The sequence below is a fragment of the Pleurodeles waltl genome, chromosome 11 (genome assembly GCF_031143425.1).
Source record: "Pleurodeles waltl isolate 20211129_DDA chromosome 11, aPleWal1.hap1.20221129, whole genome shotgun sequence".
NCBI classification, from domain to species: Eukaryota; Metazoa; Chordata; class Amphibia; order Caudata; family Salamandridae; genus Pleurodeles; species Pleurodeles waltl.
This window is the reverse complement of record NC_090450.1, coordinates 720,932,286-721,411,968: the sequence shown is the minus strand read 5'-3', so window position 1 is coordinate 721,411,968 and position 479,683 is coordinate 720,932,286. Positions and strand designations below refer to the sequence as shown.

Here is a 479,683-nt window from a genome sequence, read left to right as displayed (position 1 = left end):
ACCTTGCACCAGGCCCAGTTATCCCTTATTAGTGTATAGGGTGTCTAGCAGCTTAGGCTGATAGATAATGGTAGCTTAGCAGAGCAGCTTAGGCTGAACTAGGAGACGTGTGAAGCTACTACAGTACCACCTAGTGTCATATGCACAATATCATAAGAAAACACAATACACAGTTATACTAAAAATAAAGGTACTTTATTTTTATGACAATATGCCAAAGTATCTTAGAGTGTACCCTCAGTGAGAGGATAGGAAATATACACAAGATATATATACACAATAGCAAAAATATGCAGTATAGTCTTAGAAAACAGTGCAAACAATGTATAGTTACAATAGGATGCAATGGGGAAACATAGGGATAGGGGCAACACAAACCATATACTCCAAAAGTGGAATGCGAACCACGAATGGACCCCAAACCTATGTGACCTTGTAGAGGGTCGCTGGGACTATTAGAAAATAGTGAGAGTTAGAAAAATAACCCTCCCCAGGACCCTGAAAAGTGAGTGCAAAGTGCACGAAAGTTCCCCTAAGGACAAAGAAGTCGTGTTAGAGGAATAATGCAGGAAAGACACAAACCAACAATGCAACAACTGTGGATTTCCAATCTAGGGTACCTGTGGAACAAGGGGACCAAGTCCAAAAGTCACAAGCAAGTCGGAGATGGGCATATGCCCAGGAAATGCCAGCTGTGGATGCAAAGAAGCTTCTACTGGACAGAAGAAGCTGAGGTTTCTGCAGGAACGAAAAGGGCTAGAGACTTCCCCTTTGGTGGACGGATCCCTCTCGCTGTGGAGAGTCGTGCAGAAGTGTTTTCCCGCCGAAAGAACGCCAACAAGCCTTGCTAGCTGCAAATCGTGCGGTTAGCGTTTTTGGACGCTGCTGTGGCCCTGAAGGGACAAGGAGGTCGCAAATTGGACCAAGAGAGAGAGGGGACGTCGAGCAAGACAAGGAGCCCTCTCAGCAGCAGGTAGCACCCGGAGAAGTGCCAGAAACAGGCACTATGAGGATGCGTGAAACGGTGCTCACCCGAAGTCGCACAAAGGAGTCCCACGTCGCCGGAGACCAACTTAGAAAGTCGTGCAATGCAGGTTAGAGTGCCGTGGACCCAGGCTTGGCTGTGCATGAAGGATTTCCGTCGGAAGTGCACAGGGGCCGGAGTAGCTGCAAAAGTCACGGTTACCAGCAATGCAGCCCAGCGAGGTGAGGCAAGGACTTACCTCCACCAAACTTGGACTGAAGAGTCACTGGACTGTGGGGGTCACTTGGACAGAGTCGCTGGATTCGAGGGACCTCGCTCGTCGTGCTGAGAGGAGACCCACGGGACCGGTAATGCAGCTTTTTGGTGCCTGCGGTTGCAGGGGGAAGATTCCGTCGACCCACAGGAGATTTCTTCGGAGCTTCTGGTGCAGAGAGGAGGCAGACTACCCCCACAGCATGCACAAGCAGGAAAACAGTCGAGAAGGCGGCAGGATCAGCGTTACAGAGTTGCAGTAGTCGTCTTTGCTACTATGTTGCAGGTTTGCAGGCTTCCAGCGCGGTCAGCAGTCGATTCCTTGGCAGAAGGTGAAGAGAGAGATGCAGAGGAACTCGGATGAGCTCTTGCATTCGTTATCTAAAGTTTCCCCAGAGACAGAGACCCTAAATAGCCAGAAAAGAGGGTTTGGCTACCTAGGAGAGAGGATAGGCTACTAACACCTGAAGGAGCCTATCAGCAGGAGTCTCTGACGTCACCTGGTGGCACTGGCCACTCAGAGCAGTCCAGTGTGCCAGCAGCACCTCTGTTTCCAAGATGGCAGAGGTCTGGAGCACACTGGAGGAGCTCTGGACACCTCCCAGGGGAGGTGCAGGTCAGGGGAGTGGTCACTCCCCTTTCCTTTGTCCAGTTTCGCACCAGAGCAGGGCTAAGGGGTCACCTGAACCGGTGTAGACTGGCTTATGCAGAATTGGGCACATCTGTGCCCAAGAAAGCATTTCCAGAGGCTGGGGGAGGCTACTCCTCCCCTGCCTTCACACCATTTTCCAAAGGGAGAGGGTGTAACACCCTCTCTCAGAGGAAGTCCTTTGTTCTGCCATCCTGGGACAAGCCTGGCTTGACCCCAGGGGGGCAGAAACCTGTCTGAGGGGTTGGCAGCAGCAGCAGCTGCAGTGAAACCCCAGGAAAGGCAGTTTGGCAGTACCAGGGTCTGTGCTACAGACCACTGGGATCATGGGATTGTGCCAACTATGCCAGGATGGCATAGAGGGGGCAATTCCATGATCATAGACATGTTACATGGCCATATTCAGAGTTACCATTGTGAAGCTACATATAGGTAGTGACCTATATGTAGTGCACGCGTGTAATGGTGTCCCCGCACTCACAAAGTCCGGGGAATTGGCCCTGAACAATGTGGGGGCACCTTGGCTAGTGCCAGGGTGCCCTCACACTAAGTAACTTTGCACCTAACCTTTACCAGGTAAAGGTTAGACATATAGGTGACTTATAAGTTACTTAAGTGCAGTGTAAAATGGCTGTGAAATAACGTGGACGTTATTTCACTCAGGCTGCAGTGGCAGGCCTGTGTAAGAATTGTCAGAGCTCCCTATGGGTGGCAAAAGAAATGCTGCAGCCCATAGGGATCCCCTGGAACCCCAATACCCTGGGTACCTCAGTACCATATACTAGGGAATTATAAGGGTGTTCCAGTAAGCCAATGTAAATTGGTAAAATTGGTCACTAGCCTGTTAGTGACAATTTGAAAGAAATGAGAGAGCATAACCACTGAGGTTCTGGTTAGCAGAGCCTCAGTGAGACAGTTAGGCACCACACAGGGAACACATACATATAGGCCACAAACTTATGAGCACTGGGGTCCTGACTAGCAGGGTCCCAGTGACACATAACAAACATACTGAAAACATATGGTTTTCACTATGAGCACTGGGCCCTGGCTAGCAGGATCCCAGTGAGACAGTGAAAACACCCTGACATACACTCACAAACAGGCCAAAAGTGGGGGTAACAAGGCTAGAAAGAGGCTACTTTCTCACATATAGTGTGTAGGAAAGTACCCTCTTGCCTCGCATGTTACCCCCATATTTCACTGTATATATGTTGTTTTAGTCTATGTGTCACAGGACCCTGACAGGCAGGGCCCCAGTGCTCACAAGTATGTGCCCTGTATGTGTTCCCTGTGTGATGCCTAACTGTCTCACTGAGGCTCTGCTAACCAGAACCTCAGTGGCTATGCTCTCTCTGCTTTCCAAATTTGTCACTAACAGGCTAGTGACTAAATTTACCAATTCACATTGGCATACTGGTACACCCATATAATTCCCTTGTATATGGTACTGAGCCCAGGAGATCCCTATGGGCTGCAGCATTTCTTTTTCCGCCTATAGGGAGCTCTGATAATTCTTACACAAGCCTGCCACTGCAGCCTGCGTGAAATAACGTCCGCGTTATTTCACAGCCATTTACCACTGCACTTAAGTAACTTATAAGTCACCTATATGTCTAAACGTCACCTGGTGAAGGTTGGGTGCAAAGTTACTTAGTGTGTGGGCACGCTGGCACTAGCCAAGGTGCCCCACATCGTTCAGGGGAAATTCCCCGGACTGTGTGAGTGCGGGGACACCATTACACGCGTGCACTATACATAGGTCACTACCTATGTATAGCGTCACAATGGTAACTCCGAACATGGCCATGTAACATGTCTACGATCATGGAATTGTCGCCCCAATACCATTCTGGTATTGGGGGTGACAATTCCATGATCCCCCGGGTCTCTAGCACAGTACCCGGGTACTGCCAAACTGCCTTTCCGGGGTCTCCACTGCAGCTGCTCCTGCTGCCAACCCCTCAGGCAGGTTTCCGCCCTCCTGGGGTCCAGGCAGCCCTGGCCCAGGAAGGCAGAACAAAGGATTTCCTCTGAGAGAGGGTGTTACACCCTCTCCCTTTGGAAATAGGTGTGAAGGGCTGGGGAGGAGTAGCCTCCTCCAGCCTCTGGAAATGCTTTGATGGGCACAGATGGTGCCCATCTCTGCATAAGCAATTCTACACCGGTTCAGGGATCCCCCAGCCCTGCTCTGGTGCGAAACTGGACAAAGAAAAGGGGAGTGACCACTCCCCTGACCAGTACCTCCTAGGGGAGGTGCCCAGAGCTCCTCCAGTGTGTCCCAGACCTCTGTCATCTTGGAAACAGAGGTGTTGGGGGCACACTGGACTGCTCTGAGTGGCCAGTGCCAGCAGGTGACATCAGAGGTTCCTTCTGATAGGCTCTTACCTCTCTTGGTAGCCAATCCTCCCTCCTTGGTAGCCAAACCTCCTTTTCTGGCTAGTTAGGGTCTCTGCTTTGGGGAATTCTTTAGATAACGAATGCAAGAGGTCATCAGAGTTCCTCTGCATCTCCCTCTTCACCTTCTACCAAAGGATCGACCGCTGACTGCTCAGGACGCCTGCAAAACCGCAACAAAGTAGCAAGACAACTACCAGCAACATTGTAGCGCCTAATCCTGCCGGCTTTCTCGACTGTTTCCAGGTGGTGCATGCTCTGGGTGTAGCCTGCCTTCACCCTGCACCAGAAGCTCCGAAGATATCTCCCGTGGGTCGACGGAATCGTCCCCCTGCTAACGCAGGCACCAAAAGACTGCAACGCTGGTCCTGTGGGTCCCCTCTCATCCTGACGAGCGTGGTCCCTGGAACACAGCAACTCTGTCCAAGTGACTCCCACAGTCCAGTGACTCTTCAGTCCAAGTTTGGTGGAGGTAAGTCCTTGCCTCCCCACGCTAGGCTGCAAAGCTGTGTACCGCATGGTTTGCAGCTGCTCCAGCTCCTGTGCACTCTTCCAGGATTTCCTTCATGCACAGCCAAGCCTGGGTCCCCGGCACTCTGTCCTGCAGTGCACAACCTTCTGAGTTGTCCCCCAGCGTCGCGGGACTCCCTTTTATGACTTCGCATGGACTCCGGTTCACTCTTCTTCTAAGTGCCTGTTAGGGTACTTCTGCGGGTGCTGCCTGCTTCTGTGAGGGCTCCCTGACTTGCTGGGCGCCCCCTCTGTCTCCTCCTCCAAGTGGCGACATCCTGGTCCCTCCTGTGCCACAGCAGCACCCAAAAACCTCTGCTGCGACCCCTGCAGCTAGCAAGGCTTGTTTGCGGTCTATCTGCGTGGGAACACCTCTGCAAGCATCATCGCGACGTGGGACATCCGTCTTCCAAAGGAGAAGTTCCTAGTCCTCTTCTTTCTTGCAAAACTCCAAGCTTCTTCCAACAGGTGGCAGTTTCCTTGTACCTTCAGCTGGCATTTCCTGGTCTCCTGCCCACTCTCGACACTGTCACGACTATTGGACTTGGTCCCCTTGTCTTACAGGTACTCTGGTCTGGAAATCCACTGTTGTTGCATTGCCGGTGTTTGTTCTTCCTGCAGAATCCCCCTATCACGACTTCTGTGCTCACTGGGGGTAGTAGGTGCACTTTACACCTACCTTTCAGGGTCTTGGGGTGGGGTATTTTTCTAACCCTCACTGTTTTCCTACAGTCCCAGTGACCCTCTACAAGCTCACATACGTTTGGGGTCCATTCGTGGTTCGCATTCCACTTTTGGAGTATATGGTTTGTGTTGCCTCTGTACCTATTTGCTCCTATTGCAATCTATTGTGATTCTACACCGTTTGCATTACTTTTCTTGCTCTTACTTACCTAATTTTGGTTTGTGTACATATAACTTGTGTATATATCTTATCCTCTTACTGAGGGTACTCACTGAGATACTTTTGGCATATTGCAATAAAAATAAAGTACCTTTGTGTATTGTGTTTTCTTATGATATTGTGCATATGATACAAGTGGTATAGTAGGAGCTTTACATGTCTCCTAGTTCAGCCTAAGCTGCTTTGCCATAGCTACGTTCTATCAGTCTAAGCTGCTAGAAACACCTCTTCTACACTAATAAGGGATAACTGGACCTGACACAGGGTGTAAGTACGTCTGGTACCCACTACAAGCCAGGCCAGCCTCCTACATTGGTTGTACAGCGGTGGGATAAGTACTTGTAACTACCTACCACTTTGTCATTGTGTACGTTTCATAAGAGAATCATATACAAAACAGTTCAGTGTATGTACACCTAACCAAAAAGTTTTGCTTTTCTTCTCTATAACTTTTTATAAAGTTCTGAAAAGTTTTCTAAAACTTCTAAAAGTTTTCTAAAAGTTAGAAAAATATTTTTCTCTGTTCTTTAAAAAGTTCTGAAACTTTTTCTTCTTTCTCACTATCTCTAAACCTTTTCCGCTATCATGTCTGTGGTAGATTCAGCTCTTAAAATGGTCAATACAACTTATGACAATTCGAATTACAAGAGCCTAAGGAGTCTCTGCTTAGATAGAGGTTTAGTGATAGGAAAGAACCCTACAAAAGAGTTTCTATTTAACATGCTTATTGTAAATGATGAGTCCCAAGCAGGCACATCAGATGAGAGGTTAATAGAAGGTTCCCATTCTGACTCAGGAGAAACCTTGAGGGAGGTGGGGAGGGTTCTGAACAGGGTCTGCCCCTTAGCAGGACACCCAGTAATGTTGGTAGTAATGGAGGTTCCCATCACAGTAGAGAAGCCTTTATTCCTAGAGGCCAAGTTACCAGGGTCCAGATAGTTAGGCACAGATCCCCCTCTGTAGTTTCCAACTTGTCTTCTGTGTCAAAGCATTCCCAACCCACCCACCCTGAGGATAACTTGTTAGAAAGGGAACTCAAAAAGTTGAGGGTTGAAGACACCAGACTGAAGCTTAAACAGCAACAGCTGGCCTTAGATAGGGAATCCCTAGACATTGAGAAGGAGAGACAGAGGTTGGGGTTAGGACCCCGTGGTGGCAGCAGCAGTATTCCTGATAGTAATCCTGTGAGAGAGCATGATTCCAGGAATCTGCACAAGATAGTCCCCCCTTACAAGGAGAGGGATGACATCAACAAGTGGTTTGCTGCACTTGAGAGGGCCTTTATGGTACAGGGGGTCCCTCAAAGGCAGTGGGCTGCTATTTTGTGGCTGTCTTCCACTGGAAAGGGTAGGGATAGGCTCCTTACTGTTAGAGAAAGTGAAGCTAACAATTTTACAGTTTTGAAGGATGCACTCTTGGATGGATTTGGCTTAACCACTGAACAATACAGGATTAAGTTCAGAGACACCAAAAAAGAGTCCTCACAAGACTGGACAGACTTTGTAGACTGTTCAGTGAAGGCCTTGGAGGGGTGGTTACATGGCAGTAAAGTATCTGACTATGAAAGCCTGCATAATCATATTCTGAGAGAGCATATTCTGAATAACTGTGTGTCTGACTTGTTACACCAATATCTAGTGGACTCAGATCTGACCTCTCCCCAAGAATTGGGAAAGAAGGGAGACAAGTGGGTCAGAACAAGAGTGAACAGAAAATTTCATACAGGGGGTGACAAGGATGGCAAGAAGAAGGATGGTAAGTCTTCTGACAAGGGTAGGGACAAAAGTAAAACTGAGTCTTCATCAGGCCCACAAAAATCCTCTGGTGGGGGTGGTGGGTCCAAATCCTCTTCCAATAATCAACCCAAAAAGGCTTGGTGTTATTTGTGTAAAGTCAAAGGCCATTGAACAACTGACTCCAGTTGTCCAATGAAAAACACCAAACCTCCCACTACCACAACCCCTGCTGCAAATTCTAGTGCCCCTAGTAATAGAAGTGGTGGTCGATCCTTTGGCAGAAGGTGAAGAGGGAAATGCAGAGGAACTCTGGTGAGCTCTTGCATTCGGTATCTGAAGAATTCCCCAAAGCAGAGACCCTAAATAGCCAGAAAAGGAGGTTTGGCTGCCAAGGAAGGAGGATTGGCTACCAAGAGAGGTAAGAGCCTATCAGAAGGAGCCTCTGATGTCACCTGCTGGCACTGGCCACTGTTAGGGTGACCACAGAGGCTGTGCTAGTCTCTGAAGGTGCCTTTGATTTGGCTACCTTGGTTGCTTGTCCCCTTAATATGGATAAGTACAATCAACTTCCCCTAATAAATGGTGTTGAGGTACAGGCCTACAGGGACACAGGTGCCAGTGTTACCATGGTAATAGAGAAACTGGTACACCCTGAACAACACCTACTAAGTACCAAGTGACAGACGCTCATAACAACACTCTTAGCCACCCCATGGCTGTTGTGAATCTCAACTGGGGGGGGGGTTACTGGTCCAAAGAAAGTTGTGGTTGCTTCAGATTTACCTGTAGACTGTCTACTAGGAAATGATTTAGAGACATCAGCTTGGGCAGAAGTGGAGTTGGAGGCTCATGCAGCAATGCTGGGCATTCCTGGGCATATATTTGCTTTGACAAGGGCTCAGGCCAAAAAGCAAAAAGGACAGGGTGACTTGGATCCTGGAACAATGGACCAAGTGCTCCCTAAAGCTAGGGGTAGATAGGGTAAATCCCTACCAACTATCCCTCCCTCTACAGATGATTCTCCTTCTGAGGAAGAAGAATTTCCTCCCTGTGCAGAACCTTCACCAGATGAGCTGATAGCAAACCTGTCCCACATTAGAGGGTCTCAGACAGCAAGCTGTCAAACAGCAAAATGAGGATGTCAGTGACTCACATAGAGTTTAGTGGGAGGACAACCTCTTGTACACAGTGGCAAGGAACCCAAAACCTGGAGCAGCCAGGAGATTGGTCATTCCCCTGCAGTACAGAGTTCCTCCTAACTCTGGCACATGACATTCCTTTGGCTGGACATTTGGGTCAGATTAAAACATAGGAAAGGCTTGTCCCCCTGTTTCACTGGCCTAGGATGTCAGAGGACACAAAAGATTTTTTTAAGTCTTGCGTGACCTGCCAAGCCAGTGGCAAGACTGGTGGCACTCCAAAGGCTCCCCTTATTCCACTGCCTGTGGTTGGGGTTCCCTGTGAGAGGGTAGGGGTTGACATAGTTAGCCCCCTTGACCTCCCTACTGCTTCAGGCAATAGGTTTATCTTGGTGGTAGTGGACCATTCCACAAGATATCCTGAAGCAATTCCTCTGAGGACCACTACAGCACCTGCAGTGGCAAAAGCCCTCCTGGGAATCTTTTCCAGGGTGGGCTTCCCAAAAGAGGTTGTATCAGACAGGGGTAGCAACTTTATGTCTGCATACTTGAAGGCCATGTGGAAGAAATGTGGTGTAACATACAAATTCACCACACCTTACCATCCACAAACAAATGGACTGGTAGAGAGGTTTAAGAAAACTCTCAAAGGTATGATAATGGGACTCCCTGAAAAACTCAGGAGATGGGATGTCCTGTTACCTTGCCTCTTTTTTGCTTACCAGGAGGTACCCCAGAAAGGAGTGGGCTTCAGCCCCTTTGAACTCCTCTTTGGGCACCCTGTAAGAGGTCCCCTAACACTTGTAAAGGAGGGTTGGGAACAACCTTTAAAAGCTCGTAAGCAAGACATAGTGGACTTTGTACTCGGCCTAAGATCCAGAATGGCTGAGTACATGAAAAAGGCCAGTAAAAACCTTCAGGCCAGCCAAGAGCTCCAAAAGCAATGGCATGACCAAAAGGCTGTTCTGATTCAGTACCAACCAGGACAGAAGGTGTGGGTATTGGAGCCTGTGGCCCCAAGAGCACTCCAAGACAAATGGAGTGGACCCAATCTAATTGTTGAAAAGAAGGGTGAGGTCACCTACTTGGTTGACCTGGGCACTGCCAGGAGTCCCCTTAGGGTGCTCCATGTCACCCACCTAAAAGCCTACTATGACAGGGCTGATCTCACCCTGCTCATGACAACAGATGAAGGACAGGAAGAAGAGAGTGACCCTCTCCCTGATCTCTTCTCTTCCACTGAAGATGATGCTTTAGTGGAAGGTGTAGTGTTGGCAGACTGTCTTACTGCTGAGCAGAAAGACAACTGCATAAATCTCCTAGGTCAGTTTTCTGAACTCTTTTCAAATGTGCCAGGCACCACATCTTGGTGTGAACACACAATTGATACTGGAGACAGCTTGCCTGTCAAAAGTAAAATTTATAGGCAGCCAGACCATGTCAGGGATTGCATAAAGCAAGAAGTTCAGAAAATGCTTGAACTAGGAGTGGTTGAACATTCTGAAAGCCCATGGGCCTCTCCTGTGGTGCTTGTACCAAAGCCTCACTCAAAAGATGGAAAAAGGGAGATGAGGTTTTGTGGAGATTACAGAGGTCTCAACCAGGTAACAAAAACGGATGCTCACCCTATACCCAGGGCAGATGAGCTCATAGATACACTGGCATCTGCCAAGTATCTAAGCACCTTTGATTTGACTGCAAGGTATTGGCAGATCAAATTATCAGAGGATGGTAAAGCAAAAACTGCATTTTTGACTATTGGAGGTCACTACCAATTCACAGTAACGCCCTTTGGTTTGAAAAATGCACCTGCCACTTTTCAGAGGTTGGTGAATACAGTCCTGCAAGGGTTGGAGGCTTTTAGTGCAGCATATCTGGACGATATAGCTGTCTTTAGCTCCACCTGGGATGATCACCTGGTCCACCTGTGGAAAGTTTTGGAGGCCCTGCAAAATGCAGACCTCACTATCAAGGCTTCAAAGTGTCAGATAGGGCAGGGGGAAGTGGTTTATCTGGGACACCTGGTAGGTGGAGAACAGATTGCACCACTTCAGGGGAAAATCCAAACAATCATATATTGGGTTCCCCCTACAACACAGACCCAGGTGAGAACCTTCCTAGGCCTCACTGGGTATTACAGGAGATTCATTAAAAACTATGGCTCCATTGCAGTCCTACTTAATGATCTCACTAGCAAGAAGATGCCTAAAAAGGTATTGTGGACAGCTAGCTGTCAGAAAGCTTTTGAGGAGCTCAAACAGGCCATGTGCACTGCACCTGTCCTAAAAGCCCATGTTACCCCAAGAAATTAATTGTTCAAACTGATGCATCTGAATTAGGGGTAGGGGCAGTCTTATCACAACTTAACTCTGAGGGCCAGGATCAACCAGTAGCTTTTATCAGCAGAAGGTTGACCCCTATAGAAAAGCGTTGGTCTGCCATTGAGAGGGAGGCCTTTGCTGTGGTCTGGGCACTGAAGAAGTTGAGGCCATACCTGTTTGGCACTCACTTTATTGTTCAGACAGACCACAAACCTCTACTTTGGCTAAAACAAATGAAAGGTGAAAACCCTAAATTGTTGAGGTGGTCCATATCTCTACAGGGAATGGACTATACAGTGGAGCATAGACCTGGGAGTACCCACTCCAATGCAGATGGACTCTCCAGATATTTCCACTTAGACAATGAAGACTCATCAGGTCATGGCTAGTCTTATTGTCCTTCTTTTGGGTGGGGGGGGGTGTGGGGGGTTGTGTAGGAAAGTACCATCTTGCCTGGCATGTTACCCCCATATTTCACTGTATATATGTTGTTTTTGTCTATGTGTCACTGGGACCCTGACAGGCAGGGCCCCAGTGCTCATACGTATGTGCCCTGTATGTGTTCCATGTGTTATGACTGTCTCACTGAGGCTCTGCTAACCAGAACCTCAGTGGTTATGTTCTCTCTGCTTTCCAAATTGTCACTAACAGGTTAGTGACCAATTTCACCAATTCACATTGGCATACTGGAACACCCTTTTAATTCCCTAATATATGGTACTGAGGTACCCAGGGTATTGGAGTTCCAGGAGATCCCTATGGGCTGCAGCATTTCTTTTGCCACCCATAGGGTGTAATGATGTCCCCGCACTCACAAAGTCCGGTGAATTTGCCCTGAACGATGTGGGGGCACCTTGGCTAGTGCCAGGGTGCCCACACACTAAGTAACTTAGCACCCAACCTTTACCAGGTAAAGGTTAGACATATAGGTGACTTATAAGTTACTTAAGTGCAGTGGTAAATGGCTGTGAAATAACGTGGACGTTATTTCACTCAGGCTGCAGTGGCAGGCCTGTGTAAGAATTGTCAGAGCTCCCTATGGGTGGCAAAAGAAATGCTGCAGCCCATAGGGATCTCCTGGAACCCCAATACCCTGGGTACCTCAGTACCATATACTAGGGAATTATAAGGGTGTTACAGTATGCCAATGTGAATTGGTGAAAATGGTCACTAGCCTGTTAGTGACAATTTGTAAAGAAGAGCATAACCACTGAGGTTCTGGTTAGCAGAGCATCAGTGAGACAGTTAGGCATCACACAGGGAACACATACATATAGGTCACAAACGTATGAGCACTGGGGTCCTGGCTAGCAGGGTCCCAGTGACACATAACAAACATACTGAAAACATAGGGTTTTCACTATGAGCACTGGGCCCTGGCTAGCAGGATCCCAGTGAGACAGTGAAAACACCCTGACATATACTCACAAACAGGCCAAAAGTGGGGGTAACAAGGCTAGAAGGAGGCTACTTTCTCACCCCCCCCCCCCCAAATGAAGGATAATAAGGCTAACCTTGGCCAGTTGAGACTTTATTGTCTAAGTGGTGATAAGTAGAGAGTAGCTCTGCAATAGACTGGTTCCTCCCTTTATCATCCACTATATGGTTACTTCCCTGTGGGGATGTAAACCACCCTGTTTGAAGTTTTGTAGCTAAGCAACAATGTGAAGATATATTTTCAGAGTTTCTATCAGTAAGTTTTAGTTTAGAGCAGTGGGAATTGTCCACTGAACCTATTTGTAGTGATGAAAATGCCAGACAGGGATGCTGTCTCAGTAAAGCCATAGCTGGGCAAAAACTTTGTCCATATGGCTGGAAGAGAGAACATGGATGCTGTTTCTCTTGGGTTGGAGCAGGGCAGGGGTGTTGTCCTATGAGCTCCTCACAAGGGCAGGGATGCTGTCCTAAGTGTTGTGAGGCAGTGCAAGGTTTCTGCACTAAAGTTTCTCTGGGAGGGTTGGAGGGATGCTCCATGTTAACTAAAATGGTGCTCTTTTTCTCACCAATGTTAGTTATCCCACAGAGAGGTACTTCTACCTCAGGGAGTTCAGCTATGCCAGCTGATGATTCCCTTGGAACAGGTGCCACCCCAGGAGAGGCTTCTCCCACCACAGGAATGGTATCCTGAATGGTAGGGTGGTTAGGGGATACAGTGATATCCTTTTTACCTGTTGTTGAAGAGGGATCCTGAGTTTTCGGGCCTTCTCTCCTTTGCTTTTTCATTTCAGTAGAAATGAGTGGGAACAATTCCTCAGGGATACCCAGCATGGCTGCATGGGTATACAACTCTATATCAGCCCAACCTGAGGCCTCTAGGTCATTACCTAAGAGACAGTCTACAGGTAAGCTAGGTGACACTACCACCTGCTTAGGGCCAGTAACTCCACCCCAACTAAGTTGAACTATAGCTAAGGGAAGAAACTTAGTGGAGTTATGGGCATCAATAATCTTATACTGTTGTCCAATGATGTGTTGCTCAGGAGCCACTAGGTTTTCAGTCACCAAAGTGATACTGGCACCTGTGTTCCTGTAGGGCTGGGCCTCAACACCATTTATTGAAACTGTCTGCCTGTACTTATCCATTGTAAGGGGACAAGCAGCCAGTGTGGCAAGGCCATGCCACTAGGTGTGACAGAAACTGTCTTGGGACTGACAGCTCCAGTTTCTATGATGGACCCATAAGTGAACCCAACTACACCCTTAGTTTGACTGTTTCCAGCAGTCCCACCACTAGTACCACTACTGCTAGGGGCACTAGAGCTTGATGTATTAGTGGTGGTAGGCTCAGGGGGTTTACCTGGACAGGACTTATCCCCTGGCCTATGGCCTCTGTTTTTACACACAAAGCACCAAGGCTTTTTAATGTGTGCAGGTTGTGAAGAAGAGGAAGAATTTGTTTTATCCCCACCCCCTGAAGAGTGTTTAGGATTTGAAGAAGGATCTTTGGTTTTCCCCTTGTCCCCATGCTTATCCTGAGATTTCTCACCATCTTTCTTCTTGCCATCCTTGTCACCCCCTGTATGAACTTTTCTGTTCACTCTTGTTCTGACCCATTTGTCTGCCTTCTTTCCCAATTCTTGGGAAGATGTCAGATCTGAGTCCACTAGATACTGGTGCAACAAATCAGACACACAATTATTAAGAATATGCACTCTCAGGATTAAGTTATACAGGCTTTCATAGTCAGAAACTTTACTGCCATGTAACCACCCCTCCAAGGCCTTCACTGAATGGTCAACAAAGTCTACCCAGTCTTGTGAAGACTCCTTTTTGGTTTCTCTGAACTTGATCCTGTACTGTTCAGTGGTTAAGCCATAACCATCTAGGAGTGCATTCTTAAGAACTGTAAAATTATTGGCATCACTTTCCTTCACGGTAAGGAGCCTATCCCTACCATTTCCACTGAAAGATAGCCATAGGATAGCAGCCCATTGCCTTTGAGGGACCCCCTGTACAACACAGGCCCTCTCAAGTGCAGCAAACCACTTGTTAATGTCATCCCCCTCCTTGTAAGGGGGAACTATCTTGTGCAGATTCCTAGAATCATGCTTTTTTACAGGATTACTATCTGTAATACTGCTGCTGCCACCATGGGGTCCAAACCCCAACCTCTGTCTTTCTTTTTCTAAGTCAAATGCTTGTCTGTCTAGATCCAGCTGTTGCTTCTTGAGCTTCAGTCTGGATTCTTCCACTCTCAATCTATTGAGTCCCCTTTCTAACATTCTTTCTTCAGGGAGGGTGGGTTGGGCATGCTTTGACACAGAAGAATGGTGAGAATGAACAGAGGGAGACCTGTCCCTAACAGATGGCACTCTAACAACCTGGCCTAAAGGAGCTATCTCTATACTATGATGAGAACTCACATCAGTACCAGCCCTGCTAGGTGGACTGCTAAGGGGCAGGTTGGGAAGGTTCCCTTCTAACCCTTTTACTGGGGGTGCCCCAGAGTCAGAGTGTGAACCATCAGCTAATCGCTCACCAGAGGTGCCAACTAAGGTCTTATCCTGTTCAATGAGCATATTAACTAACAGTTCTCATGAGGGATTCTTCCCTACGCCTAAACCTCTTTCAATGCAGAGACTCCTTGCTCCCTTCCAGCTAAGGTGGTCATAAGCAACTTTGGTCAGATCAACAGTTTGACTTCTACCAGACATTATAGAAAAGGTTTAAGGGACAGAAAAAGAAAGAAAAAGTTTCAGAAATTTTTGAAGAACAGGAAAAAAAACTTTTTCAACTTTTAAGAACTTTTTGAAAGTTTTAGAGGTACTTTTCAGCACTTAGCAAAGGGATAAGAGAAGAAAAGCAAAACTTTTTGGTTAGGTGTACATACCCTGAACTTGTTTTGTATATTTTTCTCTTATGAAAAGTACAAAATGACAAAGTGGTAAGTAGTTGCAAGTACTTATCCCACCGCTGCACAACCAATGTAGGAGGCTGGCCTGGCTTGCAGGGGGTACCAAGGGGTACTTACACCTTGCACCAGGTCCAGGCATCCCTTATTAGTGTAGAGGGGTGTCTAGCAGCTTAGGCTGATAGAAAAGGTAGCTTAGCAGAGCAGCTTAGGCTGAACTAGGAGGCATGTAAAGCTCCTAATATACCACTGGTGTCATATGCACAATATCATAAGAAAACACAATACACAAGATATATGTACACAATACCTAAAATATGCAGTAATAGCAATAGAAAACAGTGCAAGCAATGTATAGTCACAATAGGTTGCAATGAGAGCACATAGGTACAGGGGCAACACAAACCATATACTCTAGAAGTGGAATGCGAACCACGAATGGACCCCAAACCTATGTGACCTTGTAGAGGGTCGCTGGGACTGTAAGAAAACAGTGAGGGTTAGAAAAATAGCCCACCCCAAGACCCTGAAAAGTGGGTGCAAAGTGCACCTAAGTTCCCCAAAGAGCACAGAAGTCGTGATAGGGGAATTCTGCAAGGAAGCCCAACACCAGCAGTGCAACAACGATGGATTTCCTGACAAGGGTACCTGTGGAACAAGGGGACCAAGTTCAAGAGTCACGATCAAGTCGGGAGTGGGCAGATGCCCAGGAAATGCCAGCTGTGGGTGCAAAGAAGCTGCCACCGGATGGTAGAAGCTGTGGATTCTGCAAGAACAACAAGGGCTAGAAACTTCCCCTTTGGAGGATGGATGTCTCACGTCGTAAAGAGTTGTGCAGAGGTGTTTCCGTGCAGAAAGACTGAAAACAAGCCTTGCTAGCTGCAAGGGTCACGGTTAGGGTTTTTGGATGCTGCTGTGGCCCAGGAGGGACCAGGATGTCGCCAATTGCGTGAGAAGACAGAGGGGTCATCCAGCAAGACAAGGAGCCTACTCAGAAGCAAGCAGCACCCGCAGAAGTTCCGGAACAGGCACTACAAAGTGGAGTGAACCCGAGCTCACCAGAAGTCACAAAGGAGGGACCAACGACGCCGGAGGACAACTCACGAGGTCGTCCACTGCAAGTTTAGAGTGCCGGGGACCCAGGCTTGGCTGTGCACAAAGGAAATCCTGGAAGAGTGCACAGGAGCCGGAGTACCTGCAAAACACGCTGTTCCCAGCAATGCAGTCTAGCGTGGGGAGGCAAGGACTTACCTCCACCAAACTTAGACTGAAGAGTCACTGGACTGTGGGAGTCACTTGGACAGAGTTGCTGAGTTCAAGGGACCTCGCTCGTCGTGCTGAGAGGAGTCCCAGCGGACCGGTGATGCAGTTCTTTGGTGCCTGCGGTTGCAGGGGGAAGATTCCGTCGACCCACGGGAGATTTCTTCGGAGCTTCTAGTGCAGAGAGGAGGCAGACTACCCCCACAGCATGCACCACCAGGAAAACAGTCGAGAAGGCGGCCGGATCAGCGTTACAAGGTCGCAGTAGTCGTCTTTGCTACTTTGTTGCAGTTTTGCAGGCTTCTAGAGCAGTCAGCGGTCGATTCCTTGGCAGAAAGTGAAGAGAGAGATGCAGAGGAACTCTGATGAGCTCTTGCATTCGTTATCTAAAGAATTCCCCAAAGCAGAGACCCTAAATAGCCAGAAAAGGAGGTTTGGCTACTTAGGAGAGAGGATAGGCTAGCAACACCTGGAGGAGCCTATCAGAAGGAGTCTCTGACGTCACCTGCTGGCCCTGGCCACTCAGAGCAGTCCAGTGTGCCAGCAGCACCTCTGTTCCCAAGATGGCAGAGGTCTGGAGCACACTGGAGGAGCTCTGGGCACCTCCCAGGGGAGGTGCAGGTCAGGGGAGTGGTCACTCCCCCTTCCTTTGTCCAGTTTACCGCCAGAGCAGGGCTGGGGGATCCCTGAACCGGTGTAGACTGTCTTATGCAGAGATGGGCACCATCTGTGCCCATGAAAGCATTTCCAGAGGCTGGGGGAGGCTACTCTTCCCCAGCCCTGACACCTTTTTCCAAAGGGAGAGGGTGTAACACCCTCTCTCTGAGGAAGTCCTTTGTTCTGCCTTCTTGGGCCAAGCCTGGCTGGACCCCAGGAGGGCAGAAACCTGTCTGAGGGGTTGGCAGCAGCTGCAGTGAAACCCCGGGAAAGGTAGTTTGGCAGTACCCGGGTCTGTGCTAGAGACTCGGGGGATCATGGAATTGTCTCCCCAATGCCAGAATGGCATTGGGGTGACAATTCCATGATCTTAGACATGTTACATGGCCATGTTCGGAGTTAACATTGTGACGCTATACATAGGTAGTGACCTATGTATAGTGCACGCGTGTAATGGTGTCCCAGCACTCACAAAGTCCGGGGAATTTGCCCTGCACAATGTGGGAGCACCTTGGCTAGTGCCAGGGTGCCCACACACTAAGTAACTTAGCACCCAACCTTTACCAGGTAAAGGTTAGACATATAGGTGACTTATAAGTTACTTAAGTGCAGTGGTAAATGGCTGTGAAATAACGTGGACGTTATTTCACTCAGGCTGCACTGGCAGGCCTGTGTAAGAATTGTCAGATCTCCCTATGGGTGGCACAAGAAATGCTGCAGCCTATAGGGATCTCCTGGAACCCCAATACCCTGGGTACCTCAGTACCATATACTAGGGAATTATAAGGGTGTTCCAGTATGCCAATGTAAATTGGTGAAATTGGTCACTAGCCTGTTAGTGACAATTTGGAAAGAAAATGAGAGAGCATAATCACTGAGGTTCTGGATAGCAGAGCCTCAGTGAGACAGTTAGTCATAACACAGGTAACACATACAGGGCACACTAATGAGCACTGGGGCCCTGGCTGGCAGGGTCCCAGTGACACATACAACTAAAACAACATATATACAGTGAAATATGGGGGTAACATGCCAGGCAAGATGGTACTTTCCTACAGATTTCTTCGGAGCTTCTTGTGCAGAGAGGAGGCAGACTACCCCCACAGCATGCACCACCAGGAAAACAGTCGAGAAGGCGGCCGGATCAGCGTTACAAGGTCGTAGTAGTCGTCTTTGCTACTTTGTAGCAGTTTTGCAGGCTTCCAGAGCAGTCAGCGGTCGATTCCTTGGCAGAAGGTGAAGAGAGAGATACAGAGGAACTCTGATGAGCTCTTCCATTCGTTATCTAAGGAATTCCCAAAAGCAGAGACCCTAAATAGCCAGAAAAGGAGGTTTGGCTACCTAGGAGAGAGGATAGGCTAGCAACACCTTAAGGAGCCTATCACAAGGAGTCTCTGACGTCACCTGCTGGCACTGGCCACTCAGAGCAGTCCAGTGTGCCAGCAGCACCTCTGTTTCCAAGATGGCAGAGGTCTGGAGCACACTGGAGGAGCTCTGGGCACCTCCCAGGGGAGGCGCAGGTCAGGGAAGTGGTCACTCCCCTTTCCTTTGTCCAGTTTAGCACCAGAGCAGGGCTGGGGGATCCCTGAACCGGTGTAGACTGGCTTCTGCAGAAATGGGCACCATCTGTGCCCATGAAAGCATTTCCAGAGGCTGGGGGAGGCTACTCCTCCCCAGCCCTAACACCTTTTTCCAAAGGGAGAGGGTGTAACACCCTCTCTCTGAGGAAGTCCTTTGTTCTGCCCTCCTGGGCCAAGCCTGGCTGGACCCCAGGAGGGCAGAAACCTGTCTGAGGGGTTGGCACCAGCAGCAGCTGCAGTGAAACACCGGGAAATTTAGTTTGGCAGTACCCGGGTCTGAGCTAGAGACTCGGGGGATCATGGAATTGTCTCCCCAATGCCAGAATGGCATTGGGGTGACAATTCCATGATCTTAGACATGTTACATGGCCATGTTCGGAGTTACCATTGTGACGCTATACATATGTCGTGACATATGTATAGTGCACACGTGTAATGGTATCCCCGCACTCACAAAATCTGGGGAATTTGCCTTGAACAATTTGGGAGCACCTTGGCTAGTGCCAGGGTGCCCACACACTAAGTAACTTAGCACCCAACCTTTACCAGGTAAAGGTTAGACATATAGGTGACTTATAAGTTACTTAAGTGCAGTGGTAAATGTCTGTGAAATAACGTGGACGTTATTTCACTCAGGCTGCACTGGCAGGCCTGTGTAAGCATTGTCAGATCTCCCTATGGGTGGCACAAGAAATGCTGCAGCCTATAGGGATCTCCTGGAACCCCAATACCCTGGGTACCTCAGTACCATATACTAGGGAATTATAAGGGTGTTCCAGTATGCCAATGTAAATTGGTGAAATTGGTCACTAGCCTGTTAGTGACAATTTGGAAAGAAAATGATAGAGCATAATCACTGAGGTTCTGGATAGCAGAGCCTCAGTGAGACAGTTAGTCATAACACAGGTAACACATAGAGGGCACACTTATGAGCACCGGGGCCCTGGCTGGCAGGGTCCCAGTGACACATACAACTAAAACAACATATATACAGTGAAATATGGGGGTAACATGCCAGGCAAGATGGTACTTTCCTACAGATTTCTTCGGAGCTTCTAGTGCAGAGAGGAGGCAGACTACCCCCACAGCATGCACCACCAGGAAAACAGTCGAGAAGGCGGCCGGATCAGCGTTACAAGGTCGCAGTAGTCGTCTTTGCTACTTTGTTGCAGTTTTGCAGGCTTCCAGAGCAGTCAGCGGTCGATTCCTTGGCAGAAAGTGAAGAGAGAGATGCAGAGGAACTCTGATGAGCTCTTGCATTCGTTATCTAAAGAATTCCCCAAAGCAGAGACCCTAAATAGCCAGAAAAGGAGGTTTGGCTACTTAGGAGAGAGGATAGGCTAGCAACACCTGGAGGAGCCTATCAGAAGGAGTCTCTGATGTCACCTGCTGGCCCTGGCCACTCAGAGCAGTCCAGTGTGCCAGCAGCACCTCTGTTTCCAAGATGGCAGAGGTCTGGAGCACAATGGAGGAGCTCTGGGCACCTCCCAGGGGAGGTGCAGGTCAGGGGAGTGGTCACTCCCCTTTCCTTTATCCAGTTTAGCGCCAGAGCAGGGCTGGGGGATCCCTGAACCGGTGTAGACTGTCTTATGCAGAGATGGGCACAATCTGTGCCCATCAAAGCATTTCCAGAGGCTGGGGGAGGCTACTCTTCCCCAGCCCTGACACCTTTTTCCAAAGGGAGAGGGTGTAACACCCTCTCTCTGAGGAAGTCCTTTGTTCTGCCTTTCTGGGCCAAGCCTGGCTGGACCCCAGCAGCGCAGAAACCTGTCTGAGGGGTTGGCAGCAGCTGCAGTGAAATCCCGGGAAAGGTAGTTTGGCAGTACCCGGGTCTGTGCTAGAGACTCGGGGGATCATGGAATTGTCTCCCCAATGCCAATATGGCATTGGGGTGACAATTCCATGATCTTAGACATGTTACATGGCCATGTTCGGAGTTAACATTGTGACGCTATACATAGGTAGTGACCTATGTATAGTGCACGCGTGTAATGGTGTCCCCGCACTCACAAAGTCCGGGGAATTTGCCCTGCACAATGTGGGAGCACCTTGGCTAGTGCCAGGGTGCCCACACACTAAGTAACTTAGCACCCAACCTTTACCAGGTAAAGGTTAGACATATAGGTGACTTATAAGTTACTTAAGTGCAGTGGTAAATGGCTGTGAAATAACGTGGACGTTATTTCACTCAGGCTGCACTGGCAGGCCTGTGTAAGAATTGTCAGATCTCTCTATGGGTGGCACAAGAAATGCTGCAGCCTATAGGGATCTCCTGGAACCCCAATACCCTGGGTACCTCAGTACCATATACTAGGGAATTATAAGGGTGTTCCAGTATGCCAATGTAAATTGGTGAAATTGGTCACTAGCCTGTTAGTGACAATTTGGAAAGAAAATGAGAGAGCATAATCACTGATGTTCTGGATAGCAGAGCCTCAGTGAGACAGTTAGTCATAACACAGGTAACACATACAGGGCACACTTATGAGCACTGGGGCCCTGGCTGGCAGGGTCCCAGTGACACATACAACTAAAACAACATGTATACAGTGAAATATGGGGGTAACATGCCAGGCAAGATGGTACTTTCCTACAGATTTCTTCGGAGCTTCTAGTGCAGAGAGGAGGCAGACTACCCCCACAGCATGCACCACCAGGAAAACAGTCGAGAAGGCGGCCGGATCAGCGTTACAAGGTCGCAGTAGTCGTCTTTGCTACTTTGTTGCAGTTTTGCAGGCTTCCAGAGCAGTCAGCGGTCGATTCCTTGGCAGAAAGTGAAGAGAGAGATGCAGAGGAACTCTGATGAGCTCTTGCATTCGTTATCTAAAGAATTCCCCAAAGCAGAGACCCTAAATAGCCAGAAAAGGAGGTTTGGCTACTTAGGAGAGAGGATAGGCTAGCAACACCTGGAGGAGCCTATCAGAAGGAGTCTCTGATGTCACCTGCTGGCCCTGGCCACTCAGAGCAGTCCAGTGTGCCAGCAGCACCTCTGTTTCCAAGATGGCAGAGGTCTGGAGCACAATGGAGGAGCTCTGGGCACCTCCCAGGGGAGGTGCAGGTCAGGGGAGTGGTCACTCCCCTTTCCTTTATCCAGTTTAGCGCCAGAGCAGGGCTGGGGGATCCCTGAACTGGTGTAGACTGTCTTATGCAGAGATGGGCACAATCTGTGCCCATCAAAGCATTTCCAGAGGCTGGGGGAGGCTACTCTTCCCCAGCCCTGACACCTTTTTCCAAAGGGAGAGGGTGTAACACCCTCTCTCTGAGGAAGTCCTTTGTTCTGCCTTCCTGGGCCAAGCCTGGCTGGACCCCAGCAGCGCAGAAACCTGTCTGAGGGGTTGGCAGCAGCTGCAGTGAAATCCCGGGAAAGGTAGTTTGGCAGTACCCGGGTCTGTGCTAGAGACTCGGGGGATCATGGAATTGTCTCCCCAATGCCAATATGGCATTGGGGTGACAATTCCATGATCTTAGACATGTTACATGGCCATGTTCGGAGTTAACATTGTGACGCTATACATAGGTAGTGACCTATGTATAGTGCACGCGTGTAATGGTGTCCCCGCACTCACAAAGTCCGGGGAATTTGCCCTGCACAATGTGGGAGCACCTTGGCTAGTGTCAGGGTGCCCGCACACTAAGTAACTTAGCACCCAACCTTTACCAGGTAAAGGTTAGACATATAGGTGACTTATAAGTTACTTAAGTGCAGTGGTAAATGGCTGTGAAATAACGTGGACGTTATTTCACTCAGGCTGCACTGGCAGGCCTGTGTAAGAATTGTCAGATCTCCCTATGGGTGGCACAAGAAATGCTGCAGCCTATAGGGATCTCCTGGAACCCCAATACCCTGGGTACCTCAGTACCATATACTAGGGAATTATAAGGGTGTTCCAGTATGCCAATGTAAATTGGTGAAATTGGTCACTAGCCTGTTAGTGACAATTTGGAAAGAAAATGAGAGAGCATAATCACTGAGGTTCTGGATAGCAGAGCCTCAGTGAGACAGTTAGTCATAACACAGGTAACACATACAAGGCACACTTATGAGCACCGGGGCCCTGGCTGGCAGGGTCCCAGTGACACATACAACTAAAACAACATATATACAGTGAAATATGGGGGTAACATGCCAGGCAAGATGGTACTTTCCTACAGATTTCTTCGGAGCATCAAGTGCAGAGAGGAGGCAGACTACCCCCACAGCATGCACCACCAGGAAAACAGTCGAGAAGGCGGCCGGATCAGCGTTACAAGGTCGCAGTAGTCGTCTTTGCTACTTTGTTGCAGTTTTGCAGGCTTCCAGAGCAGTCAGCGGTCGATTCCTTGGCAGAAAGTGAAGAGAGAGATACAGAGGAACTCTGATGAGCTCTTCCATTCGTTATCTAAAGAATTCCCCAAAGCAGAGACCCTAAATAGCCAGAAAAGGAGGTTTGGCTACTTAGGAGAGAGGATAGGCTAGCAACACCTGGAGGAGCCTATCAGAAGGAGTCTCTGACGTCACCTGCTGGCCCTGGCCACTCAGAGCACTCCAGTGTGCCAGCAGCACCTCTGTTTCCAAGATGGCAGAGGTCTGGAGCACACTGGAGGAGCTCTGGGCACCTCCCAGGGGAGGTGCAGGTCAGGGGAGTGGTCACTCCCCTTTCCTTTGTCCAGTTTACCGCCAGAGCAGGGCTGGGGGATCCCTGAACCGGTGTAGATTGTCTTATGCAGAGATGGGCACCATCTGTGCCCATCAAAGCATTTCCAGAGGCTGGGGGAGGCTACTCTTCCCCAGCCCTGACACCTTTTTCCAAAGGGAGAGGGTGTAACACTCTGAGGAAGTCCTTTGTTCTGCCTTCCTGGGCCAAGCCTGCCTGGACCCCAGGAGGGCAGAAACCTGGGGTTGGCAGCAGCTGTAGTGAAACCCCGGGAAAGGTAGTTTGGCAGTACCCGGGTCTGTGCTAGAGACTCAGGGGATCATGGAATTGTTTCCCCAATGCCCCAATGCCAAAATGGCATTGGGTTGACAATTCCATGATCTTAGACATGTTACATGGCCATGTTCGGAGTTAACATTGTGACGCTATACATAGGTAGTGACCTATGTATAGTGCATGCGTGTAATGGTGTCCCCGCACTCACAAAGTCCGGGGAATTTGCCCTGAACAATGTGGGAGCACCTTGGCTAGTGCCAGGGTGCCCACACACTAAGGGGGTTATTCCAACTTTGGAGGAGTGTTAATCCGTCCCAAAAGTGACGGTAAAGTGACGGATATACCACCAGCCGTATTACGAGTTCCATAGGATATAATGGACTCGTAATACGGCTGGTGGTAAATCCGTCACTTTTCCGTCACTTTTGGGACGGATTAACACCTCCTCCAAAGTTGGAATAACCCCCTAAGTAACTTAGCACCCAACCTTTACCAGGTAAAGGTTAGACATATAGGTGACTTATAAGTTACTTAAGTGCAGTGGTAAATGGCTGTGAAATAACGTGGACGTTATTTCACTCAGGCTGCAGTGGCAGGCCTGTGTAAGAATTGTCAGAGCTCCCTATGGGTGGCAAAAGAAATGCTGCAGCCCATAGGGATCTCCTGCAACCCCAATACCCTGGGTACCTCAGTACCTTATACTAGGGAATTATCAGGGTGTTACAGTATGCCAATGTGAATTGGTGAAATTGGTCACTAGCCTGTTAGTGACAATTTGTAAAGAGAGAGCATAACCACTGAGGTTCTGGTTAGCAGAGCCTCAGTGAGACAGTTAGGCATCACACAGGGAACACATACATATAGGTCACAAACTTATGAGCACTGGGGTCCTGGCTAGCAGGGTCCCAGTGACACATAACAAACATACTGAAAACATAGGGTTTTCACTATGAGCACTGGGCCCTGGCTAGCAGGATCCCAGTGAGACAGTGAAAACACCCTGACATACACTCACAAACAGGCCAAAAGTGGGGGTAACAAGGCTAGAAAGAGGCTACTTTCTCACACACCGGTCCTCTGGGTCCCCTCTCAGCACGACGAGCGTGGTCCCTGGAACTCAGCAACTCTGTCCAAGTGACTCCCACAGTCCAGTGACTCTTCAGTCCAAGTTTGGTGGAGGTAAGTCCTTGCCTCCCCACGCTAGACTGCATTGCTGGGTACCGCGTGATTTGCAACTGCTCCGGCCCCTGTGCACTCTTCCAGGATTTCCTTTGTGCACAGCCAAGCCTGGGTCCCCGACACTCTAACCTGCAGTGCACAACCTTCTGAGTTGTCCTCCGGCGTCGTGGGACTCCCTTTTGTGACTTCATGTGGACTCCGGTTCACTCCTCTTCTAAGTGCCTGTTCCGGTAGTTCTGCGGGTGCTGCCTGCTTCTGTGAGGGCTCCCTGACTTGCTGGGTGCCCCCTCTGTCTCCTCATCCAAGTGGCGACATCCTGGTCCCTCCTGGGCCACAGCAGCATCCAAAAACCCTAACCGCAACCCTTGCAGCTAGCAAGGCTTGTTTGCGGTCTTTCTGCGTGGGAACACCTCTGCAAGCTTCTTCACGACGTGGGACATCCATCCTCCAAAGGGGAAGTTCCTAGTCCTCTCCGTTCTTGCAGAACACCAAGCTTCTTCCACCCGGTGGCAGCTTCCGTGCATCCTCAGCTGGCATTTCCCGGTCATCTGCCCACTCTCGACACTGTCGCAACTCTTGGACTTGGTCCCCTTGTCTTACAGTTACTCAGGTTTGGAAATCCACTGTTGTTGCATTGCTGGTGTTGGTCTTCCTTGCAGAATTCCCCTATCATGACTTCTGTGTTCTCTGGGGGTTGTAGGTACACTTTACACCTACCTTTCAGTGTCTTGGGGTGGGCTATTTTTCTAACCCTCACTGTTTTCTTACAGTCCCAGCGACCCTCTACAAGCTCACATAGGTTTGGGGTCCATTCGTGGTTCACATTCCACTTTTGGAGTTTATGGTTTGTGTTGCCCCTATACCTATGTGCTCCTATTGCAATCTATTGTAACTCTACACTGCTTGCATTACTTCCTTTTGCTATTACTGCATATTTTTGGTATTGTGTACATATATCTTGTGTATATTTGGCATCCTCATACTGAGGGTACTCATTGAGATACTTTTGGCATATTGTCATAAAAATAAAGTACCTTTATTTTTAGTATATCTGTGTATTGTGTTTTCTTATGATATTGTGCATATGACACCAGTGGTATAGTAGGAGCTTTGCATGTCTCCTAGTTCAGCCTAAGCTGCTTTGCTATAGCTACCTTCTATCAGCCTTAGCTGCTAGAAACACCTCTTCTACACTAATAAGGGATAACTGGACCTGGCATAAGGTGTAAGTACCTCTGGTACCCACCACAAGCCAGGCCAGCCTCCTACACCCAGCGACCCTCTACAAGCTCACATAGGTTTAGGGTCCATTCGTGGTTCGCATTCCACTTTTGGAGTATATGGTTTGTGTTGCCCCTATACCTATGTGCTCCTATTGTAATTCTACACTGTTTGCATTACTTTTCTTGCTATTACTTACCTAATTTTGGTTTGTGTACATATAACTTGTGTATATATCTTATCCTCTTACTGAGGGTAGTCACTAAGATACTTTTGGCATATTGTCATAAAAATAAAGTACCTTTATTTTTAGTATATCTATGTATTGTGTTTTCTTATGATATTGTGCATATGATACAAGTGGTATAGTAGGAGCTTTACATGTCTCCTAGTTTAGCCTAAGCTGCTTTGCCATAGCTACCTTCTATCAGTCTAAGCTGCTAGAAACACCTCTTCTACACTAATAAGGGATAACTGGACCTGGCACAAGGTGTAAGTACCTCTGGTACCCACTACAAGTCAGGCCAGCCTCCTACATAGTGCACCCTGCCTTAGGGCTTTAAGGCTTGGTAGACAGGTGACTTACCTATGCTACAGGCAGTATTTGTTTGCATGGCTGTTAGAGGACGGTTCTGACCATCAGGTCTGCCCTGATTTTTTTTATATCTGACCACCTGGTTTTTGACTGTTTACTGTGAGGAAGCCTCCTATGAGGTGACTCCCGCACAATAAACACATGGTAAAATGGACTGCACGTGTTTACCGCTGGTGTTGCCGTGCTAAGGAAAGGCTGCTGTGGCGCAGCAAGGCAGGAGGCCCCGGGCATGTTACATGTGATCATGTGTGCGCATGGATGTGCACCCATGTGAGGGCTGTGGGAGGAGGATTCCTAGTGTGCGCAGCCCAAGAACTGCGCTTAGGTAGTCCTGGTGCAGGAGGAACTATGCAGAGTAGGTGGCGACCTGGAGTAGGTCTCATGAGAGAGGTGTATACATATGAGGGAGAGTCAGTGTGCTTACTGTCTTTTCACTGTAGGGACACCCAGTTCAATGCCAATGTCAGGGTGCTTAAGATATTTCCATTGGGGGAATACTCCATTGAATGTCAATGGGAAAGGAGGGCCTAGGGTGCAACTCCAGTTCTCTGGGGTCCACCGAGACCAGAGTCACACCAAAGTACACTGTAACCTGTAAGAAAAGAATGATGCAGTAGGTTACAAGAGCATAGTTGTACAACTTATGGGTCATCCAGGGATGTCATCTTTCTCTGACTCAGCTCAGGATTAGGGCCAATTACTGCTCTGTCCAGTTGCTGGAGCAGGGCCTAGCATCGATCAGCCAGCTGTCATTCCGTGCCAGGAGCAGGCTGGAGAAGCCCTGCGAGGAATGTCAGGAAGGAGGGGCTGAGACTTTCAGAGCACATGTGGCAACTAACTCCTGGAGGATGCCATCTTGAGCTATCCCAGAAGACTGTGCAAGAAGGAGGGGACGGGGGCAAGGAAGTGATGTGGCACATCTGGATAGGCCAGAGGTGCAGACCTGCTGGACACTTCCGCCCCCACTTAAAAGGTCCTGCACAGGGGAGAGCTCTCTCTCTTGGCTGTGCTTCACTGCTGGACACTGGGACTGCAGACGGGCGTCATGGACAACTGGAAGGAAGAACCTCCTGACTGCCCTTGGGGCAGGGACTCTGCCCCTGAAGGATTCCAGGCAAGTGAGGCGAATGCCACGGCCAGGCAAGCTGGCCCCCTTACCCCCCCAGAGGACTAGTTGGGGGAAGGACTGGGCTAGCGCAAGTAGAGAGCGCTGCCCAGAAGGAAAAGAGGGAACCCAGAGGAAAGATTGGCGCAGGAGTCAGTGGGACTGGCTCCTTGATGATCTGGGACCCTTCCAGGCAGGAGGCCTAAGGAGAGTGCTCTTGGTGGCAAGGGCTTGTCAACAGGAGCGGAACGACACAAGAATGATGAAAATTGGCCCTTGGGAGCCCGAGATATCACAGGACAAAGGATGGCGACCTTTGACCTTTGGGAAAGCAGCTACGAAGCGTGTGGAGCTCCGCAGCTGCTTGAGACTGTGCCCCCAGGGTGAGCCAGGGCCTGGGGGCTGCCCAGGAGGAAGAGGAGCAAGGGGGGTGCCGTCGCACTCCCCCTCGCAGAAGAGGAAGGTACCCCGGACCCCATCCCGGGGCCCCGTGAAGCCTGGTTCATTTTTGGTGTTCTCAAATGGGGGGGCGCCGTCGCGCACCCCCCTGCCGCTGTGGAAAGGGGACCCTGGGCCCCATCCCGGGGCACCCGGCGGCGAAGACAAGCCGGGGAGCTCCGTCGCGCTTCCCGTGAAGGGAAGAATGGGGTGGGTGCCGTCGCGCACCCCCCAGCAGAAGGGAAGTCGGGGAGCGCCGTCGCGCTCTCCGTGAAGATGGTGAAATGGGGCCTCGGACCCCATCCCGGGGCCCCTTGAAGAGGCAGGAGCGGGGCGCCGTCGCGCACCCCCAGCCGAAGCGGAAGTCGGGGAGCACCGTCGCGCTCCCCGTGAAGGTGGCCAGAGGGGCCCGGACCCCATCCCGGGGCCCCGAGCAGAAGAGGGCCTGGGGGAGCGCCGTCGCGCTCCGCACTGAAGAGAAGAGGGGCCCGGACCCCATCCCGGGCCCCGAGAAGAGGACGACTCCGGGGAGCGCCGTTGCGCTCCCTGTTGCCAGGAAGAGGGGCCCAGACCCCATCCCAGGGCCTGAAGATGCCAGGAGGAAAGGGGAGTGCAGCCACACGCGGCCCATCCGGCTGCAAGCATCCCTGTGTCTGCCCGCCGGAGCGGGCAGACTTCAATGCAGCTGGCCGGCTCCCGCGGCAGCAACCGGAGGTGCTGGCCATGCGGGGAGCCGGCGGGGGCGGCCAGGGGTGGGCTCCCTGGGCCGCCCTCCAACGAGAGATCCTCTTTGTGGTACGGGGGTGTCCGGGTGGGACCGGCACCCCCCAAGATGAAAGGCATAAGAAAACGGGCACAGGGGCTCTCCCCAGCGCAGCGGGAGAGCCGCTCATCAGGTATGCAGCCACCCCAGCATGCTTTGCGGGGCAGGGGGCTGCTGTATGAGCCCCCAAAACGCCTGTGGTGGTCCCAGGGAGATGGGGCCACCACCAACGGAGCACTAGGAGACAGGGGGAGCTGCAGGAGCAGTGCAGCCTCCCCCCAACATCTGTTGGTGTCCCACCCTAGGTAGGGTCGGACACACGAGAGATAACCCCTCAAGGGTTGGATGGATATTTGAAGCAGAAGCTTCAGTGAACTTTTGTTCCTGGTTGTGCAAGGGTGCCTACCATAGGTGTAGGTTGGTATGGCCCTATGTATTCTACTGTTGTTTTATGGTTAAGTAGGCGTAATCCCAAAGTAATCTAAAAGTAATCCTGATGGTTATAATGCTAGAATTTGGTCTCTTATGTTCCCTGATTATGCTAATTTGAATAATGATACTGACAGTCATCTCTTGGCAATATGAAAGTATTTAATCACAAATGTAGGTGTCATCATTGCACTGTACTGTTGAATGCTGTCAAAATGTTCAAATGTCGCAAGGGGGCAGTGGGATTCTTTTGCCATGTGGATTGTTGGATTATATTCTCCCTTGAGGAGACCTGAGAGATTACATACTGTTTGCCCAGAGTGATTCTATCACTTTGTATATATTTGTAGATTGTTGCATAGTATTGAGTAGTGTGTGTGAATAATAAATGTACTTTTACTTTATCAAAAGAAAAAGCACAGACTGGACATTCATTTATTAAGAGTCATGCTTGCGTGCTTGTGAATGGGGATTACTAGCCCACACCACCTACCTTGAGTAAGCCTTGCGGTTGTGTGCGGACTCGTTACTTGTGCAGGCCACACAAGTAATGACCCACCTTCCAACAATGGCATCCTGAGAGGGATGCCATGTCGACTTTGCCTTTTTCTCCCCACCAACACACACAATCTGCAAAGGCAGTGTACATGTGTTAGGTTAGGGGTCGCTTAGGGTGGCAAAACACATGCTGCAGCCCTTAAAGATCTTCCCTGGTCACAGGGCCCTTGGTACCACTGGCACCTTTTACAAGGGACTTATCTGTGTGCCAGGGGTGTGCCAATTGGGGAACAATGGTACATTTTTTTGTGAAAGAACATTGGTGGTGGGGCTTGGTTAGCACGATCCCAGCACATTCTCAAGTCAAGTCAGTATCAATATAGGCAAAAAGTGTGGGGGAGCAACTGTAACAAGGAGCCATTTTCCTATAAAATGCTTCTTCGTACATGGTGTAATCCTTTATTTCTTTGGCTGGAATATCGATATTTTCGATTTTGTCATAATTCCATCCTTATGTATGATCTGCGTGTTTCAGGATGGGTGTTCTCCACTAAATGCAACTCCAAGCCACACAGTGCCACTCCACTGTACTGAATGCAACACTATTCCACAACTCACTTCACACCACAAAATATCACTCCATTCAATGCCAGTACACTATAAGCAACACAATGTCACTCCCTGCAAACCCACACCACACAATGGTACACCTCTCCATACCAATCCACACAATACCAACTCCACCAGCACCAAGCCACTACACTCTACACCACTAGTTTTCAATTTTTTTAATGTGAGGCCACTCCTTCCCCCAGTGGGGGAATAATAATTGTGGCCCCCTCTGAATTTTTCACAAATATTCAGTTTCATTGGCTAGTTTTAAATCTATATGAACTGTTTTCATCATTGCAGATAACTTCTGTTAATGTTTTAAAACATGCATTGAAATCAATGATACCAATTATACTATTCTCGTCTGGCAGACATAACAAATGTGTAAAAGTGTCCACAGTATGATTATTAGAAGTGGGATCGGGCTTTTGAAGAGTATTTGTAGTCCCTTCCCTTTTGGCACGCACTCCAATGTTTGGATATAAATGACAAAACTTGTTAGTGATGGCCCATTAGAGACCGATTTCCTGCTGCTCATTTTTTTCAGAGTAACACAGCCCTGTTTTCACCATAATGCTTGTCTTTGCCAGAGCCAGGCTGCCGAGATGATATCACTCACTCACAGCAGGACTTTTGCTGTTTTATTAAGAATGGTAAGCAATGGAGGACCTCTACCTGTTTTCTGATGTGGCCTAGAGAAAGTGGTGGAGCGGCCTGCCTGAATATCCTCAAGTACTATTGGGCCGCCCACTTACAACACATCTCTGAGTGGTTGGTCTACGAGAGTGAGAAACACTGGTGCCATATGGATCAGTCTGACGGCCTCTCTGGGTTCTAGTAATGCTACACAAGAACGCTCGACTGAGCAGCACCTATGTAGCTACCCTCATTTGGACTGGACTCAACATATAAAACAGATTGGGATTCAGATTGGGATTCAGTAAGGGGGGTTACTAGCCGAGGACTGTGGGAAACGACCAACAGGAAAGGGGGTACAAGATTAGGCAGCCAACTGGGACTGTGGAAAAGGGGTTTGTGTAGAACAGTTAGGTGTAGGGTTGCAAACAGGTACTCACAGGAGAGTTAATCAAAAGTTTTTTAATACTGAGTATCAGACAGCTCACTCAAGGATATAGCAGGAAAGTCTGAATCATTACAAGGAATAGGCAGTGGTTAGTATAGGGGTGAGTGGCTGGCTTTAAGGTCACAGTAATACAAACTGAAGTATGGCGGATTGCGAACGTAGTGTCTGGCATTTAGGAAAGGTGATTTCTGTTATCGTTGGGCTTGCAAATCCTGTTAGACCAACCACACCATCAGTTGGCCAGGGTTGTCCCCTAATGAGTGGATTCAGGATGGAGTGTGGGAGAGGGTGGACAGGAGTGAGGTTTCGTTGATTTCAGTCTACCCATGGCGTGTTCCTGATCAGTGCAGCTAACAGGTTTATTGTTCATTGTATGTGGGATGACTCCAGCCATCGCTCCTGGTTTAAGTGTCCAAGTGTCAGTTGTGGCATTGGAGCCAGCAACCCTCTTACCCCCTGGGTGCCATGCATGCCCCTGTATGGTATGAGGTGTTAGGTCTGCTGAATCAATGACACGTTGCAGCACTTGCTTGGTCCCTGCTGGAGTTTTCAGTCTTCTGGCTCTGTATATAGTTGTTCAAAATGATATATAGTGTGCACAGAGTACAGATGTTCCCCTGGGACTTGACAGATGCTAAAGAACACAATACTAATGATCTCTTTTGTGGTAGTGTGGTCAGTTAGGATTATCAGAGGGTAATGCAGAGCGTTTGTTGTACACACCCCGGCAATAAATGAGGTACACAATCAATGACAAACTCCAGGCCAATTGGTTTTATGTAGCATTTTATATAGCAAAAAAATATATAAAAGGATCTTCTTGCAGGTAAGTACATTAGCAAGTAGGTATCAAGCATACATATCAAAACCACTTTGTAAACCGTTTTCTTTGCCAACTCTAAACAGACAAGTAACACTTTTCACTGTAAAAAGTAAACACTTCAATTTTTGAACAGTCATACGGTGAGAAAAGTGTTAGTGCAGTTTTGTGGTAAGTACTTGGTTTACAGTTACAGTCACTGGGGGTTAGTATGTCCACAGGTCAAGGTTCAGGTTGACTCCAAACATTCACCACCAGCAACACAGGGACGGATGGGTGCAGAAGTCAAAGTTGGTGTTTGATTTATAATGTGATCCTAAGGAGACTGGTGGGGGGAGGGCACTCTGAAATAGATCTGCCATCAGGTAAGTCCCTGTGACTTCAGAAGGCAGATCTAGGGGGTGCACAGGTTAGCACCAAACACATACCATCAGCGGCACAAGGTCAGCCAGATGCAGGGTGCAAACACAGTGCTACTAATACTTTTCAATAAAAAGATGCTGTAGGCTAGGTCAAGGGTGTAGGAGGCTGGCCTGGCTTATACTAGGTACCTGATGGTACTTACACCTTGTGCCAGGTGCCGTTATCCCTTATTAGTAGATTAGTAGTGTTCTAGCAGCTTAGGCCGATAGAGGTAGCTACAGCAGAGCAGCTTAGGCCGAACTAGGAGACATGCAAAGCTCCTACTATACCACTTATATCATATAGGTACTATATAATAAGAAACGCAATACTCAGAGTTACTAAAAATAAAGATACTTTATTTTAGTGACAATGTGCCAAAAATATCGCAGAGGATATATTCCCTTAGGAGGTAAGTAAAATATGCATAATATACACACAAACCAAAATCAGGTAAGTAAAACAGTCAGAAAGTACTGCAAACACTATAGAATACAATAGGATGCAATAGGAATAGGGGCAACAAAAACCATATACTATGAAAGTGGAATGCAAACCACAAATGGACCCCTATGCTTGTAGTGTGTAGAATACAGAATGGTATTGGGGTGACAATTCCATGAACCTAGACATGTTACATGGCCATGTTCGGAGTTACCATTGTGACGCTACATATAGGTACTCACAAAGTCCAGGGAATTTGCCCTGAACGATGTGGGGGCACTTTGGCTAGTGCCAGGGTGCCCTCACACTAAGTAACTTTGCACCCAACCTTCACCAGGTGAAGGTTAGACATATAGGTGACTTATAAGTTACTTAAGTGCAGTGGTAAATGGCTGTGAAATAACGTGGACGTTATTTCACTCAGGCTGCACTGGCAGGCCTGTGTAAGAATTGTCAGAGCTCCCTATGGGTGGCAAAAGAAATGCTGCAGCCCATAGGTATCTCCTGGAACCCCAATACCCTGGGTACCTCAGTACCATATACTAGGGAATTATATGGGTGTACCAGTATGCCAATGTGAATTGGTAAATTTAGTCACTAGCCTGTTAGTGACAAATTTGGAAAGCAGAGAGAGCATAACTACTGAGGTTCTGGTTAGCAGAGCCTCAGTGAGACAGTTAGGCATCACACAGGGAACACATACAGGGCACATACTTATGAGCACTGGGGCCCTGTCTTGGCAGGGTCCCAGTGACACATAGACTAAAACAACATATATACAGTGAAATATGGGGGTAACATGCCAGGCAAAATGGTACTTTCCTACAGGTACTAATTGTGAGGGCACCCTGCACTAGCAAAGGTGCCCCCACATAGTTCAGGGCCATTTCCCCGGACTTTGTGAGTGCGGGGACACCATTACACGCGTGCACTACATATAAGTGAATACCTATATGTAGCTTCACAATGGTAACTCTGAATATGGCCATGTAACATGTCTAAGACCATGGAATTGTCCCCCCATTCCAAATCTGGTATTGGGGAGCCAGTTCCATGCATCCTGGATGCTCCACCATGGACCCCCAGTACTGCCAAACCAGCTCTCTGAGGCTTGCATTACAGCTACAGCTTTTGCCACCTCACAGACAGTGTTCTGCCCTCCTGGGGTCTGGGCAGCCCAGTCCCAGGAAGGCAGAACAAAGCATTTCCTCTTAGAGCAGGGTGTTACACCCTCTACCTTTGGAAATAGGTGTTACAGGCTGGGGAGGGGTAGCCTCCCCCAGCCTCTAGAAATTATTTGAAGGGCACAGACGGTGCCCTCCTTGCATAAACCAGTCTACACCGGTTCAGGGACCCCTTCTCCCCTGCTCTGGTGGGAAACTGGACAAAGGAAAGGGGAGTGACAACTCCCCTGTCCATCACCACCCCAGGGGCGGTGCCCAGAGCTCCTCCAGTGTGTCCCAGATTTCAGCCATCTTGCTTTGCAAGGTGTGGGGGCACTCTGGAGGCCTCTGAGTGGCCAGTGCCAGCAAGTGACGTCAGAGACCCCTCCTGACAGGTCCTTGCCTGATAAGGTAGCCAATCCCCCTCTCAGGGCTATTTAGGGTCTCTCCTGTGGATTCTCTTCAGATTCTGCTTGCAAGTTTCCTTCAGGAATCCTCTGCAACAACTTCTGACCTCGGATCAACCGCAGCCTGCTCCAAGAAATGCTGTAACTGCAACAAAGTGTCTACAAGAGACACTTTTCTTCAGAAACCTCAGCTCCAAGCCAGCAACTGCAACAGTATCCACAGTGTGGATGGTCTGGGGACTTCCTGTCTTCATCCTGCACCAGAAGAACTGAAGCAATCTCCAGCAGGCACCTTCCAAGACGACGACCAGTACCCTGAGGCTCCTCTCATAACGACGAGCGTGCGCCTAAGGACACAGAGGGTGGACATCATCAACATAGACTATCCTGAGGTCCCGCTGATGCAATTTGGAGAAGGTAAGACCCTACCTTCCCCGAGAACGACGATACCCCTGTGTTCTGTTTCTTTCTCACCTCCTGAGGCCTCTGTTCACTTTTTGCAAAATTTCTTTGTGCACAGCCTGTCCCAGGTTCCCAGTACTCCATCCTGCGATGCTTAATTCCCTGAGTTGTTCTCCGGCGGCGTGGGATCTTCTTTTGTTGTGCTGCATGAACCACATTTTGCACCTCCTTTGAACCCAGATCCTGCGACTCCTGGGGGTGCTAGCAGGCATCTTGGGGGTTCTGTAAAGTGCTGAGAGCCCCCTCTTCCTCCTCACACGGAGCTGAGGCCCCCAAGTCCTTCCTGGGTCTATCAGCGCCATTTTGACAAAAATCGTACTTTTGTCATAGCCAAGGCTTGTTGGCGACTACCAACACAAAATCTCATCTGCGCCGATCTTCACGCCGTGGGACATCTTTTGCATGATGCAGGAACCCGCTGGCATCTTCTTAGGGTGCATTCCTGCAGTCTTCGACTAACCAGGGACTCTTCTTTTGCGCCCTCTTCTGGGTTGGCAGGGACTCCTGTCCTTCCTGGAACTTCTTTTCACTTCTGGACTTGGTCCCCTTCTTTTGCAGGTCTTCAGGTCCAATAATCCAGCAGTTGTTCTTTGCAGACTTGGTTGGCTGCCGCAAAATCCCAACAACGAGGTGTAGTGTGTCCTAAGGAAACTTGCAGTACTTTACTCCTCTTTTTCTGGGCTCTGGGGTGGGGTAATTTACTTACCCTTACTGTATTCTTACTCTACCAGCGATTCTGCACACACTACACTTGTCTAGGGGGAATTTGTGATTCACATTCCACTTTCTTAGTATATGGTTTGTGTTGCCCCAGACCTATTTTCTCCCATTGCATTCTATAGGATTTCCTACTGTTTGCATTGTTCTATGACTATTTACTTGTCTAATTTTGGTGTCTAGTGTATATATTGTGTATAATACTTGCCTCCAGAAGGAGTGTTGTCTCTAAGATATTTTGGGTACTGTGTCACCCAAATAAATACCTTTATTTTTGGCAACACTGAGTATTGTCTTTACTTGTGGATAAGTACTGTGTAACTATAAGTGGTATTGCATGAGCTTTCATTGTCTCCTAGTTCAGCCTAAGCTTCTCTGCTATAGCGACCTCTATCTGCCTAAGCTTCTAGAACACTACTAGTTCACTAGTAAGGGATAACTGGGCCTGGTATAAGGTTTAAGTACCCAAGGTACCCACTACAAACCAGGCCAGCCTCCTACAGAGAGAGGTCAGAGTCTGGATTGATCTCTGTTAGGCCACCAAGCCAGTGTGAATGCCCTCCAGGAATGCATTAGATTGTTGCGTCTGGGCTGCCAGCCTCTGGATGGCATTCACAATGGTTGACTGCCCTACAGAGATGGATCTCAGGAGGTCAATAGCCTCCTCACTCAGGGCAGCAGGACTCACTGGGGCAGGGCCTGAGGTGCCTGGGGTGAAGGAAATGCCCACCCTCCTGGGTGAGTGGGCACAGGCAACTCGCTGAGGGGCTGCTGGGTGGGTGGTGCTAGTACCAGGGGTGGCGGCTGGACCTGTAGCTGGGGTGGTCACAGAGGTGTCTGCTACCAACAGGGAGCTCCCACTGGAGGAGGTATCAGAGTCTGTGTTGTCCCCTCCAATCTCCGCCATGGTGCTCCCCTCGCCCTCTGTCCCACTGGTGCCCTCAGCGTCAGTGGACTCTGCCTCCAGGGTCCTGTGGGATGCAGCTCCCTCCGTCGCCGGTGCCTCTGCTCCTTCGCCAGATGATGCTAATGCACATAAGGACATGATGACAAAACAAGAAAGGGGGGGTGGGAGACAAAGGATACACTGGGTCAATGACTGCACCAACACCACTGTAGGCATACACAGCACCCTCACACACAGGGAACAGGCCTACGCACTATGCATTGCACTACCAGTGATATTATAGCCACCAAGGCATGAGGAGGGGCACACACTGCCAACTGCAGCACACCTGGGACCCACGCAGCCCTGGCCAGTAGTAGATGCTAACAAGCTAGGTAGGCAGTATTTCAGCTTCAGACCCCTAGCCACCAGAGGATCTACGCTGCTATGTCTGGCCTGGCCAAGGGGCACCCAAGGACACACCCCCACCACCTGGATACCACCCCACCAGGCGTAAGTTGTAATGATAGAAACTGTACTCACCCCGTTGTGGCTGCTGTCTTGCCCTCAAGCGCCCATCCAGCTCTGGATAGACCACCTCCAATATGCAGGTCATCGGGGGGCAGGGTTCAATGGGTACCCCTTCCTCGTTGGGAGGCCATTTCCAGCTGAGCTTCCGCGGTCTTCTATGCCCAGCATCTCAGGTCCTCCCACTGTTTTGCGACAGTGGGTGCTCTGTCTGCCATAAACCCCCAGGGTCTGCACCTCCTTGGCGATGGCATGCCATATACCCTTCTTTTGGTGGGTGCTGACCTGCAGAGGCAATACATAAAGGAGAACACCATTAGACAAACAGTCCAGCCAGTTACATATATGGCCCACCATACCCGTTTACAGCACTATTGGCACACACATAGGACAGCACTATATGTGTACTCATCCAGGAGGACATCCCTCACCCCTTACATGAAGCCGTTTCACACACCTCCAGACATGCACGCCACATGCATCGTGCCCACAGTGTACTCAACTGTTGGTCTGGAGGCCCATACAGCAGTCCATATAGGGGTAGGACCCCATCCACCACTCTCTCCAACTCCTCCGAAGTAAAGTCTGAGGCCCTTTCCCTTGTCACAGGGGCCATGGTAGGATCCAGACACAGGTCACAGCAGCACATGCAGTGTAGGTCCTCTCCTATGGATGGTCAGGAAACAAGTGAGGAATCAGATAGAAAATGGCAGTCATGTCCACGACGGTGCATACCTTCACCACCGGCGTAGATCACCATTGGCCACTGTACACCATAGTACCAATATTAACCAATGAGGAATAGCATGGTGGTTCCAGACCGCCTTCCGCCACGGTTCATGCAGATGAATAAGAGATGGAGACATACCCCGTTGTACAGACCCCTGGTGGGCTTGGCTACACTGGAGGACAGGCACATAATACTCACGTATAGACTGGACAGGGCCACAATCACAGAGCGGTGTGCCCAATTGGAACCTAACCTGATATCAGCTATCCACTGGGATCCCCCCTCTTGCTCAAGTGCTATCAGTTCTCCATTTCCTGGCAACTGGTTCTTTCCAAGTGACAGTGGGCTTGGCAGCAGGAATGTCACAGCCAATGTCCTCAATAGTGCTGGTAAGAGTGTTGTCTGCCCTAATAAAACATATGTGCAGATACATTGCATTCCCCCAGGTTGAGGATTTGCCCACTGTGAAGGCCGGGTTTTATGCAATGGGACATATCCCCAATATAATTGGGGCGATTGATGGAACACATATTGCATTTATACCCCCACCAGAATGAACAGGTGTTCAGGAATCGTAAGAGTTTCCACTCCATGAATGTGCAGATGGTGTGCTTGGCGGACCTGTACATCTCCCACATCAATGTTAAGTATCCTGGGTTGATGCATGATGGCTTTGTCCTGAGGAATAGCAGCATCCCAAATGTGATGGCCCAACTACAGAGGCACAGGGTGTGGCTAATAGATAAGCCCTGGTTCCCACCCAGTATATGTTGGTGTATGGGTATGGTGTGGGCCATATAGGTTAGTGTGTGGCTAAATGTTGTCCCTCAATAATTGCAGGTGACTCTGGTTACCCAAACCTATCATGGCTGCTGACCTCTGTGAGGAATGCCAGGACAATGGCAGAAGAGCGTTATAATGAGGCACATAGGCGAACCAGAACGATAACTGAAAGGACCTTTGGCCTCCGGAAGGCCAGGTTCCAGTGCCTCCATCTAACAGATGGATCCCTGTGCTACTCACCCAAGAAGGTCTGCCAGATAGTAGTGGCATGCTGCACGTTGCACAGCCTGGCCCTCAGACGCCATATACCTTTTCTGCAGGTGGAGGAGACTGGAGATGCCCCTTTGGCAGCAGTTGACCCTGTGGACAGTGAGGAAGAGGAGGCAGAGAATGAGGACAACAGAACAACTGTAATCCGTCAGTATTTCCAATGACACAAAGCTAAGACAGTGTAACTTTACATTTCAATGACTTTGGTTGCATTCTGTGTGGCATTGGCATGCTGGTAATTCCCAATTCAATGCCCACTTATACTGTTCCCTCTGTCTGTTCATTTTGCAGATGTTGGTGATATGACAAATACTCCTGGTGTGATCACTACAGACAGCTGCAGGTCATTATTCTATGCTCATTCTATCTACTGTTCATTTGCAATGGTTGTACCTGTTTCAAACAATACATATTTGATATACATGACATACTCAAAATCGATTTATTTTTTTCTAAGGGTGTTTATTGAAGTGCTAACATATAGGGGGAAGTGCAATGCGATGAGGTGATGATGGAAGAACTTCCAGGGTATTGTTCAAGTCTGCTTGTAGCACAGGTGCATTGTCCAAGGGGACATAGGAAGGGGAACACTGGCAGTTCAAGGTAGAAAAGGTGACTGAGTGGGACACAAGTGGGACAATCAGGAGAGTCTCATTTCCTGGCGGGGGTCTTGGCAAGTGTCTTTGGCTTCTGTCTGAATCGCAGGAAACATTTACGGGGTGGTTTTTCTTCTACAGGGGGAGGGGTGCTGGTGGCCTGTGAGTCCTGCGGCGGGGCCTCCTGGCCACTAGCGGCAGCGAAAGTGGAAGGCTGTTCCGATGACTGGCTAGTGGCAGGGGCCCAGTAGTGTGACACTGCCACCCTCATAATGTTGGCTATGTCTGCCACCACCCCTGCTATGGAGATCAGGGTGTTGTTGATGGCGTGCAAGTCCTCCCTGATCCCCTGGTACTGTCCCTCCTGCAGCTGCCTGTTCTCCTGCAAGTTGTCCAGGATCTGGCCCATCGTGTCCTGGGAATGTTGGTAGGCTCCCAGGACCTCGGAGAGTGCCTCCTGGAAAGTCAGTTCCCTGGGCCTGTCCTTCCCCTGGCGCACAGCAGTTCTCCCAGTGTCCCTGGTGGCCTGTGCCTCTGTCCCTTGAACTGGGTACCCACTGCCACCGACCCCAGGTCCCTGATTGTCTTGGGTATGAGGTGTGAACTGGGGTCCCTGTACAGGTGGACACACTGCTGACTGATGATTCCTGGGGATAGAAGTGTGGATATGCTGGGTGGGTGCTGTGGTGTTGTTTCCTGATGGGGGAGGATCTGTGGTGGGCTGTGACTGGGCTTGGGTAACTGGCTGTCCAGTGGTCCCTGATGGGCCAGGTATATTGTCCAGATCCTGAAGATCAGAGTTACTGTCATCACTGTGGGCCTCTTCTGTTGGGGGACTGGATAGTGCTGGCACCTCCTCTCCAGTGACATTGGCAGGGGTACCTGTGGGGATGTAAATGATGTGTTATGGGTAATGTGTAAGGCATATTGTACATCCGTGGCTTCCCCTCTATGGTAGGTGTTGCCCTGCCAGCTTTTACTTGTGTATGTTGGTGTATGGTGGTATTGTTAGTTCTCTATGCTGTGCATGCTTTTGTGAGGAGTGTCCATGCAGGGCTGTTAGGGGTGTCCATGCATTGGTACCGCATGCAGGGCTTGGCATTGGGATTAGTGGGATGTGATGGTGGAGTGTGTGGGATGTAGTGGAGTGATGGGAGTGAGGGTGAGGGTATGTGGTGGCATGCAGGTAGGGAGGTGATAATTGTAGAAAGTTGACTTACCAGAGTCCAGTCCTCCTCTGACTCCAGCCAGGCCCTCAGGATGCAGTATTGCCAAGACTTGCTCCTCCCATGCTGTGAGTTGTGGGGGGAGGAGGTGGGGGTCAACTGCCACTCCTCTGAGCTGGTTCCTTGCTGCTATGGAACGTACCCCCCCCTCGTAGGTCATTTCACCTCTTCCTGATGTCGTCCCTTGTTCTGGAATGCTGTCCTATGGCATTGACCCTGTTCACGATTCTCCACCATAGCTCCATCTTCCTGGCTATTGATATGTGCTGCACCTGTGCTCCAAGTAGCTGTGGCTCTACCCTGACAATGTCCTCCACCATGACCCTTAACTCCTCCTCTATGAAACGGAGGTGTCTTTGTGGTGCCATGGGTGTTATGTGAGGTGTGTTGGAAAGGGTGTGTTGAGTAATGTTTTGGGGAGTATGATGTGGGGTGCGTGAGTGATGTATGGGTGTGAGTGGTGTGTGGCTCTAGTTGGCTATGTGGTCTTGGTGTCAGTCTTGTGCCAATGATTTGTAGTCATAAGGGGTTGTGGGTAATGTGGGTGGGTGTTTTATAGTGGTGTTGGTGTGTGGGTGTGGTGTGTGTATGGGTGTCAGGTGTGTGTTGTTTGATATGTCCAATGTGGTGTTGTTTTGTCTGTGGGTGTCCATTGTGAGTGCAGCGGTATGTACCACCAATGGTTTACCGCCGTTGAATGTCCACTGTGGTGATTCGTGCTCATAATGTGGTGGGTGTGGTGGGTGTTGTTCTTTTGGCGTAACGGTGTGGGTTTAGATACCTCCACTTTATCACTGACCATTGCCCTGGCAGATTTGTGTCTGTGGCTAAATTCTGTTGGATTGTTGTGTGTCATAATATGGTGAACGGATATCCGCCGCGGTAAGTTGGCAGTCGTAAGCGTGGCGATAAGCTGGATTTACTGCCAATGTCATAATGAGGGCCTTAGTGTAGAGCAGAATTCCTGTCCTACTCTAGAAAGTCTAAAGCTGCAGCTCAGAAAGCAGGGGGTGTAAGTGGGACCTCCTGGGACAACTGCCTCCTTTGTTCTTAGTCAATGGATCCCAAACCTGGTGTCACCAGGAGGTTGGTCTTTCCTCAAAAGGTTAGGGAGTTTCTGTTGACTTTAGTACATGACGTTCCCCTTGAAGGCCGTTTGGGGCAAAACAAGTCTTGGGACAGACTTGTCCCTCACTTTCACTGGCCCCACATGTCTGAAGACACAAAGGAGTTTTGTCGGTCCTGTGTAATCTGTCAAGCCAGTGGCAAGTCAGGTGGCACTCCAAAGGCCCTCCTAATTCTAATACCAGTGGTTGGGGTACCCTTTGAGAGGGTCGGGTGGACATTTTTGGCCACCTGGAACCTTCAACAGACTCTGGGGAACGTGTTTATGCGAGTGGTGGTGGACCATGTCTCCGGGTACCCAGAAGCAATTCCCTTCAGGACCACTACAGCTCCTTGTAGGAGGCTGGCCTGGCTTATAGTGGGTACCTTGTGGTACTTACACATTGTGCCAGGTACAGTTATCCCTTATTACTAGGTTAGAGGTGTTCTAGGAGCTTAGGCTGATGGAGGTAGCTATAGCAGAGCAGCTTAGGCTGAATTAGGAGACATGCAAAGCTCCTACTATACCACTTATATCATATGCACAATATCATAAGAAAACACAATACTCAGAGTTACTAAAAATAAAGGTACTTTATTTTTATAACAATATGCCACAAGTATCTCAGTGAGTACCCTCAGTAAGAAGGTAAGTAATATACACAAGTTACATGTACACAAACCCAAAACAGGTAAGTAAGAGTAAGAAAAGTAATGCAACAGTGTAGGATTACAATAGGATGCAATAGGTGAACATAGATCTAGGGGCAACACAAACCATATACTCCAAAAGTGGAATGCGAATCACGAATAGACCCCAGACCTATGGGGGCTTGTAGAGGGTCGCTGGGACTGTAAAAAAACAGTCAGGGTGTCCAAGATACCCCACCCCAAGACCTTGAAAAGTAGGAGTAAAGTACACCTATTACCCCAAAAGGACACAATAGTCGTGATAGGGGGATTCTGCAAGAACAACAAACACCAGCAAAGCACTGTAGAAGGATTCCTGGACCTGAGGACCTGCAAGGCAAGGGGACCAAGTCCAAGAGTCGCAATAGTGTGTCCAGGTGGGGCAGGAGCCCAGAAAACCCCAGATGAAGGTGCAAGGAAACTGCCTCCGGATGGAAGAAGCTTGGAATTCTGCAACAACGAAGAGGAATAGGAACTTCTCCTTTAGAAGGAAGATGTCCCACGTCGCGATGAAGGTTGCAGAAGTGTTCCCACGCAGAAATACCACAAACAAGCCTTGCTAGCTGCAAGGGGCGTGGTAGAGGTTTTTGGGTGCTGCTGGGGACCAGGAAGGACCAGGATGTCGCCCCTTGGAGGAGGAGACAGAGGGGTCACTCAGCAACTCAGGTAGCCCCCACAGAAGCAGACAGCACCCTCAGATGTACCCGAACAGGCACTTGGAAGATTTGTGAACCGGAGCTGGCTCAGAGTCACAAAGGAGGGTCCCACGATGCCGGAGGCCAACTCAAAGGGTTGAGCACTGCAGGACGGAGTGCTGGGGACCCAGGATAGGCTGTGCACGAAGGAAATCCTGGAAAAGTGCACAGGAGCCGGAACAGCTGCAAATCACGCAGTACAAAGACTTGCAGTCTAGCGTGGGGAGGTAAGGACTTACCTCCACCAAACTTGGACTGAAGGATCACTGGACTGTGTGAGTCACTTGAATAGAGTTCCTGTGTTCCAGGGACCACGCTCGTCAGGATGAGAGGGGATCCAGAGGACTGGTAATACAGTCTTTTGGTGCCTGCATTAGCAGGGGGAAGATTCCGTCGACCCTCAGGAGATTTCTTCTTGGCTTCCAGTGCAGGATGAAGACAGGTGACCCCCAGAGCATGCACCACCAGGAAACAGTCAAGAAAGCCGGCAGGATGAGGTGCTACAATGTTGCTGGTAGTCGTCTTGCTACTTTGTTGCAGTTTTGCAGGCGTCCTGGAGCAGTCAGCAGTCGATCCTTTGGCAGAAGGTGAAGAGGGAAGTGCAAAGGAACTCTGGTGAGCTCTTGCATTCGTTATCTCAAGAATTCCCCAGAGGAGAGACCCTAAATAGCCAGAAAAGGAGGTTTGGCTACCAAGAAAGGAGGATTGGCTACCAAGAGAAGTAAGAGCCTATCAGAAGGAGCCTCTGACGTCACCTGCTGGCACTGGCCACTCAGAGTAGTCCAGTGTGCCCCCAACACCTCTGTTTCCAAGATGGCAGAGGTCTGGGACACACTGGAGTAGCTCTGGGTACCTCCACTGGGAGGTACTGGTCAGGGGAGTGGTCACTCCCCTTTCCTTTGTCCAGTTTTGCGCCAGAGCAGGGCTGGGGGATCCCTGAACCGGTGTAGACTGGCTTTTGCAGAGATGGGCACCATCTGTGCCCATCAAAGCATTTCCAGAGGCTGGAGGAGGCTACTCTTCCCCAGCCCTTCAAACCTATTTCCAAAGGGAGAGGGTGTAACACCCTCTCTCAGAGGAAATCCTTTGTTCTGCCTTCCTGGGCCAGGGCAGCCTGGACCCCAGGAGGGCAGAATGCTGTCTGAGGGGTTGGCAGCAGCAGCAGTTGCAGTGGAAACCCCAGAAAGGCAGTTTGGCAGTACCCGGGTTCTGTGCTAGAGACCCGGGGGATCATGGAATTGTCCCCCCAACACTAGAATGGTATTGGGTTGACAATTCCATGATCTTAGACATGTTACGTGGCCATGTTCGGAGTTACCATTGTGACACTATAAATAGGTAGTGACCTATGTAGAGTGCACGCGTGTCATGGTGTCCCCGCACTCACAAAGTTTGGGGAATTTGCCCTGAACGATATGGAGGGCACCTTGGCAAGTGCCAGGGTGCCCACACACTAAGGTGGTCATTCTAACCCTGGCGGTAAAAACCGCCAGGGCGAATGACCGCGGTAGCACCGCCAACAGGCTTGCGGTGCACCGCTGGGCATTCTGACCGCGGCGGTTCAGCCGCGGCCAGAAACGGAAAGTCGGCGGTGTACCGCCGACTTTCCGCTGCCCTTGAGAATCCTCCATGGGGATTCTGACACCCCCTACCGCCATCCTGTTCCTGGTGGGTCTCCCGCCAGGAACAGGATGGCGGTAGGGGGTGCCGCGGGGCCCCCGTAAGAGGGCCCCAAAAAGAATTTCAGTGTCTGCCTAGCAGACACTGAAATTCGCGACGGGTCCTACTGCACCCGTCGCACTCCAGCAACTCCGCCGGCTCCATTCGGAGCCGGCTTCATCGTTGCTGGGTCTTTCCCGCTGTGCTGGCGGGCGGCCTTTTGGCGGTCGCCCGCCAGCACAGCGGGAAAGCCAGAATGGCCGCGGCGGTCTTGTGACCGCAGTGCGGTCATTTGGCGGTAACCGCATGGCGGGCGGCGACCGCCGCCCGCCGCGGTTAGAATCACCGCCTAAGTAACTTGGCACCCAACCTTCACCAAGTGAGGGTTAGATATATAGGTGGCTTATAAGTTACTTATGTGCAATGAAAAATGGCTGTGAAATAACTTGGACGTTATTTCACTCAGGCTACAGTGGCAGGCCTGTGTAAGAATTGCCTGAGCTCCCTATGGGTGGCAAAATAAATGCTGCAGCCCATAGGGATCTCCTGGAACCCCAATACCCTGCGTACCAAGGTACCATATACAAGGGAATTATATGGGTGTACCAGTGTGCCAATGAGAATTGGTAAATTTAGTCACTAGCCTGCAGTGACAAATTTGGAAAGCAGAGAGAGCATAAATACTGAGGTTCTGGTTAGAAGAGTGTAGGAGGCTGGACTGGCTTGTAGTGAGTACCAAGGGGTACTTGCACCTTGCACCAGGCCCAGTTATCCCTTATTAGTGTATATGGTGTCTAGCAGCATAGGCTGATAGATAATGGTAGCTTAGCAGAGCAGCTTAGGCTGAACTAGGAGACGAGTGAAGCTCCTACAGTACCACTAGTGTCACTTGCAAAATATCATAAGAAAACACAATACACAGATATACTAAAAATAAAGGTACTTTATTTTTATGACAATATGCCAAAGTATCTCAGAGTGTACCCTCAGTATGAGGATAGCAAATATACACAAGATATATGTACACAATACTAAAAATATGCAGTATAGTCTTGGAAAACAGTGCAAACAATGTATAGTTACAATAGGATGCAATGGGGACACATAGGGATGGGGCAACACAAACCATATACTCCAAAAGTGGAATGCGAACCACGAATGGACCCCAAACCTATGTGACCTTGTAGAGGGTCGTTGGGACTATTAGAAAATAGTGTGGACAAACCAGCAATGCAACAACAATGGATTTCCAGTCGAGGGTACCTGTGGAACAAGGGGACCAAGTCCAAAAGTCACAAGCAAGTCGAAGATGGGCAGATGCCCAGGAAATGCCAGCTGTGGGTGCAAAGAAGCTGCTACTGGACAGTAGAAGCTGAGGATTCTGCAGGAACGACAAGGGCTAGAGACTTCCCCTTTGGAGGATGGATCCCCCACGCCGTGGAGAGTCGTGCAGAAGTGTTTTCCCGCCTAAAGACCGCCAACAAGCCTTGCTAGCTGCAAGTTGTGCGGTTAGCGTTTTTGGATGCTGCTGTGGCCCAGGAGGGACCAGGATGTCGCCAATTGCGTCTGGGGACAGAGGGGGCGTCGAGCAAGACAAGGAGCCCTCTCAGAAGCAGGCAGCACCCGCAGAAGTGCCAGAACAGGCACTACAAAGAAGAGTGAAACCGTGCTCACCCGAAGATGCACAAAGGAGTCCCACGTCGCCGGAGACCCACTTAGAAAGTCGTGCAATGCAGGTTAGAGTGCCGTGGACCCAGGCTTGGCTGTGCACAAAGGATTTCCACCGGAAGTGCACAGAGGCCGGAGTAGCTGCAAAAGTCGCGGTTCCCAGCAATGCAGTCTGGCGTGGGGAGGCAAGGACTTACCTCCACCAAACTTGGACTGAAGAGTCACTGGACTGTGGGAGTCACTTGGACACAGTTGCTGGATTCAAGGGACCTCGCTCGTTGTGCTGAGAGGAGACCCAGGGGACCGGTGATGCAGTTCTTTGGTGCCTGCGGTTGCAGGGGGAAGATTCCGTCGACCCACGGGAGATTTCTTCTGAGCTTCTAGTGCAGAGAGGAGACAGACTAGCCCCACAGCATGCACTACCAGGAAAACAGTCGAGAAGGCGGCAGGATCAGCGTTACAGAGTTGCAGTAGTCGTCTTAGCTACTTTGTTGCAGTTTTGCAGGCTTCCAGCGCGGTCAGCAGTCGATTCCTTGGCAGAAGGTGAAGAGAGAGATGCAAAGGAACTCTGATGAGCTCTTGCATTCGTTATCTAAAAAATTCCCCAAAGCAGAGACCCAAAATAGCCAGAAAAGAGGGTTTGGCTACTTAGGAGAAAGGATAGGCTAGCAACACCTGAAGGAGCCTATCAGAAGGAGTCTCTGACGTCACCTGCTGGCCCTGGCCACTCAGAGCAGTCCAGTGTTGCAGCAGCACCTCTGTTTCCAAGATGGCAGAGGTCTGGAGCACACTGGAGGATCTCTGGGCACCTCCCAGGGGAGGTGCAGGTCAGGGGAGTGGTCACTCCCCTTTCCTTTGTCCAGTTTCGCGCCAGAGCAGGGCTGAGGGGTCCCTGAACCGGTGTAGACTGGCTTATGCAGAAATGGGCACCATCTGTGCCCATGAAAGCATTTCCAGAGGCTGGGGGAGGCTACTCCTCCCCTGCCTTCACACCATTTTCCAAAGGGAGAGGGTGTAACACCCTCTCTCAGAGGAAGTCCTTTGTTCTGCCATCCTGTGACAAGCCTGGCTGGACCCCAGGAGGGCAGAAACCTGTCTGAGGGGTTGGCAGCAGCAGCAGCTGCAGTGAAACCCCTGAAAAGGCAGTATGGCAGTACCAGGGTCTGTGCTACAGACCACTGGTATCATGGGATTGTGCCAACTATGCCAGGATGGCATAGAGGGGGCAATTCCATGATCATAGACATGTTACATGGCCATATTCGGAGTTACCATCTACATATAGGTAGTGACCTATATGTAGTGCACGCGTGTAATGGTGTCCCCGCACTCACAAAGTCCGGGGAATTTGCCCTGAACAATGTGGGGGCACCTTGGCTAGTGCCAGGGTGCCCTCACACTAAGTAACTTTGCACCTAACCTTTACCAGGTAAAGGTTAGACATATAGGTGACTTATAAGTTACTTAAGTGCAGTGGTAAATGGCTGTGAAATAACGTGGACGTTATTTCACTCAGGCTGCAGTGGCAGGCCTGTGTAAGAATTGTCAGAGCTCCCTATGGGTGGCAAAAGAAATGCTGCAGCCCATAGGGATCTCCTGGAACCCCAATACCCTGGGTACCTCAGTACCATATACTAGGGAATTATAAGGGTGTTCCAGTAAGCCAATGTAAATTGGTAAAATTGGTCACTAGCCTGTTAGTGACAATTTGAAAGAAATGAGCTAGCATAACCACTGAGGTTCTGGATAGCAGAGCCTCAGTGAGACAGTTAGTCATAACACAGGTAACACAGTCAGGCACACTTATGAGCACTGGGGCCCTGGCTGGCAGGGTCCCAGTGACACATACAACTAAAACAACATATATACAGTGAAAAATGGGGGTAACATGCCAGGCAAGATGGTACTTTCCTACACAACCCCCCCCCCCCAAACGAAGGACATTCCCTGATGGGTCTTCATTGTCTAAGTGGAAATATCTGGAGAGTCCATCTGCATTGGAGTGGCTAATCCCAGGTCTATGTTCCACTGTGTAGTCCATTCCCTGTAGGGATATGGACCACCTCAACAATTTAGGATTTTCACCTTTCATTTGTTTTAGCCAAAGTAGAGGTTTGTGGTCTGTCTGAACAATGAAGTGAGTGCCAAACAGGTATGGCCTCAACTTCTTCAGTGCCCAGACCACAGCAAAGGCCTCCCTCTCAATGACAGACCAACGCTTTTCTCTAGGGGTCAACCTCCTACTAATAAAAGCAACAGGTTGATCCTGGCCCTCAGAATTAAGTTGTGATAGGACTGCCCCTACTCCTAATTCAGATTCATCAGTTTGGACATAGAATTTTTTAGAGTAACAAGGGCTTTTCAGGACAGGTGCAGAGCACATGGCCTGCTTCAGCTCCTCAAAAGCTTTCTGACAGTTTGCTGTCCATAATACCTTTTTAGGCATTGTCTTGGATGTGAGGTCATTAAGAGGGGCTGCAATGGAGCCATAGTTCTTAATGAACCTCCTGTAATACCCGGTGAGGCCTAGGAAGGCTCTCACCTAAGTCTGAGTAGTAGGGGGAACCCAATCAATAATAGTTTGGATTTTCCCCTGAAGTGGTGCAATCTGTTCCCCACCAACAAGGTGTCCCAGATAAACCACTTTTCCCTGCCCTATCTGGCACTTTGAAGCCTTGATAGTGAGGCCTGCCTTTTGCAGGGCCTCTAAAACTTTCCTTAGGTGGACCAGGTGATCATCCCAGCTGGAGCTAAAGACAGCTATATCGTCCAAATATGCTGCACTAAAAGCTTCCAGCCCTTGCAGGACTGTGTTCACCAACCTCTGAAAAGTGGCAGGTGCATTTTTCAATCCAAAAGGCATTACTGTGAATTGGTAATGGCCTCCAATGGTTGAAAATGCAGTTTTAGGTTTAGCATCTTCTGATAATTTGATCTGCCAATACCCTGCAGTCAAATCAAAAGTGCTTAGATACTTAGCAGATGCCAGTGTATCTATGAGCTCATCTGCCCTGGGTATAGGGTGAGCATCAGTTTTGGTTACCTGGTTGAGACCTCTGTAGTCTACAGAAAACCGCATTTCCTTCTTTCCATCTTTGGAATGGGGTTTTGGTACAAGCACCACAGGAGAGGCCCATGGACTTTCAGAGTGCTCAACCACTCCCAGTTCTAACATTTTCTGCACCTCTTGCTTTATGCAGTCTCTGACATGGTCAGGCTGCCTATAGATCTTACTTTTGACAGGCAAGCTGTCTCCAGTATCTATAGTGTGCTCACACCAAGAAGTGGTACCTGGCACAGTAGAGAAGAGTTCAGAAAACTGACCCAGGAGATTTATGCAATGGTCTTTCTGCTCAGCAGTAAGACAATCAGCCAAAACTACACCTTCCACTAGAGCATCTTGTTCTGTGGAAGAGAAGAGATCAGGTAGAGGATCACTGTCTTCTTCCTGTCCTTCATCAGTTGTCATGAGCAGGGTGAGATCAGTCCTGTCATAGTAGGGTTTCAGGCGGTTGACATGGAGCACCCTAAGGGGACTCCTGGCAGTGCCTAAGTCAACTAAGTAGGTGTCTTCACCCTTTTTCTCAACAATTGTGTGGGGTCCACTCTATTTATCTTGGAGTGCTCTTGGGGCCACAGGCTCCAAGACCCACACTTTCTGCCCTGGTTGGTACTGAACCAAAACAGCCTTCCGGTCATGCCATTGCTTCTGGAGCTCTTGGTTGGCCTGAAGGTTTTTACTGGCCTTTTTCATGTACTCAGCCATCCTTGATCTGAGGCCTAGTACATAATCCACAATATCTTGCTTTGGAGATTTTAAAGGTTGTTCCCAACCCTCCTTGACAAGTGTTAGTGGACCCCTAACAGGGTGTCCAAAGAGGAGTTCAAAGGGGCTGAAGCCCACTCCTTTCTGGGGTACCTCCCTGTAGGCAAAAAGGAGGCATGGTAACAGGATATCCCATCTCCTGCGGAGTTTTTCAGGGAGACCCATAATCATGCCTTTGAGAGTTTTCTTAAATCTCTCCACCAGTCCATTTGTTTGTGGATGATAGGGTGTGGTGAACTTGTATGTCACCCCACACTCCTTCCACATGGCCTTCAAATAAGCAGACATGAAATTGCTTCCTCTGTCTGAAACTACCTCTTTTGGGAAGCCCACTCTGGAAAAGATTCCCAGGAGGGCCTTTGCCACTGCAGGAGCTGTAGTGGTCCTTAGAGGAATTGCTTCAGGATATCTGGTGGCATGGTCCACTACCACCAAGATAAACCTATTGCCTGAAGCAGTAGGAGGGTCAAGGGGGCCAACTATGTCAACCCCTACCCTTTCAAAGGGAACCCCAACCACAGGCAGTGGAATAAGGGGTGCCTTTGGAGTGCCACCTGTCTTGCCACTGGCTTGACAGGTTTCACAGGACTTACAAAAATCTTTTGTGTCCTCAGACATTCTAGGCCAATGAAACAAGGGAACAAGTCTGTCCCAAGTTTTCATTTGCCCCAAATGTCCAGCAAGGGGGATGTCGTGAGCAAGAGTTAGGAGGAACTTTCTGTACTCCTGAGGAATCACCAATCTCCTGGCAGCTCCAGGTTTTGGATCCCTTGCTTCAGTGTACAAGAGGTTGTTCTCCCAGTAAACTCTGTGAGAGTCACTGACATCCCCATTTGCTTGTTTGACAGCTTGCTGTCTTAGACCCTCTAGTGTGGGACAGGTCTGCTGTGCCACACTCAGCTCCTCCCTGGCAGGCCCCCCTTCACCCAAAAGCTCAGCAGTGTCTGCTTCCAGCTCCTCTGGTGTAGGTTCTGCACAGGGTGGAAATTCTTCTTCCTCAGAACAAGAATCCACTGTAGAGGGAGGAATAGTAGGTAGTGCTTTACTTCTACTAGCCCTAGTTTTAGGGAGCACTTGGTCCATTGTTCCAGGATCCAAGTCACCCTGTCCTTTTTGCTTTTTGGCCTGAGCCCTTGTCAAAGCAAAAATGTGCCCTGGAATGCCCAGCATTGCTGCATGAGCCTCCAACTCCACTTCTGCCCAAGCTGATGTCTCTAAATCATTCCCTAATAGACAGTCTACAGGTAAATCTGAGGCAACCACAACTTTCTTTGGGCCAGTAACCCCCCCCCCAGTTGAGATTTACAACAGCCATGGGGTGGCTAAGGGTGTTGTTGTGAGCATCGGTTACTTGGTACTGGTGACCAAGTAGGTGTTGTTCAGGGTGGACCAGTTTCTCTATCACCATTGTGACACTGGCACCTGTGTCCCTGTAGGCCTGAACCTCAACACCATTTATTAGGGGTAGTTGCTTGTACTTATCCATGTTAAGGGGACAAGCAACCAAGGTGGCTAAATCAATAGCCCCCTCAGAGAATAACACAGCCTCTGTGGTCTCCCTAATCAGACCAACCCCAACTAAGTTACCAAAGGTGAGCCCAGCTACTCCCTTAGATTGGCTATTAGTAGGTTTGCTCCCACCACCACTGCTATTAGTAGGGACACTAGGTGTAGCAGTAGGGGTTGTAGTGGTAGGAGGTTTGGTGCTTTTCTTTGGACAACTGGGATCTGTTGTCCAATGGCCTTTTATTTTACATAAATAGCACCATGGTTTCTTTTCTTTGTTTTAATTAGAAGAGGATTTGGGCCCACCACCCCCACCAGAGTGTTTTTGTGGGCCTGATGAAGACTCATTTTTAGATTTGTCCCCACCCTTGTCAGAAGACTTACCATCCTTCTTCTTGTTGCCATCTTTGTCACCCCCTGTATGAACTTTTCTGTTCACCCTTGTTCTGACCCATTTGTCTGCCTTCTTTCCCAATTCTTGGGGAGAGGTCAGATCAGAGTCCACCAAGTACTGGTGTAACAAATCAGACACACAATTATTAAGAATATGCTCTCTCAGGATCAAGTTATACAGGCTGTCATAATCAGTAACTTTACTGCCATGTAACCACCCCTCCAAGGCCTTCACTGAATGGTCAATGAAATCAACCCAGTCTTGTGAAGACTCCTTTTTGGTCTCTCTGAACTTTATCCTGTACTGTTCAGTGGTTAAGCCATAACCATCCAGGAGTGCATTCTTAAGAACTTTGTAATCATTGGCCTCACTTTCTTTCACAGTAAGGAGCCTATCCCTACCCTTTCCACTAAATGATAGCCATAGGATAGCAGCCCACTGCCTTTGAGGGACATCCTGTACAGCACAGGCCCTCTCAAGTGCAGCAAACCACTTGTTAATGTCATCCCCCTCCTTATAAGGGGGAACTATCTTGTGCAGATTCCTGGAATCATGCTCTTTTGCAGGATGACTATGGGGAATACTGCTGCTGCCACCATGGGTTTCTAAACCCAACTTCTGTCTTTCCTTCTCTACTTCTAAGGTCTGTCTATCCAAATCCAGCTGTTGCTTCTTGAGCTTCAGTCTGGTTTGTTCCACTCTCAATCTATTGAGCTCCCTTTCTAACAATCTGTCATCAGGGTGGGTGGGTGGGACATGCCTTGAAACAGAAGTATGGTGAGAATGGACAGAAGGAGACCTATCCCTTACAGAAGGCACCCTAACAGCTTGGGTAACAGAAACATCACTTCTACTGTGGTGAGAAGGAATACTCTTGCTATGATGTGAGACAACACTATCTGTATGGTGTGACTCTACATCAGTACCAACTATGCTAGACTGTCTAGTAATGGGCAGGCTAGGAAGTTTCTTTCCTAATTTTGTTTCTAGGGGAGTCCCTGGGTCCTATTGGGGACCATTAGCCATTTTTTCAACAGATGGGGCCCTTTTGGCCTTATCTTGTTCTTTAAGCATGTTAAGCAATCATTCCAAAGAAGGATTCTTCCCTACACTCAAACCTCTTTCTATGCAGAGACTCCTTGCTCCTTTCCAGCTAAGGTGATCATATGCAAGTTTGGACAGATCAACAGTTTGGCCTGTGCCAGACATTTTTAGAACGAGTTTAAGTGATAGAAAAAGTGAAGAAAAAGTTTTTCATACCTTTTAGAAAGACAGAAAAAAAACTTTTTTAACTTTTTAAGAACTTTTAGAAAGTTTGGAAGTACTTTTCAGCACTTAGAAAAGAGTGAAAAGAGGAAATGCAAACCTTTTTAGCTATGTGTACACACACTGAACTTGTTTTGTATATTTTTCTCTTATGAAAAGTACAATGACAAAAGTGGTAAGTAGTCTCAAAGCACTTATCCCACCGCTGCACTACCAATGTAGGAGGCTGGACTGGCTTGTAGTGAGTACCAAGGGGTACTTGCACCTTGGACCAGGCCCAGTTATCCCTTATTAGTGTATAGGTTGTCTAGCAGCATAGGCTGATAGATAATGGTAGCTTAGCAGAGCAGCTTAGGCTGAACTAGGAGACGAGTGAAGCTCCTACAATACCACTAGTGTCACTTGCACAATATCATAAGAAAACACAATACACAGATATACTAAAAATAAAGGTACTTTATTTTTATGACAATATGCCAAAGTATCTCAGAGTGTACCCTCAGTATGAGGATAGCAAATATACACAAGATATATGTACACAATACTAAAAATATGCAGTATAGTCTTAGAAAACAGTGCAAACAATGTATAGTTACAATAGGATGCAATGGGGACACATAGGGATAGGGGCAACACAAACCATATACTCCAAAAGTGGAATGCGAACCACGAATGGACCCCAAACCTATGTGACCTTGTAGAGGGTCGCTGGGACTATTAGAAAATAGTGTGGGTTAGAAAAATAGCCCACCCCAAGACCATGAAAAGTGAATGCAAAGTGCACTAAAGTTCCCCAAAGGACATAGAAGTCGTGATAGGGGAATTCTGCAGGAAAGACACAAACCAGCAATGCAACAACGATGGATTTCCAGTCGAGGGTACCTGTGGAACAAGGGGACCAAGTCCAAAAGTCACAAGGAAGTCGGAGATGGGCAGATGCCCAGGAAATGCCAGCTGTGGGTGCAAAGAAGCTGCTACTGGACAGTAGAAGCTGAGGATTCTGCAGGAACGACAAGGGCTAGAGACTTCCCCTTTGGAGGATCGATCCCCCACGCCGTGGAGAGTCGTGCAGAAGTGTTTTCATGCCGAAAGACCGCCAACAAGCCTTGCTAGCTGCAAGTCGTGCAGTTAGCGTTTTTGGATGCTGCTGTGGCCCAGGAGGGACCAGGATGTCGCCAATTGCGTCTGGGTACATAGGGGGCGTCGAGCAAGACAAGGAGCCCTCTCAGAAGCAGGCAGCACCCGCAGAAGTGCCGGAACAGGCACTACGAAGAAGAGTGAAACGGTGCTCACCGGAAGTTGCACAAAGGAGTCCCACATCGCCGGAGACCCACTTAGAAAGTCGTGCAATGCAGGTTAGAGTGCCGTGGACCCAGGCTTGGCTGTGCACAAAGGATTTCCGCCGGAAGTGCACAGGGGCCGGAGTAGCTGCAAAAGTCGCGGTTCCCAGCAATGCAGTCTGGCGTGGGGAGGCAAGGACTTACCTCCACCAAACTTGGACTGAAGAGTCACTGGACTGTGGGAGTCACATGGACACAGTTGCTGGATTCAAGGGACCTCGCTCGTCGTGCTGAGAGGAGACCCAGGGGACCAGTGATGCAGTTCTTTGGTGCCTGCGGTTGCAGGGGGAAGATTCCGTCGACCCATGGGAGATTTCTTCGGAGCTACTAGTGCAGAGAGGAGGCAGACTACCCCCACAGCATGCACTACCAGGAAAACAGTCGAGAAGGCAGCAGGATCAGCGTTACAGAGTTGCAGTAGTTGTTTTAGCTACTTTGTTGCAGTTTTGCAGGCTTCCAGCGCGGTCAGCAGTCGATTCCTTGGCAGAAGGTGAAGAGAGAGATGCAGAGGAACTCTGATGAGCTCTTGCATTCGTTATCTAAAGAATTCCCCCAAAGCAGAGACCCTAAATAGCCAGAAAAGAGGGTTTGGCTACTTAGGAGAGAGGATAGGCTAGCAACACCTGAAGGAGCCTATCAGAAGGAGTCTCTGATGTCACCTGCTGGCCCTGGCCACTCAGAGCAGTCCAGTGTGCCAGCAGCACCTCTGTTTCCAAGATGGCAGAGGTCTGGAGCATACTGGAGGAGCTCTGGGCACCTCCCAGGGGAGGTGCAGGTCAGTGGAGTGGTCACTCCCCTTTCCTTTGTCCAGTTTCGCGCCAGAGCAGGGCTGAGGGGTCCCTGAACCGGTGTAGACTGGCTTATGCAGAAATGGGCACCATCTGTGCCCATGAAAGCATTTCCAGAGGCTGGGGGAGGCTACTCCTCCCCTGCCTTCACACCATTTTCCAAAGGGAGAGGGTGTAACACCCTCTCTCAGAGGAAGTCCTTTGTTCTGCCATCCTGTGACAAGCCTGGCTGGACCCCAGGAGGGCAGAAACCTGTCTGAGGGGTTGGCAGCAGCAGCAGCTGCAGTGAAATACCTGAAAAGGCAATTTGGCAGTACCAGGGTCTGTGCTACAGACCACTGGTATCATGGGATTGTGCCAACTATGCCAGGATGGCATAGAGGGGGCAATTCCATGATCATAGACATGTTACATGGCCATATTCGGAGTTACCATTGTGAAGCTACATATAGGTAGTGACCTATATGTAGTGCACGCGTGTAATGGTGTCCCCGCACTCACAAAGTCCGGGGAATTTGCCCTGAACAATGTGGGGGCACCTTGGCTAGTGCCAGGGTGCCCTCACACTAAGTAACTTTGCACCTAACCTTTACCAGGTAAAGGTTAGACATATAGGTGACTTATAAGTTACTTAAGTGCAGTGGTAAATGGCTGTGAAATAACGTGGACGTTATTTCACTCAGGCTGCAGTGGCAGGCCTGTGTAAGAATTGTCAGAGCTCCCTATGGGTGGCAAAAGAAATGCTGCAGCCCATAGGGATCTCCTGGAACCCCAATACCCTGGGTACCTCAGTACCATATACTAGGGAATTATAAGGGTGTTCCAGTAAGCCAATGTAAATTGGTAAAATTGGTCACTAGCCTGTTAGTGACAATTTGAAAGAAATGAGAGAGCATAACCACTGAGGTTCTGGATAGCAGAGCCTCAGTGAGACAGTTAGTCATAACACAGGTAACACAGTCAGGCACACTTATGAGCACTGGGGCCCTGGCTGGCAGGGTCTCAGTGACACATACAACTAAAACAACATATATATAGTGAAAAATGGGGGTAACATGCCAGGCAAGATGGTACTTTCCTACACAGAGCCTCAGTGATACAGTTACGCACCACACAGGGAACATACTATGAGCACTGGGGTCCTGCCTAGCAGGATCGCAGTGACACAAGGGCTAAAACAAACATACATGCAGTGAAAATGGGGGTAACATGCCAGGCAAGATGGCAGTGGCGGCCGGCAGCTTTAGGAGGGAGGGGGGCGGGTGGGGCACACAAACACACACACACACACACTCATTCTTTCACACACAGACACGCATGCACATCCATTAACAACACTCATACTATTCAAACATGCACGCAAGCACCAAACATTAATTTTAAAACATCACAAACACTCATTCTTTCACACACGCATATCCATTAACAACATTCATACCATTCAAATATGCACGCACGCACCAAACATTCAATCTGAAACATCACACACACACACACACACACTTACCTTCGACCTCCAGGTCCCAGGAGGGTTGGGACTGCTGCCTTCCCTGATTGGCTGACCTTAGGTCAGCCAATCAGGGAAGGCAGCAGTCCCAGCCTCGTCACAGAGTGGGATGGGGTCAGTAAGACTGCTGATCCCACCCCACTCTGTGACGAAGTGTCACTGATTGACACTCGCCCTGGGCACATCAGGGCTTAAACTGAAGCGCCCAGGGAGAGTGTCAGTTGGTGACGCTTTCCTCGTCACCCAGGGGAGGGCCTCGAGGCACATTTGCTGGGCTGAGGAGGTCACGCCCATAGGAGCTGTGATCTCCTCAGCCCAGCAAAGCTCAGCTCAGGCAGCCAGGAGTTTGCGCAAATCGCGCATGTCTGCTCCTGGAAGCCTGACCTGAACATGGAGAGTGTCTGTCAGGCTGACCTTTGTTCAGCCTGATAGACACTCTTTATGGGGGGGCAAAAGGTGGGGAGGAGTGGCCCCTCCGCCCTAAATTATGGGCCGCCACTGCAAGATGGTACTTTCCTTCACACAGGCATACACATTTAGGCCACAAACTATGAGCATTGGGGTCCTGGCTAGCAGGATCCCAGTGAGGCAGTAAAAACACGCTGACATTTACTCACAAACAAGCCAAAAGTGGGGGACACAATGCTAGAAGGAGGCTGCCTTCTTACATTTAGCGACTCTTGGACTTGGTCCCCTTCCTTTGCAGGTCTTCAGGTCCAGGAATCTGTCTTCAGTGCTTTGCAGTCTGTTGTGGTCTTTGCAAAATCCTTTATCGTGACTTTAGTGTGTTTCTGGGGAAATAGTAGTACATTACTCGTACTTTTCAGGGTCTTGGGGTGGGGTATCTTTTACACCCTTAGTGTTTTCTTACACTCCCAGCGACCCGCTACACACTACAGCAGCCTAGGGGTCCATTCATGGTTCAGATTCCACTTTCTTAGTATATGGTTCCTGTTGCACCTAGGCCTATTGCATCCTATGGTATTCTACAGTGTTTGCACTACTTTCTGACTGTTTTACTTACCGGATTTGGTTTGTTGTGTATATTTTGTGTATGTTACTTACCTCCTAAGGGAGTATATCCTCTGAGATATTTTTGGCACTAAAATAAAGTACCTTTATTTTTAGTAACTATGAGTATTGTCTTTCTTATGATATAGTACCTGTATGATATAAGTGATATTGCATGAGGTTTGTATGTATCCTAGTTCAGCCTTGGCTGCTCTGCTATAGCTACCTCTATCAGCCTAAACTGCTATAACACTACCACACTCTACTAATAAGGGATAACTGGACCTGGCATAAGGTTTAAGTTCCATTGGTACCCACTATACGCCAGGCCAGCCTCCTACAGCCTCTGAAACAGGGTAACATTGGAATGTTGTAGGAGGCTGGACTGGCTTGTAGTGAGCACCAAGGGGTACTTGCACCAGGCCCAGTTATCCCTTATTAGTGTATAGGGTGTCTAGCAGCTTAGGCTGATAGATAATGGTAGCTTAGCAGAGCAGCTTAGGCTGAACTAGGAGACGGGTGAAGCTACTACAGAACCACTTAGTGTCATATGCACAATATCATAAGAAAACACAATACACAGTTATACTAAAAATAAAGGTACTTTATTTTTATGACAATATGCCAAAGTATCTTAGAGTGTACCCTCAGTGAGAGGATAGGAAATATACACAAGATATATATACACAATAGCAAAAATATGCAGTATAGTCTTAGAAAACAGTGCAAACAATGTATAGTTACAATAGGATGCAATGGGGAAACATAGGGATAGGGGCAACACAAACCATATACTCCAAAAGTGGAATGCGAACCACGAATGGACCCCAAACCTATGTGACCTTGTAGAGGGTCGCTGGGACTATTAGAAAATAGTGAGAGTTAGAAAAATAACCCTCCCCAAGACCCTGAAAAGTGAGTGCAAAGTGCACTAAAGTTCCCCTAAGGACAAAGAAGTCGTGTTAGAGGAATAATGCAGGAAAGACACAAACCAACAATGCAACAACGCTGGATTTCCAATCTGGGGTACCTGTGGAACAAGGGGACCAAGTCCAAAAGTCACAAGCAAGTCGGAGATGGGCAGATGCCCAGGAAATGCCAGCTGCTGGTGCAAAGAAGCTTCTACTGGACAGAAGAAGCTGCGGTTTCTGCAGGAACGCAAAGGGCTAGAGACTTCCCCTTTGGAGGACGGATCCCTCTCGCCTTGTAGAGTCGTGCAGAAGTGTTTTCCTGCCGAAAGAACGCCAACAAGGCTTGCTAGCTGCAAATCGTGTGGTTAGCGTTTTTGGATGCTGCTGTGGCCCAGGAGGGACCAGGAGGTCGCAAATTGGACCAGGAGGTAGAGGGGACGTCGAGCAAGACAAGGAGCCCTCTTAGCAGCAGGTAGCACCCGGAGAAGTGCCATAAACAGGCACTACGAGGATGCGTGAAACGGTGCTCACCCGAAGTCGCACAAAGAAGTCCCACGTCGCCGGAGAACAACTTAGGAGGTCGTGCAATGCAGGTTAGAGTGCCGTGGACCCAGGCTGGACTGTGCACAAAGGATTTCCGCCGGAAGTGCACGGAGGCCGGAGTAGCTGCAAAAGTCGCAGTTCCCAGCAATGCAGTCTAGCGAGGTGAGGCAAGGACTTACCTCCACCAAACTTGGACTGAAGAGTCACTGGACTGTGGGGGCCACTTGGACAGAGTTGCTGGATTCGAGGGACCTCGCTCGTCGTGCTGAGAGGAGACCCAAGGGACCGGTAATGCAGCTTTTTGGTGCCTGCGGTTGCAGGGGGAAGATTCCGTCGACCCACGGGAGATTTCTTCGGAGCTTCTAGTGCAGAGAGGAGGCAGACTACCCCCACAGCATGCACCACCAAGAAAACAGTCGAGAAGGCGGCAGGATCAGCGTTACAGAGTTGCAGTAGTCGTCTTTGCTACTTTGTTGCAGTGTTGCAGGCTTCCAGCGCGGTCAGCAGTCGATTCCTTGGCAGAAGGTGAAGAGAGAGATGCAGAGGAACTCGGATGAGCTCTTGCATTCGTTATCTAAAGTTTCCCCAGAGACAGAGACCCTAAATAGCCAGAAAAGAGGGTTTGGCTACTTAGGAGAGAGGATAGGCTAGCAACACCTGAAGGAGCCTATCAGAAGGAGTCTCTGATGTCACCTGCTGGCCCTGGCCACTCAGAGCAGTCCAGTGTGCCAGCAGCACCTCTGTTTCCAAGATGGCAGAGGTCTGGAGCATACTGGAGGAGCTCTGGGCACCTCCCAGGGGAGGTGCAGGTCAGTGGAGTGGTCACTCCCCTTTCCTTTGTCCAGTTTCGCGCCAGAGCAGGGCTGAGGGGTCCCTGAACCGGTGTAGACTGGCTTATGCAGAAATGGGCACCATCTGTGCCCATGAAAGCATTTCCAGAGGCTGGGGGAGGCTACTCCTCCCCTGCCTTCACACCATTTTCCAAAGGGAGAGGGTGTAACACCCTCTCTCAGAGGAAGTCCTTTGTTCTGCCATCCTGTGACAAGCCTGGCTGGACCCCAGGAGGGCAGAAACCTGTCTGAGGGGTTGGCAGCAGCAGCAGCTGCAGTGAAATCCCTGAAAAGGCAATTTGGCAGTACCAGGGTCTGTGCTACAGACCACTGGTATCATGGGATTGTGCCAACTATGCCAGGATGGCATAGAGGGGGCAATTCCATGATCATAGACATGTTACATGGCCATATTCGGAGTTACCATTGTGAAGCTACATATAGGTAGTGACCTATATGTAGTGCACGCGTGTAATGGTGTCCCCGCACTCACAAAGTCCGGGGAATTTGCCCTGAACAATGTGGGGGCACCTTGGCTAGTGCCAGGGTGCCCTCACACTAAGTAACTTTGCACCTAACCTTTACCAGGTAAAGGTTAGACATATAGGTGACTTATAAGTTACTTAAGTGCAGTGGTAAATGGCTGTGAAATAACGTGGACGTTATTTCACTCAGGCTGCAGTGGCAGGCCTGTGTAAGAATTGTCAGAGCTCCCTATGGGTGGCAAAAGAAATGCTGCAGCCCATAGGGATCTCCTGGAACCCCAATACCCTGGGTACCTCAGTACCATATACTAGGGAATTATAAGGGTGTTCCAGTAAGCCAATGTAAATTGGTAAAATTGGTCACTAGCCTGTTAGTGACAATTTGAAAGAAATGAGAGAGCATAACCACAGAGGTTCTGGATAGCAGAGCCTCAGTGAGACAGTTAGTCATAACACAGGTAACACAGTCAGGCACACTTATGAGCACTGGGGCCCTGGCTGGCAGGGTCTCAGTGACACATACAACTAAAACAACATATATATAGTGAAAAATGGGGGTAACATGCCAGGCAAGATGGTACTTTCCTACACAGAGCCTCAGTGATACAGTTACGCACCACACAGGGAACATACTATGAGCACTGGGGTCCTGCCTAGCAGGATCGCAGTGACACAAGGGCTAAAACAAACATACATGCAGTGAAAATGGGGGTAACATGCCAGGCAAGATGGCAGTGGCGGCCGGCAGCTTTAGGAGGGAGGGGGGCGGGCGGGGCACACAAACACACACACACACACACACTCATTCTTTCACACACAGACACGCATGCACATCCATTAACAACACTCATACTATTCAAACATGCACGCAAGCACCAAACATTAATTTTAAAACATCACAAACACTCATTCTTTCACACACGCATATCCATTAACAACATTCATACCATTCAAATATGCACGCACGCACCAAACATTCAATCTGAAACATCACACACACACACACACACACTTACCTTCGACCTCCAGGTCCCAGGAGGGTTGGGACTGCTGCCTTCCCTGATTGGCTGACCTTAGGTCAGCCAATCAGGGAAGGCAGCAGTCCCAGCCTCGTCACAGAGTGGGATGGGGTCAGTAAGACTGCTGATCCCACCCCACTCTGTGACGAAGTGTCACTGATTGACACTCGCCCTGGGCACATCAGGGCTTAAACTGAAGCGCCCAGGGAGAGTGTCAGTTGGTGACGCTTTCCTCGTCACCCAGGGGAGGGCCTCGAGGCACATTTGCTGGGCTGAGGAGGTCACGCCCATAGGAGCTGTGATCTCCTCAGCCCAGCAAAGCTCAGCTCAGGCAGCCAGGAGTTTGCGCAAATCGCGCATGTCTGCTCCTGGAAGCCTGACCTGAACATGGAGAGTGTCTGTCAGGCTGACCTTTGTTCAGCCTGATAGACACTCTTTATGGGGGGGCAAAAGGTGGGGAGGAGTGGCCCCTCCGCCCTAAATTATGGGCCGCCACTGCAAGATGGTACTTTCCTTCACACAGGCATACACATTTAGGCCACAAACTATGAGCATTGGGGTCCTGGCTAGCAGGATCCCAGTGAGGCAGTAAAAACACGCTGACATTTACTCACAAACAAGCCAAAAGTGGGGGACACAATGCTAGAAGGAGGCTGCCTTCTTACATTTAGCGACTCTTGGACTTGGTCCCCTTCCTTTGCAGGTCTTCAGGTCCAGGAATCTGTCTTCAGTGCTTTGCAGTCTGTTGTGGTCTTTGCAAAATCCTTTATCGTGACTTTAGTGTGTTTCTGGGGAAATAGTAGTACATTACTCGTACTTTTCAGGGTCTTGGGGTGGGGTATCTTTTACACCCTTAGTGTTTTCTTACACTCCCAGCGACCCGCTACACACTACAGCAGCCTAGGGGTCCATTCATGGTTCAGATTCCACTTTCTTAGTATATGGTTCCTGTTGCACCTAGGCCTATTGCATCCTATGGTATTCTACAGTGTTTGCACTACTTTCTGACTGTTTTACTTACCGGATTTGGTTTGTTGTGTATATTTTGTGTATGTTACTTACCTCCTAAGGGAGTATATCCTCTGAGATATTTTTGGCACTAAAATAAAGTACCTTTATTTTTAGTAACTATGAGTATTGTCTTTCTTATGATATAGTACCTGTATGATATAAGTGATATTGCATGAGGTTTGTATGTATCCTAGTTCAGCCTTGGCTGCTCTGCTATAGCTACCTCTATCAGCCTAAACTGCTATAACACTACCACACTCTACTAATAAGGGATAACTGGACCTGGCATAAGGTTTAAGTTCCATTGGTACCCACTATACGCCAGGCCAGCCTCCTACAGTCTCTGAAACAGGGTAACATTGGAATGTTGTAGGAGGCTGGACTGGCTTGTAGTGAGCACCAAGGGGTACTTGCACCAGGCCCAGTTATCCCTTATTAGTGTATAGGGTGTCTAGCAGCTTAGGCTGATAGATAATGGTAGCTTAGCAGAGCAGCTTAGGCTGAACTAGGAGACGGGTGAAGCTACTACAGAACCACTTAGTGTCATATGCACAATATCATAAGAAAACACAATACACAGTTATACTAAAAATAAAGGTACTTTATTTTTATGACAATATGCCAAAGTATCTTAGAGTGTACCCTCAGTGAGAGGATAGGAAATATACACAAGATATATATACACAATAGCAAAAATATGCAGTATAGTCTTAGAAAACAGTGCAAACAATGTATAGTTACAATAGGATGCAATGGGGAAACATAGGGATAGGGGCAACACAAACCATATACTCCAAAAGTGGAATGCGAACCACGAATGGACCCCAAACCTATGTGACCTTGTAGAGGGTCGCTGGGACTATTAGAAAATAGTGAGAGTTAGAAAAATAACCCTCCCCAAGACCCTGAAAAGTGAGTGCAAAGTGCACTAAAGTTCCCCTAAGGACAAAGAAGTCGTGTTAGAGGAATAATGCAGGAAAGATACAAACCAACAATGCAACAACGCTGGATTTCCAATCTGGGGTACCTGTGGAACAAGGGGACCAAGTCCAAAAGTCACAAGCAAGTCGGAGATGGGCAGATGCCCAGGAAATGCCAGCTGCTGGTGCAAAGAAGCTTCTACTGGACAGAAGAAGCTGCGGTTTCTGCAGGAACGCAAAGGGCTAGAGACTTCCCCTTTGGAGGACGGATCCCTCTCGCCTTGTAGAGTCGTGCAGAAGTGTTTTCCTGCCGAAAGAACGCCAACAAGGCTTGCTAGCTGCAAATCGTGTGGTTAGCGTTTTTGGATGCTGCTGTGGCCCAGGAGGGACCAGGAGGTCGCAAATTGGACCAGGAGGTAGAGGGGACGTCGAGCAAGACAAGGAGCCCTCTTAGCAGCAGGTAGCACCCGGAGAAGTGCCATAAACAGGCACTACGAGGATGCGTGAAACGGTGCTCACCCGAAGTCGCACAAAGAAGTCCCACGTCGCCGGAGAACAACTTAGGAGGTCGTGCAATGCAGGTTAGAGTGCCGTGGACCCAGGCTGGACTGTGCACAAAGGATTTCCGCCGGAAGTGCACGGAGGCCGGAGTAGCTGCAAAAGTCGCGGTTCCCAGCAATGCAGTCTAGCGAGGTGAGGCAAGGACTTACCTCCACCAAACTTGGACTGAAGAGTCACTGGACTGTGGGGGCCACTTGGACAGAGTTGCTGGATTCGAGGGACCTCACTCGTCGTGCTGAGAGGAGACCCAAGGGACCGGTAATGCAGCTTTTTGGTGCCTGCGGTTGCAGGGGGAAGATTCCGTCGACCCACGGGAGATTTCTTCGGAGCTTCTAGTGCAGAGAGGAGGCAGACTACCCCCACAGCATGCACCACCAAGAAAACAGTCGAGAAGGCGGCAGGATCAGCGTTACAGAGTTGCAGTAGTCGTCTTTGCTACTTTGTTGCAGTGTTGCAGGCTTCCAGCGCGGTCAGCAGTCGATTCCTTGGCAGAAGGTGAAGAGAGAGATGCAGAGGAACTCGGATGAGCTCTTGCATTCGTTATCTAAAGTTTCCCCAGAGACAGAGACCCTAAATAGCCAGAAAAGAGGGTTTGGCTACCTAGGAGAGAGGATAGGCTAGCAACACCTGAAGGAGCCTATCACAAGGAGTCTCTGACGTCACCTGGTGGCACTGGCCACTCAGAGCAGTCCAGTGTGCCAGCAGCACCTCTGTTTCCAAGATGGCAGAGGTCTGGAGCACACTGGAGGAGCTCTGGACACCTCCCAGGGGAGGTGCAGGTCAGGGGAGTGGTCACTCCCCTTTCCTTTGTCCAGTTTCGCGCCAGAGCAGGGCTAAGGGGTCCCCTGAACCGGTGTAGACTGGCTTATGCAGAATTGGGCACATCTGTGCCCAAGAAAGCATTTCCAGAGGCTGGGGGAGGCTACTCCTCCCCTGCCTTCACACCATTTTCCAAAGGGAGAGGGTGTCACACCCTCTCTCAGAGGAAGTTCTTTGTTCTGCCATCCTGGGCCAGGCCTGGCTGGACCCCAGGAGGGCAGATGCCTGTCTGAGGGGTTGGCAGCAGCAGCAGCTGCAGTGAAACCCCAGGAAGGGCAGTTTGGCAGTACCAGGGTCTGTGCTACAGACCACTGGGATCATGGGATTGTGCCAACTATGCCAGGATGGCATAGAGGGGGCAATTCCATGATCATAGACATGTTACATGGCCATATTCGGAGTTACCATTGTGAAGCTACATATAGGTAGTGACCTATATGTAGTGCACGCGTGTAATGGTGTCCCCGCACTCACAAAGTCAGGGAAATTGGCCCTGAACAATGTGGGGGCACCTTGGCTAGTGCCAGGGTGCCCTCACACTAAGTAACTTTGCACCTAACCTTTACCAGGTAAAGGTTAGACAGATAGGTGACTTATAAGTTACTTAAGTGCAGTGTAAAATGGCTGTGAAATAACGTGGACGTTATTTCACTCAGGCTGCAGTGGCAGGCCTGTGTAAGAATTGTCAGAGCTCCCTATGGGTGGCAAAAGAAATGCTGCAGCCCATAGGGATCTCCTGGAACCCCAATACCCTGGGTACCTCAGTACCATATACTAGGGAATCATAAGGGTGTTCCAGTAAGCCAATGTAAATTGGTAAAATTGGTCACTAGCCTGTCAGTGACAATTTTGAAAGAAATGAGAGAGCATAACCACTGAGGTTCTGATTAGCAGAGCCTCAGTGAGACAGTTAGTCACTACACAGGTAACACATTCAGGCACACTTATGAGCACTGGGGCCCTGGTGAACAGAGTCCCAGTGACACATACAACTAAAACAACATATATACAGTGAAAAATGGGGGTAACATGCCAGGCAAGATGGTACTTTCCTACACAACCCCCCCCCCAAACGAAGGACAATAAGACTAGCCATGACCTGATGAGTCTTCATTGTCTAAGTGGAAATATCTGGAGAGTCCATCTGCATTGGAGTGGCTACTCCCAGGTCTATGTTCCACTGTATAGTCCATTCCCTGTAGGGATATGGACCACCTCAACAATTTTGGATTTTCACCTTTCATTTGTTTTAGCCAAAGTAGAGGTTTGTGGTCTGTCTGAACAATGAAGTGAGTGCCAAACAGGTATGGCCTCAACTTCTTCAGTGCCCAGACCACAGCAAAGGCCTCCCTCTCAATGGCAGACCAACGCTTTTCTCTAGGGGTCAACCTCCTACTAATAAAAGCAACAGGTTGATCCTGGCCCTCAGAATTAAGTTGTGATAGGACTGCCCCTACTCCTAATTCAGATGCATCAGTTTGGACATAGAATTTTTTAGAGTAACAAGGGCTTTTCAGGACAGGTGCAGAGCACATGGCCTGCTTCAGCTCCTCAAAAGCTTTCTGACAGTTTGCTGTCCATAATACCTTTTTAGGCATTTTCTTGGATGTGAGGTCATTAAGAGGGGCTGCAATGGAGCCATAGTTCTTAATGAACCTCCTGTAATACCCAGTGAGGCCTAGGAAGGCTCTCACCTGAGTCTGAGTAGTAGGGGGAACCCAATCAATAATTGTTTGGATTTTCCCCTGAAGTGGTGCAATCTGTACCCCACCAACAAGGTGTCCCAGATAAACCACCTTACCCTGCCCTATCTGGCACTTTGAAGCCTTGATAGTGAGGCCTGCCTTTTGCAGGGCCTCCAAAACTTTCCATAGGTGGACCAGGTGATCATCCCAGCTGGAGCTAAAGACAGCTATATCGTCCAAATATGCTGCACTGAAAGCTTCTAGCCCTTGCAGGACTGTGTTCACCAACCTCTGAAAAGTGGCAGGTGCATTTTTCAAACCAAAAGGCATTACAGTAAACTGGTAATGTCCTCCAATGGTTGAAAATGCTGTTTTAGGTTTAGCATCTTCTCACAATTTGATCTGCCAATACCCTGCAGTCAAGTCAAAAGTGCTTAGATACTTGGCAGATGCCAGTGTATCTATGAGCTCATCTGCCCTGGGTATAGGGTGAGCATCAGTTTTGGTTACCAAGTTGAGACCTCTATAGTCTACACAAAACCGCATTTCCTTCTTTCCATCTTTGGAATGGGGTTTTGGTACCAGTACCACAGGAGAAGCCCATGGACTGTCAGAGTGCTCAACCACTCCTAGTTCTAACATTTTCTGGACTTCTTGCTTTATGCAGTCCCTGATATGGTCAGGCTGCCTATAGATCTTACTTTTGACAGGCAAGCTGTCTCCAGTATCTATAGTGTGCTCACACCAAGAAGTGGTACCTGGCACAGTAGAGAAGAGTTCAGAGAATTGATCTAGGAGGTTTATGCAATTGTCTTTCTGCTCAGCAGTAAGACAATCAGCCAAAACTACACCTTCCACCAGAGCATCTTGTTCTGTGAAAGAGAAGAGATCAGGTAGAGGATCACTGTCTTCTTCCTGTCCCTCATCTGTTGCCATGAGCAGGGTGAGATCAGCCCTGTCATAGTAGGTTTTCAGGCGGTTTACATGGAGTACCCTAAGGGGACTCCTTGCAGTGCCTAAGTCAACTAAATAGGTGACTTCTCCCTTTTTCTCAACAATTGTGTGGGGTCCACTCCATTTATCTTGGAGTGCTCTTGGGGCCACAGGCTCCAAGACCCACACTTTCTGCCCTGGTTGGTACTGAACCAAAACAGCCTTCTGATCATGCCATTGCCTCTGGAGCTCTTGGCTGGCCTGAAGGTTTTTACTGGCCTTTTTCATGTACTCAGCCATTCTTGATCTGAGGCCAAGTACATAATCCACAATATCCTGCTTAGGAGCTTTTAAAGGTTGTTCCCAACCCTCCTTTACAAGTGTGAGTGGACCCCTAACAGGGTGTCCAAAAAGAAGTTCAAAGGGGCTGAAGCCCACTCCTTTCTGGGGTACCTCCCTGTAGGCAAAAAGGAGGCATGGTAGAAGGATATCCCATCTCCTGCGGAGTTTTTCAGGGAGACCCATAATCATGCCTTTGAGAGTTTTGTTAAATCTCTCAACCAGTCCATTTGTTTGTGGATGATAGGGTGTGGTGAACTTGTAAGTTACCCCACACTCCTTCCACATGGCCTTTAAGTATGCAGACATGAAATTGCTTCCCCTGTCTGATACTACTTCCTTTGGGAAGCCCACCCTGGAAAATATTCCCAGGAGGGCCTTTGCCACTGCAGGAGCTGTAGTGGTCCTTAAAGGAATTGCTTCAGGATATCTTGTGGCATGGTCCACTACCACCAAGATGAATCTATTGCCTGAAGCAGTAGGAGGGTCAAGGGGGCCAACTATGTCAACCCCTACCCTTTCAAAGGGAACCCCAACCACGGGCAGTGGAATAAGGGGTGCCTTTGGAGTGCCACCTGTCTTGCCACTGGCTTGACAGGTTTCACAGGACTTACAAAATTCTTTTGTGTCCTCAGACATTCTAGGCCAATGAAACAGGGGAACAAGCCTGTCCCAAGTTTTCATTTGTCCTAGATGCCCAGCTAGGGGAATGCCATGTGCCAGGGTTAGGAGGAACTTTCTGTACTCCTGAGGAATCACTAATCTCCTGGCAGCTCCAGGTTTAGGATCCCTATGCTCAGTGTACAAGAGGTTGTCCTCCCAGTAAACTCTGTGAGAGTCACTGACATCCCCATTAGCCTGTTTGACAGCTTGCTGTCTGAGACCCTCTAATGTGGGACAGGTTTGCTGTGCCACACTCAGCTCCTCTCTGGCAGGCCCCCCTTCACCCAAAAGCTCAGCAGTGTCTGCTTCTAGCTCCTCTGGTGAAGGTTCTGCACAGGGAGGGAATTCTTCTTCCTCAGAAGTTGAATCCACTGTAGAGGGAGGGATAGAAGGAAGTGGTTTGCTTCTACTAGCCCTAGCTTTAGGGAACACGTGGTCCATTGTTCCAGGATCCAAGCTTCCCTGTCCTTTTTGCTTTTTGGCCTGAGCCCTTGTCAAAGCAAAAATATGCCCTGGGATGCCCAGCATTGCTGCATGGGCCTCCAACTCCACATCTGACCAAGCTGATGTCTCCAAATCATTTCTTAGTAGACAGTCTACAGGTAAATCTGTGGCTACCACAACTTTCTTTGGACCAGTAACCCCCCCCCAGTTGAGATTAACAACAGCCATGGGGTGGCTAAGTGTGTTGTTGTGAGCATCGTTTACTTGGTACTGGTGACCAAGTAGGTGTTGTTCAGGGTGGACCAGTTTCTCTATGACCATAGTCACACTGGCACCAGTGTCCCTGTAGGCCTGAACCTCAACACCATTTATTAGGGATAGCTGCTTGTACTTATCCATATTAAGGGGACAAGCAACTAAGGTGGCTAAATCAATAGCCCCCTCAGAGACTAACACAGCCTCTGTGGTCTCCCTAACAAGGCCAACCCCAACTAAGTTACCAATAGTGAGCCCAGCTACTCCCTTGGATTGGCTATTAGTAGGTTTGCTCCCACCACCACTGCTATTAGTAGGGACACTAGGGGTAGCAGTAGGGGTTGTAGTGGTAGGAGCATTGGTGCTTTTCTTTGGACAACTGGGATCTGTTGTCCAATGGCCTTTTATTTTACATAAATAGCAACATGGTTTCTTTTCCTTGTTCTGATTAAAAGAGGATTTGGGCCCACCACCCCCCCCGGAGTGTTTTTGTGGGCCTGATGAAGACTCATTTTTAGATTTGTCCCCACCCTTGTCAGAAGACTTACCATCCTTCTTTTTGTTGCCATCTTTGTCACCCCCTGTATGAACTTTTCTGTTCACCCTTGTTCTGACCCATTTGTCTGCCTTCTTTCCCAATTCTTGGGGAGAGGTCAGATCAGAGTCCACCAAGTACTGGTGCAACAAATCAGACACACAATTATTAAGAATATGCTCTCTTAGGATCAAGTTATACAGGCTGTCATAATCAGTAACTTTACTGCCATGTAACCACCCCTCCAAGGCCTTCACTGAATGGTCAATGAAATCAACCCAGTCTTGTGAAGACTCCTTTTTGGTCTCTCTGAACTTTATCCTGTATTGTTCAGTGGTTAAGCCATAACCATCCAGGAGTGCATTCTTAAGAACTTGGAAATTATTAGCATCATTTTCTTTCACAGTAAGGAGCCTATCCCTACCTTTTCCACTAAATGATAGCCATAGGATAGCAGCCCACTGCCTTTGAGGGACATCCTGTACAACACAGGCCCTCTCAAGTGCAGCAAACCACTTGTTAATGTCATCCCCCTCCTTATAAGGGGGAACTATCTTGTGCAGATTCCTGGAATCATGCTCTTTTGCAGGATGACTATGGGGAATACTGCTGCTGCCACCATGGGTTTCTAAACCCAACTTCTGTCTTTCCTTCTCTAGTTCAAAAGACTGTCTATCCAAATCCAGCTGTTGCTTTTTAAGCTTCAGTCTGGTTTGTTCCACCCTCAACTTATTGAGTTCCCTCTCTAACATTCTGTCATCAGGGTTGGTGGGAGGGACATTCCTAGATACAGAGGTATGATGGGAATGAACAGAAGGAGACCTGTCCCTTACAGAAGCCACCCTAACAGCTTGGCTAACAGAAACATCACTACCAGTATGGTGAGAATAAATGCTTTTGCTATGATGTGAGACAACACTATTTGTATGGTGTGGCTCATCATCATTACCAACTATGCTAGACTGTCTAGTAATAGGCAGGTTAAGAAGTTTCTTTCCTGAATCTTTTCCTGGGGGAGTCCCTGGATCAGATTGAGAACCATTAGCTACTTTTTCAACAGATGGGGCACTTTTAGCCTTATCTTGTTCTCTAAGCATATTAAGTAACAGTTCCAAGGAAGGATTCTTCCCTACACTCAAACCTCTCTCTATGCAGAGACTCATTGCTCCTTTCCAGCTAAGGTGATCATATGCAAGTTTGGACAGATCAACATTTTGGCCTGTGCCAGACATTTTTAGAGAGAGTTAAAGTGATAGAAAAAGAGAAACAAGTTTTCAGAACTTTTTAGAAAGACAGAAAAAACTTTTTAAACTTTTAAGAACTTTTTGAAAGTTTAGAAGTACTTTTCAGCACTTAGAAAAGAGTGAAAAGAGGAAATGCAAAAACTTTTTGGCTATGTGTATATACACTGACCTTGTTTTGTATATTTTTCTCTTTTGAAAAGTACAATGACAAGAGTGGTAAGTAGTCTCAAAGCACTTATCCCACCACTGCACAACCAATGTAGGAGGCTGGACTGGCTTGTAGTGAGCACCAAGGGGTACTTGCACCTTGCACCAGGCCCAGTTATCCCTTATTAGTGTATAGGGTGTCTAGCAGCTTAGGCTGATAGATAATGGTAGCTTAGCAGAGCAGCTTAGGCTGAACTAGGAGACGGGTGAAGCTACTAAAGTACCACTTAGTGTCATATGCACAATATCATAAGAAAACACAATACACAGTTAGACTAAAAATAAAGGTACTTTATTTTTATGACAATATGCCAAAGTATCTTAGAGTGTACCCTCAGTGAGAGGATAGGAAATATACACAAGATATATATACACAATAGCAAAAATATGCAGTATAGTCTTAGAAAACAGTGCAAACAATGTATAGTTACAATAGGATGCAATGGGGAAACATAGGGATAGGGGCAACACAAACCATATACTCCAAAAGTGGAATGCGAACCACAAATGGACCCCAAACCTATGTGACCTTGTAGAGGGTCGCTGGGACTATTAGAAAATAGTGAGAGTTAGAAAAATAACCCTCCCCAAGACCCTGAAAAGTGAGTGCAAAGTGCACTAAAGTTCCCCTAAGGACAAAGAAGTCGTGTTAGAGGAATAATGCAGGAAAGACACAAACCAACAATGCAACAACGCTGGATTTCCAATCTGGGGTACCTGTGGAACAAGGGGACCAAGTCCAAAAGTCACAAGCAAGTCGGAGATGGGCAGATGCCCAGGAAATGCCAGCTGCGGTGCAAAGAAGCTTCTACTGGACAGAAGAAGCTGCGGGTTCTGCAGGAACGCAAAGGGCTAGAGACTTCCCCTTTGGAGGACGGATCCCTCTCGCATTGTAGAGTCGTGCAGAAGTGTTTTCCCGCCGAAAGAACGCCAACAAGCCTTGCTAGCTGCAAATCGTGCGTTTAGCGTTTTTGGATGCTGCTGTGGCCCAGGAGGGACCAGGAGGTCGCACATTGGACCAGGAGGTAGAGGGGCCATCGAGCAAGACAAGGAGCCCTCTTAGCAGCAGGTAGCACCCGGAGAAGTGCCAGAAACAGGCACTACGAGGATGCGTGAAACGGTGCTCACCCGAAGTCGCACAAAGAAGTCCCACGTCGCCGGAGAACAACTTAGGAGGTCGTTCAATGCAGGTTAGAGTGCCGTGGACCCAGGCTGGACTGTGCACAAAGGATTTCCGCCGGAAGTGCACGGAGGCTGGAGTAGCTGCAAAAGTCGCGGTTCCCAGCAATGCAGTCTAGCGAGGTGAGGCAAGGACTTACCTCCACCAAACTTGGACTGAAGAGTCACTGGACTGTGGGGGCCACTTGGACAGAGTTGCTGGATTCGAGGGACCTCGCTCGTCGTGCTGAGAGGAGACCCAAGGGACCGGTAATGCAGCTTTTTGGTGCCTGCGGTTGCAGGGAGAAGATTCCGTCGACCCACGGGAGATTTCTTCGGAGCTTCTAGTGCAGAGAGGAGGCAGACTACCCCCACAGCATGCACCACCAGGAAAACAGTCGAGAAGGCGGCAGGATCAGCGTTACAGAGTTGCAGTAGTCGTCTTTGCTACTTTGTTGCAGTGTTGCAGGCTTCCAGCGCGGTCAGAAGTCGATTCCTTGGCAGAAGGTGAAGAGAGAGATGCAGAGGAACTCGGATGAGCTCTTGCATTCGTTATCTAAAGTTTCCCCAGAGACAGAGACCCTAAATAGCCGGAAAAGAGGGTTTGGCTACCTAGGAGAGAGGATAGGCTAGCAACACCTGAAGGAGCCTATCACAAGGAGTCTCTGACGTCACCTGGTGGCACTGGCCACTCAGAGCAGTCCAGTGTGCCAGCAGCACCTCTGTTTCCAAGATGGCAGAGGTCTGGAGCACACTGGAGGAGCTCTGGACACCTCCCAGGGGAGGTGCAGGTCAGGGGAGTGGTCACTCCCCTTTCCTTTGTCCAGTTTCGCGCCAGAGCAGGGCTAAGGGGTCCCCTGAACCGGTGTAGACTGGCTTATGCAGAATTGGGCACATCTGTGCCCAAGAAAGCATTTCCAGAGGCTGGGGGAGGCTACTCCTCCCCTGCCTTCACACCATTTTCCAAAGGGAGAGGGTGTCACACCCTCTCTCAGAGGAAGTTCTTTGTTCTGCCATCCTGGGCCAGGCCTGGCTGGACCCCAGGAGGGCAGATGCCTGTCTGAGGGGTTGGCAGCAGCAGCAGCTACAGTGAAACCCCAGGAAGGGCAGTTTGGCAGTACCATGGTCTGTGCTACAGACCACTGGGATCATGGGATTGTGCCAACTATGCTAGGATGGCATAGAGGGGGCAATTCCATGATCATAGACATGTTACATGGCCATATTCGGAGTTACCATTGTGAAGCTACATATAGGTAGTGACCTATATGTAGTGCACGCGTGTAATGGTGTCCCCGCACTCACAAAGTCAGGGAAATTGGCCCTGAACAATGTGGGGGCACCTTGGCTAGTGCCAGGGTGCCCTCACACTAAGTAACTTTGCACATAACCTTTACCAGGTAAAGGTTAGACATATAGGTGACTTATAAGTTACTTAAGTGCAGTGTAAAATGGCTGTGAAATAACGTGGACGTTATTTCACTCAGGCTGCAGTGGCAGGCCTGTGTAAGAATTGTCAGAGCTCCCTATGGGTGGCAAAAGAAATGCTGCAGCCCATAGGGATCTCCTGGAACCCCAATACCCTGGGTACCTCAGTACCATATACTAGGGAATTATAAGGGTGTTCCAGTAAGCCAATGTAAATTGGTAAAATTGGTCACTAGCCTGTCAGTGACAATTTTGAAAGAAATGAGAGAGCATAACCACTGAGGTTCTGATTAGCAGAGCCTCAGTGAGACAGTTAGTCACTACACAGGTAACACATTCAGGCACACTTATGAGCACTGGGGCCCTGGTGAACAGGGTCCCAGTGACACATACAACTAAAACAACATATATACAGTGAAAAATGGGGGTAACATGCCAGGCAAGATGGTACTTTCCTACAAATGTGCAGAGGCAGATCTATCACTATCAGGGGCCACCCTAGCGACCTGGCCTCTAGGGGTGATGGGAGCCTTACTAGTGTGTGAACCCTTCCCACTCCCAGTTGTACTAAGGGGCTTGTTAGCAGATAAATCTGTGGAAGGACCCTCCAGAGGAATGTCAGTTTGATCCTCTGAGCCTTCCTGGTTGGAATCATCCTCTACCTCTTCCCCTGTCTGATCCGGACCAGTGCTGAGTCCCTGGTCATCTTGGAGGAGAAGATTTAGGAGGAACACCTTATTGGGGTTCTTCTCAATCCCTAAACTTCTTTCAATACAGAGACCCCTCAAACTTTTAAAGTTTAGATTCCCATAGGTAGTTGTAGAAAAGTACCATCTTCCTGGCATGTTACCCCCATTTTTACTTGTGTATATGTTTGTTTTTGCCTGTGCCACTGGGGTCCTGCTAGCCAAGGCCCCAGTGCTCATAACTTGTACCCTGTATGTGTTCCCTGTGTGGTGCCTAACTGTATCACTGAGGCTCTGCTATCCAGAACCTCAGTGTTTATGCTCTCTCTGCTTTTAAAATTGTCACTGCAGGCTAGTGATTAATTTTACCAATTCTGATTGGCAAACTGGAACACCCTTATAATTCCCTAGTATATGGTACCTAGGTACCCAGGGTATTGGGGTTCCAGGAGATCCCTATGGGTTGCAGTATTTCTTTTGCCACCCATAGGGAGCTCAGACAATTCTTACACAGGACTGCCACTGCAGCCTGAGTGAAATAATGTCCACGTTATTTCACAGCCATTTTACACTGCACATAAGTAACTTATAAGTCACCTATATGTCTAACCCTCACTTAGTGAAGGTTAGGTGCAAAGTTACTAAGTGTGAGGGTACCGCGGCACTAGCCAAGGTGCCCCCACATTGTTCAGGGAAATTTCCCCGGACTTTGTGAGTGCAGGGACACCATTACACATGTGAACTACATATAAGTCAATACCTATGTGTAGCTTCACAATGGTAACTCCGAACATGGCTATGTATCATGTCTAACATCATGGAATTGTTCCCCAAGCCAAATCTGGTATTGGGGTGCCAATCCCATGCATCCCCGGGGCTCCAGCATGGACCCCAGGTACTGCCAAACTAGCTCTCTGGGGTTTTCTCTGCAGCTACCGCTGTTGCCAACCCTCAGACAGGTTTCTGCCCTACTGGGGTCTGGGCAGCCCAGTCCCAGGAAGGCAGAACAAAGGTATCCTCTGAGAGAGGGTGTTACACCCTCTTCCTTTGGAAATAGATGTTCCAGCCTCTGGAAATGCTTTGAAGGGCACAGATGGTGCCCTCCTTGCATAAGCCAGTCTATACCAGTTCAGGGAGCCCCCAGCCCCTGCTCTGGCACGAAACTGGACAAAGGAAAGGGGAGTGACCACTCCCCTGTCCATCACCACCCCAGGGGTGGTGCCCAGAGCTCCTCCAGTGTGTCCCAGACCTCTGCCATCTTGAATGCAGAGGTGTGAGGGTACAATGGAGACCCCTGAGTGGCCAGTGCCAGCAGGTGATGTCAGAGACCCCTCCTGATGGGCTCTTACCTGGTTAGGTAGTCAATCCTCCACTGAGGGCTATTTAGGGTCTCTCCTGTGGGTTTCTCTTCAGATAACGAATGCAAGAGCTCACCAGAGTTCCTCTGCACTTCTCTCTTCGACTTCTGCCAAGGATCGACCGCTGACTGCTCCAGGATGCCTGCAAAACCAAAACAAAGTAGCAAGAAGACTACCAGCAACATTGTAGTGCCTAATCCTGCCGGCTTTCTCAACTGTTTCCTGGTGGTGCATGCTCTGAGGGTTGTCTGCCTTCACCCTGCACTGGAAGCCAAGAAGAAATCTCCTGTGGGTCGACGGAATCTTCCCCTGCCAACGCAGGCACCAAACTTCTGCATCACCGGTCCTCTGGGTCCCCTCTCATCTTGACGAGCGTGGTCCCTGGAACACAGGAGCTGGATCCAAGTGACCCCGACAGTCCAGTGGTCCTTCTGTCCATATTTGGTGGAGGTAAGTCATTGCCTCACCACGCTAGACAGTAATCCTGTGTACTGGGTGATCTGCAGCTGCTAGGGCTTCTGTGCACTCTTGCAAGGATTCCTTTGTGCACAGCCTAGCCCAGGTCCCCAGGGCTCCATCCTGCATTGCTCAACTCGCTGAGTTGACCTTCGACTTCGTAGGACCCTCCTTTGTTGTGCTGAGACGACTGCGGTGCTCAGATTTCTTGAACGCCTGTTCAAGTGCTCCTGCGGGTGCTGCCTGCTTCTGCGTGGGCTCTCTCTGTTGCTGATCGCCCCCTCTGTCTCCTCCTCCAAGGGGCGACCTCCTGGTCCTTCATGGGCCCTGGCAGCACCCAATATCTTCAACCAAGACTCTTACAGCTAGCAAGGCTTGTTTGTGGTCTTTCTGTGTGGAAACAACTCTGCATACTCCAGCACGCTGTGGGACATCTTCTGACCAAAGGAGAAGTTCCTGGCACCTTCCGTTGTTGCAGAATCTTCAGCTTCTTCCATCCGGAGGCAGCCCTTTTGCACCTTCATCCGGGGTTTAGTGGGCTCATGCCCCCCCGGACACTTGCATGACTCTTGGACTTGGTCCCCTTCCTTTGCAGGTCCTCAGGTCCAGGAATCCGTCTTCAGTGCTTTGCAGTCAGTTTTTGTCTTTGCAGAATCCCCTATCTCAACTTTACTGTCTTTCTGGGGTAGTAGGGTAACTTTACTCCTACTTTTCAGGGTCTTGGCATGGGGTATCTTGGGCACCCTTAGTGTTTTCTTACACTGCCAGTGACCCTCTACACACTACACTAGGCCTGGGGTCCATTCGTGGTTCGCATTCCACTTTTGGAGTATGTGGTTTGGGTTGTCCCTAGGCCTATTGTCTCCTATTGCATTCTATTGTGTCCTACAGTGTTTGCACTACTTTTCTGGGTGTTTTACTTACCTGATTTTGGTTTGTGTGTATATTTTGTGTATATTACTTACCTCCTAAGAGAATATATCCTCTGAGATACTTTTGGCATATTGGGGCTGATTCTAACCTTGGCGGACGGCGGAGGCCGTCCGCCAAGGTTCCGCCGTCAGAACACCGCACCGCGGTCGAAAGACCGCGGCAGTGATTCTGAGATTTGCCCTGGGCTGGCGGGCGGCCGCCAAAAGGCCGCCCGCCAGCCCAGGGCAAATCAACCTTCCCACTAGGATGCCGGCTCAGAATTGAGCCGGCGGAGTGGGAAGGTGCGACGGGTGCAGTTGCACCCGTCGCGTATTTCAGTGTCTGCTAGGCAGACACTGAAATACTTTGTGGGGCCCTCTTACGGGGGCCCCTGCCGTGCCCATGCCAGTGGCATGGGCACGGCAGGGGCCCCCAGGGGCCCCGCGGCACCCCCTACCGCCATCCTGTTCCTGGCGGGCGAACTGCCAGGAACAGGATGGCGGTAGGGGGTGTCAGAATCCCCCATGGCGGCGCAGCAAGCTGCGCCGCCATGGGGGATTCTAAGGGCAGCGGTAAACCGGCGGGAGACCGCCGGTTTACCCTTTCTGGCCGCGGCTGAACCGCCGCGGTCAGAATGCCCTGCGGGGCACCGCCGGCCTGTCGGCGGTGCTACCGCCGACCCTGGCCCCGGCGGTCTTAGACCGCCGGGGTCAGAATGACCCCCATTGTCACTAAAATAAAGTACCTTTATTTTTAGTAACTCTCAGTATTGTGTTTCTTGTGATATAGTGCTATATGATATAAGTGGTATAGTAGGAGTTTTGCAGGTCTCCTAGTTCAGCCTAAGCTGCTCTGCAATAACTACCTCTATCAGCCTAAGCTGCTAGAACACTACTAATCTACTAATAAGGGATAACTGGGCCTGGTACAAAGTGTATGTACCATCAGGTACCTACTACAGGCCAGCCTCCTACAGTAGTTTTGACAACTCTAGGGGTAGCTACTACAGTAGACATATTGAAAGAGAAAAAGTTTAGGAAAGTGAGTAAAAAGTTAGTAGAATAACAGAGCTAACTTTTTAGAGAAAAGAAGAAAACTTTTCAGACCTTAGCAAAACCTTTTTCAAAGTTTAAAGAACTTTTTAGAAAGTTAGCAACATTACTTCTAGGTATATAATATATATGCTCTAAGTACTGGAGCAAGCTTTTCTTCTGCAAAGCACCAGTAACAAACATGGTCAAGAAAACTGCAAGTACTTACCCCACTGCTGCCACCAATGTAGAAGGCTGGCCTAGTTTGTGGTGGGTACCTTGGGTACTTACACCTTATACCAGGTCCAGTTATCCCTTATTAGTGAAATGTAGTAGTGTTCTAGCAGCTTAGGCTGAACTAGGAGACTTGCAAAGCTCATGCAATACCACTTGTAGTTACACAGTACTTATACACAAGTAAAGACAATACTCAGTGTTAACAAAATTAAAGGTATTTATTTGGGTGGCACACTACCAAAAATATCTTAGACACAATACTCCTATGGATGTGCTATACACAATATATACACTAGACACCAAAATAAGGTAAGTAACTGGACATAGGATAGTGCAAACAATAAGAAATGCTACAGAATGCAATGGGAGAAAATAGGTCTAGGGTCAACAAAAAACATATACTAAGAAAGTGGAACGAAAATCATTAGTTCCTCCCTAGAGAAGTGTAGTTTGTACAGAATCGCTGGGAGAGTAAGAATACAGTAAAGGTAAGTAAATTACACTACCCCAGAGCCCAGAAAAGCAGGAGTAAAGTACTATAAGTTTCCTTAGGACACACTACACCTCGTGATTGAGATTATTACAAGAACCAACCAAGTCTGCAAACAACAAATAGTGGATACCTGAAGACCTGCAAAAGAAGGAGACCAAGTCCAGAAGTTGAAAGAAGTTCCAGGAAGGACGGGAGCCCCTGTCAATCCAGAAGAGGGTGCAAAAGAGGAGTCCCCAGTTGGATGAAGACTGCAGACATGCACTCTAGGAAGATGCCAGCGGGTTCCTGCATGATGCAAAGGATGTCCCAAGTTGTAAAGTTGGATGCAGGAGAGTTTTGGCGCTGAATTCCTCCAACAAGCCTTCGTTTCGGCAAAGTTGTGTTTTATGTCAACTAGCTGCTATCTGGACATAGGAGGGACCTGGGGGCCTCAACTCTGTGTGAGGAGGAAGAGGAGGCTCTCAGCACCTCAGAGAGCCTTCACAGCACCAGATAGCAACCACGGGTGTCCCAGGACACAGGGGACAAAGGAGGTGCAAGATGCAGTTGGTGCAGCACTACACAGGAAGGTCCCACACCGCCGGAGAACAACTCAGCGAGTTGAGCGTCGCAGGATAGAGTGCTGGGGACCTGGGCCAGCCTGTGCACAAAGGAATTTTGCAAATAGTGCACAGAGGCCTCAGGAGTTGAAGAAGACGTAGTGCGCAGGGGTACTGTTGTTCTGGGTGAAGGCATGGTCTTACCTCCTCCAAATTGGGACAGCATGACCTCAGGGCAGTCTGTGTCGATGGGGTCCACCCTCTGTGTTCCAAGGAGCGCGTTCGTCGCCAGGGGAGGAGTCGAAGAGAACTGGTCATCGACTTAGAAGGTGCCTGCTTGAGCTGGGGAGTGACTCCGTTACCCCACAGGAGATTTCTTCAGTCCTTCTGGTGCAGGGTGAAGACAAGGAGTCGTTGCTGGCTGGAGCTGAAGTTGCAGAGGAAAAGTATCCCTTGTGGATACTTTGTTGCTGTTACAGCGGTTCCTGGAGCAGGCTGCAGTTGATCCGATGTCAGAGGATGAAGTAGTAGTTGCAGAGGATTCCTGCTGGAAACTTGCAAGTAGGATCTGAAGAGACCCCCCAGGAGAGACCCTAAATAGCCCTGAGAAGGGGATTGGCTACCTTATCAGGTAAGGACCTATCAGGAGGGGTCTCTGATGTCACCTGCTGGCACTGGTCACTCAGAGCCCTCCAGAGTGCCCCCACACCTTGCAAAGCAAGATGGCTGAAGTCTGGGACACACTGAAGGAGCTCTGGGCACCACCCCTAGGGTGGTGATGGACAGGGGAGTTGCCCAGTTTTGCACCAGAGCACGGGACAAGAGGTCCCTGACCCGGTGTAGACTGGCTTATGCAAGAAGGGCACCATCTGTGCCCTTCAAAGCCTTTCCAGAGGCTGGTGGAGGTTACCCCTCCCTAGCCTGTAACACCTATTTCCAAAGGGAGAGGGTGTAACACCCTGCTCCCAAAGAAAATGCTTTGTTCTGCCTTCCTGGGACTGAGCTGCTCAGACCTCGGGAGGGCAGAACCCTGTCTGTGAGGTGGCTGTAACTGCAGTGCAAGCCTCAGAGAGCTGGTTTGGCAGTACTGGGGGTCCGTGGTGGAGTCCCCGGGATGCATGGAATTGGCTCCCCGATACCAGACTTGTAATTGGGGGGACAATTCCATGATCTTAGACACCTTACATGGCCATATTCAGAGTTACCTCTGTGAAGCTATAGGTATTGACCTATATGTAGTGCATGCGTATAATGGTGTCACCGCACTCACAAAGTCCTGGGAAATGGCCCTGAACTATGTGGGGGCACCTTTGCTAGTGCAAGGGTGCCCTCACACCTAGTAACTTTGCACCTAACGTTCAGCCAGTGCAGGTTACACATATAGGTGACTTATAAGTTACTTAAGTGCGGGGTGTGGCCAAAATGGCGGCCAGAGCGGACGCTTGATCCGAGCTCTGCTCGTGGCCCACCAGAAATCCGTCTATTAACCTGCTCCTGGTGCTGCCCGGATAGTCGTCTTGGTGCCGCGGGACCCCTGAGCACGGCCGGCAATCATAATTTCAGAACGCGAGGCGCGGCGAGTTGAGTGGGAGAGATGCGGGGCCCGCGCCGGGCTGCCGCGTCGACCGAAGCGGAGTGTCTCTTCCGCATTGCCGAGGACTGCCGGGCCCAGGGACTCAGGGGGGAGCGGGACTCCAGAGGGCTGTGCGCCCGAGAGACTAAAGGGACATGGCGGAGCGGCAGAGGGGGCGGACCCGGCCCCCTGTGAAGTTGGAAAGGCCGGAACGAACCCAGTGCACATGCGCTGGACAGAACGCATGCAGGCAAGTGATTGGAACGCCTGGCCGTGTTGGGAAAAACCGTTGCGGCCGCAATGCCTTACAGAGAAGCGCATTCCACTGGTGTCCCACTCTTTCCCCCCTCCCCCCCTGACAGAATATTATAAACGGAGCTAGCAGGAACCAGTGGAGGAAGGAAAGTGCAACAAGAAGGAGAAATAAACAGAGAGAAAAATAGGGAAGGAGAAGAGAGAAGGAGAACTTGAGCCAGCCACTGGGAATTACCTGCAAATACAATTAAAAAACACCACGGAACAGCAAAATAAATAAGGACGTCCTCAAGTGGGTCAAGGGGATCCTCTCAGTGGAGACAAGGAATGGACTGTGATTTTTTTTTTTCTTCCCCCATGCCCTTACTTGCTTGAATTACAGTTCTCTGAACACAGGGCCACCAAAAGAAATCTGAGCCTTACTCATGCTTTATACCTGCACCCCAGTCAAATCTCAGCGTCAAGGAACACAGAACCCAACGATAAGTAAAACACTACTCCTGTCCGCTGCCTTCCAGTGACGCAGGTACAATTACCATCACCATCCCCAAAGGGGCTATAATAGCAGGTTCTAACGGGCGTAGATACCCAATGTTGGGAAAGAGAGTTGGAGAACATGCATTGCAGGAGTAAAAGAGACAAGAATGCCCGGGAGAGGGACCTGGGACTCGGTGGAAGGCTGGGGCGGACCGCAGCATACAACGGGACCCGGGTGGACGACAATTACCCCGGCGGAGGACGCGGACACGCCACGGACGACCATGGTTAATCCAAAACCACCAAGGACACAAGCCAACACAGAACCAGAGACACCTGTTGCAGAGGGGAAATCGAGACCTCATGCCGACGCCCTACATAGGATGTCCGAGACTCTGACCACGCACTCTGCACAATTTGACAAGGTACTACAGGCGATATTAGATACTAAGACCTCATTGGAACGAAAGATAGACTTGGTGGCACTAGAGGTTAATCTCCCCCGCGCAGATCATCGTAAATTGACAGAAGAGGTCGGCGCTGCTGAACTAACGCTAGAAACGGCACAGCCTGTAATAGCTAATCTGAAAGCTCAAATCAGACAAATGGAATCTGAAGTGACGCAACTACAACGCCGAGCTGAAGATGCTGAGGGCCGGTCACGCAGGAACAACGTAAGGTTCTTGGGTATCCCGGAACGAACAGAGCTTCCTAATGCAGAACTCTTTCTGGAGTGATGGCTAAAAGACACAGTGCTGACCCGAAATGTGCCACCAATGCTGGTGGTGGAACGAGCCCACCGGGTGCCGGACGGCCCGCCCCGACCGGGCATGCCTCCTAGACCGCTGATTGCGAGGTTCCTAAACTACAGGGACAGAGATCAGGTGATACAGGGCTTTAGAACTCAGGGTCCTATTCGCCTGGAGAACTCAGAAATAACAGCATACCCGGACTACACAATGGAAGTGCAGCGAAGACGAGCCACCTTCACTAAAGTAAAGCAGGTGCTTCGAGACAAAAACATCACTTACTCCTTCCTTTTTCCAGCCTGACTAAGAGTAATAGACGGGGACAGAACTCTTTTCTTCCTATTGGCGGAGGATGCATGGACATGGCTGCACGCCAAGGGCCTAGCGGAGCCAGTGGAGGAGCCGTACGGAAACAGAGAATAGCTGGAGCAGCGTCCTCGGCAAAAGAAAAAAAGGAACACCGGGTTCCAAGCACGCACATCGAAGCTCCAAGCAGCGGACGCACAGGCACAAGCCCTGAAAGAAGCAAACAGGTTCGCGACCACGCCAGCACTAACCAGGAATGAAAATGGGGACACAGACTCAAATTCCTCACGAGGTCATTTAAGTCCTCCCTCGTCGCCACCAACAACTGGTCCCGACATGACACCACGCACGGCTGATGACATATGAAATAAAACAGTTGATCTGGACGGACCAGAGCTCTGAGCTCATGAGGACACAAACAAACACTATGAGACATAAACGGTCCTAATAAATCGGCACAGGGAAGGGAAGCTCGAGAACAAGGACTCAAATGTGCTGGGTTCCTGCTGACTGCGAGAGTACCAAAGCAGAACCCAGAAAAGAGAACCAGATTAATTGCTAAACTGGGGTGCCGAATGCGGTCAAATATGGACGGGTGTCCGGGCAGCCGAGAGCCTCAGGAAGACACGTCCATCTAAGTGGGCCACGAGGAATCGTTGACTCAAATTCTCACTGACTACGCCCTCGCACCCACATGTGCTACTGAATGGACCTAGATTGGAGTAACGTATTTAACGTATGTGTTGGCACTGGTTGTGCCATACAGTTTATTGATGTTTTGGTTATTGTAGGTTCTATTACATCTTTACACCTTTCTTTACATGCGGCACTTGCTCTGCTCTCGGAGGGGGGGGATGGTTGAGGGATGGGACCTCGGACTGGGGGGGGGGGGATACTGACCGATTGAGGGGGGTCACGAAGTACAGTCAACTCAAAATTATGACTATATATAATATTCTCACCTGGAATGTGAGAGGGATGGCTACTGCCTCCAAATGCAGCAGAATATATAACTACCTTAAGAGACATGCAATACATATTGCAATACTTCAGGAGACACACCCTACCAAAGATGAACTAGGCAGGGTTGACAGGAAATGGCCGGGAACAATATATGACACTCAGACATCAACATACGAAAAAGGGGTGGTGGTATGGGTAGCTCCTGGGGTGCCCTACTCAATTAAACGCACACAAGTAAACAAAGAAGGCAGATATGTTCACTTGGAGGGAGAATTGGATGGTAAACAGTTGACAATAACAGAAATATATGCACCCAATATTAAACAGGGAGATTTTTTATTATCCACCTATGCAGCCCTAACATGGGACCCGTCAGTACCCAGCATTTGGGGAGGAGATTTCAACTGCGTTCCAGATGTAATTATAGACAGGTCTCACCCTCCGCTCGAGGGCGCTCAAAGTAGAAGACTCTCTCAGGCGTTGCGAACATGGCTGACAGAAAGGAGACTCCATGATGTTTTGAGGATCCTACACCCCACGGACAGAGAATACTTCTTCTCCCCAGTACACCAACTCCACACCCGGATAGATTTGTTATTATGCTCCAGCGAACTCACTCAACTCATGGACAAAGCAACATATCTAGCTAAAACGATATCAAACCACAGCCCCCTAACTACCGCAATGCAATGAGGTAGAACAGTAACACGTATTCCTACCTGGCGCCTGCAACCTTTTCTATTACGGGATCCCCCCTTTCGCGCCGAGCTAGCAGAGGGTATAGAATCATATTTTAAAATAAACGCAAAATCAGCATCATCAAGAGCAGTCGAGTGGGATGGGCATAAGGTGGTAATGCAAGGTTTATGTATGTCGGCGTCGGGCGGAGTCAGACGCACGCTGATCGCGGAACTACATGAAGTGGAGGGGAGACTGAGAGAGGCGGAGAGGGGGGTGGAAAGAGGCGGAGGAGACATGAAAGAAGTGACTGAATTAAAAGGCGCAATGGACCGAGACTGACACACGCTTGAGGAAGTTTGACTATCAGCACTATACGGCAAGACTACATGCCGAAGGGGACAGATCCAGCAGATTGTTATCCTGGCTGGTAAAAGATGACCAACAACACTCCACCATAAGCGTCATTCGGTTATATACGGGCGACATAGTCAATACACAGCGGGAGATTAATGAGGCCTTTAAACAATACTATGCCACTCTGTACAAAGCGGGCCCCCCGTTGGAGGAACAGCTGGGAGAATTCCTACAAGCATCCCGGCTGACCCGTCTGACGGAAGCACAACTATAAGATTTGGAAAAGCCAATAGAAACAGACGAGATTCAGCAAGCCCTGAAGCAAATGGCCCATAATAAAGCCCCAGGCGGAGACGGCCTCCCAGCAGAGTATTATCAAGCTTTCTCAGCGCAGAAGATAAAACCATACTTAGAAATGCTGCAAGAAGCATACGAAAAAGGTCACCTACCAGAATCACAATGGGAGGCAATTATTGTGGTTCTCCACCAAAAAGGACGCGACCCTCTGGATGTCCGGTCCTATCGACCCTTATCTCTGCTGAACTCTGACTGCAAATTGCTAGGGAAAGTGTTGGCAAATCTTCTCTTCCCAATGATGCCGACACTAATCCACCCAGATCAATAGGGTTTCATACCAGGCCGCAGTACTCACATTAACATCAGGTGCCTCTTAAGATTAATAGCCGAGACCCCGGAATTAGACCATTCACGAACGGCGGTCTCGCTAGATGTTGAAAAAGCATTCGACACACTAGGCTGGGCATACCTGAAGGAAACCCTGAAATGTATGGGTTTTGGAAATACATTTACGAGATGGGTAGCAACGCTGTATGCAGAACCGAAGGCAAGAGTTAAGACAGGCGGGATTATATCAGAGAAATTCACAATTAGTAGAGGCATCAGACAAGGCTGCTCATTATCGCCACTCCTGTTTGCACTGGCAATCGAGCCGCTTGTGGTTCGGCTACGTTGTGAAGCTCCACGATGGGGTATCCCTGATGGGGTGAACACAAAATCATCTCCCTATATGCAGATGATGCATTAATATATCTGCGCAACCGATCTGAATCCCTACAGGACCTATTACAACTATTAGATATATTTGGGTACATATCAGGCCTACGGGTAAACTGGCCAAAGTCAAGACTGTTCCCATTGCAACAGATTCCAAACCTCCAGAGAGAAACCTCCCCCACACATAATTTACAATGGTGTTACACCACTTTCAGATATCTAGGAGTGCAAATATACCATGACAAACTGCACCTCAGAGAGGGAAAGTTAGATAGGATGATCAGATCTATCAGAAGCTCGATACCCTTTTGGTGTTCACTCCCACTCTCGCCCATAGGAAGAGTAGCAATAGCTAAAATTATCATAGTACCCACGATCCTATACTATCTGTCGGCCTTACCGCTAAACTCCCCAATAACTACTTCGCGCCTTTGTCCAGCCTACTGACAGATTTAATATGGGATGGAGGACGTTGCCGCGTGGCGCTAGATAAGACTTATATGCCACTGGAAAAGGGGGGGCTGGGAGTACCGCAACTCGAGTTATACTATGCGGCGGCACAAATACACTGGATCATGGATTGGATGTGCAACCCAAAAGGCTCAGATGGACAAATGGTACGTGCACAGCTGGGACACTCAGACGTGTTCAGGTGGCTCATAGGCCAAGAAAATCCACTGCCCAACAGTAATATTTTGATGGGAGTGGCGGATTATATCAGAGAAATTCACGATTAGTAGAGGCATCAGACAAGGCTGCCTATTATCGCCACTCCTGTTTGCACTGGCAATCGAGCCGCTTGCGGCTCGGCTACGTTGTGAAGCTCCACGATGGGGTATCCCTGATGGGAGTGAACACAAAATCATCTCCCTATACGCAGATGATGCATTAATATATCTGCGCAACCGATCTGAATCCCTACAGGACCTATTACAACTATTAGATATATTTGGGTACATATCAGGCCTACGGGTAAACTGGCCAAAGTCATGCCTGTTCCCGTTGCAACAGATTCCAAACCTCCAGAGAGAAACCTCCCCCGCACATAATTTACAATGGTGTTACACCACTTTCAGATATCTAGGAGTGCAAATATACCATGACGAACTGGACCTCAGAGAGGGAAATTTAGATAGGATGATCAGATCTATCAGAAGCTCGATACCCTTTTGGTGTTCACTCCCACTCTCGCCCATAGGTAGAGTAGCAATAGCTAAAATTATCATAGTACCCAGGATCCTATACTATCTGTCGGCCTTACCGCTAAACTCCCCAATAACTACTTTGCGCCTTTGTCCAGCCTACTGACAGATTTAATATGGGATGGAGGACGTTGCCGCGTGGCGCTAGATAAGACTTATATGCCACTGGAAAAGGGGGGGCTGGGAGTACCGCAACTCAAGTTATACTATGCGGCGGCACAAATACACTGGATCATGGATTGGATGTGCAACCCAAAAGGCTCAGACGGACAAATGGTATATGCACAGCTGGGACACTCGGACGTGTTCAGGTGGCTCATAGGCCAAGAAAATCCACTGCCCAACAGTAATATTTTGAGGGGAGTGGCGGAATGGGTGTGGCGCCGATACGTGATTAAAAAAAGGACAGACAACACTAACTCATCCAAGATTCAATTGCTTGCCACTCCAGGCGCAAATACAATAAAAAAGACAGTTTAAATTGTCCACCTGGGTCGACAAGGGGGTGAAAACTATTGGAGAAATATTCGAGGAGGGACACTTCCAATCGTATGAGACACTGGCAAACATATATGACTTAAGAAGGGGTGAATTTTTCACATACAGGGCACTGCAGCAGGCAGTGCGTGGGGAAATGGCAATAGTGAACCGCACACATCAACGGTACTTCACGAATTACTACTAGGCGCGAGCGAGCAATCGGATATATCTTGGATATACAAGACATTACAGGATTACCCCGAGGAGATACAATCACAGGCTAAAGTCAGATGGAAAGCGGCCCTGCTAACACCGTTACCCACGCAAACGTGGACACATCGCTCGCAACTAAACAGGAAGTATCGAGAAACGCCCGTTTCCGATACACCCAATTAAATTACCTACACCAGACAACGCATGTTCCCACAGTCAACACCAGACTGCCCGAGGTGCGGATCCTTGGAGGCTGACTTTTCACATATGACATGGAGTTGTCCACCAGTAGTCCGCATGTGGCAGGAGTTAACGATGCAGACGGCTGAATGGTCGAGATTGCCCCTACTCCCGACTACGGAATCCTTCCTATTGGGGGATACGCCCATGGCGAAGATCGGACCGACAAAAACACTGGTGCGCTGACCTTGCGTTCGTTTTACTCAAACGACTAATAGCGATACAATGGAAATCGCCAGGCACACCAGATATACGCTGATGGACATCAGAATTATTACACTGGGCCAGGGCAGAAGCACAAATAATACACAACATGAGTGACAGCGGAATGTAAATCAAGATGGCGGATATACAGGGAGTGCAGAATTATTAGGCAAATGAGTATTTTGACCACATCATCCTCTTTATGCATGTTGTCTTACTCCAAGCTGTATAGGCTCGAAAGCCTACTACCAATTAAGCATATTAGGTGATGTGCATCTCTGTAATGAGAAGGGGTGTGGTCTAATGACATCAACACCCCATATCAGGTGTGCATAATTATTAGGCAACTTCCTTTCCTTTGGCAAAATGGGCCAAAAGAAGGACTTGACAGGCTCAGAAAAGTCAAAAATAGTGAGATATCTTGCAGAGGGATGCAGCACTCTTAAAATTGCAAAGCTTCTGAAGCGTGATCATCGAACAATCAAGCGTTTCATTCAAAATAGTCAACAGGGTCGCAAGAAGCGTGTGGAAAAACCAAGGCGCAAAATAACTGCCCATGAACTGAGAAAAGTCAAGCGTGCAGCTGCCACGATGCCACTTGCCACCAGTTTGGCCATATTTCAGAGCTGCAACATCACTGGAGTGCCCAAAAGCACAAGGTGTGCAATACTCAGAGACATGGCCAAGGTAAGAAAGGCTGAAAGACGACCACCACTGAACAAGACACACAAGCTGAAACGTCAAGACTGGGCCAAGAAATATCTCAAGACTGATTTTTCTAAGGTTTTATGGACTGATGAAATGAGAGTGAGTCTTGATGGGCCAGATGGATGGGCCCGTGGCTGGATTGGTAAAGGGCAGAGAGCTCCAGTCCGACTCAGACGCCAGCAAGGTGGAGGTGGAGTACTGGTTTGGGCTGGTATCATCAAAGATGAGCTTGTGGGGCCTTTTCGGGTTGAGGATGGAGTCAAGCTCAACTCCCAGTCCTACTGCCATTTCCTGGAAGACACCTTCTTCAAGCAGTGGTACAGGAAGAAGTCTGCATCCTTCAAGAAAAACATGATTTTCATGCAGGACAATGCTCCATCACACGCGTCCAAGTACTCCACAGCGTGGCTGGCAAGAAAGGGTATAAAAGAAGGAAATCTAATGACATGGCCTCCTTGTTCACCTGATCTGAACCCCATTGAGAACCTGTGGTCCATCATCAAATGTGAGATTTACAAGGAGGGAAAACAGTACACCTCTCTGAACAGTGTCTGGGAGGCTGTGGTTGCTGCTGCACGCAATGTTGATGGTGAACAGATCAAAACACTGACAGAATCCATGGATGGCAGGCTTTTGAGTGTCCTTGCAAAGAAAGGTGGCTATATTGGTCACTGATTTGTTTTTGTTTTGTTTTTGAATGTCAGAAATGTATATTTGTTAATGTTGAGATGTTATATTGGTTTCACTGGTAATAATAAATAATTGAAATGGGTATATATTTTTTTTTGTTAAGTTGCCTAATAATTATGCACAGTAATAGTCACCTGCACACACAGATATCCCCCTAACATAGCTAAAACTAAAAACAAACTGAAAACTACTTCCAAAAATATTCAGCTTTGATATTAATGAGTTTTTTGGGTTCATTGAGAACATGGTTGTTGTTCAATAATAAAATTAATCCTCAAAAATACAACTTGCCTAATAATTCTGCACTCCCTGTATGGGACTCCCTCATAGAGCAGCTGGAACAAAAAGATGACACTCGACCTCCATGAGTCAACCCACCTCAGTCACAAATATTTACACAAATCATCTTCTTGCCTAGTCTGGAACCTTTTAGAAATGAGTAGCTCACATTCTCCCTTCCCCCTCCTCGCTCCCCCTCCCTTCCCCCCTCATAGATCCCGCTCCCCACGGCTCCCCCCTCCCACACAAAGGGGAGCATGGGCTGGTTTGCTGGCACACAAAAACATTTTAAAATGATGCTTCAATGTTAACTTTCCTCTCTCTCTCATTCTTTCTATCTATTATTTTTGATTGTTAATCGTAGGAGCTACTAAGTTACACAGCGGAAAACAGAGTTGTCCTAGATGCAAGATAGACCGTTGCAATAACTCGATGTTATTGTAGGAAAGTACCATCTTGCCTGGCATGTTACCCCCATTTTTCACTGTATATATGTTGTTTTAGTTGTATGTGTCACTGGGATCCTGTTCACCAGGGCCCCAGTGCTCATAAGTGTGCCTGAATGTGTTACCTGTGTAGTGACTAACTGTCTCACTGAGGCTCTGCTAATCAGAACCTCAGTGGTTATGCTCTCTCATTTCTTTCAAATTGTCACTAACAGGCTAGTGACCAATTTTACCAATTTACATTGGCTTACTGGAACACCCTTATAATTCCCTAGTATATGGTACTGAGGTACCCAGGGTATTGGGGTTCCAGGAGATCCCTATGGGCTGCAGCATTTCTTTTGCCACCCATAGGGAGCTCTGACAATTCTTACACAGGCCTGCCACTGCAGCCTGAGTGAAATAACGTCCACGTTATTTCACAGCCATTTTACACTGCACTTAAGTAACTTATAAGTCACCTATATGTCTAACCTTTACCTGGTAAAGGTTAGGTGCAAAGTTACTTAGTGTGAGGGCACCCTGGCACTAGCCAAGATGCCCCCACATTGTTCAGGGCCAATTCCCCGGACCTTGTGAGTGCGGGGACACCATTACACGCGTGCACTACAGGAAAGTACCATCTTGCCTGGCATGTTACCCCCATTTTTCACTGTATATATGTTGTTTTAGTTGTATGTGTCACTGGGACCCTGTTCACCAGGGCCCCAGTGCTCATAAGTGTGCCTGAATGTGTTACCTGTGTAGTGACTAACTGTCTCACTGAGGCTCTGCTAATCAGAACCTCAGTGGTTATGCTCTCTCATTTCTTTCAAATTGTCACTAACAGGCTAGTGACCAATTTTACCAATTTACATTGGCTTACTGCAGTGGTTCCCAAACTGTGTGCCGCGGCTCCTTGGTGCGCCGTCAAAATTAGCCAGGGGCGCCGCACACAGTCTGGAAACCACTCGGAGGTGCTTTTAATCGGTAGCTTTTCACCGTGGTTTTGGAAACAAAACCCCCTGCATTAATTATTGTGACCAGCGGAGGGCGCCAGAGTACCATTTATAATGTCCCTATGACAAAAGAAAAGAAATAGTTTAAAATAAATGGTTTTCAGGAACCTGAACGAGAGAATAAAGAAGTCAAACTGTAAATAGTGTAGGTACAGGTACAGGCTGGGATTACGTTCCCCCACCCGCCAAAAAAAAGTAACATAATGGGGAGCCGTGGCCAACACGGGCAATAGGTCAAAGGAGCCGGGGATTGAAAAAGTTTGGGAACCACTGGCTTACTGGAACACCCTTATAATTCCCTAGTATATGGTACTGAGGTACCCAGGGTATTGGGGTTCCAGGAGATCCCTATGGGCTGCAGCATTTCTTTTGCCACCCATAGGGAGCTCTGACAATTCTTACACAGGCCTGCCACTGCAGCCTGAGTGAAATAACGTCCACGTTATTTCACAGCCATTTTACACTGCACTTAAGTAACTTATAAGTCACCTATATGTCTAACCTTTACCTGGTAAAGGTTAGGTGCAAAGTTACTTAGTGTGAGGGCACCCTGGCACTAGCCAAGGTGCCCCCACATTGTTCAGGGCCAATTCCCCGGACTTTGTGAGTGCGGGGACACCATTACACGCGTGCACTACATATAGGTCACTACCTATAGGTAGCTTCACAATGGTAACTCCGAATATGGCCATGTAACATGTCTATGATCATGGAATTGCCCCCTCTATACCATCCTGGCATAGTTGGCACAATCCCATGATCCCAGGGGTCTGTAGCACAGACCCTGGTACTGCCAAACTGCTCTTCCTGGGGTTTCACTGCAGCTGCTGCTGCTGCCAACCCCTCAGACAGGCATCTGCCCTCCTGGGGTCCAGCCAGGCCTGGCCCAGGATGGCAGAACAAAGGACTTCCTCTGAGAGAGGGTGTTACACCCTCTCCCTTTGGAAAATGGTGTGAAGGCAGGGGAGGAGTAGCCTCCCCCAGCCTCTGGAAATGCTTTGTTGGGCACAGATGTGCCCAATTCTGCATAAGCCAGTCTACACCGGTTCAGGGGACCCCTTAGCCCTGCTCTGGCGCGAAACTGGACAAAGGAAAGGGGAGTGACCACTCCCCTGACCTGCACCTCCCCTGGGAGGTGTCCAGAGCTCCTCCAGTGTGCTCCAGACCTCTGCCATCTTGGAAACAGAGGTGCTGCTGGCACACTGGACTGCTCTGAGTGGCCAGTGCCACCAGGTGACGTCAGAGACTCCTTCTGATAGGCTCCTTCAGGTGTTAGTAGCCTATCCTCTCTCCTAAGTAGCCAAACCCTCTTTTCTGGCTATTTAGGGTCTCTGTCTCTGGGGAAACTTTAGATAACGAATGCAAGAGCTCATCAGAGTTCCTCTGCATCTCTCTCTTCACCTTCTGCCAAGGAATCGACTGCTGACCGCGCTGGAAGCCTGCAACACTGCAACAAAGTAGCTAAGATGACTACTGCAACTCTGTAACGCTGATCCTGCCGCCTTCTCTACTGTTTTCCTGGTGGTGCATGCTGTGGGGGTAGTCTGCCTCCTCTCTGCACTAGAAGCTCCGAAGAAATCTCCTGTGGGTTGTGAGAAGGTAGCCTCTTTCTAGCCTTGTTACCCCCACTTTTGGCCTGTTTGTGAGTGTATGTCAGGGTGTTTGTCACTGTTTTCACTGTCTCACTGGGATCCTGATAGCCAGGCCTCAGTGCTCATAGTGAAAACACCATGTTTTCAGTATGGTTGTTATGTGTCACTGGGATCCTGCAGGTCAGGACCCCAGTGCTCATAGGTTTGTGGCCTATATGTATGTGTCACTGGGACCCTGTCACACAGGGCCCCAGTGCTCATAGGTGTGCATGTATATGTTCCCTGTGTGGTGCCTAACTGTCTCACTGAGGCTCTGCTAACCAGAACCTCAGTGGTTATGCTCTCTCATTACTTTCAAATTGTCACTGACAGGCTAGTGACCATTTTTACCAATTTACATTGGCTTACTGGAACACCCTTATAATTCCCTAGTATATGGTACTGAGGTACCCAGGGTATTGGGGTTCCAGGAGATCCCTATGGGCTGCAGCATTTCTTTTGCCACCCATAGGGAGCTCTGACAATTCTTACACAGGCCTGCCACTGCAGCCTGAGTGAAATAAAGTCCACGTTATTTCACAGCCATTTTACACTGCACTTAAGTAACTTATAAGTCACCTATATGTCTAACCTTTACCTGGTAAACGTTAGGTGCAAAGTTACTTAGTGTGAGGGCACCCTGGCACTAGCCAAGGTGCCCTCACATTGTTCAGAGCCAATTCACTGAACTTTGTGAGTGCGGGGACACCATTACACGCGTGCACTACATATAGGTCACTACCTATATGTAGCTTCACCATGGTAACTCCGAATATGGCCATGTAACATGTCTATGATCATGGAATTGCCCCCTCTATGCCATCCTGGCATTGTTGGTACAATTCCATGATCCCAGTGGTCTGTAGCACAGACCCTGGTACTGCCAGACTGCCCTTCCTGGGGTTTCTCTGCAGCTGCTGCTGCTGCCAACCCCTCAGACAGGCAGCTGCCCTCCTGGGGTCCAGCCAGGCCTGGCCCAGGATGGCAGAACAAAGAACTTCCTCTGAGAGAGGGTGTGACACCCTCTCCCTTTGGAAAATGGTGTGAAGGCAGGGGAGGAGTAGCCTCCCCCAGCCTCTGGAAATGCTTTGTTGGGCACAGATGTGCCCAATTCTGCATAAGCCAGTCTACACCGGTTCAGGGACCCCTTAGCCCCTGCTCTGGCGCGAAACTGGACAAAGGAAAGGGGAGTGACCACTCCCCTGACCTGCACCTCCCCTGGGAGGTGTCCAGAGCTCCTCCAGTGTGCTCCAGACCTCTGCCATCTTGGAAACAGAGGTGCTGCTGGCACACTGGACTGCTCTGAGTGGCCAGTGCCACCAGGTGACGTCAGAGACTCCTGCTGATAGGCTCCTTCAGGTGTTAGTAGCCTTTCCTCTCTCCTAGGTAGCCAAACCCTCTTTTCTGGCTATTTAGGGTCTCTGTCTCTGGGGAAACTTTAGATAACGAATGCATGAGCTCAGCCGAGTTCCTCTGCATCTCCCTCTTCACCTTCTGATAAGGAATCGACCGCTGACCGCGCTGGAAGCCTGCAAACCTGCAACATAGTAGCAAAGACGACTACTGCAACTCTGTAACGCTGATCCTGCCGCCTTCTCGACTGTTTTCCTGCTTGTGCATGCTGTGGGGGTAGTCTGCCTCCTCTCTGCACCAGAAGCTCCGAAGAAATCTCCCGTGGGTCGACGGAATCTTCCCCCTGCAACCGCAGGCACCAAAAAGCTGCATTACCGGTCCCTTGGGTCTCCTCTCAGCACGACGAGCGAGGTCCCTCGAATCCAGCGATACCGTCCAAGTGACCACCACAGTCCAGTGACTCTTCAGCCCAAGTTTGGTGGAGGTAAGTCCTTGCCTCACCTCGCTGGGCTGCATTGCTGGGAACAGCGACTTTGCAGCTACTCCGGCCCCTGTGCACTTCCGGCGGAAATCCTTTGTGCACAGCCAAGCCTGGGTCCACGGCACTATAACCTGCATTGCACGACTTTCTAAGTTGGTCTCCGGCGACGTGGGACTCCTTTGTGCAACTTCGGCGAGCACCGTTTCACGCATCCTCGTAGTGCCTGTTTCTGGCACTTCTCCGGGTGCTACCTGCTCCAGTTAGGGCTCTTTGTCTTGCCCGACGTCCCCTCTCTCTGCAGGTCCAATTTGCGACCTCCTGGTCCCTCCTGGGCCCCAGCAGCGTCCAAAAACGCCAAACGCACGATTTGCGTGTAGCAAGGCTTGTTGGCGTCCATCCGGCGGGAAAACACTTCTGCACGACTCTCCAAGGCGTGGGGGATCCGTCCTCCAAAGGGGAAGTCTCTAGCCCTTGTCGTTCCTGCAGTATTCACAGTTCTTCAGCCTAGTAAGAGCTTCTTTGCACCAACCGCTGGCATTTCTTGGGCATCTGCCCATCTCCGAGTTGCTTGTGACTTTTGGACTTGGTCCCCTTGTTCCACAGGTACCCTCAGTCAGGAATCCATCGTTGTTGCATTGCTGATTTGTGTTTTCCTTGCATTTTCCCTCTAACACGACTATTTTGTCCTTAGGGGAACTTTAGTGCACTTTGCACTCACTTTTCAGGGTCTTGGGGAGGGTTATTTTCCTAACTCTCACTATTTTCTAATAGTCCCAGCGACCCTCTACAAGGTCACATAGGTTTGGGGTCCATTCGTGGTTCGCATTCCACTTTTGGAGTATATGGTTTGTGTTGCCCCTATCCCTATGTTTCCCCATTGCATCCTATTGTAACTATACATTGTTTGCACTGTTTTCTAAGACTATACTGCATATTTTTGCTATTGTGTATATATATCTTGTGTATATTTCCTATCCTCTCACTGAGGGTACACTCTAAGATACTTTGGCATATTGTCATAAAAATAAAGTACCTTTATTTTTAGTATAACTGTGTATTGTGTTTTCTTATGATATTGTGCATATGACACTAAGTGGTACTGTAGTAGCTTCACACGTCTCCTAGTTCAGCCTAAGCTGCTCTGCTAAGCTACCATTATCTATCAGCCTAAGCTGCTAGACACCCTATACACTAATAAGGGATAACTGGGCCTGGTGCAAGGTGCAAGTACCCCTTGGTACTCACTACAAGCCAGTCCAGCCTCCTACATTGGTTGTGCAGTGGTGGGATAAGTGCTTGAGACTACTTACCACTCTTGTCATTGTACTTTTCATAAGAGAAAAATATACAAAACAAGGTCAGTGTATATACACATAGCCAAAAAGTTTTGCATTTCCTCTTTTCACTCTTTTCTAAGTGCTGAAAAATACTCCTAAACTTTCAAAAAGTTCTTAAAAGTTTTTAAAGTTTTTTTTTCTGTCTTTCTAAAAAGTTCTGAAAACTTTTGTTTCTCTTTTTCTATCACTTTTAACTCTCTCTAAAATGTCTGGCACAGGCCAAAATGTTGACCTGTCTAAGATTGCATATGATCACCTTAGCTGGAAAGGAGCAAGGAGTCTCTGCATAGAGAGAGGTTTGAGTGTAGGGAAGAATCCTTCCTTAGAACTGTTAATTAATATGCTTAGAGTACAGGATAAGGCCATAAGTGCCAAATCTGGTGAAAAAGTAGCTAATGGTTCTCAATCTGATCCAGGGACTCCCCCAGGAAAAGGTTCAGGAAAGAAACTTCTCAGCCTGCCCATTACTAGACAGTCTAGCATAGTTGGTACAGAGGTTGAATCACACCATACTGATGGTGTGCTCTCACATTATACTGGTAGCCAAGCTGTTAGGGTGCCCTCTGTAAGGGACAGGTCTCCTTCTGTTCATTCCCATCATACCTCTGTATCTAGAAATGTCCCTCCCACCCACCCTGATGACAGATTGTTAGAAAGGGAGCTCAATAGATTGAGAGTGGAACAAACCAGACTGAAGCTCAAGAAGCAACAGCTGGATTTGGATAGACAGTCTTTAGAATTAGAGAAGGAAAGACAGAAGTTGGGTTTAGATACCCATGGTGGCAGCAGCAGTATTCCCCATAGTCATCCTGCAAAAGAGCATGATTCCAGGAATCTGCACAAGATAGTTCCCCCTTATAAGGAGGGGGATGACATTAACAAGTGGTTTGCTGCACTTGAGAGGGCCTGTGCTGTACAGGATGTCCCTCAAAAGCAGTGGGCTGCTATCCTATGGCTATCATTTAGTGGAAAAGGTAGGGATAGGCTCCTTACTGTGAAAGAAAATGATGCCAATAATTTCCAAGTTCTTAAGAATGCACTCCTGGATGGTTATGGCTTAACCACTGAACAGTACAGGATAAAGTTCAGAGAGACCAAAAAGGAGTCTTCACAAGACTGGGTTGATTTCATTGACCAGGCAGTGAAGGCCTTGGAGGGGTGGTTACATGGCAGTAAAGTTACTGATTATGAAAGCCTGTATAACACAATCCTGAGAGAGCATATACTTAATAATTGTGTGTCTGATTTGTTGCACCAGTACCTGGTAGACTCTGATCTGACCTCTCCCCAAGAATTGGGAAAGAAGGCAGACAAATGGGTCAGAACAAGGGTGAACAGAAAAGTTCATACAGGGGGTGACAAAGATGGCAATAAGAAGAAAGATGGTGAAAAATCTCAAGATAAGCATGGGGATAAGGGTAAAACCAAAGATCCCACTTCAAATCTTAAACACTCTTCAGAGGGTGGGGATAAAACAAATTCTTCCTCTTCTTCCCAACCTGCACACATTAAAAAGCCTTGGTGCTTTGTGTGTAAAAACAGAGGCCATAGGCCAGGGGATAAGTCCTGTCCAGGTAAACCCCCTGAGCCTACCACCACTAATACATCAAGCTCTAGTGCCCCTAGCAGTAGTGGTACTAGTGGTGGGACTGCTGGCAACAGTCAAGCAAAGGGTGTAGTTGGGTTCACTTATGGGTCCATAGTGGAAACTGATGTCATCAGTCCCAAGACAGTTTCTGTCACACCTAGTGGCATTGGCCTTGCCACACTGGCTGCTTGTCCCCTTACAATGGATAAGTACAGGCAGACAGTTTCAATAAATGGTGTTGAGGCCTTGGCCTACAGGGACACAGGTGCCAGTTTCACTTTGGTGACTGAAAACCTAGTGCCTCCTGAACAACACATCATTGGACAACAGTATAAGATTATTGATGTCCATAACTCCACTAAGTTTCTTCCCTTAGCTATAATTCAGTTTAGTTGGGGTGGAGTTACTGGCCCTAAGCAGGTGGTGGTATCACCTAGCTTACCTGTAGACTGTCTCTTAGGTAATGACCTAGAGGCCTCAGGTTGGGCTGATGTAGAGTTTTATGCCCATGCAGCCATGCTGGGCATCCCTGAGGAATTGTTCCCTCTCATTTCAAGTGAAATGAAAAAGCAAAGGAGAGAAGGCCTGAAAACTCAGGATCCCTCTCCTTCAACAGGTAAAAAGGGTATCACAGTATCCCCTAACCACCCTACCATTCAGGATACTATTCCTGTGGTGGGAGAAACCTCTCCTGGGGTGGCACCTGTTCCAAGGGAATCATCAGCTGGCAAAGCTGGACTCCCTGAGGTGGAAGTACCTCTCTGTGGGATAACTAACATTGGTGAGAAAAACAGCACCATTTTAGTTAACATGGAGCATCCCTCCAACCCTCCCAGAGAAACTTTAGTGCAGAAACCCTGCACTACCTCACAACACTTAGGACAGCATCCCTGCCCTAGTGTGGAGCTCATAGGACAGCATCCCTGCCCTGCTCCAACTCAAGAGAAACAGCATCCCTGTTCTCTCTTCCAGCCAGATGGACAAAGTTTTTGCCCAGCTATGGCTTTTCTGAGACAGCATCCCTGTCTGGCATTTCCATCACTACAAATAGGTTCAGTGGACAATTCCCACTGCTCTAAACTAAAACTTACTGATAGAAACTCTGAAAATACATCTTCACATTGTTGCTTAGCTAAAAAACTTCAAACAGGGTGGTTTACATCCCCACAGGGAAGTAACCATATAGTGGATGATAAAGGGAGTAACCAGTCTATTGCAGAGCTACTCTCTACTTATCACCACTTAGACAATAAAGTCTCAACTGGCCAAGGTTAGCCTTATTGTCCTTCGTTTGGGGGGGGGGTTGTGTGAGAAGGTAGCCTCTTTCTAGCCTTGTTACCCCCACTTTTGGCCTGTTTGTGAGTGTATGTCAGGGTGTTTGTCACTGTTTTCACTGTCTCACTGGGATCCTGATAGCCAGGCCTCAGTGCTCATAGTGAAAACACCATGTTTTCAGTATGGTTGTTATGTGTCACTGGGATCCTGCTGGTCAGGACCCCAGTGCTCATAGGTTTGTGGCCTATATGTATGTGTCACTGGGACCCTGTCACACAGGGCCCCAGTGCTCATAGGTGTGCATGTATATGTTCCCTGTGTGGTGCCTAACTGTCTCACTGAGGCTCTGCTAACCAGAACCTCAGTGGTTATGCTCTCTCATTACTTTCAAATTGTCACTGACAGGCTAGTGACCATTTTTACCAATTTACATTGGCTTACTGGAACACCCTTATAATTCCCTAGTATATGGTACTGAGGTACCCAGGGTATTGGGGTTCCAGGAGATCCCTATGGGCTGCAGCATTTCTTTTGCCACCCATAGGGAGCTCTGACAATTCTTACACAGGCCAGCCACTGCAGCCTGAGTGAAATAAAGTCCACGTTATTTCACAGCCATTTTACACTGCACTTAAGTAACTTATAAGTCACCTATATGTCTAACCTTTACCTGGTAAAGGTTAGGTGCAAAGTTACTTAGTGTGAGGGCACCCTGGCACTAGCCAAGGTGCCCCCACATTGTTCAGAGCCAATTCACTGAACTTTGTGAGTGCGGGGACACCATTACACGCGTGCACTACATATAGGTCACTACCTATATGTAGCTTCACCATGGTAACTCCGAATATGGCCATGTAACATGTCTATGATCATGGAATTGCCCCCTCTATGCCATCCTGGCATTGTTGGTACAATTCCATGATCCCAGTGGTCTGTAGCACAGACCCTGGTACTGCCAGACTGCCCTTCCTGGGGTTTCTCTGCAGCTGCTGCTGCTGCCAACCCCTCAGACAGGCAGCTGCCCTCCTGGGGTCCAGCCAGGCCTGGCCCAGGATGGCAGAACAAAGAACTTCCTCTGAGAGAGGGTGTGACACCCTCTCCCTTTGGAAAATGGTGTGAAGGCAGGGGAGGAGTAGCCTCCCCCAGCCTCTGGAAATGCTTTGTTGGGCACAGATGTGCCCAATTCTGCATAAGCCAGTCTACACCAGTTCAGGGACCCCTTAGCCCCTGCTCTGGCGCGAAACTGGACAAAGGAAAGGGGAGTGACCACTCCCCTGACCTGCACCTCCCCTGGGAGGTGTCCAGAGCTCCTCCAGTGTGCTCCAGACCTCTGCCATCTTGGAAACAGAGGTGCTGCTGGCACACTGGACTGCTCTGAGTGGCCAGTGCCACCAGGTGACGTCAGAGACTCCTGCTGATAGGCTCCTTCAGGTGTTAGTAGCCTTTCCTCTCTCCTAGGTAGCCAAACCCTCTTTTCTGGCTATTTAGGGTCTCTGTCTCTGGGGAAACTTTAGATAACGAATGCATGAGCTCAGCCGAGTTCCTCTGCATCTCCCTCTTCACCTTCTGATAAGGAATCGACCGCTGACCGCGCTGGAAGCCTGCAAACCTGCAACATAGTAGCAAAGACGACTACTGCAACTCTGTAACGCTGATCATGCCGCCTTCTCGACTGTTTTCCTGCTTGTGCATGCTGTGGGGGTAGTCTGCCTCCTCTCTGCACCAGAAGCTCCGAAGAAATCTCCCGTGGGTCGACGGAATCTTCCCCCTGCAACCGCAGGCACCAAAAAGCTGCATTACCGGTCCCTTGGGTCTCCTCTCAGCACGACGAGCGAGGTCCCTCGAATCCAGCGACACCGTCCAAGTGACCCCCACAGTCCAGTGACTCTTCAGCCCAAGTTTGGTGGAGGTAAGTCCTTGCCTCACCTCGCTGGGCTGCATTGCTGGGAACCGCGACTTTGCAGCTACTCCGGCCCCTGTGCACTTCCGGCGGAAATCCTTTGTGCACAGCCAAGCCTGGGTCCACGGCACTATAACCTGCATTGCACGACTTTCTAAGTTGGTCTCCGGCGACGTGGGACTCCTTTGTGCAACTTCGGCGAGCACCGTTTCACGCATCCTCGTAGTGCCTGTTTCTGGCACTTCTCCGGGTGCTACCTGCTCCAGTGAGGGCTCTTTGTCTTGCCCGACGTCCCCTCTCTCTGCAGGTCCAATTTGCGACCTCCTGGTCCCTCCTGGGCCCCAGCAGCGTCCAAAAACGCCAAACGCACGATTTGCGTGTAGCAAGGCTTGTTGGCGTCCATCCGGCGGGAAAACACTTCTGCACGACTCTCCAAGGCGTGCGGGATCCATCCTCCAAAGGGGAAGTCTCTAGCCCTTGTCGTTCCTGCAGTATTCACAGTTCTTCAGCCTAGTAAGAGCTTCTTTGCACCAACCGCTGGCATTTCTTGGGCATCTGCCCATCTCCGAGTTGCTTGTGACTTTTGGACTTGGTCCCCTTGTTCCACAGGTACCCTCAGTCAGGAATCCATCGTTGTTGCATTGCTGATTTGTGTTTTCCTTGCATTTTCCCTCTAACACGACTATTTTGTCCTTAGGGGAACTTTAGTGCACTTTGCACTCACTTTTCAGGGTCTTGGGGAGGGTTATTTTCCTAACTCTCACTATTTTCTAATAGTCCCAGCGACCCTCTACAAGGTCACATAGGTTTGGGGTCCATTCGTGGTTCGCATTCCACTTTTGGAGTATATGGTTTGTGTTGCCCCTATCCCTATGTGTCCCCATTGCATCCTATTGTAACTATACATTGTTTGCACTGTTTTCTAAGACTATACTGCATATTTGTGGTATTGTGTACATATATCTTGTGTATATTTCCTATCCTCTCACTGAGGGTACACTCTAAGATACTTTGGCATATTGTCATAAAAATAAAGTACCTTTATTTTTAGTATAACTGTGTATTGTGTTTTCTTATGATATTGTGCAAGTGACACTTGTGGTACTGTAGTAGCTTCACACGTCTCCTAGTTCAGCCTAAGCTGCTCTGCTAAGCTACCATTATCTATCAGACTAAGCTGCTAGACACCCTATACACTAATAAGGGATAACTGGGCCTGGTGCAAGTTGCAAGTACCCCTTGGTACTCACTACAAGCCAGTCCAGCCTCCTACAGTTATGTTTAAAGCAATGCAAAATATGTGATAAAATCAATAAAACGGATTTAAAAAAAAACAAAGTTACTTAAGTGCAGTGAAAATGGCTGTGACATAATGGGTGTGTTATTTCATGCAGGCTGCAGTGGCAGGCCTGTGAAAGGGTTTGTCCGAGCTCCTTAGGGTGGCAAAAGAAATGCTGCAGCCCATAAGGGTCTCCTGGAACCCCAATGCCCTGGGTACCATATACTAGGGACTTATAAGGGGGGTCCTGTGTGCCAATTGAAATTGACAAATGAAGTCACTAGCCTATAGTGACAAAGTTAAAAGCAGAGAGAGCATAGGCACTGAGATTATGTTTAGCAGAGCCTCAGTGACACAGTTAAGCACTGTAAGGAAATGCCTCCTTGGCTTGGGTACCCCCTGACTTTTTGCCTTTGCTGATGCCAAGTTATGATTTGAAAGTGTACTGAGGCCTGCTAACCAGGCCCCAGCACCAGTGTTCTTTCCCTAACCTGTACCTTTGTTTCCACAATTGGCACACCCTGGCATCCAGGTAAGGTTCTTGTAACTGGTACCTCTGGTACCAAGGGCCCTGATGCCAGGGAAGGTCTCTAAGGGCTGCAGCATGTCTTATGCCACCCTGGGGACCCCTCACTCAGCACAGACACACTGCTTGCCAGCTTGTGTGTGCTAGTGGGGATAAAACAACTAAGTCGACATGGCACTCCCCTTAGGATGCCATTGTAGGAGGCTGGCCTGGCTTGTAGTGGGTACCCAGGGGTACTTACACTCTGTACCAGGTCCAGTTATCCCTTATTAGTGTAGAAGAGGTGTTTCTAGCAGCTTAGGCTGATAGAAGGTAGCTATAGCAGAGCAGCTTAGGCTGAACTAGGAGACATGCAAAGCTCCTACTATACCACTGGTGTCATATGCACAATATCATAAGAACACACAATACACAGATATACTAAAAATAAAGGTACTTTATTTTTATGACAATATGCCAAAAGTATCTCAGTGAGTACTCTCAGTATGAGGATGCCAAATATACACAAGATATATGTACACAATACCAAAAATATGCAGTAATAGCAAAAGGAAGTAATGCAAGCAATGTAAAGTTACAGTAGATTGCAATAGGAGCACATAGGTATAGGGGCAACACAAACTATATACTCCAAAAGTGGAATGCGAACCACGAATGGACCCCAAACCTATGTGAGCTTGTAGAGGGTCGCTGGGACTGTAAGAAAACAGTTAGGATTAAAAAAATAGCCCACCCCAAGACCCTGAAAGGTAGGTTTAAAGTGCACCTACAACCCCCAGAGAGCACAGAAGTCGTGATAGGGGGATTCTGCAAGGAAGACCAACACCAGCAAAGCAACAACAGTGGATTTTCAGACCTGAGTACCTGTAAGAGAAGGAGACCAAGTCCAAGAGTCGCGACAGGGTCGAGAGTGGGCAGATGCCAAGGAAATGCCAGCTGAGGATGCAAGGAAGCTGCCACCGGGTGGAAGAAGCTTGGTGTTCTGCAAGAACGAAGAGGACTAGGAACTTCCCCTTTGGAGGATGGATGTCCCACGTCGTGAAGAAGCTTGCAGAGGTGTTCCCACGCACAAAGACCACAAACAAGCCTTGCTAGCAGCAAGGGTTGCGGTTAGGGTTTTTGGATGCTGCTGTGCCCCAGGAGGGACCAGGATGTTGCCACATGGATGAGAAGACAGAGGGGGCACCCAGCAAGTCAGGGAGCCCTCACAGAAGCAGGCAGCACCCTCAGAAGTACCAGAACAGGCACTTGGAAGAGGAGTGAACCAGAGTCCACCCGAAGTCAGAAAAGGGAGTCCCACGACGCAGGAGGACAACTTAGAAGGTTGTGCACTGCAGGTTAGAGTGTCGGGGACCCAGGCTTGGCTGTGCACAAAGGAAATCCTGGAAGAGTGCACAGGAGCCGGAGCAGCTGCAAATCATGCGGTACCCAGCAATGCAGTCTAGCGTGGGGAGGCAAGGACTTACCTCCACCAAACTTGGACTGAAGAGTCACTGGACTGTGGGAGTCACTTGGACGGAGTTGCTGAGTTCCAGGGACCACGCTCGTCGTGCTGAGAGGGGGCCCAGAGGACCAGTGATGCAGTCTTCTGTTGCCTGCGGTTGCAGGGGGAAGATTCTGTCGACCCACTGGAGATTTCTTCAGAGCTCCTGGTGCAAGAAGGAGGCAGGATACCCCCAGAGCATGCACCACCAGCAAACAGGTGAGAAAGCCGGCAGGATGAAGCGATACAAGGTTGCAGTAGTCATCTTTGCTTCTTTGTTGCGGTTTTGCAGGCGTCCTGAGCAGTCAGCTGTTGATCCTTTGGTAGAAGGTGAAGAGGGAGATGCAGAGGAACTCTGGTGAGCTCTTGCATTCGATATCTGAAGAATTCCCCAAAGCAGAGACCCTAAATAGCCAGAAAAGGAGGTTTGGCTACCTAAGAAGAAGGATAGGCTAGTAAGAAAGGTAAGAGCCTATCAGAAGGAGTCTCTGACGTCACCTGCTGGCCCTGGCCACTCAGCGCAGTCCAGTGTGCCAGCACACCTCTGAATCCAAGACGGGAGAGGTCTGGGGCACGCTGGAGGAGCTCTGGGCACCTCCCCTGGGAGGTGCAGGTCAGGGGAGTGGTCACTCCCCTTTCCTTTGTCCAGTTTCGCGCCAGAGCAGGGCTGGGGGATCCCTGAACCGGTGTAGGCCGGCTTATGCAGAGATGGGCACCATCTGTGCCCATCAAAGCATTTCCAGAGGCTGGGGGAGGCTACTCCTCCCCAGCCCTGACACCTATTTCCAAAGGGAGAGGGTGTAACACCCTCTCTCTGAGGAAGTCCTTTGTTCTGCCTTCCTGGGCCAGGCCTGGCTGGACCCCAGGAGGGCAGAAACCTGTCTGAGGGGTTGGCAGCAGCAGCAGCTGCAGTGAAACCCCGGGAAAGGCAGTTTGGCAGTAACTGGGTTCTGTGCTAGAGACCCGGGGGATCATGGAATTGTCCCCCCAATGCCAGAATGGCACTGGGGTGACAATTCCATGATCCTAGGCATATTACATGGCCATGTTCGGAGTTACCATTGTGACGCTGTACACAGGTAGAGACCTATGTACAGTGCAATCGTTTAATGGTGTCCCCACACTCACAAAGTCCGGGGAATTTGCCCTGAACGATGTGGGGGCACCTTGGCTAGTGCCAGGGTGCCCACACACTAAGTAACTTTGCACCCAACCTTCACCAGGTGAAGGTTAGACATATAGGTGACTTATAAGTTACTTAAGTGCAGTGGTAAATGGCTGTGAAATAACGTGGACGTTATTTCACTCAGGCTGTACTGGCAGGCCTGTGTAAGAATTGTCAGATCTCCCTATGGGTGGCAAAAGAAATGCTGCAGCCCATAGGGATCTCCTGTAACCCCAATACCCTGGGTACCTCAGTACCATATACTAGGGAATTATAAGGGTGTTCCAGTATGCCAATGTGAATTGGTGAAATTGGTCACTAGCCTGTTAGTGACAATTTGGAAAGCAGAGAGAGCATAACCACTGAGGTTCTGGTTAGCAGAGCCTCAGTGAGACAGTTAGTCATCACACAGGGAACACATACAGGGCCACAAACTTATGAGCACTGGGGTCCTGGCTAGCAGGGTCCCAGTGACACATAACAAACATACTGACAACATAGGGTTTTCACTATGAGCACTTGCCCTGGCTAGGAGGATCCCAGTGAGACAATGAAAACACCCTGACATATACTCACAAACAAGCCAAAAGTGGGGGTAACAAGGCTAGAAAAAGGATACTTTCTCACAGCCATGCCAACCTCACACTGCCTATAGGTACAGATAAGTCACCCCTCTAGCAGGCCTTACAGCCCTAAGGCAGGGTGCACTATACCATAGGTGAGGGCATAAGTGCATGAGCACTATGCCCCTACAGTGTCTAAGCAAAACCTTAGACATTGTAAGTGCAGGGTTGTAGGAGGCTGGACTGGCTTGTAGTGAGTACCAAGGGGTACTTGCACCTTGCACCAGGCCCAGTTATCCCTTATTAGTGTATAGGGTGTCTAGCAGCTTAGGCTGATCGATAATGGTAGTTTAGCAGAGCAGCTTAGGCTGAACTAGGAGACGTGTGAAGCTACTACAGTACCACTTAGTGTCATATGCACAATATCATAAGAAAACACAATACACAGTTATACTAAAAATAAAGGTACTTTATTTTTATGACAATATGCCAAAGTATCTTAGAGTGTACCCTCATACAGAGGATAGGAAATATACACAAGATATATATACACAATAGCAAAAATATGCAGTATAGTCTTAGAAAACAGTGCAACCAATGTATAGTTACAATAGGATGCAATGGGGAAACATAGGGATAGGGGCAACACAAACCATATACTCCAGAAGTGGAATGCGAACCACGAATGGACCCCAAACCTATGTGACCTTGTAGAGGGTCGCTGGGACTATTAGAAAATAGTGAGAGTTAGAAAAATAACCCTCCCCAAGACCCTGAAAAGTGAGTGCAAAGTGCACTAAAGTTCCCCTAAGGACAAAATAGTCGTGTTAGAGGAATAATGCAGGAAAGACACAAACCAGCAATGCAACAACTGTGGATTTCCAATCTAGGGTACCTGTGGAACAAGGGGACCAAGTCCAAAAGTCACAAGCAAGTCGGAGATGGGCAGATGCCCAGGAAATGCCAGCTGCGGGTGCAAAGAAGCTTCGACTGGACAGAAGAAGCTGAGGTTTCTGCAGGAACGAAAAGGGCTAGAGACTTCCTCTTTGGTGGACGGATCCCTCTCGCCTTGGAGAGTCGTGCAGAAGTGTTTTCCCGCTGGAAGGACGACAACAAGCCTTGCTACACGCAAATCGTGCGTTTGGCGTTTTTGGACGCTGCTGGGGCCCAGGAGGGACCAGGAGGTCGCAAATTGGACCTGCAGAGAGAGGGGACGTCGAGCAAGAAAAAGAGCCCTCACTGAAGCAGGTAGCACCCGGAGAAGTGCCAGAAACAGGCACTACGAGGATGCGTGAAACGGTGCTCGCCGAAGTTGCACAAAGGAGTCCCACGTCGCCGGAGACCAACTTAGAAAGTCGTGCAATGCAGGTTAGAGTGCCGTGGACCCAGGCTTGGCTGTGCACGAAGGATTTCCGCCGGAAGTGCACAGGGGCCGGAGTAGCTGCAAAGTCGCGGTTCCCAGCAATGCAGCCCAGCGAGGTGAGGCAAGGACTTACCTCCACCAAACTTGGGCTGAAGAGTCACTGGACTGTGGGGGTCACTTGGACAGCGTCGCTGGATTCGAGGGACCTCGCTCGTCGTGCTGAGAGGAGACCCAAGGGACCGGTGATGCAGCTTTTTGGTGCCTGCGGTTGCAGGGGGAAGATTCCGTCGACCCACGGGAGATTTCTTCGGAGCTTCTGGTGCAGAGAGGAGGCAGACTACCCCCACAGCATGCACAAGCAGGAAAACAGTCGAGAAGGCGGCAGGATCAGCGTTACAGAGTTGCAGTAGTCGTCTTTGCTACTATGTTGCAGGTTTGCAGGCTTCCAGCGCGGTCAGCGGTCGTTTCCTTATCAGAAGGTGAAGAGGGAGATGCAGAGGAACTCGGCTGAGCTCATGCATTCGTTATCTAAAGTTTCCCCAGAGACAGAGACCCTAAATAGCCAGAAAAGAGGGTTTGGCTACCTAGGAGAGAGGAAAGGCTACTAACACCTGAAGGAGCCTATCAGCAGGAGTCTCTGACGTCACCTGGTGGCACTGGCCACTCAGAGCAGTCCAGTGTGCCAGCAGCACCTCTGTTTCCAAGATGGCAGAGGTCTGGAGCACACTGGAGGAGCTCTGGACACCTCCCAGGGGAGGTGCAGGTCAGGGGAGTGGTCACTCCCCTATCCTTTGTCCAGTTTCGCGCCAGAGCAGGGGCTAAGGGGTCCCTGAACCGGTGTAGACTGGCTTATGCAGAATTGGGCACATCTGTGCCCAACAAAGCATTTCCAGAGGCTGGGGGAGGCTACTCCTCCCCTGCCTTCACACCATTTTCCAAAGGGAGAGGGTGTCACACCCTCTCTCAGAGGAAGTTCTTTGTTCTGCCATCCTGGGCCAGGCCTGGCTGGACCCCAGGAGGGCAGCTGCCTGTCTGAGGGGTTGGCAGCAGCAGCAGCTGCAGTGAAACCCCAGGAAGGGCAGTTTGGCAGTACCAGGGTCTGTGCTACAGACCACTGGGATCATGGAATTGTACCAACAATGCCAGGATGGCATAGAGGGGGCAATTCCATGATCATAGACATGTTACATGGCCATATTCGGAGTTACCATTGTGAAGCTACATATAGGTAGTGACCTATATGTAGTGCACGCGTGTAATGGTGTCCCCGCACTCACAAAGTTCAGGGAATTGGCTCTGAACAATGTGGGGGCACCTTGGCTAGTGCCAGGGTGCCCTCACACTAAGTAACTTTGCACCCAACCTTTACCAGGTAAAGGTTAGACATATAGGTGACTTATAAGTTACTTAAGTGCAGTGTAAAATGGCTGTGAAATAACGTGGACGTTATTTCACTCAGGCTGCCGTGGCAGGCCTGTGTAAGAATTGTCAGAGCTCCCTATGGGTGGCAAAAGAAATGTTGCAGCCCATAGGGATCTCCTGGAACCCCAATACCCTGGGTACCTCAGTACCATATACTAGGGAATTATAAGGGTGTTCCAGTAAGCCAATGTAAATTGGTAAAAATGGTCACTAGCCTGTCAGTGACAATTTAAAAGTAATGAGAGAGCATAACCACTGAGGTTCTGGTTAGCAGAGCCTCAGTGAGACAGTTAGGCACCACACAGGGAACATATACATGCACACCTATGAGCACTGGGGCCCTGTGTGACAGGGTCCCAATGACACATACATATAGGCCACAAACCTATGAGCACTGGGGTCCTGACCAGCAGGATCCCAGTGACACATAACAACCATACTGAAAACATGGTGTTTTCACTATGAGCACTGAGGCCTGGCTATCAGGATCCCAGTGAGACAGTGAAAACAGTGACAAACACCCTGATATACACTCACAAACAGGCCAAAAGTGGGGGTAACAAGGCTAGAAAGAGGCTACCTTCTCACACAACCCCCCCCCCCAAACGAAGGACAATAAGGCTAACCTTGGCCAGTTGAGACTTTATTGTCTAAGTGGTGATAAGTAGAGAGTAGCTCTGCAATAGACTGGTTACTCCCTTTATCATCCACTATATGGTTACTTCCCTGTGGGGATGTAAACCACCCTGTTTGAAGTTTTTTAGCTAAGCAACAATGTGAAGATGTATTTTCAGAGTTTCTATCAGTAAGTTTTAGTTTAGAGCAGTGGGAATTGTCCACTGAACCTATTTGTAGTGATGGAAATGCCAGACAGGGATGCTGTCTCAGAAAAGCCATAGCTGGGCAAAAACTTTGTCCATATGGCTGGAAGAGAGAACAGGGATGCTGTTTCTCTTGGGTTGGAGCAGGGCAGGGATGCTGTCCTATGAGCTCCACACTAGGGCAGGGATGCTGTCCTAAGTGTTGTGAGGTAGTGCAGGGTTTCTGCACTAAAGTTTCTCTGGGAGGGTTGGAGGGATGCTCCATGTTAACTAAAATGGTGCTGTTTTTCTCACCAATGTTAGTTATCCCACAGAGAGGTACTTCCACCTCAGGGAGTCCAGCTTTGCCAGCTGATGATTCCCTTGGAACAGGTGCCACCCCAGGAGAGGTTTCTCCCACCACAGGAATAGTATCCTGAATGGTAGGGTGGTTAGGGGATACTGTGATACCCTTTTTACCTGTTGATGGAGAGGGATCCTGAGTTTTCAGGCCTTCTCTCCTTTGCTTTTTCATTTCACTTGAAATGAGAGGGAACAATTCCTCAGGGATGCCCAGCATGGCTGCATGGGCATAAAACTCTACATCAGCCCAACCTGAGGCCTCTAGGTCATTACCTAAGAGACAGTCTACAGGTAAGCTAGGTGATACCACCACCTGCTTAGGGCCAGTAACTCCACCCCAACTAAACTGAATTATAGCTAAGGGAAGAAACTTAGTGGAGTTATGGACATCAATAATCTTATACTGTTGTCCAATGATGTGTTGTTCAGGAGGCACTAGGTTTTCAGTCACCAAAGTGAAACTGGCACCTGTGTCCCTGTAGGCCAAGGCCTCAACACCATTTATTGAAACTGTCTGCCTGTACTTATCCATTGTAAGGGGACAAGCAGCCAGTGTGGCAAGGCCAATGCCACTAGGTGTGACAGAAACTGTCTTGGGACTGATGACATCAGTTTCCACTATGGACCCATAAGTGAACCCAACTACACCCTTTGCTTGACTGTTGCCAGCAGTCCCACCACTAGTACCACTACTGCTAGGGGCACTAGAGCTTGATGTATTAGTGGTGGTAGGCTCAGGGGGTTTACCTGGACAGGACTTATCCCCTGGCCTATGGCCTCTATTTTTACACACAAAGCACCAAGGCTTTTTAATGTGTGCAGGTTGGGAAGAAGAGGAAGAATTTGTTTTATCCCCACCCTCTGAAGAGTGTTTAAGATTTGAAGTGGGATCTTTGGTTTTACCCTTATCCCCATGCTTATCTTGAGATTTTTCACCATCTTTCTTCTTATTGCCATCTTTGTCACCCCCTGTATGAACTTTTCTGTTCACCCTTGTTCTGACCCATTTGTCTGCCTTCTTTCCCAATTCTTGGGGAGAGGTCAGATCAGAGTCTACCAGGTACTGGTGCAACAAATCAGACACACAATTATTAAGTATATGCTCTCTCAGGATTGTGTTATACAGGCTTTCATAATCAGTAACTTTACTGCCATGTAACCACCCCTCCAAGGCCTTCACTGCCTGGTCAATGAAATCAACCCAGTCTTGTGAAGACTCCTTTTTGGTCTCTCTGAACTTTATCCTGTACTGTTCAGTGGTTAAGCCATAACCATCCAGGAGTGCATTCTTAAGAACTGTAAAATTATTGGCATCATTTTCTTTCACAGTAAGGAGCCTATCCCTACCTTTTCCACTAAATGATAGCCATAGGATAGCAGCCCACTGCTTTTGAGGGACATCCTGTACAGCACAGGCCCTCTCAAGTGCAGCAAACCACTTGTTAATGTCATCCCCCTCCTTATAAGGGGGAACTATCTTGTGCAGATTCCTGGAATCATGCTCTTTTGCAGGATGACTATGGGGAATACTGCTGCTGCCACCATGGGTATCTAAACCCAACTTCTGTCTTTCCTTCTCTAATTCTAAAGACTGTCTATCCAAATCCAGCTGTTGCTTCTTGAGCTTCAGTCTGGTTTGTTCCACTCTCAATCTATTGAGCTCCCTTTCTAACAATCTGTCATCAGGGTGGATGGGAGGGACATTTCTAGATACAGAGGTATGATGGGAATGAACAGAAGGAGACCTGTCCCTTACAGAGGGCACCCTAACAGCTTGGCTACCAGTATAATGTGAGAGCACACCATCAGTATGGTGTGATTCAACCTCTGTACCAACTATGCTAGACTGTCTAGTAATGGGCAGGCTGAGAAGTTTCTTTCCTGAATCTTTTCCTGGGGGAGTCCCTGGATCAGATTGTGAACCATTAGCTACTTTTTCACCAGATTTGGCACTTATGGCCTTATCCTGTACTCTAAGCATATTAATTAACAGTTCTAAGGAAGGATTCTTCCCTACACTCAAACCTCTCTCTATGCAGAGACTCCTTGCTCCTTTCCAGCTAAGGTGATCATATGCAAGTTTGGACAGTTCAACATTTTTGCCTGTGCCAGACATTTTTTAGAGAGAGTTAAAGTGATAGAAAAAGAGAAAAAAGTTTTCAGAACTTTTTGGAAAGACAGAAAAAACTTTTTAAACTTTTAAGAACTTTTTGAAAGTTTAGAAGTACTTTTCAGCACTTAGAAAAGAGTGAAAAGAGGAAATGCAAAACTTTTTGGCTATGTGTATATACACTGACCTTGTTTTGTATATTTTTCTCTTATGAAAAGTACAATGACAAGAGTGGTAAGTAGTCTCAAGCACTTATCCCACCACTGCACAACCAATGTAGGAGGCTGGACTGGCTTGTAGTGAGTACCAAGGGGTACTTGCACCTTGCACCAGGCCCAGTTATCCCTTATTAGTGTATAGGGTGTCTAGCAGCTTAGGCTGATAGATAATGGTAGCTTAGCAGAGCAGCTTAGGCTGAACTAGGAGACGTGTGAAGCTACTACAGTACCACTTAGTGTCATATGCACAATATCATAAGAAAACACAATACACAGTTATACTAAAAATAAAGGTACTTTATTTTTATGACAATATGCCAAAGTATCTTAGAGTGTACCCTCAGTGAGAGGATAGGAAATATACACAAGATATATATATACACAATAGCAAAAATATGCAGTATAGTCTTAGAAAACAGTGCAACCAATGTATAGTTACAATAGGATGCAATGGGGAAACATAGGGATAGGGGCAACACAAACCATATACTCCAGAAGTGGAATGCGAACCACGAATGGACCCCAAACCTATGTGACCTTGTAGAGGGTCGCTGGGACTATTAGAAAATAGTGAGAGTTAGAAAAATAACCCTCCCCAAGACCCTGAAAAGTGAGTGCAAAGTGCACTAAAGTTCCCCTAAGGACAAAATAGTCGTGTTAGAGGAATAATGCAGGAAAGACACAAACCAGCAATGCAACAACTGTGGATTTCCAATCTAGGGTACCTGTGGAACAAGGGGACCAAGTCCAAAAGTCACAAGCAAGTCGGAGATGGGCAGATGCCCAGGAAATGCCAGCTGCGGGTGCAAAGAAGCTTCGACTGGACAGAAGAAGCTGAGGTTTCTGCAGGAACGAAAAGGGCTAGAGACTTCCCCTTTGGTGGACGGATCCCTCTCGCCTTGGAGAGTCGTGCAGAAGTGTTTTCCCGCCGGAAGGACGCCAACAAGCCTTGCTACACGCAAATCGTGCGTTTGGCGTTTTTGGACGCTGCTGGGGCCCAGGAGGGACCAGGAGGTCGCAAATTGGACCTGCAGAGAGAGGGGACGTCGAGCAAGACAAAGAGCCCTCACTGAAGCAGGTAGCACCCAGAGAAGTGCCAGAAACAGGCACTACGAGGATGCGTGAAACGGTGCTCGCCGAAGTTGCACAAAGGAGTCCCACGTCGCCGGAGACCAACTTAGAAAGTCGTGCAATGCAGGTTAGAGTGCCGTGGACCCAGGCTTGGCTGTGCACGAAGGATTTCCGCCGGAAGTGCACAGGGGCCGGAGTAGCTGCAAAGTCGCGGTTCCCAGCAATGCAGCCCAGCGAGGTGAGGCAAGGACTTACCTCCACCAAACTTGGGCTGAAGAGTCACTGGACTGTGGGGGTCACTTGGACAGCGTCGCTGGATTCGAGGGACCTCGCTCGTCGTGCTGAGAGGAGACCCAAGGGACCGGTGATGCAGCTTTTTGGTGCCTGCGGTTGCAGGGGGAAGATTCCGTCGACCCACGGGAGATTTCTTCGGAGCTTCTGGTGCAGAGAGGAGGCAGACTACCCCCACAGCATGCACAAGCAGGAAAACAGTCGAGAAGGCGGCAGGATCAGCGTTACAGAGTTGCAGTAGTCGTCTTTGCTACTATGTTGCAGGTTTGCAGGCTTCCAGCGCGGTCAGCGGTCGTTTCCTTATCAGAAGGTGAAGAGGGAGATGCAGAGGAACTCGGCTGAGCTCATGCATTCGTTATCTAAAGTTTCCCCAGAGACAGAGACCCTAAATAGCCAGAAAAGAGGGTTTGGCTACCTAGGAGAGAGGAAAGGCTACTAACACCTGAAGGAGCCTATCAGCAGGAGTCTCTGACGTCACCTGGTGGCACTGGCCACTCAGAGCAGTCCAGTGTGCCAGCAGCACCTCTGTTTCCAAGATGGCAGAGGTCTGGAGCACACTGGAGGAGCTCTGGACACCTCCCAGGGGAGGTGCAGGTCAGGGGAGTGGTCACTCCCCTTTCCTTTGTCCAGTTTCGCGCCAGAGCAGGGGCTAAGGGGTCCCTGAACCGGTGTAGACTGGCTTATGCAGAATTGGGCACATCTGTGCCCAACAAAGCATTTCCAGAGGCTGGGGGAGGCTACTCCTCCCCTGCCTTCACACCATTTTCCAAAGGGAGAGGGTGTCACACCCTCTCTCAGAGGAAGTTCTTTGTTCTGCCATCCTGGGCCAGGCCTGGCTGGACCCCAGGAGGGCAGCTGCCTGTCTGAGGGGTTGGCAGCAGCAGCAGCTGCAGTGAAACCCCAGGAAGGGCAGTTTGGCAGTACCAGGGTCTGTGCTACAGACCACTGGGATCATGGAATTGTACCAACAATGCCAGGATGGCATAGAGGGGGCAATTCCATGATCATAGACATGTTACATGGCCATATTCGGAGTTACCATTGTGAAGCTACATATAGGTAGTGACCTATATGTAGTGCACGCGTGTAATGGTGTCCCCGCACTCACAAAGTTCAGGGAATTGGCTCTGAACAATGTGGGGGCACCTTGGCTAGTGCCAGGGTGCCCTCACACTAAGTAACTTTGCACCCAACCTTTACCAGGTAAAGGTTAGACATATAGGTGACTTATAAGTTACTTAAGTGCAGTGTAAAATGGCTGTGAAATAACGTGGACGTTATTTCACTCAGGCTGCCGTGGCAGGCCTGTGTAAGAATTGTCAGAGCTCCCTATGGGTGGCAAAAGAAATGCTGCAGCCCATAGGGATCTCCTGGAACCCCAATACCCTGGGTACCTCAGTACCATATACTAGGGAATTATAAGGGTGTTCCAGTAAGCCAATGTAAATTGGTAAAAATGGTCACTAGCCTGTCAGTGACAATTTAAAAGTAATGAGAGAGCATAACCACTGAGGTTCTGGTTAGCAGAGCCTCAGTGAGACAGTTAGGCACCACACAGGGAACATATACATGCACACCTATGAGCACTGGGGCCCTGTGTGACAGGGTCCCAATGACACATACATATAGGCCACAAACCTATGAGCACTGGGGTCCTGACCAGCAGGATCCCAGTGACACATAACAACCATACTGAAAACATGGTGTTTTCACTATGAGCACTGAGGCCTGGCTATCAGGATCCCAGTGAGACAGTGAAAACAGTGACAAACACCCTGATATACACTCACAAACAGGCCAAAAGTGGGGGTAACAAGGCTAGAAAGAGGCTACCTTCTCACACAACCCCCCCCCAAACGAAGGACAATAAGGCTAACCTTGGCCAGTTGAGACTTTATTGTCTAAGTGGTGATAAGTAGAGAGTAGCTCTGCAATAGACTGGTTACTCCCTTTATCATCCACTATATGGTTACTTCCCTGTGGGGATGTAAACCACCCTGTTTGAAGTTTTTTAGCTAAGCAACAATGTGAAGATGTATTTTCAGAGTTTCTATCAGTAAGTTTTAGTTTAGAGCAGTGGGAATTGTCCACTGAACCTATTTGTAGTGATGGAAATGCCAGACAGGGATGCTGTCTCAGAAAAGCCATAGCTGGGCAAAAACTTTGTCCATATGGCTGGAAGAGAGAACAGGGATGCTGTTTCTCTTGGGTTGGAGCAGGGCAGGGATGCTGTCCTATGAGCTCCACACTAGGGCAGGGATGCTGTCCTAAGTGTTGTGAGGTAGTGCAGGGTTTCTGCACTAAAGTTTCTCTGGGAGGGTTGGAGGGATGCTCCATGTTAACTAAAATGGTGCTGTTTTTCTCACCAATGTTAGTTATCCCACAGAGAGGTACTTCCACCTCAGGGAGTCCAGCTTTGCCAGCTGATGATTCCCTTGGAACAGGTGCCACCCCAGGAGAGGTTTCTCCCACCACAGGAATAGTATCCTGAATGGTAGGGTGGTTAGGGGATACTGTGATACCCTTTTTACCTGTTGATGGAGAGGGATCCTGAGTTTTCAGGCCTTCTCTCCTTTGCTTTTTCATTTCACTTGAAATGAGAGGGAACAATTCCTCAGGGATGCCCAGCATGGCTGCATGGGCATAAAACTCTACATCAGCCCAACCTGAGGCCTCTAGGTCATTACCTAAGAGACAGTCTACAGGTAAGCTAGGTGATACCACCACCTGCTTAGGGCCAGTAACTCCACCCCAACTAAACTGAATTATAGCTAAGGGAAGAAACTTAGTGGAGTTATGGACATCAATAATCTTATACTGTTGTCCAATGATGTGTTGTTCAGGAGGCACTAGGTTTTCAGTCACCAAAGTGAAACTGGCACCTGTGTCCCTGTAGGCCAAGGCCTCAACACCATTTATTGAAACTGTCTGCCTGTACTTATCCATTGTAAGGGGACAAGCAGCCAGTGTGGCAAGGCCAATGCCACTAGGTGTGACAGAAACTGTCTTGGGACTGATGACATCAGTTTCCACTATGGACCCATAAGTGAACCCAACTACACCCTTTGCTTGACTGTTGCCAGCAGTCCCACCACTAGTACCACTACTGCTAGGGGCACTAGAGCTTGATGTATTAGTGGTGGTAGGCTCAGGGGGTTTACCTGGACAGGACTTATCCCCTGGCCTATGGCCTCTATTTTTACACACAAAGCACCAAGGCTTTTTAATGTGTGCAGGTTGGGAAGAAGAGGAAGAATTTGTTTTATCCCCACCCTCTGAAGAGTGTTTAAGATTTGAAGTGGGATCTTTGGTTTTACCCTTATCCCCATGCTTATCTTGAGATTTTTCACCATCTTTCTTCTTATTGCCATCTTTGTCACCCCCTGTATGAACTTTTCTGTTCACCCTTGTTCTGACCCATTTGTCTGCCTTCTTTCCCAATTCTTGGGGAGAGGTCAGATCAGAGTCTACCAGGTACTGGTGCAACAAATCAGACACACAATTATTAAGTATATGCTCTCTCAGGATTGTGTTATACAGGCTTTCATAATCAGTAACTTTACTGCCATGTAACCACCCCTCCAAGGCCTTCACTGCCTGGTCAATGAAATCAACCCAGTCTTGTGAAGACTCCTTTTTGGTCTCTCTGAACTTTATCCTGTACTGTTCAGTGGTTAAGCCATAACCATCCAGGAGTGCATTCTTAAGAACTGTAAAATTATTGGCATCATTTTCTTTCACAGTAAGGAGCCTATCCCTACCTTTTCCACTAAATGATAGCCATAGGATAGCAGCCCACTGCTTTTGAGGGACATCCTGTACAGCACAGGCCCTCTCAAGTGCAGCAAACCACTTGTTAATGTCATCCCCCTCCTTATAAGGGGGAACTATCTTGTGCAGATTCCTGGAATCATGCTCTTTTGCAGGATGACTATGGGGAATACTGCTGCTGCCACCATGGGTATCTAAACCCAACTTCTGTCTTTCCTTCTCTAATTCTAAAGACTGTCTATCCAAATCCAGCTGTTGCTTCTTGAGCTTCAGTCTGGTTTGTTCCACTCTCAATCTATTGAGCTCCCTTTCTAACAATCTGTCATCAGGGTGGATGGGAGGGACATTTCTAGATACAGAGGTATGATGGGAATGAACAGAAGGAGACCTGTCCCTTACAGAGGGCACCCTAACAGCTTGGCTACCAGTATAATGTGAGAGCACACCATCAGTATGGTGTGATTCAACCTCTGTACCAACTATGCTAGACTGTCTAGTAATGGGCAGGCTGAGAAGTTTCTTTCCTGAATCTTTTCCTGGGGGAGTCCCTGGATCAGATTGTGAACCATTAGCTACTTTTTCACCAGATTTGGCACTTATGGCCTTATCCTGTACTCTAAGCATATTAATTAACAGTTCTAAGGAAGGATTCTTCCCTACACTCAAACCTCTCTCTATGCAGAGACTCCTTGCTCCTTTCCAGCTAAGGTGATCATATGCAAGTTTGGACAGTTCAACATTTTTGCCTGTGCCAGACATTTTTTAGAGAGAGTTAAAGTGATAGAAAAAGAGAAAAAAGTTTTCAGAACTTTTTGGAAAGACAGAAAAAACTTTTTAAACTTTTAAGAACTTTTTGAAAGTTTAGAAGTACTTTTCAGCACTTAGAAAAGAGTGAAAAGAGGAAATGCAAAACTTTTTGGCTATGTGTATATACACTGACCTTGTTTTGTATATTTTTCTCTTATGAAAAGTACAATGACAAGAGTGGTAAGTAGTCTCAAGCACTTATCCCACCACTGCACAACCAATGTAGGAGGCTGGACTGGCTTGTAGTGAGTACCAAGGGGTACTTGCACCTTGCACCAGGCCCAGTTATCCCTTATTAGTGTATAGGGTGTCTAGCAGCTTAGGCTGATAGATAATGGTAGCTTAGCAGAGCAGCTTAGGCTGAACTAGGAGACGTGTGAAGCTACTACAGTACCACTTAGTGTCATATGCACAATATCATAAGAAAACACAATACACAGTTATACTAAAAATAAAGGTACTTTATTTTTATGACAATATGCCAAAGTATCTTAGAGTGTACCCTCAGTGAGAGGATAAGAAATATACACAAGATATATATACACAATAGCAAAAATATGCAGTATAGTCTTAGAAAACAGTGCAACCAATGTATAGTTACAATAGGATGCAATGGGGAAACATAGGGATAGGGGCAACACAAACCATATACTCCAGAAGTGGAATGCGAACCACGAATGGACCCCAAACCTATGTGACCTTGTAGAGGGTCGCTGGGACTATTAGAAAATAGTGAGAGTTAGAAAAATAACCCTCCCCAAGACCCTGAAAAGTGAGTGCAAAGTGCACTAAAGTTCCCCTAAGGACAAAATAGTCGTGTTAGAGGAATAATGCAGGAAAGACACAAACCAGCAATGCAACAACTGTGGATTTCCAATCTAGGGTACCTGTGGAACAAGGGGACCAAGTCCAAAAGTCACAAGCAAGTCGGAGATGGGCAGATGCCCAGGAAATGCCAGCTGCGGGTGCAAAGAAGCTTCGACTGGACAGAAGAAGCTGAGGTTTCTGCAGGAACGAAAAGGGCTAGAGACTTCCCCTTTGGTGGACGGATCCCTCTCGCCTTGGAGAGTCGTGCAGAAGTGTTTTCCCGCCGGAAGGACGCCAACAAGCCTTGCTACACGCAAATCGTGCGTTTGGCGTTTTTGGACGCTGCTGGGGCCCAGGAGGGACCAGGAGGTCGCAAATTGGACCTGCAGAGAGAGGGGACGTCGAGCAAGACAAAGAGCCCTCACTGAAGCAGGTAGCACCCAGAGAAGTGCCAGAAACAGGCACTACGAGGATGCGTGAAACGGTGCTCGCCGAAGTTGCACAAAGGAGTCCCACGTCGCCGGAGACCAACTTAGAAAGTCGTGCAATGCAGGTTAGAGTGCCGTGGACCCAGGCTTGGCTGTGCACGAAGGATTTCCGCCGGAAGTGCACAGGGGCCGGAGTAGCTGCAAAGTCGCGGTTCCCAGCAATGCAGCCCAGCGAGGTGAGGCAAGGACTTACCTCCACCAAACTTGGGCTGAAGAGTCACTGGACTGTGGGGGTCACTTGGACAGCGTCGCTGGATTCGAGGGACCTCGCTCGTCGTGCTGAGAGGAGACCCAAGGGACCGGTGATGCAGCTTTTTGGTGCCTGCGGTTGCAGGGGGAAGATTCCGTCGACCCACGGGAGATTTCTTCGGAGCTTCTGGTGCAGAGAGGAGGCAGACTACCCCCACAGCATGCACAAGCAGGAAAACAGTCGAGAAGGCGGCAGGATCAGCGTTACAGAGTTGCAGTAGTCGTCTTTGCTACTATGTTGCAGGTTTGCAGGCTTCCAGCGCGGTCAGCGGTCGTTTCCTTATCAGAAGGTGAAGAGGGAGATGCAGAGGAACTCGGCTGAGCTCATGCATTCGTTATCTAAAGTTTCCCCAGAGACAGAGACCCTAAATAGCCAGAAAAGAGGGTTTGGCTACCTAGGAGAGAGGAAAGGCTACTAACACCTGAAGGAGCCTATCAGCAGGAGTCTCTGACGTCACCTGGTGGCACTGGCCACTCAGAGCAGTCCAGTGTGCCAGCAGCACCTCTGTTTCCAAGATGGCAGAGGTCTGGAGCACACTGGAGGAGCTCTGGACACCTCCCAGGGGAGGTGCAGGTCAGCCACTCCCCTTTCCTTTGTCCAGTTTCGCGCCAGAGCAGGGGCTAAGGGGTCCCTGAACCGGTGTAGACTGGCTTATGCAGAATTGGGCACATCTGTGCCCAACAAAGCATTTCCAGAGGCTGGGGGAGGCTACTCCTCCCCTGCCTTCACACCATTTTCCAAAGGGAGAGGGTGTCACACCCTCTCTCAGAGGAAGTTCTTTGTTCTGCCATCCTGGGCCAGGCCTGGCTGGACCCCAGGAGGGCAGCTGCCTGTCTGAGGGGTTGGCAGCAGCAGCAGCTGCAGTGAAACCCCAGGAAGGGCAGTTTGGCAGTACCAGGGTCTGTGCTACAGACCACTGGGATCATGGAATTGTACCAACAATGCCAGGATGGCATAGAGGGGGCAATTCCATGATCATAGACATGTTACATGGCCATATTCGGAGTTACCATTGTGAAGCTACATATAGGTAGTGACCTATATGTAGTGCACGCGTGTAATGGTGTCCCCGCACTCACAAAGTTCAGGGAATTGGCTCTGAACAATGTGGGGGCACCTTGGCTAGTGCCAGGGTGCCCTCACACTAAGTAACTTTGCACCCAACCTTTACCAGGTAAAGGTTAGACATATAGGTGACTTATAAGTTACTTAAGTGCAGTGTAAAATGGCTGTGAAATAACGTGGACGTTATTTCACTCAGGCTGCCGTGGCAGGCCTGTGTAAGAATTGTCAGAGCTCCCTATGGGTGGCAAAAGAAATGCTGCAGCCCATAGGGATCTCCTGGAACCCCAATACCCTGGGTACCTCAGTACCATATACTAGGGAATTATAAGGGTGTTCCAGTAAGCCAATGTAAATTGGTAAAAATGGTCACTAGCCTGTCAGTGACAATTTAAAAGTAATGAGAGAGCATAACCACTGAGGTTCTGGTTAGCAGAGCCTCAGTGAGACAGTTAGGCACCACACAGGGAACATATACATGCACACCTATGAGCACTGGGGCCCTGTGTGACAGGGTCCCAGTGACACATACATATAGGCCACAAACCTATGAGCACTGGGGTCCTGACCAGCAGGATCCCAGTGACACATAACAACCATACTGAAAACATGGTGTTTTCACTATGAGCACTGAGGCCTGGCTATCAGGATCCCAGTGAGACAGTGAAAACAGTGACAAACACCCTGACATACACTCACAAACAGGCCAAAAGTGGGGGTAACAAGGCTAGAAAGAGGCTACCTTCTCACAAGGGTAGCCATAAGAATATATGGTCTGGGAGTCTGTCATGTACAAACTCCACAGCACCATAATGGCTACACTGAAAACTGTGAAGTTTGGTATCAAACTTCTCAGCACAATACATTCACACTGATGCCAGTGTACATTTTATTGTAACATACACCCCAGAGAGCACCTTAGAGGTGCCCCCTGAAACCTTAACCGACTACCAGTGTAGGCTGACTAGTTTTAGCAGCCTGCCACACACCAGACATGTTGTTGGCCACATGGGGAGAGTGCCTTTGTCACTCTGTGGATAGTAACAAAGCCTGTACTGGGTGGAGGTGCCTCTCACCTCCCCCTGCAGGAACTGTAACACCTGGCGGTGAGCCTCAAAGGCTCACCCCCTTTGTTACAGCACCCCGGGGCACTCCAGCTAGTGGAGTTGCCCGCCCCCTCCGGCCACGGCCCCACTTTTGGCGGCAAGGCCGGAAGAGATAATGAGAAAAACAAGGAGGAGTCACTGGCCAGTCAGGACATTCCCCAAGGTGTCCTGAGCTGAGGTGACTCTGACTTTTAGAAATCCTTCATCTTTCAGATGAAGGATTCCCCCAATAGGGATAGGGATGTGCCCCCCTCCCCTCAGGGAGGAGGCACAAAGAGGGTGTAGCCACCCTCAGGGCTAGTAGCCATTGGCTACTAACCCCCCAGACCTAAACACACCCCTAAATCGAGTATTTAGGGGCTCCCAGAACACAGCAAGATAGATTCCTGCAACCTAAGACGAAGAAGGATTGCTGAGCTGAAAAACCTGCAGAGAAGACAGAGACACCAACTGCTTTGGCCCCAGCTCTACCGGCCTGTCTCCCCACTTCTAAAGACACTGCTCCAGCGACGCGTTCCACAGGGTACAGCAACCTCTGAAGCCTCAGAGGACTACCCTGCATCTAGAAGGACCAAGAACTCCTGAGGACAGCGGCTCTGCTCCACAAAGACTGCAACTTTGCAACAAAGAAGCAACTTTGAAATAACACACGTTTCCCACCGGAAGCATGAGACTTTGCACTCTGCAGCCGACGCTCCGGCTCGACTTGTGGAGAACAAATACCACAGGGAGGACTCCCGGCGACTACGAGACTGGGAGTAGCCAGAGTTGACCCCCCTGGGCCCCCACAGTGACGCCTGCAGAGGGAATCCCGAGGCTCCCCCCGACCACGACTGCCTGCTTCAAAGACCCGACGCCTGGTAAAGACACTGCACCCGCAGCCCCCAGGACTTGAAGGATCCGACCTCCAGTGCAGAAGTGACCCCCAGGTGGTCCTCTCCCTTGCCCAGGTAGTGGCTACCCCGAGGAGCCCTCCCCTTGCCTGCCTGCATCGCTGAAGAGACCCCTTCGTCTCCCATTGAATCCTATTGCGAACCAGACGCCTGTTTGCACACTGCACCCGGCCGCCCCCGTGCCACTGAGGGTGTACTTTCTGTGCTGACTTGTGTCCCCCCGGGTGCCCTAGAAAACCCCCCTGGTCTGCCCTCCGAAGACGCGGGTACTTACCTGCTGGCAAAGTGGAACCGGGGCACCCCCTTCTCCATTGAAGCCTATGTGTTTTGGGCACCACTTTGACCTCTGCACCTGACCGGCCCTGAGCTGCTGGTGTGGTAACTTTGGGGTTGCTCTGAACCCCCAACGGTGGGCTACCTTGGACCCAACTTTGAACCCTGTAGGTGGTTTACTTACCTGCAAAACTAACAAACACTTACCTCCCCCAGGAACTGTTGAAAATTGCAGTGTCTAGTTTTAAAATAGCTATTTGCCATTTGTGTGAAAACTGTATATGCTATTTTGCTAACTCAAAGTTCCTAAAGTTCCTAAGTGAAGTACCTTTCATTTAAAGTATTGTTTGTAAATCTTGAACCTGTGGTTCTTAAAATAAACTAAGAAAATATATTTTTCTATATAAAAACCTATTGGCCTGGAGTTGTCTTTGAGTGTGTGTTCCTCATTTATTGCCTGTGTGTGTACAACAAATGCTTAACACTACCCTCTGATAAGTCTACTGCTCGACCACACTACCCAAAATAGAGCATTAGAATTATCTCTTTTTGCCACTATTTTACCTCTAATGGGAACCCTTGGACTCTGTGCATGCTATTTCTTACTTTGAAATAGTACATACAGAGCCAACTTCCTACAAGCATTATACAGACACATACATTAGGCCATAACCTATGAGCACTGGGGTCCTGATCAGCAGGATCCCAGTGAGACTGGCAAAAACATATTGACATACTGGTAAAAATGGGGGTAACATGCCAAAAAAGATGGTACTTTCCTTCATCTTATGGTGCCCTTTTTTTAGATTTCGTTAGTTTTACAGCATCCTGTATACTATGCTCCCTAAAAATCAAATCCCGAGAGTCTTCCAGGAATAGGCCGCCATGGTGTGGTGCTACATTAAATATAGCCATATATTGTGTGAAAAATGGAAAATAATAGTCTTTAATAATAATGGGGAGTGCCAAACCTCCCTTATCCAAATCTGCATATAAAGTGCTTAGTGTGATTCAAACAGATTTATTGCGCCAGATAAAAGATGTGAATAATGCTTCTAATTTTCTAAAAAATGGGGTAGTTAACACACACGGAATAGTTACAGTCACCAGGACTGATGCTCATACCATTCCTAGGATAGATGAGCTGATATTCTGGCTGCTTTGATTTGGCAGCTGGATACTGGCAGATCAAATTATTAGAAGATGCCAAGCCTAAAACAGCATTTCCAACGCCTAGTGGGCATTATCAATTCACAGTAATGCCCTTTGGTTTGAAAAATGCCCCTGTAACATTTCAGAGGTTAGTGAACAAAGTTCTCCAAGACCTGGAAAGCTTTAGTGCAGCACATCTGGAAAATACAGCTGTCTTTAGCTCCACCTGGGAGGATCACCTGGTCCACCATGGAAATGTACTTGAGGCCTAAAAAAAGGCCGGCCTCACTATCAAGGCATCAAAATGCCAGATAGGGCAGGGCAAAGTGGTTTGCCAGGTTGGGGCCAAATTCAGCCACTCCAAGGTAAAATCCAGTCAGTCTTGGATTAGGTTGCCCCTACTACTCAAACCCAAGTCAGAGTCTTCTTAGGCCTGACTGGGTACTACAGGAAGTTCATTAAAGGGTATGGATCCATTGCAGCACCCTTAAATGACCTCAACTCCAAACGGATGCCAAAGAAAGTCCTGTGGACAGCTAGCTGCCAGGATGCCTTTGATAACCTGAAACAGGCCATGTGCTCTGCTCCGATTCTGAGTAGCCCTGATTACTCCAAACAATTCACTGTCCAAACCAATGCTTCTGAGGTAGGGACATGGGCAGTTCTTTCACAACTAAATGTAGAGGTTCAGGATCAACCTGTTGCTTTTATAAGTAGAGGGTTGACCCCCAGACAGAAGCATTGTCCAGCCATTGAGCTGGAGGCCTTTTCTGTGGTCTGGGCCTTGAATAAGTGGAGATCATACCTGTTTAGCTCTAATGTCCTTCTTCAGACAGACTACATGCCCCTCCTATGGCTTAAACAGATGAGAGGAGAAACCCCCAAATTGTTGAGATGGTCAATCTCCCTACAGGGAATGGACTATATAGTGGAACATAGACCTGGGAGTAACCACTCCAATGCAGATGGACTCTCCAGATATTTCCACTTAGACAGTGAAGACTCAACTGGGCAAGGTTAGTCTTAATGTCCTTCGTTTGGGAGGGTTGTGTAGGAAAGTCCCTCTTTTTGGCATGGTTACCTCCACTTTTTGCTTGTTTATCAGTGTATTTAGACTGTCTTCACTGGGATTCTGCTAACCAGGACCCCATTGATTGTGCTCTCTCCTCCAAATTTGGTTGATTTGTTACCCCTCACATCCCACAATTGGTACCCTGGTGTACCTATGTACGTCTCTAGTATATGGTACTTAGGTACCCAGGGCATTGGTACATTAGGGTTCCCCCTTGGGCTGCAGTATGTATTATGCCACCAATGGGAGCCAATGCAAGCTATGTCTACAGGCCGGCCACTGCAGCCTGCATTAAAAGGTACATGCACCCCTTCACTGCTGGTCACTGCACCAGGTCAATGTAAGCCACCCTATGGTAGGCCCTCCTAGCCCAGAGGGTAGGGCGCATGTGCCTTTGTGTAAAGGCACCCCTGTATGAGCAGAGTTGCCCTTATGGACTCCAATCCCAATGGACTGGACTTTGTAAGTGTAGGAAAGCCATTTTACCTGTGTACTGGCCACAAGTCCATACCTATGATCCAGCTACATAATGGTAACCCCGAACCTAGGCATGTTTGGTATCAAACATTTCAGAATCATACCCCAATACTAATGACAGTATTGGTGGCATGATTCCATGCACTCTGTTTCTTTAGAGGATCTCCCAGTATTACTCCTGCCAGTGTTTCAGGGTTGCAGGCACCCCACGTTGCTACAGCCCCTGAGACAGGTTTCTGCCCTACTGCTGCTTGACCAGCTCAAGCAGGGAAAGACAGAACAAAAGATTTCCTGTGGGTGGGGGAGAGAGGCAACACCCTCTCCCTTGGAAATAGGTGTTACATGGCTGGGGAGGGGGTAGCCTCCCCATGCCACCTGATTGCTTTTAAGGGCAGATTTAGTGCCCTAATTGCATAATTCGGTTTGCACCTGTCCAGGGTCCCCAGTCCCTGCTCTGGTGCAAAAGCACACAAATGAAAGAGGTGTGACCACTCCCCTGTCCATCACCGCCCCAAGGGTGGTGCCCAGAGCTCCTCCAGGTGGCCACTTGATTCTGCCATCTTGAAAACAAGATGTGCAGAGGCTCCTGGGAGAATCTTGTTGGTCAGGACAGGTGACTGATGTCAGTGACCCCCTCTCATAGGTGGTCATCCTGCAGAGTGAACAATCCCCCTGTTGGGACTATTTAGGGACTCCTTTGCGGGTGGGTCTCCAGATTCGGCATGCAAGACTCCACCTAGGACTCCCATGCATTGACCTCTTCTGCTCCTGGCCACCGGCACCGCAACAGGTCTCTTCAGGAACCAAACATGCCTGAAACTCCCATGCCGACCACACCTTGCAACACTGTTTCTCAGACTCCTTCTAGCAATATTTCTATGGCTGTGCATCCTCTGGGATCGGCAAGACTTCAGTTGCACCAAAGAAACAAGACAGAATCTCTCTTGGAGTGAAGGAGTCACTCCCCTGTCTCCGCAGGCACCTAAGGCAATGAAGACTGGCTACTGGGATCTTCTGCCATCCGGCTGCTGGGATCTTCTGCCATCCGGCTCCAAGAAGACTCTCCATTACAGGTTGTGGCTCTGAGTGGTCCCCTTGGTCTTCTCTACCTGCTGTTGAACTTGGGAGACGGTGATCCATTGCCTCTCCTTGCAGGACACTACCCATGTGCACCACACCTCTTGCAGCAACCAAGGCTTGTTGACACCTGGTCCAAGGGATCTTCAGACTCCAAGTGGCTCCAGCTTCCAGAACTTCATCCTTGCAAGGACAGTCTCTCCTTGGCTACTTCAGTGACGTGGGTCTCCGCTCCAGGTGTGCTGATTGAGCCTCACTGCAACTTACTGTGCCTGCTGCCAGTGGGTTGCCTGTGAGGGCTGTGACTGCTTCTGCTGGGTCTCCTGGCTGCTGATGGTCAGCCCGGAATCCCCTCCAAGGGTCAAGTCCCCCTGACCTTGCTGATCTTCTTCAGCTCTGCAACTCTTCTTTTGTTCCAACTTGCACTTGCCAAGGCTTGTTGGTGGTCCTGCTTACCACTAACCAACTGTGACCCCGCCACCAACATGGGACATCATCTGCAGGACACCAAGGACTTTTCTGCAGTTTCTGGGCTCAACAGCTGATCTTCAACTTCCCTTGTAGACAAATTTCGGCATCCACAGAAGGGTGGGTAGTGGCTCCTGCCCTGTCTGGACACTCCTGTGTGGGGACTCTGTCCCCTTCGTTTTAAGGGCCTCTTCTTTGGTAATCCACCATTGGATTACACCAGCCTGGTCCTAGTCGTTCAATCTTCCTCTTCCTAATTCCTCTTGTTACTCCTTGGAAAGACCAGGTACTTACCTCTGCTCTCCTGGTTGCAGGGGTTCTCTTAGGTACTCACCTCTTGGGGTCCCAAGTTCTCCCAGCTCCCCTCTAACTACTCCATATCTTTAGGTGGGGGACTTCACTTCACATTCCACTATTTTAGTATATGGTTTGGCCCTCCTATAGGGCCGTAACTATTTGTCACTAATTTTTGCGATTGTTTCTATGAGCTAATTCCTAATACTTACTGTGTGTGTGTGCATATATATATTTACACACACACACACATATATATATATATATACATAAATATATATATATATATATATATATATACATATATATATATATATATACGTATATATATATACACGTATATATATATATATATGTATATGTATATATATATATACGTATATATATATATATATATATATATATATATATATATAGTCTGTACTTTCCTCCAGTTGTGGGACTGCTTATAAGTAATTTAGTACAGTGTTACTATAATAAAGTACCTTTATTTTTGCAACACTGTGTAGTTCCTATCAGGTGTGATAAGTAGCTGTGTGTGACTGTTGTGGTATTGCAAGTGCTTTGCACTCCTCCTAGATAAGTCTTGTCTGCTCACCACAGGTACCACTAGTGAGCCCTGGCTTCATTCACTAATAGGGGTTGCCTGGACCTGGTATAAGGTGCAAACATCATAAGTGTCCACCACACACCAGGCCAGCTTCCTGCAGGAGAAACACGTAGTCAGGACTTAAATTGTAACACAGTGGTTAGGGTGTAGGAGGCTTTCTCAGTTTATGGTGTACACCTATGGTGTGGCACCATATACTGAGTCCAGGCAACTCTTAATGATAGTGAATAGGTGTCCAGATAGCAAAAGCTCTCTTGGGTAGCAGAGGCGAGCAGCTGAAGCTTATCCAGGAGGAATGTAAAGCACTTGCAATACCACAGTAGTCAGGCAGTAACTTACTCACAAGAAATAACCACACAAGTGTTGCAAAAATAAAGGATCCTTTATTACAGCACTACTAATAGACTAGCAATGGGATATCTCCCTTTGGAGATACCTACACACAATATATACACAAAATAACCATCAGAAGTAGCATACAAAATACAAGGCCAAACCATACACTAAAAAAATGGAATGTGAAACAGTGAACCCAACCAAGTAAGTGTGGTAGTTAGCTAGGGGCTGGGGCTAGATAGAAACACCAGAGGTAGGTACTGTAAGTGTCCCCAGCAACCAGGTGCAAGGTAGTTACACACCTAGTTGTCCCATAGGCTAAGACAGAGAGTAGTGGTTGGAGCTTGTGAAATTCAGGACCCTTCCCAGTAGACACCGAGGAAACCAGCAGACAAAGGGATGGATGGAGAGTGCCCCTACCCCACTATACCCAGAAGGCAGGAGTAGCTACACCAGAGACCCAGACGCAGAGGGGAGAAGGGACTCTCTCTGAAGTCAGTGGAAGACTCGGATTGTCCACCTGCTGTCATAACCCGTGGACCAGGTTGGTGGAACCCAGGGACGGTTTCTGGATGTGGAGGACCTGCAAACGAAGGGGGCAGAATCCAGTACTATTAGAGGTTCCCAAGTGGTGCAGGTGGCAATGTCCATCCTCCTGAAGATGAAGTTCCTGCAAGTCGGTGGAAGAAGAAGTCCAGCTGCTGGATCCTGGAGCTGAAGAAGATTCCAGGAGTCGCCTACAAGCTGTCCCTCGACAGTCGCCGGATTGCAGGAGGGTCACCAACAAGCATTGGCAACTGCAAACAGGAGCAGCAGAAGGATTTGCAAAGTTTTGGGGACCATCAAGGACCAGGAGACTCTACCCTTGAGAGGAAGTTAGGGCTGGCTGTCAGCATGCAGGAGGGCCAGCAGAAGCGGATGGAGCCCCCACAAGTGACCTACAGACGAAGGACACAGGAAGTCGCAAGGAGGCCTTACCAGCACAACAAAACAGATGTCCCACGTCGCAGGAATTGCAGGACAGAGGCTGATCTTCGAGCTGCAGAATGCGGGAGACCGGAGCTTCTTGGTGCCTGAAGATCTGCTGGAGGAAGATTCAACAAGTCTTGGCAAGTGCAACAGTCAGTGCACAGGGGTTCCAGTCCAGTGGCAGGATTAGGACCCCACAGTCTCCCAAGTTGATCAGAAGGCAAGCAGGACGCAGAGGAGGACACAGACTTTCCACCTGTGAAGCAGGGTCTTCGAATGTCCGTGGGACAGCAGACCCCACCAGCCAGTCGATGTTGTCTTGAGGTGCCTGCGGATACAAAGGAGTGATTCCTTCACTCCAAGGGAGATTCTTTCTTGATTCAGAGTGCAAACAGAGTCCTTGTGGCCCTGGATGATGCATAGCCTTGGATGCTGCAGAATTCTTCCAGGATCCGGAGAAGCAATGTTGCAATCAGAGCCTTCCCACTAAAAGAAAACTCAGTTCCAAAGCAAATCTGCAGTGGTTCCAGAGGCCAGAAACAGATGCATTGCAGAGTTCCTTGGAGAGTCTAGCTCGACAAATCTGTGGACCCACCCGGGGGGAGCCCTTAATTAACTCTAAAAGGGAGTTGGACACTCTCTGAAGTGACCCACCTATTGGAGGAGGGCAGGGGCGTCATCTAGTTGGCCTAACCAATCAGAGGTTCCCAGAGGCCTCTGCACATATTATATCCAAGATGTCAGGATCAAGTGCCCACCTGGCAGAGCTCTGTGCACCTCCCAAGGGGAGGAGCGGACAGGGGGTTGGTTACCCCACTGTCCTTTGTGCAGTCTTGTTCCAGAGCGGGAACCGGCAGTTCCTGAATGGATGTAAGCCGGATTAGGCAAGAAGGGCTCCAAATGTGCCCTTCAAAGTGCTCTGGTGGCGCTCAGAGGCCACCCCACCCCTTAGACACCTAATACACCGTTGTGGAGGTGTTCACACCTCTCTCTTGCAGGAAATCCTTTGTTCTGCCTCTCTGGCATGAGCCTGGCTCACCAGCAGGAGAGCAGAACAGTGTCTGGGGTCAGCAGCAGCGTGGTGGCAGCTACACCGAGTAAGGCTGAACAGGCAGAAGTCGGGGATCCTCTAAGGAACCCCAGCGTACATGGTATCATGCAACTAACAATGAAATCGTTGTAGCTGCATGATTCCAACATGTTTGATACCAAACATGCCTACGTTCGGAAAAGCCATCATGTAGTTGGGCCACTTGTGTTGACCAGTTTCCACTACATACCTTAAGGTGGCTTTCCCGCACAGAGTCCAGGAATGGGCATGAGGTCTGTAGGGGCACTCTGCTCATGCAGGGGTACCCTCACACTTAGGACATGCATCCTGCCTTTGGGCTGAAGGGCCTACTAGAGGTGTGATTTATAATGACTAAGTGCAGTGACCAGGTTTGGTTGTGAAAGGGCCCATGCACCATTTCACGCAGGCTGCAAAGGCAGGCCTGCAGACACAGTTTGCATGGGCTCCCATGGGTGGCATAATATATGCTGCAGCCCACGGGGGACCCCTGGAGTACTAATACCCTGGATACCTAAGTACCATATACTAGGGACTTATATGGGTGCACCAGTATCCCAATTGTGGGTGTAACTTATTTACCAGCAACCAAACGGAGCACAGTCACTGGGGTTGTGATTAACAGGATCTCAGTGAACTACAGTTTAAACACACTGACATGAGGAAAAAGTCGGGGTAACTATGCTAGAAAGATGGCACTTTCCTACATAGAGTTGTTCTTTATTAGAACTGAAAGAATCCCTTTTTGGCAGCCTGATAATAATAGCTTGAGAAAAAAAATCAATAGGGTTCTAAACCCAGTTGTGCAGCTTGTGTGCTAGTCATGTTTGCCATTTCATAGCTCACTGTGCTATAATAGGAGGACTGCAATTTAAGAACTGCAAGTAATTATAGGATCTCTGTGTCAAAACCAGTGAACCATTTACCTATCTACACAACATAATATTCAGTCAACTGCATGTCGCAAATGTGCGTTCCAGGAGACACACTAACCCTCTAAGCTACTTTATGAGTTGAAGCTATGAATAACCACAGACCTCTCCATCAAATGCTTTACCAGAGCTAGCTTTTGCCATTATTATTTTTGCGTGAGATTAACTGGGCACGTGGCGCTCTCTGCAGCAGGTGCTTTACAACCATAAGATATGTTAAAAGGCAGCCTTTGCGGTCAATTAAGCCAGAACAGATTTACTGTCACGATTCTCCTTGGTGCCTGACAGTTTAAAAAATGTGTTTAAGACTGCTTTACATGTTTACGCCCCGCGTGACTCCACCCCCTTTTTTGTTGCCCACCTTGACCCCCAATTTATGGGTCCCAGAGTAAAGTTAGTTTTTCCTATTCGAACACTATGAAGAAGGTGCCAACCCTGAAAGTAGTAGAACGGTCCATGCGTAGTTCATGTCCTAAACAAGACAAACATCCCGAAATTGCTCTCGACAGCTCTCGAGAGCTCAGGCCATGATTTTCTCTTTTCTCGACAAGGAAAATATTCCCCTCTTGTGCCGAACAACAGGCGCTTCACGAGTCAAACAGATCTGCGTCTGCACGCCCCCTTCAGGACAGGCGCCTACATGGACGGCTCGCGTGTGGCTGGACCATGCCTTCCGGAGCAGTGTTGCATGATTCTTCCGGTGAAGCAATGTTTCTTTGGGACTGAGTGGGCTGTCTTTAGTTGGGAGGGTCAGTATTTCTAACCAATTGCATTTCTTACTTGGAAGTACAGCAACAAAGACCCGCCTAGTCTTGCTCTTTGGTGTGTTATTCACTTTACAACTGTTTTGTGGAAGCGTTAAATCGTTTTCCAGTACTGAAGTTGCTTATAGTCTGAATCAAACAAAAGGCAATGAGATGTTTAATATCGTCTGTCGGGACACGGGAAGCAAGACTCTGGGTGGAGAACCGCCCGCGTGGAAGGGACTGCACGGAGGAGGAGTAGGTGTTTCTATCTCCTCCCAGTAGGCTCTTCTTATCTGTATTATGGGCGTGGTCTCTCCTGACGTCATTACTGACAGGAGCGGTCGGGTCGTAGCAATACCTAGGCTCTCAGTTGCTGAGCGCGCCCACATTAGGCAGAGTCGCAGGCAGATCATGGTGGCGGCCCGCGGCCCTGCGCGCCAGCAGCTGCTCTTCTTTGCCCTTTTGCTACTGCTTCCGTGGCCTGGCAGGACGTCCCCGACCCTGGGCTCTACTGCACCTCATGCTGTGAACACAGGAGCACCAGACCCATTTTTTTTCAACCCAAGGGCCGTTGACCCACCTTCCCTGATCATTGAGGATTCTGTACATCCCCCTGCAAACCAAGGGGAACCTGCTGAAGTTGAAGGTGCATCATCGGCCCCGACAGAAACCCCTGCTCGCGTCTCTCTAACAAAAGGGATCACTGATCTCCAGTCACTTGATCAGAAGCCCAATGATCCTCACCGTCAAGCACCAGGAGCCCATTACCTGAAGTCTTTATCCAAAAGGCCTCATGACCTCCATACTTTTGTCCCCGCAGCCTCTGACCCCCATCTTTTGGACCCAGGTTCATCATCCCTACGCGCTCCCGCCCATCATGCCAGGTCAACCCGGGCTCTGGAGTCATCTGAGAACACCCCCTACATCATTGGAATGCGGTTGGATGGCAGTGATAAACCAGCATCTGTGCTGGATGGTGGGCTTCTGCAGGTGATGGAGGGAAGCCACTTTCAAATACGCCTCTACGGCCTCCACCTGGGGCCAGACAGCTGGCGTCTGGTGGCCTTTGTTGAAGAAGAGGATGCAGAAGCCCTCAATAACACATGCTCTGGCAGCGCTGCCACCAAAGATCTGGTGCTCAGTCCTGGCCTGAATATGAGTGCTGATGGTTCCTCAGGTGTGTTGCAGCTGGAGGCCAAGCCACTGCGCAAGAGTGAGGTAGCCAAGGATTATGTGCTTTGTAGCCAGGCCTGGCCTGGTACCTGGAGGGCTCACACAGGCACAGAAGGCCGGCTCCGTGTTGTTGAGGAGAAGAAGTCCTTGCTGCCGCTTTGGTTCCAGATCATATTGATTGTGCTACTGCTCAGCTTATCAGGTATGTTCAGCGGGCTGAACCTCGGCCTCATGGCGCTTGACCCCATGGAATTGCGCATTGTGCAGAACTGTGGCTCAGATCGCGAGAAGCGATATGCACGCAAGATTGAACCAATCCGTCGCAAGGGCAACTATCTGCTCTGCTCTTTGCTGTTGGGCAACGTGTTGGTCAACACAACACTCACGATCCTGCTGGATGACCTCATTGGGTCAGGGTTGGGTGCTGTTGTAGCCTCCACTATTGGCATTGTCATCTTCGGTGAGATTGTTCCACAGGCCCTTTGTTCCCGCCATGGGCTGGCGGTTGGTGCCAACACCATCGTATTGACCAAATTCTTTATGTTGGTCACATTCCCCCTCTCGTTCCCCATCAGCAAGCTGCTGGACTGCATCCTGGGCCAGGAGATTGGCACAGTATACAATAGGGAGAAGCTGGTGGAGATGCTGAAAGTAACAGAGCCCTACAACGACCTGGTGAAGGAGGAGCTGAACATGATCCAGGGAGCACTGGAGCTCCGCACCAAGACTGTGGAAGGGGTCATGACACACATCAATGATTGTTACATGATTACCAGTGATGCTGTCCTTGACTTTAACACCATGTCCGAGATTATGGAGAGTGGCTACACCCGCATCCCAGTGTATGAAGAAGACCGTTCAAACATTGTAGATATTCTCTATGTCAAGGATCTGGCCTTTGTTGACCCTGACGATTGCACCACACTGAAGACTATCACCAAGTTCTACAACCATCCTGTGCATTTCGTCTTCCACGACACTAAGCTGGATGCCATGCTGGAGGAGTTTAAGAAAGGTATGACTCGCACTGGAGCCTGCTCTGGGGTTCATCTCACCTGTCGTTGATCAGTTCTCCCAAGTTAATTTTATAATTAGGGGCTGTTCATTTGTGGTGTGAAACTTGACGGCTGTACTCATTAGGGTAGTCTACACTCGTGAAACATTACAAGTTGTATTGGTTTGTTCTGAGCCAGCTTCTGAGTATACCACACCTTACACACATGACCATTGGTTTGTCCCCATGCCCCTTATACCATTCAGTGGGTTTGTGAGTAGGTATTTTTATGAAGGTGTATGCAATATGAATAGCTTGGAAGCAGCAGTATAAGCTTAAATCCACACTTAAAAAACTGTAGTACAGACCATAACAGCGTAAGCTTCTGTGTGTTTTCAGAACAGGTACATCAGAGACAGCAACACTGCAAGATTTATTTTTTCCACTTACAGGTAAAGCTTGTGTACCAGTGGTATACCTTGTTAGCAATCCATTACCCTTGTTAGCAACTCTGCACACACCTTCTTGTATACACCATTCTGCCCATGCAGCACAAGCGGATTTCCATCACAGATAACTAAAGATGAGAGGTTAAATAATGTTCTCACAAATCGACATACCACCACATGCTGCAGCACTAGCTCCCCTCACACAGACAAAAACACTAGGTATCATATTTGGAGCAGCAATGCAAACTTCTTTAACACTTCCAACCAGTTCATGGTGCACACTTCTTTTGGTATTGGTATTCATAGGGCTCTTTCTGTACCCCGTGCGAGGTCTTTGGTACATGTCAGTTATGTAACTCTGGCAACTCCATTATAGGAAGCAGCAGTGTAGGCCTCCATCAAAGTGCAAGGAGCAGGCAGTGTAAACCTCCTTTTCCTACAAGGGAGTAGTGCATAGGCAACATTACTGCAAGATTCTTTAAAGGTAGTGGTCCCAGTTCTGGAATCGTGTGTGAGGTAGTCTGTGGGTACCCTTTTCTCACTGTATCCCCTATGTAATCTATGGGTCCTGGGGTTAAGAATGTCAGGAGGTCAGGCTCAGAGGATCGCCAGGAAAAGAGACGCAATACAGTGTTATTTTTATTTATTTATACTTATACTACTTATAAAGACATGTCCACGCTAAAGCAGCAGTGCACTGTACAGACAACAGTAAAATTGACAAATGAAAAAACATAAAATGTAAATGCAGCATAAGAAAAGGGCAAAACAAAGTCAAACAAAACGATGCAAAAATTCCAGAGACTAGATTTGACAAAAGAGAAGGATCAGCTTAGATTAGGGGTAGCATTGCATATAGCGATCAGTCTTGGGGACTTTCTGAACAGGGGATAGTTTGATGTAGAGCGGGAGAAAGTTCCCTATATGAGTGAAAGGGACAGAAAACCTGCATAGAGGATGTAGCATGTCAGAAGTTGGCACTATACAGGCGCAATAGCGTCCTGCTTCTGGTTACTCTTAAGATCTGCCCTTTTCCTCCTGAGGGCATGCCGCATCTCTGACAATAGGAGGGCTGACCCAAGATAAATGCGGGTCGAGTCATGTAGCATATTTTAAGGACAGTCCTTTTAAAAAGTATTGGCAAAGCCAATAGGTATCAGCAATTGAATCTACTGGCTTTGCCAGTGCTTTTATTTGTAAAATAGCTACCACAGAGGTGAAACAGTCTGTTTCTACTATCTTTGAATGGGTTTGTTAAAAAAAAAAAAAAAAGCACAAAAAAACATGAGAAACACATTCAGTGATGGTTGACCTGGATGCTTGCACATCCACTGCATCTCTACTTTTTTAACTCGTTCAGAGAGGGGTGCTGTGAAAGCACTTGCATCTGCCTTGGCCATCTTTGAATGCATCTGTCCTGTTTGACCACACCCATTCAGACACTGCTGCGGTAAATGCGCTTGTTTCCACTACAGCTTGTTTCTACTGAGTTCAAATACTCCAAACCCTTTGGTTTGGCCCACTGCGTACGTGCACTTGCAGGTGGCCATGTGGAAATGGGTGAAACATGTTTCAAGTTGGTTTACCTCTGATAACACGTGATTGAAAAACTAAATATAAAAAAAAAAACTGTTGAAAAACATCTAAGATGGGCCAACAAACAGAAAGGTATGGGTAACAACAGAGTGGCTGGGGAGCATATTTAAAAACAAAACGAGCTGGATGGGTAGCGGTGGCAGAAGCTATTGACTAGCCGGGTGGAGAGGAAGCAATAGGGAGAGGATTTGGGCTGGCGGAAGCAGCATGGAGGGCGACAGCAAGAAACCACATGCAATCCTATGAAGTGCATTGACAAATATAAAAAAGTAGTTCTCTGTATGCAAGCAATGTCAGAAGTGGAATGTTAAAAGTTAACCAATCAGAACACTGAGACTGAAATACTCCTGGGCAGGACATACACTTAAATGGGGAGGAAACCAATTGGATCCAGAGTAGACAACTGAGATAGACAATAAAGCCATCCATTCATAAACAGTGGGCTGACCCAAAGCCCACTCCATGTGGAGAGAACTGAAGCTGTGTTTAGCCGAGACCTAAAAAGGCGAGAGATGACACAAGAAAACTGAGAGGACCCAGGTACCTCCAGCCAAAATTGCAGTGAGATCAACTTTATTCATGGGAGAGGTGGTCCTAGCGTCATCAGGTATAGTAAGCTCTATATAAAGACAGTTCCAAGACAAACAGTGTGACCAAGAGAGAGTGTATGATTACCCATTTGGTGGATATAATTTTGTATGCTGTATGTTGTCCATAATTGTGTACAATTAATTTTGGAGACTATTTCTAAAAAAAATAAAAAATTTGGAACTTCAGAGACAGATTGAAGAGTTGGGACATTATCAACTATTTTGGAAGAACCTCTGTAAACTGTTGCGAGCTGAGTTTATGTGTTTGGTGGAAGTTTTAAACGTGACCTGGATAAGAATTCCTTTCAGATGGAATCTTAAAGTGGCTAGCCGAATTTAAGAGAGGGGTCCTTTGATTTCCATAGGAGTTTCTTAAGTCTGATTTCTGTAGTGTTCCACGAATGAGAATACTTGGAGCTGCTTTTTTTTTTTTTTTTTAAAGAGGTGTGCAATGATCAGCTATTGCAGCAGGTCAATGAGGAGCTGCACTTCTCCACCAAATAACAATGTTCCTTTTGGCTTCTGGTGGGTACAGAAATTGGTTTCACTGCTAGTGACTTGTCATCCCCATCTTGGTGCATACCGCACTTCTAAGCTAACAGTATTTACTTCAGCATACTGCTGTAAATCCCCAAATTCATGCAGTGAATATTGCATTTCCCGTTTTTCCGCAGATTTCTTTCTCTTCTTCCTTGATCCCGCTAATTGCTCCTTCGTGCTGTCCTGTCTATCAAAATAATAAGTTAAGTTCGAACAACTCTAATTAACTGATTCATCCTTTTACTTTCACTTTTGCTTTCAGGTCTCAATATAAAGTATTCATGAATTTTAGCAGTGGCTATTCCTCCTTTTAATATCTCTTGTTCCTCAGACAATTCGTCTAGAGTAGTCTTCATCTGAGATTCAGGGATCTGCTGGGAAAGGACTTAAAAACAGGCACTTCCTTCTATTCTTTTGCTTAACGTATACCAGGATATTAAAGTAAGATATGTTCCCAACAACATACTATAATAAATATGCTTCTTTTACATTTAACGATCCACTGGATCACTGTTTGGACATTAGCCAAGTGCCTCTGTTTCTGCCACCTGAGTCACACCAACTCCATCGATTTCAGTCCCCCACACCAGCTTTCTGACTACAGAGTCTCACAATACTATGGGTGGCTGGTTCCCTGATGTAGGTATCCTCTTCCTCCTTTGGATGAGATGGCAGGATTGGATCAATGGCGTGGTAAGGTTCTTTTTATGCCAGAGAGGTCAGGAGTGAAAAAAGACTGCTACATATCTCCCTGGCAGCTGCTGTGACTTGTTGAGTCTCCTAGGTAGCAACAATTCCATGTATATTTACTGTTTGCAAGATTATTAACAGACCGTGCCCGTGCACCCTAAAGTTGCAAACGTATGATCCTGAGATCCTGTTTAAAACTGACAATCCCTTGAAGATTTCTGAACCTCTGATGCACCCCCATCCCCCAAAACACTGAGCCATGGATAAACAAGAATTGGTTGTTGATGACCTGAGGTGGATCTACATACTTAAGCAGAGAGGGGAGAACACAGATCTTCAGCACATTGAAACCACCAGCAGCTTAGTGTACAACCCCTGCATGCATTTTTAGTATGATTGTTTTGAACTCAAATGTACTTTATTGTGAGATAAACTTTATGACTTAGTTCATTAAAGCCACAATGTTGGAAATATTTCTCTTTCCAAAATGAATGGCACTTTTAGGTCTTTCCTGAGACAGCACGTGCACTCTCTCTCTTGCATGTCCTTTCGTTTTCAAACAGTTGGCTTGGAGGCAGTCCATTCCTTACCATCGATTTGATTCATTGTCACTCTCATTTGCTTGCTTCTTTTTTGGGTAGCTGCCATAGGCTTTCTTCCCCTTCCTGTGTTCTTCCCTCCGCCAAAGCAAATACACATTATGTGTGTCCTTCCACTGCTCATAATTGTAGCTCCCACGTTTTTCTTTTTGTTTAAATACTCTACCAGAGTGCATCTTTTTCAGCTGTCTCCCTCGTGCACTTCGCCACCCCCCCTCGGATTTCTTCTATCAGGAGACTCTCTGCTGTCTTGCCCTCAACCCACCCTGTGTCCATTGTCAGTGTTGTTACATCCATCGTATGTGTAGCCCCACCCACTTGCCCTCCCTCTGTTGTCTGTGTTGTCTTATTTACCCACCCTCCCTTCATTGTCTGTGTTTCCCCGCCCTCCCTTCGTTGTCTGTGTAGCCTCATTTACCCACCCTCCTTTTGTTTTCTGTGATGCCCCGCCCACCCCCTCCATCAATTGTCTATTGCCTCACCCTACCTTTGTTGTCTTACGCTGCCCACGAGTCCTCCCTTCATTGTCTGTTTTGCCTGCCCACCATCCCTCCATTGTTTGTGTTACCCTGCCTTTGTCTGAGGTGCCCGACAATCCACCCTCCCTCCCTCTGTTGTCCAGTTTGTGCCCCTTCCCCCATCCTCCCTCTGTTTGTTTTTAGCTGCACTCCTTATCCACATACCCTCCCTCTGTTTGTCTGGGTTGCACTCCCAAAATCCCACCCACACTTCCTCTGTTTGTCTGGGTTGCACACCCACTCATACTCCTGTTTTTTCTGGGTTGCACTCACTCCCTCCCTCCCACCCACCCTTCCTCTGTTTTTCTGGGTTTCACACTCACCCATCCTCCTTCTGTTTGTCTGGGTTGCACTCACTCACTCACTCACCCCCTCCCACCAACCCTCCCTCTCTTTGTCTGGGTTGCCCTCCCTATGACGCACCCTTCCTCTGTTTGCACTCTCACCCAGCCCTCTGTCTGAAATGCAGTCCCTGACACCCACCCACCATCTGTTGTCTGGGTTGCACTCTATCCCTCCCTCTGTTGTTGGGTTGCACTCATTCCCATCCACCCACCCAATGTTGTCTGGGTTGCACATCCCTTCCACCCACCTACCCTCTATTGTCTGGGTTGCACTCTATCCCTCCCTCTGTTGTTGGGTTGCACTCATTCCCATCCACCCACCCGCTGTTGTCTGGGTTGCACATCCCTTCCACCCACCTCCCCTCTATTGTCTCGGTTCCACGCACCCCCTCTTTTAAAAGATATAATCACATATTCTATGTTTTTAAATGTAATATGTTCGATTATGATTTTAAGGTAGATTATTCAATTAGTGCGTCTGTTGTGGAGAACTGTGTGCAAGTCACAGTACACTGGTTTTTACCTTGTAGGTGGGACTTACCCTGTTCATTTATATTAAGATCATTACAATCATAATAATTTAGTTCGGTAATGAGCTGCCTTTTCAATTAAAGTGCAATAAATCCCCAATATTGTGCCAGCATATCATACAAGTCATGTTCTAAAAACACTAATATAACCTCTTGATAACGTTTTTTGTTTTAAAACCAACTCTTTTTTTTCTTCTTTTGCTTGATATTGAGAAGTGTCCAACTCCCTAATCAATGGTTGAAACTAGATGGGGCTGGCTAAACTTTAAATACTTCTGATATTAAAAATGTTTCTTTATTTTGCGGTTCAGTGGACATATTTATTTTCACAGAGCGTAGAGGGTTTATTTTTCTCTGAATTATATGAAGATACTTTTTTTGTTAATATTATGCTACCTTAATTCAGCAGGCTATGGAAAGCAAGATATAATGGAACTTGGATTAGTTAAGTTTTGTTTCTCACCAGTGAGGTCTGTCTCTAGTATCCCTTAATACCAAACTTGGTTACTTCATTAAAAGCATACTTGTGTGTTCTCTATGATTAAAGACTCCTTGGTAGATTTGCATTTAAATAGGCAGAACAGACTGATTGGGAGCTTGGTAATGTTTGAGATCCTCCAACTATCACCTCAAAAGCAACTCTTAACATTACGTTTATTGAAAGTCATAAAACCTATTATAAGTTGCATGGCAAAATATACAGAAGGCAGTGCATGTAGGAGGCTGGCCTGGCTTATAGTGCGTACCTTGTGGTACTTACACCTTGTGCCAGGTCCAGTTATCCCTTATTAGTAGAATAGAGGTGTTTCTAGCAGCTTAGGCTGATAGAGGTTGATGTGGCAAAGCAGCTTAGGCTGAACTAGGGGACATGCAAAGCTCCTACTATACCACTTGTATCATATAACACAATATCATAAGAGAACACAATACTGAGAGTTACTAAAAATAAAGGTACTTTATTTTAGTGACAATATGCCAAAAGTATCTCAGAGGATACCCTCACTTAGGAGGTAAGTAATATATACAAATTATATGTACACAGACCCAAAACAGGTAAGTAAGAAAAGTAGTGCAAACAATGTAGAATCACAATAGGATGCAACAGATAGACATAGACCTAGGGGCAACACAAACCATATACTCCAAAAGTGGAATGCGAACCACAAATGGACCCCAGGCGTATGGGAAGTTGTAGAGGGTCACTAAAACTGTGAGAAAACAGTAAGGGTGTCCAAAATACCCCACCCCAAGACCCTGAAAAGTAGGAGTAAAGTTACCCTACTACCCCAGAAAGACAGAATAGTCGTGATAGGGGATTCTGCAAGAACCACAAGCACCAGCAAAACACTGAAGACGGATTCCTGGACCTGAGGACCAGTAAAAGAAGGGGACCAAGTCCAAGAGTCACGAAAGTGTCCAGGGTAGGCCTCCTCCCCCCCCCCCCCACCAAAGGGAGTGGACCCAAGAAGAGTGTAGGCATCATCAGGGACAGTAGCCATTGGCTACAGCCCTCTGACCCCAGGGACACCCCTAAATCCAGTATTTAAGAGCCTCCTTGAACCCTGCTCACCAGATTCCTGGCGACCTGACAAGAAAGAAGGACTGCTAAGCTGAAACCCCAGCAGAGAAGAAGGAAAACGAAAACTGACTTGGCCCCAGCCCTACCAGCCTGTCTCCTGCTTCAAAGAACCTGCACAAGAACAGCGACGCATCTTGCAGGACCAGCGACCTCTGCCAAGCTCCAGAGGACTGCCCTGCATCACAAAGGACCCAGAACTCTCAAGGATAGCAGCCCTGTCCAAAAAGAAACTACACCAAAGGACTCCAGAGCCTCCCCTGATCCACAAATCCTGACCACTCTGCACCTGATGCCAACAGCCCGTGTCCAGGTGGCCCAACCGGTTTGAGATACTGAGCAAGTGCCCACCCTGGGTTGACCTCGCCTGCCCCGCACGACGACACCTGCAGTGTGAAACCAGAGGACCCCCCTGACCGCGAAAGCTCTGTACGAAGATATCCGATGCCTAAAAGTATACTGCACCGCAGCCCCCAGGTCTTGAAGAACCCGACCACCGGTGCAGCAACGTTCAGCAGGTGGCCCTCCTACTTGTCCAGCCTGTTGTTTTCTCGAACCGACCCCCTGGACGCAGTCTGCAGCATCTAAGTGATCCCCGGGGTCCCCTCATATAAAAGCATTGAGAGCCCGATGCTCTGTTTGCACCCTGCACCCGGCCACCCCTGTGCTGCTGAGGGTGTGTGTTTGGTGTTTACCTATGGCCCCTGACCTCTAAACCCCCCAGGTCTGCCGTCCAAAGACATGGGTACTTACCTTCCAGCAGATCTGAAACTGAGTGCCCCCAGTCTCCATAGGAGCCCATGTTAAATTTGCCTCGGCTCTGACCTCTGCACCCGGCCGGCCCAGTGTTGCTGGTGGTGGGTGTTTGGGATTAACTTGAATCCCCAACCTGTGGACTTCCTAACCCCCGGAGACTGGAACTATAAGTCAAGTACTTACCTGTAAATCATACTAAATTTTCTTCCCCCCAGGAACTGTTTCTGAAAATTGCACTAACTTTCAAAACAGATAATTGCCAATATTTTAAAAATTGTATAACTTATTGATTTCAAACAAAGTATTATTGATACATCTGTGGAATACAAATCTATTGAAGTACTTACCTGCAACTTGAATCTTGTGGTTGTAGAAATAAATGAAGAAAATATATTTTTGTTATATAAAAACCATTGGTTTGGAGTCAAGTCATTGAGTATGTGCTTCTTTTATTGACTGTGTGTGTACAACAAATGCTTTGCACTACCCTCTGATAAGCCTAACTTCTCAACCATACTACCACAAAAGAGAGCATTAGTAATATCTAGTTTAGCCTCTGTTAAGCCTCTGGGGAACACCTGGACTCTGTGCACACTATATCTCATTTTGATATAGTATATTCAGAGCCAGCTTCCTACACCTCGATAGATCAAACACACCCTATTCCTCAGTTGTAGAACATCACAGTGGACTTATGTTAAGCAAGGGTTGTGTCCTAGTGCTTATCAAGAGGCAACCCCTATGTCTGTATGTGATGCTTTAACCTGGTCTAGTGATCAGGGACATCCACATCAATCCAATTCCTAGAAGGATTGTGTCAGAAATGTAAAAAGAAACATGTACAGGAAGTGCTTCAGGTAAGGAATCACCACAAGCTAATTGGCCATTATTAACCAATTTGCTTACTTTCTTATCATTGGCAACTTTCCTATACCTTAGTTGGAAGTTGGTGTCTTTGTTTTATTTGATTGTTTTCAGAATGGTTTCAGATGTCCATGCTTTGTAGTCACGTAGTAGGTATTTTTAATCATAATGGAGTGTTCTGTGAAGAACAGAAAAGGTGAGTTACAAAATATTTTTAAAGTTGTGTGCCCCAAGTTGTTTCCATGGGTGTGAGAAGGGTATATTGGTGATTAAGCCAGATCAAGAGTCTGTTGTTGATGTGACACCTTATAGAGGGGTGTTGTCATTGAAAGTAACTAGGTAGATGAGAGCTCCAAGGCTAGTTAGGTGTTTTCTTCGGGGGGAACTTGAACGGCATTTTAAGAGTGGCTGATTGGTTGAATGTAGGATTTTTTGCAAAGTTGAATTAAAGAACGGTGGAGCATGTTGCAAGTGTCATATTGAGGTACTTTGAGCATGCATAATACTGTCCAGTCTTGCCATAAAATAGCAATTCTCCAAGGTTTAGAGTAGTATCTAGATTTTATTATAGACACGGATGTTAGCATCATTCCATGCTCTTCTCCAATATTGGTTAGTAAAAATTAAATAAGTAAAGAAAAATAATTTAGAGCTGAAAAAGAGTGGAAAGTATTTGGGTTAGATTGTTTGTTTGTTCACTTGTGAGCCCTGAGGGACACTAGGTGTGAAGGAGTGATGCAGAATGAAGATGAAGAAGTTCAAAACCAGATACAACGGAGAGCAGAAGATGGTGTATGGATGAATGAAGAAGATTTAAGTCTCTCAGAATTCTATTGGGCAGCACGATTGTTATAGAGTCAGAAAGAGGATTGTAATGCTGCTGTTGCTAGGATACTATGCTTGTTTTTTTAAAGTGTTCCAGAACAGAGAACCAATAAAGAGTTATGCAAAATGCTAGCCTCGACGGCATTTGTAACAATCTCGATTCTTCTGTCAGTAAACTTTGGAGAATCGTCATTCTGTCTACTGAAATTCACTCAATAGGATGTGCTGATGTTTCACAGGACAAAGGTGCTTCTTGTGAATTTATTTGAGAAAATAGTAGAGTAAACTGTGGACTGAAATTATTAAAAATGAAAACTTTAAAACATGCTTTAGTGAGACACAGTTTGCAGTGTAACATATTACAAAATATAATGAATAGTTCTATATGTTTTATGAGTAGAACAAAATCCAAAATGCTTCTCTCCACTGTTTTCCTCATAGGTTAATTTATTAGCAGTGGCGAAACCGAACGTTAGTATGCAAAATTGATTGAGCATTCGTAATCGTGACTACTGTGCTTTTATGTTCACTTTTTTATATCTATGAGCCAGTGCAATATGGTTTTCCATCTTGATGTTGAATTTATTTTTTACTCTTTTTGTTTGGACTTCTCAAAAAAGTTCAGACAGAATATGGAACCTGTGCTTCATATGGAATAATGACCTTGGTGCAAACCTATAAATTTGCACTATGATTGTGTGGATTTCCTATGGACTGACGCCTGGCATATTATTTGGGCTGGATGATAACACGTTTCCCCTTGCTTTTTTTTTTAAATCTTTTTTTTTTTTTTGCCCACCCGTACCTTAAGGAAATACAGTGAGCTGTAAGCTCAGCTCTCACTGATATCGATTCAAATACAAAAGGTACATGTGTTTGCAAAATAAATCGATTTGTGTCTATTTATGTTCCTCCCTCTAATCTGCTTGTTTAACTTCAAATGCATGCACAAGAATGAACTCAATAATAAGGATGGTTTTCAATATATGTACCAAAATATTTGCAATTTTAAACAAATGCCATACCTAAGTCATCGGGAAAAAAGTCACGGGCAGTTTTAAACCTTTGTACATTTTTATAGGACACCTTTGAATACCTTTTTTCAAATCCTTCAGTTAATAAAATCTGTTTAATGCATGCCAGCATTCTAAACGTTTAATAATAGAGAATCTGCAAAAAACTAAATACGGTAACAATGTAGACAGCATGTAAGAGAACAAAATGAAGGACCCCATTTTTCAAGAACATCTCAAAAGTGCAGTCACTGTTCTAGGGCCTGGGATTGGGGCAGATCTATGACTTACAGGAGTTCACAAAAGTTTACAGAAGTAGGTCTGGAAACCAAACTTTTGTTGTGACATTTTGACTCTGACAAGACCTTGAAGAGTTCATCGCGTTTTAAAAAGTAAACCAGTCATTGATGTAGTGCTTGGTGTATGCTCACAGGAATAGCAAGCAAGGGAACTGAGGTGCAGTGTGATGAAATGTTTTGCCCTAGAATGTAAAATTCCCTAGCCACTGTGATGGAAAGTCTCAATTCTATCAAGGACACAGAAGAGAGGATTATGAATCTCACTTTATTTAATCCAAACTCTAGAAGCACAACTAGCTCCAAACAGAATATTATCTGATGCTTAATAAAAAGAGAAATGAGATGCAAGAACTACAAGCCCCAGAGGTAGAGTAACTACCCATCCTCTCCACCAATCGGGAGTCACAATCCTCCATAACATGACCGGTTTCCACTTAGAAGCTCTCTTGTCTTCTTCCCCCGACGGCCGATAAATACCTCTTGGGGGAACCTGATGGGTTTTAACGAAGTTCTCTCCTCATGAAAGGTTGTCTTTATCATTGCTAACATCCTAACCATTCCTTTACATCTCCTGAGCTTCAGGTCTTTTCATGTGGCAGCACCATTAGTCCATCTGAGGGGTGGGAGGATGCGTTTGTGAAAACAGTTTTGCATAGTCCTCCCACTGCCTGACGGAGCTAGAGAGAGAGGGTCGCTTAGAATAGCCTTTCACATCTGGTATAGAGATGCTGCTTGGAACACAGAAGTCAGACGAATTATTGGGTAATTGTAGCTCCAAGCCTCCTTCCTTCTGTGTCCTGCTTCTTAGTAGAGACTCCAGGTATAGTGTTAACATGGGGTGCTTTCCACAAGCTCTTTCTACTGTGGGTCTGGAGTTCGGTTGTCTCTGCTTATTTAGTGAACTATATTCATTTCCGGGTGCTTGCTTCAGCAGCTCATATACTAAATGGGAACAATACAGAGAGCCTGACACCTTAATAACTTTTCTTTCCTCTGCCCCTTTCTGCTGGGCCCGAACACCATGGCAGAGCTTTTGAAGAAAACCTCTATGGTTATGAAGGACAAATTCTATCCCTACAATGTCATTGCAGAAGGCATTGACTACTCTGACAGGGGAGCAATGTCTGAGGCACTACAGCCCTGGGCAGGTAATTTATGTTCCTCATAGCTTATCATCCTGAAACCTTATTCAGGGAGGAAGCACAACCTGTGGTTCTTTTGAAGCCAGAACCCCACTGAGTTAGGAGGGGGGTCTCTATATATACTCCATAATGCCTTTGAGCATCTAAGGGACATCTTTGCCAAGTATTCTCCCTTGCGGCAGCGTGTTTACTCTTGGTTCCAGAGGTTGTTTTGAGGGCAGGGCAATGTCTTCCTTAGCCCAGCTAGAAATAAACAGTAGATTTGACACAGCTTTGGAGAATGGGGGTTTTGGATGAGGAATCAATCCCAGCTGCTTTCATTGGCCATTTCCTCACTGCAAGCATGCAAAATGTAAAATGTCCTAGCTGTAGTAAAGGAAAATTGCAGTTTTATTAAGGACACATAGGCGAGGATTATGCTTTAACCTTTCTTCACTTTTATTATAGCAGCCAACACTTCGAGGGAAAAAAAGCAAACTAGGTTTCCCAAGGACCCCTGGGAACCATCACAATAAGTAACATCCAGTCAGAATGTCATCAATCCAATTAAGTCCCTTCACAGTCTCTAAGCTCCCTCTTCCTTTGTATGACAACCAGCACCTGAAAATACATCCATATTCCTGTTTAAATGAATCATTCCCTATGGAGACCTAGAGAAAAAACATCTCTGTAATTGAATTGTTTGCATACCACCATAACTATTTAAGCATAAACATTGTGAAATTTCACAGTTTAACTTCATAAACTCCTGTTAGCCCCTACCATAATCCAGACAAATTTCTCTAAAAAAACATGAAATACCTATACCCAACAAAGTCCATCGGCTACCCCCAACATCTCCAATATGTATCCATAGGGGGCACTTTAGAACTCATATGAGTGGGGATAAACCTCGCCTCAGTGTCCTTTATAGAACTGAAACTTTCCATTACTAAAGCTGGAAATTTTACTTTCTATATCTAGACCGGAGGCGAGGATTAAGATAGTTCAAAACTTCCCAATGACCAAAGTGGCCATATTCTTCACTGGCTCTAAATAAAAGGATTTAAATGCAAAGGCTTACATTCAATTGACCGCGTTCAAGATGTCCTCCAGGCTAGCCACTAAGAAAAAAGCTTTGGAAGCCATGGCCCCTCTGGCGGGGTGAGCGCTAGAAGCTGTTGTGTCTATGCCTGCCTCCTACATGACAAATTCTACCCACCTAGCAATAGTGGGAGACAAAACTGCTTTGAACGGCTTACAAAGTGAGATCAAAAGCTGGTGCTTCCCAGCACATCAACACTCCTCCCTCATAGCTTCATAGGCTTTGAGACATCTGATCACACACAGTGTAGGGTGAGAAGGAAAAACAGAATAGGAAACCACTCTAGAATTGGATTTAGTCCGTCTATGGATATGAAAGGTAACTCCCTTTGTAGTAAAAATCCGACCTGTAACATCCAATGACCAGACATCCGAGACTCTCTTTCAGGAAAGTAGGCATAATAACATGTCTATCTTACCTGATAACTGTTTTCTTGTCAGGTACTTTTTACAAGGACAAGAAGAAAAAAGATTAAGCACCTTGTTAACTTCGCAAAGACGCAATACCTGGGCTCCGGAGGAATAGACAACTGAATGCTCCTCATGAGATTCCTGACCAGAGGGTGTTCCCCTACTGGAGAACCTTCAATCAGAGCATGGCCTGACGAGATTGCAGACCGTAAGGTATTTGCCAACCAATAGGGAGGCCCTTCCGAGGCCAGAGAGGAAAAGAAATTCAGAATGTGGACCACGCTGGACCCCACGTGATCTTCACCCCTCTGAAGAGAGCAACATACCCATCGTCCCCAAGATGATCTATATCTATTGTTTGTTCCAGTCGCCCAGGCCTTCGACAGCTGCGCTTCAGCTTCCTGTGAAAGTCCTCTGATTGTCCATCTTCTCCGGAAATGCCCCACGCATTAGATGGAGTGAGCCTTCCTGAATTAGGTAATGTGTCTTTCCCTCGTAGTGGAGCAGAAGATCCACCCTGCGGAGAAGTCAGATTGGAAAATCCCAAGAGAGTTCCATCATCACTAGAAACCATACTTGAGACCTCCAAAACTGCTTGATGCCACCAAATCCGCATCCTGGGGCAATTAACTTACAATAGCATTATCATAACCATAGAGGTAAAATCATAACCAATTGTAGCACTCCAATCCTGGAGGAACGCATACCTGGCTGCCGCTAGTGGGTCCAGCCTCCATCTGAAGAATCTCTCCACCTGATGGTCTAGGTCAGTGGTTCCCAACCTGTGGGCAGGGGACCCCTGGGGGTCCGCAAAGCCTCCTCAGGGTGTCCGCGACTGCTTAAAAAATTTAATAATATTAGGGCCTAGCTAACAGTAATGACTCAGTAGGGGTCCCCAGGTTCCAATAATGATTCACTGGGGGTCCCCGGGCTCCAGTATTGATAAAATAGGGGTCCACGGAAGTCAAAAGGTTGGGAACCACTGGTCTAGGTGGGAGGCAAACAGATCCACTGTAAATGGTCCCCTTAATCTCTGGATCGCTTGGAACACTTTGGGATGCAGTTTCCATGCACTGAGATAAGAGGTGACAAGAATGCCAGTCTGCCACTTCTTTGTTCGCCCCGGAGTTTTCTCCGCCATAACCAAGATCGAACGATCCAGGCAGTATTCCCAAAACCCCTTTGCAAGATTCGGTTGGACTCTGGATCGGAAGCCCCCCCAGACAGTTGATGTAATGGACTGCTGAGATGTCCATCTTCAGCAGCACACAGCACTTCACCCTCTCCTTCGCCGGCCAGAATCTCCAATCCATTTATGTGTAAACTCTGCTCTTCTGATGACCACCTTCCTTAAGTAGACACATCTTCGCAAGTAGCTTCTCAACTTGACTGCTGGCATCGTACTTTATCACACGATCCGGACAGAGCCAAAAAATCAACCAGTCATTTCAGGTTTCCAAGTGGGAAAACCACTGCTGCATCTCCTCTCAAACTTCTGTCAAGGAACCAACCCTGAATACTTCAGACCCCTGCGTAGGTGGGATGCCTTCGAAAGCTGAAGTGTACCATAATGGAGCGGGCCAGGAAGAATCACCTTCACCAGTGACACTAAAAGGCTCACCAACTGGGTGATCTGCCTGAGGGTCACGCTCCCCAGTTACAGGGTCCTCCGAAGTTTGTGTCTGATTTTCGCTATCTACCTGGCAGGGAGGCTGAGAGTGGACTTCTTGGAATCTATGATGAAGTCCAGGAAGATGGTCCGCTGTGCCGGGGTAAGAAGTGACTTGCCCTCATTGATCACAAACTCCGATTGCTCCAACAGGTCGCTCGCCATTTGTGGTTGATCTACAACGGTCTGAAGGCACTGATGCATGAGCAGAATGTCGTCTAGAAACATGATCATCCTGACACCCCCAAAGAGCGCCACCACAAGTTTTAACACCTTGGTGAAACACCATGGAGCGGACGATAGACTGAGTGGTGGGGTAGTGAACTTGAATGCCTGCCCATGCCCAGAAACTGGAGGAAACGCCAATGGGGGTAAAATGGGAACCATCGGCTATGTGTCCTTCAGGCCCAGGTGCACCATCCGATCCCCTGGTCTCAGAAGGTTCCTCAGCAGATGGATCCCTTCCATCTTGAAGTGGCAAAACACTAGCCGCTCATTGAATTCTCTGAGGTGTACTACTGGATAGAAATCACCGTCCCTCTTCTCCACCAGAAAAACATTGCTCATGAAGCCTCTTGGGTATGGTGATGTAGCAGCTACCGCTCCTTTGTCTCTGAGGTCCAAAACCTCCTGGTCGATAAGGGCGCCTCTTCTGCGGAGTCGCAAATTGGAAACGGTTTGTAGGATTGGATGGGGAACCCCAAAACTCTATTTGGAACCCTTAGACCGTTTGAAGCACTCACACGTCTGATGTCAACATTCGTCAATTGTCCCAGAACAGAGCTAGTCACCCTCCCACTCCTATTTAGTAAGAAAGGAGAGACCTCACCTTGGGCAGCTCTTGATGTACCACAGGCTTTACTGCGGGCTCCACGACAGCGCTGGAAGTGTCTTAAAGGGTAGAATCCACCGAACTTTGTCTGGTCTTGCCATTACACTGCTCTGGAACACAGGCCTCGCTTGGGGAGCATTGGCAATGAAGCGGCATATAAGAGTGCCCCTTCCATGTCTGGTCCCAGTGAAAGCCTTGTTGCTGAAGATCTTCTTGATGGAGATTTACTCTTTATCTAGCTAATTAAATGTGGGGACAAATTTCCCAAGTTCCTTATGAAAAGGATCTCAGAACAAGCCATCCTGCACAGCGAGGCCCACCTCTGAGGAGACCAAGTCCCCAGCTTCAGAACCACCTTTCTCAGCAACAAGAGGCGTCTCTTTACTAACAGTACGCAGTTTGCATTGCCCAGAAAAAAGATAGCTTTCTGAGCCCACCTGAAGAAGACCTCCGGCGAAATAAGCACACTGGACTGTTTAGCGTCTTCCGCCATGTCCAGTATCTTGGTGAGTGACATCTGTATATTCAGAAGCTCATCCTGGCAGGAGAGATCGATGTCTTTCTTTAGGTCACGGATAAACTTTGCCAGGAACATGGCCATACGAGGGCCGAAATGAGGGGTGAGGCAACTTTCCCTTCAACAGAAGACCGTGGGAACTCTGATCTTAAGCGGGCTCTGATGTCCTTGTTAAGCGACTTCTGGAGACGGCCCGCCACATAGACAGCAACCTTATTGCTAAGGACTCACATACAGGACCTAGGATGCAGATGATCATCCAGGTCCAACATATCAGAGATGGTCTTGGTGGCCTGAGAACCGGGCTCTGCCTGCGGTTGGAGCATCTCATCCTATAAGGGGTACCACAAGTGGGAGGTACCCAATTTCGTGTCAGAATCACTCTGAGAAGCGTCATCTTCAAAGGGATCAGCCTTGTTGACCGGCAGGGCAAATGGATCTTCTTTGTTAGACTGCAGAGGCTGAGTTTGAAGGAAGGCCCTTTTACATCGCTTGAAAATGTCAATGTCCAACCCTGAATGCAGATAGATCGCCTACGTAAGATAACAGAAGTCGATTCCGTGGGCGCATGCAAATGGGGAAAACAAACAAGATTAAATAAAACACCCTGAACACAAGGCACACATTCATTAAGCACTGAAAATCAGAATAGCAACATTTTACACAACACAATATAAGACAAGAAAAACATGAATGAGAAGGAGGACTTAACTGGATGGATGCAGGAGCAGCAAAGAAAGATGGAGCTGGGAGACTGTGAAGGGACTTTATTGGATTGATGGACATTCTGATTGGATGTTACTTGTTGTTATGGTTCCCAGGGATTCTTGGGAAATGTAGTTTGTGTTTGTTTTTCTCTCAAAGTGTTGGCTGCTATAATAGAAGCGAAGAAAGGTTAAAGCATAATTCTCGCTGCTGGTCCTGACATAGAATCTTTTAACCCCGCTCCAAATCCCTCAAAGGATTCTGACATGTTGGAGCAGAGAACCTCTACCATCCCCTCTGAGTGGTCCCGCTGATAAGATTGCCCAATACAGTGGACCTAGGCTACAGAAATCTCTTGATAAGGAGATCAGGGTCTGATTAAGGGCATAATGCCCGTGCCATTCCCTGGAGGGCAAGGTGATGGCCATGCCTAAAACGTATGGCAAGATTACCACTCTCCTCTCGAGATTCGTAAAAGACCCCAGTAAGGGGACTGACAGATCCTTGCAGGCCTGCCTAGACAAATTGATTGAAGTGTCACAGCCCCTCATTAAGTTCTTGGACATAGCTGAGGAGAGTAAGGTGACGTGAGATCTTATTTCACAGCACAGCACAGTCAGGATGGACTCAGAGGGTGATTTGCTTTCTTGGCAACGGCATAGAATTACACAGTATGCTCAAATGGAGAAGGTCAGACTAATCGGCTTCAACGATCCTCAGTTGGCAACCTAGGCATATCCTGAACACTGCGAGCTGGCATATTCAAGCCCTGCTGTGATCAAAAAGTTGGCCATTCAGAAATGAAGTTTGTGAATATTCAATTTTTGACAGAAATTGACTTCTGGTATGCTCAGTATTTGTTATATTGAGAAATGTGACATAATCAGCGCCTCAGAGCAATGAACACCCTGACCTAACATGACTCCTTGTACCACAGCAAAGGGAATTCTAAAAGCTCTGATGCAAGAATGCTGGCATAACTTGTCAACTTGCTGATAGGAATCAAAAATGACAAGTGGATTTTCATGGAGGGCAAGTAGATTCCGGAAGCAATGCTGTCCCTTTGCAAGTAGATATTTTATTCCACACCCCTGTATTGTGCTCTTTTTTTTGTCACCTGACTATCACAGGGTGGTGGTGGGGTTCTTAGTGTACACCAGATTGTGGTATTGTAATGACCTTTACCAGAGGCTCTGTGAGTCACATTGTTTCCAGCAGGACCATAATGCAGCTATTAGGGTAATGTTTGGCCTTTCAAAACTTTAACCAGTCTCTGACCTTCACTAATTCTTTCATTGACTTCAAGTAAGTTGAAAGATGACCTTTAATTATGACTATAGTGTTCAGAGGTCTTCAAGGTCTGAATGTGCATTATATGTGCTGGCTAAACTGGTATGATATGGACCACGTTCTGGACTCTTGACTAGTGCCTATTAGTGGCCTTACAAACATAATGATGTGAAACCTGTGGGGTAGAATATTTATCGACTTTGGTCCAAATGTATAGAATTGTCTTCAAGTTTATATCTATATATATATAGAGACATATATTCTGTCTCTTGGGAAAATGGTAAAAATGTGACTGCTTTGTTAATATAATACTGCTAGTCCCAGTGTTTGTCAGTGCCTCAGTGTTGTGTGAAGATGCAGTAACGTCTGCAGTGCGTACTATCCAAACTGGTAAAATGTAATCAATGTACTGCAGATACAGTATTTTTAGGTCTAGCATTAGCCAAGACCTTTTGATTTTACTAAAATATGTACAATATACTTACATAGAGGGGCTTTCAGCCACCTCTCTTTATCCACTGTTCTTTTGTTGTTTCATTCGCATTTTGCTTCCACCCACTGCAGCAGATAGCATGGGGTAATGGGACAGCCCACTGAAGTAACTAGTTAATTACACTTTGAGTGACTTCATTTTGCTCTCTCAAAGGGAGCACATCTGCACGCAAGCTAGTTCCCTTCAGTGCTTTATAATTACTTTAGTATTGCCTTTGTGTTTAGAGCCTCATGTGGTAGCAGGATGCTTCTGATGTACATCCCATCTTTATCAGATCCCATCTCCTGCCAGTGCTCTTATAAATGCATTTAGCAATGTTTTGGTGTTCTGATTGCTGCTGTCACACCATACCAGATCAGACAGTGTCCAATTAAAACTTTTCTGTATAAAGTTATCCACATTTTACTCTTTCTTTCGCTCATTCCCTTCTTTCCTTCTCTTCCCCTTTTCTTCTCTTTTCTCCTTTGCCTTCTTTCTTTCGTGCTCTTTACTTCTTTCTTTTTTTCTCCCTTTCCTCCCTCTTCCTTCCTTCCTTCCTTCTCTTTCTCGCCTTCTTTTTGTCTTGCCTTCTTTCTTGTCTTTTCTTCCTTTCTTTTCTTGTCTTGTTATGTTATTAAGATTTGTATAGTGCACCTATCACCTGAGGGGGTATCCAGCCACTAGAACAAATGCGTAGGTCAATTGCAGTTCCTAGCTGGACAGCCAAGTCTTCGGTTTCTTGCTGAACTCCTTCTTTCTTGTCTTTTATTGCCTTTTTTTCTTGTTTGTATCTGCTTTTCTTCTTGCCTGCCTCCCTTCTCTTCCTTTCTTAAAGGCGAGAGACTTACAGCCATTGCCAGACTGATTGACTTTTGTAGGTCTGCGTTAGGCAAGACCTTTTGATTGAACTAAAAGTATGTGTATAGTATAGTTACTTCTAAGGGTTTCAACCAGACTTCATCCATTAGTTTGTGGTTGGTGTCATTCACATTTTTCTTACGCACTCTCCAGCATGTATTGAGGGGCAGTGTATTAGTCCACTTCAGCCATTAGCTGACTTCACTGTGAGTTATGGCATGCTGCCCTTTCACAAGGAACACATCCACTTACAAAGTAGTTCCTTTCAGTGCCAGGGAGTACTATGATAATGTGTGTTTTTTGTTTGTTTTTTTAGATCAAAAAAACTTTTCTGCCTGTTGCAAATTATTATTATTATTCTTTTAGATTGATATTATATTCCCACAGAAGGCTGATGGCCTAAGCCAGACCTAGTGGCTTTGCCAATGCTTGTTTCTTTTTGCAGTTTCAAGCATCTTACTCCTTTTTTTACCCAAGGACAGGGCTACTTGTTATGGAGGTTTTGGATATTTATTTTTTTATCAAAGTTAGAAAGCCTTAAAATCCCCTCAGATTACGTCATTCATTGTTGTAAACCCTGAGTTGCTTGGTGTGTTTTTCGAGTTGCAAGGTCTTTGGTGTGCTCTTCTGTTACAAGGTCTCAGTAGGGCCCAATACATTAGCTGTGTTCCTCTGGTTACAAAGCACCCAGTAAGGCTTGAGAGAGCAAACTACCTCTTTAGCTACACTGGTCTTAGTAACAGCAAAGCAGTGTTCTCCTTTAGTTTGCACAGCTCTTAGTTAAGAGTGAGACACGGCTGACTGTAGTGCCTTCATCCCGGTTACATAGCTCAGGGAATATTCTGAGACATCAGGGCATTTCCATTGGTTACAAACCTCACAGAAAGAACTTCCATTTTTGGAGTTACACAGCTCTCAGCTACACCGAACAGAAAGGATAACCCTCGCATTTTACAGCTTTTATCAAAAGCAGAGAGAGCAGAGCTATCCTTCTAGGTACCCTGTTGTCAGGACCTACATTGATAGTAGAAAACAGTCAATTTACAGAAGTGTAACCCGAAGTTGGACCTGTTGACTTAATCAGTTATGTACTGAGATATTTTTCTTTTTTAATTCATTTACCAAGTGGATTTTATGTTTTTTCACTCAGTCTGTTCTCGATTGATATAAGCTTTCACGGCCAGGTGAAATAGAGGGTGTGTACTGAAATCAGTATTGGGTGGCAGAGATTCGTCAAGAAGCTGCAGCTAGTCTGTGCTGGATGTCTGATGCTAATGTGTGCAGCAGGAGGGGATTGGGCTGCTTTTCAGTAGTGGGCCGCTGCTGTTCGGTGTTCGGGTGCTGCCAATCAGCATCTAGGAGCTGCGCTTCAGTACTGGTTGCAGCGGAAGCGTTGCACTCTAGGACCACCCCTGATCTGTTCTAATCTCTGCTCTTCTTGCTCTTAATACACAGACAGTGAAGTCCAAATGATGGTGCTCAAGATTATCTCCATGGAGGATTCAATGTCACTAAACATTTAATCCCCCGGGCCCTTGAGATTGCGATCTCTGCATTGCTCGATCATAAGTAGACCAGTTAATTCCATCCCTGCGGACGCTCTACAACCAGAAGTCTGAACGAGCAGACTGAGAGTTCATTCTGCAAGGGATATCTGCTAGTACAGGTTGCTGTAGTTTAGGATTGCGGAGCATTGCAAGAGACTTGCCACGGTTTGTTGGGGGTTCAGGATTTAGGGGCAGTGATAGAGCTGTGCTGGTGTAAGTACTGTAAGAGCAAGGATGTCCCAAGGCAGGAGTGGAGTAAATTGTCCTAAGTTGGGTTCAGTGGCCGAAATGTGCTTTGAGGTGACAGCACTCAGACAGTGAAGCATGACTGGGAACTCTCTGGGTTTTGACAGCAGGGCTGTTAAACCTTTTGCTTACAAAACACCTAGAATGAGCTTTGGGTCCATCCCGTCCAATCGTTTGCTTTCACTGGACTTAAAAAAAAAAAATCGATTTTTATTAAGGTCTGCCTACGCCCCGTGAACCTGCCAGCCGATTCCAAAAGGGCAAGGTGTCAAAAATGGATCCCCATCCCAAATCAGACACCTCCCCACCTAGGGAATCTGTACCTTAGCAGTGGTTTGCCACCAGATTGATGGAGGCAAACCATTATTATGTGTGGTACCAAATCACAGTGCGGAAGAGATGCCCAAAACACACACCTTTCAAATTGTGATTCAATAACTATTGCTAAACCCATTTAAAAATAACGGGTTAAATCGTACTGACTCCTAAAATGTGAAAAATAACTTTCGAAGTTGCAAACCCTTTGATTTAGCGTATGGGATACATAGTAACCGCTTGAAATGTAGGACATCTGGCCAAATAGGTCCTAGCACAGGGTTTGAACATTTTCATTTGTCTCCCTAGAGCCGAAGCCACAGTTAACCTCTGTCTAGTTCTGTGTTTTGTGGTCTAACGATGAAACTGGCTGACTTGGCTGATTTAACATAAAAAGGAAGCAATAGTTCCTTTTTTGGGGAAAGATATTTTCCGCAGTAGCTGGTATTCTGCGTTTTTTTCCCTCACAAGATAAAGTACCATAGAGGTGTCAGTGGAAGTTGTTTTTTTAGGATCCTTATGTGTCCTGCCATCTGCTAAATCGCATTATTCATACTATTGAAGGGCTCCATGCTGGCCAAGCAAAGAAACCATAATTATGTTGCATTATTCGTGCCGTGTGTCCTGTTTCCCTCGCTAGGATAAAGTGAGAGGTTTTTTGGCTTAAACTTTGCCTGGTGTGGGTGAAATCGCCATCTCATCCTCCTGTGCACGGCTAATGTGAAGATGATCTTTTCTTGGTTTTACCGTCCTGCGCCAAGCTGGAGTCAGCAATGTTTTTATCCGGATATCATAGCTCGGTGCCAGGCTGAATTGAAGGAGGTTTCTTCCTGTATTGTATTCCTGTCCTGTTGAATCCCTGTTTCTTAGCTTGGATGGACAGTAGAATTTTTCACTCGGTTTTGCTGTTTAGTGCCACGCTCCACGTTACTGAATCGAGAGCAAATGTGTATAGTTTGGTCTCATTACCAACTTTTTGGCTTCGAATGATGGATTTCTAGACCTGTTCTATTGCCTTTGCTAGTCGGCAATGCAGGATGTTTTCCCCTGCCTTATTGGCTTTACGTCTCATTGCATTTCTTTCCCACTACCTTGTCTAATGGATGCATTCAGGCTGATGTTCTTGTCCTGGGTCAGGCTGGAAGAAAGGAGATCAGTATACTGGTGTCCTTGCTGTTTACTAGGCTGGTGAGTGATCTCGTCATATCTCATTTCCCTTCACTAGTCTGGTCTTATGATTAACTAGTCACCTTGCATGACCCTTTGTAGGATTCATGGGACAGATGCATAATCTCTTCGTACTGCTGGGTGTATGAGCTGCGAGTTTTGTATCTTTGCACTGTCTCACGTAAGTCTGGTTGAGCAGTGCCTCTGTTGTTAGGCAAATAAATGAAGATGAGACATTCTTAGATTTTCCAAGTCTGGCAAGAGTGAGGGATCAATGTAAATTCTATGTTTGGAGACTGCCCGACAGAAGCCTTGCACAAGTACTGCACAATGCACCTACCTGTTCATTCAATTACAGGCTGTAGGTTCCCTGACACCACCAAGCAATTTTACCTTCAGTACTTTCCGATAGCAAGATAATTGTGCAGCCAATGGGATATGGTTCGTATTATATTTCTAATGTTTAAAAAAATGCAGACTCCTTGACAGAGTGGTAGGAATTTAATAGCTAGGTTGACAAATTCATACTTAATCTAAAAACTATAATCTGTGTTTATAAAACTGGAAGCAATATGTTTACAGCAGAACCTCCAATGATGAGTGCCTTTACAGTGTAACTAGAGTAGTTAAGCATCTTTTTAATGGTTTTACAGTGTTCTCATCTGGCTGGGAAATCGGGTAAGATCTTGCAAACCATTAAGAGTAGTTGCACTTTGGTCCAACTATAAAAAACACAATTGGCAACTGCTGTGTAATTTGTACAATTCTCCACTGTTCAGGAATGCGGACAGGCATACTGTGGCAATGAAAGTCAGGTTGCACTCTGTTATTGCAACACTTACTTGTAACTGTTGCACTTCTGATGTTCGCTTAGGATCATAACCACTACTTCCTCACTACTTTCTGTCCCAGCCTTTTGGTAAATCTTATTGCAGGTGTTTTTTTGTTTTTGTTTTGGGAAAGAGGTGCCTTGGTTAGGCGCAGGCTTTTTCCTTTGAAGAGGATAGGCTTTATTGACCAACTGCACTGGAATTTAATTTTTTCACAGATGGGGTTGCGGGGGAAAGCCTGTCTTGATATAGCAGATGCATTGGATGAGTTCGTTTGTGAAAAAAGGAAGTCCAGTATTGACATTTGCAAAGTTAAGGTGCAACTTCATGATTTCTCCTTCTGCAGTAGCACAATTTTCTTTACGAAAACATTTGCTGGTAAAAGGAAGGATTAGTCACAGGACCCAATCTAGTATTTGTGCAAAGGTCAATATTTCAACATAAGATACGTTTTATTTCTAAAACACGGATTGTGTTTAGTTGTATTACTATCTTCTTTATCTGGACAACATCACTGAAGGAAAGGCGCTAGAGGGCATTTGATTAGGAAACATTTCCAGAAGATGTTTCAGGCACACGACTACCAGTCCTGCTTTCTTGTGTTTGCATGAATGTTCTGTTTAATATTCGGCTACTCCTACTCACCCAAATTTCCAAGAGACTTGGCATAGTGGGCATCTGATTCTGATGACCTAAATAAACCTAGACAAACTTGTGTGTTATCGATGTGAGATCAAAAATACACAAATTGAGCTTGGAGCAGGTCTGCTAGAGTTCTTACCTAGGTGTGTAAGAGTGGAAAAACAACTGCACCCCCAGATAGACTCCAGTAGGAAACCCTAATAAAAAGAAAAACAGTCGCTAGTTTCACCCGCTGTCCTTTGTCCTGTGGGATTAAGCCGAACCAAGTCTGAGCCTACCTTTTGAAGGGGACTACCAAATCCAAACACAATGCATGGCTACCATGGTATGCTTTATGAAAGTTGTAAAATGATGAGCATGGACACATGAATGGTAAAGCCTATTGAGTCAAGTGAAACAACGAAAAGGGAGGAGCATGTAACAAAAGAGACAAAAGTATAAATGGCTAAGTTTGATCCATACCAGGACTAGTCGCAAAACAGTGATAAGGTTATCACCCAGGCATTCGTGTTAAGGGCTGACTGCATTCTGTAAGTGAGCTTCTTGGGGGACACCATACAGTAGTCACCCACAAGTTGTTTTCTTGTCACAATGAAATAGCCACATAAAATTTCTCCTTACGAAAAAACACGTAATCCTTACTTTCCACATGTGTTGTTCCCTAATACCTTAGCTGCTCCATGCACTCCTGTCACTCGTTCTGCATTCTTTCCATGCAGTGCACATGGTTTGAAAGACATTTTCATGTTTTGTTAACATAAATTCATAACTTGAGCTGATCATTATTTCACCTATAAGATTAAAGGCGCCTATGTCGCCATACGTATCGTATATGTATTCAGCATCAATGTGCGGTTATCTCGGCTGTCTTTCTGTTTTCAAAGGTGGATGCTCAGTCTTCATTAGGACAAAGGAAAGTGCTCATTTTATTACTTCGATAATCAAAGGTTTTTAAATAGAGTTGTATCTCATAAGTAGAGCATTACTTTTTTCTATTGTATGCCAACCATGATGGCAATTTTCATTCTGATTGTGATTCTTCATTCTAACCATATCTTCAAATAGTTTTTTAGCATTCTTCTTTTATCGAGACGCTCCATTTCCACTCAGCACGTAACGTCAGGCTCCCGTCTAAATTATCTGTTATTGCTACCCCTCTTTTCCTGTGATATTAACATGCTGATTAACTTCACCCTGTATTACACCTCTGCATTACAGGAACGTTAAATATCGAACCAATGGGAGGATTGCCCCATTTGCCCACTATATTAAAATATTTATTGCACGTGAGTCCAAGAGATTTTTGCCCCCTTTCTTGCTGTACTTTTATTTCTACCTGAATGGTGTGTCATTCTGTTGGCTAATTGCATTTAATCCAGAAACGAAAGGTAAACAACCTGTATGCCGTCATGCTGACCTATTGAATAGACTACAACATGTCCAGAATGCCACTGCGTCTATCATCTTTGACATCAGAAAAAAGCAACCTATCCCTTTTTACCACAGAAAGCCCCACTGGTTCCTTCCGTGACCCAGAGTCTTCTCTAAAGTTACCTGCACATTCAGAATCCCTGGCACACTACCAGTCCTCCCCATGGTTGGCACATGGGTATCTTCTAGAGCGCCCTGGAACAAGAGCAAAAGCAGAGAGAACCATGTTCTTGATTTCTTCCCTGCCTATCAAACTTCTTCCTGATCACCCCCCCCCCCCAGCATTTGCAACAACTCTGCTACATGAAATTCAATGTGAGTTTGAAAAGGCTTCTCTTTTGGGTCTGTCCTCTGGACTAGACGGTTCAGGCATCAGATGTCCCATTCCAGACGGGTCTTGTTTATAAGCTCCACCATTAAGAACAGTTAAGTTATCATGTATGCTTCCCTAACCAACACAATACAACTTGCAAAGTGGATTATTTCAAACTATTTGTATTGCATGTTTCCTCTGTCCATTAATTAACTGTTCTCAGAGTGCAAGCAGAATTTTTGTAACCATGAGCAGCCACTACACATCACTCTGCCTTAATGGCGTAGCTCCAAGAAGCAGTTAAATGATGCAGTCAGTTCTTTAATAATAAACAGATTCGAACCAGTAGTATGTTATGTACTGTACTCGTTGCTTCTGTGTATTGAAACTACATTCTTGATAGTAACAACATATTTTAAACTGACTGGACATTCTAGGGCCTCCTGCAGGTTCTTCTTAGGTCCAGCCTGCAGGGACAGTGCATGTGGCAATGACCTTTATATAAAAGAATTATAGCAAAATAATTTAAAAAAAACTCTCCAAGAAGAGGCTTTTAAGCCCACCCATTACTTACCATTTGTTGGCATCCTTCTCACTCTTCAACACTTCCACGGTGTCACTTATTGCTTGACTTCCTTGTGTTTGTGTGGACCATAGATAAAGTATGGATTGAGTTAAACTAATTAGTGTCAGTTTGCTGCTCCTGTTGTAAATTGAGGTACTTTTTTTCTTTTGCGTTTTTATATAGCACAAACTCGACCTGACCAGATAGTACTGGTTGCTTTACAAGCGCACGAGTTACATTACACAAGTTTACGTTAATTTTTTTATGCAGGGCGATTAAGGGATTTGCCCTGAATCACAGGATTTTGAGGTGATGCTGCTTTTGTTTTTTTCAGCCAAAGCTCTCCATTGTTGAGCTGTTAATGCATCACTGTGGGTGGGCTTCAGGCAGTACTGGTTTCAGGCTACATCAATAACCATGCCACCCTTGTACTTTCACGGTTCCAATTACATATCCCAACCTGGAGACTTTGTTACACTAACTGAAAAACGGTTGATCACAGACATCATATTGGTAGGACCAGGTGCATCAATGTGACCTGGTCATTTCATACAGTTAAAACTCTTATTAAGAATGCAGCCCATTTGCATGTTCTACAGTGATCACTGCTGCTTTGTAATCTAGCCCAGTGGTTCCCAACTTTTTGACTTTTGTGGACCCCCACTTTATCATTATTGGAATCCGTGGACCCCCCTACTGAGTCATTACTGAAAGCTGGGGACCTAATCTGTTAATATTATTTAATTTTCTGAGCAGTCGCGGTCCCCCCGAGGAGGCTTCACGGACCCACAGGGGTCCCCAGACCACAGGTTGGGAGACACCGATTTACCCCACTCCAGTCTACCCCTTTATATCCCAGTCTACCCCAGGGCCGACTCAAGTGCTGGCGGCGCCTGATGCAAAAGTCTTTTATATGTCCTGCATAGAAATGCAAACAGTCCGAGCATCTTACTAGGAAGTGGATTAATACAATAAACGACCAATAGCCCGAGGGTGAGAAATACTGTTCTGGGTGGAGACAAAGCCCACTCAATGTATATTTTGAAGAAATGGCAACAACTGTATTTTAAAGAATGGGTAGCAACAGGTCAGCAAACAGTTGTAGTGTCAAAACACACTTAATGAGGTCCCATTTCGTGGGTTCTCTTGGTTAGATTACCCATCTTCTGGTTATTTATTTTACAAAGCAAGGAGTTAAGCAATTTCGTGAGGAGAGCTGGTTCACACTCGAGATAATGAACAGCTCCCCTAATTTCATGATCGGTTGACAAGGTGCGGTAAAGTGCAAGTCCGTGAGGCTATTTTAAGAATAAAACAATCGGAAAAACATTTCAAACTGTAAAGAAGCTATGGCTTTTCGAATGTAAGTACGTGTAACAGATTTTTACTACAAAACCCTTTTAAAAGAACTTTCAGTAATTGAGCAAATTACCCACAAAGTGCCGCAACTCCATTTAGCTTGCTTTATCTTTGCATTACCGGCGTTGCCAATCCGAGATGCTTTAATATCCCTTTTTTTTTAAAGTGAAAGTAAATAGTTTTCATTAGCCTCGGTATTCAGAAAGCTAATGGAAGTCTAAAGTGCTAGGAGCCAGTTCAAGTCGCAGAGCTGTGACGGGGACTGAGCTGCCCAGGCCGGTGCATCTCCCGAAGCTTTCAGTTACCTCCATTCATTTTGTTGTCCAGTGTAGGTAGCGGTCCCATACAGTGAGTAACTGGGCTAGAGTGTCCGGGGTCTTGTCCCTGTGGGCATCTGCATAGACTGTAACGAGCGATAACCCCTTCGTGATACTGAAGGTTAGCATATCCCCCCACTATTAATTTAAATCGTAGATTCCATATTTGGTGTAATTGAATCAGTCGAGCCTACGGCTTGCGGTATGCACCGTGTTTTCAGTGAAAGGCCTGCGCTCAAAACATGGAGCTCCAGTGATGTGACATGATCTAGTCAACCTTCCCTTTGGCAGACTTTAAACTTTGCACCCATAAATAGATCCTTGATGAAAATCACTGCCTGTTGTCAAGATGGTGAATGATCCATGACAGACACTTACGCTGCATATGACTGACCTTATCTCCTTAGATGCTTGTCCAGAAGAGGCTTGCAGCACTTTAGAACTAGCCGGAAGAAACAACTCGGGGTTGCCAGTTATTTTTTAGAGCTAAGAGCTTGTGGTACAGGGGCAGAAGGCAGCAGCTTCTAGAGTATCCTTAGAGTACCAGCCATATACCACAGTGGCATGCTTCATGGCAGTTGACTGAGACTCACATAGTGTTTTGTCCAAAGGGATTTTAGGGTGATGACACACAGCTGCTTGCGAACAGTGTGCAATTATAGCCCAGCACAGCAGACACAGATTCTCTTAACAGCACCTGCAAACTCCCACTCTGCATTCCAACAGCCCAGGCCCTGCTTTTAGTCTTATTCTTTACTCCTCAGGAATACCCTGAGTTACCAAGATATCTCTCTGCTGCTAAGACTTACAGAAAAAATAAAACTTTAGACTAAATCCATAAAGTGTAAGAAAGTGAGTGTAAAAACACCCTCTATTGAAACATGGGTTTTTATTCTCTTAGCAGGTACCCATTTTTCTGGGCTTCATTTGTATTAATCATGTATTGTTCTGTAAGGGTCACCTCATACTGCGGGACATGCTGCATGATTCACCTTGTGAAGAATTTCCTGTGGAGCATCATGTAGGGCGAAATGTTTTCTGTGAAGGACCTGGATCAACAAATGTTGTCACTATGACACTTTTTGGTGGCATTAAAAAGCTCCCACAAGCATAGGAGCTTGACGGATGGGTACTCAGTCACAAATGTGACAGACATTGAACGATCCATAGGATATATTGCTCTCGTAAGAAGTTGGATGGGATATCCATAACATTTGTGACAGTGTAAACCAACTGTAAAACTCTAATTTAGGCCCTATATCTAAACAGTTAAACTTCCAAAATGACTTGATATAATCCATTTGGAAGGATTTTAATTGCAATACACAGCAAAATGAAGGCAATTTACTTTGAGCATGCACAAATTAGCTAGAGTTAATATTTCAAGAAAAGCCCAGTCTTTTCACCTTCAAAGTTATTAGATTGAGATCTATTTGGAGGATAGAGCCGTGAGTCTGCTAATTTCTAAAATGTCATTTATTCCTCTGAAAAAAAGGTGAACTATCATTCTTGAATCTGTGTATCCTCCATCCCATTCCTTATTGGACTGCTGAATTATCCGCTTGTCTCTGCAAGATGTTGGCCATTTAAAGCTCTTTTCAGTAACTGACGTTCTGGAAGTTTTTGCCACATCGCAACGCAAACCAGCAATAAGAACAAGAGGCCAGATGAGACACTAAAGACTTGGCCAAATCTGATCAAGTTTTTAGGAACCCTGTTTTATTAAAAGTTTTAAAATTATATAGAATCTTTCAAGGCTCTAGTGTTGAGGAGCAAAATGGTGATTTTATTTACCAACAGTTAGAAGAAAAATCTGCTAAATCTCGGGTGCTCTTGGCACATTTTGGTTTATATGTCCATGTTAGATTGTTTCAGGTGGTCCTTCTGCACAACCAGCTATTTAAGGATGTATCAGGTGTCCTAGCATTTCAGGATGATATTTTAATTGACATAAAAAACGTTGCTGAGTACATTGAAAGTATTGAACATATCTGGCCCAAAGACAAGTGTAAATTTGTAACTGCTAAAGTGGAATATCATTAAAGTCCTTCTTAGGATCAAGCGATTATTATTCTAGATTCCTAAGTGGATATGCCACACTTATGAAACCACTCAAGAAAATGTTGAGGAAAAAAAGAAAAATTTGAATGGGGTCCATTAGAAAAAAAAAAAAGTTTTATGACATCAAAGACATTTTGACTAAAGTACCTGCATTAAAAACATGTAGTAGTAACCATAAATGCATGAAGGCACAATTCATAGTTACCTTAGGGAGCGAGTTATAGTTACTTGAAAGAACTCTAACTATAAATGAATTTCTATGGTTTTGTATGAGTAAATTCAAAACCCAACTATAACGTCCCTGTAACTTTTGTTTTTTCAGTGAGATCAAGGGAGGGGAGTACTCTTAGATTCCTTAGAGTCCATAGACGGGAGGGCCACAAGCTCAGAGCACCCAAGGAGGGAGGGAGGGATAGGATGGCAGGGTGGAAGTGAGGGGCTGCACGTGGAGTGGGGGCTAAAAGGTTGAGAAAATTCAGGTTTGGCCACAAAGTAGCAGACACTAGGTATAGATGGGGGAAAAGGGTTACTTTCAAACTAATTAAAAGATATGATGAAATGTAAGATTATTTCCTGCAATGCAAATGGTATTTTAAATAGGCAGAAATATAAAGCAATGTTAAAATGGTTGACATCATTCAATCCAAAAGTTTTTTTTGTTTTTTCAGGAAACCCATCTAAAAAGTAATAGCCCCAAAATATACGTTTCCAAAACAGTACTCAGAGGCTTTATTCGCTTCATCTGGGTTGGCAGTGAGAGGGGTGGCAATATACCTGAGTAACAGAGTTGATTGGACTATAAAAGAGGTCATTGGAGATCACAAGGGGAGGTGGATCTGGCTCAAAGTTAGACAATCAGAAGTTCAAATCCATTTGGTCAGTTAGTACGGGCTAATCATAGATGAGGTAGAACCACTAGTGTAACTCTATAATATAGCAATGAGCGCCACAGCTCCCCTTATTATTGGAGGGATTTCAATTATGTTCAAGATATTAGATTAGATACCTCTAATCGGACAAAAAGACAGCTAAAACCGAGAATCTTGAGTATAATAAAGAGTGATTTTCAGGTAGTGGACCCTTGGCGAGAATACCCAGCAGCCACTCAATATACTTGCTTTTCACACCGCTATAAAACTGCCTCACGAATAGACTTTTTTTTCTAATATCTCATATACTGAAGAGGGCTGGTTCGCATATATGGGCTAATGCTTTTTCTGACCATTCAGTGGTCATGGCGACAATAGAATTAGGTGGAGCTAGCAAAGAGAGATCCAGATGGCAATTCAATAGATCCTTACTTAGTAATCAGCAGTGAGTGTTGGATATAAGAAAATGTATACTGGAGTTCTTTCAGCACAACCTGAATTCAGCATCTCTGTTTAATGTCTGGGAGGCATTTAAAGCCACAGCTAGGGGTCTATTTATCTCTTTTAAAGCACTGAAGACTCGACAGCGAGAGATTGAAATAAAAAAACTTCAGAAGGCAATAGATGAGGTGACAGACGATTGTATGAAAGCGGGGGGCAGGAAGCAGCAAGGTGTGATCTTAATCGAACGAAAGCAAAGTTAAAAGATTTTTTTATTCTTGAAGTAACTAGCTCGAGCGCCTACCAGCAGCAGGTTTATGTAGAAAGTCAACAAATAGGTAAATACTTGGCTTGGGCCACTAGCATAAAACACGAAAAACAGACAATATATCGAATTCAGGCTCCCGAGGCAAGTACAATCGTTACTCATGAGAAGGATGTTGCTCGGGTATTTATGTCACATTACTTTAGAATTTATGAGATTGAATATGTAGTTTCACATACACAGTTAGACAGTTACATTACCAAAAATGTTGTTAAATGTCCAAAACGAGATAGTGCAGAAGATTACACCTTCTGAGATTAAGGAATCTATCCAGAAAATGGCAAGTGCAAAAGCTCGTGGCGGGGATGGATTCGCAATAGAATTCTACAAAACCTTTTGCGAAGAGTTAGTACCATTTCTAACAAAATTATATCATGCAATACTTGAGGGGGTGGAAATATCTCTAACTTTTAAAGAGTCAACGATAGTCAGTTTTCTGAAAAAATATAAAAATCCACTCAAACCAGATGCTTACCGCCCAATCAGCCTGCTGAATGCAGATTAGAAAATCTTAACAAAGGTCTGGGCCACCAGGGTCACACCAGTCGTGCAACAATTAATACATAAAGACCAAAACGGTTTTGCAGCCAACAGACTGATATAATCCAACACAAATTTCCTAATACAGACAATCGAGTATTTTTCGGTCAGTACAATCCCTGCAGTAATGATATTGCTAGATGCAGAGAAAGCTTTTGATCTAGTAAACTGGGAAGCCTTCTTGTTATATAGTCTGATCAAATTCTATTTCCCCCTGAAATTTACGTCAGTGATAAGACAGCTGTATCAGGGTGCTTATGCCAGAATTGTTATCAATTCAAAGGTCAGGGGCACAATTCAGATTAAAAGAGGCACCAGACAGGGGTGTCCTCTCTCTCCTATACTCTTTGCCTTTTTTATTGAACCTTTGGCCCATGTGATATGTAGCTCGAACAAAATGATGTCGCCTTTAGCAGCAATGCCAAAAATTAAGCTCTTTGCTGACGATGCCATTTTATATTTAAAACCAGAGATCGATAACGTGGTAAGAGTGCTCGATAAAATTAACAAGTTTACGCAAATAGGGGCTATTTAACACAGGAATAGAAAATCTTCCTCTTGCCTTGCAAAACCAAGCTAACTCATCTGAACCCATCCGGTATTTGGGAATCTATGTCACGAAGCATTATGGGCCGTAGTTTAACCTCAGCTATGCTAGGATGCTTTCAAAAGTACATAGTTGACCCTGATAGGGAGATTCTCCCTAATTAAGATGTCAGTACTTCCAATTTTTCTTTTCTTATTCAATAATGTACCAATAAGAATAAATAGCTCCTATTTTCACGAATTGGATTCCATGTTATGAAGTTTTATGTGGAGGAAACAAGCCCCTAGGGTGAGGCTCTCAGTCATACAGCTCAATAAAAACCAAGTGGGCCTGGCACTCCCTAATTTTCAAGTTTATTACCAGGCTGCTTTGCAGGATATGTTGGCACGATATTTAGACAAAAGAGAAACCCTGGAAATATTTTTGGTCAAGAGGACGATCGTAGAATTAGCAATAAGTCTCCCAGCATTCATCAAAACACTAAACTTTTGAAAAAACCTGATGCAGATATATTCGCGATCTTAGTAAAAGAGCAGAGATTTTAAGTAAAACACATCAAATACCATCAGGCTGTATTTATCTACAATTACAGGAGTATAAATTTGTTGGTCTACACCTTCCAGAAACTGTGATAACTCAATGGAATAGCAAGGGGTTTAAAGAGATGCAGGATTTTCTTCTAAGAAGTAGATATATCACTTGGGACGAGGTCAAAACTAGGCTGGATAACATGGCTACCAGACTCTTTCGGAGTTTTTTTCAGATCTCCCACTTTCTTAGTGCTAATTTACTCAGGGCAAGTACCCAAGAACACCCGATGTTGAGGGCTCTAATCAGGAGTAAAGTACCCAGTACAGGAAACTGGTACAGATTGCTAGCGGATCAACCCGTCTCTGAAATAATTATCGATTTTAGGTTTAAAATCCGCAGAACAACACAATGTGAAATATCTAACCAAGATTGGATGATTATTTCTGAAGCAGGGTACTAATCGTTAAGGGCAGCTAACTATAAGAGAAAGTATTTCCTTTCCAGATGGATGCTTATTACACTGAGACGTTACACAAAATGTTCTCACCAATTCCCGATCAATGCTTTCGCTGCCATCAGGAAGGGCAGGGGAACTGGCGCCATATTTTTTTAGACTGTCCCAAACTAACTATTGTTTGGTTTGAAATAAAGAAGGTAATAAATCACAGATCTAACGCAAGGATTGAGTTAGAACCGAGTCTAGTTTTCTTTGGTGTATCTGAGAAAATGCGGCAGCTAGCTAAATATCAACAATATTTTATAGTGATAGTTTTCGCAGTAGCCCGATCATTAAGACTCCAGTTTTTGCAGACCCAGACGATCCCTACAATGCAGAACTGGTGGAATAAAATGTTAAGAACCAAGAAATATGAGGAAGCATACTGAAAACATGTCAGGAGTATAAAAAGGTTTTCAGCTATATGGCAGCATTTAGGGGAATAGTAAGTCAAGTAAAAGGGAAGTCTGGAGGCGTAGTAAAGAACTGTTTGTTAATAATGTGTTAATATTATACAAAATGATTGCAACTCAGATGTGTTTATATATTGGGAAGTTATGGGGGTTTCAATGCTTTGCTGATTCTGTAATCAAGGGCAACATAGTAAATATTACAGACTAATATAATCAATTCACCAATACGAAGGGATTAGAGGAGCACATGGAGATGTCACCAACCGAAAAGGGGGGGGAGGATAAAAAAAATGATCAGTATTATTGTTTAATGCTACTTAGTCATGGTTTCTGTTTTATTTTTTGTATATTGATACCTGAACTGAAAATAAAGAATATAGAAAAAAAAATTAAAAATCGGCAGAGGGTGGCAAGCTATGATTATAATTTTACCTAATGAAAGTAAATCCTCACACAAGCCGATATGTCAATTTTTATTTTTATTTGGCGATGACATTCGCACTGATCCACTCTCTACATTCACCGGTTCAATTATATTGTCTGAACACAGTTGATCAAGGTGTTTTCCTAAATCTTCCCTGACGGACAAAGGCACTTATGTACTTTGACGTACAGGTACTGCATTTTGTTTTAAAACTATTTCATGTTCAGTCCCCTCAACTGTTCCAGTTTCGTTAGAGAAAACTGTAGGACATTTTGCTAAAATTTGCTTTATGCTCTTCTGATTGTGCTTGAGCAGCATCATAGGAGTAGTCATACCAGGTTTCTATACTGTGCCTAAACTCCCTTGATCCACCCAACCCATGATATTTTTGCTGTTAACAGCAACAGAAAGTTTGATTAAAATACATCTTTCTGAAAGTCTCAACGTTTCTCCAAAAAGTCCTACAGTGTGAATTTCGGATTCACCATAATTTATGGCGTTTACATCAGGTTTTTAAGTATTATGTCGCTCCAGTATTGTTTAAAAGATTCCTCAGCCACATAGTGACTGGTGAACCATAATCCACCATAATTCTTAATTTCACCTCTCCAACTTGACATCACAAAAAAGGTCAATTTTTTAGCAGTTAACACTTTACTAAAATTATTCGGTGTAGCTTCTTCTGGCTGATCAACATTAACAGTTAGTATAGTCATGTTATTTATACCTTCCTCACGTGTTGTATGGTTCTGTTCTATGTCATAAACACAATTAACTTTAACTGTACCATTCTTGCAGTGTCCAACTTGTTTGCACTTATTACATTTTTTTTCCCTAGGGCAGGACAATTTGAACTATTACCTCTATGACTGTATGAACCTCACCTACAAGCATTGGACTTTATCATATTTTTGTTTTTAGGATATTCTTGTATTTTCTTCACAGCTTTCACACTTGTATTATCATGTATATTTGAGGTATCACTCAATGTCCCTGCTAGCACTTTCGTAGATTGTGCAGATCATTCATTGCCTTTTGCTATTCTCACTGTTTCTTCTAAAGTAGGGTTTGTACAACAAAGTAGATGTTCCTGTACTTTCTTGGAGTAACAGTTCAGTACAATGTGGTCTCCTAAATATTGATCTCTTGTTTTTTCAAAATTGCAAGTACTGGCCAGAATTCTTAAAGAAGCCAAATATTGCTCAATACACTCTTGTGATGTTTGCTTCCTTGAAAAAAAAAAAAAACTCTCCAAAACAATGCTTGTTTCTTGAGAAAAATGTTGTGCTCACCTTTTCACTGCCTCAATAGACACATTCCGAGCACCAGCATCGCCTGCTTGCTCTGCAGGAGAAATTTCTGGAAGATTATCAAAAACCTTTTGTCCTTCAGTACATAAACAATTATATAATATAGCTGTTTCCTGGATGAGTTGTATCCATTACCATTTATAGCCACAAGATAATTATTGAAAACACGTTATCAATGTTTTCATTCTAACTTGCGTGTGTCTATATTATCCAAGAAACGTGGAGGTTGCTGCACTCCACTAGCTCCAGCCATACTTTGTTACTGACAATGGCCAAAGTTTTGTACTTCATAGAAATTAATGAATAATAATGTGCTAAGAAATTACTAATTGTAATTACAGTATTCCAACAAGAATCCTGTTTGTGCTTCGTCACAATGACAGTTGTATTAATAGCAGTGTTGCAATTACTAAGCTTGACAGCGTTGTGTTGTAATGCCTGAGGAGTGCGGTGTGCGCAATGATCTATTGTGGCTGCGCACATCAACATCTCGCATTGTATCACAGGCCCAATGCGTGATGAGGAAATAATACGTCAGCCCTTCCTGTGATGCATTGAGCAGCAGGGAATGGTTACTAGGCAACCTTACAAAAGCAAACAAAGTTATAGCTTGCTGCTCGCCCATTTGCTGGAATTCCAGCCACACTTCAACCGGTGTATAACTCGCTAGATCAAGATTGTCACAAACCTGCCATGACACCCAAACAGAGGTTTTACGATCTTGCAGGTGTATGTCTATGGACATTATGAAGCTGACGAAATATGCAGGTGAGCTCCGACACTCCAACTTGAATCCGCTTTATCCCATCTGCGTCGCCAACTTTGTAGTGGGTAATGCATTCGCACTCATGAAATATTTCACTCGCACTCATGAAATATTTCAGAAGACTCCGGTATGTTGGTAACAATGTTAGGTGTAGTAGTGAGCATACAAATCCAAGAGCTCATCCGCCAGTGCCCCTCCAGTCCCAATGTCCTGCTCCAAATGACCATAAAGCTAGCCAAATTCCAAGTAGCAACCAGAATGCCGGATGGCACTCTCAAGATGCACTCAACAACATCATGTGCTACATTCAGTATCACATGCGAACCAAGTTAAAATGTGGAATAAAGAACACATGAATCAATCACTCAATCAATCAGGGAATTTGTAAAGTGCACTACTCACCCATGAGGGTCTCAAAGCACTGAGGGGGGGCTGCTACTGCTCAAACATTCAAGTCTTGAGAAGTCTAATGAAGGTAAGGAGGTCCTTGGTCTGACGCAGGTGGGTGGGACGAGTGTTGCACGTTTTGGCGGCGAGGTGCGAGAATGATCTGCTGCTGGTGGTTGTTCTGTGAATGCGTGGGACGGTAGCGAGGGCAAAGTCAGTGGAGCGAAGCTGTTGGGTCGGGGTGTAGAAGGAGAGCCGTCTGTTGAGGTATTCTGGTCCGGTGTTGTGCAGTGCCTTGTGAGCGTGGGTGAGGAGTTTGAAGGTGATTCTCTTGTTGATGGGGAGCCAATGCAGGTCTCTCAGGTGGGCTGTGATGTGGCAGTGGTGGGGGATGTCCAGGATGAGGCGTTCTGGATGCGTTGCAGTCTTTTCTGGCATGTGGCCGTGGTTCCTGTGTAGAGGGCATTGCCGTAGTCCAGTTTGCTGCTCACGAGGGGTTGGGTGACTGTTCTTCTGGTTTCAGTAGGGAACCGTTTGTAGATCTTCCGAAGCATGCGGAGGGTGTTGAAGCAGGCGGAGGAGATGGCATTGACTTGCTGGGTCATAGATAGTGAGGAGTCCAGGATGAATCCCAGGTTGCGTGCGTGGTCGGTGGGTGTCGGTGAGGTTCCCAGTGTAGCAGGCCACCAGGAGTCATCTCATGCGGAGGGGATGGAGCTGAAGATGAGGACCTCAGTCTTGTCGGAATTCAGTTTAAGGCAGCTGTTCTTCATTCATTCGGCGATGGCCTTCATTCCTTTTTGGAGGTTGATCTTGGCCGTGTCCTTGGCGAGGGAGAGGATCAGCTGGGTGTCATCAGCGTATGAGATGATTTTGAGGTTGTAAGATCGGGTGATGTTATCGAGCAGAGCCATGTAGATGTTGAAGAGGGTCAGGCAGAGGGACAAACCCTGGGGTACACCGCAGATGATTTTGGTGGCTTCAGAGTGGAATGGAGGGAGGTGGGCTCTGAGTTCTGCCGGTGAGAAGGGAGGTGATCCAGTCTAGGGCTCTGTTGCGGATTCCTGCGTTGCTGATGCGTGTGCGTAGGGTGTGGTGGCAGATGGTGTCGAACGCAGCTGACAGGTCCAGGAGGATGAGTGCTGTGGTTTCACCTTTGTCCAGTATGGTTCTGATGTTGTCGGTGGCGGCGATGAGGACAGTTTCGGTGCTGTGGTTGCTGTAGAATCTGGATTGGGATGGGTTCAGAGTGCTGTTCTCCTCAAGGAAACGGGTCAGTTGCTTGTTGACAATTTTCTCAATTACTTTTTCTGGGAAGGGGAGCAGGGAGATGGGCTGGAAGTTTTTGAGGTCCTTTGTGTCCGCCTTAGGTTTCTTGAGGAGGATGTTGATCTCAGTGTGTTTCCAGCTCTCCGGGAAGGTGGCGGACTCGAAGGAGCTGTTGATGATCTTCCGGAGTTGGGGTGTGATGACAGAGCTTGCTTTGTTGAAGATGTGGTGAGGGCAGGGGTCGGATGGTGAGCCGGAGTGGATTGTGTTCATGATTTTGATGTTGACGTGGGTCCAGGAGAGCAGGAGGCTGGTGGGTGGTGAGTCTGTGGTGTCGGTGGTTGACGGGGGGTCTGAGTGCTGAAGCTGTCATGGATGTCTGCCATCTTGCGGTGGAGGAAGGTGGCTAGGGAGACGCAGAGGTCTTGTGATGGCAGGATGTCATTGACGTTGGAGCCGGGGTTGGAGAGCTCCTTCACGATGTTGAAGAGCTCCTTGTGGCTGTGTGCGTTGTTGTTGATGCGTTCTTTGAAGGCGGTTCTCTTGGCGGTTCGAATGAGTTGGTGGTGTCTGCGGATGGCTTTTTTGAAGGCTGTGTGGTTGTCCGGTGTCTGATCTTGGCACCACTTCTTTTCGAACCTTCGGCATGTTTGCTTAGATTCTCGGAGGTCGGCGGTGAACCAGAAGGACTTTCTGTCGGTGCGTCTGTTGGAAGGATATTTGATCGGGGCGAGAGTGTTGGCACAGTTGTTAATCCATTGCCTGAGGTTGCGGGCAGCTGTGTCAGTGTCGGTGGTGTCGATGGATGGGTTCTGGGAGAGGGTAGTGATTAGTTGGTCTTCGGTGACCTTGTTCCATCTGCGGTGGGAAATCCGTTGCGGGTGATGGTGTGTTGTGGTTTTCTCAAAGGAAAAGTGGATGCAGCGGTGGTCGGTCCAGTGGATTTCGGTGGTGTGGCTGAAGGAGATGTGTTTGCTGGCAGAGAAAATGGGGTCGAGTGTGTGTCCTGCTGAGTGGGTGGGTGTCGTGACGAGCTGTTTGTGGCCGAGGTTGGAGAAGTTGTTGAGCAGGGTGATAGAGTTGTTATCGTTGGTGTTCTTGAGGTGGAAGTTCAAGTCCCCAAGGAGAATGTAGTCTGTGGATGCAAGAGCGTGGGTGCTGATGACGTCAGTGATGGAGTCTGTAAATGAGGGTCCCTCGGAGGGTGGTGTTTGGGTCAGTGTAGATCTGGAGGTGCAGGTGTTCGGCGGTGCTAAGGGTGTCTTCGGTGCTGGTCGTGATCCTTATGGCGATGCATCCTCCTGGTTTGTTGGAGCGGTCCCTGCAGGTGATCTTGTAGCCATCCGGGATAACTATGTCGATGTCTGGCGCTGAGGGGTGGTATATCCAGGTCTCGGTCAGGAAGGCGACGTCTGGGGAAGCTGAGTCGAGTAGATTCCAAAGTTTGATGGCGTGTTTGTGGACAGAGAGGGTGTTGAGTAGGATGCATCTGAGATGGTTGTGTCCTGCCTTGGTGGGTGGGTTGTTTGCTTGGAGGCTGGTGAAGATGCAGTTCCGGCAGGAGAAGGGTCTGCGGGTGAGCTGCGGCGTTGCTTGATGGCAGGCAGGTGAGTGGATGGTGGTGGTGTCGTAACGAAGAATGGTGTAGCGGCGGTGGGAGGGGTGAGAGCCAGGGGTTCCGGTGCTGGGCACGGTCCAGGTACGGATGGGCACAGACGGGCTTGGCTTTGGTGCGCCTTCGGCGTAACAGTGGCGTGGCCGCCATTAAGTAGGGAGGAGGGGGGAGGAGAGGACAGCTGGGAGGCGGAAGCGGGGGTGAAAACAGCATGAGAAAAGGGATGGGGCAGCAGGAGTGCAGCGCGAGAGAGAGGAGGGGGCGAGGCAGCAGCGGCGGGGGAGAGAGGGAGAGGCAGGAGGGCGAGAGAGTGGAGGAAAAAGCGCAGAAGTAAAGCAAAATTCAAAAAGAGCACAGAGGAAAGTGAACCTCAAAAAGGGGCACAGGGGGGAAGACACGGAAGAGAGAGCACAAAGAGAGAGAAGCAGAGAGAAGGAGGAGAGAGGCAGCCTAGTAGGAAAGCAGAGCTCTCCCACTAGACACCAGGGATGAGGCGCAGGCAGAAGCCTGCAGGTGGAGGAGGGCCTCGGCCTCAGTTCAGAGGAACGAGGGCTCTACTTAGCAGGTGGAGCTTCGGGAGGCAGAGCAGTTCACTGACCAGGTCAGTGGTATAAATAGAGAGTGTAGAATATGTAGAATACGACAGAATCCCAAAAGATTGAAAAACAACAAAACAAGTTGGTGGCCGAGACCACATTCTTCAATTATAGGCCCACCCCCAGGGCTGCATTGTTTATTTAATGGGAGAGGGGGCATGTGCTCCACTCCCTCCCCAAACCATTATAGACCCTTGGGAGCCTACCCCGAGGCCCCATTCCATAAGAGGAGGGGGGGCCTCCCTTGGCCATTTTGAGCCCTGAGGACCACCTTTCCATAGCTTGATTTTTTTTTTTTTTTTACTGGAGGGGTCCGTGTGGCCCCCTCATCCACGGGATGCTTTTAGCCATAAGGACCCCATCTTCCCAGCCCAATCTAATAAATTAGGGGAGGGGGTCACATTTCCCCTCCCCTTTAAAAAAAAAAAAAAAAAAAACACAGCCCCGTGGGATGGAGTCCACGCACGGTTGCCAACCACCTGCTGTGCACAGTCAAAGGCTGTGCACAATGTGCGTTTGGCTGCATGTGAGGGGGTAGAGGAGGAGGCCTGGGGGGAAGTTTGCCGCAGGCCAGGCCCTATTGCCAATCTCTCAACACACACGGCCTTTGACTGTGCGCAGTGGGTGATTTACTTTGTTTGGTGATAAATTATTACTTTATGTATTAAAAAAACCCTAGCACTTCACTGAAAAAAAACAAAGGTTAAAGTAACATTAAAGGTAGGTGTGATTAAAAAAAAAAAAAGATCTTTTTTGATTAAACAAAAAAAGTAGAAATTCACTGAAAAAAAACCAAGCTAAAAATTACGTCATAGTTAGATCAATATGTCGGTGGCAACATTAACTTTTTTTTTTTTTTTTTTTTTCCCAAGTTCCACCATTGGTTTCTTATTGCATGGTTTCTTCCATAAGAGAATAATGCACCAAACAAGGTCTAATCATTGGACTCGACGAATGTGCTTGCCATCCCACATAATCTTTCCAGACTTTCTCTAAACTTTGTGGATCACCTGAAATATCAAGTGGACAGATATAGTTGAAGTACTGAGTCCAATCTGAGGCAGATCGTGGTTCTGTTGATATCTGTTTCTGGCATATTTCTCTGCGAGCTAATAGCACCAAATAAAAAATCAATTTAGTCTTAGATTTATTATACAGTATTTCCCCGGGTTCCCACTCGAATAGGACAAGTGACCGGCTTACCTCTATCTGTGGCCCAACCACTTTAGTTATTATCTCACTTCCTCCCAGAAGAGAAGCCAGCACAGGGCAATATACAATTGTGTATGTCGTCTGCAAGTGGGAACTCACCCTTCGGACACCTCAGTTGATTGTGTGCAAACTTTGCCAGCAAATGAGGGGACCAATATGCCCTGTGATTAGTAAAAAGATGATTCTTCTTTAATACAGCACATTTTACAGTTGCATAAAGAATTTTCAGAGATACTTTCCATAAACCTGTTCCCTTCATCTGTTGGCAAGTCATCTTCACAGATTCGATCCAGTTCTGGGCATTGGGTGTCCTTGGCCTCCAGTATCACAGCGCCACTTATTTTTACGGTTTATCTCTGCTTCTGATCAGGACCTCATACGCGACATTAGCATTTTGAATGAAAAAAACGCAGAAATTTAACAGTTATCTAACTATAACTTGCGCCCCCGTCATGCGCTGCTTATGACGTATCTTACATCACTCATAACATGTTCTATGATATTATTTATGACGATAATGATGACATCTCAAGAACATCATTTAAGATATCACTGGTGACATTGTGATTGAGTGCACCTGTCTGGCTCTCATGGAAAATTCCTTGAATATAATGATGCTCTTTACCACCACATTAAAAGGACATGGATCATCAGTACATTTCCCCAGCGGGCCATTATGTCCTTCAATTCTAAACAGACTTCATTTATTCTGAAAGCAACCCACACAAGGGACACACCAAATTGTGGCACCACAACTTTGATGATTTCCAGTAAATATGGAAGTGGTCAGTACAACGCCAGAGATCAGTTCCTGATATTAGCAAAGACGAGATCTCCTTCCTCAGTTTCAGTCAAAATCCGGGCTAATCATTTTTAGACAAGCGTATATAACAAACCCACCAATAAAAATAGCCTCCTGCTCTTTGACAGTTATCATCCTCTTGGTTTGCAAAAGAATCACTCCTTCGGACAGTTTTACAAATTCATCACAACTGTACAGATATTAACAAGTACGATGAGAAAGTGTTCAATCTCATCAGGAAGCTTGTGTCAGGCAACTATCCTAAAAGATCACTAAATAAGCTGGAAAATGGACCGGTAGCAATACAAGGGAGTCCTTATTAGAAACACCACCCCATAAGGAATCAGATAGAATCATGTGTTACTACATTCTCCCCTGTCTCCATACTATTACAAAAACATCATCTCCAAATATTTGTGCTGCTGTGCCACATGTCTACAAAAATATTGACAAAGTCAATAGATCTTGCATAGGCAAAACCCATTTGCTTTGCTAGTGCTTGTTTAAAAAAAATTTGCACTAAGTACAGCACACCTCCATAAACCATGTTGATCCTCTCTCAGCCCACTCTCCATCAAAACACTCCATTGAACATCAAGGGCTGTTTGAATAAAGTGTTTGAGAACAAAGTCTATAGCCTGATTTTTTAAAGACTTTGGCAGCTAGGATACATTTTTTATCAGACCCCCCTTACCCTAGCTTGCTGTGGAAGCTGCCTTAGCTAGGAGTGTGGCTGAAATGTCACAACCTACCTGAGTGTGCCTGACCGATTTTGTAATTTGAAACTATGCCAGCACTATTTGTTCTTAGGCTCTGCTGTAGTGGCCAACTTGGATTTATAGAAGTAAAAACAGAGAGATGCCTTGTGGATTTGCTTAAATCCATTTCATAGCAGAGCTTATTTTGTAGTCTGAAAATTGTGCGGTCTCATTAAATATTCATCTTTTACAGTGTAAGTATGTGCACTTTACAATCAGCATCTCATCCAAATCGGTATAAATCAACTCAAATGGGAATTTGTTTTTAAAACTATTTTCTTTTGACAATCTTGGATTTTTCACCTTTTAAAATGTATAATTTTGTATGTTGCAGTTGGGGTTGTTCATTTAACACTTATGCTCTAAGTTTGGTTTAGCAATTTGCGTTCTTGACTGTAACAGCTTAATTGGAGTGCTTTATTGGAATATGTATATGTATGAAAATGGTTCTGCGGTACGTTCAAGCCACCGTTGAGATTTGTGACATTCTAGTGGGAAGGGCAGGGTAAGCAGGCAGTACCATATGTGTCTATTCGTCTCAATTAAAAAAAAAATGGTATTGATGCAATACACCCTTCTGATCAAACAAAGGCCCCCCCCGCCCCTGTAATGTGTTTCCATTTTTCCTCTTCTTTACCCAAAAGGGGTCAATCGGGTTTCAAGAGGGTAAACTCGTCAATCTTTGAACAAAGAGACTAGGAAAGATAACATGTTTCTTTATTTCTTTATATCCCCTCCCCCATTCCAAAGTCCGTATTGATTCATCAGGAAATTAAATCCCTTCCTGACCCAGGGCCCTTTAAAATCAATGATGTTGACCTGTAAAGAAAAGTCTTCGCTCTGGATCTTTGGAGGAATTAGGATGAGAAATAAATATCAACTTTTTTTTATTATTTAAAAGGCAAATACTGAGGCTTCTGTTTTGGTCGAGTACAGTGAATTTGATTTTTTTTTTTATTATTATTATTTTTTTTTTACCCTTCCGTTTTTCTTTTTTAACTGGGGGGTCGTTAAACATTAATTAGTAGTCTTCCGTTTCATTTCCCCCCCTCTGTCATTTTATCGTAATTGTACCAAGCCGTAATGCCAGGTGTAACTTAAGTTGTGTTCCTGTATCTAAACGTTAAATATTTGATTTATTTATCTACATAATGTTTACATGCCTCGAGCAGTGGAGCTGCAACTACATAGCCATACTCAATAAGGCTATTTGGTAATTGTTTAATTCACAGCACAAACAAATTCCTTTCTAATCTGGTTAGAGTGATTGCTTTTGTAACTTCAACGCATATAAAAAAAAATACAGCATAGTATAGATCTTACATGGGGATCCACCAAGAGTATTGTGCTGTTTAGAATCTCACAGTCAAAAAAACTTGCAAACAGCCTACTGGATTGTGTACATCGACATGGATTTTGGATTCTCCTTTAGTCAAATGTAATATAATAGCAAAGCTTTATCGAAAACATCAACTATATAAGGTAATTAGACAATGTAAATGATTATTTTTCCATCTTTCCCTAATAAACGTGCTTCTAGTTCAGGCACTTAATGAAACATTTGAAAAATTACAGGTCACTGCTTTCCACATAAAATAAGATATTTTGGTGTAGTCAGATTGCAGTTGTGAAAATTAAATACTGAATAAAGTGATGCATATTTTGAAGCTATATAAAATGTTGATTGGGAGTGTACTGTAATACTGAGTCCACAAACGTCATATGGACAAGCACACTACCCCTATTCACAACCAAAATATCACTTTAGTTGCAAGTGAATTGTAGGGCTCTCAAGACACAGACAGCGTTAGGTAGCAAGTGCACTTTCCCTTTGAGAAACAGCACATTTGTGGCATGTACAGCACAACTCTTCACAACAGGTGCCACACTCGTAATAAGTCCACTGTCTCTGTTCATGAAATAAAATTCATGCTTGCAAAAATAGCACTATCCATTTTCATGAACAAAGCATCACATTTGTAAACAAGCATTTGTAATGCAATAGGTCTTGCATTTGCTTGAGTTAGAGCTGTTGGCGTAGTAAGTGCATAACTGTACTTTTCCTGGCACAAAAATTGGTCAACCCTGCCACATAATTTGGTCCTCTCTGCCACATAATTCCAGTGGCCCTGCATATAACTAAAGCACTCTCATTTACTATGGATAGTCTTGCCCTGATGACCTAGGACATTTCTTATATTATTTTTAGTGCAGTTTTCTTGTAATTTATTTTTAATGTGGGTGATGTGTTATTGATTTTACTTATTAAACGGCTTCAGCACCCAAAACCTCTGAATGAATTCACGTTTCAAACTGCTATGGCTGTCATGGAGCAAAGTTGAGAGACAAAAGCAAAATGGAAATTACTCCGATTCGGTTACAGTGTGAACAATGTGGCTTAACTTGTAGTCATGCAAAGTGCTCCAATACCGCTGATTGAGTTTGTGCTGTAGTAAACTTCAAAGCACCATGGCCGCCGTGGAGCACAAAGTGGAAAGACAAAAAAAAAAGTAGTTTGCCCACACTAAAGTACATCAGAAACTGTGCAATAATCCATGTGACAGGGTCAGTCTGCAAGGCGTAACAAAGCAGCCACAAGGTGGGACAAACGTGAAGCATTTACCAATGACATCAAGAGGTTTTGAAAGACCAGCCCAGGAACGAATAAAGGTGATAGGCTTGGTCAAAGCCTACAGAATAGATTACAGCATGTTGAAAAGCAGCCCTTGACCACTGTTATCCTTGACCTTAAAAAGGGCATTGCCCCACTTCACTACCCAATTATTCTTCTCATGGTGGGTCACTATCCTGTTCACAACCAAAAATCACACTTGCAGCAATCTGCTGTACCACTTGGCAAACCAAAAAGCACACTTGAACCTGGGGCGCTGTCTTCATTCCATAAACAAAAGAGCACGCTTTTAGCAAGAACACTCTCTCTTGTTACTAAACAAATCTACACAAATGGCAAGTGTGCTGTTACCTTCAGAAAAATCACATCACCATTACAACGGGTTTTGAACAATATTTTCTCTCAAGTGTACCCTGGACCATTTATGAAACAGACATTGCACCCTTAACATAAGCAGTCCGGCCACACGACCTTAAGCGCAATAACCAATTAGATGCACTTCGACAGGGCCATTTACAGGAGTTCACAGCCTCAGTTTCATTTGAGATGTTTAAAGGAAAGACCCCTTAATCAGAGGTGTTAAAATGCTATATTTAATGATGCATGAATAATTTCAGTTATTTAAAAACTGATCAGGTGATGTAGAGAAGCTCTTCCGTTGTTGGGCTCGCCTTTGTGTACTCCAACAACCCCTCCCCCACCTAACAGCTTCTAGGCATCACTCGCTCACCAGTTTGTTCATGCTCGCCAGACTCCAGCCAAGCTTGGACTGTAAGTACTGTGTCTGCCTCGAGGTAACCCCGTCCCTGCCCTTTTTCCAGGCCGCTCTGCCTATGGCATCCGAGGGCTCACTAGTTTGAAAGACAGGCGGCCATGTTTATGACCAGGAGTACTTTTACTATGAGTCTGGTTGTTGATTACCTCTCATGTCAACTGTAACTTTTAATCTTTCTGTCCACACTTTACTTAATCCTTTTTTAGGCATGGATGCTATGACGAGGATTACTGTAGACCCTTAAACTGTTACCTATATGGGACCTGGATTGGCCCTTTTGAATACTGTTAACTATCAAGCTTTCAGCTGCCGTGCGTTCTTTGTTACTTTGGCATCATAGTCCTCGGATTTGACATTTTTCTTGGCCTTCCTGCTTTCTGCTTCTGTCTGCCCTTTGTGGCAAAAGAGGTTGGTCGATAGCTGCCTACTTTGTGCACATCATACCTATTTAAAAAACACTACATCACAGTGCATTAAACTTTGACAACCCAGCTTCTGTTATGCTATGTTATATTGATTTGTATAGTGCACTGATCACTCAAGAGGGTGTCCAGGTGCTTGGGCATGTGTGTAGTTTTGTGGTTCCCCAAGGTGCTTATATGAAGAGTCAAGTCTTCAGTGTAGGAGGCTGACCTGGCTTGTAGTGGGTACCTTGTGGCACTTACACCCTGTGCCAGGTCCAGTTATCCCTTATTAGTAGAATAGAGGTGTTTCTAGCAGCTTAGGCTGATAGAAGGTAGCTATGGCAAAGCAGCTTAGGCTGAACTAGGAGACATGCAAATCTCCTACTATACCACTTATATCATATGCACAATATCATAAGAAAACACAATACACAGAGTTACTAAAAATAAAGGTACTTTATTTTATTGACAATATGCCACAAGTATCTCAGTGAGCACCCTCAGTAAGAAGGTAAGTAATATACACAAGTTATATGTACACAAACCAAAAATAGGTAAGTAAGAGTCAGAAAAGTAATGCAAACATTGTAGAATTACAATAGGTTGCAATAGGCAAGCATAGGTATAGGGGCAACACAAACCATTTACTCCAAAAGTGGAATGCGAATCACGAATGGACCCCAGACCTATGGGAGCTTGTAGAGGGTCGCTGGGACTGTAAGAAAACAGTCAGGGTGTCCAAGATACCCCACCCCAAGACCCTGAAAAGTAGGAGTAAACTACACCTACTACCCCAAGAGAGCACAATAGTCGTGAAAGGGGGATTCTGCAAGAACAGCAAACACCAGCAGTGTACTGAAAGCAGATTCCTGGACCTGAGGACCTGCAAAGCAAGGGGACCAAGCCCAATAGTCGTGATAGTGTCCATGGGGGGCAGGAGCCCAGAAAACCCCAGATGAAGGTGCAAGGAAACTGCCTCCGGATGGAAGAAGCTTGGAGTTCTGCAAGAAAGAAGAGGACTAGGAACTTCTCCTTTGGAAGGAAGATGTCCCACGATGCGATGAAGCTTGCAGAGGTGTTCCCACGCAGAAATAGTGCAAACAAGCCTTGCTAGCTGCAAGGGTCACGGTAGAGGTTTTTGGGTGCTGCTGAGGACCAGGAAGGACCAGGATGTTGCCACTTAGAGGAGGAGACAGTGGGGGCGCTCAGCAACTCGGAGAGCCCTCACAGAAGCAGGCAGCACCCGCAGAGATACCTGAACAGGCACTTGGAAGATTTGTGAACCGGAGTCCACGCAGAGTTACAAAAGAGGGTATACAATGTTGGAGGCCAACTCAGAGGGTTGAGCACTGCAGGACGGAGTGCTGGGGACCCAGGCTAGGCTGTGCATGAAGGAAATCCTGGAAGAGTGCACAGAAGCCGGAGCAGCTTCAAATCATGCAGTACCCAGGTTTGCAGTCTAGCGTGGGGAGGCAAGGACTTACCTAAATCAAACTTGGACTGAAGGGCCACTGGACTGTGGGAGTCACTTGGGTAGAGTTCCTGTGTTCCAGGGACCACGATCATCAGGATGAGTGGGGACCCAGAGGACCAGTGATGCAGTCTTTTGGTGCCTGCATTACCAGGGGGAAGATTCCGTCGACCCACGGGAGATTTCTTCTGAGCTTCTGGTGCAGGGTGAAGGCAGGCTACCCCCAGAGCATGCACCACCTGGAAACAGTCGAGAAAGCCGGCAGAATGAGGCGCTACAATGTTGCTGGTAGTCGTCTTGCTACTTTGTTGCGGTTTTGCAGGCGTCCTGGAGCAGTCAGCGGTTGATCCTTGGTAGAAGTCGAAGAGAGAGATGCAGAGGAACTCTGGTGAGCTCTTGCATTCGTTATCTGAAGAATTCCCCAAAGCAGAGACCCTAAGTATCCAGAAAAGGAGGTTTGGCTACCAAGAAAGGAGGATTGGCTACCAAGAAAGGTAACAGCCTATCAGAGGGGGTCTCTGACGTCACCTGCTGGCACTGGCCACTCAGAGCAGTCCAGTGTGCCCCAACACCTCTGTTTCCAAGATGGCAGAGGTCTGGGACACACTGGAGGAGCTCTGGGCACCTCCCCTGGGAGGTACTGGTCAGGGGAGTGGTCACTCCCCTTTCCTTTGTCCAGTTTCGTGCCAGAGCAGGGCTGGGGGATCCCTGAACCGGTGTAGACTGGCTTATGCAGAGATTGGCACCATCTGTGCCCATCAAAGCATTTCCAGAGGCTGGGGGAGGCTACTCCTCCCCAGCCCTTCACACCTATTTCCAAAGGAAGAGGGTGTAACACCCTCTCTCAGAGGAAATCCTTTGTTCTGCCTTCCTGGGCCAGGGCTGCCTGGACCCCAGGAGGGCAGAAACCTGTCTGAGGGGTTGGCAGCAGCTGCAGTGGAATCCCCGGAAAGGCAGTTTGGCAGTACCCGGGTTCTGTGCTAGAGACCCAGGGGATCATGGAATTGTCCCACCAATACCAAAATGGTATTGGGGTGACAATTCCATGATCTTAGACATGTTACATGGCCATGTTCTGAGTTACCATTGTGACGCTATACATAGGTAGTGACCTATGTATAGTGCATGCGTGTAATGGTGTCCCCACACTCATAAAGTCCGGGGAATTTGCCCTAAACGATGTGGGGGCACCTTGGCTAGTGCCAGGGTGCCCACACACTAAGTAACTTGGCACCCAACCTTCACCAGGTGAAGGTTAGACATATAGGTGACTTATAAGTTACTTATGTGCAGTGTAAAATGGCTGTGAAATAACGTGGACGTTATTTCATGCAGGCTGCAGTGGCAGGCCTGTGTAAGAATTGTCTGAGCTCCCTATGGGTGTCAAAAGAAATGCTGCAGCCCATAGGGATCTCCTGGTACCCCAATACCCTGGGTACCTCAGTAACATATACATGGGAATTATATGGGTGTACCAGTGTGCCAATGAGAATTGGTAAATTTAGTCACTAGCCTGCAGTGACAAATTTAGAAAGCAGAGAGAGCATAAACACTGAGGTTCTAGTTAGCAGAGCCTCAGTGATACAGTTAGGCACCACACAGGGAACACATACAGGGAACATACTATGAGCACTGGGGCCCTGCCTGGCAGGGTCCCAGTGACACAAGGACTAAAACAGCATACATACAGTGAAATATGGGGGTAACATGCCAGGCAAGATAGTACTTTCCTACATTCAGCTTTTTGTGGAACTCAAGAAGTGGGGAGGAGGCTTTGATGTGTAGAGGTAGGTCCTTCCTTGTATGGGGTGCTATGTAAGTGACCGAGCGACCTCAAACTTCTTCTATTACTCATTGACTTTATGCTTGTCATGGACCATGTACAATGCTTCCCTCCCTTTTGGCAGTGTTTGCGTTATAGAAATAAACATATACATACCTACAACTAAAGACCCCAAAACCTTCTCTTTGTTATTTCTCCTTATGACCCTAGCATGGGCTAGTCTTTCGCTAATTATGAGTGCCTCAACACTCTTCATATGTAAGGAGCACACTTATAGCAACTGCAGCACATCGATATGTTAAAAAAAAAAACTTGCCATTCGTAGCAAGTTTACTACACGTGTTTAGGAAACAAATGTCCCCCTCACATTTAAGATCCTCTTCGCGAAACCAACATACCTGTAACCAGTGCTCTAAATCACAAGGTACTGTCCTACACTGAGAACATGCACTTCTTTAATTTAGAACGGAGAGTACCTACCTTTCTCAGCATTGCTTCATAGAGAATGCCTCGCTTTCCAGCACTGCTGAATGGGAGAGTGCCTGCACTTCTCGGGAGCAGCAGGTACTCTAAATAGCGAGTACTTATATTTTCATTTAAAGAGCTGCACGTAACAACTACATAAATCGGTTCACAAAATATAATGCTGAGTTACTCTTCACGACAAGTCTTAAAACGTTTACACAAAAGACATCTCTTCATAACAGACAAAAGCCAGACCCAGTGACTTGTTTTGTTTTCAAGGTTGTTCAAATCGCAGTACATCGCCACACCCTTCCTTCTGTGCGTGCCTTCAGACCAGGACAAAGTCTAAAAACCGCTCAGGTTACACCTTGGTGAGCCGTGCAGACGGCCAGCGCCTAACAAGCATTGATAATTACGTCAGTGTGCGCGTGACACTTGCAAGTGCGCCGTATAGACTGCAGAATACGAATTAAAAATGTAAAAGTCGGAGCGGACGAATCTTAAACACGGACTTTTCACCACGTTTAGGGCGCCTTAGGTGAGGAGTATGGGTGTCAAATGGATTCGCACACATTGGACAGCTGTTTATTCCCGTCGAGCAGAGGAGGTGACATTCGCCATTCTTAACTCCTTTATGGGATAATTTGTTGGCGAGGACCTGGAACCTTTCAGAGAGCTAACAGGTGGAAAGTTATAGTGGTATTTTTTTTTTTTTGCGCAGCTGGCTTCGAAAGTTATTTTGTTCGTGGTCCTCCACGCCATTCATTTTCTTAAAATAATAAAGAGGTTCGTTTGTTTCTGATTGCGCCATCTGTCTTTTTGTTTACAAATATTTTTATGGCTTGATTCAGAGCAGCGTATCATCTTCTGTTATTGATTTTTGGCTCTTTGCTAAGAGCGCGCAGTAATTACTTTCCACATACAGCTCGTGTAGATTGGCACTGCCCCTGGCACTCTTTCATCTGCCTTGTTTTTACTGGTGCTTTTTGTAGGGCGGGTTCGTGACAGAGCTGTTAATCTAGTTCAGCAGGATCTGCAAAAACCTTGGTCGGTTCAATAAAGCAGCATTCGTTATGCCATGCATCCAGACTGAAGACCACTGAAAGGAAGTAACTATCAACCAACTATGTCGATGTTAGGTCAGATCGTGGGCTTGCTCAGCCCTCCTTTTCTCCCACCGTCAACCCCCCACAAGACCTCCGCTTGCCACCGATGTACTCAGTAGGGATGTACTCAGTAGGGCAATCTCATACGGCGCAACACCTCCTATCCGCCTCTGCTCCTGTACCTTCCTTTGTTTCATTGCAACTGGGTCAGCCCGTTCTTTTATACTTGTTCCTTCCTGTTTTGTGCCGAGTCTTGTTGGTTTTGCTTCTGTACCTACATTCCTCTTTCCCTAGCCAGTCAAAATTAGGTTTATTTGAGCCTCAAGGTTGTTAAACCGTAAAACAGCACTACATAAAATATCCCACAATTAAAAACTATACATACAGATTCTACAAGAGTAAAACAAGCCCCAAACCGTATAAAATACAGTATTGACAAGTAACATCATACGAGAGACAATCGAAATACAGAGACTTTAAGAACATTAAAACCTAACCGCAATAGATATTCAAAATAAGGGTGCAAATTCTTTTAAAGCGCTAGTAATCTCGCCAGGGCACACATTACATCCAGGGATTGCATTTGAGATAAAAAAAAAATGCTACCAGTCCTGTCCTTATGTTATACTTTTAAAAAATTGTTTAAAAAAATTGCCAGCACGCCGTTAAAAAATAACAATCTAGTAAACTATATATTCTTGTACAATGCATCAGTAACCTGCATCCACACAACACTAAAGCATTCTTAAAATATGTTATTCGTGCTGGGTGGACACACAGGGTGTATAGATTGAATCGCAATTGACAAATTGTGCATCGTGCATTTGTAGGTTTAGCAGTTCGTGGTTCATAGGTTAGCAAATTTGTGTAAGGGAAGAATGCATTTCGTTCCCCAGGATTCATTAATTATACAGTGGAATGCTTTGTACACAAGCACTACAACTCTTTCTCCCTTGAAGCCATTAAGCCTAACTTCCCCAGTTCTTTCTTTGATTAGAAAAAAATTAACCCCACATGAACATTATTTAATTCTTTAATTTCAGGGTAGCTGCCATAGCATATAACCACATCTTTACCTTTTGTGCCCTACTGAAACCACTTTTGATAATCTCTTCTTTACAAAGGGTAGCAATTTTAGAGTCCTAGGATGTTATCAAACTTCTCCAATAATTTAGAGAACGTACAGTTGAGGTGGAGGACAAGGATTGAAACTGGACTTTCATTCAAATGGCTAAAGCCATGGCACATTTTGGTAGGGATATCACGTTTTTTAGGCCTGGTCCCTTCCAGTTTATCCCAGTCTCGAGCATTGCTCAAACTCAACAATTCCATTCTGGACCTTGCTTGCTGAAGAACAATTGCTATATACGCAGCTAGGACTGGGTGAAGTGACAGGCCACCATAACCCTGTTTAAACATTTTTAGCCCGCTAATGGTTGAAAGTACTTAAGGTAGACATATGTGAGGCTCAACTGAGGGAGTTATTAAACACTTATCCCTATGTACTTGAATTTTGAGGCTTCCTCGAACCTTATTTGCCATATTAATCAGTTGCAACCATGTTTTTTCCTGCTAAAAACATAACTTTAGTTTTATCAAAATTGATAGTCTATGTGTTCCTTTTGCAGTACTTTCCGAATTCAGCCAATTTCCTTTTAAGGCCGACCAGGGATCTGTCCAGTATTGTCCTCTTCCCCACTCAGTTCTTCACTCATCATTTATCATTCCCCTTTGGCAAGTGCTGTGCTAGCAGCTTGTGGTTCCACAGCAATCGTTCCTTTGCTTTTTCTGTGCCTTTTCCTTTGCTTTTGTTGCTTGTTAGTTGGTCATTTTGAAAGTGCTGTGTTGTATTTTCCCCACATCCTTCCTGCTGATGGTCTTACTGAGAGTTTCTTGCCTCGTTTATGGAGCTTGTTTCTTGGCTTGCCTCCCAACTTTTTGCCCAACATATTTTTGTGATTTTGTGGTTCCCTTTGTCAAACCATCTATGATCTGGTATTGGAATCAAGTCATAACCTGCTCTTCATCACTGAAAAACTTGCTGTTCGATGATACATTGCTTCTTCTACATGAAATCATCCACCAAGGCTCTATTATACGTATAAAACACATCAGTTCCAAAAGAATAGTAGAAGTTTAGCCATTGTGCACAAAATAATACTTCTAATTAAATGCTTAGTGTTTTAAAAAGGGTCTCTTGTTGACAGTCAGTTTACACCCTGTCCAAGTAGGGACCCTCACTCTAGTCAGGGTAAGAGAGAGACACAGCTCAGATAAGCCCTGGTAATCTCCTTGGTAGCTTTGCTCAAGCAGTCAGGCTTATCTTAAAGGCAATGTGTAAAGTATTTGTACAAACACACAGTAACACAGTGAAAACACCACAAAAGAACTCCACACCAGTTCAGAAAAATAGCTAATATTTATCTAAATCAAACAAGACCAAAATGACTAAAATCCAACTTACACAAGTAAAGATATACATTTTTAAAGTAAAAAGAGTCTTACTCCATAGAAATTAATGGATGCGTTGTTTTAGCACAAAGTACCTGGTATGCGTCAAAAATAAAGCCACATGGGTGATGGCGTGTCAGAAAAGCAAGCTATGCGTTGATTCCTTACTCGCAACTGAGGCTGTGCATCAAGTCTTTCCTCACAAGGGAGGCCGTGCGTCAAGTCTGGATGTGCAGCCTTGGGTCCGAGCAGTGATGTTGAAGATTTTGACATCCAGGATCCACGCGTGGAAATTTCCGATGCGGTGTGCGAAGATCTGCATTGAGAACATGCGCTGCATCATTTCTCCAGCCGCAAGGCAGGCGCTGCGTAAAATTTTCAACCATGGGATGGATGGTGCATCGATTTTTCTGATGCGTATGCAGCCGTGCGTGGATTATCCCTCTCAGGTTACCAGCTTACAATTCTAAGGGTCCAGGGACTGGATTTGGCACCACTTAGCAAGTCAGGGCTCTCAGTAGAAGAGCCTGGGCACTGGCAGATGAAGTCTTTGATGTCCCTGAGACTTCAGAACAGGGGCATACTCAGTCCAAGCCCTTGGAGAAACTTCACAGACAGGATTTCAGAAAGCAAAGTCCAGTTCTTTCCCTCTTCAGGCAGAAGCAACAGCAGCGGGCAAGCACAGCAAAGCAACAGGCAAAGTGGCAGGTCCTCTTCATGCATCAAGCTCTTCTCCTTGGCAGAGGTTCCTCTTGATCCAGAAGTAATCTGGAGTTTTGGGTCTACTACTTATACTCTTTTCTGCCTTTGAAGCAGGCAAACTTCAAAGGAAAGTCTGTTAACAAGATCCTGCCTTGTTGAGGCCTGGCCCAGACACACACCAGGGGGTTGGAGACTGCATTGTGTGAGGACAGGCACAGGTCTTTCAGGTGTGTCAGCTCCTCCCTCCCCACTCTAGCCCAGGAACCTCATCAGGATATGCAGGACATTCCTCAGCTCCCTTTGCGTCACTGTCTAGAGGGAATTCACAAACAGCCCAACTGTCAGTCTGACCCAGACGTGGATTCCACAGGCAGGCAGAAGCACAGAATGGTTAAGCAAGAACATGCCCACTTTCTAAAAGTGTCATTTTCAAACAGACAGTCTCAAAACCATCTCCACCAAAAAATGTATTTTTAAATTGTGAGTTCAGAGACCCCAAGCTCCATATTTCTATGTGCCTCCAGTGGGAAACTGCACTTAAAAGATATTTAAAGGCATTCTCTATGTCAACCTATAGGAGAGATGGGCCTTGCAATAGTGAAAACTGAACTTAGCAGTGTTTCACTATCAGGACATGTAAAACACACCAGTAAATTGCCTAACTCTTTAATACACTGCACCCTGCCCATGAGGCTTCCTAGGGTCTATCTTAGGGGTGACTTACATGTAGTAAAAGGGAAGGTGTGGGCATGGCAAGTGGGTACACTTGCCAGGTTGAATTGACAGTGCAAAACCGTACACAAGACTCTGCAGTGGCAGCTCTGAGTCATGTTTACAGGGCTTCTCATGTGGGTGGCACAATCACTTGTAGCATTTGATTTACAGTCCCTGGGAACCCATAGTGCACGGTACTAGGGACTTACCAGTAAATCAAAGGTGCCAATCCTGGAAAAACCAATTACCAATATCTTTTTGACGAGAGCGCTTGCACTTTAGCACTGGTTAGCAGTGGTAAAGTGCCCAATGTCTCAAAACCAGCAAAAAACGATTCACAGCACAGGGGCCTCAAACAGGGGGTCAGATGCAAAATGTACAGGGAAATCATGCCAAGAGCTGCCAGGTCTAACATATGTCCCCTTCAGCTGAAAGCGGGGAGAACTACCCAACCCCTTAGGAGTTCTCATCACTTAGGCAGAAAAACCTGGAAAAACCATCAGCATTTGCATGATCTGTTCCAGGGCGGTGTTCCACCATAATAAAGTCCATTCCCTGTAGGGATATTGACCACCTCAACAGTTTTGGATTCTCACCCCTCATCTGCATTAGCCATCTGATGGGCCAGTGTCTGTCTTAACCTGGAAGTGAGTCCCAAACAAGTAGGGTCCTAGCTTCTTCGGCACCCAGACCACAGAAAAAGCTTTCCTCTCTACTGTGCTCCACTTCTGTTCACTGCGAAGTAACCTCCTACTGATGAAGGCCACTGATTGGTCTAGGATCTCTTCGTTCAGCTGTGAGAGCACAGCACCCACACCATGCTCTGAAGTATTGGTCTGCACCACAAACTCTATGGAAAATTCAGGAGCCTTGAGCATGGGTGCCGTGCACAAGGCCTTCTTCAGGGTGTCAAAAGCAGACTGGCAAACCCCTATCCAGATCACCTGACATGGCTGCATCTTAAAAATCAGCTCTGTCAAGGGAGCAACAATGATGCCATACCCATTGACAAATCCCTTGTAATATCCAGTGAGTCCTAAGAAGGCCCTTACCTCAGTCTGCGTCTTGGGAGAGTGCCCCGACCAGAATCGTGTCAATTTTTGCCTGTAGGGATGCCATCTGGCTACTCTCTACCTGGTGTCCTAAGTACACCACATACTCCTGCCCTATTTGGCATGTTCTGACCTTAATAGTGAGGCCTGCCCTCTGCAGGGGCTTCAATACTTCCAGGAGGTGGTGCAAGTGGTCCTTCCAGCTGAAGACAGAAATGTCATCTAGGTAAGCAGCACTGAAGTTCTCCAACTCAGCCGGGACCTGGTTGACCAGCCTCTAGAACGTGGAAGGGGCGTTCTACAACCCAAAGGGCTTGACACAAAACTGGTAGTGCCCCTCTGGTGTTGAGAATGCAGACGTCTCTTTTGCCCCCTTGGTTAAGGCAATCTGCCAGTACCCAGACATCAGATCAAACATGCTGAGAAACTTGGCATCTCCCAACCGGTCAATTAGCTCATCAGCTCAGGGGTTGGGGTGTGTGTCAGTCCTGGTGAAGCATTGAGCCCCTGTTAGTCAACACAGAACATAAGTTCAGGTGTGACACAGGTGGGGTGCCCAATCACCCCTAACTCCAGCATCCTAGACACTTCCTCCTCAATATTGTTTTCCACTTTGTCAGTTAACCTGTACGTCTTGTGCTTAACAGGCTGACTGTCCCCAGTATCAATGTCATGGGTGCACTAGTGGGTGACCTCAAGGGTAAGTGAGAAAAGTGAGGCAAACTGTCCCAGCAACTGGAGACAGTCCCACTGTTGATCTAGGGTCAGGGTAGGGGAGAGGTTTACACCCTCCCCTGACCCATCCTGCTCTTTGGGAGACAGGAGGTTGGGGAGAGGTCCTCTCTCCTCTTCCACCCCATCATCTGTAACCAAGAGCATGGTCAACTCAGACCTCTCAAGGTGGGGTTTGAGGTGGTTCATGTGTAACACCCTTAAGGCTTTCTAGGAGTCTGCATGTCCACCAAGTAGGTGACATCACTTTTGTGCTCCTTCACCTCGAATGTCCCAGACCAATGGTAGTGGAGAGCATGGGGCTCTACTAGCGCCATTACCCACACCTTCTGGCAAGGTAGGATCTCTCCCAGAGTGGCATTCTGGTCATACCAGCGTTTCATATCTTTCTGGCTAGCCTCCAGATTCACTTGGGCAGATTTCCAGAAGCAGGCTGTCTGGTTCCTGAAAGCTACTATGTAACTGAATACATCCTGGGGAGGCTTCTAGGGAGCTTGCATCCAGCCCTCCTTCACCAAACTGAGAGGCCTTTTTACAGGGTGCCCATACAGAAGTTCAGAAGGGCTGAAGTCAACCACCGTCTGTGGCACCTACCTGTAATCAGACAACAGGCATGGTAACAAGACAAGCCACTTATGCCTCATGGATTCAGAGAGACCCATAATCATGCCATTCAGGGTAAAGTTGAATCTCTCATCCAACTCATTGCTTTGGGGGGGGTGGGAGGGGGGTGGTAAGGCGTGGTGAACTTGTATGTTACAGCACACACCCTCCACATGTCCTTAATGTAGAGCAACATGAAATTGGTACCCCGGTCAGACCTGCATGGGTAAAGATCCCCATCAGTGCCCTGGCTACTGTGGGTGCAGTCTTTGTCTTCAGGGGGATAGCTTCTGGTTACCGGATGGCATTGGCCACCAAGACCAGAATAAACCTGTTGCCCATGGCTGTCTTGGGATCCAGAGGCCCCACAATGTCAATGTTCACCCGCTCAAAAGGGGGGTGCTCACAACAGAAAAGGGTTGAAGAGGAGCCTTGCACCTCTTCCCAAATTTGCCACTTGCCTGGCAGGTCTGACAAGTTCTGCAAAATGCAGCCGAGTTATTCTTCATTTGAGACCAGTTAAAGTGGGTGACAAGCCTGTCAAAGGTCTTGCCCTGCCCCAAATGACCTGCCAGTGGCACATCATGAGCCAGACCCAGTAGGAAGGCTCTGAAACACTGGGGTACCAGAAGTACACAGGCTGCCCCAGGCTCAGCAACCCTAGGCTCACTATACAGGAAATCATTCTCCCAGTAAGCCAGGTTAGTGCCAGAGGTGTCACCAGCTGCCTTGGCCTCGGCCTGTTTCCGAAGACCCTTCATGGTGTGGCATGCTTTCTGTGCTGCGCAGAACTCTTCCCTGGTGGGGGGCCTCTTTCCTGCTACCAATAGGTCAGCTCAGGCAGGGCACCCAGTTCAGCCACGTCTCCCTCTGTAGGGTCCAGGGCATCCTCCTCAGGTTCAGCTTCCTCCAGAACCTTGAGAATTTCAGGAGTGGGTTTCCCTCATCCCTTGCCCTTTCCTTTGCTGGCAGACACCTGAACCACTGTTTAAGGCTCCAGGTCCTCTTGATCACCCTCTCTAGCGGCCATGGACTGTGTGATCATGCACGCCCACTCTGGCAATCCCAACATTTCCAAATGGGACCTGCGCTCTACTTCTTTCCAGGCAGTATGCTCTAGGTCATTGCCTAGCAGACAGTCAACAGACATAAATGGACTCACAGCTGCCCACAAGGAACCTGAGACCCCCCCCCCCCCCCCCCCATTCAAAGGGAACCGGAGCTACGAAGCATTGGAGCTCACTGTTGTCTACTGCTACAACTTGGTGGACCACATTAGGGACCACCTGCTCTTGAGACACCAGATGACATCGGACTGTGGTCATACTGGCTCCTGTCGCTCTAAGAGCCTGCACCCGCCTCCCATTGATGGTCACCCACTGCCTGTTCTGGACCACCTCACCCTCACCCAGAGAGACTAGGCTTAACTCAGCTGGCTCCCCACCACTAACTGGGGCCAAGTCCTCCCCATCCGCTACCCTGGCCACCCCAAGTAACTGCCCACCGGTGGGGGGCTGTGTCTGCTTAGGACACTTGGGACTCCCTCTGATGTGCCCTTCCTGACCACAGGAAAAGCAGTTGAACGGTCCCATCCCTGCAGGCTTAACTGAAGGGAACCAACTCTTCTTCTCAACAGGGGGCTGGGAATCTTTACCCTGGGTACTACTTTAGGCCCTTTATAGAATGCCTTACATTTATGCTTGTTCCCCCCCCTTCTTCTTTTGGTGGGGACCTTGCCCATCCTTGCTAGAGTTTTCCCCATACAACTTCTTGTGGCCCTTGGTACTCATGCAACGGTCTGCCTTCCGGAGCAAGCTTCCTTGGTTCAATAAGTCTGCTGTCACATTCGAGCCAGGTATGGGAATCAAGTTTCCTTTTCTAACTTCTTCCTGTACATTTCTGGTGTCAGGCCATACCTATTGATGAGGGCATCCTTCATGTTAGAGTAGGTGAACTCACTAGTTGCCCCTAGTGCAACAACGTGTCCCTCCCCTCTGCTGCGAAGTAGTTCCTCAGGCCCTCCCCCCCAAACTCTCTCAGGGATCCTGTACATTTGAAGAGCTTCATAATAGTACTGAAACAACCTGTGGATGTCATCCTTCTTAGGGTACTCTTTACCTACACTCTTAGGAAGGTGCACTCTTCTCTCAGACTGCTCTAAAGAAATGCTGCCACCATCTGTGCTGGACCTGCTCACGCAACCCAGCTCCTTCAAGCTCTGCTCCTGAGGTAAACACATTTTCTCTTTCTCCATATAAATTCTCTCTTTACTTAGCAATTTTCTTGCTCCTTATCCCTTCTCATCCTAGCCAGCTCCAGCTGAAGCTCACTTTCATGCTGTTGCTTGAGCTGCTCCATTTCCAGTTGGAACCTCCTGTTTTCCCACCTGTCCTCCAGTTCTTCATGGGTTAGGCCTTTGTAAGAAACACTGCTGGCTGCCCTGGAGGTACTCCCTCCAGACAGGCCTTGGTTATCCAACAGATCATCATGGATACTCTGCACCTCCACACCCCCAGCAACATTCTCCTCCTCTCTGGGCCCATCAGCCTCCTTTGCTGTCAGCCAGGCCCTCAGCACCTTTTGCAGCTCTTCCTTTTTAGTGAGGTTTTTAATGGGACACTTGAACTCTGCAGAACTTTGTGAGCTGAGGCACAATTTAGGTCTTCAGCCTTTCCTGCTCAAACTCTACTTCTGTAGCTCCAACTGATGGCTCACCAGACTGAAACATGATTGTGAGTAAGGCTTAATAAAGGTGCAGAGTTTCATAAGGCAAAGGAAATCCCAAAATAATAAAAAATATCCAAGAGAAAAAAACAGTATGTGGTTGTGTAATGGTCTTCAATAAACAGGAGTGTATACCAATCACTGTATGTCAAGTACAAATAAAAGTCCCATCCTCACTGCTGATCACCAAATGTTAAAAATGGGGTCTCTAGTTGACAGACAGTTTACACCCTGTACAAGTAGGGACTCTTACTCTTGTCAGGGTAAGAGAGAGACACAGCTCAGATAACCCCTGCTCACCCCCTTTGTAGGCCCAAGCAGCCAGGCTTATCTCAAAGGCAATGTCTAAAGTATTTGTGCAAACACACACAGTAACACAGTGACAATACCACAAGAGGACTCCACACCGGTTTAGAAAAATAACCAATATTTATCTAAATCAAACAAAACCAAATGACAAAAATCCAACATACCCAAGTAAAGATAACATTTTTAAAGTAAAAAGAGTCTTACTCAACTGAAATCAATGGATGCGTTGCTCTAGCACAAAGTAGCTGGAATGTGCCAAAAATAAAGCTGCAAGGGTGATAGTGCATCAGAAAAGTGAGCAATGCGTTGATTCCTTATTCGCAAGTGATGCTGTGCGTCGATTCTTTACTGGCAACAGAGGCTGTGCGTTGATTCTTTTCGAGCAAGGGAGGCCGTGCATCGAGTCTAGGGACGTAGTCTTGAGCCCGTGGGTTGATGTAGGCAAACTTCAAAGGAAAGTCTCTGTTGTTGACAGGAGCCTGGCTTGCTCAAGCCTGGCCCCAGACACATTTCAGTGGGTTGGAGACTGCATTGTGTGAGGACAGGCACAGCCCTTTCAGGTGTAAGTGTCAGGTCCTCCCTCCCCACTCTAGCCCAGGAGAGTCATGAGGATAGGCATAACACTCCTGAACTCCCTTTGTGTCGCTGTCTAGAGGGAATTCGCAAACAGCCCAAGTGTCTGTCTTACCAAGATGTGGATTCCCCATGCAGGGAGAGGCACAGAATGGTAAAGCAACAAAATGGCCACTTTCTAAAAGTGGCATTTTCAAACAATCTAAAAACCAACTCCACCAAAAGATGTATTTTTACATTGTGAGTTCAGAGACCCCAAGCTCCATATCTCTATCTGCTCCCAATAGGAAACTGCAATTAAAATATTTTAAGGCATTCCCCATGTTAACCTATAGGAGTGATAGGCCTTTCAGTAGTGAAAAACAAATTTGGCTGTATTTCACTATAAGGACATATAAAACACACCAGTACATGTCCTACGTCTTAAATACACTGCACACTGCCCATGAGGCTACCTAGGGCCTACCTTGGGGGGTGAGGTACTTGTAGTAAACGGGAAGGTTTGGGCCTGGCAAGTGGGTACACTTGCCATGTCAAACTGGCAGTGCAAAACTGCACACACAGACTGCATTGGCAGGTCTGAGACATGTTTACAGGGCTACTCATGTGTGTGGCACAATCGGTGCTGCAGGCTCACTAGTAGCATTTGATTTGCAGGCCCTGGGCACCCATAGTGCACTTTACTAGGGACTTACCACTAAATCAAAGGTGCCAATCATGGAAAACCAATTATCAATATATTTTAGACTGAGAGTGTAGGAAGCTGGCTCTGTATATACTATATCAAAATGAGATATAGTGTGCACAGAGTCCAGGGATTCCCCAGAGGCTTAACAGAGGCTAAAGTAGATAGTACTAATGCTCTCTTTTGTGGTAGTGTGGCCGAGCAGTTAGGCTTATCAGAGGGTAGTGCAAAGCATTTGTTGTACACACACAGGCAAAAAAGTGAAGCACACACTCAATGACTAACTACAGGCCAACGTTTTTTATATAAATATATATTTTGTTACTTTACTTCTAGAACCTCAAGATTCAAGTTGCAGGTAAATCCATTTGCAAGTAAGTATCCAACATATGTACCAATACCACTTTATTTAGAATTGACAAGTTATACGTTTTTTGAATAAAGAGCAATAATCTGTTTTAAAAGTTGACAGTGCAATTTTCAGAACAGTTCTAAGAGGGAAGAAAAGTTATTACGATTTGAAGATAAATACAAGACTTACAGTTCCAGTCTCCAGGGGTTAGGATGTCCACAGGTTGGGGTTCACATTGACCCCAAACACCCATCACCAGCAACACGTGGCTGGCCAGGTCAAAGTTGAGGTTGGTTTAACATGGGCTTCTATGGAGAATGGGGCACTCGGAGCTGCAGCTGAAGTCCAGGGGCGGTTCTGGGTAACCAAAGGCTGTACAAGGAGGAGGGCCGCCTGCAGGACGTGCAGCACCGAAGGTGGGATTCCCCAAGGCCATGGGGCTGTGGGTGCAGGGGTACCTTTTGGAGTTTGGAGTCTTTGTCCGGTTCTGTCGCGGTCGGGGGGGGGGCCTCCAGATTCAGGCTTCAGGCATTGTTGTGTTCAACAGGAGTCGTCAACCCAGGGTAGGCAATTGCTCAGAATCGCCTGAGGACCAGCTCTAGTCGGTTGGGCCACCTGGACACGGGCTGCAGAGTGGACAGGACTTGCAGATCTGGGGAGGCTCTGGAGTCCTTGGATAGAGTATCTTCTTGGACAGGGCCACTGTCCACAGGAGGTCTTGGTCCTTTGGGGTGCAGGCAGTACTCTGGGGGCTTTTCAGAGGTCACTAATCCTGCAGAATATGCTGCCTCCTTTTTGCGGGCTTTTGAAGCTAGAGACAGGCCGGTAGGACTGGGGCCAAGACAGTTTGTGTGTTCAGTATTCCCTGCTGGGGGGTCAAGTTAGCAGTCCTTCTTCTTTCTTCTATCTACTTACCTATGCCACAGGCAGTGGGTTGTGGGCATGGCACCCTGGTGTGCTGGGCTCCCCACCAGCACACACAGGCCGCAATGGTAGTGTGCATGTGATTGGTGAAGGATCTCCCAGGGTGGCATAATACATGCTGCAGCCCTTGAGGACCTTCCCTGGCCACATGGCACTTGGTACCATGGGTACCTTTTATAAGGGACTTAACTGTGTGACGGGGTGTGCCAGTTGTGGGAACAATGGTACAGCTTTTGGGAAGGAACACTGGTGTTGGGGCCTGGTTAGCAGGATCCCAGCACACTCCCTGTCAAGTTGGCATCAATATCAGGTAAAAGTAGGGGGGTAACCATGCCAACAAGGGCACTTTCCTACAGAGAGCACTTGCACTTTAGTAGTGGTAAAGTGCACAGAGTATCAAAACCAGCAAAAATGAATTACAACACAGGGTCCATAAACAGGGGGTCAGAAGCAAAATGTACAGGGAAACCACGCCAAGAGCTGTCGGGTCTAACACAGGCTATAACCGTCCTAAATGGAAGTCTTCACTCATCCACTGGTATCCATCAAGAACCTCTACATCTGCTTTTCTCATGATCTGTAGGCAACTATAATAATGCCTGATATTAGTTGAAGCATTCCAGTACTCTGGTGTTGAGGCTACCTTAAAACATCTCAATTTGTGCATAGTTGGAGACTTAACAACCAGACTTTGATCTGTATCAACCTAAATGCCTACTCGCTAACCTAGAATCTAATAACTTGCTCTGCCTAGTCTCTGGGCCATCTCATTTAGCTAGACATACACTTGATGCAATATTGTTTTTCTCCTACCACAGTGGCAGTGATTGAGAGCTACAAAGTCGCCTGCACTAATCATCATGTTAACGTATTCAACCAATCTTTTCCATTGTCACTAAAAACTAGTAGCACCATCAAATGCTTAACAAGCGTCAGAGCTCACATAGTCCTGTAATAGCAAGAGTATAAATGGTTGATCATGGGGCAGCCTGAACATGACTAGTTATTTAGTGCATAACAAGTGTCATAAGTGGTCAGAAATAAGTCTGGGAAACTGTTGACTTGGCTCTACGAGGTAAACCTGACTGCTAACACAAGAGATGGAGAGTTTTTGCAAGATTTGACGACCAGAACTCTTGCAGTTGAGAATCAGGAAAGGCTAGAAATCATGGTTAACTCTGAAGAAATGGCAGTGGTCATATTCCAGCTGAATAGTGGGAAAGTCCCCGGGCCAAAAGAAGTACTGGCTAAACTGAACATAACACAGGTTTGTTTGAAGGAGCCAAAAATAGAACACCAGATCTCTGACTAGCAACAATAGTCCCTGTTTATAAACAGGACAAACCTCAACAGGAGTGTGCCCAATTTGGGGCTCAAAATGCTGCCCAAGGTCCTGACCCATTTGCTATGTTCTCTAAAAGAAAACCTGACATATATGGACCAGTCCACGATTATGCATCTCAGAGCCATTTCCACATATCCTGCACCGACTAGCTGGGTGTTTCTCCATGGCTCAAACTTTGGGAGAACCCGCTGAGCCTTTAATTCTCTCCAATTTCTCCCAGCATACATAACTTGACTTAAAATGCCCTACATCAAGATAGAGGCCAGAGTAAGAGTAATTGTGGTCACCTCCAGTATTTTCTAACTGGAAGGAATTGGGCAGAAGATAAGGATTCCTGTTGTCCCTTCTCCCTGTATTCTCAGGCCATCAAACTATTTGCATCATAGTTATAGAAATATTCCCTTATTAGAGGACTTAGATGGAACCCAGGATGGGGAACATATAGCGTCCTTGTCTGTAGATGACCTACTTCTTTGTCTGGCCCACCTCATCTAGTCATTCCCCTATCTGCTCAACGTTATAAAGGAATATGAAGATTTTACAGTTCTACGCATTACCTGGCCTAAGTCAATTATATTCCTGTTGGCTGGGCGTCTTCTACCAGAGGAGATATATTGCCCATAACTGATCGCTAAGGAAGTATTAAGATATCTGTGTAACCAAAAGCCCAGAGATAATGAAAGGTTCATAGTTAATAACTTGATGACCTTAACTCCAATAAAATGCACTGGAGAATTATTCTATTCTTATGGGTAGAACTCCTCTTTTCAAAATTATTTCACTACCCTAACTGGTTTTCGCACCCCAGAATACACTGTATTCAGTTCCAGACAATTATTCCTGCAAAATAGATGTTGCCCTACACACCTTGTTATGCAACAGTGGTACAGACAGAACAGCCTTGGCAACACTAAGTAGAGTGGTTTGTGATGGAGTAATAGCACTTCCAGACCTTCAAAAGTTCTATAAGGCTTCACAATCTATAATCCTCTACGAAGCGGTATACAGTATTCAGCAAGCACCATTAATAAATGGATAGATGGGAAACAGGAACAAAGGGCCACCTCGTAAATGGCCACAACACAGAGTTACAGGGGCTAAAATTTGGCAGTTGGCACAAAGTAGAACGGGGTGGGAAGAAATATTCATGCTACAAGTCGCAAAGGGGGACCTCCCAGGCAGTGAGATAACTTTGCACTGTTGAAGACTTCAAGAAGTAGGGTTTAATTGGCCTTTCCAAGCTGGGAAACATCTGGAGGACAGAGCAGCTTGCTTGAGTCCTCCGAGTTAAAAGAAAATATATGAACTACAAGATTCCCAGCTTTATAAATACCTTCAAGTGAAACACGCACTGCAAAAACACTTACTTATGCGAAAGATTGAAGATAAATCCCCACTGGAAAATAGGGTGCTTTCTATCCCGCTACATAAACATCTGGCATGAAAACCTTAGTGAACAATATGCATGAACCATTTACAAAACTAAGGGACGCATAGGAAAAGAACATAAGAGCATTAGAGGAGGAAGACTGGAATGAGGCGTGCAAATACCTGCAGGAGGTGGGCTTTACATTGGCTCACTTTAAAATCCTTAATCGTAAGTGTTGCACCCGTGAGAGTCTAAAGCATTTACTGTCTAGAAAAACAACAAATCCTATCAGACGATGTCAACATGTGAGCAGTGTCCTGCATATGTGGTAGGAATGTCCTTCAATAAAGGCTTTCTGGAACAGGGTTTACAAACAGATATAAAGTACTTTTGAAATCCCGTTTAACATGCCAGTAGAAGTGGCACTATTAGGGTTTTGACTGGATTCAACAATTCCCAAATTCCCATGTATATTTTGTAACCTGGCAGTGATGGTGGCTAGAAGAAATATCACAAGTGAATAGAAAGGGAGGTTGGTTCTGGCCATAAAGCCCAAGACCAAGAATCTAAACTTGCATGATGTGGAAAAATGTGAGTCTGATGCTCGGGGATGACACAAGAAATGTGTGAAAATCTGGGACTCCTGGAAGGAATATAGATGCTTAATGAGATAAGGATTGAACTCCTGGACTGGATGGTAGAGAATAAAGAGAGAGCAAGTCCTATTCGTTATTCACTGTTGAGCAGGCAAGTAATGAGACATTAATGGACATGCACACATTACATATCCTGATTGTATACTAAAAGCCTGAGAACTAACAGAAAATGCTTCTGAATTGTAAAATCGTTGTTTGTAATTGTATACCAATAAAATAGATGTTTTTTTTAAGTACAGAAAAAGCTGGGCCTGTTCGCCTTGTTGATACAGTTATCTACTGTTTCAACCATTGACCCTTAAATAATACCGCAATAATTGTCCCATGGGCTGATATCAGGCTGTTCCAAATATATCACACTCAAATCTATGTTGGCCAAGTAACCCCTGTGAGAAAGTAGCCTCTTTCTAGCCTTGTTACCCCCACTTTTGGCCTGTTTGTGAGTGTATGTCAGGGTGTTTTCACTGTCTCACTGGGATCCTGCTAGCCAGGGCCCAGTGCTCATAGTGAAAACCCTATGTTTTCAGTATGTTTGTTATGTGTCACTGGGACCCTGCTAGTCAGGACCCCAGTGCTCATAAGTTTGTGGCCTATATGTATGTGTTCCCTGTGTGGTGCCTAACTGTCTCACTGAGGCTCTGCTATCCAGAACCTCTGTGGTTATGCTCTCTCATTTCTTTCAAATTGTCACTAACAGGCTAGTGACCAATTTTACCAATTTACATTGGCTTACTGGAACACCCTTATAATTCCCTAGTATATGGTACTGAGGTACCCAGGGTATTGGGGTTCCAGGAGATCCCTATGGGCTGCAGCATTTCTTTTGCCACCCATTGGGAGCTCTGACAATTCTTACACAGGCCTGCCACTGCAGCCTGAGTGAAATAACGTCCACGTTATTTCACAGCCATTTTACACTGCACTTAAGTAACTTATAAGTCACCTATATGTCTAACCTTTACCTGGTAAAGGTTAGGTGCAAAGTTACTTAGTGTGAGGGCACCCTGGCACTAGCCAAGGTGCCCCCGCATTGTTCAGGGCCAATTCCCCGGACTTTGTGAGTGCGGGGACACCATTATACGTGTGCACTACATATAGGTCACTACCTATATGTAGCTTCACAATGGTAACTCCGAATATGGCCATGTAACATGTCTATGATCATGGAATTGCCCCCTCTATGCCATCCTGGCATAGTTGGCACAATCCCATGATCCCAGTGGTCTGTAGCACAGACCCTGGTACTGCCAAACTGCCTTTCCTGGGGTTTCCCTGCAGCTGCTGCCAACCCCTCAGACAGGTTTCTGCCAGGCTTGTCCCAGGATGGCAGAACAAAGGACTTCCTCTGAGAGAGGGTGTTACACCCTCTCCCTTTGGAAAATGGTGTGAAGGCAGGGGAGGAGTAGCCTCCCCCAGCCTCTGGAAATGCTTTCATGGGCACTTTTGGTGCCCATTTCTGCATAAGCCAGTCTACACCGGTTCAGGGACCCCTTAGCCCTGCTCTGGCGCGAAACTGGACAAAGGAAAGGGGAGTGACCACTCCCCTGACCTGCACCTCCCCTGGTAGGTGTCCAGAGCTCCTCCAGTGTGCTCCAGACCTCTGCCATCTAGGAAACAGAGGTGCTGCTGGCACACTGGCCTGCTCTGAGTGGCCAGGGCCAGCAGGTGACGTCAGAGACTCCTTCTGATAGGCTCCTTTAGGTGTTGCTAGCCTATCCTCTCTCCTAGGTAGCCAAACCCTCTTTTCTGGCTATTTAGGGTCTCTGTCTCTGGGGAAACTTTAGATAACGAATTCAAGAGCTCATCCGAGTTCCTCTGCATCTCTCTCTTCACCTTCTGCCAAGGAATCGACTGCTGACCGCGCTGGAAGCCTGCAAAACTGCAACATAGTAGCAAAGACGACTACTGCAACTCTGTAACGCTGATCCTGCCGCCTTCTCGACTGTTTTCCTGGTGGTGCATGCTGTGGGGGTAGTCTGCCTCCTCTCTGCACTAGAAGCTCCGAAGAAATCTCCCGTGGGTCGACGGAATCTTCCCCCTGCAACCGCAGGCACCAAAAAGCTGCATTACCGGTCCCTTGGGTCTCCTCTCAGCACGACGAGCGAGGTCCCTCAAATCCAGCAACTGTGTCCAAGTGACCCCCACAGTCCAGTGACTCTTCAGTCCAAGTTTGGTGGAGGTAAGTCCTTGCCTCCCCACGCCAGACTGCATTGCTGTGAACCGCGACTTTTGCAGCTACTCCGGCCTCTGTGCACTTCCGGCGGAAATCCTTTGTGCACAGCCAAGCCTGGGTCCACGGCACTCTAACCTGCATTGCACGACTTTCTAAGTTGGTCTCCGGCGACGTGGGACTCCTTTGTGCAACTTCGGGTGAGCACCGTTTCACGCATCCTCGTAGTGCCTGTTTCTGGCACTTCTCCGGGTGCTACCTGCTGCTGAGAGGGCTCCTTGTCTTGCTCGACGTCCCCTCTGTCTCCTGACACAATTTGCGACATCCTGGTCCCTCCTGGGCCACAGCAGCATCCAAAAACGCTTACCGCACGATTTGCAGCTAGCAAGGCTTGTTGGCGGTCTTTCGGCGGGAAAACACTTCTGCACGACTCTCCTCGGCGAGAGGGATCCGTCCTCCAAAGGGGAAGTCTCTAGCCCTTGTCGTTCCTGCAGAAACCTTAGCTTCTTCTGTCCAGTAGAAGCTTCTTTGCACCCACAGCTGGCATTTCCTGGGCATCTGCCCATCTCCGACTTGCTTTGTGACTTTTGGACTTGGTCCCCTTGTTCCACAGGTACCCTCGACTGGAAATCCATTGTTGCTGCATTGCTGGTTTGTGTCTTTCCTGCAGTATTCCCCTATCACGACTTCTTTGTCCTTTGGGGAACTTTAGTGCACTTTGCACTCACTTTTCAGGGTCTTGGGGTGGGCTATTTTTCTAACCCTCACTATTTTCTAATAGTCCCAGCGACCCTCTGCAAGGTCACATAGGTTTGGGGTCCATTCGTGGTTTGCATTCCACTTTTGGAGTATATGGTTTGTGTTGCCCCTATCCCTATGTGTCCCCATTGCATCCTATTGTAACTATACATTGTTTGCACTGTTTTCTAAGACTATACTGCATATTTTTGGTATTGTGTACATATATCTTGTGTATATTTCCTATCCTCTCACTGAGGGTACACTCTGAGATACTTTGGCATATTGCCATAAAAATAAAGTACCTTTATTTTTAGTATAACTGTGTATTGTGTTTTCTTATGATATTGTGCAAGTGACACTAGTGGTACTGTAGGAGCTTCACTCGTCTCCTAGTTCAGCCTAAGCTGCTCTGCTAAGCTACCATTATCTATCAGCCTATGCTGCTAGACACCCTATACACTAATAAGGGATAACTGGGCCTGGTGCAAGGTGCAAGTACCCCTAGGTACTCACTACAAGCCAGTCCAGCCTCCTACAACCCCTTAGTAAGTCTGGCTGACTGACACTTGAAGTAAAGGAACGGAAATTGAAAGACATTTGAAGAAATAACACAGCAATAACTACAAACATGTAATGCTATGTTAATGCTGTAACTACCAAGCCATCACCAAAAGGGCTAAAAGATCTAACTCTTAGCATCAAGTCTCAATAGCTACTTGTCTTTCGAGAGAATTACTTAGAATGATTTATGAATTCCAGAACTCTTAAAGCATAGACTCAAAAGTGACTCTCACTCAGAAATTATGTGACTCTCTGACTGACAACTTCATTACAAAAGCAAAAGAGCTAGAAATATGCTTGGAGAAGAAAATGTAGGCCAATCTAATGACATAAATTGCACTTTTAATGCACCATTCAACTCTGGGTCTGAAGCTACCCCTTTAATTTTTTAATTCCTGAATACTTCTTCAGTACGAAAAATGATTGTGTCTTAAATGGATCATCAATTCACACATTTCCAGCGCACACATTCAAGGATGTGCTTCTCAAAAGCTCTGCTGCCATTTCTGCCATAGTTGTCATCAACCAGTCCTTAGAGACTGGACTTTCCCAAGTGGATTCAAAACTCTTTGTATTATTGACAAAACAATTAATTCTGGCCTTGACAACCTGATTCAATAGTTAGTTTTTCATTGCAAGTATATGCCACTTTGATAAAAACAAGAAAAATAAAAAACGTTGCCACATTAGTATGCTTACAATAAACATTTTTAATGAAAAATAAATACTCTTCACAAATAATTCTAACTGAACTGTATGTGCGCTCCCTAGCAGGCAAGTCCACTTAAACAAGATATAGAAACCCTTTTTAATTGTAATGCTTGTCACCAGAAACATTGGCACTGGCACAAAACAAAAGTACTGTTGTTTTTAGGTCGAGCGTAAGCATTCAACCTCATGTATACTTTTAGTATACTTCTTATGGCTTAAAGTGATTTCATTTGTTGGTTTAAAATTCTTTAAAAATTCTTGCTCGCTAGTGGCCTGTTCTGCCTTTTTCTCCCTCCTTTTTCTGTTTCAGAGCAGTGACCTACTGTATTATTCCACGTTGGTTTCTTTATCTGTTATTGTGACTGGCAATTTTTGTTATTTCTTTGGTGCTCCCTTTTACTGTGGGTGTTTTAGGCTGGTAGTTGCTTGCGTTTTATTTCAGCATTCCGTTCCTTCCATCTCCTCCCATGTCGCTGACATTTGTTTTGGCTTTATTCAGTGCTGTCCTCGTTTACCTTTGGCTCCTAAAATAAGCTTATTTTACAAAAGAATCACACAGTCGTTTAGCTCACTGTTTAGCTCACTGCTCACGAAAGCCACGTGTGCCCTTTCTTGTAGAATGTAGATAAACCTAGAAGTAATGATGTGAAACTTGCTTAGCCTTGCCTCATGAGTCTCTCTCTCCAGGGCCTCTCCCTACCAGCACTCACTACCTCACGCACACAGGGCATTGCTTATCTCCTTTATTAAGGCCATAAATCTTCTCAGGCTGCTCTGCTTGTTGAAATGAGAAGCAAGAATGCTTGCAAGACTTTTCATTCTGTTAAAATAAAAATAAAATACTTTTCCAGCCTTAATTTCCAATTTCTATTTAGACGTTTACATAACGCGAGGTAGTGCAGTCATCTCGTCTCTCCTCTAGGGCTTGTTTGTTTACTGGCTACTGGCATCACCTAATTTTTTCACCTTTTTCCTTTTTTTGTGAGTTTTCTTTGTTTATGCAAGGTGAGCCCAGTATTGAGTGTGTGCTCTGTGGCTGGTTTCCTTAACAACCCTTAGACCCCCTGGATTAGTGCCATGAATGCCTTGATTTTATGGTGTCCATGGGCCCCTCTTTCTTGTGATTTTCTTTTTCTTCATTTTTTTTAATCGTAAACGCTAGGTTTGACATGAGTGCTTGGTGCACAGTCTGCATGCTGGTAAGCAAGGACCAACTCTTGTGGAGTTGGTGCAAATGTGTGCTGTGTGCCCCACACTGAAAGCCATGGGAATACTTGTGTGGAGTGCTCCACTGTGATATAGATTGATGTAGTGCAGTACTTTATCTGTGCACAGATGGGCCACATTAATACAGAAATCCATAAAGGTGTGCAGTTTATAGAGTGCTGAAATCAAGACTGCTACTGCACTTACATAGGCACCAGCAGTACAGGTCCACACATCTCACCGACAGCGGCCTTACCAGTTAAGAGTAGACAAGGAGTCCTCTGGGGAAAGTGAGAACCCAACATGGAAAGAAAAGGAGCCCTGCCCTCCCGCCCCCAATTTTTAAGCAGATTAAAATCTGAAGCAGCTTCTGTTTATCGCAATTATCTAGCAGCAGTTTTCTAAGCATTGTGGAGAATTACTCTACCATTTGTGACTATACATAGCAGAAAGCAGCTTATGCTAACCTCAAGTTTTTGTTCGTAACTGAAGTAGACTGTACAGGATGGATAATTATACAGTGGTGGGCAGAGCCAGTACGTTCTTAAGGCTCAAGTGAAGAGATACTGGACCATTGGGTGTTCTTTCAAAAGTAACAGGCACCTACCTGCCTGGTTCGCAGGTTCATGTGCGATTCTGCATGTTTCAGATGTCGGAGAGCATGTTGATTGTGAGTTAACATTAAATGGGGTGATATTTTGATTGGCTGATCCAAGTAAAGGGATTCAACAAACACCTGATGTGTTGCTTATTTGTTTGAATTAGAAATGAGCTGTCAGTGACAACTTTACCCGGAGCCAGTTTGGGAGGCTGACTACCATTTCCTTTACCTTTACAGTATGCTGTAAGGAACTTGCTGCTGTGTGACGCATTCTTTGTAATCGCCTTCATCTGACCTGATTTTATGCTTGTAGTCTGTCAAAGTCATGGTTTGTGTTTTTACGGTATTGCGTACACAGCACAATATGCTAGTTGGTACTTTTGTTGAGAGGGACCATGACTCAGTAGGGGTAAGCTTCGAGTGGATGGCACGCCTCCCCTATCAATAATGGTAGTATCAAATTGTTAATGTGGTTTATGGCGTGACATTTGTCATGTGTATTTGTTAAAAAATATATTTACTCAGAACCAGGATGGCAGAGGTTAAATGTTGCAGTTAAGGTATATCACATTAAAGCAGCCTTGTGCTGTGGTATTAGGACAGCTATTTGCTTGGGTAAAATAATTGAGACCGGTAATCTGTGAGGTAGTAACTGTGTTTTTTCATGTCTGTTTTGCTGTACTGTGGTAAATAATGTGGAGTTGACCTATGCGCTGTAGTTTTAAATGTGTGAACATCACTTTATTAGTATAGTTGCTCTAAATAACGCCCATTATTTGGTGGTGCACATATCGACTCTCTCGCACCCTCACTTTCTCTCTCTCTCGCTATATACATATATATAGATAGATATGCTTTTATTGCACAAAATGCACTTGTATAAAACCCACATTTTACGGTCAAATGTGAAATATGATCACTTTCACATTCCTGTGAAATACCGCAGGGCTTTGTCAGTGTTTGAGGCCTCTATGATTATGTAGCAAGGTAATCGAAATTATGTGGAAAAGTCAAATCACGCTGAACGTTCTCTAGCATAATTATTTTTATGCATTGAGCTAGAAACCTTTTTATGTGAAATCTTCAAATAATGCAGCAAAAGCTGGTAATCCATAACTATGTGGTAAACGCTGCAGCTACAGAATCACATAAATCCAATGGCCCTCACAATTATCCATTGGTTTATTAGCAGTTTAATCTTGACTGCTAAACCTAAACATTCTTATTCCAGTCAGTGGCAATTGTAACAACCTTTTCAAGCTATGTTCGCCATAATAAACATACTATTACAAAATACATAACAGTAACGTGTAACGTCAATATTCTATATTGCCACATAGGTTTCATCAACATAATGAAGGCCCCCTAATCACTCTGAAGAGCTTTACCACTGTCGGGACAAATCGGGTTATGCGGCATAAGGGACCAAATTATGCAGCAAGGTTATCTAAATTTGCAAATTATGAAAAATATTCTCTGGACGTGTTATCCATTTTGAGACAGCATTTTTGCGAAAATCTGCAAAATATGCAGATTAAATGCCAAATATGGCAAGTCTTTAATTGTGTAATAAACATTGTTGCTACAGAATCTTGTACCCACAGGATTTTGATCAAGGGACCTGTGATCAAGGCCCTGCGACCGAAATGTGTTGGATTGTGTTCTGGATGCTCTTCATGAATTAAATCACGTTGCTGCTTAAAGTAAGTGCGTGTTTGCTTCCTGCATTGGGGTCTAACACTCTGGAAGGGGACGTTGCAATAGCTGCTGATTTGCCACTCGCTGTGTTCATTGTGGTAGTGCTGCTGTTAGTACAGCGGGTCAGTTCTCTCTACCACTCTAAATGAGAAAGTGTGCTGAGAAGAAAAATGTGGTTTGTGTGGGACTGATTCTGTATTTTATTTACCTGTGTTTATTTATGTTGTGGAAAGTCATCACTTTCGGGACGGACTGTGTTAGCATTTTGTTTTGCTCATTTACATAATTCCATCAGTCACGGGACATCCTGAGGCGGCCGCCATTAAATTGGAACCAGCATTTTGTGCGTTCTGGTGGTTGACACTAGTGAAACATATGATCCCGGCTACTTCTTTCAGTAGCTATCTGCCATAGCAAAAACGTGCTCAGCGATTCGAAACAATACTTTGCAAAACACGGCTTTTGCTTTCAATTTGTGGAATATGACGGGAATCTTTTTTTACTTGAGTCACCTTGAGCGATCATAATGAAGTAATTGCGAACTTGTGAGCTAGCTTTCTGACGCTGATGAAAAAGTGACCGGCAGTTTAATTCCTGATGTGGTGGATTGGTGTCTGAAACGGTGTTACCGTCCAAGGACTTCATAATCCATTTTATCAGAATCTGTGGACAGCGTATGGGTTGACTGGGCCTAGTGTTGCTTTTCAAATAAGAAGAGGGCGTCTAACTCCTCAAGGGAGTGTGCATTTGCTTATCTTTTACATTTGTTAATCAGTGCCTTGGATTACCTGCAGTGTATTATTGTTCAAATTCATACTTTTGTTTTTTTATGTGTCACTTATCCATCTTTGACTTCAAGTTGTCACTGTTTGTATTGGTTACATCACCACAAGGATGCAAGGCTAGGTCAGGTCTGGGGATGTTCTGACCTTTATATTTCCCACAGTTCTGCAGCAGGCACTCATCACATTGAGATTTCTTATTGGTCCCCAGCATTGAATTCCCCTTTCTATGTGTATTTAAAGGAAAGTATTGTTTTTTCAAAAATGGCTAATTAATATTGTCTTAGTTTTAAACTTCCTGTCACCAAGTAAATTATTTAATGTGACTCTGGTTTGAAAATAGTTTTTTTTCATTTTTAGGTTGAGCCTAACAGCGCGCAAGCGCTACCCTTCTCAACATGTAATCTATTCCGTGGGCTTTAACCACACCCATCTCACGCCCATCACTTTCATTCGTTCCTGTGCCTGCCTTTCAAAATTCCCTTGCTTTCCTAGGTAAATGCTTTACGTTTGTCCCGCCTTGAGGCTGTTTAGTTATTCCTTGCAAACTGACCCTGTTACATGTATTATTGCACGATCGGCTATACAATGCGTACTACTTTTTTCTTTTGTCTCTCCCCTTTGCACTCCATGGGAGCCATGGAGCTTTGACGTTTCATATAACGTGAGCATGAGTACCAGTTATGTCACACTGTTATGGAATCAGTCATTACAATTTTTCTTTTCTCCCTCCCATTGGCACTTCACGGCGGCCATGGCAGTTTGTAGTTTGGACTCAATTGGAGGTATTGTAGTGCTTTCCATAAGCAACAGTTACTTTACATTGTTACTGAATCGGAATAATTAAAATTTGCAACCCCATTCCTAAATTCTACCCAGGTTTAGCAGTTGAAAAATAAACAGACTGCAGCCGTTTCAATAGAAAAAATACCAGAAATCCTCAAAGCGGATCTCCTGGCACAGTGGGAGAGCCGATACTACAATATTCACTGCACTTGGAAAACTTGCCCCATAATGTTTTGCAGGGCATTCGTTTATAGAACATTTTTGCCCATAACTCAACCTGTGGACAATGGGATCATCTTCAAAACCTTCACCACAGTGTGCTCTTTCTGATTAGATCATCTCTAGGTTCCCACACTAGGTTAGTGGGGACCTCAAAATAATAACCCCTCCCACCATTCATTGTCTTTTTTTCAAGCTTTCTCATGGTTGGAACTTTTGTTTTTCAGCTGGGAGTAGTTTGTGTTTTAAGGGCCTCGTTTGTTATATCATTGCAGTAGGCCTGAAACTGCAGAAGGCACTACGCCCTCTAGGGGCTAAATATATTGTTACACTGGATTACTGTCTGCCATTCTCTTTTCATGTGGTTATATCCTTTAGGGGCTTACTATATGGTTACATGACCAGGTTTCTTACAAATGCAATTTTTATTGTGGTTTCCTCTATGGGCTGCTCTGAGCATTACAGCCAAGATACTACAATTATCGCTGCACTCAGAAACTCTCCCCATAATGCTTTGTGGGGCATTCCTTTTACAAAACATTTTTGCTCATAACTCAGCCTGTGGTAGTTCTGATACAATGGCACCACATTTAAAACGTTCACCGTAATGTGCTCGTTCTGTCTAGATCATCTCTGCGTCCCCACACTAGGTTCGCGGGGACCTCAAAATATTAACCCCTCCCACTATTCAGTGTTTTTTTAAGCTCTCTCATAGCTGGTACTTTTGTTTTATAGCTGGGAGTAGTTTGTGTTTTAAGGGACTTGTTTGTAATAATATTCTAGTGGACCTGCTAGACCCGACAATGTGTAATGCACTACGCCCTCTAGTTGCTAAATATATCGTTTTCATGTGGGTATGCCTTCTAGGGGCTGACTGTATGGTTACATGACCATGATTTTTCGAAATGCTATTTTTCTTGTGGTGCCGTTTGGGGGCTGATTTGAGCATTACAGTCTAATGCCAAAATTTTATTTGTGATAAAAGATTATATTGGGTTTACCTGATGATTGTATATGTTTTATTAATCTCTCCTTATTGCAATTATGGCCATGATTCAGACCAACCTAACATCCTTATTACACTATGACTGTTTGAACACTCTTGATACGTTTGGGTGACCCTTCAAGTTTATATCTTTCGTTCTTCCTCGGTGGCTGCCTTGTGTCTTTTTTTGGGTAATTTTGTTAGCCAGCTGGCACCTCTGGTTGTGGGGTGGTAAAAGTGGTATTCTATTGGGATTAGCATGACAGATTTAAATTAGGATGCTAAATGGCAAAATTTTCATTTTTTGCTGCAGATAGAGGAAGAAGGCAAATGGAAGTGTTTTTGTTATATGCAGGGCCACTGGAATTATGTGTCAGGAAAAGACAGAATTATGAGGCAGGGTTGACCAATTCATGTGGCAAGAAAAGTCCAATTATGCATTTACAACACTAATAGCTCTAACTCTCACAAATGCAAGACCTATTGCATTGCAAATGCTTGTTTGCTGTAACATGAAGACAAGGTTTAGATACACAAGGATGGCAAAAAAAAAGTTGAAGATAAAGAATTAAAAGAAAAATGCATTAGCAAAGTTAAGTATCGGTGCCTCTGTCTTGGCAGTGAGGTGCACTTCTTTTGAGGTTGATGTTGTGATTAGGCTAAAAGGCCATCCTTCACAGTGGAAAACTGAAGTAGACTGACCTGTTGCCGCTTGTTGTACACTATGGTGGGCAGAAGCAAAATGAGTTGAACAAACCAATGGAGGCAGATGCTAACTCAGAAGCCCTTCTGTATTTATTTATTTCTTTGTATATGAATATGTTTGATTGCATGAGGTCGATGTGAAAGCTAAAGCTATCTCTAGGCCAGATCTAAATAATGTCCTCTAGTCTAAAGATGCTTCTAATAATCGACCAATAATGATATATAAAGGCCAGTTTTTAGGCAAAAAAAATGTACGTATCCACTTTTATTAAAAAAATAAAAAAAAATAAACGGGCATTCACTGGAGAAAATAACCTAATGTAGAGCTATAAAACTGGTTTCCATTCTGGCTGTGATACTGAAATAGCATCAATAGCCAACTCAAATAGACTAGCGTTACTATATACTTTCATCAGCTTTTGATACCGTTTATACTTCTATGCTCCTAGGGGAGACCAGAGGATGCAGGCGCTCATTAAAATGTTGTGTAATAGCTTGTGTCTTGCTTCACTGACCAAACTCTCATCATCTCATTTCTTCGCTTCACGTTTGGAATAATTCAGATCCACAGCTGGTAGCCCTCAAAGTTCAGCTATTGCTTATATTTTGTTAAGTTTTTACCTTTGCCGTCTAGTTGTGCTTATTTTCTTGTTTAATCCAAAATGCTGCAAATGTGCAGATGACCAGCAAATAATGGTAAATCTTGAAAATCCATCGAATCTTAACTCCTATACCATTGGACAAAACCTATTAGCAGTTGGTCACTGGATGATAGCAAATCACCTCATGCTGAACACTTCAAAAACTGAGATAGTGGCATGTAACAAATGGACCATCTATCACCCATTAACCATCATTCATGGCCTCACGAACTAAACCGAGCATTCTCATTCAGGTGAAGCAAGTGATTTAGGGGTGATTATGGAATTACCTTTCACGTATGCCTTAATTAAGCCAAGTCTCCAAATGATGCGTCAACATGAGATTTTTTTTAGCAAGTCTTTTCTTACCTTGGCTTCCATCAGAAAGCTAACTTGGCCTTGGTATTTTCCCCAAGTTGCCTATGTCAATATACTATAACTTAGGTAATGACAGAGAGTTCAGAATTGAACTGTCAGGGATCTCCTCATTCTACTAATCTGGTCACGTATCACACCAGGCATCTTAACTACACATTGGCTGCTTTTGGCTAGATGTATCACATTCAAAGCATTGTGCATTGCTCATCGGTCAGTCCATAGAACTAATCTACCAGACATAGAAACTCTGCACCTTTCCCCAAAAAGGGCAGTACATTCCTGGCTGGACCTCGTTTGACTATCCCACCTTCCAAACGGTTGCAAACTGCTGAAAGTTCATTCTCTGTCCAAGCTGGCAAGATGTAGAACTTCACACGTTTGACTACACCTGTATGACTACGAAGAATAAGCAATCACCCTGAATTCCAGCAAGAACTACAGAACTTGCTGTTATCGTTCATATACTCTCAGTACATTGTGAAAGCAGGTCTGAGGAAATGCCTCTACCTCATTCTTTATGTAACACATGATTACGTACAAGGATGTACACTGCACCATGTTTGAAGTTTGTCTTGAGCCTCACGCACACTTCTAAAGGACTGCCTGGAACCCTGTGCAAATCTCAAGGCTTGAGGGCTTTGTCAGTAGGGGCATGAAGGCTATACAAATGCTGCAGTACAATACAATACAATTGTCTTATTCAAAATTCTTTATTTTGATTTCCCTAGCATCGTATTTGAGGTGTCTTCATTCCCTGTGTATGGTGTATTGTTGAACATTTCGCAGTACAACTTTGGCCATAATACTCTATTGCAGGTTTCGCCCCCTTTTCTCTGCCCCTTTCTGGATGGCACACCGTTTTGCCCACTTTCTTGTCTGGTGGGTGTATGTCTGTTGCCCCTATAGAGTGTTTAGTTTGGTGTTTCGTGGTTCCCTTTGCCCAGCATGTTGAGCATTTGTTTCAATCCTTTGTCATTCTTTTTAATTATTATGTGTCTCGGCCCCTTCCTTTCCCTCCCACTTTTCCCTGCAGCATTTTGATTACTGATTTCCCTTTGCCCAGCTTCATTATAGGTGCCTCCCTTTGCTCACACTCCTACTGGTAATGTCTTGGTCGGCTTGGCACTAAATAATGTTAATTTTGCGTTGGTACAGTATATGAGAGAAATTTCACTCGTGCTCGGTTTCACAAAAAACATGAGTGAAACTGTACATTATCTGCCCCCTTTGCTCATAATTGTTGTGGTTTTTTCCTCTTCGCTGCATGTCTTGTTTGGCAGAACTTGATCCCCCCTTGCCTACTTTCTTGTTGGGCACTTATTTTTATCACAAACACCATTTTTAGATAATCATCATTTGTAACAAAGCCAGTAACTACAGCAATATGGCAATCCCATTAATGGTACATTGGACACAGTATAGTATATCACACCAACATGTCATTGTAACCCTTCCCCCCTCACTCAGCCCCTCAACACCGATGGTTGTTCACCAAGTTATTCCTCCAGCTCAAAGTGTTCCAAACAGTGGCCCTAGAACTTCTAGTGTTTGTTTAGGCACCCCATGAGTGGGTATATTCTCTTTTCCAGGTAGGCGCACCAATCCATTCCCTGAGACTACTCTGAGATTGTCAGTGATATCCCTTGCCTTTCAGGCCATTAGACCTGTATTTAAAGGGGGTTGTCTCTATCTACAAATGACATGTTTCCTGAAACATCTCCCCTTCGCACATCAGTGCTTTATTGGTTTGTCCCAATTAACCCTTAGGCCTGAGACCTCTCCGTAGAGATCTAGGAGTCTACCCTCATTATCCCCTTGTGGGTGGCACAGGAAGGTTAACATGTCATCTTTGTATAAAGACACCCAGTCTTCTAGACCAAAGTCCATCTGGAAACCCTGAACTAAGCTATCTTGTTTGATGCATTTTGCAAATATCTTCATTGCCACAGCATCCCTAATGGATGCCCTTTTTAATATGGAAGGTCCAGACAAGTATTGATTAACGCACACCCGAGCCCAGGGCCACAAATAGAGGCCTTCACAGAAAATTAAGTCCAAAATTAATTTTGTGTACTATCTGCCACAGAAAATGTCACTTCAGTGAATCAAAAACCTTCTCAAAACAAAGGAGCACCAGGATGCATGGGCTGTGAATTCTTGTTCTCAAGAGAGGGTGATTTGGAGGAAATGCAGCAATATTTTGTATTTCTCCCCGGCATTAAACTGTTTTCATCCAGGTAAACTAATGTGGAATCCACCCTCGAAGCCTGATTGCCATTGTCTTGTTCAATATTTTGACTTCTGCCTTTATTATTGAGATGGGGCAGTTTGAAGAACAAAATAAAGGAGACTTGCCTGGCTTTCGAATGACAGAATGTGATGGATAGGGTGTTGGGTGAGAGACGCATTCATGTGTTTCACCTACAGGGATGTGGAATTGCTATCACCCGACGCCGGAAGGCCAACAAGTTTTCATGTTTATTTTGTCCTTGGGACAAGAAGTCCTAACTCCCTGCAGCACAAACCCTTTGACTGCCAGTTTACAGAGAAGGGGCTGTCTGCAGTTGAAGTAACAAGTGTGCCCATATGTTAATGGTTTTCAATATTGTATTCATGGTTCATTAGTGAAAAGCCTTTATTATTAGGCTGAGCATTGTAAATAAGCGTTTTAAGGTTACACTGCACTACTGACAGTGGTTCCAGTAAAAAAAAATAAAAAGAAGTGTACACACATTTGAAAATTTTAAAAATACGAGGCTAAGTATAATGCTCCGAGAATGCTCTCTGATTAGATGCAAATGTTTGTAGAAACTTGTAAGCAAGAGTGATGATTCTTTGCTTTCAAGATAAAATGTTCAGAAAAAATGCAAGTAGGAAAAAACATTTCACTACTATGAAATGTTAGGTGCTATTTCTTTGAAGCGTCACTTAGTAAAATGTGTTGATGCATGCTAGTATTTCCCAAAAATATTCCTAAAAGAAAATCAGTGTTATCATTTTCAACAAGATTATTTGAAGCATGAAAATAAACAAACACTAGCAAAGCCAACCAATCCGACATTTGTTTTGAGTCTTTTGGTTTCGTCAATGCATGCCTTGTTTTGCCATAGCTTTTGTAATACTTTATTGTTGTGGGAGCTGCCAGGCCCTCACCATTTTAACCAACACTGGCAAAAAGCAAAACAAGTTTTTTGTTCTCAAAAAGCACACATTGCCACCAGTGGTGTAACAAAGGTCCAGCAGCCCCTGCGGTGTGGGGTGACCCCTTCAGGGGACCCCTCAGCACAGCACCTGCCCTGAGTGAGTCTGGGGGGTGGTGGCCCTCCATGTTCCTTGCAGAGGGGCCCCCTCCAGTTTTGTTATGCCACTGATTCCCACTGTAGTTCCCATGCACTGAACAAAACTACTTTGTGTGTCAATATTCTCCTTGCAGAACAGCAGAATGCGATCACTCACAGTAAAGCTAGCCGATAGATAGAGAGAGAAATAGAACTTTAATAAAAACATGCCTTGGTCAACACCAGACCTATTAAGGGACACAGTTCTTAAAGAAAGTCACAAAAGTGCACCCATGCTATATGTCTTTGAATTAGTGGCTTTCATGCATTCACAAGAACTTACCGAAGTAGACCAGGAAATCGTACTCCTAGAAAATATTTGTGAACTCTGTTTTAGCACGAGCAAATATGCATGTGTAGATTTGTTTATGAGAAAATCTATTGGTTGTGTACAATTTCACATTGACTCCGACCACTTTTTTCCCCAATCCTGGAGGAATGTCTACTTCTGCCATTGTCAGCAGTAAACTTCCAACCTTTCCCAGTGTGGGAAAAGATTAGAGAAGAGCTAGTAAACATCTCTAAAACATGCAAGTTAGTAGGTTTGCAGACTCAAAGGCATTCCAGCCCTGTAACTAATGCTTACTGCTTCCTCCAGCCTCGGTACGTAGATCTGCAGAAAGGTAGCACAATAAGAACATTTGTATAGTAGGGATTGACATTGCAAGTGTTCAAGCCCTACTATAGTATAAGCCCTGGCACGATCAGATAGGCTATTATCAGAGCTCTTACATAATGAGATTGCTGACATAATTTGTTGCCACACTACATGGCACCAAAGGGACAAGTAGATTTTTATTACAGAACAAGTAGATTTATGAAGCAACCTGTCCTATAGACAAGTGGATATTTTATTAAATTCCACATCCTGAGCTATCATGGCTGGCAAGAAATGCCCCCTGTTGGTCATTTCTTGGTCTCCATTTTGTACCTTTTGTTTTGCTTGTCTCACACACTGTTTCTCAGTGTTTTGCAGGGTGCGTCCCTTTTTTTCTGTATCCTGCTTAACATTTTGTGATTCCCTACAGGACAGTTATGTTTGCATTGGTACAGTATACAACAGAAATTGTTTCTTCATGCTCACAACCAGCAGAGGGCCGGGTATATCTTTGTTTATCAACATAGCATGTCCTTCAAAGCATAATTGCTTCCAAACTCTCAAGAATACAGTTCTGATCATGGTTGCTGTACTCCTTGTTTACAATAGAAGTGCATGAAGAACACAAAGGCATGTTAGGTGTGTCAAGTTTATATGATATTGCATTAGAAGAGCAACATGAAACCGCTGCAGAGGCTAGTGGAATTTTAGGTTTTTGAGATTGGTGTAGAAGGTTAGCATGGTTCGAGCAGAAGGGGATGCAGGGATAATAGTGCTGAACCTCGATCTCGAAGTATGTGAGGCACAACATTTTGTAAGAAATTCAAGGTTTTATAGTGATTCTGGAGTTGAGGTGATGGTTTGGCGTATTTCCAGACTGAAGAGGAATTTCTCTGGCACATTCTTTTCTATTTGAATCCTTTGTTATTGGCAAACTGGTTTGCAGACATAGAGGACATTACTGTCGTCAGTGCCTTAGATTACAAGGTGCCAACTACTATGAAGTAGTTGCAAGCTGATATCTAAGGTATCACTTTTTCAAGGAACTTGAGGTGGTAGTAGGACTTTACTACTGCTGTGTATTGGCCATTATGCCCCAGGTATACAGTCTAAATACTGTAGGAGGCTGGCCTGGTTTGTAGTGGGTACCTTGGGTACGTACACCAGGTCCAGTTATCTCTTATCAGTGAAATGTAGTAGTGTTCTAGCAGCTTAGGCTGATAGAGGTAGCTATAGAAGAGCAGCTTAGGTTGAACTAGGAGACATGCAAAGCTCCTGCAATACCACTATAGTCACACAGTACTTATACACAAGTAAAGACAATACTCAGTGTTACCAAAAATAAAGGTACTTTATTTGGGTGACACAAGGCCAAAAATATCTTAGAGGCAATACTCCTTCTGTAGGTAAGTATTATACACAATATATACACTAGACACCATAATAAGGTAAGTAATCAGACACAGGATAGTGCAAACAATAGGAAATACTATAGAATGCAATGGGAGAAAATAGGTCTAGGGGCAACACAAACCATATACTAAGAAAGTGGAATACGAATCGCGAATTCCCCCCCAGACCAGCATAGTGTGTAGAGAATCGCTGGGAGAGTAAGGATCAATCAGGGATTTGTAAAGTGCACTACTCACCTGTGAGGGTCTCAAGATGCTGATGAGGGGAGAGGGGTGAGGGGAGGGGGGTGAAGGTGCTGCTACTACCCAAACAGCCAGGTCTTGAGAAGTGTCCTGAAGGTAAGGAGGTCTTTGGTCTGGCCCAGGTGGGTGGAAAGAGTGTTCTGAGTTTTGGCGGTGAAGAGCGAGAATGATCTACTGCCGGTTGTAGTTCTGCGGACGCGTGGGACAGTTGCGAGGTCGGTGGAGCGGAGATGCCAGGTCTGGGTGTAGAAGGAGAGTCGTCTGTTGAGGTATTCTGGTCTGGTGTTGTGCAGTGCTTTGTGAGCATGGGTGAGGAGTTTGAAGGTGATTCTCTTGTTGACTGGGAGCCAGTGCAGGTTTTTCAGGTGGTCTGTGATGTGGCATACAGCAAAGCTAAGTAAAATACACCACCCTAGAGCTCAGGAAAGTATGAGTAAAGTACTGCAAGTTTCCTTACGACACACTACAAGTTGTGATTGGAGTTATTGCAAGAACCAAGCAAGACTGCAACCAACAAATGGTGGATTCCTGGAACTGAAGACCTGCAAAGGAAGGAGACCAAGTCCAGAAGTCAAAGGAAGTTCCAAGAAGGACAGGAGCCCCTGCCAACCCAGAAGAAGGTGCAAAAGAAGAGTCCCTGGTTGGACGAAGACTGCAGAAATGCACCCAAGGAAGATGTCAGCGGGTTCCTGCGTGATGCACTGGATGTCCCACGAAGAGAAGTTGGATGCAGGCGAGTTTTGGCGCTAGATTCCTCCAACAAGTCTTGGTTTCGGCAAAGTTGCGTTTTGCGTCAAAGTGGCGCTGCCTGGACCCAGGCGGGACCTGGGGGCCTCAACTCTGTGTGAGGAGGAAGAGGGGGCTCTCAGCACTTCAGCGAGTCCTCAGAAGATCAGACCGCACCCACGGGAGTCCCAGGACACAGGGACAAAGGAGGTGCAAAATGCGGTTCGTGCAGCACTACAGAGGAGGATCCCACGCCGCCGGAGAACAACTCAGCGAGTTGAGCGTCCCAGGATAGAGTGCTGGGGACCTGGGCCAGGCTGTGCACGAAGGAATTTTGCAAATAGTGCACAGATGCCTCAGGAGGTGAAGAATACGCGGTGCACAGGGGTACTGTCGTTCTCGGGGAAGGCAAGGTCTTACCTCCTCCAAATTGGGACAGCTGGACCTCAGGACAGTCTGTGTCGAAGAAGTCCACCCTCTGTGTTCCAAGGAGCACGCACGTCACCAGGAGAGGAGTCCAAGAGAACCGGTCATCGACTTAGAAAGTGCCTGCTTGAGCAGGGGAGTGACAGAGTCACTCCCCTGGAGATTTCTTCGGTCCTTCTAGTGCAGGGTGACAACAGGGAGTCCCCAGAGCGTGCACACCGTGAAAACTGTTGCAGTTGCTGTCTGGAGCTGAAGTTGCAGAGGAAAAGTAGCCCTTCTGGATACTTTGTTGCTGTTACAGTGGTTCCTGGAGCAGTCTGCAGTTGATCGGAGGTCAGAGGGTGAAGTAGTAGTTGCAGAGGATTCCTGCTGGAAACTTGCAAGTAGGATCTGAAGAGAACCCACAGGAGAGACCCTAAATAGCCTTGAGAGGGAGATTGGCTACCTTATCAGGTATGGACCTATCAGGAGGGGTCTCTGACATCACATGCTGGCACTGGCCACTCAGAAGTCTCCAGAGGGTCCCCACACCTTGGAATCCAAGATGGCTAACGCCCTGGGCACCACCCCTGGAGTGGTGATGGACAGGGGAGTGGTCACTCCCCTTTCCTTTGTCCAGTTTTGCGCCAGAGCTGGGACTGGGTGCCCCTGAACCTGTGTAGACTGGATTATGCAAGGAGGGCACCGTTTGTGCCCTTCAAAGCATTCCCAGAGGCTCTCGGAGGATACCCCTCCCATGCCTGTAACACCTATTTCGAATGGGAGAGGGTGTAACACCCCTCTCCTAAAGGAAATGCATTGTTCTGCCTTCCTGGGATTGAGCTGCTCAATTCACAGGAGGGCAGAAACCTGTTTGTGAGGTGGAAGCAGCTGAGGCTGCAGTGGAAACCTCAGAGAGCTGTTTTGGCAGTACTGTGGGTCCATGGTGGAGCCCCCAGAGTGCATGGGATTGCCCCCCCTAATACCAGATTTGGATTGGGGGGGTCAATTCCATGATCTTAGACTCCTCACATGGCTCTCTTCGGAGTTACCATTGTGCAGCTACATATATGTATTGACATATATGTTGTGTACGCTTATAATGCTGTCCCCGCACTCATGAAGTCTGGAGAATTGGCCCTGGACAACATGGGAGCACCTTTGTTATTGCAAGGGTGCCCTCACACACAATAACTTTGTACCTAGCCTTCATTAAATGAAGGTTAGACATATAGGTGACTTATAAGTTACTTAGTGCAGTGAAATATGGCTGTGAAATAGTGTGTGCACTATTTCACTCAGGCTGCAGTGGCAGTCCTGAAGAAAGGTTTGAATTAGCTCCTTTTGGGTGGCAAAATAAATGCTGCAGCCCATAAGGATCTCCTGGAACCCCAATGCCATGGGTACCTAGGTACCATACACTAGGAACCTATAAGGGTGTCCAGTGTACCAATCAGAATTCGAAAATTGAGTCACTAAACTGTAGTGACAAATTTGGTAAGTAGAGAGAGCATAAGCACTGGACTTCTGGTTAGCAGAACTTCAGTGACACAAGCAAGCATACTGACAACACATGTAGGCCACAAACTATGAGCACTGGGATCCGGGCTAGCAGGATCCCAGTGAGACAGTAAAAACACACTGACAAACAGGCCAAAAATGGGGGTAACCATGTTAGAAAGAGGCTACTTCGTGATGTAATCAAAACTGTAATACCTAAAGTATTTCCTTTAGAAATGATAAAAATTAGAGGGTCTTATTCCATAGAAATTATGGTTAGTGCTCTAAAAAACTAAAACAAGGACATATTTGCTGAGTTCTCAAATAGCGACAAAGCATTTTTAAATCATTTGCTATCTTTATGTACCAAAATGAATGTGTTCTTGTGTAATGTAACTGATGCTCATGTAAAGCACTCTAATATCTTTGGGTCAAGTCTGCACAATATAAAACTGCAAAGAAATAGTGTTTTGCAGACTCCTGTCACTGGGCTATCCTTGAGCTACATTTGGGTGATGTGTGTGCTACATTTGGGCTCTTTTTCGTTTGGTGGCCATCTTGGGGGACTTATTTGTTATAAAGCATCCTCATTTCCTTACTTACTGCAGTATCCTCAGTACAAAAAGCTTTCTGTTTTCCACTTCGATTCCATCAAGATGACGTTCAGATGTGCCACATTTTTGGCATAAATTCATAATGTTAGCACTCCAGTTGCTCACTTAAACACTGTAAGCTGCTGATCACCACGGAGTTACCTAGCAGTCTGCTTCTGGTGTTGAAAGTGTACAGAGAGTGCAGAATTATTAGGCAAGTTGTATTTTTGAGGATTAATTTTATTATTGAACAACAACCATGTTCTCAATGAACCCAACAAACTCATTAATATCAAAACTGAATATTTTTGGAAGTAGTTTTTAGTTTGTTTTTAGTTTTAGCTATGTTAGGGGGATATCTGTGTGTGCAGGTGACTATTACTGTGCATAATTATTAGGCAACTTAACAAAAAACAAATATATACCCATTTCAATTATTTATTATTACCAGTGAAACCAATATAACATCTCAACATTCACAAATATACATTTCTGACATTCAAAAACAAAACAAAAACAAATCAGTGACCAATATAGCCACCTTTCTTTGCAAGGACACTCAAAAGCCTGCCATCCATGGATTCTGTCAGTGTTTTGATCTGTTCACCATCAACATTGCGTGCAGCAGCAACCACAGCCTCCCAGACACTGTTCAGAGAGGTGTACTGTTTTCCCTCCTTGTAAATCTCACATTTGATGATGGACCACAGGTTCTCAATGGGGTTCAGATCAGGTGAACAAGGAGGCCATGTCATTAGATTTCCTTCTTTTATACCCTTTCTTGCCAGCCACGCTGTGGAGTACTTGGACGCGTGTGATGGAGCATTGTCCTGCATGAAAATCATGTTTTTCTTGAAGGATGCAGACTTCTTCCTGTACCACTGCTTGAAGAAGGTGTCTTCCAGGAACTGGCAGTAGGACTGGGAGTTGAGCTTGACTCCATCCTCAACCCGAAAAGGCCCCACAAGCTCATCTTTGATGATACCAGCCCAAACCAGTACTCCACCTCCACCTTGCTGGCGTCTGAGTCGGACTGGAGCTCTCTGCCCTTTACCAATCCAGCCACGGGCCCATCCATCTGGCCCATCAAGACTCACTCTCATTTCATCAGTCCATAAAACCTTAGAAAAATCAGTCTTGAGATATTTCTTGGCCCAGTCTTGACGTTTCAGCTTGTGTGTCTTGTTCAGTGGTGGTCGTCTTTCAGCCTTTCTTACCTTGGCCATGTCTCTGAGTATTGCACACCTTGTGCTTTTGGGCACTCCAGTGATGTTGCAGCTCTGAAATATGGCCAAACTGGTGGCAAGTGGCATCGTGGCAGCTGCACGCTTGACTTTTCTCAGTTCATGGGCAGTTATTTTGCGCCTTGGTTTTTCCACACGCTTCTTGCGACCCTGTTGACTATTTTGAATGAAACGCTTGATTGTTCGATGATCACGCTTCAGAAGCTTTGCAATTTTAAGAGTGCTGCATCCCTCTGCATGATATCTCACTATTTTTGACTTTTCTGAGCCTGTCAAGTCCTTCTTTTGACCCATTTTGCCAAAGGAAAGGAAGTTGCCTAATAATTATGCACACCTGATATAGGGTGTTGATGTCATTAGACCACACCCCTTCTCATTACAGAGATGCACATCACCTAATATGCTTAATTGGTAGTAGGCTTTCGAGCCTATACAGCTTGGAGTAAGACAACATGCATAAAGAGGATGATGTGGTCAAAATACTCATTTGCCTAATAATTCTGCACTCCCTGTATGTTTCAATCCGCAAGTCAGAATTTTTTATTGAAATAGAAGAGAAAGATACTTGAGAACTCACTTAAAATATGTCGTATTTTTTCTTTTTATAGCAGTAGCCATAATTTGTATGACAAAATGTACCCCATTATTTTGTTCCTTTCTAAATTAAATGTTTTAAGTTCTACCAGTTTGACTCAATCAAAATGGCTTCAGGTGTACCACCAAATGTTTGTCATAAGTAGACTGTTAGCACTCTAGTTCTTCTTTAGAACACTCTCTGAGGCTGCAGTAGAGCACAAAGGAACCAGCTGACAGGCTTGCTCCTATTGGAAGTACAACAGGAAGATATTTTAGAACTCGCTTAAAACGTGTCCTAATTTTTCTTTGTACACCACTAATCTTAATTTTTATGACAAAATGAACCCCCTCATTTTGTTCCTTTCTAAATTAAGGGCCTGATTCTAACTTTGGAGGATGGTGTTAAACCGTCCCAAAAGTGGCGGATATACCACCTACCGTATTACGAGTTCCATAGGATATAATGGACTCGTAATACGGTAGGTGGTATATCCGCCACTTTTGGGACGGTTTAACACCGTCCTCCAAAGTTAGAATCAGGCCCTAAATGTTTTAAGTTTGACCAGTTTGATTCAATTACGATGGCTTCAGGTGTGCCACACTTTTGTCAAAAGTAAGACTGTAAGCGCTCTATTTGTTCTTTAGAACAGTGTGGCAGGTTGCAGTAGAACACAGGGGAATCAACTGATAGGCTGCTCCTGTTGGAAGTAAAATTATTACTGAGCATGTCTGACTTTATTCTCATATAGCTGAGAAAGATAGTGTAAATTTACAGAACATATGCTCTCATTTTAACTTCTGGGGCACCTTCCATAATCTCTATGGCAGTGGTTCCCAACCTGTGGTCCGCGGACCCTCAGGGGTCTGAGACTCATTTCCAAGAGGTCCGCAGGCCTGAGCCGGGAGGAAGGCACTTCTCCAGCTGGTGTCTCTGACAAACGTGTGCATGTTTTAAAAATATTTTTGGTTTCACTTGTTCAGCAGTTTTGGAAGCACTGCAAACTTCCTCCTACATACAGCAGCTTTCGGACAAAAATAAAAGCGTCAAGATTACTCTAGTGATTAATGTCCCTGCTGGAGAGAGATGGGAGTTTTGTCTAGTGGCAGTTTTGAATCAAAGGTAGCACCGATGGTTAATACACCTGCTGCAAACATGTATCAGGCAAAGAACAGTATTTTATGTGCATACCACAGTGGGTTACTGCTTTTGTTACTGTGTAGTACGTAATTCACAATCGTAAGCTAGCACGGTGAACTATGAACTCCCATTAAGAAGCTGCATGCAAACTGCAAGTCACAAATTACAAAGCTGTTTTTTTCCCTAGACTTTCAATTTCCCTTATGCTGCTAAAAAAGGTTTGCTTGCATAGAAATACATTCTTATTCTTATAAGTCAACGCTTACCACTATGCTGTGTTCTGAATCCTGAGTTTGTGCTTCTCCAGACCAAGCAATCTTAGAAAATGCCTACCAGTGTGGATGACATGAACCCTACACCTTGTTGTTCCCATGTAAAGTGCTCTGACACCCTACACTGGTCATGAGAGGTGCTATAAAACAAATGAATTTCATGTAATAGAGAGGCTGTGGAGAGATGAGAGGCCCTTATGGTTTTACTTACTTTCCCCACCACATATTTATGTGAAAAAACTTTCTCAGATCTTATCTACCTAAAGATAAAAACAGAAATTGCTTGGGAAATGTTGAATCTGACCTGAGGATTCAGCTTTCCTAAATAAAACTAAACATTGAAAATTTAGTCATCGAGATGCAGCGCCAACCTTCCCATTAAAATCTTTCTCTTTTGCATATTTTTTCAATAGAAAATAATTATATATTTAGTAATTTGAGTATTTGTTCGGTGTGTACTTGTTTGTGTATTTTTTGCAAATTACTGTTTTAATGTCGGAAATTTAAATTGTGCAAGTTGCATGGGGGCCCTGGGCTTCCAGTAAATGATTCAGTGGGGGTTCTCAGGAGTCAAAAGGTTGGGAACCACTGCTCTATGGGAAAATCATGAAAAAACTTTTTTCTCTCAAGCATGATTCATAAAATCCCAGAAGGGTAAAATCACCTTAAAACAAACCACAATTCCTAAAATTAGTATGGTACCATCAACAAACGATTTATATTGTAACTAAAACTAGTTATCACCCTTTATACGTTTCTCCTTTTTGTGACCCTTAAAATCTGCCTTTAACTACAATGCATTTTAATGGGTGCTATCATGTATATTGGTCCCAAGATGACTGCTATCACTTTCTAGTTGAAGTGCTGACAGCCAATCAGATGTCACCATGAGATCTGTGCATAGGCTCTGTCCAGATCTACAAATTTATTTTTCCTTTAATTTCTCGAAAACTACTGAACGGATTTACACCAAATAACAAAAAGCACTTTTTCTGGACCAAGAGCTACCTTCCTGCCAAATTTGGTGTAATTTCATCCAGCAGTTCAGGCTGTAGTCATGTCTAAAATCTCTATGGGGATTAAAATGGGAAACACTTTTTTTTTCTTCCTCTCTCCCCCATGCACTTTTTTTTTTCTTGGCCCTCGCTTGACGGATCACCCTGAAACTTTCCTTGCACAATAAGATTCTTGGGCACACTTTTCTGGAAAATGTTGTGACGAATCGTCAAACAGCGCCAAAGATGGAGCCAAGTCAAAAAACTATTTTTCTATTTAAATCAGGTCCTAACTATAACTACCTGCTGACGACTACTAGTAGGTAATATATGTGTGTCTGTATGTATATCTCCTCCACTGTGGTCTACAGCGCGTTGGGCGGATTCGGTGCTCTTTTTGGCAGGTGGTGCAGCTCTGATAGTAGGACCACACCTTTATGATTCGGTTACACATGATCAAAGTCCATGTTGACCGAACTCGTTGAGGATTTGTTTGCTGACTGATTTTGAATAAAATGGAATCACTTCCACTTGTGAGTGTGTCTCTTATGTTACATGGAGTAAAAATGTTTTGAGTGATATATATTGTGGATCTAGTAATGTTATTAAGTTACTCAACCTATGGACACAGAGACAGGAAGTTTTCTCTGCTCTTTTGTGGTACATTGGGTGTAATGATTAGTCTGCAGGCACTGTTCAAGCACAATCATTAGATGTACAGTGGCAGTAGCGTGCTTCAGAGAGAAATGTTGCTTTCAATAACCTACACCGGGTGCCCAGACAGATTCAATTCATCACCCTTTGTGTCTTATGTCAAACTCGCTCCTACTATGCGTCTATGTGAAACTCTACAAGGGTCGGGTGACTTTTATCTCTAATTGTTCGCCTTTGCCTTATGCGGTCACTGTGTTTTGCTTTTGCAGTGCTCTTCGGATGCAGAGAAGCATGAACTGTTGCAATGTCTTTAGGGTCGAGCGCAAAGCGCTCTGTCCCTGCTGTAATCTCTCTATGGGCTTGTAACCACGCCCATGAGTTGGTTGGTTTGTGGGCTTGCCTTTTAAAATTTGCTTGCTTTCATTAGTGGAAGGCATGCATACATCATGCCTTTTCTGGTGTTTGGCCCTCCTCAAGTGCACCTGCCAACTACTGAAAACATACGAGGCTCTGTGTTTTCTGTATGGTTTCTGGGCTGCTTTTTTCTATTTATTTCCTACACAGTGCGATCTCGCTGGGCAATAGTCGAGCACTTTGCATCTCATCAGCCCTGTTACATGGATAATTGCATTTTTGCCAATAATACGTTTGACTGCGAGTGAACTTCTGTTTTACATTTTATTTTCAATTAAAGTTGCAAGAAATGTCCAGTTAGGAATTTACAACGCAAGTAGCTCTTACGTGAGCAAACGCAAGACCCATTGCATTGCAAATGCTTGTTATAGATGTTATTGGCATAGGTGGAGTTGTCATCAGCAATGATTTTGTCACATTTTCAGTGCGACTCGAGAAGACATTATAGGCAGCTGAGTGGTTTTGGTGAGGCGTGGGCGCTAGAAAATGAGATTTGAACCATGTGGACACTGATGTATTTGAGTTGCCCAGGTGGAGGGCAGGTTGAGAGGAGAGATGGATGTATTATCTGATAACCTGTTCTTTTCCAGGGGTTGCCAGGTCCAGATTGGTTCATGGCAGGACTGAAGTTATACCTCAAAGCTTTAGCAAACAGATCTTTAGGCTACTTCCCAAAGCTGCTGGTGTGATTATTGGTGAGAAGCTGTTTGTTCATGAGTGTTTCTGGTGAGAGATACCACTTTTGATGATTTACAGTGTGGCACAGAGACCATGAGCTACTGTAATGTTGGTTAATTATGTTTCTCGTGAGCCATCAAACATGCGAAGGAGCATGCATGTAGGTGGGAGGTATTTGAAAATGGGAGAGTGGGTAATGATATTGCATTAGGTGGTGCTAGGTTAATCTTTCATTGTTTTCATGCTTTATTACTATGCTTCGGAATCTAGATAAGTTGTCAGCAGCGGAGCAAAAACATTTCCACCTGAAAGGGATGCTTCGCCTTTGCCATCCCTCACTTTGGCTCCATTGTTATGGGACTAGAATTTGCTTAGAGCAGATTCTTGCATTGGGAAAGACCTGGGGTGCATTCTGTGGTTAGGGACAGTTCAACTGGTTCTGCTGTTTCCATAGCAGACTGAAGTCCGATGAAGCTTGCACGAAAGCGTTACAGGTATTGTCATGATGTACTGTAACTGTGGTAAGAAATAGTAATGAACTGATTGGGAGTGTGTTTGCCTCAGGGAAAGGTACCGTAATTGTTAATTAACACATGTAAAGTGCATAGTCGGCCATTAGTATGGCATTGTAGTCCTTCTAATATTCCAGGTGAATATTTTACAGCTGGTTCTGGGGTTTTCTTCAGAGACTGCAGTGTAATTTGGTTTGTGGACGGTTGACCAATAGAGGTCATAGGAATGTGCATCTATTAGGTGAATATGTTCGTTTTGATGAGAAGTGAGCTTGATCAGTAAGACTGAAGGTCTATGTCAATCTCTTTGTAAACATTCTCCTTAGTTGTCCATGCCCATTGCTCATCAGATGTTTGTGTGTGATAGCTGGTGGATGCAAGTACCATTGCGAGCCTTAGTAACCACTTAAATACTTATTTTTCAGTTTTGGCTGCCCATTTTAAATTTTCTCTTGCAATGTGTTCTGTTGTATGATGCTATGTGTTGTGTGCTGGTAAACAGTGCTGTTAAGAGCACAGTGATGCCCAACTATTTAGTGTGTCTGTGCTGTGCTGTATACTTGCATAGCGTCCTGCTTAATGTGTAGTGATGTTACATGAATGGCGTGCTACTGGAAATGAATTGTTTTGTGGGCTTTGGATCATCTTATTAGCTCATGAATAGTTGCCTTTCTTCGTGATCTTATTTACTTGCTTATTAGCCAATGGCTGTCCGTTCCCTCCTCTGCAGTATAGCTGTTTTACAGTGAGGCTGATTTTATTAATTGTATTTTGCCACTGCTTCTTTCAGTAGTTATTGGGTGTGTGTTATTGTTCCCTCACATTTGTGCTGCTTCTCCTTCCCACATCAACAACAAATGTTGGCAAAGCTAAAAGGTCGGATTATACCTTTCAAAGCTAATTCCTAATGGCTTGCCCATTGCTTGTTTGAGCGTACGTGCATTGTTGCTTGTAATGAGACCTGTTGACTGCAACGCGAATAATACAATTCAATCTTTGCATTGCTAAAAGAGCTAATTTACCATTTAGTTATGTCAGGAATTCACAGAGAAACAGTTAATACGTTACCAGCCCTTCCACATGATGAAACGGCTAATGTGTGCGGTCATTGTTGCTATTATCCAGTCGTGAGCCACTACTTTGGCTGTACTGATTTAAAGTTATCCATTCCGTAGATAAAATATTGTGGTGATCTGTCTGCCTTTGGAGACTCCAATGTTGTCACGGGCAACTCTGGACTGGTATGGTAGCACTTACTTTCATGAGTAGCTGTTTGGATCATTGACTTCTGGGTGTCCCTCTTGCTATCACTACACACAATATAAGAGGCTAGAGATACCTCTCTCCGATCTTTCTCCGATCTTTCTCCTCCCTTAGCTCAAACACACAAAAGAAATTGAAGAGGTATAGCTGCAAGATCAATATCTTCCCTGGAATTGCAATTATAGGATAAATGTGCCCTCACCCAATAATAGTGGCATGGTTCATCATAGGGCTGCTAGAGCACACCCCGTGCTACAGCAGGAGTGGAGCAGTGTTCAATTTTTAATGTATTTGTGCTTTTCTCATTAATCTATTGACAAATATGTGACTACGGTGAGATGCTCCCGCTCCTACCCCGGCTCAAAAAATAACTTATAGGTGTTGGGAGAACTACTCTTAAGGTTGAGTAATAGAAGTGACAAGTAAGGTCACGGTGTGGTGGATTTTGATAATCACATTACATTGTTCACTGACAGAATGCCCGAGTGACAGTGACGAGAGGGATCTCTTAGTCCTAACAAAGGCCTTTTGACCACTGTTTGGCAACCAAAGACCGGCTGAAACATGTGTTGAGGATATATCTCTGAGAGATGGTACGGTGTTAAGATCCTGGGACCATCCACCTTCTATTTTCTTTTAACCCTGTCCAGGGATCCCTGAATAAAGTGTACCATGTTACAGTGGGTATTTCTGAATCCCTTATGAGATTATGAATAATTAGAAAAGCACATACATGAACAATTATGCATTGCTCCACGTCTGCTGTTGGGTACACAGGATGTGTCGTAGCAGTCCTATAATGAAGCATATCTCTATTAGTGGTTGAGGGCACTTTTATCCTACAATTGGGATTCCAGGGAAGATAATGTCCCTCTTGCTCCCTGGACCACATTCTGCCATTTCTGAAAGTTTAGTTTCGTCTTCTGTTCCAGTTTCATCACTAAAATGTTCTCCTTTTATCTTACACCCACAGGCGATACCTATGGTCTCCTGATCCGGGTAAGTCTGCTTTGCAGAAAACCCATCCTTCCTTGGAACTCACCAGCTCTTTCATCATGAAACCTATGTTCTTTCTGAAACCCTACCCATCATATCTCACCTCAATCTGCTCGGTGGAGTCACCAGGCATAAATAATCACGCACAGCTTACTTCAGTACTCGCTGTTTTTTTTTAACTCCAAGTAGTGAAGGGTTGTTGTGTGGGGATTAAGGGCCAGATGTAGCAAAGAACCAATTTGCGACTTGCAAATTGCGAGTCCCTGCGACTCGCAATTTGCAAGTCGCAAATTGGTATGCAGTACGGTGTCTCAGACACCGACTGCGACTCGCTATGGGGTCGCAATGACCCACCTCATTAATATTCATGAGGTGGGTCGCAAATTGCGGCCCCATAGCGAGTATAGGCACTCGCAAACATGGAGGCCTGCTGTCGTCAGCAGACCTCCATGTTCGTGACTGCTTTCAATAAAGCAGTTTTTTTTTTTTTTTTTAAGTGTAGCCCGTTTTCCTTAAAGGAAAACGAGCTGCACTTAAAAAAAAAAAAAAGAAACCTTTAGTTTCGTTTTTTTTTTCAGGGCAGGTAGTGGTCCCTTGGACCACTACCTACCCTGAAAAAATATTTTTGGGTCCATTCACAAAGTGGAAGGGGTCCCATTGGGACCCCTTCCAATTTGCGAGTGGGTTACCATCCACTTGAAGTGGATGGTAACTGCGACACCATTTGCGACCGCATATGCAGTCGCAAATGGTATTGCATACCACTCAGAATCGCAAATAGGAAGGGAACACCCCTTCCTATTTGCGATTCAGAAATGCATATTGCGAGTCGGTACTGACTCGCAATATGCATTTCTGCATTGGGAAACGCTATTAACGACTCGCAAACGGCATTTTTTGCCGTTTGCGAGTCGCTAAACGTTTCCTGCATCTGGCCCTAAGTGCCTGATTTAGAGTTTGACAGAGGAGTTACTCCGTCACAAACATGACAGATATCCCGTCCACCGTATTACAATTTCCATAGGCCATAATCAGGGCCACTGGAATTATGCGGCAGAGGAGGGCCAAATTGTACGGCAGGGTTGAGTAAATTATGCAGCAAGAAAAGGCAAATTATGCAGCATATTTTTTGATAGTATTACTATTTCGTCATTTTCAAACTTGTTAACATTGTCTGTGCATTGTTGGGCCTCATTAGTACCGGTTTAACTCCCAAATATAGCAATATAGCACCAAAAATGTAACTTTGCAACAGGCTTTCCATGGAGCTGCAATGCATGCAGTGCATTTTTAGTAACTTTTGAACCCGCTGAGCCAGAAACAAAATGTTTTTTGCTAAAATCTGCAGCTTATGGGGCATATCTGTAAGTATGCAAAAATCGCCGCAGCCGCAGAGTCGCATAATTCCAGTGGCCCTGGCTATAATGAAATTGTAATATAACGGACGGGATATCAGTCACATTTATAACGGAGTAACCCCCTCCACGAAAGTTTAAATTAGGCCCTAAACATGGTTAGTCCACGAACTTTGTCTCATTAGACCATGTTTCCATGGTCTGGATGAAGGATTCCTGGACTGTTTTTCATGCACAGATTGTCACTTGCAAAACCTATCTTGCTGTGTGGGTGGGAAGGTGGTGATAGCATTTGGTCATGATAACCTGTGACAGCAGTATATTGCAGTATTGAGTATATTGTCTTATTTGGGGTAGGGGACATGACATCTTCTTTTTGAACAGTTTGTATAACATATTGATTTTTGACCTTGTGTGGGCCAGGGATGGGGTGGCATAGATTTGGCAATAGTTTTTTTTTAGCTATTCCTCTTAAGGAGCCTGTAGTCCATGGGATTGGATATAGAATTGACATATATGGGCCAGCATGTCTATGATAGGGTAGCTGAGGACTGGCCCGAAAAGGTCTGAGGTCTGTCTGGGCACACTGTTACCAGATGCAGGTGTAAAGTCAGTTCAAAAGGTCTATACTACTTATGTCCAAATAATGCATAGTTTGGGTGGAGACACCTGAAGTTCTACCATCTTCTGGTTACATATGGAGTTCAAGCTCATTGGCTTCTTGCAGTGGAGTGACAATCATTTCCATACCCAGGTAAACCGGTGCAGGGAAGTGCAGGCTGTTTTATGGCTTGGATGGCTTGTGTTGGGTATGTCTGGAGATCGAAAGGGCGTCAGCAGTGCTTCTGGCAGTTTTATGTGACTTTATCTTATATGTAACAAGGCACTGTTTTGGAAAACTGAAACGTATTCTGCATCCTGTTCCTTTGAGCTTATTAATCTGTTTCTGTACTTAATATATAGGCATGTAACACATGTGGTTTCCTTTTATTTTCTCTATATTTATTTGGTGGGACGGAAAAGTCCTCTGCATTCTAAAGGACGTGTACCCTTCCCCTGAGTGCCCATTTATACTGTTGTCTGGATCCTTTATGATGATTTATTTTGTCTTAGGCAAACATAGATCATATGTGTGCGGACCATGACGTAGGCCTGTCTCTCTGATTGCGATCTTGTTGGACCAGGAGGGGTGCCCAAAGCAGTACCTCCATAGTGGTGGAAAGCTACCACCTTCCCCAGGAGTTAAGCAGCACAAGCTTAGTGTTTGCAGCATACTTTGTAGTGATCAGTAGTAGTGAACATGTTATTTTTACCCTGTGTCACTAGAATGAGACTTACAGGCTCATCAGCTTTCTAAAGGTTTTTCTGCTATGTGCTCTACTCACCCTTGGCCTACATTTGGTAGATGTGAAGCAATGTGCAGTGCAGGAGAAGGGACTCGGGGATGGATATATGTGTGCCTAGGAAGGGTACAGTGCAGGGGAAGAGCAGTGCTGTGCCGTATATGTTTTGTTGGTGCATGTACTGAGTGCATGTATGCCGGCTTGGAATTCATTACATGAGAAGATGCAGTGCTGTGCACTGCATGCACAGTGAAAGTATGTTCTGGATGTGCTTGTATGAATTATAATACATACAGGGTGAAGTATTGTTTAGTGCACATGATGATTGTCTCTCTTCTGGCAGCATGTGTTTGCAATTAGCACACCCTGGTACTATACAGAAAGGCAATAGTAGTAAGCAGTGTGTGCAAACTGAATGTGTGTGTCTGTAGTGGCACAATGCATGACGGCGATCCTACTGGAGATTGTGTGCTATGAATCTACACTGAGTGCAAGAGTGCCTACAAGGATACATTATATGCATGACCCTGGCTGCATTCCTGTGCTCTTTGTGGGACACCCCCTGGATGAAGAGGGGGAATTTAGTCTTCTCTTACACTCAAAATTGTGCTCTTTGATTCAGTGATATATCACAAGGATGGGGCCTGAACAAATCTCAGGAAAGCAGATGGGGCTGATAAGGGAATCATAAAGAGTAGGGCTGGGAGCCTGCAATGAACCTTTTGATGCACATATCACGTTGGCTGACATTCAGGTATGCACTTTGGCCTCTCCAATGAATTGTGTTGTGGATCAATTAACTTTGGAGTCTTGACTAGGGTGGCACACCCTTTCAAGGGGAAAGAAGAAAAAGAGAAGTGGACACTGCAGACTTCAAAGTCTCAGAACCTAAATCACGTTTTGTTGTCTTGAAATGATGAAATGGGCTGTTAGCAGATCTGTGTACAGACCATAATTTAAAGGTTATTGGTGGGCCAATTGCGGCAAATGGTGGGCTCTTTAAGGGACACTCGTGCCAGCTTTTTAGATCTGGCATTAGCCAAAGCCTTTTGATTTTTCTAAAATGAAAAGAAGTGTTTTATCATATACCTCTAGGGGTTTTCACATAGCTCTCTTCTACTATTGATATGTTGTTGTTCACAGTTTTTATCCACTCGCTAACAAATATAGCGTGGGACAATGATAGTCAACTTTAGCCAATGGCTTACTTCGCTTTCTGTGATGGGGTTCTGTCCTTTCTCAGACAACACATCCACACACAAAGTAGTTCTCCTCAGTGCCAGTGACTGCTATAAAATTGTGTTTTTGAGACCAAAACAATGTGTACTTTTAGCCAGTGTTTATTTTATATTGGTTTGGCTCCAACAGCCCCCGACATTAAAGTTTTACAAAAAAAATGTCAAAACGAGCATTGGAAGAGCCAAAAGGCTTGCAGTTAAACCAACACCAAATCTATTGGTTTTGCCAGCACTTGTTCAAACTAATATAATATGTCCGATGGCATGTGTAGCTGCAGCTTATACATGCTTTGCATAAGTCCGCTATCTAGTGTTGGGCTTGGAGTGTTTCAAGTTGTTTTTCTTCAAAGAAGGTTTTTTGAGTCACGAGATCTAGTGACTCCTCCTCTCGGTGATAGTGCACATGGGCATCGAGTCCTTTGTTAGATTGTTTCCTTTCCACTTTTGGGTTTGGACGTGTTTCCTCTCGCTCTGTTAGATCTCGGTTCGGTACTTGTTTTGCTTTACTTTCGACTGAGCCAAGAGATACACACTGAAAAGAGTTGAAAAGATTCTCTGGAGTGCACTTCTTAATCTGAAGAAGACATTTATTATAGCTTTTTGCAAGGTTCGTTAAGGAAGGTTTGAATAGTAAAAAGTGTACTTCCAAAATGTGCAACAACGTGAGACTATGTATAAAAAGTCTTCAATCTACAAACAGCAGATATATACATGCAAAGATACAACCACTTATATATTGATATATAGATATATATTCATATGCAATGCAAAGCAAATAATTAACAAAAATTCATCACCGTAGGGCCTGCCAGACGTTTCATCTTTCTCATGCCAGCAAGAAGACGACCCCTGTTCAACTGCGAGAAAGAGATCCTCACCCTCATGGGAAAATGTCAGGCATTTGACGGCCAGTCCTGACCAAGGTCTCGGAATTCATCGCTACTGAGCAGAGCCATCTTTTTATATCTTAAACAATCACGAGAGAACCTTCCAGAAAGCCCTCCCTCTCAGATGGAAATATAAAAATTGCTGGCTTGTTTAGGTAAACCTTGACAGGAATGTGTTGGGAGCTGGCCATCGTTCCGAGACACGCCCTTCAAGGTCAAACTGTTCTCTTGCCTATGATAAACACTAGCTTGTTACGGCCTTATCGTACTAACTGCTCACCTCCTACATGTCGTGTACCAGCCCTGGCTCTTCAGTGAGAAGAAAAACACGTAGAAATAGAAAAACACATTGCATAACATGTTGCCACAGAAAAATATTTAACGTGGAGGCAAAGCGAAGCTGAACCAAAATGGAGTCTAGATCGAATACAAAATGGAGTCTGTAACCAGTGACCACAAAAATGACAATAGGCAGCTAAGGTAAGCCAGGTGCAAAGCACTGTGACACGACATCAGTGGTCAATACTCAAATACCATTACAGTACTATCTTAACTTCTTTCTTCTTTCTCTAAACTTTGGTATCGTTTTCAATCACATTTTCTCACTTATGTTCGATCCGATTGTATCATCTGGGTGGATTAAACACCCTTTTGGGCGACCACACCCTTCTCAGGCCTACCGCGACTTGTGGTTGTAGAATGATGTCAGGCTGATGGATCGGACTCCGTTTTGCTTTTGCCCTCGGTGTCACGCCAAGTTCCCTTACACCGACCAACACTTGGTGTGCAACCTCTGCCTCTCTCTGGATAACAAGGAGGAAAGCTGTGAAGCGTGCTGATCCTTTCATTCCAAGAAAACTCTATGGGATCAAACAGCGCGTCGGTTAGAGATGGCATCTAAGTCGTCGGAACAAATGCCCTAACATTTACAGAGAGGAACAAGCTCAGACTGCAGTTTCCATTGCAGATTCTGATTCCAACCGAGAGTTGGTCTTGGGTCTCCCACTGCTTACCATGGTCAGACCTAAAAAATACATTCCGATGACCAACCCTCGGGTTCGGCACCGAAAAAGACCAAGGTGCATTCAGTGTCGACGAACAGTGTTCCACATCTGTTTCGGGATCGTAAGAGTGGAGACCTCCACCTCGGAGCCAAAACACCCATCTTCCCCCTCCAAGCCGAAACACCCATCATCCATTTCAGAGCCGAAAAAACTACCATCCATTTTGGAGCCGTCATTCTCGGCCAAAATAAAACATTCGGTCTCCAAACTTTCAGAGCTAAAACCTGTGGGAGGGATTTATGCTCCCAACTACAGAGGAGTCTTCAGAAACAAGGCCAATACTTGAAGTGATGGATGCTAAGTAGCGCAACATCCAAACCCTAAAAGATACTGGAAGGATTATTGCTTCTCCTTCTACAACTAAAAGGAAATTAACTTTCCAAGAGACTTTAGAAGCTGGGCCTCCACCTGCAAAAATATTCAAGCACAAGGAGAAACCAAAGGAAGTACATCAGCCTTCATCACCGTATTCTCCTTTGCTTCCTGCTTCTCCACCTCCTACTATTCCACCACCACCTTCACCTACACAATTTTCTCCACAATCCCCTGTTTCTTCACGTGGTGATCAGTTGAGTAACACTCCTTACAATGAGAACCCATGGGATTTGTATGACTCAGACCCTATTCCATCCAATGATCCTGATTTATACCCCGCTAGGCCATCTCCACCTGAAGACACCACTGCCTATAATCAGGTCATTGCTAGGGCAGATGCATATCACAATGTGCAGTTGCATTCAGATCCCATAGAGGATGATTTTTTATTTAACTCACTATCATCTACGCACAAGGAGTGTCAATGCCAACCAATGCTCCCAGGCATGCTTAAACATGCAGATAACATTTCTAAGGAGCCCGTGAAGGCTAGGGTTATACACCAAGGTTGGACAAAAAATACAAACCTGCACCTTCAGATCCACTCTTTATCACACAACAATTGCCACCTGACCCTATTGTTGTTAGTGCAGCAAGGAAAAGGGCAGATAGTCAGTCCACCGGGGATGCTCCTACCCCAGATAAAGAAAGCCTTAAGTTTGGTGCAGCAGGGAAGAGAGTGGCAACTCAAGCTGCTAATCACTGGAGAATTGCCAACTCCCAGGCTCTTTTAGCCAGAAATGATGGAGCTCATTGGGATGAGATGGAGGAGCTATTATAATACCTTTCCACCCGAACACCAAAAAAGGGCACAGCAGATAGTTACAGATGGCCAGGCTATCTCCAACAACCAAATTAGATCTGCCCTAGATGCAGCAGACACTGCAGGAAGGGATATTAATACTAGTGTGGTTATCAGAAGGCATGCATGGTTGTGAACTTCAGGGTTCAAACCTGAGATACAACAGGCAGTACTAAATATGCCTTTTGACAAACAGCACTTATTTGGTCCAGAGGTGGATACCACCGTAGAAAAATTGAAAAAAGGCTCTGAGACAGCTAAGGCTATGGGTGACCTTTATACTTCACCTGCTCGGGGTACTTTGAGCCCCAGTTCAGAGGTGGTTTTAAACCATCAACATCAGAGCCCGCTGCATCCCACCAAAAGCAGGGACAACAATATTACACTAGAGGGTCTTTCAGAGGATCCTACAAGGGAAACAACTTTAGAGGTAGAGAAAAATCCACCACCACAAAAGGTGCCTCCACCTCGAACAAACAGTGACTTTCTGCAGATCCCCACATAGTATACATTTCCTGTGGGAGGAAGACTGGAAAATTTCTACCATCAGTGGCACAACATTACATCAGATCAATGGGTGCTGTCAATTATCCAAAATGGTTATTGCCGAGAACTCATTACTACTCCACCAAACATCCCCCCCTTGCTCGCACAGGCTTTCTCTAGAACACCTCAGTTTGGTAAAACAAGAAGTAAATCACTTCTACTGAAAGGTGCACTAGAGATGGTACCTATACCTCAACAAGGGGCAGGAGTATATTCTCTATACTTCCTCACACCAAAAAAGGTTGGTACTTTCAGACCAATCCTGGATTTCAGACCTCTCAATCAGTACATCCTGTCAGAGCAATTCCACATGGTCACTCTTCAGGACGTCATTCCCCTGCTACAAAAACAAGAATACATGACAGCATTAGATCTAAACGATACTTACTTCCACTTTCCCATTCATCGCAAATACCTAAAATATGTGATAGAAGGCAAGCACTACCAGTTCAAAGTGCTACTCTTTGGGGTAACAGCACCAAGGGTATTCACCAAATGCCTAGCAGTGGTTACAGCAGACCTCAGAAGGCAACATATACATGTCTTTCCCTATCTGGACGACTAGCTCATAAAAGCCAGCACCAATCAAACCTGTCGATAGCACACACAATACACAATCGATACCCTACACAGTCTAGGGTTCACAATCAATTACCACAAATCTAATCTGCAGTCAGTGCAAATACAATCATAACTGGGAGCAATTCTGAACACTCAATCAGCATTAGCATACCCAAACACACAGAGAATTCAAGCTTTCCACAATCTCATATCTCAGCTACAATGCATTCAAACTTACACAGTAAGGTTTATCATGAAACTGTTGGGATTGATGGCATTGTGCATAGCAATAATACCCAATGCACGTCTAAACATGAGACCCCTACAACAGTGTCTCTCGCAACAATGGTCTCAGGCATAGGGTCAACTTCACGATCTAGTGTTGTTGGACCGCCAAACTTATAACTCTCTTCAATGGTGGAATCACACCAACATATCAAAAGGGCGGCCATTTCAGGACCCTGTCCCACAGACCATAATCACCACCAATGCAGGGAGGATGGAACTCAATTCAACAAACATACCACATAAATCACTTGGATTTGCTAGCAGTGTTCCTAGCACTCAAAGAATTCGAGCCACAGATCACACACAGAACAGTGTTGATAGGGACAGACAACATGACAACAACGTATTACTTGCAAAAACAGGGAAGGACACACTCAATTGTTCCTTTTAGCACAGACAATTTGGAAATGGACAATTCACAATCTCATTCAACTACTAGCAGAATATATCCCAGGGATACACAACCAACCAGCGGACCTCTTAAGCATGACGCAGCAACAAACACAGGAATGGGAGATTCACCCACAAGTGATTCAACATTACTTTCGCATGTGGGAAACACCAAACATAGACTTTTCGCAACAAGTGAAAACGTAAAATGCCCAAACTTTGCATCCAGGTACCCACACCCTCAATCCAAGGGAAATGCTCTATTGATCAATTGGTCAGGGATATTTGCTTACGCTTTTCCCCCTCTCTCACTAATTCCATTTCTGGTCAACAAGATTCGTCACACTTCCCTCACTATGATGCTCATAGCTCCCACGTGGGCACGTCAGCACTGGTACACAACACTATTGATTCTATCTGTAGTATCAAATCACAAGCTCTCAAACAGTCCAGATCTGTTTACTCAAAACAAAGGTCAAATCAGACATCCCAATCCCAGTAGGCTCAACCTGGCTATTTGGCTCCTGAGGTCATAGAGTTTGGATATCTACACTTTCCATCAGGATGTATGAACATTCTAAAGGAAGCTCGCAAACCTACAACCAGACAGTGCTATGCAGCTAAAGGGAAACGTCTTGTATATTATTGTCAGCCCAAAAATATTGATCCATTTAAAGCATCAGTATAGGATATTGTTTATTTGCCCAACTTACATAAAGAAAATCTTGCATACTCATCTATTAAAATTCATTTAACAGCAATATCAGCTTACCTCCAAAACAGACAGCATTCTTATGTGTTTAGAATTCCTCACATAAAAGCTTGTATGGAAGGCCTTAAAAGAGTTATTCCACCTAGAGCTCCACCAGCTCCTGCCTGGAATCTTAACATTATATTCACAAGACTTATGGGTCCACCATTTGAACCCATGCATTCTTAGGCTCTTTAATTTCTCTCATGGAAGGTTGCTTTCCTAGTAGCAATTACTTCTTTAAGGAGAGTTAGTGAAATTCAAGCATTCACTTTAGGAAAACCTTTCTTCCAAATTCACAAAAATAAAATTGTACTTAGGACAAACCCGAAATTCTTACCCAAAGTGGTTTCACCATTTCACATTAATCTGTCAGTGGAATTGCCATTCTTCTTTCCACAGCCAGATTCAGTTGCTGAAAGAGCTCTTTACACTCTTGATGTCAAAAGAGGTCTCATGTGTTATGTAGATAGGACAAAAGATTTCAGAAAATCTAAACAACTTTTTGTGGCTTTTCAGCAAACTCATAAGGGTAATCCTATTTCAAAACAGGGATTAGCTATATGGATAGTAAAGTGTATTCAAACTTGCTATCCTTAAGCTAAAATACATCTATTAGTAACTCCTAAAGCACATTCTACTAAAAAGAAAGGAGATTCAGTGGCATTCTTAGGAAATATACCAATGGCAGACAAATGCAAAGCAGCCACATGGTCCACACCACACACATTTACTAAAGACTACTTTTTGGATGTGTTATCTCGCCAACAAGCAAATGTTGGTCATGCAGTGCTTAAAACACTATTTCAAGCTACTCCAACTCCTTCAGGCTAGCCACCGCTTACTTAAGGAGGGGACCACTTTTCAGTCTGTGCAAAGCATGTGTCTGCAGCTACACATGCAATTGAACGGAAAATGTCACTTACCCAGTACACATATGTTCGTGGTATGTAGTGTTGCAGATTCACATGCGCCCTCCCTCCTCCCCAGAAGCCTGTAGCCGCTGTAGTACTTTCTTTATGTGAATATGTATATATAGTGCATGGACATCCATATATCTATATGTATGTGTGTATATATATATATATATATATATATATATATGTATATATATTCAACCTATGATTTCCTGCTTTCGGAAAAACGCCTCTGCCACACGATGTCTTCTTGCAAGTTTCTTTAATTAGGCAAACACACAATCACCCAACGCGTTTCAGGAGTCCCGGCTTCCTTGTTCATGAGTAATTTGAGTCCCTACTTCCATTTCTATAAATTACCCCACCAGTGCAAAAAACATAAAAAACTGACTACTATCATTATTATAAATACGGCGGCCATCTTTAAACATGTCTTTTAAACATATTTCATATATCATTATACTGAACAGGTCATTTACTACATACGTTATTAATTTTCAAAGCGTCAATTCACGACTAACACCTACTACCCTTCGCTTTCGTGCATATTGATCACAATTGACAGCAATTAATCTTCATGATATAAACCATCAACAACACTGTCAGCTTTTTATACAATATTGTCCAAATATGTTGTTTCATGCTCTTTGTAATATCAGCGATATATTGCATTTTTTTAATTTATTAAATTTCTTTTGAATTTCTTTTAAATGTTAACTTTCCCATCTCATTATTACCAGCTAAGGCAATATTAATGCTATATTAGTAAACCTAATCCCCACAGGGAATTAAATTTCAAACATCCTCAAAAAAAAAATGTTTCTCAATTTCTCAAGCATCTGAACAACATAATCGCTGATTGTTGCTGTAATACATATTTTAAAGTAATCAGACTAATTAACCCCTTCGCTGCCAGGCCTTTTCCCCCTCCTGTGCCAGGCCTTTTTTTGCCTATTTGGGGCAGTTCGCGCTTAGGCCCTCATAACTTTTTGTCCACATAAGCTAACCAAGCCAAATTTGCGTCCTTTTTTCCCAACATCCTAGGGATTCTAGAGGTACCCAGACTTTGTGGGTTCCCCTGAAGGAGGCCAAGAAATTGGCCAAAATACAGTGAAAATTTAGTTTTTTTTAAAAAAAATGGGAAAAGTGGCTGCAGAAGAAGGCTTGTGGTTTTTCCCCTGAAAAAGGCATCAACAAAGGGTTTGCGGTGCTAAACTCAGCAGCTTCCCAGCTTTCAGGAACAGGCAGACTTGAATCAGAAAACCCAATTTTTCAACACACTTTTGGCATTTTACTGGGACATACCCCATTTTTGCAATTTTTTGTGCTTTCAGCCTCCTTTCAGTCAGTGACAGAAATGGGCATGAAACCAATGCTGGATCCCAGAAACCTAAACATTTCTGAACAGTAGACAATATTCTGAATTCAGCAAGGGGTCATTTGTGTGGATCCTACAAGGGTTTCCTACAGAAAATAACAACTGAAAAAGAAAAATATTGAAATTGAGGTGAAAAAAACATCAATTTTTCTCTACGTTTTACTCTGTAACTTTTCTCTGCAATGTCAGATTATCAAAAGCAATATACCGTTACGTCTGCTGGACTCCTCTGGTTGCGGGAATATATAGGGCTTGTAGGTTCATTGTGAGAAGGTAGCCTCTTTCTAGCCTTGTTACCCCCACTTTTGGCCTGTTTGTGAGTGTATGTCAGGGTGTTTGTCACTGTTTTCACTGTCTCACTTGGATCCTGATAGCCAGGCCTCAGTGCTCATAGTGAAAACACTATGTTTTCAGTATGGTTGTTATGTGTCACTGGGATCCTGCTGGTCAGGACCCCAGTGCTCATAGGTTTGTGGCCTATATGTATGTGTCACTGGGACCCTGTCACACAGGGCCCCAGTGCTCATAGGTGTGCATGTATATGTTCCCTGTGTGGTGCCTAACTGTCTCACTGAGGCTCTGCTAACCAGAACCTCAGTGGTTATGCTCTCTCATTACTTTCAAATTGTCACTAACAGGCTAGTGACCAATTTTACCAATTTACATTGGCTTACTGGAACACACTTATAATTCCCTAGTATATGGTACTGAGGTACCCAGGGTATTGGGGTTCCAGGAGATCCCTATGGGCTGCAGCATTTCTTTTGCCACCCATAGGGAGCTCTGACAATTCTTACACAGGCCTGCCACTGCAGCCTGAGTGAAATAACGTCCATGTTATTTCACAGCCATTTTACACTGCACTTAAGTAACTTATAAGTCACCTATATGTCTAACCTTTACCTGGTAAAGGTTAGGTGCAAAGTTACTTAGTGTGAGGGCACCCTGGCACTAGCCAAGGTGCCCCCACATTGTTCAGAGCCAATTCCCTGAACTTTGTGAGTGCGGGGACACCATTACACGCGTGCACTACATATAGGTCACTACCTATATGTAGCTTCACAATGGTAACTCCGAATATGGCCATGTAACATGTCTATGATCATGGAATTGCCCCCTCTATGCCATCCTGGCATAGTTGGCACAATCCCATGATCCCAGTGGTCTGTAGCACAGACCCTGGTACTGCCAAACTGCCCTTCCTGGGGTTTCACTGCAGCTGCTGCTGCTGCTGCCAACCCCTCAGACAGGCATCTGCCCTCCTGGGGTCCAGCCAGGCCTGGCCCAGGATGGCAGAACAAAGAACTTCCTCTGAGAGAGGGTGTGACACCCTCTCCCTTTGGAAAATGGTGTGAAGGCAGGGGAGGAGTAGCCTCCCCCAGCCTCTGGAAATGCTTTGTTGGGCACAGATGTGCCCAATTCTGCATAAGCCAGTCTACACCGGTTCAGGGACCCCTTAGCCCCTGCTCTGGCGCGAAACTGGACAAAGGAAAGGGGAGTGACCACTCCCCTGACCTGCACCTCCCCTGGGAGGTGTCCAGAGCTCCTCCAGTGTGCTCCAGACCTCTGCCATCTTGGAAACAGAGGTGCTGCTGGCACACTGGACTGCTCTGAGTGGCCAGTGCCACCAGGTGACGTCAGAGACTCCTTGTGATAGGCTCCTTCAGGTGTTGCTAGCCTATCCTCTCTCCTAGGTAGCCAAACCCTCTTTTCTGGCTATTTAGGGTCTCTGTCTCTGGGGAAACTTTAGATAACGAATGCAAGAGCTCATCCGAGTTCCTCTGCATCTCTCTCTTCACCTTCTGATAAGGAATCGACTGCTGACCGCGCTGGAAGCCTGCAAACCTGCAACATAGTAGCAAAGACGACTACTGCAACTCTGTAACGCTGATCCTGCCGCCTTCTCGACTGTTTTCCTGCTTGTGCATGCTGTGGGGGTAGCCTGCCTTCTCTCTGCACCAGAAGCTCCGAAGAAATCTCCCGTGGGTCGACGGAATCTTCCCCCTGCAACCGCAGGCACCAAAAAGCTGCATTACCGGTCCCTTGGGTCTCCTCTCAGCACGACGAGCGAGGTCCCTCGAATCCAGCGACGCTGTCCAAGTGACCCCCACAGTCCAGTGACTCTTCAGCCCAAGTTTGGTGGAGGTAAGTCCTTGCCTCACCTCGCTGGGCTGCATTGCTGGGAACCGCGACTTTGCAGCTGCTCCGGCCCCTGTGCACTTCCGGCGGAAATCCTTTGTGCACAGCCAAGCCTGGGTCCACGGCACTCTAACCTGCATTGCACGACTTTCTAAGTTGGTCTCCGGCGACGTGGGACTCCTTTGTGCAACTTCGGCGAGCACCGTTTCACGCATCCTCGTAGTGCCTGTTTCTGGCACTTCTCCGGGTGCTACCTGCTTCAGTGAGGGCTCTTTGTCTTGCTCGACGTCCCCTCTCTCTGCAGGTCCAATTTGCGACCTCCTGGTCCCTCCTGGGCCCCAGCAGCGTCCAAAAACGCCAAACGCACGATTTGCGTGTAGCAAGGCTTGTTGGCGTCCTTCCGGCGGGAAAACACTTCTGCACGACTCTCCAAGGCGAGAGGGATCCGTCCACCAAAGGGGAAGTCTCTAGCCCTTTTCGTTCCTGCAGAAACCTCAGCTTCTTCTGTCCAGTCGAAGCTTCTTTGCACCCGCAGCTGGCATTTCCTGGGCATCTGCCCATCTCCGACTTGCTTGTGACTTTTGGACTTGGTCCCCTTGTTCCACAGGTACCCTAGATTGGAAATCCACAGTTGTTGCATTGCTGGTTTGTGTCTTTCCTGCATTATTCCTCTAACACGACTATTTTGTCCTTAGGGGAACTTTAGTGCACTTTGCACTCACTTTTCAGGGTCTTGGGGAGGGTTATTTTTCTAACTCTCACTATTTTCTAATAGTCCCAGCGACCCTCTACAAGGTCACATAGGTTTGGGGTCCATTCGTGGTTCACATTCCACTTTTGGAGTATATGGTTTGTGTTGCCCCTATCCCTATGTTTCCCCATTGCATCCTATTGTAACTATACATTGTTTGCACTGTTTTCTAAGACTATACTGCATATTTTTGCTATTGTGTTTATATATCTTGTGTATATTTCCTATCCTCTCACTGAGGGTACACTCTAAGATACTTTGGCATATTGTCATAAAAATAAAGTACCTTTATTTTTAGTATAACTGTGTATTGTGTTTTCTTATGATATTGTGCATATGACACCAAGTGGTACTGTAGTAGCTTCACACGTCTCCTAGTTCAGCCTAAGCTGCTCTGCTAAGCTACCATTATCTATCAGCCTAAGCTGCTAGACACCCTATACACTAATAAGGGATAACTGGGCCTGTTGCAAGGTGCAAGTACCCCTTGGTACTCACTACAAGCCAGTCCAGCCTCCTACATTCATCAAGAACCCGAGGAACCCAGAGCCAATAAATGAGCTCCACCCTGCAGTGCGTTTTCATTCTATACCGGGTATACAGCAATTCATTTGCTGAAATATAAAGAGTAAAAAATTGCTATCAAGAAAACCTTTGTATTTCCAAAAAGGGCACAAGATAGGGTGTTGAGGAGCAGTGGTTATTTGCACATCTCTGAATTCCGGGGTGACCATACTAGCATGTGAATTACAGGGCATTTCTCAAATAGATGTTTTTTTTACACACTCTCCTATATTTGGAAGGAACAAATGTAGAGAAAGACAAGGGCCAATAACACTTGTTTTGCTAATCTATGTTCCCCCAAGTCTCCCGATAAAAATGATACCTCACTTGTGTGGGTAGGCCTAGCGCCCGCGACAGGAAACGCCCCAAAGCGCAACGTGGACACATCCAAATTTTTGAAAGAAAACAGAGGTGTTTTTTGCGAAGTGCCTACCTGTAGATTTTGGCCTCTAGCTCAGCCGGCACCTAGGGAAACCTACCAAACCTGTGCATTTCTGAAAACTAGAGACCTAGTGGAATCCAACATGGGGTGACTTGCAGGGCTCGGACCAGGTTCTGTTACCCAGAATCCTTGCAAACCTCAAAAGTTGGCTAAAAAAACACATGTTCCTCACATTTCTGTGGCAGAAAGTTCTGGAATCTGAGAGGAGCCACAAATTTCCTTCCACCCAGCGTTTCCCCAAGTCTCCCGATAAAAATGATACCTCACTTGTGTGGGTAGGCCTAGCGCCCGCGACAGGAAACGCCCCAAAGCGCAACGTGGACACATCCACATTTTTGAAAGAAAACAGAGGTGTTTTTTGCGAAGTGCCTACCTGTAGATTTTGGCCTCTAGCTCAGCCGGCACCTAGGGAAAGCTACCAAACCTGTGCATTTCTGAAAACTAGAGACCTAGGGGAATCCAAGATGGGGTGACTTGCGGGGCTCGGGCCAGGTTCTGTTACCCAGAATCCTTTGCAAACCTCAAAATTTGGCTAAAAAAAACACGTTTCTCACATTTCTGTGGCAGAAAGTTCTGAAATCTGAGAGGAGCCACAAATTTCCTTCCACCCAGCGTTCCCCCAAGTCTCCCGATAAAAATGATACCTCACTTGTGTGGGTAGGCCTAGCGCCCGCGACAGGAAACGCCCCAAAGCGCAACGTGGACACATCCAAATTTTTGAAAGAAAACAGAGGTGTTTTTTGCGAAGTGCCTACCTGTAGATTTTGGCCTCTAGCTCAGCCGGCACCTAGGGAAACCTACCAAACCTGTGCATTTCTGAAAACTAGAGACCTAGGGGAATCCAAGATTGGGTGACTTGCAGGGCTCGGACCAGGTTCTGTTACACAGAATCCTTTGCAAACCTCAAAATGTGGCTAAATAAACACATGTTCCTCACATTTCTGTGGCAGAAAGTTCTGGAATCTGAGAGGAGCCACAAATTTCCTTCCACCCATCGTTCCCCTAAGTCTCTCGATAAAAATGGTACCTCACTTCTGTGGGTAGGCCTAGCGCCCACGAAAGGAAATGGCCCAAAACACAACGTGGACACAACATATTTTTTCACAGAAAACAGAGGTGTTTTTTTGCAAAGTGCCTACCTGCGGAGTTTGGTCTCAAGCCCAAGGGGGGCAGAAATGGCCTAAATACAATTTGCCCCCCCAGGGGAGCGACCCTTGCCTGATGGGTCGCTCCCCATCTCTAAAAAAAAAAAAAACAAATTTGCCCCACCTCCCCCCCCGGGAGCGACCCTTGCCTACGGGGTCGCTCCCCCTGCGTGACATTGGCGCCAAAAAACAAATCCCAGGTGCCTAGTGGTTTCTGCCCCCTTGGGGGCAGATTGACCTAAAATCGGCCAATCTGTCCCCAAGGGGGGCAGAAATGGCCTAAATACAATTTGCCCCCCAGGGGAGCGACCCTTGCCTGATGGGTCGCCTCCCCATCTCTAAAAAAAGAAGAAAAAAAAAAAACACAAAAATAAAATTTGCCCTGGCGCCTAGAGGTTTCTGCCCCCCCTAGGGGCAGATCGGCCTAATAATAGGCCGATCTGCCCCCAGGGGGGGGGGGGGCACAGAAATGGCTTAAAATAAATTGCCCCCCCCCAGGGAGCGACCCTTGCCTAAGGGGTCGCTTCACTTGCGTGAAATTCACTCAAAGAAAAAACTCCCTGGTGTCTAGTGGTTTCTGCCCCCCTTGGGGGCAGGTTGGCCTCATCAAAATAGGCCAATCTGCCCCCAAGGGGGGCAGAAATGGCGTAAATATAATTTCCCCCCAAGAGGAGCGACCCTTGCCTAAGGGGTCGCTCCCCACCTAAAAAAAATAAAATTAAACGTAAACAAAAAAAAAAACAATTAGCCCTGGTGCCTAGAGTTTTCTGCCCCCCCCTGGGGGCAGATCGGCCTAATAATAGTTCGATCTGCCCCCAGGGGGGGCTGAAAAGGCCTTCCAGAAAACATGCCCTCCCTGGGAGCGACCCTTGCCCAAGGGGTCGCTCCCTTATGACAATATCACCAACAAAAAAAAAATCCCTGGTGTCTAGTGGGATTTCAAAAGCCGGATTGCAAGCAATCCGGCTTTTGAAACCCTCGGAGAGACTTCAAAGGGAAGGAAATACATTTCCTTCCCTTTGAAGCCCCTCCGGGCCTCCCCCACGTGATTGAAAGAGAAATGCTTAGCATTTCTCTTTCAATTGCGCTGGAAGCTCTGCTTCCAGCGCGATGGTGGAGGCCCCTGTGACTAATCAGCGCGCGCTCACGCGCTGACGTCACAGGGGGGGTTGGGGGGTTCGGGGTGGAAGGGGAAGGTCTTCCCCTTCCATCCCCGCCTTGGGGGGGAGGGGGGTGCACAGGGGGGTGCGCTAGCGCTCCCCCAAGTTCCCCTGTGCCATGGACGAGATGATCTCGTCCAAGGGACAGGGGAACTGTAGCCTTGGACGAGATCATCTCGTCCAAGGCATAGAAGCGGTTAAACACAAAATACTTAGTTTTACTTCACCAATTATTTTCTTATATGATATAGTAGTTCTTTCGCGTTCCGAACGACCAATCGTATTATTCTTCCTTTCTATAAAAATTAAAAAAAAACACCTTTAATTAAAACCAATTATGAAAAAACAATTGTAAAAAAGCATCCTACAAAGTACTTTCCCAGTTACATTTTTTCATTACTTCTCCGAATACATTTATATCACTACTTTATACATATTAACTAGTAACTACTTTTTAAATTTTTCATCTAATTCATCAGATGTATGGCTAATTCTTCATCTTTATTCAGCCCTTCCGGTTCCATAGTGTTGCATTCAATAATTAAGCAGGATTCGAGTTTCCTTAACTCTAATGTGGATATGTATATACACACACACAGTTCTTCACTCCTTACGTCACCCTCCTGCGGGAAGACAATCTAACAAAGGATTCGATGCACATACACACTATCACCGAGAGGAGGATTCACTAGATCTTGTTACTCAAAAAAGCTTCTTAGAAGAAAAACAACTTGTAACTCCCAGCCCAACACTAGACGGCGGACTTATGCAAAGCATGTGAATCTGCAACACTACTTGCCACAAACAGATGTCTACTGGGTAAGTGACACTTTTTATATATATATATATATATATATATATATATATATATATATATATATATATATATATATATATATATATATATATATACGCACACATATATGTATACGATAAAACCAAAGGGAATTAACAGGCACACTCTTTAGCCGCAATTAAATTGTATACAAAACCACACATAAATTCCATTTGCCAACAGCTACTGCTTAAAGTATTGGCCTAGAGAGGAGACCACCCAGGCTGTGTCCTGAGGAAAGACGAAAGCTGCCTCAGGGGTCCCGAGCTTGTGTGTAGTGTTCATTTGTGTTAATCCGGCTTTTGTTGTCGGTGAGTTAGAAAGTCTTGGCTGAGCGATTTATTTATTTTTTTGTGATGGGAGGATTTTAGGAAATTGTATGTGCCACCCACCCCCTATTGTCGTTGCACGACCAAATTATCAAACACCACAAATGATAACCCGGAGAAACAAAGTCAAGTCAGTAGTAAAGGCAGTATAACCTTGATTTGGATTCAGAGCTGTAAACCTGTATTTGGAATATGTACACATTATCACAACACCCCAAGACTGTAGCCACCTAATAACAGGTGGCACCAAGCCTGGTGGTGCCAAGAGGTTGTCTTATAGGGAGCGGGATGAGTGTGGTGGACCCTGACCCTTTGTCTGGATTGGGTTCACCCACAATATTCCTATTGCTCACCTGCATATAAGGCAAGGCCATCACATGAATAGTTAATTAGGGGCCCTTGACCTGTGACTTTCACCACAAACCAGACTAGTTGATGCAAACAAGTGACACCCAGGCACCACCATACTTTATATCTCGATTGCCACATTGACAGCAGAGCTGATGCACATCTGATCGTGTGGGGGGAGGGTGACTTTCATGGGACTGCTACCAAGAACAAACACCAGCCAGGGCAGAGACTGTGCTGTCCCGGCATGCCCACTCTATTCTCTGCAGTAACGAAGCACGGATTGTGAGGTGTGGTAATATCTGTCAACTTGAAGGAGGGTGTGTGTCGCCCCTCGCCTTACACAAGTTCCATCTGCTTTACCCCTCTGCCTTGGAGAGATATTGTTGCTTTATGGCTCACCACATTACTGCCCAGTTTCTCCTATCATCCAGTGTAAATGGTTATTTGTCTCCTGTTGCTTAGCTCACTTCGCCTCTACCTGCCTCCCCCTGTCTTATAACCCTTCTGCATGATCCTTGCTAACTGCTCACGCTCCATTCGGTCCTCTAATTTCGCTCGATGTACAGCACTACATTGCTTTGCAGCTCTGTTTGCGCCCCACAAGTACCCATGAATAAATTCATCTTTGTCGCTCTCTGCCCCCACCTTCACTTCCCTCCGATTTTGCCCCTTTCCTGCTTCTGTTTCTGCATTGTTCTGTCATGTCTGGTGAGCTATCCTGCCATGAAAAAACCTTTATACTAAGTGCTACCTGAAAATAAATGGATTGAGTTGTTGTTTCCACTGTGCTGCTCCCTCTGTAGTTTTAGCGTTCCTCACCGAGTTTGTCTCTTGCACTCTACATTCCCCAAGTCTGCCTTTTTATTGTTTTTAAAATTCGTATCTCATTACGCAGATACCAAATTATCAATATCTGATGCTTTTGTGTTGACCACTTTTAGCTTCTTTCTGTGTTTTGTGGTTTGTGAGGATGGTCCGTATGTCCTGTTGCAGCACACCCTGTTGATGTGACCTTCACATTTTAGGTCAAAGCCTATTTTGTGCACATTCTGAAAACTTTCCGGCAATACATTCCACCCATTGCTTGCAATTGGCTTTGTGGTTTGTAACTCCCATTTTCTGGCTTTCTAGTTTCTTGCTTTATTTGTTATAGGCTGCCCAGCATGTGTTTGTCCTTCTCATGGAGCAAAGCCTGTTCATCAACTACTACGCTGGTTGTATTCATCCAAGAGCCCTCGCTTTATGTAAACATGCCTTTAAATTTTGTTCTTATCTTTTCACATTTGTTGTGCATTCAAAGACAGAGGTCAAATTTCCGGTTCTGTCTTCGAAGGGAACTTGGTGTTTACTTTTTTTTCTCTGACTTCAAAGTGAGAGCATGTTTGTGACGTCTTCCCTGGTACTGGGAAAGAAAAAAAAAATTCTAGCACAAAACACAATGTAAATATCTATAAATTAACTGCACAAATATTTCAGAATATATCAGAACTAGGAAAGAACAAATAAAACATTTTTTGTAATTCGGAGGAGTTGTCGAAACAAATATTTTAATACGATCAAAACAAATCAGTACACTAGGTAATGCCATTCCCACATATTATCGTTTGTGCACTGCATGGTTTTATCAGTAAAGCTATATGTACAAATGTAATGGTAATTTCAATTGCAAATGTGTTGCCTCTAGTGAGCTAATATACCATGCATACTCCAGTCTAAGCCAATCCACTCTGTCACTCCAATCTATGACTCTGTACTTTACTGTATGACATTCCACTCTGCCACAACACTCCACCACACTCTGTGCCACTCTACTCTACGAAATTCTACTTTGACGCTTTATGCCACTCTTAGCCACTCCACACTAAGCCACTCCATTCTACGACATTCTACTCTGTGACTTTATTCTGTTGGGCACTACACTCTCCTGTACACCACTGTCATTTTTGTATTCTGAACAGCAGGCACGCTGGTGTAGTACATGGGTAAAACACATTCGCAAAGCCAGTAGCTCTTGCATAGGTGAGATCTGTTGGATTTGCCAATGCTTGTTCGTCCACCAGTAAAACTTACCGCATGGGGCAATGGTCAGCCATATTCAGCTATTGCCTAACTTTTCTGCGGGTGACAGAGTTCTGTTGAGCAACGCCCACATCCGTACACACAAGAAGTTTTCTTTAGTGAAAGGGACAAGTAGAAAATACTTTTACTTTTCACAAATGATTTTTTTATTTTTTTATTTATTTATGGAGAAAGCCCCAGCATTCCTCACTTCTCAACACAAAAAGTTACAGAAGAAGGATGACACCTCAAGTATTTACAAAGCCAAATGGTTGGCAACCACTCAGATTCATTGACTTTGCTAATGCTAGTTTAATTTGAATATAGAATTTTTCGATTGTAGTGCTAGGGATACCAGCAAGATTTCTAGAGTAACTCAGTGACTGCTTGTAAGTTTCCCTTCTCGTTAATTCCTTTGTTTTGTGGTGTGGCCAGCCCTCTATATTTAAATACTTTTTAATAGCACCTTGGTTAATTATGCGATTTCCTGAGTGAAATTATCTTCCTCTGAGAAGATCTGCTGTTTGTTTTTAGGCATTTCGCTGCCAGGGAGGTTAGACATGGATCTTCTCACCCCCCACGCGCCCCACGGCGAGATCAGTTCGGTGAAACGCCTGCAATAGTAGGGGTTACGAGCAGACACTCAACAAAGCCAGCCTCCAAAATTCAATCTCTGCCCTCCTGCAGAAATGTGTGTAGGAATGAAAGCAGCAGGTGCATTGATGACATTTCCCCAGATATATTGCCTGAATTATCTAGGTCAATAGTTAATGCATTTCTGTAGGGTTTTAAGGATAACTATTTTTATCGGGTCTCGACTACAGATAGCAACTGTTTACGAAATATCTATTGTATACAATACAATATCAATGCTTAAAATGGGCTGTGGGTTAGCCCACTGTTGATCATTGGTTGATTTTCTTGCATTCCTCCATGCTCTTCTTGCTTTAGTATCCCATCATCCCCAGCCCCCAAACCATATATAAATATTAGCATGGTTCATATATATATATATATATATATTTTTATTTTTTATTTGTGAGGGCCTGATAGCTGCACACTGCTACCAGGCGTCTTTTCTTTATTTTTGTGCTTCCAAGCCTGGTTTTTGTGATATAATTTAGTATTAAATGGCATCTTGGAACCATGAATCAAACTTAACAAAGAATAGTTAAAATGGCCACTGTTGAGCTACTATGCATACGCTTGCCTTGTGGTTTCACAATGCATGAGCATGCAATGGCAGTAACATTGGAAATCTTTTTCGTTTAGAAAACCCTTTTCAAACGTGCGTGCACCTGCATTATGGTGACCCTCTTGGGTCAGGTTTTTCTCATATAGACAGAGCAGTCCAAGATGGCTGGTGGTACTTCGTCATGCTACACACCACCTGCCATTTAGATTTTTTTTTTAATCTATATTGCACTATGCTTTAGAAACGAGCATTGAAGTATTAAAAAAAGTGACAGATGGAATGAATCAATTAATCTCAGTCACTGGTAATTACATGGGGCCGCATCCAAGTCCGTTGTTAGTTTGCACACCATGCCACCTCAGTTTGGACCCAGCCATGCACAAATCAATCTTGACCCTGCTTCAGTAGAAACAGTCCAGCCCGAACTTTCAGGCCAAGTCTTCCCTGACCCAGAACATAAGCAGCCCAAGGCTTGTTTCACCCTTAATAGGGCTCATCAGTCACAAATAGCTTGGTTACAGTGGCACTTTGTGGCACTTTGTGCACAGGGCCCACCTTTAGGCTTACCTGTCCACTTAGGGCTTCACACAGAGAATTAAAAAAGGGATGTTTGACTCGCTTGAATAAATCTCAGCCACTGGTATTTATTTGGGGGTCGCAGGATGCGCAAAATAACAGTAGACTGGGACGTAGCCCTGAGTAATTACTAGTGGCTGATATTATTCAAGCATTCCAATCATCACATTTTTGTATACTTCAGTGAGCAGCTGTACGTGGGATGGGCATGCCCAGACGTGGGTCTTGTGCACACTATGCCAGTGGAAACAAGCTATACCAAGCTGATGAACACTGATAAGGGTGAAACTGGTCCTGGGTTGATTGCAGTCTGATTCAGAGAGGACATGGGCTGGCAGTTCGGGCTGCACTGTTCTCAATAGATTGGGGTCAAGACTGATTTGCATATGGCTAAACTGAGGTGGTATGGTGTGCAAAATAACGATGGACTGGGATGTGGCCGCAAATAATTACCAGTGTTTGAAAGTAATTCAAGCATTCCATTCATCACTTTTTTATATACTTTAATGCGTTGCCCAAAAAAGCATTGGCAAAGCTTAAAGCATAGCCCTTGTATTCTAAAGGCGAGACTTACTGGTTTTACCAGTGATTGTTCAACAAAAGTGTAAAACAATTAAACAATATTAGCAAAGCACCAAAAGGAGCACCCACAAAATAGCTATTCTGCTGTATTATTAAGGACAACGATTTGGAGTATTTTGATACCTCCAAGCAAAGACCAGGGTCAAACCCTCTGACAAGCTATAACGAGCCTGGTTGTATGGGAATATCAGGGAGACAGAAGCAGGATCATAGGTACTTTAAGCCTGTGAACAAGAATCCACAATAAAAGTAAATTATATGCAGCACAGGACTCGGTATGTCTCTCATTACCCTAGTTTGGGGTACTGATTCAAACAGCCTCACTCTCCAATCCTGTTTAACCCCTTCGCTGCCAGGCCTTTTCCCCCCTCCTGTGCCAGGCCTTTTTTTGCCTATTTGGGTCAGTTCGCGCTTAGGCCCGCATAACTTTTTGTCCACATAAGCTAACCAAGCCAAATTTGCGTCCTTTTTTTCCAACATCCTAGGGATTCTGGAGGTACCCAGACTTTGTGGGTTCCCCTGAAAGAGGCCAAGAAATTTGCCAAAATACCGGGAAAATTTAGTTTTTTTCAAACAAATTGGAAAAAGTGGCTGCAGAAGAAGGTTTGTGGTTTTTCCCCTGAAAATGGCATCAACAAAGGGTTTGCAGTGCTAAACTCAGCAGCTTCCCAGCTTTCAGGAACAGGCAGACTTGAATCAGAAAACCCAATTTTTCAACACAATTTTGGCATTTTTCTGGGACATACCCCATTTTTGCAATTTTTTGTGCTTTCAGCCTCCTTCCAGTCAGTGACAGAAATGGGCATGAAACCAATGCTGGATCCCAGAAACCTAAACATTTCTGAAATGTAGACGAAATTCTGAATTCAGCAAGGGGTCATTTGTGTAGATCCTACAAGGGTTTCCTACAGAAAATAACAACTGAAAAAGAAAAATATTGAAATTTAGGTGAAAAAAACATAAATGTTTCTCTACGTTTTACTCTGTAACTTTTCCCTGCAATGTCAGATTATCGAAAGCAATATACCGTTACGTCTGCTGGACTCCTCTGGTTGCGGGGATATATAGGGCTTGTAGGTTCATCAAGAACCCGAGGAACCCAGAGCCAATAAATGAGCTGCACCCTGACGTGCGTTTTCATTCTATACCGGGTATACAGCAATTCATTTGCTGAAATATAAAGAGTAAAAAATTGCTATCAAGAAAACCTTTGTATTTCCAAAAAGGGCACAAGATAAGGTGTTGAGTAGCAGTGGTTATTTGCACATCTCTGAATTCCGGGGTGACCATACTAGCATGTGAATTACAGGGCTTTTCTCAAATAGATGTCTTTTTTACACACTCTCCTATATTTGGAAGGAAAAAATGTAGAGAAAGACAAGGGGCAATAACACTTGTTTTGCTAATCTATGTTCCCCCAAGTCTCCCGATAAAAATGATACCTCACTTGTGTGGGTAGGCCTAGCGCCCGCGACAGGAAACGCCCCAAAGCGCAACGTGGACACCACCAAATTTTTGGAAGACAACAGAGGTGTTTTTTGCGAAGTGCCTACCTGTAGATTTTGGCCTCTAGCTCAGCCGGCACCTAGGGAAACCTACCAAACCTGTGCATTTCTGAAAACTAGAGACCTAGGGGAATCCAAGGAGGGGTGACTTGCGGGGCTCGGACCAGGTTCTGTTACCCAGAATCCTTTGCAAACCTCAAAATTTGGCTAAAAAAACACATGTTCCTCACATTTCTGTGGCAGAAAGATCTGCAATCTGAGAGTAGCCAAAAATGTCCTTTTACCCAGCGTTCCCCCAAGTCTCCCGATAAAAATGATACCTCACTTGTGTGGGTAGGCCTAGCGCCGGCGACAGGAAACGCCCCAAAGCGCAACGTGGACACATCCACATTTTTGGAAGACAACAGAGGTGATTTTTGCGAAGTGCCTAGCTGTAGATTTTGGCCTCTAGCTCAGCCAGCACCTAGGGAAACCTACCAAACCTGTGCATTTCTGAAAACTAGAGACCTAGGGGAATCCAAGGAGGGGTGACTTGCGGGGCTCGGACCAGGTTCTGTTACCCAGAATCCTTTGCAAACCTCAAACTTTTGCTAAAAAAACACGTTCCTCACATTTCTGTGGCAGAAAGATCTGCAATCTGAGAGGAGCCAAAAATGTCCTTTTACCCAGCGTTCCCCCAAGTCTCCCGATAAAAATGATACCTCACTTGTGTGGGTAGGCCTAGCGCCCGCGACAGGAAACGCCCCAAAGCGCAACGTGGACACATCCAAATTTTTGGAAGACAACAGAGGTGATTTTTGCGAAGTGCCTACCTGTAGATTTTGGCCTCTAGCTCAGCCGGCACCTAGGGAAACCTACCAAACCTGTGCATTTCTGAAAACTAGAGACCTAGGGGAATCCAAGGAGGGGTGACTTGCGGGGCTCGGACCAGGTTCTGTTACCCAGAATCCTTTGCAAACCTCAAAATTTGGCTAAAAAAACACATGTTCCTCACATTTCTGTGTCCGAAAGTTCTGGAATCTGAGAGGAGCCACAAATTTCCTTCCACCCAGCGTTGCCCCAAGTCTCCCGATAAAAATGATACCTCACTTGTGTGGGTAGGCCTAGTGCCGGCGACAGGAAACACCCCAAAGCGCAACGTGGACACATCCAAATTTTTGGAAGACAACAGAGGTGATTTTTGCGAAGTGCCTACCTGTAGATTTTGGCCTCTAGCTCAGCCGGCACCTAGGGAAACCTACCAAACCTGTGCATTTCTGAAAACTAGAGAGCTAGGGGAATCCAAGGAGGGGTGACTTGCGGGGCTCGGACCAGGTTCTGTTACCCAGAATCCTTTGCAAACCTCAAAATTTGGCTAAAAAAACACATGTTCCTCACATTTCTGTGGCAGAAAGTTCTGGAATCTGAGACGAGCTACAAATTTCCTTCCACCCAGCGTTCCCCCAAGTCTCCCGATAAAAATGATACCTCACTTGCATGGGTAGGCCTAGCGCCGGCGACAGGAAACACCCCAAAGCGCAACGTGGACACATCCTAAATTTTGGAAAAAAACAGAGGTGTTTTTTGCGAAGTGCCTACCTGTAGATTTTGGCCTCTAGCTCAGCCGGCACCTAGGGAAACCTACCAAACCTGTGCATTTCTGAAAACTAGAGACCTAGGGGAATCCAAGGAGGGGTGACTTGCGGGGCTCGGACCAGGTTCTGTTACCCAGAATCCTTTGCAAACCTCAACATTTGGCTAAAAAAACACATGTTCCTCACATTTCTGTGGCAGAAAGTTCTGGAATCTGAGAGGAGCTACAAATTTCCTTCCCCCCAGCGTTCCCCCAAGTCTCCCGATAAAAATGATACCTCACTTGTGTGGGTAGGCCTAGCGCCCGCGACAGGAAACGCCCCAAAGCGCAACGTGAACACATCCAAATTTTTGGAAGACAACAGAAGTGATTTTTGCGAAGTGCCTACCTGTAGATTTTGGCCTCTAGCTCAGCCGGCACCTAGGGAAACCTACCAAACCTGTGCATTTCTGAAAACTAGAGACCTAGGGGAATCCAAGGAGGGGTGACTTGCGGGGCTCGGACCAGGTTCTGTTACCCAGAATCCTTTGCAAACCTCAAAATTTGGCTAAAAAAACACATGTTCCTCACATTTCTGTGCCCGAAAGTTCTGGAATCTAAGAGGAGCCACAAATTTCCTTCCACCCAGCGTTCCCCCAAGTCTCCCGATAAAAATGATACCTCACTTGTGTGGGTAGGCCTAGCGCCCGCGACAGGAAATGGCCCAAAACACAACCTTGACACATCACATTTTTTCATAGAAAACATGGCCTACCTGTGGATTTTGGCCTCTAGCTCAGCCGGCACCTGGGGAAACCTAGCAAACCAGCGCATTTTTGAAAACTAGAAACCCAGGGGAATCCAAGATGGGGTGAATTGTGGGGCTCTGACCAGGTTCTGGTACCCAGAATCCTTTGCAAACCTCACATTTTGGCTAAAAAAACATGTTTTCCTCACATTTCAGTGACAGAAAGTTCTGGAATCTGAGAGGAGCCACAAATTTCCTTCCACCTAGCGTTCCCCCAAGTCTCCCGATAAAAATGATACCTCACTGGTGTGGGTAGGCCTAGCGCCCGCAACAGGAAATGGCCCAAAACACAACGTGGACACATCACATTTTTTCATAGAAAACAGTGCCTACCTGTGGATTTTGGCCTCTAGCTCAGCCGGGCCCAGGGGGGGCAGAAATGGCCTAAAATAAATTTGTCCCCCACCCCCCAACCCCCCTGCCCCCCCGAGAGCGACCCTTGCCTATGGGGTCAACCCCCCTTGCGTGACATTGGTGCCAAAAAAAAAATCCCCGGTGCCTAGTGGTTTCTGCCCCCCTTGGGGGCAGATTGACCTACAATCGGCCAATCTGCCCCCAAGGGGGGCAGAAATGGTCTAAATACAATTTGCCCCCCAGGGGAGCGACCCTTGCCTAATGGGTCGCTCCCCATCTCTACAAAAACAAACAAACAAAAAAAAACCACAAAAAAAACAATTTGCCCTGGCGCCTAGAGGTTTCTGCCCCCCCCGGGGGCAGATCGGCCTAATACCAATAGGCCGATCTGCCCCCAGGGGGGGCAGAAATGGCCTAAAATAAATTTGTCCCCCTCACCCCCCCCCCCCCCGGGGAGCGACCCTTGCCTACAAGGTCGCTCCCCTTGCGTGACAGCGCAAAAAAAAGATCCCTGGTGCCTAGTGGTTTCTGCCCCCCTTGGCGGCAGATTGACCTACAGTCGGCCAATCTGCCCCCAAGGGGGGCAGAAATGGTCTAAATACAATTTGCCCCCCAGGGGAGCGACCCTTGCCTAATGCGTCGCTCCCCATCTCTAAAAAAACAAACAAACAAAAAAAAAACCACAAAAAAACTATTTGCCCAGGCGCCTAGAGGTTTCTGCCCCCCCCTGTGGGCAGATCGGCCTAATACCAATAGGCCGATCTGCCCCCAGGGGGGGCAGAAATGGCCTAAAATAAATTTGCCCCCCTCACCCCCCCCCCCCCCCCCCCCCCCCCCCCGGGAGCGACCCTTGCCTACAAGGTCGCTCCCCTTGCGTGACGGCGCAAAAAAAAAGATCCCTTCGGCCTAGTAGTTTCTGCCCCCCTTGGGGGCAGATTGACCTACAATCGGCCAATCTGCCCGCAAGGGGGGCAGAAAAGGACTAAATCCAATTTGCCCCCCAGGGGAGCGACCCTTCCCTAATGGGTCGCTCCCCATCTCTACAAAAACAAACAAACAAAAAAAAACCACAAAAAAACTATTTGCCCAGGCGCCTAGAGGTTTCTGCCCCCCCTGTGGGCAGATCGGCCTAATACTAATTGGCCGATCTGCCCCCAGGGGGGGCAGAAATGGCCTAAAATAAATTTGCCCCCCTCACCCCCCCCCCGGGGAGCGACCCTTGCCTACAAGGTCGCTCCCCTTGCGTGACGGCGCAAAAAAAAGTTCCCTGGTGCCTAATGGTTTCTGCCCCCCCTTGGGGGCAGATTGACCTAAAATCGGCCGATCTGCCCCCAAAGCGGGCAGAAATGGCCTAAATATAATTTGCCCCTCCAGGGGAGCGACCCTTGCCTAAGGGGACGCTCCCCATCTGTAAAACACAACAACAACAAAAATCCCTGGTGCCTAGTGGTTTCTGCCCCCCGTGGGGGCAGATCGGCCTAATAAAAATAGGCTGATCTGCCCCCATGGGGGGCAGAAATGGCCTAAAATAAATTTGCCCCCCAAGGGAACGACCCTTGCCTAAGGGGTCGCTCCCCTTACGTGAAAAACAAACAAACAAAAAAAACTCCCTGGTGTCTAGTGGTTTCTGCCCCCCTTGGGGGCAGATTGGCCTCATAAAAATAAGCCAATATGCCCCCAAAGGGGGCAGAAATGGCCTAAATATAATTTCCCCCTATGGGAGCGACCCTTGCCTAAGGGGTCGCATCCCACACCTAAAACACAAAAGAAAACAAATAAAAAAATTAAAAAAACAAAAGTATCCCTGGTGTCTAGAGGTTTCTGCCCCCCCTGGGGGCAGATCGGCCTATTATTAGGCCGATCTGCCCCCAGGGGGGGCAGAAAAGGCCTTAAAAAAAATGACCCCCTGGGAGCGACCCTTGCCCAAGGGGTCGCTCCCTTCTGTCAATTACATATAAAAAAAAAAAAATCCCTGGTGTCTAGTGGGGTTTCAAAAGCCGGATTGCAAGCAATCCGGCTTTTGAAACCCTCGGAGAGACTTCAAAGGGAAGGAAATACATTTCCTTCCCTTTGAAGCCCCTCCGGGCCTCCCCCACGTGATCGAAAGAGAAATGCTGAGCATTTCTCTTTCGATCGCGCTGGAAGCTCTGCTTCCAGCGCGATGGGGGAGGTTGTGTGATTGTCAGCACGCGCTGACGTCACAGGGGGGGGCGGGGGGGGGCGGGGGTTGAAGGGGAAGGGATTCCCCTGTCAGCCCTGACCTAGGGGGGTGGGGGGGCGGCCCTCGGGAGGAGCGCTAGCGCTTCTCCCGAGGGCAGCATTCAGGACGTAATGGTTACGTCCATGGCGCCACACGGGCGCTGCCATGGACGTAACCATTACGTCCCTGGCGGGGAAGGGGTTAAGGGGCCATGGGGAAGGTAGGGGCTACTGGGCCCCAACAGGGGGGTAGAATTAATTTGACACTGGTGTCCCAGGGCCCCTCCACAGGCTTCTCATGGAGGCAGCGCAGGAGTGCTCAAACTCAGAGTTCAACAGCCAACCAGCAGATACAATAAACTTAATGTCCAGCTCAGTGCTTATCCTTGCAAGAACGAAAGTACTTAAGTCACACAGTTGTGCTAAATATTATACACTTCAGTGAACATACACAAATCGGTGACTTTAATCATCCTCATATAGCTGCAAATCACACCCCACTCTCATTCTCTTTCCTCCCAGGCGATCTCCCTGGATGCTGGTTTCAGCAGCTCACCTCTTTGATGAGTGGCTGTCTGCTTCTCTGGACACTGTCTTTCCCGAGAGGCCACAGTCTGTAACATTACAAGCCCACAAATCGCCATGGTTTTCCGCTGACCTCCTCTCCCTTAAGAAGCAATGTAAGAGCTTAGAGAGGAAATGGAGGCAGGCCTATGATGCTACTTGCTGGCCCTGGGGATTCCCCTGCTGCCACTTCAGATTGCACCCAGTAGGAAAGTACCATCTTTTTTTGGCATGTTACCCCCATTTTTACCTGTATGTCAGTATGTTTTTGCCTGTTTCACTGGGATCCTGCTGGTCAGGACCCCATTGCTCATATTTTATGGCCTAATGTGTGTGTCTGTATAGTGCTTAACTGTGCCACTGAGGCTCTGCGAATAAGACCCTCAATGCTTATGCTCTCTCTGCATTTACATTTGTCATTATAGGCTTGTGACTTCATTTACCAATCTCAATTAGCACACTGGGCCTCCCTTATAATTCCCTAGTATATGGTATCTAGGTACCCAGGGCATTGGGGTTCCAGGAGATCCTTATGGGCTGCAGCATTTCTTTTGTCAACCCTAAGGAGCTCAGACAAACCCTTTTCACAGGACTGCCACTGCAGCCTGCTGTTCTGCTTTCCGTCTTCTCTCATAATCAAGCTTACAGAACCTCTCTGGAATGCACTTCTGAGTTTAAAGAAGACATTTATTGTTATTAATTACCCACCACGAGGTTCCTGAGAGGCGAAATTAGTAGATTGTAAGCACACGTTCAAAAGTAGTTGCAGCAATGGAAGCAAAATATATCAAAGTACTTCTCAGTTGCAATGTACACAGCAAATATAGGTGAGTATATTATAGCATAACTTCAAAGCAAAACATAAAAGTAAAAATTCATCACCGTAGGGCATATAGCTCAGCTTCATCTTTCCATTGGCATGGGCACTGCAGGGGCCCCCAGGGGCCCCACAACACCCGTTACCGCCAGCCAGGTTCTGGCGGTCAAAACCGCCAGAACAAGGCTGGCGGTAAGGGGGTCGGAATCCCCATGGAGGATTCCCTTGGGCAGCGGAAAACCGGCGGTACACCGCCGGTTTCCCGTATCTGACCGCGGCTGTACCGCCGCGGTCAGAATGCCATGGGAGCACCGCCAGCCTGTTGGCGGTGCTCCCGCGGTTGTTGGCCCGCCAGGGTCAGAATGACCCCCATAATGTGCTACTGGTGAACATTGAGCAACTAATATGCGCAGTGGTGAAACACAAAGTAATTGGTCAAACACAATTAATAGCATCACATTCCACCCTATGACCAATGAATTTTTGTTTCATACCTCTTACATCAAACAAAAACAAAAAACAAAAACATCAACACAAAAAAAAAAACGGTATCAGCAAATCAGATTTGAATGATCAAAGCAATCACTGTAAAGCAATGGAAGTGGATTAACATATTGATCTCATAACCTTTCACATCAGATAGAGCTACACAGAAAAGACTGAAACTTATATACTCTGATTGAGATAATATTGTAGCATGAGTTCTACTCATGTAAAGGTACACGGTCCACCTGAAAGGTTTGCTGGCGAAAGTCAGAGTTCCATATGAAAAAACACAGACAGTTAACTGTTAAGGTTGCTTAGTTCCAGTGGAAGAATGTAATCAAACAAGTTGAACTTGAACTGAAGGCGCCATTTGCGCAAAATGGATCCATGGGGTTTGTACTTTACTCAATCAGGTTCAGGTTGGGTGTTTGGTCCCTTCCCCGACCCCACACTCACTCACCCGAAGGGAGACCACACAGCACACTCATGGTCAGTGGCGAAATGTGGAAGGATCTGCAAAAGAAAAAAGTATGACTTTTCTTGCAAATAACATTTGTCATCGGAAATGTGCCCTTCCTCTTCCTTTCCTTGTTTTATAATCAGCAGGATGTTTTGGGGGCCCTTTGTTATGATTTCTGCAGGTCCTGGAGGGTCATTTGGGGCTTCAACCCACACCTCAGCAATGAGGTTTTATCTGCTGCACCACAGCTTCCCTTTCCTTGCACTGTCAGAAGGGCTGGGGCAGACTCTTTCTTTACCAAACCTCCATTCACTGCACTTTTGACAAGTTGTGCCATTCTGTCTCCAATTTGTATGAATGAATCAGATTCTTTTCTAGTTATCAGCATAATTTTAATTTCTCCTTGGTAATCTGCAGCAATCACTCCCCCTAAAACCTGATCAATTTGCCATATCTGTCCTGGTAACTTTCCTCTCCCCAACTGATCTTTGACTGTTTGTGGGACAGATTGTTCTTGTGCGTGCTGACAAATAGGCACAATCTTTATCAAAGCTAGGGGAATGTGCCTCTCTCATCTCTGCCCACCTGTAAGTGGCTTTTTCTCCCAGCTGTCCACATTTCTGGTGCACCCACTTAGCCATCCCCACTAAGTCAGAATTCTGGGTGGACACTTCAGACTCGGAATTTTTCTCTTTAACATCTGCAAGGGAATTGAACCAGTTAGGTACAAGCGATGTGGAAAACCAAACGGCTAAACCATTGGCAGTGAACCAAGAATCAGTGTAAAAATGACACATCTCAAGCAGCTCTTGCTTTAAAGTCTGACACATTGTACAACACTGTTCCTTCTCCTGTGCTAGAAAACCACTTTTCAGTCAATGAATCATTAGTCAAACACACACGCTTTTTATCCTCAGGGGACACCAATTCAAATGGTGCACTCAATTTCACTGGTGACTCTTTTACCTGGGGTACTCCCTGCACCCTCTCCACATCCTGAAAAGGGGCTTGTGACACCTGTTCATGTAGGGCTGTAGTGACTCTAGCCCTGTCTTGCATGTACCAGATCCAGTGTATGATACTAGCTTCCTGTACCTGTCCTAAACTGTGAGATTGAGGTGACTTCATTACCCACTGCATGCTTGATATTTCAAGTTTCATACTCCAAAGTTCCAGGGGCACTCTTGTCCTCCCCTGTTCCTGATTTACATGTAAATCAGTGTTTCCCACTTGAACTGCGCAGAAACCTAAAGTCTGAATTATTTCATTTGCCAAATTAAAAGCGCGCAGCTGCTTATATTTTTTACTAGTTACTTTATACGCAGGTGTTAAGATTTAACTCAGATGAGGGATATACTGTTTCCAAAAATTCAAACAAGCTAATGAAACTCAGTGTCTCTTGCTTAGTGCAAATAGTAAGAAACTCTAAAATCTTTTGTTTTACTTGTGCCAGTAACTGCACATTTTGCAACGGTACTTCTGCCATGTAATTAATTTTCCTTTGCAGAAGCGGTATGTAAATAACATTCTGAGCTTTGTTCTCAGTGTTATCAGTTAAGGAATGCGGGGTGTTTTGCTCTATACTCTGCTCACAGGAGGCTCAGACTGGCTCACAGCAGTCATAACCCCCTCATTACTGGAATGGGAAAAGCCAGATTCTTCTAAAACAGCAGTTTTATAGATTTCAGCATTATCTTGCATTAATGTGTTCTTGCTAATTTGCTCACGTAAATTCTTATTTTCATGTTCTAAGTGCCTACATCTCTCCTGCATTTTTCTGTAAGCAGATAAAAGTATCCAAACCCTCCTGTCAAGAACAAAAGGAACATCATTTCTTTCAAAAGGCACATTTTCTAAATATGTTTTATCACAGCAAGAAAACATGTTTCTCACAGCACCATAAGGCAGTTTAACTTCACATGCATTTTCAAACATGGTCTGCCGTGCTTCTGTAATTGTCTAAACAACAAAAAACAATTACACTTTTAAATAGTGCACTTCCAATTTCCAATTTGACTCCTAGACTGACGACTAACGACAAAATGTTCTGCTTTCCCTCTTATCTCATACCTGAGCTTACAGAACCTCTCTGGAATGCACTTCTGAGTTTAAAGAAGACATTTTTTGTTATTAATTCCCCCCCACGAGGTTCCTGAGAGACGAAATTAGTAGATTGGAAGCACACGTTCAAAAGTAGTCGCAGCAATGAAAGCAAAATATATCAAAGTACTTCTCAGTTGCAATGTACACAGCAAATATAGGTGATTACATTATAGCATAACTTCAAAGCAAAGCATAAAAGTCAAAATTCATCACCGTAGGGCCTAAAGCTCAGCTTCATCTTTCTGGGGTCTGCAAGTTGATGACTCCGGTCAACTGCGAGAAAGAGATTCTCTATCCAAACGGGAGACAGGCAACTGACGTCTAGCTCCTGTCTGAAGTCAAAGCAGATTCAATCTACCCTACTGTAGCCCAGAGTCATCCTTAAAAGCAAACTCAGTGTGAGAACCGAAGTACCCTGGAGAGTGGCCAATTCTCCCGAGCTCTCAGACTGGATTGCGAGGTAAACACAAAATCTACGCGCTCTTATCAGCTAAGGTCTGGTGTGAAGAAAACACCTTGGTCCATCTTGTGGAAAAACACAGCTTGGAAAAACACAGCTCATCTGCAATGTCTCAACTGCAATGTCTAACCTCACGTTAAAGCCAATAGGCAGCTAACCTATATATCAAATGTAATGTCTAATGCCATGTCAAAGCCAATAGGCGGCTAAACTGAATACAGAATGTAATGTCTAATGCCATGTCAAAGCCAATAGGCAGCTGAACTGAATACAAAATGTAATGGCTAATGCCATGTATGTCAAAGCCAATAGGCAGCTAAACTGAATACAGAATGTAATGGCTAATGCCATATCAAAGCCGATAGGCAGCTAAACTGAACAAAACACATAATGTGCTACTGGTGAACATTGAGCAACTAATATGCGCAGTGGTGAAACACAAAGTCATTGGTCAAACACAATTAATAGCATCACACCTGCGTGAAATAACGCACACGTTATTTCACAGCCATTTTCACTGCATTTAAGTAACTTATAAGTCAACTGTATGTCTAACCTTCACTTGCTGAAGGTTAGGTGCAAAGTTACTAAGTGTGAGGGCACCCTTGCACTAGCAAAGGTGCCCCCACATAGTTCAGGGCCATTTCCCGGGAGTTTGTGAGTGCGGGGACACCATTACACGCGTGCACTACATATAGGTCTGTACCTATATGTAGCTTCACACTGGTAACTCTGAATATGGCCATGTAAGGTGTCTAAGATCATGAAATTGCCCCCATTCCAAATCTGGTATTGGGGAGCCAATTCCATGCATCCTGGGTACTCCACCTTGGACCCCCAGTACTGCCAAACCAGCTCTCTGAGGCTTGCACTGCAGCTACAGCTGCTGCCACCTCACAGACAGGGTTCTGCTTTCCTGGGGTCTGAGCAGCTCAGTCCCCGGAAGGCAGAACAAAGCATTTCCTTTGGTTTGGGAGCAGGGTGTTACACCCTCTCCCTTTGGAAATAGGTGTTACAGGCTGGGGAGGGGTAGCCTCCCCCAGCCTCTGGAAATGCTTTGAAGGACCCAGATGGTGCCCTCCTTGCAAAAGCCAGTCTACACCGGTTCAGGGACCCCTTGTCCCCTGCTCTGGCGCGAAACTGGACAAAGGAAAGAGAAGGGACGACTCCCCTTTCCATCACCACCATAGGGGTGGTGCCCAGAGCTCCTCCAGTGTGTCCCAGACTTCAGCCATCTTGCTTTGCAAGGTGTGGGGGCACTCTGGAGGGCTCTGAGTGGCCAGTGCCAGCAGGTGACGTCAGAGACCCCGCCTGATAGGTCCTTACCTGATAAGGAGGCCAATCCCCCTCTTAGGGCTATTTGAGGTCTCTCCTGTGGGTTCCCTTCAGGTTCTACTTGCAAGTTTCCAACAGGAATCCTCTTCAACTACTACTTCATCCTCTGACCTTGGATCAACCACAGCCTGCTCCAGGGACCGCTGTAACAGCAACAAGGTATCCACAGGGGATACTTTTCTTCTGCAGCTTCAGCCCCAGCCAGCAACTGCAACAGTTTCCACGATGTGCACGCTCTGAGGACTCCCTGTCTTCACTCTGCACCAGAAGGACCAAAGAAATCGCCAGTGGGGTGACGGAGTCACTCCCCTGCTCACGCAGGCACCTTCTAAGTTGACGACTGGTTCTCTTGGACTCCTCTCACAGCGACGAGCGTGCTCCTTGGAACACAGAGGGTGGACCTCATCGACACAGACTGTCCTGAGGTCCTGTTGTCGCAATTTGGAGGAGGTAAGACCTTGCTTTCCCCCAGAACTACAGCACCCCTGTGCACCACATCTTCTTCACCTCCTGAGGCCTCTGTGCACTATTTGCAAAATTCCTTCGTGCACAGCCTGGCCCAGGTCCCCAGCACTCTATCCTGCGATGCTCAACTCGCTGAGTTGTTCTCCGGCAGCGTGGGACCTTCCTTTGTAGTGCTGCACCAACCGTGTTTTGACCTCCTTTGTCCTCGTGTCCTGGGACTCCCGTGGGTGCTATCTAGTGCTCTGAAGGCCCTCTGAAGTGCTAAGAGCCCCCTCTTCCTCCTCACACAGAGTTGAGGCCCCCAGGTGCCTTCTGGGGCCAGATAGCACCTTGTTGACGCAAAACCCGACTTTGCCGGAACCAAGGCTTGTTGGAGGAATCCAGCCGCAATCCTCACCTGCATCCAACTTCACGACGTAGAACATCCTTTGCATCACGCAGGAACCCGCTGGCATCTTCCTAGGGTGCATTTCTGCAGTCTTTGTCCAACCGGGGACTCTTCTTTTGCACCCTTTTATGGGTTGGCAGGGGCTCCTGTCCTTCCTGGAACTTATTTCGACTTCTGGACTTGGTCTCCTTCTTTTGCAGGTCTTCAGGTCCATGAATCCACTGTTTGTTGTTTGTAAACTTGGTTGGTTCTTGCAATAATTCCAATCACGAGGTGTAGAGTGTCCTAAGGAAACTTGCAGTACTTTACTCCTGCTTTTCTGGGCTCTGGGGTGGGGTAATTTACTTACCTTTACTGTATTCTTACTCTCCCAGCGATTCTGCACACACTGCACTTGTCTAGGGGGGAATTTGTGATTCACATTCCACTTTCTTAGTATATCGTTTGTGTTGTCCCTAGACCTATTTTCTCCCATTGCATTTTATAGCATTTCCTATTGTTTGCACTATCCTATGTCTAATTACTTACCTTGTTTTGGTGTCTAGTGTATAGATGGTGTATAATACTTAACCTCCAGAAGGAGTATTGCCTCTAAGATATTTTTGGTACTGCGTCACCCATATAAACTACCCTTATTTTTGGTAACACTGAGTATTGTCTTTACTTGTGTATAAGTACTGTGTAACTATAAGTGGTATTGCAGGAGCTTTGCATGTCTCCTAGTCCAGCCTAAGCTGCTCTGCTATAGCTACCTCTATCAGCCGAAGCTGCTAGAACACTACTACTTCACTAATAAGGGATAACTGGACCTGGTATGAGGTGTAAGTCCCCCAAGGTACCCACTACAAACCAGGCCAGCCTCCTACACACCCTCCCGGCCTTTCTACTCCTCTCTGTCTGCCTGGTTGAGGAACAGCTATTAGCAGTAAAATGCAGGTCACCACTGGACCCTTTACCCATGCACATTTAAGGCAAGGGGCTGCTGCTATAGTTCCCGTTCTGGCAGACGTACCCAATCTTTCGCTAGACCTAGGGCTAGTCCCCCAGCATTGGAAACATGCGATAGTCAAGCCGCTTCATAAGAAGGCCAACTTGGATCCCTTAAACTTAAGCAACTTTAGGCCAATTTCCCTTGTACCCGGAATCTCCAAATTATTGGAGAAACATGTCAACAGGCACCTCTTGGCCTTTCTCAAATCTCAGTCACTGTTATATCCTACTCAGATGGGCTTCTGCCCTGTACGCTGTACAGAACCAACATTGCTAGCTGTTGTAGCGAAGCTCAGAAATATCTTAGACCAGGGACATTCAGCAGCTATGATCTTGCTTGATCTTCGTGTGGGATTTGACGCAGTAGACCATTCCATCTTTTTGCAGAGAATTTGTAGTGTTAGTGTCATGGATACAGTCTTTAACTGCCTTCCCTCTTTTCTGCAGAATCATTTTTTTCAGGTCCAGGATCAAGCCTTCTTTCTGCCAGCTTTCTGTCATGCTGGGGCGTGCTAAAAGGCACCTCGTTGAGCCCTACTTTATTCAATATCTATATGCGCCCTCTCGCCGAGATTAAGGCTCACATGTTGTCGCTGGTCTCCTGACACACAGCTGGTTATTGTTAGAAATGGGGTCTTTGGTTGGCAGTCAGTTTACCCCCTGTCCAAGCAAGGACCCTCACTCTAGTCAGGGTAAGTCACACACAATCCAAATTTTCCTGTGCCCACCCTCTGGTAGCTTGGCACTGAGCAGTCAGGCTTAACTTAGAAGGCAATGTGTAAAGTATTTGTGCAATAAATCATGCAAAAACACAGTATAACACCACAAAAATACACCACACAGTGTTTAGAAAAATATAGAATATTTATCGGGCTAAATGCAGGTCAAAACGATCAAGATTCAATAAGTACACGTTGAAATATCACTTAGAAAATTATATAAAGAGTCTTTAGTTCTTAAAAAGCAACAAATGTCTCTTGGAAGCACTAAGTACCTGATTTGCGTTCAAATTCTCTGCAAGGGGCCGCACAGGAGGAGATGTGTGGAAAACAGAGAGGTGTGTGTCCATTTTCCGGCGCACCCAGATGATGCATTGTTGAGTTTTCACGCAGGGAAGGCTTTGCGTCGAATTCCAGCGTGCTGACCTGGATCCTCTTCGGGTTGTGGGGCTTTCAGACGCCCTGGGGACGATGCGTTGAAATCCTAGGCGTGCAGGATGAAGTCAAAGGAGCTGCGTCGATACGGCTGGGGCTTGCATTGATTCCTCTCAGGAAGTCGGGCTTTGTCGTTCTGGCTCTGCTTTGCGTAGATTCCATGGGCTGTGCGTCGATGTTCCAGTCGCAACACTGGCGCTGCGTCAATCTTCACTTCGGGGAGCTAGGCTGCGTCGTTCTGGTTCGTCGTGCAGTGATTTTCTCACCGTGATGCAGGCTGTACGTCGTTTCTTGCAGGCTGTACATCGAAGTTTCGCCGCACAAGATGTTCTTTTGCAGGATGAAGTCTTTTTGGTCCTGAGACTTCAAGGAACAGGAGGCAAGCTCTATCCAGGCCCTTGGAGAGCACTTTTCAGCAGAGCCAGGGGGAAGCAAGGCAGCAGGGCAACAGCAGGGCTGCAATCCTTTGCAGAAAAGCAGTCAGGTGAGTGCTTTTGGCATCCAGGCAGTTCCTCTTCGCAGGTTGCAGATTCTGGTTCAGGGATTCTTCTCCAGTGGTATCTTGTCCAGAAGTGTCTGAGTTGGTAGGGTCAGAGGCCCTGTTTAAATACCCAAATGTGCCTTTGAAGTGGGGAGACTTCAAAGAGTGGCTTAGAAGTGCACCAGGTCCCCTTTAAGTTCCATCCTGTCTGCCAGGGTCCCAGTAGGGGGTTTGACACTCCATTGTGTAAGGGCAGGCCACTGTCCTTTCTAATGTGTCAGGCCCTCCACCCTCCCAGCCCAGGAAGACCCATTCAGTATGCAGATGTGTGCAGGTGTGACTGAGCATAGTCTGTTTGGGGTTGTCTGAGTGAAATGCACAAGGGATCTGTCAGCTAACCTAGCCAGATGTGGATTGGAAGGCACAGAAGGATTTAAGTGTAGAGAAATGCTCACTTTCTAAAAGTGGCATTTCTAGAATAGCAATATTAAATCCAACTTCATCAATAAGCAGGATTTTCCATTGCCATTCTGGTCATACTAAATATGACCTGACTACTCATTTCAGATTAGAATCTACCACTCAAACAGTGTATGAGTGTAGCCCTAAATCTGTCCTATGAAAGGAGCAGGCCTCACAGCAGTGTAAAACGAATTTAGCAGTTTTACACTACCAGGACATATAGAACACACATGTTCATGTCATGCCTTTTACCTACATAGCACCCTGCCCTATGGGCTACCTAGGGCCTACCTTAGGGGTGACTTATATGTCGCAAAAAGGGAGTTTAAGGCTTGGCAATTATTTGTAAATGCCACGTGAAAGTGGCAGTGAAACTGAACATGCTGGCTCTGCCATGGCTGGCCTGGCAGGCCTGAGACATGGTTAGGGGGCTACTTATGTGGGTGGCACAACCAGTGCTGCAGCCTACTAGTAGCATTTAATTCACAGGCCCTGGGCACATGTAGTGCACTTGACTAGGGACTTACGAGTAAATTAAATAAGCCAATTGGGTATGAGCCAATGTCACCACGTTTTAGGGAGAGAGCATATGCACTTTAGCACTGATTAGCAGTTTTAAAGTGCACAGAGCCCTAACGCCAGCAAAAAAGAGGTCAGAAAAAGAGAAGGAGGAAAGCGAAAGTTTGGGGGTGACCCTACTGAAAGGCCATTTCCAACAGTTATGTAAATCTCCCATGACGCTCACCCTGGTCAGCCTTCTCTATCCTTGCGTCTACAGGAGGTTGCCTATTGGATGTCAAATTGTAAATTGAAGCTCAGTGAGGATACAGTCGAGATTATGTTGCTGGGTAACAACCTCAGCTACCAGATCTCAAGTCCTGTGTCGGACTACCTCTGTGGTCTGCCCAATCTTAAAGGATCAATAACGAGCCTTGGTATGTGGCTCGATTTGGGCCTGACTATGTGTAAGTATGCCACAAAGCTTGCTGCTTTGGTACTTTGAAAATGCTGCAAAAGATCCTCCATCTCCTCCCTGCTATGGCTAGACGATTAGTCATGCAGGCCCTGGTGCTAACTCAGTTTAATTATGGGAATGCTTTATTCCTTGGTCCTCCTTGCTATGTCACCAGGAAGCTGCAGACGGTGCAAAATGCCACTGCACGCTTGCCGTTGAATGTCCCCAAACACACGTCTGCCTCCAAGGCCATGCGAGACCTACATTAGATCCCGGTGGTACGCCGCATTCAGTTCAAGACCCTCTGCATGATGCACAGGGCTGTCAACAACAAGGGCCCTGCCTTGCTCCATTCTCTTGCAATTACATATCTTTCAGAGAGATTTCTTTGTTCATTGTCTGCCCACTTACTGAAGGTGCCCAGGGCTTGATGGGGTGGCCGGTCTACCTCTTATTTGGCCCCCAGGCTTTCAAAACTGTTGCCTCTGGATCTGTGCCTTCTAGAGCATGAACTTCCTTTTCACAAAGCCGAGAAGACCTGGCTCTTTGACTGCAACCTCTGAACTTCCTCTGACCATCCTTCTCTTGGGTAGCGCTGGGAGGCCTCTGGGTGGCCATGCACTTTACAAGAATAGAATAGAATAGGTTCCTCACCCCCATCTGTAGGGACATTCAGGAGTAGCATGAATCTGGCTCAGGTGAAGTTTTCATTGCCCACAGTGCAAAAATCCGCTCTGTCTTAATCTTGCCCCTTTCTTGGGCAAGAGAGCTCTCACGAGTCTGTTCCACCGTGGGCACATGCCCTGCACAGCTATATGCGCACTTGAAAGAAGTGCGGATAGCCGACATGTACTTGTCAGAGTTCATCAGAACTGGGTGTGGGTCCCTTTCATCATTGCATCTGGTCAGTCTCCCTTCAGAGTTTGCAGCTCCAAGTCCTGCAAGCTTGTAGTGAGAATCCGGTTGCAGTAGTCTTGTTGGTGAGGCTTCTATGAAGCAGGTGGAGTCTGCAGGTCAGCTGATTGGAAGTCCTGAAGTGTTTCTTTCCAGAGTGGACCTAAGGTAGGTACTGTACCAGGGGATTCAGAGTCAACCAGCATCCGGGGGTACCGAGCTCCACAGATGCAGTCCTTACTGGGCCTTCAGGAAACCAAACAACTGCAGCCTCCACCCAGGCTTTCTGTATTTGTCAGAGGCTGCCCCATTGGACCTTCAGCAAACAGCAGTTGCAGCGTCTGGTTAAGCCTACTATATTCAGCAGATGTAGCCCTGGCTTGGCCTCACGTGGTCACGCAATTGCAGCCCCTGCCTGGCACTTGCAGTGTTGCAACTTCCTCCATTAACTGGAGTGTGAGTTTGGAGTGTATATGTGGGAGGAGGTGGTTGAAACAACAAGCACCAAGGTCCCTCTATATTGCTCATGTATAGTCTGCTTCTTCCTGGTGCCCCACAGCCACCAAGACCACACTGCTCCTCCCCTCTCTCGCCAGGCAAGCTTCTGTGTACTACAGGACAGGTATACAGCTCCTCCAGTAGGAAATGCAGAGTTCAGGTTAAGTCCTCTCCCCCCTGGGAGACAGTTGTTCGGCAGAAACCTGCCCTTGTTGCACAGCAGCACATTTAATTCTCTGTAGTATTCTCCCTTCCTTGGGTTTAAAGGACTTGGAACTATAGCAAAGTATGGTGGTTTGGGTCCCAATTTCATACTCTCAGGGGATGTAGATCCACTGTCTCACACTGTAAAGCAGGATTAGTGTGGTTCTTCTGTCAAACGTCCTTTCTAGGCTGTTCTCCAGAAACAGCCTGTGGGTAGTGTGAGGCCTCACACTGCAGATAGAGCTGGGGGTGTCTGCATCCTGGAGCACCCACTGAAGAAGCACAAAAGAGGTGCCTCTGCACTTAGTTGTCACCATTGTGTAGGAGGCTGGCCTAGCTTGTACTGGGTACCAGAGGTACTTACACCTTGTGCCAGGTCCAGTTATCCCTTATTAGTGCAGAAGAGGTGTTTCTAGCAGCTTAGGCTGATAGAAGGTAGCTATGGCAAAGCAGCTTAGGCTGGACTAGGAGACCTGTAAAGCTCCTACCATACCACTGGTGTCATATGCACAATATCAAAAGAAAACACAATACACAGAAGTACTAAAAATAAAGGTACTTTATTTTGATGACAATATGCCAAAAGTATCTCAGTGAGTACCCTCAGTATGAGGATAAGTTATATACACAAGATATATGTACACAAACCAAAATTATGCAGATAATAGCAAGAAGAAAAGTAATGCAAGCAGTGTAAAGTTACAATAGATTGCAATAGGAGCACATAGGTATAGATGCAACACAAACCATATACTCCAAAACTGGAATGCGAACCACAAATCGACCCCAAACCTATGTGAGCTTGTAGAGGGTCGCTGGGACTGTAGGAAAACAGTGAGGGTTGGAAAAATAGCCCAACCCAAGACCCTGAAAGGTAGGTGTAAATTGCACCTACTACCCCCAGAGAGCACAGAAGTCGTGATAGGGGGATTCTGCAGAAAGAACAAACACCAGCAATGCAACAACAGTGGATTTTCTGACCTGACTACCTGTAAGACAAGGGGACCAAGTCCAATAGTCACGACAGTGTCGAGAGTGGGCAGGAGCCCAGGAAATGCCAGCTGAGGGTGCAAGGAAGCTGCCACCTGTTGGAAGAAGCTTGGAGTTCTGCAAGAAAGAAGAGAGCTAGGAACTTCTCCTTTGGAAGACGGATGTCCCACGTCGCAATGAAGCTTGCAGAAGTGTTCCCACGCAGAAAGACCGGCAACAAGCCTTGCTAGCTGCAAGGGTCGCTGTAGAGGTTTTTGGGTGCTGCTGTGGCCCAGGAGGGACCAGGATGTCGCCACTCGGATGAGGAGACAGAGGGGGCACCCAGCAACTCAGGGAGCCCTCACAGAAGCAGGTAGCGCCCGCAGAAATACCTGAATAGGCACTTTGAAGAAAAGTGAACCAGAGTCCACCCGAAGTCACTAAAGGGAGTCCCACGATGCCGGAGAACAACTCAGAAGGTTGTGCACTGCAGGAAGGAGTGTCGGGGACCCAGCCTTGGCTGTGCACGAAGGAAATCGTGGAAGAGTGCATAGGAGCCGGAGCAGCTGCAAATCACGCGGTACCCAGCAATGCAGTCTAGCGTGGGGAGGCAAGGACTTACCTCCACCAAACGTGGACTGATGAGTCACTGGACTGTGGGAGTCACTTGGACAGAGTTGCTGAGTTCCAGGGACCACACTCGTCGTGCTGAGAGGGGACCCAGAGGACCAGTGATGCAGTCTTTTGGTGCCTGCGGTTGCAGGGGGAAGATTCCGTCGACCCACAGGAGATTTCTTCAGAGCTCCTGGTGCAGAGAAGAGGCAGGCTACCCCCAGAGCATGCACCACCTGGAAACAGTCGAGAAAGCCGGCAGGATGAGGCGATACAAGGTTGCTAGTAGTCGTCTTGCTACTTTGTTGCTGTTTTGCAGGTGTCCTGAGCAGTCAGCGGTCGATCCTTTGGCAGAAGGTGAAGAGGGAGATGCAGAGGAACTCTGATGAGCTCTTGCATTTGTTATCTGGTGAGATCCCCAAAGCAGAGACCCTAAATAGCCAGCAAAGGAGGTTTGGCTACCAAGGAAGGAGGATCGGCTACCAAGAGAGGTAAGAGCCTATCAGAAGGAGCCTCTGACGTCACCTGCTGGCACTGGCCACTCAGAGCAGTACATTGTGCCATAGACACCTCTGTTTCCAAGATGGCAGAGGTCCGGGACACACTGGAGGAGATCTGGGCACCTCCCCTGGGAGGTGCAGGTCAGGGGAGTGGTCACTCCCCTTTCCTTTGTCCATTTGCGCGCCAGAGCAGGGCTGGGGGATTCCTGAACTGGTGTAGACTGGCTTATGCAGAGATGGGCACCATCTGTGCCCATCAAAGCATTTCCAGAGGCTGGGGGAGGCTACTCCTCCCCAGCCCTCACACCTATTTCCAAAGGGAGAGGGTGTTACACCCTCTCTCAGAGGAAGTCCTTTGTTCTGCCCTCCTGGGCCAGGGTTTCCTGGACCCCAGGAGGGCAGAAACCTGTCTGAGGGGTTGGCAGCAGCTGCAGTGGAGACCCCGTAAAGGCAGTTTGGCAGTACCCGGGTTCTGTGCTAGAGACCCGGGGGATCATGGAATTGTCCCCCTGTGACAATTCCATGATCTTAGACATGTTACATGGCCATGTTTGGAGTTACCATTGTGACGCTGTACATAGGTAGTGACCTATTTACAGTGCACGTGTGTAATGGTGTCCCCGCACTCACAAAGTCCGGGGAATTTACCCTGAACGATGTGGGGGTGCCCACACACTAAGTAACTTTGCACCCAACCTTCACTAGGTGAAGGTTAGACATATAGGTGACTTATAAGTTACTTATGTGCAGTGGTAAATGGCTGTGAAATAACGTGGACGTTATTTCACTCAGGCTGCACTGGCAGACCTGTGTAAGAATTGTCAGAGCTCCCTATGGGTGGCAAAAGAAATGCTGCAGCCCATAGGGATCTCCTGGTACCCCAATACCCTGGGTACCTCAGTACCATATACTAGGGAATTATATGGGTGTACCAGTATGCCAATGTGAATTGGTAAATTTAGTCACTAGCCTGACAAATTTGGAAAGCAGAGAGAGCATAACCACTGAGGTTCTGGTTAGCAGTGCCTCAGTGAGACTGTTCGGCATCACACAGGGAACACATACAGGGCACATACTTATGAGCACTGGGGCCCTGCCTGGCAGGGTCCCAACGACACATGCCTAAACCAACATATATACAGTGAAATATGGGGGTAACATACCAGGCAAGATGGTACTTTCCTACACATTGAAACTGAAGAAGTAATGGGGGAAAGACAAAAAAAGCAGCCCTTGACTAGAGCCTTCCTTACATGGCACAACAGTCTGCAGTCCCATCCCTCACCACTACCATCCACAAAATGGAAGAGTTCAGAAGGACTTAAAAGCAGCTCTTTGCTTACCCAAAAGGTTTATAGATTTTTTTAAAGGCAGCAGTTTTTCCATTCCTCACTTCAGTATTGGATCTCCTACCTCCAACGGCAGAAATTGAAATAATATACTTCCACTGCCTGGTAGCACAGTCTTCAACCTCCATCTTGTGCTATATCAGGCCAGTGGTATCCAAAATAGAGCCCAGTGACCTCCATTACTCTGGCTTACTCACTTCATGCATGTATTATATTTGTTACACAAACAAGCTTAACGTACACATGGAAGTTCAGCATAAGGGCTGAGCATACACATTGAAGTAGAGCTTTACACAGGTAGGCTTGTAGGCCTCAACCAGAATGACCCAGATAAAAAGGTTTGCTCACACTATGAATTCTCTTAACCGCTGTATGCTGCCACTACCCCTCTATGTGCCTTAATCACGACATGGAAAGTAGTCCACTGTCAGCAATGAGTGCACACTTTGTGCACCCCTATAGATCCCAGGACAGGTCCAGGACCTCTGGTAGGCAGGGACAGACGATGCACTTAGAACTGATGGAAAAGACTGTAACCAAGGATTTATTTCATGTTTGTTTCTTTGTTCTCCTCACACTTTTCTATTGTGAATCAAGTAAATTACTTGCTTGCGCCTGATTGGAAGACCTACATGTTCTCCCTTCTACACACACAACATACATCTTGGTGGGTAACACTTGAAGCATCTGACCGATGAGAGATTAGCTCTTTCTTAATATGCTGCAGGTCTTTACTCCTCGCTAGCGCAACGTGACTGAGCACCAGATACATGTGGATCTTTGCTGTATTGAAAGTTGGATTTCTCATTAGGGTTGACCCTGCGAGCGCATGCACTCACTTATGACACTATTGTGCTCATTAAAAGACTTGCAGCCCGCCCACTGCTTAGGTTTGGTGTGCAGGTTACCAGATGACTCTATAACACCAAAACATCAGGCATCATATTATATTTTAAAAAATACGATTATTCTTTTAGTTGGTGTATAGGCTCAGTTCATTTTATCTTTAGCTGGCAAGATGGCTTATTAAATTCAGCACTTGCCAGTAAGGGTCTCGTTAACTGGTGGGTTTCACGCAATGCCCCAAATTATGGGTTTCTCATAACACTGGCCCCCGTGCAGTGATCTTTAGGTCACGTGTTGAAATCCTGGCAAGAATGAGTTAGCCTTCCACCCACGTGAAAGTTGGTAAAGTGAATACCATTAAATTTTGTCGTATGAGCACTGGTCGTTTGCAGTGCTTAGACAGAGCATCAAGTTATTAATTCGGCCAATACACATGTAAACAAAAAATGTGAAGATAAAGCTTGTGAAAGGAAAAGATGTGTCTCTGTAAGATATAGCCTCCTTGGAACCGTATTAGACATGCATTCAGGTATGATTTTTGAAAGTGACACAAGGGAGCTAATTTCACTTATTAGGTGTTTCTTGCTGATGATGATAGTAATGTAAGTAATTATTGTAGAAGTAGTAATAGTTCTGACATCTTCAGAAGTAACCAGGAGCATCACTACTTTTCAGTAGCAAATGAACTAGTATGCCGCCCTTCCAATTGTAAGCCTGGTAAAACAGCAAGTTAGTAGCAAATGCATATAATCCTAGGAGGAGACTATAACTGCATGTCAGGTACTTGCCTTGATAGGTCACACTCTCCTTTGGGTAACTCCGCAGTGACACTTGCAGCCAAATCATTTAGAGAATTGCGAAATAATTGGGGTTTTGTGGACTCTTGGGGACAAATGCACCCCAGGGAGAGGGATTACTCCTTTTACTTGGTGCTTCATGACCTTCTTGTTAGGCTTGACACATTCCTGACAACTCCAGATGTCCCCAGTACAGCTCAGCCATCGGAGTATTTATGTAGGACACTCTCTGATCACAACCCCCTATTGTTATGGCTAGAATGGCACAGAGAGTGCCCTTGTATACCGACTTGGCACCTAAGAGTAAAAAACCTGGATGATACTGTATTTCGTTAGACTATTGGAGAAGCCATCTGTAGCTATTTTTCGGAGAACACAGCATCCACTCCCACCCGGACAACAGAATTGGAAGCCTGTAAAACAGTAATCAAAGGCAGGTGCGTAGCAGTGGTATTGGGTGTCAGGTGTACTCTGGTTCAGGAAACTGAGAACAAGGAAAAAATCCTTTGTGCATTGGGATGTGAGAGGCCAAACGACCATGCCCTTGGGCCACGATTGCTGGAGGCAAAGGAGGAGGCCGCAGCTTCCGTAGAGAGGCTGCGCTGCTATGATTATAAAGCCTATATGACACGGGCACACACCAAAATTGACGAGCCTGGAACCCTAATGGCGTGGTAGGTCAACCCGGCCCCCAATAACTCCCTGATATTAGAAATAGAGGCCGCAAATGGTGCATGGCTGTATCATCAGACCGATATTAATCATAGATTTGCTGAGTTTTACACCTCCTTATATGCACCAGCTGGGGCCGACCTTCCTCCCTCCCACCTGCAGTTCCTGGAAATAGGAAACCTCTCATGCCTCCCAGAAGAAAACGAGCAGGGCCTAGGGGGACCAATAACCATTCCTGAGATCAGGGAAGCTATCAAAACTATGGCTAGAGATAAGGTGTCCGGTGCAGATGGCCTCCGGGTGGAGTTCTATGCCACATAATGCAATGAACTAGCTCCTAGATTGGTGGAGCTTTATACAGAGGCACTGGAGATAGGTCATCTCCCCTCTAGGACGAGAGAGGCCTTAGTCATACAGTTATTAAAGACGGGCAAACCAACTACAGAGGTACAGTCATACCGCCCATTATCCATTCTGAATATGGATTACAAAATCCTGAGTAGAATCCTGGCGGCACACCTTCTCCCAAACATGCCTAAACTGATCCACCCAGATCAAACTGGCTTCATCCCAAGCCATAACACAGCCTTCAACATTTGACGCCTTATCTCCCTCCTGTGCCCTATGCACCCAGAGACTGAGGTAGTGATGATAATGGCAATCAACATAGAAAAGGCATTTGATAGCCTGACATGGGACGTTCTGTATCGGGAGAAGATGGTACTGGGACAGGGGTTCATCAGATTGACCAAACTACTATACGCAGCGCCAACAGCCCACGTTAAAACAGGTAGAACTATTTCAGAATCATATGTAGTGAGCAGGGGTACGAGAAAAGGTTGCCCCGTCTCCCTCCTTCTTTTTGCAGTGGCAGTGAAGCCACTAGCACATGCAGCCAAGGTTGGGAAGCACTACAAAGGATTAATAGTACATGGGTACCTATATAAAATAGCATTATACATGAATGATATGATCCTTTTCCCCCGCAACGCTGATTCAGAACTGCAGGGATCCATCACACTACTCGAACGATTTGGGAATCTATCGGGCCTCCGAATAAACTGGCAAAAATCTCTTATTTTCCCACTCTACCGTCACACCCCCCACTACACAACTTACAGGGTCCAAGTTTAGAAATCTTGGAGTGCAAATTTATCATTAACCCTGTGACTTACAGGAGGGAAATGTGGGTGCAGAAATCCGGAAACTCGGAGGAAATGTGACATTCTGGAAGTCGCTCCCGCTATCATTGGCAGGCCGCATAGAGGTAGATAAAATGGTGGCATTGCCACGGCTAGTTTACTTCCTTACTACACTACCAATCTTCCTTCCACAATCCCTCTTCTGGGAAATAAATACAATAGTACTTGAACACATCTTGGGGAAGGGTAGGCACAGAGTAGCTTTGAGCAAGTTGCAGCTCCCGGTAGGAAGGGGAGGACTAGCTGCCCCGGACATGGAAGTATATTGTCCTGCAGGTCAGCTCCAATGGTTTGCACAATGGCTCCATGCATGGCAGCAGATGGATGGAGTAGTACCCCACAATATTCCACCCTACCTCATACTACTTCGTGGGAAACATCCTGAACAAGTAGGTCCTAAACAACTACTTGCCTAAACCACTGCTGCTAAACAACTAAAAAGTCTCTACAACGAAGTACTGAACAACTACTGTCTAAACAACGATTTTGCCTGAATAACAATTGCCTGAACAACAAATTGTAAGGGAAGTTTTTCTTTTTTTATGGTTTATTAGTTGTTTAGAATTTATATATATATATATATATATATATATATATATATATATATATATATATATATATATATATATATATATATGTAATATATAAATTCTAACCTTGCCTTAAAACTTACCTTAAAATTCATTATTCAGGAAAAATCGTTGTTTAGACAGTAGTTTTTCAGAACTTCGTTGTAGAGAATTTTTTGTTGTTTAGCAGTAGTGGTTTAGACAAGTAGTTGTTTAGGACCTAGTTGTTCCATCACATATTCCTACTCCGCTTCCTAATGGCACCCAAACAAGCACTCCCCGGCAACTCAGCAGAATTACAAGTAATAAGTTGCTGCTGATCGCGAGATCTGCAGCGCCCTCAGACAACAAGCTCCATACGCCACTGAACTCCCACTGGGATGCCTAGTAACCCTGCCAAGGGGACGGGCCCTGGAGGGCTATCGGGATGGGCGGAACACTATATCACCACCCTGGGAGACCTTTACAGGGACGACCAGCTTATGCTCTTTGATGTCCTGACAGACAACTATGGACTGCCACAAGGACAATTCCTACTACATAGAACACTAGTCATCACAATTGGGTGGCATTGGCGAAAGGGACCCATAGAACTCCAGCTTCATTTGGGTCGCCAGAAACTATGTACCATAAGCGGCAAGGTTAAGGCAGTCACGCAACTGCACAATGCATTATGTACAGACATATTACTCCCACTAGATGCCTTGCGCCTTAAATGGGAACGTGGTCTCTGTATAGACGACATAAAATGGTCCACCATCTTATCACATATAAGTACAATATCCAGGAACATCTGCTTTAAATTAATACATTTCTTTATACTGCACAGGGCTTATCTCACTTCTGGTAGAATGGCACAAATGTTTAACACAGAGGATACCCATTGCCCTCAATGCTCAGAACGGAAAGCCAACTTTTTCACTTGTTGTGGTCCTGCCCGCAGCTGATGGACTTTTGGGAGGGAGTATTCCACTGTATAGCGGAGGTGACTGAGAGGCAGATCCCGGCCACTCCTATGAATGGCCTACTGGGGGGGGGGTTTCCGTGCCTCCACTCACTAAAACTGACTACAAAATGTATAGGTCTGGCTTTCATACTAGCTAAAAGAGACATAAGAATGCATTGGAAGGCTTCCAAGAGCCCTTGTATAGACCGATGTATAAAACCTTGTTGCTGTGGACAGAAATAGAAGGACAAGTGTTATACTTAAAAGCAGCAAAAGGGAGTTATACTGCTGATAAAGCCAGGGACTGGACCCTTCTAGTTGACTGTTTAAAGTATCCTGATTTGTCTACCCCTGACACCTCCTTGTCACCTTCACACCATGCGGACACTGAAGAAGCAGGGACCACATAAGTACCATTACATTAGTGTTAATCACTTCTTTGGACAGGTTACGTAGATAGGGCGGTATCATATGCTTGCTATGCAGCAGATGCAGAAAAGCGTGTAAGTTGACAGTGTTCGATTGTTCTTCACCAAGTGGTTTGTATGCATCACATAACACACGTAATTGTTCAGATAATGATTACTGTATAACAAATGTATGCAACCTTCTGTTTGGTGTGTTTAATTTGAAATGCTAACAAATTCTGTTTAAAAAAAAAAAAGGTTAGTAGCAAATGCTATTGCTTGGTTTTGTTTTATTGATGCTCATGCCACAGATGAAAATTCTTGTCTCCTACATTGTGTCTGAGTGGGAGTGAACCGTTTTTTGTGGTCTCCTAAAAAGACGATCTGTTTGCTACCATACCTATTGTATCCAATGTAATCTTAGGGTGGGCTTTGTGTCTGTCCTTTGCTCATGATTCAGTGGCTTTCTGTCTATCTTATTTTCCTACTCCTGATTTGATTGATTTCCTCCCATTTCAGGGTTGTCCTGCCCAAGTAGTATTTCGATCTCACTGTGTTTTGTATTGATTGCATGTATCTGTCCACTGCTGATGTCATAAACTAGTTCCTCAGGCACTGCAATGAAAGATTGTCTACCTGTTTGTCTCTCCCTGTTCCTCCCCATCCTTTGAGTACCCCATTCTCCTTAAAATGTACTAGTCTCCCACAGTCATTGCTTTCCACCCACTTGTATTTGTGAATGGCCATCTTTAAATTGATTGTATTTCATGACAAAATGGCTTCCCTTTTGTATATATGCCTATGGTTGCATGGTGGCCATCTTTGAATTGTTTTGCCTAAAACAAAAGAAAAAGCATTCCAATATGGCCACAGTGTGTGCACGCACAGATGGCTGCCATCTTGTGCTGTTTTATGCTGTGTATAGTATCTGTGGACAAAATGCATCAACCATAAATAGAGGCAAATGCAGCATTCTCTAGCTTTTCTATGCCACCTTCAGTGGGTCCTCTCTGAAATTGGAATCATTTGTAACATTGGGGAAATATCTATGACCTTCAAATCTGACAGCAATTCCCCTACTGGGATAGGTGGTCCCTCTGTCCAGAGTTTGGGAGGTTTCCTAAAAGTATGTGCTGCTTTATATGTCCAGTCTGCTGTTTGTGGGAAAATTAGTGTTCAGCAACGCAGAACCAAGTGAAAGATAATTTGCTGTGCCAGACTCTCAGCTGCACTGTACCTTTTCTGATCTTTTTTTTGTCTTCACCCCTCAGGTAAATCCCATCTAGCCATAGTACAGAAAGTGAACAGTGAAGGTGAGGGTGACCCCTTCTATGAGGTCGTTGGACTGGTGACGCTGGAGGATGTCATTGAGGAAATCATCAAGTCTGAGATCCTGGATGAGTCCGATTTGTACAGTAAGTTTGACTTCTACATTTGCTGTTCTATATTCCCATACTTGTATACTTCAATTGTGTAAAATGAGCTATTACACCTCAAATCAATATTTTGTAGAAGAAAAGCCCTGGACTGGAGCACATGTCCATTGGTGATAGTCATTACCCAATTCCCTGTTGAAAGGGAGTTTGCTGTGTTCCTCTCACATGGTGACTCTCCAAGTCTCCTTTGATGCAGTGACCCCTGTGTCTACTGAATAGTGACTCCCACTGTCTCCTGCATGGTGCTTCCTTGTGCCTGCTCCAGCACAGTGACTCATGGTATCTTTTGCATGGTCATGTGTAACCTCCTTTACAATCCTCTCTTTCAGAATTCAAGCCCTCCCCTTTGCCCTGTCCCCTTCTCAGTGTAGGCGGCTGCAAGTGCATTCTCCTAAATGTGATACTCCCTTTGCGCCCCTTTTGCATGGGTGCCTCTTTGTAGCCCCTTGTAAAGAGTGGTCTCAATGGTGTGCCTATATGTAGCACACCCTTTGTCTTACCTGCCAGCGGCATGTCTGTGCTCCATCCTTTAAAGATATGTACGTGATCACCTGAAAGAAGTGCTTTCTGAGTCCCTCCTGGGGGCTCGCTCTGCACCTTCCTACTAGAATGAGTGCTTCCTGTGTCCTTTTATTCATGGGATGTTCCCTGTTCATTAGCTTCCCCATTTCATTTCCTTTGTGGGGGTTCTTCTTAGATCATCCCTTTCTGGGTGCAGCATTATGTTTAATTGTGTAGAATCCAAGGCTTTAAGTGGGGTGCAAAAGTTGTGGGGGGAAGGGGGTCTCTAGAAGAGGCGTGGCCTATATAATGAGGGGCGTGGTTTAAACACAGTAGCTAATTTTATTTAAACCCTATAGTGTGCAAACCGACTGGTGTTTTGGTGCAAGATGAAGTAAAACATGATAAATAGGAAAGTGACCCCTTTTGACATAGTCACCCCCACTTGTTTCCTGGTACATGATGCAGTTTTGACTGAAAGTGCATTGGTTTTCCGCTGTCCAGGTCCCCAGTGCCAGATCTCTTTCCCTACAGCTGTAGAATTGTTCCCCAATTGGTAATACCTTTGGCACCCCTGTAAGTCGCTAGTAAATGATACCCAGGGACTTAAGGCATGAGCACCAAAGAGGGTCACCAAGGGCTGCAGCATGTATTGTGCCACCCTTATGGACCCCTCACCTAGCACATGCAGACTGCCATCTCAGGCTGCGTGTCTTGGTGCAGCTAAAAGTGAAAGCACAACATGGCACCCAGCCTTTGTGCCGTGCTCACTAACACTGCATGCAATATATGTAAGTCACCCCCTACAGCAGGCCTTCCAGCCCTAAGGCAGGATGCAGTGTATTGCATGCATTGTACTATGTCTTTGTCGATTCTTAGATATAGTAAGTGATCAGGGAAGCCATTTTAAGTGCATGTGCTGGGCACTGGTCAATGTGAGTTCCCCAGCAACATGATGGCTTCACTGAAACTAGCGATATTTGGTATCAAACATCTCATAATAATAAACCCTCACTAATTCCAGTGATAGGTTTATTAATACATGCATCCAGAGGGCAATTTAGAGGTGCCCCCTGAAAACCTACCAGCTGCTGGTCTACTGGCCATCTAGTTTTAGCAAGCTGTGCCCCTAACCCGAGTTGAAGTGGACCAGCGGTACCATCGTGGTCGCCCAACCCTTGAGAGATGAAGCCCACCTTGGGTTTGCCAACTGTGGACTTCCTGATGCCGCCTCTTTGTGCAGGCCTCCTCTACCGCGAGTGAACTGATGACAAAAACCTGACGCCTCAGTAAACCTCTGCACCCAGCTGCACCGGCTTGAGGAGAAGAGGATCAAAAGTGTCCCTACGTCCCAAGAATCGTGAAACTGAAGGCCCTTTGTTTGTTCAGCCCGACTGGTCCTTTTGTCCCAGCTTGCAGCATCTTTCTAACCAGACTATTCCCCATAAGATGATATTATGGAACTCAACTCTGAAAAGCACCTGTGCACCCGGACGCCCCAGTGCCTCCCTAAGTGACTTGATGGTGCTGCCTTGGACCTTGCCCTTTGCTTACCTTAACTTCAGAAGAATAGTCCTGTAAGTGGTTGCTAAGTGCCCAAATGCAGTATATGTTCCTTTTCCCATAGGATAGAACTAGGGCATCCGACGCTGAAAAACACCTCTGCACATGGACTCCCCAGTGCCTCCTGAAGTGACCTGTTGGTGCTGCTTTGCACCTCAACCTGTACTTACCTTAACTCTAGAAGTTTGGTCCTGTAAGTAGTTGTGATGTACTTGTATGCAGTATATGCCTTTCATCCATAGGATAAGATTACCACTTCAGAAATTGCACTGTGTTGATTTTTCAAACCTGTAAAAATTCATAACTCGAATCTTACTTACCTGATTGTGATGATCTTGGTGCCAATCATATAAAGATAAGTGTTATTTTAATAAATTGGAGTGGATCTCCTTATTGAGTCGTGTGTATAATTTATTGACTGTGTGCATGCAGCAAATGTCTAACAATCCTCTCTGATAGGCGTAACACTGCTCGACCACACTGCCCCCTAGGAGAGCACCTTAGGATTGCTAGAGCAAGCCCCTGTCCACTTGTAAGGGAACCCTTGGACTCTTTGCACAGTATTCCTCATTTTTGTGTACTATATAAAGAACCAGCTTCCTCCAATGACGTGGAACATTTTTACTTTCATTGTTGAAATTTCGATCAGTGTTATTTGCCATTGAAGTTAAAGACATGAATCTTGTTGCCTGAAAAAGACCCGTTTCAATGTCTGTTTTTAATTACTAATGGGTTTTTGACCTGGCCGGACCCAGTCCACTTAAAGCCCTGATAGAATCCATATTTGCATGCTGTTGAATTTTACATTTGTTCAGGAGCACTGAAAGGCCTCAGTAGTTTTAACAGGGCCGGCTTTTAGCAAGGGCGAGCATTGAGCAGTGTGCATTAAGGATATGCCAACAGCAGCGCGCTTCCTGTCTTGCCCCAGCCTTGTCCTTGTTCCTACCTATTTGTTTCTGTCTGATCTGTTAGTTTAAGGTGGTTTTAGTCCATCATTATCATACCGCGGGTGATATTTTTAACCCCCCTTTAGCCCTCTTCCATTCCCTCCTTTCACCCTCCCACCCCTGCTGAAAACACATCAACAAAACGATCACCTGCGTGAGACAGCTAAGCTGTCAGTGATGTAGGTGAGCCTGAGGGGGGTCTGGGGATTTTTGTGTTCAGGGGCCAGTCGCTGCTCATCCAGGTAAGGACCAACAAACACAAAAGGCACACCCTGCTGCCTCATTTAATAACTGCCATCAGCAAGGGCGCCAAATTTCTTTCTGTCCACGCCCAGGGAGCCATCATAGCAAAGGCCGTCTCTGAGTTTTATCATTACTGAGAACTGTGCACAAGCTGCAGGAAGTTAATTCAAGTTTTTATTGGGACTGGAGATCCCATTACTGTGTTATGAGGAAGAAGCGGAGGGTCCCTTCCGATTCGCCAGACCCCCTTTACCATGAGAAATGTGTGTTTTGTTGGGGCAGTGTGCTAATATTTAGAGCATGTTTTATCCAACCAAGTATATTATTATAGGCCTCATTTTATATGACATTGTTTCGACAGAGTAGGTTGAACAAGCCTTTTATAAAGAAGGAAGATAAAGTTCTATGTGGAACAGGGTAACTCAGACTGGAATTTTTGTTTTCACACACTGGGGAGGATTCGTTTGTAGATGCTTGCATCAGTGATGGGCCTCCAAGGGTGAGCATATTAGGTGTGCTGATTAATGTTCTAAGAGCTGCGCTGTCATTGACAAAGTGTTTTTGGTTTTACCCCCTCTGAAAGCAAACAAAATGCTGTGTTTAATGTTTTTTTTTTTTGGGTTAGGGAAGCTAAATATCCTGCAAATGACGAGTGCTGTGAATTACATAAAGTAATTCACAGTTAGATCTCTTTACTGTGAAATACAAGCTTTGAAACCACTTGCAAGCATTCAGTAGGGAGGCATAGACTTCTGTTGTGTATGCTGAAAAAAACAAAGGTTAAAGTAATGTTATAGTTACATGAATGTGTCAGTGATAACATTAATGTCTTGAACTAAAAAACACAGAAATTCACCCGTTATAGTTATCAATGCTAGCTATAACTTGTGCTCCCGTCATGCAGTGCTTATGACCTCACATATGACATCACTCATGACATGTTCCATGTCATCACTCACAACATTTCAAATGACATAATTGGTGACATAACTGATTACCAAATCTAAAGGGAATTCCCTGCATGGGGTTGGCTGCAGGGCCCAACCTGGGGCCAGGCCCTGCAGACAAAATGCCCCCATAGAGCCAACCCAACACTGCGCACGGCCTTCAGGGTTTTTTTTTTTTTTTTTTTTTTTAAATAAATGGAAGTGGGAGCCATGTGCCACCTCCTCCCCGGGCAGTTATCGGCCCAGGGATCCCCATCCCCGTGGCCTCTTATTAAAATAAAGGGAAGGGAGGGCTGCATTGCTCCCTTCCCCAAGAGTTGTTAGGCCCTGGGCACCCCATCTCCCAGGGCTACTCTTTTAGATGAATGGGGAGGTAGTGTGTGTGCACCCCCCTCCCCAGGGAGACTTTGGCCCTCTGGGACCTCATGCGCAGTGGCCCAGCATGAGTTTTATGGGGATGGAGGCACACAGCCCGCCCCCTAGTACAATATCAGCCCAAGGGACCCCACCCCCAGGTCCTGGTGCACTTTTTATGGGGGAGAGGGGATGCGGCCTCCGTACATAGGCCCATTTTGCTCTGGGGATGCTATCCCCTGGTCCCAGTGCATTTTAGAGGGGGAGAGGGACATGCAGCCCCACCTCCCTGAGCTGATTTCTGTCCCAGGGGACCCCATCCCCCAAGGCCTGGCATGCTTGTTTGGGGGAAGGAGGCAGGCAGCCCCCACCCTGGGCCATTTTTGGCTCCGAGGACCCTATCCCCTCGTGCCGGGTGTGCTTGTTTGGGGGAGGAGAGAATGCGGACACTTTTTCCTGGCCCAATCTCAACCCTAGGACCCCATCCCAGGGCTCAGCATGCTTGTTTGGGGAGGATGACATGTGGCTCCTATCTCCAGGCCGATTTTGGCCATGGGCACCCAATCCCCTGGGGCCCGGCAATATTTGTAGGGGGAGGCTGGCATGCAGGCCCCTTCCCAGGCTGATTTTGGCGCAGACTGAAATCTCCATCTCCCGGGGCCTGACAACATTTTGTAGAGGGAGGAGGTACACAGACCCCAATCCCTGCCAATTTTGGCCCATTTCCCCATCCCCTGCCGCCCAGTGAAATTCTACAGCGGGAGGGTGATATGTGGCTCCCCTCCCCTGGTGGATTTTGGCCCCAGGGACCCCATTCTCCAAGGTCTGGCACCATTAATTCTGTGTGCCCCGGTGCCCATCCAGGGCACCCACCACTCTGTAGTTGGGGAAGGTGGGGGGAGCCTCAGCCGGCTCCCCACATCCAGCAGGAGCTAGCATTGCTCCTACCCTCCAGGCCAGAACAATATTTAGATTGGTTTCCCTGCTTGCATCTTTGCCGGCAGGGAAACATATCTAAAGTCTGCTTGCAGAGGGTGGGAGTATTTTTGAAGCTCATGCTAGCTGGGAGCGGACTTTGTGTTTAGTTTTGCTTGGCGGAAATTTAAAGATGCTCAAGCCAAGTGAGAGCAAACACAAGTTTCCCAGGTTCTCTGCCTTTGTCACTGTGGGTAGGGAAACCGCTATGTCCAGAGGGCGAGCTCCCAGGGCATCTGAGCTGGCCCTGCGAATGGGGGGTATGGGGCCAATAATGGCTCAGGGAGGGGCCCCTCCTCCCCATTTTGTGAATTTTCAGCATCAAGTGTGGACTCCTTGGGCCTTTAGAAGCTCGGCAATGAGTGCTGCATGGCCGCATTCCCATTTTACAAAATTTGGGCCCTGGGTGTAGGCTCCCGAAGGCCTCTTGAGGCACAGGGAAGGGGGGTTGCACGACCCTCCCTATACAGAGAATTATTGTCCCGGGTGGGCTCCCAGGGGCCCCCTGAGGCTCTGGGATGAGGGCTGCATGGTCCCCCTCACCATACAAATTAATGCCGGCCCGAGGTGGGCTCTCCAGAGACCCTGGTGGCTTGGTGATGGGGGCTGCACATCCCTCCTCCTCGTATAAACAGTTTTAGGCCCCTTAGGCTCAGGGAGAAGGGACCATGCAGCTTTTCTCTCCTCTATATGAGATCAACCCTGGGGACAGACTATACGGGACTTGAAGTATCAGGGCCTTGTGCAGTGTGGGTTGGCCACCTGAAAAGTGTTGGGTTGAGGCCCTGCAGCTATCACTGGTGCACACAACTGAAAACCAGCGCACTTCAGGTGTTGTCCGCCCGTGGAAGGTTGGGTGCAAGCCAGGGCCTACAACCAGTATCCCACTGTACACGGCTGAAAGTTTTGCATTGCTGAGGTTGGCTGCCTGCAGTGCATTTGGTACCTTCATGCCAGGCCCCATGGCATAACCCATTGCACATAGCCTGCCAACCCTCTGTGGGTGGCCTACAATGGGTGTGCAAATTGGGGGTTGACATCATTGCTTGCCTGTGGCCACAGGGCCTGTCCAGATTGCAGCCGACCCTCTGTGGGTGGCCAAACCTAAGACGTCTTTTCCATCGGTTTACGTGATTTGCGAATCCTGTGCTTTATTATCCTATCAAGAGGCCTTGGAGGGTCCAGAAACTGTGAATCCTGTGATAAAAATCATTGTTTTTAACAATTATTTTGTGACTGCGGCCTCCCTTTAGGGCCACCCCACATGGGTGTGGGGAGGTAAGTGTAGATTTAACCTGCCCCCCCAGCCCCCCCAATGCCATTTTTTTTTCTGATATGTTGCTCAGTACACAGTGTTGGGTAATGGCATTGATAGCCAGCCTATGAGGCCATGACCGGATTGCAAATTTGCAGTGTCATTCGAGGATCCGCAATGAAGGACTGGAGAAGCTTTTGGTCCAATTGAGTGCCATCATTGTTTTTGTAAAGCGCGGCTAATCACCCGTCAAGATCTCAAGGCCTTTTTTTTATTAATTGGATTCATGGCTCTGCGGAGGATCTGCTAATTAATTATCCAGAAGTCTCTACAATTTAACTTTCTAATGACGACATTAAACACTTTTTATACTCTAATTTCTCAGACTACTGAATGGATTTATTCCAAACCAAGTTAAAGGACTTCAGTAAAGCTCTGTATACATTTCACAATTGGTAAAATTTGGTTAAGCTGTGTTTTGTCTAACAAGGATCAGAGAATTCTGTGAGCGCTAAAATGAACATGACACTTTTGGAATCCCCCTATTTTTGGCACCCCCTTGACAGATCTACGCAAACTTTGTCATGAAGTGCCCAAAAGGAAATTTTCATGCAGATTCACCAGATGCATTATTTGTGTGTGTGTGTGTGTGTGTGTGTGTGTGTGTGTGTGTGTGTGTGTTTGTTCTCTACATGGTAAGAGATGTGTACCCCAGCCCTGAGTGCCCAACTGGATTGTTGCCTGGATCCCTAATGCTGAGGTTAACACGAATCATGCGTGTTCACCATGACATAGAACTCTCACAGTTTGCGGTCTTGTTGGACCGGGAATGGTCCCCAACTGCTGCCCTCATAGTTGTGAAAGGCCACCGCCTTACTGTATATTCATCAGTGGTCTTGAACAGGTCCATTTTACCATATTTCACTGGAGTGAGGCCTATAGGCTCTCTCACCATCTTAAAATTCTGCTACTGTGTACTGAACTCACCCTTGGACTACATCAGATTGATGTGGAAGTGTATGCATGGTGGAAACATGCTGAGTGCATGTGCGCTCACAAGAAATATACTACACAAAGGTCGAAGCGTGGTGTAGCGCACATGGTAAATGTGTGCTGGCAGTGTGTGTTTTTAAAATAACACACTGGTACAGTACAGAGAGACTGCAGAGCTGAACACTGCACAGACTGAATGCTTGTGCTGCATATGGGTGTGCTGGTGGTGGAATAATACATGAGGATGAGAGTGCGGAGCAGTAATCTATGTGGATGTACAGTGAGTGCAGAAGTGTCTGCACCAGTACAATACATTGAGAACCTTGGGTTCCATTTTGGGAAGTCCAGGCCTGCCTGGTGAAAATGTGAGGAGCAGAAGAACCCCCCTCCAGACAGATTTGTGTATTGCTGTATTCCTGTAAGCTGGGTGGGACCAAGTTCTAGGTTTCTGCCAAATTTGGTATAATTCTGTTCAGTGGTTCAGGCTGTAGCCATGTTTAGAAATTACAAAATCCCTATAGACATTGCGTAGGAAAAAAGTGTTTTGTGACACCCCTTTTTATCGTCCTTCCGCTTGACAAATCACCCCAAAACTTTCAACACCTAAAGTGAGTTGCAAACTAGTTTTGAACATTTCGTAAAGATTAGTCGAACTGCACCAAAGTTATTAGCAAAACAAAAAAAGCTTTGTCTATGGGAAAAGTTGGTCCCAACCATAACTATCTACTGGCTATGGCAAGTAGCATAAGTATATATATATATATATATATATATATATATATATATATATATATATATATATATATATATATATATATATATATATATATTAAGATTGTTCTTTAAGCAGTAGTTATTTGTTTAATCAGCAACTGTAATTCCAGTTCAGCATAAGTTTATAACTTATACATGTGAACAAGTTTTATGATGAAGTTCTTGAGCAAATTGCTGATCTACTGCAGATACAGATTGTCATTAATACAGGAGAGCAGTCCGGTCATTGTAAATGATGCACCCTTAGTTCACTGACATTAGATTATGTTTACTTTAATGCTACTCATTTGGTTTGGTTTTTATATTGTCGCCAGATTTAATGGGAACATTATGGCCCTCATTTGGACCTCGGCGGTCTTTTTCCAAGACCACGGAGGTACCGCCGGGCCGAAGACCGCCAGTGCAGGCGGTCTTCCTCCCAGCGTATTATGACTGCTGGCAGCCCTCTGCCCTTTTTTGGACGGAGAGCCGCCAGCAGCCATACTGGCGGTCGGCGGTGAAGTGGAGGCTGCTCCACCTCCACCGCCACGTCATCAGAACACTGAATCACAACCCAGGATTCGGTGTGGCGGTGTTCTGGTGATGGGGAGCTGGCGGCGGAGCAGATCCCATTCCCTCCCGGAGGATCACCGGAACAGGTAAGGTGATCGTCTGTTAGGGGGCGCATGGGGGGGGGGTTGTATGTTGTGTGCTTGCATGGGGGTGTGCGTATGAGTGTGTAGAGGGGGAGTGAGTGCGTGTATGCATGCGGGGTGTGTTTTGTGTATGGGAAATGTGTGCGTATATGTCTGTGCATGTGTGCGTGTAAGTCTGCGTGTATGTGTAGTAGTTGTGTGAGCGTTCGTGCAGGGGGTGGGGGGTGTATGTCGATGTTTTTGGAGGGGGTGGGGGAGGGGGCTCCTGCCACCTTTTGGGGGGGTAGGAGGGTCGTGGGTTTGAGGGGAGGACTCGGAGGAGGGAGTGGGAGACCCCTGTCAGTGCTATGGAATGAATTCCCTGGCACTGATAGTGCCTACCGCCATGGATTTCTTGGCAGTACAAAACCCCACGAAATCCATGGTGGTATGCTGGCTCCTGATACTGCTGCTGGTCTAGTGATGGCCGCCGGGCTGGAGACCGAAGTCTCCAGCCCAGCAGTCGTTACCACCCAGGCGGTTGGAGTGTTGAAGTGACGGTTTGGCATGGCGGTAACCGCCATGCTTGTAATTACATATTTTGTTCCATCGGCCTGTTGGCGGTATTACCGCCACTTCTACACCGACCGCCAGGGTTGTAATGAGGGCCTATATGTCTGTTAAACGGTGGTCAGTGTATCTCTTTGTATTAGACTCCTTATGTTGTGGGTTTGTCATCATTGTAAATTTGTACCTTTTCACTACTTTTCTGTAAATGGTGATTACTAGTCTATTAACATAAAAGTATTGATGTTTGAATAATGCAGGAAGGTACACAGGGATGTGCAATTCCTATAGCCCGATTCCCAGGACATATTTACATGTTTTCATGTTTATTTTGTCCTTGGGACAAGTAGGCTCAACCCACTGCAGCATAAACCCTTTGGCTCCCAGTTTACAATACTGCCTTATGGATCAGGGAAGGGCATTGTTTGCAGTTAAGGTAATATTTTTGTCCATATGATAATGCTGTTTGAACTTGTATTTATGGTTCATTTAATGCAAAGCCTTTATTATTAGGGTGTGAGCACTCTAAGGAAATGTTGTAAGCTCAGACTGCACTGCTGACATTGGTCTAAGTATGAAAATGTGTACGTGCGTTTGCAAAGTTTAACAATATGAGGCTGTGTGTTATGCTCCTAGAATGCTCTCTGATTAGATGCAGATATTTTCAGAAGCTTGAACGCAAGATTGATGAGTCTTTGCTTTAAAATCAAATGTTCGCAAAAAAGGCAATTTGGAAAAAATGCATTGATAAACTACTGTGAAATGTTAGGTACCATTCCTTTGAAGCATCATCTACTAAAATGTGTTGATGCATGCTAGTATTCTCAAAAATTATTAATACTGGAAAATCAGTGCAACCAGTTTCAACAAGATTATGGGGAAATCTGAAAATAAACAATTATTGGCGAAGCCAGTAGGTATGACTTTGGTGGTCAGTTATGCTTTTGGTTTTTGTAAAACGTTATTGTTGTGGGAACTTCCAGGCCCTCACATTCATAACAAACATTGGCAAAAAACAATTATATTGTTTGATCTCAGAAGGCACACGCTGCCACAGTAATTGTTGGCACTGAAGAAGACTACTTTGTGTGCCGATATGTGCCTTGTGAATGAACAGAATACTGTTACTTACAGTGTAGCCAGTCTATAGATAGAGAGATAATTTTAATACAAACAAAAGGTCTTGGTTAACTTAAGCCCTAATTAGTGGCCCAATCCTTAAATATTATCACAAAAGTGCACTTGTGATATATGCCCTTGCATTAGTGGTGATTTACAGCTTTCATGAACTCACAAGTATTTACAGAAGTTGGCCAGGAAATCGTATTTCTAGAAAATATTTGTGAACTGCATTTTAGCACGAGAAAATATGTATGTGTAGATTTGCCAATGCAAAAATCTGTTGAGCATTTACAAGTTCACTTCCCTTCCAACCACTTTTTTCCCAGCCATGAAAGAAGTTTTATTTCTGCCCTTGTCAGGAGTAAATGTCCAACCTTTTTCAGTATGGTAAAAGATTAGAGAAAAGCTGGTGGAAACTCCTAAAACATGCAAGTTAGTAGGTTTGCACAGATTCCAAAGCGCATTCCAGCCCTGGAACTATTGCTTAATGCTACCTCCAGCCCCAGTATGTAGATCTGTGGGAAGATGCCAAAATGTTGGAACTGCTAGAATTCCAACTCTGCTATAGTATGAGCCCTGGCATAATCAGAGAGGCTATTATAAGATCTCTTATATAATGAGATTGTGCCATAATTTATCGCCATACTACATGACAACAAAGGGACAAGCAGATTTTTTGCAAGACAAAAAGATTTATATAACAGCCTATCCTAAGGACAAGTAGATATTTAGTTAAATGCCACACCCATGGGTAAACAACATCTATGAGATTTCTTCAGATATATAAACTAATTTCTAAATTTATTGTTAAATAAAACATGTTTCTCTTGAATAACCACCCTCGAGATTAACTTTTTTTGCTTCAGCTTGCACAGAGCCTGCACAGGCATTAAAATATGATCTGAATGTGAAGCAACAAGTCTGAGATCCAGTCAGATATAAGCATTCCCATAAAGCCTCTGCTTGTTCCCTACCCAGATAATGGTCCTTCAAAAGCCTGTAGTGAAGGAACTTCTTAATTCTAAGTGTGAAAAGGTAGAGGCAGTATATGAATTTTCTGAAAGATAAATGAAAGGCAAGAGCAGATGGGATTCTCCCCTTCTCTTCTGTTGTCTGCCCATATAGTATGTCTGATGAGGTAATTCATATGTGTATTATTACATGTATGATGGTGACTGCTTACACTGCAACTGCAAGGCCCTGCAGAATGCATGTGCGCCTGTTCAATATGCTTTCTTACCCATTAACTCCCTCTTCTACTCCTCAGCTGACAACCGCAACAAGAAGCGTGTTGTTTACCAGAAGAACAAGCGTGATTTCTCTGCCTTCAAGGACCCAGACAACGAGTTGAAGGTTAAGATCTCGCCACAGCTAATGCTAGCAGCACACCGCTTCCTGGCCACAGGTGAGTTTGTTTTATTGCCCTTCCTCCATTGTGCTTCTGCTCATCCACTCATCCCAGAACCCTCCTCAGTGATTCTTAGGTCGCAGCCTAACAGCACAGCTTTCTGGTTTTCTAGAGACATCTTGGGGACTTTCAGAAAGTTCACCTAGGAATACATTCCTCTCATTGATTACCATTGGCTTTGTGGTTTGTAGCTCACACTTTCTGGCTTACCATTTGCTGGCTTTATTTGCTTTAGGCTATCCAGGTTCAGTTTGTCTCTCCCATTGCCTAAACAGTGTTTTCTGTATTCTTCCACAAACTTGCTTTCTGTTAACATGCCTTTAACTTTTGTTTTTATTTCATCACATTTGTTGTGCATTCAGAGACTAAGGTCAAATGTCAGGCGCTGTCTTCCAAGGGCGCTTGTTTACTTTCCTTTCTCTAACTTTAAAGTGAGAGGATTTATGTGACAACCTTGCTGGAGACTGGGGGTAGAAAATATTTTTTTCTAGCACACAACATTTAAATGAACTGTGTAAGTATATTAGAATTTAGCAGAATTATGAACGCGCAAATTAAGCACTTTTTTTGTTATTTCTGAAGTGTATTGGAAATAAATACTTTAATATGATCAAAACGAATCATTAACCAAGGTGATGAAATTTCCACACATTTTCGTCTGTGCACTGTATAGTTGTATTAATAAAACTGTATGTCTGTGCAGATGTAATGGATTTTCAATTGAAAATGTGTTGTCTTTAATGTCATTGTTCTACCACACCATGAATACTCCACTCTACAACCCTCCACTCTACTCTGTACCACTGCACTCTACTGTGCACCACACCACTCCACGCTATGCCACTACAATCTATGCCACTTCACGTCATGCCTCCCTACTCTACCCGGTACTACTCTACTCCACTCAATGCCAATACACTCTTTGCCACTCTTCACCACTCCAGTCTAGGTCACACCAATCTACTCTGCACAGCTCCACTCTATGTCACTGTACTCTACACCACTCTGCAACACTGCACCCTATGCCGCTGCACTCTGTGCCAATACACTCTACGCCAATGCACTTTACTCTATAAAACTCAATTCTATGCAGCTGCACTCTACATCACTTCAAGCCATTGCACTCTACTCAACTACACTCTATCCTGCACCACTACCCTCTGTGCCAAGTTACTGTGCTCTGAAAACATCTGCTGTACCCCCCCTGCACTCTATGCCCCTCTATTCCACTCTATGCCACTGCACTCTACGCCACTGCAATCTACTCTGCATCACTGTACTCTACGCCACTGCTCTCCTCTCCACTCTACTCTACAACACTGCGCCACTGCACCCTGACACTGTACTCTGCAACACTAAACTCGCCGCCACTCTGCTCTGCACTACTACACTTTACGGCATCATACTCTGCTCGGCACCACTCTGTGCTACTCTACCCTGCACCACTCTGTGCTACCCTACCCTGCACCACTCTACGCCACTGCACTCTATGCCGCTCTGCTCTGCACTCTACTGCACTCTGTTCCGCTCAACTGTACTTTGCACCACTGCCCTCTGCATCACTCAGCTCTACACCATTTCATTCTGCACCACTCTGCGTTCCTCCACTCTACTATGCATCACACTAATCTACACCACTGCATTCTACGATGCTGCATTGTACCCCCCTGAATTCAATGCCACTGCACTCATTGGTACTGCACTCTACGCCACTATACTCTGCAACACTCTATGCCAATGCACTAAACGCAGTCCACTTTACTCTGTCACTCTACGCGACTCCACACTATGCCCCTCCAATACACAACACTCTCTGCCACGCTGCTCTACAACACTGTATGCATTCCACTCTGTGACACTCCACGCCACTCTCCTCTATGCCACTAACTCTTAGCCATGCTGGTCAGCAGCCACACTGATGAAAAATGTGGTTAATACACATTGGCAAAGCTAATAGCTCTTGCTTAGGTGAGAGCTATTGGCTTTGTCAGTGCTTGTTTTTCTTTTCCCTGCTCTGGCTTTGGGTTGGCTCCCCTGTTCTAGAGAGTGCTTCCCTAGTCACACTGTGCATTCATTCTACTTTCGTCCCTGTTTGATTTGCGCTTTGTCCGGGAGGTCTGTTTTTCCTTGCTCCCATTTTCCATTTCCTGCTCACGCTCTACCTTATCCCCTACTTATCCTTCCTGTGGCCAGTTTCCCAATCTTGCTTAACACACTTTTCCCTCACTGTTTCCACCTTAGTACAGCTTTCTGCGACAACTCTAGACAGCTTTGTGTCTACCTTGTCCATCGCTCTGCCTTACTCAAAATGCCAGGCTTTTGCTATATGGCTCAAGCTTGTTACCCTGGGTGTTCACCATTAAGAAGGTAGTTTTGACAATGTCCTTAAGACGTTAGGGCAGGGCTGTGGAATTCCTGTTGCCCAACACATATTGTTTGGGCTTAAGGGCAACACGTTTTTATGTTTATTTTGCCCACTGGACATGTACGCCCTTCAGTACATACCCTTTTGGCGCCAGTTTATGATACCACAGTATGGATATGTGAACGAGGGTCGTCTGCCATTAAAGCCATATATGTAAGTTGTTTGAACTTGTATATATATGATTCATTAATGCTATAGACTTTACTGTTAGCACAAGTGCTCTAAGGTAATGCAGTGAGCTCAGCTTCCGTTATCGACAGGTGTTCCTGTATAAAAATGTAACAGTTTGAGGCTATTTATTATTCTCCCTATCGGAAGCCTGGTTGCCCAATGGGACAAAATTCTCCAGCCATCGTGTAAAACTTGCTACTAGTCAGGGTATCTGTTTCTCTAAGGCTGTCTGTTCATCCCGTTAGTAGCACAGGACTGAGACAAAAGCTACTTCTGATATGCATGTTAAGAGTTAGCCATACCATTACAACACCTGCATGAAGAAACGACTCAGTAAAGCTCCCAGATCGATTTAATAAAATTAAAGTGTCCAATTATTAAAATAAGGCTGGAGCAACAACATTGTATCAGTCACTGAATAGTTAATATCGTTTTAAGATGACAGTTTCATTCCACATGGCATCTTCATTCTTTGTGCGCACACATATATATATATATATATATATATATATATATATATATATATTTTTTTTTTTTTTTCAGGCTGCCTCTAGCCTTCAGTGAGGCTGGAGGGGGCTAGATGAGAGTCAGTCACCTTGTTCAGGCATGCACTGTCACCAACATTTCACAACTTATAAACTTCAGAGAGTTCCTCTCGGATTATTTCTTGCATATGTCTCCATGGCATGGCAAAATATGTCTCTCTTCTGCCTAAGTCAGTAGACAATACCTCCCTCCGTCGGATCTACCACCTGAGCCTATGGCAGTGTTCTCCAAACTTTTTAATGCTGCGCCCCCCCAGTTGAAAAATAAGTCATTGTGCCCCACCTCAGAATTTTTCACAATTATTTTATAAAGATGGCAATGTTTAAATATGTCCAGCCGTATTTAAACATTGCAATTAAGTACTGTTACCTTTTTAAAAATGCAATAACATGTTTCTGTTTAAACAAAAACACTGTTATCTGTGTTATGCTTCTTTTGGCCAGAGCCTGGCGCCCCCCTGGATTCACATGAGGTCCCTCAGGTTGAAGACCTCTGGCCTATGGTGTTGATACCAAAGGCCTTGCCTTAGCCTGGAAACTCTTCTTTTCGGATTCCAGTTTACAGTGAGTGTAAGGTATATCTGTCACTCACTTCCCAGTTCCAGTAAAGAATCTTTATCAAGTCCTGTGACAGACAAGTTACAGCTGCTCAACTGGACTACTTTAGTAGCAATGTCTCCTGAGTGCTAATTTATGATCTATGGAGCTAAGTGACGCGCAGGCGACATTGACCCTTTTGTAGAATAGGACCCACAAGGCTTGCTGGGAGCGGGTCACCTTACCACCCACAGTTCAGAAGTCTTTGTTCGCTTTCAAGTCTTGCTCTGCACAAACCTGCATGGGTCTGTTGGTCTTTGCTTTTCTCAGACTTCCAGCTGTATTCCATCTCTTGGGAGGATGACAAGTCTGAGCTCGGAGGCAAACTGATGATGACGATGAAACATCATCAAACAGCCCACACACAACCACATATTGATTCAGTGGAGTAACGAAACGTACCCCCCTCCTGCAAAGTACCTGTAAGGGCCCCCCTGGACCCAGTCAGGGGCCTGCCGCCCGTGCATAGTGTACTGTGCCGAGGGGGGGGCCTTGAGCTTGCTGTGGGGGGCCTTTATTACGCCACCGTATTAATTCCCTCTGGGCAAGGGACCTGTCTCCAAGCCTTCCAAGCCACAGACATGAAAGTATTCTTGTGGTAAATCTAACACTGCTCTTGGAAACTCCATCAGATATAGTACCTAGCAGAGATTGGAGGGGGTGCCTTTAGTCTTATTCACCCTACCCACAATTTACAACACTGTCTCCTTCACAGCAAACTTCTGAGTGGCCAGTTCAATGTTTTCGAAAGATTACGCTTAATAAAGGTAGAAAATGGTTTTCCCTAGCATAGACCATTTACATCGATTGTCTCTCATGCAACCCAAGGCTGTTTTACCCAAACTGATTTGATCTCTTATGACTAAGGCTCCAGTGGAAAACAAACTGAAAAGCATTTAAGCATCCCTACTCTGCTACCCGTTTGAACATCCGCTGTGGCAGTGGGCTAGCCCCGCCAAGTCACATTTATTATCTCCCTTTGGGCTTCCTAGGAAGATGTCACCCCACCTCCACCCACTTAGGACTGACGACCTTTTTGAGGTTCGGCACAGGGAGTGGGCCCTTCTGCAGCTCCTTGCTGCGAAAAACAGTCAGATTGTGTGCATGCTGCCCAGAAACCGGGTACAGCGAACTTTTACACCATAAAAGAAAAATGTACGGAATAACCATGACTGTTTTCTTAATTTGCAGAGGCAAACTACTGCCATGTATCTAGTAGAGGTAGAAGACGAGAGCTATGCGCAGATCGGCTACAGATTATGTTCTCATAAATACATGAACACGAAAAAAGATTGGTTTTAAAAAATGTGCAACTTGAAAAACTAGGTTTACTTAGCTATTGTACAACTTTAGCTACAATTTCTCGAATGTGTCATTTAGCAACATTTGTTTGCGTTAAAGTACAAAAAAGGATGAATAATCAGTGTAACGCCATAATAAGCAACATTATGGGCTACACTTAAATAAATCCTGGGCTTCGTTTTTTTACAAAAAAAAAAGAGGGGAAACAAAAGTGCAAGCCCTGTACACGCCCTTGCACTGGTGTGCATTTTACATCTTTCAGGAATTCACAAGAGTTTATAGACGCAGGCGTGTTAATCCATCCGCCTAACAAACGTTTGTCAATTAGTGTCGGTATAATCAAATATATATTTATATATTTGATCATGGGAGAATCTCCTGTTAGACTACAAATACGCTTTCCCTCTTCCCTCTTTTTCCTCACCCTGGAAATAGTTTTACTCCTGCCCTTGCAAGGAGTACATTTTCTACCTTTTCCAATATAAGAAGAGATTGGAGAGGCGTTGGTGAATACCGTTAAAACATGTCAGTTTGTGGGTGTAGACTCACATGGTATTCCAACTCTGGAACGACCGCTTCCCACCTACGTCTAACACCTATATGTCAATTTGCAGAAAGTGGCAAAATTGGAGCCAGGCTACAATTCAAAACCTGATATGAGCCCTAGCATAATCAGAGAGGCAATTATCAAAGCTCTGCATAATAATAACTTTGCTATTTGTCACTTTACTGCGTTGTAGCATAACGAACAATCCAATATTATACAGGACAAGTATACGTCTGAAGCATCCTGTTTCAGGACAAGTGGATATTTCATGAAATTCCACACCTATTTTAGAGCTCACATAGCTTTCGTCATCTGAACAACTGGCGTGTGAGGGCCCCTTCCTTAAAACCGTTTTGTAACACTTTGGGATTGACAACTTCCACACCTTGTCAGTTAATGAGGAGAAGTGCGGTTTGGTGCCTGATGAAAAAGTGTGCCTCATCGAAGCCAAGATAACAGATTCCTCCATGTTACCACGGTCATTATGTGTTTTTTTTCATTTATTTATTTTTATTCAAAACCAGAGAAGGAAAAAGAAGGGCACAGCAGTACACGTTAAATATACTCATTAGCAGTGTCCAGATAATGGCATTGTTTCGTAAATCCAAGTGCAACACAATGGAGAGAGTTCTCATCCAATAAAGAACAGTGAGTGTACGGTTTGGGGGTGGGGGTGGCGGGGGTACGAGGCAGCTACCCAGTTGTTGCGGCCCAGGGCCTTGCTGGCGTAGTATCAGCCACAGCAATAAGGACTTTACAGCAACGCACAGTGGGCTCCAACAACAGACATTCTGGCGCCAGAAGCAACAGGCGTAACATCTCTTAATCTGTTGCCAGCGCATCGGAGGCAGAGTCCCCCCACCACTACTTGTCTGCGACTTCAGGGACTGCTCCAAGGGGTTCCAAATGTGCTTAGAGAGCGAACTTGGCATCCGCTCCCAGAATGCTGTTAAGTTATCTTAACAGTTTGCTGCATTTTTAGGGTCGAGCCTGCGTCGCATGCGCTTGCGCATGCGTTTCGATTGTGAGATGCTTTAATAGATAGAAAAGGGCTCGGAGCCCTGTCCATGTCACGTCTGTGTCTTTCATTGGCTTGTGGGCTTGCCTTACAAAATCGGCTTGCTTTCATTAGTGGAAGGCACGCATACGTTTTTTTTTTTTGTTAAATCTGTTTATTGGTTTTTTAAGTTGAATAAAACATACACAGTAAAGCACCTCTGTGTAAGTGATCTGTTACATATCGTTATCTGGTTGTTATACAATCACGCACAGCGGATAAAGATTATAGTTGTGGAGAAGGAAAATATATCTGCAGCAGTCAGGCATTACCCATTAACGATAGTAGGGCATAAGTAGGGTGGTGCATTGTGCGTGAATCAAATGTTGAGAGATAATGTATTACATTCATACATAATAGAGAGAGTTAGAGATACATGAGCTAATAATTGAGTATACACTATTCTATACGTAGAGACATTATGGGGTGTACTGTAGTCCAATGCAGGAGAAATATATAATAAGCAACAGGCACCAATAAGGTCTATAGGAAAAAAAAGAAAAAACAGTGTAAACAACAATAGAGAGCTACTTGGTGAAAAGGAGGTGCATCGGCGCACGATTTGGATAGGTACATCATTGAGGGGGGCGCAATAGTTTGACGTGAAATAATTGCGATCGGTGAGGGGGGGAGAGGGAAACAATAAATAATGCGATACAGTGATTGTAAAGTAGGGATGGAACGATGTGAGGAGGCAGCGAGTTCAGAGCGCGAGAGCTGCTGTTGGGTCGGGACCATGGAGCTGACACATATGATTAATTTAGCTAGGGTTGGATGAGGTGTCCGCACAAGGTGAGGCGATGGGGGGAGGAGCGGCCAATTTATCTTCTACTTTCACTAGATACGTGTCCCATAGTGTAATCCCACCTTCGCCCCCACGTTTGCGGTTGTCATATTCAAGAAGGCACGCATACGTCATGCCTTTTCCGGTGGTTAGCCCTTCTCGAGCACAGTGACCAAGTACTGAAAACATGAGAGGCTCGCTGTTTCCCGTCAGGTTTGTGGACTACTTTTTATCTTTTTTTTCGCAGCACGATCTTGCTTGGCAGAAGTCCAGCAAAAACCCTGTTACATAATTAATTGCACTTTTGCCGGTTACGTAGATAATTGCACTTTTGCCGATAGGTTTCACTACGAGTGAACTGTAGCAGCGCGATCGCGCTCTTTTTTTTGCATTTAATGTGGCAAGAAAAGTCCGGTTGGGAGTTTACAACTGCTAATAGCTGTAACTCAGAGAAATGCGAGACCCTATTGCATTGCAAATGCTTGTTGAGCCAGGCAGCATTTTGCGGAACTGGATGGTGCCCCCAGTGCATTGCCACTTAGCTAGCAGCTGCAGAATCGCAGTCAGCTTTCGTTGTTCTGGAGGAACCGCCTTCACATAGCCTAACAGCGCAACCCACGGCATGTGCTCCAGCTGGAGGTCGACTATTTTGTCAGTGGTATCAAAGACAGCGTTCCAGAATGCCCCCACACCCGGGCAGTCCCAAGCCGAATGCAGAAAATCAGCACACGGGACCGAACATTCGGCGCGGCTGGTGTCCTCCAGAAGACCTGTTTTAAGCAGCCACACCGGGATGCGATCGAGCCTATGTAAGTATTTAAAGTGCACTAAGCGCAGCTGTAGTTGGGCGATAAAGCTCGAGCCTGGGCCAGCAGAATCTCCATTACTCCTCAGAAATGGAGATGTCAATGGCGTGTCTAGTATGGATATGGCTGGACCCTTATTGCTTGCTGTGAAGTGATAAAGGAGCCGTCTTGATAAATGTCAGTCCTGATTGTGAGGCTCAGCTTGCTCAATCTGTTGCCTGTGCCAGCGTCCTTTGTGAGGGGAAAAGCGGGGTGACCGATCAGCAGGACAAAAGGGCTAAAGAGGAAATCCATCCAGGCCAACTTCCTCAATTCGTCCCATGCTCACCGTGTCACCTGGGGCATCTCGGAGTTTGGTAGAGTGCCAGTCGAAAGGGGCACAGAGCTGCATGGTCATGTTCGGGTGCCGTGTGAGCAAGAAATTGGATAGGGTAAAGCCAGTAGTGTGCGAAGTGCTTTTGCACACTGTAGTAGTAAAGGTCCATATCTGGCGCCGCTAGCCCGCCCTTATCAAATGGAAGTGTAAGGTTCTCCCGGGCAATTCAGGGTTGCTTCTCCGCCCACCCAAGTGCTACAAGAAGGGAGCGGACGACGCGTTGAAAGTATTGTGGCAGCTGGAGTTTAATGAACAGATATAAGAATTTGGTTAGGATCTCCATCTTTGCCAAAGCTAGCCTGCTGGCCATGGAGAGCGGAAGTTTTCCCCAGGTCTCCATGCGCTCCTCCAGCCAGTCTATCAGATGGCCGTAGTTGGAGCACCAGAAAGTGTCCAAGTCTTGCCTCAGCCAGACCCCTAGGTACCTAACCGGCTTGGTTGCCCAACGCAGAGGGAACGCCAAAGCAGCCTCCTGAGTCACTGACACGTTCTCTATGTTTCAATCCTTTTTCTTTATATTCCAAATTATTTTTTTCAGCTGTATACATTCATTTGGGTTAGTTGAAGTGAGCACTACTCCAATAATGCAACAGGTTAAGAAAGGAGAACGCGTGGATGACATGGTGTTCCAAACAGCACAGAATCGTCTAGTTATCTTTATTAGGCCTCTTTTGGACATGAATATTAGAGAAGCCTTCCATCCACTGGAGAGTGTTGCAGCCATTCAGAAGATTGTACAGCCCCCTGACTGCGGAAGGGGAGTATTTGCCTTACATTTTCAAAGTATGGTCAACTTTTGACTTTCCACATTTGAGTGTTCCCTTTTACAAGTCTACAAATCATAGCTTCCGAGTTGCAGCTGGCCTGCCTGTGAGCAGTTGGAGAATTTGCATAGTGATTTAATCGCAGGCACTGGTCTCCTGTTTTCACACTTGAAAAAAGGATGCCTTTTAAGTCACTTTATGTGTTTAATTCCTGATTTTACATCCTTGCATCTGTGTCACAATAGTTTCCTCTTATTATTGAATAGGGGCTATTATCTAGTGATGCCCTCAGTTATGTTTCTGGCCTCCCCCTTTCAAAGGTACAAGTGACACCGGTGTACACCTGGAGTAGAAAGGTAAGGTGTTTACTTCCTGAATGCAAACTGCCCCTGTAGCTCTGTTTTTGGGCTCTTCGGGAATATCAGTCTCTGAGCTAAGCATCAGTTTCAACTTAACATCTGCTCCATTCAAGACTTGGGTAGACTTCATGAGCAGGCTGATACCACCTACCATGGATCAAACCTTCATCTCGCATTAGTCCATCCTCACGGCTAGAGGTGAGACAACCTACGAGTGAACCATTTCACTTCCTCAAAGAACTTTAAGTGCCAGCACTGCATATCTCGACTACACAGAGACTCCTGTTTCTGTCAGATGTGTTTCTTTTTAGCTGTTACCTAGGGTTTTTCCCTGCCTTCTTTTTTCTGCTTCTTGTCCGTAGGTTAATCCTAAAATGAGGATAGTGTGTGCTCGGAAATTCTAATGGTATTACCCTAATTCCCGTCCTCCTTTCATTCTTTTATGATTGTATTAGTTGAATAATTTAGACTGGGGATTACATTTAAGAACTTTGTATAGTGTAGCATGTTGTGTTGCTACGAGTAAGGTTTGTTTCGGTTAAAGTTTCAAACCTGCAGTAGACCAGGGGATTCATGTCGTGAGTCATGAGGAGCAAAGTCTGGATTACTTAATTGGTCACAGACTACAATTTAAAGTAACATTTAGGGGTAAGTCACCTACCGCAGAGAGCTTCGTCTGTCCAGCAAGTTCCAAGCTAACTCTGTGGTAGAGTGCATTTGTTGGCGATGTATGTCTGCAGTCTCGTCACAGGTTTGACTATTTATCAAAATTGCCTAATTTTCCTGATGCAAAGCACAGCGTGTATCATCCTCTTAAAGCCACTAATTAAAGAAATTACACTTTTCTTCATAACCTGCTGGCTGAAAGGAAGCGATTCATAACTAGTCTCTGGCCCACGCGGAAAACATTCCAACTTCCATAACTAGATGGGAAGGATAACCAACAGTGAAATTCCATTGACAAGTCCACAGTTTTGCCCTACAGTAGCCCCATTTTCCGGCATTTTTAAGTTATCAAAGACGTCACTTTCAATGCAACAGTGGACACGATATGAAGATTAAAAAAAATGTGATTCCAAACTACATTTTTTCATATAGTCCCAGCGTGTTATTGATTTATTGGTGACGCCATTGGCCGTAATGGTTCTGATCTCTGACATTCTCAAAATAAACTTTTGCAACCTTTTCCCTTGAGGGGAAAGGCTTCTGCCTCAACGTACAGGGTGCTGCTTTGCCCATTCATCTCTGCACTTAGCAGATTGGTTATCAGTGAGTTATTTTATGGTGCCTATGGTCTCACCGTACTCTTGATGCTCTGAGGGTGGCCAGTGTCTATTGCTTTAGACCGTTGGCTACGTTTGGTAGCCAAGGATAGTCTTTTAATTCCTGTTCAGTGGTCAGAATGATCTATAGCAATCTTGATTAAGACTCATTTTTGATGCTCTTTTACCTTTACTTCCCCCCGAGGTCACTATGGTCATTTTTTGTCTGGGTTCTGAAAGTTGCTTTAGTTCACAGATTATTTAAAACCCAACACTTTCTGCAAACTTCATTTGGTTTCCTTTAAGGGTTATCCTTTGATTGTGGCCATTCCTGACCCTGGAATCTGTTCAGTGCGGCTCTGTTATCTTGCAGCCTACGTGTTTTATTTTTCTTTAACAAGAACAACATTTTTATTAGGTCACATATCTCATTATTACTGGCATAGTATCTGTAGGAAAGTACCCTCTTTTTGTCATGTTCGCCCCCAATTTTTGCCTGATGTCAGTGTGTTTTGACTGTGTCACTGTGATCCTGCTAGTCAGGACCCTAGTGATTATGGTTTTTGGCTTGCTTGTCAGTATGTTTCACTGTTTTTGTCAGTATGCTTGACTGTGTCAAAGGAGTGCTGCTTACCAGGGCCCCAGTGCTTATGCTCTCTGGTTCCAAATTTGCCACTACATACTGGTAAACCAGTATTTCATCCCAAATTGACATAATGGTCACCCCTTATAAGTCCCTAGTATACGGTGCCTAGGTACCCAGGGCATTGGGATTCCAGGGGATCCCTATGTGCTGCAGCATTACTTTTTCCACCCATAGGGAGCCCTTGCAAAGGCTTCTGCAGGACTGCTATTGCAGCCTGCGTGAAATGGTGCATGCACCCTTTCACAGCCATTTTCACTGCACCAGGTCACTTATAAGTCACCTATATGTCAGGCCGTCCAACCCTGAAGGCTGGGTGCAAAGTACATGTGTGTGAGGGCACCCCTGCCTGCACTAGCAGAGGTAACCACACATCATCCAGGACCATTTTCCCGGACTTTGTTAGTGCGGAGACTCCATTTTACACGTGCACTGGACATAGATTAGTATCTATATCCAGATTCACAATGGTAACCCCAAATATGGCCATGTAAGGTGTCTAACAACTGGTAAGTGTACCCCAATACTGATTCTAGTATTGGTTGTACAATCCCATGCACTCTGTGGGCTCCACAGTGGACCCCTAGTACTGCCATACCAGCCTTCTGAGGTTTTCCAGGCAGCCCCAGCTGCTGCCACCTCACAGACGGGTTTCTGCCCTCCTGTTGCTTGAGGATTTCCTTTGGAAGAGGGGTGTTACATCCTCTCCCTTTGGAAATAGGTGTCACAGGCATGGGAAGGGTAGCCTCCCAGAGCCACTGGAAATGCTTTGAAGGGCACAGATGGGGCCCTCCTTGCATAATCCAGTATACACCGGTTCAGGGACCCCCCCAGTCTCTGATCTGGTGTGAAACTGGGCAAAGGAAAGGGGAGTGACCACTCCCTTGTCCATCGCCACCCCAGGGGTGGTGCTCAGAGCTCCTCCAGAGTGTCCCTGGGTTTTGCCATCTTGGATTTTAAGTTGGTCTGGCACTCTGGGAGCATCTGAGTGGCCAGAGCCAGCAGGTGATGTCCGAGTCCTCCCCTGACCAGTAGGTGACCAATCCCCTTTAGGGCTATTTAGGGTCTTTCTCGTGGGTGTTTCTTCAAATTCGGATTGCAAGACTCCAGCAGGAATCCTCTGCATCCTTTACTTCATCTTCTACTGATGGAACAGCAGCTCAACCCTCCAGGAACTCTACAAACTGCAAGAAAGAAGCAAAGACAACTTCTGCAACTGTGTAACTTCAGCTCCTGCCAGCAAATGCAACAGTTTCCAGGTCGTGCATCCTCCGAGGACTGCCTGTCTTCAGCCTGCACCGGAAGAATCTAAGGAATCTCCGGTGGAGTGACGGAACACTTCCCTGCTTCAGCAGGCTCCCCTCTGCAGCAATGACTGAAGGCGTGGGTCCCCTCTCCAGACGACGAGCGTGGATCCAGCAACACAGGTGGTGGACTAAATTGACCTAGACAGTCCCAAAGTCCAGCTGTATAGGAGGCTGGCCTGGCTTGTGGTGGGTACCAGGGGTACTTAAAACTTGTGCCAGGTCCAGTTATCCCTTATTAGTGTAGAAGATGTGTTTCTAGCAGCTTAGGCTGATAGAAGGTAGCTATGGCAAAGCAGCTTAGGCTGAACTAGGAGACTTGTAAAGCTCCTACTATACCACTGGTGTCATATGCACAATATCATAAGAAAACACAATACACAGAATTGCTAAAAATAAAGGTACTTTATTTTTATGACAATATGCCAAAAGTATATCAGTGAGTACCCTCAGTACAAGATATATGTACACAAACCAAACTTAGGTAAGTAATAGCAAGAAAAGTAATGCAAGCAGTGCAAAATTACAGTAGATTGCAATAGGAGCACATAGGTATAGGGGCAACACAAACCATATACTCCAAAAGTGGAATGCGAACCACAAATGGACCCCAAACCTATGTGAGCTTGTAGAGGGTTGCTGGGACTGTACGAAAACATTGAGGGTTAGAAAAATAGCCCACCCCAAGACCCTGAAAGGGCTGTAAAGTGCACATACTACCCCCAGAGAGCACAGAAGTCGTGATAGGGGGATTCTGCAGGAAGAACAAACACCAGCAATGCAACAACAGTGGATTTCCAGACCTGAGTACCTGTAAGACAAGGGGACCAAGTCCAATAATCGTGACAGTGTCGAGAGTGGGCAGGAGCCCAGGAAATGCCAGCTGCGGGTGCAAGGAAGCTGCCACCTGTTGGAAGAAGCTTGGAGTTCTGCAAGAAAGAAGAGGAGTAGGAACTTCTCCTTTGAAGGATGGATGTCCCACATTGCGATGAAGCTTGCAGAGGTGTTCCCACGCAGAAAGACCGTAAACAAGCCTTGCTAGCTGCAAGGGTCGCAGTAGAGGTTTTTGGGTGCTGCTGTGGCCTAGGAGGGACCAGGATGTCGCCACTTGGAGGAGGAGACAGAGGGGGCACCCAGCAAGTCAGGGAGCCCTCACAGAAGCAGGCAGCACCCGCAGAAGTGCCTGAACAGGCACTTGGAAGAAAAGGGAACCGGAGTCCACCCGAAGTCACAAAAGGGAGTCCGTCGACGCCGGAGGACAACTCAGAAGGTTGTGCACTGCAGGAAGGAGTGTCGGGGTCCCAGGCTTGGCTGTGCACGAAGGAAATACTGGACGAGTGCACAGGAGCCGGAGCAGCTGCAAATCACGCCATACCCAGCAATGCAGTCTAGCGTGGGGAGGCAAGGACTTACCTGCACCAAACTTGGACTGAAGAGTCACTGGACTGTGGGAGTCACTTGGACAGAGTTGCTGAGTTCCAGGGACCATGCTCGTCGTGCTGAGAGGGGACCCAGAGGACCAGTGATGCAGTCTTTTGGTGCCTGCGGTTGCAGGGGGAAGATTCCGTCGACCCATGGGAGATTTCTCCAGAGCTCCTTTGTTGCGGTTTTGCAGGCGTCCTGAGCAGTCAGCGGTCGATCCTTTGGTAGAAGGTGAAGAGGGAGATGCAGAGGAACTCTGATGAGCTCTTGCATTCGTTATCTGGTGAGATTCCCAAAGCAGAGACCCTAAATAGCCAGAAAAGGAGGTTTGGCTACCTAGGAAGGAGAACTGGCTACCAAGAGAGGTAAGAGCCTATCAGAAGGAGCCTCTGATGTCACCTGCTGGCACTGGCCACTCAGGGCAGTCCAGTGTGCCACAGACACCTCTGTTTCCAAGATGGCAGAGGTCTGGGACACACTGGAGGAGCTCTGGGCACCTCCCCTGTGGGAGGTGCAGGTCAGGGGAGTGGTCGCTCCCCTTTCCTTTGTCCAGTTTTGCACCAGTGTAGACTGGTTTATGCAGAGATGGGCACCATCTGTGCCCATCAAAGCATTTCCAGAGGCTGGGGAAGGCTACTCCTCCCCAGCCTTCACACCTATTTCCAAAGGGAGAGGGTTTTACACCCTGTCTCAGAGGAAATCCTTTGTTCTGCATTCCTGGGCCAGGGCTGCCTGGACCCCAGGAGGTCAGAAACCTGTCTGAGGGGTTGGCAGCAGCAGCTGCAGTGGAGACCCCGGAAAGGCAGTTTGGCAGTACCCGGGTTCTGTACTAGAGACCCGGGGGATCATGGAATGGTCCCCCCCAATGCCAGAATGGCATTGGGGTGACAATTCCATGATCTTAGACATGTTACATGGCCATGTTCGGAGTTACCATTGTGATGCTATTCATAGGTAGTGACCTATGTACAGTGCACGCGTGTAATGGTGTCCCCGTACTCACAAAGTCCGGGGAATTTGCCCTGAACGATGTGGGGGCACCTTGGCTAGTGCCAGGGTGCCCACACACTGAGTAACTTTGCACCTAAACTTCACCAGGTGACGGTTAGACATATAGGTGACTTATAAGTTACTTAAGTGCAGTGGTAAATGGCTGTGAAATAACGTGGACGTTATTTCACTCAGGCTGCAGTGGCAGGCCTGTGTAAGAATTGTCAGAGCTCCCTATGGGTGGCAAAAGAAATGCTGCAGCCCATAGGGATCTCCTGGAACCCCAATACCCTGGGTACCTCAGTACCATATACTAGGGAATTATATGGGTGTACCAGTATGCCAATGTGAATTGGTAAATTTAGTCACTAGCCTGTTAGTGACAAATTTGGAAAGCAGAGAGAGCATAACCACTGAGGTTCTGGTTAGCAGAGCCTCAGTGAGACAGTTAGGCATCACACAGGGAACACATACAGGGCACATACTTACGAGCACTGGGGCCCTGCCTGGCAGGGTCCCAGTAACACATAGACTAAAACAACATGTATACATGTAATATGGGGGTAACATGCCAGGCAAGATGGTACTTTCCTACAAGCTGTCCAAGTTTTGTGGAGGTAGGAGCTTGCATCCCCACGCAAGGCAATACCCCCCTGCACCGCGTGACTTGCAGTTGCCAAGGCTTGTGAGCGACCTTCCGAGAAGTTCTTCGTGCGGAGCACAGCCTAAGCCCTCTGTACTCCATCCTGCGACGCACAGCTTCCTGAGTGGTTCTCCGGCGGCATGGAATCCCTTTGTGTCGTGCAGCGTGGGCCTCCATTTGCACCTTCTTTGTCCCGTACTGTGGGACTCCTGTGCACACTGCCTGATCTTCTGAGGGCTCTCTGAGTTGCTGAGAGCCCCCTCTGTTTCCCCTTCCTGGGTATAGGCCACCAGGTCCCTCCTGGTCCTGGGCAGCGTTATTTTCTGCTAACCGCAAGCTTTGCGTGTGCCAAGGCTTGTTGGCAGAATCCAGCAACACAAACGAGACTGCAATCATCCATCCGGCGTGGGACATCTTGTGCACCAACCAGGAACCTGCATCTGTCTTCTTGGGTGCATAACTGACTTTGTCTTCCCACCGGTGGTTCTTCTTTTGTACCTTCATCCAGGTTAGCAGGGGTTCCTGTTCTCCCTGGACTCTTCAGTTCTTCTTGGACTTGGTCCCCTTCTTCCACAGGTCTTCAGGTCCGGGAATCCATCATTGTTGTCTTGCAGTCTCTTCTGGTTCTTGCATAATCTTCTATCACGACTTCTTGTGTGTTTCACGAAACTTACTATGATTTACTCCTATTTTCCTGGACTCTGGGGTGGGGTCTATCACTTACCTTTAGTGTTTTCTTACACTCCCAGCACCCCTCTACACACTACATTTGCCTAGGTGGGAAACCGGCTTTTGTATTCCACTATTTTAGTACATGGTTTGTGTTCCCCCTAGGCCCATTGTAACCTATTGTGATTTTCACTATTAGAACTGTTTTCAAACTGTTTACTTACCTGTTTTTGGATACTAGTGTATATATTGTGTACATTACTTACCTCCTAAGGGAGTATAGTCTCTAAGGTATTTTTGGCATCTGTGTCACCAAAATAAAGTACCTTTATTTTTGCAACACTGAGTATTTTCTTTTATGTGTGTGAGTACTGTGTGACTACAGTGGTATTGCAAGAGCTTTGCATGTCTCCGAGTTCTGCCTTGGCTGCTCAGCTACAGCTACCCCTTGTCCAGCCTCCTACAGTATCCGATTTCCATTTCCATCTGTGTTATGAAAAGGTCTTCTGACCTTCTTTCCAGCTTCATGTTTTGGAATCTTCACTATTTGGAAGTGTGAATGGCCCTTTAAGTTACTCGTTAGATACCAATGGCATTTACTCATTAGGCAGGCCTGTTGCCACTTATAAAGGGGTTATGGTTTTCCCAGCCTTCTTACTGCTGAAATCCACAAGCGAGCTTAATATAGGTTTATACAACTTTTAAGCTATCTCTTTTGAGTGCATAAATGTAGTTTCTGGCTATACATTTCATGGAATGTCGCTCCCATGGCCGCCATTGTGTTTTTTTTTCATGTAAGCCTATTGGCATGTCTTTCACTGATAGGATTGTTTTCCTGAAGTATATAAGGCTATTCAGGCAAATGTTTTCAGATTTTTACATCTAGATTGTTGCCTATAGATTTTCTTATTTGGTGTCAGGCGACAGAGCATTTGTTTCACACCATAAATTTGACATGCACTTTGAAAACAAACTAAACTAAGGGCGTGTGCGTGTATATGTGTATCATACACCACTTTTACGAATAGGAGTGTAGCCCAGAAGAAGGTGAATCCAGGTGGATTTTGTTAATGCGAAAACGTTGCCATAAACTGGTCAGTCTCCGCTTCATGTGATGTTTTATTGCTTGTTTTACCGAAGACAAGACTTAGAGATTTTCATTGCTAAACAGTTTTACCTACGCTGGACATTCATGTGTGCCAGCTGCCAACCAAATGTTCTGTGTGAAGCCCCAATACCTTTCTCTTGGTTCGTGATCTGTATTGCTAAACGTTTTACAGGAGGTAACTTTGGAACCTGTAGAGGAGGCAAAGAAGTCTGCGTGCACAATTGTTAAACAGGTTGGTTGCCATATTCAGCATCACAAGTAATGATCGAGTCTGGTTTGATGTTCTGTGATGTCCAAGAAGGAGGGGTATGCCTATTTTCGAGCGATTCAAGGATCCTTAAAAGCCATAATGGGTGACCTATGCATAAGGATGCTACAGCAGCTCCAGGGTGTCCTCTCCAGTTTTCAGACGTCTGTAAAACATACAGCTCTAAACACGATCCCTAGTCTACAGAACTACTGTTAAGAAACATGTTTTTCTTTTAAATACGGTAGCTGCCACCCAAGGCCGACCTTTATCTCTCACATTCTCTTTTTAGTCTGCAGCAGCTTGTTAACTGGGCAATCTTTGTTTTCCACATGTCCCGAGATAACATTTCCAGCTCTGAGTGCTTACTTCTCACTGAATATTACTTGGGCACTGGCCATACAGAGATTTGGACATTACTACTGTCATAATCAAGGTCATTTGTCTATACTGTGTTGCCAATGCGATAGTTTGTCGATATCCTGATATTGCACTGTTTCCCTGTGGTCCTAGAATCTCTTCAACACTTTCCGCCTGCAATGTCTGCCAGACACTTTCCCCTTCTGATGCCAACTGCACATTCAGTCAGATAGAGTATAACCCTACCTGTGATGTTTCTTGTGCAATAGTTAGCTTTACAGATAAATGAAAGGGAGCAGTGCCAGCCAGGACTGCCTCGCCTTTTTTAGGCATGTTTTTTGTTTTACAGAGATGTTATTCTCCTCCTGGAGGCCATGCTGTAAAAACAGCGTAATCCCGGCGTCTGTAGAAGCTGCATGTTTTTTCCCTTCATCTTCTGGATTTCCCTCTGTTTGTAATAAATAGGATCTTTTTAATCCCCTGCGTTACGGGATTACCTTAACTCCTCTTTATGGAGCCCGTCTGCACACGCTTTCCTCCCTGATTACTTTTTTACTTTCTGATGAGAATTATGTGTGAAGGGGAGTGAGGATTGAGGAGGGTGCAGAGTGAAAAATGTGTTACCAACAGATGAAACTATACGTGTTGCTTTTTTCCTACCCGTGATAACCGCTTCCATCTTTGTCAACAGTACATTCCATACCTATTTCCCTTGTGCCAAATCGCTCCCACCTACTCACAGGAAAGGGCAGATTGCAGTAGCACAACACCTCTGAAGTGGTAGAGTTATGCATCCCCTCATCTAAGCCCATAGGAAATGACAAGACTGTACGTATAAGCCAAGTGGTTTGATGAAAATGCAAGCATAAAGTTAGTAGAAAGTCAATGTTGCCTTGCCTTTCACTGGTGAGGTATGAAGTACTGCCTGATCTCGGAGCACAATATATAGTATTTTGCCCCCTTCTGTAAACTGCATCAGGAATATTATGTTAATTTCTGTAAAACAATTCAGCAAGAATGAATTAAAGAATTACTGTCCATGTTTGCAAAATTAATCACTGATAGGTGTTTCCTAGTTGAAGGAAATGTTGTTCCTGGAATGCTAAAGAGATGTGTAGAGGTGAGTGATGAAGTGATGTAGAGTGAGAGCTATTTTTTGATAACCAATTCTATTAGTTTTTCAGTTACAAATTTGCTCGCCAATACTTCCATAAGCATCAGTCCAGTCCTGCAAGGGGTTTCAGAGTCTAATCAAAAAGCCCATAGACCATAATCGTCCCACCATTTTCCCCAAATCCGTTGCTTTTGCGGGGACAGCCCCTTACGGTGTAAAAGGTTTCCGCCAGCTCCGCACACAAGTCCATTCCTGTTCTTTATTCAGCCATCGTGAGCGGGCCTGCCGTCTTCCAGGGTGTGATGTTTAGTGGGAAAGGAAGTTGTTGGTGGTGCATTTGGCCTTGAGGAACAAAACGCCTGTTTTAGTTAAGTTTCCGAGAGTTCTTTTTCATTCATACTTTGATGGCATGCACGTTTCTTGGAGCTGGTTATGTGTCTCCTTGTTCAAAGTAAATTTTAACATGGGTGAGAATGTGTTGACACTGATGATATTCAGGTGGGTGTAGCCAGTTAAAAAAAATGGTGATAAAGGTACAGCTTGTCCTGTATGAGACTGGCTGGAATTTTGGGAGAGTGATGCCAGATTAAGTGGTTGAGATCAGCCAGCTAGATGCATTAACGTGGGTAGAGTGCATTAACATGGGTAGGCGATAGCCATACTCACTCTTCGAAACCAGTGGAATAGGATATTGTACTTTGCAGTGCTAAAGCACAAACTGAGCTTTATTAGTTCAGATAGGCCTCTCCCTCTCTTTTACTGGCTATTTCATGGACATCATCCCAGATTTGCATAGGTAGATTCATTGCCCTCTCCAGGACTAAAGTGGATTGCGTTCGGTTGGGAAAAAAAAACTGAAAATGATCCTGAATTGTAAATCCACACTTTTTTTTAATCTTAAATGATGCAGTTTTGTTGAGCTGCGGAGATACAGTGGCTTCTTTAAAGGCATCTGAACTAGCCCCTAATAGAAGCTTGGCTGATAAAATAGGTTACGGCAAAGCTATGCGTTATCGCATGGCTTGCGGGTTTGGTGAGAATTTTGTCACTGGGCGATGAACAACTAACTGCATAGTCTTGTGAGGATGTCCTCTGTGAGAAATTCATGGGCATTTGCAAGAGCGAAGGTAGAAACTGTTGACTGGTTTATTCCCTCACAATCTTCAGTATTATGGTAAGTACAAGAGGCTACATATGGAATAGAGGCTACATATGGAATAGAGGCTAGTTGTGAAGACCATACCTACATAATGTCTGTCTTTAAATGAAGTATCTCAGGAGTAAGAGACATGAAAGAAATCGTAGAAAAGCTACCAAAGGTGTGCCTGCTGAAAAACAAACTGCAATTTAAGGGGAGGCAGAAAGCTTAACTTTTAATTTGGAGAAATAAAAGGATTTCTGAGATGTTAGAGACATTCAGATTTCAAAGCACTAATACCCCCAGCTGTGTTTCTGTCTTATTCGGCTTTGTCAGTGCAGTGTTGCTTGAACCCTCTGTCTGTTACGTGTGCCCAGAAAAGACGTCTGCACAGCATCTGCAGAAACCTTAAAATATGGCCACCAGTGGAAATAATTGAAAGAGGATTTGAGAACCACACATAGATCCGTTTGCATCTTCAGAAACGGAAAACGGCTTCAAGGAAAAATATTCCAGGGAAGTTCCAATTTTGGTATGTATTCTAGCATTCAGTGGCTGCTGCTTTGCCCACTCATCATACATCTTGTACATTCTTGTCCTGTCGTCCTGCCTTCATCTTCTGATTACACCAAGGGATCCACCAAGGCATCTAAGCACTGTGCACGCTGTAGGTCATATGTTTTTTGAAAAAATGAAGCCTGCTCATATTTGTCCCCTAAACCATGGACTTATTCAACTTTGCCAAAATGTCGAATTCCTTCCAAAAACTCTAAATCTTTCTTTCTGGTACTTAAAGTGGATTGCTTTGAATAATCTAAACCGGTCTCTTGTGAGGTCTAAATTTTCTTCAGTGCTACGTTTTGGCAGCTGGGAGTTTTTGCTTGTCCCGTTGGCTTCCTTCCTTTATGGACCAAACGCCTCTGCTGCAGTCCAAAGGCTTCAATAAGCAAATTTCCTAATAGTAACATTTCTCAGAGGCTGACTTCCAGAAGCCTGCTTAGCAAAACCCGCTGCTCTTGTTTTATGTGCATCTCACTTAGAAAAATCGAAAAAGATGGCGTGAGTTAGGGGAATGCTTGACTTTTTCTCCACTGACAGTTACTCGGGCCGCATTTCAGTCCATAATTTTTTGCCAATCTAGACATAGACCAGTTTATGCAAATTAGTCTTGTCCTGGTCCTCTGGGAACAGTGCAACTCACGCAATTCAAGAACGTTTTCAGTCTCGTCACTGACATATAGCTCTGGCAGTGTCTGTCACATTTGGGGTACGCTTCGAAAAACAAAAAAATGAAGGTTCGAATGCTTGAGTTAATCTTAGTCACAGGTAAAGCTCAGGCTGCATTGTGGTGGATTTTGTTTAGTTTTTCCTTGTTTGATGTGTGACTACTGCAGCCAGGAACCACTAGCACGTTTTTGGGATTGATCCTCTGTAGAAGTTATAGTATTTCTGTGCTAGGAAACCAAAGTTATGTGAAGCTTTCCTGACACACACTTTCTGCCAAAAATGTTTTCTCCCTGAATATACCATCTGTCTTGGGAGATGTGGGTGGCAAGCGGGGAGTCTTAAATTAACATACACTTTGAGAGGTGCAGCCCAAAATGACTTTATCACATTTGGGCCAGGCATGCCTTGACAGACGTGCACTTCTTTTGACATAGTGTGCTGAAACAGCCTGCCACTGAGCATTCTCTCTATAAAGTTTTGAGCCTAAGCAGAGTATATTGAATTGAAGCTCCTGGAGCAGATAGAACCAAGTCCTGGTACTGGCATGCTTAATTTCCTTCGAGTTCAACAACTCACCAGAGTCAGAACCCTAAACAAGCAGGGACTGTGATTGTTAGGCTTGTACCGAGTTTCTTGTCCACTTTCCCTGATTATCTGAATGGCCATTTCAGGCAAAGCATTAGGCCTCCAAGAAAAATGCTGCGGGGACAAAAATGGAGAAATCAGGCATGTGGTTCACCCCATTCCTGATATGGTCAAAATCTCCATGTTAAAGTATTGGATTCATCATAAGTGTCTGATTCCTCTGTTTATCAAGAGACAATCTTTATTGCCAAGTGTTGGAAGGCAGGCTATTGGTAGGGGTAAATACACATCTGCCACTACCAATAAGTGCACCAATCCAATGTTAAGTCCAGTCAGAGTCTCAAAACATCAGCCCCTGGTAGCTTTGCAATGTGCAGCCAGGCTCAATTTAGGAGACAGGTTCTAATACAGGCTTTTGGGCCTACACTTTCAACAGTTTTTTTTTTTTTTTTTTTGGCTAGCCTCTTTCAGCTGTTGACTTGAGACTTTGCCAATAGCATTTCAGCTCACTCCATGGGGCTCTTCCCTCTCCTACCTAATACTATTTGATTTTAGGCTGTGTTGAAGCGGATGAGTGACTTTTACAACAGTAGACCTCTGTTGGCTCCTTGTAGCTATTTCCTGCAGCTCCCACTTTTCTCTCTTGTGTCCATTCATGGTTGATCCCTCCAGTTTCCCCTGTGCACCTTTTCTCGTTCCTCCCTTCTACGTCCTCTTCTTTCCTCTCTGTGTTGCTGCTTGTTCTTCCTACCTACACTTACATTTTGTTCCTCCTTTGCCTCCCTCTTATTCCTCCCTTGCCTTCCTTTTATCCTTCTGACACTCTACCAGTCACTGTCTTTTGCCCGTGTCACTCCAAATGTTTTCTGTATGTGTTGCTCTTTGTACCTTCCACACCTTCATCTCATTCCTCCCTCATACCCCTGTGTTGCTTCTCATTCCCCCACTCTATTTTCCCTTCCAGCTGTTTCTCGTGAGTGCTGCTGAAACAAAGCTGGGCTACAATGAAGACTTCCCTGGCTTAGTTACGCTCTGCTATAAAGACTCCCTTCTCTCCATTACTTTTTTTACATTCCTGTTTTTTAAATAAAGGTTGGGGTAGGAAGGGGGGCTTCATTATAGTCCTTCGATCATGCTGCACGGGAGTGATTGCCTCAGGTCTGATTTTGAACTTTGCACAAAACTTTGCTGCTTTGCACATTCCCTTTGATGCACTTTATTACTCTGAGTTTCATCTAACTAATTTTAACTTCTGCTCAATTTGACTAAATGTGTTTTTAAAATCGTAAACGGAATTCGATGACTAAATGGTAGCATTTTTGCTCAGTAGTTGGAAGGTGGGCCCGCTAAAAATTTAGTGGTAGAAGTCCACAGCCATTTTTACTCCATTTGGACAACTATAGCCGCCATTTTTGGGATGTGAACGCCCTAGTGGTTCCAGGGAGGAAGTTTAAATGGGGGCACGGTGCAACACTGCGCGGACACGCCAAATGCGCACCAAACGCAAGCCAGCCTGCTGCCCGTCTCTCCCAAGCAAGTAAAAAACTCCAGTGCGTGCGTAAGTAGAGAGGTTTTAGGGAGTCTTGTCCCAATTCTTAAATGTGTGCCTCTACCATTTATAATTTACAAGACTAATTATACCTGTCCTCAATGTAATTTTCATTTCATAACCTCACTAATAGAGAGAGACGATGAGTCCAGAAAAATACACAAGAGGTGAGGACGCTGTTTTCGGCAGCTCTGATCAGTGCTCGTTTGCTTCTAAAAAATGTTGGCCATATTTTTTACCTGTTTGAGGATGTCTTTGGACTTGCTTTTTTGACAAAAAACGTGGCAAACTGACACCCTTGTACCCAGCCATCGCCATGGTTATTCAAAGGATTATAAGATTTATCAGAAGGACCGACCCTCAGGAAGGAGGGGGGGAGCTTAGCTTTGGTCTTAAAGGAAGCATAGAATGCCAAACCTTTGATACCGAGGGCCTGACTGAAACAGAAGCAATTGGCTTCTGGATTACTTTGTCCCTTCAGCAATCGGTTATGGGTGTTCTAATCTACAGACCTCCTGGGTCGGTTGGATCTTTTATCAAATCAGTCTGGGGTGAGATAAGCTCATTTCCTGTTCCAGGGGTACCTTACTATACATAAGGACAAAGTGGAAGAGAATGTGACAAAGGAGTTTAGAGATATTATGGTCTCCTTAGATCTTAGCCAATGTATATTTAAAGCTGCACATCAGGCTGGACATGTACTAGACCAGGTGTTTTCCAACAGACTGCTGCTAGTTGAGCATCCTATACCGATCGTCTGTACTGACCATCTCTTGCTCACATTAGTTAATGGCAGGCTATAACTAAAACTCATGACTGCTGCTAAACGAGCTGTAACCTATAGAGCACTCCATAAGATACAGGCTCCGAAATTGACTCATGCCTTGGAAGATGGCTCTCCCTCTCTTATGTGAGCTAGAGAAAGATGTAGAGCTGCTTGATAACTGGATCAGGGACACCATTGATAAAGTGGCCCCTTCTCTCCATTTCGGAACAAGAAGAATAGGCCATCTACTCCATGGTTCTCTGATAACCTTAGGGCAGAGAAAAAAAGATGTAAGATTCTGAAAAGGCAGTGAAGCAGATAGTATAATATGGATGTTAAGGAAAGTTATAAATTAGCCCTTAAGAAATATCTTGTGGAAATACAAGCAGCTAACCAAGTCTACTTGGAAAACAAAATTGAGAATGCCAAGAAAAAAAACAAAGAAATATTTGCTATTGTCAAAACTTTAACAGTCCCGACACAGAGTGTTAGAACCCACCATCCTTCTACAGAATGGTGCGAACAATTAGCTACTTATTTCAGACGAAAATTCCAAATATCCAAGTTAGTTTGTCTACTGGGACAAGAGTGGGTGCAGAAATACTTGGCAAACTGCAGGTTAAATGGTTCCACCCAGCAAATGCAACTCTGTCTAGTCTAAAGCCGATAATTATGGAGAGCTTGCTGCAAGCTTTGTGCACTCTAAAATCAGGCTCACCTTCAGATCCTGGCCCACCTAAACTTTTAGCAGAGGGGGCTTTCATCATCAGTCCTCTGGTAAAGAGGGTACTTAACACATCATTAACAACTGCGAGAGTACCTTCCTCTTGGAAGCAAGCAAAGATTTTGCCTCTGTTAAAAAAAAAAAAACCTTCAGCAGATTCTTTCAACCCCTCACACTGTAGGGCTGTTTCTCTACTTGCAGCCTTCTCTAAGATCTTTGAAAAGCATGTGAGCCATCAGCTCTCAGGCTACTTGGAAGCCAATAATTTACTCAACCCTAGCCAGTCAGGCTTCAGGCCCTTTTTAGCACAGAGACTGAGTTAGTGGAGTTTGCGAAATACATCAAAAGCATTCTTGATAGTGGGGGCAAACCGGTGTTGTTAATGTTAGATTTGTCTGCTGCCTTTGTCATGGTCCCCCACTCAGGACTCCTAGAGTGTGCTATTGGCATGCTTCCCTTCTGGTATGTCAGAGTCAACAAATTTGGATCCCGCCTCTCTCTTCGAAACCATGTGAATTGTCAGTTGGAGTTCCCCAGGGCTCGGCTTAAGTCCTTCTTTATTTAATCTGTATCTCGCTTCTTTGGCCCATTGCAGAACCCCTTGGGGCAAAAATTATATCTTACGCTGACATCACACAGTTGTTGTTCTTATGTGATAAGTGCGAAGACTTATCAGGGGCTCAGATTAAAATCTGTTTGACCACCGTTTTCCAGTGGATGGCCATTCACCAGCTTAAGTGTAAGGTGGATCAAACGGAAATCCTGTGTTTGGTAATACCACGCCGGAATTCTGGAAAACCTTTTGGCCTGATAATGCGCTTCCCCCAGGCTTGCAAGAAGGCTCAGTAAAGAACATAGGGTTCAAATTTGATGATAGCTTGTCTTTTAAATGTCAAATCAGATCATTAGTTGGCACGTGCTTTGGGGTGCTACGTTCCGTGAGACAGTTTGTACACTTCTTATCCTTCTCAGCAAATTAGTTGGTGATTCAGACCTTGATAACATATAGACTGGATTATGGCAATGCCTTTTATCTTTGACTACCAGAACAACAACTCAGTCAATCAATCAGTGATTTGCAAAGTGCACTACTCACCCTTGAGGGGTTTCAAGGCGCTGGTCTCAAACAACTGAGTAGACTTCAGGTAGTTCAAAACGCCACAGCTCGTTGAACCTGCCAATCGGAACACTGATGTCCCCTCCCAACTGCGAGATCTTCACTGGCTCCCCATCAAAAAAAGAATTTTGTTTAAAGCACTGGTACTGGTACATGGGGCCTTGTACCAGACAGGCGCGATATATCTTAGAGCACAGTTTAGTTTTTATAACCCACAGAAAATTCGAGATCGGCTAACAAACAATTCCCCAAATTCAATTTGCCATGGCAGGAGAAAGATCTATGGCAAATCAAGCAGGGAATAAACTCTATTTCGAGCTCTAAGCAACGCTGCAACGTTAAAAAAAAAAAAAAATGGAAGCTTAAGGCTTGTCAATTTCTGAAAGACTAGTTATCCTCTGAGTTCGGTGCAAGACCTGATACTAGGAGCCAAGACACTCTTAGGAGTTGCTTTGCATGTTACACGTCGCACCATCATTATCATCTTCTTTGACCTAGAAGTAAACAAATTACTGTAAGGAAAGCTTGCTGTCCGACCTTCATTTCAAATAAAAAGCAAAACCGGAATCTTCAGGAATGCTATAGAGATGCTGTATGTCCTGTCATACCTATCTTACACGTTTGTCCTTTCATAAAGTAACTGTTGAATTGAGGTGATAATTTATCTCCTAAATAGTTTTTTACTTAATTTGTTTATATTATACAACCTTGGTAACACTCGTGCCACACAATCACCCCATTCTTTTGTAAACCGCCTTCTCTAGCAGCTTCCTTTAATTTGTATCGAACTTCCTTGTAAGTGCACACCTCTCTCCCCTTTAACAGTTCTGCCAAGTTTAACTTTATGAGATTATATTTTACATGCATCATCAGTTGTAAATGGTTTCATTTTTTTTTAGCTGTCCGACTGTTCCAGATTTCTCGCCAGAGTGTTTCATTTCACCAAGATCCTTAAAACGAAACCGGGTGTGGTTCGAATCTTTTAAGGCGCTACCTTGCTGTGCTCTGTTTCCAACCATTCTATCAAGTTATTGTTTGATCTAGATATACCTTATGTGGATATTAACTCCATCTCTATTTTCATGAACTCATCTGCCCTCTGACGCTTTCCCTACCCCCAGACCTTGCTCCCACTCTCTATACTTGACGTAACCATGGAGGCAAATAAGCTAAGTAATTAACATCATCAAGATCCTCGATATATCTTATTTAAATCAAATGACTGCCCACATTTTTTCTTCCTCTGATGGATTTGTCGATTTCGCATGTTTTGCTCATTGCTGGCTAGCTGAGAAAGAATGATCATAAAGTGATATTGTCAGATATATTATTCATATTATAAACTAGTGTCTTGTTCTTATTTTCATCTTGATGGAGATTTTAGTTATCCTTAAAATATTCAGGCATACTCTCATATCGTTTAAGTCCGTAGAATGATATATATTGTAAACGTATTATAGAATTGCTGTTGCCTTTCTTTGACATTTGTGGATTAGATTAGTCCACCTTTTGTATTACCTGTCTCACCTGCATACTCAAGGTTATTGTGTGTATGTGTGCATGCACACTATAATAGCCGCGGGTTCCCACTTTCTTGTTTGCTTGAGGCTAAACCAAACTGCATTCCCGCAGACCAAAATGCTCAGCATGCAACAGTGAAAATGACGATCCTGTAAGTGTAACTTTCAATAGTGCCTCCAGTCCTCCTAAATGTTTATCGGCACTACATGGAATACGGCAGAGATATTATGACCTTTACAACAGTTTAACTCATCTGAGAAATATAAAATCTATGAATGATAAAAGTCTGTTGAATGCATAATGCATATTGGTACGCAACTGCACCAATTAATACAGTACAATAAAATAAGTATTATAGTGCCTTTACTCATATAAATAATGTATATTGTATTCGTCAAAGTAAATTATTGCTTGACTTTCTATAGTAAAGCAAACTAACCTTTGAAATAACGATGCTCTCACTTTGCTTAATCAAAAGTAGCTTAACACCTGTCAAGTTCAGCCCTTAAATTAAACCACTTCTCGGCTGTCTCCAGCTGTTGGCTGAAATTATAGCTTTCTTGAGTCTCTATATTCACAGCAACTGCGCAAGCGGTTCAAAAGCCCTCATTGTTTGTCAGCTTATGCTGTGAATGGCCTGTTTTTGTACATTTTTAGATTCAGTTTTGATCCCGCTTTGTACCTGATGCACATCAATGCATTCATAGCTCAGAAACATTCTTTGGGTTCACAGTGTCTGAATTTATACGAATGATTTAACCATTAGCTTTCAAACGTATTGCTAGCACAACAACAGTGAATTTGGACAAGCATTGGCAAATCCAATGGGTCTCGCCTATATAAGATCTGTTAGCTTTGGCAATATGTTTGCCACGTTGCACACCAGTGTTGTTGCATATCAGTATGGCTAAAAGTTGGTGGTGTGGGTTGTCGTACAGCAGAGTGCCATAGAGTGGATTTGTTGGTATAGAGTGGAGTAAGGGTAGTAGTGTCGTAGAGGGGCCTAGAGTTCATCGATTCAGTGGCAGAGAGTGTCGTAGACCGGAATGTCGTAGAGTGGAGTGGGGTGGAAGAGGGTGAGGTGGATTGGATTTGAGTAGTGTGGGGTGGACGGGATTGGGGTAGAGTGGGGGACTGGAGTGGGTGGACTGGATGGGTGGATTGAATTTGAGTGAGGTCGATTAGATTGGGGTGGATTTATTTGGGATAAGGTGGGTAAATTGGAGTAATTGGTCTGGAATGGGGGTGTTGGATTGGGGTGCATTGAGTTAGAGCCGGGTGGTTTGAAGTGTAGTGGACTGGCGTGCGGTGGATTGGATTGGGCTAGAAGTGGGTGGATTGTCCTAGAGTTGGGTGAATTGGATTGGAGTGGGGGGTGGACTGGAGTGGAGTAGGGTTGAAGGGATTGGACTGGATTAGACTGGATTGGAATGGATTGGATTGGGGTGGGCTGGATGGATTTGACTTGGTGGGGTGGACTGAACTGGGATGGGGTGGACTGGAGTAGGGTGAGGTGGATTAGACTGGATTGGATTGGAGTGGGGTGAACAGGATGGTGTGGACTGGATAGGAATGTGGTAGATTGAAATGGGGTGGGGATTTGATTAGGGTGGGGTGGGTTGGAGTTGGGTGGGTTGGATTGGAGTGGGGTGAAATGGATTGAGTGGTAGGGCTCCTCCTTCCTCACATTTATTTGGTTTTGCGCACCTGCCTCCTCAGGGAGACTTGTTGTGGTCTCCTTCCTTGACGAAAACAAATTCCCCAAAACACTGCCTCCTTCAGAATAAAGAAGCATAGCTGTCATAGCTGCTGTCCTTCCGAGGGGATGTTGCCACCAGTGGCCTCTGAAAAAGAAAGGGCGGAGTCTCAGAGGCTGTGGATGATGGGAGAGCAAACCCCAGTGTCTTTGACAGACCACCTGAGCTGTGATTTTTCTGGCATACAAGGCCTCTCTCCAGTGCAGGTGTGCAGAAATGGATCCCAAAGGGGACGCAGAGCTTTGTGAAATCCTTATGTAGTGACTGTGAACACATAAAGTCCCAGTACACATTGCCCTGAGGAGGAGGGGCCCACTCCCACCACTTCCCACAAGCGCTATAAAGCACATTGAGGTCTCCCGCTGTGAGGGAAGAGCCCGGGCCAAGAGCAGCCTCATCTGCGCCTGCCCGCAGACGGACGAGACTGGACTGGGCCACCCGTCTAACCACAGCGTTTCAGTGGGGTGTAAGTTATTAGCACTTGTCCCATAATTTTCTATTGCATGCAGTGGAGGAGTACTTCAACTTTCCTAGCCTTATGTGGATTGCTCATAGTTAACATTCTGACCCATTATCCTAGATCAAATAAAAATACTGGGTGCATCCGCTTCCTGCTGAAAAAATTATTAAAAATACATTTTGTGGGGGGAACCCTGCATCCGAGCCAGTTTGTCAAGCCCACTGCCATCGATTGCATGCTAGAAAGGGCTACAGGAGTAGTAAATGCAGAAATTGAACTGTCAGAAAGAAGACTGTCATTACATTTTGGCTTTGTGCTCCTCGATTGTCTGTCAGATCAAGAAACTATACACACTTTAAATTCAAGCCCCCATATTGAGCCCATCGGGCAATATTACATTTTACTGCCAACTTTGAATGCCCCATGGCAGATCTTAATTGTACATCCCCCATGGCAGAGTTAATTACCAATCAGTGCCCCAGCTCACATGCTAAACTTAATGGAAAAGCCAAGGATTCACCCCGGAATAAGTCCACAGGTGGAAGTAAGAGATAAAAAATGCCTGGTAATAAAAGACGCTTGATCGAAGCCGGGGACTACGAAATGTTGCTGAATGGGGACAGGGAGCCTTTGCCTATAAGCCAGGATATTTTGGTACCCCCTCCTCGGTAAATGCTTCGATTGCCTGAAAATCCTAATACAGCAGGAACTTTCTCCTTTATTTGCACACCTCGAAGCCATAAAGATACATTTAATGGATCTAAAAAAAAATTGCAGTCTTGTGATTTCGGACCACAATTTTGGTTGCTTCCATAAAACACGGAGGGATACCACCATTGTACCCATATTCAAAAAGGGAGACCGGGGAGACGCAAGATGTACGGCCCGATATCATTACTGGACTCCTCTCTGAAAATTATGGGCAGGGTGATTCTGGGAAGATTAGAAGCTTGGGCCAATGAAAATCATATATTGACTGACTCCTAATATGGGTTCAGAAAAGAAATTGGCACAGTGGCGAACGGGCTTCAACTTACAAATGATAATTATTAAATACGCAATGACATGGCAGGGAAATATCCACCTCTTCTTTGCAGACCTGAGCTGCGCCTTCGACTTAGTGAATGATGCTAAGCTGTGGAAGGTCCTAGTCAAAATGGGTACCCCAGTCGACATCATATGTCATCTCTTTCAGCTGTACGCTTCCTTAACAGCTAGTGTGTATTTTGGAAATATTGGTAAATGCACAGATAAGTTTAGGGTAACAAAAGGCATTAGGCAGGGCTGTGTCTTGGCCCCATTTTTCTTTTCATTATACATCAACGGGGTCGACACCCTGCTTCAAAGGTTAAATGCAGACACGCCAAAAATAGGATCCCGTGCTACCCCAATTCTACTATATGCAGACAATGGGGTGCTGCTATCCAGGACAGCAAATGGCCTTAAGCTTTTAATTGATAATTTTGTATCCTTTATAGCAGAGGGCAGATGTCTGAAACTTAATTTAATTAAAACATACACCATGGTTTGCTGCAATTCGAGAAAGAAGAGCAAGGCACAATTTGCAATAGGCCAAAAACAAGAAGAGATAAAGACCTTTAACTATTTGGGTATTTTATTCTCGCAGGGTGGGTATTGGCGACCTCACCTAAAAACTGCAAATCTCACATTAGTTAGGGCCTCTAATCTGGTCTTTAGATTTGCAAATAAAATCGGAACAAACCCCATGAAAGAAATCACAAAATTATACAAAAGCAAATGCCTTCCAGTTGCCTTATATGGGGCACCAATTTGGGGTATGAAAAACAGTTAACGGATTCAGACTCAGGAGAACACCTTTTTATGTAGACTTTTAGCAGTCCCACACTACATTGCACATAAGGAACTCAATATATTATATATAGAAGATCAAATTCATCTTAGCAATGTGATAAAATGGCACAGTATCTGGAGTAAATCAGGCATCAGACGTAATAACGGACTGCCTAGAACTTAATCAGCATGAAAAAATCCCTTGGTTTTGGTATACTAATGGTTTGCTGCAGGAGCTAGAGGAAAATTGTAGTGTCCGGGATCCTTCTAGCATCCTGCAATTTAATAAGGATGAATTAAGTACCTTCTTTTTGCGAAAAAGTGAGGTCCATAGAGAACTTGGTGAAAGAACTAAGACCATAGCGGAGAGTTATTGCAAGGGCCCGATGCAACATGGCATACAAGGCTACCTGATAAATGCGATCAATGATCAGGATAGATTTTATCTGAGTAGATTACGTTTTCAGTTGCTCCACCATACTGTTGCATTTCCTAAATCAAAGTCTTGGTCATCAAATCTTTCCATGTGTCCATGTGATGAAAAACCCAGCAAACTGCAATGCATTTCATGTTTTTTTAAATACACTTTACAAAGATATTAGCTAGAGAGTTCTCCAACCTTATTTCTAACACAGAGCTTTATTTACCACCAGGTGGCTTTTGACTTTCTCCAAAACTTGACAGATGTTTACTTGCGGTGTTATTGTGACCCATATCAAGAATGCAATTTGGAGGCGTAAAACATTAAATCACCTAGAAAGGTTGTGCTATGAGGCAGAATAAGTAAGGGCTTGAATTTCAATAAACAAAGTATACCATCCAGTTAATTATGGTGTCAGGTCCTTTGCCTAGTTATAAATGAAAATTGGTTTAGCTAAAGTTTTTATTTACTCTAATGCCCCATTGCTTATAGTGATTTGTTTTTAATAATCAACACTCCAGGATTAACAGTACTGTTCTACTTTTTTATACTGCTCTTGCTAGGCTTTTATATACATTTTGAGTAGCACCAAATGCATATAAAAATCAAACTGTACTTATAATATTCTGTGCAAGTCATGCATGTGTTTTTTAATGTTGTAATCTATTATTATATATGTATGGTTATCATTATTTTTATGCTTGCAAATTGCATTTTCATTATCTTATACTGGCTGCATGTGGGATTTTTATATGTATTTACTTGGTTGTGCTATGTTTTTATGGATCAATTATACAAATCCGAATAAAGTTTCTACTGTGACTGAATGGTGTGGATTGGATTTAGTGGGTTATATTGGTTTTGTATGGTGTGAGGTGGATTCAAGAGGATTGGCTTGCAGTGGCGTGGATTGGATTGGAGTGACTAGGGTGGATTGGAGTTGATTGGATTGGGATAGGATTGATTGGCTTGGGGTGGGGTAGACTGGATTGGGGCGGTGTGGATTGGAGGTGGGGCGTTGGAGAGGGTTGGATTGGAGTGTAGTGGAATTTTTGAAGTGGGGTGGATTGGACTGAAGTGAGGCAGAATGTTTTGGATTGGAGTGGGCCAGATTGTTTTCAATTGGAGTAGGCCAAATTGGAGTGAGGCAATTTGTGATGGGTGGGTTGGAAAGGAATGGAGTGTGGTGTATTTGAGTGGATTGGATTGGGGTGAGTGGTTTATATCGGAGTGGGGTAGGTTGGATTGGTCTGGGGTGGATTGATGTGAGTAATATTGGCATTGATTGGAGTGGGGTTGATTGGATTGTAGTTGGGTGGATTGGAGTATTCTGCACAAATATGGGTTAGGGCATAGTTTCAGAAACTACACATAACAAACAAATAATGTTGATTTGCAATACTTAGAACAAGATAGTAATCATTACTTCAGAACATTGCCCACAAGCAAAAACAAATGCAAGTGCAAAGTGAGAAAAGAAGACTTGGCAAAATAAAAGAAAGTTAACTATAGAAAACAAAACTTTGCAATTTTGCTTGTCCTGCTTGGCGTGTTTTTGCCAGTCGCATGCCTTCTGTTTGCAGGGCACTAGAATTTTAAAAGATCAAAATAGCACCTCAGTCACATCAGGAGCAGCGGGCGGGCATTGATTGAGTTGAATCAATCGGTGCTTGATCCCTGCTCCACAGAGAGGAATGGAAATTATGCTAGGCCTGCACTGACCAATTACGAAGCTGTAAAGAAGAGTGCCATGCAAGCAAACAAATGGTATGCAACGGGCGGGCTCCAAGCCCTTTTTTGCTAGCACATGCTCTTGCAGACTCAACCATAAAAAATATATGCAGCCTATGTCCACGTGTTCTGCAGAACCTCTTGGTTGTGACATGAAATCGAAGCATCTAGTTTTGGAAGGTTTTCTCTGGTCCATTTTGGTAGTGGATAAATCGCTAAGCCACTCACAGAAATATTTTCTGGCTTTTCCCGATGCATAGATTTATTGGCAGAGCTTATTTTTATTGCTCGTCACTTAGAGAGTGGCAATGGGACTCCCCAATGAGCTACTGTTCTGAGAGTTCGCCAATCGCTCAACTCCCTCTCTTCAAGCAAGGATAAGCCTTCAGAAAACCAAGAGCAGCACGTCTGCTGTATATGTGTTCCCACCTGGGCAGCAGGCATAAATATCTCTGAGGTTTGGAGTGCGATTTTGCATGTTTTCGACATCCTTTGTAAAACATTCTGCTCCACTCTGACACACCTTGGAAAGCGCAAAACTAAGAGTGCAACTACAAGGGCCTGATCATAAAATTCTATTCCTGAATTACCATTGACGCAATAGTAAAACAGGTTTACAGTACCCTACTGTACATTACTTGTAACACCTTTCTAAAATGTTGGATCATTGTTCAGTAAAGGAACCCACCAACCGATATTTAACATATGGATATCCAAGGAGATCTTGTCATGGTGCTTTTATTGTCGGTAATTCTAGCATTTGACAAACGTGTTCACTTGTGGGTACCTTCAGAGTGATCACCTCTCCAATATCTTCTTTCTACCCTCCTATATCTGCTGAAAGAGTTAAGACATTGAGTCTAACCTGATTAGCCTTCTCAGAATAAAACATTTTTGTTTCCTTTCCCACGATTTGCCAGATTACACTTGGGTACTGTTCATGTACTGTTCCATCAAAGCATCTTCTACCTAGCCATCTCCTTTACCACAAGCCATCCCATTGTAGTTTCTAGAACCTCCTGGGCGACTGAGTGCATGATGGCATTGAGGCAAGGCCTAGTCCTCCTTGGTAGTGGATAGGCCTGATCTAATAATAACAGGAGTGGGCTGTCAGTCCTAAGCAAAGGTGTGTACAGTGCAAGATGTTCCAAGCTTATGGCCCCAGGTGTCTCAGAAACCAACCAAATACCTCCACATTGTGTTTCACTAGGCAAGGAACTGAACGCCAGCGTATTTTCCTGAACAACGTAGACGCAGGAACTATGTGCCAGACTTTTACACAAAAACCTATGTGGAGGTCTACAGTCACATTGTGGGAATACCAAAAAAGGGCCCATGAAGACCTTTCTTGAAAGCCCTCTGGGTTTCTGTATGCATTAATTCAGGCATCTTTCTTGCTGCAGACTACATCATGAAGTATGTAACATTAGCAGCAGGAGTTCACCCTGCTACTTAGATTGTCACTCCTGGCTTGCATGCCTCCGTCATAATCCCTGTGACTCCCCTACCCTTTAGATTGCTCAGTAGATAAGGAAGGTAGTGCAGGCCTTCGGGTTCATGTAAGGGAACCTTCCCTTCTTTGCCCTCTCTGAGTGACTTAACCTTGTGGTTGAGAAACTCATTTTTTCCAATGAGGTACACTAAGTCTCATACTTGGCAAGCCTAGAGACAACAGTCACCCAGGACAAGAAGGTAGTGGACAGCCCCACCGCCTTACCCTTGCACAGATTGGTGGTCCTAAAGATGACCTGCATCTGTGCCTTATGTGCTGTTCTAAACACATAGATTGTAGTTTGCCTGCCACATCTAGGGCCATCCAACCCCATGGGAGCACCCCACAGGCTGCTGAGCACTTACCTCATTGAAAGCACATGCAAACTGCTGCACTATTTTCTCATCTGAAATATACTTTTAAAATATCCATCCCATGTACTCCAACCTGCTTTCCTGGCCACCAACACGCTTGCATCGGGCATATTGGCAGCCAGGCCATGCCCTTGTAAGTTATTCATACTGTTGCTGCGAAAGACATATTAGCTATCTTACTCTCAGTAGGTAATGTAGAGTCACCAGTTTAGGGGATAAAATTGTGCATGTTCCTTGATGACGCTCACTTTCCTTCTAATGCTCCGCTTACTAGAGAACTAGCCACTGCAGGCCAATGCTCACAGACTGTAGGGAGGTGAAATGAACACCTTAATACATTTCCACATTTTTCATGACATTGTTTATTGTGGGTTTGTGTGTGATGATTTGGTTCATCACTGCTTTTATCCCCCTAGACAGCTATGTAGATTCATCTATATTTGTCTTTCCATCATTTCTCCAGGCTATCTTTGGTTCCCGTGCTCTTGCAGTCTTCCAGGGCTTCTTTTATAGGGTATGAAGGTGGATGAAACAGCCTTAATCAATACTTTTGATTAAGATGTATTCCCTTTTTGTGCACATCAGTACTCGTACATCCTCAGTCTGTAAATCTCTCCAGCCACCATAGAACATTACGTCTTAACTATATGGAACTTCTTAACCCCCTTGCCTACTCTGTCCATGCTTCTATTTCTTAGCCTTTGTTGAAAGTCTTAGGCCTATAGTCCAGGCTTCTTCGATTAAAAAGTCAAACTGCTCGGTAAATCCTACATACTTTATATCTTCATATTTTGTCCTCAGACCAGCTATGTCCCATAACTCAAAATTGATTACTTCCTACAGTCACTCTAGCTTTCTAGTTGAGTCCTCAATTGATTTTTCTGTTAATGTGAATCCTCTGGTGTCAGTTCCTCGGGTGCCTAAGCAGGCTGTCAAGTAGTTTTTTAGGGTCAAACCTGCGAGGGCATGCGTCTTGCTTGTGAGACTCTATTGTGTACAGTAAAGGGCTTGGAGCCTGCCTGCCACTAACCATTTGTTGGCTTGCTTGACACTCTACTTTGCAGACTGTAATTCGTCACTATAGGCAAGGCATCATTTCCATTCCTTTCTGTGGAGCAGGGACTAAGCACTGATTGATTCAACTTAATCAGTGTCTGTCCGCTGCACCTGGCGGGATTAAGGTACTGGTTTGTTCTGTTTTAACTTCTCGTACCTGACAAACAGAAGGCTTGTGACTAGCAAAAACTTGCGCACCAGGACAAACAAAATTGCTAAGTTAAAAAATGTATAGCTCACTTTCTTTTATTTGGCCAAGTTGTCTTCTCACACTTTCCACTCATGTTTTCTTTTGTTTTTGCTTGTGGGCACTGTTCTCAAAAGATGACATTTATCTTGCTCGAAATATGCAAAGCAACATTGTTTCTTTATGATGTGTAATTCCTGACATGATGCTTTAACACATAATCGTGCAGTACACCTCAATCCACCCCTCTCCAAACCCCTCCACTACAATCCAACTCACTTTACCCCACACCAGCCCACCCCATTCCAGTCCAAGCCACTCACCCAAATCCAATGCAACCCATCCCACTTCAACATTCCCAAACCACCCCAATCTAATCTGTACCACTCCAATTTATCCCACTCTAAACCAAAACAATATGCCACACTCCTATCTACCCCACTCCAATCTGCACCACTGCAATCCAAAACAATCTGCCGCACTCCAGTCCAAAACAATCTGCCCCAGTCCACCTCACACAATCTGCCCCACTTTAATTCAAAACAATCTGCACCACACTCCCATCTGCTGCATTCCAATACTAAACAATCTGTTCTACTCAATCCACCACACTCCAATCCAAAACAATACGCCTCAACCCCATCTAAACCACTCCAATCTGCCCCACTACAATCCAAAACAATCTGCCCCACTCCAATCCAAAACAATCAGCTGCAGTCCAATCCACCTCATGCCAATCTCCCCCACTGCAGTACAAAACAATCTGCACCACACTACTATCTGCTCCATTCCAATCCAAACATATGTTCCACTCAAATCCCCCCCTTCAAATCCAAAACAATCTGCCCCATTCCAATCTACGCCAGCCCAGTCCACCTCACTTCAATCCAAAACAATATGCACCACTCCAATCCAGTCCACCTCACCTCACCTCACCTCACCCCAATCCAATCCAATCCACTTCACCCCAATCCAGTCCACTCTACTCCATCCCAAATCACCTCACTTCACCCCAATCCAGTCCGCTCTACTCCATCCCAAATCACCTCACTTCATACCAGTTCATCTCACCCCAATCCAGACTGCCCCACTCCATAACAAGTCGCCCCACCCCACTCCAATCCTCCCAACTCCAATCCAAAGCAATCTGCCCCACTCCAATCCGCCCCACTCCAATCCAAAACAATCTGCCCCACTCCAGTACGTCCCACTCCAATCCAAAATAATCTGCCACACTCCAATCCAAAACAGTCTGCCCACTCCAATTCTATCCACCAACCTGCCCACTCCAACCTGCCTCACTCCAATCCAAAACAATTTGCCCCACTCCAATCCAGTCCACCTCACCCCAATCCATTCCACCCCACACAGTCCCAATTCACCCCACTCCATCCACCTCAATTCAGTCCACCCCACTCCAAACCACTCTGCAACAGTCCAGTCCTGCCAAGTCCAGTCTACCCCACCCCAATCCAGTACACCTCCCTGTAGGAGGCTGGCCTGGCTTATAGTGGGTACCTGATGGTACTTACACCTTGTGCCAGGTCCAATTATCCCTTATTAGTAGATTAGTAGTGTTCTAGCAGCTTAGGCTGATAGAGGTAGCTATAGCAGAGCAGCTTAGGCTGAACTAGGAGACATGCAAAGGTCCTACTATACCACTTATATCATATAGCAGTATATCATAAGAAACACAATACTCAGGGTTACTAAAAATAAAGGTACTTTATTTTAGTGGCAATATGTCAAAAGTATCTCAGAGGATATACTCCCTTAGGAAGGAAGTAAAATACACAAAATATACACACAAACCAAAATCAGGTAAGTAAACAGTTAGAAAAGTAGTGCAAACACTGGAGAATACAATAGGATGCAATAGGCCTAGGGGCAACACAAACCATATACTAAGAAAGTGGAATGCGAACCACGAATGGACCCCAGTCCTAGTGTAGTGTGTAGAGGGTCGCTGGGAGTGTAAGAAAACACTAAGGGTGTCCAAGATACCCCACCCCAAGACCCTGGAAAGTAGGAGTAAAGTTACCCTACTACCCCAGACACACACTAAAGTCGTCATAGGAGATTCTGCAAGGATAACAACTGACTGCAAAGCACTGAAGATGGATTGCTGGACCTGAGGACCTGCAAAGGAAGGGGACCAAGTCCAAGAGTCACGTAAGTGTCCAGGGGGGGCAGGAGCCCACTAAACCCCGGATGAAGGTGCAAGATGGCTGCCTCGGGGTGGAAAAAGCTGACGATTCTGCAACAACGGAAGGTGCCAGGAGCTTCTCCTTTGCACAGAAGATGTCCCACAGCGTGCTGGAGGATGCAGAGTTGTTTCCAAGCAGAAAGACCACAAACAAGCCTTGCTAGCTGCAAGAGTTGCGGTTGAAGAAAATGAATGGTGCCGGGCCCAGGAAGGACCAGGAGGTTGCCCCATGGAGGAGGAGACAGAGGGGGCGCTCAGCAAGACAGAGAGCCCACGCAGAAGCAGGCAGCACCTGCAGAAGCACTTGAACAGGCATTCAAGAAATCTGAGCACGGCAGTCGTCTCAACACTACAAAGGAGGGCCCCACAAAGCTGGTGGTCAACTCAGTGAGTTGAGCAATGCAGGACGGAGTGTGGGGACCTGGGCTGGGCTGTGCACAAAGGATTCCTTGCAAAAGTGCACAGAAGCCCTAGCAGCTGTAGTTCACGCAGTACACAGGATTACTGTTTGGCCTGGGGAGGCAAGGACTTACCTCCACCAAATTTGGACAGAAGGACCATTGGACTGATGGGGTCACTTGGATCCAGCTCCTGTGTTCCAGGGACCACGCTCGTCGAGATGAGAGGGGACCCAGAGGACCGGTGATGCAGAAGTTTGTTATCTGGTTAGCAGGGGGAAGATTCCGTCGACCCACAGGAGATTTCTTCTTGGCTTCCAGTGCAGGGTGAAGGCAGACAGCCCTCAGAGCATGCACCACCAGGAAACAGTCGAGAAAGCCGTCAGGATTAGGTGCTACAATATTGCTGGTAGTCGTCTTGCTACTTTGTTGCGGTTTTGCAAGCATCCTGGAGCAGTCAGCAGTCGATCCTTGGCAGAAGTTGAAGAGAGAGATGCAAAGGAACTCTGGTGGGCTTTTGCATTCGTTATCTGAAGAGAAACCCGCAGGAGAGACCCTAAATAGCCCTCAGAGGAGGATTGGCAACCTAACCAGGTAAGCACCTATCAGGAGGGGTCTCTGGTGTCACCTGCTGGCACAGGCCACTCAGAGTCCTCTATTGTGCCCTCACACCTCTGCATTCAAGATGGCAGAGGTCTGGGACACACTGGAGGAGCTCTGGGCACCACCCCTGGGGTGGTGATGGACAGGGGAGTGGTCACTCCCCTTTCCTTTGTCCAGTTTCACGCCAGAGCAGGGGCTGGGGGATCCCTGAACCGGTGTAGACTGGTTTATGCAAGGAGGGCACCATCTGTGCCCTTCAAAGCATTCCCAGAGGCCAGGAGAGGCCACTCCTCTCAGGCCCTTAACACCTATTTCCAGAGGGAGAGGGTGTAACACCCTCTCTCAGAGGAAATCCTTTGTTCTGCCTTCCTGGGACTCGGCTGCCCAGACCCCAGGAGGGCAGAAACCTGTCTGTGGGTTGGCAGCAGCGGTAGCTGCAGTGAAAACCCCAGAGAGCTAGTTTGACAGTACCCGCGGTCCATGCTGGAGTCCCGGGGATGCATGGGATTGGCACCCCAATACCAGATTTGGCATGAGGGGTGTAGGAAAGTATTATCTTGACTGGCATGTTACCCCCAATTTCACTGTATGTATGTTTGTTTTTGCCTATGTGTCACTGAGATCCTGCTAGTCAGGACCCCAGTGCTCATAAAGTATGCCCTGTATGTGTTCCCTGTGTGGTGCCTAACTGTATCACTCAGGCTCTGCTAACCAGAACCTCAGTGTTCATGCTTTCTATGCTTTTAAAATTGTCACTGCAGGCTAGTGACTAATTTTACCAATTCTCACTGGCACACTGGAACACCCTTTTAATTCCCTAGTATATGGTACCTAGGTACCCAGGGTATTGGGTTTCCAGGAGATCCCTATAGACTGCAGCATTTCTTTTGCCACCCATAGGGAGCTCAGATAATTCTTACACAGGACTGCCACTGCAGCCTGAGTGAAATAACGTCCACGTTATTTCACAGCCATTTTACACTGCCCTTAAGTAACTTATAAGTCACCTATATGTCTAACCCTCACTTAGTGAAGGTTAGGTGCAAAGTTACTAATTGTGAGGGCACCCTGGCATTAGCCAAGGTGCCCCCACATTGTTCAGGGCAATTTCCCCGGACTTTGTGAGTGCGGGGACACCATTACACGTGGGCACTACATATAGCTCAATACCTATATGTAGCTTCACAATGGTAACTCCGAACATGGCCATGTAACATGTCTAAGATCATGGAATTGTCCCCTTGTAGGAGGCTGGCCTGTTCGGAATGGGGGTAACATGCCAGGCAAGATGGTACTTTCCTACACTCCCCCAATCCATTTTGCCCCACCCCATTCCAGTCCACCCCACTCCAGTCCAGTCCAGTCCATCCCACCCCAGTCCAGTCCAATCCACCCAACTCTAGTCCATTGCACCCCACTCCAATCCAATCCACCCTACTCCAGTCCAACCCATCCTTCTCTAGTTCAAACTGTCCCACTCCAATCAAGTCCACTGCTACCCAATCCACCTCACTCCAGTCCAATCCACTCACACCACCCCAGTCCATCCCACTCAAAAACAGTCCACTTGAATCCACCCCACTCCAATTCACATGAATTCACCCTATGCCAGTCCAATCCACCCCACTCGAAACTGCCTTAATCTATCCCACATCCAGTCCACCCCATATCAATCCAGCCCACCCAGCTCTCATCCACCACATTCCATTCCAGTCCATCCCTCCTTAGTCCGATCCACCCCACCTCTATCCAGTCCACCCCACTCAATCCAATTCACCTCACTCCAATCTGATCCACCCCACTCTGGTCCACCCCACTCTGGTCCATCCAGGTCCAGTCAAATCCACCTCACGCAAATCCAATCCACCTTACCTCAGTGCAGTCAAGCCCAGTCCAATCCACCCTAATCCAAGCTAATCCACCCCTGCAGTGTACCCCTCCACAATCCACCCCACTCCAATCCACCCCAGGTCAGTCCATCCCACCCCACTCCATCCCACCCCATCCCATTCCACTTCAGTCCACCCCACTCCACCCTACCCAACTCCAGTCCACCCACCCCACTCTACCCTGCTCCAGTCCACCCCAGCCTATTCCAATCCACCCCATTCCTCCAATCTATCACACTGTTCTCCAATCCACCCACTCTATCTTAATCCAATCCACCCAACCCCATCCCAGTTCAGTCCACCCCACTCCAATCCATCCAGCTACCCCAATCCACTCCACTCCAATCCAGTTAGTCCTATCTACCCCACTCCAGCTCACTCCATTCCTATCCACCCCACTTGCGTCCAGTCCACCCCACTCCAATCCAGTGAATCCAATTCACCTCACTCCTATCTGCCCCACGCCAGTCACTCTAGGCCGCCCACTCCAGTCTAATCCACTCCACCTCAGCCCTACCACTCCACTCCAATCCAAACCACCCAAAATCCAATCTATTTCACCTCGCTGAAATCCACCCCAGTCCCATCAACCTCACCCCATTTCAATCCACCCCACTCAGGCCCCCCACTCTACCATAATCGAATCCACCCCACTCTACTCCAATCCACCCCACTACCTCAATCCACTCCAACCCACATCACTCTGCCACTGAACTCTACTCAACGACACTCAACTCCTTCTCCACTCTACCACACTCAGCTCCTCCTGCTCCACTCTACGACACTCTACTCCTCCACCCCACTCCACTATCTTTTAGCCATGCTAACAGCAGCCACACTGATGTACAACATGGCAAAACACATTGCCAAAGCCAATAGCTCTTGTATAGTCGAGAAGTATAGGCTTCGCCAAGGCTTGTTTTTTTTTCCTGATTTAGATCCTATGGATACTTGTTTTCATGTACAGCTACTCTTGGAAATTTGGTTATGTAAAATGCTCTGACAGCCCAGGGCCTGGTTTGTGCTATATACAATTATAAATACATAAAATCTATAAATATTTTCCTTTTAATAATTTCATTGTAGATCTATCACTTATTTTTTTCCTTTTAGAACATACATTTTAATGGAGGACATTTCCTGTAGTACTTTTAAGTAATATATATAGGCTTCGTTTTCCTTCTCAATTAAGCCCTAATGAAAACTCCCTTCTGCTCAATGGAAATGGACTAGAGTCCGCCTCTATTCATGCACTACTGTTACTCAGTTATTCCAGTTTCCACCACAGTGGTTATTTCACTCTGATCCATAGTATTGCTTGCTTGAAATGATCCAATTGTTGGTTGGTTTGTGTCTGTCTGTCTGTCTGTCGCTCCCTCCCTTTCTTTTTCCAGTCTTATACAGGGCTGTAGGTGTTTACTTTTAAGAAGCAATACCTATGCTTTGCAAAAGTGCTTTAGGATGGATCATTTGTTATTTTGGGCAGCAATTATTATCAATAGAAGAGGGCTTTGCCTGTGCAAACTCTTTCAAGTGGTAGTCACTTTTAATTATTTTGAATGAGTGCCGGCTTAGGAGTGTAATGCCGTGATTATGGGGCGGACGTGCTGATGTTGTGTAAAGTGCTTAGCCTGGAAAATAGTTTATTGTTGAAATTGCTGTTCCTAGAAGGGTTGTTTGAATTCCTTGTCTGTCCACTCAATAATTCCTTACTGTGTTTCACACATATATAATCATCACCAAGACTCAACCTTTTCTGCTAAATGTGGGCTCTTCTTTTCATGCTAATAAATCAGTTTATCAAACTTTTCAGTTCCAGTTGAACAGTCTGCAACTTAGTTTTGTGAAATAAACTCTGTAATACTACATATCTGGAACTAAAGAATTGAGAATGATGTACAGTTTAATTGTGACTTATGATTCTGACGTGAAACAGAAAGCTGGTTATAATCAAGATGCCTGCAGTTGAGTGTCATTTGCTTTAAATTCTGACATCAATCATCCAGTCAGCTTTTTTGAATGGTATGGGTTTGCTCAGGGTGATGGTGATTTACAGCACTATTCTTGAGTAGTAATCCTGTTGCTGAAGACTGCGCAGCTGTCTCTTGACAGTCGTCAGGGAATTTGTAAATATTACTTTTTGGACACAGGTTTGCACTTGGATGATCAAGCTCGTTAGTTGCTACATAAAACCGTTTTGGGTGACAGCTCAGTCCTCCATGCTCAGTAAATGGCCCTTGCGTGTTCACTCATCTTCCCCACCTCTGTTTTGCAAACGGTGATTTTGGTGTATTTGCTGATGCAGACCTGAATATGATTTTGCCATGCTTGGTTTCTTTTTGGAGGGTTTATAGATTAACTGTCTGGAGGATGAGCTGTTGGCCAACAATTTTCCTTGAAAGCTGTGATTCTTCATGTGTGCATGAGTCCTGTGTTTTCTGGTGACTTCTATGACATGGCTTTTCTTCTGTCTCCTCAGAGGTGAACCTCTTTACGCCCTCACTCATCTCAGAGAAAATCCTGCTGCGGCTCCTCAAACACCCGGAAGTCATTCAGGATATCAAGTTTGACGAGGAGAACAAGCAGGCCCCTCATCACTACCTGTACCACAGAAACAAACCTGCCGACTACTTTATTTTGATCCTGCAGGTATGCCATCCTGATGAGGTGGAATATGTGGAGATGGTGTACTAGACAGAAAAAGGGCATGATACAGGGGTGTTCCAGCCCAGAAAGGTCAAGGGTGTGGCATAGAGAAGATGTGTCTGCTTGGAGTGTATGGTATTGTACCAGCATGTGAGAAGGACCTTGCAGATGGCAGAGTATCAGTTTACGGTCTGGGGTGACAGAACAGATTAATTATCCCAGTTATGTGCCGGGCTGCATTTTTGACATGTTGCAAAGCTTTGAGTTTTTCCACATTGACTAGAAGACTAGGGAGCAATTAATGTGGGTGAGGGGAATTTAACTACTCGAGGAGGTTAATGGAGTAGGGGACAGTGATGATATTTAGACACTTTGGTGGAGATGATGTAGCAAATTTTTCAAAATGGATATTTTTTATGTATACATGTTGCAGTTACTCCTATTAACAATTTCTGGAGAAAAAGTAACTTTGTACGGGTGGACTTCACAGCTTTGTCTCACTTAAATGTTCAGCGTGCTCTCAAGTGTACTCGCAAAGCTGTTTTTGCTGTGTTCCTCCATCGCCTGAGATCTGTGGCTCACACTAATCACTGTAATTCAGATGTACACAGGACCTTAAAACAAATTTTAAAAAAAAATCAGACAGCTGATATACATAGGCTGAGCTCTGCATAGCTGGAAAGTGCCTTGCTAAGAACATTTTATTGGAGAAGGAACGTCTCCTTAAATGGACTGCATAAAATAGAACAGAGTGGTGTGCAAGGTCCAGCTGAGAGCTGTTTAAAAAAACAAACATTTTGTCAGCAGGCTAACATGAAAAGTTAATTCAATAGAACTAGTCCTTCAGTAAAGTTGCTTTTATATACTGACGTTACACATATTTTACAATTTCAGAGAGCTGAAATAACTAATTATCCAACGGTGACAAAGATCTTTGTTCAGGTGATGAAGGTGCGATAAAAACCAATGTCTCCAGATTTCAATGTCGTGTACTGAGCCACATGGCCCCTTCTGCTTTACAAAACTAAACTGAAATGACAATGACAACACTAAAGTTGATGGAAGCATTTCTGTCATACTAGTCTAAGGATCCTTTTTAGGTCAAGCGCGCAAGCACTTTGACCTGTTATAAGTATTGTGGGCTTTTAAGCACGCCCATCACTTTAATTCGTTCCTGGGCTTGCCTTTAAAAAAATACCTCGATGTCACTGGGAAATGTTTTTTGTTTGTCCTGCTCTGAGGCTGTTTTTGTCACGCCTTGCAGACCGCCCATTACATGGATTATTGCATGATTGCTGATATGCTTCAGCGTGGGTGAACTATGTTTTTCTTTTGCCTCTCCCCTTTCTGCTGCATGGCGGCCATGGCGCTCACAGCACAAACGGGCACAACAGCGTGAACTCGATCGGCAATATTGGGGAGCTGGTTACATTGTTGACAGTTATCTAATCAGAGTAATTTCTTGTGGCTCTCCCCTTAAAACACTTGAAATTGGTAAATGCTTTACGTAAAACAGAAATCCTCAAAGTGAAAGCGGCTTTCCTGGGAAAATCACCCCATAATGCTTTGCAGGGCATTACTTTTACAAAATTTTTTTGCTCATAGCTCAGCCTGTGGTGATCCTAGGACAATGGGACCACCACCAAAACGTCCAGGGTGACACACTCTTTCTGTCTAGGCCATCTCTGGGTCCCCGCCAATCGGTGTCTTTCTAAGCTCTCATGGTTGGAACTTTTGTCTTACAGCTGAGAGTAGGTAATGTTTTAAGGTCTTGTTTGTAATGTTGTTGCAGTAGGCCTGCCAGCCCTGAAAATGTGAAATGCACTATGCCCGCTCTAGGGGTTAAATATATGGTTACAGTGCATTACTTTTTGCCATTTTCTTTTTGTGTGGTCATGCCCTCTAGGGACTAACTATTTGGTTACATGACCATGTTTCTTACAAATGCTATTTTCATTGTGGTGTCTTCTAGGGAACTGTTCTAAGCAATATAGTCATATCAATACTAAACTATTTGTGGCACGGAAACTTGCCCCATAATGCTTTGTAGGGCTTTACTTTTACAAAACATTTGTGCTCATAACTCAGCTCTTGGTGGTCCTAGGACAATGGGATCACCTTCAGAACATTGACCACAATGTACTCGTTCTTTCTACATCATCTGTGGGTCCACAAACCATGTTAATGGGTACTCCAAAATATTAACCCCTGCCATCATTCATTATATTTTAAGTTCTCTCATGGCTGAAACTTTTGTTTTACACCTGGGAGAAGTTATGTTTTATGGGCCTTGTTTGTAATATCATTGCAGTAGGCCTGCTAGCCTTGAAAGTTTGTAATGCAGCACGCCCTCTAGGGGCTACATATATGGCTACATATATGGGTACACTGCATGACTTTCTTTTATTCTTTTTTCATGTGGTTATGCTCTCTAGGGTCTGACTGCATGGTTATATGACCATGTTTCTTCCAAATGCTATATTTATTGTGGTTTCCTCTAGGGGCTGTTCTCATCCCTGCATTCAACATACTATAATATTTGAGGCTCGGAAACCTGCCCCAAAATGCTTCGAAAGTCATTACTTTTACAAAAATTTTTGCTCATAGCTCAGCCCGTGGTGGTTGTAGGACAATGGGTCCACCTTCAAAATGCTCTTTCTGTCTACATCAAACACACGCTAGGGTAATGGGGGACCCTAAAATAATAACTCCTCGCCCTTTTCAGTGTCTTTTAAGCTTCTCATGGTTAGAACTTTTGTTTTACAGCGGGAGAAGTTTTGTTTTAAAGGCAATGTTTTAATATCATTGCAGTAGGCCTGCTAGCCCTAAGAAAGTTCTGTCGGGCTAAGAATATGGTTACACCGCATTACTTTCACCTGTTTTTTTTTCTTTTCATTGGGTTATGCCGTCTAGGGGCTAATTATAGTGTTTGTTACATGACTATGTTTCTTACAAATTATATTTTTGTTATGGTGCACTCAAGGGGCTGTTTTGAGCATTACAGTCTAATCCCAAAAGTTTATTTCGATAAAAGGTTTATATGATAATTGTATATGTTATAGTAATCTCTCCTTATTACAATTATGACCATGAATCAGGCCAACTTAACATCCTTATTACGCTATGTTTGTAATATCATTGCAGTAGGCCTGCTAGCCCTAAGAAAGTTCTCTTGGGGCTAAGAATATGGTTACACTGCATTACTTTATCCTGTTTTTTTTCCTTTTCATTGGGTTATGCCGTCTAGGGGCTGATTATATTGTTTGTTACATGACCATGTTTCTTACAAATTATATTTTTGTTATGGTGCACTCCAGGGGCTGTTTGAGCATTACAGTCTAATGGCAAAAGTTTATTTCCGATAAAAGGTTTATAAGATAATTGTATATGTTATAGTAATCTCTCCTTATTACAATTATGACCATGAATCCGGCCAACTTAACATACTTATTACACTATGACACTTTGAAGACTCTTGATATGTTTGGCTGACACTTCTAGTTTATTTCTCCTCTATGGCTTTCTTGTGTCATTTTTTGGGGGTAATTGTATTAGCCAGCCAGCAACTCTGATGGTGGGGTGGTGAAAGTGGGATTCTTTTGGAATTAGCATGGCAGATTTAAATTAGGATGCTTAATGGCAGCATTTTCATTTTTTGCTGCAGTTAGACAAAGAAGGTAAATGGAAGTGCTTTAATTATGTGCAGGGCCACTGGAATTATGTGGCAGGAAAAGACGAAATTATGAGGCAAGGTTGACCAATTTATGTGGCAAGAAAAGTCCAGTTATGACTTTGCAGTGGAATAGCTCTAACTCAAGCAAATGCGAGACCTATTGCATTGCAAATGCTTGTTTTTTAACTGATCACACTTTCTGAATGATTGAGGCAAAAATACAAAGATCGAATTTTCGAACATATTTGTAGTACAAAATGATAAAATAATGTCAATCAGCACTATGAATCATGACACAAACCCCTTGAAAAGATCTCTTTTGGCAAAACGAGAAGTGGTTGATTTGATCATGTTTCCTTAGGCAGGGCACAAGGTTGAGGAAACCTCTGTGACATTTCTGTAAGTGACTCTGACATTGCCCAGTGGAAGGAGCGCTGCATGTCTGGGGACTTCTTAAAAGCAGAAAGGGCTAGAACTTTTAATATTTGTGCACTATGTCTCTGTGAAGGTCAATAAAAGGCAGCTGGGCCATCCACAGTGTCCTTTTTGGATGATACTACTTTTGGTGTCACATGCTGCAAATTCGGACAGCTGTTCAACCACAGAAAAACCTACGTCTAGCACAAAAACAAACACTGCACAGGCAGGAAATATCTCACCTGAATGTGACAAAGGACACCCTGCCAAAATCCGTCACCTTGAGGAAAGGCAGGTGACCATAGACATCGATACTTCACTGGTTCTGCGGAAAAGGGATCACCCAACCACCTCTTTATTGTCATCATCCCTGCACTGAAAAATACTTTGATGACAATTGCTTTTCCATCAAAACTTCAACATGAATGAGACACATAGGCAAAGACACAGAAACTCTATCCACAAAGAATGGAAGAACACCTTTGCTGACACCATTCCTGTGAAGGAAAATCCAGTAGTTACACAGCGGATGCTAGAGTGTGGGATGTAGGAAGCATTGGGTAGTCTGACCTAGTCACAATCACAGATCTGGCTAGCACATTATAGATGGAGCCTAAAAAGTCCTTTGATCTACAGGCTATGTGGGACAAATGGAGGCCGCCATCTATAAGCGAGGAAAAAGCAGCCTGCTTTCTGACTCCTCTGCAGTTTACAGTTTTTTCTGTTAAAGGGCTGTGCAACCATACATTGTCTGCTGGCTGCAGTTGCATAATGCTGCTGGCTTCAATACAATTTGGACCGAAAAGAAGCTTTAAGAACACTTTAACGGCTGTTTGTAGAAAATATTGGTGCCTCTTGCAAATGTGAGTCAAGGGGACCTCTAAGGCTTATCTCAGATGATCGTAACCAGTTTTAAGTGACATGTAGCATAAAACTTTACTACCTTGAAGAAACCAATGGTGTGCACATTTTCCCAACATGATGTGGCTCGCTTACAAAATATGCTGTTACATGACATGTCAATATGCCAAATGGAGCTCGAGCCACACTTTCTTGCACCATCTCAGCAATGGCAAAAATGCCAAAGTAGTTGTGCTGTTGGAACAAGCAGTTTTTACAACACCTGTTTTGAATTTTCTCCACCCTCATTCCTACACTTGGTGGGATACATCTTGCCACGCAATGTGCACCTTGCATGTTATTCTAATAAATACATGCAACAAACAAATGTTACTTTAGCTGTTGTAGTAGTTTGGTAGATTGACACCTGTTTTAGATACATGCGACCCATACAAACTCAACTAGAGGTGGAGGATATTGAGAATGTTTTTAGATCACTGTTGTTAAAGCCCTTATGGAAGGCCCTGAAAGGGTGAGTCCTTCTAGAGCTCCACCAGTCTCTTCATTGCATCTCAACATTGTTCTTGGCATTACTCATGGAGCCGTCATTTGAGCTGTCACACATGCAAACTTCAGTTCCTTCTGTTGAAGGTTCCCTTCCTGATTGAAATCACTTCTGTCCATGGAGTTAATCAGTTGCACGTCCTAACGTTAGAGGCGCCATTTTTTCTATTATACAAAGATTTGAGTGCCCTTAGCATATAACATCCTCGTTTTCTGCCTTAAGTAATCTTCACTTTAACAAACCATTAAGCTACCAGATTTTTCCCTTAACGTCTGTCAGTTGCAGAAAGAACCTTTCACACTGTAGATGTTTATAGAGCTCTTATGACTTTATTGACTGTCATCGAGCCTTTAGACTAAGCTGCTTTATGTAACTTTTGGCCTGTCTCACCTCGGAAAACTAGTTTCCAAAATAGGCCTTGCTAGATGGATTGTTAGATGTATTTAAATTAATATTCCAAAGCCAAACACACATTACAGTCTGGGCTAATGGCACATTCCACATTGAAATATGAAGCCACTTTGGTTTTTATATGCAATACATCCCTTTTAGAAATATGTAAAACTACAAATGGTCTGTATGCCATGCATTCACCAAGCATTATTGTATGGCAAGAGGCACAAGTTTGGCAAACTGTGTTTAAAACTTGGTTCTAAGTGTCTTACACTCCTAACTACAAGGCACCGCATTTGGGAAAGGGGGACTGCTTTTCAGTCTATGCCAAGCATGTGATTTACATAAGCATCTGCTGCAAAAGGAAACCGGTATGTTCAAGGCATGTGTGGCAGTAGATACACATGCTTTGCATACTCCTGCCATCTAGTGTTGGGTCTGGATGTGTGCAAGTTGTTTTTCTTCGAAGATGTCTTTCGGGTCACAAGGTAAAGTGACTGCTCCTCTTGGTGATAATGCGAATGGGTATCGATTCCATTGTTAGATTGTTTTCTTTCCGCTATCGGGTTTGGACATGTTTTACTCACCTCTGGTTCCAAACTGTTTTGGGCTCCTATTGGTTTGTAATCCTACCTTACCCTCATTGGTATTGTTCTTGATCGCGTTTCCACAGTTGCGTATCGAACAGATAGAAAATGATCACCTGTCGGTTCAGCGTGTTCCCCTAACGTTAGTCAGTTGCAGAAAGAACCTTTCACACGTGTTCCAAATGCAGCCTTTGGGGCTCCCCCTTCTGGACCTATCTTCCATCTTGTTAGCTTTGACTTAGAATGCTCTGCTAATGGAACGGACTCCATTCCTCTTCCGTCCCAGGTGCCAAGCTAAGAGCTGAGGACCGAACTTCATCAGGCTTGCAACCTGTACTTTTCTCCTGATCACAGGGAAGAGGACTGCAAGGCCTGCCAATTGTTTCAATCAAAGAAAACCTTACGTGAACGAAGGCCGATCGCAAGGAGATGCAGCGCAAGGAGGTAGAGAAAACACCCGAAATCTCCAGACAGCAGGATGTCAAGAAGGAGGAGGAAGAACTCTACAAGGCCGCTGCATCTGAAGAAGAGCCCTTTTCTATTGAAGATTCCGTCTCTGACTCCGAACTAGAGATTGACCTCCAGATGCAGGACCTTCCTTTGGGTCAGCATAACGTGAGTACTCATGCACCTGTCCTGCCACCCAAAAAAACTCTTGGTTCTGCCCGAACATACGGCTCCCGGGACACCACTGCCAACAGGCCATGGTAGGTACCGACCATCTGCTGTGGATGCCCTGCTCTTGGGCTCAGCACCAAAAGCAAAACCGAAGCCATCAACTTGTGCACGGAGCCACCCAGCTTTATCTCTGAGCCCACCATCTGCTTCTTCGACTCCAAGCGCTCTGGTGCTGACTGTAGGAAGTTGGCTCTGTATGTGCTATTTCAAAGTAAGGAATAGCATGCACAGAGTCCAAGGGTTCCCCTTAGAGGTAAAATAGTGGTAAAAATAGATAATACTAATGCTCTATTTTGTGGTAGTGTGGTCGAGCAGTAGGCTTATCCAAGAAGTAGTGTTAAGCATTTGTTGTACATACACATAGACAATAAATGAGGTACACACACTCAGAGACAAATCCAGCCAATAGGTTTTTGTATAGAAAAATATCTTTTCTTAGTTTATTTTAAGAACCACAGGTTCAAATTCTACATGTAATATCTCATTCGAAAGGTATTGCAGGTAAGTACTTTAGGAACTTTAAAGCATAACAATTGCATGTATACTTTACAAGTTATTGACAAATAGCTGTTTTAAAAGTGGACACTTAGTGCAATTTTCACAGTTCCTGGGGGAGGTAAGTTTTTGTTAGTTTTACCAGGTAAGTAAGACACTTACAGGGTTCAGTTCTTGGTCCAAGGTAGCCCACCGTTGGGGGTTCAGAGCAACCCCAAAGTCACCACACCAGCAGCTCAGGGCCGGTCAGGTGCAGAGTTCAAAGTGGTGCCCAAAACACATAGGCTAGAATGGAGAGAAGGGGGTGCCCCGGTTCCGGTCTGCTTGCAGGTAAGGACCCGCGTCTTCGGAGGGCAGACCAGGGGGGTTTTGTAGGGCACCGGGGGGGACACAAGCCCACACAGGAATTTCACCCTCAGCGGCGCGGGGGCGGCCGGGTGCAGTGTAGAAACAAGCGTCGGGTTCGCAATGTTAGTCTATGAGAGATCTCGGGATCTCTTCAGCGCTGCAGGCAGGCAAGGGGGGGGTTCCTCGGGGAAACCTCCGCTTGGGCAAGGGAGAGGGACTCCTGGGGGTCACTTCTCCAGTGAAAGTCCGGTCCTTCAGGTCCTGGGGGCTGCGGGTGCAGGGTCTCTCCCAGGCGTCGGGACTTAGGATTCAAAGAGTCGCGGTCAGGGGAAGCCTCGGGATTCCCTCTGCAGGCGGCGCTGTGGGGGGCTCAGGGGGGACAGGTTTTGGTACTCACAGTATCAGAGTAGTCCTGGGGTCCCTCCTGAGGTGTTGGATCTCCACCAGCCGAGTCGGGGTCGCCGGGTGCAGTGTTGCAAGTCTCACGCTTCTTGCGGGGAGCTTGCAGGGTTCTTTCAAGGCTGCTGGAAACAAAGTTGCAGCCTTTCTTGGAGCAGGTCCGCTGTCCTCGGGAGTTTCTTGTCTTTTCGAAGCAGGGGCAGTCCTCAGAGGATGTCGAGGTCGCTGGTCCCTTTGGAAGGCGTCGCTGGAGCAGGATCTTTGGAAGGCAGGAGACAGGCCGGTGAGTTTCTGGAGCCAAGGCAGTTGTCGTCTTCTGGTCTTCCTCTGCAGGGGTTTTCAGCTAGGCAGTCCTTCTTCTTGTAGTTGCAGGAATCTAATTTTCTAGGGTTCAGGGTAGCCCTTAAATACTAAATTTAAGGGCGTGTTTAGGTCTGGGGGGTTAGTAGCCAATGGCTACTAGCCCTGAGGGTGGGTACACCCTCTTTGTGCCTCCTCCCAAGGGGAGGGGGTCACAATCCTAACCCTATTGGGGGAATCCTCCATCTGCAAGATGGAGGATTGCTAAAAGTCAGAGTCACCTCAGCTCAGGACACCTTAGGGGCTGTCCTGACTGGCCAGTGACTCCTCCTTGTTGCTGTCTTTGTTCCCTCCAGCCTTGCCGCCAAAAGTGGGGGCCGTGGCCGGAGGGGGCGGGCAACTCCACTAAGCTGGAGTGCCCTGCTGGGCTGTGACAAAGGGGTGAGCCTTTGAGGCTCACCGCCAGGTGTCACAGCTCCTGCCTGGAGGAGGTGTTAGCATCTCCACCCAGTGCAGGCTTTGTTACTGGCCTCAGAGTGACAAAGGCACTCTCCCCATGGGGCCAGCAACATGTCTCTGGTGTGGCAGGCTGCTGGAACTAGTCAGCCTACACAGACAGTCGGTTAAGTTTCAGGGGGCACCTCTAAGGTGCCCTCTGTGGTGTATTTTACAATAAAATGTACACTGGCATCAGTGTGCATTTATTGTGCTGAGAAGTTTGATACCAAACTTCCCAGTTTTCAGTGTAGCCATTATGGTGCTGTGGAGTTCGTGTTTGACAGACTCCCAGACCATATACTCTTATGGCTACCCTGCACTTACAATGTCTAAGGTTTTGTTTAGACACTGTAGGGGTACCATGCTCATGCACTGGTACCCTCACCTATGGTATAGTGCACCCTGCCTTAGGGCTGTAAGGCCTGCTAGAGGGGTGTCTTACCTATACTGCATAGGCAGTGAGAGGCTGGCATGGCACCCTGAGGGGAGTGCCATGTCGACTTACTCGTTTTGTCCTCACTAGCACACACAAGCTGGCAAGCAGGGTGTCTGTGCTGAGTGAGAGGTCTCCAGGGTGGCATAAGACATGCTGCAGCCCTTAGAGACCTTCCTTGGCATCAGGGCCCTTGGTACTAGAAGTACCAGTTACAAGGGACTTATCTGGATGCCAGGGTCTGCCAATTGTGGATACAAAAGTACAGGTTAGGGAAAGAACACTGGTGCTGGGGCCTGGTTAGCAGGCCTCAGCACACTTTCAATTGTAAACATAGCATCAGCAAAGGCAAAAAGTCAGGGGGCAACCATGCCAAGGAGGCATTTCCTTACACTGACCGCCACACCCCAGACCACTTCAGCTCCAAAACCCAAATCACTTTCCTCACTTAAAACTGCAACACCAACACTGAAATTGACTCCTGAACCAATCCTTCAAACAATGCAGGAATGGCTCGATCCACAGAAGCAGCTGCACATACAGCCTCTGACTGACTGTATTATAGCCAAGACTATGCTGTTGGTACCTTCTCCATCAAAGCACCAACTTTCATTTGCAGAAGCAATAGACTTGCTGGTGCATCCCAATAAGAAGAAAAAGGACAAGGCTATTAGTCCCTTGCATCCTCCTCTACCTGCTTCTCCACCACCTCCTCCACCATCCATTCTACCACCAACCCCTTTACTGCCTCATTCTCAAGGTGGTTCCTTATACGTCACACAATAGGGATCCCCACATTCTTTCAAAGGTGACCTTGGGGGAGCAGATGATCCTTATGCCGCTCCACAGCCAACAGATCCCTGGACCAATTTAGACATTGATCCCCCGGGGAATACCGGCCCAGATCTGTATCTGACCAAACCATCACTCCCAATGACACAACTTCCTATCAGAAACTAATTGGTAGCACTACAGCATACCACCTGGTCCCCCTACAAAAAGATCCTATTGAAGATGATTTCCTCTTCAAGACTTTATGGAGCACACATAGGGGTTCCCAATAACTCCCTATGTTAAAGGGCATGCTGCGTCACACAAACATTATCTTTAACAACCGTGCGCGAGCACGCAACACCACTCCCATGGTTGATTTAAAAAAAGAAAGTACAAGGAGACACCCTCAGACCCTGTTTACATCAGAAGGGCAACTCCCCTGACTCATTGGTTGTGTCTAATGCCCAGAAGAGGGCTAATTAACAAACCACCGCTGACGCTTGACCTCCTGGTAAGGAGTCTAAGCTGATTGATGCTTCGGGGAAAAAAGTAGCGGCATAGACCATTAAATCACTGGCGAATTGCCAACAAACAGGGTTTGTTAGCCAGATACGCTAGGGCCAACTGAGACAAAATGGAGGGACTCCTCCAGTACCTCCCAGAAGAACATAAAAAAGGGGGCAGGAAATAGTTCGAAAGGGTAAACTTACTTCCAAAATTTCCATCATGTGTGCCCTAGATTCAGCAGGTACAATGTCAGAGACATTAACGCTAGTGTGTGGCTGCTCAGACATGCTTGGCTCCGGATCTCTGACTTCAAGCCAAAAGTTCAGCAAACACTTTTAAACGTCCCTTTTGACAAGGAACATCTGTTTGGTCCACAAGTGGACCAAGCCTTAGAAAAAATAAAAAAGGGCACTGAGGTTGCCAAATCCGTGGAGGCACTCCAAACCTCCACTCCTCACGGTTCCTTTTGCCGCTCTTCAGCTATGCCCATACCTCTTCAACATCAGGGATCAGGAGTATACTCCCTGTACTTTCTGATTCCCAAAAAGAACGGATCACTGCTACCCATTTTAAATCTCAGGCCCTTAAATCATTGCATCCTCTCAGAGCAGTTCTGCATGTTTACCCTTCAAGATGTGATCCCACTTTTCCAACAAGGCAACTTTATGTCAGCACTAGACATAAAGGACACCTCCTCTCACATCCCAATCCACCCAGCACATTACAAATACCTCAGAATCATATCAGTTCAAAGTGCCCCCATTGGAATCACCACTGCACCATGCATATTTACCACGTATTTAGCAGTAGTAGCAGCACATTTATGCAGACATAACTTTCATGTCTTCCTATATCTGGACGACTGGCTTATCAAAGCCAGTATGCTTCCTCTGTGTCACCAACACACCCAGACCATCTTAGATCTGCTCCATCAACAAGGTTTTACCATCAATATACAAAAATCATGTTTTCAACCTTAATCGGTTCATCTGCATCCAGGGGCTATTCTCAGCACAGAAATGGGATTAACCTATCTAGATGCAGCCAGGATTCAGAACTTCAAAAAACTACTACCACAGTTTCAATCCATTTAACACCTGACAGTCAGAACAGTCATGCATCTCTTGGGTATGATGACATCATGTTTCGCCATAGTGCCACATTCTCGATTACACATGTGTCCGCTGAAGGAATGTCTGACACTTCAGTAGTCTCAGTCACATGGTCACTTACAAGATTTGGTGTTGGTAGACAGCCGCGCTCATCACTCTGCAGTGGTGGAACACACAAAGCCTGTCAAAGAGGCGGGCGTTCCTTGACCCAGTTCCCCAGACCATTCTCACAGTGGGCGCCTCCCTCACAGGATGGGATGCTCACCTTCAGGATCTCACAGTTCAGGGTCTCTGGAACACCAAACACCAGAATCTCGATAGCAACTACCTCGAGCTTCAAACTGGTCACCTGGCATTGAAAGCATTCCTAACTCACCTCATAGGAAAGGTTGTCTTGGTCTGGAGGGGCAATATGATGGCCATGTACTATCTGCAAAAACAGGGGGGGTGGGGACACACTCTCTACAGTTCTCATGCTTATATCAGACCATTTGGCCTTTGGTAGTACGTCACAACATCCACCTGTTAGCAGAACACCTCCCAGGGACAGGCAGCAACTTTGCCGACCTCCTCAAAAGGATGCAGTAACAAGTCCACGAGTGGGAACTCCACCCTCGAGTCCTCCTCCGGTACTTCTAGAAGAGGGGGTTTCCACAGATAGACAGACATTGCAAAATGCCCAAACTTCCCCTCCGGATTCCCACACCCAGTATCCAAGGGAAATGCTGTATGGATGAACTGGTCAGTAATATTTCCCTACGCTTTTCCACCTCTCCCTCTTCTTCCATTTGTGGTTCGGAAACTCAAGCAGATGCCTCTCAACCTCATTCTAGTAGCTCCCAATTGGGCTCATTAACTATGGTTCAGCACACTACTCAAGCTCTCTGTAGTTCCCCACAAGAAGTTTGCTTCATCCTAGACCTTGTCACTCATTACCTTCAAGAAATCAGGCATCCAAATCCAGAGGAACTCAACCTTGCGATTGGACTCCTGAGGTCATAAAACTCGGTTAGCTCTATCTCCCACTTGAATTAATGACCATTCTCAAAGAAGCTTGTAGCCCTACAAGTAGAACGTTAGTCCGCCAAATGGAAATGGTTTGCCTTTTAATATTGCAGTAAACCCATTGATCCATTTGTTTCAACTGTGCAAAACATTGTTTGCTACATTTTCCATTTACAGCTCTCTGGCCTTGCCTACTCTTCAATACGCTTACATTTAGCTGCAGTGGCTGCCTCTCTACAAAACAGGTAAAACTTATCTTTGTTCAAGGTACCAGTTATTCAGGTATTTATGGAATTCTTTGAAAGGGTAATTCCACCGAGAGTTCCACCAGCACCTGCATGGAATCTTAATATTGTCCTCACCAGACTTATGGGTCCACTATTTGAACAATTACATAACTGTCCCTTCCAATTTCCATCTTGCAATGTTGCTTTTTTGGTTGCTATTATTTAATTTAGGTGTGTCGGTGAGCTCCAGGCACTAACCTCGGAAGAACCTCTGTTCCAACTACACAAGGGTAGGGTGGTCCTTTGCAACAATCCAAAATTCCTGCCAAAGGTGGTTTTCTGTTCCCACCTCAACCAATTAGTAGAGCTACCAGTTTTCTTTTCTCAACCGGATTCAGTTGCGGAAAGGACCCTTTATATGCTAGATGTGAAAAGAGCTCTACCATGTTACATTTACAGAACCAAAGATTTCTGTAAAACCAAACAACTCTTTGTTGCTTTTTCATCCCTTCACAAAGGAAAGCCCGTATCTAAATCGGGCATTTCTAGTTGAATAATTAAATTCATTCAGACATGTTACGCCAAAGCTCAAAGGACTTTACCTGCACCCCCTTGAGCACACTCTATGCATAAAATAGGGGCTTCTGTGACTTTCTGGGTAATATCCCAATAGCTGACATTTGTAAAACGGCTACATGGTCTACACCACACACTTTAACTAAACACTATTGTGTGAATGTTTCAGCATGCCAACAATCTAATGTAGGACAGGCAGTGCTATGTACATTTTTCCAAACAACTGCACAAATCACACTGCTTTTTGGAGGGCACTGCTTTACAGTCTATGCATACCATGTGTATCTACAGCCACACTTGCCTCGAACTCAATATGCCATTTACCCTGTATGTGTCTGTCTGTGGTATGTAGTGCTGTAGATTCACATGTGCCCACCTTCCACCCCGAACACCTGTGGCCATTGGAGTTCCTTTTTTACAATCTCATATGCCTGGATATCTCTTAACTTATGCTTACTCACACTCCATTTTCACCCACCTGCGAGAAAACAATCTAACAATGGGGTCAATGCCCATGTGCATCATCACCAATAGGATGAGTCACTTTACCTTGTGACTCGAAAGGCGTCTTTAAAAAAAAAAAAAAAATGAAACAACTGCACACATTCTGACCCAACACTAGATGGCAGGAATATGATTTGCATCATAGGGACCGAGACTACTGCAGGAGAGTTAGTTTGCATATGTGTAGAAGACCAGTTCAGAGGAAGATGCTAAGCCAGCATCCTTAAACAGTAGGTCCAGATAAGGTCCTTCATCTCAAGATAGTGCAAGAAGCAGATTTGCATACTTCACAGATTGCTCGTGGACATTTCTGTATTCTTGATTAAAACCTGGGACATCAGTAGGACCCCCCAGTGACCAGCAGCATTCGGTGTGTGAACTACACAGCAAGTACCTAAAAACGTAAGAGAATCAAGCCATCAAGTTTCAGATGCTTTTGTCTGCTGTGTAACATCCATATTCGGACTTCTTAAAAACAATATAGGGGAGGACAGCAGTTCAATAGAATGCTAAGTACCTTGGTCGGGAGGTTGATATTGTCAAGGTTTGTCAGCTATCCTCCTCATTAACAGTCTGTGACAGAACCGTCAACAAACGAAGGTACTGCTGGAAAATAAGCCAGATGTCCACCTTTGTGAATACAGCATGCCCAGCAGTCGTGCAATGCACAGATGGTCCAGAATGAGCAGGAGCAGCACCAACAGCAGCTGTGTAGGACAAAAGCAGATATGCACATAATATACCTTGGCTAGCAGCCGTGCAAACACTTAATGTGTACACATGCACACAGTACACAATGTGCAAAAGTAGTTACACTTGCTACGTCATGACCAGCTGCTGTGCAAGCTTCAATTTCTGGCACGCACACACACACACACACACACTCTCTCTTGCTCACACTACACTGCAAGGACCGATACTATTCCTCTTTTTGATCCATGTTTTTGCCCTTTTATTGTACAGTAAAACAGACGTTGGTCCATGTCGGAAAGCCATTGGATTGCTTTTTTGCTCCCCAGAAGAAGGATCACATTCATCCTTTCTCTTGTACCCGTGTGTTCCTATCCCTCTAGGGCAAGGTGGAAGTGGAAGCCGGAAAGGAGAACATGAAGTTTGAAACTGGCCCTTTCTCCTTCTATGGGGTGATGGCACTAAACAGTGGACCGCCTTGCACAGGTAAGGTACAGCTCTGAGGCGTTTGGAGGTCATTGTGCTGTATACACTGTCATTCTTCCCTGCCCCAGGAATCTCTCCGCCCTGTGGTGCGTGCAACACCTGTTCTGAAGGAGCAGAGGCCCGGGTATATGCTGCTTCTTTTAATCATTGGATTCTCTTTAGGCTTTTGTCGGGATTGTTACTTTGTATTGTCTGAATTAGGTTAGTATAAGCACGTGACGAGGGCACAGCACAATAATATAGATTTCGTTCATATGCCTCATAGATTGAGGGCTGGTGACAAAAGACCCAGTTAGTGCAGCTGGAATATGGGGCACAATGGCATGTCCAGCATTTGTCTCCTTTAAATGAGTATTGAAAAGCTCAGGGCTTCTGCAGCCAGTTAGGACTGTTTCCCTATAATTTCTTCAAAACGATCCTTTTAACCTGCGATGGGTGTTAAATTTCTTGCAGTGGAGCCAGAGAACATTGGTCGCAATTCCAGCTTCCCCAGTTGATCGACCAATGTGGTTAACTTTTATCTCCCCGTATTTCCATTCCCTTACCGGCCAAAGTTAACACGTTTCTGTGGGTTAATCAACGCTAATAATGTATAAATTGAAAAAATTGACATTTATCTCCTAATTTACCTGTTGATTTATTGTCACATAGCTAGGTGAAGCATGAGACAAATGCAAATAAAATATATTCTCCGTTACATCATTGAGATCATCGTGAGATAGGTAGGTTTGCTGGGCTGCATGTTTGTATTTGGCGGGGATAGCAGAGGTGCCTTTGAGTGATGTGTTTTTTGTGGTAGGTAGGAAGCTATACATCAGCGGGGTGGCTTGGCTTCAGTAGGTTTCCTGGTAATGATGGATTAATCTGGTTGACTGCTTTGAGTAGGTGGGTGGTTTAAGTTAGTTGGTCTGTGGGCATGTTGTTCTCATGAGCATTAGGTATACGAGTCACGTATGGAAATAGGCGAGTTAGTGCTTAGTTCGTTTAAGTGCTAGTGTGTGTATGTAGATTGATTTTCACGTCTCTCGTTCAGCTGCCTACGGAGTTTGGTGGTCTTTTGGATAATCTTGTTTGTGTCTTACGTAAAGGTTTTTGGTTGTATGGATGGGTTCTTCACTGGTTGCCTTGTTTTATTGACTAGTTCATTTTGTGGTTTTGTGTAAGGTGGCTTCTTTTGCTTGATTGAATGGTTGTAGTTTAAAGATTTAACAGAAGGGATGGTGGTGTACTTGAATTAAAGCATTTTTTTTTACATTGAATGACATTTTTTCAAATGAACTATAGATTTTCTTTGATTGGTCTTGGATGGCCGGGTAATGATGTAACAGCTATTTGTGATTATGTACTGCAGTAGTCATGCCACACACTTGTCTGAATAATGATGGTTTAGCCACATATTGCTTAATCAGTGGAATAACCTATTATATGCAGTACTGCTGTCCTTTATAGCTACGGATCTGTACAAGAGTGTAGATCGCAGTTTTGTTTTGAATGATTCAACAACGTTTGTGTGGTCTTTAACACCATTTGGTTTTTTTAATCTAATTTTTTAACTTGCAAGTCATAATCACGTTTTTCAATCTGTTAAAAAACAAATACCATTATCTTTTCTAGCTTATCCTTTCTTTTTTTGGTTTCTTAGCTTCTGGTTTTCCCGGCCCCCCATCTCGTGTTTAAGTGCACAGAATCCACCCATGCCCTTCTTCCACTGAAACCCTCTTATGGGCCTATGGATAATTATTAGTTTTGTTGATTTCGATTTTGTGCTGAAAATTAGCTCCTGTGTAATCTACAAAATCTACAAATTGGCATACGGTCTCAGATTCCTCTTCCTGTCCCTCGACGAACCACTTTCCAAGATGGATTTTTAGTTTTTGAACATAGCAATGTAAAATGAGGCTTACAAAATCTTGGCAAATGTTGTGTTTAGAACCTGTTTTTGCTCGCAGCATATTACAGTGTGAAAGTTTAGTGCAATGCATGCTTTTATAGTAAAGGCAACCTGTTTTTAAGAAATACGGTTGCTGCTGCAGGGGAGATATTGAATGTTTACTTCTAAATGAAAAATAGTCAAAGATGGTCCATCCACCTTCATCATACAATGCAACATCATTCTCGAAGGGCAAAGCTCAATCACTGATGAAATCTTTGTGCATACCCGAAACACCTGCGTTTCCAAATCTAGGCCTCAGTAATTCTTCCTGGTGCGATATTGTTAACAATCAGACATATGTAGTCCTGCTTATTCCATTATAATGACTACAGGTCAGGACCAGCATGCAAAGCTTAAACGTGGACTGGGTCAACTTTACATATAACTAGGGTATTAGAGAGTTGTGCCGATATCCTCCCTAGTGATGGGCACAAAAGACAGGAAAGAGTGCAATTATTAAATCCTCCTTGCTCGGCCAGTGAGGCATTGCTGCGGTCTTTGCAAGCATGGATCACCTTACTCTGGCCCCATTCAAACACCTTGTTTGTTGTAATGATAGAGGTATCTCATAGGACTTAAGAGTACTTTCACTAGCCATTTGTCACGTCCAGTGGGACCCGCATTAAAGAAACCTACAGAGGCCTTGCAGGAGTCCCGTGGTCATTGCTGTCAAAGAGCCATGCTCATGTGCACTTTGCGCGCTCCCAGCGTCCAGGTAGCCATCTCTGTCAGGAACACGCCACTCCCATGCATGTTCTAGTACCGAAGGAGTCAGCGAAGGTTTCAAGTGTTGTCGCTCATTATCTGTCCTAAACACTCGCTCACTCAACACTTCTTCTGCTTCTGTACTCTCGCTTTCTTGAGCACCTGTGCAGTCAGTAGAGTTGTGCCTTCTGTCCTCTCCGAGTCCTCCTTTTACTGTTCCTGATCTTATTATTTCCAAGCATTGTTTATTTATGCCTTGTAAAATGTTTCTTCATTTGTATGTTTTGTTTTTACATCTGTTACTTCCTTTTGCTGTCCAGCCCAGATTTTGTTCTTTCTTTTTCATGCCAGTCTTTCCCTTTCTCTTATATTTGTCCATTTTATCTTTTTCTTGTTGTATTTAGACATCTTCGCCCTGCTTCTTTCTGTCTAGCCATGTTTTCCTCTTTTTTTGTACCTGTGATTTCGTCTTACATTGCTTCCAGATGGCGAGGTGCAGTCTCAGTGCCTATAATGGAATAGTTGATGGCGTGGCTGTCTTCTGACTCAAATTATTCTGGACATGATGACCAAACAGACAACCACAGTGTTCTGGACACACAAACACAGCTGGTAATTAGCACACCTCGTGGTTGGTGCATAAGCAGGCATAGCTGGTGGTTAGTGTAAATGCCTCCCCCCACCAAGGACTTATAGTGCAGCATCAAATTAACACTACATAGGTTGGACGGTGGTTCGTTCTGCCTAGCAGAACTGAATATTTTATTCGAAACAGAGGGAAATAGTACATAAATAATACGAATACATCCACCCAGGGTGTATAAAACCTGAGTAGTATATTACATATCCAGGGAGTCAAGGATGAATCAACCGAGCTCTATAAAGCAGTGGAAGATTTTGGGAACGATGGGAACACATTTTTTGCGGGACAAGCACAAAATCTTTCTGGAAAAATGCAAGCAGCTATGATCTTTTTCATAACGCAGATTTTAACATGTGTACCATATGGTAAAGCATCACAGTTCCACGCCCACCACATCTCTCTATACTGCTCTGGCAAAAGATTGTAACTGGGAATTCACTGGAAGCTTCCCTGCCCGAGGTGCCTGATCTCTTCCGACACCTGTTATATAAAGCAGGTGCATAATCACACCTGTCACTGAGTGCACCGCACGTGATGGAGTCCTGTTTATAAAGAGGTGTGACGGATACGCGCCGTGATATATTAAACAAAAAGCCATCCATACTGTGCCTCTGTGTGCATACCATAATGAAGGTCCCTAGAAATAAAATCCTAGACTGAAAACTTTCCAGTGAACAGGGACTTAATTAACTTCATCTTGTAGCAGGGCTCCCATTTTGAACAGATGGTCTCACTTAGTACTACTGTGCAGCTACTTCAGAGTGTTCCCCTGTAAATAATCGTAGGTACTGCCTCCTTTCAGTTCATAACAGACCTGATTAGCTTCCCTGCTGCTTCCTTTCCCGCATATCCAAGTGCTGGAAACAGAATGCACACCTTGTCTTGGTTTGTTTTGGTTGTAGTCCGTCTGCTCTTTTCCATTTTCTCACTACTGTTTTTAACCCTGTCCTGCCTTGTAGACAACTTGTAGAACTTTGTTCTGTTTTGTTATTCACTGTCTCCAGTCTGCTCTTTGCCCCATCCTGTTTTGTTCTTTCTCGCCTGTCTTGTACTCTGTCTCAGACTTCCATTCTCTTTTTGATTTCCATTTGTCTCTTATCCTCTACCCTAATGCATGCCTCACCTGTTTCTAAACTGGCTCTGTTAATCACTGTTCATGGCATTTCTTCTTGTTTTTAGCGCGCCTCTTCCTCTTTCTCTCATATCTCCATTATGTTTTATTTCATCCTGCTCAGCACCTCCATCTCCACACAACCGTCGGTCCCTAAAGAGAGGCCATTCCCAGTCCCAAAAGAGAGGCTCTTTGTTTGCCAGGCTCACAGGTAACAACGATCGTGCATGGAGTGAGGCCTGCATTTAATACTGCTTGTTCTTTTCTTGCTCCTGTGGGCGAAGATGAGAAAGCTGCTACCTATACCATGGGCCATATCCCTAAAAACCTCAACGATCCCCCATCTCTGTTACTTTATTCCATATTGGTGTCTGCCACAAGGGGCATGTCCCATTAGCCTCATCTGTTAGAGACCGTTTTCTTAACTTGGGTTATTTTTCTATTTTTTTATGTTTTTCTTTCATATAGAAGCTACGTTCTATCTAAGGAGCTTTTTCCTAACTCCCTTTATGGAGGATGTCCTCTTTATTGAGCATATTTTGCTGTCCTTTACAAATTGCCTTCTTTATAAGAACATTACCCTAGTCCCATTCAGATGTCAACTTTTTATAGGGCCGTTATTCAATCCCGTTTTAGTCTTCTTTCTATATGTGTAGCTTTTTCTTAACCCCGCAGTTAAAATATTCTGTTATTTTCTCTTTAACGCTGAAAAAATCAAGCCAACATAAATTTCTCTCCTAAAAAGAAGTTTATATGTAGGAAAAAAGCTATGGCAATCCTCCATCCAAATGTTAATCACATTGTGAACAACAGGTGTGAAGGTTTGATACCTGTTGATTTGTGGATTGCTACAAGAGGATCCATGAATTGTTCGCTATGTAAAAAAAAAAAACAGATTAGAAGTCGGTGTGCTGCCTGTCACTTGTTTTTTTAATGAAAAAGTTTGCACACAATTCAGCAGGACGTCATCTGAAGGGTGGGTATTAATGGGTAAAACATGAAAGTGCAGTGTAAATTTAAAGTATTTAAGCTGAAGGGTGGTGTTGCGAGAAATAACGCACATGCCCGTGTATTTGTACATTTGATTTCCACTCACTGGGGACGCTGAAGCGCAGCACATCTGATACCTGGAACTGTGAAGTGGAATTCTCTGCTTTCTCTTCTCTCAGTAATTTTATTATGCCCAGTGATATGGGAAGGGAGACTGGATTGACTTTCTTCTCAAAGACCAATGACACCCCTTCAGTCACAGGATATCCACTCACCTGTCTGTAGTCTGCTTGTGAGGTGGATATCGAACAAAGCCAACTGGGGGCGAGCAGACCTTTTGATGGGCCCATTTGGTGGAAAGACGCTTGTGGCCCGTCTTAGTGTTCTTGTGTATGAGTTTGAGTGTGGTTGTGCCACATTTTTCATAACCTGAAAGTGCACGCTGTGATTGATCCTCTTGAGGTGCAGGGGTGGTGCATTAGTCAAAAAAGAAGTGATGTCCAATGTTCCCATTGAAAACTGGTTTAACTACTTGTACATACAATATTTCCAGAGAAAGTATTTGAGTATAGTGTATTGTGAATGGTTGAGAATGGATACAACTAAGCAAGCAATTATTTACATTAGTGCAATGCCTTTAATTTAGTGCAGTTAGTGTTCTCGTTTTTGGATTACATTTCTAAGCATGCACTTTTGCATGTAAGTTATCAGTTTTATATAAAAGGAAAATCAAATGCTCTCACATACATGTTCAAGAATGACGTTTTGTTATTAGAGACTGTTGCCCAATATGCACATACATTGTATATACTCAAATTAAATAAACCCAAGTATAGTTCAAACATTGACAAGGACACTATATGAAGTGTTTTGTAGAGAGGACAGTAATTCTTAACAGAATTTTAAAATACTTTGTTTTTATACATTCCATTCCAGCCAAATGGTGCATTTCTTTGGCTGTGTACGTTTTAGTCTGCCTGCCTGATGACACGGAGATTTTACTCTGGGCAGAGAATCCAACTGATAGCATCTGTATTTGATCACTGTCCAAGAGATGTAGTATCTACTTGTCAGTAACATTTCTGGTGTTGAGCGGTGGTATGGTGGCAAGTCCTACTTATTTTCAGGCGATTACTACTGGGAGAAGATTGATCTTCTTGGTGGTTAATGTTGTATCACATTGGTTCCTGACTAATCATGAGGAAATTACCCGTGTAGTAAGTGATACAGCTATCAGTCCAGTTCAAATGAACTTCAGTAAAATGAATGAAAGGTTGCCTCTGTTTTTCTGTTTTATAAGATGAACCACAGCAAAAGCCGCTAATGTCCCTACTTTGGGTGCTTGCCACGCAGTAAGTTTTAGTGAAGCAGGATCGTCACCATCTGAAGACTGCTATGTTATTCTGCTACAGTGCAAGCATGAAACCCCTACAACTTACACTTTTCTGTCAGTCAGGAGTGGAATGAATGAATGAATTAGATTTGTAAAGCATGCCTTTACTCTGAAGGGCATCCTGGCACTGGAGGATCAGGCTACCAAGAGAACAGAGGAGTTAGGAGGATTGTAAAAGCTATGTGGTCAGGCGTTCATTCATTATTCTGTAAGTAGCTGCTTTTGGATGTTCCTAGCGAGTTTTCTGGGCTACCTTCTTTATTAGGTGCTAGGCCCAAGCCATAGACAGCCAGGAGTGTGGGCAGTAAAGGAAGGTCTAGCTAAGATGGCACTTCTTTATCTTCTATCCTTCAACTACCTCCTGTTTGTGACAGGCTGATCCGTATGTCTGGTCGCTTATGATTCACTAGAAGGAGACATTATGAAGGGACATCTCATCTGGTACGTTCTCCGTCCTTGACTCCCCTGTCTGAAATAATTGACAAATGGAGGGATTGGGACCCTGGTTGGTATTCTTGATCATCTGCATCATATGTTTGATGCAGACCTCCTGGACCAACCCGAGGCTGCCTGGCGTGCTCTACTTCTTAGAGATGCCTTTCAGCAGCTGGTCAGATGCTTATAGAAGCAGGCTGAATGCCTTATGGGAGCAGAACAGAGGACTTGCTACAAGTGGGCAAAATACCATACTGCCACAGGCAGTAAAGGAGAGCACAGTGGTAGTGTGCCCTATGGGAGCACAGAGAGTATCTTCTGAAAGCAGGTAGGTAGCTATATGAGAGTTGGAACAATGCGTTTAAAGAGTAGGCAGGATGCATTCCTAGCGCAGGGAAGGATGTCTGTTGAAATCCTGTAATTCAAAATACGTTGTCATATTTTCCTCAAAGATAGCATTTAACATGTATTGATATATTATTGTTTGCTGTGGTCTAAGACACATAATACCTTCTTCTAAGTAATAAAATAATCACACATTTCCAGTATTTATCTTCCATGGCACGTCCTTTTCTGTTAAGGGCTGTTTCAAAAGTTCTGCCAGAGAATTTTTTCTTTTGAGAAAACAAATACCTGCAACCTGCTTGCTTTAGAATTTTTTTAAGCGATCCTCTTTTTTTTCTCCTGATGGGATTTGAATCTGGCTCCTTTAAACTTTAGTGACTATTGTTGCATGAAGGAAACCCATTAAATCTAATTTTAACTCAGTTCAAAATCAATTTCATGATACCTTACTGATGTATGCCTTATTGCATTATTTGTTCTTAGTAAGCTGACACTACTTGCTGGAGATTAGGACAAAAGAGTGCCCTCACTTTAATTTGTCTTGAACATCTCCATTGGAAAAGGCATGGAAATCAGTAGTTAGAATTCACTCTCCGCTTTTCATTGGGCCATTTTAGGAAATGACTGTAAAAGATTTCTTTTTGTTTTGTAGAATTTTTTGCTAGATTTTGGCTTAGAGGTATGTTCTATCACAGCCCTTCGTTTTGTGTGCTTGTTTGTCCTTGGACTGAAATTCTTGACCACATGCTTGATAAACATAGTGCTTATTAGTCACTGTAGTTTCAGTATTAATCCTTCACTGATGTGGCATGGCTCTTTCTAATTCTTATACTTGACACTGTGGACGGCGTCCCATTTAGAAGTGATGGCAGTGCGCAATGCATGCAGTAGTTCACAACCTACAGCAGAATCCTGTCCTTAGATAGTGTTGCCAATGGGAAATTTGCACAGGTCTGCTCATAGCCAGACTGTCAGATTACCAGTCTGAAATTTTACCAAGGCTTGCAGCTAACCAGACTAGGAGCTCAGCTGCACTCTGTAGCTAATTGGATGCATATCTTCTCCGAAACCACACACATTTGCTACTCACTAGACCTTTGACCTGTTGAAACCTCACACAGGTGTCTAGTAGCAGATTTGCTGGTGCTTCTGAAATCACAGAGGCGTCATATGTGTGCCGCTAGTCAGACTATAGTTGCTTTATGATTAAAGGATTGCCACCTTGTTTGCTGCAGTCCGGATTTCTAATTCCTTTGAAACCTCATGCAGGTCTACCACTAGCCAGGTTTATGACCCAGTAGGGGCTAGGCTATGACCCATGAAGGTGTGCAGTTGACATAAGAAATGGAACCCCCAAAACCTCACAGGTGTGATGTGGATGCTGTTGAGCCCCTGTGGTAGTGTAATTGTTATTAAATGGGTAATGGATCAATAATGCTACAAAAGAAAGGAAAACGCAAGCAGATATTATCAAACAAAGGAATTTTCTGTTATGCCTGATGTTGGCGATTTGTAAAGAACGCAGTTCTGGGTAAAATTAATTGTTTTTTTTATGGTGCGCTGGCCAGCCTCCTTAGAGAGATGTCACTTTGTTATTACTGGAGTGATTGGCCCATGCACACCTCTTTCTCACTCCCGTATACTGACATGAATGTGCCGTCGTGTCCTGTTCTGCAGAAAGGAACCATAAATTAATTATAGGCCATAAAACCTTCTGAAGCACGTTATGTACTCGGGAGTTCAGTTTTTTTATGGCTGAAAATCTTTTTTTTACAACTTTGCAGTACATCAGGAACTATCAATTCCTTTATTGTGTCTGTGGATTTACAATGCAGGTTCTCCTTCTTGGAATCTACCTTTTTATTTCTTAGTATGTGATCATGAATTCAAACAACCTTGTGTTGCCTCTAGTCTCTTGCCTGGACTAATCCTTCATGCCAAGCCATATGCATTTGCATCTTCCAGTAGCCCCATATCTCATGAACCAAGTACAGAGCACTCATAATCACCATTTCCCAGCATGGTCTAGAAGTTATAAGACTGCTTCCACATGTTTTCCAGACCTTTGAAGATCAAAATAGTAGCAGACCCATCGATATATGAAATGTTCTGGGAATGAAGGATAATTCCAATCAGGACGGCTAATCAGTGCTGCTGTTTATTTTGGAAACTCACTCTAAAGAGCAGTAGAATATCTCGACTTCAGACTTGGGAGGGAAAGAATGTACTTCACCTGGCTAACTGTATTGCTTCTTCACGATCTTTATTTTCCTAAATATTTCCTGCCACACTGTCCACCTTGTTGGTGGAAAGGCGTTCCATTTTTTCTTTACAGCTGTTTGCCACAGTTGATACAGTTTAGGAGGTTTGAGGCCAGTAATGGAAACACATTCAACAAAATTAACCCCGGATGATGATTAGCAGTTTGCCGTTGGTTGCTTTCCAGTGGTGGGCAATCACCTACTAATGGGCTCTCTGTACATTTTAGATAGCATACAGGGATATTCTTTGAGCGCAATCAGAACATGTGAGGCAAAACCCTATAGCTCATTAGCACATGTAAGATACTTTGAATAGAGCCAAGATGATGTATTTGGCCAGATAGAACATCTTTTAGAGCATACAAGATCATGATACTGAATTGGAGGTGACAGAACACTTTAGGTCTGTCAAGAGTGCACGTGGGCAAAATACCTCAGGCACAACTGCAAGGCCAGCCATGATTAAACAAAGAAAAGGAGGGACAGTAACATTATGTGGAGAAGCAAAAGAAACATACCAATTGGAATGGTATCACAGTGCATCTTATGTAAATTGTCCATGTTGATGTGCTGAGTTCTGCAGGGATACTTCAAATCCCCAGCCCCTTTGCCAACCTTTTCCTTGTCTTCTTTGTTAGTTCCTGGAAGAACACATCTTCTGGATTTAACAGGGCTTCTGGACAGGCAGGTTTGTATCTGCTGCACCTATGGAGTTTTAGTTTGCTTTCTCAGCTCTCAGGGTATTTGATTATCTTGTGGTTCATGTGTTGCACACTTATATTTGCATTAGCCTTTTATTCCTAGCTATGATATTCCATCACATTGATGTGAAAGGTGTGTGTTTATTTGAGCCCTGTTGTGCCATATAATGGGGTTGTATGCCCCGGCATGTTGTTTCTCCTGGGATAGGAAGGCATCTTACGACTGGTGATTTTTGTAACAGTTATGCTCACAGGGAAATATGCTGTGCACATAAGACTAGGCGAGTGGTTGAAGCGTGCACGCTGGGTTTATGGGAGTTAAATGTGTCTGTAAAACTTTGCTTCCTTATGGAAGTATGTGTGTCCGTCCACAGTTTCCAAGGTTGTTGTCTCCTAATTCCGTCCAGTCTATATGTATCCATTTAATTTTTGAGTCTGTTTCTGGCCCATTCCACCAAATACTATGTTGGTGCCAGTTTATGTTTGCTGATTCTGTCTCGGTTGGGTCCCTGCTTCCTGTGCATTCCCTTTTGCTATCATAAATGACTGTCTATATTTTATGGCTCTTCTCTCACACCTGTTCCCCATTTACCAGTTATGTACCTCTCTGAATTTCCTGGTGTATACCATGTGATTCCCTGCAACTGGCACCATCCATGCATGTATTTTCCATTTAGACTGTTTATATGAAGAAACTGGTTTTCTGTCAATACTCTGTCCAGTTTTATTTAGCTTTTTCCTCCTAAGGCTCCTGCAGTTTGTGTGTTCTTTGTGCTTGTTCTCTCTGTCAGTCAAGTGAATCTCAGCCTGTGTTTATTGAGGCTGGTCATGTACTCTCAAAGTTCTGTTAATGTTTGATGATTCTCCTTCTTCCTCTTGTGACGTCCTGCAGTCCGGATGTACTTATGTGCATTAATTGTGTCTGGTTGTTCACCACCATGTCTGTGTGTTTGTTGTTTCTGTCTCTCTCATGCCTCCATTCCGACACTCTTGCTGTCTGCATGTGTTCCTGTAGTGACTGCTTGTCTTTCTGTCTCCAGAGCTGCGGTCTCCTTCTCACATGAGTACTCTGAACCGCTCGGCATCTCTTAGTAACCACGAGCGCTCCGACTCCATCTCATCAACTGTCAGTGGCAGTAACAACCCCGTCAGCTGCTCCACAGGTCAGCAGTACATCTCCGACTTCAGCGTACGAGCAATGACGGATGTGCAGCTCATCAAGGTGAGACTCCACCCCCCTCCACCCACAACCTTTTTGTTTCAGCAACTGCATAGGCATGCATGAACGTGTGTAACGTTATGATGATATGTTGTTGCCACCCTGCTTTAATGTGCTTCTACCCATAGTGGTGCACGCTGTGAAAATCCCCAATCTTTATTTATTCCCCACTGGCTGCTGCATAGGCTGTGTCTTGTGTATAGCTTGTCAAAATGAGTACTCGCTGCCCTTCTTCACTCAAACCCAACGGGATCTGACAGACTTGCTAATTGTCAAGGTGAGACAACCTTCTCTCTTTGCTCCTTACTCACCGCTCCTGAGAGTACTTCTCAGGCAAGCAGCTTGTGAAAGAGAAGCTCATCTAGCCCACCACTCCCTATGTCCTTATGCACCCTTTGATGAAACATTCTGCTTTCAAGATTGGATCTGTTCAATATCTATTTTGGCTGGTGAACTTACACATTTGTGGTGCATAAATGCCTGCTTTTAAATGGAAGAAGCGAGTGAAGTACAACATCTTTAAGGCGTTAAGGAGACAAAGAGGTAACAAATCTAAAGGTTCTAATTGGCAGTAATGAAGTATTCCAATACTTTAGTGGTGTCAGGCAAGCCTTGCCCTTTCTATGTTGATAAATGGTGGCAAAAACAGTGGCGACAATTTCATAAAAAATTGGATAACTCGCTGCTTGTACTAGAGGCTGTTGACACCATAAAACAATGATTCCTACAAACTGATATAACAATGCTGCTGTAAAAGTGCAAAAGCTTACAGGAATCAGCAGACAGATTGCACCAGTTTTTCTTGCTCAAGACACAGACAACATAAGTGAAAATATACAGAATGTTTTATCAATAGGTGAAATTGCCTCCACTCAAGATGGCAAATAACAAAAATAGAAGTAATGTGCCCTCTAGTACCAGTCATGCGAAATCAGCAAAAATGTTACATGAAAGCTCCTTTTAAAAAATATTTTTTATTAACATCATGGCAATACAGAGCAGTACATAAAAGCTGCTTGACGCATCCCTCAAATAGTCTGTTAAAATATATTTCCAAATTGCTTTCAGTTTGTCTGAAACCTCAATTCGCCAGTTTCAGACAATACAGACTTTTTAAAATGTAACAGCATCCTCAGTTACCAGGGATGTCCATCACATTCAAGGGATTTTACCACCTTTATGTTCAGGATAGCCAAGATCAGATCAAGAATGGGAACCACTGTGCAAGTGCCAACATTTATAAAATGTATGGGTCAAGAATGCCTAAGATATGTTACGTATGAGGCACTGCCTTTCAGGACTACTAAACAGTTTACCTGTAATGGACACAGTACTCAAACAAGCAGGGCTGTCCAGGATGTCAACAAAATGCTGTCATAGCCCATCAGACTGGACACTGTGCTTGAATCTTGCCTGTCAATGAGCTGCCCTTAGGTTCAGATGCCCTCTTCCCAACCATATGAAACAATATATATATTTTCAATGAAGAAAACAAAGGTTAAAGCTTAGTTCTAGTTAGGAGAACTTATTTTCCCTAAAGAAACCAAGTTCAAACTACACAAAAGTTAAAAATGAGAAGTCATAGTTATCATTTTCATTTAAAATTTATCCACCACCTTTAGATTATTATAAGTAGCGGACCTCGTTACACACTCATTTCAGTTCGCTAACCAGACAACACTAAATATAACTCACCACTCTTTCATGCAGTGTGTTGTGACAAATAATGCCATTTCAAAAGTTTTGGATTGTTATGAATGCTATGATTTTACATGCTGTAAGTGATGTAGCATGCAAGGGTATAAATAGTGCATGGAAAAGGCATAAGTTATGGTCAATAGAGTGTAGTGAGTGAGGTGAGAAGACTGTGTTTGGAGGTGAGCGACTTATAGTAATTTGAAGGTGGTGTGTACATTATAAATTTAAGTTATAATTCTAACTTTACAATTTTTAAAGTTTGTGTATTTTAAGTTACGTTTGTATAGAAAGAATACGTAAGGTATTTCTAATTATAAATTATTCTCAAGCTTTGATTATTATTTTTTATGGTATGATAATGGTTTTTATTTTTTAATAAAAATGTTTTTCAGATCGCAGGGTGGAGTGTCATTGATGGAAGTCTCGCAAAGTGGAGTGTAGTACAGTGAAGAACAGTGTCTTAGAGTCTAGTGTCATAGAGTGGAGTATTGTGGAGTTGAGTGATATAGCGTACAGTGGAGTAAAGTGTTATACAATGGAGCTGCTTGGTGTGTCGTAGTGGAGTATCATAGAGTAGAACTGCATGTTGTATAGGGTAAGGGCATGTCGAACAGTAGAGCTGAGTTTTGCAAAGTGGAGTGGAGTCGACTGGAGTGTCATAAAATGGAGCGTGGTGGAGTGGACTTTTGTCAAGTACAGTGGCACAGAGTATAGCAGAGTGTTATAGAGTGTAGTGGGATACAGTGGAGTTCAGTGTAGTGTTCTGCAGTAGTGGCAGAGAGTCTGTTGTACAGTGGTGTATCATTACTTGTGAGAACACAGTGCATGATAGAGTGGTGAGTTATAGTTAGTGTTGTCTGGTTAGCAAGCTGAAAAGAGTCTGTTTCAACGTCTGCTACTTATAATAATTTGAAGGTGGTGTATAAACTGCAAATTAAAGTTATTACTATAAATTTAGAATTTTTAAAGTTAGTGTAAATTAAACTTGGTTTTATAGGGAAAGTAAGTTTTCCTAACTGTAACTAAGCTTTAACCATGGGTTTTTTAATTGAATTTCAATGGTTTCTAAAATATGCTTTAATAATGTGTTTCAAATCGTAAAGTCCAGTGTCGCAAGTGGAATTTAGTTAAGTGGAATATCATACAGTACAGTGGAATGGAGTGTTGTAAAGTCTATTGGCATAGACTGGATTATTGTACATTGGAATCAAGTGGAGGAGAGTAGAGTGTAGGAGCATATCGTACAATGTGCTTAAGAGTTACATAGTGTAATGGCATGGTGTCTCATATAGTGGAGTAAAGTATTGTAGAATGGACAAGTGAGTTGTACAGTTGAATGGCATGCCGAACAGTAGAGTAGGGTGTCATAGACTGTCATAGATTGGAGTAGAGTGCTTTAAAGTGGACTAGGGTGAAGTAAAGTGTCAGAGAGTGGAGTATCTTCAAGTGGTGTGTCGTAGAGTACAATGGAGTAGAATGTCGTAGAGCAAAGTGCTGTGTCATATAGTGCTGTGTCATATAGTGCAGTGGCATATCATAAAGAGGCATTGAGTGGCGTGTTGAGTGTCATACAGTGTAGTACAGTTTCTTAGAGTGGTGGGCATAGAGAGGTACACAGTGTTGTAGAGTGGAGTTGCATACAGAAGAGTGTCAGACAGTGCAGCGGCGTAGAGAGGAGTATAGTACAGTGGTGTAGTGGGATAAAGTCAAGTGGAGTACTCTGGAGTTGGAGTAGTGTAGAGTGGAGTGACGTGTCGTAGACTATCATATGGTGTACCATACAGTCTAGTAAAGTGTCGTAAATTGGAGTACTGTGTTGTACAGTAGAATGTGGTGGCTTGTCTTACAGTATTGGAAAGTGATGTCTATTACAGTGGAGTGGCATGCAGTGCAGCTGATGTTTGTAGAGTGTTATGGAGTACAATGACATTGAGTGGCGGACAGTGGAGTGGCATACAGTAGAGTAGAGTACTGTGTCAGATTAGAGTGAAGTGGAGTGGGGTGCAGTGACATACAAGGAGTTGTGTACAGTGTTGTTTAGTGGACTAGAGTATTGTAGAGTACAGTGGCGTACAGTGGAGTGAAGGGGTATATTCAGTAGTAAAGTGTTGGAGAGTGGCATACAGTGTAGTAGAGTGCGGTTGCATAGAGTACAGTAGTGTGTGAAACTGGAGCTACGTAGAATGGATTGTTGTATAGTAACGTAGAGTGAGGTAAAGTTGCATACAGTGGAGTTGAATGGTGTAACATAGTGTGAAATAATGCACAGTAGAGTGTATTGGTGTGTCATAGAGTAGAGTGGCATGGAGTGGAGTGTACTAGCGTAGCATAAGTAGTAAACCGTTAGAAATTGGAGTGGGGTCTCATACAGTAGATTGGAGTGCTGTGTTGTGTAGAAAAGTGTTGTATAGTGGAATAAAGTGTTGTACATTGGAGTATACAGGCATGGAGTGGAGTATAGAGTTGTTCAATGAAGTGTATGGGGATAGAGTGGAATAGTATGTGGTAGAATGCAATGAAGTGTGGTAGACGTTTGAGTGGAGTTATATAGAGTGGAAGAGAGTGTCATACAATGGAAGGGCTTAGAGGGAAGTGGCATACACTGTAGGAGCGTAGAGTGGATTACTGTAAAGTGGAGTAGTATACAGTTGAATATCGTACAGTGGAATACTGTACAGTGGAGTGGAGAAGAGTGGAGTGGTGTACAACGGAGTAGGGCACAGTGGATTAGCATAGAGTGGGGTGGCGTACATTGAAGTAGCGTAGAGTTGAGTTGTGGCGTATCATATAGTAGAGAGGAGTGATGTCTTACAGTGTTGGTAACTCTCGTAGAGTGGAGTAGAGTGTTGGGCATAGAGTGGAGTGCAAATTTGGACAGTGGAATGTACAGGGATAGAGTGGAGTAGAGTCTAGTAGAGTGGTGTAGAGGATAGAGTTTTATAAAGGGGAGTTATAGAGTGGAGGAGCATACACTGGAATGGCGTATAGTACTGTACTGTGGAGTGGCATAATGTGGAATACCTTAGAGTGGAGTAGCATAAACTGGAGTAGTGTACAGTGGAGTGGAATAAAGTGTAATAGCATATAGTGTTATAGGGTACAGGGAAGTGGTTTAGGCTGTAGTGGTGTATTGTGGGGTGGGGCAGAGTGTAATAGCATACAGTGGAGTGGATTGGGGTAGAGTGGAATACCATAGAGTAGAGGTGCAACGATTGAAGTTGCTTACAGTGTAATAGTGTAGATTGGAGTGGCGTACAGTGCTATAGCAAAGAGTTGCTTGGAGTGGAGTGGCGTGGTGTAGACTGTAGTAGTATGCAGTGGAGTGGGGTAGAATTAAATAGCATATAGTGGAGTGGTGTAGAATGGAATGCCGTCGAATAGGCTGGCATTAAAAGAAGTGGTGTAGAATGGAGTGGCATAGAGTGGAGTTATGTACGCTGGAGTGGCATAGAGTGGAGTAGCGTATAGTGGGGTGCATACAGTGGAATAGGGTAGAGTGTAGTGATATACAGTAGAGTGGCATAGGCTGACATAGCTTATGTTGAAGTAGCATGCAGTGCAGTGGCATGCAGTGAAGTGGTGTAGACTGGAGTGGTGTACACTGGAATGAGGTAGAGTGTAATAGCATACAGTGGAGTGGCGTCCAGTGGAATAGTATAGAATGGGGTGGGGTAGAGTGGAGTAGCATACAGTGAAATGGCATAGAGTGGAACAGCATATACCGGAGTAAAGTATAGCTAAGTGGCATACAATGAAGAGGCATCGAGTGGGGTTGCATACACTGGGTGGAGTGGAGTTGTGTACAGTGTAATAGCGTGGAGTGGCGTACAATGGAATGTTGTGGAGTGGCGTACTGTGGAGTGGTGTACAGTGGCATGGGGTAGAGTGTAATAGCAGACAGTAGAGTGTCATATATTGGAGAGGTGTCCAGTCGAATAGCATAGAATGGAGTGCCATACACTAGAGTGGCATAGATTGGAGTGGCATACAGTGGAACAGCGTACAGTGGACTGTTGTGGAGTGGCATAGTAGAGTGGAGTGACCTCAAGTAGAATGGCATAAAGTGGAATAGCGTACAGAGGAGTGACGTGGACTGGAGTGGCATATAGTGGTGTTGCATACAGTGTAATAGTGTAGAATAGGGTCTTATACCCTAGAGCGGCATAAAGTGGAGTTGATTAATAGCAGATAGTGGAGTGGCTACAGTGGCATGTGGCTTACATATGTATGTGAAATTTAGCAGCAGTGTAGATTGTGGTGTGCAGAGTAACTCAAAACAGTGATTTACGCTGCCTTGCATTTCTCCAGATTTACCAATTAACGCATGGCCATTCATGGTGGTCTTGCTTTCCTTTGTAAATATGACTTAAGTATTGCATTGCCCTTGCAACACCATGAGTGACACAAGGGTACTTCAGTTCAAAAATGCTTCTAGGCCTTGGTTACATTTAGGGGCATGGATTACTATGATAACTTTGCAGTATTCTGTGGTACATGGCGATGACAAGCCAGTATATAATTGGGGAATGGCTGTTTTCTAAGGACGAAAAGGCAGCCATATTGGTGTTACTACCCTTCAGATGTATTCAGTGTTGGCTATAGGTAAGTAGTAGGTCCCTACCTATTGCCACCTTATTAAAGTGTTACTAGGCAGGGAAATGTATTTATGTTTTTTTAAATATATTTTTAAATAAGCTTATGGCCATGTACTGCGGTAGTTTTACAAAATTTAATGAAATTCCTCAAAAGTACTGCGGTGACAGATGTCATTAAGTATAAATGCCTTATAACTTAAAAGGTACTTACACTACTTAACTGTACAACCCAAAAAGCATTGTCTCTGCACCATCATTTCATGTAAATCCATTCAGTTGTTTTCATGCTACGTGACTTACAATAGTCCATGGAAATGCATTGGTGGAAAAACATGTTTTGGGACCCCCTTTTATCTTTTCTTCCCCTTAAAGATTCACCACAAAAATTTACATCATCTCAAAATGTAGAAAATGGTATAGGTTTAGGAAGGTAATATCCAAGAAATTCCTATCTTTGGGAATGCAAACTAAAACTACAGAATGGCAGTCAGACTTAATGTGATTTCTTTATTTTCATGTATTGTATTTGTTATGTATTTGTTTATTGTTTTACATAATCATGTGACCATAAATATGTATTTTAGTTATTGTAGTATTCTTAAACTTTACATATGCAGTATAGTTCATTTTTTGGGCTTCCTTGTTATTTTTAGTAGGTGCTACTTATGAATCTCAAAGAGAATGCTAGCCAATCGTTGTTAAAACGATTAAGATACGTTTTGTTCCTATTGGCCCCATATAGTAGTTTGTGTAGCTCACTGCTAAGTCTATTTCAATTTTGTTGCACAAAAGTACGTACAGAAGATGTTTTTTGTTTGGCTTGTTGGGCACTGTTTTATTTTGTGAGCCAGAGAGCATGCAAAGAAAATGTATGTAGATTAAGATGTATTCTATTTATTATGTATTTGTTTGTAGGTTTCCAATACCAGCTGACCATATGGGTCTTTCAGTTGTTCAGGTAGTAAATTTGAAACTATACATATGCAGTCTATTTATTTATTTTTCGGGCTTCCTTACTACTTTTAGTAGGATTGTGCTATTTATTAAAGCCAAAGCGAATAGAAGGCAGTCATTGTTATTGTTATAAAAACTGAGACTATTGTTTTTTCCTAGTGGCCAGTTACCATGCCCTAGAAAAACAAATCAACAATTTAGAGACTAACCCCTTTTATAAAGGTACAGAAGATAGGGTTCAGCCAAACCAACACAATTCCCCTGGACTTACAGTTAAAATCCAAACTATCGCTATGTGTATGCTTAATTATCAACACAAAAACAACAGATATAGCTTTGACCTCAAACAAATAATCAAGTATGCTCCAACCACAATATTTAGAATCACATACATATTTAATAAAATACGTTTAAAATACTAGTGACATTTATTAATATAGTTTATTAGCCATTGTGCCAGATACATCATCAAAAACATTTGGTCCAAAAATAACAAAGAAAACAAGTGTATACAATTAAAATACTAAAAAAGTGATTGTGTTGATGCTGTGTTTCAGTGGTTCCTTGACCTTTATCCCAGATTCTCCAGGACCAGTAACTGAATTAAAACCATTGACATTCTCCAGTTTATATGATGTAGATTGAAGGTGCCTTGCTTTTATTGTCCTTCACCCATGATAGTATGAACAGTCTGCTTGTTTTCCAATGAAATAAGAAACTAATATGTTCGATGGCACGTGTGGCTGTAGATACTTATGGTGTGCTGTGTCCGAATGTGTGCAAGTTGTTTTACTTCGGAGAAGTCTCTCGAGTCACAAGGTACAGTGACTCTTTATCTCAGTGATAATGCACATGAGCATCAACTCCACTGTTAAATTGTTTTCTTTCCGCCATCGGGTTTAGACGTGTTCTTCGGTGCTCTGGCTCAAGACTGGTTTTTCGGGCTCAATTCGGTTCATTTGCACCTCAATCCTCGTTGGTATTTTTCTTTTGCAAATAAAGAAAACCATCCCTTGTTGATTCAACATGCTTCACTCGTGGCCTTTGGGCCTCTCCGTCCGGGCCTTCTTTTCTCATCTTGTCTGTCTCCAACTAGGATGAGCTGTTAATAGAACAGACTCCATTTCGATTTTGTCAAAAGCAAAGTATCCTTATAGCGACCACCAGGTTTGTAACCTGTTCCAGTCTCTGGACCGCAACAAGGAGAACTAAGAAGCATGTCCATTGTTCCATTCGAAGAAGATGTTGCAGGATCACAGAGCTTGTCGGAAAGAGTTGAAGCATAGAGACCTAGAGGACACCCCCAACATCTTAGGTCTCCATGGGACTGAACAGGAGAAAGAACTGCAGAAGGCCTCGGCAGCAGAAGAAGAGGTGTTTTCTATTCCAGACTCCGAATCAGATTCAGAGCTACAGCTCAGTGTGCAGACTCAAGATCTACCTTCGGGACAACACACAGTGAGTACTGATGCCCCTGTCCAGCCTACAAAAAGACAACAGTTTTCGACCGAAATTTCGGCTCCCGGGCCAGCACTGCCTTCGGGCCATGGTAGAAACTGGCCATCTGTTAATGATGCCCCACTCTCTGCCCAACACCAGAAGCCAAACCGAAGCATACCTCCACTGTTCCGAGTCAACCAGTTCAATGCTGATCTGAACAACTTCCTCATCAGCCTGAGCGCTTCCACCCCACTACTTTGGCTCTGGCCACCTCGGCACCGAAACTCTGGTCACTTCAGTTCAGAAACACACCATCTCGGCACCAGAACCAATAGTAGAAACTATGGCTGAAAGAATCGACTCGAAACACAGCAGACACATCCCTCTCAGGATGGGGTGCTCATCTCCAAAGCATCACAATCAAGGGGCTTTGGACTCTAAACAACAGACTCTGCACAGCAGCTATCTGGAGCTTCAAGCCATTCAACTAGCATTGAAGTCCTTTCTAGTCCACCTAATTGGCAAGAATACATGTAGTATCTACAAAAACAGGCGGAGACAAACTCTCTGCCTTTTAATGCCTGTCTCAATCAGTTTGGCGTTGGGCAATATGTCACCACATTCCCCTATTAGTGGAATTCTTTCCAGGCACAGACAACATTCTTGCTGACCTCCTCAGCAGGAGGCAGCAACAGCTCCACGAATGGGAACTCCACCCCCAAATCCTTCTCCCATATTATCCCAAATGGGGATTTCCATACATAGACCGGTTCGCAATCTCAAACAACTCAAAATGCCCAAACTTCGCCTCCATGCTCCCACAACCCCTATCCAAGGGCAATGCTCTGTGAGTGAACTGATTAGGAATATTTGCCTACGCTTTTCCACCTCTCGCTCTCCTTCAGTTTGTGGTTCGGAAGCTCTGGCAGATGTCTCTCACCCTCATGCTAGTAGCTCCAACTTGGGCTCAACAACCATGTTTCACCACACTACCTGAACTCTCTCTAATGCCCCACAAGAAGCTCCCCCCCCCCCCCCCCCCCCCAACCCCTATCTTCTAACTCAGAACCATGGAGAAATCAGGCTCCCAAATCCAAAGGAACTCAACCTTGCAATTTGGCTCCTTGTGTTACAGAGTTTATTTACCTTAATCTTTCACAAGAATGTATGTTCATTCTCAAGGAAGAACGTAAACCTACAACAGGACAATGATATGCGGCTAAATGGAAAAGATTTGTTTTCTACTTCTATAGTAAAAATATTGACCCTTTCAATGCAATGGTGCAAAATATTGTTTCTTATTTACTGTATTTGCACATTTGTGGTCTAGCATGACTACATCTAGCAGCAACAGCTTCTTACCTTCAAAACAGGCAACATTTATCTTTATTTAGGTTACGAGTAATTAAGGCATTTATGAAAGGGCTTAAAAGAGTGATTCCACCCAAGGTGCCCCCTGCACCAGACTGGAATCTCAACATTGTACTTACTAGGGACCATGAGTCCACAATTCAAACTTTTACATAACTGCCCTTTACAACTTTTATAATGTAAAGTAGCATCTCTAGTTGCAATCGCTTCACTTAGACATGTCAGTGAGCTCCAGGCATTAACTTTAGAAGAACCTTTCTTCAAAAGGACAGAGTAGTCCTTCATACTAATCCAAAAGTCCTTCCAAAAGTAGTGTCACTGAAACCAGTCTAATTCACTTGCAGAAAGGTTCCTACACACATTAGATGTTGAAAGAACATTAATGTTTTTATATTGATAGAACTAAAGAGTTTCATGAAACCAAACAACTCAATTTTGCTTTTTCGTCCCCTCACACAAGACAGAATATATGTAAATCAAGCATCTCAAGATGGATTGTTAAATGCATTCAGACGTGTTACCCAAAAGTTAAAAGAACTTTGCACACACCTCCTAGAGATCATTCTACTTGTAAAATAGGAGCATCTATGGCCTTCCTAGGCAATATACCAATAGCTGAAATCTGCAAAGCAGCACATTTTAACTAAACTGTGTTTCGTGTATGTTTTTGCATGCCAACAAACTAATGTAGGACAGGCAGTGTTACATACACTTTTTCAAACTACTGCAACACCCTATGTTAGTCACCACATTCTGGAGGGCACTGCTTTATAGTCTATGCAAAGCTTGTGTATCTACAACCACACATGCCATCTAAAGAATTATGTTACTTACCCTGTAAGTATCTGTTCATATCATGTGCTGATGCTATTATGTTATAGTGCCCATCACTGTACCCATGCTCAATGTGGACATGAAATAAATCAACTCTTGGTGCCTTTCTTTACATGCCAGAATTACTTACTCCCTGTGGCCACCTGGTCACCCACCAGTGCCAGATTTCCCTACACGCCCTCGGTACTTGCCTCAAGCCACAGCCCTCCAAGGTTGTGGTGTCGGGGACCTCAGCGTCCAACCGGTTAAATAGGAAAGGTGGGTGCTACAGCCTGATAGCAGTCTCCTGACCCTTCTGTGGTTGGAATCTCTTCTACCAGTTCCAGCTTTGCCTGCTTCCTTCCTTTTTCTCCTCCGTCAGCAACCTCCTCCATCTCACGATCAGCTTCTCCCTGTGGCATCTCTTCTCAGTGGCTCTCCTCGTCCCGATTACACATCCCTACATCTTTGTGAGGCGCACCTCCTTTGGAGACGTCCCTTTTCATTGGCGTTGGCATGGTGATGTAATTCCACAGCCCTGGTATGCTGCTCTGCGTTCCTCTGAGGACTGCAGTAGCAGCCATGAAGGAATCCCTGGCCAAAATTGTCTCCGGACTACACCTTGACTCTGTTCTTTTCAGTTTTATTTCACAGTCACCTTCCCCCTCCTCTCTCTTCTTTCTTTACTTGTTCAATAACAGAGTAGCTTAATTTCTTGGGTTCTTCCTTGTGCTTTTACCCAAAACTGTTTCGCTATGGGGTCAGAAAAGTCTAGATTCTTTATAGCACGTATATGTTGAAGGATCCTTAGTTTTACTTTATTCAAAGTGCTACCTACCTGAATTTTTTGTTTCTCAAGGACACCATGGCACATAAACAGCAAAATCGGTTTCTTATGTCATATATTCCTTGATTTTGATTTGTTTATTATTTTATAGTTCATACGTTGTTCACAAGCTTTACATTTTGTGCATTTCCAGAAAACAGCCTTTGAGAGACAGTTCATCTTAGTAGATTTTAAAGATGACAAATGGCTTTGTATCAGTAGGTCTCCCTGAGAGGCTGCTTTCCTATATGTGATCTGTGGATGGTCAGAAAGAACTTCTTTCAAATGTTAATCTATTTGTAAAATTCTCCAATTCTTTTTTATGATTCTGTTTACTTGGAGATGCTTTGTGTTGTAATCCATAATAAACTAAACTTCCTTCTCATTTTTGAGTTATTTATTATGAATTACTAACAATTCTTCCCTTGTTTTGACCTGTAGGTTGTAAACAGCATTCTGAAGAATTTGCCCAGATAGTGCCTCTGTTCGAAATGTGTAATCATTTCCTTGGCCTGAAATTCAAAGTCCATTATTTCTGAGCAGTTTTATCTGGCACACAATAATTCTACAAAAGGCACACTCCACTTCAAAGTTTTAGGGTGCCCAGTTTTAGCATGAAAAATGCTGTTACAGGAAGTGGCCTTACGATGAATTTTGCTGCCAACTTTCTTGTCTTTAATATAGATCTCAATGTCCCAAAAAAAAAAATGTTGTCAGGACTGATGGTATGGGTACATCTCAAATTTTACTCATTGTCATTCAGGGAGGAGATAAACAATTCCAAACTTTGCACATCTCCTTTCCAAATGATGAACAGGTTATCAGTAAAACAAGTCCATCATTTTATATATTCCAACATATTTTGATTACTCTTTGTCCATACAACTTCTGCTTCCCAGTAGCCCATCATTATATTTTCACAAGTTGGAGCAAAAGATGTCCCCGTTGCCGTTCCCTGTTTCTGTAGGTAGTAAGTACCATTAAAAATGAAGACTTTGTGATCAAAGCAACATTCAAACATTTCTAACAGCATAGCTGAGTGTTCTATATAGCTCACTGATATGGCTTTAAGGAAATATTTACAAGCACTGAGGCCGTCATGGTGTTGAATATATGTATACAATGATAGCACATCTATAGTTTCCATTAAACAGTTTTACCTCTATGGTATATCATGAGTTTTGTTCAGAAAGTCCGTTGAATCTCTCAAACATGATGGGAGCGCAATCATATATTGGGGGAAAAAATGTCCATGAATCTCCAAGTATTTTCCAATAGGGATCCTATTGACCTAACAGTTGAACGGCCTGATGGGTTTTCAACGTTTTTATGTACTTTAGGAAGGCATTATTGAGTGATCTATTTTAAAATATCTATATTCATCTTGGTCAATTAAATCCAGTTCTGCCCACTTCATGAGTTTATGATGGCATTCAGCAGTGATCTCATTTATTTAATATGTTTTCAAATTGACATAATGCTGTTCAATCTTAAGTTGTTTTACAGCTTCCAGTATGTATTTAGAGCGATCCTGAATCACCAAATCTACACCTTTATCAGAGGCCTCAATAATAATTTGATGACCCTTTAGTAACTCTCTAATTGCCTACCATTGTTTGCCATATTATTTTTCTTTTTGTTGTTATTTTATTGGCCAATTGACTGGTTTCTTCCTCCATAAGTTACTGAGAGAGGTCAATTTTATTACCAGTGAGCATTTGCGGATAGAAAAATATTCAAGATTTACAACCTACTTTTACCAGATTTCCCAGTAAATAAGCCCATTTCCTAACAAAATTGTAATTGATGTGTTCCTTGGCTGGAATCTTCACTTAATCACTCTTGTGATTCCCCTTCCAGAGTTGCCAGTGCTTTTAGGCCTGGTGTATCTTTTACTATCAATACAGATGCTATCGTTTTATCCTTCACATGGTCTGCTCTAGTATGGGTTTCAAAGTACTTTTTTCATTTCCGTTTTCTAGAGAATTTATAGAGAGCTGTTCTAATGTTTGCAAGATTCCTCCAGACAAAAAGCGTAACCTTTGTTCAGTACCCCAATTTGATCTTCTGTGAGTATTTTTACAGAGAGGTTAATGACCATGTTCTCATTCCCATTATTTCTTATCCATTTCATTCTCTTTATTTTCTCTTTTCTATTTTTTCTGTTTTCTTTTGCTTCTCGTAATCTTGGTGTGAGAAGGTAGCCTCTTTCTAGCCTTGTTACCCCCACTTTTGGCCTGTTTGTGAGTGTATGTCAGGGTGTTTGTCACTGTTTTCACTGTCTCACTGGGATCCTGATAGCCAGGCCTCAGTGCTCATAGTGAAAACACCATGTTTTCAGTATGGTTGTTATGTGTCACTGGGATCCTGCTAGTCAGGACCCCAGTGCTCATAGGTTTGTGGCCTATATGTATGTGTCACTGGGACCCTGTCACACAGGGCCCCAGTGCTCATAGGTGTGCATGTATATGTTCCCTGTGTGGTGCCTAACTGTCTCACTGAGGCTCTGCTAACCAGAACCTCAGTGGTTATGCTCTCTCATTACTTTCAAATTGTCACTAACAGGCTAGTGACCAATTTTACCAATTTACATTGGCTTACTGGAACACCCTTATAATTCCCTAGTATATGGTACTGAGGTACCCAGGGTATTGGGGTTCCAGGAGATCCCTATGGGCTGCAGCATTTCTTTTGCCACCCATAGGGAGCTCTGACAATTCTTACACAGGCCTGCCACTGCAGCCTGAGTGAAATAACGTCCACGTTATTTCACAGCCATTTTACACTGCACTTAAGTAACTTATAAGTCACCTATATGTCTAACCTTTACCTGGTAAAGGTTAGGTGCAAAGTTACTTAGTGTGTGGGCACCCTGGCACTAGCCAAGGTGCCCCCACATTGTTCAGAGCCAATTCACTGAACTTTGTGAGTGCGGGGACACCATTACACGCGTGCACTACATATAGGTCACTACCTATATGTAGCTTCACCATGGTAACTCCGAATATGGCCATGTAACATGTCTATGATCATGGAATTGGCCCCTCTATGCCATCCTGGCATTGTTGGTACAATTCCATGATCCCAGTGGTCTGTAGCACAGACCCTGGTACTGCCAGACTGCCCTTCCTGGGGTTTCTCTGCAGCTGCTGCTGCTGCCAACCCCTCAGACAGGCAGCTGCCCTCCTGGGGTCCAGCCAGGCCTGGCCCAGGATGGCAGAACAAAGAACTTCCTCTGAGAGAGGGTGTGACACCCTCTCCCTTTGGAAAATGGTGTGAAGGCAGGGGAGGAGTAGCCTCCCCCAGCCTCTGGAAATGCTTTGTTGGGCACAGATGTGCCCAATTCTGCATAAGCCAGTCTACACCGGTTCAGGGACCCCTTAGCCCCTGCTCTGGCGCGAAACTGGACAAAGGAAAGGGGAGTGACCACTCCCCTGACCTGCACCTCCCCTGGGAGGTGTCCAGAGCTCCTCCAGTGTGCTCCAGACCTCTGCCATCTTGGAAACAGAGGTGCTGCTGGCACACTGGACTGCTCTGAGTGGCCAGTGCCACCAGGTGACGTCAGAGACTCCTTGTGATAGGCTCCTTCAGGTGTTAGTAGCCTTTCCTCTCTCCTAGGTAGCCAAACCCTCTTTTCTGGCTATTTAGGGTCTCTGTCTCTGGAGAAACTTCAGATAACGAATGCATGAGCTCAGCCGAGTTCCTCTGCATCTCCCTCTTCACCTTCTGATAAGGAATCGACCGCTGACCGCGCTGGAAGCCTGCAAACCTGCAACATAGTAGCAAAGACGACTACTGCAACTCTGTAACGCTGATCCTGCCGCCTTCTCGACTGTTTTCCTGCTTGTGCATGCTGTGGGGGTAGTCTGCCTCCTCTCTGCACCAGAAGCTCCGAAGAAATCTCCCGTGGGTCGACGGAATCTTCCCCCTGCAACCGCAGGCACCAAAAAGCTGCATCTCCGGTCCCTTGGGTCTCCTCTCAGCACGACGAGCGAGGTCCCTCGAATCCAGCGACACCGTCCAAGTGACCCCCACAGTCCAGTGACTCTTCAGCCCAAGTTTGGTGGAGGTAAGTCCTTGCCTCACCTCGCTGGGCTGCATTGCTGGGAACCGCGACTTTGCAAGCTTCTCCGGTCCCTGTGCACTTCCGGCGGAAATCCTGTGTGCACAGCCAAGCCTGGGTCCACGGCACTCTAACCTGCATTGCACGACTTTCTAAGTTGGTCTCCGGCGACGTGGGACTCCTTTGTGCAACTTCGGCGAGCACCGTTTCACGCATCCTCGTAGTGCCTGTTTCTGGCACTTCTCCGGGTGCTACCTGCTTCAGTGAGGGCTCTTTGTCTTGCTCGACGTCCCCTCTCTCTGCAGGTCCAATTTGCGACCTCCTGGTCCCTCCTGGGCCCCAGCAGCGTCCAAAAACGCCAAACGCACGATTTGCGTGTAGCAAGGCTTGTTGGCGTCCATCCGGCGGGAAAACACTTCTGCACGACTCTCCAAGGCGTGGGGGATCCATCCTCCAAAGGAGAAGTCTCTAGCCCTTGTCGTTCCTGCAGTATTCACAGTTCTTCAGCCTAGTAAGAGCTTCTTTGCACCAACCGCTGGCATTTCTTGGGCATCTGCCCATCTCCGAGCTGCTTGTGACTTTTGGACTTGGTCCCCTTGTTCCACAGGTACCTTCAGACAGGAATCCATCGTTGTTGCATTGCTGATTTGTGTTTTCCTTGCATTCTCCCTCTAACACGACTATTTTGTCCTTAGGGGAACTTTGGTGCACTTTGCACTCACTTTTCAGGGTCTTGGGGAGGGTTATTTTTCTAACTCTCACTATTTTCTAATAGTCCCAGCGACCCTCTACAAGGTCACATAGGTTTGGGGTCCATTCGTGGTTCGCATTCCACTTCTGGAGTATATGGTTTGTGTTGCCCCTATCCCTATGTTTCCCCATTGCATCCTATTGTAACTATACATTGTTTGCACTGTTTTCTAAGACTATACTGCATATTTTTGCTATTGTGTATATATATCTTGTGTATATTTCCTATCCTCTCACTGAGGGTACACTCTAAGATACTTTGGCATATTGTCATAAAAATAAAGTACCTTTATTTTTAGTATAACTGTGTATTGTGTTTTCTTATGATATTGTGCATATGACACTAAGTGGTACTGTAGTAGCTTCACACGTCTCCTAGTTCAGCCTGAGCTGCTTTGCTAAGCTACCATTATCTATCAGCCTAAGCTGCTAGACACCCTATACACTAATAAGGGATAACTGGGCCTGGTGCAAGGTGCAAGTACCCCTTGGTACTCACTACAAGCCAGTCCAGCCTCCTACATTGGTTGTGCAGTGGTGGGATAAGTGCTTGAGACTACTTACCACTCTTGTCATTGTACTTTTCATAAGAGAAAAATATACAAAACAAGGTCAGTGTATATACACATAGCCAAAAAGTTTTGCATTTCCTCTTTTCACTCTTTTCTAAGTGCTGAAAAGTACTTCTAAACTTTCAAAAAGTTCTTAAAAGTTTAAAAAGTTTTTTTCTGTCTTTCCAAAAAGTTCTGAAAACTTTTTTCTCTTTGTCTATCACTTTAACTCTCTCTAAAAAATGTCTGGCACAGGCCAAAAAGTTGAACTGTCCAAACTTGCATATGATCACCTTAGCTGGAAAGGAGCAAGGAGTCTCTGCATAGAGAGAGGTTTGAGTGTAGGGAAGAATCCTTCCTTAGAACTGTTAATTAATATGCTTAGAGTACAGGATAAGGCCATAAGTGCCCAATCTGTGGAAAAAGTAGCTAATGGTTCTCAATCTGATCCAGGGACTCCCCCAGGAAAAGGTTCAGGAAAGAAACTTCTTAGCCTGCCCATTACTAGACAGTCTAGCATAGTTGGTACAGAGGTTGAATCACATCATACTGATGATGTGCTCTCACATTATACTGGTAGCCAAGCTGTTAGGGTGCCCTCTGTAAGGGACAGGTCTCCTTCTGTTCATTCCCATCATACCTCTGTATCTAGAAATGTCCCTCCCACCCACCCTGATGACAGATTGTTAGAAAGGGAGCTCAATAGATTGAGAGTGGAGCAAACCAGACTGAAGCTCAAGAAGCAACAGCTGGATTTGGATAGACAGTCTTTAGAAATAGAGAGGGAAAGACAGAAAATGGGTTTAGATACCCATGGTGGCAGCAGCAGTATTCCCCATAGTCATCCTGCAAAAGAGCATGATTCCAGGAATCTGCATAAGATAGTTCCCCCTTACAAGGAGGGGGATGACATTAACAAGTGGTTTGCTGCACTTGAGAGGGCCTGTGCTGTACAGGATGTCCCTCAAAAGCAGTGGGCTGCTATCCTATGGCTATCATTTACTGGAAAAGGTAGGGATAGGCTCCTTACTGTAAAAGAAAATGATGCTTACAATTTCCAAGTTCTTAAGAATGCACTCCTGGATGGTTATGGCTTAACCACTGAACAGTACAGGATAAAGTTCAGAGATACCAAAAAGGAGTCTTCACAAGACTGGGTTGATTTCATTGACCAGGCAGTGAAGGCCTTGGAGGGGTGGTTACATGGCAGTAAAGTTACTGATTATGACAGCCTGTATAACTTGATCCTGAGAGAGCATATTCTTAATAATTGTGTGTCTGATTTGTTGCACCAGTACTTGGTGGACTCTGATCTGACCTCTCCCCAAGAATTGGGAAAGAAGGCAGACAAATGGGTCAGAACAAGAGTGAACAGAAAAGTTCATACAGGGGGTGACAAAGATGGCAATAAAAAGAAAGATGGTGAAAAATCTCAAGATAAGCATGGGGATAAGGGTAAAACCAAAGATCCCACTTCAAATCTTAAACACTCTTCAGAGGGTGGGGATAAAACAAAGTCTTCCTCTTCTTCCCAACCTGCACACATTAAAAAGCCTTGGTGCTTTGTGTGTAAAAACAGAGGCCATAGGCCAGGGGATAAGTCCTGTCCAGGTAAACCCCCTGAGCCTACCACCACTAATACATCAAGCTCTAGTGCCCCTAGCAGTAGTGGTACTAGTGGTGGGACTGCTGGCAACAGTCAAGCAAAGGGTGTAGTTGGGTTCACTTATGGGTCCATAGTGGAAACTGATGTAATCAGTCCCAAGACAGTTTCTGTCACACCTAGTGGCACTGGCCTTGCCACACTGGCTGCTTGTCCCCTTACAATGGATAAGTACAGGCAGACAGTTGCAATAAATGGTGTTGAGGCCTTGGCCTACAGGGACACAGGTGCCAGTTTCACTTTGGTGACTGAAAACCTAGTGCCTCCTGAACAACACATCATTGGACAACAGTATAAGATTATTGATGTCCATAACTCCACTAAGTTTCTTCCCTTAGCTATAATTCAGTTTAGTTGGGGTGGAGTTACTGGCCCTAAGCAGGTGGTGGTATCACCTAGCTTACCTGTAGACTGTCTCTTAGGTAATGACCTAGAGGCCTCAGGTTGGGCTGATGTAGAGTTTTATGCCCATGCAGCCATGCTGGGCATCCCTGAGGAATTGTTCCCTCTCATTTCTACTGAAATGAAAAAGCAAAGGAGAGAAGGCCTGAAAACTCAGGATCCCTCTCCATCAACAGGTAAAAAGGGTATCACAGTATCCCCTAACCACCCTACCATTCAGGATACCATTCCTGTGGTGGGAGAAACCTCTCCTGGGGTGGCACCTGTTCCAAGGGAATCATCAGCTGGCATAGCTGGACTCCCTGAGGTAGAAGTACCTCTCTGTGGGATAACTAACATTGGTGACAAAAAGAACACCATTTTAGTTAACATGGAGCATCCCTCCAACCCTCCCAGAGAAACTTTAGTGCAGAAACCCTGTACTGCCTCACAACACTTAGGACAGCATCCCTGCCCTAGTGTGGAGCTCATACGACAGCATCCCTGCCCTGCTCCAACTCAAGAGAAACAGCATCCCTGTTCCCTCTTCCAGCCAAATGGACAAAGTTTTTGCCCAGCTATGGCTTTACTGAGACAGCATCCCTGTCTGGCATTTCCATCATTACAAATAGGTTCAGTGGATAATTCCCACTGCTCTAAACTAAAACTTACTGATAGAAACTCTGAAAATACATCTTCACATTGTTGGTTAGCTAAAAAACTTCAAACAGGGTGGTTTACATCCCCACAGGGAAGTAACCATATAGTGGATGATAAAGGGAGTAACCAGTCTATTGCAGAGCTACTCTCTACTTATCACCACTTAGACAATAAAGTCTCAACTGGCCAAGGTTAGCCTTATTGTCCTTCGTTTGGGGGGGGGGGTTGTGTGAGAAGGTAGCCTCTTTCTAGCCTTGTTACCCCCACTTTTGGCCTGTTTGTGAGTGTATGTCAGGGTGTTTGTCACTGTTTTCACTGTCTCACTGGGATCCTGATAGCCAGGCCTCAGTGCTCATAGTGAAAACACCATGTTTTCAGTATGGTTGTTATGTGTCACTGGGATCCTGCTAGTCAGGACCCCAGTGCTCATAGGTTTGTGGCCTATATGTATGTGTCACTGGGACCCTGTCACACAGGGCCCCAGTGCTCATAGGTGTGCATGTATATGTTCCCTGTGTGGTGCCTAACTGTCTCACTGAGGCTCTGCTAACCAGAACCTCAGTGGTTATGCTCTCTCATTACTTTCAAATTGTCACTAACAGGCTAGTGACCAATTTTACCAATTTACATTGGCTTACTGGAACACCCTTATAATTCCCTAGTATATGGTACTGAGGTACCCAGGGTATTGGGGTTCCAGGAGATCCCTATGGGCTGCAGCATTTCTTTTGCCACCCATAGGGAGCTCTGACAATTCTTACACAGGCCTGCCACTGCAGCCTGAGTGAAATAACGTCCACGTTATTTCACAGCCATTTTACACTGCACTTAAGTAACTTATAAGTCACCTATATGTCTAACCTTTACCTGGTAAAGGTTAGGTGCAAAGTTACTTAGTGTGTGGGCACCCTGGCACTAGCCAAGGTGCCCCCACATTGTTCAGAGCCAATTCACTGAACTTTGTGAGTGCGGGGACACCATTACACGCGTGCACTACATATAGGTCACTACCTATATGTAGCTTCACCATGGTAACTCCGAATATGGCCATGTAACATGTCTATGATCATGGAATTGCCCCCTCTATGCCATCCTGGCATTGTTGGTACAATTCCATGATCCCAGTGGTCTGTAGCACAGACCCTGGTACTGCCAGACTGCCCTTCCTGGGGTTTGTCTGCAGCTGCTGCTGCTGCCAACCCCTCAGACAGGCAGCTGCCCTCCTGGGGTCCAGCCAGGCCTGGCCCAGGATGGCAGAACAAAGAACTTCCTCTGAGAGAGGGTGTGACACCCTCTCCCTTTGGAAAATGGTGTGAAGGCAGGGGAGGAGTAGCCTCCCCCAGCCTCTGGAAATGCTTTGTTGGGCACAGATGTGCCCAATTCTGCATAAGCCAGTCTACACCGGTTCAGGGACCCCTTAGCCCCTGCTCTGGCGCGAAACTGGACAAAGGAAAGGGGAGTGACCACTCCCCTGACCTGCACCTCCCCTGGGAGGTGTCCAGAGCTCCTCCAGTGTGCTCCAGACCTCTGCCATCTTGGAAACAGAGGTGCTGCTGGCACACTGGACTGCTCTGAGTGGCCAGTGCCACCAGGTGACGTCAGAGACTCCTTGTGATAGGCTCCTTCAGGTGTTAGTAGCCTTTCCTCTCTCCTAGGTAGCCAAACCCTCTTTTCTGGCTATTTAGGGTCTCTGTCTCTGGGGAAACTTCAGATAACGAATGCATGAGCTCAGCCGAGTTCCTCTGCATCTCCCTCTTCACCTTCTGATAAGGAATCGACCGCTGACCGCGCTGGAAGCCTGCAAACCTGCAACATAGTAGCAAAGACGACTACTGCAACTCTGTAACGCTGATCCTGCCGCCTTCTCGACTGTTTTCCTGCTTGTGCATGCTGTGGGGGTAGTCTGCCTCCTCTCTGCACCAGAAGCTCCGAAGAAATCTCCCGTGGGTCGACGGAATCTTCCCCCTGCAACCGCAGGCACCAAAAAGCTGCATCTCCGGTCCCTTGGGTCTCCTCTCAGCACGACGAGCGAGGTCCCTCGAATCCAGCGACACCGTCCAAGTGACCCCCACAGTCCAGTGACTCTTCAGCCCAAGTTTGGTGGAGGTAAGTCCTTGCCTCACCTCGCTGGGCTGCATTGCTGGGAACCGCGACTTTGCAAGCTTCTCCGGTCCCTGTGCACTTCCGGCGGAAATCCTGTGTGCACAGCCAAGCCTGGGTCCACGGCACTCTAACCTGCATTGCACGACTTTCTAAGTTGGTCTCCGGCGACGTGGGACTCCTTTGTGCAACTTCGGCGAGCACCGTTTCACGCATCCTCGTAGTGCCTGTTTCTGGCACTTCTCCGGGTGCTACCTGCTTCAGTGAGGGCTCTTTGTCTTGCTCGACGTCCCCTCTCTCTGCAGGTCCAATTTGCGACCTCCTGGTCCCTCCTGGGCCCCAGCAGCGTCCAAAAACGCCAAACGCACGATTTGCGTGTAGCAAGGCTTGTTGGCGTCCATCCGGCGGGAAAACACTTCTGCACGACTCTCCAAGGCGTGGGGGATCCATCCTCCAAAGGAGAAGTCTCTAGCCCTTGTCGTTCCTGCAGTATTCACAGTTCTTCAGCCTAGTAAGAGCTTCTTTGCACCAACCGCTGGCATTTCTTGGGCATCTGCCCATCTCCGAGCTGCTTGTGACTTTTGGACTTGGTCCCCTTGTTCCACAGGTACCTTCAGACAGGAATCCATCGTTGTTGCATTGCTGATTTGTGTTTTCCTTGCATTCTCCCTCTAACACGACTATTTTGTCCTTAGGGGAACTTTGGTGCACTTTGCACTCACTTTTCAGGGTCTTGGGGAGGGTTATTTTTCTAACTCTCACTATTTTCTAATAGTCCCAGCGACCCTCTACAAGGTCACATAGGTTTGGGGTCCATTCGTGGTTCGCATTCCACTTCTGGAGTATATGGTTTGTGTTGCCCCTATCCCTATGTTTCCCCATTGCATCCTATTGTAACTATACATTGTTTGCACTGTTTTCTAAGACTATACTGCATATTTTTGCTATTGTGTATATATATCTTGTGTATATTTCCTATCCTCTCACTGAGGGTACACTCTAAGATACTTTGGCATATTGTCATAAAAATAAAGTACCTTTATTTTTAGTATAACTGTGTATTGTGTTTTCTTATGATATTGTGCATATGACACTAAGTGGTACTGTAGTAGCTTCACACGTCTCCTAGTTCAGCCTGAGCTGCTTTGCTAAGCTACCATTATCTATCAGCCTAAGCTGCTAGACACCCTATACACTAATAAGGGATAACTGGGCCTGGTGCAAGGTGCAAGTACCCCTTGGTACTCACTACAAGCCAGTCCAGCCTCCTACACTTGGTCTTCCCCAACCCCTGCCGATTTAGATTGTGCCTTCTTTCCCTCTTTGTCTGGTACACACTTGTATAAGTCTCAGTTGAGGGGGTGTGGCTAGCAAACCATCATGGCAGATGTGTAGTTTTACTGCTCCAGCCTACTCATTTATCCTGTACAGATCGCAGACCCTGGGGCCCGTCCGACCCGGTAGTGTTAGCAGACTGTGTGAAAGTGCCTCTTTTGACATGGTTAGCCCCCCACTTTTTACCTAGGATTTGATCTGGTTTCAGAGTTGTTAGTTCCCAGGGTCTGTGCTTACCAGGTTCCCTAGGCCAGATCTCTGTGCTTACCAGGTTAGCTAGGCCAGATCTCTTTCCCAAAACTGTTGTGATGCATTGGCACAATTGGCAACACCGTTAGCTCATACTATAAGTTTCTAGTGAATGGTACTTGGTTACCTAGGCCATGGGGTACTAAGGGTAGGCCCCTGAGGGTAGCAGCACAGATTGTGTTACCCTCAGGGACCATGCATCCAAGTGCACCCAGCACTGCCATTGCAGGCTGAGTGTCCTGGGGCAATCTTAAAATGCAAAACTGACATGGCACACAGTCTGTCTAACCTGTCCACTACACACTGCATGCAATATAGGTAAGTCACCCCTCTGGCAGGCCTTTCAGCCCTAGGGCAGGGTGCACTTTAATGCATGTGTAGGCATAGATGCATGAGCAATATGCCCCTACTGTGTCCTTGCCAAACCTTGGACATAGTAAGTGAACAGAGCAGCCATTTTAAATGCATGTGCTAGACACTGGTCAATACGACTTTCACAGCTACATGATGACCACTCTGGATCCTGGGTTGTTTGGTATCAAACAACTCAGAACAATACTTCCAAATTGGTACCAGTATTTAATTTATTGCAAAAGGTACCCAGGGGCCAACTTGGAGGTGACCCCTGCAAAAGCTAACTAACCCTGGCATGGTTGCTGGCCGGTCACAACCAGCCTGCCACCACCAGACAAGATTCTGGAGACTTGGGGTGAGAGCCTTTGCTCTCTGGGTTCAGAAAGCAAAGGCCTTCCTGTGCAGAAGTGTTACACCTTCTTCCCCCAGGAATGTGCACTGCTCTGCCAGTGAGCTTCAAAGGGCTTGCGGCCTTGCAACTCGACCCCCAGCCCTGCTGCTAGCAGCAAATGGCTGCCCCTGTTGCAAACCCCCACTTTTGGCAGGAGCAGCGGTGGGAAAATGCACAAAGACATGAGGACTAGCCACCCCCAGCCTGCACCACCCATAAGGTGTTGCATGTGAGTTGACCCTTCATTTCATTTTCCTCCATCTTGCATGGTAGGAAAAAGCCAGTCAGGGTAGAGAAGTGACCTTTGCCCACAGGAAGTGGTCACATAGTGGGTGTAGCCACCTTGAGGTAGATGACCCATTGGTCACTACTTGGGACTCCCCTAAACGCCCACTAAATGCAGTATTTATTGGGCACCCCTAGACATGCATATCAGATTCCAAGGACACAAGAAGGCAGGCACCAAAGAAGACTCAAGGCTCGAGAAGTGCAATCCTGTGCACAAAGTAAAAGGTGCCAAACCTTGCCTGTTGCACCCAGCACTCAAATTGCAGAATTGCAGGATTCGACCCACTGAGGTGTTGCATGGACATCGGACGGACTCTACAAAACCACAGAGGACCTCCACCCTTTTGAAAATCACAAAAGATCTCCCTCCAGAGTTAAGGCATCACTCCCTGCAACAAGGAAGCAAAGACCAGTAAAGTCCAGTTAGCTGACTGGGTGCTGACCAAGGGACCGGACACAGCATCCAGACCAAATTCCACCCGATAGACCCAGAGGATAAATCCTGCAAGTGTGCTATGTTTGGTGGCATTTCGACCTCCAGTAGCTGAATCGTGCAATAGCCTGTGGTACTGAACCCCCAATGTCGGACACCCAGAAGAAAAGTCCGCTCCGAACCTTCCGAGGACAAGAAGAAAGCTGCAGTAGAGGGACTTAAGGAAATGTAAAAAAAAAAAAGCCCCGGAGTGGCTCTGCTGACCTGCAATCCACCCTCAAAGTTGCCAGTCTCTTGGTTCCAAGGGGACCTTTGCGCACAGCTCTTGGCTCACCTATCTGCTCTGCACCTGGCCTTTCTGGGCCCTGCACCAGAGAACCAGCTGTGCTCTAAAGGTACCCAAGCCCTTGTGACCGCTACACTCCAAGGGGATCCATCGGACTCACCTTGAAGTCGGCCTGTGCAGTGCTTTTCCAAGTAGTCTACGGCAGTGGTCCTACACCAGCTCCAAGGAATTTTAAGCAGCTGCTCTTGCCAAAACTGTGAGCCGCCCGAACCTCTCCTGCTGGTCCACAGGACATCTTGACGACCTCAACCTAAAAAGGAAAGGAGACATTGGTAAACGCATCGCCTAATTTTATATGCATTTTTTAAGTTTCTCCTATTGATTCCTATGGTGAATAATTACGCACAAAAAGGCTACTTTTGCTAAAATCATAATCGTACCCGATTTTGATGATCTTGGTCTTAAAAATGTTATAAAAATCTGAAGTATTTGTGTAAATTGGTCTAGAGTTATTCTTTTGAGTGTGTGTGCACATTTATTGATACTGTGAGTACAACAAATGCTTCACACTTCTCCAAGGCTGGCCTAACTGCTCGAACATGCTACCATAAAAGTTAGAGCACTACGTGGTCCAAAGTGGGGTTGCTTGGACTCTCTGCACAGTGCACATCATTTTTTTACACTATATAGAGAGCCAGCCTCCAACATTTGGTGTATCAGTGTTGAGATAAAAGACATTGCATTTGTTGATAACACTTTGTCAATTTGTGAGCATAAGGATAACTCTCCAAATTGCCTTTAGCTTAATTGCATTTTTTTCAATTGGCTAAACATTTTGCTACATTTTAAACTAACGTCTAGGGCCCTGGTTAGATCCCTACAACAAGAGTTAGAGTTAAGTCCTTACTTTAGTTGGCCTTACCCAAAAGGGGGTCTTAATTTCTGAAAAGGTCCCAACTTTAATAGCATATAACATGTCTGGCTCAGAAAACCAGAGCCAGGTGCTCGACCTGGCCCCTTACATGGTGTATAACTATGCCCAGTTAAGGAAACTCTGCAAGCTGTACAAACTCCCTACTGGAACCATGCCAGTTAGACCAGCTTAGGTTTCTGATGGGCCATTATGAGGAAGCTCACTCCACAGAAGACATACACGGTGACACTTCTGGTGGAGATTAAAATGCTGTGGACAAAGGGGATGAGGGTAGCTCCTCTTCCCCGAGCACTAATGCACCCACAGAAGAAGACCTGGATTTGGCCAGGTTGAACAAAAGACTGAACCTGGACGTTCAGCTTTTGGAAATTGAAGCAGAGAGAAAATAACTGGGCCTAGGACTCATCTCTGGTGGCAGCATACAAGTATTGAGAGAGAAATATTTTAATCTCAAACTCCCAAAAGAAGTTGTAATTCCCTTCTCAGAAGGGGATGATATAGTAAAATGGTGTTCTGCCTGTGAAAGAGACTGCATTGGGTGGGAAATTGATTAAAAAAACATTGAGGCACACTGTTGTGGGAGTTATTCTCCGGAAAGTGCTGGGCTAGGCTCCTGACTCTGAATTAGGCAGATTCTAAATCCTATGACCATGTGAAGGGTACCCTGATTGAGGTCTTTGGATTTACAATTGATCAGTACTGCATAAAGTTCAGAGAGGCTTGAAAAACCCAGAGCCAAACTTTGGTAGAGTTTGTGGACTATACAGTAAAAATGCTGTGTGGTTGGTTAGCTGGTAACAAGGTACAACATTATGATGTGCTGTATAACCTGTTCATGAAAGAGCATCTGCCAAGTAATTGTTACATTGAGAAGTTACACCAATACCTGGTAGACGTAGGTTCAATTTCTTCTTTAGAGTTGGGGAAAAAGGCAGACCATTGGGTCAATTCAAGGATGAGCAAAACTGTCACTGTTGGGGGAGACCAAAACAAAGAGGTAAAAAAAAACCCACAAGGGAAAGATGGGAGCCAGAATGAAAATAAAGAGTCTTCTCAAGGCCCCCTGTGCTGCCTGGCCTAGTAAAATGTAAAAATACAGGCAGCTCCCTTTGATAAATGGGGGAAAAAGTTGAGGCCTTGAGGGACATGGGAGCTAGTGTCACCATAGTGACCCAGCATTGGGTCCTACTCAAATCAGTTCCTGGTAGGGAAGTCTTATTCTGTTACCAATGTTGACAACAAGAAAAAAGTTCCATCCCATGGCTATGGTTCCATTTGACTGGGGGTGGGAAGTACTTGGACAGAAAGAAGTGGTCGTGCCCCCATCATCCCAGTAGATTGTCTGCTTGTAAATGGCCTTGAGCATCCCCCATGGGCTGAAGTTGAACTGAAGACCGATGCAGCCATGCTTGGGATCCCAGAATGGGCCTGTGATAAGACTAGAGCACAGAGAAAACTTCAGAGAGAAAAAGAAGTGTTGGATCCTGAAATAGTGGACCAACCTTACAAGAGAAAAGGCAAGAAGACTGGGGAGCCAGTTTCAATACAGACCTCAAGGCAGAACCCCTCTTCTCAGGAAGAGGACTTGTTATTACCAGAGGGAACTGAGTCTGCAGAGCTTGGGCCTTACCACCCAGAGCTCTTATGGCCACGGGGACCCTCCTGGGGGGGGATCTGTGCCAGGGACAAATAACCTCTCCCACTCTTGAAGGCCTGAGGCAGCAAGCTGTACAGGAAGAAAAGGGTAGCGTCAGTGGTACCCACAGGGTATATTGAGAGGATGGACTCCTGTTCACTGATGCCAGACCTCAAGCCTGGTAGAATCAGGAGGGTGGTAGTACTTCAGCAGTTCAGAGAGTTTCTCCTCTCGCTAGCCCATGACATTCCCCTAGCTGGGCGTTTGGGCCAAAATAAAACTTGGAGCAGGCTCATGAATCATTTTTATTGGCCTGGAATGTCCCAGAAAGTGAAGGACTTTTGCCAGTCCTGCGTCACCTGCCAAGCCACTGGCCACCTAAAGGCCCCTTTAATCCCACTTCCTGGGATTGCAGTGCCCTTTGAAAGGGTAGTGGTTGATATTGTTGACCCCCTCGACCATCAGACAGCATCAGGAAATAGATGTATCCTAGTGATAGTGTATCATACCACTAGATATCCTGAAGCGATACCCCTTAGGACTAGCACTGCTCCTGCAGTAGCAAAAGCCCACCTGGGTATTTCTTTTACCATATTGGGTTCACTAAGGAGTTAGTATCAGGCAGAGGTTCTAACGTCATGTCTGCATTTCAGAAAAACATGTTGAAGGAATGTGGTGTAACTTTTAATTTCACTACCCCATACCACCCACAAACACATGGGTTGGTTGAAAGGTTTAACCAAGATGAGTGGCCTGGGCCCTATCCCATACTTGAAAAGAAAGGGGAGGTCACTTATCTAGTTGACCTGGGCAGTTGCGAAAAACCCAAGAAAATATCAATTTCAGCTGCTTAAAACCCCACTATGACAGAGCTGATGTGACCACCCTCATGGTTACAGATTGGGGACAGGAAGAAGAGATTGAACCTCTCCCTGATTTCCTCTCCAGCAACCCACAAGATGGTTCTGTGGATGGAGTTGTCCTATCAGACACCTTCACAGAGCAACAGCAGGCTGGCTGCAGGCAAGTCCTCAACCAGTATGCATAGTTATTCTCACTTGACCCCCTGGTAAGACTGATTGGTGTACTCATGATGTGGACACTGCTGACAGCTTGCCTGTCAAAAAACTAAATTTAGAGACAGTCAGACCATGTCAGGGAGAGCATCCAGACAAAAGTCTAGAAAATGTTGAACCCTCGGAGAGCCCCTGAGCTAGCCCAGTAGTTTTAGTCCCCAAACCTCACTCTAAAGGAGAGAAAAAGGAAATGCGATTCTGCGTGGATTACAAGGGGCCTCAACTCGGTAACTAAGACAGATGCACACCTATTTCCAAGAGGTGATGAGCTCATAGACATATTAGGGGCAGCAAAATATCGAAGTACTTTTGATTTAACATCGGGGTACTGGCACATTGGCTTGACCCCAGGAGCAAAAGAGAGATCTGCATTCTCCACTCCAGGTGGGCACTATCGGTTTACTGTTGTGCCTTTTGGATTAAAGAATGCCTCTGTCGCCTTCGAAGGTTGGTGAACCAAATCCTTGCTGTGCTGGATCATTTAGTGCAGCTTATTTAGATGCAGTGGCTGTCTACAGCTCCACCTGGCAGCATCACCTGATCCACCTACGAAAGGTCCTTGAACCCTGCAAAAGGCAGGCCTCACTATCAAGGCCAGTAAGTGCCAGATAGGGCAAGGTAAAGCTGTTTACAATGGGTCACCTGGTAGGTGGAGGCCAAGTCCAACCCCTCCAACACAAGATTCAGACTATCCTGGCTTGAGGAGCTCCCACAACCCAGACTCACTTCAGGGCATTCCTTGGCTTGACTGGGTATCATAGGAGATTTGTGAAGGATTATGGCACCATAGGGGCCCCCCTCACAGAATTGACATCTGAGAAAATGCCCAAAAAGGTTACCTGGACAGTGAGTTGTCAAAGGGCCTTTGACAATCTGAAGAATGCTATGTGCTCTGCTCCAGTCTTACAAGCTCCAGGCAATTTATTGTCCAAACAGATGCCTCAGGAGTGGTCCTAGCCCAGGAAAATGATGAGGTACATGAGCAGCCTACTGCTTTTATAAGAGGAGACTACTCCCTAGGGAACAAAAATGGAGTGCCATAGAGAGGGAATCCTTTGCTGTGGTCTGAGTCTTGAAGAAGCTGAGGCCATACCCCTTTGGCTCTCAGTTCATAGTTCAAACAGTCCACAGGCCTCTCAGATGGTTGCAGCAACTGAAAACCCCAACCTGCTTATGTGGTCTATTTCCCTACAGAGAATGGACTTTCAAGTGGAACACATACCTGGGACTGCCCATGCCAGTGCAGATGGCCTTTCCAGGTTCTTCCACTTAGATGATGAAGACTCATTAGGGAAAGGTTAGTCTCGTCCTCTTTCATTTGGGGAGGGGTAGGAGTGTGAGAAAGTGCCTCTTTTGACATGGTTATCCCCCCACCTTTTGCCTGGTATTTGATGTGGTTTCAAAGTTGTTAGTGCCCAGAGCTCCCGTTAACCAGCTTTCGTGAGCCAGATCTCTTTCAAAAAACTGTTGTGATGCATTGGCACAATTGACAACACCTTTAGCTGCTACTATAAGTCCCTGGTAAATGGTACTTGGGTAACTAGGGCCTGGGGTACTAAGGGTAGGCCCCTGAGGGCAGCAGCACAGATTGTGCCACCCTCAGGGACCATGCATCCAAGTGTCCCCAGCACGACCATTGCAGGCTGAGTGTCCTGGTGCAATCCTAAAATGCAAAACTGACATGGCACACAGCCTGTGTAACCTCTCCACTACACACTGCATGCAATATAGGTAAGCCACTGCTCTGCAGTGCATTCCAGCCATAAGGCAGGGTGCAGTATAATGCATGTGTAGCCATTGGTGCATGAGCAATATGCCCCTACTGTGTCCCTGCCAAACCTGGGACATAGTAAGTGGACAGAGTAGCCATTTTAAATGCATTTGCTGGACACTGGTCAGTAAGAATTTCACAGCTGCATGATGGCCACTCTGAACCCTGGGTTGTTTGGTGTCAAACAACTCAGAACAATAAATCCAAGTTGGCACCAGTATTAGATCTATTGCAAAAGCTAACTAACCCCGGTATGGTTGCTGGCCGGTCACAGCCAGCCTGCACTCACCAGACAAGATTCAGGAACCATGGGCTGAAAGCCTTTGTACTTCGGTTTCAGAAGCAAAGACCAGTGAAGTCCAGTTCACTGACTGGCTTCTGACCAAGGAACCGGACACAGCAGCTGAACCAAATTCCACTCGACGGACCCAGAAGACAAATCTTGCAAGTGTGACAAGTCTGGTGGCACTGCGACCTCCAGTGGCTGAACCGTGCAATAGCCTGGGATACTGGCCCTCCAACGTCAGCCACCCAGAAGAAAAGTCCACTCCTGACTCTCCAAGGAACAGAAGCTCAATGTCCTCAACCTAAAAACAAAAGGATATATTGGTAAACACATTGCCTAATTTTATAGGCATTTTTAAAGTTTTCTTTCGTTGATTCCTATGGTGCGTAATTACGCATAAAAAGACTACTTTCGCTAAACTTTGCAAAATCATAATTTAAAAAGTACTTACCCGATTGTGATGATGTTGGTCTTAAAAATCTGAAGCATTTTTGTAAATTGGTCTCGAATTATTCTTTTCAGTGTGTCCACATTTATTTATCCTGTGAGTATAACAAATGCTTAGCGGTTCTCCAGGGTTGGCCTAAATGCTCAACCAAGTTACCATAAAAATGAGAGCATTAGGTGGTCTAGGTTTTACCTCTGTAAACCAAAGAGGGGTTGCTTGGACCCTCTGCACAGTGTGCATCATTTTTGTACACTGTAGAGGCAGCCTCCTACACAGACCAGACTGCATGGGGCAGTGTCCGAGAAACTTTGGCAAAGAGGAGAGGCACACGCAGGCGGTGAGGTGGACCAGCCTGGGCTGCGGCTGCCATAGAGGCCTCCTGTTGGAGAGCGGCAGTCCCCCAAAGGCTGGCAAGGGTTTGTCTTGAGCAGACACACAGCGCTACCTGGGGGGCTCAGGCTACACCCTGGAACATTCCCCTCGTGAGTGACATCACCAGCGGAGTCTGCATTGCCAGAGGTGAGAGGTGCCCAGCAGCGCCTGACAGGTGAGAAAGATCAGGCGGCCATGTTGCTATGGACAGTGATCTGGCCTGTCCTACTTGATCAGAGAGCAGAGCTAGGCCAGCAATGGGGTGGGCTGATTGCAGAGAGGACAGCCCCACTGACAACCCTGATGATGATGGTGTTCGGCGGGGAGACATGGGCCTGCTGAGTTTGTGGCACTGCTGGCCGAGGCCACATCAGAGCCCTATTGAGCAGACAGGGGCTAACAGGGAGAGGAGAGGACCCGAGGCAGGCCTGGGTGGCGAAAGGTGGTGGCACTTTTTGACCAGTACATGGGGGCATCTTGAGGGCTCCCTTTGTCCACTTGCAAGTACATGTGGAGTGTCTGGTGGACATGGGACACTGAGTGGAGACTGGTCGGAGATGCAAGCACAGACAGTGCTTTGGCTTGTAGCTTTGGGTGGGTCTCCGTTGCTGGAGAGAGACACATGGGATGAGAAACTCACCTGGTACAGGAGATAGCCTTGGAGCCCTGCTTGAATTGGTGCGTGTGGCAGCACTAGTTATCTAGTACGGAGTATAATAGCACACCACTAACTATTCTTGCTGTTCCTCTTGATGAGGTTCGAAGTAGATGCTATCTGCCCCGCTGCTGAAAACCAGCATGCTGTGGGTGAGGGGTACCTCGGTGAGACTGGTGACCCCCACTGGTGCCAGGTGCAAGTGCCTGGAGCCGTGTGCCCTTGTCTCCCTAGTGAAGCTACATAGATATGAAAGCCTGGGGGAAGCTATTGTGTACCATATTGGACTTTTGAGTGTGTGGTGACCTTTGAGAGACGCACTCCAGCACTAGCTTGGTTAGAGAGGGCTCTAACATAGGCAGAAACCACACTGCGACTTGGCCTGGAATTTGACTGCTGTGCCCTGGTAGGAGATTACTGATGTGAGCCAGGTGTGCATCAGATTGTCGTGAGGTGTGTGGCCTTGGAGAGCATGTAGTGGCGGGGTAAATATGACCTCTGGACACATGAGTTTACCCTCCCCTCTCCCTTGGGTGCAGAACGCAGAATAAGTTGCCTGTGGGGACCCACTGCTCTGCAGTGAATCCGTTGAGTACACAGCGCGTGAATAAGAAAAATAAGCAAGAGTACTGAGCCTGACTTGGTGGGGGCACAGACCATGAGTTCGAAAGCCAAGCCCACATGTGTGCTACTTAATAGACATGGGGAAACCTAAAACCAAACAGGCACAAGGTGTGCCAGGGATGCTCGACCCAGATCTGACTAAACAGGGACACAGAGGTGACCTGGAGGGGGCGACCCCCATGCCTGCAGGTACAATTTGACAGGTTCTCTGCGGCCATTGCCGACACGAAGGCCGTACTACAGCAAGATATTGGAATGGTATCGATGGGTGTAGGAGGCTGGCCTGGTTTGTAGTGGGTACCTTGGGTACTTACCCCTTATACCAGGTCCAGTTATCCCTTATTAGTGAAATGTAGTAGTGTTCTAGCAGCTTAGGCTGATAGAGGTAGCTTTAGCAGAGCACCTTAGGCTGAACTAGGAGACATGCAAAGCTCATGCAATACCACTTGTAGTTACACAGTACTTATACACAAGTAAAGACAATACTCAGTGTTACCAAAAATAAAGGTAGTTTATTTGGGTGACACAGTACCAAAAATATCTTAGAGACAATACTCCTTCTGGAGATAAGTATTATACACAATATATACACTAGACACCAAAATTAGACAAGTAAATAGTCATAGAACAATGCAAACAATAGGAAATGCTATAGATTGCAATGGGAGAAAATAGGTCTAGGGGTAACACAAACCATATACTAAGAAAGTAGAATGTGAATCACGATTTCCCTCTAGATAAGTGTAGTGTGGGCAGAATCGTTCGGAGAGTAAAAATACAGTAAAGGTAAGTAAATTACCCCACCCCAGAGCCCAGAAAAGCAGGAGTAAAGTACTGCAAGTTTCCTTAGGGCACACTACACCTCGTGATTGGGATTTTGCAGCAGCCAATCAAGTCTTCAAAGAACAACTGCTAGATCCCTCAACCTGAAGACCTGCAAAGGAAGGGGACCAAGTCCAGAAGTCGAAAGAAGATCCAGGAAGGACAGGAGCCCCTGCCAACCCAGAAGAGGGTGCAAAAGAAGAGTCCCCGGTTAGTCGAAGACTGCAGAAATGCACCCTAGGAAGGTGCCAGCGGGTTCCTGCGTGATGCAAAAGATGTCCTATGGCGTGAAGATCGTTGCAGACGTGATTTTGTGTTGGAAGTCGCCAACAAGCCTTGGCTACGACAAAAGTGTGTTTTGCGTCAAAATGGCACTGGATGGATCCAGGAGGGACTTGGGGGCCTCAACTCTGTGTGAGGAGGAAGAGTGAGGCTCTCAGCACTTTAGAGAGCCATCAGCATGCCAGCCAGCACCCCCGGAGGTCCCAGGACACAGGGACAAAGGAGGTGCAAAACACAGTTGATGCAGCACAAAAAAGGAAGGTCCCACGCCGCCGGAGAGCAACTCAGTGAGTTGAGCGTCGCAGGATGGAGTGTGGGGACCTGGGCCAGGCTATGCACAAAGGAATTTTGCAAAGAGTGCACAGAGGCCTCAGGAGGTGAAGAAGACACAGTACACACAGGGGTACCATCGCTCTCAGGGAAGGCAAGGTCTTACCTCCTCCAAATTGCATCAGTAGGACCTCAGGACAGTCTATGTCGATGATGTCCACCCTCTGTGTCCTTAGGAGCATGCTTGTCGCTGTGAGAGGAGTCCCAGGGTACCGGTCGTCATCTTGGAAGGTGCCTGCTTGGAGCAGGGGAGTGACTCCGTCACTCCACTGGAGATTTCTTCGGTCCTCCTGGTGCAGGATGAAGACAGGGAGTCCCCAGAGCGTGCACACCATGAAAACTGTTGCAGTTGCTGACTTGGAGCTGAGGTTGCTGAAGAAAAGTGTCTCTTGTAGACACTTTGTTGCAGTTACAGCGTTTCTTGGAGCAGGCTGCGGTTGATCCGAGGTCAGAAGAGTCTGAAGTTGTTGCAAAGGATTCCTGAAGGAAACTTGCAAGCAGAATCTGAAGAGAACCCACAGGAGAGACCCTAAAAAGCCCTGAAATGGGGTATTGGCTACCTTATCAGGTATGGACCTATCAGGAGGGGTCTCTGACGTCACCTGCTGGCACTGGCCACTCAGAGCCCTCCAGAGTGCCCCCACACCTTGCAAAGCAAGATGGCTGAAGTCTGGGACACACTGGAGGGGCTCTGGGCACCACCCCTTTGTGTGGTGATGGACAGGGGAGTGGTCACTCCACTTTCCTTTGTCTAGTTTCGCACCAGAGCAAGGGAGAAGGGGTCCCTGAACCGATGTAGACTGGTTTATGCAAGGAGGGCACCATCTGTGCCCTTCAAAGCATTTCCAGAGGCTGGGGAGGCTCCCCAGCCTGTAACACCTATTTCCAAAGGGAGAGGGTGTAACACCCTGCTCTCAGAGAAAATGCTTTGTTCTGCCTTCCTGGGACTGGGCTGCCCAGACCCCAGGAGGGCATAACCCTGGCAGCAACTGTAGCTGAGGTGGCAGCAGCTGTAGCTGCAGTGCAAGCCTCAGAGAGCTGGTTTGGCAGTACTGGGGCTCAATGGTGGAGCCCCCAGGATGCATGGAATTGGCTCCCCAATACCAAATTTGGAATGGGGGGACAATTCCATGATCTTAGACACCTTACATGGCCATATTCGGAGATAACATTGTGAAGCTACATATAGGTACTGACCTATATGTAGTGCACGCGTGTAATGGTGTCCCCGCACTCACAAAGTCCGGGGAAATGGCCCTGAACTATGTGAGGGCATCTTTGCTAGTGGAAGGGTGCCCTCACACTTAGTAACTTTCAGTGGCAGCTGGCAGCTTTAGGAGGGACTAAGCACACACACACACACACACACTCATTCTTTCACACACACACGCACGCACATCCATTAACAACACTCATAACATTCAAACTTGCAGGCACGCATCAAACATTCATTTTAAAAGTTCACACACACTCATTTTTTCACACACACACGCACATCCATTAACAACACTCATACAATTCAAACATGCATGTACGCACCAAACATTCATTTTAAAACAACACACGCACTCATTCTTTCACATATGCACGCACTCACATCCATTAACACTCATACCATTCAAACATGCACGCACGCACCAAACATTAATTTTAAAACATCACACACACTTATCTTCAGCCTCAGGGTCCCAGGAGGGTGGGGACTGCTGCCTTTCCAAAGGTCAGCCAATGAGGGAAGGCAGCAGTCCTAGCCTCGTCACAGAGTGGGATGGGTTCAGTGAGACTGCTGACCCCACCCCACTCTGTGACAAAGTGTCACTGATTGACACTCACTCTGGGCGCTTCAGGGCTTAAACCTGAAGCGCCCAGGGCGCGTGTCAATGGGTGATGCTTCCCTTGTCACCCAGGGGAGAGCCTCGAGGCACCTTTTCTGAGCCAAGGAGGTCACACCCATAGGAGCTGTGACCTCCACAGCCCAGTAAAGTTCAGCTCAGGCAGCCAAGAGTCTGTGCAAATCGCACATGTCTCACTCCTGGCTGTCTGAGCTGAAAATGAAGAGTGTGTGTCAGGCTGACCTTTGTTCAGCCTGACAGACACTCTTCATGAGGGGCAAAAGGTGGGGGGGCGTGACCCCTCCGTCGTAAAGGATGGGCTGTGCCTGGTAACTTTGCACCTAACCTTCAGCAAGTGAAAGTTAGACATATAGATGACTTATAAGTTACTTAAGTGCAGTGGAAATGGCTGTGAAATAACATGTGCGTTGTTTCACGCAGGCTGCAATGGCAGGCCTGTGCAAGGGTTTGTCTGAGCTCCCTATGGGTGGCAAAAGAAATGCTGCAGCCCATATGGATCTCCTGGAACCCCAATGCCCTGGGTACCTAGGTACCATATACTAGGGACTTATAAGGGGGTTCCAGTATGCCAATTGAAATTGGTAAATGAAGTCACTGGCCTACCGTGACAAATTTAAAAGCAGAGAGAGCATAAGCACTGAGGTTCTGGTTAGCAGAGCCTCAGTGACACAGTTAGGCACTACAGAGGCAAACTCATTAGGCCATACATTATGAGCACTGGGGTCCTGACCAGCAGGATCCCAGTGAGACAGGCAAAAACATACTGACATACAGGTAAAAATGGGGGTAACATGCCAAGGAAGATGGTACCTTCCTACAATGGGGCTCAGCCTTTTGAGAGTGGAACATCACAAGTTAGTGGTCAGAGTGAAGGAGTTGGAAGGGGCGGCTGGGAGAGGTGCAGCCAGCACAGGAGGACCTGGCACGTCAAGTAGCAGTGCTAACAGATAGAGTGCTCATGTTAGAATAGAACAGGCCAGAAGACAAAGAGGCTGCAGTCTGCGAAACAGTGTTTGAATAGTGGGCTTAACGGAGGGCACTGAAGGTAAAAACAAAGTGGTGTACCTTGAAAAGTGGATACAAACGGCTGTGGCCCCGAACTGCCTGACACAGTTCTTTGCCCTCAATCGGGCACATAGAGTGCCTATCTGACTACCGCCCCCCTGGCCAGCCACCCCATCCAGTGGTGGCAATGCTCCTTCATTTCCAGGACAGTGCTACCCTACTACAAAGGGCAAGAGATGTTTGCCCTTTCACAATTGAGAACAACAAAGTAGAGCTATTCCCGGACTACACGGCAGCTGTCCAGTCCAAAAGGGCCTCTTATATAGAAGTAAAAACGAGCGCTGAGGGAGGAAGGGATCCAATATTTCCTGATGTTCCCAGCAAAATTGAAGATCATCCTAGATGGCAAACCTCCCTTTTGTGATGACCCGAAGGCAGCATGCGACCGGTTCAAAGCATACAAATCAGGACTGATCACAACAGATTCCTGGACCAGAATGAGGGAGAACACGCGTAGACCACGGAGGAGGCCCCAGAGACTTAGGGACAGGAGTGCCACCAAGAAGCTGACTAGATTGGAGGCGGAACGGGAGAGGGCAGTGGTCCTGCAGGTGGCAGTGGAGTTTCTGGCTCGATCAGAATCAGATTTGGGTTCGCAATCAGATAAGCCATGGGCAGGTTCTGAATCAGAGGGATCGATCCTGGCATGAGAAGATATGCCCGCAGTGACCCCTCAGTCAGTAGAGGAAGGAATCGGATACTGGGGACCGATGATTCATGCATTAGACGGCAGGATGCTTTTGACGATCTGCCGGCCCCTGGAAAAGGGCTTCTGGGTAGCCCGCTCTTGCCCAACATTGCCTCGTGAGCAGACAGTGAAATTGAGAAAGGATCAGCTCTGCTAAACAATTGCCTAATGCTCAAGTTATCTGCTGGCATGGGACCCAGAATGGCCCCTGAAGGTACAGCCACAAGTCGATTGGAGCGGCCTTTGACCCTTAGTTTGTCCTCCCCTGTACTCCATAACTTACCCCGATAAGGGTTTTGTGGAGCCTACCTATTGATGATGGTCCTTAGTTATTACAAAGGTGGCTGGCTGTTGCTGTGTGACCCTGGGAGAGGGGAGTTTTCTTTTGTTGCCTGTACTGTTTTTGTCTCTGGGGAATTTTTGTTGGAGTTGATACATTGGTTCCTGATGGAAAATTGGTGGGGAGTACAAACACTACACATTTCTTATTGGCCAACAGGGATCCACCATTAAAAGCCATAATATCAGTCGATACTTGAGACGCCAGGGGGTTAATACTGCTATGCTACAAGAGACACACCTAACAGGGATTGAGGTAGACCGTTTACGCCGCAGGTGGCTAGGTCAAATATATGCAACATCCTACTCTGCATATGCCTGGGAGGTGTTAATATGGTTTAAAGCTGGGACCTCCTTTGAGCCTCTGCAGACATTGGTGGATGTGGTGGGAAGATATGTACTGGTTAAGGGTAGGCTCCAGGGGCGAGAGGTAACACTGGGTAGTATATCTGCCCCTAACCATGATCAGTTACCCTTTTTTCACACACTGTCTGCCCCACTCGGACAATTGATATACAGAGATTTGATAGCAGGTGGGGATTATCACTGCGTCACTGATGTGCTGCTGGATCTTGCCATTCCTCCACTACGGGGGGCACTCAACTGTTAGGTAGCAAACAGTTTTAGAGACGGGCTGCAGCATTGGGTGCTAACAGATATTTGGATTTCACAACATGGGAAGGGCGGGAATACTCCTTCTTTTCTTCATCTATGCTCTACACACTAGACAGGACCGGATCCTATGTTCTGGGGGACTGTGCCAATATGCTACTTTTACAAAAAATTGGGACGTATATTCTCTGACCACAGCCCCTTGCTTATTGGGCTTCGGCTGATAAATGACAGAGCAGTGATCCCAACATGGCGCCTCCAGCCGATAGCGCTAGAGGATATGTGCTATAAATAAACGTTACGGGCTGCCATTGTAGAATTCTTAGACACAAATCAGAGCACCTCATCGTCCTTGCTTTATGAGTGGGAGGCCTTTAAGGTTGTTATGTGAGGGTGGTGCATGAGGTAGTCGGTGGGAATTAGCAGAGACCTCAACACAGAACTACCCTCTCTTGACACCATCCTATATAAGACCGAAAACTCCTTGGGCTCGACTCAGCCCAACATATACTTTTGCTTGACACCAAGGAACAGTATTACACCATTTTGGAGAAATTGAGATGCCACAACTATAAGACCTATTTTGAAAGAGTACACGATGAGGATGGCAAAGCAGGCTGGCTAATAGCATGGTTGATCCATCCCGAGCAGAGGGGTGCACCCATAACTCACCTGACATCAGTTACAGGACACCATATTTACTCCCCACAGGATATTATCAAAGAATTTAAACAATACTACAAGTCCCTTTACAGCAGTCCAACTGTCATCCCAGACGATTCCTAACAGTGTTCTTAGTTCGCCTTCCCCTCACGACATTGACATCTGAAGAATGGGAGAATCTAGGGGACCCAATCACAGCATCTGAGATAAGGCAGGCTATTAAAGACATTGCATGGGCAAGACCCCTGGTCCCGATGGACTGCCAACTGAATTTTATGTGACATGCACAGATTTATTGATTCCCAGATTAGTATCCCTATATCCTGATGTCTTGAAGGTAGGTTGCATGCCAGACACCACTCACAGCACAACTGTTTTCCCTCTCCCCAAGTCTGGAACGCTAGGGCTCCCATCACTGCCTTTTGTTCATTGTCTGTGCTTAATTTAGATTTTGAAATCCTGAGCAAGGCCCTTGCTACCACGTTGCTCCACCCATGTCAGGTCTGAATCAGAAGAACCAGAATGATTTTATTCCACTCCATAGTACGTCCCTCAACCTTAGGAGATTGTATCACCTATTATGCCATTGCAAAGTCCTGAACCTACCAGAAGCATTGCTTATGTCGGTGGTCCTTGAAAAGGCTTTCAACTCAGTAAGTTGGCACTACCTGACAGAGTTTATGCGCAAATTGGGTATGGGCAAGGCCTGGATCCTATGGGTGACCTTACTATATACAAAACCAGTGGCATGGATTAAGACTGGCACCACCATTTCTGAGTCCTATGAGATCTATTGGGGCACCAGATAGGGCTGTCTATTGTTGCCCCTACTCTTTGCGCTTGGCCATTGAGCCACTGGTGGAATACTTTAGGAGGGAGGGGAGAGGAGCTGGCATAATGGCAGATGTCCATGAGCGTATTATTTCCCTCTATGCTGACAACCTCCCCCTCTATCTGTCCAGAGGATCAGCAGCAGTGGGAGAGGCTATTAAGCATCTGGACACATTTTTCAGGTTGTCGGGACTCAAAGTTAATAGACAAAAAAAATGTTTTATTTCCCTGTAATCAGTTTACACCGGAGCCAGAGGATCTCCCAGTTGGGTTCACTTGGGCAACAGCAACATTTAAATATCTGGGAATTAAAGTGTATCATATATGATGGAAGGGAACCTGGGCAGAAAGGTGCGATCTCTGCAAACCTGTATTGCCTTTTGGAGATCTCTGCACCTGCCTCTGATGGCCCGAGTGGTGATGCTCCTGTGGTTACTCTATTTCTTCACTAACCTACCAGTTAAGATCCCCAGGACATGGTTCAGGTGGCTGGATGAGCTGCTCCAAGAGCTGATATGGGATGAAAGTAGACATAGGGTATCTCTCTGGTCCTGTGGCGCCCGACGGATGTGGGGGGGCTTGGAGCCCCAGGCTTTGAACTGTACTATATAGCAGCACAGCTGCAGTGGGTGGCAAGGTGGCTTGGTGATGCTCACCAGGACATCTTGGGCACGCTGGGACTGGTGCCACACTTACTTGCCAAGATGTTGCGATCTGAGGTGCGGGGGCCGGGGGTGTTGCTGCAGGTGGCCCTGTATGGCTGGAGTTGGGGCATCGTGAACTCTAGGGCTCCACTCTAGGCACCAGTTATCCCACTGGTAGGATTGCCCTATGGAACACCGATCAGATACTTTACGGTGGCCCAGTTAAGAGCCTGGACCTCTGCAGGTGTGAACACGGTGGGAGATTTCTTTGAAGTTGGTTCCCTCCTGCCAAGGGAGGAATTATCTGAGCGCTATGGCCTATCCAGTGGTCGATTCCTTAATTATGGGACGTTGGTGCAGGCTTGTGCAGGCCTTTAGGGGCGAGGTAGAGATGAACCCCCACAACACCCAGTCCTTCAATTATTGTTCTTATGTGGATCGGTGCGGCGACAGGTGACGTGGATATGTAAGGCACTCGATGACATGAGACATAAACAGTTGGGGACCCTCAGGGCTAGATGGACAAATTTTCTGGAACACAACATATCGGAGAGGGGATGGGATAGAATGTTGGCCTACCCAAAGAGGGTCTCATGTAACACATGGTTGAAATACGTGCAATTTAATCTCCTCAACGTGACATACCGACATCTCCTCAACGTGGCATTAGCCATAGTTTCTCTGTTTCCCGTAGAATCAAATCTTCTTATGAAAGTGTAAATCCTTCTATTAGCCTAGTCTAATCTATCCCTAAATAAATGCTTTGCCTTTCAGGCTTCAACTTCAGTTTCATGTTTTCCCACTCTTTTCTCCATGAACTCCAAATCTTTTATGTCTTCATTCTTGTTGTATTTTTCCAGTTCCTGTTGCACTTCTTTTATTTTTTCCAACTTTCTTCCTGTATGTTTACAGTGTTTAATAGTGTTTGCATTAGTTGAAAGGAACTCCCTGTAGTATCATTCTGCCAATTTTTTTGATCAAATCATCATCCAAATCATGGAGTGTTGGCATTATCAAAATGGGCAGACTTCGAGGAACTCTTTAGTGTTCAATATACTTTTGTGGTTTAATTCTATTTTATTTAATGTTAACGGTATGGCAGTGATACAAAAACTACCTACCTACATCCAGCGGCCGGTGGAGAACAGAATTAAGTTGTGGGATAGAGGAGTGTGGGTGGCGGTATGGAAGAGCCAAGTTGGGCAAGAAGGGATTTCAGTATACTTTTGTAAGGTCGTAATTTCCCACGATTTGGTGATATCCATTATTCGGGCATATTCTATATCTTTTAATATTTGTATCTCAGTTCTTTGTTGCCCCTCCGTTTTTTTACCATCTGTTTGATCATACAATATTCCTTTATCATTAAAGATCTCACCTGCTCTTTGAGCTCTTCTCATTCTTCGGTCTGCCATTTTTAGGAACTCATTCTATGCACATGTACTCCAAATACATATGTTGTTTATTGAAAACTATTTTGTAACTTTTTCCTTTCTCACATGTATCGAATGTTCAAAATCACTTCAAGTTGGCAATTCAATTTAGATCCGCAGATTTTAGGTTTTTCTTTTGAGGCACAGAAAAGGACTCTACCATACTGTAGGAGGCTGGCCTGGCTTGTAGTGGGTACCAGAGGTACTTACACCTTGTGCCAGGTCCAGTTATCCCTTATTAGTGTAGAAGAGGTGTTTCTAGCAGCTTAGACTGATAGAAGGTAGCTATGGCAAAGCAGCTTAGGCTGAACTAGGAGACATGTAAAGCTCCTACTATACCACTTGTATCATATGCACAATATCATAAGAAAACACAATACACAGAGTTACTAAAAATAAAGGTACTTTATTTTTATGACAATATGCCAAAAGTATCTCAGTGAGTATCCTCAGTATGAGGATAAGTTATATACACAAGATATATGTACCCAAACCAAAATTAGGTAAGTAATAGCAAGAAAAGTAATGCAAACAGGGTAGAATTACAATAGATTGCAATAGGAGCACATAGGTATAGGGGCAACACAAACCATATACTCCAAAAGTGGAATGCGAACCACGAATGGACCCCAAGCCTATGTGAGCTTGTAGAGGGTCGCTGGGGCTGTAAGAAAACAGTGAGGGTTAGAAAAATAGCCCACCCTGAAAAGTAGGTGTAAAGTGCACCTACTACCCTCAGAGAGCACAGAAGTCATGATAGGGGGATTCTGCAGGAAGAACAAACACCAGCAATGCAACAACAGTGGATTTCCGGACCTGAGTACCTGTAAGACAAGGGGACCAAGTCCAATAGTCGCGACAGTGTCGAGAGTGGGCAGGAGCCCAGAAAATGCCAGCTGGGGGTGCAAGTAAGCTGCCACCGGTTGGAAGAAGCTTGGAGTTCTGCAAGAAAGAAGAGGACTAGGAACTTCTCCTTTGGAGGATGGATGTCCCACGTCGCGATGAAGCTTGCAGAGGTGTTCCCACGCAGCAAGACCGCAAACAAGCCTTGCTAGCTGCAAGGGTTGCAGTAGAGGTTTTTGGGTGCTGCTGTGGCCAAAGAGGGACCAGGATGTCGCCACTTGGAGGAGGAGACAGAGCGGGTTCCCAGCAACTCAGGGAGCCCTCACAGAAGCAGGCAGCACCCGCAAAAGTACCTGAACAGGCACTTGGAAGGAAAGTGAACCGGAGTCCACGCGAAGTCACAAAAGGGAGTCCCACGACACCGGAGGACAACTCAGAAGGTTGTGCACTGCAGGAAGGAGTGCCGGGGACCCAGGCTTGGCTGTGCACGAACGAAATCCTGGAAGAGTGCACAGGAGCCGGAGCAGCTGCAAATCACGCGGTACCCAGCATGCAGTCTAGCGTGGGGAGGCAAGGACTTATCTCCACCAAACTTTGACTGAAGAGTCACTGGACTGTGGGAGTCACTTGAACAGAGTTGCTGAGTTCCAGGGACCACGCTCGTCAGGATGAGAGGGGACCCAGAGGACCAGTGTTGCAGTCTTTTGGTGCCTGCGTTAGCAGGGGGAAGATTTTGTCGACCCACTGGAGATTTCTTCAGAGCTCCTGGTGCAGGGTGAAGGCAGGCTACCCCCAGAGCAGGCACCACCTGGAAACAGTCAAGAAAGCCGGCAGGATGAGGTGCTACAATGTTGCTGGTAGTCGTCTTGCTACTTTGTTGCGGTTTTGCAGGCGTCCTGAGGAGTCAGCGGTCGATCCTTTGGTAGAAGGTGAAGAGGGAGATGCAGAGGAACTCTGGTGAGCTCTTGCATTCGTTATCTGAAGAATTCCCCAAAGCAGAGACCCTAAATAGCCAGAAAAGTTGGTTTGGCTACCAGGTTAGGAGGATTGGCTACCAAGAGAGTTAAGAGCCTATCAGAAGGAGCCTCTGACGTCACCTGCTGGCACTGGCCACTCAGAGCAGTCCAGTGTGCCCCCAACACCTCTGTTTCCAAGATGGCAGAGGTCTGGGACACTGGAGGAGCTCTGGGCACCTCCCCTGGGAGGTACTGGTCAGGGGAGTGGTCACTCCCCTTTCCTTTGTCCAGTTTCGCGCCAGAGTAAGGCTGGGGGATCCCTGAACCGGTGTAGACTGGCTGGTTGGCAGCAGCAGCAGCTGCAGTGGAGACCCCGGAAAGGCAGTTTGGCAGTACCCACGTACTGTGCTAGAGACCCGGGGGATCATGGAATTGTCCCCCCAATACCAGAATGGTATTAGGGTGACAATTCCATGATCTTAGACATGTTACATTGCCATGTTCGGCGTTACCATTGTGAAGCTACACATAGGTAGTGACCTATGTGTAGTGCACGTGTGTAATGTGTGTCCCCGCACTCACAAAGTCCGGGGAATTTGCCCTGAACGATGTGGGGGCACCTTGGCTAGTGTCAGGGTGCCCACACACTAAGGGGGTTATTACAACTTTGGAGGAGGTGTTAAACCGTCCCAAAAGTGACGGTAAAGTGACGGATATACCACCAGCCGTATTACGAGTTCCATAGGATATAATGGACTCGTAATACGGCTGGTGGTATATCCGTCACTTTACCGTCACTTTTGGGACGGATTAACACCTCTTCCAAAGTTGTAATAACCCTCTAAGTAACTTTGCACCCAACCTTCACCAGTTGAAGGTTAGACACATAGGTGACTTCTAAGTTACTTACGTGCAGTGGTAAATGGCTGTGAAATAACATGGACGTTATTTCACTCAGGCTGCAGTGGCAGGCCTGTGTAAGAATTGTCAGATCTCCCTATGGGTGGCAAAAGAAATGCTGCAGCCCATAGGGATCTCCTGGAACCCCAATACCCTGGGTACCTCAGTACCATATACTAGGGAATTATATGGGTGTACCAGTATGCCAATGTGAATTGGTCAATTTAGTCACTAGCCTGTTAGTGACAAATTTGGAAAGCAGAGAAAGCATAACCACTGAGGTTCTGGTTAGCAGAGCCTCAGTGAGACAGTTAGGCATCACACAGGGAACACATACAGGGCACATACTTATGAGCACTGGTGCCCTGCCTGGCAGGGTCCCAGTGACATATAGACTAAAACAACATACATACAGCGAAATATGGGGGTAACATGCCAGGCAAGATGGTACTTTCCTACAGTAATTTATAAGAAACCAGTATTGTTTAAGTAGTATCCTTTAGCAGTTTATTGTCTATATTTTGTGTTTATTAGAAATCCACTTGCATTGCACATTTTCCTGGATTCTTTGGTTTAGACCTCTATATCGGCTTGGACTAAAACTGTGGACTTTGTTTAGGCTTCAACCACAATGCATTGCTTAAATGCGATAAACTCTGTTCCCATAGGTAAACTTGGTTGTAAACTTAACTGATCCCATGTACCTTTTTTACGCCTGTCAGGAACCCGGAAAGGGATTCCTGACAAATCTAGATCCCTTCATGATGTAACTGATCTCTGTTCCAAGCATGGAGATCTTATCAGCTGTAAGTAGTCATTTCAAGCTATTGTTTGCCATGCACATTTGGAAACACCCACAAAGAAATATTTATGTGGGCATTCTCAAACTCTGATTCAACTACTTCCCAGCTTGAAAATGGTTGAAAATTTACTCAAGCATATCGCTGAAGTAATTACCCTTCCATGGCGGGAAGAGGACCATCCAAATTTGGTGAGGGTGTGGGGAAAGGGCTAACAAGCCTTGTCATTGTGAGCCCTGTAAGTAATATTTAATAAACAAAATGACACCCAAAAAAAAAAAATTTGAATGAGGTTAAACGGAGTTAGTAATTTTTAAAGTTTTACATTGAAGTAGCACGAAGAAGCAGAAAGCACCAATGATGATCACTGGTAACTGTAGAGTGTGGCCTAGGCTCGATTTGAGGTCAGATACACAAACAAGGTTAGTCCTGGTCAAAGTTTTTACCTTCTGACTTAGTCTTATAAGCCAAAACTAACTACAGGAGTGTACTTCTAAGCCCGCCAGAATATCAGGAGATGCGTCAGGAGATGCACAAGGTGGCAGGCCTAGGCCAGAAGGTAGCGTTCAGACCAGGTTCTGTTGCCACTGATCAGCTGGATACTTAAAGGAAAAGGCTTCTTACAGTGTGTTATCTCCCTCTAGCCACATGGGAGCTCAGCTGACTGACCTTTGGAGTCCATATCTTTGTCTTAGGTACAAGAGGAGAAGGTCCAGTCCTTCAGGACTCCTCCCAGGTCACAGAAGTAAGTCTTCTGATCTTCGCAGTTTCAAAGAGCCCTCTAAAGAGGGTGCCTAGGGATGCCACACTTATGCCTAGCACGAGCTAGTGGGTGGGGTGACTCTTGACGCCCACCTAACCAATGGGGTAGAAGTTCCCTTGGGTAACCCTACTCACTTCATTCCTGTCTGCTGTACTACAAACAGGCCAAAATGCCACATGTCAGGGCATTTTTGAAGATGGCAAATTCTTCGGCCACACTAAGCTTGGGCTTTACAGGCTTGGGGTGTTTGTGAGAAGTGTACTAGGCTAATCCTAGTGTCCACCCACATCTAAGAATAACATCCAGACTGAAGCAGCTACTGTACACACAACAAACCTGGAGACAGGAGTCTGCTAGGTCAAAATCATATAAAAACTGGACCGGTGCAAACCGGTTTGCGCAAGGACACCAAATATGGCCTTCAAAGTAAACCGGTGGCTTTAGGAGGCTACCCCTCCCAAGCCTTGTAACACCTATTTCCAAGGGAGAGGGTGTTACCTCCGTCTCCCACAGGAAACCCTTTGTTTTGCCTTCTCCTGCCTGAGCTGGTCAAGGAGCAGGAGGTCAGAAACCTTTCTTAAGCAACCAGGTAGGGTATCCACAATTGACTTCTGTTCTCTCCCTTTCAAGTGTTCCTCAAGTGTTAAATGTGGCACAGCAGACCTGTCAAGCAGGATTTGACAGTGTGATGTCATAAGGTTCCCACAGCCCCCCTCTGAATATTCTGTGGAGTTGAAAGGAGTCATCTCTGCCCCTTCATGTCTGTCTATTGTTTGCTACTGGGAGGAATTTCGCACTGAATTAAGGGCTGAGCACAGGGTGAGAACTGGCAGAGGTGTATGCCAAATAGGTTTCTAAGCAGTTCAGGCAGGTAAAGTATACATTTCTAAGAGTTATTTGGCCTTAATATTTATTAAAAATTCAACTTCACCATTAAATTTGATTTTAATAACTATTTAAAATAGTGGGTTTAATTATTTTTGTCACTGGTCTCTTCCCTGAGTTAGCAGTATTAGTATTAGCAGTATTAGTATTAGTGTGGACTACAAGGCTTACATGGAGTCGACTTCATAATATTTGAAAGGGAGGTTTTTACCTGTCCAAAAGTGTTATTTTTCAACAGGTTGCACTTGTAGGAAGCTGGACTGGTGTGTGGTGAGCACCTATGGTGTTATCACCTTATACCAGGTCCAAGTGTCCCCTATTAATTAAGTGTGGACAGTGTCTAGGAAACCAGTGCTCTCTAGAGGTACCTGTGGATGAGCAGCCAAGACTTATCTAGGAGACATGCAAAGCTTATGCAGTACTACTGTAGTCACACAGCACCATCACACATGAAAGAACCATACAGTGTTACAAAAATAAAGGCACTTTATTATGGAAACACAACACTAGAATACTTATAGGCAGTTCCCCCTACCTGGAGGTAAGTACACACTAAATATATACACATTAGCAATTGGAAAATAGCATAGAAACAACAAGCATTGGCAAAAGTATTAGAAAATAGTGAGGGCTCTGGGGAGGGCCAAACCATATACTAAGAAAGTGGAATGTGAGATGCAGTCCCCCCCACCCAAGGATGTGGAGTGGTTATACGGGACCTGGAGGAACTAGGAACCCCAAGAGGTGAGTACCAGAGTGACCCTACCAGGAGATCAGAGGTAAGTACCTGTTTTTTCCCTAGCCTAACAGAAGGACTTAGCAAAAGGACTGTGCACGACTCAGACCAGACTGGAAGAAACCAAAGGTGGATTCTGGCAGAAGAGGACCTACAAAGAAAGGGGACCAAGTCCAGTTCAAGATGAGTTGTCTGTTCATGGCGGGAGCCATTACCCACCCTTCTGTGGATGCGGGACCAGGTCAACGGGGGAAGAAGAAGACCAGCTGTGCAGTGCAGGAGATGAAGAGAAGTCCCTTAAGCAATGCAGATGGTGTCCTACGTCAGCTGTCCGGTTGCAGTGGGTCAGTGGTGCCGGAAAACCACAAACAAGCCTTGGCAAATACAAAAGAAGACGAAGAAGAGTTGCAAGGCTGAAGAGGACCAGCAAGGTCCAGGGGGCCTCGGCCCAAGGAGAGGAGTCTGGGGTGACCCTCAGCAGTCAAAAAAGCCAACAGAAGCATTTGCAGCCCCCACAAGCAACCAGCTGGCAGCAGGCACAGAAAGTCGCAGTGAGGCTCAGTCAGCACACCTGAAGAGGAGTCCCACATCGCTGGAGCAACAGAGAGGATACTGTGCTTTGCAGGATGGAGTGCTGGGGACCGGGGTTACATGGAGCCCGAAGATCCCTTGGAGCAGGAGCAAACAAGCCTTGGTAGCTGCAAGAGTCATGGTACAGAGGGGTATTGTCCAGCAAGGGAAGTCAAGGGCTTACCGTCTCCCAAGTTGGACAGCTGGCAGAGAGGACCAAGGGGACCACTCCAGACCACCACCTGTGTCGCAGGATCCATGCAGTTCTAGGGGAAAGCAGACACACACAGCCGTTGTCGATGCAGTTGGTACCTGCAGATGCAGGGGAGTGACTCCATCACGCCAAAGGCGATTCCTTCTTACTTCTTGGTGCAGGCAGGAGTCTCGTCGACCTCAGAGGATGCACAGCCGGGGAAATGTTGCAGTTGCTGGAAGGAGCGGGAGAAACAATGTTGCAAAGCGGAGTTGTCACTGGAGTTGCAGATTTCTGGTTCCTGAAGAGTCCAGTTGTGGTTTTAGTGGCCAGAAGATGAAGTAAACGAGGCAGAGGAGTCCTGGTGGAGTCTTGCACATCGAATCTGAGAGCCCACCCAAGAGGGAGACCCTAAATAGCCCTAGAAGGGGGATTGGTCACCTAGCAAGGTGACCTTCTATCAGGAGTGGGCTGTGACGTCACCTGCCTGACTTGGCTACTCAGATGCTCTTGGGAGCCTCTGCACATCTTGGATTCAAGGTAGCAAAATCAAGTGGCCACCTGGAGGAGCTCTGGGCACCACCCCTCGGGTGGTGATGGACAGGGGAGTGGTCACTCCCATTTCCTTTATCCAGTTTGCACCAGAGCAGGGAACGGGGGTCCTTGGAGTGGTGCAAACCGGTGTATGCAAGAAGGGCACCAAATATGCCTTCAAAGTAAACCGGTGGCTTTGGGAGGTAACCCCTTCTAAGCCTTGTAACACCTATTCCCAAGGGAAAGGGTGTTACCTCCCTCTCCCACAGGAAATCCTTTGTTCTGCCTTCCCCTGCCTGAGCTGGTCAAGCATCAGGAGGTCAGAAACCTTTCTAAGGGGTGGCAGCAACGTGGGCTGCCCAGAAACCTCAGAAGACTGGTAGGAGCATTATTGGGGTGTCCTCTAAGAGCTCCCAGAATGCATGTAATCACTGGCAACAGTATTGGGGTATGATTCCAACATGTTCGATACCAAACATACTCAGGTTTGGAGTTACCATTATGTAGTTGGACACAGGTAGTGAGTGAACTGTGTCCAATACACAGGTAAAATGGCTTTCCAGCACTTAGGAAACCCAGTGCAATGGAACTGGAGTCCGTAGGGGCACCTCTGCTCAGGCAAAGGTGCCCTCACACACAGGTACCTGCACCCTGCCCTCTGGGCTAGGAAGGTCTATCATAGGGGTGACTTACAGTAACCTGGTGTAGTGACCTGTGGTAAAAGGGTGCATGCACCTTTTCACAAAGGCTGCAATGGCAGGCCTTCAGACACATTTTCCACGGGCTCCCATGGGTGGCACAATACATGCTGCATCCCATGGGGGAACCCCTGGTGCCCCAGTGCCCTTTGTACCTAAGTACCATATACTAGGGGCTTATATGGGGGCACTAGTATGCCAATTTCAGCGTGTGCAAAGTCCTAGGCAACCAAATTTAGAGGGAGAGAGCACATTTACTGGGGCCCTGGTTAGCATGATCATAGTGAAAACAGTCCAGGCATACTGATAGCAGGCAAAAAGTGTGGGGTAACCATGCCAAAAAGGGGGTACTTTCCTACAGCACTGCAACAGTCAGGCTACACAAGGTAGACCTGAAGCCAAATTTTCTTGTGTCACACTTGTGGATAGCACAATACATTCTTCAGTCCACAGGTGATAGTTAACTTTTCATGCCATGGGTGTACTTTGTAGCACTTATCATGGCCTTGTAAAAAAGGTAAATACACCAATGAGGGATTAGCCAATTTCTCCATTTTTAGGGGGCAGAGCACATGTACTAGGCACTGGACAGCAGTGACCCCAGTGTGCAGAGACCTATAACCAGCAATAAAATAGGATCCAGCAAAAATCGCGGGTGTCCATGCAGAAAGGCCAGATTTGCTACAGTCCCCATTGTTTTATTGTGTTTGAAGTTTACTTCGTGGTTTTCGATCACCTGAACCACTGTTCTCCATTTGCCTTTTATATATATCCATGGTTTCCGGTCTTATGGTATTCATTTTTAAAACTTTACAGTCTGCATTTATCCTTACTTATTTTTTGCTAACTTGACCTATATTCATCCATATTTCTTTTGTCTTGTTGTCTTCAACTAATATATTTCTAGTTTTATTTAACTGAGTGCTTGGATTTCTGATCGGTATTAGCACTATAAGAAGACTTGTACAATGCATCACTCATCTGTAGTATGCTCATATGAAAACATTGGCAATGTAGTTTAAATGCATGCACATATGAAGCTGTTTAAAGGTTCATGAGAAAGATTTCTACCTAGAAGGTGGAGTTAAGAGTAGTAAATCTTTACTCACCTATATATACTTACCTTGGTGGTATAGTGTTAGCTGTTATCCTGGAGTCAATATTTTTGCTATTCGATATCCTGTGCGCTATATTGTGGTTGAATACTGCCAAATATGGCCATTGATTAATTTTGGTCTAAGCTTGCCTCATTTATCAGACTAAAAAGATCTTCGTTTTCAGTCAGGGGAATTTTTCCATTTACACAATATAAAGTTACATTGAAGTCACAATATGGAAACTTCAGACTGCGATCTTTAAGATGTGAACACCAAAATCAATAGATCATATTTTTTCAGTGTATATCAATCAGCTTTCATTAGATTAAAATAGTTTTTTCTTCCCAGTCTTAGAAACCTTTTATGTACAATCTTGCATATCCCACATTATTGTGGCCAGTCATCCTATAAGTCTTGTAGCAGTTGCCCCTTCCTGAAGCATAGCTCTATGATTTCCAGAATTTAGGAGGATTCTTTTATTCAGCCTATAAACTCAGAAATACAGAATAACAGTGTTGCCGCTGCCAAATTAATTAACTTTCTGTGAAGTATAGAATACTTTAATGTTCTTAAAAGTTTGTCAGGAAAAAAGTCTTCCACTCTACCTACCCGTTATTCCATATAGTGTGAACAAAAATCTAATGCTGCCCTAAAACCACTGTCTGGAAGAAGGGGAAGGATTTCACGTTGTGTTCTTAATTTTTGCTCTGTTTCCCTTTTGAATACTGTTGGGAATCCATAGTGTCTTTTATTGCTCCGACTGCTTCTAAGAGACAATATAATGTATGCAAATTGGAGCACCTGAAACAAGATGTCTTGCCATAAGTACATTTTATGTATTATTTTCCTTTTTTCAAAAATTCGATAAAGTTTGTTTTTAAACAAAATTGAATACTGTTGGGAATATAACACTCTCAAATCCTGTTAGAGGGACTTCCTCCCAGATTTGTGATACTCTTTTCCTGAATCACTTAATTTCATTCCTGGCCATACCACTGCAAAACATACAGGTTTAGCTATAACTTTTCTGGATACTGTGCAGTACCATTGGATCTCACTAATGATTAACCCCCTTGATTCAGCAAATGCATTCATCAATATTAGGTGGACCTTTTATGTGAAACAAAGACTAGATTTCTCACAACCATGCCGTGCCTGACTCTTTCAGCATTTCCCTCTAGTGGTGCCTCCTTTGTTTCCATGAATCTAGTTATTATTGTTGCATTAAAACATAACTGTGGCAAGGAACAATCCTATTTCTGCTCTTCCAAATCTAACTTGGGTGCTAGGGTGGTTTGGACTAATCAGGCTAAGATGGAGCCTGAGTCTTTATAAAGTCCAGATCCTGGCAGTACCAGATTTTCATTCTTCATATTTACATTTTGTTGCCAGTTATCTTGGGATTAGACTACCTGTAGACCCCGATACAATGTATTTTATAAATTTAGATCCCTTCCTAAAATATATTATCATTCTCTTCAAAATAAATGTCAAAACCTTACCTTTTTAATGGCTATAATGTCAAATCATAATTCTTTCCTGCTGTACTCTGGTAATTCCTCTGTTCTTCGTTTTGTCAAAATCCAGCCCTCATTACTATATTTATATGTGGGTTTGAAAATAATTACTAGGACCATAAATAGCTAATTCTTTGCATTCAAAAGGCAGTGTTGGAATTGTGCTGATACCATAGGGCAATCTTGTGGACAAAATTAGTTTGTCGTAAATCCTTCTCTCTGTGATCTTAAATGTTTTTTCTGTTGGATAAACTATTTTAAAGAACTATTCACATAATGAAAGCTATGTCTTCATATGAATCTACCAATTTGGACCCTGTTGTTTAGAGTAGAAGGGTAGGGAGAGCAGCGGTCGATGATCATATGGAATAGGGTCTGCTCAGGGGGATAGGGGTTGTTGGTCCCTTGGTGTATCTTGAAAACCTGGCATGGACCTGGGCACCTATGTTTAACACTCTTGTTGTAGAGGTTGTGATCAAGATTAATTGAACAAGGGGGACTTTATGCTGGTGAAGTCTGATTTTATGCTTCCTTTTCTGCTGGATACGTCTAACCACCAATTTCGTACCTAGAGAATCTCCTCAGCTCTTGAAACAGCTTCTGCGTGCCTACATGTGGAGCTATCAACCTCTGTAGAGACTCCCTCTTGCCTCTGGACATGTCGACACAGCCACATAAAGGCACAACCCTTGCATGCTGACATTGGTTCCTCTTTTTCAGTGCTCAAAAATGTGGATCCAGCAATCCACTACTTCCTCTTTTGTTTTTTCATAAGATGCTCACATTATTCAACAACTTGTGCAGGAATGTCGCCTCTTAAAATGCCAGTTTTGAAGCCTTTAATCACATTTAAAAAATGGATGTCAGTGAGGGTCCAATACAATATTTGCTTATGGTGCTTTGAGACCAAGAATGACCCCAAGTCATGCAATTAGTTTCCCTTGATGCACCCGAAGGCCATCAGGAACAGAGAGGCCATTCTCTATGTTGTGGAACATAAGAAGTGTAGGTCAGTTGCCATCATCAGGTAGGTTTACGGCCAGGAATCCAAGGCCGACTGAAAGAAGAAACACAAGAAGTGTAGGAAAAGCCCCTCATCATCCATACTCTCCCAATCTAGGTGAAGAAACGTGCAGTTAGGATTGAGAAACGCAACTCTGACTTAAGTGTCTGACTCCAGTACCATTCCGACTTTGGAGCCGATACATCCAAGTTCATTAGGTAATCGTCACAGGGGGTTATGACTTTCAAAGAGACCATGCTACAGCTATTTAAGCTCCCACAGGCCCTTCTTGTGCCCCTTGAATCCCATGGAGATGGCTGGTCTTGCAGTTGTACTTCTGCTGGTGGAACCTCACCTGCACTGACTAACTCTGATCAAAGCCAGCCCACACCACAACATCATAGATGCTGCATTCTGGTCCTTCATTCTTCTGGAGCGAGCTTCACCTGACAGTTCGGAATGGACTGTTCCCATCAGGAGCATGGTCGATACTAAGTGTCATTCTGTCCATCACCTTACTGCAGTTGCAGTTCTCCTCCTCCATTGACACTGGCTATGATTCTGATAATGCTGGCAAGCTTAGGTCTCAGACCAGAAGCCTGCGCAATGCAGCTTTTGGGGCCTCCTAGAGAGGAAAGTGCTTCCTTTCCAGTTGTGGTTCGGAGAGATGCAGAGGTCCTGGAACTGCCTCTCCTCACTGAAGAGTTTAAGGTTAATCTCCTCACAGATATTTTGCAGCTGAGCCATCAGTATCTGAGTCTTTGTTGCCTTTCTTTGATGACCTGACTGACCTAGTCCTAGCTGTCATTTTCTACACTGACTATGAGTTGTGCATTGCAGGACGTTACATCCTATGGCAGATGATCCAAAACGTTTCAAGCAACATGCAACCCCAGGGAGCTTTGTAGTGAAGGCCTCAACAAGCAAAGTAACCCTGAATTATTTTCCCATTCTCCACTGGACAGAGAATCAAAAAGTGTTGATGCTGATGATAAAGGGCCTCATTACAACCCTGGCGATCAAAGACCGCCAGGGTTGTTTTGGCGATTGTACCACCAACAGGCTGGTGGTACAATCTGCCTTATTACGACTGCGGTGGTAGCGCCGCGGTCGCACCGCCGGGACTGCCGGTTTCCCATCATGGTTGTCCCGGCGGTTTTAATCCGCCAGCGCTGCCCAGGGGATTACGACTCCCCTTCCCGCCAACCTGTCCATGGCAGTAGAGACCGCCATGGAAAGGCTGGCGGGAAGCGGAGTGCGGGGCCCCTGCACTGCCCATGCACTGGGCATGGGCAGTGCAGGGGTCCCCAGGCACAGCCCCACCCTGTTTTTCACTGTCTGCACAGCAGACAGTGAAAAGCGTGACAGGTGCAGCTGCACCCGTTGCACAGCCGCAATACCACCGGCTCCATTAGGAGCCGGCTCCGGTGTTACAGCCAACAGCCCCGCTGGGCCGGCGGGGATGTCGTATTGCGGCCAGATAGGCGGCCGCTCAGCGGTCCAACCTTGACGGGCAGCCTCCGCCACCCGCCAAGGTTCTAATGAGGCCCTCAGTCTTTTCTTCTGCCACTTTGACATTCCGTTCTCTGAATGCAGTTTATCTCCTGGTTCTTTACCTTCACTCCCTTTGGAACATGGCACATGAGGTGTTGCTCAGCTTGCCTGAGAACGTGTTGTGCCTTCGCTCAGACACTAAATGATGGCCAGGATGCTCAAAGTATATTTTTTATGCCTGGATTGAACAGTACTGATTCTGTTACATGTGTGTCCTGCTTAGATGTAATCAGACCCATACTGGGTGACCATTGGTTAGACACAGGCAATTAGGCTCGTCCGATATGGTTGAGGTAGTTTGCCACTGGTGCCTTGAGGTCGGCCTTACTGAGGCTCTGCAGATTGAGCCGAAAACAACCCTTTTGACACTTCGTTCTCAGGGTTGTGAGGTTAAGCTGTCACAGGCTTCTCAGTGAGGTACTGTGGAGGGCTGGGAGATGGGCAAGAGCTCAGACCTAAATAGCCACAACATAATGTCCAGCCGAGAGTTTATCTTTAGGGAAAAAGAAAGTAATTTAATCGCACTGCCAAACTAAATAAATCACAACATGACAACAGAATAGTACAGGATAGCATTCAGTTGCATCGATCAGTGAAGCGTTACACCCTCCTTCTCTCAAGTGTGCTTCTCTTTCCTGCTGTGGTTCAGTTTCTCTTTCTCTTGTTGAAAATGCTGTATAGTATAGGCAAGAATTAAGCACAAGTGCAAAGAACTGAAAGCAGTTTCACTTGATAGTGGTGTAACTTGGTTCAGTGTCATTCTCAACCCTTGTTACAAAGTCTTTATTTCATCCAACGGTCTTTCCTGCATGTGTTAGGCTTTGTCCAGGTATGCAGCTTAAGCCCTGTGTTACCTGCTCTTCGTTGTGTTGCAGTTCAGACTGTATGGTGGGTGTGGGATGGGTTTCCACCCTTACGCCCCGGTCCTTTCTTGTGCGGGTTGCTGCCTCTTACTGATATTGGTTCACTGAGTGGACTCGCTGGACAGGTGTGTCTGGTCACACCAATCTTTGGCTGGGGTGGCCCTCGTATCTAGCTGCAGACCAGTGATCAAATGTAGCAGTTGCAGCCAAACGTCTTTACAATGATAGCTTTAAATGTCTTTGCCAGCAGCCAAAATACCAATATCTGAAGCTTGTGGCAGACTGCCGCGTAAGAGAATGCCCACTCATGGACAGTTGTGATACAGTTCAGTCTGTAAATGTGCACCAAGACCATGGAGACACTTTTGCAGCACGGGGTCACTCCTGGCTCGCTTTCTTTGTTCATTGGCTTCCTCTAGGTGCTCCATACATCGAGAACAAACTGTGCCTCTTCTCCTGGACAGTCTTCTGCAGGGCCAGGCACAATTCCTTTGTCTGAGCAGGCAGGCATGCTTCTAGGATCTTGAATACTTCTAGGTAGATCCTCAGCTCTGGGAGGAGAAAGTGCAGACTTCAAGTTATGTCCTCTCACCTCTTGAGCACTGTCTATCATGCAGACAGCAGTTCTAGTTGCACAGCAGTTCTTCGAGACCACTGTGAATCACTTCCTTTCTTGGGCAAGAAAGAACTTGGGACTGGAACAAAATGGAATAGTTTGGATCACACTTGTATATACATTTTCCTAATAGGGTATGTGGATCCACTGCTTAGGTTTTCTGAACTGGTTTTGGTTGGTTTTCTAACAAATGTAATTTCCAGTCTGCTTTCGAGGCACAGGTAAAGACTGTTTTTCTAGTACTAAAAGTCTTTCAAATACAAATTAAAGAAAAGGATCTATGAGTACACCCGGGCAATATGATAGCAATTTTTGATTTGAATAAACATGGGGGAACAAAATCAGACATCCTGTCGTCAAAACTAGCGCATGAGATATTGAAATAAACAATAAAGACCAATTTGATAGTCAAAGCAACCCACTAACAGAACAGGTAAATGTAGAAAAAAGACAAGCCTAAACCAGAAAGTGAGCATATCTCACAAGAGGGAGGTCAATCAGGAAATTGTAGAAGAGGTTGGGAGGTCAGGAGATCTTTTTGCAACTGTAGAAAATGCAACATACCACAACCTTGGCATTTAGGTTTCACCACTCACCTTCCCTGGGAAACACACTGTATGAATTGGTTACGGATATTTACCTGTACTTCACAACCACTTCTCCCCTAATTATGCTGTTGCCCAAAGTGATCAGCAAATGCAAGGTACCAGAGATGCAAATTATTCTAATACTCCAAAGTGGGTAATACATTTGCAGTTCTCACACCTAATTAAAGTATCCAAGGCACACTTAAAAGGTTGTCACAGTTCACAAACATACTAATGATCCAAGGGGGTAAACTATCCCTTATCTGCTACCCTGGTGGCATTGCTCATGGAGACAGTTTGCACACCTGTATCTCACTTCGCAATCATTAAGGAGGCAAATGACTGGCCACACACAAATGTTATGCTACTAAATGATTTCGATTTCTTAACTTGAACTAGTAGCAGGGATCTAGAGACCGTACAAGTAGCGAGAACAATACTGTACACTACTTACTACACCTATTAAATTTCAAACTGGCATATGCATTGCTAAGGGTTCACCTATCAGTGATGATAGAATACAGAAGGGAGCAGGATTACAAACAACTTTTCAAAATGCTAGCTATCAGAAGATTTCAGGAATGGGATATAAAATCTTTCTTCTCAAGATCAACCAGTGTATATCTTAAAAATAATTATAACACAACTATTAAAACTATCTTGTAAACCACTGCAGAAAGATCTAAACCGCATAACCTTACAAACAGCCTTTTGGTAGCAATCACATTGCCAAGAAATGCAAGTGAGATACATGTATTGCTGTGCAGGAACCTTGGGCCAGATGTAGCAAGGATTTAGCGAGTTGCAAACGGCGAAAATCGCCGTTTGCGAGTCGCTAAAGTCACCTTGCTATGTAGAAATGCATTTTGCGAGTCGGAACCGACTCGCAAAATGCATTTCCGACTCGCAAATAGGAAGGGGTGTTCCCTTCCTATTTGCGACTCGCAGTGCTATGCATTTTCATTTGCGACCGCGATTGCGGTCGCAAATTAAAGGGCAGTTACCATCCACTTGAAGTTGATGGTAACCCAGTAGCAAACTGGAAGGGGTCCCCATGGGACCCTTTCCCCTTTGTGTCTGAAAAAAATAATAATTTTTCAGAGCAGGCAGTGGTCCAAGGGACCTGCCCTGAAAAATACCGAAACTAAAGGTTTCGGTTTTTTTTCAAAGTGCAGCTCGTTTTCCTTTAAGGAAAACGGGCTACACTTTGAAAAAAAAAAACTGCTTTATTTAAAAGCAGTCACGGACATGGTGGTCTGCTGTCTCCAGCAGGCCACCATCCCCGTGAGTGCCCTGAATGGCTATGGGGTCGCAAATTGCGACCCACCTCATTAATATTAATGAGGTGGGTCTTTGCGACCCCATAGCGACTCGCAGAAGGTGTCTGAGACACCTTTCTGCATTCCAAATTGCGAGTTGCAATTTGCGAGTCGCTGGGACTCGCAAATTGCAACTCGCAATTTGGAATCTTCCTACATCTGGCCCCTTGTTTCCAAGTGCATAAAGATAAGATAGCCGAACAACTAACCCAAGAGTCATTCTAAGGTAGTATCCAGGTTTCACGATCCAATTGTCTACCTTTTTCCAAACTCGCCAACAGAAAATGCACTGAACACTCCAGAGGTCAGGAAGGCCATCACATATTATGTACGGGTTACAAAATACACTTGAAAGACAAAGCAGCTTTTTTGTGGAGTGTATACCACAAGCAGAATGACCATCTTTGTCAAAGGTTTCTATAGCCAGACGGAAAGTGCTGTATAGTGGAAGGAGGAAGAAGACAAAGGCGCGTGTGGCGCAGATATTCATGCATGGTATAACTAACAGGTGGAACTGCTCATGGCAGAATAATACAAACATTTGAATCTAGATGAATTTTACACTGCAAAACTATTGTTACAGTTAAGGAACTAGGGGCCAGATGTAGCAAAGCGTTTGCGAGTCGCAAACGGCGAAAAACGCCGTTTGCGAGGCGCAAAAGCCTCACCGGTATGCAGAAATGCATTTTGCGAGTCGGATCCGACTCGCAAAATGCATTTCCGACTCGCAAATAGGAAGGGGTGTTCCCTTCCTATTTGCGACTCGCAATTCAATTCCATTTGCGACCGCGAAAGCTGTCGCAAATGGAATCACAGTTACCATCCACTTGAAGTGGATGGTAACCCAGCCGCAAATGGGAAGGGGTCCCCATGGGAACCCTTCCCCTTTGTGAATGGAGAAAAAAATATTTTTTCAGAGCAGGCAGTGGTCCCATGGACCACTACCTGCGCTGAAAAAATCCGAAACTAAAGGTTTCGTTTTTTTATTTCAAAGTGCAGCTCGTTTTCCTGTAAGGAAAACGGGCTGCACTTAGAAAAAAAAAACTGCTTTATTAAAAAGCAGTCATGGACATGGTGGTCTGCTGTCTCCAGCAGGCCACCATCCCCGTGAGTGCCCATACTCGCAATGGGGTCGCAAACTGCCACCCACCTCATTAATATTAATGAGGTGGGTCTTTGCGACCCCATTGCGAGTTGCAGAAGGTGTCTGAGACACCTTTCTGCATACCAAATTGCGACTTGCAATTTGCGAGTCGCAGGGACTCGCAAATTGCAAGTCGCAATTTGTTTTTTTTGCTACATCTGACCCTAGGTTTTCACTTACCTTTGGTAACTCTTTTTAGTGTATACTCAATCTAACCTCAGATCCCTCATTCCCCTTCTCCCGTTTTTGTGGAGTATACTGTCTGGTAGTAATAAAGCCCTAAGTTAGCTGTCGCACATTCCATTCTTTTAGCTATGCTTGCGTTCTTGGGTGTGGAATGTCTGATGGTTAAACTGTTGTCAGTGCCCAGATGTGGTGCCTTTATTCAGCTCCATGTCATCATCTCTGGAAATGGGATGGAAGTAAATAGCGAACACTTATTGGTTCTCAGGAGCTGTTTCAAGAATTTAGAGAACCCGTCTGCTGCCTGGGATGATTCACAAGGTGCGGAATCTGACTAGAAAACGTATCCACCAGAATTGACATTACCAGAAGGTATTCCTTAGGTTGGCCTCGCCAAGGACACTGGTGAATGGAGTGTGAGCTCGCAAATCCAATTGGTGGTAAAGTGGTCAAATAAAAATTCAGTGGACTAGGACTTGATAAATTATAACAATACTTAGTTTTTATGGTGAGCCAGCTGCTATTTCATGTGTTTCAAGCTGGACAACTTTACATTCAGAAACTGTTATGCTGGTGAAGGTAACAGGAGGAATACACGTGAGATGCTATTTTGTCGAGTGCTTTGGGATTTCTGGCTGAAGCTACGTGGTCCATGTAGAGGGCAGAGAGCTTGACAGTGTCCTTGGGATCAGTACAGGTTTCATTGATAGCAATGAAGTTCCGGGGTTTGTGGTGAAGTGATAAGTGGTTGTTGTTAATGGTTGTCATACTGTAGACAGAATAGTTCTATAGGCAGAAGTAAACCGTCTCAGTTGCCATTATTAATGCTGAGGTCTTTTTTCTTTTCAAGTTAAGTGAAACAAGCTGTGGGCGGCTACTATCGGTGTGAGGTAGTATGAATGCGGGGCCGAGGTCTGAGAAGGTGAGAGTCCGTGAATCACGTTTTGCCAAAGAAGCCATTCACGATTTTTGAGCTGAGGCAAAGGAGTGTGGATGAGAGGTATTTAGGGAAAGCGTGGTGTCAAGAGCACATAAGTGAGTGAGATGGAAAAAGTGATGGGGGTTTTCCATCACTTCAATATGTCAGAGATACAGTTCCCTACATATGACTAATGCAAGGGGGTATTGTGTATTTTGATGCAACAGCACATTTGCAACTCAAATGCATAGTGATTGCGTATTTATGTTGCTCACTCCCTTCCTCGCTGCTTGGCAATAGTAGCTGTCCGGCGGTAAGGTTGGTAGTCTACCTGTTTAGGTTTTGTAGTACAGATGATACAGGTCTCATCTCCAGGCTTTTCTTAACAGTACCATGTTCCTCTTCCTGTGTTGTAGATTACCCGTGCACAGTACCAGAACGGATTGATGGCCTCCCGTTTGGACAGCAGTCCTCAGTCTCCCGAGTGCGGGCCTCCAAAAATTGACACCAGCTTGTCCGAAAAAATTGACACTCCAGATGACGAGACCACTAGTCTCCTCAATGACACGAACTGTGTGCATCGGCAACCTCAGCCGCACAGTCTGCACGAAAACTCTGTCTGACAAGAATGTGGGCTCGGCTGAACTGTCTGCTGGGAAGGGCACTGGAAGGGTAGACTGCACCATACGTCAAAGAGGAAACATGAGAGGGCATACTGTGGCTTCTGCTGGGCTGCACTGTCCACAGGTGACAACACCAAATGAGGTGGGTGCTCTACTTGTCTACCTCATTGGATACAGGTGAAGACATACGACCTTGTCTGCTAGAGGAGATACCGGATGGGAGGCATGCTGCACCATATGCTCAGAAGGGGGTAGTGCTGTTTGCTTGGATTGATAAAAGAGAGTGTGCAGCCAGTAGTCTACCTAGACGGACGCTAGAAGGGGCAGGTTCAACCAGCTGCTGGAGAAGACATGAGGCGAGGTGAAGTTCTGCTAACCCACTGGCTGCAACCACTTCTGGAAAACTGCCGGAGGCATTGGGGAGCAAGACCAGCTGCCTGGTGTGAAATTACTACTTGGACAAATGGACGCAAAGGGAATAACTGATGGACTCCTTCTATTGGGCCAGGTCAATAGGACTGAAGCATCCCAAGCCCCACATGTGTTAATGTTTTATATTTGTGATGTAATTTATAGAAGTGGGATGTTCTTTGTTCGAACGGTTAGGTTTTGGCTTTTGCTCAAACTCATTTTTCTTTTCTAGGGAAGGGACTTTTTTTTTCTAAATTCAACGAAGGCAAGCAACAACCCAAAAAAAATGCTTCACAAAGAGGAGCAGCGCACAGGATATTGGATTCGCCAAAGGGGCCAGTGCCTGGCTGTTCATTTGAGCAGACTCTTGTAATTTCACTGAGGCCTGTGCATCTATAATTTGTGTTGATGGTGAGGTATCACACATGACTACCACTTTGCACGCAGGAAGTAATGACTACCACATACATGCAGGTGATAATACAAGCCATAGGATGCACAGGCCCTCAACAGCTCCAGTTGTGCAGAAAGTAATTGTAGCTGCACACGCAAACCACTGCAGGCACAGGTTGTCACAGCATCTGCACAAGCTTTCATAGCTGTCCATGCAGGTAGTATCAACTATAGACCATAAAGCATTCTCTGTCTTTATGGTTCTCGTTTTATTTCTTGCTCTCTTATACTCTCTCTCTCTCTCTCTCTAGCTTCTCGTAGGCAGTGACAGCAGCCTCACATACAGGCTAACAAAGCAAGCACAACGACAGTGAGACCCTCAACATAAATACATTATAGTTTTAGTGAGTGTCTTGGACTTCTGGCAATGCACCACTAAGACTCCAGCTACAAGGTTAACTGGGAGCTGGATATCTAGGAATGGGAATTTAAGGTGATAAATGTGTGCTTTCGACCAGCTGGTGCTCTGCCCTGAAGTAGGCTGTTGTATCAAAGTCTCAGGAAACAGTATGGATTTTTATCTAGTGTCTGGACTCAGGGTCTTTCAGCAGTCTGGTACGTGATGGCTCAAGTGCCACCAATCCTCTTGCCTACGAGTGCTAGATGTTGGCTATATGTTGCTGTCCGTCTATGGTGTTTCTCACTTTCCTTAAGTCTTTCTCTTTGCTTCTCTGTGTTGACGTACACTTGTGCTATTTGCATGACGCCATAGGCACCTGCTAGCCTGCTAAAGATTCGGCTTTCCTCAGTAGTTTTGTGTTTGATATATATATATTTTTATAAAATAACCCTTCACACCGTTGCGTCATTCTTCAGATCACACAAGTCTTCCATTCCGTCCCTATACCTTTCTTGCAGTTTATAGTTGACACGAAGTAGAAGTAGGATAGGCGGACATTCCGTCCCTATACCTTTCTTGCAGTTTATAGTTGACATGAAGTAGAAGTAGGCTAGGTGGTGTTTGGCGTGCCAGGTGCACAATTCCTTCTTTACTTTCCTGTATTTTCTGTGGATGATAAGCTTCATTTGTGAAGACATATGCCTCCAAGAACTGCCTTGCATTTCTCAATTGCATGCCCATTTTTATTGTTATGATAATCAGTGGTACTTAAGATTTTTTTGCTGCATCAAATGGGAATGGGATGGGAAGCTCACATGCTGCTGGGAAGCTAGTCTAGTGATCTTGAGTCCTCTGTAAAGTCGACAATCATGTGTTGTGCGCACTCTGAGCAACAAGTCTGCCTTTTGGGACGTAAGCACTGTCCCTGAGCTGTGGACCTGTTGGGACCACCTAGACATGATATCTGGGGCCCCCAGAATAGGCTCTCTTACCGCAGGATGGTTAATCGGGAGAGAAAAAGCAAGCAACGTGTATTTATTTTATGTACGATTTGATTTGTATATTTTTAAGAATTTATATACTTTCTGTTATTTTATTTGTTTTTGGTGGTGTTTGTTCTGTCCTATCACCAGTGGTGAGGTGGAGGGGAGTGAGTTCCTCATTTCCATTGGTTACCATAAGGCACTTCGCCTGACGAGGAAAAGCACTTCGGGCTGCAGATTTCTCTACCTTTCTGTTGGTATTCTGAGCCTGACAACCAGAGTCGGAGGAGTGTTCCCTGCACCTACTATCAGCTAATTGGGAAGCATACCTGTGGAATATGTTCCTTCTATGCACACAAGAAAGAAAATGTTAAATAAAATATATATATATATATATAAATTATAAATAATGTAAATGGAAAACGAGCTGCAGAGTTTAATAAAGAAAAAACATCTGAGTGGAAATAAACTGTTTAAAAAATGTTTTTGCCTCTCAAAACATCTTTTGTTTATTTGAAAGTGTAGGAAACATTGAAAGTACTTTGTGTATGTCACAGGTCTTCTGATTTACACTGCAGCCTTTCTTTACGTTTCGATTCTTTAGGGGGAAAGGATGAAATGTACCACATATATAGCCGGATTTGCCTTTTAAGGAAGACCTCTCTCATTTCAAAACCTACGTTTATACGAATTTTACTTTTCTTTCATAAAAATCTATTCTTCCAACTGCTTATTGCTAGGAACTTATTTTATGTTTTCATGAGTGAAGTAGGGGAGCTGGTTAAATACTGGCATGCTCGAGTGCCCACCCTCCTACAATAGCTCTACAAACTACATTCATATATACTGTTGTTGTAAATATTAAATGGATGATACTGTGAGAATTCAAACTAGTCATCTGCAAGGAACACTTGAATAGTTGTGTTAGGTTGTAGGATCCCTCTGTTTCAGCGGTGTTGCAGTATTTCAACCCTGGAATTTAACATCCACATGTATTACAATAGTGTAACCTTGTGTTTACAGCATATGTTGTTATAAGTCAGGTGTTGTGCACTCTCATACCTTGCCCTCTGTTGATGAACTTGATTTTCCACTTAAAGAGTGACTTGTGACAACCCAAACTATGCAAGAATGTCAAACTCAGCTACTGCTACGAAAGACATTTGATCAACGTGTCTATAACTGTAGAATCCTAAAGATTTCATACTCGCTTTCCCGGTCTTTATGGTGTGAAGGATGAAAGTTCTGATTTTTCTCTCTTATGCAAAGTTGCTACAACTGCATTCCTCGAGATCACAATGAAGAAAGCTGTTTGGTTTGTCAGCAATAGAAGTGTAAACTGTCTATTCATAACTTTTGTGCTCATGCTATGCTCATCTATGAGCACGTAATCATGGATTTGAGAGACCTTGAAGCTTCCGGGCTTTTAGAGGACAATAATGCCAGTGGGGACTCCTATAGACCTAGAGGAAGAAGCACAATTTTAACATAACGGATTCCCACTAGAATTTGTTACGGCACTGAAACAGATCCACAGAGGCACAGAGACTCCATATTACGTTATAAAACAAGTGCCACCTGCGCCCAGGGATCAACTAGAACACATGAGATGCTGAGCAGGCTGACTTCAATTCTCGTCTGTGGACCCCGGGTTTGTCTGAAAGCCTGCCTCAAAACAGAAGAAGGTGTGGTTACATCAAAATACAAGGAGAGTTGACTCTGATAGTCCCTCCAATGCCACAAGAGAAGCGGACTTTAAACTCTGAATCTGAAGACACTTTTCCTTAAGTTGCTGCTTGGATTGGACTGACTGTCAACGGCAAACTCATCCTCCAGCCCAAAAAGAGTCAGAGTTTAACATGTATGATTCTTCAGCGCCCTCAAGTAGTAGCACAACAGATATTCAGGAATTCAAGACCCTGAAACAAGAAAAATGAGAATGGATGTAGGCCCATAGACCAGTGGCGGCCGGCAGCTTTAGGAGGGCAGGGGGCAGGCCACACACACACTCATTCTTTCACACACAGACACGCACGCACGCACGCACATCCATTAACACTCATACCGTTCAAACATGCACGCACCAAACATTCATTTTAAAACATCACACACACTCATTCTTTCACACACGCACGCACATCCATTAACAACATTCATACCATTCAAACATGCTCGCACCAAACATTCAATTTGAAACATCACACACACACACACACACACACACTTACCTTCGGCCTCCAGGTCCCAGGAGGGTTGGGACTGCTGCCTTCCCTCATTGGCTGACCTCAGGTTAGCCAATGAGGGAAGGCAGCAGTCCCAGCCTCGTCACAGAGTGGGATGGGGTCAGTGAGACTGCTGACCCCACCCCACTCTGTGACGAAGTGTCACTGATTGACACTCGCCCTGGGAACTTCAGGGCTTAAACTGAAGCGCCCAGGGAGAGTGTCAATTGGTGACGCTTTCCTCGTCACCCGGGGAGGGCCGAAGAGGTCACGCCCATAGGAGCTGTGATCTCCTCAGCCCAGCAAAGTTCAGCTCAGGCAGCCGGGAGTCAGTGCAAATTGCGCATGTCTGCTCCTGTCTGCCTGACCTGAACATGAAGAGTGTCTGTCAGGCTGACCTTTGTTCAGCCTGACAGACACTCTTCATGGGGGGCAAGAGGTGGGGGGCGTGGCCCCTCCGCCCTAAAGGACGGGCTGCCACTGCCATAGACATATCAATCAGTCCTTCCTCGTAGTGTCCTTACACAATTATGACATTTATAAACATTTGACGGTCACTGAAACAGGCAGGCAGGCACTAGTCCAGCAGCAACTTACACCAGAGGATCCTGTACTGTATTCATCTATGCCACATGCAGAAACAGATGAAAGGAAGACAAGGGCCAGCTGTGTGAAGATTTTGCCCCATGTTCGAAACATTTATTGAAAAACATATTCAGTAGGGTCAGCAAATGAGAAACCCTTTACGGGGTATTCTATTAAAGATTGACCTCTAGGTGACACTTGAGCGACCAATGCAGTTATTTAATGTGCTGCATTCAAATGTAGGGTCACCATGGTCGTAGAACAGGGGACAGACTTTTTACTCATTGAAACATTGTCAAAAACGGAGAGAGGATTCAATTAGATACACAGGTTGAAAAAGCTGTTTTTTAAAAATGGCCGAACATGTGTAAAATCAAGTAAAGACCCAGAGGATAACACCCAAAGTTGAATGCAAGTACAAAGAAGGACCTCAGGATGCTCTTCACATTTGAGGACATGCATCTCCAGACTCTTTGGTGGTGCACACAGCCAGAAGGAGTTCCATTGAGATAGTTGCTGCTGATGGGCCACCTCCGAACCAATAAAACCAAATGCCAGTATTGTTCATAAAACATACTTTGGTAGTCTATTTTGAAATGGCTGATCACCATACTGACCTCTTTATTCTGTGGCAAACTACTGGCAAACAACACACTCCAAACCTTCTTTCCTCAAACATTCCTCTGATCGTGTTTTGCTCGACACATTGAGTGCAATTCATGTGCATCACCAATAGCATCCTGTGGGTGCACTAGCTGAATGCTGTATTTTTATAAGTATCTTTATGTTTGACCGCCTCATATTTTTAAGTTGCCATATTTTGTTGGAATTTTGGACATCTAAACCAACCATTGTTAACACTTTCTAAATGTTCATATTTGTGTAATATTTGTGTAATTTCAATACTGAGGAGCTTATCTGATGTCTGACAGATGAACAAAGCAATCAGATGTTTTGTCTTTGGTTAGTAATTATTTAGACAGTTTTAAAAAAGTTTTTGTGCAGTTGCCTCTCATAAAATTCAGTTGCTGAAGAGGTTCAGGAACTGGAGCAGCAAGTGGAGGCTTTAGTGAGGTGATCCTGTGCATTTTCGGCACTTTATCAGTTCCCTTTGTAGCGCCTTTAGGTCCCAAGTGTCTGCAAGGGCCTCCAGTCGGGCTTCAGCTGGTGGGCCCACCCTTGGTCCCATTCGAGCCTATTGCACCTGCATCAGACTCCAGTGCAAGCTTCAGTTCCTGAGACCAACTTGCTATGGTATTAACCTTTGCATTGATGCCATTGCCAGCACCGCTGACATTTGAGGATAATTTACACACGATTGTGCTTTCCAGCTCCGAGCAGAATCCATCACAATCTCGACCTAGGCCACGCCTGGTTGCCATTGGGCAATCCTGTTGATTCTGATACTTTGTCCTTACAACACAGTTAGGACTTTGCACTATCTTTCATCACTGATTCAGATTCAGACTATGACAGTTTTGATGGGGGAGATGTAGGAAAGTACCATCTTGGCATGTGTAGGAAGTTGGCTCTGTATGTGCTATTTCAAAGTAAGGAATAGCATGCACAGAGTCCAAGGGTTCCCCTTAGAGGTAAGATAGTGGTAAAAAGAGATAATACTAATGCTCTATTTTGTGGTAGTGTGGTCGAGCAGTAGGCTTATCCAAGGAGTAGTGTTAAGCATTTGTTGTACATACACATAGACAATAAATGAGGTACACACACTCAGAGACAAATCCAGCCAATAGGTTTTTATATAGAAAAATATCTTTTCTTAGTTTATTTTAAGAACCACAGGTTCAAATTCTACATGTAATATCTCATTCGAAAGGTATTGCAGGTAAGTACTTTAGGAACTTCAAATCATCAAAATTGCATGTATACTTTTCAAGTTATTCACAAATAGCTGTTTTAAAAGTGGACACTTAGTGCAATTTTCACAGTTCCTAGGGGAGGTAAGTATTTGTTAGGTTAACCAGGTAAGTAAGACACTTACAGGGCTTAGTTCTTGGTCCAAGGTAGCCCACCGTTGGGGGTTCAGAGCAACCCCAAAGTCACCACACCAGCAGCTCAGGGCCGGTCAGGTGCAGAGTTCAAAGTGGTGCCCAAAACACATAGGCTAGAATGGAGAGAAGGGGGTGCCCCGGTTCCGGTCTGCTTGCAGGTAAGTACCCGCGTCTTCGGAGGGCAGACCAGGGGGGTTTTGTAGGGCACCGGGGGGGACACAAGCCCACACAGAAATTTCACCCTCAGCAGCGCGGGGGCGGCCGGGTGCAGTGTAGAAACAAGCGTCGGGTTTGTAATGGAAGTCAATGAGAGATCTCGGGATCTCTTCAGCGCGGCAGGCAGGCAAGGGGGGGATTCCTCGGGGAAACCTCCACTTGGGCAAGGGAGAGGGACTCCTGGGGGTCACTTCTCCAGTGAAAGTCCGGTCCTTCAGGTCCTGGGGGCTGCGGGTGCAGGGTCTCTCCCAGGTGTCGGGACTTAGGATTCAAAGAGTCGCGGTCAGGGGAAGCCTCGGGATTCCCTCTGCAGGCGGCGCTGTGGGGGCTCAGGGGGGACAGGTTTTTGTACTCACAGTCTTAGAGTAGTCCTGGGGTCCCTCCTGAGGTTTTGGATCGCCACCAGCCGAGTCGGGGTCGCCGGGTGCAGTGTTGCAAGTCTCCCGCTTCTTGCGGGGAGCTTGCAGGGTTCTTTAAAGCTGCTGGAAACAAAGTTGCAGCTTTTCTTGGAGCAGGTCCGCTGTCCTCGGGAGTTTCTTGTCTTTTCGAAGCAGGGGCAGTCCTCAGAGGATGTCGAGGTCGCTGGTCCCTTTGGAAGGCGTCGCTGGAGCAGGATCTTTGGAAGGCAGGAGACAGGCCGGTGAGTTTCTGGAGCCAAGGCAGTTGTCGTCTTCTGGTCTTCCTCTGCAGGGGTTTTTCAGCTAGGCAGTCCTTCTTCTTGTAGTTGCAGGAATCTAATTTTCTAGGGTTCAGGGTAGCCCTTAAATACTAAATTTAAGGGCGTGTTTAGGTCTGGGGGGTTAGTAGCCAATGGCTACTAGCCCTGAGGGTGGGTACACCCTCTTGGTGCCTCCTCCCAAGGGGAGGGGGTCACAATCCTAACCCTATTGGGGGAATCCTCCATCTGCAAGATGGAGGATTTCTAAAAGTTAGAGTCACTTCAGCTCAGGACACCTTAGGGGCTGTCCTGACTGGCCAGTGACTCCTCCTTGTTTTTCTCATTATTTTCTCCGGCCTTGCCGCCAAAAGTGGGGCCTGGCCGGAGGGGGCGGGCAACTCCACTAGCTGGAGTGTCCTGCTGGGTTGGCACAAAGGAGGTGAGCCTTTGAGGCTCACCGCCAGGTGTGACAATTCCTGCCTGGGGGAGGTGTTAGCATCTCCACCCAGTGCAGGCTTTGTTACTGGCCTCAGAGTGACAAAGGCACTCTCCCCATGGGGCCAGCAACATGTCTCGGTTTGTGGCAGGCTGCTAAAACTAGTCAGCCTACACAGATAGTCGGTTAAGTTTCAGGGGGCACCTCTAAGGTGCCCTCTGGGGTGTATTTTACAATAAAATGTACACTGGCATCAGTGTGCATTTATTGTGCTGAGAAGTTTGATACCAAACTTCCCAGTTTTCAGTGTAGCCATTATGGTGCTGTGGAGTTCGTGTAAAACAGACTCCCAGACCATATACTCTTATGGCTACCCTGCACTTACAATGTCTAAGGTTTTGTTTAGACACTGTAGGGGTACCATGCTCATGCACTGGTACCCTCACCTATGGTATAGTGCACCCTGCCTTAGGGCTGTAAGGCCTGCTAGAGGGGTGTCTTACCTATACTGCATAGGCAGTGAGAGGCTGGCATGGCACCCTGAGGGGAGTGCCATGTCGACTTACTCATTTTGTTCTCACTAGCACACACAGGCTTGTAAGCAGTGTGTCTGTGCTGAGTGAGGGGTCTCTAGGGTGGCATAAGACATGCTGCAGCCCTTAGAGACCTTCCTTGGCATCAGGGCCCTTGGTACTAGAAGTACCAGTTACAAGGGACTTATCTGAATGCCAGGGTGTGCCAATTGTGGATACAATGGTACATTTTAGGTGAAGGAACACTGGTGCTGGGGCCTGGTTAGCAGGGTCCCAGCACACTTCTCAGTCAAGTCAGCATCAGTATCAGGCAAAAAGTGGGGGGTAACTGCAACAGGGAGCCATTTCTTTACACAAGCCCCCCACAGGCCAGGAGACTCAGCCCAAGCTGGGAGAGTCTTCCTAGTCTGTCAGGCGAGGAAGAGTAGGAGAAATAGGCTGGTTAGTTGCAGGGCCTACTCTGCCTTACATCCTTCTGTTCAGGTCATTCCCTTTGGGGAACTGACCCACTTCCACAGTGATAGGACCTAGTCTGAATTGCCTCTTGTCTGCTTCTTCAATGTCTCCACCCATTCTTTTTATTTTGGGTTTAGAGGTATCCACCTCTGCTAATCTTATCTGAATGCCAGGGTGTGCCAATTGTGGATACAATGGTACATTTTAGGTGAAGGAACACTGGTGCTGGGGCCTGGTTAGCAGGGTCCCAGCACACTTCTCAGTCAAGTCAGCATCAGTATCAGGCAAAAAGTGGGGGGTAACTGCAACAGGGAGCCATTTCTTTACAGCATGTTATTCCCAATTTCTGCCTGTTGTCAGCATGTTTTGCTTGTCTCACTGGGACCCTGCTATCCAGGACCCCAGTGCTCACATTTTGTGACCTATGTGTGTGTTGTCAGTATGCCTAACTGTGTCACTGAAGTTCTGCTAACCAGAACTCTAGTCCTTATGCTCTCTCTACTTACCAAATTTGTCACTATAGTTTAGTGACTCCATATTCCAATTCCATTTGGCACACTGGACCCCCCTTATAAGTCCCTAGTGTATAGTACCTAGATACCCAGGGCATTGGGGTTCCAGGAGATCCTTATAGGCTGCAGCATTTATTTTGCCACCTATAAGGAGCTCAGACAAACCGTTCTTCAGTACTGCCATTGCAGCTTAAGTGAAATAGTGCCCACACTATTTCGAAGCCATTTTCACTGCACTTAAGTAACTTATAAGTCACCTTATACGCCTAACCTTCATTTACTGAAGGCTAGGTGCAAAGTATTATGTGTAAGGGCACCCTTGCAGCAGCACAGGTGCCCCCACATTGTCCAGGGCCAATTCCCCAGACTTTGTTAGTGCGGGGATACCAATAAAGGTGTGTATTACATATATGTCAATACAAATATGTAGCTTCACAAGGGTAACTCCGAATATGGCCATGTGAGGTGTCCAAGATCATGGAATTGTCCCCACACTCCAAATCTTGTATTGGGATGCCAATCCCATGCACCCTGGGGCCTCCACCATGGACCCCGGCACTGCCAAACCAGCTCTCTGAGGTTTTCACTGCAGCCCCAGCTGCTGCCACCTCACAGACAGGTTTTTGTCCTCCTGGGGACTGGGAAGCTCAATCCCAGGAAGGCAGAATAATGCATTTTCTTTGGGAGGAGGGTGTTAAACCCTCTGGAAATAGGTGTTACAGGCTTGGGAGGGGTAGCCTCCCAGAGCCTCTGGAAATGCTTTGAAGGGCACAGATGGTGCCCTCCTTACATAAGCCAGTCTACACCAGTTCAGGGACCCCCAGTCCCTGCTCTGGCACGAAACTGGACAAAGGATAGGGGAGTGACCACTCCCCTGTCCCATCACCACCCCAGGGGTGGTGCCCAGAGCTCCTCCAGTGTGTCCCTGGCATTAGCCATCTTGGATTCCAAGGTGTGAGGACACTCTGGAGACCTCTGTATGGCCAGTGCCAGCAGGTGACGTCAGAGACCCCACCTGATAGGTGAATACCTGCATAGGTATCCAATCCCCCTCTCAGGGCTATTTGGGGACTCTCCTCTGGGTGTTCCTCAGATTCAGCTTGCAAGACTCCTCCAGGAATCCTCTGCATCCTCTGCTTCAGCTTCTGACCGTCGGATCAACCGCAGACTGCTCCAGGAACCGCTGTAACTGCAACAAAGTATCCAGGATGACTCCTGTGACCTGCAACTTCAGCGCCAGCCAGCATTTGCAACAGTTTCTAAGGTGTGCTGCTCTGAAGACTGCCTGTCTTCATCCTGCACCAGAAGAACTGAAGAGTGAAGGAGTCACTTCCCTGCTTTTGCAGGCACCCTTCTGCGACAACAACCGGCACTCTGGGACTCCTCTCCTGACAACGAGCGTGCTCCCTGGAACACAGGTGATGGACCGACGTTACCCAGACTGTCCTAAGGTCCAGCAGTCCAAATTTGGTGGGGATAAGAGCTTGTCTCCCCGTGCTGTGACAGTATCCCTGTGCACCGCATCTTCTCCATCTCTTTGGGCTTCTGTGGCCTTCTTCCAAGAATGCTTTGTGCACAGTGTAGCCCAGGTCCCCAGCACTTTATCCTGCCATATACAAGTTGCTGAGTTGTTCTCCAGCAGAGTGGGGCTTCCTTTGTTGTGCTGCGACAACCGCACTTTACATCTTCTTTGTCCCGGTGTCCTGGGACTCCCGTGGGTGCTGCCTGGTCTTCTTTGGGCTCTCTGAAGTGCCCTCAGTCTGAGTTTGGACCCCCAGTACCCTCCTGGGTCCAGGCAGTCCCATTTTGATGCACACCACATGCTTGCGTGAACCAAGGCTTGTTGGCGGAATCCAGCGATGCAAACAGCCTACATCCAACAACTCGACGTGGGACATCTCCTGCACCAAGCAGGAACCCACAGCCATCTTCTTTGGTGCTCTTCTGTACTCTTCTTCTTACAGGAAAATCCACTTTTGCACCATCTACTAGGTTGACAGGGGCTCCTGTCCTTCCTGGACTCTTCTTGGACTTCTGGACTTGGTCTCCTCTCTCCACAGGTATTCAAGTCCAGGAATCCACCATTTGTTGATTGCAGTCTTGCTTGGTTCTTGCAAAATCTCTTATCACGACTTGTATTGTGTCCTGAGGAAACTTGCTGTACTTTACTCCTGCTTTCCTGGGCTCTGGGGTGGGGTACTTTACTTACCTTTGGTGGTTTCTTACACTCCCAGCACCCCTCTACACACTACACTTGCCTAGGGGGGAATTCGTGATTTGCATTCCACTATTTTAGTATATGGTTTGTGTTGCCCCTAGGCCCATTGCAATCTATTGTATTTTCTACTATTTGCACTATTCTGTGGCTGTTTACTTATCTGATTTTGGTTACTAGTTTATATATTATGTATAATACTTACCTCCAGAAGGAGTATTGCCTCGAAGATATTTTTGGCCTTGTGTCACTAAAATAAAGTACCTTTATTTGTGGTAACACTGAGTATTGTCTTTTATTGTGTATTAGTACTGTGTAACTATAGTGGTATTGCAGGAGCATTGCATTGTCTCCTAGTTCAGCCTAAGCTGCTCTGCTACAGCTACCTCTAGACAGCCTAAGCTGCAAGAACACTGCCTACATTTCACTAATAAGGGATAACTGGGCCTGGTATAAGGTTTAAGTACCTTAGGTACCCACTACAAACAAGGCCAGCATCCTACAGGAGATGATTTTGTTCCACAATGCTTGAAGAAAACTGAAAAGAAGAACTCCAAAATGCCAGTGGCCTGTATACTTCTCCAGCTACAGGCCTTGTTTCACCTCTTGGCCATGTCACTGAGGAAAGTGTCTTTTTCACTGTTGTTATGAAAAGAGAAGCTAAACTACTGGACCTGCAACTTCGCACTTTGAAGGTAATGAAACCCCTACAAGTAACCTCGTGGGAGAAACCATGTCAGGACCTCTTGCTAATAGGCAGGTCAGTCGGGTGCCATCACTATCACCCAGCACCAGGCGATCCAGCTTTTCCTACACAGCATCCTACGCCAGAGAGCCCTACCCTACCTCATCGTGAGTATAAAAGAATAGACACTTTTGACCAATTAATTTTTTCTTCTATGAGCCTTGCTCTGCATTCAGTGAATGCTAGCTATATGCTAGACCACTACTCCCATGTCCTATAGGACACAGTGGCTCAAGTACTGCCTGCAGTACCAAGTGACCTCACAGTGTCCTTCACCCAAACTATCCGAAATGGCTGCAGTGGAGCAATGTTTGTAATCCAGTCTGGTATGGACCCGTCAGACTCTTTGGGTCAAGCGATAGTTACAAGTGTGGCACTATGGGACCAAGCCTGGATGAGGTCTACAGGCTTCTCCAAGGATGTCCAGACATTTTGACGTTTCATTCAATGGCGCTTACCTGTTTGGTAACCAAGCAGATTTGGCCCTTGAGTGGCTTACGGAATCCAGGGTCACAGCACGTTCCTTGGGTAATTCTGCCCTAAAAGAAAATTCAGTAAAACAACTATCAAAGGCACCCTCACCTACCAGCCCCCAGGACCCCGCACTCACTTCATCTTCATTACCGCACCCCTCGCCATTGGCACCAAAGACTTCATACCCCTAGACAATCTCAACTTTCATCTTGATGACGCCAAAGACTCCAACTTCACAGACTTGCTTAAAAGTCTACAGATCATTGTTTTTTTTTTTGTTTTTTTTGTCCTCATACACCTCACCTGATAAGTCACACCTTATTTCCAGCAAGTTCTTACTTGTATCCAAAACCAAAGGTGGACATACCGCCCAAGGAGGACCCTGTATCACCTGCTCAGCCCACCTGGGGTACCCTCAGTGGCTGGCCCAGATGTAAGAAGGGGGGAGGATTTAAATCATCAGACAATGTGCCCCTACAGAGGGGGGGGGGGGGCATTCCAAAAGCAGAGCCCATAGTTTCCTTTTTTTCCTCCTCTGATCAGGACTGCTCACCTTAAGATCTAATTTAGCCGTTTTTACAAACATGTCCAGCCAGCTCCTATACAGTGGAGGGGCAGCCATCATCCACTTTAAACATATCTCCCTTCTAGCTAGCAAAATAGCAAAAACAAGAAATTCCTATTATTTCTCGACCACCATACCGAATTGCCGGGTTTGCCAAAAACAATTAGGGGGAGACTTACAGTCAGTTCCTTTCCTACCATCTGTGATAGCGCACCCGCCACTTCCGATCAAAAGGAGATGACTCCCGGGCACTCCAGGAACATATGAACATCTGCAGCCTTTGGAGCTCCACATTTGAGACACTTCACCCCTTCCCCTTTCTTTATCTTCGTAAGTTTGCTGGGGTGATATAGGCTCTATGTATCACATATAGATGGTTCTTTCTCAACGGGGCGGCCTTAACTACCTCAAAACACATTCTCATGGATTCTTGTCACCCGACTGCGCCATTTCTTTTGACATAGTGCCTTGCCACAGCTGCTCCGGCAACTTGAAATCTCCGTCCATCAGCTCCAAAATCTCCCAATACCACCTTGCAATCTTACAGCCATTGGGGGAGCCATTAAAAAGGTCTTTTGATAGAGGATTCTCCACTAAACAGTTTTGTCGAGTAGACTGTACCCAGGCAGCCAGTTGGAAATATTTAAATCTAGACAAAGTGCCTCCTGTCAGACCCCTCAGTTCTTCCCAGGAAAGTAACGTCGCATCCTGTATAAGATCACCGCAATATTCTAGACCAACCTCTCTTAACGGTTTGGCCAAAGCATCTTTCAAACATTCTGGAGTGCCTGGAGAATCCCAAATAGGGGCTAGCTGATTATAATAATCGATCTTTATAGTGGATTTCACCTGATACCAACACATTGCTGCCTCCCTCAGAACTTTGAATCTTATTTTCTTAAAACATTTTGGGTCTCCAAACTTAAAAAGAAACTGTTTTGCTGCCCCCTGAATATTAAGTGTCATTGCTTTAAACATTACACCTACGGCTGAATCATCCAGGGAGGTAAATAACAGTCTCGAGTTTCTCAGCAGAAAGGCCCAAGCGTATAACTTTAGGTCCGGCAATGATAAACCTCCCTTCTCTCTCCTCTTCTGCAGCTTTTTACACTCAATCCTGGGACTCTTGCATGCCCAAATAAAAGAAGTGATAGCCTATTGAAGTTTATTAAGATACCTACCATCCATTTGTAGCGGAATGGCATTTTGAATGAAGTTAATTTTTGGAAGAAGAAACATTTTGACCAGGTTTACCCTTCCCAATACTGTCAGCGGCAGGTAGGCCCAGCCCTTCATTAAATTGATACACTCTACAAACAGTGCTTCTTGGTTTTTCACTACTAATTTCTCAATATCATGTGTAATTAATAACCCTAAATAATGTATTTTAGCCTTCCCAATCCTGGTTCCATGCCATAATTTCAGACTTCTCTGAGTTAACCTGGTAGCCAGAGACAGACCCAAAATCCTCAGATAATCTTCGTAGGGCTGGGAGAGCGGTCGATAAGTCAACAGTGAATACCATTAAATCATTTGCATAAAGTGCAACTTTCCTCTCCCACTGCTCCCATTTTAAAGGAGCTATTTCAGAACGCTGTCTTATTCTCCGGGCAAAGGGTTCGATATACAGATCAAACAAGAGTGGAGACAGCGGGCACCCCTGCCTAGTTCCCCTCAATATCCTAAAAGAGTTTGTTAGTTTTCCATTAATTAAGATTCTAGCAGAGGGGTTATAGTAAATCCGTTTCATAGCTTTACAAAAATTATTCCCCAAATTATAACTATTCAAAATGTGAGCTAAATAACTCCAGTTGACCCTATCAAAAGCCTTTGTAGCATCCAAGGCTATAACCCCCAAGGGGATCCTATAAATAGTTGCCAGATCTGTTGCACCAATTAAGGTGTGCGTCAACTCATGTAAATACCTGCCCTTAACAAACCCCTTCTGATCCGTGTTAATTAGATCCTTTACCACCAGATTTAACCTACCTGAGAGAACCTTTGCAAACAACTTGTAATTTGAATTCAACAACAAAATGGGTCTATATGACTCACACCTATTCGGCTTTTTACCTGGTTTCAGAATCAGCGAAACGACTGCCTCATTCCAAGATGCCGGAATGGGGGAGTAATTCGTAAATACCTCGGAGAACAATTTTAACAGAAAGGGCATTAATACCTGCTCCAAGACCTTATACAATTCCCCCGGGAGACCATCTGGACCTGGGGCCTTACCCCCGTTACTTCCCCCTCAAAGTGGCTATGATTTCATCTGGGGTAATAGGCCTATTCAACCAAAGCTGCTGCTCCGAGGATATGCAGGGGAGAATATCTTCCCCCGGCCAAGTTTGAACAGCCCGTTTAGTGACCTCAACCTTTTCTGTAAAAAGGTCAGAAAAAAATTGTACAAAGGCCCCATTTATTTCCCCACTCTCTCTGGTCCTCTGCCCTTGCTCTACCTCAATTTCCTTAATGGAATTCCTTACTTGATCCTTTTTTGCTTTCCAAGCTAGTAGTTTCCCCGGGTTTTCCCCATATTCAAAATGTGCCAATTTACTCGCCTCCCATCGCTTCATAAGTCTTGCTTGCAAAAGAGCTTCCACTTGATGTTTCAAAACGTCCAATCTTTGCTGCCTTACCCGCTTCTCGTCTTCGTCTGTACTCATCAATAACTGTTCTCTACAAATCCTCATTTCTCTCTCCTAATGCTCCAACTCCTCCCTATACAGCTTATTCTTATAACTGGCAATGTTAATAAGAATCCCTCGTATCACCGCCTTATAGGTGTCCCAAACCACATAAAATGGGGCTGAACCCAGATTCACCTTAAAAAACTCCTCCGTTTCTAAACGCAGCCTGATTCCAACTTCTTCATCTAATAATAAAGAGCGGTCCAACAACTCACATCTCTCTCTTTTAATAGATTCATTTTTAATACAACTGCTCCATGATCTGACAAATGAGGGGGGAGATACACAATATTAACTATCGCACAGCGCCATGACTGATCCACCAAGAAATAATCAATACGTGAAGAGTGGTTATACTTATTATTATATGAAAAGCCTGTTGAGGTTCCACTCTATCTCTCCACCAATCCTCCAATGCCCTTTCCTTCATCATCCTTTTCAAAAACTGCTGATAATTTGAATTACTACTGATCTACGTTTAGTTGATCTATCCAACTTATTGTCTAATATTATGTTAAAATCTCTTGCCATTAACACTGGGTCTGAGAAATCCAACAACTGACAAAACAGCTTCTTAAGAGGCTCTGTATCATCACTATTGGGACCATAAAACCCAACCAAAGTAGCAGGTCTGCCAAGTAACTTAACTTTGATTATTACCCATCTCCCTGCGGTATCTACACTAGCCTTTAATATTACTGAATCGCACTGATGTTTAAACATTATTGCCACCCCGCTACTATGAGAGCCCTGTTCAGCGCATACACAACAGCGGACACACTTCTGTTTTCTAAACAAGGCTTTACATTCTTCACCAGTTAAATGCGTTTCTTGCAGTATCGAAACCTGAGCAGAAGAATCCCTCAGATAGTGTAAAATCCTGTTTCTCCTGCCTCTCACCCTCAAACCATTCACATTCCAAGAAAGTATTTGAAGTTTCCCCTGAGAGCAAACACCTTGGGCTGCCCCTTCCTTATACATCCCTTATGGACTGACTAATAAGCTGAGGTGTATAGGACTTTTTTCTTTTTGCCAATATTCCCCCCATCTGCTCCCCACCCTGTGCTCCCCTTTCCCCCCCTCTTGTGCCCCTCCTTGCCCTCCCAGGAAAGCCCCCCCTTCCCCACCCTGTGATCCCCTTACCCCCCCCTCGTGCCCCTCCTTCCCTTCCCAGGAGAACCCCCCCTTTGTTCAGATCCGTTACCCAATTTTGAAGCACCATTTGGCCAGAACATTGTTGTAGTTGGACTCTCGCACCTAGGCGAGATTGCTGGTTTAAGGAGGACAGTACTTTTGTTTGTAGGCGACTAGGCCAATCATACAACAAGTTGCAACTGTCGGCCCAACCTTCACGGCTCGTAAGCAGTACCTCACGAAAACTGCACTACAGCGAGCCCTAAACGCCCTGAACATTTTTAACAAGGCTAATCAGTTGCCGGTTAATCACAAAAAAACAAAAGTCCTTATATTCGGAAGGTATATGAACAAAACAATTACAACCTGGCAACTGGGAAGCCAGACCACCCAAACAGCCAGGAAATATAACTACTTGGGGGTGTGGTTATCAGAAAACAACACGGTAGGGGTACAGAAAAGCATAATCGGACATAAAGCTGCTGCCATCACATACGAACTTGCCAAATTGAATACCCAGCTCAGAAGCGCCTCAGCTACCCCAATATTGAGGGTAATAAAGGCGACCCTGCTTCCTGCTCTGCAGTATGGTTACCTGTCATTTCCGGGGTCCTTAGAATCCACCATCGAACAAGCTCATTGTAGAGCTTACTTAAAAAAATTCAACAACCAAAATATACCTGTCGCACTAGGCTCAGAGTGGAAATGGGCCTAATGTCACAGCAGATAGACTAAGTACACACGAAAGTACGGGGTTCTCTAGAAGCGGACGTCGCGGATATTAGCGTAGTCCTAGGTTGAATGTATTCCTATTTGGAAGGGTAACGTCAGTGGAATGTCAGTTGGAAATTACCGAGTGGGACAGCGAGGGGTGGGAAGAAGGGAATTTCCTTTTACGGACTAGGTGGTCTCACACACTATATAGTGTCATGCTTCATCATTTGACCACCTAGACCCACCCAGGTAGGACAGTGCCACCTGGGCGGACTCAACCTCACTGTTAAAGGAACAGGAGGGAGTGCGTAAATAAACTTGTTTCTGGAAAGATCGGGATCCAGCTAATCTACTGAAAAACTAAAAACACCTAAGCAGACACCTGTGAAGAGCAACAAATTTAATGGTGGTGTCTGTCTGGTGTAGTTAAAAAGGGGGGTTGGGACACCTCTGTGAGGACAAGGACTCACAGGGTCACCTAACTAATTACTAGCCAACATGTTTCTGCCCTCAAAAATGAGCCAATGAAGGTCTCGGGGCATTCGTCAGGGCCTAGGATCCCTACGTCTCACGTTGGAGGAAAATACTCTATGGGGAAATCAAAGAGTGAGAAAATGAAAAAAGAATGATCTACATTACCCAAGGAATTACCTTGAGGCGGCCTATGGGGAGAAAAACAATTAATTAGCACTCTGGTGGCACACAGCACTGCAAAACCAACCAACTACACACGTGTCAAGGGGATGCATTCATGCACGAAACACATATGTTCAAAAAAAGGTAAAATACATGCGTGGAGTGACTGAGTGGGTATATCTACACAAGTGGACAGTCCTATCACTGCAGGGAATTATAGTTCTTACCCTTTTCTTAGAGGCAGCTAGCCTCTGGTATCCAGGAGGGGGAGTGTCCCCTTATAGTCACACACTAAGGGATAGAGCTGAACATAAAGACGAAGTGAGGAGAGGAACAGAAGTAGGCAGAATAGATACAGAGGGAGCGATAGGGGGGGGGGAAAAACAAGTTCCCAGTAGGAACCCACTATTGCTGGTAGAAAAATACTGGTTAAGAGAAACCGAAGTGACTATAGACAAAAAAAGTAAGATTAAAAGCAATAAGGGCTTATCTGTGTTGCCTGTGATCCGGTATGCCACTCACTACATCAAAGGGGACGCTCGCCGTGCGCCTACTTCGTCCTCTCCTTGGACCGCTTGTGACAAGTGGCTGAGGGAGAACGGTCTATTTATGGCTGTAAGAAATTCCAGGTGCGCCCTGTTAGCGCGTAAATTGGAGTTCAATTAATGTTCATCACCGCCGCGGGCCTCTTTGCGTTACTAGCCTCGATATGATTGCCGTAATGGCGGGCGCACCGGCCGAGACGGGGCGCCGGCATGAATGTGATCGAGTTCAAAGGCGGGCCTCTTTAGGTTGATGGCGCGATGTACTTTGCCGCACCCGCAAATACACAAATGTATAGAGATGAGTGCGAACGTCTGTTGGGTAACACCCACCATTATAAACGCTTATCTCGAGACCCCACACCTGATATTCAAGATGAAATCTCCTTTTTCGTGATTAAGGGCTTAGAGAACGACTGGATTACTCGACATGAGGCAGACTTCCTGATACAGGCTAACCCTAGGATTCCCTACTTTTATATTCTCCCTAAAATGCATAAAGGGAAAATTCCCCCACCAGGGAGACCTATTGTATCCGGGATCGGATCGGTTCTAGAACCCCTGTCTCAATTTGTGGATTTCTTCCTTCAGCCATTGGTCAGAAGAATTCCTACTTACCTAAAAGACACGACGGATGTGTTAGTCTTATTAGACTCTGTGGCTTTTGACACAACTAGAGAACTGTTGATTACCCTGGATGTAGAATCCCTATACACCAACATTCCCCAGGAGGCCACTCTGCAGGTCATTAGCGACCTTTTGGAAGCCAATAGAGGAGAGTCACGTACACCACCTGACTTCATACTTGACTTGGCACATTTGGCTCTCACAAGGAACTACTTCAAGTTTGAGGATAACTTTTTCCTGCAAATACAGGGTACATCTATGGGTAGCACTTTCGCACCTAGCCTAGCATGTCTCTATGTTGATCACTTTGAGAGACAGGTAGTCAACCACGATGACAACCCGTTTTCCCAGCAGATTAAACTCTGGAAACGATATATAGATGACATTCTATTGGTCTGGACAGGAACTAGAGATGAGGCGATGAATTTTGTAAATTGGTTAAATACAGCTAACCCTTTCCTGAACTTCACCATGACCATAGGTGACAACCAACTAGCATTTCTTGACCTATCAATCTATGAAAGCAATGGGGCTCTAGCCACAGAGGTCTATTATAAACCCACAGATTGGAATAACCTGCTCCAATTCAAAAGCTTCCACCCAAGGTCCCTGAGGGAGAATCTCCCGGTTGGTCAATTCTTACGTCTACGACGGAATTGTTCCACCCTCACAAACTACCGCAAACACGCTGAGAAATTGGTTAGTAAGCTGCAAACCAAGGACTATCCCACACATCTGGTGAAGAGAGCATACAAAAGAGCGGGGAATAATAATAGGGACCAACTACTACAACCACGCACTAGGACGTCTGACACTGAACAAATTGTGTGTGTGACTACCTTTAATCCACTATCCAATAAGATTCAGAAAATCATCAATGATGAGTGGAAAATCCTTATATCTGGTGGTTTACCTTTTCAGCAGCCACTACATGCGTTTAAAAGAGCCACAAACATACGGGACATGGTTGTCCACACAAGACCCAAAGAAGAAAAAAACAATTCCCTGACGACACTAACCACACTATGGGGCCTCCCACCACCAAGAGGACACTACCCATGTGGCAACTGCAGTGTCTGCTGTTTCACCAAAAAGTCAACCACAATAGACCTAGACCTTAATACTCCATGGGCTCAAAGATCCCTAACCAACTGTAACAGCAAAAACGTGATATATTTGATTAGATGCCCCTGTAACCTTAAATACGTGGGAATGACATCTAGAAAGGTCGCCACGAGAATCTGTGAACATAGGAGTACGATCCGTTGTAAACGAGAGGCTACTAAATTGACTAACCACTTCCTTCTGGAAAAACATTCGGCAGATGACTTACACTGGACGGTCATTGAGCAACTATCTCCATCGTCCTCCAATATGACACAGAGATTGCTCCAGACCGAACAACGTTGGGTCTGGAGATTACACACGGACACCAATGGTCTTAATGATGAGATCCCTTGGTTCACACTCAATAAATGATTTCTCTGACTAATTTATGAGTCCTCCCTTCCGTCCGCTTCTGCTCTATCTTTTTCTTCCCCTTTCCCCCCCCCCCCCCGGTTGCATTTCTTCTACAATATCCCTTCTCCCTCCTCCCTTTCTTTCGTTTTCCCCCCCCTCTTTTCCCCCCCCCCTCTCCTTCCTTTTCTTTATCCTTTCCCTCGTTTTTCCTCTTTTTTTTTTTTTTTTTTTTTTCTTTCTTTCTTAGCCCTTTGGGCTACGGGACCGCTGGGAACTACATTTCCCAGCGGCCACTGTAAACGTGAGCCTTCCGCTGGTGGCGCTCGGGCCGGAATCTTCCGGCTCGGGCCCCACCCTTGCACTCGCCCGCACTCATACCGGCGCCCCAGCATTGCTGGGGCGCCCGCGGGTGCGGCAAAGTACATCGCGCCATCAACCTAAAGAGGCCCGCCTTTGAACTCGATCACATTCATGCCGGCGCCCCGTCTCGGCCGGTGCGCCCGCCATTACGGCAATCATATCGAGGCTAGTAACGCAAAGAGGCCCGCGGCGGTGATGAACATTAATTGAACTCCAATTTACGCGCTAACAGGGCGCACCTGGAATTTCTTACAGCCATAAATAGACCGTTCTCCCTCAGCCACTTGTCACAAGCGGTCCAAGGAGAGGACGAAGTAGGCGCACGGCGAGCGTCCCCTTTGATGTAGTGAGTGGCATACCGGATCACAGGCAACACAGATAAGCCCTTATTGCTTTTAATCTTACTTTTTTTGTCTATAGTCACTTCGGTTTCTCTTAACCAGTATTTTTCTACCAGCAATAGTGGGTTCCTACTGGGAACTTGTTTTTCCCCCCCCCCTATCGCTCCCTCTGTATCTATTCTGCCTACTTCTGTTCCTCTCCTCACTTCGTCTTTATGTTCATCTCTATCCCTTAGTGTGTGACTATAAGGGGACACTCCCCCTCCTGGATACCAGAGGCTAGCTGCCTCTAAGAAAAGGGTAAGAACTATAATTCCCTGCAGTGATAGGACTGTCCACTTGTGTAGATATACCCACTCAGTCACTCCACGCATGTATTTTACCTTTTTTTGAACATATGTGTTTCGTGCATGAATGCATCCCCTTGACACGTGTGTAGTTGGTTGGTTTTGCAGTGCTGTGTGCCACCAGAGTGCTAATTAATTGTTTTTCTCCCCATAGGCCGCCTCAAGGTAATTCCTTGGGTAATGTAGATCATTCTTTTTTCATTTTCTCACTCTTTGATTTCCCCATAGAGTATTTTCCTCCAACGTGAGACGTAGGGATCCTAGGCCCTGACGAATGCCCCGAGACCTTCATTGGCTCATTTTTGAGGGCAGAAACATGTTGGCTAGTAATTAGTTAGGTGACCCTGTGAGTCCTTGTCCTCACAGAGGTGTCCCAACCCCCCTTTTTAACTACACCAGACAGACACCACCATTAAATTTGTTGCTCTTCACAGGTGTCTGCTTAGGTGTTTTTAGTTTTTCAGTAGATTAGCTGGATCCCGATCTTTCCAGAAACAAGTTTATTTACGCACTCCCTCCTGTTCCTTTAACAGTGAGGTTGAGTCCGCCCAGGTGGCACTGTCCTACCTGGGTGGGTCTAGGTGGTCAAATGATGAAGCATGACACTATATAGTGTGTGAGACCACCTAGTCCGTAAAAGGAAATTCCCTTCTTCCCACCCCTCGCTGTCCCACTCGGTAATTTCCAACTGACATTCCACTGACGTTACCCTTCCAAATAGGAATACATTCAACCTAGGACTACGCTAATATCCGCGACGTCCGCTTCTAGAGAACCCCGTACTTTCGTGTGTACTTTGAATTATAGGGAGCTAAGTACGGAGTGTTCCTCCATAGTTATCCCCCCTCCTCCCTCTTCCTCTCTCCATGTGTAATGACAGCAGATAGACTGTCAAGCCATCATCCTGAAATATTACATCAGTCTCAGGAAGGCAAACTCGCTCACTCTAAAACACCACCTGAGAATGATTTTCTAAACTCCCGGCTACCCGTGGCATGCACATTTAAGCAAAGCACTGAAGACCTTTGAAACGGGTGACTCCATTCAGCTGTGAGACATGGTGATCTACAGTGCTTGGAAAACATCAATTAATAGAAGAGCAAAGGAATTCTCAAGAGCTCGACATTCTGACATCCAAATCACCAACAACAATGCCAGTGCTAAATGATTCTTATTTGATCGCAGCTCCGCAACCATACCTCCTAGAAGCAATAAATGCAGGAACTTGGGATCAGAACCTGCATATTCGAACACCAGTTCTCCCAGTTAAGAGCTTTAATCCTTCCTGGCCCGCTCACAGGGAAAAAAACACCTGCAGGCTCTGCTTTTACCACCAGGAAAGCTGGCTATACCTTCTGTGCTGCTGTCCCAAACTAGTAGCCGAAAGAAGACAGCTACTAATTCCAGTAGCTGTGGCTCATGGAGTGCAGTCCTGTATGGAGGTATCCAATCTTTGTTTTTCACACTCGGCGCCCTCGGCCCTGGCAAGATGTGCAAAATATGTGACAGTTCTCAGGTGGCTGCTAGTCCAGTCAGTTGGGGCACATAGCAACGTGTGTACACGGCCCTCACTGCAAATGGATTCAATGCCTAGCTAGTCTTTATTGCCTTCTATTTTGTTTTCTTCGTTATTCAACTTTTCCTGTGTATTTACTGTGTACTTTTTTTTCTTCTTTTAACCTTTTGTAATGGTTTTAATTAACTGATCAATAAAAATTGACAATGGCAGTACCTCACCAAAAACCCAAACAGAAAAAGGTAATTTCTGACAGTCCTACACATGGACTCTAGAATGTGACATCTGAGAGGAGTTGTGGTGAAACAGAGATTACCCTTTTCTCACTTTAGTAATAGGTCTCTGTCACACACAGGCAATAAAGGAGATGCAGGAAAGTTTAACAGGTTTATTAAAAATACTCCAATCTACTGTGAAATGCATGAGCTGCAATGATTAGGATAATGAACAGTGCAAGAAGCAGAATGGTAAAGATGAGTTGTGATTAAAGACCCCTACCATATTGAAATGAAGGCATAGAGTAAAAAACCCTAGCATAGAGAACCTAATCCCTAACGTAATGAGAGTTAGGTGTGGTAAACCCAATGCCAGTACCAGGTCCATGAGAAGCACCCCCAACCCTCGTTACCTTGGAATGAGGTCTAGGTCAGACTCAGTGGTGACAGGAAGACTGAATCTGCATCAAGGCGACGTGCAGCATAGATGGTGTAGATAGTATCTGGTAGGAATCCCTCTGATACTCTTGTCTGTGTGTGATGTATTTATACAGATCTTGAGGGATCCCTGATGCAGGTATGTTCCCACACAATAGATAAGGAGGCATGTTTGTGGTGGCGATTATATAAACAATTCCCTCCAAAAGTACATTATGGGGGTCATTCCAACCCTGGCGGTAAATGACCGCCGGGTTGGAGGACCGCGGGAGCACCGCCGACAGGCCGGCGGTGCTCCCAAGGGCATTCCGACCGCGGCGGTAAAGCCGCGGTCGGACCGGCAACACTGGCGGTCTCCCGCCAGTGTACCGCCGCCCTTTGGAATCCTCCAAGGCGGCGCAGCTAGCTGCGCCGCCGAGGGGATTCCGACCCCCCCTACCGCCATCCAGTTCCCGGGGGTCCGCCCGCCGGGAACCGGATGGCGGTAGGGGGGGTCGCGGGGCCCCCGTAAGAGGGACCCTGCAGTGCCCATGCCACTGGCATGGGCACTGCAGCGGCCCCCGTAAGAGGGCCCCTACAAGTATTTCACTGCTTGGCAGACAGTGAAATACGCGACGGGTGCAACAGCACCCGTCGCACCTTCCCACTCCGCCGGCTCGATTACGAGCCGGCATCCTCGTGGGAAGGGAGTTTTTCCCTGGGCTGGCGGGCGGTCTTTTGGCGACCGCCCGCCAGCCCAGGGAAAAACTTAGAATACCCTCCGCGGTCTTTCGACCGCGGAGCGGTATTTCGGAGGGGGGAACTCTGGCGGGCGGCCTCCGCCGCCCGTCAGGGTCAGAATGACCCCCTATGTTCCTGTCACACATAAGTGGGAAAGGGACATGATGTGAATACCTACGTACACCACTTAACTTTGATGCTGATAATAACGCCTTCACAGAGTGTCACTGATAACATAAAACCAAAACATTTCTCTAACTATAAACATGGCAGCCATTTTAAAAGAAATAATTGAATAAATAGGCTAAGACAGAGCAAGCTAAGTAGGTTAAAAGTCACTAGATGATGGGGGCACAGGCCTGCAAGCCAGAAGGCTAAGCTTAACTCCTGGGACCCATTTAAACTAAACAGGATCCACTACACCCTCCCCATAGCCGGAACCAGGATGACGCCATAAATGATGATGCCAGAGAAGGTGTATGAGTCCAAGCTAAAAATGTTCTGAGCTAAAACATCTAAAGACCTGTATAAAATCTTACTAAAAACTAGCTAAAAACATACAGAGAGATAAAATGTCAATCATGACAAGCACAGCAGGCCAAAGTTGATGCAGCATAATATTCTTAAACTTTAGAATAAGCCAGTGGTCAAATTAGCTAAAAATAGTCATGATCTTGGAAATTGTCTCTGAAGTCATCGAACGGGAGTGCATCCAGGAATGACACCACATCGTCAGATGCCAGAGTAAATGACCGGATTGGCAGACAGGTCCACAAAGCAGAAGTGCGCAGAAGCCTCAAACGCAGGATCACCCGCGAAGGCCTCACCATCCAAAGTGCCTGAAGGAGCCAAGTAGTTTACCATGGGTGGCTCATAGGTGGGTTCACAAATCAGCCTCAGTCTCATGGGGCACAACTGTGAATGAACCCTCATCTGGAACATTAGCAGTTCTCTGTCCACAGGAGGCACTGTGTAAGAAAGTAGCCTCTTTCTAGCATGGTTATCCCCACTTTTGGCCTATATGTGAGTGTGTTTTTACTGTGTCACTGGGATCCTGCTAGCCAGGACACCAGTGTTCATAGATAAAAACCTAAATGTCAGAGTGTTTTGCCTGTCTTACTGGGATCCTGTTAGTCAAGACCCCAGTGCTCATAATTTATGGCCTAATGTGTATGCCTGTTTAGTGCCTAACTATCTCACTGAGGCTCTGCTAACCAGAACCTCAGTGCTTATGCTCTCTCTGCTTTTAAATTTGTCACTGTAGGCCAGTGACTTCATTTATCAATTTCAGTTGGCATACTGGACCCTCCTTATAAGTCCCTAATGTATGGTACCTAGGTACCCAGGGCATTGGGGTTCCAGCAGCTCCATATGAGCTGCAACATTTCTTTTGCCACCCATAGGGAGCTCAGACAAACCCTTGCAAAGGACTACCATTGCAGCGTGCGTGAAATAATGCACACGTTATTTCACAGCCATTTTCACTGCACTTAAGTAACTTGTAAGTCACATATATGTCTAACCTTCACTTGCTGAAGGTTAGGTGCAAAGTTACTAAGTGTGAGGGCACCCTTGCACTAGCAAAGGTGCCCCCACATAGTTCACGGCCATTTTCCCGGACTTTGTGAGTGCGGGGACACCATTACACACGTGCACTACATATAGGTCAATATCTATATGTAGCTTCACAATGGTAACCCCAAATATGGCCATGTAACATGTCTAAGATCATGGAATTGTCCCCCCATTCCAAATCTGTTATTGGGGAGCCAATTCCATGCATCCTGGGGACTCCACCATGGACCCCCAGTACTGCCAAACCAGCTCTCTGAGACTTGCACTGCAGCTACAGCTGGTGCCACCTCACAGACAGGGTTCTGCCCTCCTGGGGTCTGGGCAATCCAGTCCCAGCAAGGCAGAACAAAGCATTTCCTCTGAGAGCAGGGTGTTACACCCTCTGCCTTTGGAAATAGGTGTAACAGGCTGGGGAGGGGTAGCCTCCCCCAGCCTCTGGAAATGCTTTGAAGGGCACAGATGGTGCCCTCCTTGCATAAACCAGTCTACACCAGTTCAGGGACCCCTTCTCCCTTGCTCTGGTGCGAAACTGGACAGAGGAAAGGGAAGTGACCACTCCCCTGTCCATCACCACCCCAGGGGTGGTGCCCAGAGCTCCTCCAGTGTGTCCCAGACTTCAGCCATCTTGCTTTGCAAGTTGTGGGGGCACTCTGGAGGCCTTTGAGTGGCCAGTGCCAGCAGTTGACATCAGAGACCCCTCCCTATAGGTCCTTAGCTGATGAGGTAGCCAATCCACCTCTCAGGGCTATTTATGGTCTCTCCTGTAGGTTCGCTTCAGATTCTGCTTGCAGGTTCCCTTCAGGAATCCTCTGCAACAACTTCAGACTCTTCTGACCTCAGAAATGCTGTAACTGCTACAAGAGACACTTTTCTTCAGCAACCTTAGCTCCAAGTCAGCAACAGTTTCCATGGTGTACACGCTCTGGGGAATCCCTGTCTTCATGCTGCACCAGGAGGACTGAAGAAATCTCCAGTGGAGTGATGGAGTCACTCCCTTGCTCCAAGCAGGCACCTTCCAAGACGACGACCGGTACCCTGGGACTCCTGTCACAGCGACAAGTGTGCTCCTAAAAACACAGAGGGTGGACATCATTGACATAGACTGCCCTGAGGTCCTGCTGCTGATGCAGTTTGGAGGAGGTAAGACCTTGCCTTCCCTGAGAGCGACAGTACTCCTGTGTACAGCGTCTTCTTCACCTCCTGAGGCCTCTGTGTGTTTTATTTTCAAAATTCCTTTGTGCACAGCCTGGCCCATGTCCCCAGCACTCCATCCTGCGACGCTCAACTCGCTGAGTTGTTCTCCGGCGGCGTGGGACCTTCCTTTGTTGTGCTGCGTCAACCTCGTTTTGCACCTCCTTTGTCCCTGTGTCCTGTGACTTCCAGGGGTGCTGGCTGGCATCCCGAGGGCTCTCTAAAGTGCTGAGAGCCCCCCTTTTGCTCCTCACACAGAGTTGAGGCCCCCAGGTCCATCCAGTGCCATTTTGAAGCAAAACTCACTTTTGCCGTAGCCAAGGCTTGTTGATGACTTACAACACGAAATCATGTCTGCAACGATCTTCACACCGTGGGATATCTTTTGCATCACTCAGGAACCCGCTGGCATCTTCCTAGGGTGCATTTCTGCAGTCTTTGACTAACCGTGGACTCTTCTTTTGCACCCCCTTCTGGGTTGGCAGGGGCTCCTGTCCTTCCTGGAACCTTTTTCGACTTCTGGACTTGGTCCCCTTCCTTTGCAGGGCTTCAGGTTCAGGAATTCAGCAGTTGTTCTTTGCAGACTTGGCTGACTCCTGCAAAATCCCAATCACTATGTGTATCGTGTCCTAAGGAAACTTGCAGTACTTTACTCCTGCTTTTCTGGGCTCTTGGGTGGGGTAATTTACTTACCTTTACTGTATTCTTACTCTCCCAGTGATTCTGCACACACTACACTTGGCTAGGGGGGAATTCGGGTTTCGCATTCCACTTTCTTAGTATATGGTTTGTGTGTTGCCTCTAGACCTATTTTCTCCCATTGCAATCTATTGCTTGCATTGTTATATGACTATTTACTTGTCTAATTTTGATGTCTAATATATATATTGTGTATAATACTTACCTCCAGAAGGAGTATTGTCTCTAAAATAGTTTTGGCACTGTGTCACCCAAATAAATATCTTTATTTTTGGTAACATTGAGTATTGTCATTACTTGTGTATAAGTACTGTGGAACTATAAGTAGTATTGCAGGAGCTTTGTATGTCTTCTAGTTCAGCCTAAGCTGCTCTGCTATAGCTACCTCTATCAGCCTAAGCTGCTAGAACACTACATTTCACTAATAAGGGATAACTGGACCTTGTATAAGGTGTAAGTACCCAAGGTACCCACTACAAACCAGGCCAGCCTCCTACACACTGGTGCAACAGCAAGACACACCGATGGTAGACACTCGCAGAGGCACCAGGTGCAATGGAGGACTGGTTGCACACACCCTAGAACTGGTAGGACTGACAATGACCAATCATGCCCCAGTTCTTCCAGCAACAGAGCACCCAAGAACTGCACCCTGCAATCACAACACAGCTGGGCTGGTGGTAGTAGCTCCATCACTCGGCTTAGCTGGGAAGGTACAACCACTGCGTATTAATAATAGCAGCAACAAGATCCCGCCAATCCACGCCAAAGTCACCATACACACTTGAAAAGAGTGAATCGATAGCCGATGGGGTGACTTCAAAGAAGATGGAAACAAATCCAGACCCACAGCCTTTAAGAAGTGCACAATCACAGTAGTGCTTGAAGTGTTGAATTTTCTGGAAACCAGCTCTCCAAAGTGCTTGGGGAAGCTGGTATTGAATAGGGATTGTATTTCGGCTGATGATCTTGCTCTCTGAAGGACATACACCTCTCTAGCCAATGTCAATGCAACTTGTTACTGGAACAGTAGTGCCTTTAGTCTGCTCAGCTTGTCATAATTTGCATTAGTAGTATTATTGTGAGGCCACATTTCTGGGGGGGGGAGTATAGAACTTGTCCACAACAACTTACAATTTGAGAGACTGAAATTGCATAGGCAATTCCGGGTCTCATACCACAACAGCTCTGTTTGTTCCGGACCACATAACTTCCATTCAAAAGTATGTGAAATGCTGGCCGAATCACGGGGACGGGAGTATCCTTCAGTAACTCCCACATTGCAAAAGCCGTGAAGTGACACCTGCTTGCAGATCATTGAATGACTGATAGTAGTCTTGCATTTGCTTCCCCTCAAAAAGACCTCTGTTTCGCCGTTCAGACATTTGTACTCGAAAGGCAACTCCAACTCTTCCTTAATAAAGCTATCTCCTAGCCACTCATATCTGCCTACAGCAAAAGGTTTCAAGCATTTTGTGAAACAAAAGGTGGAAATTGGCAGATTTATAATGCCATGTATGAGCCATACTGTTGAAGTACTTCCTGCTACTGTGAAAGGCAGCTTTTCTAACTTTTCTACGTTAAGCATGGTGTAACTAGCTTCATGGCTAACCATTGTCTGTTGCTCCCTGGATAAATTAAAAGCAGATAACACGTCACTACTGGTAATGTATTTCCATGGGATGTGGCTGTTTTTCAGAATCTGTAATGTCCAACTTAACTGTATGATGGAGCGCAGCTGACTTTGTTCATGGTGTAAAAGGAAAATGTCATTCTGGATGATGTCAATTGCAGAAGACACTATGGCCCTCATTACAACTTTGACGGGCGGCGGAGGCCGCCCGCCAAAGTTGCGCCGCAGGAATACCGCACCGCGGTCTGAAGACCGCGGCCGGCATTCTGAGTTTCCCGCTGGGCAGGCGGGCGGCCGCCTTAAGGCCGCCCGCCAGCCCAGCGGGAAACAACCTTCCCACGAGGACGCCGGCTCGGAATCGAGCCGGCGGAGTGGGAAGGTGCGACGGGTGCTACTGCACCCGTCGCGTATTTCACTGTCTGCTATGCAGACAGTGAAATACAAGCGGGGCCCTCTTACGGGGGCCCCTGCAGTGCCCATGCCAGTGGCATGGGCACTGCAGGGGCCCCCAGGGGCCCCGCGACACCCCCTACCGCCATCCTGTTCCTGGCGGGCGAACCGCCAGGAACAGGATGGCGGTAGGGGGTGTCAGAATCCCCAAGGCGGCGCAGCATGCTGCGCCGCCTTGGAGGATTCTGACGGGCAGCGGAAAACCGGCGGGAGACCGCCGGTTTTCCTGCACTGACCGCGGCCAAAGCGCCGCGGTCAGAATGCCCTAAGGGGCACCGCCAGGCTGTCGGCGGTGCTCCCGCCAACCGCGAGCCTGGCGGTCACAGACCGCCAGGCTCGTAATGAGGGCCTATGTTGTTAAGGGTGTATTTTCCATATTTTCCTTATCTATCTGCCTTAAGCGTGCAGCTGCTTCCATTTGAGAAAGCTTCTATGTTTCATTACATATGGCATACAGGTATCGTTTAGAGTGTGGCTTTCGTGGACCTAGCAAGAAATATTGCAAGTTTACATCCTCTGATAGGAGAATAAGACATTCCTTAACTGCTGCTAAGGTGTTCGTCTGTAAACATTGTTGGCTTAGTTTACCCACATTGTATGTGGTAACTATACCCGAGTGTTGACCCGAGACAAAGCGAGGGACCGGCCAGCTAATCTTGAACACCCCTGAGAAATTAACACAATGCGCCGGACACCCATTTGTGTCTATTGACCACAATAACCACCCACCGGGACTTGAAAGTGTGGAATTATAGACACCATCCTGAACCCAAGAGTTCACTTTTTCCTTGGTGACATTGAGGAATGTTTGCCAGTTGTTGAATTTGACTAGTGTGGGGATATTGGGCGCATTAATTTCCTTCATTTTCGCTAACCCTAGGCAGGATGTCTGTTGAACTGTGTCATTAAAAAGATAATTTGAACAGTAATAACGCATGCGCTAAACAAAGCTTCCCTAACCTGAATTTGCCAGTCTTGTGTTCCCCATACAGTTTTTACATCAATACTGCTCTTCCAGTGTTCGTATCCTTCAACTACAAGTCGGGAAACGAAGGAATCCGAATAGATTAATTTGGTGTCAGTTAGCTAAATTTGCCACAACTTGGAAGGTGGTAGTTTGGAATAATGACTCTGCATTTGTAGTGTCACGTCCAGAAAAGTATGCAAATTTGTCTACATAGCTTTTGGGGCTTCCCACAGGCAGAGTTGAACAGTGTTCCCACTGCATGTAATTAAATACTGATCTATGTCTAGTTGCTCGGTGCAGATAGTAATGTCCCCAATGATTGTAACAGCACATTTCCCCATAATTCACTGTGTATTTAGTGTGCACATCATCACTTTCAAATACAGTATAATCCTGCAGCTCAGCAAGCACTGAATCAACTGTTTGAACATCCCAGTCATCAGAAACAACACCAGGTGAAGTTATATCAGTCATTGAAATTTTGAAAGCATAAGGAATTTGGATAACCTCAGTAGGCCAGTCTATATCAAAGGAAACTTCATCCCAAACAATCCCATCTTGAATTGGTACTGCTGCAGTGTTCACAAAGGACAAGTACCTTTGGATCTTATGTGAGAAAAGATATGGAGTTAGAACTTCATCCACTGGCTCGACAGAAGAGTGTTCAGGAAGGTAATGACCATTTATCAGATGAAAGAAAACAGACAGGTAGCCAATCCATAACAGAAAGGCAAACAGTGTTAGAAACATCCACAGATAATAACATGGATAAACCAAATAGTAATTTGTAAGCCATTTGTACACCTTACGTGTCTTCAAAACAGTTTCAGATGCAGATGCAGATGCAGATGCAGATGAAGTTGAAGAAAATTAATCTTTGTCGATGATGTAACCAGAAGCAGTCTGTAGAAAAACGGGAGCAGGTGCATTTCTGGTAGATTAATCCACTTTGCGTGGAGGCTCATAGTAGACGGTGTCATCAGTTTGTGTTGAATTGGAATAGATGACAGCCACATCTTGGACAGTTCTTGACATTGAAGTGGTAACAGGAATCAGCAGAAGCTCATTCTCTGCCCTCCCCATGCTCGATGAGGCATTTGTAGCATTGTTGTACATGTTGGTATAGTCAGAAGTGTTGTTGTTTCTTCTTTGAAGAGGTATGTCTCGTTGGATAGTGAGAGGGGACCTGGAACCACCCAAAGGACCTCTGGGTCTACTGTGCAGGATCAGCCACATGATGCAATTTGATGTTTTCGATGGCAACAAATCTGTTCCCTTTGGAACCTGGCAGCGGTGATAGGATGTTAGTTCTGGTGCCTTGTATTCCCAGGACTGGAACTTGTGCTCTGTAAGATGGGCCAAATTCCTTCTTCCCAGCAATCTTCTCACAAACCAGATCTCCAACTTTAGGAATCCAGACTGTAGAAGTTGTTGGTAAATCCCTTATTCTTGAGGTGGCTGCACTTGCGTATGAATAATCATCACAAAATTGCTGAATCTCCTATAAGACATTGAGACGTTGATTTATATCAAAACGTGTGTCTGCTGCCACCATACCAGGTCCATCTAGATATGGAACATACATAGGTATCCCAAAGAGGACCTCATAAGAAATGCGTCCTCCTAAGGACCGTCTTGGCAGATTATTCAGTGCTCTCTGGACCCCATATAGGTGATGAAGCCAACTGCGACCTGAACCTAATACTCTAGATGTTTAGATCTCGATTTGTCCTCTCCACGACCAAATTAACCTGGGGATTGTAGGGTGAGGAGTAATGGAGTTCATCACTCATTGTTCTCATGATGTTCCTGAATGCCTTAAAGGCAAAGGCAGGATCATGTTCCGAATGGAATGCTGCAACCGCATATGTACCGATAAAGATGAGCAAGTCTTTTATAACAGTTTGAGCATTAGCCGACCGCTGTGGCCATACCCACAGGAATCCAGAACAAGAATCAACAGTGACTAAGATGTATTTGTATACACCATCAGGTTGTAGAGGACCACAGTGGTCCAGATACACACACAGTAGTGGCCTGTTGGACACTAAGAGGGATGTCTGAGGAGGGCGTTCGATATTTGAGCCCTTTATTTGCTGGCAAATGTCACAGCAAAGAAAATATTGCTTTGTCTGTTTGTATAGACCCAGCCACCAGAAACGTTTCTGTAAGACCGTTATTGTGGTCGTTACCCCAGCATGGGAGGACACAAAACCCTTATGCGCTGCTTTGATGGTCTTGGTTGGGATTCACTCGATCTCCAACCCCAGGAATTGTTGCAAAGGCAACATTCTGTGCACTGATGTGGTAAGAATACTTTGTAGGGAATGCTTTTGGGAAATGCTTGCCTTCAGACTAAGTTTTCACAGAAGCCAGAATTTCATTATCCAATCTCGTGTGGGAACAAGTCACTGCAGCAACAAAAGCCATAGCTACTGCAGATTTGGCTGCTTCATCAGCCAAGGTGTTTCCAATAATGTGTACTCCTACACGTTGGTGGCCCAATGTATGGACTACATGAGCCTCTCGTAGCTTATCCTTAAGATCAGCCACCCTCCCTCACAGATTTGTGTGGTTTATTGTGTTCTCCTTTGAGTCTCCGAACCCGTTCAATGGCCAATGATTAAGATAATCGTTGTATGACTGGACACAATAATACAAATCACACACAACCAATGTGAGCTGTCCTGAATCCATATGTTCTAACGCTAAGATAAGAGCTTTAAGTTCAGCCAATTGAGCTTTGCAGTCCCCAGGGCCTGCGTGTAGGTATTCTGAGGGTGGAATACACCATCCTTCGTCAATACGCTCATTGATATGCAAGCAGCTTTGTGCTGATGTTTAGTACCTACAGCTGATTGTGTTGAACCATCCGTGTAAATGACAGTGTGGTATCTGTCAACTGGTAAGATGTTAAAAAGTGCGGGGTACTCCTGTTCGTATTGGAGAAATTCTTGTGTCTGAAGTTTTGGATTAAAGATGTAATTAACATCAGTGTCAGTCAGGGAGGTTGCCCATTGAATCCAACTTGTATGTAATGCTGTAGTGTTAGGAACGCTTGCTTTGGTGACAGCCTCTAAGGCCAGTACCAGGGTAACAACAGTAATGCGTTTCCCTTGGGCAAGTGGCCTCTCCTTGATGACAGCCATCTTTACTGCAGTTAGAATTATTTCTGTGGGTGTAAAGCATTGTTCTGCATTAGGTATAAATGTGATTTGTTTGCTGTGAGCACCGTGTTGCCCTCATTAAAGGTGACAGATTAATCCAATGAAACTAGTAATTATTCTGATGATCAAATTTGTTTTGTTTTGCTTCTGGCATGTCCTGCTGCAATCCTCTAAGGATGTGCATGTGTTTAACTGTCCAATGTCTGTTTGAGAAATCTGGGAGTATTAAATAATAAAGTGGCTTGATGCGTTGTGCATAGTCAGGAATGTAAGTTCTGCCAAAGTTGAAGAAACCAAGAAAAGACTGCAGTTTCCTGATAGAGTTCAGTGGTTGGTGTTGAGCTTGTTTTTCTAAAAAGTGCAGGGCCAGGCTCTTGCCCTCATTTGATAATTTGTATCCCAGGAACAATACACTGAGAAAGGCTATTTTAGTTTTTCTAAAATTGAATTTGTAGCCAAGGGTTGCGCTTCCTAGAACGACCTGACCAACCCTGGCGGGATGGATGTTGGGGTCATCATCTGTGAGATAGATGTCCTCCACATAGGACAACACCTCAGGATCAGTATCATGCAATATTGATGTTACACTGGCTGAGAACAACCCTGGACTGTTTTTATAGCCTTGGAGCAAAGGGCAGAATTGTTTTTGCTTGCCAAATGAGAATGCACTCAGGACCCAACTTTCATGTCCTAAGTTCTGGCAGAAAAAAACGTTGGAAATATCCAAGGTTGTTTTGTATTTTTTACACACTGTGTTGTTAATTAGTGCAGTGCTGTGCATATTGCATATGTGCGTGCGTGACTTGTCTGTAATCTATGACTATTCTAAATGAATGGTCGGATTTGAAACGGGGAATAACCGGTTATTCATTGCAGAGACACAGGGCTCTATTACCTCCTGGTTCTCAAGCTGAGTGAGGATCTCCCTCACTGGAGCTGTAGCCTTGTGTTAAACAGGCAATTGTGGCTGGGGCTTGGGTGTAGACCTGATCGGCAGTATATGGTGGGGGAATCTCTATCTCTTTCTTCTGTCTCTCACAATTCCCAAGCCTCCCACCCTGAGGATAACTTAATGGTAAGGGAACTAAGAAAGCTGAGGTTGGAAGAGGCCAGGCTGAAGCTTAAACAGCAGCAGCTGGCCTCAGACAGGGAATCTTTGGATGTGGAACGGGAAAGGCAGAGGATGGGGTTAGTTCCCCATGGTGGCAGCAGCAGTGTGTTTGATAGCAATCCTGTTAGAGAGCAAGATTCCAGAAACCTGCATAAGATAGACCCCCCTTACAAGGAGGGGGATGACATTAACAAGTGGTTGGCTTCACTTGAGAGGGCCTGTATGGTACAGTTGGCCCCTCAACGGCAGTGGGCTGCTATTGTGTGGCTATCTTTCACTGACAAGGGTAAGGATAGGCTCCTTACTGTCAGAGAAAGTGATGCTAATAGTTACAAAGTTTTGAAGGATGCACTCTTGGATGAATTTGGCTTAACCACTGAACAATACAGGATTACGTTCAGAGACACCAAAAAAGAGTCCTCTCAAGACTGGACAGACTTTGTAGACTGTTCCGTGAAGGCCTTGGAGGGTTGGTTACATGGCAGTAAAGTGACTGACTATGAAAGCCTGTATAATCTAATCCTGAGAGAGCATAGTTTGAACAATTGTGTGTCTGATTTGTTGCACCAGTACTTGGTAGACTCAGATCTGACCTCTCCCCAAGAATTGGGAAAGAAGGCAGACAAATGGGTCAGAACAAGAGTGACAGAAAAGTTCATACAGGGGGTGACAAGGATGGCAAGAAGAAGGATGGTAAGTCTTCTGACAAGGGTGGGTACAAAGATAAAAAACATTCGGAGTCTTCATCAGACCCACCAAAATCCTCTGAGGGTGGTGGGTCCAAATCCTCTTCTCACAATCAGAAAAAGCCTTGGTGTTATTTATGTGAAGTAAAAGGCTATTGGGCAAGTGATGCCACTTGTCCAAAGAAAAACACCAAGGCTCCCACAACCCCTACTGCAAACTCTAATGCCCCTAGTAATAGCAGTGGTGGTGGGAAGTCTACTACAAATAGCCACTCGTCGGGATGAGTGGGGACCCAGAGGACCGGTGATGCAGAAGTTTGGTGCCTGCGTTGGCAGGGGGAAGATTCCGTCGACCCACGGGAGATTTCTTCCCTTCCCGAGCGTTGTCCCTAGAACACAGGAGCTGGGTCCAAGTGTCTCCCACACTCCAGTGGCCCTTCTGTCGAAATTTGGTGGAGGTAAGTCCTTGCCTCCCCACACCAGACAGCAAACCTGTGTACTGCATGATCTGTAGCTCCTCCGGCTTCTGTGCACTTTTCCAAGACTTCCTTTGTGCACAGCCTAGCCTTGGTCCCCAGCACTCCGTCCTGCATTGCCCAACTCGCTGAGTTGGACTCCGATGTCATGGGAGCCTCCTTTGTGACTCTAAGTCGACCGCTGTCCTCAGGTCTTCTAAGTGCCTGTTTGGGTACTTCTGCAGGTGCTGCCTGCTTCTGTGGGGGCTCTCTGAGTTAATGAGCGCCCCCTCTGTCTCCTCCTCCAAGGGGCGACATCCTGGTCCCTCCTGGGCCCCAGCAGCACCTACAATCCTCAACCGCAACTCTTGCAGCTAGCAAGGCTTGTTTGCGGTATTTCTGCCTGGAAACACTTCTGCAACCTCCAGCACGCCGTGGGACATCTTCCATCCAAAGGAGAAGTTCCTAGCCCTTTTCGTTGTTGCAGAATCTTCGGCTTCTTCCACCCGGAGGCAGCCCTCATGCACCTTCATCCGGGGTTTAGTGGGCTCCTATCCCCCCTCCCCCCGGACACTTTCATGACTCTTGGACTTTGTCCCCTTCCTTTACAGGTCCTCAGGTCCAGGAATCCGTCTTCAGTGTTTTGCTGGTGCTTGTGGTTCTTGTAGAATCCCCTATCATGACTATTCTGTCTTTCTAGGGTAGTAGGGTAACTTTACTCCTACATTTCAGGGTCTTGGGGTGCGGTATCATGGACACCCTTACTGTTTTCTTACAGTCCCAGCGGCCCTCTACAACCTCCCATAGGTCTGGGGTCCATTCGTGATTCGCATTCCACGTTTGGAGTATATGGTTTGTGTTGCCCCTAGACCTATGTCTACCTATTGCATCCTATTGTGATTCTACATTGTTTGCACTACTTTTCTTACTGTTACTTACCTGTTTTGGGTTTGTGTACATATAATTTGTGTAGATTACTTACCTCCACAGTGAGGGTATCCTCTGAAATACCTTTGGCATATTGTCACTAAAATAAAGTACCTTTATTCTTAAAAACCCTGAGTATTGTGTTTTCTAATGATATTGTGCTATATAAGTGGTATGGTAGGAGCTTTGCATGTCTCCTAGTTCAGCCTAAGCTGCTTTGCCATAGCTACCTTCTATCAGCCTAAGCTGCTAGAAACACCTGTATTCTACTAATAAGGGATAACTGGACCTGGCACAAGGTGTAAGTACCACAAGGGACCCACTATAAGCCAGGCCAGCCTTCTACAGGTATCTTGGACACCCTTAGTGTTTTCTTACACTCCCAGCGACCCTCTACACACTACACTAGGCCTGCGGTCCAACTGTGGTTCGCATTCCACTTTTGGAGTATATGGTTTGAGTTGCTCCTAGGCCTATTTCTCCCTTTTGCATTCTATTGTGATCCTACATTGTTTGCACTACATATCTGTTACTTACCTGATTTTTGGTTTGTGTGCATATATTTTGTGTATATTACTTACCTCCTAAGGGAGTATATCCCCTGAGATACTTTTGGCATGTTCTCACTAAAATTAAGTATCTTTATTTTTAGTAACCCTGAGTATTGTGTTTTCTTATGATATAGTGCTATATGATATAAGTGGTATGGTAGGAGCTTTGCATGTCTCTTAGTTCAGCCTAATCTGCTCTGCTATAGCTACCTCTATCAGTCTAAGCTGCTAGAACACCTCTGTTCTACTAATAAGGGATAACTGGACCTGGGGCAAGGTGTAAGTACCACAAGGTACCCACTATAAGCCAGGCCAGCCTCCTTCAGGTATCTTGGACACCCTTAGTGTTTTCTTACACTCCCAGCGACCCTCTACACACTACACTAGGCCTGCGGTCCATTTGTGGTTCGCATTCCACTTTTGGAGTATATGGTTTGTGTTCCCCCTAGGGCTATTATCTCCTATTGCATTCTATTGTGTTCTACAGTGTTTGCACTACTTTTCAATGTGTTTACTTACCCGATTTTGGTTTGTGTTTATATTTTGTGTATATTACTTACCTCCTAAGGGAGTATATCCTCTGAGATACTTTTGGCATATTGTCACTAAAATAAAGTACCTTTATTTTTAGTAACTCTGAGTATTGTGTTTTTTTGTGATACAGTGCTATATGATATAAGTGGTATAGTAGGAGCTTTGCAATGTCTCCTAGTTCAGCCTAAGCTGCTCTGCTATAGCTACCTATATCAGCCTAACTAATAAGGGAAAACTGGACCTGGCACAAGGTGTATGTACCACAAGGTACCCCTATACGCCAGGCCAGCCTCCTACAGCCCCTCATATGGGGGGGGGGCTTGTGTAGGAAAGTACCCTCTTTTTGCCTTGGTTACCCCCTTTTTCTGCCTGATGTCAGTGTGCTTGACTGTGTTCACTGTGATCCTGCTAACCAGGACCCCAGTGATTATGCTCTCTCTCCTCTAAATTTTGTCACTGCATACTGGTAACCCAGTAGTTCACCTAAAAGTGTCATACTGGTGCCTCCTTATAAGTCCCTAGTATATGGTACATAGGTACCGAAGGCACTGGGATTCCAGGGGATCCCTATGGGCTGTAGCATTTCTTTTGCCACCTATAGGGAGCCCATGCAAAGGCTTCTGCAGGACTGCCATTGCAGCCTGTGTGAAAAGGCACATGCACCCTTTCACTGCCATTTACACTGCACAAGGTCACTTATAAGTCACCCCTATAGCAGACCCTTCAGCCCTGACCGCAGGGTGCAGAGTAGCTGTGTGTGAGGACACCCCTGCACTAACAGAGGTGGCACTACGACCTCCATGGACATTTTCCTGGACTTCGTGAGAGCAGGGACGCCATTTTACGCATGTACTGACATAGGTCACTACCTAGGTCGAGATACATAATGCTGACTCCGAACATAGGCATGTTTGGTATCAAACATGTTGGAATCATACCACAATGCTTTTGCAAGCATTGATTGTATGATTCCATGCACTCTGGGGGCACCTTAGAGGACCCCCAGTATTGCAATTCCAGCCTTTTGAGGTTTTCCAGGCAGCCCCAGCTGCTGCTACCTCTCAGACAGGTTTCTTCCCTCCTGTTGTTTGAGCAGCGCCAACCCAAGAAAGTAGAACAAAGGATTTCCTTTGGGAGAGGGGTGTTACACCCTCTCCCTTTGGAAATAGGTGTTACTGGCTTGGGAGGGGTAGCCTACCCAAGCCTTTGGAAATGCTTTGAAGGGCACAGATGGTCCCCTCCTTGCACAATCCAGTCTACGCCGGCTCAGGGACCCCCAGTCCCTGCTCTGGTGCGAAACTGGACAAAGGAAAGGGGACTGACCACTCCCCTGTCTTTCACCACCCCAAGTGTGGTGCTCAGAGCTCCTCGAGAGGATCCCTGGGTTTTGCCACCTTGGATTCCAAGTTGAGAGGTCACTCTGGGAGCATCGGAGTGGCCAGTGCCAGAAGGTGATGTCAGAGCCCTCCACAGATAGGTGCTTACCTGTTTAGCTGACCAATCCCCCTTTCAGGGCTATTTGGGGTCTCTCTCTTGGGTGGTTCTTCAGATTCGGATTGCAAGACTCCAGCAGGAATCCTCTGCATCCTTTACTTCATCTTCATACCGAAGAAACTGCATCTGCACCCTCCAGGTACTCTACAAACTGTAACAAAGACGCAAAGACGACTTCTGCAACATTGACAGGTGATGCGGGTCCCCTCTCCTGATGAGCTGCATGGATCCTGCATCACGGGTGGTGGACTGAAGTGGCCCCGACAGTCCTGATGTCCTACTGTCGAACTTTGGTGGAGGTAAGAGCTTGCCTTCCCGTGCAAGACGGCACCACTGTGCATTGCATGTTTAGCATTTGCCAAGGCTTGTTGGCATCCTTCCATGAAGCTTTTCGTGCACCATGAAGCTCCAGCCCCCAGCACTCTCTCCTGTGACTCACAGCTTCCTGTGTGGTTCTCCAGCGGCATGGAACCCTTTATTGTAGTGCTGCGTGGGCCTCCTTTTGCACCTTCCTTGTCCCCATGCTGTGGGGCACCTGTCCACGCTGCTTGGTCTTCTAGGGCTGTCTGAGTTGCTGAGATCCCCCTCTGACTCCCCCTGCTGGGTAGAGTCCACCAGTTCCCTCCTGGTCCCAGGCAGCGCTATTTTCCGCTATGCGCGAGCTTTGCGTATGCTAAAGCTTGTTGGCGGAATCCAGTGAAGCAAACCAGACTGCAACCATCCATCCGGTGCGGGGCATCATCTGCACCAACCAGGAACCTGCATCCGTCTTCTTGGGTTCAGTACTGACTGTTGTTCCTCACCAGTGGTTCTTCTTTTGCACCTTCATCCGTGTTAGCAGGGGCTCCTTTTCTCACTGGACTTTTCTGTGCTTCTTGGACTTGGTCCCCTTCTTCCAAAGGTCTTCAAGTCCAGGAATCCATCGTTGGTGTCTTGTGGTTTCTTCTGGTTCTTGCATTCTCTTCTTTCTCTGGTTCTTGTGTGTTCTAGGAAAGTTACTGTGATTTACTCCTGCTTTCCTGGGCTCTGGGGTGGGTTCTATTACTTACCTTTGGTGTTTTCTAATACTCCCAGCGCCCCTCTACACACTACACTTTCCTAGGTGGGAAACTGACATTCGCAGTCCACTTTCTTAGTATATGGTTTGCGTTCACCCTAGGCCCATTTCTAACTATTGTGATTTTCACTATTTGCACTGTTTTCTAACTGTTCTTACGGCTATTTCGGCATACTAGTGTATATAATTTGTGTATTACTTACCCCCTAAGGGAGTATAGTCTCTATGGTATTTTTGGCATTTGTCACCAAAATAAAGTACCTTTATTTTTGTAACTCTCAAGTATTTTCTTTCATGTGTGTTAGTACTGTGCAACTACATTGGTATTGCATGAGCTTTGCATTTCTCCTAGTTAGGCCTTGGCTGCTCATCCACACTGCCCCTAGAGAGCCTGGCTTCTAGACACTGTCTACAATTCACTAGTAAGGGATAACTGGACCTGGTATACGATGTAAGTACCTTAGGAACCCACTACAAACCAGGCCAGCCTCTTACAATAGAATATACTGTTTGTGGATTAATCCCAGTAACAACCAATTGATATCCAGCTGGTGCTGGTCGTGCCGGATGCGCTGGTGTTGTGTTCAAAGTTTGCAATACGAACTCAACAAATCATCTGTATAATGTTACTAGTTCATTGTAAAGATTACACAGATCAGGTGCATGCATATTTTGTACACCTGGATGCGGTGTGTATATGTTGCAAACATTGGCCTCGTTGGTCTGTCATTGCTTAAGGGACCTAATTTTACGGTTTGTATTATATGTGGTTGTGAGAAAGTAGCCTCTTTCTAGCCTTGTTACCCCCACATTTGGCCTGTTTGTGAGTGTATGTCAGGGTGTTTTCACTGTCTCACTGGGATCCTGCTAGCCAGGGCCCAGTACTCACAGTGAAAACCCTATGTTTTCAGTATGTTTGTTATGTGTCACTGGGACCCTGCTAGTCAGGACCCCAGTGCTCATAAGTTTGTGGCCTATATGTATGTGTTCCCTGTGTGGTGCCTAACTGTCTCACTGAGGCTCTGCTAATCAGAACCTCAGTGGTTATGCTCTCTCATTTCTTTCAAATTGTCACTAACAGGCTAGTGACCAATTTTACCAATTTACATTGGCTTACTGGAACACCCTTATAATTCCCTAGTATATGGTACTGAGGTACCCAGGGTATTGGGGTTCCAGGAGATCCCTATGGGCTGCAGCATTTCTTTTGCCACCCATAGGGAGCTCTAACAATTCTTACACAGGCCTGCCACTGCAGCCTGAGTGAAATAACGTCCACGTTATTTCACAGCCATTTTACACTGCACTTAAGTAACTTATAAGTCACCTATATGTCTAACCTTTACCTGGTAAAGGTTAGGTGCAAAGTTACTTAGGGCCTGATTCTAACTTTGGAGGACGGTGTTAAACCGTCCCAAAAGTGGCGGATATACCACTTACCGTATTACGAGTCCATTATATCCTATGGAACTCGTAATACGGTAGGTGGTATATCCGCCACTTTTGGGACGGTTTAACACCGTCCTCCAAAGTTAGAATCAGGCCCTTAGTGTGAGGGCACCCTGGCACTAGCCAAGGTGCCCCCACATTGTTCAGGGCCAATTCCCCGGACTTTGTGAGTGCGGGGACACCATTACACGCGTGCACTACATATAGGTCACTACCTATATGTAGCTTCACAATGGTAACACCGAATATGGCCATGTAACATGTCTATGATCATGGAATTGCCCCCTCTATGTCATCCTGGCATAGTTGGCACAATCCCATGATCCCAGTGGTCTGTAGCACAGACCCTGGTACTGCCAAACTGCCCTTCCTGGGGTTTCACTGCAGCTGCTGCTGCTGCCAACCCCTCAGACAGGCATCTGCCCTCCTGGGGTCCAACCAGGCCTGGCCCAGGATGGCAGAACAAAGGACTTCCTCTGAGAGAGGGTGCTACACCCTCTCCCTTTGGAAAATGGTGTGAAGGCAGGGGAGGAGTAGCCTCCCCCAGCCTCTGGAAATGCTTTCTTGGGCACAGATGTGCCCAATTCTGCATAAGCCACTCTACACCGGTTCAGGGGACGCCTTAGCCCTGCTCTGGCGCGAAACTGGACAAAGGAAAGGAGAGTGACCACTCCCCTGACCTGCACCTCCCCTGGGAGGTGTCCAGAGCTCCTCCAGTGTGCTCCAGACCTCTGCCATCTTGGAAACAGAGGTGCTGCTGGCACACTGGACTGCTCTGAGTGGCCAGTGCCACCAGGTGACGTCAGAGACTCCCTCTGATAGGCTCCTTCAGGTGTTAGTAGCCTATCCTCTCTCCTAGGTAGCCAAACCCTCTTTTCTGGCTATTTAGGGTCTCTGTCTCTGGGGAAACTTTAGATAACGAATGCATGAGCTCATCCGAGTTCCTCTGCATCTCTCTCTTCACCTTCTGCCAAGGAATCGACTGCTGACCGCGCTGGAAGCCTGCAAAACTGCAACATAGTAGCAAAGACGACTACTGCAACTCTGTAACGCTGATCCTGCCGCCTTCTCGACTGTTTTCCTGGTGGTGCATGCTGTGGGGGTAGTCTGCCTCCTCTCTGCACTAGAAGCTCCGAAGAAATCTCCCGTGGGTCGACGGAATCTTCCCCCTGCAACCGCAGGCACCAAAAAGCTGCATTACCGGTCCCTTGGGTCTCCTCTCAGCACGACGAGCGAGGTCCCTCGAATCCAGCAACTCTGTCCAAGTGACTCCCACAGTCCAGTGACTCTTCAGTCCAAGTTTGGTGGAGGTAAGTCCTTGCCTTACCTCGCTAGACTGCATTGCTGGGAACCGCGACTTTTGCAGCTACTCCGGCCCCTGTGCACTTCCGGCGGAAATCCTTTGTGCACAGCCAAGCCTGGGTCCACGGCACTCTAACCTGCATTGCACGACTTTCTAAGTTGGTCTCCGGCGACGTGGGACTCCTTTGTGCGACTTCGGGTGAGCACCGTTTCACGCATCCTCGTAGTGCCTGTTTCTGGCACTTCTCCGGGTGCTACCTGCTGCTAAGAGGGCTCCTTGTCTTGCTCGACGTCCCCTCTACCTCCTGGTCCAATTTGCGACCTCCTGGTCCCTCCTGGGCCACAGCAGCATCCAAAAACGCTAACCGCACGATTTGCAGCTAGCAAGGCTTGTTGACGTTCTTTCGGCGGGAAAACACTTCTGCACGACTCTCCACGGCGAGAGGGATCCGTCCACAAAAGGGGAAGTCTCTAGCCCTTTTCGTTCCTGCAGAAACCTCAGCTTCTTCTGTCCAGTAGAAGCTTCTTTGCACCCACAGCTGGCATTTCCTGGGCATCTGCCCATCTCCGACTTGCTTGTGACTTTTGGACTTGGTCCTCTTGTTCCACAGGTACCCAAGATTGGAAATCCATCGTTGTTGCATTGTTGGTTTGTGTCTTTCCTGCATTATTCCTCTATCACGACTTCTATGTCCTTGGGGGAACTTTAATGCACTTTGCACTCACTTTTCAGGGTCTTGGGGTGGGCTATTTTTCTAACCCTCACTATTTTCTAATAGTCCCAGCTACCCTCTACAAGGTCACATAGGTTTGTGGTCCATTCGTGGTTCGCATTCCACTTTTGGAGTATATGGTTTGTGTTGCCCCTATCCCTATGTGTCCCCATTGCATCCTATTGTAACTATACATTGTTTGCACTGTTTTCTAAGACTATACTGCATATTTTTGGTATTGTGTACCTATATCTTGTGTATATATCATATCCTCTCACTGAGGGTACACTCTAAGATACTTTGGCATATTGTCATAAAAATAAAGTACCTTTATTTTTAGTATAACTGTGTATTGTGTTTTCTTATGATATTGTGCAAGTGACACTTGTGGTACTGTGGTAGCTTCACACGTCTCCTAGTTCAGCCTAAACTGCTCTGCTAAGCCACCATTATCTATCAGCCTAAGCTGCTAGACACCCTATACACTAATAAGGGATAACTGGGCCTGGTGCAAGGTGCAAGTACCCCTTGGTACTCACTACAAGCCAGTCCAGCCTCCTACATTGGTTGTGCAGCGGTGGGATAAGTGCTTTGAGACTACTTACCACTCTTGTCATTGTACTTTTCATAAGAGAAAAATATACAAAAGAAGTTCAGTGTGTGTACACATAACTAAAAAGTTTTTAATTTCCTCTTTTCACTCTTTTCTAAAGTGCTGAAAAGTACTTCTAAACTTTCAAAAAGTTCTTAAAAGTTTAAAAAGTTTTTTTCTGTCTTTCTAAAAAGTTCTGAAAACTTTTTTCTCTTTTTCTATCACTTTAACTCTCTCTAAAAATGTCTGGCACAGGCCAAAATGTTGATCTGTCCAAAATTGCATATGATCACCTTAGCTGGAAAGGAGCAAGGAGTCTCTGCATAGAGAGAGGTTTGAGTGTAGGGAAGAATCCTTCCTTGGAATTGTTACTTAACATGCTTAGAGAACAAGATAAGGCTAAAAGTGCCCCATCTGTTGAAAAAGTAGCTAATGGTTCCCAATCTGATCCAGGGACTCCCCAGGAAAAGATTCAGGAAAGAAACTCCCTAGCCTGCCCATTACTAGACAGTCTAGCATAGTTGGTAATGATGGAGAGCCACACCATACAAATAGTGTTGTCTCACATCATAGCAAAAGCATTTATTCACACCACAGTGGTACTGATGTTTCTGTTAGCCAAGCTGTTAGGGTGCCCTCTGTAAGGGACAGGTCTCCTTCTGTTCATTCCCATCATACCTCTGTATCTAGGAATGTCCCTCCCACCAACCCTGATGAC

The 479,683-nt window shown here is 46.0% G+C and overlaps 1 protein-coding gene across 2 annotated transcripts; it reads left to right on the top strand.

The window, feature by feature from the left end:
• Positions 1-133,104: 133,104 nt before the first annotated feature.
• CNNM4 (cyclin and CBS domain divalent metal cation transport mediator 4) lies at positions 133,105-435,531 on the top strand. Of its 2 annotated transcripts, XM_069214402.1 has the most exons (8): positions 133,105-135,063; positions 286,169-286,312; positions 298,456-298,593; positions 343,584-343,753; positions 359,155-359,257; positions 363,774-363,860; positions 370,815-370,996; positions 432,655-435,531. In XM_069214402.1, exons 1-8 carry the CDS (start codon positions 133,176-133,178, stop codon positions 432,859-432,861), a joined length of 2,919 nt encoding a protein of 972 aa, XP_069070503.1. In that variant the 5' UTR covers positions 133,105-133,175; the 3' UTR covers positions 432,862-435,531. The 2 variants fall into 2 exon arrangements, with proteins under 2 accessions (XP_069070503.1, XP_069070504.1); XM_069214403.1 differs by lacking the exon at positions 363,774-363,860 and having other exon boundaries at positions 133,106-135,063.
• The last annotated feature ends 44,152 nt before the right edge of the window (positions 435,532-479,683 follow it).

Excerpts from the sequence above, each read along its gene's own strand:
- CNNM4 (XM_069214402.1), top strand. The coding sequence starts at position 133,176 with ATGGGCGTGGTCTCTCCTGACGTCATTACTGACAGGAGCGGTCGGGTC. Across the intron at positions 298,594-343,583 it reads ACACCGCTTCCTGGCCACAG|AGGTGAACCTCTTTACGCCC; the intron begins GTGAGTTTGTTT and ends CTGTCTCCTCAG. Across the intron at positions 343,754-359,154 it reads ACTTTATTTTGATCCTGCAG|GGCAAGGTGGAAGTGGAAGC; the intron begins GTATGCCATCCT and ends CTATCCCTCTAG.